At 43.2% G+C, this 576,425-nt stretch overlaps 10 protein-coding genes and 2 long non-coding RNA genes across 54 annotated transcripts in view; 5 read left to right on the top strand and 7 right to left on the bottom strand.

The window, feature by feature from the left end:
* The window catches only part of HNRNPD (heterogeneous nuclear ribonucleoprotein D), a 10,539-nt gene extending 2,845 nt beyond the window's left edge, over positions 1-7,694 (bottom strand). For 3 of the 5 annotated variants that reach the window (XR_008232933.1, XM_052773626.1, XM_052773635.1), the window contains exons 1-5: positions 7,304-7,691; positions 3,236-3,404; positions 2,249-2,410; positions 974-1,105; positions 1-52 (exon numbers count right to left, since the gene is read on the bottom strand). The exon at positions 1-52 is cut by the window's left edge and continues 48 nt beyond it. Coding sequence is in view for 4 of the 5 variants with exons in the window: in XM_052773626.1 (XP_052629586.1) it covers positions 1-52; positions 974-1,105; positions 2,249-2,410; positions 3,236-3,404; positions 7,304-7,497 (709 nt within the window). In the remaining variant the exon portion in view is untranslated. Of the gene's footprint in view, positions 53-973; positions 1,106-2,248; positions 2,411-3,235; positions 3,405-7,303 lie in introns of all 5 variants that reach the window. The other 2 variants (XM_052773606.1, XM_052773616.1) reach the window with 1 other exon arrangement.
* Positions 7,695-9,425: 1,731 nt separating this feature from the next.
* Positions 9,426-13,980, bottom strand: HNRNPDL (heterogeneous nuclear ribonucleoprotein D like). Of its 3 annotated transcripts, XR_008232919.1 has the most exons (9): positions 13,785-13,980; positions 13,081-13,249; positions 12,831-12,992; positions 12,419-12,550; positions 12,190-12,304; positions 11,200-11,367; positions 10,866-10,963; positions 10,377-10,480; positions 9,426-9,688 (listed from the first exon to the last, which is right to left on the bottom strand). XR_008232919.1 is itself a non-coding variant. In XM_052773501.1 (8 exons), exons 1-7 carry the CDS (start codon positions 13,871-13,873, stop codon positions 10,893-10,895), a joined length of 906 nt encoding a protein of 301 aa, XP_052629461.1. In that variant the 5' UTR covers positions 13,874-13,980; the 3' UTR covers positions 9,426-10,480; positions 10,866-10,892. The 3 variants fall into 3 exon arrangements, 2 of the variants coding, with proteins under 2 accessions (XP_052629461.1, XP_052629451.1); XM_052773501.1 differs by having other exon boundaries at positions 9,426-10,480; XM_052773491.1 differs by lacking the exon at positions 10,377-10,480.
* Positions 13,981-14,118: 138 nt separating this feature from the next.
* On the top strand, positions 14,119-26,437 carry ENOPH1 (enolase-phosphatase 1). Its single transcript, XM_052773480.1, has 6 exons — positions 14,119-14,666; positions 19,005-19,106; positions 19,859-20,061; positions 22,824-22,956; positions 23,252-23,375; positions 24,456-26,437. Exons 1-6 carry the CDS (start codon positions 14,583-14,585, stop codon positions 24,593-24,595), a joined length of 786 nt encoding a protein of 261 aa, XP_052629440.1. The 5' UTR covers positions 14,119-14,582; the 3' UTR covers positions 24,596-26,437.
* LOC128135088 (uncharacterized) lies at positions 15,302-20,026 on the bottom strand. Its single transcript, XR_008232928.1, has 3 exons — positions 19,832-20,026; positions 18,959-19,094; positions 15,302-16,766 (listed from the first exon to the last, which is right to left on the bottom strand). It is a non-coding gene; the product is annotated as an uncharacterized LOC128135088 (long non-coding RNA).
* On the bottom strand, positions 26,417-53,506 carry TMEM150C (transmembrane protein 150C). Of its 9 annotated transcripts, XM_052773583.1 has the most exons (10): positions 52,238-52,373; positions 47,196-47,330; positions 45,692-45,723; positions 40,273-40,354; positions 39,144-39,197; positions 38,992-39,024; positions 38,822-38,889; positions 33,738-33,865; positions 31,100-31,277; positions 26,417-28,826 (listed from the first exon to the last, which is right to left on the bottom strand). In XM_052773583.1, the coding sequence occupies exons 4-10, from the start codon at positions 40,350-40,352 to the stop codon at positions 28,618-28,620; spliced, it is 750 nt and encodes a 249-aa protein (XP_052629543.1). In that variant the 5' UTR covers positions 40,353-40,354; positions 45,692-45,723; positions 47,196-47,330; positions 52,238-52,373; the 3' UTR covers positions 26,417-28,617. The 9 variants fall into 9 exon arrangements, with proteins under 9 accessions (XP_052629543.1, XP_052629495.1, XP_052629478.1 ...); XM_052773535.1 differs by lacking the exons at positions 45,692-45,723; positions 52,238-52,373 and adding an exon at positions 53,436-53,506 and having other exon boundaries at positions 40,273-40,357; XM_052773518.1 differs by lacking the exons at positions 45,692-45,723; positions 52,238-52,373 and adding an exon at positions 52,616-52,728 and having other exon boundaries at positions 40,273-40,357.
* A 10,911-nt stretch (positions 53,507-64,417) lies between these two features.
* On the bottom strand, positions 64,418-99,177 carry SCD5 (stearoyl-CoA desaturase 5). The gene is made up of 5 exons (XM_052773471.1): positions 98,888-99,177; positions 75,353-75,483; positions 70,384-70,589; positions 66,688-66,920; positions 64,418-66,115 (listed from the first exon to the last, which is right to left on the bottom strand). Exons 1-5 carry the CDS (start codon positions 99,036-99,038, stop codon positions 65,925-65,927), a joined length of 912 nt encoding a protein of 303 aa, XP_052629431.1. The 5' UTR covers positions 99,039-99,177; the 3' UTR covers positions 64,418-65,924.
* A 10,181-nt stretch (positions 99,178-109,358) lies between these two features.
* Positions 109,359-155,371, bottom strand: SEC31A (SEC31 homolog A, COPII coat complex component). 12 transcript variants are annotated; one of them, XM_052773288.1, is made up of 29 exons: positions 155,142-155,368; positions 154,584-154,813; positions 153,816-153,898; positions 153,165-153,288; positions 149,990-150,188; positions 148,556-148,651; positions 146,477-146,617; positions 145,022-145,164; positions 143,999-144,098; positions 142,559-142,720; positions 142,197-142,349; positions 140,545-140,778; positions 139,890-139,964; positions 137,377-137,427; positions 136,501-136,578; positions 133,916-133,991; positions 133,069-133,247; positions 131,064-131,190; positions 129,924-130,069; positions 127,926-128,099; positions 127,214-127,387; positions 124,463-124,555; positions 123,669-123,798; positions 122,248-122,595; positions 116,984-117,042; positions 114,540-114,812; positions 114,020-114,139; positions 111,026-111,097; positions 109,359-110,112 (listed from the first exon to the last, which is right to left on the bottom strand). In XM_052773288.1, exons 3-29 carry the CDS (start codon positions 153,892-153,894, stop codon positions 109,933-109,935), a joined length of 3,786 nt encoding a protein of 1,261 aa, XP_052629248.1. In that variant the 5' UTR covers positions 153,895-153,898; positions 154,584-154,813; positions 155,142-155,368; the 3' UTR covers positions 109,359-109,932. The 12 variants fall into 12 exon arrangements, with proteins under 12 accessions (XP_052629248.1, XP_052629262.1, XP_052629255.1 ...); XM_052773302.1 differs by having other exon boundaries at positions 122,293-122,595; XM_052773295.1 differs by having other exon boundaries at positions 154,605-154,813.
* A 312-nt stretch (positions 155,372-155,683) lies between these two features.
* THAP9 (THAP domain containing 9) lies at positions 155,684-161,167 on the top strand. Of its 2 annotated transcripts, none has more exons than XM_052773401.1 (5): positions 155,684-155,831; positions 155,944-156,139; positions 156,231-156,525; positions 157,314-157,467; positions 158,685-161,167. In XM_052773401.1, exons 1-5 carry the CDS (start codon positions 155,752-155,754, stop codon positions 160,645-160,647), a joined length of 2,688 nt encoding a protein of 895 aa, XP_052629361.1. In that variant the 5' UTR covers positions 155,684-155,751; the 3' UTR covers positions 160,648-161,167. The 2 variants fall into 2 exon arrangements, with proteins under 2 accessions (XP_052629361.1, XP_052629370.1); XM_052773410.1 differs by having other exon boundaries at positions 155,685-155,831; positions 157,317-157,467.
* Positions 161,168-163,982: 2,815 nt separating this feature from the next.
* On the bottom strand, positions 163,983-207,545 carry LIN54 (lin-54 DREAM MuvB core complex component). 5 transcript variants are annotated; one of them, XM_052773422.1, is made up of 14 exons: positions 207,510-207,545; positions 187,602-188,329; positions 182,741-182,861; positions 179,772-179,917; positions 178,149-178,304; positions 175,588-175,804; positions 174,790-174,863; positions 174,435-174,632; positions 172,515-172,606; positions 171,131-171,202; positions 168,603-168,705; positions 168,275-168,412; positions 167,390-167,592; positions 163,983-166,818 (listed from the first exon to the last, which is right to left on the bottom strand). In XM_052773422.1, exons 2-14 carry the CDS (start codon positions 188,292-188,294, stop codon positions 166,617-166,619), a joined length of 2,415 nt encoding a protein of 804 aa, XP_052629382.1. In that variant the 5' UTR covers positions 188,295-188,329; positions 207,510-207,545; the 3' UTR covers positions 163,983-166,616. The 5 variants fall into 5 exon arrangements, 4 of the variants coding, with proteins under 4 accessions (XP_052629382.1, XP_052629389.1, XP_052629398.1 ...); XM_052773429.1 differs by lacking the exon at positions 207,510-207,545 and adding an exon at positions 206,860-206,953; XM_052773438.1 differs by lacking the exon at positions 207,510-207,545 and adding an exon at positions 198,330-198,351.
* On the top strand, positions 176,106-184,134 carry LOC128135027 (uncharacterized). Its single transcript, XR_008232900.1, has 3 exons — positions 176,106-176,499; positions 178,711-178,798; positions 183,245-184,134. It is a non-coding gene; the product is annotated as an uncharacterized LOC128135027 (long non-coding RNA).
* Positions 207,546-207,848: 303 nt separating the features above from the next.
* On the top strand, positions 207,849-218,466 carry COPS4 (COP9 signalosome subunit 4). Of its 3 annotated transcripts, XM_052773266.1 has the most exons (11): positions 207,849-208,211; positions 209,192-209,318; positions 209,438-209,517; positions 210,285-210,436; positions 211,710-211,813; positions 212,686-212,839; positions 213,980-214,130; positions 215,296-215,466; positions 216,848-216,963; positions 217,321-217,405; positions 217,891-218,466. In XM_052773266.1, exons 2-11 carry the CDS (start codon positions 209,269-209,271, stop codon positions 218,022-218,024), a joined length of 1,197 nt encoding a protein of 398 aa, XP_052629226.1. In that variant the 5' UTR covers positions 207,849-208,211; positions 209,192-209,268; the 3' UTR covers positions 218,025-218,466. The 3 variants fall into 3 exon arrangements, with proteins under 3 accessions (XP_052629226.1, XP_052629217.1, XP_052629234.1); XM_052773257.1 differs by lacking the exon at positions 209,192-209,318 and having other exon boundaries at positions 207,852-208,211; XM_052773274.1 differs by lacking the exon at positions 209,192-209,318 and having other exon boundaries at positions 208,095-208,207.
* Positions 218,467-262,107: 43,641 nt separating this feature from the next.
* ARHGAP24 (Rho GTPase activating protein 24) lies at positions 262,108-544,785 on the top strand. 11 transcript variants are annotated; one of them, XM_052773169.1, is made up of 11 exons: positions 262,108-262,271; positions 262,359-262,462; positions 356,254-356,453; positions 399,762-399,849; positions 509,681-509,803; positions 522,428-522,635; positions 534,723-534,855; positions 537,112-537,185; positions 537,901-538,022; positions 541,465-542,533; positions 544,049-544,785. In XM_052773169.1, the coding sequence occupies exons 3-11, from the start codon at positions 356,274-356,276 to the stop codon at positions 544,290-544,292; spliced, it is 2,241 nt and encodes a 746-aa protein (XP_052629129.1). In that variant the 5' UTR covers positions 262,108-262,271; positions 262,359-262,462; positions 356,254-356,273; the 3' UTR covers positions 544,293-544,785. The 11 variants fall into 11 exon arrangements, with proteins under 11 accessions (XP_052629129.1, XP_052629121.1, XP_052629112.1 ...); XM_052773161.1 differs by lacking the exons at positions 262,108-262,271; positions 262,359-262,462 and adding an exon at positions 318,210-318,385; XM_052773152.1 differs by lacking the exons at positions 262,108-262,271; positions 262,359-262,462 and adding an exon at positions 327,484-327,650.
* Positions 544,786-576,425: the final 31,640 nt, after the last annotated feature.

The raw sequence follows: 576,425 nt of genomic DNA, 5'->3' as shown, positions 1-576,425 counted from the left end.
ACTGCTGCTGCTGCTGGTACTGTTCCTTTGACATGGCTACTTTTATTTCACACTGGAAACAGAAAGTTAAAAGTCAGATCCAATTAGCAAAGGTAACCCCCACAAACCATTCTTAAACTTACAGAACACTAAGCAGAAAAAAGGATTTGGTCACCCTGGTGCTCTCCCTGAAAAAAAATGGATAGCTTACACTCTCCAACTTGAAAATAGTTGTAAGACACTGGCATTATAAAAACATTTCAAGTTTCCTAATATTCTGCCAGTAAACGCGATTCTGAAAAGTGTGCTTGTTTCTTTGTATGTCTTTCTGTTTTCCCTTTGAAATAGACCTCTGCGGTCTTTTTATGTGGGAAAGGTGAAATCAAATCTGAGTTACAAAAGTATGGTCAACATTTTTACTCAACTTTGTTTTGAAGCTTCCACTACATATTCATCCAATGAAGAGGGCAGCTACAATTTGAGTGTGTGTTACTAGGTTGAATTTCAACCAGGTTTCTGAAAGGAATGTGACTTCCAACAGGAAAGCCTAACTTCCCATTTCATTTTGGTTTTGGAAGCACTCTAAGATAAATTGACATTTTGCTTAAAACAACAAAATATTTCCATATTAAACACACAAAGAGCCAGCTACCAGGAAAATACAGTGCAGCCTGATACAGCAGATCAGTGACACAGCACTCTGACCACACAGCTAGAGAACATGGGAGCTTCACAATGAACAAATATGCTACAGTCCAGCCCTCTCCCCACAGGGGGTGCAGTACAAAATGTCACCAGAAACCCCCTCAGCTCAGAATTAGGATTTCAGTAACCTATTCCTAGCACCTATATAAATACTTCGTAGGCTTAAGGCCCACATGTGAGAAATAATGCTTACAGGTGTTTTCAGACTATTATCCCCAAACAGATGCAACTGATAATGTAATCCCCTCTATTGTCATTGTTCAGTTTCTCTAGGAAAAACTCCACCTACTTTACTAAGCCCAACATTGTGGTATTTCTTTTCCATTATTTTCTTCACTGGTTCCTCCTCCTTGAAAGTAATGAAGCAAAATCCACGCCTCTTGTTAGTTTTGTTGTCCATGGGGAGCTCTATCGATTCAACCTGGTAGAAGAAAGTGATTTTATCTTTTAGCCTGCCACTCATAACACTTAAAAATGTTTCTAACAGGTTGTATTTGTTAACTGAAATTATTTAGACTTGAACATCATAATGTGCCTCCTCTGTAGGGCTTTACATCACCTTCACTGGAAATAGTGTTCATAATTGTGCAAAAGATTTTTTCCTCCAACTCATAGTATCATCTGGCCATTCAGGAACTCATGCAAAATATGGTGCACAAAGAATATTTCAGTTTTGCTGGATAAATAAGTCTCAGTTTGACTTTTAGTTTTAACTCAGTTAAGGCTGAAGTAACTAGGTGTTTCAAACCTTGAGCAGACCTAAACCTTCAAGTTTCATACGAAAAAAGATGTAGCTTTGTGCAGTGCATAGTTCTGTTCATCCAACAGCTGCTAAAATCGTATGTTAAACAGGACAAATTTTACACCTGACCACAAACACAGAGTAAAGTTCTCCTTACATATGGCACAGGAGACTTCAGCCTAGGCAAACAGTAGTTAGAGTCTATAGTCCAGAGCAAACTGTCTGTAAGGTAGTAAGATGGCAGGTATTTGACAATCGAACTCCCTGATAACTGACTTGTCATGACCTGATGCTGGGAACATATGAGAACTAATAGGGAAGCAGCAGCTGTACCAGACTCATGTAAGGCCAGCTTTTAAGGACTGCAGTGGTATTTTGTTCATCTGCACCACCAAAAACTGGGGACAGAGAGAGATAGAGACTACACAGTTGCATAAAATTTAGGCAAACTGTCTGAACCTGTGCCACAGCAGATCAGCTGGGGTGGCTGAAGAGCATCTCACCCAACTGACCAAAGCAGCATACTCAAAAACATTGCCTCCCATGTCTCTTCCAGTCAAGACTGCCAGACATCCCATGAATCAGTTCCTGACTCTCTGACTTATCCCAGCTCCTCCTTCCATTAACCGAGTTTATGCAACTCAAAGCCTCTAACTAATATCCTTACCATTAAATTCTGACTACTAAGACACATGGAGCTACACTGGCCATTAAGCTTACAGTAGCATCCACACAGGTTGCATTTGGGGGCTGCTTTTTATTACTGAATTTGTGAAGACAGAACAAATTCTACAAGTATAAGCAGTTTATTTCACCACGTACCTCACCAAAACCTCCAAAATATTCCCTTATTTTCTCCTCAGGCGTGTCTGGAGATAAGCCCCCAACAAAAATCTTTTTAACGGGTTCTTTTGTTTTCATGGCTTTTGCTCTTTTTGGATCAATGACCTTTCCATTCAGCTTGTGTTCTTTCTGGTCCATGACCTGTGGAAAATTAAAACATGATCTTACCTGCAGTTCAAGCTAAATGTTTCACTGATGTTTTGAGCAAGGCCCAGCTATTTTATACTTAGTTTTTGTTAATGCTATCACTTCAATTTCAATACTTTGATTACAGCAATAATTTGTTGCACAAAACCAAACAGTTCCATGATTTTAATCACTATCCGCCGACACAAACAGTTCTGACAAAGCCTTTCAAGAGTCACCTGGAGCCACATATCACCCAAGTTCCCTTGAGTAAGAGTATAACATTTCTCAGAAAGTACTCTACAATCCCATCCTCAAACCTCATGAGGAAAAGAATCTGTACTTTAGATATCACCAATGGTCAATGAAGGTGAAAACTTTTCAGTGTCCTGTGTCAACAGCATTTTAGAAAGGTTAACAGCTAATTTTTGCTTGGATAAAGCCCAGATCTGTCAAAGCCACTGGCTCTGCTCTAGGGGTTCATGTTGCAGCTCTGGAATGCAAAGACTTGAAGTTCTTTGTAAACTACTGCTTTCACAGTAGTAGGCAGCAGACATTTATATACAGTATTTTTAAAGCGCTCAAGTCCAGTGGTTTGCAGTACACTCCCCTGTAAGTACCCAAAGCCATACTTTGGGAATCACTGCTGGTCCTGGCCACTGCATCACAAGTAAGACGGTTTAGGAAAAAAAAACATTTCAATAAGCATCTTAAATATATTGTATCCCCAAACCATCTTTAACAGCTCACTTACAAACAACTATGCATGCAATCATCTGCATGCTGTATCTTTGTTACCTGAAATTGAACATGTTGTTTCATTACATTAATAAATACTACCTTATCTACACTCTCCGATTCTTTGAAGAGTACAAAGCCGAAGCCTCTTGATCGCCCAGTGATGGGATCTAACTTCAGAGTGCAGTCTACAACTTCACCAAATTTAGAGAAATAGTCCTTCAGGTCTTTCTTTGTAGTGTCCCAGCTAAGGCCGCCAATAAACATTTTCCTGTTAAGACAAGATGGTTAATCTGTTAATGTGTCTTACCCAAAATCCTGTACTGTCAAGCTTTATGAGCTCAGTTACCTAATGTAAGGAATAGCAGAATTTTATCAGTGACACGACACACACAGGCCTGCACTTTTTGAGAACTTGCTTAAACGATCCCGGCCAGATTAGATAAAGACTTACATGTACACACACGAAAGTTTTGCACCACCTTCCGCTGCAGTTGCTTACTCTGCTATCCCAAGAAACTACTAAGAGTGACAAAAAGATATTTTACTACTTCCTTGCATCTCCACCACTACTGATCCACCACAGACTTAATTCCATTTAGTTATCTGTGCAGCCTCCAAACAACTGCTTATAAAACAAACACAGGCAGAACAGCTTTATAAGGCAGCCCAGTTAAACAGAAGCATTTCTGTACTAGTCTGGACTGGACATATGCCAATATTAGTAAACTAAACTAAATAAATAAAGTTTAGTCAAGTCCCCTTCCCCAGAAAGCAGTAAAAAAGTATTGGATGGTCAAAGCTTCTCTTTCCTCCCAAAAACATAATATACACACCTGGCATAATCCAATACAATCGCAAGAACATCTTCCCAATATACTACCTGCAGGACCAGTGTTGCTGGGCAAATGTGTACATTTTACTCTGATCATGACTTGTATTTTCAAAAGCATGCTGGAAGCTTGGAATCAAACCATAACCATCCCATCCCATTAGCAAGCCACCAAAAAAAAAAAAAAAAGGGGGGGAAAGAAAAATCAAGAACCACTGCCTCCAGAGGAAACGCTTCATGATTTGCATCAACTAAAAATCAAGCCAATATGCACTCAAATGAAACGTTCCTAGTTATTAGGCATAGGGCTTATGCACCCATTCAAAAGAGGATTTGATTTGAGATGATCTCTTCTAATACTGGTGAAGAAGATTTTACAGCAGGCTCAAAACAGAAAGTATGATCCGCTATGATCTATAAAAACACTTTCTACAAAGCTTTGTCTGTTTTCACTGTACCAACTTATTCCACAATTGCACACACGGTTATCAGAAAACCTGAAAAACCACTGTAGCACATTTCCAACTTCTCCACTTTCCACACACAGGTATTTCTGCCAATCGTGTACAATTGTGTTGTACTTCCACAAGTCAAACTCTCTCAAATCAAAAGCTGCTCATGTGAACTAACTCTATTGAATTAGCTGTGCTATTACAGAATTAACAAGAGCATTCAGTTTCTGACAAACATATCTAACCTCCATACAGATGAGGGGGTTCAGGAGCTTCAGATGTTTCTATATAAAGTCTTGAAGTCTATAAACGGGAGTACTGATTCCCCATCCCTTTATCCACTTTTCGCAGTAGTTCCAGATCTCTCTCCAACAAAGCACCAAAACCTCTTTCTAATATGACATCTTATCACCTTCAAGACCCATATGGAAAAAATGGTCCACACTGGTAAACCAGCAGCCTCGTACCAGCATGGACAGTAATTCAAAGGATGCTTTGTGCCCTTGTGTTCATCCATCATTAAGGTTCTTGTTTGTTTTGTGGGTTTTTTTTTAAGCAGCAAACCAGAACACTTAGAGAGGATGCAGCATCCTATTTCTGACACATGGGGGATAGTGATCCTCTAGCAGTTACTACCAAACACACACTTGCTACCTGACATACAAAACACCTGTTTTAGTTATCAACAAACCGTTTAATATAAACATACAAAACCTGGTTTATAGTTATTAACAATCAACATACAAACCCCTGCTTTACATCACTAAGCACATGACAGACCAAGAACGTGAGTTTGAAACTGACAGCCCTCTGAAGGATTTTCTTCCCGCCATGCAATAACTGCATCTGTGAGTCCAGTTACAGAGCGGCAAAACATGACTGCTTCAGCTTGCCACTACAGAAGTTGACAAACTACTGCTCCACTGCAAAACTGAGGTCAGATCAAGGCTACAACACAAACATGAGCGCAACAAACAACTAAGGTGCAATGTCACAGTGCTGTCAAAAGCTTGTAAAATATGTACGTTTCCCAAACCACAGTTTGGCTGGTGTAAGTCACATCAGCACATACAGTTTTCCAAAATAAGTTACCAGAAGGGTACTGGGAAAGCTTTCAAACTTCAGACTTAGCTAAATAGAGCACAGACATCACCACAACTACTGGCTTTGGCCTTCCTTTGACAGGCTAGTCACAACTTTCCTGGCAGCTGCCAACATGTGCATTTCTCAAGTCCACAGTTCTCACTAAGGAGATCTGAGGGTATGAGAACATGCATGCACACTTTTTTTCCTGAAGACACTGTCTGTAATTCCTAATGCAAAAGGAAATACCAATGTACCCGCATCTAGTGGCTACCAAGGATGTACTGTTTTCCCTCAACTACCAAGAGAGCTGTCAAACACTTTGTTTTCTGTACAGCATCACCCATAAGTATTAACAGGTCAAAAAAACAATTAAACTAAACTACAAGTCAATGTATGCTACATGTAATCACTGCCCGGCGTCACTGCACCACTCAGTGACAACTTTTTCTGGCTGTGTTGACTCAAAAGAAGACAGACTTCCTCATGAAAACCCTTTAATAGGTGTGTATTAAAGGGCAAAAAGTAAAACGAATATGCAAACTGCAAAAGTACTCAAAGCCATTAAGAGCAGGCGAGAAGTAACAAAAACATTTTAAGTTTTCACTAACCCTAGCAAAGGTTCCTGTTCTCTCTTCCTGCTCTCAGCAACATCCTGGGTTATTACAGAAGCAGGAAGGTTTCACAGCAAGTCTCTACAGGACACAGTAGCTAGTGTTCCTTTATCCAGCTTATTTTCTGCCTTGATCAAAACCGGACCTGCACCTTCAGTTTCTTATTGGCCTGACAGGAGACAGCATACAGCAGCAGCCTGTCCTGTAACTGGATTTATTATATGTGAATTTCACCTGCTATATGAAAGCGACACTACCCCATGCCAAGCATGAGGCAGAGAACCTTGGAAGATTAAAAGCTGCCTTCATTCATAAGCTATCACCTAAAGCCATCTTCCTCACAAGAAGTTTCATGAGAAAAGGAAGAATGATCTAAGGTGAGAAGTCAAGGTGCCTCATGCCTCTCACTGACACACAGCTGACATACTGTTTATGTTTGCAACATAGGGCAACACTAAGTGATTGCAACCTGAGCACTCAGTTACATTGACTTACAGTCCTTAACACATGCACCGCCCATTTGAAAAAAAAAAAAAAGTTTGTAGTTTGGCACACATCACACCAGATGTACAAACTGCCGTGGAATTTGGGTTGACAGCGGCACGAAACTTTCCCCACCTGACAGCAGCATTTAGAACTCTGTGACAGCGCTGCTCCCACTGATTTCGAAACCGACCCAGAGCACCCTGCCACCCCCGACTCCCTGCAGTGCCGAGGAGCAAACCAACTACCGACCCGGCTGCACTTTCCAACAGCACACCAGGCCCCCGGGCCGCGTTCAGGTTTGCAGCCTCCAGGTGAACCACCAACTACCGCCCGAGCCGCTCTGCTCCGGGGAGAGCAGCGGCCCGCCCCCCGCGGCCGCTGCCGGAGCGCGGCCCTGCTCGCCGCGGTCACTGTCGCGCCGCGGGGGCTTCTCCCCCGCTCCTCACGCCCCAGTGCTCCCGGAAAACAGGAAGGCGGGGGGGCCCGAGCGGCGCCGCCCGCCCGAGCCCCGCCGGCGGCCCGCCCCCGCCGGCTCGGCCCGGTACGTGACGTCGCCGCGGCGCCAAGTAAACAAACAGGGCGGCGAGTGGGGCCGCGCCGGGCCAGGCCGAGCCAAGGGGCGCCGGACCCCGCCGCCCGCCCCAGCAGGACGCCGCCGAAGCGACAAAAGCCGCCGGGAGCCCGCGCCGCCCGCACCGCTCACCCCTCGTCCTCCTCGTTCTTGCTGGCGTCGATCTTGGCTCCCTCCGACTCGATCCCGCCGCCGCCGCCGCCGCCTCCCCCGTCGGCGCCCCCCGCCCCAGCCCCCGCCAGCCCCTCAGGCTGCTCCGCCGGCTCCGCCGAGCTGCCTCCGGCGCCCGCCGCGGCCGAGTCTATGGTGAACTGCTGCTCCGACATGGCGCCGGCGCCGCCGCCGCTGACCAGCGCCGGCCGGCCGGCGACCGCCCGCCGCCCCCGGCCCCGCTGCCGCTTCCCCGCCGAGGCCCCGGCCCCGCTCGCGGCCCCGGCGACAACACGAGCACGCCAAGCCCTCTTCCTTTCGCTCTCTTTTTTTAATGGCGCCGCCACCGACCCAACCTAAAATGGCGGACGGAAGAAGCGCGGCGGGCGCGGTCACGTGACACCGTCTCCCGGGGCGCAGGCGGGGGGGGTGGTGCGCCGTCCCCGGAGCCGTCGGTCGGTGACCCGTTGCCCGGTGACCCGTTGCCCGTGGGCGCTGCGCCGCTCCTCGGGCGACCTGCCGCCAACCGCAGCGCTTTTAGGCTTTTCGGGTGGCCGCTGCGGAGCAGGGCACGGGGCGGACGGCGGCTCGTCGTGAGGCCGAGCGGGCCGCCCTCCAACCGGCAGCTGCCGGGCACCTGCCCGGCGCGGCTCTCCGAGCCTTGCGGGGACCCGAGCCTGCAGGGCCGGCCGGCGCTGAGCTCCTGCGCACCCCACAACCTGCGGACAGCCCCTGGAGCATCCAGTGCCTGAAGGTACCGCAATGAAGCTTTTACCAAAAAAAAATCCCCACCCAAATTTAAAGCATAAAGTGCTACAGGTTGAAGTAAAACTTGACTATTAGGCAGGTATATTTGTTTTGGTATATTAACAAACAAGTGTAATAGCAAAGCCACATCCTAATGGCAAAAGTAAAGCAGTGCTTGCAGCCCCCCGGAGGCACTGCTGGTAAGAACAGCTTCTGCATCCAGCTGCACTCTGGAAAAGTTAGGAGTACAAAGTCACATACATCCCAGTGGCCATGCTGCTTTAGTCTGTAGCCAGGGATGTCAGCGAGTCTCCTCGCATTCAACCTAATTGCTAAGATGACAGGAACCTCCCCAGACCTAGCAACTGCTTAACCCACAGCAGTTACAGCATGCAGCCTTGTGTATGACAGGAGGACAAGAAAATAAAACACCCAGCGGCCTAAGAGAAAAATAAACACTGAAATGACAGTTGGGAAACTTTTAGAGAGAAACCTCTATCCAGACTACTCCCTTTAGAAGCTTGCAAGACCAGTCACCCCTGTGAATTAGCTATTCATGTTTCACTTGGCTGTTAGAAGAGCAAAGGTTTATTTTTGATGCACAACCAGATACTCATGTCAAGGAAAAAACTTTAAGGCAGGCTGCTGCTATCCTTTGGCCTCAGGCAGAATGTGTATGCTTGCTTACCCATCCCAGCTGTTCTAGTCAGAAAACAACCTGCTGGCTAAAGCAGTTTCCCTTCCCCAGCAATCATTTGTTCAGGCTTTTGTTATGTTGCTTGCTCGTATACACAAGATGGAAAACCTGTTTTCTGATCCAGTTGAGAAGAATCCAGTGCAGGATCCAACTTAAATGAATAGATCCCAACTTGTACAGAAATTAGTTGCTGACCCTGAAGTTCAGGAACTTGTAATCTCCTGCTTGCAACTGGAACACTCCAGGAGCAATTGCTCTAGGGAAGTAATTTGGTTTTAGAATGCTCAAGGCTATAACTTATGTGCTTGAAAAACCCTGAAAGGTGGTAGCAATCTCACCTTCCAACCCCTCAAGCAGTACCGAGCTATCAGCATAAAAAAGGTACGGCTGTAGTTCTAGATCCCTTGAGATGTATGAAATTGGTAGTATTGTGCCACAGACCACTCTCTCCTTTTCTGCAGCTGGCAGGAGACAACACTGCTGTCTTCCACAGTGATGCTAACTCAAGGCACTATCGTGCTCTCAAGACAGGTCAGGAAAAGTAGTGGTTTGTACTGACCTGTATAGACAATAACCTTGTCTTGAGCCATTTATGATCCACCCTTCTATACAAGTATAGTTATACCACTGTAAGCCGACAGCCAACAGTAAAACTACACATTCACTTAAGTAAGCATTTATTAGAGAATCCTTTAACATGAAATTATAAAGTTTGTATAAACACAAGTCCACATTGGGTCATAACATGAATGGCAAAAAGAAAGTAAAAACCATAAAAGAAAACTAGTCGGCCGCTATGTACAGTTGGACACAGTTGTGTCATACACTAAAAGTCTTTTACAAAACAGTCATTTCCTCTCATGAAGACCACCCTCCATTCACTCACGATGCGCTGCAAGATGGCTTTGTTGCAGTATCTCTACCTAAAAATCAAGACAAAATGTATGTCAGATCTGTGCAAGTTACTACAAGAATCGTTAAAAGGTCCATTTTCATGAACTGCTTTAAGTCTTCTATATATTCCTTTCTTCACTGTTAAAGATCATATGCATATTTATTAAGGTAACACAAAGAGGTTTTGTTACCCATCAGTAATTTCTCTTCCCAAATATAGCCTTTCAGCCCATTTAGGAAGCTGTTCCAGAACAACACACATCTGATTTATCAGGCTCTGGATCAGGTTTTTTTTTTTCCCCACTGAAACACTGCCAAAAGGGTTTCCCATTATTTGTTTATCCATCTAAACAACTGCTGTGCAAACACAAGTCAGGTCAACTTAGTTCAAGCAGTCCACATGCATATGATCTTTAATGTCTTTCCAGATTTAAAAGTTCGTTTTGGTTTGCAGATTTCACTATTAGCTATAAAAAGAAAAAAGCAAGCATTAAATCTTAAAGAATGCACACTTAAAATGAGGTTCCACAATTGAAATACAACACTAAACAGAAGACCAAATGATTAAGCTGTAAAGGCATTTATGTACTTTAACTCCTGTAAAAAACCATTTAAGTTAAGACACTTAATGTCCAAAAAGATTAAAAAAAGAAGCCAAAGTCTGAAGTTTTCCACTTTAATCTTTACGCTGGTACATGAAGTTGGAAGAGACCATACCACAGGACAGCGTTTTCTGGTGTATGCCTTGCGCTCTGCCTGCAACGTGCGACCCCAGAGATAGACGTGGTCAGGGTGACACACGGCCTGCAATGAAGTTCCCGCTGGCGGGTACAAACAAGGTATAATGTCAGAGTTAGAAGACAACATTCTTGTTTTCCTTAAGTTGTACCCATTTCAGTACTTTACCTGTTAATACTTCTAATAAGTTTAATTATTCCTCTAGACCACCTGGTACACAACGCAAAACAGAAAAACTCTTATGTTTTTCTGAAGTACTAAAGAAGATAAAGTCACATTTTTACAAAGTTAAAGATCTATAGACACTGTAGGCAAAGCTGGTTTAAAAAAAAAAAGTATTTTTTTTAAGTTAACAAAAGCTTAATTAAAGGAAAAGTCATGCTAGGCAAGTTTTTACTCTTCATTTGTCTATTGATCTTTAAATTAGATTAGACATACTTAGAGTGGACCTTGCACTCGTGTACACACCTGTTTCCTCAAGTACTAGGTCCTGCTTTAGTACGGCTGGTAGTTGTTTTGGTGATTGCCGCCACCACGGGATGCCTTTCCGTATGTGCTTTGTTGACCTGTAGATAACATGGGGGGGGGGGGAACCACAATGCCCAGAAGCATTAAGATTAACATCCAACACTCTGAAGGAGATTGTTCCCATACAGTACACCAACAGGGACACTCCTTAGAGCTATGTGTTATGAGTTAGAGGTGTTACAGAACGAGTTATAAGAGAGGCCCCTGTTTGAAGATGCATGCTACTATTATCTGGAATGAGATCAAAACCTACCACTGTAGGTGGTACACTTACCACTGTAATCTGTGTATCCTGGCCCATATCCGTAATTGGGATAGTTGTACCCAGAATAGTCATATCCTCCATAGCCACTGTAGCTTTGATCACTATAAGCGCTATTGTAGTTTCCATAGCCTTGATCATAGTAGTTATTAAATCCTTGATTCCAGTTTTGTCCCTGACCTAAAACCAAGTATAGCATTTATAAGTTACAGAACTTATTATTTCACTCCTCTCCTATGCCACTCCATCTAATTGTCTGTGGCAATCTTTCTATGCCAGAACTATTACCTGGAAGAATCCTCTTACCTTCCCAGGAAAAATAATTTTCTAAAAAGAATTGAGGCATCTTATTTGGCTATGAGAGATGGGTCATAAGATCTTTATTACCCACGTTCGATAAAGACAGCAGGTAGTCCCACTCATAGAACAGCCAGGAAAAAACAAAACACCACAACACTGAAGGCATGCAGTACAGCAGCTCTGCTGTTTTTAACTTCCAATTTGGATCACTAATTGCCTGAACATGAAGTTATACCACAGAATCAGCTTTACTGCATTGTGTTGGTTGTAACTGCTTGACTTTTCAAGACTGAGATGCATTAACCTGTAACATAGCGGCTGATTGCTTCTCATCTATTTGCAAGGTGTAGCAAAGAGACTGTCTTCCTCTTTAGCAAACAGCTCATGGTTTCTCACCCATGAGCCAACTAACTGTATATCCCTTCCAATGAAAGGGTAACTGCACTATCCATTTAGCTATGCTGACAACTGTGGGTATACAAAAGCACCCTACATCCAGCTTGCCACTTCACCACTTGAATGCAAGCAGAGCAAAAAGATATTCTTAAGCTTCCACAAGCAATCACAACCACCAAAATACCATTTACTAACAGGCTACTTTCCACATTCAATTTAAACATATCTGCATGCATGCAGCCCGAAACCTGGAATATCTACAAACACTTACACATTTACATTAATTTCAACATTCAAAAAACTCACCCCGTCCACGCCCCCTTCCACCTCCTCTTCCGCCAGCCGCATTGCTTTTTCCTCCTTTCTGCTGCTGCTGCTGTTGCCTGTATACCTCTTTGGGCTGTGCTACTTTGATCTCGCACTGTGAAGACAGAAGTTCTTTAACTGATCAAGAATTTCAAGACCATTTTGTGAGTTGCTTTCAGGGAAGCCTACAGAGATGGTCTGTTTCACATGCTAAAAAGAGCTTCCATACCTTGCCTGAACCAATCTGATGGTATCTGCTTTCTAGTAACTTCTTTACTGGTTCTTCATCTGTGTACGTGATAAAACAGAAGCCCCTCCTTTCATTTGTCTTTGTGTCCATGGGAAGCTCAATGTTTTCAATCTGAAATCAAAAGTACCTATCAATAATGCATGAAATCTGTAAGCAACTTTTTAGGCTTCCAGAACCATTCAGCAGTCCAATGTCTACGCCAACTGCTTTTGACAGCTATAAATCAATCCCATCACACCACTATGGAATCACTAACATGCATATAGTTTCAAGAGTCCCTAGTTTTATGTAAGCCTGAGCCAGCTCTCTCCTCACAAATTCTTCTGTCTTAAGACAGAGGCAACACTGCACTTGAAAACCAGAGCTGTTCTTATATGCCATTATACTATACCTCGCCAAAAGCACCAAAGTACTCTTTAATCTGTTCTTCAGATGTATCTGGACTCAGCCCACCAACAAACACTTTTTTTGGTGGCTCCTTCCCTTTTAAGGCTTTTGCCCTTTTAGGATCTATTAACTTCCCATCCAGTTTGTGTTCCTTCAGTTCCAACACCTAAGAAGCACACAAGGAAACAAAGTCTCAGATCACTACAGCGACACAGGCAGGCTTTGTGCCATCACTTCACAAGAAATCCACCCACCTTCTCCACACTGGCAGCGTCCTTGAAGAGCACGAACCCAAACCCCCTCGACCTCCCAGTGACCGGGTCTGTTTTAATCGTACAGTCCACAACCTCGCCAAACCGAGAGAGATACTCTGTCAAGTCTTTCTTGCTGGTGTCCCAGCTGAGGCCTCCAATAAACATTTTCCTGAAACGCAAAGAGTACATTCGAATACGCACAAATACGCGTGTGTACACACATACACACAGAACTGGGTGCAAATGCACGCGTGGAGCATGGAGCGAGCCCGCTAACGGTCGCAGCAAGCCAAAGGCGATCAGGCAGCCACGCCACCCGGCTCGGCTTGCAGGGCCTGAGAGCCGCGCCCGCTCCTCCAGGCAGCGGGGGCAGCAGCGGGGGAGCCGCAGCGGCTGTCCCGGCCCGGCCTCGCCGTGACACGTGGGCCGGGTCTGCGCGTCCCCCTCGCCCCTCGCCCGCCAGCAGCGCACGCCCCCATAGGCTGCCGGTGACGTCACCCCCCCTGACTGGCAGCCCCCACCCCACACAAACTGGGTCACCAGCCCGGGACACAAAGGCGGGCGCGGCCATTGGCGTGGGGGAGGCCCCGCCCCGCCAGGTCCCGCCCCCCCCGAGCGCCCGAGCCGCCCCCCCCCGCCCCGCTCCCCCGCGCGGCCCAGGAGGGCGGGTGAGGGAGATAGAGGCGCGACCCCCCCAGCTCTACCCGTCGTCCTGCTGGTTCTTGCTTGCGTTGATCTTGGAGCCCTCGGCGAACTCCTCCGGGCCGCCGCTCATCTCGGTCGCGTCCTCCATGGCAGGGCGAGGGCGGCGGGGCTGCTCAAGCGAGCGGCGGAGACGGCGGAGACCTGCGCGAGCGAGAAAATGGCGGCGGAAGAGATCCGGGCACCGCCTGCGCCGCCCTTATATATCCGCGCCGGCAGCCAATCAGCGCCGCCCTCTCGCCCCGCGCCGCAGTGCCCCTGGCGGTTTCCGGCGGGCCTGCAGCACCCGCCCGCCGCCGGGCGGCCGGCCCCCCCCCGGGGCTCGGCCCCGGCCCCGGCCCCGGCCGCTCCGTGTGCGGCGCCGGTACACCCGTGCCCTGCCGCGGGGCGTGGAGTGCGGCGTACAGCTGCCGTCGCCGCCCGCCTCGCACCTCCGTGTACTCGGTGCCCCCCGCGCCCTTCCCGCCGCAGGCCCTGGGGCGAGGCGGCCGTCGCTGCCCTGGGCAGGCACGGGGAGACGGGGACAGGCGGGCCCCGGCGCCGGGGTTGGCGGGGGGGGGGGGGTGGTAACGTGCAACCCAGAAACCCTGTTCAGGAGGCGGGGCGGGCGCTCCGGGGGCGGGCACAGCCGGCGCGGCACTCCCCACCGCTGGGGTCCCGCTGCCGCCGCACTCACCTCCCGCGATCCGTGGCGGCACGGCCCGGCCCGGCCCGGCCCCCCGCGCAGCCGCAGGGCGGAGCGCCCGCCGCCGCCGCGCTCCCCCGGTGCGCCCCGCGCTCCACGTGCCGCTGCCGCCGCCATGGGCGTGCTGCCGGTGCCGGCGGAGGTGCGCGCCATCCTGCTGGACATCGAGGGCACCACAACCCCCATCGCCTTCGTCCAGGTGAGACCCGGCGGGGCGGGCGGCAGCGGCCTCCCCACGCGGCCGGGAGCCCCGCTGGCACCGCCGGGGGGCTCCGTTAGCATCGCCGTTACTATCATGGTCCCACCCAGCCCTGGCAGCCCCGGGGGACACGCTGCGCCGGCCAGATTTCTGTGACTGCAAGCCCCCTTCGCTGGGAGGGCCCTCCCTACGGGGAAGAAGCGCCTCTCCCGGGGCTGCAGCCCTGCGGAGGGCAGGCCCGAGTTTCCTCCAGAAGCGTAACACCGTGACACATTTTCCGTGTTTTTCTGAAAAATGCTCACGAGAACATACGTCTCATTTTACCGTGCGCCTGCCCCTTTTGCGGGCAGGAGAACAGGGAACTATTCAGATCCAGGGCAGTTCAGTAAATGATTTTTTTCACGGATATAGGGCAGTTGGAGCGCTCTCGGCCTTCTTTAGGAAAAGCCCTCGAGCATCACTGTTGCTCAGATGCCTGGAGATGCAGCACCTCACCCGAGTTTGCAGAGAGCCTGAAGTACTATATCGGGGTTATCCACTGCCTTTTCCCTTCAAAAGGGTGGTACAGTCAGATGCCTCCAGTGTCACCGGAGATGTATGTCCTTCCTCCAGCATGCACAGGACCAGTACAGGGGGAGGGTAGCACAGCGCATCAAGTGTACGCGAGGACTGTACTAACAGCAAATATGTATTGAGTGGCTTCCCTTGCCTAGGAGAAGGCTTAAGACTATTGAAAATTTTGGTTTAGGTGCAGAAGCCAGGGGACTGGGAAGTCTGCGAGGCCAGCAGGAGGCATCAGGACAAACACTGTAAATATGCTATTAAAATTTGCAGTTCTCCAGCCACTGTGGGTCCCTCCTCTCCAAGAGGTTTTGGTCCCTAACCAGGCTTGTGTGCTGCACAGGAGGGGGTAATTTGCTTGTATTTAAGACACCGAATGGAATTATCCCTGCTCCTGCCATTAACCTGTATTTCTCCATGTGACATTATAGCTTGTGGTGGATCTTTCTTGCTGGTAGTTTACGAAGGTGCTTTGTGACCCACATGATGCATGGAGGAGTGAAGTCTCTTGCCAGGCTTTCTAGGTGTTTCTGCTAACACAGTTTAACAGATGAACAGCATGACCTACATCTTTCCTGTCCATGTTCTTCCAGTGCTCTTGAAGAAACTTCAGGTCTAGATGGCATTACAGCTGCCTCCATCCCCTTGATATCTTTCAATTTAAACAGTTTGAACAGCTCAGATTTCTTACCAAACATCTAACAGAGCAATGAATTTGGTTATATCCACCTTGAATCCGTTTTGCTGTTGTGCAAGTAACATGCAATACGCCCGAGATGGTTTCCTACCCAAAGTCTTTCTGTTGCAGGGAGGCCAAATGAGTTATGGTTCTCAATAAAACTCAGTTTGCTGGAAGTCCTGAAAATGCTAGAAACAAGTTATTTCACTTGGACTTTCAGTTAACCTCCATAATTTCTACTTCCTTTTAAAAGGTCAACTGCTGGTTCTGCAGGCATTTTATTCTTTAATTAAAGGATTTTATTTAATCCTTTCTTTAGTATTAGAATTATTGAATATGCAAAGTAAGGAAATAGAATGAGCCAGTTGATGGGTAGATTAAGGAAAGATACCGGAAAAGAGAATATTTGGTGGCCCGTAGTTAGAGATCACCAAGTTTTCTCTTTTGCTGGGTCCACCCTGGCGGAGAAGAGTAGATGGTAGAGGAAAGATGTAATTTGATAAACTACATCCCCTGGGATTTGCCAGATCTCCTGTAAAAGAGCAGATTGTCACTGAACTTTGTGACGGTTTGCATGGACATTGAGAGGAAAATTGACCCTACAAGTGCTAAGCGTGCTACGTGGGTGTCTACTGACAGTAAAAATACTACCCTTTCTATGCTGGGTTTAACATTGCTGTGAGCAGTTGCAAAGGCTTAGGAGGGCTGTCGAGCTGTGTTTGCTGACGGCTGTTTCTCCATCCTGCCAAGCTGTGTTGGGGCAGCCACATCTGGGGCTGGACGTCTCCGAGGAGCCTGGCCATCTGACGGTGTGGTCCCAGAGAGATGGGAGCTGTGCACAGGCAGGCTCGGGTCTCCTGCTAGCCAAGATAAAAGAGAAGCGGGTGAACTTATAAAGGTCAGTAACAGCCCTGGTTAAACCTATTGAAGAGTTTGCAGGCACCAACTTTTGCTGAAAGCTGAGGTCTCGGAGATGGAAGTATTTCCCTGCAGGATGCAAGGAGTCTTTCTTCCACACAAACTCGTGGCCTTTTAAACTTAGTACATCATTGCCTGGGATCACTCCTGACATCCATAAACCATCTGTCCCACTGGCCGTCCACCACTCCAGCTGTCACATGGGTGTCCCCTCTTGGACCACAGACTGATGCATTTGCCAATGGGCCAAGGCTTTTACCCTTTTAAAATCCACTGAAGCATGGAATATGTTGTGCTTTCGGAGCCTGTTTGGAAGTTTTTCTTTGCCAGCATGTGCTGGTTTTGGCTGAGATAGAGTTAATTTTCTTCACAGTACCTTGTATGGGGCTATGGTTTGGATTTGTGCTGAAAACAGTGTTGATAACACAGGGGTGTTTTCGTTACTGCTGAGCAGTGCTTACACAGAGTCAAGGCCTTTTCTGCTCCTCACCCCACCCCACCAGCGAGTAGGCTGGGGGCGCACAAGAAGTTGGGAGGGGACACAGCTGGGACAGCTGACCCCAACTGACCCAAGGGATATTCCAGATCATATCGTGGCATGCTCAGCATATAAAGCTGGGGAAAGAAGAGGGAAGGGTAGGACATTCAGAGTTACGGTGTTTGTCTTCCCAAGTAACTGTTATGTGTGAGAGAGCCCTGCTTTCCTGGAGATGGCTGAACACCTGCCTGCCCATGGGAAGTGGTGGATGAATTCCTTGTTTTGCTTTGCTTGCGTGCGTGGCTTTTGCTTTACCTATTAAACTGTCTTTACCTCAGCCCATGAGTTTCCTCACTTTTACCCTTCTGATTCTCTGCCCCATCCCATGGTGAGGAAGGTGGTGAGCAGCTGTGTGGTGCTTGGTTGCCAGCTGGGGTTAAACCGCGACGCAACACAAGAGCACGAAACACTGCTTTTGGAAAGCAATTGGGGCCTTTTGACATCCAAGTTGAAGGGAAGTTAAACCAAGTCAGTGGGTTGGTTGCATCTCCCAGTGGATACTCTTTAATTTCCTCTATGATTTAAAAGATAGTTTGGAAGCAACTAAGCTCAAATAAAGGAAATGAGAGAGTAACTGGGGGTATTACAAGGCTGTTGATTTCCCTAGACAAGATTGTGGTAATTTTCTAGGCATTTAAGAGATTTTCCTTTCCCCTAAATTTACACTGTCTTTAAAATATACAATGTGGAAAATGCAATATCGGAGTAATAGAAAATCCTGCAGTTCTGTTACCACATCCCGCTCTCAGGACCACCATTTTCTTAATTCAGTAACAAGTTAAAGGTGACATACAGTGAGGAGAAAAATATCATTGGCCATTTTTTGAGGAGAGATGAGCTCAGGTTAGTTTCCTCCCATCTCCTCCCCATCCCAAATTTTTCCCAGTTAAGAAAAGCTCAGTTCTGTACCCAAAGGAAGGAGTTCCCTGCCCTTCCCCTTGTACTGAGGCTCTTCCCGCACCCAGAGATGCCATCACAGCAGCTGCTTGTGGCTTCTCAGCTGTGAAACACCACTAATGAGAGCAATTTGTAGTTATTTCTGGTTGCCCTTGGGAACTCTGGGAAGGTTTGTAATTCTCCTGTGGTACTTTTCCCTAACCCCATTTAATTTCATTTGCAAAACTGTCCTATGGAGCTTAGTGTCACTGGACTAGACTTTTCTTTTTGAAAAGGTCCTCTAGCTCTGGTGAGAAGTTGAGATGTGTTTTCAGAATGACCTTTGTTAGGACAAGCGCCCCATTAAAAATAGAGTAGTATAACTTGTCAGTTCGGAGTACGTACACAGTCAGCCTCGTACTCCTCAGCTGATGGGAACTTGGGGTCACGTCTGCCATTTGAGACATTTTTTGGCAAGCCAGGAAAAGTTATCACCCTCCTTTCCATCCTGGGCTCTAAAAATTGCAGCTACATAAGCATTTGTGCAAAAAATCCACCTGCACTAATCTTGGCCCAAGGTTGTCTCTGGCCCGTGAGCACAAAGACACCCTTGGCAGGCAGTTCCACAAGCTGCAGTACTGTAGGGGAAGCTCGAGTGTGAAAAATAACCATACGCACCAGCATGTGCAAACAGTTGCTTTAAAAGTAAGTCAGCCTTACCTCTGCCATGTTAAAGGAGCTGCCTGTTTTTCTTGTGTGCTGCCAGGAGACCTTGTTCCCTTACATCAAAGACAACGTAAAGGAGTATCTGCGTGCTCACTGGGAGGAAGAGGAGTGCCAGCGGGATGTTGGACTTCTGAGGAAACAGGTTAAGTAACAGAGCTACACCGTGTCTCTCTGGGTTTTCATGGCATGCCTGAGACTTCAGGTCACTCAGACTCCCCCAGTCACCCAACACAAGCCCATATCTGTCTTTGCCCCCCATAGAGGCTGGTTGCCTTGATGGACTGATTGTTGTGTGTGGGGAAGGGCTAGTGCTTGGTAGGCAGCAGCTCAGCTGCTTCCCTCAGTTCGCCTTGGTCTCCTGAGCGGGCATTGAACCACAGCTTTTCAGCTTCGTGTCTGCACTGTGCTCTTCACTTGCTGAATCTGCCACCTGCGGCTTCCAGACACCTGTTTAGGAAGCAGCATTGAGGGATGGCAGAGTACTTGTACTGCACAGGGTAGTGTATCCTGCCTCTGTATGGGGACATGGCATCAATTTGAGACCTGTGGCTGTCTGAAGCCAATAGATGCATTTGCTTCTTTGCCTTAATTTCAGTAATTAAATACTTAAGCAAGTATAATTCTCACTGGAGTATTTACAATACAGCTACAGTAGTGCTAATTGTTGGGTTTGGAAATACAATCCAAGCAAGTGTTTCTAGACACTACTAAATTCTGAATTTCCCATGGAGAAAAGCATTCAAACAATGTTGTAACCCTTCATGTGAAGAGCAGTTGAAGCTGTGTCCTGCATAGAGGTGTGTTGATGCAGGTGTTAGACCCCTTTCCTAAACTGAGATGTTGAGACCGCTCCACCTCTTCCCTCACCTCTTTTTTATCATGGATGATTTCCAGGCTCAGGAGGACTCCAGCTTGGACGGGGCCGTGCCGATCCCTTTGGAGAGTGGAAGTGGGGAAGAGGAGCTGGAGCGGGTCATCCAGGCGGTCGTAGACAACGTGCATTGGCAGATGTCTCTGGACAGGAAGACCACAGCACTGAAGCAGCTGCAGGGCCACATGTGGAGGGCAGCCTATGCTACCGGGCATGTCAAAGGAGAGTGAGTAATTGTGTGCCCTTTGCCCTGGGGCAGGTATGGGGTGCATCTTTCCTAGACGTCTGTTAGCAGAACAGCTGCATAAGCTATTCCTGGAAACAGCCCCATGTACAAATGCAAATAGGATTCTCCACCTTGGTGGAGAAGCCAATATGTTTACGTTCAGTCATGGCTTAAGCCAGGCCACTGCTGTCGTGGAACCAACTGCAGACACTTCAGTTCAAACTTGATCATGCAGTGAAACACAAATCCATTGAGCTTAATCTTTGGATCTAGGGAACCAAAAGCTTACAGTAACCTCAGTACCGACCAAGTTGTGTCAGTCCCCACTGGGAAGATGACAAGTGGGTGAGAGTGTTTCTCTTTAATCAGCAGGTATGTGCTGGGGAACAGCCAGTTCTCCAGCCACCTGGGCAGGGTCTGTAAAGGAGATGGGTTCTGAGAAACAGAACAAGGTAATGGAGGTATGACACAGGGCTATTTGGCTCCCATGACCAACGGAATATTCATCTGGGACCACTATCTTTTGCATTAAAAATTCAGAAAATGTCTCAATATTTCTCTACAGAGATTTCTTGGTATTCCAAGAGACTGAGGCACAAGTATGAACTTCTTACAGTTCTCCATCTCACGTTTTTTTATCCCTGAATTGCACTCACATTTTGGAACAAACCTAAACAAGCTGGGGTTGCAGGGCCAGGTCCTTTCAGTTGTTTCCTCCTGCTTTGTCTCTTAGCTGAGCGTTTCATGCCTTTCCACTTCTTTTTGTCTTCAGACTCCTCTTTATGTTTCAGCCACAACACAACGGCGCATAAGTAGGGACAACTGGAGTTAAGCTTGATCTTCTTATTTAGGTTGAAAGATACTTGGTTAAACTATGCATTTCAAGTTCCTAAGGAGGTAAAACAAACCCGTAATTTCACAGAGTGTTTTGCCAAAGGAAGAATGAGGAAGAAGAAAAAGAGCTCACAGAAAAATGTAAACATCCACCAGAGGAAGCAACAAAACCCAAAAGCAAGTCAAGAGGGACAGCCATCCTGTTGGTTTTCTTTTTAAAAATAGGGCTAATTGTCTTATAGTGGCCCCAAAACTGTGGAGCTAGCCTTGCTGCTTGGCAGCATCCAAGGAGTGAGATCTCTAAAGTCTCCCCCTCACCCAACTGTATCTGGCACATCAGTGTTTGAAATCCAGGCACTGAACTCAGCACGTGAAAACATGAGGGTGGCTGGGAATTTCTGCAGGTGCTGTACAACTTCAAAATATTTTCAGCTGACACCAGAGACATTTAATAACTATGAAAAAAAAGTGATTTTTTTTTTTTTTTAAATACATAACATAACAAGGCCCTGAGCAGATGGCCAAGAAACTGGAGATGAAGAAAGGGCCAGCTGATTGCTACAAGTCTGGAAAACTCAGTCCAACACCCCTTTTGCATCTATTTGGAGTCCTCTTTCTTCGGACGTTCAGGTGCTCAGATCCCCTTTTTGGGGCAGTACATTTGGGCCTTGGCCCAAGTGGCCACACAGAGCTGTGCAGGTGGGAAGGCTGCGATTTGGACTGGGATGAAAACTCAGTTCCCTGGGGATCACATCTCCAGCTGCTCTCTCCATCCTTCTGCCATATCAAACTCAAACACCCTCCCTGCCCTTCCGAGGCTCTTTGTGGTCTTTCCTTATTAACCATCACATGTATTATTGAGGGACTTATTGTCAGCCTCACTTTGTCCCTCTTGAGCATCCTCTAGCCTGCAGTTCCCTCCAGTACATGGTCATTTTGTAAATGTCCTTTGCATACAAAGAGCTTTTACATACATGTAAGTAAGTGCAGCACTGGAGAGGTCTAATGGTATAAATGAGAAGGGTATGAGGGAACCAACAGACATGTCTGGCAGCAGTTGCCTTGGCTTTGGTCCTCCTTCCCGCTTTCACAGCCGTCCCTGCTGATGGGCTTGTCTTCAGGTGGCTGCTACCCGGGAGTTAGATGGAACTCACATATTGAGACTCGTCAGCCCATTGCTAGACCAATGTCCTTCCCAGCACTCTGCAAGGCCAGAAGAATAAGGGGAGGGATGCTGCTGCCTAGTGAATGCAAGCTGGTTTACCTTCTGCGGTGCAGTTAAGCCAGGGACACATCTGGCCCACAGGTAGTACTGTATAACCTGACTGAGTCACTGAACAGAGTGGCTCTGACCTCAGTCCCTTAGGGGACACTCCTTTCCCGAGCTGTTGTCTAGCTTCAAACAGTTCATACAGTGCTGCTCATTTAGCTCCTGCAGCTGCAACCTCCTCTCAACTCCTCCCTACGCATGGTCAGAGCCTGAACCTGTGGGATGGGTTTGCCCCATGTGGATGCAGCTTACAGCCATCGCTCTTACCAACAGGGAAATCTTTGTAGCTTGCAAGGCAGGTGGGACTGCAAGAGCCTGTCTTCTATGATGTCCTCCCTCACAGAGAAAAACGTTGGGATGCCATTTTCCCCAACCTTTCCTCCCCTCTCCAAATTGAAGCGGCTGGAGAAACTCCTGCCAAATATCTGAAACAGCTCATCAGAGCTGCTGTCTGCATAGCAGTCAATGAGCTGCTCAGTTGGCTGGAGCTAAGAATATATCACCTGCTGCTGAAATAGACTCCCCTGTTGCAGAAGTCCTGAGCAGTTTGAGAATTAAGTCCCCTTGCAAAGTAATGGGACAGTTGTCACAGTGCCTGGCTGAAGGTGTCCCTCCAGGTGCCCCTGGGTTTGCCCTTACCTGCCCTGTTTTACTCCAGACTCTTCGAGGACGTGGTTCCAGCCATCCGGAAGTGGCGGGAAGCGGGGATGAAGGTCTATATCTACTCCTCGGGCAGCATTGAAGCCCAGAAGCTTCTGTTCGGATACTCTACAGAAGGTGATATCCTAGAGGTAGATAACCTTATTACCTTCTTTACAGCTTCTCCCTCTGCAGAGCACTTCCCTCCCACAACTGCCCTTGCCATAATGCTTCGTGAATAGAGTCTGGGACAGGACTCTAGGACAGGTGGGGCAGTGGGTTTAATCTGTGGGAGTTAAGCTCAGCCAGTTGAGTATGCTGGCATGGCTGCATCGGCCCCCCCGTTACTGTGGTAGAAAGGAAAGGGGACACCTTCCTCAGGAGTGAGGTTTAGTCTTGCTCTTCAGGTGGCATCAGCAACTGCCTTTGCTTTTTGCTCTCTTTCAGCTCTTTGACGGCCACTTTGATACCAAAATAGGCCCCAAGGTAGAAAGTGAGAGCTACAGAAGGATTGCTGCCACTATTGGGTGCGCCACCAACAACATCCTCTTCCTGACGGATGTCCCTCGAGGTAGGTGGCCTGCCAGTCCTGCTGGCTCTCGCCTGCGTGAGGGAGGCAGGTGCTCTTTAAATGCATGCTGCTGACTTGTCACAAGCACCCCAGAAATGCTACAGTCCATGTTGCTTTGGTGGCATCCCCCTAGCTGCTGCCATCTCCTTCCTTATACATCCAGGCTCTCACACACCAGTGGGCTATCTGTGAGCAGCATTGCAATGAGGGAAAATAGGTCAAGTAGAAAACCTGCCCTTGCACCAGCAAGCAAGGAGAGCCTGTTAAAGTGGAGTGGGGCGTTTGCTGAAGCAGTTGGCATGCTCCATTTACAAATAGGGTCAGTGGTTTTCATGCCCTCTGCTCGGGGGGAACAGATGATGTCTGCTGTGCTGCTACGTGGCACATGTGGTAGCTGGTTCTTTGTGCCATTACGGTTAGGTTGTGTTCAGCAGCAGGAAAACATTGCTCCTGGTCACCAAGACTTGACCCCTGGAAAGCCAGGCTTGGGAAGCTAATTTAATTTCCTGCCTTTGCTGGAAACGTCTTTCTGGCATAAATGGCTCTGGACTGTGATCTCAGTCTAAGCCAGCTCAGTCCCCAGGAGTTAGCCCTTACCTCCTCCTCAGCCCTGGCAGCAGAGCTGGTGGGAAGTTGCAGTTACCTCCTTTTCCCTGTGTCATCTTCTTGTGGCCTCTTGCTGTGCTCGGGGAGTGAAGGAAGCTTGTGAGAAGGGACTCCCAGCAGGGGGTGTTGGCCTCGCTAACGCCACAGCCCGACCACAGCCCAGCTTCTTTGTGACAGAAACCGAGCTGCTGGTGCCCAGTGCCTTGGAAAGCCATCACCTGGGAGGGGGGAGGAGATGGCAAGGCAGCCACCTCCCATCCGCTTGTATTACACAGCAGCTACAGTCATCCACAGCAGGTCTGCCAGGAGCTGGTCCCTCTCTAGAGCCCTGCAGCGCCACATGCAAATGCTACTCTCTCAGTCTCAACCTTTAAAAGCACTTCAATGTTTTGGGGCATCTTCAAGCCTTAAAGACCCTCATGTGGAGAGGTCGGTAAGCACATCTCAGCTCCACTCTCCCCACCTCTGTTTCAGAAGCCAACGCAGCTGAGGAAGCGGATACTCATGTGGCTGTGGTGATCAGACCAGGCAACGCAGGACTGACGGATGATGAGAAGTCGTATTATAGCCTCATCTCATCTTTCACCGAACTTTTCCTGCCTTCCTCCACTTAGGGAAAGTGGTGCATGCACAAAAGACTATGCTTCACCTGAATTGTCCTTGTGTAACATTAGGTAATTTTGTCCATAATCAGAATTTAAAACAAACCCACATCATGTCTTGGACCCGCAACTAGTGCAGGCAGGTATGGATGGAGAGTATGGTGTGGGGTCCCTTGTGCAGTAGGATGGAGGCCTGCAGCAGCCAGCTGGAGCTCGAACAGGGTCAAGAGCAGCACCCATGAGTCCTGCTGTTCCTCCCCTTTCCCAGCTAGCAATTGGCTCAGGGGATGCTTCCTTCAGAATCACCCATTGAAATCTGGTGCTGAGATGCCCCGCCACAAGCTCCGTCATTTTTAGAAACAGTGCAAACAAGGTATATGTCCCCCTGTCCCAGAGGGACCTTTAAGGACCATGAGGGGATATGAGCTTCTCCCTGCAGGTGGGGTTGCTGGCTAAGTCAAACCTTTCAAAGTTAGGGAGATTAGGATGCCCAAAGGAAAATGCCAAATGTGGACTATAATACAGTATATTTGGGCTGCCACAGAAAAACCCAGCCCTTGCTGCAGGCAAACGCTTTAGACCAGGAACAACTTAAATCTTGGCTATATCCACAGCAGGTCTAGGTACAAAACAGTACAACTTGTATATGGAAGCTGCTTAGAACTACATAACCAGCCTACCAGAATGGAGTATATATAAATATAGCTTTAAAAATTAAATTCTAGACCCACCTCACTGCTGCATCGTGGTGCTGGGCTATAGGATGCAACTGGCTGAACACCAAAGTCAGTTTGACTGTGTTTCTGAAGTACCTCCCTTAGCACTAATCCCTGGAGCTCCTTCTCAGTAGCCAACATCACTCTGTCACACATTGATAGCACTGGCCAGCTGTGAGCAAATCTTGACAAACAACTGCTTCTGAGGGACACATCCTGCTGCATTTAATGAGAATTAAACCCCTGACCTTTTCACCCACACTACCTAAATTGTGCCAATTTATATCAGACGGTCATGGAGCTTTTCCAAATGTAGTAAATCAAAACACAACTTTGCTTTCATTGTGTTCACTCCATCCCAGTGTTTTGCCTTCCTGTCTATCACCAGTGATCCCAGCAACTAAAGGCAAATCTCTGGTTTTTTTCAACCTGTGAACACTTTGTTTCCCTGCTTTCGCCCTCTCTGGTCTTTTCTTTACGGCAGAGAACCCTGTCTTGCCAAGGAAGCTGTATGACCTCCCTGACCATCTCACAATTTCAGCAGGGGCTTAGCGCAGGTGCAGGAGTGACAGCCACAGCTAGGTTATACCTAGTAATAGTGGAGGCAGAGGCAGTCTGAAACTCCAGTTCCCTGCTGCTGGCGCTTCATGCATGGGTGTCAGTTGCTACTTACTCATTTCTGCATGGCTGCGTGTGAGCTTGCCCTCACAGACAGCCAAAATATAATACTAACACATATGTTGCCTTCCTGAGTTCTCATCTACACCTACAGCTGCCCCTGTTGAGGGAGGCTGCAGTGTAGAGAACAAGCGAGAGACAGGCATTTTGGGAAGAAACCATATCATGCCAGCATTACCCTTCTAAAACTTTGATGGTAGCAGGTAAGGCTGTGAGGCAGCTAGTCTGGGTGCCTTTCTGGGCTCTGTAATGAGTGTGATCCTCCTCCTAGAAAGAGCCTGCTAATTAGCACTGTTACAATAAGTGTATCTGCATGGCTGAATAGTCCCTGGCTTCCTTAAGTGTTAATTTTAATCATGACACTGTAAATACTCACCTTTTGTTTTGCCTTTGCCATCAGAAAGCTATGCATGGGGTAGGGCACAAAAATAAAACTCACTTTCTCCATAAAAGCACTTTATTTAGTGGTCATGTTTCAGTGTGTATCAGCTGTCGTTTAGTTGTACTGAAATGTGCTGTTAGAAATACCCTAAGAAATGTACAGAGTTATCACCAAAACCCTGAAGTTCAGTTTGGATTGCATATAGGAAAAGGAGAGAAAGAAAAAAAAAATAAAATCACAAACATCATCTTTTTTTCCTTTGATAAAATTACAAAATATAAAATGATAAACTGAAAGTATTAACTGATTTTTTTTAAAAAGTTACGGTGGACTATTTACAGTAAAACACCCTTAAAACAAATCACTATTTTGTGCTCCATATGCATTGAGTGTGTGTGCCTGTGTAAGAGGATCCCCACCTGCATCTTCTCCAGGCTATGCCCTCCTGCGCTTGCCCAGGAGGAGCTCCCTGGATGGGGAGCCCTGTGCCTTACACTGCTGTGCACTTGGGCCAGCCTTGGCACATCCCTCCAGGAAGGCTTCCCACTAACGACACAGCTACAAGGAGGAGGTCTTCAGCGGTCCAGCAATAACCCTCCATTGGCTGGAGACGCTCTGGATTTATAACACGGCTGCCTGAGAACAAATTTTGGCCCACAGAAGATAAAGTAAAGAGCTGGCTGAAAGCTTTCTACTTGCACTAGTTTTGACAGAAGTTTTTCTCAACAGTCTTGCCTTTCAGGAGAGGCCTCTGACCTTTGCAGAAGACTGAATTCCTTCGTGCCTTTTCCCTCTCTGTCAGAAATGCCACAGTGCAGGACGAGTTCCCCTTCAAATGCCTTTTGCCACCATTTTAATTTCTCTTTATTTTCCTGCAGCTCAGACAAGATGCAAACCTAAGCTGAGCCTGACTCGTGGAGGAAAACAGGAGCCATGTTCATAAGAAGCAACTCCCATTGCTCTCCTGCCCGTCCAATACAGCAGCCTTCCCAAAATCAGGTTTTCAAATAGGGGCTTTGAGCTCCTGCTTTTTCTTTGAAAACAGACCTTCTGTTTGAAAACCTCCTTTCAGGGAAGAAGCAGCCCTTCTGGTTTTGCTGTTCCCTTCCTGCACCTCCAGCCCTCAAGGCCACATCACCCAACCTCCGGGGGCAGAACTGCCTTCCTGCACCTTGGAAGCCTGCTTAAACCTGTGGCAGACGCTACTCAGGACAGCTAGCCATACTGAGGGGTCCAGAGCCCAGGCCTAGTGTCAGCGTGTCTGAAGTTTGACTTCTAAGTGCACAAGGAGCAAAACCAAACCCTATGCCCAGAACGACCTGCAACAGTTCTATTATCATTGCAGGTGAGCCCAGTGTCTCTAACACAATGTCTTCCCCCTCAGTGAACAAAAACAAAGCTTTTGAAATCCTACACTCAATAAGTGGTGGAAGTACTACACACAAAGAGCAGCCTTTTCTGCGTCAGCTTCAGAACACACAGGCATTCCCATCTTAATTCAGCATCTTGCTTCCACCAGTCCCCACCATTGAGTCTGAAACACGAAGCTGAGCACAGCACCCCACTGTGCCATCTCCTCTGGCCTGGGAACAGTCTGCCCAGCTACAAGGCAGCATCAGCCAAGTCTTGCTTCCTGATCACAGCACAGTTTCTCCCAAAACCAGCTTTACCATCGGCTGCTTTCCAGGCTGGAAGAAATGCCTGCCTGCTCACCGTAAAAGCCAGTCAAGTTGGGGTCTTCCACTGCCCAATTCCAAGTCCAGAAGAAACAGCTGCTCCTTCTCACCCTACCAAGTTACACACCAGTTGGCAGCAAAGAAAACAACGCAAGAAACACACAAAAGATGCGGTCTTGTGACTCGGGAACCAGCAACTCCTGAAGACTCTTGGTGCCCGGGGAAGTTTGTTTCCTTCATCTCCTCTGCAGACCAGGCTGAGGAGTGCCTGTCTCAGAGGGGCATCACGACAAATGGCTGTTGAATGTTTTGAACAGGAGTGTGACAGAGCCACTCAGAAAGAGTCACTGGTAGCACAAACTAAACAGCTTGTGCTCTCTTATGCTGCTGCTGAGAAGGATCCACTCCTCTTCCAGCAGACAGTTATTTTTGTTTGGCTCTTAATGAGACAGCCACCCTCAGAGCCCTTTGGCAATACAATCATGATTGCACATGAAAACAAACTCATCAAAAAAGTGTAAATGAGGTCATCTTTAACCCATGAGACCACACCTGCCCCCCTCCCCCCCACCAGAGGACAGGCTACACCTGATCTGTCTGGTACTCGGAGGCTTCTGATAAGCTTTCGGAAAAGCTCAGAAAGTTTTCCTGGTACTCGGAGCAAACAATCTCAAATCTGTAGTGCCTGAACTCCACTGCAAAGGTGCCAAAGTAGCACAGGAAGCACATCACCAGGCCCCACTGAATCCTGGAAGCATGCATGTGAATGCCCTGTGCCATGAGGATGAAATCTGGAAGAGGAAAGTCAAGGAGAACGAGTGGGAGCAGGGACACTGACCAGGATGAGAGAAAGCCAACAGGAAAGACAATGAATCTTAACAATCAAAGATTTGTCCCATTTGACCCAGATGACAGTCAACCCAGCTAGCCATCATCAGGAGAGCGTGAATGTGGTGCCAGAGTTGGAAGGTATGTCAGGTATCCAAAAATGCCCATGGGGCGCAGCAGCTCTCCTATATGGACCAGGGCTTCCTAATCCCAACTGAGGTTGATAAACATTTACAGAGGGAAAGACTTAGGCGCAGAGAAGTCAATGACTTGCTTGAACATCCAGCTAGCCAGTGACAGAGCCGGCAAGCTGGGGATCTGGCTATGGGCCCCTACCTGCCAGGAGATTGCCCATGGGAACTGGATCACATCTCTCCACCACAGGCAATGGGAACACCTTTCAACCTACACTGTGCAATCTTTCATTCTCTTTAGATCACCTGCAAAATCATCCCTTTCTGTGAAATCCAGAAGCATCACTCTACACAGTATGTCGTGTTAATACTAAAGGAAAAAGAATGCTGTCAGAGCCAGAAACTGTCCTACAGGCTCACATACCCGTGTGCCTGCACCACATTGCCTGGCATCAGGGTCTCACTGCTGTGCCTCAGTTTGTGTTGGAGTATTCCATAAAAGCAATTCTCAGCTCCCCTAAAGCAGAGGACACCTTCCTGAGCTGGGACCCTGCCCTAGCCCAATGCACATCTCCTCTAAACCTACTGGTTCTCCTGTCTCTCAGGATTTCCTCTGCACTCCAAGAATGCAGGATCACACATCTTCACAGGTAAAACAAACAAACAAGCAGCCTCTCCCATGCTTTAACTGCACAAAGCAGATAATCAGAGACTTTTAATCTTGGGCTTAGTGTAAGCAACCAAAGCTTAATTTCAGCAAACAGCATTCTGTGTCTGGCTTTAAAGATCTTCTACTTTCCCTGTAGCGCAAGGGTTATGCACAGGCTGCATGGGATGTGGAGCCAGCCCCAAGCCTTTGCAAAGCCATCATGAGGTGGGAGGGGAATGGGACTCCTGCCTCAGCCTGCCCCACTCCACAGAGGGCCCAAGGCCTTCAGTGCCAAGCAGACGGCTGGGGAGGGCTGAGCTGGGAGCACCCAGCAGGTCAGTACAGGAGCAGCTACGCCCTGGCTTACCCAGCTGCTCCTGCTCCCAGCCTGGCAGAAACCTCTGAAGTCGGCAGTGCAGGAGAAGCCCAGCTCAGCTCCGTGCAGGCAGCCCTACCCCAGACACACCCTGGGGGAGCTATGGGCTTGGGGCAAGGGGAGGAGGGGAGCACCACAAGAACCAGGCAAACTCCCACCTTACTTACACCAAAGTGTGATGCTCAGCTGAAAATTTTTCCAAGGAAGCTTAAGACGTGACTGACAGTACATCTTCACACCAATCTGCTATTCCTCTGGACACTGGCTGAAATGTTCAAAACCAGCCAAGTGACTAAGGAATTGTTTTAAGAACAGGCTGTTCCCCACAGAGGGGGATGAGCTTATTCCTCGCCATTTATTCCTGCCCTCTTGCTTATCCCAGCGCTAAGGCCTATGCAACTATGCAGTGAATGGATCTACCCTAAACAAACACCCAGGGCACATGAGTGCTGGTGCAAACAGAAGGGCTGGAGTGGGGCTGACAGGCACAAGGTGGAGAGGAAGTCACATGTACATCCAGTCTGAGTGACCACAGACCCCACAGCCCAGATCCCATTTGTAAAGCACCTAGTCTTACCCGAAGTCCACATGACCCAGCAGCTCTTGACTGTGATAACCATCTTAAAAGGCAGAGCTGGATGTAGCGCCCTGGAGCATTTCAACAAACACATCAAAATTTTCTCATCTTCAGAAACCGGATTTCTTCCCTTGTTCCTTTGTTCCCCTGAGAATTTTTATCTTAATATTTTGCATAATCTTAAATGCTACTGTGTAGGTAAGCAGTGGTGCCATTAAATCGCACAGATGCTATTCAATATTGTAACCACTCTGGATATCACTAAGAAGCTTTAGAAACATTTATGAAGGAAGTGAGCCCATCTGTGAAGCAGTGCATCCTGCTAAACACAAGTAGCAAAATGAGCCAATCATAGGATCATGCCATGAAGACAAGCTAAGCAGCATTCCTAAATGCTTTGAGATCCTAGGATGGATGTGAGAAGAGCCAAAGTTCCCTGCTGCAGAGAGTGTCGGACACATATGATACCTGGCTTCCCAGGCAGCAGGACAAAAGGATACAGAGTACCACACAGAGGGTGATGCTGGCTGACAAGGCGACTCGTGGAATCCCAACTTTCCGTCCCTCGTTCTTCAGGTTGATCTTGAGGGTGAGGGCAGACTGGATCCAGCATGCCAAGGTCCCAAAGCCAAAGGTCAGCGACGTGCCCACATTGTGGATCTCCTCATCATTGGAAAGCTAGGAACAAACAAAATGGTGATTGTTTAGATGCAACAGGAATTATCTGCTAGCTACGTTGGATTGCTGCTGGGGTGGGATAGAGGAAAGTGGGAATCACTGGGGTGTGAGGCAGAGATGCTGTATCATTTCTTTTGGCAGAGGTGTAAGGTGTAACATAACCAAAATGAGTTGACAGCTGTCACAGTCAAGCAGATCTTCTGCCCAAAGCCCAAGCACAGTGGAAAATGCAGTTGCTTGGGGACTGCCTCCACAGCTCCCTGACAAGACTTACCAATGCAGAGCTCAGAAATAAATCCTTTCCTGGCTCGATGTGATGGCCAGGGCAGGCAAGGACAACCCACTGGGGTCTTGTACAGCTCCCGGCAATGGAAGCAAACTGCAACCTTCAGTGCCAGCGGCATGGAACAGTGCTGTCTGGGGCACAGGGCAGCCAGAACCCCAACACCTCCATTGAGTTAGCACAAGCCAAAACACAGACATATGCTCCTGGTTTGGCAAGCTTCTCCCACCAAAAAGCTTGACTGCCTGTTCCCTCTCCAGCCCATCCTCAACCATTGGGGTCTGCGGCAATATGAACCCAATCTCTCTGGAGTGCTTCTTTGCTCCTGGGGCTCCTGTGTTTCATGGGGCTCAGTGACTGTGCAATACTGCAAGGCAAATGGACAGCCAGGTTCAATGAGCAAGAATCTGCAAAGAGATCCCCTGAGGCTGCAAAGCCCAGCATTCAGAAAGCCCAGCATGGACAAGACTTAAGCCAAACAATTTCACTTTTCCCCCTGCCTCCAAGGCTTTTCTAGAAAAGAAACCAGCAGTCTGTAATGCCTCCCTGCAGCCTTGATTCCTGTTCGGTGATTTAACAAATTCCCATCAAACAAGACACAATCTACAAGATAATAGTCTAGTTACTGTACCTTCACTGATCTCTCCCCTCTCCTCCCTACCTTGAGGTTTTTTTCAAGGGTAGGTCCAAGTCATACTACAGGTAAAAATGGGATTGAGCGGCCTTTCCCAAGGTAGCCTGCACTGCATGGGACTCACAGCCATAATGTCTCTCTAACACACCCAATCTGTAATTTTCCAGAAATATGATTTAATGACACATTCAGCTTAGCAGTCAGGCAGGGAAAAGCATGGACTAAGGTCTCATTACCACATGCTTTCACAGTTTGGCAAAAGATCTAAGCAAGGATACAGGTAACTAACAGGGAGTAGATAATTAGTTCAGAATTTATAATCAGGCATGATTCAAAATATCCACTTTTAAATAGCAATCATTTGCTCAGAGGAGCAAAAAAAGGAAGGAGAGGTTGAAACTGCTTCCTAGTGCCTGCCCTGTACTAGAAATACTCTTCTCACACCTAGACAAGGCTGTTACAAAAGCCTCATAGTTCCTAGCTGAGAAGGTCTCATGAAAAAACAAAACTCCAAGTTTTTGGTTTGTGCTATGGAGTTAGGAAGACCAGGTCCAAAACAGTCAAATTATCTCACACCTCATTAAAAAAACAACAACCCCCCCCCCCCCCAAATCCCCACCAAAACAAACACGGAAGACTGTAAAGGACACAAAGCTCCTGCAATTGCTCCACAACCCAAGCAGGTACTGGCCCTTCACAAAATAAGTATCTTTTCTGTATTGGCAGGAAAAACAGCTCCCTGCCTGCAAAGCCAGGAAAGAAGCCAGCCTACACTGACCTTTCTCAGTTCCTGTCATTATTGGGGGCCATTACTGAGGCAGAGCATCAGACACAGCAAAGGGATGGGGAAACCCAAGTGTCACTGACTCTAATGCCTTGATTTTCACTGCAGACCTAACAGACACACTCATGATCACAGTGGACACCCAAGCCTACAGAGCAACATTGTGGCACAGACAGCTTGTTTATTTGTTGCATGTTGCAGAACAGATTGAGAATCGGAGGAGGGACCTCATCCAGACACGTGTCACATTAGGAGAAGTCGTAGCACTCCTCTGATGTGTCCCTCTCATGGCCAGTCTGAGGACAAGCAGGAGGTAGATTTAAAGAACATGTGTTTTAAACGAAGGACACTGAACTATCTGCTAAATCTGTATGGGCAGCTGTGCATCTGTTCGCACAGATGCGTACGTAAACTTCCAGCTCAATCCTTTTACGGAGGACCATCTGTGCCAACCCCCAGGGCTCAAGAGATTCAATAGGTTCCCTGCTCTGGTTCTCGGCAGGTCAAGTGTAAGCATGCAGGTGCAAATCCTGCTGGGAACACGTGAAAAATTATTGTGGCCCTTCATCTCAGCATGTCACTGGAGCCACGTAAGCGGCAGATAGAGGTGGCAGAGCAGGTACAAGGAGGACTGGGGCACAGCCAGACATGTTATCTCCTGAGGTCACATTGCAGGTAGTTCAAAGACCTAAGCAGATCTGCTAGAAAAGCAGGAACCTCACAGCATGGACACAGCGGTCCAAGCCTGGAGTGCAGTACCTGAAAGTTGCCGAGTAGAGTCATCCCAAAAGAGGCCAAGCATAACGCCACCAGGCCGCTGATGTTCAGCCAAGGGTTTAGCACCTTTGGCTTCAGCTGAATGAAGCGCAGCACAGCCACGACAAGCGCTGAGAAGGAAACAGAACGCAAGGTGCATCATTAGGTAGAACATGCTGCAGTAACCACTTGGCTGGGGGCTCACAGACCCCCCACCCTCTTTCCACCCAGAGGGGAGAGCTCACTGCAAGCCGGCTAGCTTAGTGCTTCTGCTTGGCCCCCTCCTGCTTAGTCATGGACAAGACTAAGCACAGGAAGCATTTCTTTTGTAATCCAGTTACGCCAAGCTCCCACGCTTCGTTTTCTCATGATATTTTGTCTAGGAGCTGGGTTGCAAATTTTCTGGGTGAAAGAAGAGCACCTTCCTATTTGCCTGTGAAGCTCCCAGCACATAGTCTATCACATACACACCATGCATTCACATTGCAGCAGCTGGGCTTGCATCAAGTTTCACTGCATTCACGAGCACTGAGCTCTCTTGAAGGAGGTATGTCAAACCCCACCCGTATTAGAAAAAGGTACGAACGGCACATACATATTTCTGCAGGTTTTACCATAATGCCCACTGCCTCTTCTCCTCTGGAACAAGTTACTGGTGCCACAAACATAAGCCAAAATATTGCACTCATTTTCCACGAAGACTGGAAGAACAGTCCTTCCAAGCTTACAATTAGCCCAAGCGCTATGATATGATATATGATACATGATATATATGATACATGATATATCATATGATATGACATAACCCCAGGAGATATTCACATTGTATATTCTTGCCCTCTCTAGGGAATGCTGCATGGAACAACGCAGAAAGCCAGGCAATCAGTTGGCCTTCAGATGGGATTCAAACCAAACGACTAAAAAGCAATATAGCTGAACAGGGAAATTTGCTGGTTACTGCCAAACACTTTCTTATGCTTATGCTCAAACTGATAGCATGCAGGTCATATTGTTGCCAATTGCCTGCATTAGCAAATTAGATCTGTATTCTCCACAAAAACCCTGGTATAGTACCAAAAACGTGGTTTAGAAAAATAAGGGCACTGTAAGTGAAAAATATCCACTTTTATCCAAACTGCAAAAGATGTTTCAATTTACTCTCACAATTTGCTGTAGTGAATCAGTCCACTCCAAATCCTGAATACAAGAGAACTTTGTTCCCCCCAAAAAAGACAACTTCTGTTTTTCATCACCAGGTAATTGTTTGGGACAGCCACCCTGTGACTACTTGAGCTCACGTGCAGGAACTTTTTCATTTCTATTTCTAGTGGACAGGATCCTGAAATTACGTGATCTTTTCCTAAAACACTGATGGGAATGACAAAAGGGAATTAAAAGGTCACCTTCCAGCATTATGTACAAAACAACAGCATTTTCAATATTTAGTAATGCCTATGTTTCTAGCAATTTTCTGTAGTTTTCCTCTCCTATAGCAAAGGCTTTGACACAACTAAGGTGGCCAGAGGTACAAGCTAAAAGCAGCTCTCGGAAGCACCCAATACAGCAGAGGAAAGCTTGGCTTTATCCACAAAGCAGAAATAGAATAGAATAGAATATTTCAATTAGAAGGGACCTACAACGATCATCTAGTCCAACTGCTTGACCACTTTGGGGCTGACCAAAAGTTAAAGCATATTATTAAGGGCATTGTGCAAATGCCTCTTAAACATTCACAGGCTTGAGGCGTTGACCACCTCTCTAGGAAGCCTGCTCCAGGGTTTGACCACCCTCTCGGTAAAGAAATGCTTCTTAATGTCCAGTCTAAACCTTCCCTGGTGCAGCTTTGAACCACTCCCATGCATTCTGTCACTGAATACAAGGGAGATAGATATCTGCACCTCCCTCTTCACTTCCCCTCCCCAGGAAGCTGTAGAGAGCAATGAAGTTGCCCCTCAGCCTCCTTTTCTCCAAACTATACAAGACCAGAGTCCTTAGCCACTTCTCATAGGACATTCCTTCCAGCCCTTTCACCAGCTTTGTTGCCGTCCTCTAGATGCATTCAAGTACCTTAACATCTTTCTTAAATTGTGGGGCCCAGATGCTGAATACAATGGGATAATCACCTCTTTTGACTGACCGGTGTTTGATGCACCCCAGGATGCCGTTTGCCCTCTTGGCTGACAGGGCACACTGTTGGCTCATATCAAGCCTGCTGTCAACCAGCACCCCCAGATGCCTTTCTGCAGGGCTGCTCTCCAGCCAATTCTCTCCCAATTTATACTCTGTCCTGGGTGCAGAATCCGGCACTTGGACTTGTTAAATTTCGTCCCATTAATCATTGCCCAATGCTCCAGTCAGTCTAGATCCCTCTGCAAGGCATCTTGTCCCTCAAGAGAGTCAAAGCACCTCCCAGTTTGGGATCATCAGCAAACTTGCTAATGGTGCATTCAACTCCTGCATCCAGATCACGGACAAAAATATTGACCAGAACTGGCCCTAGAACTGAACCCTGAAGAACACCACTGGTGACCGGTTGCCAGCCAGATGTAGCCCCATTCACTACAACCCTTTGAGCTCTGCCCTTCAGCCAGTTCTTCACCCAGCGCACAGCTTATCTCACAGCTGGACAGCTTGTCCAGAAGGATGCTGTGAGGGACAGTATCAAAAGCCTTACTAAAATCCAGAAAAACTACATCCACCACCTTCCCTTCATCCACTAGGCAAGTGACCTTATCACAGAAGGATATCAAACTGGTTAAACAGGACTTTCCCTTTGTGAATGCATGTTGACTGCGCCTGATGATTGCATTGTTCTTTAAATGCCTTTCAGTAGTACCCAGTATGATCATCTCCATAATTCCTGCAGGAACTGAGGTTAGACTAACAGGTCTATAGTCCCCTGGGTCTTCCCTCACGCCCTTCTTGTAAATTGGAATAACTTGGGCTAGCTTCCAGTCAGCAGGGACCTCCCCAGACTCCCAAGACCTTCCGTAGGTGATCGAGAGGGGTCCTGCCGTAACATCCACTAGCTCCTTCAGTGCTCTGGGAGGAATCCCACCAGGCCCCAGGGACTTGGGAACATTCAGCTGGTACAGCGGGTCCCTTACGATTTCAGTGCCCACAAATGGAAAGTCACTGTTCCCACACTCGTGGTCCTCCAACTCAGGGGACTGGGCAGCCCAAGGTCTATCTGTATTACTAAAGACTGAGGCAAAAAAAGCATTGAATGCCTCTGCTTTTTCTTCAACCCTATTCGTCAGGTGACAGGCTTCAACAAGTAGCGGTCCAATGTTTTCTTTAGACCTCTTGCTATTAACATACTTTAAAAAGCCTTTCTTGTTGTCTGACACAACACTGGCCAGTTTCAACTCTAATTGAGCTTTGGCCTTTTGTGTCTTCTCCCTGCATATAAGAACCACAGCTCTGTAATCTTTCTGCGAAGCCTGACCTTGCTTCCAGAGATCATACAATTGCTTTTTCCTCTTGAGCACCACGAGGAGTTCCCTGTTCAGCCAAGCTCGTCTTCTGGCCGGCTTGCTTCACTTATGACACAGTGGGATCGCCTGCTCCTGTGCTTCTAAAAGGTCGTTCTTAAAGACTGACCAGCACTCATGGAGTCCTAAGCCCTCAAAAGCAGCTTCCCAGGGTACTGTGCTAAATAGCTCCCTGAATAGCTTAAAGTTTGCTTTCTTGAAATCCAGCATAGCAACTCTGCTGTCCTTTTTTCTCATTACACCAAAAATTTTAAACTCAACTGTTTCATGAGCACTGTGGCCAAGACAGCCACCTACCATCACAGCTCCTGTGACACATTTGCAGTCTGGAGGTTCCCTGGTTATATTTCTTCTTGCAATGGGAAGAAGCAGCAACAAAAGCGTACAGTACAGATTAGCTTCAAAAAGCCACGTCTTTTGTTTGCCTGCCCTTCTTCACACCAGCTGTTCCCCTCACACTCACGCGACTGCTATCCTCACAACCACCCAGATCACAGGGTGAGTGAGCATCAAGCCAATTCCTGCCCTTTCATAAAGCCCTTGGACTCACTGGGACATGGTGCAGGTCCACAGCGACTGCTTGAACAGAGCGGTATGCAGAAATGGGGCCTTACCTGGAAGCAGCTGAAAAGACAGGCATGTGTGTATTCACTACTGTCAAACAGCCTTTTTAACATAAGAAGTAGCATGCTATGTACATGTTGTTTTAAGTGGTTTGGGGGTCAGAAGTTTAAATCATATCATCATAATCACATTGCACTGGGTGTCAGGCATATAAATAAAATGTGTACAAGACCCTGCCTTAGCACAAACTGGGGCCAGTATTATTTCTACTAATTGAGACCCTGGCTCAATATGTAAAACAAGATCTAAACTTGAAACAAAGCCATACATAGAAACAAAGTGTAAGGATACCTAAATTGCCTAGTCTCCACCCTGAAGTGATACTTGAAAATAAGGGAGTTCATGTCAAGGTTCATGATTAAACATATTTTACCAGGTTTTACATCCCAAGCCTCATTTTTTTTATGTCAGATTAAGATTGTTAAGGTATCTTACTCATGCACGTACAGGTCTGGATTAATTTCAGATCTCAACTCAACTGAATTTCCTAGGTTTCTGAAAATAAACATAATTTCCCTCTTACTTCCACTGCTGGAAAACGCCAGTAAAGTTCCACAGATTTAGTAATGGAATTTAGGAAGGGGTGGGGTAGGGGAGACTTCAGCACAGATGATATTCTGCATAATCAGTTGCTGCATTTGCCAATATTCCCATGCAATTATCTCACATTCACAGCATATAACAAAACACCACCATAAAATGAAAAACAGTCACACAGATTCAAGGCTAAGATGAGACAATTAAAAACATGAGAATAAATCAGAAACCAATAAAGTTCAAATGCATCCAGCTTCATTCTGTCCTTCTACTAATGAAGACAAAATAATACTGTCTTAATTGGTAGTAATCGCATTTTAAATGATTTCACATCATGAGATTCAAGAACAATATGTATGGGGTATTACTTATGTTTCAGTGACTTGTTAAAACAAATTATGAGAGACAAAGAAACATTCCCCTTGTTCCTACCTAGAAATGCCGCCATGTTCATGACTTGGCTAAACACGCAGCTTGCAGGAGGTGCATCACCTGCAATACTTGGAAAATATAAAGTGTATCACTGTAACTCTAGGATGGCAAAGACATATAAATAACAACCATTAATTAGAACAGTAATTGGAAGAAAGTCATTAACATACCTTATATAAGGTGGTCTTTTGGAACCAGGTTTCCTAAGAGACATAAATGCATAGGAACAAAGATTCAAGATTTTCTTTCCCATTCAGCTTTCATTGTTTTATTGTTTTAAAGAAACAAGTGATTGAACGTAAAGCCCACAACCAGCTCTTACCTATCCGGTACATTTAGTGGGAGAATTTTGTTATCTTCCACTGCTATAAAGTACCTGTCAAAAAAAAAAAAAAAAAAAGAAAAAGAAAAATATTAAAACAGTGTAAAACCTCATCCTGGCTTCAATTTCGGCTTCAATTCCAAGTATCATTCAACACATTAAGTGTCTCAAAGCCCACTGGCAGGTTCTGCTGGAGACAGCCTATGTTTCCCTCTGCTCAAGCAGGCAGTTTTGCTCACTTCCTGGCCTAATTATGTGCCTTTCTTTGTGTGCATCTGTTTTGCATGGTCAGGTAGACAAACAGGGTCACTGAACTGAGCTGCCTTAAAAATAACCAACCAGGGGAATGTTTTCATTTTTAATCTGAATAATTTGATTCATCTCATTTACCATGGTCCCCCCTCCACAAAAGCTGTTTTAATACAGAGGGGATGGGACAAGAAGAACAGCAAGCAATAGGGGTCAGACAAATGGCTTAAGCTGCCGCTGCTGCTGAAAAACATCCACAGACCATGGCCAAAGCCATATCCTACAATATAACTGCTTCTCAGGCTGAGCACAGCTGCTGATCGCACATTTATTGCTCCCAAATTCATGCTGCAGTCATCTGCCTGCATGCTTGGAGAGAGCCCAGCTCAGGGAAATGCACCTCTCGTGTGCATTTTGGTAAGAAGTGTTAGTGAGTAAGTGAGGTGTCAGCATTAAGCTGCTGGCGGGTTGCTAGTGCAGTGCTGGATGCTGCGGATTTTGAGTTTGCACCCCAAAGCAGGGCCTAAGTGCTTCTCCAAGAGCTCTGCTGAGTGATTCAAAGAAAACGTGATGAAAAGGAATTTTTGCAGTTTTGTCTGTCTCTTCAGGCAGCTCCCAGTAACATGTGCCAGGAAGAAGGCAAGGTCAGAAACTTGGCCTGGGGAGCACAGAAACTCAGGGATAAAAATGTGATCCTCCAAGCCATGAACTGGCACAGACTAGCCCCTGCCCCTATCATGTGCCTTCCCAGCCCCACAGTAACTCAAGCACAGAGCACCCCCAAAAGACTGTCATACTGAGACGCAGCCCTGAAGACAGTGGTACTTCAACTGCCCCAGCCTAACTTGCTCTACCAAATAACCAGCAGGAGATAACTTACACTATCCATAATCCAGCTGATGTAAACAAGGTAAACACAAGAGGTAAAAACATCCATATGCTGCATTTCTTCCCATCCATACCTGCTAGAAACAAAGAACAAAGTAAAAACAAAAGAAAGAGGGCAGAGGTACCCACCTGCCTCAGCCCCCCTCTTTTGAAAGCAGGAAGAGCATCCACACAGCAGGTGCCGAAACATCCCAGGATCAAGCTCCTAATGGCCAGGCAGCAGTCACTGCAAACCTTTCATACTGTCATTACTGGCATAAGGGGTTAAGCTGCTGCACACAGGCAGCATCACCCACACTGTGCATAAAAACCAAGGCACAAAGAGCCTGGAGTTGTGGAGGGGGAGACTTTTCAGACACACCTATAGAATTTGAGTGGTTTTCAAAGTATTTTTCTTAAGCATTTTGCACAAGGTGACAACGCAAGACCCGCAGCCCTAATTCCCTGCTACTTCCCATAGGCACCGGGCAAGGCAGCCTCCTTCCCAGGATCATTACCAATTCCGCACACGCTGCCTCAGCAAAGCTTGCAGCATGAAGGGAGAAGGATGCACGTGCTGTTTCCTCATCTCCACAAAGCACACGACCAGCTTCCATCCTGGCTGCAGCAATCAGCTAAAAATAGCGTTTGGCCGCACCCAGAGCAGAGCCAAGCTCAAGTGCCAACATTGTCAGGACAAGGCGTTACAAACAGGATCAGCTCTTGACATGTAGGCACTGTGAAATCCTGCATGGGGTGTAAGGATGCTGCGTACACCTCCTCCTGAGGAAGCGTTTGTCCTCCAGGCAAGATCACACTGGACGAGCATCTGAGATGCCGGGGCTGTTCCCGTAACACGTGCAACTCAGAAACGCAGCTAAGTTGCTGTGCTGTGGACACAGAGAGTCCTGTGTCTTCCTGTGAGTCCTTTGACAATGGATCAAATATTTCCTCGTGCTCTGTCCTCCTCCATAAATGTTTCTCCAGGCCCCGACACAGCCAAGAGACACAACCAAAGGCTCACAGCTCCAGTGCCTGCTTTACTTTCACCAGGGCAGCAGCATCTGCACCCCTGCGCTCTCTCTCCTCCTATAGCCTGCTGCAGGGCAGGCATTTCCTGGGGTTACTGAGGTCTTCCCAGGACAGCAAGGTACCCTGGGGTGCCAGGGCAGCTCAGACATGATGGCCTTTCACTAGAGCCCGCTTGTATTTGCAGGTCAGTTACTTCATCCAGGTCCTTAAAGCAATGACTCTTCCCTTTGCTCCAGAGAAGGAAGCGCCCACGTTGTCATCCTCCTCCTCTCAGCTCCCCTGGCCTTCCTACATGTGCAGCACAGGAGCTCTCTGGGCTGCTGCCCTGCTCTCTCCCTGCTGTGAGGACCCACAGAAGAGAGTAAGCACCCTCACCGTGTCACAGCCAGCCCCCAGCTCACCACTTCCACAGGACAGCCCCAGGCTGCAAAGGCAACGGGGCCCCAGCCACTGACTCCCGCCCTGCCCCACAGCGGCAGAGGCTGAAGGGGTTGAGGTGAGGCTCCCCAGACCCTGCAGAAGGCATAGCAGCCTCACACTTGACCCTACAGGTCAGCTGTGTTGTCTTCCCCACACATTGCCTGGCAGGGGTACAAAACAACACCCTTGCCATACCCTGAGCCACACCACACTTGCACAAAACCACGAGGCCATGATTTGGTGCTGTCTGTACAGCCTCAAGTAAGGCTGAACTGCAAATCTTAAAAGACAGAAAAGTGATCAGATAAGGTCTCTTCCCTGACCTGGGAGCAGAGAGAACTGCAGACAGGGAGCATGAAACAATGAAAGTATTAAGTACGTCAGTTTAAAAGGCAATCAGCTCCAACACATATACACATCTTTAGCATGGCACAACAGAGAAGAAATTATCAGTGAGGGTGGTTTCCCCATCCATTTCATCTCTATTCCTTTCCTCCCGCACAGGAGACACAAAGCGCTTCACAGCTCTGTTCCCTGCACAGCCCCTGCTGTAGAAGTTGCAACTATTCTGGGAAGCGCTGCCCTTGCCTTTTCCTCCTGCAGCCCATCAACATGCAGCAGCATCCCTTAGCTGGTGTTGGCTGTTGCTCTGGTACCAGGAGACCCGTACTGGCAATGTCAAGGACCACTTCCAGGTGGCAGCTGCCTCACCTGTGGCAGGGCCACGTCCCTGCCAGACCCTGGCAGCACAACGTCCCTGCCAGACCCTGGCAGCACAGTGCCCAAGTTCCCGTGCCCTGCGCAAGGGAGCCATAGCTGTAGCAGAGATCCCCGCTCCTGTCTTGGCTGAAGGGGAGTAGGCAGGTAATGTCACCTCCTGTTACTGCCCGTGTTTCTTCTGCAAAGTAATTACTGCTAACGCAGTGCTTGACTCTCCTCTTTTCTCTGGAGGTGGCTGGACTAAGCCAAGGTAACCATTCTTTCAGGTCAGGGGATGGCAGATCTTGTTATATACCCTTCCCCTTTGGAAAGGTACAAAGGATTCATTTACAAAATAAAAGCAAATACTAGCCATAACACTTGTCTTCATTAATGGGTTGCCACAGGTCCTGCCTTCCAGCATGCCTCCCAGCCTTCGCAAACTATTGCAGCATTGTCTGTTGTGCAGAGAGGGAGGTGGCACAGGGCTTTTCCCCCAGGCAGAGCATTGAGGCAGCCCACAGCGGGGACTCCACGCCAGGATGAGGTGGGAAAATGCAAAAATGCTGTCCAGATAACCATTACTCTGTGCTGAGCTCTGCAATGTAGCAGGGGCAGGACTGGTGCCCAACCTCATCAAAGTCAGTGCAACACAGCTACAGATTCACTTCCCTGGAAAACAGCCCTGTGTTTAATATTCACTGTGCCATACAGAGTCCCCTTCTATCAACCACTAAGAGAAAATGACATCCGAAATCATTGCATATTAAATGAATGACTAGCGCAGAGCACAGCATCCCAAGGGAAGCCAGGTCCATAGTTAGAGAAATACATTCATTTCTACTGGTTAAAAGGAAACACCTAGACAACACCCCCACCACCACCACCTCTCACCACGGCCAGTTGCGTTCACACCAAGGAGGAAGAACAGCACTCCCAGGGAGTACAACAATGACCTGCATGGGGCCAGGTCTTCCCCAGAGCTCAGTGCAGCCAGGGCTGGACCTTTTGGGAAGTAAGCACCCCACATCAGGCCAGCTGGCCTCCGAGGATGCTGAGCTCTGTGCAGGCTTGCCTCTCACAGCAGGCAGCAAGAATTGACCAGGGAAGGATGTTGCCACTATGCACCCTCCTCTGAAAGACTCCATCCTGAGGCATGGGTGCGGGACAGCATGAGAAAGTACTCTCTGGCACACCCTTGGAAGAAGAGCAGGGGGGGCAATGGCTGGACCAGCAGCGTTGCTGGCTCCTGCCAGCCCACACAGGAGGAGTGAGCCACCTGTGTCTGACAGATGAAATACCAAAAGCAGGAAAGAAAGGTCCCTTTCCCCCATGTCCTCAAATGGCAACACCTTTTAATGCTGTCCATTGGCACATCCCACGCATGCCTGAAGCTGTTTCAACATCCCCATGTAGGAAGAGGATGCTTTAAAAACAGGACTCAGCTCTTGCACATTTCTCATTTACTCCCTGCTGCACTATTTGGGTCCCAGGAACAAAATTGCATGTAACCTCACTTCCTTCCAAAGGAGAAACCCCTAGCATGTGCCAAGCCTGCCTAGCTTTGCACTCATGTTCAGTGGATATCATTCTCAGCAGTTGCCTTTGGGTTAACCTCTCTTCAGGGATGGCCCTGATGTTTGTGTCTTCAAGCCAGGAGACTTTCATGCACGCTAAGACCAGCACCTCTAACAGCAGCCAAGAACAAGAGAACAAGGAACCCAAACGACAGCCTCCCCTGTAGCACCACAGCAGTTTAGCCAAAATAAAATGCCAAGAGCAATAGGAAAAATAACCTAAATTCTCTGTGGGAAACATAGAAACAATTTCTTTGACAGCTAATTGCTCCACTGGGATGACACAAAGCCAACCTTCCTCTCCAGAGCTCTGTTCTGCATTGCTGCCGTGACCAGCGATGCCAAATCTGAGCAGTCAATGCCAGCTCTGAGCAGTCAATGCCAGCTGGTGACAACAGCCATCTCCAATGGCCTGTGTCTTCCCAAATAAACACACTGCGTCCAGGAGGCCGTTCGTAATTGCATACACCCATTTGTCTTCCATTTTTAAGGCTTGCACAAGAAGGCCTTCAGCAACAGAAAGCCCGCATGGTGCAATGGCTCACAAGGCTAATAAAAACATGTTTTCAGCCTCACAGCTGACCCCAGCCGGAGTCAGCCCACCTTCGCAAAAGCACACGCTGTGGTTTTCCAGTCGCTCTTGACTCACAGTCTCACACCAGCATTGCAAAAACCCTGTCAAGGTGCGCTCCTGTTGCCAGCTATCATGGGTCAGGGTGCAGAACTGCAAAGGGTTACACATCAGCACTGCCACAGGGTGTGTCTTGAGAATTCTCTCAATGCAGGCTTACTCCCTTACTTCATTCTCATTTTTATGTCTAAATCGGCTCAGACTGTCAGCTGTTTGCTCTGCTTTTATTACCATTGCCCCACTACACCCCCTCAGCCAGTTAAGCTCCCATTCCTCTAATGTACACACTTCGATTACAGGAGGCAGCTCACCAAACATATACTGCTGCTTGCTCAAGGTTCATTTAATGCGGGCATCTTAATTTAATCTGCCAAGCAAAGTTACAGGGTCTTCCTGAAGTTGTTTTCGCTAGAGAACATGAATGTAAGGACGGACAAAATTACCACTTTAACAGTCATATGTCTTTTTTAAGACTAGAGCATGCAGATGCATTTCAAGGGTCCATACACAAGCTGCACAATAAGCCAGAGCAACGCTCCAGCATTTCACAGTGCTAGGCCATTGAGTCATTTCAGAGAATAGGTACAGAGCCAGAAGCACTGGGAGGAGGATGGTGTTCAAAACATACAGCAACTCATAAAGAATTGCTGCCAGTCAGCAATAATCAAAGGGGAACAAACACAATTTGTCTTTTGGGGGCACCCACTATAGCTCTCTGTTGCTTTTAAAAGCAAAAATAACCACAGTCACTTGATACCTAATTACTGTAACTGAGCAGATACAAACCAGCACATTACACAACTTGCCACCCACAAGACACAAATGCCAACATAACAAAGCACAGCGATTTCAGGTTTATCTCAAGGTTCCCAGCCTGAGCGTACAATGAGAGAGATAAGGCATGCCAGGGACTTGTAAATACACAACAAAACAGTGGGGTGTCGTGGTTTAAGCCCAGCTGGCAATAAAGCACCACACAGCCGCTCACTCCTCCCCGCCCCCGGTGGAATGGGGAGGAGAAAACACAACAAAAAGCTCATGAGTCCACACAAGGACAGGGAGGGATCACTCACCACTTATGGTCACAGGCGAAAAACAGACTCAACTTGGGGAAAAAACAAAATCAATTTAATTTACTACCAATCAAATCAAAACAGGATAATGAGAAGTAAAACCAAATTTTATAACACCTTCCCCCCACCCCTCCCTCCTTCCCAGGCTCAACTCCACTCCCGGTTCTCTCTACCTTCCCCCCGCCAGTGGCGCAGGGGGAACAGGGGATGGGGGTTGGGGTCAGCTCCCCACACCTTGTCTCTGCCGCTCCTTCCTCCTCAGGGGGAGGACTCTTCCCCTACTCCAGCATGGAGTCCCTCCCATGGGAGACAGTTCTCCAACAACTTCTCCTGCATGGGTCCTTCCCATGGGCTGCAGTTCTTCACAAACTGCTCCAGCGTGTGTCCTTTCCATGGGCTGCAGTCCTTCAGGCACAGACTGCTCCAGCGTGGGCTTTCCCATGGAGTCATGGCCTTCTTTGAGGGCATTCACCTGCTCTGGCTTGGGGTCCTCCATGGGCTGCAGGTGGGCATCTGCTCCACCGCTCACCTCCATGGGCTGCAGGGGCATCACCTCCTCCGGCGTACCTCCTCCCCCTCCTTCTTCACTGACCTTGGTGTCTGCAGAGGTGTTTCTCTCACATTCCACTCCCCACTGCAAGTTTCCCTTTCTTAAATATGTTATTGCAGAGGTGCTACCACCACTACTGATGGGCTCAGCCTTGGCCAGAGGTGGGTTCGAGTTGGAGCCAAGGAAGCTTCTAGCAGCTTCTCACAGGAGCCACCCCTGAAGACCCCTCTCCCGCTACCAAAACCCTGCCACACAAACCCAAAACATGGGATAACAGGAAAAGATGCGATCCCCTCCATCAGCAGGGTATGATGCTCTGCTTGCTCCAGGTACCCACCTACCATCTCAAGGGTGTGCAGAAATGCCATTTTCATTTATTTATATAATAGAGGAATGGCAAAACATAAAGACATCTCCAGGTTGTACACGGGAGAAGCAGGAGATGCTTCAGTAATCCTGCAACAATGTTGAGAGGTAATGCTTTCACCCACAGAAACATTCGTACATATTTCTTGTCTCATTTCACACACTCTAAATACATTCAGTGTGCTAATGAAATGCCCTGGCCAACACAAACCTAACAGAGATGGGCAAAGTGCACCAAAGGAATGAAACCTTCTAGTCACCAAAAAGGGGGGCAGAAAAGGCTGTATTAGCATCCGATTGCCCACACCATCCCTCCAAGTTTCCCTGGGTAGCTGTCTCCCGGGGCTGTGTAAAATTAGTTTGTTATCAATTCTGTAAATATATATATATATTCAGCCTTTCCTGAGTGCCTTGGTAAGAAGGCCATGGGGCCAACAGCATGTCCTACCCAGAGATACTGCTGCAGCACCACTGGGTCCTGAGGCCAGCGTCACCCCTCTGCACCCTACTGTGCTTCAAAGAGTGCACTTGGTATGCTGCTTCCTGCTGCTGCACAACCTTTACGCTCAGTCACACATGAGTACTTACAGGCCATTTAGGAACCAGTGTTGACCTGCTGCGTTACAGCCAGAGATGTCGACTGTAAACTCTTCTGGGCCAAGTCTGCCTTTCTCGCATTTGCTGTTGTACAAACCAGGCACGTCCTGCTTCAAGACCAGGCTCCTGGATGTTATAAAAGAAAAATAAATATAATTTGCCACCTTAGGACCAAAGGGGTGTTTTGCAGGCTTTGACAGTGTTGTGCTCTGACCCATGCACCTACATCAGCCAGCACTGACTCCATGAGGTCCCACTCACACCATGAGCAGGGCTTGGGCAGTCGTGGCCCTCAGCCTGCAATAGGCAAAGAAGGCAGAGGCAGGAGCGGGTAAGGCAGAAGGCACACATCCAGTTCAGAGAGAAAGCTGGGTCAGCAGGTGGTGAAACCAGCTGGGAGCAGCCAGGGCTTAGAGCAAGACAGCAAGCTGAGGAGCACTGCATTTTGCAGGTGCTGTGTGTTTGTTTGCCCCAAGAACCCCATTCTGCTTGGGAGCACCCACTGCAAGATTCAGCCCTTCCTGGCTCCTGGTGACCTCAGGAGCTGCGTGAGCCAGGCAGCAACCAGCCTCTGGCAAGTCCTCGCAGTGTGAGTGTGTTGGACTGCCCATGTCCCAGGACAGATGCCTTACTGCCTCTCCAAGAGCAGAGATGCTCAAGACTGGGGCCACTTCAGCCAGACTTCTCCCGAGATGCAAGGGAAGCCTCTAGCAGAGGGTCTCAACACAGACTCAGCCCCACAGTCCCACACCATCGCCTCAAGGGCATATTTTCCCCTTGCACGATTAGCCAACCCTTTGGTCTGGGATGCTTGTGAGAATGGCACTTAACCCAAAGTCCCAGCCAAACCCCAAAGTGAAAAGGTGCTGGCAAATGAGGAGGGCTATTTATCTCCTCATAAAATAAAAGACAGCAAAGCTCTCCCTGCTTCAGCTATGCTGTGATGAGAGTCTCTGAAACCATCTCCTTGCTCTGCAAGTAATACACAAATGCAGGCTGATGTTGTGGCAAAGCCCAGAAAGTCTGAGGCACCATGCAGACAGGCTGTCCAGTGATCATCCTCCAGCTTAACCACCCCAATCTAATGACCACTGCCTGAACCAGCAACAAGCAGTACAGGTGTTTCTCCTCCCATAAGGTACAGTGATCTTAATGGTCTATTAATAGATTGATAGAGGTCTGCAGAGGTGTTTTATTTGCTCCTCAGTTCCAAAACCACAAATGCCTTCAAGCATTTCCAATGTGCATGAGCAAGCAAAGCTAAGACACACATTACAATGGAAAGGGCTATGAAGCCTGTCCAAAAGGTTTGTCCCGTTATCAAGAGAACAGTGTAAGTGTTGGGAGTGGCAAAGAACACGCAACAGGGAGGCAAAACCTGGCAAAGAAAGAGACAGATATGTCATGTTGAGTTACAGATAGCCTTAAAGGTAAGGAAAGACAGACTTAAGCCCAGAAGAGCAGACTTAGCAGAGCAGTTATTCCTGGTTATATTGTCTCCTTCTCCTGTAGTTTATGGATGAGAGCGTGCATACCCTGGAAGGCCAGAACAGTTCCAGGTTTCCCTCCCTTTGCTACCCTGCCACTGTTTTTTTCCCCAACAAACACAAATCATACACTCAAGCTACAGGGCTTCCCATGCAGTATAAGCAGGGCTTTTCCCACCTGTTCACCTCGTCTTTCACCTCTCTTGTTCCTTCTACCCATCTTCTATCCACTGTTTGGAAGCACAAGCTCCTTTCTTCACTGCACTTTGCAGCTCTACACTTTTGAAGACGTGCACTGTCCCCAAAGCAGCATTTCCTTCGGTTACACCAGTGGGCACCACCAGCAGAAGCATAAATACCAAGCAGTCCGCACTTGTCAGCCATGGGGAAAACACCCAAGTGTGGCATAGTACACCGAGCTTTCTCAGGGAAGTTTTCCCTCACCAGCCTCTTCAGCCTGAGGACTTGTGCCTCCTCCTCTACTCACATGGCAAACTGAGGTCCTTTTCCCCTTGTGTTAACCACCAAAGCCCCAGAGAAGCAGCAACGAGATGATGGGCCGGAGGGTGAGCTACAAGGAACGGGTGTGCAGTACCCATGACTTGGCTTTTGTCATTACTCTAATGTAGCCCTCTCTGGCATAGAGATTGTCAAGGGTACAAACTACCACATCAGTCTTTTGGCTCCGTTTAGACCTGTGGAAATCATTTGCCCTGAGACAAGTACAAGGTAAGCAATCATACTTAGGCATTTCCGTGGTGGTCATCACTGCCTCGCCAGCATTGCTTATTTGTAGAATTAGTTACGTTTAATTACCAGTCTCCCAGGTTGCTGCAACCATAAATTGCTGTTTGCAGGGTGCTCAGATGAGCTACAGGAGGAAGGTGTCATACAGTGTTTCGCTTCATGCAAACCTGTTGCAAACACAATGGACAGAGGGGACCAGGGAACAGCCTCCACCTCTTAAACAGGGGTCAAGCCTACAAGCCTGCTGTGACCAGCTTCTCTACCACATCCAGAAGGCTTGAAACTTCTGCTGTCTTTTTAAGTATTTTCAGAGACAGACTTTCCTGTAGCACAAGAGACCACATTAAACCACCACTAAGAGCATTCAGCTGGGCCAAGACCACACTGGGGAGGCTCTCCCTGACAAAGCTGTGGCCATCTCCAGTGGCTTGGCCAGGCAAAGTCCACTCCTGCAGTCCTGTGGTGCCAAGACTGACAGGCCGCTGGCTCTTCTGGCTGGGGCAGCCACCACTACTAAGCCCAGCGGTTCCTGATGGGGAGCAGGAAATAAGACAGGGAGGGCAGAAGTTCTCTCCCCAGCTACCTGGATCTGCCCCAGCTCAGGAAATTGAGAGGAGGATGCCAGGCACTCCCCCCACCACTGCAGCAGACCAGCCCAAGTCCCCCAGGCTTTTCCTCCCTTCCCGCTGCTCCCCACAGGAGAGGCAACCCAGACTTCTCCTAATGGCACCGGGGAGCACCTTGGCCTCCCCTCCCACCAGACTTGCCCAACATGCCACCTGTTCCACAGGGGAGCACAGCTCAGCAGCTCCTGGGTGCTAGGGAGGAGGCCTCTGCTTTTCTGTGTGGCAGGCAGGGTGGAAAGCCGGCTTCCCTCCAGTATTGCACACGAGACCAGCCCTCGCCAAGGGAGCCAAGTCTGCATGCCTGCGAAGGCAAACACTTCTCGACTGAGCAAACAGCACTCTTACAGAGAGACTGCTGCTCTAGTACGCACCTCTCCCTTGCAGGCACACCATCCAGAGGCAACCTCAGCATTAAAAATTTGCATCAAACCCCATGCAAGGTGATCTATAGCTGTTTTAACAGTTCCTTTCACGGCTTCTGAAGCCTCTTCTGAAGGCTTCTTTTCCTCTCGTCCCTCCTCCCATTCACTCCACCCTTCTCTCTCCACCTGTTCCCAACGTGCTTTGCTTCCCTTTCACTCCTCTTATCCTGCCTTCATCCCTGCACCTCAGGTGACCACTTCTGCAACCTGCGGGGACCCAAGGCGAGGGGAGCCAGGCACCTAGAGAACTTTGCAAGTCTTCTTGAGACAGCAAAAAATATCATTATTCCCATTTTAGACAATGGGGCCAGTGAGTTGCTTGCCAAGAGGTCACATGGGAAATGGGTGGCACAGAGGAGCATGCATTCAGAGTCCTGGTCCAAGCCCCCTACCGCAGCAGCAGCATCCTTGCCTGCCAGCCATCCCCCCTCATAGTTTATTCCTCCCAATATATTGTCTAGGATCATCTCTCTTGTTTCCCACAGACCTTTCTCTGCTTCTTCGCTCCCACTTATCCTGCAATCAGAGCTCACTGTTTCAGCTTGGACTGCAGGATTGGGACCTTAAAGTGTCTCTGTTGGGCCAAACCGCAATCTTGCAATATCAGGCTGCCCGGAAATGGCTGGGGGAGGAGAGGAAACTGTGGACATGAGACTTCTACCAAGAAAAAACAACTGAAAATGTTGGTGTTCATACAAGCACACATCCCTGCTCTGCATCTGAAAAGCAAACACTGCAGTACAAAGAATCTTAAAAGGGCAAATGAAACAACTGTGCTGATTTCCACCACCCAGGCTCAGAAAATGCTGACAGCTGGGCACGAAGAACAGCACAAGAAAATAATCCGACTTTTAACGGTACAACAGTGAAAACAGGAGCTACATGTTTGTCAAGCAAATATGAGTCCCCATTCTTTACCCTGTTACCCAAAGGCAGAAAGTCAGGAAGAATCAAGTCCCCTTCTTTTAGGCAGTTTTATCCATTTGAGCAAGACACAACACGCAGGCAGTGTGTTAGGATATACCTTTCACACACTTCCCTCCTCCATATTGAGTTGCTATTCATAATTAACCATACATGTGTACGTTGCTATGGTGTAAGGACTGCTTGAATGTTGATCAGACAATCCTTAAGGTCACTTTCCTTAGAAGCTTTGTTTAAAATGAAAAAAAAAGGAAAAAAAAAAAAAGGCAGAAGGTTAGATTAGCTCAGAATTTCTTCAACCTTTATAGCCTGAGGGCTCTGAATCAAAGGTCTGCGCATGCTGCTGTAAAAAAAAAAGCTAAGACTGAGATCCCAAGCGACCCCATCGTCACCCTGGGACATTAGCACCCAGCATCGGCTTGTCTCTTTTTATCATTCAGAGGCAGGATCTCTCCCTTCCTTCCCTGAGGGACTGCAGCAGAGCCAAACGGCCTTTCTCGAAACCTCTTCCCCTCCCGGCAATTTAACGGGACGCAGCCTGCATGGCAGGCACCCTGACAGGATCCGAGGAAGGCAGGACCTGTCCCACCCCGCAGCCTCAACCCAGGTGAGTTTCTCCACAGACCCCCGCGAAGAGGTCCCGGCAGCAATCTGGCAGATGGCCCTGCCAAGCCCTATCATCATGAGGGATGTGAATCCCTCAACCCCGAAAGGATGCCACAGAGGGGCTCACGGGCAAGGGGGATGCCGAAATCGTCACCTAGAAGATCTCTTCCATAGCTGGTCCTTCAGGCCCTGGGTCAAGCGGCTCTAGTCGTCTTACCTACCCTGCGTCTACCTGCCGCAAATCAGCAAGCCTCAGGACAGGCAGCACTGGGACTTCAGCTCCTCCCGAGCGCTGCAGCACCTGCGGTGCCCCACGCCGGGCCAGCCCCTCGGAGGGCAGGGCAGGGCAGGGCAGGGGAGGGGAGGGGAGCGCTCGCCAGCCGCAGCCCCTCGGCACGGGGGTCGCCCTCCCGCGGGGCTCCCCGACCGCCACCTCCCGCCGGCGGCACCCAGACCACGACCGGGGAGGGGGAGCGACCGGGCAGGAGGAGTGACGATTGGCGGGGCGGGGCGACAGGGCGGCGACAGCGCGACAGGAGGGGGCGGAGGGTCTCGCGCTCCCAACGGTCGTTCCCGGCCGCTGCGGGGGCGGCTCCTACCTGCGGGCGGCTCCGGCGGTGCCTCCTGCCCCGGCAGCGGCAGCGGCAGCGACAGCGAGCTGGGGGCGGGCTGGGGCCGGGGAGGTGGCCCGGCATCGCCCCCGCCCCGCCCCGGACGGGCGGGGACTGCAGCCGCCGCCACGGCGGCTCGGAGCGGCCATTGGCGGCCCCGGGGCTCCGGGGAGCCCGTCGGCGGTAAAACCCGCCGCGCCCTGGCCGCTGGGTTTGGGGGGGGTGGGGCGCGACCACAGACCCCCCTGGAACCTCAGAGGACCCGTCGGGTATGGCTGGTCCTTGGCGGCCCCGTCTCCGCCGAAAACTAGCCCCGTGCTCAGCCCCAGCACCGGGCACGGCCCCTCTGGCTGCACGCTGTCCCTGGCGTAGCCGTGAGATGGGCTGTAAATTGGTTCCTTCTCTGTCCCCTTCCCTGCCCTCCCTCCCCAGTTCCAGCAGCACCTACCCATCGTCCGGCTCTTGGGTATGCCTTCTGCTCCGGAGCCCCCAGAGGCACTGAAGAGGGCTCACCACCCAAAACTGGCGGTGACATCTTTGCGGCCCTCCTGGGAAGTGGTGCCCATTTGCTAAGTATTTTGGAAGACCTGAAAGAAACAGCCACCCAGTAGCGAGAGACCCCAGGAACAGCCTGGGCCAGGCTGTCCTCTTCCACCCCCTTTACCTTTCCTACTGGACAGTGGGCTTTGTGGTCTCTGTAAAGCATCCCTGTGGCTGGAATTTTGAGAGGAAACGTTCCCAGCAAAAAAACTTGGCGATAACCGTTTGGGAACGCTTCGCAAAGTGGAGGGATCCTTTGCCATCTGACCTTCGTGGGAGTAAGTCAATGTGAACGCTACCACTTTTTTCTCTTCTCCCTCCCCTCTCTTTCTGCCAGGATGCAGTATGACTGATGTTATTTATTGACAGTCTTGTTTCTTCTCCTAAAACCCAAATAAGGTGGCACTTATTCAAAGTTTTGCCTTGGTGCTATCAGTTACAAACCAACACAAGACAGCCACCCCTGCCTAAATCCATGCCAGCCCCCAGAACTGAGCCGAGTTATACATCAGCAGTTTATCAGTATTTTATATACCATCTTTCTAGCGGCCAAGCAACGCTCCTTCGCCCTGCAGCTTTGGCCCTTGTGGCACATCTCTTTGATCCCTGAGGATTACGAACCCCTCAAAGCACAGGTCCTCAGAGCAAGCACAGCACCAGCAGGTCCCCTGAGCCCTTACCAAAGTGGATGCATCTCTGTGGTGGCGGCACTGCCAAGGGACAGGACAGCCACTCTCGCAGAAAGGCAACTGCTGTGTACACTTCGCAGTGTTTTAAAGGCTGAGGGAGCTATTTTTAGAGCTGAAATAACGTTCCTCCTGCTCTGGTATTTCAAATCTTCTGTTATCCTGGACTAATAGATGGCTCCTCGCAGCATTTGCTTTTTGCAACCCCACAAAATCCAGAGATCTTGGCCAGGTTTTCCCTCTGCGTGCACCTGATGCTGCTGCATGGCACTGCCACACTAAGGAGCTGCAGGTCACGACAAGTGACTGCCGGGCACAACTTTCCTTGGGCAGGGAGGTGCCAGTGCCCCCACGTCACCAAGACAGGCCCCAAAATAAGGTGCCTGGAAAAAAGTATGCTTGAAGTATCGGCATTAATCACATCCCTGACCTCAAAGCTTCCTGCGATAGCAAAAGTCAAGCAAGGTCACTTTAAAAGTAACAGAGGGGAGGTCTTTGAGTTCAGTAACCTCCAGCTTTCAGCAGCCAAGGCTGAAGAAAACCTTCTATCAAACAGGTGAGAAGTGACAGCACTCAGTCCCAGCGATTTTGGCCAGAAAGGAAAACGCAGCAACTAATCGGAAACCGCCTTAGTCACTTCACCTCTGCCATCAGCCAAAGCTGGAAGGAAAACAATGCAGCATATGGGATTTTAAAGCAATTTAATTTTTGGTAAACTCTGAGCATCTGAGACATTTTGTTCACAGCTCTTTTTTGAGCAGATGGTGTTCCTTCAAGTGCTGGAAAACGCACAATGCTGACAGGCCCACCAAAGACCTCTCACAAATTAAAAAATCATGGCTTAAAAAAAAGGGCACAGCCTGGGGACATCAAACATACGCTAGAGCCCACCCAGTGCAGGACACAACAGAGGTGCAGGGAGGCACCAGCCATCACGGTGTGGTGTTCCATGGGCCCACGAGGATATTTCTTACAATCCCTTCTTCACGGCACACCAGTCCCACAGGAGGAGCAGCCTCTCTCCTGTGAACCTTGTCCTGCAGCATCCCCCTGCCAAGGGGTGTGTGGGTGCAAAGGTAGGTAGACAGGTAGGGCATGTGGGTGTGTTTTTTGAACACAGTAATGTGTATCCCACAATAACACATCACACACCTCCCTCGCAGTAACACTGTGCATCCCAAAGCCCGCTGCAAACTCACCTTGACCTGTGGAAAGAGTCTTTCCTCCCATGTCTCCACCAACTCTACCTTGGCAAAGACGAGTAGCCACAAGTATGTTCCCCCATCTCGTTTGGGGTTACGCCTGGCTTTCCTAGGCGTGGGTGTGCCAGAGGCTGACACTGACGTCCCTCCCTGCTCAGCCCATGTAACTTCAAAGACACGATTGCAGTGATGCTGGTGCACAGATGTGACAATGCTTCTGGGATGCTGTGAGCAGCACATGACTTCTCCTGCCCCAGTCCTCACTGGGTTTTTCTGTTGGGCCACTGAGACCCACTGGGGATCTGCCTGGCAGTTCACCTAGCCCAGAAAGGGGACATGCTCTAATGCAAGCAAATGTTCAAAATTACAGCTTTTCTTTGCTGTCTGCTAATATTTCCTCCCCCCGATGCCTTACAGCACGTGCATGTTCCCTGTCCAAATTTCACAACATTAGTGCTCTTCATGGGAAGCAAATTGCGTGCCATCTCTGCATCCACTTTCTTCCAGCAACAGAGAAGTAGGAAGGCTGAGCTCCCATGTCCTGACATCAAGTAGCAGGATCAGGCCTCAGAGATATTTTATTTTTCACGTAAAAGAGAGGACTACCGCAGAGCTAACCCCTGCCCTTGCAGACCTCACTCACAGCTCAGGAAGAAACAAAGCAACCTCATTCCCTTCTAATTGCAGTCCTCCCCAGGGTGATATTACCACTGAAGACTGGCTACGGTTTTACTGGGCTGTTTTGGGGGGGGGGGGGGGGGAGGTACACAAAGGTGAGGAAAACGGAAAAGGGAATTGCTTTGAGGTTACTTTCATTCCTAGGAAATACATCTTCTCTGAAAATAGATTTACCACCTGGTTTTCCTGTCCTGCTCCTTTCTGCTCCAAAGCTGGAGTGAGGCTTGGCCAGAACTGTCACCCACCTAGAAACAGGAGCAGCAGAGGAAAGGGGTGAGGGATCGCTCAGCAGCAGCCTTCGGAGCTGCTCCATACCCTGATGCATGGGCTAAATACAGTGCCTAAGAAACTGTTTCTCGATCTAAGTGTTAACCTTCATTTCATTAGCCAGATCATCTCTCATCAAAGCCATCTGTTCCTTCATCCAGCTTTTTAAATATTGTGATAGACTTCATTTCTCCAAATGCCCCACTGCTAAACAGACACCATCTGAGCATGCACATCCTTGGCTTGGCATTAACATTAACAGGTGTGTCAGGATTTGCTGGAAAGGCAGTCACCTGCAAAGTGCTCTCTCTCACTCTAAGAAATATCCCCAGATCCCAGCCCTCCAAGATGAAGCACTCCCTCTTCCCAGTTTGCCTACATGATCCCAACTGAGAAAAATTCACCTGAATTTGGGACCGGAGCAGCAAATTGAAGTGATCCACCCCATCTCGCTGCAAGAAAGTGACACCATTTAAATGGTAGGAAGGGAAATGGAGAAAATGGATACAAGATTTCAAAATTTTTTCTATAAAAAGAGAATTCAAAAAAATAATCTCTGTGATGGCAAATACATGGGATAAACAGGACTTGCCCATAAGACAGTCAGGGTCTGAACTCTGGGGAGGAAACCTTGAAGTGCCAGTGTGTGCAGATGAGACCTGCAGGCTGGCATGCCCTGGCCCCAACGGGCGCGTGTTCTGGCCTGGCAGGAGGACAGTCCTATATGAAGTAGAGAAAACGCTGTAAAAAATACAAATTTTTTTTTTTAAGAATAATGAGATTTAGTAAAATAATGATTTCCTATTATTATGCTATAAACACTAATGGAATTATGTCAGCCAGGAAAATTTAGTATCCCCAGTTAATATTGAGGTCAGGCATTACCGTGCAGAGATGGCAGGCACTGTTTCACCCATGGTTTTTATCTGTGCCACTCACTGGAGCTTTTCTCTCAGGCATTTTCCAAGGCCCACAAAAGGGGTTTTGTTTTTTTTTTGGTCCTGCTTGCAGTCTTTGCTGCTCATCTGCTTCTCTTGGGCAGTGGATTTATCTTTACAGATGCAGCTGGTGTGGGGCAGAGCTCTGGGGCCATACCTTCGTTCCCTGCCCTTTTGACTTTAACCCTGGCTTGGCCATGGCTGGTGCAGGAAGTGGGGGGGCAGCAGCACAGCTCCTGGCATGATGCTGCAAACCCTTGACTTCTCTGGGACTCAGCATGGCTGTACCAAAGCCAGCAGGATGGGATGGGTATGCTGGCAGCTGGACAGGCCTGCCGGGGTCAGCTGGCTGCAGATATGCAAAACCAGAGTGGGAATTCTGCTATCATTTTCTCAGAAAAAGCCTAAATCAGGGTTTAACTCTCTAGGAAGCTGGACAGCGAGAGAGGCACTCAGTAAAAGGAATGCACCCCATGTGTGAGGGGTGATTTCACGGAAACATGGTGGGACGGCTCTCACAACTGGAGTGCTGCAATGGATGGCTACAAGCTCTTCAGAAGGGACAGGCAAGGTAGAAGAGGTGGTGGGGTGGCTCTCTATGTTAGGGAATGTTTTGACTGTACAGAGCTACACGATTCTGATGACAAGGTGGAGTGCTTATGGGTGAGGATGAGAGGGAAAGCCAATAAGGCAGATATTGTGCTGAGAGTCTGTTATAGACCGCCCGACCAGGTTGAAGAGACGGATGAATCGTTCTACAAGCGGCTGGCAGTAGTCTCAGAATCGTGTGCCCTTGTCCTTGTGGGGGACTTCAACTTTCCAACATCTGCTGGAAATACAACACAGCAGTGAGTAAACAATCTAGGAGACTTGTGGAGTGTGTGGAAGATAACTTCCTGACACAGCTGGTAGGTGAGCCAACCAGGGGAGGAGCCTTGCTAGATCTACTGTTTATGAACAGGGAAGGACTGGTGGGAGGTGTGATGGTTGGAGGCTGTCTTGGGCTTAGCAACCATGAAATGATAGAATTTTCAATTCTTGGTGAGGCAAGGAAGGTGGTCAGCAAAACCACCGCTATGGACTTCCGGAGGGCTAACTTTGGCCTCTTCGAGGCACTGGTTGAGAGAGTCCCTTGGGAGATGTTCCTGAAGGGCAAAGGGGTCCAGGAGGGATGGACGTTCTTTGAGAAGGAAATCTAAATGGCTCAGGACCAGGCTATTCCCATGTGCCGCAAGTCAAACCGCCGAGGAAAACGACCAGCCTGGCTGAATGGGGAGCTTTTGCTAGGAGTCAAGAAAAAAAGGAGAGTTTATCATCTCTGGAGGAAAGGGCGGGCAACTTGGGAGGAGTACAGGGATCTTGTTAGATCATACAGAGAGGAAATTAGAAAGGCAAAAGCTCAGCTAGAACTAAATCTGACCACTATTGTAAGGGACAACAAAAAATGGTTTTACAAATATGTTAACAGTAAAAAGAATCCCAAGGAGAATATCTGTCCTTTAATGGATACAGAAGGGAATGTAGCCACCAGAGATGAGGAAAAGGCCGAGGTACTTAATGCCTTCTTTGCCTCAGTCTTTAATAGGGAGACCAGTTATCCTCAGGGTACTCCAACCCTTGAGCTGGAAGGTAAGGATGAAGAGCAGAACATACCCCCCTTAATCCAGGAGGAAAGAGTTAGTGACCTACTACGCCATCTGGACACTCACAAATCTATGGGACCTGATGGGATCCATCCAAGAGTACTGAGGGAACTGGCAGAGGTCCTTGCCAAGCCACTCTCTATCATCTATCAGTGATCCTGGTCAACAGGGGAGGTCCCAGAGGACTGGAGGCTTGCCAATGTGACTCCCATTTACAAGAAGGGTCGGAGGGAGGATCCAGGGAACTACGAGCCTGTCAGCCTGACCTTGGTACCGGGGAAGATTATGGAACGGTGTCCTAGTTTCAGCTGGGATAGAGTTAACTCTCTTCCTAGTAGCTGGTATGGTGCTATGTTTTGAGTTCAGTATGCAAAGAATGTTGATAACACTGATGTTTTCAGTTGTTGCCAAGTAGTGTTTAGACTAAAGTCAAGGATTTTTCAGCTTCTCATGCCCAGCCAGCGAGAAAGCTGGAGGGGCACAAGAAGTTGGCACAGGACACAGCCAGGGCACCTGACCCAAACTGGCCAATGGGGTATTCCATACCATGTGACGTCCCATTTAGTATAGGAACTGGGAAGTGGGGGCGGGGAATTGCCACTCGGGGACTCGCTGGGTGTCGGTCGGCGGGTGGTGAGCAATTGCACTGCGCATCATTTGTACATTCCAATCCTTTCATTATTGCTGTTGTCATTTTATTAGTGTTATCATTATTAGTTTCTTCTTTTCTGTTCTATTAAACCGTTCTTATCTCAACCCGCGGGTTTTGCTGCTTCTTCCCGATTTTCTCCCCCATCCCACTGGGTGGGGGGGAGTGAGCGAGCGGCTGCATGGTGCTTAGTTGCTGGCTGGGGTTAAACCACGACAAACGGTTTGTCTTGAGAGCACTCACATGGCAAGTCCAGGATGAGAAGGGGATCAGGCCCAGTCAGCATGGGTTTACAAAAGGCAGGTCCTGCTTGACCAGCCTGATCTCCTGTGTCCAGGTGACCTGCCTAGTGGATGAGGGAAAAGCTGTCGATGTTATTTTCCTAGACTTCAGCAAGGCCTTTGACACTGTTTCTCATGGCATACTCCTTGAGAAGCTGGCATCTCGTGGCCTGGATAAGTGCACTATTCACTGGGTGAAAAACTGGCTGGATGGACAAGCCCAGAGGGTTGTGGTGAATGGGGTGCAATCCAGTTGGCGGCGGGTCACAAGTGGTGTTCCCCAGGGCTCGGTGTTGGGCCCTGTTCTGTTTAATATCTTTATTGATGATTTGGATGAGGGGATTGAGTGCGCCCTCAGCAAGTTTGCAGACGACACCAAGTTGGGAGGCAGGGTCGATCCGCTTGAGGGTAGGGAGGCTCTACAAAGAGATCTGGACAGGCTGGATCGATGGGCTGAGGCCAATCATATGAAGTTTAACAAGGCCAAGTGCCGGGTCCTGCACTTTGGTCACGGCAACCCCATGCAGCACTACAGGCTTGGGGAAGGTGGCTGGAAAGCTGCCCGGCAGAGAAAGACCTGGGGGTGCTGGTTGACAGCCGGCTGAATATGAGCCAGCAGTGTGCCCAGGTGGCCAAGAAGGCCAACAGCATCCTGGCCTGTATCAGAAATAGTGTGGCCAGCAGGAGCAGGGAGGTGATTGTTCCCCTGTATTTGGCACTGGTGAGGCCACACCTCGAGTACTGTGTTCAGTTTTGGGCCCCTCACTACAGGAAAGACATTGAGGTGCTGGAGCGTGTCCAGAGAAGGGCAACCAAGTTGGTGAGGGGCCTGGAGCATAAGTCTTATGAGGAGCGGCTGAGGGAACTGGGGTTGTTTAGTCTAGAGAAGAGGAGGCTGAGGGGAGACCTTATCGCTCTCTACAACTACCTGAAGGGGGGTTGTAGTGAGGTGGGTGTCGGTCTCTTTTCCCAAGTAACAAGCAATACGAAGAGAGGAAATGGCCTCAAGTTGCGGCAAGGGAGATTTAGGTTAGATATTAGGAAAAATTTCTTTACTGAGAGGATTGTCAGACATTGGAATAGGCTGCCCAGGGAAGTGTCACCATTGAGTCACCATCCCTGGAGGTATTCAAAAAGCAAGTAGACGGAGTACTTCAGGACATGGTTTAGTGGGCATGGTTGATGGTTGGACTTGATGATCTTGAAGGTCTTTTCCAACCTAAATGATTCTATGATTCTATGATTTAAACAGCAAAAGCCCCCAAACCATCTGGTGGGCAGCTCTACCCGTGCAGGGGCACCTCTGGCTACTCCACAAACTCAGCACTTTGCTAGGTTTTGGGGGTTTTGGGTTTTCCCCCCCCTGTCTAGTGGGGCTGGCATTGCTGGCTGTGCACCCCTGGATACCAGATGTTTCAGCTCCTGGGCTAGGCACCACTGAGCTGCAGCCACCGTGGGAGCTGGGGCACGTGTTAGCAAATGTCTCTTTCCCCACTGGGCTCTGCTTTTGTTTTTTCTTTTCATTCTTCTTTTAGAAGAAGATCTTAAGGGAAATTGTACCTTGATTCCCAGAAGTGCCCCAGAAGGTGGTGAAAAGGAGCCCCATAACTCCCTGTAAGACCCTTTCTACATAAAAGGGTACAGCTACAAAACAGTCCAGGAGCAAAAATACCAAGGTAATAAAAGTCCAGCCTGGCCATGCCTTTGGGGCCACAGTCTGGGAGCTGATACATCATCAACTGTTAAAAAGCCCTCCAAGCTGAGAGCCTTCCCAGCTATAAATACCCTAGACATCAGCTGACCAGAGCCCATAGGTCTGTCACCATGTTTTCCAGCCTGGTATGGACTCCCAGGCTCACATGAACACAGCAGACCTTTCAGAAGACTTTTTTATTCCTAGCAGCCTCCCACTCCAACAGCTCAATGCGATACCTGAAGTCAGGCTGCATTTCCCATCTGCTGGGCTTACTTCCAGAAAGCCATGTTGTGGCTGCTGATTTCTGGGCCAAAAAAATTATCAACAACAGCCAGAGGACAGCAGTCACCTTGCACTTGCAAGCTGCAGAGGGAGATAGGGATGCAGACATCACCCAGGGTAACAAGGGAACAGCAGAGCCACTGAAGGGAGTTGGCAGAAATCTGCCCCCGATGCCCAAAGCAGCCTCCTCTGCATCCCTGCACCTCCCCCCAGCAATCCCCCACTTTCACCAGGTATTTTTAAACTGGCTCAGGGATATGGTGACCAGCCCAGGGCTGACCACGCACCCTTTTCCCACCCCAGGCCCCCATGCTAAAGCTGTGCATCCAAGTGCCAAAGGGCCAAGTAAAATTTCGGTGCTGCTGCACAGGACCCTGGCGCAGCACCTGACCTGATGGCACAGAGCAGGACAGCCACCAGCTTTCCTGAGCGTAGCAGTGGGGCTGCCGGACAGGAGATGGCATAGGAGGTGTCTGTCCCACTTGGCTGATTTTCAGGGACTGTGAACCCTGATGCACTTCTTCAGTGCCAGCACTCACCCTCTCACCACAGCCCCTTTCTCAAGGCGTAACTCCAGTGCCAGCAGGTTTTGCTCATGCTTGCATCCCGCTCCGGGGGATTACCTGAATGCAGCCCAGCCCGTGGGCCTGACCGTGGCAGAGGTGGAGTTAGATGGAGCCTGGAAGCTCCTCTATAGTCAGCTATCACAACCTCAGCCTCATGCCACACCCTGACAGTTGTGTTTGTACACAGCCCTGATGGGTTTTCATCGATATTTGCATAGCTGAGTACACACTGTTAAGTTACAGCTGAAATCCTCCTTTAGTGATTATGCCAAGTCCCAGGCCAGGCATAGCATTTCCTCAAGCCACTCGACGACAGAAAGGTAACCTGCTCAGAGGTTTCTGCTGTGGAAGGAGCACATGACTCCTGAGCCAACACTGCATTTCCTAAGGGCCCCACCAGTTCTGGGAAAAAAGGTAAAAAAGATCCAGTCCCTGCTGTGTGCCAAAACCGAGAGCCTGGAAACACTCAGCACAACACTGCACAGGACAGTGTACAAATACCTTGTTCTCAGTCCTACGTGGTGTTATTCCAGGTGGTTCAACATGCTGAGAATGGAGTTAGAGACAACAGAAGATTAGGCACTGTCAGACCATCAGGTCTTAGAAAAAAGTTTCACAGTCACTGTATCCTTGGTTTAGCCCAGCCTACAGCCAGCCACCCACCAACTAGCAGTCCCCCAATGCTTTTGCACTGCTCAGAAAATGCTAGCGGAGACCTTGACTACCAGATCAGCAGGAGAGGTGCCAAAGTCCACAGAAACAAGTGCAACTCATGCCTCAGTACCCACCTTTACCAAGGCTTCATGGCTTCCCCGTGTCACTGCACACAGCTGTGGCTGGCTCCAGCACCTGCCCTGGGAGGCAGCTGGGGCCCTTCCTGCCTCCCAGAGACCCTGCATCTTCCTGAGGAAGGGGAGAAGAACACGGCCAAAATGATTTCCAAAACAAAACAAAACAAAACAAACAAGCAAAAAATTCAAAACAAACATGCAAAAAAATCAAAACAAATAAGCAAAAATGGAAATGCATGAAGTATTCCTTGTTTTACCAAAATTCAAGGCATTCTCTTCAAAAATCTAGTTTTCCTGCAAAGGCTAACTGACATATTTTGATCAACTCCACCACATGGAGAAGTTCATCTACAGAAACAGGAATTCAGGTGGTACAGGCTCCAAGATAAGAAATTTGATGGAGGAGCTTTTCCTTTTCTGAATGATGTTTCTTTACTTACTTTCAGTTTTTCAAAACCATGGGTAACTTGGCAATGGTTTCAAAATCTCAGATTCCTGAATCCCACTGGAACTGCTGTTGCTGCTGAACTCTTATACCCGCGGATGGGGGAATATCACCTTATTGTGATTTCAGGTAGTCAGAGAAGTTCAGAACAGCATGTACCTCTTTGCAGGGCCAGTTATTCTTCTTACACAATGTACTTGACAGGAATCAGCTTAAGGAAGTCCAAGTAATAGCAGTACAAAAGAAAAAAAAAAGGATCTAAATTATGATAAAGATCAACAGGAAGATGTGTATCTAAGTGCCTGCAAAGTTCATTCACTGCAGTTCTCCAGCCAGGAAATTGCACAAACGAAATGATGGGAGCACCGGTTAACATTAGGCATTTGCACATATTCCCAGCTTCGCTCCTACACTCAAACATCAAGTCCAAACCCATTGCCTGCATCATTTTGAAGGTGGGTTCCCAATGATTTTTGCTCTCTCCAACTGCCCATCAACTGTGCGAAGGAAGCAACAGTGCTATCTTTCTAACCAGCAGGTCAGAAACCTCCCAGCTCTGGGAGCCGGTTTCTACCTCGTCCTGCAGGCACTGCAGGGGGAGGTGGGGAGATGTCTCCTACTCGTGTGCGTGTAATTCCTGTGTCTGTCAAATGGCCTCAGCTCCAGATGAATGCACATCAAGACACGACTTCTGGCACACCCAGTTCTTCAGGCACATCTCAGCAGAAACAAGGACAACTTACAGCAAAACCTAAACAAAATACCTAATATTTTTGGTCAAAGCATCCTACAGTCACATTGGGCTGATATTTTGCTATTAAAGTGGGATTTTCACATGCAAGAACTTGCCACAGTCTCCTTTCAAGCTTATGTCAGCTTGAATTTTCTTCTTCCCCTCTATCAGCTTGGCCACTAAGCCCAAAGTAATCAAATCTCTTGGTGCCCTTCCATTTGACAACACTCTTCTTCCACTGACGAGGAAACCAGAAATGCTGAGGGGATAGGCATTTTGGAAGCCAAGTGAATAGCTGGAAACACCAAGCAAAACACTGCTGTAATTCTGATGTGTGATGCACAAAGCCCTTCAATTTGGTAGACGTTTCAAAATAAAACACAGGGGCCAGTCTAACTCGTAACTGTTTATTGTAAATCACTCAAGAGTTTACACACTATTAATGGCAAAGTAACACTGTTAAAACACCTGCTGAATGAAACACAGAATGAAGACAACTCTTTTCTATTATATGGCATCATTTAAAAAACAAGAAACAGAACAAAAAAGAAACCATTTTAATCCCCTCCCCCGCCTCCCCGTTCTACATCTTTCCTGAAAATATCTGGGCCTGAGTCTCAGTTATCTCGAGATCCCTGCCTTGCCCAGGGCGTGGGGCCGCACAGCTGGGACACAGGCACTCCCTCTCCGAGGGGCAAGGTGGTGACCTTCTTTATAAATGCAAATCATGCCCTCTATCTTCAAAAGTGCTCCAGTGCTGACAGTACAAAGCCTCTCTCCTGCACTGGCTAACATCTAACACAAAGGGCTACATGTCCCATTAATTCCACATGCTTTTTTTTTTTTTTTTTTTAGTTTTTTCTTTTTTTTTAACAAGGCAACTGTTAAAATTCAGAAGTTACATAACTGTCTTTATATTTTACTCAGAAACCAATGGATGTTGCGTGCAGCTGAAATATTAGAAGAGATTCTGACTTAGATAAAGGTCAGTTTTCTAAGACCCGCTAGTCAAAGGCAGAAAAAGAGATTAAGAGGCCTCTTGTGCAAAAGGAGCTAAAATATGCATGCATTGATGGCCATGACCAATTAGAATATAACTTAGGTCTCCAAACATTGAAACAGAAGCTTTATTTGGCTTAAGACATGGTTGAGCTCTACACCTTTACAAATTACAATGTATATGCGACAACAAAGGAATCATCTCAACATAGCATCAGTTGGTATTTTTGGCCTGTACAGAGACTAATCGTCAACACAAAAGCCTACTCAGCAATAAATGGTTTTCATATTTAGCAAAGACAGCAGTGCACTGGGCTGGCTAACAGGGCTAACGAAAAAACAAAGCAGGTTTTCAAACTAACATCTAACTAAATTTAGGCCAATTTTTCCCCTTGGACATCCTGTTTTTCATCGGTGCCGTAACTGTCCTTTCTACTCGTCTGTAGCTGAAATAGCACATTGTGGCCTGCCCCATCCTATCCGAGAGATGCATCTCAAAAGCATATTTGATTAATAGTAGAAACAAAAATCTCCCCTAACTGCACTTGCAAAGAATAGTTAGTTCCTCCAACCTGCCAACATTTACCATGAACAAGCAAATTACAATGTATTTCAGACATGAACTACAGTGACTAAAATCAAATCTCTCTCCTGTTTAACTATAATATTAAATAATATATAACATTTTTACACTTAATAGTCTGAAGTTTGGACATAAGACAGCTAATAAGGAAAAAAAGCTGGGACCAAATCTGTTCCTGGGCAATTAATTCATCCCAACTGATCTGAAAAAACTAGTATTACCCAGAGGAAAATAAATCCACCACAGGCACGAGGGTGTGCACACACCCACCCACCCACCCACATATATGACAGTGCTGGCACAGCAAAGCATTAGTTTTCAAGCACTGCCATCTCCAGTACTTTCCTTGCGAGACTGGATCATCTCCTTCGGAACCTGCTTGCGGTCAGTGACCAACCCCAACCAAAACATGAAGTCAATGAACCAGGTGGTGGGGTTGAACTTCAGGCCCAGCTCGCTGGCTGAGTAGTCAAATGGGAAGGTGTGGTGGTAGTTGTGGAAACCCTCACCTGAAAAACAACAGAGGAGTTTAAAGACCACGTGGCCAGCACGTTTATGAACTTAGGAACACGCTCGGGTTGGACATGCCAATGCCTGTTTCTCAAGTCCTGAATCCAGTGCAGGTTATGCTCCACCCCTGGCTATGGGAGCCCCTGGCTGGGGCAGACCCACAATGGACTCCATTTCAGTGCTTTGGGCTTTCCTCCCCAGTAGGAAGGGGCACGTCCCACCCCTTACACTCAGGGAAGAAAACCGTAAGTGCTTCAAGAGGGCAGACGCACAACCAAGTAAGAAGCAGAGTCGCTTACTTCTGCTGCGCTGCCCCCAGCTGACTGCTGAGAAGAGAGGATTGCTACTGTGAACACGTCTCTGTCCAGAGACTACATGGTATTATTTCAATGTGGGCACCACCAGTAGAACAAGGGAGCCTTCCTCTAGGATGCACAAGTTCCAGCCTCCTCCAAGCCCTGCCTCCAAGTGGTGTCCAGTTGCAGGTGCCCAAAACCCCGACCAGAGTGAAACAGGATGGGATGTCATCGCTCTGAATTTGCAAAGCTCTACCCAGGGCTACAGCACTTACCAATGGCTCCCAGAGTGACAAAGGTGTTCTGCCTGGGGCTGATGTACTTGTTATAAGGGCGGTTGCCGTACATGTGAGCAGCGCTGTTGACCAGCCAGGTGACATTGAGGGAGATGGTGTACCGGAGGATGGAGGCAAGGAAGTAGGCGTTCCACAGACTCTCGCCCCAGAGGTACCACGGCACAAAGGTAGGAATCACAAAGCACATCAGCACAACTGAACTCTTGTAATACCTGCAGGGAAACAAAAGGACATCATTACCGTGGTGGGAATGACAGCTGGGATGAAGTGGGGCTGGATCTCTGGTAACACAGCTCTACCAGAAGCGCCTGGCACAACCTGGGCTGGCCCCATAACCAGGGCAGCAGGGAACATTTCAGACATCCACAATCATGACATAATTTTTCCAAGCGCAATTCAAAATGCCAAGACAACCCGAAACCCCAAAGCAGCAGATAACACTGGAGCTGAACAGCTGAGACCCAGTCCCAAAGCAAACCTCCCACGTTGAGCACCTTTAAACCTGGGGAATCACAGACTTGGCTGCACACCCTGCACCTAGGGTCCGGCTCTGGGACTGGAAAAGCCTAGGGCTTGGTGTGGCATCAGTGGAGCTGTTTGAAACATGTTCACTGCTAAGAGCGGGCAAAGACCTCCCCCGTGCTCAGATCAGAAGGGAACCTGTGGCACAGGGCAGGAGCAGCTCCCTTCTATACCACTGCTGCTGCGTGAGCTCCAACAGCAGCAGCAGACCCAAAGCAGCTTCCAAGAGACCGTGGGCACCCTGCCAAGGGTGAGGAGAAATGCATCTTGGCCTGCGGGCCAGGATTACTGCTACTCTCCCAGCCCACTGGCTGGCACAAGCCCTGCCACTCCTCTGTATACTGGACAAAATCAGCATGCAGTGCAAAACAGGGAGGGAGAAGCCAAACAGTCCAAGAACAAACAGGAAAGCTTTATAGTACAGCTAAAGCCCCATGCCCAGACAAGGCAGGGAAGAGAGCGCGTAGGATGTAGGGAGCACAGAGGTGAAGAGCAGAGACCATAGCAGGAGAAACAAAGAGAAAAATTGTGCTGGGGGAATTAATCCAAGGCAAGTGGAGAAAGGGAGCAGCTCAGCAAGAAGTGGGGAGGCAAAGCCAAAAGCGAGATAGGAAATAAATGAGGCTAAATGGAGAACGGGCTAACGGCGCTCAGGAGCGGAGAGCAGCAAGACAGTGCAGCTTGGGAGCCACCTACAGTGTGTCCCCACCAAGGCCCCATTTCCCCATTGAGCCCTTCCACCTCCCTGTAGCCCAGCCCACAGGGATCCCAGGGTATCATCATCAAAGCAAGCTGCCACAAGAAACTGGAGTGGTAGGCTGAGGTGACAGGATTTTGAAGGGTGCATAAAGAAAAGAAAAGAAACGCAAAGTAAGACCCATCTTATTTGTGCCCATATGACGGGTTTAAAATAGACCCCTGCTTTTGTTGAGTTTTGTGGAAGGGATGAGGAAGAACAGAGTTTGGATTTGTTAAACAGTTATTAAAACTTTCCATTTGCTGAATTTTTTTCAGATAGGAGGAACTGTCACTTTCATTTGACAAAAACAAACAAACAAACAAACAATTTTGAATTAAAACCCAGAGAGGGCTGGAAAAATGTTAATATTAGCAGTATTTTTGGTAGGAAGAAAGTTTCCATGCACATAGCTCTCATCTGTAATACACCAGCTAGTTTTGATCATCTTGTGTATGAAATAAATAAACTTCTTGCTGTGCAAGTTCTTTGTTTGATATTTGTTGTTGTTGTTGTTTGGAGGTTGTGCCTCACATGCTGGGCTCCAGAAGGAGATGTGCAGCTCTCCAGCAACACCAACAATGGTAAAAAGACAGCATCTCCTCAGCTCTCTCACAGAACTCTATCTTCACTTACCTGAGCCAAGGCTCTCCAAAGGAAAAGTCCCCATTCTTCGCTCCACCAAAGATAACAGATAATTTCCCACTCATCTGACTGACTTCTGAACCAGGTTTGCAAACCTCAACACTTCAAGGCCAGGATTTAAGTAAAGCTGGAGGAGAAAAATATTTTCCAGTCCAGAAAACTCCTTCAAAGTTCAAAGCCTCTCCAACTCCGGGAAAATAAAATAAAATATGAAAACAGCTTATCAGGAACCAGTTAAAACCATTCTGTAAGACGCAAGAAGCCCAGACTGAAGTCTTTGATGAAGACATGAGATCTCACATCTGAATGACCACCTGACTCCATTTTCTCTGTCTCCCTTTGATTGAAATATCCACCCTGGAATGAGAAACCTCCTTAACTGGAGTTCAAGGGAACCAATGTCTCAATACACACTTGGGGAACAGTGCTGCTTTTACCACATGAAAACTTTGTCATGAAGACACCTCACCTGTGAGCCCCTCTTTCACATCACATGCAGAATTATTGCTCTGTTATTCACAGAGGATAAATTTGGCTGTCAGTCATGCCTAGAGCAGTACTGTGATTTCAGATGAAGTGATGTGGTTTTAAACTGATTGAGCGACACCTCATCCACAGCACACCAGCACCACTAAATTCAGCAAAGCTAACAATCTGGCCTTAAAACGAAACGTGACAAAGAAGGGTTTATTATGATTCTTACCGATCTGACCTGCCAGGTTTTCCATGCTGTCAAAAACCCCAACACTTCAACCTTACAGAAAGGAGAACCCTGTATTTTTCTTCCCAGATATGGGAAGGTAAACTCAAAGTCCTAAATTCAAATCCAGAGCAGAGACATTTGCTAGGACGTAACTTCCCTGCAGAAACATACTTCTTCACTACACAACATTTGCAGCATAACCAAAGCAGTAGAGCCTGCTTCTTGTGGGATGCTTTTGTCCTGGAAAAGTTAATAACACAATCAAGAGAAGCTGCAGCAAACTGCAAGGTAGCCTTCGCAAACAGGCACCGCCAACTGAGGAACCAGTAAAAGCAAATATACGTGGAGGGCAGTGAATTCCTCACTCCTGGAGCTCTTCCAATGCAGGGGTAATTCTGCTAGCGCATGGATTTCTCTAATGCAAAAAAGAAACTGATTTCTGGACTCAACTGACCGCTCCCCTCACCCACAAAACACTCAGAAATGAGCTTATGCGGTTTGCCAAATTACCTGGACCAAATGCTTGCAGGGAGAGAAGTCTTCTTGTGCCTAAAATACAGGTACTCACATAGAGGACAAAGCATGTCCCTCAATCCCCACCTCTCGCAGAGTGTGTAGCAAACTGAACTAGGTCTGTGCTAATTCTCAAGGGAAATAATTAATCCTGTGAAGAATGACAGTCTTGGGAGAGGAAGCGCTTGGTCTGTGCTGGCCCACAAGTGCCAAAGACGAGTTTGCAGAGTGAAATGTGCACTTTTGCATTAAAGCAGTTAGCGATTACAGCATTTGCTCCAACAATCAAAGCAGAAGGCCAAGTTCCCAGCAACTGCTGCTGTGGCTGTTTTCACAGCCAGCCCTGGCTTTTTGGAAAAGCAGAGGGACAGGGCTCACTGCCACATGGCAATAGTGGGGGCCAGAGGGATAGCAGCCCTAATGCCTGCAATCAAGGTGGCAGAGATATCTTCAGGGAGAAAAGGGAAAGAAAAATAAGGGATGAGCCACAACTAGACAACCAGGTGGAGGTACCTCTCCACCCTGCCTCGCACAAGGGCCCAGCACTCCCACTTACTTTCTTTGGAACCTGACAACAGGGTCATCCAGCAGGTCAGTGAAATCCAGTTTCCTCCCCTTCTCTATGACGTCCCGGTGCTTGCGCATGAATAGCCAGCCAATGTGGGAGAAGAAGAAGCCACGGCGGGCGTTGTGCGGGTCCGCGTCTGTCTCCGAGTACTTGTGGTGCACACGGTGGTCTCGGCTCCACTCGTAGATGTCGTTCTGCACAGAAAGCATGGCGGGGTGAGAGGAGAGAGGCAGGTGCTGCTAGAGCAGCACCACCTCCAGCTCCTTCCCCACACAGTAACAGCAACAAGCCCCTCTCTGATGCTCCTCAAAAAAGGTTATCAACTAAAGACATCCTGAGGGACACCAGCTTTGCAGCCAGCCAGCCCATCACATTGCCTCTCTCAGTGCCCACACAGAATGGGACATCCTCTGGGAACTGGTGACACAGATTGGACATGTCCCAGGGCTGGAGATGGCTGGAAGCCAACAGCCTCTTGGGAGTTACCATCATCAGTCTGCCCTGGTCCTGTGTCCTCCCTGGGTGATTGCTGTCCGAGGATGGACACTTCTCCTGACCTGAACAGGAGCTGAACTTGCTCAGCCTTTTGGAGGGATGCATCTTCCACAGTAAAACTGGCACCTCCATTTAAATTACTGCTGTCTGCAGGGATGTGTACAAGAGCACAGCCTTCCAGTACTTAAAAGGGGGCCTACAGGAAAGATGGGAAGGGACTCTTTATCAGGAAGTGTAGTAATAGGAAGAGGGGTAGTGGTTTTAAACTGAAAGAGGGTTGATTTAGATTAGGTATTAGGAAGAAATTCCTTACTGTGAGGGTGGTGAGACACTGGAACAGGCTGCCCAGAGAAGTTGTGGATGCCCCATCCCTGGAAGTGTTCAGGGCCAGGTTGGATGGGGCTTTGAACAACCTGATCTAGTGGAAGGTGTCCCTGCCCATGGCAGGAGGGTTGGAACTAGATGACCTTTAAGGTCCCTTCCAACCCAAACCATTCTATGATTCTATGATTAAGATAACAAAGGAGATGTGGCTATTTTATGGAAAATCAAGTCTTGCCTTTGCAGCCAGGCTGGAATAAAAGTCTCAGACCCATAACATCAGCTCAGCATTGGATCCAGATCAGATACAAAGCAAGTTCAGTCCTGTCTCTGCTCAAGCTGTCAGCTGATATGGGTGACTGAAATGCCTTATGGCGGTAAATGGGATTATGTGGATTGCAGGGAGGAAGGGATGGACTGCAATTTCAGACTTGGATGCGTAAAGTGAGAGTTCCTGAATTTACTCAGCCAAAGTGATTTCAGCCTCCCAGTTTGCTCTGCAGGATGCACTGGCTATTGGACTAAACTTGTGGGTTTTGCAGTGGTGCCGAGCTATTAGTGCAGGGCATTGTGAGCATCTACAACACTTGCAAAACTCAGGCCACACTCTCATCTATGAATTGAATTGCCCAACACCAGCACCAAAATATGGAAATGTTAGTTAATGCACAGATCCACAACAGTGTGAACTTTAATCAGAGAGTGCTTAGCGGACCGTGCTTTCCTCTGCTATTTCCATCTTTGCACAGCCAGGGAGGTACCCAAGCAGTAATACCCAAAAGAAGGAAGGGCTTGGGTTAGTTTTAGGAACAGCAGCAGCACCCACAACCACCGACCACAGCAGTTTTGCTCCCAGCAGAACTGAGCAAACCGTCTGTGGTGTCTGTGAAGTAACTACAGTGCGGCAGCCATCATGGTGCTGAATATATTGCAGGACACACTAAGCTCAAGCTAATGACAACTGTGTATATCTATATTTTGAGAGACAAAAGCTGTACACTGAAAGCATTGCAGAAATCATTGCTCTTTCTCTCAGCTGCCAACATTTGAGAGAAAGCACTGATGCCACCTGTGCTGCTGAGGGGACTCCAGAAACAACTGCAAAGAGCAGCTAAAGAATCCAGCTCAGATGCCTCTGTGTCCAATTTCAACCTTGCAAAGATGCTCTCTGTCTGCAAGAGCCCACAAGGGACAAGTGAAGAACAAAAGCCCTGGAAAGATCTCAGCTCCATTGTGTTCAGTTGTGCTCAGCCCTGTACTGTTGTCACACCATGGCCACAGTGATGCTGGGAGTGGGCTGGGGATGAGGGGAACATTCTTCTGCAGCACTGACTCATCTAAGCTGAGAGGAGGCAGTAAAGATCAGCCCCTCACCCGCGGTCCAGTATGTCACACCTTAACTATCCCATTGCACAAGAGAACAAAGTAAACTGAGTGAAGCAAAGAAGTCACCAAACTCCTCAGTGAGAACAAGGGGAGGTCTTTACCTTGCTGCCTTCTCATTTTTTTCCTGCAAAGAAATCAAAGGGAATGAAAGCCTCTACACTGCTTCAAGTGGCTTCAGTGGGAATATCCAGAAGACTGGAAAATGCCCAAATGCCAAGATTAAGTCATTTAAAAATAAAACAGGGTTATGCAAGAAGCACACCTAGAAAAGGTCCTTTTAATGAGAAGTAATTTTTCAAGTGAGACTATTGATCAGTTTGTCACAAGAGCACTTGATAAAATTATTTGTGGGACAGCAGATAACCAGGTCAAAGCAACGATACTGTGAGAAATTAACTTGGCTCTTCATACCACAGCAAACACCTGCAGGGCTGGCAAAAAACATGATTCCCTAGATGAAAGGGTTAGGAAGCTGTGAAACAACTGAATTGCATCTAATTAAAAACCACAAATGCTAAGAGGAAATAAAGGCCAGAGGCCAGAACTGTTGGCAACAAATACACTAAGAACTGGAGCATAGCACGTGTAAATATGCTCCGAGTGTATTAATAGCAACCATTTTTCAGGAACACATCACCCTTGATCAAGTTTCAGGTAAACACAGGAATGAAATCCCTTCCAAAGCAGAGAGCAACAGCATCATGCTGTGACAGTAATGCAGACATGAGGTTTCATTAACAGGTCCCTTAATAAACCTGCAGACCAAAATGTGACAAATTGGGCTATGTAACAGCCTCAGTGTGCTGACACAAATTTCCATACAACCACTGTTGCTGTGTGCAAATGCTCACAGCACAACCTCAGCTGAACAACACAGCTTCTTTTTCAGAGGTGGCCAGGAGCAACAGTACAATGCAGTTAGCAGAGGAGACACCAGCACGTCCCAACTGAGATGCTGAAACTTAAACACCATGAGATCAAGTAGACATAAGCCAGGTATTACCTATTTCTGCAACAGACATGTGACAGCAAGAAGCACAGTCTTTCAAAACTGTGAGAGCTTCACTCTAGATGGAGAGAAGAAACACAGCTCAGCATGCTCCAATCATAAAAAAATGCACAGGGCAACAGGGCAAAAATGGCTGCATCTGACGGTGTTTCAGAGGAAGTACAGCATGTCACAGCCCATGCATCAAGTTAAAACTCTTCAGCAGAATTTCCCCTGCCCTCCAAGAAGTCTGAGTATTTCCTCAATATTCAGCATCCAGGGATGCTGTAGGTATCTCCAATGCTACCTCTTCCTCCAAAAGCCAACATGAGGGAGATGGACCTGAAAACTCATTCACTGTCTGCTTGTGGTGGTGAACAGCCTTTAGCAGGCAATGGATGTCACGGTAATTAGGAGGAGGCTTCAGGCTACTTAAAACTTAAGAGTGGGTGATTTCGCCTTTAGTTTTCTTTCTGATACGAAGGGCGCAAAGGTGGCTTGAAACTACTTTGAAGTACTGCCCTGCCTCAGAATCACACTGTGTCCTCAGCCAAAAGCAGTAATGAGGCCAACGCAGCTGAGAGCAAAATCCATAGCAACAGGGGAGGAGAACGCAATGAAATCCCAACATGCAGGCTCACTGCAACCAGCTCAACACATTCATTTAAATTACTGATGAAAGGTAAGAGGTAAGATTAGCTGTATAACAGGAGGACAGTACCAAGGGGGCTCTCAAAACTCAAAACATTTGTTTAACATGCTGAGCAAAGGGCTTGTAAAGCTTTGCAAGGAATCGAGCAGCACAAAGCAGCTGGAATATGGCTCAGAATAAAGGAAGGTTACAGTCAAAATGGACACATTCCTATATTCAAGCATTGTGCTCTTTGTAATGTCTAGAGGGATTAACAAGATTAATTCTTTTCACCTTAAAAAAAAAAAAAGATAAATCAAAGATGATAAATGAATAGTACAGAAGTGGATAAAGGGACTCTCTTCATCCTCTGTCAAGGTACATGAATGAGAAGTCAACCAAAAAGACTGAAGGGAAAAAGCTGAAAACTCAAGGCACAACACGCACGTGGTAATCAGTGCCACAAGGCGTTACGGCAGCCAAGCTCAGTAAGTTTAATGTTAGTACAGGTTCATATCTCTATTTTGAACATCAAAAGGACTAACTAAATTCACACCAAGAAGATCCTGGTTCTGGGCTAACTCCTACCACCAGCTGGGTGTTACACAAACGTTTCTGAGGTCTAAGATGGCCTATCAGTAAGTACAGAGCTAGTAACACGCTTCTTTGCAAATGTAATTGAATTTTACTGGTGTAAAATTCTGCATAAAACAGAGATAAATTAAGATTGCTCTCCTTTCTGGGCATACCAAAATCTCCAACTGCCTGGATGGACAAAGACACTTGATTACGCAGACGTATTTCTGTCAAGCTGACCCTTACAAAAGTTTCCACATTGTCTGATGAAGTGTGGGGCCTGACCTGTGCCACAGATAGACTCCTGGGGTGCTGAGCCCCTGATCTGGGCACGTTCAACTTGGTCCTTAAGTAACTATTGCTTCTGGACTGTCTAATGCATACTGTTACATGGGTGGTGAGTGGGGCTCTGCATCCCCTGAGCCAGAGTGTTATCAGCAAATGTCTTTCTGCTATGTATTTTTTTTTTTTCTTTTGCTGTCTCTAAGCTGAGGGCATCCCTACACAGGAGAGGAAGCTGCCTGGAGGCCAAGAATCTGGACAGGCGACCACAACCCCACCTGGAAAGCCATGGAGTTAGCTGCAGCCAGAAAGATCCGCAAAGGCAGCTTGGCTTTGTAGGAACGGTGGCTCCACAGGCGATGCGCACCAGCCGTCACACCCAGGGCTGTCATCAGGAAACAGAAATATGCTGAAAGACACAAAATCAAAACATAGGATGTGCCAGGGGCCAACTGCCATTATTTTTACTTTCTTCGATGTAAAGATGATCCTTGCACCTGCCTGCCGACACCTGCAGGGTTGCTCAGAAGATGAGGCTGGGCAGACAGGAGGTGAGGTTCTCAGCCTACCTCTGCCCCACAGCCCCAGGGACAGGTCGTTCCACTTCCCACCCCTCCCCATTTAGCCAGTGTGCTGTTCAGGAGAGTTTGGCACACTGAAGCACCGTGTCGTGACATGTTTATGCAATGTGCCTTCGCCAAGTACAGTGGAGTCAAAGTTCATTACTTATGTCAGTGGAGTAGCAACTACTCTTCTAGCAGGACACTGCCAGCCTCCTTCAGACAGGTCTTTGCTCCGGTTTGATCTGTCAGCTAGTTTAAAAGCATCACATCCCACCCCTACAGATAAGAGCTGTGTCACAGTTTCCACAATAAAAACTTCTCTTATCATCAGGAGCTCATGACTCGGTAATAAAAATGCACCAGGAATTGGAGAATTCACCATCTCCCTCAGTTTCAGGAACTGCTTTTCCTTCCCTTAATTAAAAAATTGGCCAAGTAAACTTGTTTTGAGCATTTTTTCAGATGGCCAACACAGCACAGGAGCAGGTCTGTTCCTTACTGACCACACTGGCTCCAGGCTAGACACGTAGCCCAAGCACATGCATCCTGCAATGTACACCCCAGGCTTAAAATAATACCCCCACCAACCACCATCACAGCATCGGTACATCTCTGGTTCTCCTTTCAGCAGGGGCCATGCTCACACATGCTCCGGACGGTTAACCCTGCATTTCCAGGGGCAGAGGGAATGGCTGACTGGGGCAGCAGAACGAGACTGTAGGACCTGGGCCTGCCTGCTCAGGCCATGCATCTGTCCACCGATTGCTTCTCCTTTGATGTGCTGTTTTTGTCTCTACTGTCTCTGAATTCCCGTGTGATGGATGATCCATTGCCTGAGTTGTTTTGACTTGCAACAAAAGAGGACACTATGGGAAAGGGTTGGAAGAACAGTGCATTAGAGCTGCTCCTCCTTTTGAAGAGAGACCAGAGGAAAAATGGGAACCACTAGGAGGAAAGTATTATAAAAGCCCCAAATAAACTGGACTGCTTAAAACTACTCACATTCAAGCTACCCAGCTGCCATGATATACAGACTCTTATGTCTTCCTCCCATAGGCGTTGATTTCTCATTCTGTGCCTAAAGAGTACAGGCTCATTTTACAAGTGTAATATTAGAAACAAGAGTGGATTCAAACAATAAGAATATTACAGAACAACCTCAAATGAGCTTGCATGGTCTGAAGCGATGCGCTGTTTAGCCAGGGCTCCCTGCCACCCTACGCACAGAGGCTTGTTTTGGTTAAAACAGCCTCTTTAAAATACCTAAATAGAGTTACTGGAACAAAGAGGAAAACTCTATCCCCAAAAGGGGATTTTCTACTGGTGTCTGCACAACAGTGTGTCCAGCAGGGAACTCTGTTAGACATGCAGTGGCTAGAAAGGAATTCACAATCAGCTTCTCCCAGTATGTAATGTAAAACATCTATCTTTGCAAAAAGAAAACAAAAATATGTGTATGTAGGTCCGTGTCTACTGTGTCCCTCTATCAACTCCAAACTCACAATGCTTGAAATTACAGCATCTAAGAGAAAATATAATAGAAAGATATTTGGTAAAATAACAGCAACCACATTTCATGCTGATTGTCTCCCCTGTGGACTGAAGGAGTAAATGTACCTTATCCACTCTGCTGGTGGATCCACCAAAAACAGATTTACCCAAACTGTTTCACATTATGTACATGACCCAAATTCCTGTCATCTCTGGCACAGCCAACCAAACCCTTTCTCACAAAATGCAACAGACAAATGGAGTCAGAATGGTCCTGATAAAGATAACGCATCTGTAAAACCCGCTTTGGACACCACCACTGAAGAGGCAATTCTCCTTTTCAGCAGCCTGCAGTGTTCATGCTACTCCCAAAAAAGGCTCATCTGTGCAGTTATGTCCACTGCACTGAAGTCTATCGCCAAATTCAGAGTTCTGCCTCCGTCCTGAAGGGAGGTACAGAAATGAAAATTGTGCATTCTCTGCACGTTATTTACAGATTTTGTTGAGTTTACAGATTACTCTCAGATCAGTAAAAATGCCAACACCACAACTCACTCTCCAGTCTCTGCTGCAGTCTTGCAGTTCTTGCACATGCCTCATCAGTGCAAGGACTCAGACTTCCATGAAATTAGGGAAAACCTATCCTGTCATTTTCTGTACATGATATTGAGCTGTGCAGAAACACCACTAAATAAGGCCTTCCAAATCATTCAAATGACTGTAATTGTGGAAACAGATCTGTGACACATAGAATACTGACATTATCCAGCTAAGATTACTGAAGTTATAGTCCTGAATCATTACAAGAACATATTGTCTGTGGGCTTTATGACTGGTTAACCTCATGCTAGTCACAGGGGCTGAAATCTCCCATCTTCAGCAGTCTCTTTGCTTCCTTAAAGCACAAAGAGTGGCTTTTCTCCCACTTCAAAGCAACAGATCATTTAGTTGACCAAGTGCTTCTCAAGGCATCCTGCCATCTTAATCATGATCGATTGCTTAAAACCAGAATTAGAGATAAGTGGGTAGAATGAGACATATGCAACATTAAGGCTGATTTTGCTTTACTTCTCTGTCCAGTGCAAGAAAGAGGCGGAGTGTTAGGTAACATACAGACCAGATGGAATACCTGCACTAAATAGAAGGGATTTATGCCACTTGATGATTCAGCTCTTGCAGAGCTCAGCTTAAGAGACCCTTTCATTCAACCCACTCTGCACCACCAGCACTGCAGCAGTATTTTGGGAGTCTGGGGGCTGCCCTAGGGTCTACATGCCACCCTGTGTCCATACCTTTGAACAGCACCTCCCAGTCCAGGCCTTCTCCCAGCATCATTCTCGATTCACACTCCCCAGGAAGGCCAACCGAGAATGAGCGCCAGACTGAGGAAATACCACCAGAGCCTCCCAGAAACATGCTGCCCTGATCAAATAGGACTTTCCCAGGGCTACAACCACAAGCTCTGTTGCCCTGCCTTCTGCAGCCCTCCAGGGACTTGCCAGCCTCAGCCACTACCACACTGATCAAGCTGAAGTGGCTGGGGCTTATACCCACACAACTTGCCTATTTTTTGGCTTGCAGAGGAAGAATCATAACAGCAGGAATTTTCCTAATATAAATCCTGAGGGCTGAAACATTCCCAGAAACAAACAAACAAACAACATTACTCAGGAGTTTGGTGACCAGAGCAGAAACAAATCCTGTCAGACAAATGCACTGTACAGTGATATCAGACTTCTGTGGTTCTTACAGGAATTAGGGTGCCTGAAAATATTACTTGGCCACTAATTCCCAATGTATAAATAGCCAGGATGACAAATATTTGCTGCGTAAAGTTAGGTCTCAAGCTTTCCTTTGCAGAATAAATTATGAACTCAAACCAAAAATCAGACTATAAACCGTTTGATTTTACATTAATTATGCACAGCTACAGTAACTACATGAGAAGAGAGCCACTACTTACCTACCTGGCTCATTTTCAGGGGGTGGGGAGCATGGGGGGGGGGTGAACATCTCCTTGAAACACAAAAGGATTACACTGTGGAGCAAAGCAGCTCAGTTAATAGCAATTTCCCCTTATATTGCGAACTCCACTAGACCTGTAACTAAACAGGTCTCCTAAGCAATAAAGAGTAAAAACACAGTTATTGCAGAAAAAGGGAAAAAAAACACAAGAAAAGTACCAATAAACAGCCTAGAATCCAAACAGTTAACAATACAGTTCTTTTTAATTTAGCAAGGTACTTAATGTACAAAGAGGAAGCTGCTAAAATAGCCAGATTAGCCTTCTGCATGTTCTAGTGAGCTAACTCTGCAGCCAGGCTGACTTACCAAAGCAAAATCACACGAGGAAACCACAGCATTTCAAACTTAACCTATAGACTGAACACTGAGCTGTGCTATCCATGTATATTGGCTTCACACACGATCACAGTGATTCAAAGAAACTAACTCAATAGTTTGATTAACTATTAAGTAGGTATTCTTCACCTATCGTGCACACCGTCGGGTTTAACTGTGCAGGTTAAGTACATGTTCTACATACATATTCACTAGATTTCCGAGAAATGTTATACATATTCATTAGTTTTCCGGGAAACTATTAGCATATGTAAATGTCCTTTATGCAGGCACATTGAAGGTCTCTGGTGGTCTTCAGGAATCCTCTGGTGGTCTTCCATGGTCTTCCTCACTTGTCCGCTATTTGACCCTCCTCAGGTGATTCTGCGCAGTATGGTCCTTTACATGTTTTGATACATCAGTGCTTGTTAGTGTTCTTATTATCTAAGTTTTCATTAGTAGTATAGAACCATTTGGCTAGTTTAAGCTAAATTATCTACAAGGACGAGAACAAAGGCAGGAGTTGTTATCTTTTCCGGCCCTATCTATTCAGGCAAGGCCTCTACTTGTGCCTTCTTAACAAGATCGTAAATTCATCAAACATTTAATTAAGTTTTGTGATCACTCATGGTTCCTTCTTGCTCATCACTCCCAAGTACCAGTCTCTGACAGGCTTAATCCTTGAGAAACACCAGTCCTTGGTACGTAAAGTTACAGAGAGACAATCATTAAGCAATAAGCAGTTCGTTCTCTATATCAACAGGCCACTACAAGTACCGGAGGAATCCAGAGCACAGATGACCATCTTGTTGAGGAGGAATAATATATTGCTTTTCCTCCCCTCTACCGGTGCTGCAGGGCTGGCAGGAGCACAGCTTGGGAGAGGGCTGTGTTGGAGCATGGCGGAGGCGGTTGTCAGCAGCCATTGATGACGGATGTGAAGGAAGAACAGCAAGCTGGCAGCATCCCCACCTCCCCAAGATGCCCAGCTATGAGGCCAAGAGGCATTTCCATGGGTCTGTCCTCACTGGGAGGCCAAGCCAGCCCCAGCATCGACTGCACAGAGAGGGCTGCTTGTGAAATGAGAGGTGCTTGAGGTATAAGGAAGATGGAGCTAGAAAAGGGCTGGGTGAGGACTCGCTAGCCACAAGCCTGGGGACAGAGCACACAGAGCTGCTAGGCAGGCTGGGCCAGCATCTAAGAGAGCCAGTGCATGCAAGTTCCACCAACAGTACAGCAGCTTGAGCAAGGAGCTCTGAAGCCACCTGACAAAAGGTTGTCATGCTAATACCAAAGGAAAAGAAAGGAGGAGGAAAAAAAAAAAAGAAAAAAAAAGTAGAATGGGGACTTCAAGAGAAAAAAAATGAAAAAGCAAAAGCTAACACAGCAGAAAAAGCTGTCTGGGAGAGACCTGCGATGAGAGAGGAAACACAGCAGCCAATGAACAGATCCGTGAAAGACAGTGGGTTTAAGGCTGGTATTTCTGGTGTTGTGAAAAGCAAGCTAGAGCTGTGCAGCTCACAGTTTCATACTAAAGCTAGAGGGAGGGGAGGAAGATCCTTTCAAGCCATTTTCTGATCATTTATTCAGTTTTGCCTCACTCATGGACTGAAGGCAGCGTGGAGCATCTGCTTCACTGAGCCACTGGCAGGGAGCCATCTTCCTGGCATGGAGCTGAAGTGTGCCACTGGGCTGGGAATGCATCCCGGTGCTGACTCCATGGCTCTGCGGTCTGTCTTACGCCTGCAGCAGGGTTCTCCTGCCACACATGGACTCAAAAGCAGCTCCTTCTCAGCATCAGGTCCAATTACCATGTTCAGTGTGAGAGTTCAGATCTACTCTGTTAATGCAGATACCCAGGTTATTGGGCACCTGTCATCCTCACATACCTCTGCACCTTCTGGATACTGTGGCACTGCATGGCAGGGAGCTCCACAGGTCTGCAGGCCCCCCTTGGGCCTTTACTCCTGCTTCTGCTACTACAAAATTGTTGCTTTCAAGAATTTACTCAGAACAAGAGCTAAATTATCTTCCCTAGCCCCTAGGATGGTGTGGGAATGCTGTGAGCCATGCCTGCTGCTCCCCAGAGCAATAGCTAGCTTGGCCTGGACAGGTGGTGGAGCCCAAGTTTACATAGTTTTAGAGGATTTCAGCCGGCTATGGTTTGCTTTGAATTGCTGTCTGCTCAAAGCAATAATTACAGGAGCTTTAGCTTTAGTCAAACCCACTTTTCTCCCATTTATCTGAGCATGCTGGCTTCAGGACAATTCTCTAGAAACGTAGCCTCTGGACATCCTTCTACAGTAATGGTCAGAGACATGCCCACAGCCATCCTCAGCTATGCCCATCCAGGTGCCCCTCGCAGCCGGGAGGGTGCCCACAGCTGTGCAGAAAGGCCCAGGAGGTAGCTCTGATCTCATCACCCCAGCAGCTGGATCCTTGAGCACAGGCAGCTGGGCTGCAGCACCGGCCAGCGCCCTCTGACAGGGCTCTACCCCCAACACATACAAAACAAGTGTCCCCAGTCAACAGCTCTAACTGCCATCCCAATTAACACCCAAAACTCTGCAGGGAGGTTTAGGGCTTGCTGCAAGTCTGGGAGAAGTCCGAGACCTGGGTGCAAGTACCTGAAACAGCAGAGCCTGTGCCAAGAGCTCTGGGCTCTGCAAAACTCAAACAGCAAGCCCAGAGCTGCCTCTGACTGGACAGTAAGCCAGGATCTGTTTCAAAGAAGGATGATTAAATCCAGCAGAGCAGAGGTTTTAAGTGGGTTCCTCCTTGTTTCTTCCTACTCTTTCTCAAGACCTCAAGGCAGAATTACCTCAAACCTAGGAATTTTACTTCCTTTTTCCATTGTCTCCGACACCCTCCCTGCAAGCTCTGCAATACACAAACCATGCATTAATGGAGTAAACTGGTGTGAAATGCCTCCATGGTGAGCGGGGCCCCAACACATCACTCCCCTGGGCAGGCAGCACGCTCTCCCCACTGGAGCCCTGCAGAAGCATAAGGTGTGACAGGAGCATTTCCAACTGTGAGCTCACTCGACAGAGCACAGCATAAGCAAAATGCTTCTGACCTGGAGCAGTGGGAGAAGCATTTAAGAGAGGGAACAAAGAGGAAGAAGGGGAAGAGAAAACAAGTAAGCCTGTGCAAAAGGACAAAAGAGAAATCCAGTGCAGGGGGACAGGAAAAGGATGCAAGAGACAAGATACATGAGGTTAAACTACCGCGCAAACGGGGAGCCGGCGGGTTGCTAGGTTTCCAAGTACACTGTGCTTGTGCACAGATGCTATTTATGGGAACATGCCAGAATCAATAAGCAGAAGATTTTTATTCAACATCCTTATTAATGACCTGAAACAAAGGCAAACAGCATATTAATTACAACTGCAGATGATGCTAAATTTGGAGCAGCAGTGAGACAGCTAAGAAACACAAAAGGATCCATGCAGAAACAGGGAAAGTAAGGCTCAAATAAAGATCTGCCTGGATATAAAAGGCAAAGTAATGTAGTTCAGGGGGTGGTAACTGCAGACGAAGATGAGATGCTTCAGTAAGCAGGAGCCTGCAAGGAGGATCACCAACAGCTCATAAAATATTCTCAGTGTGCAATATGATAAGGCAGCAAGACATCAGTGTGATTTTGAACAGCAGGCACAGAGGTATCATCTCGCTGTCGGAGAGAAGCAATGAAAACTATACCAGGCAAATCATTTAAAAATGGATGGGATGGGAGATCAACAGCATAAAACATTTGAGACATCTTTTTCAGAACAGCTCATTATCCCCATGGCTGGATTTCCAGAAAACCTTTACTACACCCAGTGTCAAACTCTTCTGAAAGCCTGAGTGTCCAGGGGACTGACCTCTTATGAAGATATGGGGAGATACTGCCACAGTCTGTAGCTACTTCACAGACATCAGGAAATCATCCTCTGCTCTAAGTGGTTGCTTAAATTGGAACAGATCTCTGCCCCCCAAAATTTAAATTCTTTTGTATGCTGAATATCAAAATTAGAACCTCTTCCATTTCTGAAACCTGGGACCACATTAGAAGCATGATATATATTTACTGTTTGTGAACCCAGCAGATTCCAGATTGCTTTTGACTTCTATCTGATTATAAAAAACCCAAATCAACCGAAACAAGAAGCCCAACAAGCACTGGGTTCACTCTGCACACCTGAATAGACAATGCTGGCTCCTGAAAGAGATGAGATGTCTAGACATCCTTCTTAGGCACAGATTACAAGGAGACACTGTGTTGGATAGCAACTATCCGCATGTTACCAATGTCAAAAATAACCCAGTTACATGGAGCAAATCGCAATTACCTCTGAGGGACAAAACATCAGACATAAAAATAGTAGCGGTGAAACAAAATCAACTGCACATTCACAATGGTGCTAACGTCAATATATAAAACGTCTTTAAAATAGAGAATAATGTCACACAACTGTTCCCGTGGGGTGGCGACACGCGGAGCCTGGCACCGATTCACACCCAGTGCCTGCAATCCCTGCCTTTGCAGGGGTGGCGAGGAGAGGAGGGATAGCAGGGCTGGGAGCTGGGAAGGGAATCAGCCCTTGCCAGTCCCACTGCTGGCATCTCTCATATGTGGCTAAAAACCTCATAGTCCCTTGCAGAAGTGAGGGATTTGGATATTACATTCAACCATAGCAAGGTGACTACTTTGAACCTGACACAAGCCTGGAGAGCTGTCATCCTCGCAGTTTGGTCTAGGTGAGTTGTACCAAACACAGATCCCACCACAGCCTCATTTTCCAGACTTTGGGACTAGGCAAGCTTTGTGAACATTTGAGCTTTTTTGCATGTTACAAAATGCAACAAATGTTTTTCTGGTCCTGGGGCAGCAAATCACTGACTCAGTTTTAAGTCAAATGATTACAAACCTTAGGTCAGCCAGCATGAGAATGTACTACATCAAGTGCCAGGAAGCAGGACAGGAACTCCCAAACCACCTCTGTCTCACCAGTACCAACAATGAGGAAAAACAAGTGGGGGAAAGTGCTCGCCACTCCAAACAAGAGAGATGATATCCCTTAGGAGATCAGAACAGTGGCTCACCTAACTCAATACTTTTTCCCAACAGGGCTAAGAGGAGTTGCTATTCAGAGGAGACAAAAGAAAAAAAAAAAAAAAAGAAAAAGGGGAAAAAAAGACAACACAGCCCAGTTACTGTTGCACTAGCAATGCCTGCACACTGGTGGACTTCCAAGATGTGGCATTTTGCACAGAGTATGTGGAAAGTAGTTATCAAGGCTGGAGGCTGTCCCAGAGTTGTTATCACACTTGCTCTTACCATGAGGGTGACAGATCTTGGATCGAGATAGCCACCAAGGGTCACGGCCTTGGTTTTATGTCTCGTTCTGAGGATGTCAGCCCCATTTACTCCTGCGCTGGTGCAAAGCCCAGCACAGACAGCTCAGAACAAGCTGCACGAGCATCACTCTCTCCTAGGACTGGCCACTATCACTGACAGCTGTAGCCCTAACACAGATTTTGGAAGCTGCTGTTCCCACGGCTTCAAGTCAGCAGGTAGGGGACCCCCAGTTGGGGCTGCCAGATCCCTCTGCAGACCACCAAGCGCTTCCTCTGCCTCCCCACGGCATCCCACTCAGCAGGGGCTCTGGCAGACGGAAAGATCACAAGGCAGCAAAGCAAGCCAGGAGCAGCAACAATGAAACACGGACCAGAAAAACATCCAGTGCCCTCATTGTGGTAAGAAACAGGGTAGAAGAAATCTGCATACTCCAGCCACAAAACCACACCCTGTTTGAACCTTATGTTGGAGTCCATCTGATTTCTGGTTGTGGTTGCCTTTCTCCCAAGCTCTCTGTCACAGCCTCTGCCCGCGGCCGCTTCCTCCCAGCCCCCTGATGCAAAGCCCCGCTCACAACCAACCTGCAGCGTTATTTGGTATCTGCCAGGGAGCTCTTCCTTGAGTGGTGTCTTCAGCTTTCAGTTGCTATCGTGGAAAAACCTTAGCTCTTCTACTGCCGTCATTCTGAGGACAGCTTCAGAAGCTGGTTCTCCTGGAGGTCTCACTGCTGGGCAATGACATTCCCAACACTGTTTAGCCTACAAGATGTGACACATTCCCAGCCCCAGGTGGGAGTGCTTGAAGTTACATTCAGCACAGGCTTCAACATTTTTGCACACACACTGTGTCTCTAGCAGGTCAAGGATCAGGAGGCAAGATCCCATGGATACAGGAGGGACTAATTTCTTAAGGAGACGTGAATTCTAGTGACACTAATGGCCGAGAAAGCACATCTTTTGCTTGGAGAAGAAATATTAACAAAGACAAGGGCTGTGCCTCACCTGTAGACATCTGTAACCTCTTCAACAATAGGGCAGCCAAAACCAATTGACCTTAAAAATGCTGTTGCATGATGAAGACATCTTGTGACATGACACCTTTTGGTGGAAATACTCTCTCCGCAGCTGGAGTAGCCAGCAAAGTCTCAGGCAAACCTCTGTGTGACAAAGCCTGGCAAGAAATTTTCATCTCAGCACAGGCCATTTTTTTCATCCCTGTTGTGCTGGTTTTGGCTGGGATAGAGTTAGTTTTCTTCATAGTAGCTAGGGGCTATGTTTTGGATTTGTGCTGAAAACAATGTTGATAATGCGGAAATGTTTTTGTTACTGCTGAGCAGTGCTTACACAACCTCAAGGCCTTTTCTGCTTCCCATACCACCCCACCAGCGAGTAGGCTGGGGGTGCACAAGAAGCTGGGAGGAGACACAGCTGGGACAGCTGACCCCAACTGACCCAAGGGATATTCCAGATCATATCATGGCATGCTCAGCATATAAAGCTGGGGGAAGAAGAAGGAAGGGGGGAATATTCAGAGTTATGGTGTTAAGTCTTCCGAAGTAACCGTTACGCGTGATGGAGCCCTGCTTTCCTGGAGATGGCTGAACACCTGCCTGCCCATGGGAAGTGATGAATGAATTCCTTGTTTTGCTTTGCTTGCACACAGCGCTTTTGCTTTACCTATTAAACTGTCTTTATCTCAGCCCACGAGTTTTCTCACTTTTACCCTTCTGATTCTCTCCCCCATCCCACTGTGAGGGAGGTGAGTGACCGGCTGTGTGGTCCTTAGTTGCCAGTTGGGGTTAAACCACAACACCTGTATATAAAGAGATACCACAACTTGACTTATTTGTATAAATAACTATTTGAGGACTAAAAATAACAGGGATGGGCATGCAACATTTGTCCATTTCCACACCAGCATTTTACCTCTGCTTATTCAGCCAAATCAAAATTGCTTGCTAGGGAATTTTAATAGCCCCATGCATAAAACCCAAGGTCTTCCATCAGGCTACAAGAACTGCATGAAAAATACAGCAAGTTGCTCAAGCACAAAGCAACCATCGCAAAGCTGACTGATCACCATAAATACATAACACTTATGTAACTTATGGTTAGGATTTTTTCCTTTCTAAAAATTATATTACATCTGCATATCCTGCATCTGCCTTTTCTTCCTCACTTGTGGGTTTTTGCTGTTATTCAGTGACAGATTTAGGTCTAATGAGCCACATCAGTTAATCTGACCAAATCAGGGAAAGCACTTCCAATAGTGTTGAGTAGTGCCTAACTCCATTCCCACTGAAACTGCAGGCAGCACATCATTTTCAGCAGCTGCACCGTGCTTGGCCTCTTCTGAACACCTCAGAGATCCTCCACTTCACTACGCACACAGGCAGCGGTAGAAGGCTCTCTCCTGATTCAACATCAGGGCTCAGACCAGAAATGCAGCCAGTAACTTAATGGTGCCTGGTACCACAACACTTTTTTGCACTATCATTAGATAACACCAAGTTTTGGGATATGTTTTCTTAAAATGCTGTGTCTGCCCTCAGGAAGGAAAGTTTTCCTACGCCAAATTAGACCCACACCTGGTCTATCCAAACATCTCATTTAAAAATGCTGGTTGATGTCATGCACTGCATTAGTGGGAGGGCCAAGGTCAACATGCAGCATTATTAGATCTAGATTAGGTATCAAGCCTCCAGCACACATCTCTACTTCTGTCACCCTCCAGGGCAACCTTGGAGATCTCTTCCTCCACAGCAGAGAGATGTGAGGAGCAGTAACACAGCACTTAATCCACATCATCCTACCAAAAAATCCTCATTTCCTGACCTGGAACTACATTTACCAAGGAGGGAGAAATTTTCCACCTTAGTCCCTAAATTGCTGCCACGAAGAAATGTTGAATTAGTGCTCTGGCCCTGGGGTCTCTGGGAAGGAAACACTTCTCTGCTAGCAGAGTCAATTGGCCAACCCACTGTTCACCGAGTCCTGCTAACTGTCAAAGGCTGGCATCAAAACCACCTTGGACTGGATTCAAACTAGCAACTGAGAATTAAGAAGCACCAGTGGGCAGCAGCACCAATTCCCCGAGCCGCCCACCGTACAGCACAGGCCAGCTCTCATGGGGAGCCGTGCATTCCTGTGAAGACCAAACGTGTGAAATCTCAGGCCAGAAGTGGGTTCATCTAAAATTAGATCTACACATTCTCCGAGCTACTCTAAATTGAACCAAGAGAGAAAGAGATAAGAGGAAGCACATCAAAGGCAAAGATGAAGCAGAGTTTTAGAGCTGCAGAGAAGATGAGTTCAGACAAGGCCCTTCTCCTGCCCCTCTGTACTGCAGTGGAGGAGCTCCAGGAGAAACCATGTGTCACATCCTCTTGCCCTGCCATTACCAGCTCATAAAATCCAGGCTGTCTCTGCCTGGATGCACATGCCTGCATATGCATTTTCAGGAACATTCCCCAGAGCCAGCCCTTTTGGCTGAGTATACAAAAGACTTTATTCCGGTTGGAATAGCAGAAACATTCACATTGACAACTGCAGCCAAGGTGACATAAATAAAGCCAATACAGCAATGGAAATTGTGGCTGACAGCAAGTATTCCAGTGAACGGTGAAATTCCCCTAGGAAGCAAATACAGATTCCCTGAACTCACCAGCCACTTAAGAGTGCCTTAAGATACCGAACAGTTTATACATATTTTTAGATCAAAAGAGAAGGCTGGAAGATGCTCTGGTTTCTCTGAAATTTTTGATGCTTATGAGTAGCCTCTCTCAGCTCAGCCGAATACTGCGTCGTCACAAAACCAATGGGCAGATCTCACTTCTCTCCCAATGACCTCACTGCTGTCCTCAATCTCCACGCCGGCTAGGGCTCTGGTGGTTTTTAAGTGCTCTATAAATGCCAAGAAAGAATTAATGCCAATTTTGTCTCTTTTTTCAAGGACGGAGCAAAGAAATATTGTGGTTAAGCCATTAGCATGGCACTCCAGAGCCTGCATTCGGCAGGCAGCTCTGCCTCAAGAAAGAAGGATTAGTTATTTAGCACCCCTGCCCATCACTGGCCAAAGCTTGCCCTGCATGCAGCTGGGTACACGGCGGGGGAATGGCTTCATCCCACCACTCACGCTGTGCATGCTAGCAAGACCACCGAAAGCACAGAGCCAGGGAACAGCAGCTTCTCAGCTATTAGAAACAAAGACGTGGCATGCTACATACTTGTGATTTGGCCAAACTGAAAGCTTCCACCTTTTACAATCTCTAGGCATGGGGCACATGAAAGGAGCAGGGCTCAGCAGGGAGCCTCCAGGCTTGATTCCCTGAGGAGGCAGCAGCACCTTTGTCCCAGCTGCCTGCTGAATGGGATCCACTGCACAGGACAGACCCTGCTCTGAGCCGGTGCTCTCTCAGGCCAGCCAGTGGCTTTGATGGTCTTGACTCCTCAGGACTTCAGACTCTGGACGATGTTGCCGTCCCTCTGTATCACTGCATTTTGCCCAGATGCTTTGTGCCTGCTTTACTTGTATGCTGTCAACTCCTATACCTTTTCCTCCCCTTTCCAAAATCAAACAGAGCTCAGAGAAAAACCTGTTGCAAAAAATGGCCTCTCCCAGTTTTCTCTCCTTCTGGCAGTTTGAGCCTCAGAGCTGGGCTGCAAGCACTACAACTCATTAAAATTAGAAGGCACAAGCTTCTTGCATCCAGCCGAACATGCGGCAGGCAGGTCACCTACCCAGAGCTATTAGGTTAGAGGATGGTGCCAGGGGAGAGAAGGACACCTTGTCTCCAGCACAGCGGGTAGGCTGATGCTTTCAGCATTCAGGGGGCACTCACCAGATGATTGCTCACCATGATCCCTGAATGACTACTCACTGCACCCCTACAGCCCAAACAGCCCTAGCCCAGCCCAGCTCTGCTCCCACAGTAAGCTCTGGCACAGGGAGAAGGCCCACACACTGGGTCTCTGCCTCAACCTACCCAGCAAGATGTTCTTCATATTTCCCCCCACCACTTCCCCACCACCACCTGTGTATACACTGCATAAGGAGGCCAGTTTTCATCTGCCTGCTGAATAGTGGCTAGGCAGTTTTTGGCCAACTCAAGCACGCAAGTCTATCCCTCTGCATCAAAGGTATGAGCCAAAGCCAACGGAAAACAAGGAGAGCCTTGCTATGGCTCCTGCAAGAAGGTCTGGCCACACTTGCATGCCTGCCTCACTGCAGCCAAGTCCAACTGAGTGCAGCAGGGGAAAGAGCAGCTCAGAATGAAAATGATCACCTACAACCACCATTGCAACTGATTGCTTCAGTTGACTATAAAGGTCCTATTTTCCACACCTACAGCGAAATGCATTCTGGAAAGAAGTTACAACCTCATGGTGCTGGCCAAAAAAATTATTAAAAGGCAAAACCCCTTTTTACACCCTCAATCCGCTACAAAATAGAGTTTCTTACATTTTCCTAAGACATGCTGCCATTTCCAACCTGCACCGTTACCCAGTACCCATATGTTTCCCTTCTCCAGTGCCCTGGTAGTGGCCCTGCCTGAAGAATCACCCAAAGGGAGCAAGAGGCAGCAAGCGGGAGCCCAGGACTGCTCCCTCTCCACCCCACATGCTGCCAGGGCTCAGAGAACCTATTTCCAGTCTTTCCCACCAGGACTCGCTTTTGCTGCTCTGCCCAAGCACTTCTCTACATGAACTGCAGCCCTTCTGCATCCCAACTCCTCCCCCTCCATTTACGAAGAACATGAAATAAGCCTTAGAAACACCTTGTCTCGCCCTGGCCTCCAGCTTTTCTCCAAGCTCTCTGGTGTTCAGAAGGGCACAGCAAGTTTGAATGTCCACCCCAGCCCTGGGCTGCAGCAACTGCTGGTTAGAGCAGCGCAAAGCCCTTCCAGGGGCCTTCTTCCTTGCTTCTGAAATGCCACCTAAGGGCCTGGGCAGAAGTCCCTTCACAGATGGGAATGGCCTGTGTGGCCATGATAGGAGACATCCTGTGAACTACTCCAGATGCAGAAGGCAGGGTAGGAGCAGCCAAACACTACAACCCCTTCCACTGACACAGTGGGATCCCATGGGCATAGAAGGCATTACAGCAAGGCTGGGTTGGGGAGGATATGAAACACTCAAAAATACAAAGTCAGCCAAAGAACAGAGCCAAAGAGCCAGGCAAAGAAAGAGTCCAGTCAAGAAGAGCTCCCCCATTTGCCAAGGCCAGGTTATTTTATTCTGAGCCACTTAGAACACCATCTGAGAAGGCAGTGCCCAAAAATGGGTTGAGAAAAATCCTCATTTCAGTCTCCCTCCAGAAATCCCCATCCTCCTGGTGCTGAGGTCCCTACACAAGAGGGATAGCACGCAGCATTCCTGACACCAGCATCTGACAAACAGCCTTCCCCTCTCTTTCATATCAGCCTTGCTTTACTTAGCACAGTAATTGTTAATGTTTCAGCTCTCCAGTGGGGCAGCACATTTTATTGTTAGCCTACATGGTAAAAATAAAATCTGATTGCAAGAAATTGCTTGGCTTCAATTATAACATCACTGTTAATTACCAGTGCAACTGTAATTGCAAGGAGGGAAGGCGGAGTGGGGGTGAGAGGATGCATACTAAATTCTGGTGGGCGAGCTGACATTGTCCAGGCCAGCCCAGCCCTCCCAGAGGAGAAAGCAATGCTTTTGCCTCCTTGACAGCAGTTGCAGCAATATCAGACAAGCAGGTCTGCATGGCTCACACTGCTGTGCCTGGTGGCATCTCCTGGAGTAGAGGCATCTGATCTGCTTCCAGCCCCTTGAGACTTCCTCTGATGCTGACTCAACTCTGACCAATGCATTCCCTCTACTTGGAGCAAACTCCATCCCAGCTCATCCATGGGAACTACTCAGAGCCTGTATACTGCCATCCCTACTTCCACATGTAACCAAAGACAAAAAGCTAGAGCCACAAATATCTGTTGCCTCCCCAGAGCCTGCCTGCACCAGCTCAGGAGCTGGCAGGCCAGGGCTGGAGAAGCTATCTCACACTTCCGCCACTCTTGGCTGGGCTTCTGTGTGTTTGACACAGCCAGCTCTGGGGGTGCCAACAAACCTCCCCTGCTCTTTCCTTCATGGGGTTGCTTCAAGAGGGATGCTTCTCTCAACCACCTAATGTCAGAGGGGCAGCCCAGAAGCCAACTATCCCTGTCACATTCAGTAGGAGTAGAGACAGGGATTTCTACCTTTGCTGGATCCAGCTCTCATCCCTGTCCTTATTGCACAGGTCAAAGGGAAAGAGTATTTCAGGTTCTTCTGGTTTGTCTGGAGCGGCTCAGAGCAGCCAAGGGCCCAGCAGTGCTTCATGCTGGGTGAACATCCTGGTGCCTAAACATGAACAGCTTCACTACTCACTCAGCCATTCATGCTGCTCAACTGCAAGAACTCATTAGGAGTGCCTTGAACCCACCTCCTGAGAACAACAGGACCAAAGCACCATCACATGCATCCAGGGCTCAGCACGCACACGCTCTGCACCCACACAGACATTAGGGTTTTTTCTCCATTCATTTATTGTGTTCACGGTGACCACATGATGTACAGCACACAAAACAGAGGGAAACAAAACAGAGCACCACCAATGCACTGGGGATGAAATCAAGACAGGGAACAAAAATATGTACTTACAGCTGAACATCGTGAAGTTCACAGACAAGACCTTAAGGAATCATCTCCAGCAATAGTTAAAACAAGGGAATAGTGGACGCTGGGGAAGGAGTGTCCTCTACAGTAGGGCATCTCAGAGCGGGATCCAGAACAGGCCCAGGACCACTCTCATGTCTATGCATTGCTAGGTGGAGGGTGTGTTCCCCAGCTCTACAGTGGACGCAGAGCTCAGACCATTCCCAGATACAAAAAGCTAGGGAACAGTACATTACAGCCACCCCCAGCTCTAGGGCACTTGTCATTTTTAAGGAGAGAAGTACTCTTTGAGAAAAGACTCTGTTCCCATCAGAGATGATGGAAGTTCAGCTCTTGATGCTAGGGGGGAAGGAACAAGCCAAGAACTTGACTATTAAGAGAGACAGCTGTAAAGCAATGCTTTCAATCGGGGCAAGGGAAGAAAAGCCAGTCCAAACCCACTTTGGAGATAAGCAGGGCTATTCCCCAGTGCTGATATGTACCTCAGAGGTGCAATTCCCATTCTGAAGGTCCACCTCTTCTCCGCTCATCTAGTGGACCAGCTGCTGTCTTGAACTGCTGAAAGCACGGCACAGCTAGGGGCTGATGGACAACAAGGCTGGCCTCCTGTATGCCACCGAAACCTCCCAGAGCTGCTCACTGCTTATGGCCAGGACCGTTCTGTGAGCCGGCAGACAGGAGATCTCTCCTGGGAATAAGGCGAGGTAATGTCCTTCTGTTCATTAAGTCCCTCCCGTCAAGGTGGCTGCAGACACCTCCACAGAGGTATCTAAGAGGAAAGCATTCACTACCTGTTTCCTGACCCAAAAACTTGCCTACAGAAATTACCTGAGCATAACTACTTTGCAGGACCCAGAGGGTGCTCCTGCCAGAGCAGCAGCAGGAGTGACAGTAAGAGAAGTTTTAAACAAATGTCTCCATTTCCTGTCCGCGAAATGGAGACAGTATTTCCACTCTCCTTCGTCCGCAGAGGTCTCAGAGATACTGAGTGGAAATTCCTTGGAGCTAGGATTTTTTATTTACAGCTGTCTGTGCAGAGTCTCTAACACTGTGCATAGAAATGGTTAACGACTAAAACCAGTTAATAACCAAAAAGCCAGTAGATGGCACTCAGGAATATGCAAGACTTCTGAAATGTGCAAGACCAATAAAACTTGCATCTGCAGTGCACAACAGCAACATGTGCTTCATTACATAGACATGCTGCCAGAAGGGCTGAGAAAGAGGTGATGACCTCAGTGGTGCTGTGCAGCCACCACAGTAACCCAAAGTGCTAAGACCACAATTGCTTTAATCTCTCTTATCGAAGGGATCCAGGCAGCAGGATTTGGATCCAGACCCGTGCCCAGGAGCAGCTTGCATTTTGTCAGGGATGCAGCTGGGCAGCACCGCCACTCCATCTGCGCTCTCAGACAGCCAGCCCTCGAGCGCAGGGGAAAGCTGTGGGTAAGCATGGCACAGGGCCTGCCACGGCTGAACATGATCAATCTGGCATTCTCAAGAGCACTAAAACATCTCCTAAACACTGCTAAAATAGCAGCAACAAGCCTCCCCTCTCATACGAGCACCATTAGAGCAAGGCCATCCTTCTCCTTGATCCCAGGCTCTGGCAAGGCCTATCAGCGTGTAAGCCTACATCTGCTTGGCTATCAGGCAGCTCTACGAAACCCATCCAGATGATACAGCGTTTCTGGGTGGCCATGCCTGTGCCAGTTCTTACAGTTGCTAGTACTAGTAAAGCTCAGCAGCCTGAAAGGAAAGGTTTTAAAGCAGGTAAACTGCTTAATCTTTTGTGGGATTTTTCTATTTCCTACAATGCATTTGGCTACTTTAAGTGCTTCCTCACAAGCCCCCCTGTGAAGGCTAAAAAGCACCTTTTTTCAAACAAAATCTGAGACCCTTACACAGCACGTGATCCCCCAGAACGGAGTCTTTAAGAAAAAGAAGCTACCGTGAGCCCACCAAAAAAAAGTTAGCAGCAGAAACGTTGGGCCCTGCAGTGAAACATGCTGGTAATTTTCTCTGTACAGGGATTTCAGAGTTTTTTGCTTTGCTTTCCTAACCCAAACAGATAACCTCGCTGGGACTGCAACAGGATGGAGCTGGATGGAGCAAAGAGGTTCCTGGTTAAGAAGCATCATTTAATGGCATGTTATGAACTTAGGGGATAAGCCACGCCCAGTTTCCTACCAAGTGGCCTGTGGAAGGAGGTGCAACATGTCCAGCCCAAAAGAGGCCACTGGTGAACCACAGTCACATCCACTGCCCCAGGTGGCCACAAGGACCCCTTTGCACGAGTTCATTCCTGGGGAACCTGCACACCTGGCCCAGCTGGCAGACCCATCACACCACTCTCTGGTTTCTGGCCCCACTAACAGTGAGGTGCTCCCACCCTGCTTTGGTTCCCAATGCGAGTCTGCAGAGAATGGTGATCCCTCCCCTTCAAACCTCTACAGAATGTGCCAAGCACCAGGAGCCCAAAGCCCTGCAAAAGCAGGTGGACAAAGAGTCCTGAAGGGGAAGGTCCACATGCCAGTTCCCTGGGGCTCTGGGCTTTGCAGGATAGCCAGTGAACCCTGCCAAACTGTGCCCAGCAAGCCTACTGGTGGGACTGGGGGTAGACAAGACTCAAGGCACATTTCTTCAACAGCTCCCACCCCTTTCCAAGGCTGGGAACCTGGAGTGCAGGGATGCCCCAAAGCAGTAGCTGTCAGCTACAAAACAGCACACATGCAGACAGCAAAGCACCAAGAGGAAGGAGGGATCATGTATTGCAAGCTGCCCGGCTCTGGATCAAGAGGGAAAGGGGTAGGCAACAGGTCTTCTCCACACCCCCCCTCACCAAACCACAACTCAGATTGGAAAAGAGCAAGGCAAGAGGGATCCCAGTAAGCACAGTCAGGCTGGCAGAGCGGGGGATATTTCAAAAGCACAGTGTCAGCAGGATCTGCTGGGATGGCTACATGGCTGTCCCACGGACACAGCCCAGAGCTGCTTGATGCCTTGCACGTATCATCTGCCGCCTCTCAGGTCAAGGCAGTTCCCAGCTCATGGAAAATTTTGACATGAGTAATTTTATTGTTTTTGTTCAGCTTGGATTGAAACCAAATTCCACGGAGGTACTGGGATGGCCCCAAAAGCCTATGTTTTAACCAGCTTATCTGTGCATCCCTTGAAAGATAACCTGATTCCCAATGTCGCCCAAGCAAGGTGGCTGCACCACCCAGAACGCTGTTTGGGATCCCTTGTGCAACCCTGGCTCCATGTGGGGTGCAGGAAGCTGTAAGGCGGTCCTCAGGGCGTTAGTGCAGGAGGCGATGGGAACAGGGGAGCAGAGATAATCCTGAGTAAACAACCAGCCGAGCCTTCGCTTGGCAGCATTTTTCCATTGTCTATTATGTACAGCTGAACGAATGTCAATAAATTACCAATGGAAATGAGCCCTGCTGAGCAGGCAGTTTGGGTTGAACAGCTGTTTTCTAGATGGCACAGTGGCATTTCAGCTCCGCTTAGCAAACAGTGGTGAATCAGGGATTACCAACTGCCTTCAGGGGTGGGAAGGAGGAACGCAAACCCCACACAGAGGGAGGGAAGCACCTGGTCCACCCCAGCCGGGAACCCACCGAGCCGTGGATGTCTCGGGGGTGGGGGGAGGAGGAAGTACGAAGCCAAGCAGGCAGTGGTGAGTCACGGGACACTGCCTGCTTCCTACCAGACCCCACGGAGGTCACCCCTAGCACCAGCGAGCCACTCTCCACACACTTGCTCCTGCAGCTCACCCATGGGTGAACAGTGGTGGGGAGCATGGGACTTGTGTAAGATCACTGGGAAGCTTCCCAAGTCCCAGGCAAGCTTGGGAAGAAAAAGAAAACCACAGACGGACACGAGGGCTGCAGCTCCTCCATCCGCACCCTTCGGTGTATGCGCATCTCTGCACTACCCGACGCTACACCCCTACCCGCCACCCAACTTCGCTGCTGTGCCAGCCCTGCTCCAAAGGCTGCCTGGCAGCCACAGCCCACAGAAAGGCAGTCTCACAGCTGGTCTGCACAGGGAAGGAGATGTGGAGAACTGGGGAAGGCAAGGAACACATCTGATCAACTCTTCTTCCTTCTGGCACTTTACTGGTTGGCTCCTTCCAGAGTGCAGCGAGATGGGTTTGTTAACCTAAGCAATAGCAACTCTGCTTTTGTCTACCCTGAGAGAGTCTCTCAGAAGGACCTTAGACACAGATCTCCAGCGTGACAGCAAGCTACTTTTGTCTGACATATTCTGCAGGAGATCCTGTATTTTCACCTTGTCCACCACCTCTGAGGGGGGCAGACCCCGCAGCAGCCAGCTGCAAGAGCGGCAGGCAGCATCCAGCTGGCCAGGACACCTGGAGCCAATGCACTCGCTCCCTGCTGCGGAGCCCCTGTAAAAACCACCAGGCAAACTCCTGTAAAAACTTTGTGGTCTGCTTTAGGGTGGCTGTTAAAAATAACAATGTCGAGAAACGGGAGGCTTTTGCTTTCAGAAAGAAAGGCATTAAGTTGCAAAGTCATTGAGACCTGTTTATTATTTAGTATCTGTTTAATGTCAGCTAGGAAAAAACACCTTGGAGGATGGAGGGCTGAATAGGTAATTCAATCCTTTGGCTCCAGCCATAGGGAGTTTTGTGATTAAGACACAGCGAAATCAGAGATGATTTCAACTTGTCTTCTTGGAAAGGCAAAACAGATAAAAAAGAAAGTCCACCTGCCTGTATTCTAAAAAGGGACCTAAAAGGGTTGAAAGCAGACCACAGGCTGTGTGTTCTGGCCACACAGCTCCTGCAGGCTCTCCTGGTCTCCCCAACCATCAAGCTATGGCCAAGGTAAAATATGAAATCAGCCTGAACACGACCAGGAATAGGGAGGGGAAAGGAGTAGTGCTCACAGAAGGAAACTAAGCAAAACACAACCACCCCCCCAACCCTTTTCTGGTTGCAAGAGCCAGGTAATGGTTTGTGCAAACCAGGCAGCCAGTCAAATGCCAGATCCCCACCCGGGATGCAGAAACAGTTTCCCAATTAAGAACTTGTCAGAGGATGGTAATTGACAGAAGGGTTCCTTTCCCAACTGCAAACAGCAATGGTGGCTATTTCTAAAGGTTTAAGACAGACCGAATATCAACAGTGAAAAACAGATTTAGGAATTCCTCAAACAGAAGAAATAAAGTGGATTTCTAAAGCATTTGGCTGGGGCTTTTTGAGAGTCATCTCAACACTACTGATGGCAGCCTAACAACATGCATTCCCTGTCTGTGAGTTCCCTGCAGCAGAGACCCTTCTTTCCTCTATTTGTATAAAAGAGTCACGGGCCGTTACATTCTCCATTCACTCAAAAGCTCCCCAAAGCAGGTCTTTTACCCAAGAAATTACACCAGCTGTAAGCAGCACTCAAGTTTTTATCCTCTTGGCCACCCACATTTACATGACTCAATACAAAATTCTGCCCAGTGAAGGATGATGCTGACATCCACCATCTATTAGTCTCACAGACCCTGAGAAACCTTGCACAATACTGCAGTGCTTCTATGTAGCTCTTCTCCCAGCATTGTTCTTTTGTGGAGAAAAGAGGACCTCGCTGTAGGATGGAAGTAGAGATGCTATATTTCATATTCTCTTCTACAAACTAAATCCTCAGCTTTTCACGGCCAGCAAGAAGACAGACACAGCAAGCCACATCACCTCAGCAAGCACAGCTGGGCTTATTTTCTCCTTGCCAGCTCTTCCTCGACTTTTAAATCTTCCCTAACGAGAAGATGTATCACCTTCCCCGAGAGACAAAGGATGGGGTGATTTTCTACTCCCAAGCAGAGCAGAAAGACGTGGGTGTTCATAAAGTAACGAGAGGAGGCAGCAAAGGGAAGACAAACGCGTTCTCCGTCAGACTTTTAAACCGAAATATCAGCTGCTCGACTCTTTTTTAACTAAAAAAACTGACAGACGTGACCGGAGGGCTGGTGCCTCCTTTTTCTACAGCAACCGAGGGCCCAGCGCCGGGCTGGCAATGGCATCCCGGGAGCGGCCGGGAGGGCACGGGAACAAAAGCGGCGGAGGAGGCCGCCGGGCAGCGCGGGAGCGTCCGCCCCCCTCGGCGCTCAACGGGGCGCCCGGCCCACGTCTGCCCGCGAACGCGCGCGACTCGAAGCGACCGCACAAACAGGGGATAAATACACAGAAGACGAGACGCGGCTTGCTCCCCCCGCCGCCGGCCTCGGAGGACCCGCGGAGGAAACCTCCCGCCCCGAGCCGGGCAGGAGCCGCGCCGCTGTCCCGGCCGCCGCTCGCCGCCCTCTGGTCCCCCGCCCCACCTGTGGCGCGGCGTGGCGTGGCGTGGCGCGGCCCCGCGCCGCCCCCGCACTCACCCCAGAGGAGGGTGAGGAGCTGCGCTCGCGGCACCAGGCTGAGCGCGTAGACGGCGCCCAGATGCAGCAGCCCCATCAGCACCACGTTGCGCCAGACGATGGCCTGCCCGGTGCCCGCCTCGCCGCTCGCCGCCCGCCGGGACGCGGCCATCTCGCCGGCGGGGCGCTAGAGGCGGCGACGGCCGCCGCACAGCGCGGCCGGGGAGCGGCTAGGGGCGGCCGGGCCGCGCCGCCGCATCTGTTGCTGCCGCCGCCATGGAGCTCCCGCGCCGCCGGCTGCGCCCCGCACCCCGGCGGGGGACGAGCGGGGGGACGGGCGGCCGCCGGCCCTGCATAGCGACAGCCAATGGCGGCCGCGGACCGCCCCGCCCCGCCCCGCCTCCGACACCGGCACCGGCACCGCCGAGGGGCCGCCTCTCGGGGCGCCCCAACGGCTGCGCCGTCGCTCGCGACGGTGGCCCCGACGCGCGCCCGCGCGCGGGGCTCTCCGCCGCCGCGGTCCCGGTCCCGGTCCCGGTCCCGGTCCCGGGGAGAGCAGGGGTGCTGGCGACCGCACTTGGCGGTCGAGAGGTACGGGCCCCCGTCCGCCCTGCCCGCGCCTTTTTAAGCGGCTGCCCTTGAAGAACGGCGGGCACCTCTCCTGCCGGCTGCCTCAGAGTGTGAGGAGGCAAACGCTCCCGGAGAGAGTTGGCTTTCAAAGACGTTTAGTTTTGGAAGCCCGTGAAACCGGAGTAAAAGATGCCACTGGTGCTAGGGCGGAGCACATACTCAAGAGCTAGTTCATAAAGTTTATCTGACTGGGAGGAACGAGGTGGGCATTGAAAACCAAAAAAAAGACAGCAGGCTTTTCATCAGCAGCGCATACCCGAATGAGGAGCGTGCCACGCTCTTCGGTTACTCCGTCCCACCACGGATGGAGTGTTCTTCTAGTGTTCAGGTGCGGTTTCCTGGGGATGCTCTTCCCCCCATGCTGCCACGGCCTGCCGCTGCAAGCCGCTGCGGGAGAGGAAGGACCCTGCATTACTCAGGATGCCAGGGTGGGGTTTGTTAACGGCGACTTCACCCGTGTCAGAAGGATGACCCAGATATGCGGAGGAGCGGCAGGCAGAAAGTAGTTCACTGTTACTAGTGAGGCGCTTCACCTGCTGCGGAGCAGGGAACATCTTGCACAAGCAGCATAGGGAGGGTTTAAGTCATTAGGTGGGAACCAGACCCTAAGTCCGGATAAAACATTTGCCCGCGATGCATTTTGTTTAGTTTTGAAAGTTTCTGGAAGGACAGGAGGGAAGGAGAGAGTGGCACAGGCATGTCGGCAGCCCTCCACCCTGGCTGGGGCCGGCTCCTCCACGATTTATAGCCTGTGATATCTTTCCATCGCTGCACCAGAACCGCAGAAGGCGGTGACTTAACTTCCATGGTGCTTTACTGCTCTGACTTCCTCTGGGTGCCCAAGGTCAACTGTTAGGCTAAGTTCAAGTGTACCTACTACTGACTTAATATATGATACTCGCTTCGCTTTTAGGACTCTGCCATATGATGGTGGGGGTAGGCAGGCAGGAGGAAGGACTCCATCCTTTAACAACTTTTCCATCTCTCAGTGAGAGCAGAAAGAAGCCCCTGCTCCTTACACACAAGCTCCTCCCCAGCTGCTGCTGGGCACACTATGCTGTGGATGACCCTTGGGCTTACAGGGGCAAACTGCACAGCCCAAGCTCACCTCTGTACACCACAGCTCATGCAGGTACACTGCCCTGAGTGTGTAATGGAGGAAGGTCAGAGCTTGGAGCGAGTGAAACAGGAGTGCTACCAGGCAGCCAGGAAATATGGAGACTGGGGAGCACATCTCTTTGGAAAGGCAGGATGAAAGCATTCATCCTGACCTGGCTTCTGCAGGCTATTAAAGCATGGCTCGGAATAGATGTTAGTCTTGTACGCTCACACAGATACAAGTGGCGTTGAAACCTAGCAGCTGCCTTCCACAAACATCCTGCCACCTTGGCAAGAGGCAAACACACATGGAAACTGCTTTACAGATTTCCAGCTAATCTGAGTTACTGATGAATGCATCCGTGAAGGCTCCCTCTGCCACCAGCGTGCATTAGTGCGATGTTACCTTTGCACGCAATACTGCAAGTTTCATATCCTACTTTTATCTCCAGTTCATAGCAGTTTGTTTACACAGTAGCCAACGCAGCAGGGAAAGCAGGTGAACAAAGATGATGTGACAAATGCTTTGTTGTGGCTGGATGTCCTCTGGGTGCAGGGAGTGCTAATGCTTAAGGTGACACTGTCGGGTATTTTCTGTGAAGAAAAAGGCCTCATGCCCCTGTCCTAACAAAGCCAGTCACATGCAGAGAAAGCTTGCCAAGTGCACCAGCAAAACTGGAAGGGGGACATCATGCTGTCCCCAGCCCACCTGGGACCAGAGGAGTCCCTGCTGCTCATGGAGTTGCTGGTCCTGGTGGAGGAGCAGATGAAGCCCAAGCCAGCCCAAAGTCACCCCTTTGTGAGCATCATGGCACAGTGTCATTCCTCATGAGTGGAGCCCATCACTGTTCCCCTGAGCCCAGAAATCACTGCTCAGGCAGCAGCGCTTCGTGACAACATCAGGATTTGTCCCAGAATCACTGCAGTGGCTGTGGGCAGCAGCAGATTTTGGGACGTGATGCTGTGAAAACATATCCTCTCTTTGAAAAAGCTACCTGGCTACATAGATCATTATGTCAGGACAACATGCCACAGAGAGAGATCTGGACTGCTGGGCTAAGGTCTTGCTAGTACCCAGAGATGCAAAGAAAAGACTTTGCAAATCTGACTCCTGTTTCCCTTGGTAAAAAAAAATAATATTGGAAAACATTCAGTGAGCCAGAATTGCCTAGCGAAGAAACTGGAGGAGCTGCAACCAAAACATCAACAAATGCAAAACGAAATTTCCTCAGTAAACACTCCAGGGTTCATATTTTTAAAAGTGAAGGATGTGCAAGTCTGAAAAAAAATGCCCGAGTGTAGTTTAGAGATCTGGAAACTGCTTGGTTTTGTCTGCTGCCCTTCACGGTGAAGGTGTAGTGACTGCAGACACACTGGAAGTGAGAACTCAAGGCAGTCTTTGGACAGAAAAGTTACAGCCTTCTTCCTTCTCTGCACTTCTCTGCCTTTGCTAGCCATCCCAGCTGGACTTTCCGCTGTCATGTGTGTCCGTCTGCCTACTGAGTTTGGCCTTGTCTGCTGCAATAATGCCTTTTCTGTGCAGGTGAAAGAGGCACCTGACATGTAGCATTGGTCCGGGTGACCCCCACGTAGCCCTCGGTGCTATCTTATGAGCTAACTAACTTCACATGAGTCTCACTCTGTTGTCTGTCTCAGCACAGCTGTTGCCTAAATCTCACTGATGTGCAAGAGGACTGGACTACAGGCTCAAATCTGCTTGCAGGCAGCATCCAAGTGTGTGATTCCCCCTGGGACAGAGCATGCCTTTCTGAACCTGGCTGAAATGCTGCACCAGGTTGCTTAACACATAGGCTTCAAGTATTGCTTCAGTGCACCCTGCAAGTGAACGCACATCCTCTTGCAGCCTCACCAGTGAGAGAGGGAGGGCTCATCCATCATCTGCACTGAGGTGAGAAATGCTGCCCATGACATGAATCTGTGAATATTTCACTGGCAAATTCCTATGCTGATGGGGACAGGCATCTCTGTGCCACAAAGACACTTCTGTCTTGCTGGGAGGAGGGAGATTACAGGTTACTCTCTGCCAACATAACTTTGTGTCAAATAACCAATGCAAGAACAAAGGACAAAGACCTAAATCTTGTGGAGCTTCCTATTTCAGCTGAAAACATTTTGGACTTGCAGGGATCCAGTGCTGCTGCTGGAGTTAGGTACTGCCCCACAGGGAAGGTGTGCTGCAGAGGGTAGCACAGCAGGACCCACTTAAACCTGCAACTGGCCCCTGCCTGTTGTGCTGTGCTCTGCACGGCAATGCGTTGGCAGGCGGCAGCGGCTGTCAGGGTGATGGCTATCCCAGCAAAAAGCCTCCTGCCAAATAACATGAGACCTAGAGGCTCTTTGCCTTACTGAGGTGAGTTAGGCTGGGCTGGTACTCTCAAGCTGAAGCTGCAAAGGGCTCAAAGGCTTTGCAATGTCTTAGAGTTTTACAATTTTTTATTATCACAAAGGGTTAAGAAACATAGCAAAAACTGAGCTCTAACATTGCATAGCTCCAGAATTTCCCAGTCCTTCCTTAGTTATTTGACCTGAAAGCGCTACCCCTTTCGGTCTTCAGAAAGCCGTGCAAAGGAGTTCAGTGGGAGGCTCTTGCCAGAGTTTGGGAGTGGTGTGGCAGGGGGAGGCAGGCAGACACCAGCTCACCTCCACCCCAGGTGGCTCCTCGCACAGCACTGGCCTCCACTCCTGATGGGTGATTGCTAGGGACATGGGCCTGGACCCAGGGAAAAGCGGCTTTATGAGTGATACTGGTACAAAGCATGTTAGTCTGCTGTGCTAACTACACCTCCTGAGGCAAGTGAATCAGCAGAGAGTATATAATTAAACCCAAGATTGTTTTTTTATATATTTTAAACATTCTTCTAGACTTCTCCACCTGGAAGAAAGAAAGAGGGCAGTGAGGATGAAAGGTAGTGAATGGTTCATGAGAACACAGTATCATTTTAATGCTAGTGCTGCCTGCTACCATCACATTTCAGTGCAGAGCTATTTAAAATGTTGTCAAGAGTGGCCTTTTTTTTTTCTTTTCTCTTGCCATGAAAAATGAAGTAATGACCCCAAAGCATGGTTCAAATGAAGACCTTACATGGTAAAGAATGAAACAAAGCCTAAAACATCAGAGGGACAAGAAATAAGTGCTCAATGTTTATATATTGAAGTGCTTCTTGTGTACCTGGCAAAGAAGTTGAGCAACAGGTTCCCAAGAAGTCTCCCTTGTGCTGTTCAGGCAGGCACAGACTTACCGGTGAGGTCAGCTGCAGTTGCCTTTTTAGGGTGCTCCTTAATAAATCCTTTTAATTAGACTCTCTTCTGGCTAACTTGAAGCTCTAAAGCTCATAGGAGTTTTAATTGGTTTAGCCTCTTTTGAGTGAGGGTTGCCTTAAATGTATCCATACATCCTGCCTGGCCATTTGGTGATGTATCTGTCTGATCTGCAGGACCAGCAGAGGAAACATGGGAATGACCAACTCAGCAGCGAGTCAAGGCTGGTAGATTAGCCTGAGCTTCCCCATTTAAAACTGGACACGATGAAACTGGTCCTGGTATCAGTACATTATTACACTCCTCAGTACGCTCTGACAGTGGCCTTGGCTCTTGTTCAGGGCTGAGCGACTCAGCTCAGCACCAGGCACCCTAGCGGGACACTCAGCATCCCCTGCAGGGGAGGCAGAATCAGTCGGTGGCAGACATTTGGCCATAAAAGCCTGTTTTTCCCTTTAGCTTTGAGCCGTGCCTGGCTCCATACATGCTGCCCTGTTTTTGCAATGGATGCTTAGCGCAGCTTAGAACAGTGAAGCCTTATGGGTGTGGAGCCACATGGGTTCATAGATATGGTGGGGGGTACAAGGGAGGGAAATATCTGACCCGAGGACTCCTTTTTTTCCCCTCTCAGGCATAACAGTCTCCAGCCAGGCTAACGACATGGTGGGGTTTGTCTTGCAGAAGCAAAGGACCAGCATGGTGGTGAGTGTGAGGACAAAGCTGAGGGGAGCCTGCAGGACTCTGGGGAGTGGTACCACTGCTCTGCATGCTGTCTCTGCCATGCTTCCCAAAACATGCCCCCTCCCCTCCATCGTTTTGGGGAGAAACAGCTGTGGCAGCAAGACCGCCCTCCCTTCTCTCTCAGTAGTCCAGTCAGTCTAGCATATGCTCCCTTCTGGGCAGAGAAAACATGGTTACTAAACAGTAAACCCACATTCCCAATCTGTATGTCAGGGAACTATGTTACCCGAAAGGCACAACACAGAACAAATCTGATGTAAACACTACACAGGCTAGAAATGCTGCAGTGATTAAAAGACAATCTCCAACATTCATGTCTAATGCTGACCTTGAACTCTGGCCAGCAAAACCAAGGTAAATCCATTACAAAGCTTTACAGGCAGAAAAAGGTTTTCACTCAAGTACTTACACGTTCTGCCCAGTCAGCCTGCTCTCAGTACTGCCCCTGTTACATCCACACCTATTTGCCTCGGCAGCAGGAAGAACTGCATTAACGCTGCCCTTTCCCACAAACTCTCCTACTGGTGCTTTTCCCTGGGTGGCAATAGCTGAAGTAGCAAGATACCTCCTTGTGTCAGCTGCCATTGGACAACACCCACGCTGCCACAGATTACATCTTTGAATTTCCTTCCATCCTTTTTCTTATAATTCTGCAGCCTTGGGGGCCACAAAGAGGAGTAGCTTGGCTGGTGTTAATGCCATGGTATAAATCTGTTCTCACTGAGATCAAAATTAGGCTATTTGGGGCCAAATTCTTTACCAGTGTAAATTGGCAGGGCTTCATTGCCTTCTGTAAACGAAGATGGCCATTTGCATTTATAACATCAGATGGGTGGCTAATTGTTTGGCATTGCTTGAAGATATGAACAGACGGCAGCATAACTGATTAACTATTATTATTAATCTCAGCTGCTTGCAGGAGAGTAGTAGCAGGTTTTCGCATCCACTCCTATTAGGTACTTGGGCAGTGCAGTTTTCCAGGCCTGAACTCCTGAGGACGGCCGAAGCAGAGGACAGCTTTTCTTTCAGCAAGGAGAGTGAGATTACTCTGTTGCTGACGTACAGTGTCCAGTGCAGTGGTGCAACATCACAGTACCCAAAGATACTGTCACCTCAAAAAAACCCAGTGTTTCTCTCTGATCCGGTAGTCTCATTTTTGACCAATTCAATTTCCAGACCAAGCTTACTTGTGGCCAGCTCATACCACATTTGTTCTGATGCTAACACTGCTCTTCAGTTCCAGTCAACCTGATTCCCTTGTGCTCTTCACTGGGTGAACAAGCGAACATTCCTGTTAAACTCTTCAGTCCCCAACATCTGCATGCCTCGCTGAATCCCTTCTCACTTGGCATCATCTTTTACATGGATGGAAGTCTCACGAAGGCTTGTGCAATGCCATTAAACGTTCCTTGGCTTTTACAAAGCCACATCATACTGAGGAGCTGTTCCCAGCTAATCCTTTCAGGTCCTGCTGCCCTCTTATTCGCAACTTATGAGCTTCCAATTTACAGCAATGCTTTTGCCCACAACCCTGCACATTGCACCTACTGGAGTGCATCCTGCTTCTGCCACTGCTGTCAGTCTCCCCAGTTATTACTGCCAGAAATAGACAGCTTCACAATCTGCATGTCCTTCACAAGTGCTGCTTGCCACCGCTCCTGCTTCTTGTCCAGGCATACTCCCAAAAATGCTCAGTGAGAGCATATGCAAGACCAGCTTCTGAATTCCCTTTCTAGCCTTCTCACAGCACCTCCCATCTGCCAGCTTGGTCCTGAATTACTGAGATTCTCTTTTGCTTTCCTTTCCTTGCTGAACAGTGTATCACAGAAGCATCAGGCCAGCCCAGCACACCTGCTTTTCACCCTACTGAGTTTTTTTTTTAATTCCCATTTACCTTTGAATGTGTTCTTTCTTTTAAAATTTGTTCTTTCCCACCTTGAATCAAGACACAAGGGTCTGTGTTTCTCTGGCCAGACCGTGCCCAGTTTGCTCTGAGGGAGGCATTAATATTGAAGTTCAGTGCAGCAGTCCTTTCCACATGTGCAGAGATCCTGGGGTACTAATCTGTTAGAATTCTCCTTTTGCCGCAGATGGCAACACTTCTGCTTCTGTGCAACCCCTTTCCTCCTTCCTTCCCAGTTATTGGGGCCCCAGCATTTCATTCCAAGCTTGCAGAAAGCAGTCCCAGGGGAGGAAAGGTGGAGTACACTGAGCTGTTACCATTCTTATCTGTGTCAGGTGATGCTGCGAAATTTTTACTGGATAATGTGGTCCCAGCAATCAGGAGTGGGGCTGGTGACCTGAATGTTTTTCCCACCAAGGTAGACTGCCATTTCCTTATTAGCAGTGTTTTGGGTTTTGGTAGCAGGGGAGGGGTTGCAGGGGTGGCTCCTGTGAGAAGCTGCTAGAAGCTTCTCCGGCTCCAAGTCGGACCCGCCTCTGGCCCAGGCCGAGCCCATCAGTGACAGTGGTAGCGCCTCTGGGAGAACACATTTAAGAAGGGAAACCTGCAGTGGGGAGTGGGGTGTGAGATAAACACCTATGTGGACACCAAGGTCAGTGAAGAAGGAGGGGGAGGAGGTGCTGGAGGTGCTCCAGGTGCCAGAGCAGAGATTCCCCTGCAGCCCGTGGGGAAGACCATGGTGAGGCAGGCTGTCCCCCTGCAGCCCAGGGAGGTCCATGGGGGAGCAGATATCCACCTGCAGCCCGGGGAGGACCCCGCGCCGGAGCGGGTGGGTGCCCCCGAAAATGGCCGTGACTCCATGGGAAAGCCTGTGCTGAGCAGCCTGTGACTGAAGATCGGCCCGTGGAAAGGACCCACGCCTGGGAAGTTCATGAAGAACTGCAGCCCACAGAAAGGACTCACATTGGAGAAGTTCATGGAGAACTGTCTCCCGTGGGAGGGACCCCACACTGGAGCAGGGGAAGAGTGAGGAGTCCTCCCCCTGAGGACGAAGGAGCGGCAGAGACAAGGTGTGGGGAGCTGACCCCAACCCCCATTCCCCTGTTCTCCTGCACTGCTGGGGGGAGGAGGTGGAGAGAACCGAGGCAGGAAGGAGGGAGGGGTGGGGGGAAGGTGTTCTAAGGTTTGGTTTTACTTCTCGTTATCCTTGTTTTCATTTGATTTGCAGTAAATGATTTTGTTTTTTCCCCAAGTCAAGTCTGGTTTTTGCCTGTGACGATAATTGGCAAGTAATCCCTCCTTGTCCTTGTGTGGACCCACGAGCTTTTTATTGTATTTTCTCCTCCCCATCCCACCGCGGCAGGGAGGAGTGAGCGAGCAGCCTTGTGGTGCTTTGTTGCCGGCTGGGCTTAAACCACAACAACCAGTTTCTAGCAGCATTCACATACTTCACGTTTTTGATGTGATTCAGCCAATACCAGAGCCTGCTAGGCAAAGAGTTTTCATTAAGGGCATGGATAAATAAAGTAGGATAGGTACAAACCTTCTGATAGACAGAATACCATCTACTTATAACACTGCTTAGAAACCTATAACCTAGATGAAGGGGAAGAAAAATACTCCAACTGGTTTTTAAACTCCTGAAACAAAGCAACTTCAAATTGATGCTTTATGTTCACCAATTATAAAAGCTTCTGAAGTCAGAAAATGCTGGAAGGGAAATAAAATTAAGCTCAATTTTGTCAAGAGGAAGGGAACTGCTTTGTCTGACAAATCTGTAACTCATAATCAGTTTAAGTCATAGAAGTCAGCAATAATTTGCATTGTTATTTATAATACTTCTTGCAGTATGTATTGCCAAATCTACATTCCACAGTGTGCTGGTTTTGGTTGGGATAGAGTTAGTTGTCTTCACAGTAGCTGGTATGGGGCTGTGGTTTGGGTTGGTCCTGGAAACAGTGTTAACACAGGGATGTTTTCATTAGTGCTGAGCAGTGCTTACACAACCTCAAGGCCTTTTCTGCTCCTCACCCCACCCCACCAGCGAGTAGGCTGTGGGTGCACAAGAAGCTGGGAGGGGACACAGCTGGGACAGCTGACCCCAACTGACCCAAGGGATATTCCAGATCATATCATGGCATGCTCAGCATATAAAGCTGGGGGAAGAAGGAGGTGGGGGAACCTTTTGGAGTGATGGTGTTTGTTTTCCCAAGTAACCGTTACATGTGATGGAGCCCTGCTTTCCTGGAGATGGCTGAACACTTGCCTGCTGATGGGAAATGGTGAAAACTGCCTTTTTTTTTTTTTTTTTAAACCTGGACATTTCTTCCAACTGCTGTTCTTCCTAGGCATACTTGCTATTCATGGACACAGTTTCAAATTTTTAAAACTTAAAACCAACTCCAACTGTGCCACAGGAAAGGACAGCATGCTGTGAAACTCGCCTGACCCAACTTGCTAATGGCCAGCAGAAGCAAGCTTGCAGTTTCACAGCACAGCATGCCCTCGCAGTGGTAAGCAGTGCAGCAGAGGCAGCAGTCTCCAGGTTCAGGGGATTGCAAGAAACAACTTACACCTTGTTTACACACTAAATATCAGTGCCTCTGTATGGGTGGCTTAAACCACTCTGCATTACTGCCACACTTAGCTTTTAAAAATACAGAGATGTGTTCAGAATCCTTGCTAAACTTTTCCTTGAAATGTAAATCTCTCGCTATAAATGTTAAACAGAGCTTTTAGCGATGAGCATGGAGAAAAAAAATATCCTCACAACTAGGACACAACAGAAAGCCACCCCACTGTACTCCAGGTTCAAAACGTCTAAGTTGCACTTCATAAAGACACATTTTAATAAATTAATATTTATTGAAAATACCACATTAGCCTTTATTTTGCTCATTTGCCCCAGTGCAAATTTAAGCTATTTAACATGTAAATTGTAATAACAGAACTGCAAGCAGCTTCATAAAATAAAAGACCAAATACAGTTATAATACAATCAGACTCTTTAATCTGGTGGGTAAGGAACAGTGGGGTGGAAGGGAATAATCTGTTTTAGGGTCTGGTACACAACCTATGTTGTTGTTTTAACACATACATCTGTTATTAAAAGCCACTGTTCAGCAGTATAACATGCATCTAAAAATTGACAATATTGGGCATCATCCATTAAATATACTATTTGTAGACAAGAATCATTAGGGATAGGAAAAGGATTAAAATAAAAAGAAAAGCACCAGGGCTCCACAGCCCTCCTAGAATGAAGTATTTTGCAGGGAGAGTGTAATGCCATTTGTCAGCGCTCTACTGCCACGTGCCATAAGGACTAGCATTTGGTCCATTTCCTGCATATTTGCTGGAGAAATGCACTTCTTTGGAAAAGCAACCGTCAAGGCTTTGCAAATGCAGGGTTACTTCAAACACCCAGCTTATTGGCCTGGGTGAGGACAACTTTCAGAACGGGCATGAAAGCAGAGGTCTCGCTGAAGTTGCTGGTGCTGACTATGTGCGTGTGGATGTTCAGTCCCTCCTGATAGTTGTGTGTTTCAATGCTCTTCACAATGTTGTGCAAACCGCTAATGATGGTTGGAGAGAGCTGCAAGGAAGCCAGGCAAGTCAGGTAAGCAAAAAGAAAAAAAACCAGTACAATACACTAGTGCTACAAAAACAGAAATCCTGAGTGTAACATTTGGCCCCAGGAACGTACAGCAATTAGTTCCTTTCTTTAAAGGCAGACATCTTCAGAGCTGTGCCACATTGGGAACAGTCACTGGGAAGTCTAAAAGCAGACTTCAACAAGAACATACCTTCTCTGCAGTACTGCAAAGCGCTGCAAACCTTCACTACCAGCCCCTGGATGCAATTCCCTAGTGACAGACTAGCACATGAAAAACCTACTGAGCTTTTATGCCTTTGGGGTAAGGTTAATTGCTCAGCAAAGATGGCCTGACAACGACAGGATCATACCACTCTAATCCTAAGGCACTAAGAGATCTACCACAGACCTCCTGGAAGGCTTTGGAAAAATTACCAGATCTTCAAGAGTACTTGCACATCTGCCTTCCAGTGAAGTCAGTGAACCCCCAACATCTAAATCTTCTGCTTTTTTTTTGCTGCGTGTCTCACTTCACACTGAGAGTGGGGAACTTGCTGTGTTGGCTCATTCTGCTAGCACCTGGGGCCAGGGACCCTGCTGATGCATTCATTCATCCAGCACCTACTGCAAGGAGATCTGCTCTTTGGCTCAGCACAGTCCCTGCACAGCACAATAAAACTCATGACATGACCCCAAAACACTGTAGTCTGCACAGGCACTTGGGGCCAAGCACTCTACCTAGCTGCTTCTGGGAAATGCATGGAAACATACAATAAATTGATTTGAAGCACACTTCCAAAGAAGGAACAAGCACCTGCTACATATTGCAGCAGGGTCCACACCACTGATGAAGTTCTTGGCCATACCTGCAGTATATGATGGGGTGTAAGGGGAAACGTAAAACAGAACTTACTGTCTGTTCCCTAAGTTTGTCATATAGAAATTCCAGGCGTTTATTTGCATCATCTAGTTTCCTCTTGGTTTGCTGAAAGAGAAATAAATACATTAAAACACAGTGATTTAAAGAACACCATACTGATCTGATAGCATTGCGAAGAGGTCCATGCAGCACATGAAATTCCTTTCTCAATATTTTCCTAACACATCATTTGAATTCTTTGCTCTGTACTTTTCTCCCCTGATTTTGCTAGGAAAGACCACGTGATATGACTGTAGTTCTCTGCATGTAACCACTCTAGTTAGCTACAGAGAATGGTGAACTGTAAGGGTGCATCCCAAAAGCCACTGGTCATTTGTAAAACCCACTGGTATAACTGATATGGAAAGTAACATAATTCTGAGTTGCAGCATGAATTTTTTTCTATGGTTTGCTGGCAAAGACTAATGATAGCTAGATAAAGTTATTACTGGAATCAAGTATCCAGCAACATCAATGAGAGCTTAAGGGCTCATGCAGTCACTGAAGTCTAAGTATGTACAACTCAGTCATCATTTATGGCAAATCCTAATTATATTTTTCATTATGTGATTAGTAAAAACAGGCATTTGTAAGTTGTTACTGCCAACAGAAAAACTAGTAGCCTAACACAAACTGTCCTTACAGATTCTTTGTGCTTCCACAATTTTATAGAGAGTAAACCACCCATTGATGTGTCTGGAATTATTTTGCCACCAAAGGCTCTTAAAATAACTCCAGTATATTCCACCGGGAGTGCCACAGCAGCTGCTGGAGAAATGCATTTTTATCCACCTTTTTTTTTTTTTAAACAAACAGCTACAGAAATTGAAGATTTTAATCCAGAATAATAAAACAGTAATAAAGCATCAAGGTTACAATTACAGAAGCACAAAAAAGATGGTGGTCAACAGCAGTAGAAATGCTATCAGTGCACAAGAGTAATGAAACCTCCTCCTAAATCAGTATGCACATCAATCTATGTTCACTTAGGATAGTGCCATTTCCCCTGGCAAGTGGAAGATGTTTCCCTGGATTAAACAATTGCCCAGAGAGAAAAGAACAAAGCCTATGGGAATGCTCTAGCTCAGGGGTAAAGGCAGACTTGTGGCTGCCTGCTGTGCTAGAAATTAGGGAAAGCTGTTCGGATGGCAAAGGGCATAAAGGAGAACACAGCACATGGATCTCAGGCTATGTGTGGAAAACCCCTCAGCAGTAGTTATTTGTCAAGGAACTGAGACAAATAAGGAAAAAGTACCCCAAGAGGAACAGATAAGAAACTGGCTAATTCTTTTGGACTCGCTAACTCTCTCAGATACATGACTTCAGAACATTTGTTTCAAAACCTGTGAAAAGACATACATGCTATTTTCATTTTACAGATGGCCAACTAGGGCAAAGAGGAATAAATTGTGTTTAGTAAACAGCAAGACATCTCTCCATCCAAAGGAAATTAGGTGGAAGAAGTGCAAACTGGTTGTTCTCCTCACTCTTTGCTTCCTGTTCCCATTTCCCCCTTTGGAATGTAATAACAGAGTAGTGTCTGCATTTGTTCTGACAATAACTGATGACAATAACAGTCAGGGCAGTGTGTCTCAGCACTGCGTGCCGCAAACACTTGCTCTGCCTAAGAAAATCAGATAGACTTAACAAGAAGCAAGCAAAATGTGTTGGCAGAGCAGAAGAGCAATCCCTGGATGCAGACGTGAACCGAATGCTTTTGCCTTCTTTGTGTATCTGGGAGGAGCACTCAGAGGAAGAAAAGGTCAAAGGGTCCGTGCAGTATATGACTTCTATCCCTGCGCTCTACACAGCCTAACCTTTAAAGAAAGGATTTTGAGCCATCGAATGCTGCTGAACCTTATGAGGTCTGTCCAAAGAAAAGTCTATGGCCTCAGAAAGCTTCTGTAAAGGAGTACATGGGCAAGTCCACCCTGAAACTGCTGGGCTGAGACCCACAGGGGAAAGGAGTACGTACATGCAAATGTCAAGTCTAAACCACAGTGCCAGCTGAAATTGTACAGCGGACGTAAGAGAGAAGCGACACCGAATGGCCAATATACTCCCACAGCCATTGCCACAGAGCCCTCAGACAGCTCAGCTCCCAGTCACCGTAACAGGAACGTGAGGCTGTGCTGCTGACCAAGCACATTCAGTGCACAATGCCCTCTGCACACAACCAGCCTGTCTTTCATCATCCACCTTTCACATGTGGCAGGCATGAGCTGAACAGTCAGCATCTGGGCTTTGGGGTAGAGTGTTATTTACTGACCATTGGAAATAAATGAGAAGCTTTGAGACAGATGGCTCATTTACGAAGTACTGACTGCCACAGGAAATGTTTTTCCTATCCAGCTCCAGTGGTCATGTTAAAGCTCATAACCTCCCACTTCTCTGCTACCCATTGTTTCCTTTTGAAATGAGTTTGCTATCAGAAATCACAAATCACAGATCAAAATCCAAGGCATGTACTCGTGTATGTGAGCCTTGGCTCACACCTGGCATAATACCAGCTGCTTCCTGCTCTGAATTATAAGAAGCAGTTAAGCAAATGTGCAGGGCATGCCTCCATAGTGATCACCCTCTCAGGTGAAGGAAGGACAGCCCTTTCTGAAGGTTTTAGAATTTGTAACTTTATTTTTTTTAAACCATCAACATCAAAACCTCAACTGTAACCAATTCCAACCCTCCTCAGAACAGCAGAGGAGGCTGCAATGGGTTAATTCCCTGCCCATAAACAGCACCATCATGCACTGCCCATGCTGTGTGCTGTAAGGACCAGAGTCAAAGTGCTCAGGCAGCTGTGCTGTGCTCTGGCCCCAAATTGCCACATCCTATGTGCATTTGGCTTTTCTACACATTGATTGTGGCTGCTTAAAACAGCCTTTAGAAGGAAAAAGCCATCTCAGGAGAGGCTGTGATGGCTAGCTGTGCTGCAGGTACCAGCGCATTCACCCAAACGCAGAGGCTGGGAACACCACAAAGACCTACCGGATCAGAGGCAGACAGCAGGCACCTCTGGATAAGAGCTTCAAACGTAGTCTTCAGAATAAGGTGCTCCTCAGGGATGGGCTTCTTTGTAATCTTCTCTGTTGGCAGTGCCTGCACATGCTGAGAAACAAAGCAGGTGAGGCTTTTCCAGGTCACTGTGACCACATGTAATTTTCAACTAAACCAAGTGGCATTATTAACCAGGTTGGCACAACTCCTATTTCTTCCCTAGGGGTGTGTGGAGGTGACATTATCAGCATCTGCTGTTGCTCCCTCTGAATTGCTGTGAAGTTGCAGAAGGAAGCAGCTTGTTGGTCCACACAAACTAGAGCATTAACTGCAAAGAGGTAGTGTCTAGGCGGAGACTACAGTAGCAAAATGCCAGCATGGTGCAAAACTAGCAACTAAAAACTCTGCAGCACACTTTGGAGGTACTAGAAACGCCTGGCCAACAGGATCCCAGCCTGCAGGGCTCCGCTGATGTACAAACAAAAACCATGCAATGCTGGGGCTACCTTACCTGGATGGCATTGCCAATTGGGGCCCCAGGGGCCCCCTCTGTGCTGGGTTTGGAAACAGCAGGTGGCATGATGCATGGCCCCAGGGGCTGGGAAGCAGGTGGGTAGCCACCCTGTAGCACCAGCTGTCCTGCAGGGAGGTGCGGAGGCTGGAAGCTGGGTGCAACTGTGGGTGGTGCTGGAGCCGGAGGCTGCTGCATCTGAGACTGTGGATCTGCCAGCGGGTTCATGATGGGGGAGGTGATGGGAACTGGGGGCAGGAAGTTATCAGGGACCTGGGGAAAAAACAAACAGTGCATTTATGCTGCCATGGCTGCCGCAGGCAGAGCACAATATGCAGCTCCTACAGACTTCCCAACCCGCAGCAATTGAGAGCTCTGCCAAGCAGAGTGCTGAGCCCCCAGGATATAGAAATAATGGGTAGGCAATACAGCATTTCACTGTGGCTAAACAAACCTATTCCTCTGGCTGCAGCTGCACAGTAAGTGCCCTGGCGCAGTAATATCCTCCAGTGTTTCCAGTCCTGTGCACTCTGCCTGTCCTCCTGCCCGTGCAGGGCAGGAGCAGCCTGCCCAGCCTGCAGCTGGCCACAAGAGCTGATTACAGCCACCTCAAATCAGAGCCACTCTCCTTCTGCTAAGGGCACAAACCAGAGGTTTGGCAGACCAGCACTAACAACAGAAGAGTTGCACTAATGAAAACTAACACACGCCTACATCTATTCTTACTATTGGGTCATTATATTTAGATTTTTGTGTCTCACTTTCAAGGGTACATTTTTTTGTCCATGCAGTACATAGGTCACAGCTAGCAACACGCAACAATAAAGCTTCTGAAAGCCTTTCAAGCTTCCGGCAAACAGGTTTGTCCTAAGACAGATTATGAGCGCATTTTAGATTCATCCCTAAGCATCTGCCGGTCTTTACACAGGGGCATTTCGGAACCATTTGGTAGAGGGAAGAAACAACAAAATGAGCTACTGGCCTCTGCTATGCATCATACAGTAATCCAAACAAAAGAAAGAGCTCCCATGGGAAGACACACATTTCTTTGGGCGTGCATAGAGAAAAGGAAAGATTACAGAACCCTGAATGCTACCCTGAATGAATGATGCCAGAATTAAGCTAGTGGTTTGGGACAGCAAGAAAAATATTCCCAATGCAGCACCGAAGTCAGTTATAAAAGCAATGAATCACAACAATAAACTTTTGAGTGGTGGATAAGTTCTTCGGTAGAAAACAATTGCAAGTTATGCTGTGGCTTGAAATGCCAGATGGTTCTTCTATTTTACAACAGTCCATGTAGTGAATCATTTTATAATATCCTAAACCACCCCCTCATACAGTGGACATAAGGGAAACAAACATAGAAACATTTCTGACAGAGGTTTGTTAAATACCCAACAGGGAATGCAACAAACACAACTCCTCATTTAGAAGGGAGCCAACCCTCAAACCCTGGCTATAGCAGAAATTCTGGCTGTGACACACACACACACACAGCAGTAGCAAAAACCCTGTTTGCAGAAGACTGCTTCTTGAGCTCTCAGGTCCAGCAGTTATTCTCACTGACAACTTCCCTCCTTTTACTTAAGAGCCTGAAGCCCCAAAAGGCAGCATGCCAGCTGCTGTGCAACAAACATCCCAGCACTCATGAGCACACAAAGTATCCCCTATCCATCCCCCAAAAGCTTAATCTTGAACTGCAGAGACCAAAATCCAAAGGGTAAAGGAGACTTCTGCCTTAACCTTCACCCAGACCTTATCTTGCCTGGTCCAACTTTTTTTTTTCCTCCCCGTGCTTTACACACTCCAGACTAACTCTTGCTTCCCAAATGCACCAGGATCAGCGAGCAGCAGATGACACTGACTGCTGTGGAGATATGCAAGACTACAGCAGCACCAAGGGATGAAAAGGCTCACTCTGTGCCAAGTGTCCCCAGTTATTCTGTCCTGCTGCAATCTAAAACCATTTTACAAAACTACATTGTCTCCATCACAAAAATTGTCTTACTCTTAGCAGATCTCTCAGGGTCAGACCCTTCATCAGGATAAATTGCTTTCAGCTCCAGCAAAGTCAGTAATCTATAACAATTTGCATGGCCTCATCATTTCGCCTAAGTATCATCTCCTGCAAAACTCATCAGCTCTACTGCAGATGAAAATAGTCTGAGGTATTTTCTTCCCTCAAACCACGATCAATGTTGTTATTAACAACCACAACTTTAGCAAAAAGCCACTGTCTCTTTAGAGGCTTAAATGTTTTGAGAGAGATAATGCATACTGGAGAGGCATAAAGGCCATTTCTGCTCATGAGGTGCAGCTTTTGTTTGCTGCTAACCCTTCTTTTTCCTTCTCCTGCCAATACGTTTCCCAGGAGCAGCTTAAGTTACTACTTTTCAAGTGGTCAGCACTCAATTGTGTTGAGACAGGATTTCCTAGATTACCTTCTTCTTCTTGGCAGCTCTGTTCAGGGCGGGAGGGTCATTCCAGCCATTCTGAGGCCCTGTAACAGAAAGAAAACAGAGACCTTAAGTACCTCAGAGGAGGGTAGTGATGCTTTCTTGAGCTCAGCTGGGCTATCTTCCTGCCACAGCTCTGCTGGCAGGGGCTTGGCAGAGCCTGTCCTCACCTGCCTGCTCCTCTGCCCTTCACTGGGGGCCGGAACAGCTCCTGCGCTAGCCAGAGCATCCCAACACCCCAACCATCAGATCCTTTGGGCTCTGCGCCCACTGCACAGGTTTGGCATCTTGACCAACTGTTCTCAAGTTTGACAGAAGTTGATTCCTTTTTTTTTTTTTTAATAATTAACTTTTTCTTCTCTTGCAGGAAAAAAAAAGTCTTTGAGCAGACATGCCCCCTTTGAAGGGGCAGGCAGTTGCCTACCATGCCAAAAACACAGTTCTGCTACACAGACTGTATATGTGAAGACAGTTTCAGTTACCGGTGAAAGATTCTCCCATCTGTATGATATGAGAAGAAATGAGAACTGGTTTTGAACTCGTGATTGCATCCTGTGATGGATTTATACATGACAGTTAAGATGTGTTCCCCAGCAACACAACACAGAAAGAAGAGGTAAATGAGGCAACAGGAGCCTTAAACATTTCAGGCCAGATTCACCCAACCACCCTGGACACACAAAGAGCCATAAAACCAGGTTTCCCCTGCCAGCTACAGCATATTTATGGGTGCTTTGTGTCCCAAAAGCAGAGCACAGCTGCTGGAGCAAGGTGGCAAGATCTAGCTTTTTACACCAAGGGCAATTTGTTTGAAACTGGAAGAAACACAGAGGATGTCTGAGCAGATTCACTCAGAGTCCGTAGTGTTGTTCTGTACCAAACCTTCTGCTCTTCCAAGAAAGCACGCTCCATCCAGCTGCAAGATTTGTACACCAAAGCTCACGCTAGTGCATTAGAAATAGCTCCACATCTCATCACAGAGCGCATGTAATCAGGACCAAAGCATTATAGCTCAGCATTGCTGTGGCCTTGCCAAGTAATCAGGATTTATTGCACAAAGCCACAAAAAGCCAACAAAACCAAATCCCTGCTCAATGGACTTTTTCACCACAGTGTTTTTCACTTAGCAGATGATGAATTCACCTGAGACAGCAGAGCTTAACATCACTGCAGAATTTGCTCAGTTTATCTGAAATTTCATTTGCTCCTGAGCTTTTGTTAAATAAGTTCCAGATCCAGAGCACGTTAAAGAGGTAAATGAAAAACAATTTAAAACCCTTTTCACATCTGCTTTCTCTTGAACAAAAGGCAGGGCCATCTCCAGACAGCCATGTGCCCCAGGGGCTCCTCTGTTCCACCCTATCCAGAAAATCCTAGAGTATTTCTGATATAGAAAGTCTAACTTCTGCAGTGCTGATAGTGATAACACGTTAAGAAAAATCTCCCAGACTATTACTGCTTTAATTTCCTGGAACAATTTGCTTTAAAAAAAGGAAAACCAGGCATTTGTTTCTGTGGTTAAAAACTCCAGATATTGTTGTTATTGGTTTTAATTAAGGAATTAAAAATTGATTTGATTAAAGTTTAAATGGGCAAACAGCATCACACTTAATGTTCTCTGAAGAACATATGCATTATTGATGTCTGTTCAATTAATTTCATGTAGTGGCTATAATTATTTTCCGGTTAGGTGGTACCTAGTTCACCTGTGAAGGGAGAGGCTTGGTCTTGAGTTCGTAGGCTTTCTGCAGACAAAATGCAAAGAGAACTAAAAAAAGATTTTCTTTGAAAAGAAAACAGTTGATCTGTAATTTTTGATCAGCAATTTAGTTTCAATAAGCACGAGAAGTCAGGAGAAAAAATGCCTAACCTAATTACAATGCCAGTTTAGCGACAAGCCATTTGTCCAAACCACCCTGTGGAACTGCTTTTGTCTACCTTCCCTGAAAACAAGCCTGTTGCTCTTTCCATGCAGTAAATCAGTATTTCTAGTTGTTTCTAACAATTGTTGCAGAGTCCTGGCCTACTTTCTTATCTCTTCCAGTGTTCTCATTTTCTATTCCTACCAGCCAGTGCAGCCAACAGACCATTACTCTCAGCAACAATCTTCTCACTGTCTTTTTACTATTCCAGAAATCTTTTCAGGAGATGCTTAAAGTACTTGACTTCAAGGTGGATGTCAAGTACTTTCCCAAATCAAGGCATACTCTCAACTGCATCCAGCCAAGAAAAAAAAAAAAAAAAAAAAAGTATGTTCACACAGCAGCTTCACACCCATGTGAAAAGACACATTGCCTGCTCAGATTGAGCAACAAACCCAAATGGCTAAACACAGCCAATAAAGCCTTTGGCACTTCAAAGAGAAGAGGAATGTCAGGGATGAGAACTCCTGTCCCTGGGGGTGGTCTGATGCACTTACAGTTCTGGTGGAAACCCTTCCCTTAAGCTCAGAATTGCTCTATCACAACTTAAAACAAGATTCAGGAGACTGAAAATTAAAACTCCCTTGAAAGCAGGTTCAAAGATCTATCACAAAACAAAGTGAGATAGGTTGAAAATGAAATTAAACGTGGGCTTTTCTTGCTTACTGGAGCTCCAAGCACAGCTTAATGTACTGATGTTATATGCACTTGCAAAATCCAGAAGATATTTACAGAACTGTTTCTTTTTGAAGTGCATCTTTAAATCCAAGCCAGTTCAAAGGTCAGGTGCTTTTCAAAACTTCAAATTTGATATATTTTTTTCCTTCCTCCCTTACCCCCACCTCTAAAGGAATTACATTTGCAAAGTGAAACATGCTGTCCCCAGATTAGATCATCACCACACACAAAAGCACACCACTTCAAAGCCAAGATCAGCATCACTATATGCTCTGCACTGGAACATTCAGAGTTATAGGTGAGATCTACTTCTGGTTGCAGATTTCTGTAGTTCTATGGGATCTCATGCCAACGCGTCCTTCACTAAGCAGTGCAGCTACTCTGGAAAATATGTTGGTGGTTAAGCATATTAAGCATGTACACTGTCATTTCTGCATTTACAAAGCAAGGGTTTTTTCCTTCTTGTTTATATGTTTTTTAAAAGGTGTTATCTAAAAATTGGAAGAGGACAGAGTGTGCTCTTCAGATACCTCTTATCTTTTTTCCATAGTTCTCCAGCTGCAGGCAGCAGTTGCATGCCAGCAGCCCACACGCATGAGCCACATGGCCTCGGCACCTCACCATGCCCTGGAGTCCACCTCTGCATTTCAGCCCAAGGCTGGTGTTTGCCAGGATTCAGAGATGATGCCCAAGTTTGGGTTCCTGAAGGTTTGACACTTTGTACTGGCTGCCTTCTCATCACAGCTGCTGGGAAAAACACAAGCAGCACCGATAATTCTCAGAAAGTTTTATAAAAAGCCTAGTATGGACAACTTAATTTTGTAAGGAAATCTGGCAAGGCAATGTGGATAATGACTGCTTCAATGCCCCTGATATTAAAATGACATAGGCAAGATGTGTTAGACTACTGTCTATGTGGATTACACAATTTTACAAATCGACTGGTATTGTCATTAATGTCCCTAATTTCTATCGTCCAGAGTACAGAGCTTCACTTCTCTGAGCACACCACATGGACTATGTCACTTCACTGTCAATGCAAGAAACTTAGCAAGTGACAGATCTGAAGTGCCTGCCAGTGACGCAAGCAGAGTAGTAAAATGGATAAGAACAAACAATTTTCTTGTTCCTTGCATTTATTTGGAGGTGCAGAAGCTATGCTGTCTGAATTTTAATGTGCTGCTTCACATCCCAGGCCTAGAACCCTATCCAACACCTGTTCCTCTGTCCAATTTAATAATTCTTCTGGCTTAGAGATACAAGTTTGACATGCCCTGCCACGTGGGGTGAGGAGAGGTCACAGTACAGCATCTCCAAGAACAGAGAGGACACCAAATCTGGCTGCAGGATGGAAGGAAAAGCCCTGGTGGCTGCCCTACACTAGTCCTCTCTATTTCTTGACAGAGCAAAAGACCATTTCTCCCCAAAACATAAGCATGTGTATAAAGGCAATGCCATGAGAGGTGTAGGCTCCTAGCCTCATGAATGCCAGGAGCACCTACTCATAGGACTGCTGCTGCCAAGATATAAGCAATATGCCTTTTCTGCACTGCATCACCCCTAAGAGACTTTTAAAATGAGAGGGGGAGCCACAGTGGTGTCATTCGGGCCTGTCAGCTGAGTCAGCATCCCTGGAACATCCCTCAAATCGTGCCTAATATTCCCTCTGCTCCCTACTTCCCAGATCAGGTCCTTGACTCTCCAGCTAGACCAACTGGATGTGAAGTATGTTTATGGCCAGGTTTAGAAAAGGACCGCTCATACTTCCTGCATAGTCTGACATAAGCAAAGCTGTTGTTTCACAGGCTGCTAAGTGAAGAGACAGGTTTGTTATCACAAGCGAGGTCACTGTCCCACAGCAAACAGTTATGTCCAGACAGTCACAAGCAGACATTGAGCCCCAACTCAGTGCATGCCCTCTCACCATGCGTGCTCAAACATGCTTTTATATGTCAGCCACACACACGCCTTTAAAGAACATTCAGGAAAGAGACCTGTAAAAGCATTTCTAAATCACTTCTGATTATCTTTTAAGGCATTCACAGCTACAGTAAATCCTATCACACTAAGTGGTTAGGAAAAAAATAATCGAAGTGAGCTGATGCCACAGGAAATGCTGTTTGAATTAAACACACTGCCAATCCCAGGCTTGAAATGCCGCTCAAAAACCAGGGACACAGGGGCAAATTACATTTGCAAAATTGTTCTGCGGGAATTGGGATCATCTTCTCAGCAGCGATTAGGAAAACTTGCTCATTTTTATAATTTGCTCTCCAGCCACATAGCTGGTTTTGATGCCAGCCTCACAAGGTTAAAACCGTGCCACCATCCATCCACAGTACACGACAGCCTCATAGCAAGACAATGCTGTAGCACCCTGTCTTGGGCAAGACAAAAGCTGTGTTTGTGGCAAGGTCTCACTCGCAAGAGAAAGACGACTGTTCATGCTGCTCAGCAAGTGCTCACCGCAGCAACACAGCCATATCATTGCCAGATGCACAGCGGAGATGATGTGTTTTAGAAATGCTTTGAATTGACTTCTAAGCAAAAGCAAACTTTGTACAGAGCATTCACAAGGAAAAGGTGCACATTTAACTGAGTGAGTAATAAAGCACCCCCCCCCGCCTGCCCCCCCGTCCAAGCGCAGACCTGTTCTCTGGGATGCAGGAAGTTCACTGGTTGCAGGCAGAGTACCTGTTGGTCCAGCAGGTAATGCATAGGCCACAGAAGTTGCTGGAGGTCCTGGCCTGCCATGCTGAAAGGATGCAGCAGAAGGAGGAAGAGGGAAGGAAGAGATGGGATTCAGGCTTGTTGGGGAGGGTTGAGGCTGCCCAGGGTAGAGCGGGGAGGGCACAGAATGGGCAGAGGCAGAGGGCAGGTAGGGAGTCGTGGTGTTAGGGGCAGGGTTTGGGTAAGAAGGGACAGCGATAGGCTGCTGAGGCTGGTAGAGAGCTGGTCCCCCTGTTCCACAAGAGTACTGCTGTGTGGCCTGATATGCTACAAACAGGGAGAAAAGACATTCAGTCAGTGAGTTCATAACAGAGAAGGTTTCATCTGCCTCTGCTTCCTTCTTCACCTGACTCTCCTCTCTTCCTGCCCCTTCCCCCTCAAACCACTTACCAGCCTAGCCAATTCCTGGCTCCCACAACCCTGCCTGCACTTGCAGGACTGCTCAAAAACTCAGCCTGCCACTGGTAATGGGAAGGCAGAGAAAGGACTACCTTGGCTGTAAGGACTCCCATTCTCCCTCACAGACTCTCCTGCTCTGGCTGTTTTCTGGACCACTGCAACCCTCACTGTGCCTCTCAGGGAAGGGAAATGCCTGCCACAGGTTTGCACAAAGGGAAAGCCTAGGCCAAGGAAGTGAACAGCAGTCTGGAAGTGAACAGCAGTCTGGAAGTGAACAGCAGTCTGGAAGTGAACAGCAGTCTGGAAGTGAACAGCAGTCTGGAAGTGAACGCAAGCTCACAGCCTTTCACTGCGGGCTCTGCAGCTTAACTTCACTGCCTCTTCTCTGCCCACCTATGCTCATTTTTTCCTCCCCAGTGCCTACACCTTCAGTCCCCTGCTTTGAATGTGTCAGTGCTCTGCCCCCTTTCCTCACTCACCTCTACTACTGCCCTTGTCTCCTCATCCCCTTTCCCATCTTCATGAAGTCCCAATAAGAACTGGGTGGCCCAGCCAAACACAGATGACTTGGGTCCCTCATTGCCAGGTCCATGCTGCTTCTCCAGGACTCACACTGGAGTTCTGGCTTGTTCTGACCCCAGCACACCCTTGGGAAGGGCCAGCTGAGGAGTGAGTCTCAAAGCTGTGGGCAGACACCTTCTCAGCAGAGGAGACAGTGTCTGACAGAGGGTGCCTGATGTCTGGACCCCACCAAGAAATGACAATCCTCAGATGCCATCTCAAGAGCTTCCTCCCCACCCACGCCCCCAAGAAACATGGGACTGGCTTAGTCTGAACCCTCCCAACCCCAAGGAGGGGTCTGGCTATCCCCAGGTAAATGTGGCCTCATCACCTGGCTGGCCCACGTGGGTGGGAGGGAGAGGGGACCTGCTGCTACTTACTCTGCGGGTACGTTGGCCGGGCCCCTGCTTGCGAGTACATGCTGTAATTGGAAGATGTGGCTTGCTGCAGTGGCATGTTGGGGTTAACAGCACCTGGCATGATAAACCCTGGAGCAGGTGGGTTGTCTCCCTGTAAAAAAAGATTGCAGGAAAAAGGGTAGGGAGAGATAGGATTTAGTCAGCAACAGTAATGCAGTGCTGAAGCAGAACCGTAACAAAATGATGAGTTCACATTGGAATGAAACCACATTCCCTGGAAGAGCCACCAGCACAGGGGCAAATGCCTCCAACCACTCCAGTGCCTTAGGGCACCCAGTGTAACATTGAAAGCACAGCTTGTGTGTGCAGTGACTTCAGCAGCAGCAGAGCAGCACATACCTTCCTGCACAAGGAATAGGTCCCCTGCCAGTGCTGCCTGTTATTCAGGCAGTCTAAGAGCACACTGTCATCCACAGCTTTCAACTAAACAACTTAAACATTAACTCTGAAGCTTCAAATTTCCATGGGAAAGAGGGAAAGGAAAAATATCATCACAATTCAAATATTCCAGTGTGGGGCAAGGGCTGGGGGGGCTCAGGTCACACTGAGCTCCCACTCAATGCATTCCAGAGCCATTCATCTGGGTGTTGGTGAAAAAAAAATATATGTAACGAGACACAGAGGAGCAAAACCACAACACACGTGGAAGCTGCTCTTTCCGTCTATCCATACTAGACTGTGTCAAGCACACAGACTATAGCAGGGGACATATTGGGGTGGAGCAGGGGCTCAGAGAGGAATAATGAAGGTTATACCTGTGTGTCAGAGGGACAGCCTGCAGGAAGATGGCTGGGAAGGGCAGTAGGAGTTTTGTTACTCCAGGTAGTGACAGTAGGGGCAATTCTAACCTGAATCGAACAAAGAAATACCAATCATGGAAAACAAAACAATAAAAAAGTCTAAAGGGTTTCACAAAACGAGATGCAAAGAAGTGAACACAAAAAGGTTTGCATGCTGGCACTTGTAACACAGCCATAAAATTGCAGAGGAAGAAGGAAGAGTACATTCAAGACAGACGAAACCACTGTGCACTGGAGCTGAAGTGAATTGCAGAGTGAAGACAAAGCACAGCGGAGACACAGCTACAACAGGCTGTGGAGCAAGTGCAGTGTTACACGTGCCAGTGAGCCAGGTCTGCCTCTTTCATCGCATTTTCCTATTGCAGAAGCTCCCCCCAGGCTACTGCATGACACCAAGCATCACTAACCACAGCTCGAAGTCCCAAGTTCCATGTTAAATTTGAACATACTGCCTCACACAAAAGCAGTTTGTTTAAATCAAGCTTAAGATGGAATTAAAAAAAAGGTTAAAATCTGATACTCAGCTCTTGCACATGCACAAACATACATCTTAATGCCAACTGCTTCCCAGCCAGTCTCCCACAGCTCCTTTGCTCTATCTTCCTTCTTTGCCACTCCAAAGCCCTTCAGTTCCACATGATCACTACTACCTTTCTGACTGGACAGAAACCAAGCACCTCCTATGCCTGCAACGTCTCTGAGCAAGGAGGGCATACTGCCCAGCAGTGGGATGCACAGCCAGGGTCAGGAGCCAGACACCCCACCTGAGCGCAGTCGGAAGGAAAGCTGAAGCCCTGAAGTCCTGGTTGGCTCAGCTGGCTTCAGTCTATCCATCTCTAACCCCGCGCAGTGCTGGGCTAATGGTGCAGTCAGCTGTACAACAACCACTGTTAATGTCTCCATAACTCATCATTGGAGTAATCTAAAAGACTTTTCCATCCCTTTTCATGCCTGTGCTTTTTAAGATGAAGAGGGTTCAAAAACCTATGCTAAAAGGAAACCAAGTTTTAAATACATGTTCCTATTTGGGACAGCAATTAAACAAAGGCTGCCTCAAGCTTGAACAAGCCCTCCGTACACACTTTCTTAAAAGGAGGTCAAATAAAACAAGTATCCTAAGACTCAAATATGTCATTTCTTTCCATTCTAGTTCATCAGCATACTGCTGGGCACCTTTCTGACATGGCACCTGTCCCTTCAAGCCCTTCCTGCTGAGCATGAGCTCCTGTAAAGCCAAGAACACAGGGGGTAACTCACTCGCAGTGTGCTCGTGGGGTTGTGATACACCCAGACTTTTATCAATGAGCACGGATTGCTTAAATAATAGCTTGAGGCATTCCTGAAACAGCAGGAGAAAGAGGGTACTCTGGTTTAAAAAGCATTGCTAAGATCACGCCATCTAGACGACAGTTGCTATTTTCCATCGCCAAACAGGAAATCTGCAGCATTGCTTCTCAAGGCAATTCATTGGTTACAAGGAGGAAGGTCAAAGACACAGGAAAGAATAGTAAATTATTGACAACGATGCATTTAAAATCATATGCAATAGCGTTAGCAAAGTAATCTCGTATGAACAGGATGAAGGCTTTGTCCCTTCCAAAATCTACCTTGTTAACACCATGGAGAGAAGGTGAAGGTACGCACACTTGTTGACAAGAGAGAGAGAACAAAGCCCAACTCTCCCCCACTTTTCAGCCCTTCTTCCTTCCTGCCCCCATTTTTCTGGCAGGCAGTGCTTGAAGGGCAGCACTGACAGAGACATGCCTCTGCTTGTGCCAGTCTCCTCTGTGTAAGGAGAACACCTGCAGCACTAACACAGCTCTGCTCTCAGAAAAGCCCAGCCCAGAGCCCCTCTGTAGAGCAGGCCCAGATGAGCTCCAGCACTGTGCTGAGGGATTAGGGACTTGGCAATGCTCTTTAAGCATGCAGACAGCCAGGGCTGCCCACCGCAACACACTGGTGATGGCCAACATGGTCTGATGCAGTGTCATCCTCAGGCTAGAGATAAGACCAGGGCATCTGCCTCCACCATTTCTCTTCTTCCTCCCTGCACAGGCCCTAGCTTCTTTATTAGTTCCATACTCACCAGGTCTTTCTTCTGGCAGAGCTCACTCTTACCCCAGGCGTGTCTCCCCACTCCTGTCTCACCTCCTGCCCATGCTGCCTATGCCCCCTTAAGTGCAGCTGGGAAGGTGTTTTCCTAGTAGGCGGTAACCACAACTGCTGAAACATGCCCTGAAGTTTGCTATTGCCACTGCTCTGCGACTTCTGCAGCCAACATCAGAGCTGGGGTGGGGGAAATAATCAGCCCCAGAAGAGGGTGGTGAGCAACACTGAGCAAGCTCCAAGGCCTGCAGGGATGGGACAACATCAGGGACTATGAGAGCAAGCACAGAAAAATCCTGCAGTGCTCTCCCACACAGTCATTCCTGGCACCGAAGCACATTTTCAAACAAAGGGGGAAAACACCTAATCTTCAGAAGCAGGCTACTTGACAAGGTGTTTAATGGATGTTTCCAGATGAGGAGTAAAGTAGGCTTCTGTACTGATTCAAAAGCAGCACCAATGACTTTTACCACAAGGTTCTTGGTAGAAGTAAGTCATACAGCCCCAGCTCAGATCAAGAGAAAGGAAAAAAATTCCTCTATCCATCACTCTCCAGAACTCAAGCACCATGTCCCTCCCTGACTGCCAAAACCCATTTACCTGTTGGTAATACTGCTGGGCTGGAGCCTGGGGCCCTTGCATCTGTCCAGCCACAGGGGCAGCTTGTCCTTTGGGCATGGGCTGTCTCTCATATGGTGCCTTGAGGGCCTCCTGTCCCACTGGGAGCTCCCCTTGGGCTCTGCAAAGCCTGTCCCGTAACAGCATGATGTTTGGCTGCAATCAGAAAAGGACAGCAAAAGAAGGTTAACTGCACTGCCTGTCACCCAGTGCATCACACCAAGAGGCTGACTGGCCACACACTCTCTCAGAAGCCTGCTCTGCTTTGATTGGAGTAAATCTTTTCTGCATGAGACATGGGGCCATTGGAACTGCCTTACATCTTGGGCTGCATCACTCCCAAGCCAGCCTGTCTACAAATACCAGCTGATAGAAGATGAGAAATCTAAAGAAAACAACCAACCAAGCGTCAAGGTACATGTTTCACTGTGTCTGGCTTGCAGGAGGGACAGCTGCTCCTTTGGAAGCCACTCGCTGCAAGGACAAGGGTGTGAAACAAAGGGAGAGAACAAGGCTGTGTACTTCTGCCAGGTCAGTGAGGCCAATGCAGGGAGAGGGGAAACAGCCTGACCATCACATCCAGAGGTGCATTTCAAATGGCAGTCCTGCTTGCTAACAGCATCATGCAGAGACCTTTGCTTGAAGTACACCTGTTCACCCAGAGAGAGAGTAAAAAAACCTAAAGGCCCTGTACCTGGTTGGTGTTTGCAGGGAGGAAGGTCAAAGCTGCAGCAATGCTGCCCTGGGCAGCCAGGAGGTTGGCGTACTGGCTCATCTTCTCGGCCAAAAGGGCCCCCACAGCATTAGGGTCCACAGCCTGGGTGAGCTGCACGGCTTTGCGCAGGATTACAACTTTCTCTATTAAATCCTGGAAAATCAGGAAAAAAAACCACGAGTGAGAACAACAGGGTGAAGTAGGCCCTGACTAACGACTGTCGTGGAGGCCTTTTCCTCAGGGCAGCCCTGCAGAACCCCTCTCACCTGACAGGAAGCCCAAGCCAAGTCCAGGTTTCCCAGACAGTAACAGCTGCACTGAAGGCATGACTTTCCTAGCATGCGAGACCATAGAACAGCAACTGCACACCAAGTGGCTTCTAACAGCAAAGCCAGCAGTGCATCGGGTAGAGTTCAAAGCCAAAAGAATTGCTTTTATTAAACAGGATTTCAGGGCCCTACCAGCACTTAGCATATCCACCAAAAGAGTATGCTTTCATAAAAATATCTGGTGAGACCCATGAGAGCAAGTGGAAAACATCATGCCCATCACCACTATTAGCACTCGGGTGCCACATATTCGTTTGCAGCATTTTAATAAGTCAGTTCTTAACCATCTTAATCAAAAGGATCTAACTCCTCCTTTGGGAGAGTTGTCTGTGGTTTTCTGGTTGTTACTGCAAAGATGGTTTTCCTGATATCCACCATAAACACTCTGTATCTTGCCTTCCTTGCACATCTCCAAATACCAGAGCTGGTCTTGGTTGGCTTTTCTCCTAGTGCTAAGTTACAGGAACATTTTCTAGTCAGTTTTCTCATGTTTTCTTACTCTCACTGTATTATATTGGAAGATACTACAAATACTCATTTGCCAATATTAACATGCAATCCCTGTTTAAAATCTTGTAACAGATTTAGTGAGTGTACCACACACAGGATTTCAATCATACATCACTAATAAGGACTCTTTACTGGCAGTTCAATAATACATTTTTGTTTTTCCCCAACAAATCAGCACTTCAAAAGAGGCAAGTAAAAAAAAAAACCAAACTCAAGATAACCAACAGCTTCTATGAGTTTCAGCAATTCCACATTATAGTAAACAAGCAGGCTAATTATGACTCCAACAGTATTTTTCAATTTTAGTGTCCATGACAGCAAAGAAATGCAATCAAAATGCAAATTCAAACTGAAGGTAAATCTGTTAACAAAGCCCTCACAATCAAAAGACTGGAAAGTAATTTTGATAATTCAAAACTGGAGAGAATTAATAATGCAAAGCAAAACTCACATATACTCCAGTTCCTTCAATTAACTAAAGAGACTTACAGCACTGCCAGGTAACATTACTTTAAGTACTTTCTAAAACTGGTCCTTCAAAGGCCCTGAACAGATGGAAGAAACTAAGATTATACTACAAAATAAATTATTCCATAATTGCTTCATCTAACTGTCATCAATCCTATTCCCCCGAGTATTTACTATATGCAGTGTATTTCACTGCTGGAAACCAAACCCTGTATGTGTAACCCCCCTAGAGAAAACTCTCATGATAACCTTCATACAGTTTTCTCTCCAGATTTAACTCTAATTTACTAGATTTTCTCCCCTGAACATCCAAGCCATCTCTTCCAAAAGCACAAACGTCCAAGTATTCCCCTATTGCAAAAGATGCAAGCATTCAAAGTCTCTTCTTTACCAAAACACTCTAAGCCCTACAACTACCGTTTTACACAAGCAGCACATTAGCGTGACTACCCAAAGAACAGAGCAGACGTGACGGCCATCGTGCTTCACAACACATTTTCCAATATCATATTTATGTGTTATTTCTACGAAAGCCACCCATTCCAGAAGGAAAAAGCTTGCAACCCGAGATACATGCAGCTATGAGAGCAAAGCTCTATGCTAGATCATTTAATTTAAGCGCCAAATGATTACAGTGTGTTACTTCCAGCATCTTAACAGAATTACCAACCTGAAGGGATAAGGGGCTGTTTCCATCCTGAGCTTTGGTCCAACAAGCAACGAGTTTTTCCACGTTGCCAGCACAAATGTAACAGAGACAAGCCTGTGTCTGCAGAAGGCTGTCCCCCTCGCTCTCCAGCCTGTTACCCAGGAGATCTAGGAAACATATGAACAAAGAAGATGCTGGTGAATGACTTTGGTGGTCCCTCCATCACTGCCGAGGCTGGGGAAGCCTGCAATGCCTGTTGTGTCTCTGCTCAGCACAGTGAGAAGGCATATTGCCTCTGGGCTCCATTGGTAAGGACATACTCTGATGTCCAGCACAGATTATCTCATGGGAGCCCAGGGCACTTCAGAGGCAGTTAATGTTATGGCAGCAAGGACTTGTCAAACGCCTGCAAACCTGGCACACATCAGAGGGGACAGTCCATCTGCCAACAGGACAAAGGACAAGAGGCCAGGGTTTGATTCTCCCCTCTGCCACCCACTTTTTGCAGTCCCTCATTTCAGGGGCACAACCTGAGTGTGCAACCAGCCAAGGAACCGTGAGCAACAAAGCTGTGACACCGCTCTGGGCCAATGTGCGCTGAAGTGAGTCATACAGCTCCCTAGACACCATGGCTGGTGTCTGAGGGGCACAGGGATATTGGGCACACAGCTATCGGCAATATAACTTCCCTACGGGTTAAACCCAGCCAGCTGTTTGCCATGCAGCACACGAGGGCAGGCATGTTCACTGCCTGTGAAAGGAAACTCCATCCAAGAAATCAAAATTGCTCTTGGGAAAGAGCAGCGAAGTGCTTCCCTGAAGCATTTCCATTTGTGTCCCATACACAAACGCTCCCAAGAGTCCCTTGGCTGAGGCACCTGTCACATCAACATCACCGTTACCCATCTGGAAACAGTAAGAGACCAGCAGCTGTGCACTACACAGGCGATGCCAGGACACAGGGTCTGGGTTCTGTGCCCAGAAAATCAGGGAACATATCAGGAACACAGCACCCCAGAGGTTCCTCTCCTCCCTGCAACAGGACTGAAGAACTATATTACCCATCAAAGAAGCTAGTGAGGCATTACAATAGTTTACTGGAAGGAAAACAACCGTGGCTACGATGGAATAAATGACGTCCAGTCTGTAAAGTGTCCTTACCGCAAAGGGCTGCAAACTCATCTGGCCTGGCATAAGTGAGCACAGCAGCCAAAGCCTCTCTCCAATTCTGCAGATCACAAGACTGCACAATCTCTTCCCAGTTCTTTGTTACCACTGCAGTGATAAGCTAGACCAGAAGGAGAGAGACCACAGTTAAGATCTTGGTAGGATTCCCTTTGTTTTTTAGGACACAGTGCAATTTATATCTATTCAAGAGTACTCATCCCCACTGTACCCAGGGTCACAGCAGATACTGCAATGCAATTCAACAGCTGCACAAGAGTATATTTTACTTCAAAAGGAGTTCAGCAAAAATCACAAAACAAGCTCAGATAACACAGGCCAATTATTCTTGCTACAAAATGTGCAAGAAAAGAACGCACAAATCTCTGCAAGCTGGGATTGCTATAGATGGTTTTCAGCACTGTTTTCGCAGACAAAGATAATATACCAAGTATTTAGCTATAAATCTTCTACACAATGCCCAGCAAGGGGTATGAATTTTGTTTGTCAAACTGTTTCATTTGGCTTTAAGTTCTTGACCTCAGGCTGACCAATGAGGGGCAGTTGAAAAAGCTGCTCGAAGGAAGAAGCAAGTTGGCAGCAGTATCAACCTGAGCTGGCACAGAGGCTGTCTGTCCACAAGCCCTCAGAATGAAATTCCAGTTTCTTCCATCTCAAACTCTGCCTCTGGTTATTTTGCTTCAGACAAAAGACAGACTTGGCAGCTGTGCTGCTATTTAATGAACAAACCCCTTGTCATGCCAAGATTTCAAGCTCAGAAACAGCTGAACAAGCAGTTAAGTGTGCAGTTGGGACCAGAAAATAAAAAAGCCACACCTGAACAACAAATGCAAGGTCCTAACTACAAGGTCAACACTCCTTAGCACAGGCACAGACAACTGGTCAGCTCTCCATAAAAATACCTTTTCCCAAAGGATGAACTACAATAAAGAAATTTCCCCACACACTACAAAATTCTCCTTCCTCTGATTAGGCCAGAGAAGGAAAGGATCTGGGGGCAGGGGAAGAAATCCTGCAGAGTCTTGAGATTTTCCTCTTTTCACTTGTCCACTACTAGAAATGCAAATTGTTCCCATCTCAAACTGGATCGCAAGCAATGACCAGCAAAATCCCACTTACAGACCCTAGCCTGTAATGCTGCGTGCCCTAACTCCCCAAGCGACTGTGCTTTGTGGCCTTCAGCCCTGCTCCCGCAAAGCACTTAAGCACATGCCCATTTTACAGGCTGCCTCCTGCTACTGTATAAAACACCCTTCTTTGACAATGGACTGCTAAAAAGCGACCAAGAACAACTTTCTCCCCTTCTCTAAAGCGGCCATCCTTGCCAAACCAATTGTCCTGTACCCTTTTAAGGCCGCTTCTCCTGTTTCATCCTCCTGTTGCTACTTTCTCACGTCAGTAGTAAAGAAGAAAGATTTGAATGAGCAGCATCAGCAATCCCTAGCCTTGCAAAAAGCTGAAAAGAAGAATAATCAGCTGGCCATAACACGCTGTCTCCTAGACAAAGGGTGATTGATCTACCCTGGGCATACTTAGCTCTCTTCTGTGCATGCAGTGAAACGAAGCATCGGCAAAATCCGTTAAGACTGATCACAGGCAGAAATCAACGTAATGCTGCCGGCACTGAGCATGGGTCGTGTGTGACTTGAAAAATGTGACAAGATAACAGACTGAAATGTGCGCTGCTTAAGGATTTATCAGTGAGAATCTACTAGCGTATGTGCAACTCAAAGACACTGAAGACAAGGTAAAGAATACTCTTCTTGTATATTGATATCTAGGTAGTGTGCCTCTTCTCTCCTTATCAATACATTAAAAAAGAATAATTTAAATCCTTCTGCTCTGAGATCTCGTGGATGACTTGAATACTTATTAGCTTCTCACAGAAATAAACCTATGAAATGGGAAGAAAACTTTTAAGGCTAAAAAGGGAGTTGCTAAAGTCCTATATGCATGTTGTTTCTTAACAGAAAAAACATACCCTGGTAATTTTGCTCTGCATCTTAGCAAAGTACTTTTCCTGTGTCCTAGAAAGCAGCTCTTGTCCGCCTGCGATGGCCAAGATAATGGCGTCAGCCATGCGGTTATCGTGCAAGCAGAGATCTACTGCGCTCTCAAAGTTACCCGTCAGCAAAGCCTGGGTAATCAAACCGTCCACATCTGCAACAAGAGAGGAGTGCATTTTCAAATGATGGCACAAAAGTCACTTAAATATGCAACAGCAGGTGATTCTGTCCAACTGTACAACACCGCGCAAAGTTCTCTGCAAACCAGCCTGCTCCAGGCAGGTACTTACAGGGATGCTCAAGTTCATCTCCAGTCTCAAACACACTATGGTCACAGCCACATCAGGTGGGGCACTGTCAAGCATCACTTACCTTGCTGCAGAGCAAGGTGTTAGTAAATGCTAGCAGTCTAAATGACCTCTGAAAAACTACCCTGCATACAGTGCCAGAAAAAGTCAAACCTAGACAGGGGTAAACGGCTTCTGTGTTATTCAAGATCCCCTAGGAGTTTCTCTACAAACAGTGATGTTAGCACTTCATGCCCAATCAGGTGTGTGTTCTTGTATATCAGAAATCACTCAGAGGAGCTGCATTTCAGCAATGGGGTACGAGTGCTGCATACTTCCTTTTCTTCCCTTCCCTTCCTTAAAGAAGCTGTATTTTCAAGTGCCTTGAGACTGCTGTGAAATGGAATTAGAGGCAGGTCATAGTAATCCTTCACAATGTGTGCAGAAATTGCCTTCTCACTGGAACACCAGTATAAACAGCAGTATTTATAAATATCAGCAAATACAATGAAATCAATATCAAGGTTTTTTTTACCTCCACTAACAGAGATGTTAAATGTCTTCTTTGCAGATCCCAAATCTTCAGTTTCTTGTTTATGGTCATTCACTCTCTAAGAGAAAGGAAAAGCATAATATTTGAGATTATGTAAACACTTAGAATACACACACACACATTTAAAAAAAACACAGCTCTTGCATTACAAGTTAAAGATAGACCTTCAGACTACCAGTCACCTAAGAGGTCATTAACTTAAAAGGGAAGATTATTCCTGTCATTTCTTAGAACACAAACAATCCTGTGTTTCAGCACAGGATAATCAACTTCCCCTGGTGCCTGCACAAAGTCACCTCCTAACACACTGAGAAAGGCCTGGACTTATCAAAGGACTGCCAGTGCATGTAAACACACCATTATAAAATCATTGTTCTGAGAGATCAGAGTGGACCATTTTTTAAAATGGATGCCAAGGTGGAAAAAGTGCTGGAAGCCCCAGATTTCTAACCACCAGGAAAGGCTTATGCAAGCGCAAGCGTGCATACATAGACATCACAAATACCAGCAACCAGACACCTGGATCCTGGGTACTGATTTGTGTACGTGCATCCGTGCCCATATACACACAACCCCCTCAAAGCAAAAAAACAGCCACAACCACAAAATGAGAAACCTTCTCCCTTCCCTCCTCTTTCAACTCTGACCCTTATCAAGAACAGTCTACCATAATGCTACCTAGGTTTCACCTTGCTCCACTTAAACTTTCAGTTCATCCTTGAAGCACTCTGCACTAGGCACACACTCTAGTTTAATTAAGCAAAACACATGAACACAGAAGTCCAGTGTGATCCACACAGACTTAAGTGCTTCGCACTCAGTACAGGAGTGCTCAGTGGACAGAAGCTACTTTTTTCTAAAACTCCCCCAGGAATTAAGATAGAGAGCACTTCCTGCAAGTACTTGGATTTTGGGATTTCAAACAAAACCTTTCAAGAATAAAAAAATAATACCAAGAGGGAAGTCTCTCTCCACCATCAATTTTCATAGCACAGCCTAAGAAAAGTGCAGAAATTGTCCCACAAACTGCCTCCTCTGTCATAAGCCAGCGTGCTAGTACATGCAGTGCGAGTTCAAGAGTCTGCTGAGAACAACCTGCTTATATGCTGATCAGTGAAACTGTACTTCAGAGAATGAAGAACAAGTACATAGTTGACCAAGAACAGTCATTTGGGATGGGGAGGTAAGTCTGAAACAGGCTTTATGTTTGGCTCATGAAAGGAGGCAGCATCTGGAAAATTTTGTTGTGAGATAATGTGTGATGTGTGTTTGGTATTAGTTGAGAGCATGTTGTGACTATCTCAGCAATAACGTGCCTATCCAGTTACTTCATGTATGTGACAGCATTCCCTGATCAGTGGCTTCAGGCCAATCTCACAACTATTTACCACCCATGAAGGTAGGCTAAGGTCACATTTGGCTGTGAATTCTCTCCTAGAAGAGACATTTGTTATGAGACATCTAATATCTTCATAACTGCATACAGCAAAATCCTTACACAGTCAGATACATGTGTCTGCCATTACAGTGTCTAATGAATTAACAAGCAATCAAGTACCTAACCTACAGAGAGCACTCTGTTTTAGTGTCCTTAACAGGCTGTTATATGGAGTCAACAAGTGCACCACTCCAACATGCATGAGCCATAAACCACCATCCTCATCTTCACAGACAACTGGAGACAGGCACCAAGCACAGGGAGCATAGGTAGTTTTGGGCTAACAGCTCAAATTCTAACCCAAAAGGGAGACTGAGGGAATGGGGGAGAATGAAGCTGGCCTGTTCACACAGCGATACTAGTATTTTCAGTGCTATTAGCCTCACATGGCAGAGTCTGGGTCCTTAGTTAAAATAATAGACCTGTCCCTATATTTAAAACACAGGGTTGAAAACAATGCTGCTCAAATGGACAGAAATGAACAAAAGCTGTAGGATCCCAGAGGCAGAGGTGGTGGAGCACAAACTGCCTGTGAGAAACTTGGCTGAACTGTTGCAACAGACATTCATAAGGAAGCTATCTACCAAAGTCCTGATACTCGCTGTTCAGGTGCAAAGTGGGTGGATAGCACTGTGACATCAGTGGGGGCAATGCAGAGAATGAATGTTCCCCCTCTCCTCCAGTACCACAGTTGCATCTCTGCAAAGGGTTATATCTAGAAACAGGGCAGTATAAGCTGACAGCTTAGTAATAATCAACGAGAGGGAGGGAAGAAAGGAATGAGGAAATGCAGGGGGAAGGAATGCATTAGACTTGTGGCAGCAGATCATTTAGTATGTGTTAGGGAAATGCCACAGTGAACATTATGGCAGAATAAAGTCCTTGAGTTGGTTCCAAGTGGACTGTTACAAAACGAGCTTGTTCTTCATTGCCCAAAACCTATTCACATGATGTCTGAGGCCAATGAGAAAATCTCAAGCAACTTAACAAGAGCCCACGTTTTACTCATTCTAAATAACTTGCATTTCCATATATCCTCAGCACTAGGAAAAGCCCACAAAATAAAATGCTCTTAACAGTAACAAAGTAAATACACAGGAGGTCAACAGAGTTAGAGAGCAACAGATACCTCTCCCAAGAACTGCTCCTCTGTAGCCTGGCCTTCGTCCCCCTTGTTCGGCACAGATTCATCAGATTCTGCAGGAGTCTTCAGCAGAGAGAAGATGTCATAAAAAGAAAAGACAGCAAAAGAGGAAGAAACACTTTGCACCGCAGAGTATAGCCACCTTCCCACCAACAATAGTCAGAACCAGACTGCAAATCGCAGAAATGCATTGGCAATATATGCTTGAGTACAACAAACATGGTAGATGCCCTCCATTTCTCTGCTCTTTGTCATTACACAGTACTTTGTGCTGTTTTGATCTTAGCTGCCCGAAAACATGCAGACAAACTTCTCTTCCTAATTAGGCACTACAGATGACATCAGGAATGTCTACAGCACAAAAGCAATGCAGTCCTCCGGTTGTAGAGTCAGGCCACTGCAATGACAACAGGCAACGTCTGAACTGTATTTATCACTCTTGCAGGGAATTGTTACAGTACCACACTCAATCCTGCTTTTTTTAAAGCCTGGGGAAGGTGCTGCTCTTCAAACCAGCTGCCAGGCAGCAAGGCTCTGCCCTACCTCACAGGCAGCACAAAGTGTCACAGTGCGCAAGACGTAGGCAGCAAAAAGCAAAAGCAGAGAGACAACACTGAGACCCTGAACTAAAAATCTGTGAGTGAGAGCCCTTTGTGGGAAAGGCAGGGACACTTGATTGGAAAAAAGTGGTTGTTTTTTTTAAATAAGTACCTTCATCCTACTGAATGTAGGTACTTGTCATATGCTGGGTTATTTGTGACTTACTTTGGGACACCTACCAAGCGGAAAAAAAATTATTCTTACTTTGCACATTACCATAGCATTATACGACTAAACACAGTTGTACACGTGTTTGCTTACCTCTCCAAAGTCACCATCTGCAAGACCCTCTTTATTCAGAGCGGATGTAATCTAGAAAACAACCAAGATTTAAGTAAGTGCCCTTTAATTTTAGAGAGGCAGACCTCTCACTGGTCTCTCCGATTGCAAAACTGGCACATGTAGCTAATATGTTGCTTGCAGAACAGTTAACATGAAACTAAAGCCATTTCCTTTCCCAGTCTGGTGATGGATTTACTGCTAAGCCCCCTGCACCCCAAGCTCTGATGGAAACGACAGCTGCTCTATGCCTTTAAACCTTTAATTGTTAACTCAAGGGCCTCAAGCCTCACTAGAGCTGCTGGAAATCACCACAATAAAAATAGTATCAGAGCATGCAGGACAAAACCCTGTCTGCTCTGGTCAGGGAAAATGAAGCAGTGACAAACCTTGTGGAGCAGAGAGCCTGTCAGGAAGCTGTAGTTTCAAGCACAGCAGGCGAAAGGCTGCAGGCTAGGATTTTCCACAGAATGGTTAAAACGTCCAGCTTTTAACTGCTTTGCAAAGCAAATCATGACTCCAGATTCAATTAGGGCCCTCAAAACCACCAATTTAATGTATAGAGTTTAGAATAAATGCAGAAAATACATCAGTTTGGCATCTGGGAGCCTAGATTTTGTAATATTGCTAATGTTATCTACTACTTTTAGTATTGCAGGCTTTATTTTACCATTGTAGGCTGGTTTTCACAAGAAGCTGAGCTAAAATTGCTAGAGAGTTTTCTCTGTCTTTTTTTAATCATTAGTTTACAATAGAAAGGAAAGATCCAGGACTTGACTTGCATATGAGAATCACAGGTTTTAAGAGGATAAAAACAAAACACCATGTTCGTAACAGCTTATTCCAAGAAGCTGAAATCTGTGACCCTTTTTTACTTTCCTTGCCCTACCAGTAACATGAAAACCAAGTGGTGATTTAGTGAGTTTATAACCTGGGTATCACAAATTTTCAGACAAGCTGTCAATTATTGTTTCTTGACAACAAAAAAAACCATGGATTCAACTTCAACATGGAATGCTTTGTTAAGAAACAGCTACATGAAACATGGCCTTGCAGCTCCCCTCATCTGTTCCTCAAATACTGAAATAATGGGGTAGGCCCAGCATTTCATGCCACTCAATTCAGCTATGCCCATTTTCCCACCTTCTCCCCATGCACAGGGCATATAAAACCCAGAGCAACAGTAGCAGTGGGCTCCAGTCTGCATGAGGCCACTCCGCAAGACCACTACTAAATTTCAACTGGATTTTCTAATTGAGGTCTGCTTTTCAAAAACAGGATTTCCCTTGCTGTGCTCACCTTTGACTCATGCAACAAAAATTTAGAAGCTGAAGACAGACTGTTAGCAAAACTATGATTTTTTCTGTAATCATAATATGTTTGCCCTGGAGGCCATTTAATTTGTAACCATAATGACTTTTTGATGGAGCCAGTCTTTGAAAATAAAACATTAGTTTGACACAATGAAAATGAGTCAAACATCCAAACTGACTGAATGAGAACTGAAGAAACACTAGATAGTTCCAGGGTACAGCACTGGAAGTAACAAAGAGCCAAAATACGCAGCAGGCATCTCCCTGTAACACCGAGATAAGAATCTTCTTCCAACTTGGAAGAAAGCTCTATACTGAAGATGTGCAAGTTGCTTCCTGGTAATCCAAATTTTTCCTTTCCAAATGTAACCAGGTTTGATCTGTGGGTTTTTTGTTTTGTTTTTTTTGTTTGTTTTGTAAAAACGAATAGCATCCCCCACAAAAAACCCAAACCTATTCTAGGTTTTCCAAGGTAGTTAATGAAACCCTGAAGACTGCTTACATGTTCTTCAACAAGAAAGCCTAAAACCAGATCAGATCCCATGATCCTACAGTAGAAGGATGTCACGTAACAAAGTTACATGACTTGCTTGAAACAATAAATATCAAAGCTTCTTGATGGGTGAAAAATTTCAGATCAACATTGAACAGTCAGATGCAGACACGCCTCTGAAGTCTGTTTCCTGCTTTGAAATTTTCATTGAACATCCATATGGCAAGAAGATGACATAGCTAATAAAAAAAACCAACAAAGCAAACTGCTTGCTGGAAGAATTCTGAAGTTACGAGTTGTTTATCTGGACAAGATTTAAAGAGCAGAGGAATATTTCTCTCATCCTTTGGAACAAAGGAATTCCTTAAATAACACAACTATCAAGTCAGCCATGTTTAAACAGGGGCTCTGGCACCACAGGTAACAGCTGTATTGTGGCTATTAGGAGAGCTGCAGCACTGACAAATACTATCTGCTGGGAAACACACTGAAAATGTTGTATAAAAATGTTTATTGTATTGAATAGCCTGTGGATACTGGTAATTGCTCTTCCAGTCCCACAGGTAAATGGGTACTTCAACCACACACGGCATCGTCAACATTTTAGGCCAACATTTTAGGCTGTGTACACTGCAGATACATCCATCAGTAAAGCACTCAACACAAGCACAGCTTCCAGGCACATTTACCTTCTTCCTCAGATCCCCCTTCCTGTATCCCAAGAGCTCAAGGTATTTAACACGTGAATCTTCTTCAAAGTTCACCTTTAAAAAACGAAAGTTAAAGAATATATCGCAATTCACGATTTTTCATTTTCTACCTCACTGGCTTTTTACTTAACCGGCACAAATTAACCCAGTGAGAGCTAGTGACCGTGAAGACTGAGTGTAATAAAGAGAACTGAAAAGGTCTTCAGTGACTTGAGCACTTGAGCAGGGAAACAAGGCTTCAATCTGCTTATCTGCTTCACTTGGAAACTTCTAAACATTCACAGTGAGCAGTGAAAAGCACATCTAAAGCTATCCCAAAGCTTTATCCCTTCTCACCACCTCCCTGTACAAAGATGTACTGACAGGGGATGTCAAAAAGCACAGGATACCTTCCCCCAAACCTTGGCTTCTGCCATGATTCCTCACGAACCCCACAAATACCCCCAGCCCCGAGGACCCTCTCTCTTCTGGTGGGCCACCTCCAGTGACAGGGCTTATGGACACTATTCCCACAGCCTACACTTTTGGTTCCCAGCACCTCTTCTGCTAGAACACCATAATGAGCAGAAGAAACCATTTCTGCACTGGCTTTCCAAGTCAGTGGGGAACTTCTGAACTGCTGTTATCCTGTTACCTTTAAGAAGGCCCACACGTTTTTCTCAAAGTCAGCCTGGGCCATGTCAATTTTCTTCTGGCAGTAGCTGACAAAGCCTTCAGACTGCACAGCCTCTTGCAGCTGGTTCGAGCGGGCCAGGAATTCCTTCTCTGTAACAACCTGGCTCAGGTAGACATGGTGACGCTGCTGCTGCTCAATGCCTGGCTGCTGCTGAGACTTGGCATTCTCAAATGTAACCAGCTTGCCTCCAAACTGGAATTGACGCACACATGCAGTATGTAAAAATACAAGTATACACTGGAGCGCATATGAAAAAGCACGCGCATACACATATATATGCACATGATTTTATATAGCGTATATATGCTTATCATCCAATGGACAAACATTCCTGACATCAACTCATTGATTTTTTTTTTCTTCCCCCACCACCCCATACTTCCACGCATGTAAGGAGCTTGCTGGATAAGTGGGTGCACATTTAGTAAGATTTATGAACACAGCTACTCCGGTGCCTGTTTTTTCTCAGGCAAAGTCTGACTAGAAACTGAGAACTAGAGCTGTGGGTCTGTACAGTGCCCAGCATAAATGGAGTATCTCATGATATTGCAATGTAATTACCAAAGAAACCTATGCATCATTAAATAAATGCTCAAGCATGTCTGCCCTGCTCTTGGGAGGCTGTTTCCCAGTTAAAAATCTACTGAGAGATGGGCAGTAAGTTGTGTCATCATTTGGAGAGAAGTAAAATCAACAGAAGAAAAAAATTAGAAGGGGCTTATAATGTTATTTCATTCTATAGCTCGAAGTTAATTTCCACAGGCCAGTCCAATAAATGACAAAGTCAGAATTACAAAAAGCAAAAAGCCTAGCCAAGAGAAAGACTTGACAGCTGGCTCCTGGAAAACCAGGAGAAATAAGGGAATAGACACCCATTATAAATGACACATCAGTCAGTGGCTAGGCAACATCACTTCTCTTTGATAGGAGAAAACTGCATTTAATTTGTGCATCAGATCATGAATAAGCAGACGTACGATGCTGAAAATCAAGCAGTATTTCAGCAAAAAAACCCCATTTCAAGTGGACAGGCTAAAATCTTCAGGAGATCCCCAAGAAAGGGCCCATGGGTCTAGAAAATAAGCCAAAGGTGGAGCCAAAGAGCAGATGCTGCAAATCAACCAGCCATGGAGGAGCCTAGCCATGTGCTGCTACAGCAACTCTTGCTACCTTGATCAGAGCTAACCGGAGTATTCTCCACCACACTGACTCACATAATAGCTTCAAACTGCACTCAAGCCTCAGATACTTCCCCAGTTTGGTCCCATTCCCCCCTCCCAATGTGTATTTGTTTACTCCAAAGCAAGCACGGCACATAAATAAAAGCAAAGCCTTAATCCCAGAACAGAAAGAAACAAGTGCCTGTTGGCAACACAATGCCTCCTTGTTTCTTCTTCCCAAGCATTTTTGTCACACTTTTGTTGGCTTGCTGTACCAACCACCTGGTCTGGAAGCTGCTGCGAGCATCTCCTGCCACAAAGATAAACAGGGGAAGTTCTCCCAAGGTGGAGCACAACATTGAACTCCCCTCTTCCTAAGGTGTTTTTCAGGTGCCATCACTATCTCCCTTCCTGCCTGGCCAAGCATGCCTAGCCTTGTCTCCTGCTTACCGAGAACGATGCTCCCACAGGTCGTCGGATCCATTTGGGTGGTTTCTTTAGGGGCAAAATGACACTCTGTGGGGCGGTTTGCTGGGGAAGCTGCAGGGGTGGGAGTGGCTGTCCCATACCAAATGGATCGAGGTTCCCAAAAGACAATGAAAGCTTTGATAACAAAAGGGGGAAAAAAACAAAAGTGACATATCTGCAATAAACTAAACATAAGCATTTATTTGTACTGGATCCTGCAAGCAGTCCTGCAAGCTTGCAGTCTTGCAAGCAGGGCTGCAGACAGCCACTGAAGACTTCCCATGAGCCCATGTTTTTTTCCACCCTCTTTCTGTCCATATTCTTAGCTGAACATTTCTCAATACCTGGTCAACTTGCTTCTGCCTCAAGCCATCCGTGCTACCTCCCAAGATGGAGTAAACGCTGATCCGCCCGTCAAATGAAGCCGCAGACAAGACAGCGGGGTTCCTGGGACACCACTGGATGTCAAAGCACCATTGTGTGTTTGTGGGCAACTCATACAGCACCTGGGCAGCAAAAACAAGTCCAACAAGTCGGGGCTTTTATGAAGTACCATGTCCAACAGCCACTTTTCTCCTGCCTGCCCTGAGACTGGTCTGTTGTTCTTGCTCCCCATCAGCCTCCACATCACCGTACACACTAACAGTTGGGCAAACCCTGACAACTGCCAAACAGGAGAATATCACACACCACTGATTAATTTCCTTCTTGTCCCATTAAATCTTCTGTTTAACCCACACAGGTCAAACTATGCAGGCAGGGTGTATCTGTGCTGTCCCACTGCAAGCTGTGAGCTGCTGCTGATATTCATGCTAGCTCATTCAGAGCTAATCTGGGTATCTCTACACACTACATGGAGACATGCCCAGGCTTCGAAGTAAGTCTGTTTCACAGGAAAATTGGAAAAGTTAAAACCTGCACTTTGGGCAGACAGCCTCTCCTGCCCTGGAACAGACAAGCCCATCACTGCAGCAGACATTTAACTATAAACTAGGAGAAACTTGAAGAGCAAAATGCTAACTGCCTCGCTGTCTCGCAGGAAACTGTTCCATGTGATATGATTCATCCACATGTAAAGCCTTCCTAACAGCTCAGGATCCAGCTCAGATAACTCATTTATCACCCCACAGCTTCTGCACTTTTGGGCCAATGTCTGAATTTTAGAAACACTTCTCAGTCTGTCCTCCAGGATTATTGCTCACTGCAGGCAAGGAGCCCTCCAGCATGCCTGAAGCCCTTCTCATGATCTAGGGACAAACACTCAACTTGTCTGAAAAAAGGATCTGCATCCCCTTTGAAAGGTATCGCCAGTCCCAAAAGGGTGGTTTGGGAACACACTCAACTGGCTCTCGCTGATCTGCCACTATTGTAGTAACCTACAAAATCACTCTGGTCTGGATAAAAGTTCTTACACTTGCAGAAGGAAAAAGGCAATTGCAACAGTAATCCAGCTACACCCGCCCAAACCAAAAGAGTAGGAAGAAAGTACTTAGTTTAAGTGGTGCCATTTCTACCCCTTATAATGAGCAGTGGCCTTACTACTTAGCAGGAGAGAAGCAGTAAGGACAAACATGTAGTATCAGCAATACTAATACTAAGAAGGAATCCTGCACCACCACAACAAGCTCAGAAGGTGCTTATACCAAACACAAGTACACAGGGTAGAGAGAAACAGCCCACAGAAGCATCACTCCTAGGAATGCAAGCACACCAACCCCTGCTTTGCATATGCCACTGCGCCACCTCTGAACAGAGGGTTTTTTTAAGTGGTGTGCATACAATACCTCGCCCGTGTTAGGGTTGGAGCAGAGAATTTTAGCATCCTTCCCACAGCTAAGTAGCAGCTCCGAATCCGCCATACTCCAGGCAATGGCCAATATACCCCTGCGTGAAAAGTCACAACCAAAAAAAGTTTAATGTAAATGCAAAATGATGATAAATAAACCATACTTATAAGTTTAATTTCTCTATTAGCTGAGCATTCCACCTCAAAATGCCCTCCATACTCCTTCCTCTTACAAGAGGAGAAATTTTTCAATGTTAGCAGCACTTTATTTATCAAAATAGATGCTTTCAACAGTCATGCGGGAGAACCTGGACACCAATGTAACAAAATGGTTTGTTTGCCTGCAGTATCATTAACATACAGTGTGCAAACCTGTAGGTAAGGTCAGTGACTATGAAGTTTGTCAGCTGCTTTTTATTAGCAGGACATTCAAGTCAGTAGAACCACTGGCAGCAGTTTTGGTGAGAAGCTACAACACACACTTATTGCTGTTCTCTCTCCTTAAATCAAGCACTGATCTTTGGCAATAAGGAAAGTTTCACTAACAATTGAGGAGGGATGAGAATTTAACAAAATCTTTCCTTGTACTCAAACTTAAGGCATTTAGGGGACTGAGGGGCAGAGAAACTGTGCATGTCCACATGTGAGGATGCGTCCAGGTGCACCTTCAGTCCATTATTCAGGAAAAATCAACTATTACTAACTCTTTGCACCTCAGTTCCCTCTTATCAAAAAGCACAGAAACAAACTACCAACTTCAGTGTTTCAGCAGGATGGTGTTTTTTTTTTTTATTTTGGGGCCTGTTCCCTTCAAACCAGCAGGCCCCCAAAAAGCAAGCCTTTCAAGACACAGAGTTGGCTAGTCAGCAAGCCAGCATACAACACTGCCTGCTGCTGGAATCGCTGCCTCCAACTAAGTAAGCCTTCACAGGAAACTGAGCAAGAAGCGAGATGTACAAACTGGTACGCAGTCACCAACAGTGCAAACACCATGGAGCAGCAGGCTACATAAGACTCATACCTTGTATGGCTTTCTAGAACACGAAGTGGCGAGGAGGCAAATCTTAGGTCCCACATCTGAATCACAGGCAGCCTGTCATCCTCTGAGGCCAAAACCATCTGGGTAGCAACATCAGGGTGCCACGCCAGGCCTGAGCAGTGCATCTGAGGGACAACATTGCGCCACAGCATAAAATAACTAAGCAGCACTAAAGGACAAAAGACAACTAGCTTAAATATGTCTACATGCATAGGAAAACACTGTTGCAATAGAATTTGCAGCTGGGTTTTTGGGCATTATTTCTGACTGCGTTCAGATTGGGATACTCTCCTCGTATCCGTGAGTGAGGAGACTTGCAGTTAGTTTCCCAAAGTCCTCCCAAACAGATGACTTTGTGCTGTCTTGTTCACAGTCCTATGTTTTAACGTAAGAAAACTGTAAAGCCCTCTGTACAAACCTTTTTCTCTAATATTTCTATTGATATTTAAATAAAAGCCATCATTAGGCAAGAGGTTATTGTCATGTGAACACTATCACTAGACTACAATCACATGATGAAGACAGCGTACTGTGCTGCTGTTATGTTAGGCAACAAATACATAAACCATTGAGGGTGATCAAGCAGCTACTTCAGCTACACCTATTTGTAAATATCATTTTGAACCCTTGCTCCATCTTCAAAGTTTGTTATAGGAAGTTTTTTTATTGTTGTTATTCCATTTAAAATATACATAATTATACAAATATGGCACTCTCCACAAGTTCAACAGGCTCTTTTTTACATTTACACTGCCCCAGGAGCAGATGTGGTGGTTTTAACCGTATGAGGCAGTGTCCCCTGTAACCCGCTCAATGCCAACACTCCTCTGTGGCGCTCTCCACCACAGATCCTGCCCTCTCCAAGCTCAGCTGCAGCCTGCTCCTATTTCCACATCCAGACCAGCAGAAACACAGGCCCCAGCTCCATCAGTCATCAGTGTCCCACCAGGGCTCAGCCCTTGTGCTCATCCCACCTGTGATGCCAAGGAGGAAGCTCTCTCTGCCTGAGCAGCAAGTCATGACATCACCTGCTCTGTGAAACTAAATGTGCTCACCCGGAGTACATCAGCTACAACCTCATCTCTCCAGCACACGAAACATGTCACTTCTGACTAGCTGAATAAAAATCTTTCTGTGGTAGCCCCAAACAGATCAATAATGGCTTTCTTCAAACCAACTTATCACTCTGATAGGAAATCCGAGTGCCTTGCTTCAATCTGCATCTGCCTATTTTCATTTAAAATGCTGATAACGTCTCTGCATATACATAGCCTTTTAAGAGAAAGCATTAGATATTTAGCATGTCATGTAAAACCAGGCCAGGCACCAGTATCTTTATGTCATGTAAGAAGGGGTGCTATCACCTGTCCCCACATGCCAAGAGGCAGCCCAACCCTCTCCACAAGCACCCGTGCAGCCGTGCAAGAGCTAACTCACCCGGTTATTGTGGTCACTGACTTTGATGATGGGTTCATTCTTCCTGAGATCCCACACAGTAGCTCGGCCGCTAGGGCTGGCAGATGCCAGGATATGCTGGACTTGCCTGTTCCATGCAATGCAGCTGATGTCCTCAAGAGGCTGTTGCACACACAGAACAGCCTGTCACAACCTTTCCAAATTGAAGACTCAAAACCTGTTATTTTCAGGACTTGCTAAATGACAAATCTTCAAGGAGACTCATCCCAGGTACTGCATGTGTTCTGGTTTCCTATGTACACATGCTGTAGGGTAAAATGCCTGAAAACCCCAATTTATAAGCTGCTAGTATTTCTGTAATACCTACATTTTCTGCTTTACAACATGATATAGTCACTTAGAGAAGACTAAGAACAACTGTCTTTAAGAACAGTAAATTACTCCATGAAAGTATATCTGGGTATATGAACTGCCCTTTTGCCTTGGATTACTAGGTTTTGACTTACAAAAAAATTGTAAGTTTGCTTGGAGGAATTCTGTGGGTTTTTTTAATTCCTCCCCCAACTGCTTATTTTTAGTCCAAGAATTAAAAACATTAACCCAGTCCTTGTTGCACTATTAATTACAGCTGTCATTAAGTATATGGACTAAAAGATTTCCCAGCCTAAAAAAGTACTGTTAGACATAAAAAATCCTATACAGGGATCTTTAACTAGGGTGTGTGTCCTCCAGAATGCTCACATAATAACAACTCAGACTAAACAAAGTATCCAAACCCCCAGAGTTTAAACTAAAAATCTTTAAACTGAAAATTACTTCTCATTCTATTTCCTCACTTTTTTGTCTCCAAATTATCACGCAGTAACAAACCCATTTTCCAATAACAGCAAATTTCTTGTGCAATTTTGTAACAGCTACAGAAATGTACATGCATTGAAACAACTTCCTCCCATTCTTCTATCTCCTTCACAAGGCACAAAGTACAAAAGGCTGTTGTTTTTCCTCTATAGATCTTCTTGAAGAGACACAGGCTAAACACTGGCCCTAAAGTATAGCAATTAAACACTCCCTGAAATCCATGAAGGTAACTGCCAAACCTACTGCCTCATCTTCTGACTTCTCAGTAGCTGCTTTTTATCTTCCTCCTATTTTCCTCAATCTGTACCTTCACAATCTTTAGATTCATGCATGCAGTGAAACATGCAGAAGATGACTAGAAGACATGTAATGGTTATGGATATTTAAAAAGTGGTGTAACCCAAGAGACTCTGCTTGTTATTACTTGTTGCTTGATAAAATGCAACATTTCTCAGACTAAGAGGATACTTCAGCTTTCCCTGGCCAAATACAATTTTTTAAAAAATAAAATCCCACCACATGAAGACATCAATCTACTGCTTGTGCAGCCAGCCAAAACTGCAGGTCTGTTGTGGATAAGCATGACTGCACATCCAGGGTTGCTGCACTGGAAACAGAGCACACCACTCATCGTATGGACCTGTGCACTTAGAGCCATAGCCAGGAAACTGCACTCCGAGGCCTAGAAAAACAGCAGCAGCATCCAGTCACCCTTGTATAGAGCTGGGCAAAAAATCACAGCTAGACACAAAGTGTGGCAAAATAGTGCTGTCACAACTGACTTCCAAAAGCGTTCAATGAAAGTTACCTACGCTGCCACTCAGAGTACTGTCCTTAAGGACGTGGGCTCCTGCTGTATGCTTTGAGTCACAGGCATGTCACAAGGAGAAAAATATCTGAAACCCCACAGTCTAATAAGCACGTTACAAAAATTAAGTACCAATAGAAGGCCTGTTTTTGTTGGCCTTTGGGAAAGCCACTGGAGAACAACATGCAGGAACATATTTTTATTTTGATACTGAGATATCTCTTGTACCACCCTTTAAGGACTGTATCTAACATTGCCAGAAATGTAGCTAACTACAGTAAACTGCTTCTCAAGTTAGACTTCAGAAGGCTTTTTTTTTTCCCCACCCTTGAGACAGCTTTAAAACTGTAGGTTTCAATGAGCTCTCAACTTAGGTGACATGCATATTTTTTGTTAGTCTGCTCTGCAGTATTTAACAAATACAAATCTGGTACCTGTGTCTTCACTCCTGGTGTCATTGGCGTGGCAAAATTGTTCAAGTCCCAGATATAGATTTCAGACTCATTAGCACCAGAGGCCACCAGATTAGTCTGTAAGACACGTAATAGATGTTAAAGAGTATTTTCAGCATCAGCTTTCACAGCCTTAGCTGCTGGGAGGCATCAGATCCACAGGACTGTCCCAATTTCTTCTATCAGCTCTGGATATAGCCTTTGGCTCACACAGAGCAGCTTAGGGAAAAAAGCAAGTTTTTTTGAGATGGCAGGTAAGACTGAGTTAATTAAAAAAATCCATACACTGCACTAGACTGGCAGGCCAAGACCAAAATTCCCATTCTTGTGGAGTGCTCCTCCACTGCACAGCAAATACCCATGAGGAGGCTGCAGGGGTGCAGCCATGGACAGGCGAGTGGAAAACACTGACACTTCTGGGAGGGGGCAGACGAGGAAGTGGTGCTGCAGCTATCGCCGCTGCAGAGCTTTGCTCCAGGTAGACCATGACACACGGGGCCGGCTGGGAGTGTGGCATTTGTGCCTCCGGCAGCAGACAGCACCCTGCCCACAGTGAGTGCAATCATCCAGAGCAATCCTGCGTCTGGGATGCAAAAGTCCACGCAGGGCAACATGAGCCGAGGGCACCAAGTGCCCTTTGATCGCATCCCATGGCTGGTGACAAGCACTTTCTGACTTCATAACAGGCAGAAAGGGAAAGGAAGTGATTCACAGAGGACACAATGAACACAGGGCGGCCTTGCAGCAAGTGCGCAGGGACAGAAGCGCTATTTAGGAAACAAATTCAACTGAATCCTTGCACAGCTGGTTGGGACATGGAAAAACCAACCCACTGTATCTAAAAGGAAGTAAATGCTCATTAGTGATGGAGGAAAGCTTGTTGGTTTCGAGAGCTCTTCTGCTAAAGAGGCCACATCGTTGTGCTTCCTATTCTGTCTCCTCTTTCCAAATAACAACACTTAAGAGGTCTTGAAGACTGATCCTACCCAACCCCCAAAGGAGATACGTAAAATCTGATGTCACTAGGAACATGAGTGAGAGCACATAAATACTCCCTGTGTGATGAGAACAATATTGGCACAGTATGTGGGAGCTAAAAAAGGAGACTGGCTAAAAACACCACAGAAGACCACCTCTACTTTACATGTAAGCTGAGCTAAGAAGACCCATTAAATTGACAGTGTAAACTGATGAGGGGAAGGAATGAACCAGATGCCTTAAACTCATTCATTCCCCATCCTGAAATGCCAGTAACAGGACAGGTTTTTCCTACTAAATACAAACAGACACTCAAACACCAAATCTAGTTCATGGTTTTCAGGGGAGGGGAAAGGGACAGAAACATTTAAGGTCACACGTTAAGACAGATCACCCATCTATGATATGTGAACAGCATAAGAACAGCAGAAAACCAACCTGGAACATGTTGACATCAAGTGCTCTTACTGGTCCCGTGTGCTTGTCTTTCTGGGCAATTATTACTTCAGTGTCTCCAGCTATGATTTTGGCTGGGTCGTACAGAATGACATTTCCGTTTTCACCACCGGCAATCAGGACTCCCGAGACTCTCTCACCCGAGGTCATGCTGTGTGGCCCCCAGATCAGCTTGTGGTACCTGTAAGACACAGAGGTCCCCACAGTCTACAATCACCCATCATCAGCTCCACATACAATGATGCACCCCCTTTTGTTCACCCTAGCTAAAGCCTCCAGACTGCTGCTAACAGACAGAGCAGACATGTCAGAGAAAAGCACTGCCTGCATTTCTCCTTAAGGATGAGTCTCTGTATTTAAAACCCCTTCCCCCAGAAAGACAATGTGTCCCAATTCTGCTTGTTATCACGACACAGGGTCACGACATGCGCAACCAATAATCTGGTAACCAATAACATCTCTCATCTCCTGGCTGCAAAATCAGGTAAGTGCTCCCAACTGCATGTGATTTTGAGCTCACCTTTGCAAAACAACAGGAGTGATCAAAGACAGGACTGTAGGCCTATGGAACCACAGCCTGGAGGTAAACTTCTGCTATTTGTGAGCAACTCTTCCATACAAGAGAGGAAAAAGGTGGAACTAGTAAAGTTCCAAATCCTTTTCCATATCTGTGCTTTTGGATGTGCAACAGTTTCATCTGCTGTCCTGGAGGACAGGTAAGCAGGTAGCTTATTCACATCACAGACACATGGCTCTTGGACCACAATCTATTTTCCAGGCTCAATCAAGAGGAATTAAACATACTCCCAGTAATGAAACATCTTCACACCACTGTGTCCATCTGCAAATACCCAAATTTCCTTCAACTCAATGAACTTGCTGCATAAGCAAAACAGCATTCTTGTGTATTCAGCCACGCAAAGAATGAATTTCTTCTACATAAAATGACACACTGTCACATATCGGCTCTTATGCAAGCAAAAAGCAAACCCACATTGACTGGAAAGTGGCAAGGAGTTACTTTAGCATTCACTGTGTTATTATTAATCTCTTTGTTATCTCTGGACAACCTTCAAGTAATTAATTTAAATCACAGCAACTTCAGCATGATAAAATACATAGTGCAGAAAGGTAGACAAACAGCGTATGCTGGGTGAGAAATACTCTAACAGCCAAGTGCTCCATCTCCTAGTGCAGTGTTTTTATACTTCTGCACCTAACTATGCAAGGTTACAAGAAATGGAGTGACCGACAGGGTTGTCCAGGCACTAGCATTACACCACCAGCACAATTCAACAGGACTTAAGATAATCCAAAACGAAGGCAGAAAACGGTGAGGAACAAAAACCAGAGTTAACTGTGCAGTTACTTTCCTCTTGGCCTTTGCTCTTGCCAAGATAAAGTATGGCTCTGTAAAAGCAGTGCAAAACTTTTACTTGCAAGACAATTAACAAAGCTTGGTGCAGGATTTATCTTTTGTGGGTTTAATCACCTGGATATTTTAATTTGCTGCAAACCAAAATAAAGCCTGACGTACACACTGCTAGCTAGGGCACTTCTTGTTAGCTTTAATTAAAAAAAATTTACAAAAATCGATGTCTTTTGTAATGCATTTTCTCGGGCAAAGTCAAATTCTTTTGTTGCTCACCAAGGGAAGTACTTTCAAAGCAACACTGCATCCTGGCTGTAAGGAGTGGTTTTTTGAAATTCAGTAAACAAATGTCACTTGGCAAGCCTTCAAAAATCTCACGCATAGTTAAAACAAGGTAGAACAAGGAAAGTTTAAAAGATCAAAACCTCATCCTGCTCTCAGCAGGTCAGCAGGACGTGTTAACATCAGCTATGCCCACAGTGCAGGGCATTAAACAGAGACTGTGACTGTTTCTCACAAGCCCCACATACTAAAACATGGACAACTGCAGGGCACAGATTGTGAGCTGCCTGCCAGGACAACTGCTCTGCTAGCCCCATGAATCATTACAACAAAACTGATATAGCACAAAGCCAGAAGCCTAACACCTTAAGCTTCCTCCTGCAAAAGCTACCACAGCCATTACTTACCCAAATCAGGCCAGCATCCCTAAGCAGCGTCACAATCTTATTGCATGCAAATGCACACAATTTCAACCCCTCTCAAGTTGTTTATAGGCAACACGTAACCTCTAGGAACACAGCAAAGTATATTTGGTCAAGAGCTTTAGGCAACAGTTGTAGGTCCTTAGGTCTTGAAGTTACAGCTTTAGAACAGATAATGAAGAATCAAGTCCAATTCATTTCTACTCATGTCAGAGGTGGGGGAGATGGCAATTGCTTCTCTAGAAGTGTCAAATTCTCACTTGTTACATACTGGCAAAACGCTGCAGTTGCCTGCACCTCCAGTCATGTCATTTAAGGTTACCAGGAGAAAGAGCGGTTATGCTGACACTGTAGCCTATATGAAAGAGTCATGGATCCAATCCAATGGCATGAAAATTTTCACCTCCTTCTCTACCCACAGAAACATCCTGCATTTCCATGTATGTTGTTTCAGCTCGCCCACAACGAGTGGCAGCCACTGGACCAGCCACCAGAGAGCCACTACAAGTGCTTGTGAGATGGAAATTGGATGCTCTGATGCTAACAATATTTCTTTGGACAAGCACATGGTAAGGAACTAAGAGCTAAGTAGAGTTGTACAGTTAGGAACTTGGCTTCCCAGCTGCACGGTGAGGTATGATACTACACACACAACATGACTCAGTTTAGTTATGTTAGAGGAATCTCCCTGAAATACCTAAATGCAAACAGGATGGGGCAATGTGAAAAGCTGCAACTGCATTTTCATAATTTCACATTTCCTTCTGTTCTCTGGCGAATCCCAGAGGCTCCCCAAGATAAATGGTCTGCATACATACTCAAACCTACCAGACAGTGTCAGATTTTTTAGGTTTATGTCAGAGCATGAGCTGCCTGCAACTCCTCAGTCCAAGCTTACTGCCTTCACAATGACACCTTGCTGTCCCACAACATCAATGGCACTCACGTGCCTTCATCCTTCAGCGCTGAACTTCTGCTCCTCTCCTTAACTGCAGATAAGCTTCATGAAATGGTGTTTCTACATGCACCATGTATAACAGTTCCACAGCCATTACTTTTCCTTTACAACCCCACTGCTTACCTGTGAGTGGAGGAGAAGGTGGCGCAGGACTTCATGTCCAGCGAAGGGTCTGATAAGTCCAACTCAAATATTTCTAGAGAAGCACTTGTACTGAAGGTGGCATCCAGCTGCTGAGCTGATGTACCTGCAAAGAAGCACACTTGACAGCGGGAAAGCCACGATACACAAAAGAGCAACTGCAAAAGAATCACAAGGAGGGGCATAAAAACATCATCCTTGCAAAAAGGACCCTAAGATGGGGTCAGGTTTCCGTTTCTGTGATTTATATGTAGTTATACGTAACTCTCCTCCCCATGGTTACCCTGTTGGGAGTTTCAGGAAAAGCTTTGGGCAAGTGCCTCTTTCTACCTGATGATGCACAAAAACCCAATCAAAGTTACAAACGAGCAGCAAGGGACAGTGAACTAGGAGTTAGGATTGCTGTCACCTTACCCTGGCAGAAAGAAGAGGATGCCTACTGTCACTTGCAGAATGCAAAGCATGTTTTCATGCATGGCAGAACTGGAGAACTCCGCTAAAGGCACCACGCCATATACCTTGCTCCAGCCTTCAGAATACAAAATAACTCCTACAACTTTCAATTACGACCACTTCATGGCAGCCACCACACATAGCCTGAAGCCTGCTTGCGCACGCTTCCCAGAAACTCACCTGTGGCTAGGTAAATGGGGTGCTGCTGGGCAGGGCTCCATGCCTGCATGGCAGTACGATCAATTTCCTTCAGCTTCATTTCACTGAAAAATAACAAGAAGAAAGGTAATGCTTAAATGGAGCATGGGGAGACTGCACTGCCACGGATTCAGCAGCTGCATTAGGACTTGGCAGAAGCAGCCAGGGTGATCGTTTTCCTAAAGATATCCCACAGAGAAACACACACCTAAGCCATCCTCTCGAGAGCACACCGGAGAAGGAATAATGCTCCGCTGGCAGCAGAATAACATCGACACGTAGAGGAAACTGATGGTTGCCGAGTAGAGCATAACACAGGAAAACGTGGGCAAAGGCTTCAACTGCTCAGAAAAACCCTCTTCTAAGCAGTATCAAGGCACACATCGGGCACCCTACAGCAGCTTTCAGCCTTAACCCACGAAACAAACCCACCCTCGAGAAAACCTCCACTTAGACCCTTGCCACCAAACGCCCTCAGCAACCAGCCAGATCAGAAGACGAAAAACGGCTTAAAAGCCTCCACCGCCTCATTTCTGGGTCTTATTTCAACACCCTGGGGCTCCCCCCGCCTCACAGACACCGTGCGCGGCCAGCGGGCGCCGGCGCGCGACCAACCGGCACCGGTCCGTTGGGAACGGTTGGCCGCGCGCCGGCGCCCGCTGGCCGCCTCGTCGACCGGCACCGACGCCCCGTTTCCGACAGGAACTGAAGGAAAAAAGGTGGAAATCGAAGGTTTCCCCCACCCCTCACCTCCGCGTCCTCGGCGCTCACCCGTCCCCGGCCCGCTCCAACGTGGCAGCCGCGGTACCGCCTCTCGCCCGCCGCCGGTTTCCGGGCGCGCCCCGCGCCTTCCGGGCGGCGGAGAGCTGGGCTCCACCTTTCCCTACGCGGGAAGCGAGCGGGAAGCGAGCGGGTGGGTGCAGCCGCCTCCTTCTTCGGGGGTCTCCCCGGGTTTCTCGGGGCAGGAGCAGCGATCGGCCCTGGGGAAGAGGGAGACAGGCATTAGGGGCGGCCGCCCCGCTGGGGTTTAGAGGAGCCGGGGGAAAGCGCCTCCAACACGAGGGCTCCGGTGCTGCCTGTCCTCCTCAGCTCGACAGCAGTAATCACGGCGTTGTCATGATGTGAACAGCAGTAAGGCTCATCATCGGACAGGGGCCAGGCCCACGAGCGGGGGGGAGGCGGGGGGGAGAACGCCATCACACGTGAGTTAGCGACCCAGCCGCCGCACCCGGCGACCCACCGGCTTTCACAGCCCGGGGGGACGCGGCTCGTGGCGAAGGGTGCTTCCGGACGCGGCCCCTGACCCACCTCTCACGGCTGCCGGAGCACAGCTCCGCTGCCGCCTCCCGCCGCCGGATTCCACGGCCGCTCAGCGGGCAGATGCTGTGCCCGGGGCGGGCGCTGCCCCGGCCCCATGGCGCGGCTGCGGCTTCCGCCTCTGCGAGGCTGAGCGCCCGCGGACAGCGGCCCCGCTGCCCGGCATCTCTCAGCCGCGCGCCGCGGCCCTGCTCCCACCCCCAGCCACCGCGCGGTGGGAAAGGACGCCCTTTCTCCCGGCCCCGCTATATATCGGGACTGGGAGCGCTGCACCCATTGGCTGCGAGGATCACCGTTTGCCATTGGCTGCTTCTTCCTCCCCTACCGTTACCGGTTGGCTTGCTTCTCTTCCCATTTCCACCGTCGGCTTCTCTGCTTACGTCGAACCGAGGCGGAACTGCAGCACTGCCGCAAGAAGACCAGCAACGGCCGCCGCGCCCAATGGAGAAGCAGCCTCCGACGGGAAGGCTCAGGGGTCGTGGCTCGCGAGCCAATGGGACGGAGCACGCTGGGAGGGCGGGCGGTGGCAGCCAATGGGCGGGCGCGTGCCGTGCCGGGGTGGGGCGTGGCGGCGGGCCGCGGCCGTGGCGACGGGGCAGCCATGACGCGGAGCTGCTCGGCGCTGGGCTGTACCGCCCGCGACAACGGGCGGAGCCGGGAGCGCGGCATCTCCTTCCACCAGTGAGTGCGGCCGTCCCCCGCGCCGGCGTTCCGGGCCCCGCCCGGGCGGGAGGGGGGCAGCCCCCGCCCGCCCTCCCTCCCTCGCCTCCCGCTCTCTCTCCGTCTGCCCCAGGTTCCCGGTGGACGCCGCGCAGCGCCGCGAGTGGATCCGCGCCGTGAACCGCGTGGACCCGCGGAGCCGCCAGGCCTGGCGGCCCGGCCCCGGGGCCATCCTCTGCTCGCGGCACTTCGCCGAGGCCGACTTCGAGCGCTACGGGCTGCGGCGGAAGCTGCGGCGGGGGGCCGTGCCCTCCCGCTTCCCCCACCCGGTGCGTGCGGGTGGCGGCCGCGCTCCCCTCTCCCCGCCCCGAGCCGGGCCGCGTCGGTGTGCGGTGACCTCTCCTCTCCCTTCCCCGCTAGGAGCCGCTGGGCGCCGGCCGGAGGAGCGGGCCCCCCGTCCGAGCCCTGAAGCAGCCTCTCCCCAGCCCCCTCGCCGGAGTCACCGCCGGGGACCACAACTACAGCCTGAAGGGGCAGCAGGCAGCGGGCGGGGAGGCGCGGCCGCCGCTGGAGCCGCCGCCGCCGCCGCTTCCTGCGGCCGGGAGATGCTCCCGCGCGCACCGGCCCAGAACGGTGGCGAACATCCTCCAGGAGCTGGCGGAGAAGCAGCAGCTTTCTGAGGAAAGCGTGAGTTTGCTGCAGGCCCAGTTTTCAGGTACTGCCGGGGGTGTTTGCTAAGGCAGAGTACTTCAGGGTCTGTGCTCCCTTTCCCCGGTTTCCTGTATCTGACTTGATGGTGTCAGTAATCCCCGATTGTTAGACTCCTAGGTCCAATGCTATAAGGCATTGGAATTTGTAGGTAGCCTACCAAGGCTTTGCAATTTGTAGGTCTGGAATGCAACAACCAATTCTGCAAAGAATTAAAGTCTTCCTGAAAAACTCAATTACTTGAGGCTGGCTACAGTGCTCAGGTCAGACCTGTAACCAAAGCTGTGAAATCAAACCGTGCCACTGTTCAGCTGACAGATGACTCAAGAATAGAGCATATTTAACTCAGAAAACCTTGCCTTTTGTGCTGTCCAGAGGCGAGCTCTGTTAACGTTAATAATATAACCCGAAGAAGCCATTTCAAATTGCGGAGTCAACCGTAAGTTAATGGCTTTTCTCCTGTTAGGCCAATTTTTAAGCAGCACCCACATGTGAGACACAGTCTTTACTCAAAACTGTGGAACGATGTTAGATAAAAGAGGGGAAAGATGTGTTGGGGACTCAGCCTCGGGCAGCATGGTAGGGCATACACTCCCTGGCCACTGCCTGTCTCTAGGAAGAGGAGACATGGTGATAGTATTGCTGAGCTGTACACTTCACACCGGACTTCAGGACTGAGTGGTTCCAGAGGCTGCCCTGTTGCCTTGTATTCTGCAATGTGTTTGTACTATGCATTCCTGTTATGTTATCAGCTATTTATTTGCTTCACTAAAGCTGATCTCTTTTTTTTTTAAGCAGATTTGCCTTGTGAGTTGCACAGCTGGAGGCAGATGGCAGAATACTCACCAGAAATGAGGCAATTTGCTTGTATTCTCCACCTCTACCATATTAAGGCCTATGATTATCTACGGAAGATTTTTCCCCTCCCTCATCCTTACAGCCTGACAAAGCAAGTTTTTATTCATTCATGCATTCTCAATGTATTTCCAGGTACTCATGTAGAAACAGTGTAACAGATCTGTCCTGAAACCATTCAGCTAGTAGTTTTTCCCTGCTTTGCTGTAGTAACAGAAGCAGAGTGGGAAGCAAATGTCAAGAAATATTGATACCCCTCATCTCAGAGAGCTGGTATGTGTTCATGCATGTGGGTGACAGCATGAGAATAACACATTCCTCACAGTAACAATTCTAGAGTAAGTGTGGAGTTTGCTAAGTATTCCCAGACGAGTACGGGTGTGAAAAAAGCTACATTTCACTGGGGAGGAAGGAGGAATACAAAAAGCAGAGGTGCTTTGGCACATGGTCTTGCCCTGTGATGTGGAGTGTAGGCTTGCGAGAGGGGATGGGTGAACTAAATAGTGGAAAGAAGGGCAAATACAAGTAAGGTCATCTAAGAAGCAGCAGTGTTAAGGGAGCACCTGCAGTATTCCACCAACAGCAAAAAACAAGTGAGGAGACATGGGCAGGAACAAGCATCAGCAGAGGAAATCAAAACCAATAGGACTATTGTCATGGTTTAAGCCCAGCCGGCAACAAAGCACCATGAAGCTGCTTGCTTGCTCCTCCCCCCTCCCCAGTGGGATGGGGAGGAGGAAATACAAAGAAACACTCGTACCTCAAGACAAGAACAGGGAGGGATCACTCACCAATTATGGTCATGGGCAAAAAACAGACTTGGGAAAAAAAAGAAAATAAATTTAATTTACCACCAATCAAATTGAAACAAGGATAATGAGAAGTAAAACCAAACCTTAGAACACCTTCCCCCACCCCTCCCTCCTTCCTGGCTCAACCCCACTCCCGGTTCTCTCTCCCTCCTCCCCGCGGCGGCGCAGGGGAACAGGGGGTGGGGGTTGGGGTCAGCTCCCCACACCTTGTCTCTGCCGCTCCTTCCTCCTCAGGGGGAGGACTCCTCGCTCGTCCCCTGCTCCACCGTGGGGTCCCTCCCATGGGAGACAGTCCTTCACGAACTTCTCCAACGTGAGGGGGTGAGAAAAGAAACTCAGACTATGCATTAAGAAAAGCAGGGCTGCTTGCTTTATACTCTGTCTTAGCCTGCTCTACAGCTCCAGACATGGGTGACCATGTCCTAAGTGGTCAAAGGTTCTGCCTGTTGCTTCAGTTTTCTCAGAATCACATCTAATAGCATCCTCCCTTTTTTTCCAGTTGGCTGTCTAATAATGAGGCTGCTGCAGGCTTCAGCAACGACATTTTTCTCCGCCTTCAGGAAAAGGTGGAGAGAGGGGAACAGGCCTACTGCTGCTGTGCCCTGATGGTGCGAGACATGTCCCTGCAGAAGCAGCAGGAGTGGGACCCACAGACCCAGCGCTTGACAGGCTTTGTTGACTTGGGAGCAGGCATCCTCGATGCTGATGAAGCTCCGCTAGCCTCAGAAGCAATAATCCTCATGGCAGTTGGCATCTCAAGTCCCTGGACAGCTCCACTTGGCTACTTCTTTGTGAACAGCACAACCGGCCACTTAATTGCTCAGCTGCTTCGTCAGACTATCAATAAGCTGAACAACATTGGCATCACGGTGCTGGCTGTGACATCAGGCGCCACTGCTCATGGTGCTGAGACTGCCAGAGCTCTGGGGATCAGGATAGATCCTGAAAGCATTCAGTGCACTTTCCAGCATCCGCCTGGCTCTGCTCACAGTATCACATACTTCTTTGACATTTGCCATGTGCTCCAGCTGATAAGGAATGCTCTGCAGTGCTTCCAGAAGATGGAGCGGCTCAGTGACACTGTGCAGTGGCAGCATGTGGTGGAGCTGGCAGCTTTGCGGGAGCAGAGGGTATTAGAGCCATGCAGTCGCAAGTCAGGTGGACCTAGGAGTAAGGAGAGTTACCACCTAAAGATCAACCTTGCTACCCTGTTGTTCAGCGAGGGTGTTGCTGACGCGCTGGAACACCTCCAGAAGCTGGGCCTGGCCTCATTCCAGAACTGCAGTGGTACCGTCAAGTTTGTGCGTTTGATGAGCCATCTGTGTGACGTATTTCATGGCAGAGGTCCCTACAGAAGGGGACTTAAGGAGCCTTTGCTAGCTGGAAATTACACCAAAATAACCCACCTCTTTAATGAGGCCAAGAGCTTCTTCGTCACCTTAACAGACTCTATGGGGAGATACGTTATTAAGAGCAAACGCAAACTAGGATTTTTGAGTTTCTTGCTCAATGCCGAAAGCCTCAAGTGGCTTTACACCAACTATGTGTGTCCAGAAGGCACTCCTTCCCACCATCTCCTGACCTACGCCTTCAGCCTTGACCCACTGGAGCTCTTTCTGAGGGCCCTCCAGCAAGCCTGCGGCAGCAATGGTAGCCCCACCTGCAGTGTGTTCCAGGCTGCTTATCACAAACTGCTAGCTAGCTGCAGCCTGGTGCCAGGCTCACCACACAGCGGTGGCTCAGGCAATACGAGCTCCTTGGACATATCCCTGTCTCGTAGGAGAGATCTGACCCTTGGCAGCGTTTGTGCTCAATATAACCCAGCTCGTGGGAGGACACTGGCAACAGAGTACCCCTATTGTGCAGGCCTTCTTTTGCATGGCTCTGCACTGAGTAACGCGCTGACAGACCTATCGCTGCATGCACAGAGCATCACCTGCACTGCGGGCTTCATTGCTGAGCAATTAGCCTTTGACTTGCAATGCGAGACTTGTCTTGCTTCCCTCTTTGAGTCAGATGAGAGCAGGCTAAGATGCGGGTCAGTGCTCTATGTAAAAAAGTTAGGTGGAGTGAGTCTGCCCTCGGCAAGCGTGTACCACATAACAAGCATTTCGGAACAAGTCCTAAACCAGTATGGCAAAGTAGGAGACGACAACAAAAACACCAAGCTATGGCATTTGTCTCTAGAACAGAAAGTCTTCCAGGAGCTTCTGGGAGAAAGTCCCCTCTTCCCCACCCTCACGAACCATTTACTTGATGGGGAGTTGGGTGTCAACAATCACTACACAATCTTAGTAAAGGAAATAACACGATGCTACTTAAACATCAGAACAAACCATGCCAAACACCTGAACTTGAAATACCATTGTGGAAGGCACAGATTGAAGAGACTGAAGGGAAAACATTTGTCTCCATTGCCATTGGGTAACTGTCAGTCAAGCCTAACCCACACAGGGTCATGAGTACTCACTGCTGTTCCAAGGATGGCCAACCCCTACTGAGGCTCAGTGATGGCCATATCTAAGCAATACATGTGAGGAAATGTGGTGTCTTCCCAAGATTTGGCTGGCAAAACTGGCGTTGATAAGCAGTGATGTGTTGGGCCACTGCAAGCCATCTGATCAGTTTGGCTAAGCAAAGCAAGAAAGTTCATCTGATCCTGTGTTTCATCTAACAATCCTGCAAAGCAGCCACATATTTCATGAGAATCGCGTGGCAGGTCAGGATGAGGAATGGTTGCACAAGATGCCTGGGAAAGTGGTAGGGGACACTGCAATGCGTCCCCTGGAGGTGCTGGGTGGTTTAGTGCTGTGATTGCTCTTGCCAGGAGAAAATTGATGCATCTTCCATGTGACTGGGGGGATCACATGTCCTGGCAATCTGATTTCACCAAAGCAGATCTGCTTTAAAAAAGCTGGAGGCAAGAAAGCTTGCAGAGCTTTTACTTAAAAAAGAAAATAAAGACGTGAAAAGAAAGTAGCATCTAGTTGTACACAAGCTCTAATCTCCACTCCTACATGTCTCATCAAACAGCTAAACAAGCTGTTTAAGTCTAGATCCCCTGGAGGGGGGACTACAGTATCAAACTGCACCCCTAAAGGCCCACGTTTTACAGGGAGGGTAGTGGATACTAAGCAGAGAAGGCTGTTGTCCGTGAAGGTGAGAGGGCAGCACTGAGGCTGTGACCAGGCTTGTTGTGCCCAGCAGCACCCGGGGGCACTGGCACCCTCCTCTCTGGGCAGGAGCCCCGGGCACCACCATATGGGTGTGCTGCAGCAGGGCAAGCGTTTCAGGTCCCATTAACTTGGCCCCATCAGGTCACACACTTAACCATGCCACATGGCCCCATCCTCCCAGAGCTGGCATGTGTCCTGCAACCCAAGGCATGAGGCAGTCTCCTTTTCAGATGTTGTTTCTATTGATTACTTGAATCATAGATTTGATGCCACCAAGTAGGACAGGATTCTTCAGTCAGTTAACTTCCGTGGCAAGGAAGCTGCCTTGGTAGGCAGTGCTTTACCTGGAATAGTGAAGTTTGGCATAACTGCTGCTAAATGGCTTCCCTTTGCCATGCAGAACAGCAGTTGCATCCATAGAGATGGAAGACAACTATTTCCCACAAAACTCTGGCCGTTAAATTACTTTTGAGCTGCATGTTGGAGATGGGATGAAAAATGGCGATCCACTATGTCCTAGGGCAGGAATAATATTCAAGGTGCCATTTTGCCTACCAGTGACTTGACAAAACTGTCCCTGGTCAGTTTGGGCTCTTCCTCTTCCCCTTAGTCCTACTCACTTATGGTGGGAGCAGAGCTGCTGCATTCAATTCCTCAAGCTCTGCTTTGAGATCAGCAGCACAACTTCACGTGTTCTCTACTGGGAGTAGCAAACCAAAACCTCTAGACTTTTTTCCCAGTCCAGTTACCCAAGCAAAAAGCCACGTTGAAGCCATCACTTTCACGGAGCCATTCCAGCTACAAGAGACTCTGCAGGTAACTATTTCCCTCCCATATATATGTGATTTTTAGGACAACTGGCAAAATGCTGCTGAAATCCCAGTAGTAGATTGGTTGCACTCATGTAATGTTGTAACATTTGCATTGCCTAAACCTCCAGCTCCAATATGAGCTGAGCCATAGGGAACAGGCACTTCCTCACTGTGCAATTTTTTTGGCTGGATATAAGGCTGCTTCCACTTCCTGTTTACATCTGAGGGAGCCTTGTCTTGCTTGATTCATACTGCACTGCCTCCTGAACAGAAAGCTCTTGCACAAAGATGCACATGAGCTCCTGGCTGCTGGGGTGAAGTTGTGAACATGGCAGGCATGCTGCACACAGGGCTTCCCCATCTCTGAATTTCTCATGGGTTTTGTGCAGTTGCTGCCAATCGGTGAACTGAGCCGGAGACTGCTGCACAGATAAGCTGACATCAGGCTCTGTGCATTCCTGTGGCTGACCTGCCTGTACCCATGACCACCACAGTTCACACCTCCTTTTGTAATTCACTGAAATGTTGATGACAGAGGTTTTCAAGGCATGTTGAGGTATAGGACTTGGTAGGATGGCATTTGAGCAAAAGCACATTATTAGAAAAAAGTGTGGCAGTTATCTAATTTACAAAGCTATCAAGTATAGTAAGAAAGCTTGACAACTGTTATAGGAACCCTGTACCAATTGCCATTATTTTCCAAAAATACAGACCTGCTGTTGTCCACAACAGATACTGCTGGCTGTACTCACACCACAGGAACTATCAGGTTTCAGTGGAATTTTCCAGCATTCATAACTCCACAACTGCAACCAAGTGATTTTCTGCACCACTCCTTTTCCCACTGTGTCTTTTGGACACTGTTTTCTCTTCTCAGCAACTCCTTGCTCAGATGTTCACCATCTCTCTCTGAAACACCCTGACTCTTGTTAGCATACAAATACACCCCTCAGTCTGAGCATCTCATTCCTCCTCTCAGTCCTCTACTGCAGCCTAACATAACGGACAGCCTTCTCTCATGGCAGCTGGTGTGCTAGGGGGCAAAAGCTTGGTCCAGTAACATCTTCTGTTCGCTCAATGTCCTAACAAGACTCCTAAGACTCCCTGAGCGTTGATCGTATAGTACCTTTACCAAGCTGCTAAAAGCTGAACATAGAAAGTGGATGCACAACCCCCCACCCTCAGGTTTTACTTTGCAGAAACAAACCACAAGCTCTCTTAACTGACTTGTATTCCTTAATGCAACCAACTAATACAGCTTTGCAAGAGCTGCTCACAAACCTCCTCCCCAAGAGAGACATAAACAGACACAAATGCCACAAGAAACCAGTGCATTGCATCCTGCTAACAATCAGCCTAAGGCTCTCAACAAAGTTTTGCCCAGGGTCTTCAATAAGCTCTGTGTAGCACCCTGCTGTCTTCAAGGGTGCTGCAGAATGGCCTTGCACATTTTTCTGCTCAGTCTGAGCCTAACTCTTGTCCAGCCAGTGCATGTGAAAAAACTATGCTTTCTCATTAAATAGTTTAAAAGAAATTGAGAAATTTCTCAACTATCTGGTGCTGGCTTGGTTGACACATTTTGGCCCTTTATGAACTGTGCCACAATGTGGCATGAATTGCTATGCATGAATGACAGTACGCCAGGAACCACGGGTTTATCTCTGGTAGGATTGAAATCTCATACTGAAGATCCCGGCCAGTACTTGCATCAGAAGTGGGCCTAGTGTTAACAGATTTATTTTGATATTTCAGTGAAAATCTTCTGTGTATATTTGTCAGTGTTGAAGGAAAGGAGTGAAAAAAAAAAAATCGTATTTACAGAATAGTATAAATGTTTATTTTTCTTTGTGATTTATCTGACTGTTTTATTTGTACAATATAGAAAAGTGTATCTTTTGAATAGGTCTAGTAAATATAAATTTAATTTTTCTACTTTCAGATGTAAACAGAACTAGAAAATGAACCCTTGCCCCATTCCCAATTATTTTCATGTAACTGGATGAACTTGACTGTAAATCTTGTCCAGCAGTTTGATGCAAATGGCTAAGGAAGTACAAAACCCAATTCACACATTCTACACCAGGGAAAGTGGAGAGAAGAATCCAAGCTTAATATTTGAGAAAGCTTGTTCAAAACAAAATAGAAGAACTAAGAGCATTTGATTGCACCTTCAAAGTTTTTACAAGCAAAATATTCTCAAGCAATGCCATCATACATAATTACAACTGTAATCTAAATTTCACAAGTGTTTTTGCACACTGTATATAAATACACATCACAAAAGGTGCAATTTAGAGTAAGACATGGAATATATACAAAATTAACATGGATTGAAGTCTAAACAAAAGAAGGCATATTGCAATCTGTTTGAAAAATAACATAAGTAGGTATTACTTTATTCACTTACACTAATTTACATTTATACAAATCTTACTGGACATACTGTATTAGGTCACTAGAAGTAAACTGAATATCCGCACTATCTACATGTAAAGTTACTGCACTGATTTTTTAGTAAACCCAAGCCCTAATTATGAAAAAAATGGCATTTACTTACACAAGAGGTGGATTCCCTTTTCAGAGATTTGCACAAACATACTTGCTATTTATGCTCAGGGAGATATTAATAGCAGACAGAGCCCTTCAGATGGTGACTAGCAGGTCAAACCTTGTCTGAAATGGCCACTCAACAGGCCTGCCACTGCTGCTGGCCACCTCCCAGGCCCTTTGTGCCCCCGAGGTATTTCAAGGAGAAACCAGAGAAGGGTCAAGGAGAAAGGGCCTTCTGCTCAGTGCACAGGACCATGGGGTGAAGACAGGAGTGGAAGCATCCTCCCATCATACTGCCATCACACATGTAGGCACTTAGCTCTGCTGCTGGTTTGCCTAGCCCCTACCTTTCACCAGCCTGGCCATGCTAGAAAACCTGGAGGAAGAGCTCTGCTGCATGTATTTACAGCTTTAGGTGAGGAATACAAAATCCCTTTTGGAAAAATCTAGCTACTTCAGGGTGCAGTGAGATAGGTAATAAAAATGCCTGTGATGAAACACTGTTATTGATGTTCACGGTAGGTAAGTAACCTACCCGGTTAATTTTGCAAATGTGTTCCACTATCAGAAATGTGATCTGAGATTGCCTATAACAAATACTGAAAAAAAATCCCCTGCCCTAGTCTATACACAGCTATAGCTGATTCCCCCCTGCCCCCCTTTGTGTAAAAGGATCGGCGCATCTGTTTTGGTAGCAATCCTGATTCTGTGCTAGCATCCTCTCTGATCACAGCTCTCTCAGTCATTCTAAACAACACTAAAAAAAACCTTATGCCAAGTAAATTGCCAACATACAGAGAAGCAGCATCCTGAAGACCCACAGCCAGGCTGAACATGATCCCTACCTGAGTTTGCAAGTCGATTCGGATGCAGATTGTCTCGAGTCCTCATTAAGACAACTGTGGTTCCACTGTCTCCCATGATCTCAGCTTCTCAGACTTAAACAATTTTCCAGGGTTACAGCTCAATCCTAGAAAACACAACGGACTGCACAGTCCTTCCTCCAGTGACGGATGAGGCTGCTGCAGACCTCTGAAAAACCAAGCTTCACCTAAGCAACAACATCCATCTGCTGCACACTTAGGTAACACTGTACACTGGGCAGACAGTCCAGCATTGTGGCATGGCTGCCCTTCCTCACTTCTGAGAATAGGCCACTGTCTTAGCCTTCAAATTCCAGCTTAAGAAACATCTGAGCGCTCAGCCACATTCCTATCAAAAAATTCCCATTAATTCCATTTGCCTCTAAGCTCCTTGGGCCTTGCTCCAGTGAGATTCTCCACCACTTGCCCAATGCTAGATCTGCAAGGAACCCCTCTGTATTATTGCCTGGGTATTTCACAGTGCTCCATGCACTAAAGGAACATGCTGTGTCAGGTCCTAAATGCAGGTACTACCTTCCACTTAGATGCTTATTTTTACACACTTCCTTTCAGAACTATCTTGGATACACTGATACCTCCTTATTAGGGGCCTGTCACCCAAAGCATCACCTTGCTGTTGACATCACCTGTGTTTTCCTGTATGCACAAAGTGATGCAACTCCATACACTGTAAATAATATATATTATAATAATTTATATATGCCCTTCAGGCAATTATTCTGGGGGAAAGGGGAGAACACATCTAATTTTTAAGAAACCCAAGGTGAAAGCTGTACATAGGGAAGAAGAATTGGCCTTTAGGCATTGTCTTAAGTAGAGTAGGATTTAGCTAAGATTTAAAAGGCTCTACATCTTGTTATAAAAGATTTTCTTGTTTCAATCTTACACAGGTCAATTTACAACAAGCACCAAATTAACAAATATTATTAAATCCTCTATGCCGAACCAAAGTGTCCCTGTGCCTTAAGTGTTCTGTTCAGTCCACTTCGTTGTGGCTCATGTGCATGAGTCAGCAGTTCATGGCACAAGTGTCACTTTTGGACTTCCCTGCAGAGTTAATAACTCTCATCAAACAGCGTCCAAACTCCTCCAGGATCATGCGCTCTGCTGCAGCTTTTGACTTGCCCATCTTCTCCGCTTGCTCTGCCTGGGCAAGAAGGCATTCACAGGTTGCATCAGCTACCTCCTTGGTTACAAACGTAAAGGGCAGCCTGAAACAAAGAAAGATTGACTTACTCTCAGCAAAAACACACAATGCACCCAACTCTAGGGCTGGGCAACTTTTTAGTACAAGGACTGATGAGATTTCATCTCTCATTGCTTCCAAGAGCCTTTAGACAACCAACAGGGAGTGAATAAGCCACAATTACAACCAAATGAACTCGTGGGCCATTGTGCTTTGGTGCCTGCCTCCACTGATGTACATTTTGATATAGACTTTGAAATGCCCAGGTACATAGAACAATTCTCCAGCTTTTACTATAAGGGCAGCTCAAAGATTACATCCTCTCAGTAAACGGGACGCTTGTACTTCATGCTTTCTGTGAGCACATGGGCAACCATGAGAAGACAACACTTAGTTACGTGCTTGAACACAGCTAAGCTTGGCATACCCTAGGTTCAACAGAAAGCACAGTTGCGTGAACAAAAAGCTCCATTCACCTGAGCGCTCCTGCTTCTCCAGCTTACACAGATAACACTCAAAGATGACAGGGACATACCTGTCACATCAGAAAAAAACCACATTAGAAGCAACTGAAACCAGGTGCTGCATTAACTTACTTCCCGCCACCACTGCTGAGTGCTGGTGTTGGCCTTGTCAGCAGATCTGAGATCTGGGAGGATAACTTGGTCTTTGCAGCGGTCTGCTGCTGGACCCTAACTTCTGCAGCATCTGCTAAATGCATCAATGTCTTTCGCTCTGGGCTTTCTTCAAAATTTTTACAGCCAATGCATTTGCATATGGAAGAACACATGATTTTTGCCTGAAAGAAACAAACAAAACATGAGAAACCTGTTGCAACCTTGACTCCCTTTATGACAAGCCACAACAAAAAGGAGATCTTGTTTTAATCTCTTACCAATTAGCCACTAGAAGAAATGCACAAATAGTAGTTTTCTCTCTAAATCCTCACCTCAAACTGAGATGCCTTCCCAGAATGTATACTTGAATCAAATGCAAATCAATGGTTTCCCACCCATCACTTTCTTAAACAACCTACTGTTTCCAGTGGAATATAGGCTGTTGAGTTATGAGAGAGGTCACTCGGCCACTGTCTCTACATCCAGACTGATCTGTTAGCTGACACCACTTTTGCTTTTGTCTTCCACAGACATGTTCTATCCCACAGCATCTGTGGGATGCTGCTTCAACTCCTCCTAGGGACTTGGTGCAGTAGATTTCTTTAGGAAATACTGCTCTTCAGTGAAGGACAAATCCAAACCTGAGTTCAGAGTTGCTACATGGTTTAAAATGAAACTTACACAACAGAAGTGATCAATTTTGCCACATACATGGCTTTCTACGTGCAAACTGCTGGAAGAAGAGATAACATTATAGCAATAGAAAACATTATAGCAATACAAAAAAGAGACAAAGCAAATCAGAGAAGTCACAGCACTAAAGGGAAAAAGCTGGTATCTTTAAGATGAGATAATGCTTCATACCTCATAACATTCGCAGTAGTTTTTGAGACATCCCGAGCGTTTACAGTTACACCCTTTGCTGTGTCTCCGATCTGATTCTCCTTCCTTTCCTTTCCCTATTTTGGGCTTGAAGGCTTCAGGGTTTCTGTCAAGGCAGGCCTGTCAATGCAGACCCAAAGGGTCAGTCACTGCATGCAGGGAGCAGAATTTAGAGGTGCAATAAAAGAACTTAAGCCTTGCACGTGGGAAGAGATCAGGGCATTATACACCCACTCTGCCCCACACCATAGCTTCAGAAGACACAAGCTAAATGGCTTTCATCCCAGGGGCAGGGGAAGAGGCCCCTCACCTTTATTGCTTTCTGCCTATCATTTTCATGGTCCAGGTTGTTATAACAATTTGTACAGTTGCAGTTATTGCAGAATTCACCATTTGCAAAACAATCACAATACCTGAAACAGAAGATGCAGAAGGCATTTGTTAACATCACCATTACATTGGCGTTAGTACTGATGACTGTAGCAGAGGTTCCTAGTCTGGTGATATGCACATGCACCAATAAGGGTAAGGGTCATCCTATGCTCAACTCCACATGTAGAAGTGGTATCAGCCTCATTGCAAGGCCTAAACCCTCTAGCGCAGGTCTAGTTATTGTCTAAAGACACAGGTATAGCTCAAGGGTGTCTATCTGAGCTGATGTTCACATAGCACAGGTCCCCATAGCAGCAAGAGAAGCTAATGAGACTTTTTTCTAGGGTAACTCCTGGGTGGCTGACCCATATATTGAGGGCCACCCTGCTGCAGCCACCTCATAGCAAGTTCCTGACCCAGCCAGTTAAGTCAGCATTCAGGAGCTCTTACACGGCCAAAACAAAGGGCAAGCGATTGGAGTAATCAACAGGCAAACTGACTAACACAGCAATGAGCCTTTTTTTGTTAATTTTGCCCATAAACTGTTTGCAGCTGTGAACTGAGGCAGAGTTCACTAAAGCAGGGATGGAAGAATAGAAAAGAAATAACAAGTGGTACACCTCATAGGCTTTGAAGCACAGGTAACTAGGGAAAGGATCCGAACAAGGATAAAGCTGTAGAGACTTTTTTAAGGGACAAGTATGTGAATAAAAAGCAGCAAATCATTGACAGGAAAAGCCAATCACATTGCCATGCCCCTTATGTTCCTCTGCTACCTCCCACCAAAAACAAGATCTCACCAGCCCACAGATCTGATACACCACATTCATCCCCAGCTCAAACATGGCTTTGGGCCATGACGAACTCTGGCACATTTCAATGCTTCCAGTACCACCTCCAGCTATAGCTGATGGAAACTGCTGATCCTCTTCAGTTGCTTTTCAAATGCTGCTGGGAGCATATGTTCATATTTAGGAACCTAAACCCTTTTCAAAACTGACTTCCTGTGGCTTGCCTAGGGTAACACTACAAGAACAGGATTAGGGTTGTCCTGGAGTCTGCTACAACCCTTTATCTGGTTGAACTGCATTTTGGTGACTTTTAGCATCCTGAATGGTCCCAGGGACAAACTACATCAAAAGCTTTTACAACCTGTAATAGCTCTCTTTTCTGTCCTGTTTAAAATTCAGTAGTAGAATGGTCCTGGTTTCCAAAACAAACAGCACCAGCGTCAACCCAGAGCATCAGTAAGCAAATAACTTCTCTGAGTTCTCTTCTTTGTAGAATAGGCTATGTGCCTACCTTCAACATTCATTTGGGAAAAAGCAGCTCCCCTTCCAGACAGGAAAAGGTTTTACTAGCGAGAAGGCACCTTTGCCAGAGTGAATTAGCCATTTGCTCTGCACCTATGCCTAGCCACTTAAAGATGTAAATACAGTAATTTACAAGAAAAGTTTGTTTCCAAACAGCATTCTGAAGGTGCAAAGCATCACCAGCAATGCCATTATTCTCCCAGAATTCCTAGAGCATTCAGGTGCCAAAGACTAAAATAAGTGGAAAACCCTAAGCACCTAACATACATTTGGCACCATGAAGTCAGTCATGTATGTTGTAAAACATCTGAGAAAACAGCTACACATCTCCTGTTTACCCTGTCTTCCGCGCAACAGACAATATTGAGGCTAGGAAGCACAGAGCACACCTCCCCACATAGAGGTGGGATGTATTACCTGAAAAGAAACCCAAGCTGGAAAGTTTAAACAAACTTAACTTGGGTTCAGATACTGTTGCACCACTTTCCCTTTGAATAGCACACCACCCATTTCCTCTTCATTGTCTAGAATTCAGGGAACCACAGATTAATTTCAGTATCTCCTGTTATTGCCCCCCAAATCAGTAAACTGACTTTGCCTCAAGTTAAAGAAACTTAGCATCTCCTCAACTTAAAATGCTTTTATGTCAAATTCTTACAAAGACACTGAATGGAATAGCAAAGTATCTCATGAGGATGAGCAAGACTCAGACCTATCAGTGAAGAATCACTTGTCTATTCAGACATTTAAGAAAAGATACACAGCCCAATTTTTCTGAAGTACTTGATACAGCATGGTATTACTGGTGTGCTTCACCAAAGTATAGCAGATGCCCGGTGATGATACCCTGGGATGTCATTTCACTCATAGCAACAACAACGCAACTACAGCTGCTGAGTGGAATTGGCTCCACCATGCAACAAGGCTTCAAAGTTAGAAATTTATAAAATGTTAGGGTCCATATAGCTCACAGGAGTTGCAAAATTACACAGGCACTGCAACATCTCCATCAATATCAACAGCAACCTTAAATTGGCATCTAGACATAGCATTTCTGACATACTGAAAAACATTATATTCTGATACTTGGCATAAATTTGTGATGTCAAAAATAAGGCTTAAAAAAAAAAAAACTAAAACAAGCTGTACTTACAGTTTCAAACATAGAGACTTAGTACAATTGCAAGGCTTCCTGGGGCGGTTTGCAGATTCAGAAGGAATTATTCTGGGGGGGCAAAAAAAGTGCATTTATATATGTGCACGCTGTTTTATCAGTTTCTTCCTATTTTAAATTCAAGTAAATAGCTCCTAATAAAAACTTTGAAAAAATCCTTATATTCCCCTTGCATTATGTTTTTGGCTGACTGTGTTCAAGTAACTATTATATATAATGCCTTTATATAGTGCCTTTCCAACCCAGAAAGAGCTGAGTTATTTGCTGCAAATCTGGCTGCATGCCTAAAGTAGAAATGAGGCTTAAAGCTAGAGGAAGCATCATAACTGAAAACTGGAATCAGGGAAAACTTCCCCAGAATGTCTCTACATGCAGAGGCACTAGATCCAACCGAGGTTCACACAACATGATTGTGCCTTTCCTTTTGTTCTAGTTAGAATTAATAAAAAAAAAAAAAAAAAAAAGCAAGCTCTGGAATAATGGGAAAGCAAGCCAAGGGTATTCAGTTTATAGGTAAATTTTATATCAGACACAGTCTTTAACTGCTCTTAAAACTCAGATTTTATGTCACTAATCACTTTTGATGATATTTGTTCCATCCCTATCTGGCAATTTCTGCACGTAATGCCAGGGAGATTAAATCAAACCTATTTGTTTGAATAGCTGCATCTGGATTTGGGATTAGATTACATCAGCTGAGGTTGCAGCAACAAAAAGCACCTTGGCATTTACAATTTCAAGCAAACAATAACACAAAAGGACTGTGCAGAACAGCTAAGCCTACTGGATTGGCAAAGGGAAAATAATATGTGTTAGCCATTATTTTCATCCTTAAAGGAAAAATACAAGACTAAAAAAACCCCAAATCCTCCTATCAGGATCCATTTTGGCTTTACTTCCATTTTGCTGTTCAGCTGGATTTCTGCATGTGCTAAGTAAGCAACTAGTTATTATATTGTCCAGCACCTCTTTCCACCAATGTCAAGAAATACTTGAGGTCTGTACCTCCCAGGTGCTGATGCAAAATGAAGAATGAGGAACAGGGAGCTTTCAGGTCAACTTCTTGCTACACGAGTTCAAAAAACAGAAAGGAAAACACAGCTTTGATCAAGAGACTGGCTCAATTGTCAGACAGATACATGTCCTTTAGTCAGAGGTAATAACCACACCACAGTATACTTGGTTTTCTTGGAAAATCCCCCAAACCAAACTCCAGCACCTCAGCTCCCACCCTTACTTATAATGGGACTGAAAGAAGATGCTCATTCAGCAGGCTATACTACAGGTTTGTTCTGGGGTTTTTTTGTTTGTTTTGGGGGTGGTTTTTTGGTTTTGTTTTTTTTTTTTTTGGCAAAACACTCACCCATTGAATGGTAGCCGTGCTTGGGACTGGATACTAGATGTCCCTGTAAAGCCAGTGTTGCTTGCTATAGATACATATGATGATTGTTGTAGCTAACAAAACAAAAAGGTTAATGCATAAAATAAATTAAAGTATACACAGAGGATGTGTAGGTAGTTTTAGTTAGCTTTCCAGATATTGTTATAAAAATGCTTGCAAGCAGTTTTAGACATTTGTAGAACTTGGACCAGGCAGCAGCCTCCTGTCTCAATACTTAGCATGAAAACATTTCAGATGGCATTTTTGTTCTCTATTACAGTGTCTACATCCATACAGATAATACAGAGACTACACACAGAAATGTTCAGACCACAAACAGTTCCAGCTCTTAAAAACATGCTCATTTCCCCCCTTCTTTTCCTAAGCAACCCTGCCCCTAATGGAGCAGGATCACTTCCTGCACAAATTACTTTAGTAGCTTCCTTAATATACAAGCTACTTATTACGGAATTAAATAAAAGCAAGTAAGATGATTCATATTCCAACTTCTCTGCTTACCTGGACCCACAGTTTGTTTTTCACATTAAAATAACAAAACCTCATAAGAACCTCCCAAACAACACTGTTTTGGACTACCTTCTTTTGGATTACCTACACGCAGCCATCTTCTCCTGCTGGGACAGGTTCTGAAGACAGACTGGCACATAACATATGGACCTACTGGGGCCAGGCCAAAGGGGACAGATTGTGTCTGGAACACAAAACCTCTGAGGAGAGGTCCAACAAATGGTATTATTTAGTTTAAATTAAGATTTGTGGAAGTGGACTGGAAGGACACAGTAAGAGTCTTCAGGGTCAAACTGCAGCTGTGACAAAACCAGAAGGGAACCAGAAATGAGGTTGGTACCAGTAATGCCATGAGCCGACAGAGTCTTTGTACAGACTGGCTGCTCAGCCTTCAGCAGAACATTTCATTTATTCTCCTTTTCATTCTGAATGTTGGTCAGACCTTGGCAAAGAGCAAAATACTAGTTCTAGACCTGGGTTTGTGTGACCGGTACCCCCTGCTCCTGACCACTGGTAACGTGGTTAGCGTAACTAACATCATTTTATAATGCAAGCAGCCATTCTCTGTGACCAAGCGAGTCACATATTCATTCCCTTTCCCCTCATTCTCAGGCCCTGAAGGTCCTGTGAACCAAGTAGACAAACCAAACAGATTTCTTCTTCCCCTCACTACTGGCCTCAAGATTCCTGGGCACCAGGCCAATTACTCCCTTCCTTACTGGCCCTGAAGGTCTCAGGCACCCAGACAACCAGGTGGTGGTGATGACCCTGTCACAGAACAGGGAAGCCAAACAGCACACAGAGCACTGTCTATGAAATCAAGCAGTTACAAGTCTTAAGTGAGGAACTTGGACAGGAACTGCTGCTGGACAGCGAGACCTGTGACACAACCCCCCCCCAGTGACCAGGGATGCCTCCACTGATATCTGCTTCCTCCAAGGATTGAGTGAATGACTCACATTCTTTTATATAATTTTTGAGTCTAGATTATGATTGCTATATTGATAAAGCAAACCATGTGTTAAGATCTGACCCAATCTGCATAGGGTCTAGGCGATTAGAAATTATAAGTTGTATTACAAATTCTGTACTACGCTACTTATAAAATTGTATTACACTGATTCTGATTACAGAAACCCTGTGCTATTCTGATTATAAATTCTACGCTATGCTAATCAAAAAACCCTGTTAGGTAAATAAAGCTTTAATTGTAACTACAATTTAGTGCCATCATCATTCTGCCAAGGATCCCTAAAAGAAACTGTCTGTCCCCTTAGCGTCAGGTGACAGTTCAGAAGCAAGAACCTTTAAGTTCTTGGCAGTATGTTCCACAACAGCACTATTTCCTTATTTAGCTCTGGGTTAACACCATACCTGTGTGACATACTGAGCTGGAAGGACTGCATACCCGACGTTTCCTGTGCCAGGTGCTGGTGCCAGTACAGTGCCTGGTGGGAGGTTAGTGAGGTTGGGCTGTATCTGTGGCAGTGGAGTGGCTGGCATAATAAGTCTTTGTTGGGGCTGACTAGTAGTAACTATCTGGGAAGTTGGGTTGATCGGTTTGGGCACCACCTGGAGAGAAAAGAGGTCTTTATGAAACCATTGTTTTGTTGATTCAGAATGTACTTTTATTAATAGACCATTTCATTACAGTGCTGAAACTGGACTTTTTTTTTTTTTTCCATCCAGCCAAAATAAATCAGGAACATGCCTTTTACATTTAGCTCACCTGTTTCACAGTCTGTGCTGGCACTATGGGAACAGACATCCGCACTGGGGTCGCGTTCACCACCACTGGCTTTGCTAGCATCAAGAAACAACATCACATTAACACACATTATTCACTCAAAGTCCACAGTTCAGTCCTCCAGACTTTCATATATGCATAACGCAAAGGTACTTAATACTGCAACTATGCGCTGAGATTAATTTACCAAACTCATGGCACATAACACTGAAGTCTAAATAACACCTTTGTAAACAGGTACTTGGCAGAAGAGTGTGTGCACACGCTTCACAGCAATGGCTTAAAAACCAGCTTGGGTTGAGAGCTCCTCTGGACACTGGATTTCCCTTGGCAAGAGGAGAATACAAAAAACATAGCTTAGTTTGAAATCTTTTATTCCATCCCAGCTCTAGAAAGCATGGACAGAAACATCTGGTGCTTCTAAAGAATTTTAGATGGAAGGATCTTCACGTTGCAGGAGTTTTAGCAATATGTTTGTGGGCTGCCCTGTCTTCATACTTTTTATACAGAGGATCTGGGACATGCCACAAGTCACCCGCAAAGCCAGTAAACTAGGGAAAAGCAACCTAAAAAGCTCCAAGAATTCAGGCCCAACTACAAAGCAATTTGACACAGAGGAGCATTTCCACAGACAAACCAAAGGTAACAGTAGAATATGAAAACCAAGTACATCTAGCAGTCTTCATAGATCTCTTATGTACTCATTTTAATCCTTACAAAACAAACACAAAAAAACCCCAAGAAAGTTACTTCAGACAATATATTAGCACAAGCACTTACCCTGTTGAAGAGGCTGTGTATTCGTACTGGGATTTTGACTGGCCGACTGCGTTGAACTATTCGCTGTTGTGGCAGTAACGAGTCTGACATAATGGAACTTGCTTCCAGGTACCTGAATCTGCTGAACATTGGGTGCAGTTGCCAAGGGAATAATTGTCTTAAATTGAGATGTACCCACTCCTCCTACAGTAATGGTCTGCACTGCTGATTTCACAGCCTGTTAAGCCAACACAGACAGCACAAAGTTACTTGTACAAAGGCAGAAAGAACATCAGTGTGTTTATTCCTCAATTTGTTAGCGAGCAACTCTTTACTCCACTCATATCCTTAAGAAGCAAGTCAGTTATCCCCATTTTTGCTTTCAAGAGTAAAACAGATGCGAAGAGATTAAATGCCTCTCAACAGCTCAGAGCAAACTCAGTTCCATTTTCAATGCTCTACACCAAACACCAGAGTAAACTAATATTTACATGAGTAGCGTGACTCAGTCCACTTCCCCAGATACAATGTCTGCCAAAACCACTTCAGGTGACTACAGAGAACATTGCTCAGTTTGTATTCAAAATCAAGCAATGAACAAACCTAGAAATATTCCTACTAATAAAAACATGCGGTAAGAATTTGCAAAACTGTTCGTGCTGGACTGTGGCATGATTTATCTCTGGGTGTACAGTTACATCCTGTTAAGACAGTTTGCAATTAATACACAGAAATCACTCTGCAGCCCTTGAGAAGGAAATGGAACAGAGTCCATAAACTGATAGCTGAAGATATGAGAAAGAGGGCACAAGCTGTGAAACGAAAGAAGCAAGAACAATGAAGAGTAGCAAAACAAATTTATTCAGAAAAAAAGCAAAAAGGGAAAAGAAAGGGAGTTCGGCAGACCTGTGCTACCTCACAGCTGGAATAAAGGTACATCTGGAATTTGCAAGACTTCATCTTTCCAATTTCTCTCAAACTACAAACTGGTAACAAGCAAGTGTTTATTTTATTTATACATATTCATAAGTGTACCGGTTTGATAACAGCCTCTTTTTCCAGCCTTGCTGACAACCTCAAACCTTGGTTTACTCCTCCTTTTTCTCCTTCCATCTAACTTCTTTTGGAGCTCAGCTTTTCATTCTTAGTATCTTTTAATATCAATATTAAATGTATCATTGTTCTTGGCATTAAGTTTCAGTATTAAATTTGGTTGATAGTATGATGTGACTTATTAAAACATTTTCCCAGCTCCCCAGCTTTCAGCAACTATATGAACGAAATCTCAATTTGCACATATGTCGCTGGAAATATAAGCCTAGTCTTTTAAGAGGTGTTTTCTTGAGAATTTTTTTTTTAATATACTGAAACCTCAACAAGCCAGAGCAATTCAAAATAAGCACTATCTGCAAGCGCAGTCACAGCCTAACTGTTATCACAGGGAGACCAGCATGGGCAAAGTTCCCTCTAGCACACAAATTAGTGGCTGCCATCCAAGGACAACTGGGAAAATTGTAAAATTCAAGTGACAGTTCTTCTAAGTGCATGTACTTGAGCCCAGTGATGACAGGTGAAACCCTTTTGTTGTGTCAGACAGCTCTCAATCAGAACTCAGTACATGTACCACACAGCCATCTCTGTTTTGTCACTTAGGGTGCCTGCATTAGAGTGACATAACCTTTTAACAACTGTTTCAAAAAGACAGTTTTGCCAGTCCTACTCTGGAAAAAAAAAAAAAAAAAATTCAAATCATGCTATTGTCCACATCCACATATCAGCATTCGAGTTATCACCTGTATTGGTAAGACGAGACTGGCAAAATCTGTCCCGAGTCTCTGGTCTCATGCTGTACATGCACCTGTGTCCACTCCCTGCTATATCCACTCTGGTTATTTACACCCATATGCATCCCTTCATGTTTACCAAAACAGGAATACAGACATTAAGATAGAAAAAGATTCCCCTAAGACTACAAAAGAGGAAAAAAGTAAGAACCATAGTTTGTAAGAAAGGTCAGTTTTGCCTTGTTATTCATTAATGCAAATCAATTTATCAAAGCTATTATGGAAAACCCTGCTATTTTTCTAGAAATGAGACACAGGAAATTAATAATTTCTAATTCTACAGGTCTCAGACCATGGTGTCTTGCTTATGCAGACCTCTACCACAAGAACATGAACTCCATTGTTGCAAACCTCAGAAACACCTGGAAAGCAGCCCTAGATAGTGGCATGAAAACCCTGGTAGAAGAGAGAGAACCACCCAAAGAACTCTTCCTCATGCCATAGGGAGCCTTTCAGATGACTTGGGAGATTCAGTATACAGGGATGAGAACTTGCACCAAGCAGGGCCTTGGAAAGCTGCTTTCTAACAGCATGCCCTTGTATGGGCTTGCAATGGTTTGCACCCCTCAACTGAAGCAGCACATGCTCCTCAGGGCAACGCTTTTGCCAATTCTTAAGCAAACACCATTACAAGAATACCTTGGGACTGACCACTGCCAATTTGCGGTTCAACACTCCAGTTTCCCGCAAGCAATGAGACAGAGACCGGCTAGAAGACAAAGGAAAGTCAGTCTGTACCTGGGCGGTTGTGTGGTTGACTATAGCCTTCCCAGGGGAGGAGGGTGCTGACTGCTGCACTGTGAGGATCTGCTGTCCTAACGCTACATTCAGTGGGACGCCCACCGTCTTCTGGGGGGAGTTGGGAGGCTGGGAGGCCACTGACACCACTGTTAGCTGCTTGGCAAAACAAAGAAGCAGTTTAAATCTCTGCACAGGATAAAAGACCCTGTACATATACATTCCCCTCCTTGTGAAAGTACAGTTCTCCATCAGTACAAAGAGTTCTTTCTGTGAACAAGGGTGCTGTATTTTATCAGAACTCACATGGGTCCAACTGTGCAACAACAGCACATAGACGTGTGAGAAACTTCAAGGCATTGCTGGTTTCCAGCACCAAAAGGCCCCTGCTGAAAGCTAGCACAGCTTATATTATTTGTTTCTTTCTTTCTTTCTTTTAAGGAAACTAGCCCACTGAGCCTGAGCACTGTCAGGATAGAGAGCTGGGGGGGGGAAATCTCACCTTACACTACTCATTCAGCCAAAGTATAAGAACATCTGTATTTTCAAATTTACTTTCCAGATTCCCATAGAGATCCAGTCTTCCGACCACATTTCTGCAGAGTGCAGTGTTTGACTACTCTATTCTATATAGCCACACCCCTTCCAAGGTTGGTTTTCTACTTTTTGTTCTAAATTTCCTTCATGTTTTAAGAAAACTCCCAATTTTTGAAACCATTTGCTTTTAAAAGATACTTAGAATTACTTATCTACAGTAAATTCCTTAGGGTTACATCTTGAGTCTTTTCACCCCCACATATTGTTAATTTTGATTCTAGATTTTTTATTTTTTTTTTTACTTCTTCCTCATGTTGCTTCCCTCACTAATAATTCTCAAACACAAGTCCTTCACTCCATTTGTATAACATTACATAACTAAAGCATGGCTTAAGAGAATTCTTCACTCTTAGGCTACTTTTTATACATGATATTTAGTTTGCATGCACTATGCATCTTGCTTGCCCCCTGACTCTTCCTTTCTCCAGCAATATTCCTCTTCTCAAGACAATTTTATCAAATCTAAAATACAAGTGTCATCATGACACTCATCTGTAACACAGTTAACGATGGATGAGTTACCTTTTCTACCTATTGCCCACCCGTGCCAATCTCCAGCTCTGTATTTGTCAAGGACCATTGCAAACCTCATTTACTTCAGACATGATTAGGGAAGACTAAATTATCTATGCAGTAGCAGGAAATGGTTAATAAGTGCTGACCTATTAACATCATTGAGGTCTCCTCTTAAACAGCCCGTTGATATTTTATGAAGGCATTAAAAAAAGATACTGTTTAAGCACTTGGCTAAGAGAGAACAGGCTGCTCTCAGAATGGATGCTTAGGGAATGGCAAGAAATGGCAGGAATAGGAAATATGCATTACTGCACTAGTTTACTTCAAACCACATTAAGAGACCCAGTTGCAAAAAAATCTAGCTTAGGCCATTACTGCAGAGCATCGTGATGTGCAGTGGAGACCCTGGAGCAGCAGGATCATAAACAGCTTGCAGCAAAGACACAGAGAGCTCCATTCGGACCACGGTGCAGGAGGGATAGAAGGCTGCAGCCAGAATCAGGGCCTTACCTTATTAGGGGATTTGAGTGGTGAGATAGCTATTTTATTCGGTGTCTGTTGTGTTGCTGTACTCAAAGACGATCCAATGACTCCACTCTCAGAGATCGTTATTGTCTTTGGTGGTGTTCCTGGAGCAGACTGTGAAAGAACCCTACCTATAAACAATGAAGATATCATCAGCTCAAGTTATCCCTGTTTACATTAACGTTTAAAGCAAAGTTTTCTCTGCATATCGTCCAACTGATCCCTACTTCTGAGAGTATTACCTCAGGTAGGAAGGACGTCTGCATTCTTTAAGTCAGGTTTAGCAACAAAAAAAGAAAATAATTGACATTATTGCAAATAAAAAAGACAGTTCATTCGTGCTTAAAAAAGCCAAAATGTACATTGAGCTTTCCATGACATTCAGCTGAAAATTCTTTAAAGCCAGGACAGCATCCTGAGGTGCACGGCCCTCCAATACACCCGGGCTGCGCAAGCACCCAGCCAGCTGGCAGTTTCCTAGGAACTTCCTGGGCTGCTGCCAATGTGCAGAGAAACTGAGCATCTGAGGGGGGCTACTTCCTTTTAAAACCTCTGCCATCAGAAACAATCTGTGTTACAGTGACCAAGAGAAAGGTGTTTGGTCTGTCTATGCTCAACTCTAAGTCTTTGGGGTTTTTTGTTTTTTTTTTTCCTTCTCTGTGTTGGTGGTTGTTTTTTTCACTGCCTAACAGAATATATGACACTCCTGTGAAAATATGGGTGGTGGTGTAACTCTACAATCTATCTGCTTTTACAATGGCAAAAAAGGTTAAGCATCAAAACCAGCAGCTCCAAATCATGAAGTTGACCTTAGGAATATTGCAAAACTCCCAGAATGGAAAACAGATTTTTTCTTTTTTTCATACTTCTAAGTTTCTTTCCAAAGAGAACCACTGAGCTTTCCTCTGCTGCACTTTGGCTCAGACTCATTTCTGTCATAGCTTCTCTGTCACCCATTCTCTTGTACTACATTTATCAAAATAAGAAACAAACATGCACCAGCATAACTTTTCCATCCAAAACCAACCAGTGGCATGACAATTAAGTCAACTACAACTAACACAAAAAAGCATCATCCTCACGGAAAGCCGTCTTCCTCTGAGGTCTACATGCTCTAAAATAACCTTCACTTTTGTGCAGCCTAAGTAACAGTGCAGATAATTGCAGGCAGCTGCTAAAGCCAAATGCAACCTGAAAAGTGTCAGAATCTGTGGAAATTTTACCATCTACAGTATTCGATGCTTTGAGTTTGTTTTTTTCTGGTGACAGCTTTCCCTTTCTCACTACATCCCCTCTGCGTCCCTTGGCATCAGCTTCCTAAACAGAATCTGGCTGCTCATATTCACAAGTCTTTCAAATTTACAACTTCCACCTCAGTTTTCAGAAATTCCCAGGCAATTAAAAATATTTATCAGATTCATAAAAATACACATACGAAATCAAAATGCAACACACAAATGTTACACCTTCCCCCAAATGATGCCAGCCTCTCAAAGCCAGCAAGCTGTGCTGGCTGTTTGAGATGGCAAGAGGAAAGGCAGATGTTTAAAAATATTTTCCTCTCAATTAAAGAGGCATCTTTACCTCCTAGTGATGCTTCTCTCACAGGCTCAAGGACAGGGACTCCTGATTTTCCAACATATTTATTTAAAAGCTAGAAGTTTGTTTATTTTGTAACATATCTGCTTGTCAATATTAGGTAGGCATGGTTTGATTTGGACATTTCCCTTCATTCTGGAGGCAGCAAACTTAAAAACATGCTCTTGTTAGTATTATTTTTGTTTTCATGTATTGCCAGATGAAAATATAATGCAGCTCCAAGGGGCTCCTTTCAGGGTTTTTAAAGGTTTTGAGCTGGGTTTTTTGTTTGCTTGTTTTTTTTTTTAAAACAAACAGCTTAATTCAAATATTTATGAACACAGTGAAGCAATCTTCTTATTCACAGGTCTGTACATTTGGTAGGGAATTGTTTGAGAAAGGGGAGAAACTGGGGAGTGGGATGGGCAATCCCTCTTTCACCTGAAACATTAGTCAGGCTTCAGGGTGCACGCAGCCTGACAACTCAAGGAAAAGATTACGTTTCAGTTATGTGCCATTCACTTGTATCTATCAAAGTTTTGAATATAGGAGACAGTTGCATTCATTTTTAAAACCAGCTCAAGTCCCAGTTCTGTAAAGGCTTAACACATTTGTTTATGTGGAAAAAGGATTTTAGGCCTACTTGGGTTGGTCAATCTGGAAGCAGTTGAAAGATACCTATCAAAGCTCTGAAGACAAATCTGGCTTCCTACATTTGTCCTTTTGAGATAATTTACATGTCTCAGATGTTACCTGCATACATGCAATGATGCATTTAGCAAGGGACACATCAGTCCCACTGCCATAACAAAGAAATGATTACACTGTGGTTTTTTTCTTTGGTTTGGGTTGTTGGTTTTTTGTTTTTTTTTTTAAAAGGACACAAACATAGAATTATTTTCCAAAGAGACAAACCGTTTCTTATTTGCCTTAATTACTTTCTTAGACTTTTCTGCAATGCTTATTTTTGAAGGAGGTGAGGGACTTCACAGAAGCAACACAGCTTTATTCACTTTTTTTCACGCAAACATTTTTTCTGTTATTTGCATGTATTACATTTAAGTCCAACTATAAGCAGATTAAGGTAATACAAGAGCATGCGTCTCCTTTTCCGCCTGTGTACTTACATAATGTATCTAGAAATACTTTCTATGAAGTAGCCTTTTCTCTGTCTGTGAGGTATTTTTTTCTCCTCCACAAAATGCAGAAAGTAAAAGCATCTTACAGTAAAAGCAAAATGATCAAACTCTACAATCACAAAGATAATTCTAAACGAGCAAAGTGTAAAGGTACCAACAGACAGAAAAATTTCTAAAATCACCATCTCTTTGAACAGCCTTTATAAAATGGTAAAGCACAAGTCGAAGTAGTACAACCTGCAATGACTGGTGACACTTGAGTGGTCTGCCCTGTAACAGCTTTGCTATTGATTGGTTTTGCAAAAATCAGCTTGGTGATCACTGGGCCAGAAGTTGGGGTTCGGGTCTTCTTCGCAATCTGAAAGATGGAGGAAAAAAGATCTTAAGTAACTTGAGCATTTTGGATCTAAATTATTGTATTGTTAAATACATTAGAAAATAAAAAGGGCAATACTTGCACATATATAATTAGAAGAATAGCTGCTTATCTCGGATTTCACCTCCATTTCTCACTACAGAGAGAACTAGGGTATGATCCATGCCACTTTAGAAAACCAGCCACCAAAGTATGATAGCCAAATTCCTTACAGCTTTTTTGTAAGATAACTCTCTGTGCAAACACACCTCACCTTCAGGATGCTGAAATTATTTCTTACATGCCATTGGTCTATGTGAAAATGTTAAAATTAAATACACAACTGTTAATACTTGAAGCTTTAAAAAAAGTTACTTCTTTTTCAGCCAACCAGGACAAAACTTGTTCCTTGAGTGATTTAAATATGACAACTACTGTTCTGAAACATCTCTTGAGCTATTCTGACATAGCAGCACACTTTTATCCTGCAAATGGGAAACCAGCATTCTGCAACAGTTCAAAGTACGTGGATCATCAGTCCCTGAAAGTTTTGGGTACTCACTAGCCAAGAATGAATCAGTTGACTACATCCAGGTACAAGGGGGTCTTTTTTTCCTTCTGTGATCCAGTCTCCTGAAACATAGCTGGACCAGGAATGTGTATGTGCAATTCGATAAGACAGATCACTTCAACTTGAAATCTTTATAAGCAGGGTTTTATAGTCTTAAAAGTCTTAAACAAGATTTCTTCCTCTTTTCCACAGACAGAAGTTAACTACCAGATGCATTTATCCTAATAGTTTCTATATACTGGCATCCAGCCAGTGAATAGTTCAATTAAGAGGTTGACTTCTTTCAAAGACTGTTTTAACCTGCTGACTGCAGAGGCTGCCTGCAGATGTGGACTATCGCTAGGATTTTCCCCGAGCCCAAGTGAGCATACCAGAAGGCATTACTGAAGCCCTTACACTTACCCACCCCACAGGGCAGGCCCATACTGCCTCTCCACCACATGTACAGCCACATCCCACGGGCACCAGCCACCAACTCCAGCAATATCAGAGAGGCACAACATTGTCATTCATGTGGGGAGCCACCCCCCAAAGGCAGAGAACCACCTTTGTTACTCAAGTAGCTAACTGGAGAAATCTCACTGACATGAAAAGATACAGAGATGACAAGTTACTTTTAACAGCCTGAGAAAGTTGTGAGTGCTTAAATGAAGCAATTGAGTAGGCTGAACGTTATAGTTTCCTACACAAAACTCTATTTATAGAATTTGCTGACTGAAAACACCTCCTTTACAGTAGAGTAACACCAAAACATTCAAAGTATTCAGTAGCACATAACTAATTCCCCAGCTGCCCCACAAAGAGCACACGTGAGGCTGTTTCAGCTCCCAGCAGCACACTCACAGCACGGCTGGGGAAGCCAGAGCTCCCCCCTGCTATGGCACTGGAGCCCTCCAGCCTCTAGTGGAAAGCAAACACTGCCTCTGCATGCCTGAGCTGTGCCCAGCCAAAGGAAGCCAGCAATGAGGAGCTCTGACACTGGGCAGTGCCAGAAAACAGACCTCATTTAAAGGAAGCCATGTGCTGCTCCACAGTTACAGTACAAGCGTTCCTCCGAGGAAACATCCACCTCAGACCATTGAGAGGTGAAGGTCATTTGCCCAAATATGCTGTACTCAGGCCACATTAGCTGCTTTACAGGTGGCATACAATAGTCAAGGCTTAAAATGAAACAGAGAAGAAAAAAACCCACTCCTTTTGGAGATATATTAACTAAAGCCTTGAAACATAAAGGCTTGTTTGAAGAAGGAAGCTTCATTCACATCCCAGTTTACAAATTTAACTCAAAGCCGTTTTAACATTTCAAGGATTCAGTTCTCTTAGCACATACACAGCTGACAGATGAGCAGACATTTTATCAGTAAATTTTTTGCAAATTTGCACACATTTTAATTTCTGATAAATTCCCCACATTTCACCTGCTTGATTTGAGATTTCCTTTCTGCTGAAATTAATCTTACCTTACAATAATACCTTAAGGCAACTCAACTGCTATTGCTTTTACTCTCTGAAGCGAGGGCAAAGTCTGGCTCATAACATGATCAACATCCAGCAGGAACAGCCAGCTCTGGACAACAGCAGTCGTTTCCCAGTAACAGTAAATAAATGTGCTTAAATGACTTACATGAGTACGTGTAAAATACTAGCTACCCATTAACATGAAGTATTTCAGAAAAAAAATGTAAAACTCCCAAAACGATAGTTGGTCAACACAAGTAGCCCTGTTTCCCTCAGACTCAACTTGCAATATCCTCTTCAGATAAATTCCCCCCTGCTTTTTGGGTGAACTGTTTGTCTACGAAGAAGGAGGTCTTACAAACGAGTGAATCTCCTCAGGGCTTAGGAAACATGGCAAAAGTCAAATGTGGTTGGTTATAGGTGAGGAACAGCCCTTAGCCCCCAAGTGCAGGCAGTGCACTCCTGCTCTTGCTGCCAAGCAAGCTTTTCTGAGGTTTTTGCCACTGGAGCTGATAACCCCAGCCACCTCTAAGAGCCTTCTAGGCATCAGTGGGAAACTAACTACTCATTTCAGTAGAGACTGGAGAAGCCAGAGGGAATAACCAAGATGACAGACCGCCCCTTTGATGCTTCAGAAAGAGCAAGTTCTCTGGAGCCCTCTGCCATTGCCTGTACTCATCACAAGAAGCTTAACATTATTTCTCTGCCTATGTAAGCTAAGCATGCTCCCTGCAAGTTACTTTGAATTACACTGCAAAAATATTTCTTGGTGCAACAAGCTCTTCTGTAAGAAAATTATTATATTTAGAAACACACACCAACCTTCTCCCCCCTACAGAGATTTATCTCCCCCTAAAGAGATTTATCTGCAAGCATCTTTATTTAAAGGGTCAATTTGTGTCTTCCTAAGCACTCTCCACTAAGTAAGATGAACTAGCAAGTTTCTACTGCTGAACTTTGTTTTCAGCTGTCAGACAGTGTTCTATTCATACAGAAAAAGGCACATGCATACTCACATTTACTGCTGGATTGAATACCCACATAGCCAGCTACCACAAAGGAGCTAACATACTAGAAATCCACTCCCTAGATGACTTCATGGGAGCTTGTCCATGTAGCCATGCCCTATGTAATTTATATTTAGCATAATATGAAAAATCAGGGACTCCAGAAATAGAAGAGGCAAACAGTACACTTCAGAGAAGATGAAGAAACTGAGCTAGGAATGGGAGTTTGCTCTGAGGTTAAGGAGTGCATGAGGTCACTTTTCCACGATGAGATGAAGCCACAATGATGGCTTAGCAGTTGTCTTGCCATGGTAGCAACAATGCTATGGACACATAGATTTAACTGCTGAAACGCAGAGCCAGTTACCACATCAAGACAGGTTCAAGTTAAACTAGCTTAGTGACAGCAATGGTGATGGGTCTGGACACCTGGTTGAGAGTCATCTGCAAGGCCAAACTCCTGCTTAGTGCACTCGGACTAAAGTAGTACACCAGCAGGCACATCACTGTTTTTAAGCCTGTACACAGGCAGGAGCCAGAGGCTGAAAGCAGATGCACTTGCCCAGTAGTTTTGTCCACACATCCAGGGCAGTGGTTTCAACTAAATCAGGACAAGCTGCCAAGGGACAGTAATAAACCTCTGGATATAGACGAAGCCCAAGGCCCTGCCACATTTACACCCCACAGCCTCATACTTCTAAAATTGTAATCAGAGAGGGAGCCAGATTCCAAGGAACATTTTGCTCAATTCTATCAATTATGACTTTTCTCAAGTGCTGAGATTTCAAATGTCACAATTACAGCAAGAATAATTGAGTTTTTCTAATGACCTGCAAACTCCCCATGAAAGTGAGGATGTAAGGAGAACTGAAGAGAGTTCTTTGTCATCTAATCTTTTACTAATTCACTTTTCAGCACCAAGTCAAACTGCTGTGCTGCCTTGCATCTGAAATACCTGATTCACAAAGACATAAGAGAGAAGTTACACAAGACCCTTGGGAGGCAGAGAGGCATTCACAGCTTCCTTTTCCACTCACTGAAAGGTTAAGAGGCTTGGTTCTGGCCTGAGGATGATGGGGTAAATGCATGACTTCATTTTCTAAGCCAGGGACTCAAGACATGGATTACCTCCCCTGTCATTCATGATAGGGTAGACCATGAATCTCTTATCGCTTAGCCTCATATATCTGTCTATCAGTATCTATTAACAAGCTTAGGTAGATTTGAGGCAGACAAGATATACCTTTCTGTTCTTTTTCAAATGCTGGAAAGTTTTTTCAGAGAGTTTATCTAAACAAACTAAACATAATAAGCAGAAGCTACTCTTTCATAAAGGAGTAAAGCAGCATACACTTTGAATAAAGAACAACAGGCATAGAGTTCTATTCAGTCTTCCTGAAAGCACGTAGAATTTATTTTTATAAAATGAAAATAATGGGAAAATTACCTTAAAATTTCCTGAATTTTAATAGCTCACTTTCTCTGAGGCAAATCCTAAGTTTCTAGACAGTAGCTAGAGGTAAAGGGCATAAAATGGTAAATGCATCCACAGATGAAAGCATGGGCTAAGAGCAGCATTGTATTTTTTAATAGAAGGAATAAATGCAAAGGCTGAAAGCAACTGTGTGTCAATCAGTGAAGGAAATGGACAACAGCTGCAGCAACAAAATTGTTTTTAAGATGTTTCATTAACATAACTCACTTTACCTGTACTGTTTTTAATTGCTGGGTCTGCAAAACAGAAGACTGGGCTGCAGTGTTTATCAGCTGACTTCCTTGGGTCAAAGCTGAGACACCAACAACAGGTTTCACTTCTGACCGACCTCCAATAACAACTTTGATCTGCTGGCCTTGTACCTTGGAGTCTCCACCTTGGGCTTGGGATGTGGCCTTCTGTGCCTGCGGGAGCTGGCCATGGGGTAATGCTAAAACAATAGGTTGGCCAGACTTGCCCAAAGTTGTTACAATTAGCTTTTGCCCATCTGGTTTAATACTCTGATTGCCTATTTTAATATCAGCGGTCTTGTTCAGAATAATTTGATTGGCTGATATAGTGACAGGGGTCTGAGCACCAATTTTATGGAGGCCACTTGGAAAGGTAGGCTTTACTACTGCATTCACATCAGTTTTTGGGGTTGTGGTGTTCACTGTTGTGTCGCCTGAGTGATTGCTGGGTGCAGTAACCGATTCTGTGGTGACTGCAGCTGTAGTCGTAGCTGAAGAGTCGCTGGTGGAACTTATGTTCACTATTTCTTCCAGTTCTGTTTCCATGGGAATAGAATCTCCCATTGGCGACGACACAATAACTGCCTCAATGCTGTCGTCTTCCACCAGAGTTATACCAGTGTCCATTATTTCCTCAGGGAGCAAGCTGTTGACTTCTGCTGAAACCACTTCCATTTTAGCAGTTGTGGCAGTGATGACCAGAGCAGGTACTGCAATAATATTTTAAAAAGTTATTGGCTTCCAGAAAGCATACATTTTCAAAGCTTTATGAATAGTATTACCAAAGAAGAAAATATAGTAGCAGAATTTTTTTCAGACTGAAGGTATTGTGCACGCACAGGAGGTATATAATGAAAAAAATGTTTTCAAATCATAACACATTAAGCTGAATTTACTCTCAGTAAGAATTTATATCAAACCTCTTCAACATCATCCACTGAAGTCAGATCAAGGCACTGACTTGCTGTGGATTACCAGTCCACTCTTGACAACACAGTACACAAAGAAGCAGTGTTCCCCCCACAAGATACAGGCACCTTGTTCAGACATTTAAGCTTACTGGAATATAAAGCAAGAGTTAAACAGCTTTAGAAAAATCCAACAGATGATAACGGCATTTCATATACATGTCAACATTGATTAGCAGGTTATCTTGCCTCAAGAGACTTGTTATCCATACCAGATTTAACAGGTTCATTTTTGCCAAATCCTCATTTTGGAAATCCCAGAAAAAACAAGCAACTGTCTAGTGACGGGCTTTAACAACCCCACAAGCTCAATCAACAGCCCACCTACTCCAGGACTGAGCCAAAGCCCTGCCCTTGCAAGATGAACAAATAATTCCTCTATGCTGGCTGTGAAAAGAGCAGTTCATTATTTTTTTTTTTTTCTCAATACTCACAAGAAAATGTAACGCCCAAATTCATGATTAATTTGAAACGTGTTCTAAACACAAAACAAAGAACACCCCATGTGAAAGAGAACAGATTTTTTTTTAAGCTGACTAATAAGACTGACCAATTTATATTAAAGAAAACTCAAACTACAGTGAGATTCAACGCCAGGGGCACTTCCCACTTGAGAAATCTTAAAGACATTGCTGGAAATCGTAGTATCTACCATTCCCACTAAAACCATATCGCTGTCAGAGGCTGAAAACAGATCAGCTTAATAAGGCATTTTCCCCACTTGCTGACCCCATCAGCATGCTTGGGCACTGGACAGGCGAGCACACTGCATGGGTATATGTATATACTCTCGAGTACTCATTATAAGCTCAAGAAAACAGTATTCTTGCAAATTCAGTTTCCTACTTGCTAGGAAAAGCATAGCGAGTTATTCATACTAAGCAACATTCATAATTAAGGAACTGTGCCACTAAAAACACTGACCAAATGCCAAGGTGACATTGATTCCTCCAGAGTCATTGTGGTTCCATTTTGCACAGCAGCTAACCAGAGAACAGCTGTATTTCACCCATGAGGTAGAAGGACAGGGAAAAGACCCTGCTATAATCTACCTAGTTTCCATGCTGAGCTCAGGAGGCTGTGCTGGAGCAGTCCATGGCCTTTCTGATCGTGAAGGGTGCAATCCTGATTACCCTCACCTCCCGAGTACAAGTCGTATCAAACTGCCATAATACTCAAGAAGCCCAAGCTGCGAAAGAACTTGTTCAGATGACCGACAGTCAAACTGACACACAGCTCACTTACTGGCAGGCATTTAAAGATACAAAGTTATCTGATGTCACTGCCAGAAATACCTGCTGTGAAAAGCATTTCTCCCAAAGTAATGCCAGTACAGCTTGCAGTGATGCCAGCCCTGGTAAGTAGCACTAGACAAAACAGGTTACTCCTAAGGACACATTAGTAATAGTATTGCATTTCTGTCTTAAAGTCAAATTGGTTAACTGCATACAAGATTACACAAAAATAAGAATAGTAAAAGCAGACTTTTTCAGCATGTGTTAAGGCCACCAGCTCTCCTCCTGAGCTATGTTGCTTTATTGTCTCCTCATCAACCTGCATGGGCTTGTGTCTTAGATCTTACAACTTAAAACTATTTTGGACAAACCCCCCCTCATCATCCTGTTCTATACAGACAAGCACAAGGGGCTTGGATCCAGAAGTTAGACTCCTAGGGTCAACCACAATCCAAATAATGATTGCCTCCATGTTTGAAAGGAGGGAATCATCTAAATCAGACAGTGGAAAAATCACCAGATTCAGTAATGACAAATAATTTTAAGTTACTTGCTTTTGGTTTGCATTTGTATGTGTTATTCCCTAAAAGGTCATTCTTAGTATCTTTTAACAGTATGACCATAAAATATTTACATATATTTAAGTAGTTACACAGTTCAACAGTTATTTATATTGTTCATTCTTACCATTTGGTTATGTTATAAAGCCGTAAATGGTTATTAAATACCTATATCTAGTTGAAAGGATATTTATATTAAAATGCACAGAGTCAGGGTTTTAAACAGCATTCTGACCTCAAACCAACCACCTGCAAGTCAGAATGCAGAAGGAAAAGAAACACACTACATCAAAACTGGAACGAGAAACTGACAAGTTAAAAGAAAAGAAACATTATGCATGGTTACTGGATTAACAGTTTACAGCCATCACATTGGAAAATTTTAGTTATTAGGTCTCATCATTTTACAGTTGGCTTTCATTAATGCGTTCAGGCTAGTGTCATCAACAATAGCAAGAAAAGAACCACAACACAACCCACTTGTTCCATTTCTTCATTGCTTACTGCATATGACTGAAAGGTACATGAAATGCAACACTGAAAATCTCGTCCTAACTATATGAGAGGCTGCTGTCAAAGGCAGCTTCAACACCCCAGCAGATTTTACTTCTAGATGTTTAGCCAGGATTTCTCAACAGTTCAGATGTTTATTTTTTTCTAATGCTTTTATACCAAACACGCAGTTTTTCCATTTTTCCAGCTCCTCTACTAAAGTGATTTCCAACAGTAAAAGCATGCCAACCTCTTAAGATTCTAACAGCTTTGAGATCTTCAGGACAGAAGAATTGTTTTAACTATTTAAAAAGACTTGAAAGTTTCCTTTGTTTCAGCAATTATGCTTTGAGTCTCTTGATAATGCAAGAGCTGTACCTACACCCCCACCCCCAAAGATGCATCAGTAAGTGTTTACAGTTATTTAGCTCAAAACCTGAAGAAAAAATCTAAACCAAAGAAGTGGATAAGCATACTATCAGACTGGGGAACTCCACAAAAATTCTAGGATCAGATTACTACATAGATAATTTTAGCCTACAAAATAATGGCCATACAACTAAATTAAAAGCTCAAGAAGTTCACATAATGAAGATTTGTTTAGAAAAAGACTGTCCCAGCACAGCTCAGGACACCCAACCAGCCAAATGTATATAAAAAAGATTAGGGACTAAAGCATATCGTCACCGACGTCTTGGAGCAACAACTTTGAAAAATACGGAATACTGTTAGGAAACATGTTAGGACACATGGTGGGACGATTCCCACGACTGGAGTGCTGCAAGGGATGGCTACAAGCTCTGCAGAAGGGATAGGCAAGGTAGAAGAGGTGGTGGGGTGGCTCTCTATGTTAGGGAATGTTTTGACTGTACAGAGCTACACGATTCTGATGACAAGGTGGAGTGCTTATGGGTGAGGATGAGAGGGAAAGCCAATAAGGCAGATATTGTGCTGAGAGTCTGTTATAGACCGCCCGACCAGGTTGAAGAGACGGATGAATCGTTCTACAAGCGGCTGGCAGTAGTCTCAGAATCGTGTGCCCTTGTCCTTGTGGGGGACTTCAACTTTCCAACATCTGCTGGAAATACAACACAGCAGTGAGTAAACAATCTAGGAGACTTGTGGAGTGTGTGGAAGATAACTTCTTGACACAGCTGTGGGTGAGCCAACCAGGGGAGGAGCCTTGCTAGGTCTATTGTTTATGAACAGGGAAGGATTGGTGGGAGGTGTGATGGTCAGAGGCCATCTTGGGCTTAGCAACCATGAAATGATAGAATTTTCAATTCTTGGTGAGGCAAGGAAGGTGGTCAGCAAAACCACCGCTATGGACTTCCGGAGGGCTAACTTTGGCCTCTTCGAGGCACTGGTTGAGAGAGTCCCTTGGGAGATGGTCCTGAAGGGCAAAGGGGTCCAGGAGGGATGGACATTCTTTGAGAAGGAAATCTAAATGGCTCAGGACCAGGCTATTCCCATGTGCCGCAAGTCAAACCGCCGAGGAAAACGACCAGCCTGGCTGAATGGGGAGCTTTTGCTAGGAGTCAAGAAAAAAAGGAGAGTTTATCATCTCTGGAGGAAAGGGTGGGCAACTTGGGAGGAGTACAGGGATCTTGTTAGATCATACAGAGAGAAAATTAGAAAGGCAAAAGCTCAGCTAGAAATAAATCTGGCCACTATTGTAAGGGACAACAAAAAATGGTTTTACAAATATGTTAACAGTAAAAAGAATCCCAAGGAGAATATCTGTCCTTTAATGGATACAGAAGGGAATGTAGCCACCAGTGATGAAGAAAAGGCTGAGGTACTTAATGCCTTCTTTGCCTCAGTCTTTAATAGTGAGTCCAGTCATCCTCAGGGTACTCCACCCCATGAGCTGGAAGGTAAGGATGAAGAGCAGAACATACCCCCCTTAATCCAGGAGGAATTAGTTAGGGACCTACTACGCCATCTGGACACACACAAATCTATGGGACCTGATGGGATCCATCCAAGAGTACTGAGGGAACTGGCAGAGGTCCTTGCCAAGCCACTCTCTATCATCTATCAGTGATCCTGGTCAACAGGGGAGGTCCCAGAGGACTGGAGGCTTGCCAATGTGACTCCCATTTACAAGAAGGGTCGGAGGGAGGATCCGGGGAACTACAGGCCTGTCAGCCTGACCTCGGTACCGGGGAAGATTATGGAACGGTTTGTCTTGAGAGCACTCACATGGCAAGTCCAGGATAAGAAGGGGATCAGGCCCAGTCAGCATGGGTTTATGAAAGGGAGGTCCTGCTTGACCAACCTGATCTCCTTCTATGACCAGATGACCCGCCTAGTGGATGAGGGAAAGGCTGTGGATGTTATTTTCCTAGACTTCAGCAAGGCCCTTGACACTGTCTCTCATGGCATACTCCTTGAGAAGCTGGCGTCTCATGGCTTGGACAAGTGTACTCTTCGCTGGGTGAAAAACTGGCTGGATGGACGAGCCCAGAGGGTTGTGGTGAATGGGGTGAAATCCAGTTGGCGGCGAGTCACAAGTGGTGTTCCCCAGGGCTCAGTGTTGGGCCCTGTTCTGTTCAATATCTTTATTGATGATTTGGATGAGGGGATTGAGTGCACCCTCAGCAAGTTTGCAGACGACACCAGTTGGGAGGCAGGGTCGATCTGCTTGAGGTTAGGGAGGCTCTACAGAGAGATCTGGACAGGCTGGATCGATGGGCTGAGGCCAATCGTATGAAGTTCAACAAGGCCAAGTGCCAGGTCCTGCACTTCGGTGACAACAACCCCATACAACACTACAGGCTTGGGGAAGAGTGGCTGGAAAGCTGCCCGGCAGAGAAAGACCTGGGCATGCTGGCTGACAGCCGGCTGAATATGAGCCAGCAGTGTGCGCAGGTGGCCAAGAAGGCCAATGCCATCCTGGCCTGTATCAGAAATAGTGTGGCCAGCAGGAGCAGGGAGGTGATTGTTCCCCTGTACTCAGCACTGGTGAGGCCGCACCTCGAGTACTGTGTTCAGTTTTGGGCCCCTCACTACAGGAAAGACATTGAGCTGCTGGAGCGTGTCCAGAGGAGGGCAACCAAGTTGGTGAGGGCCCTTGAGCACAAGTCTTATGAGGAGTGGCTGAGGGATCTGGGGCTGTTCAGTCTAGAAAAGAGGTGGCTGAGGGGAGACCTTATCACTCTCTACAACTACCTGAAAGGGGGTTGTAGTGAGGTGGGTGTTGGTCTCTTCTGTCAGGTGGCTGGAGATAGGACAAGAGGAAATGGCCTCAAGTTGAGGCAAGGGAGATTTAGGTTAGATATTAGGAAAAATTTTTTTACTGAGAGGGTTGTCAAACATTGGAATGGGCTGCCCAGGGAAGTGGTTGAGTCACCATCCCTGGAGATATTCAAAAAGCAAGTGGACAGGGTAACTCCAGGGCATGGTTTAGGGGGCATGGTTAATGGTTGGACTCGATCTTGAAGGTCTTTTCCAACCGAAATGATTCTATGATTCTAGGAGGAGGACAGGGAGAAAAGCTCATCTTGAGTGAACCACCACTGATCATCTTACCCATAGCACAGATCTCTATGCTTGATATTCACAAAGAAAAGTCATAAAGGGTTAAGGAGATTTATAACAAAGAGGATGAAGAATGCCATCATTGTTGGCAAAAATACAGAATGGTGTCTGACAGGTACCTCTGAACTTTGATCTATTTTTCCCTTTTCTGTCACTAGTATGTCAGTGCAGAATTTTTAAGAAACTAACACTGTTAAAGTGTTGAGATTGATTACATCAACACCTTTGTTGATAAAACATGCAAAGCAGCCACACTAAACAGGAAAATCAAAAGAATCAATAAAATAAAGCACACCGATATGCAAACTAGTAAACAAAATGCAAGACATAACAATGCCTGTATTTTACAGTAACTAACTGCATCTTACTACATCTCCAGAAATGCCCCCATTTCACTAAGATAAGAGTAGCTAACCTTCCAGTCTGCAATCATGAACAGTTCAAGTGCGGCACTTACATGAGGATATGTTACAAAATCATCAGCGAGGTTATGTACTGCAAGGAAACCTGTTCCAAAATTCAGATTACTCAGCAATAAGGCTGCTGAGACCAATTTTACAGGATGTCCTGGGATGGTGCTGCATGTTAGCAAGATCATCACAATGAAGCAGCGGACGAAGGGACTCGTCACCATTTGTGGCCCCGTTAGCAGTCCCCTTCCTGTTCTCTTCTCAGTATATAGCACAGGCCCAGTGGCACTCAGCCATGGGAAGACTCTGGTATAACTTGACAGGTTCAAGAACATCAGACCTGCCTTAAGTCATTTGCAACATTCATTTTAAACTAAATTCTGAAGCATCTCTTTCACCAGAAAACAGGCAAATCATATCAGTAACAGTCTTTGTATGAGCACCTATCTCGAAGTACAAAAAACCCCGCCCCCAAATCAAAAGCTTCATAAATGCATTAAGTCCAACATAGCCCCTAAAATAGCAGGGATTCTCTTGGGATCTGTAAAACTGTTGTTGCATGCTAAGCAAATGCTAACTGAAACCACGTATCTTTGCCAGATACAGCAGCTAGTAGTTCTTTAAAGCTGGGATAGATGCACACACTTGAGCATAGCATTATTAAGAGCCAGCAAGAGAAAGTACTTTCAACTTCCTGAGCTAGGAACTGCAAAAACCCTTAAAAAGAAGTATGAGGAATGATGAAACACCACAAAAAATCCCTACCCTCAAGAGGTCACCACTGGGGAGATTGTCCAGGAGAAAAATCACATATGTGAAACTAGTTACTACATCACTAACCACAAGAAGATGGAAATATGACCATATATTCATTATTCCAATTTTCTTCCTGAGGGATGTAACGCAGGATACAGTTTTGCAGCTCCCCAAAACCAGAGAATCAGAATCCTTGCATTAACGGACTTATCAGCATCTCCACACACCCTTGGTGCTGCAAAAGGCCAAGTCTTTTCCAAAGATCAATAAAGTTAAGAAGACATTATTAGCTTTTAAGAGAATCAAGGCATATGCCTAATAATTTGCGAAGTGTAAGGGAGAACACCAATAGTTGCAGTATCTTTCAAGGGTTTACTAAACCGGGTGGGCAGGAATGAGGCTGGAAACTACAGTCAGGTGAATGGCAGAAAAGTAATAGTGGACAACCTAACAGGTAATTGTTCACCACAAGTACAATGGATTCTAAATGCAAATGTTGGGGGAAAGCCAAAAGAATACAGTATCAGCAGTTAGCCAATACAAAAGGGGTAACATCTGGTATTTCCTTTGCCGAGATAAAAATGTGGCAACACAATCACTTCCGATTCAAATAAAGGTGGAGTAGGGGACTATCGGCAGGCTATGGCTCAGATTTGAAGATTTTAAAACTCAAAAAGCCCAGAATATTCTTATGAAGTTATATTCATAAAATCAGCATATTTCTCTTAATTAGTAAAGGTTTAAAAACACAATTTATTTAATTCCTAAATCCATTAATTACAACAAAGGCAAGAGTAGGAGGAAGTAGGGGAAATACAGAATGGATCCTTGACGATTTATCTGAGAAGCATGAGATGCTGTCAGCCACATGCAATCAAAGTTTAGGTGCTTAAATGCTTGTCAAATTTTTCAGCTTCTGCTCATCTGCCCTCTCCAATAGTGGCAATATGTAAACTCCAGAAGGCTGCTGACCTAAAACCCCCCTTTTTTTGGTATTAATACTTACAGATTAAACAGTTCAAAATTACCAGGCCTTGAGTAGTTGGAAGATGCCACAAGAGAGATCCAAGTACAATCCAATGGGAACACTGCAGCAGCAATTCATTGACCTGCTACCATTCCCCTTCCTAATCTTCCAGCTCTTGGGATGGGGGGGGGGGGGGGGGGGGGCATCTTGCAATTATTCAACCATGGAACAGTTACTAAGCTCTCCATGTTGCTATCATTGACATATAACACTACAAAATATTGACAAGGACAGTCAAAACACAATGAACCAAAAAAATCAGAGGAACAAACAGAAGATATTATTTGTAGACATGCTGGGAAAAAACAAACAAACAAAAAAGGTATTTTACTTAAGTTTTCAAAAATTTGTGTCCTATTGTCTTCAAAATAGAAATGTTTTACCAACGTATTGATATGAAATACACTGCCTTCATCACAAAAATCTTTAGCTGATCATACCCAAAGCTTTAGAAGTGATGCACGCAACATGACCACATCTTCCTTCAGCTCAACTGTTGTTACAAATATACTTTAAGACTTAGCTATCCTGTGACCTGTAGCTGTTTTCTTCACATCAAAATTAATTCTCACATACAAGGAATCACAGCATGCTACCACAGAAATTAGATTACACACACACACCGAGTACAAAAGCAATTTTTACAATCAAACTAAGACATGGTACATAATCAAAAATCCCCATGAGTCACAGAGAACCTTTCAAGCAAAACAGAAGCTAGAGAGAAAGAAGAAAAAAGCCACAACTAAGTTTTGATGAAAGCAGCATGTCATACAAATTCGAAATGGCTGAATTACATTACACGTACATGTGAGTGCATTGCTTGCTAGAAAACCAGCATTTTAAAACACTCAGATATCTAACTCAGAATTGGACAACCCCCTTTTCACCATAAGAAGAAAATACTACATTGCCCAAACATACCATCAATTACAAAACAAGATTAGTAAGGAAGAACATTCTAGCCAATGTGAGGAACTGAGTAGTATTACTGAAAAAAACAAAACCAAACAAAACTTCAAGCACTCACCCAGAATCATTAGTATCTAGAAAACTAAACCACTTAAAGGTCAAATTACTTTCCCATGCATGGCTCACAGCTGTTAGCTAGCTCTCACATGCTAGTTAAATGCCCATTAAGAAGGGAGCAAAACCATACCATTTTACTAGAATTGGTCTGCATTTCAAGCCGTGTGCACATTTCAAATTTGCATAGATATTTCAATCATCAGTCGACACTTTCAGTGTTTGCTATCTGTGGCTCACAGCAAGCCAAAACCTTAGACTTCCATGTCGTTCTGAAGATGGACCAGGATCAGCAAGCTGATGATAAAATCTGCTTCTCAAGAACTACTCAGTGCCCTTGAAGAGTCTAATCCTCACTGGTGCTAAGTAAATTCCAGAGTGCACAGAAGAGCAAAGGCATTACTATTATGCGAATGCTGCCCGCCGATCTAACTGCAATGTTCTGCAGAAGTAAAAGAACCTTGATACGTGTATATTTTTCAAATGACTGGCATGTCCAGACTAAGAAGGCAGAAATAGACAAGTAATTAGGATAGCCATTTATGCTCTGATTACCAACAAAGGCATGCTGTCGACCACAGAAAGAGATTCCATACACATCTGTACATCGTCCTTTCCTCTTAAAAAGAAGTGTTGAAGGTCACTTTATCATGGTAAGGTTAAAGTCTTAAACACTGCTTGTTTAGCATACACCTTACTTATAGCAACTTTCCAGGAAAGAACTGGAAATAACATTCATTGCAGCAGAACGCTTCAAGGCGGTTCAGTTTGCTTTCTTTAACTGGAAACAACGTTCTACTTTCATGCAGAGTTTCATGCAAACTAAAAATAAAATAGAAACCAAAAATCAGAACATTTCCCTTCACCCTTCCCTTGGTTTGCACACCCGTTTCAGTCATCTTCACAACATACAGTAGCACAAAAGCTGAAAACCAAAACTGCACAGGTGTTCTTATGATCATTAAATACAGTCTGAAGGTATTCACTGACATGAACAATCCAATATTTGGGTTTGTAGATTCCAGGGCCTTTACATTTAATGAAGCATTTTTAACCCTATGGTCTATGCAAACTTTGTGGTAAAAACAAAAAAAAATAACCCCTAAATTAACTTCAAATTATTTTATTTTCTGCAGTGTTTAGGAGGCCAAAATTAAAGCATTAAGAATCTGAAGTTAAAATTAATATATATAGATGTAGTGAACTTAACTTGATTGGAAAAAAAAAAACCAAACAAACAACTGTGAAGAGTACTTATCACTAGGCCCAAGAAACACAGATTTCAGCCTTTAAATATAGCTTGAAATAAAGGTCTTACTTGCCAAATTCTGGATGCCTCTTGAATACGGGGCTACAGAAGAGTTAGAACACACAGCGATATCATACCAAGAACACTCTTAAAAACAACAAGCATGAAAACTGCCATCACAGGCTTGGTATTGAGTTCCCCACAGACTTTTAACAGGTGTTGTCATATTGGGCACCTTTTAAGATAAGACTTGCTGCCAGCAACTTCAGCAAGAGTGCATTTTAGCGCTGTATTTATGAGCGAAGGTTAATCACAACAGAATTGTAACCTACCAATTTTGAGACTTTGCAAATCAGGAAGCACAATCATTATGCGGTGCATTACACGTACACTTCAGCAGCGCTGCCCAGTCAGAAGGTACAATACATAAAGTTCATTCTAACCAAAACAAAACCACGAACAACACTGATTTCAGTGGGGTATTTCATTTAAAAAAATATGCTAACATGGTACAGAAAATAACTTTGTCCTAAAAACTTAATTCCTTATGAGTCTTATGCAATCATATGATTATTTTCAAAGTTAGAATAACGCAGAGATGAAAACCAGACACAAATCTAAGACCATAAACTGCAATGCTTCAGCATAGTGCTGTCAAGATTCAGACAGCAGTGAAAGCCATTATGGCCACTACTGTTTTTTAAACTTATCCTAGAAATCTAAGTTGGCTTTCTTCATTTTTGAGTCCAATGGAGCATTGAAAGAAAAGTAAAAATAGCTCAACAGTTACATTGCAGTGATTCACCAGAAAACATGCTTCTAGCTGCAGATCTCAGCAGCTCTACCAGCCTTAAACATGACAACACTTAACAAGTACAGAATATATTTACTTACAGAAGGACTGAGCTGAAGATAAATAGCTTGCCTGCAGGCAAACCATGACATGGTTCAGATGCCAAAAACCACTATTACCCCCTTCCTCCCTATTTAGTCTCTAGATAAAGCACCTCTGTATTCCTTTTGGGGAAAATTTATTTAAATAACCAGGACTGTGCAATAGCTGACTGGCTTTTGTGGAATGAAATTGAGTCAAGAGATCAATTCAATAGGAGAAACGGGAATTTCAGTGAAATCTTCATCTCTGCTCCAGAACCATGTGAACCACTTCAAATGCAGGCTTCTCAGACCTCTGAAGTCTCATTTATCATAACACAAAAGGTTGAAATGCTTCTGAAACACAAACTGATAAATTTTTTTAGGTGTACACAAGAAAACCAACAGTTCAGCTTTCAGACGAACACCTCAAAAAAAAATCTTACAGACAGGACTAGCCAGAGAAAAGCATTTCAGTGACTAGGACTACACATTCTCTGTTACAACTTTGTTTTCAATAGCCTGAAAGCAACACAGATACAGTAAATATCTTACTCTGTCCCTGGAGATGCTTTATTCCAGACAGCATACCAAGGCCACCTGGAAGGAACAGATCTTTGCACACCCCCCCTGTGCTGCTCAATATACACCTTTCTGTCTTTACAGGATACCCTTCCCAATTTGACTTCCATGGCAAACATGCTCCGCCACCAGTTGGACAAGTCACCTCTACACTGTCCGAGCTGAAACAGATCCAGAAGGTTCATCTCATTCTCAGAATTAATAAGAGAAGAAATAATTATACGCAAAGCCTTAATTGTGTGTCTCCATGCAAAAAGTTGGGGGTTTTTTTATGTTGCAAGATCACCTAGCTGATAGCTTCCCTCTCTACTACATCTAAGACAACTTTGTACACACAAAAGAAGCTTTTGCCAACTGTCAATTTATAATTTTGGGGATTGGAGATTAACAGTGTTGTTATATGTGACAGGACATCGAAGTTGACCTATAGCCTTCGCAGGTTATCTGCTGTGACTCAGCTGCCCTAGCTGATCGCTGCACTGTGTTAAAGCACCACATACCCACAATGAGCTGGATGCACCTGAATCAGAGGGTGTCTCAGCACCTTAGTTATGTTCCCCCAGAATCCAGCTCAGGACATGCACCCAAACAGCTCTGTGTCAAACTGTGCAGTCTATCAAAACCAACTGAGCAGCAGCAATATAAGTGACTATGGGATGAGTTTGTGCAAAAATTGTATAGCATCTGCATTATTGAGGGTAGTCTAGGTTCTTATTATATGGACAACTAAGAGGTAACTCCCTTCCAAGGACAAAGCTTATTTCGCAGCCATAAACAAATATTAGAAGCAGAAGCAAATGTAACAACTCATGATAACAACATCATTAAGAATCTTTGTTAAGAATCCAGGACAACCAACTTGTCAAAGCTTTTTAGTCAACATTTGTCTTTTTGCTGACATAACACCAAAACTCACCTTCCCATTCAACAGAGAGAATGTGCTCTTATTTTTCCCAGTCATTCCAGTAGCAATGATAAAAATTCACACATAGCCTCCCTCTTTCATGTTTTCTGCTTCTCTCTTGGGAGAATCCATAGCTCATATGCAATTCTTAATTTTTTTAGTTCACAGGAAACAGAAGTGACAACCTTTGCTAATATCATTGTAGGTGCTAAATTGACTACAGACTTGTTGATCCCTCTGCTGTAGCCAGTTCGCAGCACTGGCACCAGAACTATTCTTTGCAAGCAGAAAAAACCCACTCTTCATTTAATGTTCCAGACATTAACCCACCAAATAGAAGAAACTTATTTCAAGAAAAGATTGAATACAGTACATAAAAACGTAAGGCTCATAGTTCCCACAGATTCTTGACTGCTTGCTAGTGCAAGTAACATAGAACAGCCACTTCTGCAAAGCAGAAACAAGCTACAGTTAAGAAAGTAAAGATCACTTGTTTGCCTAAGTTGATTTCAAAGGGAAAAAAAAAAATCTTAGAGAAACAAATAATTTTATTGGATCATTTTATAACCAAAACAAAATAAAGAACATGCTAGTTCATTTCCTTGTTTGCTGTGTTCTCCCATCCCTTTTTGCCAAGTACACACAAGCACACATCAACTATTCCAGGCAACTGAAATTCACAAAGATCAATGGCACAAAAAGATAAGAAATGCAGTTCTTAAGAAACTCTTGACACTGGATGTGTTTTCTCTCATTTGCTAGAAAAGTCTTCATAGAAGCATATGTATACCCAAGATTCATCCCATACTGCTGGCATATTATCAAATGAAAGACAACAATTGCACATAGGCAATCTTACTGTACTACAATTCTCCTAATTAATTGCAATCCTTCAATTTTGCTACCATTTCAAGAATGGGTAAAATAGTGTCATTCATTTTATGCATTTCCTGTTTTCTTACTCTCTCTGACACTCTACATTTTGTCTCTAAAATTGAAAGGTTTGTTTTGTCGTAAAGCAAAGAATTACAAAATCACTCAGCACTGCATTTTTTCAACAGAGAGTCTTTTGTTTAAGCTTACCGAGCTAGAGATTGCCTTAAAAAAATACATGTCATGAAACAAAAAAAGATTAATCCATAAGAAAGCTATGATTAACAAAGGTAAGTGGAAAAATTAATCATCTAAGACTGCAAACTCACCATGTTCGCTTGTGTAACAGCAGAACAAAAGCAAATCATTTTAACACAGTAACAAAATATGCATGTGGAACACAAGACAAAATAATTTCCATTCTCTTTCCCATTCTCTACAGAAGACAAGATACGGAGGCAGTTTGTCTGCACGCTTCCCAGAGGATCATGGTTCCAGATTTATCAAATACAATACCAATGGCAAACTACAGCAAGGAAAAACCCCCGACCTTACTCCTTATCAAATGCTGAATACATAACTAGTGTAAGTATCCAGTCTTATCATCGGTTACAAGGAATACTAAGAAAGTATCAGGCATTCTTCACCACAAATTTAACCATCTATAGTAGCAAAATTCAAAATAATAGTTCCCAAGGCAACCCTAATTCACTTAAACAACGCACACCGTTCCCTTCCCATTACTCTACATTTTGTTAAGCAAATGCTCCCTATGTGAAGCACCATATGTACAACTGTGTGCAGCATATCAGAAGAACGGGCAAGGTACACAAATTAGCAACTCCTATGTGTAACACACCAAGTGATATGGACATGAGAGTTTTATATTAAACAGTTACAGTTTTTAGGGGTTTTTTTGTTTTTTTCATGGGAAGAAAGATTAAACTCATGTCACCACTGCCATGTTTATAACAGAGTGGCTAGCTGTTTTCTTTTTAAGAATGGCTGGAAGACAAAAACCAAACAAACCAACCACTTGCCCACATACCAGTTATGAGGAGATCCTTCTTGCCTTGGCAAGTTCTGGGTAATTTAGGCTTCCACTACAATTTTAAAAGGAAAACCAACAGCTAAAAAAACCTTATCTGTCAACAAACTTGTAATTACATATAATAACACAAGCAACTGCTACAATTTTTTAGCATTTACTGTGAAAAACATCCTATTGCACTGCTATTTCAAATAGCATCCTTTGTTACTTTGACCACTGCATACACATGATCAGCAGCATTACTTCCCTTATACTGCAATTCCCTGTGTGTATTAAGCCAGCACTACCACTAAAGCTCTCCTGTCCTCCTTTGGCACCTGCCTATTCATTTCCATACAAACATATTCCCTCCTCTTTGTGCTAGCAAACATTTATGTAGCTGCAAGGGCAGCCCAGATGAAGATGAGCTGGGTTAAAGCTAGCCATCCAAACCAAACTGTGGGTTGTCACAGCCCTGCTTTCTCCACACTGCTGACACTGGTGTTCAACCCAGGAAGAAAACTACTCCACAAAGTAGTGAGCAAATTCTGGTGGGTCAGTGTGCTGAAATAGCTTAGTTCAAAGTCTATGAGCACCGGAACGGCACCAAGGAATCGCACCACAGCCGACAATCCAGCTGGGTCAGGGGGCTGGGGAAACCCAGGAACCTCCCTCTCCTCCCAGCCTCGCATTTATACTCCCTGCACAGAGGGAAGGGGAAGAGTACAACCAACTCTTTCAGTGGTGGCAGAACACTAGACTACATCAGGCCACTTTGTGTAGATTCACTCCAACCTAGAACAAAAGCCAGGTTAATTTTAATGCAGACCAGTCTTTAACTGTGGTCTATGAGTAGCTGCTGAAGTGCTTACAAAGCACAAGAGAGGGGGAAAGCATGGAAGAGTAAGAAGCTGCCAGGGAAGAGCAGAGCCATCTTCCACACCAGCAAAGCAGCAACAAGTGCTCATGGGATTATAGCAGTGCATACCCACATCTTCTCCCAAATAAATGGGAGAGTAACCCTTAGAAAAAAACACTGAAAGCAAGTATGAAACTACAAAAGCTGTCAGAAAAGCTCTGCCCAGACACTACAACATTAACAATTAACTAGGTTTTAAAACAGAAAGCTTTCACTTGTTTGCAGATTGTGTCTCCTGTTTCATTCAAATATTTGGGGAGGAGAGCAGATTAAGCTATGTAGGCAGACCTGAGACCACTGTGAACTTTTTGATAAAAATAACATAAAAACCCCTAACAAAATACCCCCAAAAACTTATCTCAGGAACAACAGATTCATCTAAAGAAGTTTCTAAAACATTCTTCAGATAGTCTTCTTAAGTCCATAGCAGAAACTCCAAAGGAAGGAAAAAAAAAAAAAAGAAACCAGCCACACCATAGAGATGGGGACTGGGTACGTATCTGGAACTTGTACGACGGATCAGAGCAGAACCCAAAACTAAGGACATAACCCTCACGTGGGTAGCAACATGTTCGATTGCAGAAGTATGGCTTGTGAAGGGGAACGACATCTGGATCTCGAACATGAGAAGCCCGTATCTCTCACATCATGTAGCTATGCACCCCCATCACTGATCAAGGGATTATTCCAGCAGTCTTGTTCTTTCCCATGCAAGAAAAACTTATTTATGTTTTCTGATGTTGTCAAGTGAGCAAGCTTAGTCACAGGCTGTACTGAAAGCCACATGCTGCTTACCGGTTTTCTAAGCAAGTAAGGAAACCAAGCTACTCAAATATAAGGCCCAGCAAAATACAAACCCTTGAATCAAGAGGTCAAGAAACATTTTCCACTTCTTATTGGGAGCTCCTGCAGCTAAGAATAAAAAAAAAAACCAAACAACCATGAGTTTGTCTCCTAGGTATTTGTTATGAATGCCACCACTGTAGTATACAAATTCCATAGGACATTAAGATGTGCTTCTAACAGCATGTGAAGAAAGCACTACCTCTATAGCACAGGAAGGGAACAGAAGCACAAGCAGACCAAGTGACAGATAAGGAAGCACAGTTTATTACCAAAGCAGATATCAAAACACCCCCCCAATCTACCTTACTTCCCCCCGCCCCCGCATATTTTTCAAACAAGTGTAAGGGAAAAGAATCTAAGGGGCTTTGACTGCTTTTCAAAAACCTAAAATAAAAGATATCCCAATGTATGAGATAACAATGTCTCTAAGGCTGAAATACAACAGCACTCTTCATCACCACACCTCAAACTTACCTGTGGTTAGCAGATACTCAACCTGAAACCAGCTAAAGCTTTTAGAGAATTCTAGCCGAACTGTTCAGAGCATTCAGTTACAAACTATCTGAGCTTGGACATCACAGAAATATAAGGAAACAAAACAACAGCAGTTTGTTCTTGACATGTAATCTGAACAATCAACCTTGCATAACAAACTACTGAAACTTACTGCATTACAAGCATGAAGTACGTTTTTAACCCATTAGAGAAACTGGGCTGTATTTTTTAGCACACTCTCCAAGCCAGCCTTTAAGAGTGCTCAGCCTACAGAGCAATACAGCCATACATCTCTCTGTAGGTCGACAGAAGTCTGTACAAGGCATGTAAACAACAGTTACCGCTTGCTGATGCATATGTAAACCGGATGTCTTGGGCAATAAAAAAAGACAGGTCTAACACATTTTATTTTACAAAAGGATTCCCCTGACAGAAGAAATATTCTCAGCTGATAACCCGCTATTCTTCTTTCCTCCAATAAGCCAAAAAGCAATTGTGAATAAGCTAACCACACACGCAAGACATTGCCTCTTATTGCCAGCTTTATGTAAATGTTGCAAAGAATATTCCAAATTATTTTTCTGTATTCAGTTTTTTCTACAATAACTGTAATATATTTCAAGCAACTGTTCAGAAAGATGAACCTAATGAAAGATGATTTAAATATCTCTTCTTTCTTCACTTGAAAGACTAAGTCCGAGAGCTTTCGTCCCGTTCACGCTATGTTCCAGTGGACAATTTCACGTGTTCTCAATGCCACAGTGCTTTCCAGAACTCAAAACCTCCATACCAAATGTTACATAATTAGTACACGATGTGCTTCAAAGTCAACGCCACAAATAATTAATAACAGATTCTGACCGCCAATATACCTCTTAATGTGCAAGAGTGATGAAGAGGGAAGCTGGGACGATCCCGAAAGATGGTCCAGCTAAATTCACTTCGAACTCAGAGGCTATCCGTGGCCGCGCAGCAGCATGCTGAAGGCACAGGTATGCCCTCGCTCTCGGGAAGTGTGGAAAACACCCCACACCGTTTTCACCGCACCCCACCCTGCAAAGCAGAGCTCCAGCAAGCGCCCCTGCAGACAAAGGCGGGACGTCCTCACCCAGGACCATGTCCGGCAAGGTTCCGGCAGGCCCTCAGGGGGCAGCCCGGTCCCCACCGGCGGCCCACGCCAGCAAGTTTGGCGAGGACAGCGTCCCCAGGCCTAAGCCGGCCGCCACCGCGTCCCTCCGCCGCCACAGCCCCGGGCCCGGGCCCGCCCGGCCCCGAGTGCTCCCCACCGCCCAATGCAGTGTCCCGTGGGCCAGAAGAGCCGGGCCCCTCGGACCCCAGGCCCAGCGAGGCGAGCCCCAGCGGCCGCGACCGTTGGCATCGCGCGACGCCGGCGACGGCCGCCCCCACCCCGCGGCCGTTACCCCTGCGCGCACCCCCCCCCCGGGGCCTCACCTCATCGGCGGGCGGCGCGGGGGCGGCCGGGAGCCGCCGGGCTCCGTCAGCGGCCGCCGCCGTATTTCGAAAGATCCGCCATTTTCACCCCGTCACCACCGCCCCCAGCGGCCCGCCCCCGCCGCACCTGCCCCCGCCGCACCACCCGGGCGCCCCGCCCCGCCTCGCCGCCGCGCGCGGGGCGTCCCCCCGCCCCGAGCTGCCCCGCCGCCAAACCCCAACTGCTTCCGGACCGGCAGGGAAGGGGGCGGCGGCGGCGGCGGGTCCCGCACAGATCCCCAGCCCGAGAAGGAAGCCTCGCCGCCGGCCCCCCGCCGCTCCCCGGGGCCGTTTTAAGCCCACCGCTTCGCGGCAGCTTTGGGTGCAACCGGTCTCAGCGAGCAGCGGTGATGAGACCCGCTGAGCGGGCATCCCCCGCGGCAGAGGGACGACCGGGACCGGCTGTCCCCGCCAGCCCGGAGACGTCGGCGGGGCCGCCCGGGAGCCCGCCCCGCCGCGGGGAGCGCGCCCGGCGGGGGCCGGGCCTGTGCCTTCCCGGCGGGAGGCGGCTGTCAGCTCTCCGCCGCTCCCTCCCCGCCAGCGGGGCCGTGCCCGCACCCCCTTTTTCGTCCTCCCGCCGCCGCCGCCGCTTTCCCGCCCCTCGCACTCACCGGGCGGGCGGGCGCTCTTCCTCCTCCGCCACCGATGCCTCTCGCCGCCGTCGCCGCACGCCCTCCGCGCCTCGCGCCGCCGCCGGCCCGGCCCCGCCCCCCCTCCCCTCCGCTACCGCGCCCGGCGGCGGCGGCGGCGGCAGCGCCCGCGACGAAGCCGCCGTGTTTGTTCAAAATCACGCGCCCCGCGCCATTCCCCCGCCGCATCCCATAATACTGCGCCGCGCCGCCCTGGCAACCGCCGGCGCAGCGCCCCGCGCGCGCGCGCGCCGCCCCGCCCTACGCTTCCGGGCCCGCCCCACCCGTGCGGGGCCGCCCGCTTCCGGGGCCGCGTACGCCACTCGAGGAAGACGCAGCCTTGCCCCGTGTCGAGGCCGTCGAGACGCGCGCGCACCCACGCGCGATTATACACGTATATATCTCTGTATGTGCCGCCCTGCGGCCCCGGGAGGAGGGGGGGGGGGTGTGGCCCGCCTCAGCTTTATCCCTGCGGCCGGGCTCTGCCCGCGCGGACGCTCCCCGCCACGTGACCCCGCCGCGCGGCGGCCCCTCTAGCCTGCCGGCGGCGCGGCTCTATGGTAGGAGGAGGTCTGCGGCGCGCGAGGGGGACGGCGGCGGTTCGGTGAAGATGGCGGCCGCGGTGAGGCAGGACCTGGCGCAGCTGATGAACTCCAGCGGCTCTCACAAGGACCTGGCGGGCAAGTGAGTGCCGGCGCCGGCCTCCCCATGACGGGGCGAGGCGGGTGAACGGCTGTTCGGGGTTACGGCCGTTGGGGGGGTGGGGGTGGGGGGCTGCCGGGCCCTGGGCGGGCGAGGCGGCTTTTGTCCAACGGCCGCGCTTCTTTAAATAAAAAGAAGAAAGAAAGAAAGATTTCACTTCATGATTCTGTCATTTTTTATTTATTTTTCGTTTCCAACGACGGTTTGCTCTGTGCTGGTGGTGTCCTGTCCTAGTGCAGGCTTCCGCGCGGGGCCTTACCCCTTCGCCGTAGCTCCCTCGTGTCTGCCCGCCGCCCCTCAGAGTTCGGCTGCCCTGCCCTTCGTCTGCGTGAAATTGATAGGTCGGGGAATTTTATTTTCCTCGGCTGCTGTAGATATGTCAGCAACTCCATTATTATTACTTTCGTTGGGTGGGTATTTTGAATGGCAAACCTTAGGGTTTGAGCCACTCACAGTGCTATGTGTCACATAGTTTTTCTCTCCCCCGAGGGTTCAGTCAAATGTCGATCAGTCACATGAAATTATTTGAGTCCCAGTCCAGTTGCTTATTTTATAGAGGAACTGCTTCACTTCTAGGTGTCTCATGTAAAAACTTGGAAATGCTCCCTTCAAAATGTGGCTTCAGCGTGAAGGTAGTACTTCACCAGTATTGCACACACTGATGTTATGGCCCAGGCAAAGTTTATTTAGCTTTATGAAGCATGAAAACTGGATTTGCTATTTTTGCAGGAATAAACACTTAAAAATTGTCTGCACCTGTGCTCACGTCAAGTGCCCGTAACACACTATTTACCTCCCACTCCCAACGCTGTTTCTCCTTCTCATCAAATACGGCATTTTGAACATTTGACTAACTTCTTATGTTTTAATCCATGAGCGATATAGTTTTCATTACTTTTTCTGTGCACTATCCTATGGACGTGATTTTTTTTTAACCTTCAAAATTGCACGTATATTCACAGATAACAAAATGATGAGCTGTGTTATCTGAGAATCTAGTCCTGGGATTTAAAAAGAGCCAGATACCAATTCTAGGTGAATGTTCCTGACATGTGAGCACAAACACTTTGGAAAACGGCCACCTCAAAGGTATAGAAAATATAAGCAAAAGTAGGGCTCTGACGTAGAAAATAAGCAAAGAAACAACTTGTTAGTGAAAAAATGTGCCCTATGAGTGATTTTTTTTTTTTTTTTTAATCTGTGGACAGATACCGTCAAATATTGGAAAAAGCCATTCAGCTGTCGGGTGTAGAACAACTTGAAGCTTTGAAAGCTTTTGTAGAAGCAAGTAAGTGTGTCTATAATCGGTTGCACACTGAGTGAAGGCCAGAGGTCTGTGGGATTGCATATTTGTTAGCTCTACATAAGGCTATGTAAATACCTGATATTTTGGTCCTATTGGATCTCAAACACAACTAGAAGAGGAACCATCATCGCCACATTCAGAAGTTAAGGGAGTTGTTGTAACTTTCCAACCTGACAAGTGTGACAGCGTTGGAAGGTTAAAACATAAAATAGTCTCTCTTGAATGCTAAAATTGATGCTGGATGCCAAGCGGTATTTAAACTAACAACCCTCTTCTTCCCTCATCTCAAGCTAGTTTGAAAAACTGTCAAGAAGAAATGGTTAGGAGTTTTTTGTGTTGTATTGGATGTTTGGCTTATTGAATACTCTATAATTTATAACTGTTGTAATTTTTTTAAGTTTAGAATAAACTTAGTGAATTTTAATCTAAAGGTTTGCTTTGTCCAAGATGTTTCAGCAACTGAGAACAGTGATTCAGAATGAAACATCTTTCTAAACAATAAATCAAAGTGAGAAATTTATTATTATGTCAGGGGTTAGAACTCTGGTGACCTCTAGTGTAAACAAGCTGTTTCTGAGAGAAAAAAAATAATCTTTTAAAAATAAAGAAAAAAACCCCTTTCATTTGGATACAGATTTAAAAACTTGAAATATTCAAATTTAATATAAAAGCAAATGATCACTTACCATGAAGGCACTGACAGGCATTGCATCCATCTTGTATTTTTCTTCCATGCGTCTCTGAACCAGTGGTGAACGAGAATGTCAGTCTAGTGATCTCACGTCAGCTACTGACAGATTTCTGTACCCATCTTCCAAGTCTTCCTGACAGCACGGCCAAAGAAATTTACCACTTCACCTTGGAAAAGATACAGCCTAGAGTAATTTCATTTGAAGAGCAGGTGAGAGATCAATGACGAGGGGTTTTTGGTTTGTGGGCTTGGCTTTGGGTTTTTTTCCCTTATCTGCTGACTATTTTTAGTCTTTAAAAAAGCTGTTCAAAACAGATATTCCTACTTAGAGTCCAGTTTTGCATTCCTGTACTTGCAAAACCCGAGCTAAATGCAGAGAGTATTTAGGACTGTGCAGAGAATACAGACTTTGTTTTTTCATCAGGACGCTAGGCATGTAATTCCTCCGCTACCATAAAATGGCTTCTTACAATGAAACAATAATTGAGCTCCTGGAGGTACTGTCAAGAGACAGACTGGTACTCATTGTCTTGCATTTTACCCAACTAATGGAACAGGCAGGTGGTGTAAAGAGAAGCATCCTGACAAATAGCTTTTGTTTCAAAATAAATATCTCTCTGTGTGTATATTTTAGCCATAATGATTTTACCAGAAGAAAATGTTTTCTTGAAATCCCAATTCTAGTTAACTACTGAATGTGCTGCAGTTCTTTTTCAGTTCAGTTCTTGGGTTTGTTGTATGAGTATTCACCATCATCTGAGATGGTGATAAGAGTTCTTACAGAAGATGTTTATATAAAAAGCCTTCATTTTTATTTGAGAAGAGAATCAAGGCAGTTTCTGTCATGATTTATATTTGCTTCTCTTTATCCTTTGTCTTTTTAAGCAGCTTTTACTCTATAAGTCTTAACTGAACATGCTTGCCTATATATTATGATTATGCATAAATTAAATCCAAGACATCAGATGATTTCTTTTTTTTACCCACACTTCTGCTTATAAAACCCAGATTGTAAACACTGATATTTTACCTGCTGACAACTGCTCTACAAAGAAGTTTCTGCATAGGATCTAATCATAGTTCACCTCATTCATATCTCAAGGTGTGATACAAGGTATAACCGCAATAAATGGCTTGTGAATCTTGGTGTTCCCGTTTCATCTTGAAAGCCTTGTTTCATCTTTTTAAAAGCTTTATAAAGGCTTTGTCGCTCCCTGAAAATAAACTCCTTTTATCTTGTCACAAGCTTAAGTGGAAATGCTTCAAATCGGCACTCAAATTTAAAAAGCTTGGTATTAAAGCTTGATCCAGGAGTCCCACACAGGACTCCTTGCGTGGAAAGAGTTGAGTGCATGTAGGTTGCTGTGTCTGTGAATCTGGCATATCGTTTGAGGGGATTCATGAACAAGAATAAATACTGTGAAAGTTAATACAGAACCATTCAACTTCTACAGTGTTTGCTATTGATTTTATTATTGTTTAGGTCGCTTCAATAAGGCAACATCTTGCATCAATCTATGAGAAAGAAGAAGACTGGAGAAATGCAGCGCAAGTATTGGTGGGGATCCCTTTGGAAACAGGGCAAAAGTAAGTACTGTCCTAGACACAGTTCTGCGTTGTTAAATATACTTGCTGCCTTTGTACTCAATGAGACCAGCAAGTGAGAGTTTGGGGGTTGCATATTTTTCCGGAGTTTCAGTAGTTCAAGCCAAAACTACTGCCAGATGACAAAAGTATAGCTTGATGACTGTACATTACAGTAAACAGTGTAGTGGGTCAAAATACTGCACGAGAAGTTTTGCACTATTTATTAGTCTTGTTGATAAACAGCCTTTTTGATAGTATTTTACAACAATGCTAAGGTTATTGAAAGATTCTTGAAAGGTAGCAGTTCTTCCACGTGTTTGCCTTTACAGTTCAAAATGAGGACATAGTTTGAAATTGGATATTAACAAATAGAGTTGAGTTTTTTTCTGGGGTTTTGTTTGTTCGTGGTTTTGTGGTTTGTTTTTTTTTTTTTTAAGTCTAGAACCTTTGCTGTTACTTTCCTCCAGCTGTCCTTTCTATCCTCTTTCTCTGTATGCATGTAGAAGGAATTGCTGTAGGTTTTGCCCATTTAGCACCTATTTATTCCACTGCAAGTTTGCTGCTTAACTCAAGTGGCACACCACTTATAACAAACTTCCAATCCAATAAAACCAGATTATTAGAGTGTACATTTGTGTCTTGCTGGACAGCATTATTTCTACTGGTGTTTGTAGGAGCCAGTTCTATATTGGCATTCATGTCAAATTTCCTTACCTTGAACAGAGAGCACTAATTTTGGTGTTAGGGAAGAAGAAAGCAGGGTAAAGCAAACGTTGCCAAGTGCTTAAGAATCATAATATATGTTTAGAACAGCTGAGAGCAAGGGTGGTTGTGGAGCAACTCTAAGCACTTGCTTTTCTGTTTCTCTACAGACAATACAATGTAGATTATAAACTGGAGACCTACCTGAAAATTGCCAGGCTGTATCTGGAGGATGATGACCCAGTTCAAGCAGAAGCTTATATTAATCGAGCTTCCCTGCTTCAGAATGAATCAACTAATGAACAGCTGCAAATCCATTATAAGGTTGTCTGACTTGCTTCATTGCTTTCACTTTTTAAAAGGTGACGATTCCACATTGAGATGTTCTTATGCAGTGCCACTAAAACTTTCATAATGAAAAAAGAGACAAAGAGAAAAGCTGCAAAATGGTTTTGGGAGCTTCAGAGCCACATCTTAGCAATAATTAACCAGCTCATTCCTTACAATTTGGAGATAAGTCTGTAAAGGTTCCTTAAATGCCAGCTTTACTGATTGAAAATAAAACTTAGGCTTCCAAACATCTGAAATATTGTTGAAAATATTGTCTCCACCTTTGTCTGTAAGTCTAAGGGGGGGGGGGGGATCACATCCAATATTAGGGACAATGGAAGTCCCCCCCCTTTCCCCTCCCAGTAATTAAATACTAAGTCCCATCCATAAAAGTAGCTTTAAGTCTCAAGTAGTAAAGTAACTGCAGACCTTTCTGTTTATTTGTGGGTTTACTGTGTACGTAGTTCATACACTTAATTTCTCAAACCACTTTAGTAACTGGGATGAGCAGTGATAACTACAGTGTGACAGTACCAATCAAATGTGGTGGTGTTTAAAATTCTACAACACAAAGCAGATGTGCCATGAGCTGTAACTCAGAGTGTGGTGGTTTTGGTTTGTTGGTTTTCCCTGTTCTTTTTTTCTCCCCCCTGTGCTATGTTTTAAAGCTGCCCTCAGCTGGAAGTGTAAATATTTTCTGTAAGCATTAGAAAAGCACAAAGGATGGGAGAGAAGAAATATCAGATACTGTTACAGCACTGAAAGGGAAAAGCAAACACTTGAGACAAAAATTGCTACCTCAGTGCTACCTGTCAATGTCAATAGTGAAGGGGAAACTTACATAAGTACAATATCAGCTGCACAATATTTCATTTACTTAGTTTCTGGCATTTAGACATTTGAACTGTTTAACGTGTGAATAGTGCTGGTAAATGCCCTTTCAATTGCTTTCCATGATACTTCAGCAAGGGCTTTACAAGTCAAACTAATAGTTCCAAGACACAGATTTCCTTAGGATGCAGTAGAGCAATATTTATGGGAGCTGTCACTTGATAAATGTGGCAATTTATGCACACCTATTTTATGCAGCCACCTCTGTTAGTTTTCTTTTTCTGAGACATACTTTCTTTCTAGGTTTGCTATGCTCGAGTTCTTGATTACAGAAGAAAGTTCATTGAGGCTGCCCAAAGATACAATGAGCTCTCCTATAAGAGCATAGTCCATGAAACGGAGCGACTGGAGGCATTGAAGCATGCTTTGCATTGTACTATTTTGGCATCAGCAGGTAAAATACACATTACATTTTTGTGTAAAAGACTCAACACATGTATTTCGTATCCCCTGAAGCAAGTCAGCTTGTGTGTTACTTAGAATCATAGAATCATTTAGGTTGGAAAAGACCTTCAAGATCATCGAGTCCAACCATCAACCATGCCCACTAAACCATGTCCTGAAGTGCCTTGTCTACGCACTTTTTGAATACCTCCAGGGATGATGACTCAACCACTTCCCTGGGCAGCCTGTTCCAATACCCGACAACCCTTTCAGTGAAGAAATTTTTCCTAATATCCAATCTAAACCTCTCCTGCCACAACTTGAGGCCATTTCCTCTCGTCCTATCTCCAGCCACCTGACGGAAGAGACCAGCACCCACCTTACTACAACCTCCTTTCAGGTAGTTGTAGAGTGATAAGGTCTCCCCTCAGCCTCCTTTTCTCCAGACTAAACAGCCCCAGTTCCCTCAGCTGCTCCTCATAAGATTTGTGCTCCAGGCCCTTCACCAGCTTGGTTGCCCTTCTCTGGACACACTCCAGCACCTCAATGTCTGTCTTGTAGTGAGGGGCCCAAAACTGAACACAGTATTCAAGGTGTGGCCTCACCAGGGCTGAATACAAGGGAACAATCACTTCCCTGCTCCTGCTGGCCACGCTGTTTCTGATACAGGCCAGGATGGCATTGGCTGCCTTGGCCACCTGGGCACGCTGCTGGCTATATTCAGCCAGCTGTCAACCAGCACCGCCAGGTCTTTTTCTGCTGGGCAGCTTTCCAGCCACTCTTCCCCAAGCCTGTAGCGCTGCATGGGATTGTTGTGTCCAAAGTGCAGGACCTGGCACTTGGCCTTGTTGAACCTCACTTGGCCTTGTTGAACTTGTGGGGAGGGATCCAAAATTGTGAACACGGTGTCAAAATTACCTGTTGGCATACTGTTAACTCAGAGTTGGATTAATTCTATGTCTTTGCCAATGATAAGGTGGCACCTTGGCTAAAGATGCAAAAGATAGTCAGTGGCAAACAGTGTTTTGGAACTGAACACAATCAAGTTCCTTCTTTGGTATAGCTTCGTTGGTTAATTGCATGTATTGAGAAAAAGGGACGATAACTTTCTGTTGTTTACCTTTAAATGCTCAATGCCTTGGTGATGATTTATGAGAATTCTTCTTGACTCCTAGGACAACAGCGTTCTCGCATGCTTGCTACACTCTTCAAGGATGAGAGATGCCAGCAGCTTGCAGCCTATGGGATCTTGGAGAAAATGTATCTTGACAGAATTATCCGTGGAAATCAACTGCAAGAGTTTGCAGCTATGCTAATGCCTCACCAGAAAGCAACTACAGCTGATGGTACATATTTCTCTGAAGCCTTGTAATGCTAGGTGTTCATTCACAGCAGTTAGACTTACCGAATGCAGTCAAGAAATGAGATGGAAGAGAATTTAGTATTGCTTATATGATTATTTTAAAATTTATTTTAAAATCTCCCAGCATGTTACCCTCCTGAGTATAGTTTAATAGCAAAGCTTCTTAGCCATAGTTTGTCTTTCTGATTGGCTGTTAAGGTTTTGAAATACTCTTCTAGAAGATAACTTGTAAAAATCTTGTTCTTCTGTCCATGTACAGTCCTCTTCACTGACCAACTCCCAGTATTTCTAACCTTGCCTCATAGTTTGAGTCTCTGTCCTTTTGAGCTTCTCCAGTTCTAAGGCACTGTTATAAATAGGATCCCTAGAAACACATGACATGCGTGTAGGTCATAAACGGTCTGTGCAGATGATAAATTTATTTGAACTACTTCATGACTTGACAGGAAGATGACAAATAGTGGGAGGGATGACTTGGACCTCACACTGCCTCCAAATTGTTTTCTGATCCATCTCACTGACGTCTTATTAGCTCTGTTCTTCCTGGAACCTCTGAAGAGTGAGAAATAATGTGAAGTAATGACTTCACTGGAATCCTAAACACACTGGTCTCAATTTTCTAAATTGGAAGAATATTGAAGTGAAAAAATACATAAGCATGACATCCCTCTTAATCAGGAAAACCTTCCTAGTGAACAATACTTATTGATTAAGGACAAATAAACAACTGTGTAATCGCGGAAGTGAAAACTGGTTAAAGGTACTTTCTAACAATAATCTGCAGTCCTTTCCTTGGGTCAATTTGTTGTTTATTTATAACCTGTACTGTTTGTCCATATAAGTTAAAGAATGCAGGTTAGTTGGTATTTAATAATGTCCTTATCTTCAACTAGAGGTTAAGGGGCAAATGAGCTGAATTGTTAAATCAAAAAGAGAGAAATTAGATGAAGGTTTATCACTGTACAAGCATAGTAAGAGGGAGGTTAGTTGTACCCCTAAGAACTGTAATGAATAAAAGAAAAAACAATGGTCTTTCCATTTGGCAAGCTAGGAACTGATCACAGGAGGTCAAACTCCCTCAATTCAGATGTTGACTCTTGTAGCAAAACGAAGGGCTCCACTTGATTGTTCTAGAAATTAAGTAAAAGGGTTTAAGCTACCTGTCTTAAAATCAACCACATGCCATCCATTTGTTTTTGTTCACTTTATTTTGCGTAGCATAACACTAATGCAAGGCAGATGCATCTGGACTTTCTGCACATGTAACCCTTGGGGGAAAAAAGCATTTTCCATCTGCTCTACAATATAAACCAAGTATTTCAATCCTATAGTAATGGATTTTTTTTTCTCATCTAATCCCTAAGGCTCCAGTATCCTGGACAGAGCTGTTATTGAACACAACTTACTATCTGCGAGCAAACTTTACAACAACATTACTTTTGAAGAGCTTGGAGCATTGCTAGAGATCCCTGCAGCTAAGGTATCAGTTTTCTACATCTTTTGTGAAAACAAGGAGCATCAGAGACGTAAGAAAATAGCTATGGTAAATATTAGGAAAATTAGTTCAATATTACAAAATAATTAATTATTCCATATTATGAGGAAGGTTAAATATCTAGCACACCTTATGAGAAGGAAAGGTACATAATATGGAACGAACAATAGTGGAGTTAGATGCCACTGATAGTATGCTAATCATTTCATAATTAGTGTTGTCTGTAGGTTCCCCCCTGCAATGTGTGAAGATGTTGAAAAACCCATAAGGACTATTAAGTCTTAATCATTTTTAACTTCTTTCGGAATGGAAGAAGTTTCTAACCTCTTTTCATTATTTCAGGCAGAAAAGATAGCTTCTCAGATGATAACCGAGGGTCGCATGAACGGATTCATTGATCAGATTGACGGAATTGTTCATTTTGAAAGTAAGTTCAACCACAGTAGTTTGGTTTTTTTAGCACCATTCAGGTGAGCTCTTTGAGTTGCTGCTTACAGGATAAGGAAATTAAGTTTAATATCTTGTCTGAAGTGAGTTTGCTGTGTGTTGCTGTGGCCAGGAGGTGGCAGAGTTTGCCTTAATGGAAGACTACACCCACCCTCCCTACTATGCATTCTCTTACCCACAGGGACGTGTGAATATATTCCATCAGTCTCCTTGTAGGAACAGGTCCACCAGGAAGTTCTCTGTTCAATTCTACTTTGCAATGCAGGAGTTAGGCTTGTAACAGACAGCCAAAATCGTTTTAGCTTTTGAATTCAGAAACAAGCATGATGTAGCTCAAGGAAGGCTTCCTCTGTGAGGTAGGCGAGGGCAGTGGCAGAAAAAAAGGTTGCAGTTGAAAAGGCAAGGGAATTGTTAAGACTTGCTTTGTTTTCTATGGGTTGGTTTTTGGTTTGTTTTTTTTTGCAGCCCGTGAAGCTTTGCCAACTTGGGACAAGCAGATTCAGTCACTGTGTTTCCAGGTTAACAACCTGCTGGAGAAGATAAGTCAGACAGCCCCAGAATGGACAGCGCAGGCAATGGAGGCCCAGATGGCTCAGTGACTGTGCAGCCATTGTCTGAATGGAGGCAATCGACTGCCTGCTGTGCTGGAAGAAGGCAACTGAGTAGGACTGTGAACCAAACGAATAACCCACCTTCATTTCCGCACCTTCTGCTTTCACTCTGGCTTAGGAGACAATTAGGTGATACCATGTTTGGTGTGACAGTCCCTCAGTTCTCTGAGCATAGAATGATGCTGTTGCTGCCTCTGCATTGCACTCTGCTGTCTGAAAGCTGTGGTTTCCGCGTAGAAGAAGCTGTAAGGTCTGCAGCAAGCTTTGGTTTTGGTTTATTTAATTTTATTTTTTTTCCACTGCATTGCTATAGCTTTGTAGCCCATTATGTCCTATGATGCTTGTCCTGCTGTGAAAATACAAGTGCCATGTTTCTTTTAGTTGTAATTATTCTAATAAAGGCTGGAATGAGCCACTTGGTTTAAGTGTTGCAGAGACCTGTTTTGGTTTTGGTTTTTTTTTCTCTTAAGCAGTAATTAGAAATCAGTTGAATTTTTGGAATTGTCAGTTTCGGCCCCTGAAAATGTTAAATCAAAACCAGCTTTTTTTCCTTCTGTGTTTATAAAATGCAAATCTTAAATCTTACCTGAAGGAAATACTGACACTTCTTCTGCATTGGTGCAGCAGGGCACAGAGTTATCTGTGCTGAGAGATGGAGTAAAGACCAGTGTTCCCAAGAGAGCTTGTTGCAATGGTACGGTAAGTGATGAGAACATAGCACATGCCAACTAAGGTAAGCCAAGCACACTTTTTGTTTTATTTTCTAGGTCAGCCTGAATTGGTAATTTTACAAAAGTATCCATAGTGGTTTTTTGGAACTGGAGGTGTAACGAGAGACTTTGACAAGTAGGGATTCTGCACTACAAAAGATTAAACACCTTCTGAAACTGGAGTGGCTGGAGAATACTGTGCAGTTTACTTACATAATGAGATACAAGGACTAGGTAAACGTATCATGTGATAAGCAGGACTAACTTGAAATGCTTAAGCACAGCAACAGAGTATCAAAGTGGCCTTTCTGATGTTCATCATTTTGGAGTTGTGTGCTCTTTACCCATCTGTCCTGGTTTCAGCTGGGATAGAGTTAACTGTCTTCCTAGTAGCTGGTACAGTGCTATGTTTTGAGTTCAGTATGTGAAGAATGTTGATAACACTGATGTTTTCAGTTGTTGCTCAGTAGTGTTTAGGCTAAAGTCAAGGATTTTTCAGCTTCTCATGCCCAGCCAGCGAGAAAAGCTGGAGGGGCACAAGAAGTTGGCACAGGACACAGCCAGGGCACCTGACCCAAACTGGCCAACGGGGTATTCCATACCATGTGACGTCACATCTAGTATAGGAACGGGGAAGTGGAGGTGGGGAATCGCCGCTCGGGGGACTGGCTGGTTGTCAGTCGGCGGGTGGTGAGCAATTGCACTGCGCATCATTTGTACATTCCAATCCTTTCATTATTACTGTTGTCATTTTATTAGTGTTATCATTATCATTATTAGTTTCTTCTTTTCTGTTCTATTAAACCATTCTTATCTCAACCCACGGGTTTTGCTTCTTTTCCCGATTTTCTCCCCCATCCCACTGGGTGGGGGGGAGTGAGTGAGCGGCTGCGTGGTGTTTAGTTGCTGGCTGGGGTTAAACCACGACACCATCCTTTTGGTCTGCCAGATATACGAGTTTTATTGTGCTATTTGCTGGAGAGTTTTTCACAGAGAGCTCTTCTGGTAATGGAGAGCCAAGGCAGAGTTTCATCAATAGCTGTCCCTGTCCAGAGGTGATGTTTTAGTTTGAGGTGATCTCATTCAGGTTGTAATTCCAGCTTTGGTGTGAATTACCTTAGGTCCTTTTTCATTTCAGTCAAGTAATAATACTATTAATTAGTTTTCAGTCTATGTTCATCCTAGTCTTTTTGTCTCAAAATCTGGAGGATGCCGATGTCTTCTCAAGTCAAAGGTTTTGGCTTAATCCACAATGCCTTCATTTTTGTTTTGCCCCCCCCCCCTTTTTTTTTTTGAAAAATTGTGTTTATGCATTTATATTTGTAGTGCTTTAAAAAAGCCAGGAGCCTAGTGAAGCATGGTTCATCCATAAGTAGGATGGACTTCTGTCAACCTGGCAGGTGATATTTCCGAGTCCCAAAATAACTGGCCAAGTAAGTTATGATGGCTCCCAGTTGGTAGCATCCTTTAGTTTCTCTGGGAGGGGGAGTGGTGACAGAGCAGCTGTGGGAGCAGGAACGAGCTGCCCACCTCTTGGCAAGTTTACTATAAAAGAGCAGAGGTGGAAGATTTTCCAGATCCTCATTACACACAGAGGTTGGGTGGCTGTTGTCCTTCAGTGTGGGCTGACATAGTCTAGTATAAGGGTCTCTGTCTACTAGGGCTGGTGTCTGGCACTCCGGATGCTCACCTCCAATACCCACAAGGGTCATCTGTCTTACTAAATAGCCTCCTGCATTACCCTGTAACATGGCAGATGTAAGTAATTTATTGGCTATGGGAGAGATGCTGGTATTTCAGTAGATGGCAGTAAAAGCCAGGCTGACCACAAGCAAGTTCTGAGTGCACTGTACAGATCTTTGCTGTACTGCTTTTTCCAAGTCAGCAGTGTCAGAACTCAGAGCTGGCTTTGGCTATTCATTGGATAGCTTATTTCCAGATGACCTTTTTTTCTCTCAACTCTCCCAATTAGTTTAAAGGCAACTAGTGTCAAAACATTTATGTAGACCATGTAAGACAGTTAGATACACAGTATCTAATTAGTAATTACTCAAGTGGTAATCTAGTATCAGCAGAAAAAAATATACCATTCAAAAATTTGTGATTAGGCTTTTGATCAGTTCATTGAAATGCAGGGACTTGCTTATTAGTTAAAATAGAAACTTCAAGTGATGTGGTAAATTTACTCCTATAACTAGTCCTACCAATACAGCTTGAGATTTGCAGTGTAACCTTGGTTAACAGCTGTTCTACAGAGGATCAGGCATCCTGTCTCATTTCTTTAGAGCAGGTTCATTGTTTGCCTGGCTTATCCAGAAATTATCAGTGATGTTTTGACTTTTTATGTTCTCTTTTGCCCTGGAATAATACTTCAGTGACCCCTGAAAGTTATGTTACTTAACCCCAAATCCTTAAGTTGACTGCACAAGCTCTTACCTGGTGGATCCTACAAGGAGATGAACTTGTGGGTTTGCAGTAATAAAAAGTTAGCCCTATTGCAACAAAATATTCATTGCCAAGATTTCACTCATTTCACTGTTCTGATCTGGGAGAAGAAAACCAATTTCAGAACCCTCTAAATGTGAAAGCAGTGGTTGTAGAGGAAGCCACCATTTCCCAAACAAAAACAAACAACAAAGATTTGCCTCCTACTGGAACTGACATGTGAAAGATACCAGCCTGAAAATTTTATATTTGCTATTAGTAAATATCTTATGTAACTTTTAGTAAACATCTTATGTAACTTTCTCTTTTTAAAAACAAAGTGAAACATACAGTGATATTGGCATTCACAGAATTTTAATAGACTTAGCTACTTTTTTTTTTCCCATTTCTGCTGTTGATGTTTAAAAAACATGACAAACATTGGTATCTTCAGAGGCTTTTATGCTTTATTCTGTTGGAAACTCCATTCACTCAGTCGCGTATCTAGCTGCATACTTTGGATCCAAGCAACTTCATACTTTTCAATTCTCTAACTGCTTACAGAAACAAAACTGAGTTGGTTGACAAGGCAAACATCCCTCAAGAAAGGAATTCACAAGGCTTCAGAATGTCAAGCTCAGGGTGGCAGCACATCACTGCTTTTTCAAATGATTTTAAAGCAGCAAGTACTTGCTATCAAATTCAATACAGGAAAGAACATAGCATGCACAGTTGCTATACTTCCTACACTTGTCTAGACTCATAAAGAGGTATCTTATTTCAAGGCACCTTGCTACTACTACTCAGAAACTGTCGAGTTTAGACCCAATTATAGTGTTATTCTTCACTATGCATGTATCCTTGCATGTCTTAGTCCAACAGCATCAGAAAAGGAAGAGCAAAATGGTGTTGCTTTTCAAGGCTGAAGAGTATTTTGACCACATAGTTTCAAGTGAAATTACTTGTAACTTGTTCAAAGTGGTACTGGATGAGAATTTTCTCTCTCTTCAGGAGAAATGTGGACATAGTCACTATTAGTCTGGAGCCTGTGGTTTTCTTCTTACTTGTCTTACAGATTATTTTTTTTTGTATATTGAAGTCACACTGACTTCTGCACACAGCTCTTCTCTTGGGAACATGCCCTTTGCAGATTGAGGTGTGCTATGTATGCCATTCATATACATTCCAATTTAGGGCATTTGCTGCTTCACTCTGCTACTTACAGGAGAAGACAGTTCTAAAAAGCTATAACAGGGTGCGTTCACAGCTGCTTTGTGGAGTATCTTTTCTCCCTGTGGGCCAGGAGTGACTTCTGGAAAGCAATATACAGATCTAACGAACCATTTCTGAGAGGAGAAACCCAAGTGGGCAACTGTAGCCTCAAAACCAAGATGACCTTTGGTAATCAGCTAACAGAACATGTGAACAGTGCAGTGGCAACCCCTCCGAGACCATACTGCACTGCTGGCCTGGGTATCCTTACCGCTTCAGTCAGGGCCTGCCGTAGTGCAGGAGCTAAAACCAGCAGCTTCCCACTAGATAAAGAGCTAAGCACACATAACCAACGTAGAAACCTCAGCTCTTGTAGAAGACTACCAGCACACTCCCAGTTTTATTTGGTGATTAAACTCTGTTCATCCGTAGCAATCATAGAAAAACAAATTAATCAGCCTCTGGGCTTTTTAGACTTCCGAGCCTTTACCTGTACTCAAAGCATGTTACAAAACTTGCTTCCCACATGCATGGCTTAGGTTGTACTTCTGTATTTCAACTAATGGGTCACTTGGTACAAGAAACTTTTCCCACCACCAGAGGAAAAAAACCAAAAAGAATAGGACTTAACTCAGAAAAAGGGAGTAAACATTACCACTGGGCTTTGCAGACTGATTCAAAGCAATATATAATATGTTTTTAAGTATAGTGTACGACTGAACTTAGGATTCATGAGGTCTTGGTGGTTTTACAGTTTGTTTGTTTGTTTCCAATAAAAGCTTAGTACACTGAATTGCATTTACGTGGTAAAAAGGGCTTTTATGAAGAAACCTGAAAACAATGTAAGTCATCTGTTAGGGAGACAAGACACATGCAAATCCCTCTCCATTTTTTTTTTTTTTTTTTTTAAAGCTTAGAGACTTCGCTTTACACATGATAAATGACTTCTGTATGAAATGATGTTTTTATTCTTTGCAATTGTTACTACTCAAACTTTGTTATTCATTGCAAAAGGTAATCCAAAAGCAAAGTAAAAAAATCCGCCACACTAAAACCATTAGACTAAAAAATAGGCAGTCAGCCTTGATTGATTCTTAGTGAGTGTACAACACTCATTTTATTACAACAGCATAAACTTGAAATTATGACTACTTATCTAAATAAAAACAGAACCAGAATATTTCCAGAAAACAGCTTTTGTTTTTTTAACACAATGTTTGAAAACCAACCTGGATAGCTAATCTGGTAGTAAGACTTTTTGTGCTGTTCTGCCAAAAAGTTTTTATTGTTTGAGTAACTAGGCATATTCCTGTCACACTTAAAAAAAAATATTTTATTCAATAGAAGAATAAAAAGATACATTCAAATAGTCGAGTTTCGTTGCCAGCTGTGAATGCTTTTTTTTTTATTTCAGATCTTCTTAACAATCTCAAAACACCTAATATAAAATCCAAAATATATAAACCAGGAAACAAAGTTGAATATTTACATAGAACACACTACTTTTTATGTGCTGCATACTAATAAAACAATATCCATACTTACATTCTTCTTCCCCATTCTACTAATTATTAGTCTAAATCAAATACCTGTAAATGAACTGTTCCTCTTATAACAAGACTAAGTTTTTATCAACCATTTAATAGTATAAAAAAAAAAAGTCACACATGGTAACAACCTTAGCAATAGTTTACTGCTTGAAAAAACAGTAGCTTTATTCAACTTTTATTGTATGTTAAACTATGACAACGTATCACTCACCTCTTTAAAACCTGTAAAATCATAACATGACCTAAATAGTCTCTTTTTCAAACAACTAACTTGAGTTTTTCTCCTGCTTGCTTTTAACTGGTGGGTCCCTTCTGTTATTAAGTGCTGCTTTTAACTGGTGTGCCCCTCCTGTTAATCAGTGCCTTGGCTTTGGGCCAAATTACTCTAAGTGTATATAAGCTTGCAGTGTGGGCTACGTGGAGTTTTTCTTAGGTTGGTTACTATATTGTTCTTTTTTCTGTTTTAGAAAGAGGATAATCAGGTATTTTTTTTGAAGTATCTTTTTCATTATTTTCTTTGGGGGTTTTTTATGCTACCCTAAGCTACTTAGTCATTTTTTCTACAGCTCTAGGAAGAAAAATTTTTTCCTAGTGCTCTATGTATGCTAAATGTTGGGTTTTTTTAGGGAGGGGATTTTCTGAATCTGGAGCATTTTATGATGGGTCTTCAACCAAGAGTAGGCTGCTGAATAGCTTTAGGCTTGTTTTTAGCTACCTGCATCTTTATCAGTGTGTTCATTATATTTGTAGGAGAACTGATAATATGGTGCTGATGTACTTGTACGTGATAAGGGGAGGTCTGAAAGATGAGTTTGTGCATAATGAGGAAAGATCTAAAGTATTCAACATATTCTACTCTTGTTTTTATTTAAGGAACAGTTTATTTTATCAGCTGTGCTGAGTTGATGCAAGTGTACTTTAATTACATTGTTTGCCTGAAATGATGCAGTAAGCTAGCTGCTCATGTGTCTCAAGCTTGGTGTCTTCTGCTAAACTTCGATGTTAAAGAGCAAAGAAAGCTGTCCTTTTTTATATGTATATTCAGCATTTGTGGTTTCTTGCTTTCATTAATGCAAGATTTGTTTAGCTTCATTTTTAGTTAAATGGAAAGATAAATTCTTTGCTCTAACATTAATACCGTGGCAGTCTCAATTCCCGTTTTCCAGGGAGAAACAGGTTGCCAGTGTATTTATTCTGGGCTAAATCAGAAGTGCTTCATAATTTCCTTTTTGTTTGTTACCGTGATACAAAACAAGCAATTGATAAAATATTTTCACAGTATAGCCTGTGTGGAATGTTTTGGGGAATGATTGAGGAAAACATGTATTAACAGTTACCATGTAATTCAGGGTGAGGCCTGGTGTGGTTATCTTTTTGTTGGCTTTCAAGTGCTGCAACCATTGTTGCAACTTCTACACTTGGGGGTACATACATGCTTCCATTTTTGTCTGTATGGGATTTCAGAGAATGATGTCTGAGTACCTGATCATTTCTGGATACAAAACACTGCACTGCTGCAGTGACTTTGCTTTTAAAACATGCACTGCAGTTACACACCTGAGCACCATTAAAGCATCATGTAATGATTTGCAGTAATTGTTACTGAGTGTTTTCAAAAGTCAGGAAGCATGAAGACTGCATTCTTCAGCATATTCTGCCTAGCTGCACTCCACTACTGTTTTGGGTTTGTGTGGCAGTGTTTGGGTAGGGGGGAGGGGCTGCAGGGGTGGCTCCTGTGAGAAGCTGCTAGAAGCTTCCCTGGCTCCAAGTTGGATCGGCCTCTGGCCCAGGCCGACCCAAACAATGATGGTGGTAGCGCCTCTGGGATAACGCATTTAAGAAGGCGAAACCTGCAGTGGGGAGTGGAATGTGAGAGAAGCCCCTATGCAGACACCAAGGTCAGTGAAGAAGGAGGAGGTGCACCGGAGGAGGGGATGCCCCTGCAGCCTGTGGTGAGACGGCAGGCTGTGTCCCCCCTGTAGCCCATGGAGGGGAGCGGGGAGCAGATGCCCACCTGCAGCCCAGGGAGGACCCCACGCCAGAGCAGGGGGATGCCCCCGGAGATGGCCGTGACTCCATGGGAAAGCCCGCGCTGGAGCAGTCTGTGACTGAAGATCGGCCTGCAGAAAGGACCCATGCCAGGGATGTTCATGAAGAACTGCAGCCCACAGAAAGGACCCACGTTGGAGAAGTTTGTGAAGGACTGTCTCGTGTGGGAGGGACCCCACACTGGAGCAGGGGACGAGCGAGGAGTCCTCCCCCTGAGGAGGAAGGAGCAGCAGAGACAAGGTGTGGGGAGCTGACCCCAACCCCCATCCCCTGTTCCCCTGCGCCGCCGGGGGGAGGAGGTGGAGAGAACCGGGAGTGGGGTTGAGTCGGGAAGGAGGGAGGGGTGGGGGAAGGTGTTCTAAGGTTTGGTTTTACTTCCTAATATCCTTGGTTTGATTTGATTGGTAGTAAATTAAATTGATTTTGTTTTTTTCCCCAAGTCTGGTTTTTGCCTGTGACCATAACTGGCAAGTGATCCCTCCCTGTCCTTGTGTGGACCCATGATCTTTTAATTGTATTTTCTCCTCCCCATCCCACTGCTGGCTGGGGGAGGAGTGAGCAAGCAGCTGTGTGGTGCTTAGTTGCCAGCTGGGGTTAAACCATGACACAAGTATAGAAAAAAGAGGAGGCAACAACATTCAAGAGTATATTGTAGTGGGAGACCAGATGCTGAAACACAGTTCAAAGTCTTCCATATAAATGAAGCTCTTAAAGCTGTTTTCAAAAACTTGAGTTCAGCTTATTTCTGTGCTAAAAAGTTTAAAATCTTCAAAACCAAACATAGCCAAACTTGATCCTAGCATAGGTTTTGTTTTGTACAGAGAAAAAAAGACAATAAAAGGATGTGTGTATAGAATAAAGAGTTGCTGAATGTAACCTGGCACTAAAGGCTTTTTTACAGAGTTTTTAAGAACAGAAGCTATATATATATATAACTAAAGCTGTAACTTGATATAAGACATTTCCTTTTGCTTAAAGCAGTGCTGAGAGATGGGGCTGGAAATCTGCACCTACCTTTGTAAGCCTCCTTTAGCAGCCACTGACTAATAGCTTTGACCTATGGGGTTTTGCTAATGGAGCTCAATACCTGTTCCCCTAACCTGAGGACATCTGCTCTGATCAGATGCTTTTTCCTTCCATGCAGAAGAAAGATTAACAGACAGTGAAGGATTAGCAGAGGGGAAGATTATGACTTCCCTGGAGGCTCTGTGTGGGTAGAGGCTGGTTGGGAATTTAGAATGCACACCCAGCCAGTGGGGCTAATATAAAATGCATGGCCTGAGAAAGTACATTTGTACTGTAGGGGTAACTGAAGACCCAAGACAGGATCAGAAGGACTTGTGCTGGTCTGTGCAAAAGGTGCCACAACTTCTACAGCAAAAAAGCCCTTGTTATCTATTACAGGTTTAATTTTATTTTCATAAGTATTCTTTTTACCTGAAATTTGCTTTTGGATTGTAAGTGATGTTTCTCCTCTTTATGGCATGTGCGAAGAGCCAAACAGAAGGGAATTTATCACTGGACTGGGAGCTCATATTAGTTTAGGGTTCATCAGTAGGCTTGCTATTGTGTCAGTAGTGCCTGGGGAAAATATATCAAAAGTGAAATGAGATTCACTCAATAAAGAATTACAGGATGGGAATGTATTAGTGTAAGTCAATATGGCTTAAACAAAAACAGATGCTAGCAAACAAGCCATTTGATGTTTCTTAAGTAGAAGCACTAGGCTTGGAAAAAGTAATTGTGCATGTGTAATAGATTTGGGGGACAAGGTATTCAACTTCACCGGAGTTTGTGGTTTGCAAGTGTTAGCTGTTCAGAGCTGATAGGATAAGGGTTACTGAACTGATCTCATTCTAGCTATTGATTAAGGAATCCTTATCTGCTGAGGGCTTTTGTTAGAAGCAGCCACAACTCAGCATTTCTATTTATAGTCTGCAAATAAACAAGTAATAGAATGATATTTGTGGATGCTGCATTACAGTGAGGACAGACTGGTAAGGTAAGACAGTCTGGATGGAGGGGAGTCAATGCACAATAATAGACCTTGAAATGGCTGCATGCGAATTAGACATACGTATGTTAGTATTTCATTGCTTTTTAGCTTGCATATTGGCACTGGTAAAACCATTAAGAGAAATAAACCTGAAATTTTGATACATGTGTTTTAAAAGAGGTGTTAAAGCATTGGGGCAATACAGCGAAGCAGCGTCAGACTCATTTTTTTAAAAAGGTAAATGCCTTTTAGAGAGGACCTGAGGAATTTATGCTATTGAGTTCTTTCAGAAGTCCCTGGAGTGGCTGAGTTAACTACCCATTTTCTTCCATGGAACGCATGTTAACTAAACTAGGTTGAGAGATGCAAGAACAAATAGGTAGAAATTGAAAACATGCAACTGTAATGAGAAAAAGCAGCAGTTCCTAAGAGCAGTGATTAAGCTCTGGAACAAACTATCAAGGGGAAAGAGTAGGTTTCCACTGTTTTGCTTTCTTGAAATCCAGACTGGCTGCATTGCTGGAAAGTGGCTTAGTCAGCTAATGCTGCTTGAGTTTAGTCCAGAGGTAATGGTGCAATTTTTAAGGGTCTGATCTACAGGAGGTCAGACACGGTGACCTAATGGTCTGTTCAGGCCTTAACCTGTTTGAAGCTATGAAGTGATTTGAAGGGGAAAAGATTTGTATGTTACCAATTTCTTCACAGCAGCCATGCTGCAGGTTTTAATTATTTTTATTGTGTGATGCTTGTATTTGAGGCAGAGCAGCATCAGAAGTTCATGGTCAGACAGCAAAACAAGCAAGCTCATCAAGTAGTATCTACATTAGCTTCTGGGTCTGAGTGGAAGGTTACGTTCCATTTTCCGATAAGGTAATTGTACTTCATCTGAAATTTTGAATTTAACTAATGAAATATACATTTAAATTCTTTGATCAAAAAGTGAGCTGCTAGAGTACATATTGCCACATGTGAAACACCCCCCACCCCCACCCCCACCCCCCCCCGCATTGTGGTTTGCTATAGTTTAGTCAGGAAAATGTTTCCCACCTCTGGGTAGCTTTATGCCACATGCTTGCTTAGAAGTGATCTTACAGTTTCTAGTTTTTCACTAGCCAAGGAAGTCTGTGGGCCTGGGAGAAAAGAGGTACCTGGCTTCTCAGTGGGTACTCAGCTGAAGGAGATGGTGTATGCTTTTCTGTGGGAAAATGTGGACTATTCTGAACACATGGGGCATTGCGAGCAATGTGGAGGTTAGGCTTTCTGGAGAGAAGCTATTCTTGCCTTCTGAAGAACAGACGTAGTTTCAAGCACTGGTGTTGCAAGGATTTAAGCAGCCTTGGCAAACACAGAATCATAGAATCATTTAGGTTGGAAAAGACCTTCAGGATCATCGAGTCCAACCATCATCCATGCCCACTAAACCATGTTATGGAGTACCCCGTCTATGCACTTCTTGAATACCTCCAGGGAAGGTGACTCAACCACTTCCCTAGGCAGCCTGTTCCAATGTCTGACAACCCTCTCAGTAAAGAAATTTTTCCTAATATCTAACCTAAATCTCGCTTGCCGCAACTTGAGGCCATTTCCTCTCGTCCTATCTCCAGCCACCTGACAGAAGAGACCAGCACCCACCTCACTACACCCCCCCTTTCAGGTAGTTGCAGAGAGCGATAAGGTCTCCCCTCAGCCTCCTCTTCTCCAGACTAAACAGCCCCAGCTCCCTCAGCTGCTCCTCATAAGACTTGTGCTCCAGGCCCCTCACCAACTTGGTTGCCCTTCTCTGGATGCGCTCCAGCACCTCAACGTCTGTCTTGTAGCGAGGGGCCCAAAACTGAACACAGTACTCGAGGTGCGGCCTCACCAGTGCCGAGTACAGGGGAAAACACAGGTCCCAGGTGAAGCCGTGGAAGGGTTATGCTATGTTAAGCTGTTACCAAGTACAAACGAACAAATAGAAGCAATGCGACAGTGGCATTAGGTTCCAGGCCAAGGAGATGAGATGAAATGAAAGGGGAGCCAGGATGAAGCCTGTGGTGTGCTTGTGCCAGGAGCTTGGCAAATACTTGTATCCTCCAGCAGTGGTGAGATGCATTCTTCTATTTGGAGACAGGATCATCCCTGTTGTTTTCACTTTCCTCCACTGATGGTTGGAGAGTAATGTTAGACAGCTAAATCTGTGGGAATTTGGCCTCAGCAAATAATTAATTTCTTGTTGGGGGTATGGTATCTGGTTTCAAAGCCCTTTCGGGATGGCCAGGCCTTTGGCCAAAGTTGTAGGGCTGTCATCAAATGACTGGGCACCTCTGGGCGTGCTTTCAGACACAAGTCATGGCTAGCTATGGAGTGCAGGTACCTTTGGGTGAGTTGGGTAATAGCTGAGTGATGGCATTAAGAGTGTCAGTGGTGTCTGGCTGCTGGTTTTGGACACCTGAAGAGGCAGAACAACTACTAAGCAGCAATGCTTGAAGAACAAAGTGTGTTGGATGGGAAGATGCATATAGGTACATAAGCCTTTGAATCCTGTAATCACCTGGCTTTTTAGTCTTTTTATTTCCTGAGTTGCCTCTTGCAAGAGAATTACCAAACATGGGTGAGAAGCTGATAATAATTGTGCCTTGCCTGCTAGTGAGGACTAGTGAGTGACTTTGCCATCTTAGTGCCGATGAGTGACAGAGCTGGATACTTGAGGAAAATGAAAAGGTAGGTGGGTGATTTTCACATCAGTCTTCCCTACCTTGCATGTATGTGGGCTGTTGTTAGCAGAATGGTGGGGTTGTTCAGAAATGCCTTCTGCTGTCAGCTAGAGCCTGTGGCATTGGGCTTACTCTTAACATAATTTACAGATAGTGATGCTGGCCATGAAATTGTGCAGCTGGTCTTTGAAATCCCATCATGTACTGCCTCCTGGCATGAACACAGATAGCCTTTGGGAGCCAGATTTGTAAAAGACAGCTGAAAGAGAGAGATTGGGTTATCAATTGTAATACTTCATCGCACTGGACTCTTGCATAATTTTTAATTTAAAAAAGGTAACTGACAATTCAATTACATGTCCTGACATGCAGACAGTCAATTTCATAGCCAGTTGTTCCTCCTCTCTCTGCCCAAGGACAGACCTGGTTTTACCCTGATCTAGCTTTTGATGCCTTGTGACCATTAATGTCTCATTGCCAAGCTGCTGCATGCACCAGCCTGTGTTGAGGAATCCTACTGCAGCTCATGGGGCAGTCAGCTTGGAGCTTCTGCTGGTAGGAAGAGGTCTGGCAGAAAACTGTCTGGCTCATGTCGAAGGGTTATTACAAACCCACCTGTCCATCCTGTGCTCACACCAGGCATTGGGGATGTTTAGGTGTGTTTATGCATGTGGGAGCTGGGAGAGAGGTAAGGTCATGGGCAGGATTGCAGGTGATTAAAGAGGAAGTCAGGTTTGCTTTGCGTATGTACTGCATTTAATAGATTTAGGTAAGGCTGTTGAGGACAGATTCTGTACTCTAGTGTGCACTGACTAGATGGCTTGATTCCTACAGGTGGCTGTTTCTGGGCCTTTCTTTCACTAAGATACTGTAATTACTCTGTTGGTTTCTGATGACTTATTTTTACTCAAATGTCTCACTAGGAGACAGATACCAGCCAGGTGCGACCCACTCCTGAGGGTCTAAAACAATTAAGATAGTTAAAGGAGAAGTAAAAGATGTTCCATGTGCTCCTCCAAGCTAGTTATTTTGTTTCCCACACTTGTAGAGTTGACAGGCATTTTCTTCCTTTGTTGACGTATTGCAATTGCTTCTGGCTGCTGTCAGCATCGATTGTGGTATTACCTTGTATTACAATAGGAGAAAATCTATGCAAATGGTTAGCTCTTCTTTCTCACCAGTACATAGTAATCAATTCCTAAGCTGTTGGGTCTAGCAGAACAAATCATTGCACTGCACAAAATGAAATATATTCTGTTTTGGTGGGAAGCCCCTTGTACTTAGCTGGATTGATTTTCCTGAGAGCGCCACAAAGTCAATTTAGGATTTCTGCAAGTTAGATGCAGTACATGGGAAGGGAGTCTGCCTCACATTTTAAGGGCTTCAGAAATTAAATATTGATCCTGTCTCACAGCAAATATAACTAGGTTGTAGTGGGTGTATGGGCCTTCTGTTAGCACCTGCACATCTCATGTAGGTAACCAGTCTCGCTGTTCTTCTACACTAAGCATGGATACTTACTGCAATTTGAAGCCTGTGTTGTTCAGTAAATTTAATATAAGTTGCAACTGCCTTCTGAGCAGCTGTTGCAGACTTTGCCCTTAAAGAAGCATGTCTGGGGGAGCTGAAGAGTGAGCCTTTTAAAAAGTTACGTCTTTTAAGCTAATTCTTTGAAATAACTTCCTGTCGTGGTTTCAGCCCAGCCGGTAACAAAGGACCACGCAGCCGCTCGCTCACTCCTCCCGCCCCTCTGCGGTGGGATAGGGAGGAGAGAAAAGAAAAAAAACCTGGAACCTCGAGTGTTGAGATAAGGGCAGTTCACTGGGACAACACAAAAAAAAGAGAAGTTACTACAACAACAACGGTACTAATGAAAGAATATACAAAATGAGTGATGCACAGTGCAACTGCTCACCACCCGAACCCGACGCTCCGCCACTTCCCCCACCGAAAGTCGAGAGAGCTCCCCCCCCGGCCCGCTCCCCATTTATATACTGAGCATGATGTCACATGGTATGGAATAGCTCCTTGGCTAGTTCAGGTCAGCTGCCCCGGCTATGCCCCCCCACCTCCCAGGTTCCTGTAAAAATTAACTCTATCCCAGCTGAACCCAGGACACTTCCAAAGTGGACAATTGATTAAAAAAAAAACAAAACAAAAAAAAAACAAAAACAAAAACCCACCAAAACCCCCAAAAAACCCAGACCAATGAAAATGAGGTCATCAGGGATAAAGAAAATGAGACTGTACAGGGCAAGACTTTTCCTGTAATTGGCTATCTGTTCTCATGGTGACCAGAGGTTTTCACAAAGGGTAGCCCTGCTTTACAGGCAGTTTGATCTTCTGTGCTGGCCTCATGGCAGACAGAAAACTGGTTCAGGTCCATTGATGCTGGACACAGATGACAATTGCTGTACTCAGACTGTCTCAGCCAGGTGAATAGCCTTTTGTGAAAACAACATATTCTGAGTTGTGAGTTTTGGGTGTTCACCAACCATTTTGTGTGCTAGGTACAGTCATAAACCTGTCCTGTGCTCTTCCTGTTAAACAGAGTCCGGTGAGCTGCGTGTGGCTGGGACATGTGCCCCGGACAGGCTGGAGTTACAGCTCTGGCAGCTCAGTGTGCTGTGTTTTTGCCAGTAACAGTCATGGAGTTGTAAAGATGTTGCAAAGTGCTACAGATGTGCAAGAGTAACTTAGCCTTTGTTTTGAAGGGGTAGCCCATGAAAAGGAGGGAACTTAGCTTCAGTTTGCAGAACTGTACTTCTGAAAGCTGGTGTTGCATAAAAAGGGGGTGTATTTTGGCACTACTTCCACAGAAGTATGTCAGCATGGGCCTAATTCTGAGCAAGTAAGTAATCACTGAATGAAATGGATCACAAGATTAAAAAGCATGTGCAGCAGAAGCTAGTTAGGAAACCAAGTGAAAATACCCTGTCAGATTACCTAGCAATACAAATGGCTGCTGTAAAATGGCATCAGTTTTAGTACCTAAAATGTTCTCTGATCTACATCTCATTAAAAAGTTACTCTTTAAACAGATTGGTTGTTTTGGGGCTCTCCTGGTTTTGGCTGGGATAGAGTCAATTTTCTTCCTAGTAGCTGTTGCAGTGTGTTTTGGATTTAGAATGAGAAGAATGTTGATAACGCAGTGATGGTTTTAGTTGTTGCTATGTAGTGCTTCTCCTAAGTTAAGGATTTTTCAGTTTCCCATGCTCTGCCAGCAAGCAGGTGTACAAGAAGCTGGGAGGGAGCATAGCTAGGACACTGACCTGAACTAGCCAAAAGGATATTCCATACCATAGTACGTCATGCTCAGTATATAAACCGGGGGGAGTTGGCCAGGAGGAGCCGATGGCTGCTCGGGGACTGGCTGAGCATTGGTCAGCAGGTGGTGAGCAATTGCATTGTGCATCACTTGTTTTTCTTGGGTTATAGTTCACTCTCTTTTTGTTATCTTCCTTTTCATTATTTCTATTATTATTATTATATTTTATTTTAATTTAGTTATTAAATTGTTCTTATCTCAACCCACGAGTTTTACTTGGTTTTGATTATCTTCCCCATCCCACTGAGGTGGGGGGGAGGAGTGTGTGAGCAGCTGCATGGTGCTAGTTGCTGGTTGGGGTTAAACCATGACAGGGGCATGTCTTAAAGAAGCAATCATGTGCAGTATTGTTTTAGCTTGTGATAAAGGCTTTTCTTTACTGCCGTGCACGAGATATATTTTATTCATGTTTTCCATGCAGTGTTTCCTGGAAATGGCTGCTATGCATGGTGACCTGGAGAGCCACCTATGTCTAAACAGCATCTCCACACCTCTGAGGGTGAAATAACTGGGTAGTTTTCCTTAATGAGCAGCTGAGTCCCACAGTGGAAGTTTCCACTGCAAGGGGAAAGGGTGCAGCAAGCTGCTCTTGCACCTTATTCTGTCCATCAGAGAGTGACTCCTGTGGGAACTGTGAGCGGAAGAACAAGAGAACAAGCCGTGCCAACTCTTGCTGTAAGGCACTTTTTAGGTTTTGCCTTATGACAGTCAGGTGGCAAAATGTGGATTTCCATTTCAAGCTTATGTTCACCTGCTGTGTCCATGCTGCAAAGGGCTTTGTACCATAGGCACATCCAAGCTACTTAGTGAAGACAAGCGGGACAAAACAGACTGTGCTGAATTCTGAGCTTTTGTGCATAACCTCTTGTAGGCTCTCGGTCATCTCAGTTAAGGCTCGCCTCCCTATCTCTTGATTGTACTATGTCATAATTAGTTTGTGCATGGCTAATAGGGGCTTCCGTTGCTTTGAATCGTATGAGCTGCCTTCTCCAGGGATAGTTGTGGTCTTACAGCAGTTGGCTAGTAAAGGGCTGAATCAGGTCAGCACAAGCACTTCTAAAAGCAGCAAGAACAGCATCCAACATAAGGGAATATGCTGCAGAGTATATGAAAATTTCTCTAGAGAACATCCTGTGGTTGTGAGCTTTTAAAAATTGCCTTCAGACCGTCACCTGACTGCATTGCTTCCTGTTACCAGCAGTTTGTGCGCTTCGCAGGAGGTGAGCTCCTTTCTCATTAGTGACAGTAGGAATCTGCTCAAGAAAGGGTTCTCTCCAGGCCATCCCTCCTCTTGAACTCTTTTTTCGTGTTCCTATAACGCCAAACAACTTACCTGCTGCCATAAAACCTGAGTGCTAGCCATATACACTTCGTTACTTCTCAGATACTTGCCACTTTTTCATGTGGTTCATTATTGATGTGCTCTGCAGTTGGTCTCCTTTGCTGCTCCTAATCTCTGCTGAGACATTTTAAACTCCTAAGGACAGACAGTGATTGACAGTGGTGTCATGGTTTATTTTCAGTATTAACATAGAGGAAGCATCATCTCACTGAACACAAGACCCTCTAGGCTAGTGCATTAGGGAGTCTCAGGAAAAGCCTAAAGGTTGCTGAGCCGAGACTACAAAAATCATAGAATCATAGAATGGTTTGGGTTGGAAAGGACCTTAAAGATCATCTAGTTCCAACCCTCATTCCACGAGCAGGGACACCTTCCACTACACCAGGTTGCTCAAAGCCCCATCCAACCTGGCCTCGAACACTTCCAGGGATGGGGCATCCACCACCTCTCTGGGCAACCTGTTCCAGTGCTTCACCACCCTCACAGGGAAGAACGTCTTCCTTACATCTAGTCTAAATCTACCCTCTTTAATTTTAAAGCTATTACCCTTTGTCCTATCTTTTTTAAACATAATAAATGAAGAATTTTTCTTAAAAAACTGATTTCTCCTCTATCAGAGGTCTTACTGGTGGTTTGTACAAATGTCTGCATATAGCATGTTAGCCAGGGATTTATTTTTGTTAGAGGAAAAATGCCCTACAGGGATTTCTCTATCATTTGAGGGCAAACTGTTGAATTATGCTGGTCCCTGGTGGCACTTTCTGGGTTTAAAATTCCTCGGAGAAAGGCTTGAGAGAAGGCTCAGCCAGAGTGTTTTTGTTCCAATACCTGGAGGCAGAAATTAGTCTTTTCTCTTCCATTGGTTCCTCTTTAGGAAAGAATAAGCAGCAGTGTATTTCTAAGATCTGTTTAGACAAGAAAAATTACAAAACGCAGCCAAGAGTTATGTAAAAGTTTAGGATCCCTTGGGGGTTTGAATTTTTCAGGCTCGCTAGGTTTGGAGATACATCTTGGAAGCAGTAGCCTGAAGCTGTGATGGGAGGCCACACAAAGCCCTTGCATGTCCAGGCAAATGAGCCCCATAGTATTTCTCTGAGGGAAAATGCAATCCCATCCAAAACCCCCTTAATGCCAGTGGTTCAGATAACGGAGGACATGGACTCTTGTCCTCTACCTTTAATTTACAAATAAGCTAATACTAGCCTACCTGAATTAGGGTTTCTGAGTACCAGAGAGGACAGCCAAATATGAGTTGTCCCAAAACATCTTAGTGTGGCCTGCAAGGTCGTCAAGGAATAAGGATGCTTCTCATGCAGCATTACCTGTTGCACTGTGTGGATAACTAATCATCCAGTGTCCTGTAGTTGAGAGACACCAGAGGAGAGTGGTTTGCCTTTTAAGACGTGTGGGACATCTCATGCTCAGGAGAGCACTATTTTTCCTACTTGCCTATGGAGGGAGTCAACATGCCTTGGGTGTTACATGTACACCACCATTAGACAGCATTCATTGGGCAGGAAAAATGGTATTCAGAGCACTCTCCCTGTTACCGTGACTGTTTAGCTGCATGATCCCAAGGGTTAACCGTTCTGCTGAGAATTATATTCAGATCACCACAAGTGGTTAACCTCTTCTGTAGAGATTGCAATGAGCCACAGATATGTTCACATCAATGGAAAACATGCTTGTGTTGATGGTAACAGAATCAGTGTAGCTAACATGTGACAGTACATTAGTGTTGTCACTTCAAACTGAAAGGGAAAACAGTTACTTTATACATGTCAAGACAGAGATAATGGGACAAAGTTATTTCTCCTCTTGTCTGAGTATGTTTCTGTGTATGATTTTCTGGGGTTGTCCTAGCCATTCCTTTAACTTGTGAGTAATAACAATTTTCTTGACAATGCCTCCCTTGTTATAAGAGCTTGCACTCCAATGGATGGAAAACTGCAATTTCATCTTTTGCAGCCAGTTGACCTACTGGAATAAATGCACTTCGGCCAATTAGTCATTGTAGTTTTTTTCTCTTCTTACTTGAGATTGCTGGCTCTTTGGAGCAATCTTCCTCTCTACACTGCAATGTGATTAGTAAAAAGCAGTTGAATGTTACTGATAGCATTTGGTGATATCAGTCTTCTAAGAAAGAGTACAACAAGGGAAGCTAGCTTCTGTGTGCCTGTTGATGTGCGTACGTCCTCCTGACTGCACATATGTGGAAGCAGCCGTGTTCCAAGATGCTGACTCTCAAACTGGGATTGCTTCATGTTCAGTCCCCGTTTTGCAGTTTACTGTGGCTGCATGAGCATCAGGTAGATCGTTAATCCTAAGGGAGCAGTGGAAGAAATGCCTTCTCTTCAATGCATACAATCTCATAAATCATGTGTACGATAACTTCATCTAGAGAGAGGTTCCTTTGGCTCCTGTCTGCAATAAACACTTCATTGAGAAAGCAGAGCTACTGGTACTCAGTGATTCCCAGGACTGTGTTTTAGTGCAAGTAAGTTCTGCTAAGGACTATTGGTCCTTCAGGTGACACAAATATCCTTCCTCCCTTCCCATATTGGGTGATAGAACTTGACAAGAGGACTTACAGTATCAGAGCTGAGAAGTCCTGCTTTGTAAGGAGATCTTTGAGGTAGCAGTATAGAAAATCTGCAAAATCTATCCTGAAGCAAGTGCTTATTTTCCACTGAAATCTTCCCAGCGGCTCCTTATCAAAGGGAAGGTGGAAGATATGTAACAGGCTCTGATCCCTGGCTGTGAGCTGAGCTGTCTCGAGTTTTGGGGGGCAATGTTAATATAGATATTGTCACACAGTAACAACAGGAAAATGTCCTCTCTACTTACTGTAATATAAACTTTCCTTGAGTCATGGAGTAGCAGGTAATAGGCAGTGCTGAGGGCAGCTGTAATGAAGATGGTGACTGGATATTTTGGGATTAAGGTTTTGTTTTCTTTGCAGAAACTATCTCAATGCTTGTAGCTGGAGAAACTTGTGTCATTCCTTCAAAATGTGCCATAATTAGGAACGCTTATGATTGAGGAAAGTAGAACAGAGTTGTTCTGGCTATGGTGAAATGGAAGCCACAAAAAAGGGATGAAGACATGCAGAGACTATTCCCCCTGCTCTTGCACCTTCCATCAAGTGCACAGGCTTAATTATGTAGCTATAGGATAATGGATGGAATTGGCACTGCTAGAGTTGAGGTTGTACCGAATGATTCAGTGTGCCTTCAACACTTATGCTGTCTAAATGGGATGGGTGGAGCAGGGAGATAAACTCACAGCGGAGTAGAAAGTGAGCCAGATAGATTAGTGATGTGTCTGAAATTCTGCGAGTTTGAGGGAAGAATTTGTGTTGGTGGGGTGTGTGATTGCATGTACATGCTTGAGACACAGATCAGCAACTTTATTGATATGTCTAATAATCCCACCCGGTACAAAACCCTGTGCTTGCAAGGGTCAGGGGTGTTGGGCTTCTCATTTAGATGTTAACTATGAAACTTGCTCTGTTAATACCATACCGATCCTGACCACAGGGGTCTTGCAGCCACAGGTTGGAATGGAGGAATTCAAACAAGGTTTGAAAAAAGGCTGTTTCTTAACAAGTTGGTACTAATGAAGTATCCTGCTGGTCTCTGCTACTCTTCTGTTTACCCAAATGCCATTTACTATCATGTTTTCTCAACTTGCCTGTGCAGAAGTTGAGTAGGGACTGTCTCTGCCCCTTAAAACTGCTACAAATCTGTTAGACTATACACATGGTGGATCTAAATATACATATAGGTAAAATATATAACACAGCTGCTAGGCAATTTATTTTCACCAGTGGAAAGACTGTATTTCAAGACAGTGGTGAAATGTCAAGTGAATTATGGGGTTTGTCCTCTTACTTGTGAAAATAAATTGTATATTCTATAATCTGAACCAGACTAGTTTTTAATTATGTGCTGTTTTGCTTTGATTTACTAGGCAGGTTATCTAGAGGCCAAAACACCAGCAGATGTACTGTAGTCAGTCTGGAATGACTTAAAGGGCAAACATTAGACCAAGTATTTCATTTTTAACAGGCTACCGTAGTTTTTTGCTAGGCTTTCTGTCATCTTTTGCCTCAAGATTAACTCTTTTGTGGATTAGTATCAGCTTCTCCTTTCCGTTTTATATTTTGACTATTAATTATCAACCCTGTAGGTTCTGCCTATAGCTTACATCCATAGGCTTCTGGAGAAATAGATGTAACTTGAACTTGCAGGGCTTTTAGCTAATTGACTACTCTTTCTTGGGGAGATCTGAGACTGGAAAGATAAGCTAGAGGTATTTGGTGGTTCACTGAAATGCATGCATCTCTGCTTGGGCAGTGGTCCTCAATCTGTGGCTGTTGGCCCTGTGCCTGGGGCCCTTTGTAAGACCTGGGGCCACAGAGAATTAAAGCTGAAACAGACACTGCTGCTGCTGCTACGGAGCAAGTTGACTGGGAGAGCAAAGAGCGGTGATGGTGGTAGGCCTTAATTTCTTGGTACTGCTGCCCAGAGACAAGCAAAGTCTGGGAGCCACAGTCAGTGCTGGTGTTAGACCCCTTTCACCTTAAGTCTAATTTTCTACTGATGGTTTGTGAGGAGTAAGGCTGTCCAGTCTGGCAAAGTGGTGGAGTGCATCCCACCTTTGAGCCACTGCTGGGATGCCTGTCCACAGCCACCTGGGTGCCAGGTAGCTTGGCGAGGATATGTTTTGGGCAGTTTGGGCACAGTCAGAGAAAGGCACCTGGGATGCAGAAGCAGCCAGGACCAAATGGCATCTGATTAACTGGAGTGTTGTGGACCTCTTGGAACAGCTCTGGTTAGCAGCACATGGTGGGAGATGATATCCCTGCATGCTCATTATAGTCCCACGCTACTGACAGCAACACTGGTGTCTAATCTTAAACATATGATGGTCCACCCAAAAACCAGTGAGATTTTACCCTCTTGCTCTGGTCTCATGCTTAAATTTTGTGTTCAAATCAAATGCCAGAAGTTTCTGCAGAGAAATGAGTTTTGAGTCAGACAAGCATTTCTTATCAATAGATTGAGTGCTTGTGGTCACTAATGAAAGTCCAATATAACAGTTGTCTTTGACTTTTTCCTGCATGCTGGTCATGGATAAGTCTGTATTCTGTCAGCACATTGAGAGGCGCTGTGGGTAGACTTCCAACATTACAGTAACATGTCAGCCTCTAGAATGGCCAATTGAAATGGTTAGTTTGAATTAGTAAAGAGCTGAGAAAAGCTAAATAATGAGGACCATGTGTTAACATCCCAATCTGCACATGATCAATCTAGTAGATTTGATAACATTCATAATATACTGAGGCTGCAAAACTGTTCTTACTCCAGAATCCCTGTGTAAAGTACCTACTAAGTTTACCTAGTGTAAAGTAACCCAACAGCAACATGAGGCTGTGTTGGGCTGCCATTGTCTTGGAAGGTTCCTTGAAGGCAGATGATTCAAATAAGGGCTGTTATGTGAAAACAAGGAGATGCTTACATTTAGTAGAAAGTATTTTAGAGAAAATGTTACATCAATAATTTGGCAGCAGGAGTTCAAAAGGGACACTGCAGGTAGGCCAACTGTCAAAAGTTAGTGAGCACCGATATTGTGCTGGAAGAATGACTAGTGTTTTCATATCTACTGATGTTCTAGCCTGACCCTGCTTCCTTCTGGGGTCTTAAGTTCTTTTAGCCTGCTTGATGCCTTAGATAACTCAGCTGTGAAATGGACATATGGGCATTCAACTTTTGTACTGGAAAGTCATTTCTTGACATATGATCAAGTGCTGCAAAGCAAGCTGATACTTGTCTCAGTGAGCAGTGGAATTGGATTTGTTCACTTGGATTTGTAATACAAGTTACTTAAGTTAGATTTTGAGTTGCTTTTAGGTTATTCTTGTATCAGTACAAAATTTATAAAAAGGCAAAATATCTATCTGAAGAATTATGTAAGTAGAAAGCCAATTATTCAGTAGCAGTAGTCTGTACTCTGTATAAGTGCTCCCAGAGTGTATAGTGCCCATTACTAGTTGTTTGCAATAGAGGATAGAGCAGCATCTGCCTTGCATGTACCCATGACTGTGGTTTCTAAATTAAGTCAGGGAAGAAAATTTGGCCCTACTCCACAAGTAGCCTTTTTCTTTTTTACAGTCAAATATCCCTGTTTTAAACTCCATAACCAGCAAAACTGGATGGAACTCTTAATTCACTGCCTTTGCCTAACAGTAAGTGCTGAATGTATGTACTGACCCTGCTGTAATTATCACCACAGCTTACTCTGACCGGCCCAAAGCAAAGACCGTGCTTTTTTTCCATTTACTTACCATGCAGTTAGCATGCATTGGTAAGGTTGTGGAGAGCTAGATGAATTATTTGATATATTTGAAGCCAGGTAGTGTCTCAAACTGAATTCTTCCCAGAGCTAGAACTGCACTTGATTATTTTTTAACAGTAAGTTTTTAATTACCTTTACACTTATGTACACCAAACTTGCAGACAGGCTTCAGTGAGTCTGCATATTGCAGTATAGCTACTGAGTGTAGCACAACAGGGATGATGTGCTTTATCTGGTAGGTCTGTTGAGGGGTTTTTAATTCTTCGTATTAATATCAAGTTATTGTACATAAAACTCTAAAAGTGTGCATTTTTAAAATTTTTCTTTTGTAAAACATCTATTAGGAAAAAGAAAAACTCTACCAGCTGAGAAACACCTTTTAGCATCAAGAACCAATGCTGTGTTCACTGCCTCCTAGTGTCAGGGTAGTTTCATAAATTTTTTTTGCTGTTATGGTGGATGTTTGCTGCAAGAGCCACATGACTACCTGCTGCTTAGGCAAATTATAGACAGATATAGAAGGAATGGTTGCATTTCTCAGAAAAGGAGGAAATAGCAACAGGGTAGATAATTAAAGTGATGATCTTGTCAAGTGAAAGGGAGGGCCAAGGAACGGCACTGAAAGCTGAAGTATAAAGAAGTGGTTATAGGAAACAGGAGGAGAGAAATACAGCCTTGTGCTGCATTTGCCTTCTGCCTGGTGACTAAAAAATTAGCTGCAGTTGTCTGTGTAATACTACCCTGGCTGTGGTCTGACAATCACCATTTGTTCCCAGACAATCTATTTCTCCTATGGAATTTGTACTCCTGAAGTAAATCAGAGTGAATATTTATATAAATATATCTGTCTACATCATTAATTTATTTTAATGCTGTAAACAAGTATCTAAGGCAAACTTGTAGATAGTGTCAAAGCACAGCAGTTGAACAGGAAGAAGTAGAAAGTCACTCTGTAGAGAGAGTCATCTTGTAAAGAAGTGGTTAATTTTTAAAGTTGTAAACACTTCAGCAGTGCATAGAGGGCTGTAATTTGCACTTCCTTTTTTGCTTCACATGACTGTGCCCACTACTTTTTCCTGGACATAACTCTATACATTAAAAAATAGCATAAGGTTTTCACAGCAAATCTCATTACTTAACTGAGATTTTACACTTGTTAAACTTTAAGGTCAGTGAAGTTTCTCTGGGTCGCAGCAGAATCAGATACTCCACAATACACAAACCAGGTTTGCTCTTTGCTTGAGACTAGGTATAAAGGACTAAACCAGGCAGTGAGCACAAACAGTAATTCTGTGCTTCTGGAGATACTTTGTGTGTTGCTGGCATGTGGGAGGTCAGGTGGCATGATCAGATCTGTTCCTTTTAGATTTGAAATCAAGGAATCCATAAATTGGAGGAAATGGAAATATTTTACCTGCTCATCAAGATCTATATTTCAAATGTACATATTCAAATGTAGCCATTAAAATTCTTTGTTTTGTGGTCATGGTTTCAGAGACTGAAATATTTAACACCTGTTAACTTGAATGCAAGTTAAGTGTTTGCACAGCTGGGGATCAAGCCATATATGAACCTTGGGTGTAATCTTGAAGAAAAGAAAGCAGATAATTTCCACTTAGCTGCATGAAAAAAATCCTGTTTTCAATACTGGTAGTGTATTATGTAGTATATTTCTAATTAACTGTTGCTAGGTTGTTGGATGTGTGGCTGTTCCTTGGATCCTTTTATAGATAGGTGAATTGTATGCTACCGAACACATCTATTAACCTTCATCTGATAGAATAACTAAATAAAGTATTAAAAAACTGTATTACAAAGATAGATGTCTGTATAGGCTAGTTACTTCATGTTCTGGTTTACTTGAACACTGTTGGATAATAGCAGTGTAGTGTTACTTGTGGCTTATCTGTATAGGATTATCAGGGTTTTCCAGCAATTGCTTCTAGCTGTCTCAAAGATAAGTGTGAGAAATGGAAGGCTTTGTGGAAAAGGCCTGGATGCAGATACGCAAACTCTTCAGACCCTATATAATAAATAACGTGAATGTAAACAGTGCTGCTTTGAGGATGTGTGCCATGTGACAGGTATACTGAGTGAAGACATGGAAAAGATTATGTCATGTAGAAGTAATAATAGCAGTATCAGAAAAAATAGTTGTAGTACTTAATATTAGTGAGATTTCCTGACTACTTGGTAACGCATGGTACGGCAACACAAAGAATCCAATTTCTCATTTGCTGTTACATTTCCTGAGGGTAGAAAAGGTATTTCGTTGCCTTTTGCAAGTAATTCTTTCATATCTAAAGCAATTGGTTGGGCTGGATGCCTTAGAAGAGCCCTGTCCTGATCCCTGATGGATGGGAACTAAGCCATGGATACTACCAGAAGTGAAATTAAGTGAAGTGGAAATAAGCACCACTCATACAGCCAGGCACAGCATCTTTAGAAACTGTTGTGGGGAGTCCAAGGATTGTGTACTCTCTCTGTTTCTCATGGTCATTGTTATTCAAGAGTTGGAGGCCTGAAGTCCTGACTTGATTGCTGTTGGGGACCCTGGAGGCAGGAAGGTGTAGTCTAGCAGAGCATCTACTGTGTAGTTGAAACAGTAAAGGAAAAAGCACTATTTGTGAATTTGCTGCTATTGTGTATTATTGATTCAGTAGCACCTACTGCAGTGACATGAAACAGGTAAGCATGATACCTTGTTTACAGGCACACTTTGCTGTAATAACCCCATTTGCCAGTGGCCAAATTCAAATCATCCCTGCTCTTTTAGCTCCTTCAAAAGCTGAGAAAGTAATTTTCTCAGCTTGGTGATGCTCCCAGGAAATTTTCCAGAGCTGTAAAGTTTGCAGTAGAAGCTGCTTCTGATCATGCTGAGAAGGCAGACCTTAGGAAAGAAGGCAAGTCCAAGGACATGAAGTCTGAGATCAGCTGATCAAGTTCAACAGGTGGGTCACACTCATCCAACCCTCCACGTGCTTTGTCTTGTATATAGCTGTATGTGAACACTCCTGTAAATATTTTACATCTTAGGGATGTAGATTTTTTTTTTAATTGATAAACAGGGCACTCATTCATCAAGGTTTTTGCAAGGGAGGATCCCAGTTTGATCTTAAATCAGAAACTTCTTCAAAAGATTTTAGCCCAATTAGTTGGTGTGTTTGGTTTCTGGAAAGGGTCCCAGAATAGAACCAAAATGCTTATAGTACCAGTGGCCAATTTCCTTTGAAAGGAAATACTTGTTCTATAAAAATGTTTTTCACAATAGGTAAAAAAAAAAATATTAAAAACTCATAAAATTCAGAACGAATACATATTATTGATACACTAATAGCTAAGTTTGTACCTTCTTGTATGCTCCTGTGCTAAATTACAAATGTTTTCACAAATAATTCGGCAGTAGACACTTGATAAAATACCTCGTCTGCAGTCAGTCGAGTTCATAAAATGTGGTAAGCAGAGAAAGTTCTTAGTTAAATTAAATGAAAATCATTTGATGTCAAACATGAGCATGGCTAAGAGTGTGTGCTTCAGATGATTTTTTTTACTGTTTTGTTCTGCTTGACTGAGACATCTGAAGCACAATTATGGTTTTCCCACATAAAAAAAAAGCTTTGAGCAGCCTTTTTAGTGGTGATTTTCTGTGGAATGCTACAGTATAACAAAAAGATGCACCAGTCTGCAGTATCATCTGCAGTTCTAACACAACTTCGGCTGTAAGCTATGGAGTCGTAACTGCAGGTTCCCATGGCTTTAATGACCACACTCTTGATTCCAGGAAATGCTGATTAGTAATTTTCCTTACCCAACAAGGCACCCAAACAAAAATTTGTGCTTCCCTTCCCTCTCCTAGAACACAAGGTTATTTCTAGGAGGTTTAAATGTTTGTAAAGGCAGGTATGAATACATGGATTTTCCATCAGAATGATATATCTGCTCCCACTGGAGTAGTCAGGTGATCTAATAAATTTTCATCTCTACAAAGGGAGAGTTAGAAAGCTGCTATATCATTGCTTCATTTTAAAAAGCAGTTGAGGAACAGCAAATAACGTCATAGTGTTTTCATACTGTTTATCTCATTCTCTGGACTTCGTATTAGAAGAAAGTTTGTAGAGACAAGTCACAACCCCTGTGGCTAAACCAGCAGTTTTCTTCTTGACTTTCATCCTTTAAGTGACATCTTCTCTTAACTCCAAGTGTGTGTTGAAATAGAATTTACTGTATTCTAGAAATAATAGTTGGAATTTACTTTTTTCAGCTATATAAATTATCTCATCTCAAAAACTTTCCCATCTACATTATAGGTGTAATGTTACTTAAGTTAGTTGCATATTTGTTGTGGTTTTATTGGTAAAAATTATTTCTGAGTAAATCTGTTCTACTCCTTATTTACGGCCATGTCAAGTAATGAAAAATTATGCTGGTTACAATTGCACCAGTATGTTTTTCATTCCAACTGATCTCTTACAAGCACATGACATGAACAGGACTAATATCTAGTGATATTTAGTGAAGTTACAAACTTGTAGAGAAAGGATCCCCAAGTCGTTATTTGCCATATGTGACCAAAGCACAGACTTGGCTGTTAATGGAAGATATTGCAGGCTAAAGCAAGGTAATTTTTTTTTTCTCCCCCCCCCCCCCCAATCCCAGGAACAAGCTAGAATACTTAACAAATTTAAGCCTCATTTATTTTTTATAGTGGTCAAATAAGTAGAGGTAATGTTTGAACAAATGTAATTGCACCAAAAATTTGTTATCTGGGGGAAAGTAGTTCAAGAGCAGGGAAACGGTTAAATTTGTGTCAAGTTTCATTCTGTTAGTAAGATTTCATCATTGCATATTTTTGAGCTTTGTTTGATTCATGCAGGCTTAATGCAGCAAATGTAAGTTAACAAAGGATTAGCACTTTGATCTATCACTAGCATGTGACAGCAATTGCCCTGTGTTGACAAATGCACAATAATTGATGGAATGCTCTAGGGTGTCTTTAATATAGCAAAGCTGGAGCAGTTTGAATGCTGGCACCTGTTGCACTCAGATGACACTTTCTGCAAGGCTGCATTGCACTCTGTTAAAACATGGATTTTTATCTCATTTTTGACTGCAATTGACAGAGAAATAATCTATGCAACATTTGCATTCTACTAATTGCATTGCAGCCTGAACTCATCAGCTACACTCCTCATTTTGGTATTGGAATTTTCACTTCAAGCCCCTTAAAGATGGTCTCTATGACTTTGGGCAATGCAGTTAAGAGTAAGTGCCACAGATAGCCTTGGCAATGGAGGAGGTCTGTGGCATGGTGGTAGGTGGGGTCATTCCCTCTTTCCTCTGTCAACTTCCATCTAAGGAGGCACTTGGCTGCTAGGCCATTGCCACTGATGTACCTAGTGAAGGAAAGCAAGGATTTTGGCACGTAACAGTTGGCCAGGACACAGCATGGTATAATGCCATAGATGCCTCTTCAGTGGCTGGACTTGACTGTTTAAGTCCTTAGCCACGCAAATTACTCAGTAATTTATGCAAAGCATCAGCTCAGGCTTGATTTTATATATGATCGTGGGCCAGTGGTTGTGCCAGATGAAAAAGTCTGGCTGACTGCTATGGTGAATGAACTTAAACTCTCTCATTATTGTCAGTAGTAATTAATTAATCCCCTCTTCAATCCCTTCGCTCCCACTTGTGTTTTGGATGCTTCACAGGACTTTGGAAGAGAGCTTTGAATAAGGGATGTATAGGCACAGAGAAAAGTGAATCTAAACTGTTCTGTGCTAGATCTAGGAGGGGACCTACAGATATTAAGACCTGAGGACACTTTACCAGCCTTGATGGAAAAAAATTTGACACATCCTCCTTTATGTGGGGCTGAGCTATCTCAGGCATTTATTTGTTCAGACTGAGCTAGGATTTTGTTTACTGCTGCTTTATCTGTTTGATGTCCAAGTACCCTCACCTTTAAATGCTGTGTGCTTTCCGTGTGCTCTTCAGATGTCTCCAAGACTCTAGCTGAGACAAGTACTTAACATGAATCATAGGCCTGGAGAAAGTTGTTGACTTCCAGGTGGATTAAAAAAAACCAAAAGTGTTCCTAAACTTCTGAGGAATGCAGGGTTACCAACTACATCTTTGTGTCCTGTTAACTTGTTGGTGCCCCAGACATTGTAGCAGTAGAGTGACATGAGAAGTGCAATGCTGGAGCTGGACTGAGGCTGGCTGGACAATGTGGAAATGGTATGCAGAGCCAGCACAAGGTTTCTGTACTGTTTGAGCAAAGTTTATGGTCTCTGTCTCAAGGATGACTGTGAAGAGAAAAGAGGGAGAGGGCAAGAATCCTGCAGGATGAAGGACAAGAGACTGCCATTGTTACTTCTCAAACTACAGACCCCTGATCTGAAATGCCAATTAGAAAAAGCCGTTGGTTTCTGAACAGTAGCAACTGCTTCATGATTGAAGTTGAAACTGACTTTTCTGTAAAATCCTCTTTATCCACCTTCCAGGAATTTTCCCAAGAGAAACCACTGTGTTTGCCTTCAGGTGTGACAGGTAGATGGTTAGATTTCCTTTCCCCACATCTGGCAGCAATGTGGTTTCCCAGCCAAAAAGGAGGTCATGCCAGTGCCATACTGCTGAGCACCCTTGTCTGAGCTTTTGTGCAGTAGTGAACTTCATAGGGAGAAGTTGATGGTGGTTAAAACTAATGGAGGAAAAAAATGAAAAAGAACAGGAGAGATGAGTTCTTAGATCAGATGCACCACTTCGACAAACAGTTGCCTCTGTGCAGAAGAGGTGGGGTGAGCGAGAGCTAAAATTTGAAGGTGGACCATCTCTTTTATTTCAGTACAGGCCTAAACTGATTAAGAAAACATAGCTCAAGTATCCATCTGGTCAGCCCAGCCTGTGCAGATAACTTGAAGGAGTTGGATTTTGAGAAGTGCCACGTGGCTTATTGGCATACATTTTCTCTTAAGTCTTGCTTTTCAAAATGATTAAAATAAGATGTGTGCTGCTTTTAAAGCCAGAGTTTGAAGCTGCAAAATGTCTAGTGTTGTAGGTATGTGACACAGCAAGGAAAAAACTGACACTGATTTGTGTCCATGTGTGGAGCAGTGATCTGAGACCCTGAGCTTCATCTCTTCAAAACAGATTTGCAAAACTAAGGCATGTATCTCAGTTACTGACCGGGTCTCAAGGCTGTAATGAATGTCTAACCTTTCGAGTCAGATGCTGTGTGCTCATCCTTGTTTTTGCTAGGAAGAATTGTTGTTAATGCTGAAAGCAAGCACTGAGTTTGGGAGGGTGGTGACCTTTAGTGGTGGATGAAACGAGTGCTAAAGCTGTTCATGTAATGAGTAGTCCCCAAGGATGACCATGATTTCTCCTGCAGAAGCCATGGATCCTGTACTAATGCCTCAGCTGAACCACGGTCAGAACGGCTTACAGAAGGAGGAGGGCTTATCTATGGGAAGGGCTCAGGCCCTGCTTGCTGCTGAGGGAAGGTGGGTCAGATGATTTTGGCAATTCAAGGTATTTGCAAGAGAACAGATCAGAAAAGGAATATATTTGAGAAGGGAACGGCACACAGTTTGTGTTCCTGCTAGGACAAGTTTGTATTGTTCTGTTAATATAAGTCATTTCTTAAGAGGGCTGGAAAAGCAGGCAGGCAAAGGTGTTGACACCTAAGGATATTTGCCCAAGGTTTTTTCCTCAGAGGTTATATCTTATAAGACTGATTCTAATAAAGGAAAATCTTTGTGCAACTTTCAAAGTAGGAAATGACCTAGCAGTTAAACCAACTTTGAATTTTGTTACTCACTCAGATCTCTGTTGCAAGGCTTAGTATTTTAGAAAGTTGGCTAATCAACTGTAGTATTTATGTAAGCTTTTTTTGTCCTGTTTGGCTATTCTTCTGCTTGGAGAGACTTGTTATTTTCTCACTAAGTATTGGCTGGAATATAATGCAAGGGCTTCGTTGTTCATGAGGCAGTTTAATCACGACATCTGTGAGGCATGCTTATATCCAACAGGAAGAGTAGCATAAGGAGAGTGTGTCTTGTGCGTATGTTCCCAGCAATGCTCTATGTATGTCAGTTTTGCTGTTGGCATAATTGTGTACGGGACAGGGCTCAGGAGATATAAGTTAAACTGACACACTCATAGCTTAGGAGAGCTTATTTGCATGAAAATCAAGTGTTTTGAAAACTAAGGTTTTTCCTTTCAGCATGATCAGGAAAGGGAGATGCTGTGGTGGTCAATGAATATAAAGCATCACTCTGAGATTGTGTGGTCTGACGATAGTGCCAGCTCTTCTACTGACCAGCCATACCACCCAAAGCAAATTGTATGCCAAGCCTGTCTCAGTTCTGCTACCTGTAAAATAGGGAGAGTAACTGTGACTGCCTTCTAGTGCTTTCATATCTGCAGGGGAGAACATGGCATAAATACTAGCAAGGAAAATGTTTTTCTCTTCAGTCTCACAACTGCTGTTGTCACAGTCCTTAAGCACTTGAAAGTTTGCTATCTGTGGAAATAAGCAGATCTGCACTCAGGTTAAGGTTTCTGGCCTGTGCAGAGTGAAAGTTAGCACTAATCCTGTTTTATTCTGGGAAGAAACCTTTCCCATGGAAAGTACACCCTTTCTTTGCAAGAGGCTATATTCACTTGTGGAGACAATGGACAAAAATGACTTTGCTGTGGTGCTGAAGCAAATTTGAAATTTCTATTTCCTTTCAGAGTTGGTATCTATTATTCATTTGAGTGGAGCAGTTCTGAAATTAGAGATCTGTTCAGGGAGCACCTGGCTTTGACTCGAGAAATAATAAAGGAGAGGAAGAATAAAAAGAATGGTTTGTACAACATATGGAGCAAAGGCACTTTGAGATGCTTTAGTAGACTTCTGTATCTTGAATGCAGCCTTTCATGTTACCTCTGGCTGCACTCACTTAGCTGCGGTCTCTACCTCTTTGTCTTGTTTGGCTATTCTTCTCTTTGAAAGTTTTTTGGGTTTTTTTCCCCCTGTATGAATTGGCTAGAATCCACTTCAAGGGCTTGTTGATCATGATGGAGTTTACTTGCTTTGGAACAAGCCTCCGATGAGGCATGCTCGTAAGGTGCTTCCTACAGTTTATGGTCTATAGATCATAACTTTCTTTAATCTGCTTCCTCTGTAAACTTGCTGTGGCCAGGTTTTTCCCAGTCTCAGCTTGCTCCTACACCTCCAGTGAAGTGTGAGGATGCAGTGAACCCCCTGCCCTCTTGAAGGTGACTGGTGAGCGAGGCTTGTTTTAAAAGGAGTTGTGCCAAGTTTCCCGAGACATGTGAGTTTTGGAAACTATGCAGAAATGCCTCTTGCCTCTTAGTACTGTGCCAATACTAAGCTCAAATCGTTCAAGCATTTTTTTTTTCCTGCTAAAGAACATGGAAAGACAAGTTTCTTCTCATCTGTTGCCTCTTGTTGAATTTTTGAGAGATTTCTCTAACTTCACAATTAAGATAAAGCTGTTTAGTTTACTGAGGATTTAAAGAAACGCGACGTGCAGCGGCGGATCCCAACCTTGGAGTCGTGTAATTTCTTGTTAGAAGGAAAAACCAGGTTCCGCAGTAAATATTCAGAGGCCGGCACGTCCCAAACCTGAACTTCAGGGCTGCAGTTCCTAACCGCGCCCCGGCTGGGCTGCGGCGCGACCTCCGCGCCGCGGGGTGGCGCTGCCGCCGGCGGGCGGGGCGTGCCAGCGGCGGCCTGGCCACCGCGGGGAGGCGGGAGGCGGCCCCGCCGCCGCAAGGCGGGCTGGAGGCCGCCGGCGAGGGTGGGTGGGGGGCGGTTCGGGATCAGGGGGGCGTTTGGGGATCCCCGCCGTCGCCCAGGAGCGGGCGGGACAGAGCGAGGTTGAGGTTGAGGAGGAGGATGATCCCCGACCAAATGAATACCTCCCTGCCTTTTGAGTGGCTCCTTCTTAGGCTCCCTACCGTTGGCGGGGTTTGAAAGTTGCAGGACAATTTCACAGCCTAGAGCTGGAGGTGGACGAGCAGGATGGCACCTCGGAAAGAGTTCTGTGGTTGATTTGCTTACCATGGGCACGTGTTTTAGATGCACAGTGCTACTGAACTCCTAAAGGAAGGTATAATTAAAGAATATATGTGTATGCTAAAGGTAATTAAAAAACAGTAATGGTATTTCTGTGGCATTGTTATTTCTGGTATTTATAGGCAACTTAGGAAGTCTGCTAAGCTGTATCCTAATTCCCTTTTTACAATAGAATAAACAGTTAATTGGGATGGTTTAATCACCGTGTTTGTGACTCAAATACATAAAATGCTACTGTATGGTAGTAAAGCATGGATGACTGTGGGCATGCTGGCTGACCTTACAACAATTCCGTCAGCTGAAGGTCCTACTTAGGCTTTTGTTCTCTGGAAGTAACAATGTTTGGGTCTCAGAGGTGCAAATAATAAGTTCTTTGGTTGTGATTTGCAGTGGATGACTCATTCGTGATGAGTTGAGAAGGCATGGGTAAATGTGTACTCTGTTATGTTGCACTGCTGCGATCTTATCTGGCATGCAGTGTGCCTGAGTGACACATGCTGGATGGAAAACTCGGATGCTGTAAGTGATGAGTTCATCCCTTTCTTGCCGTGGCTCACATCTTGCTACTGAAATACAATATTAAGTGTTTCTCTCATCACCAATCTGCAACTTTTCTTTCTTTCCGTGCATTGCTTTACATATTGAAGAAGACTAGCTGTTACCTGAAAAATGTCTTTAAATATTTCTGCTTCTTAAATACTCGAGGTTTTGCTATTTATTTTTTCACTGGTACTGAGCTTGTTCAATGGGAATTCAACAATTTCTATACCATTCTTAAAACTCAATTTCTTTGGCTAACTGGAGCTGAGCTTTATTGCTGTTATATTTATATGTACCTTAGTTTGAAGCATCAATATTCATAACAGTTTGGCTGAAAGTCACTTCTTTACCTTCTGTGGGAACAAAAGACAGTTGATCTTCGTGAACGCCACTGGCAGCTGCTGGTGTCTTATTACTGAGCTTGCCTGTACAGTTTTCTTCCTTTGGCTAACAGAATCGATATTTCTTACCTCATTGAACTGTCCTTAAGTTTTGGATATTAGGCTGCAACGCTGATTGCGCCCTACTGAGTTATTCATGCTTTTGCTGGGAGGTTACATTGTCTGCTCAGGACTTACCAGGGTCAGGGAGTAGCTTTCAGGTTATTGACTTCTGGGGGACAAATGGTGTTCTGTGGGGTTTTCGCTTGTCCTGGTTTTGGCTGGGATAGAGTTAATTTTCTTCCTAGTAGCTGGTATAGTGTTATGTTTTGGATTTAGTATGACAAGAATGTTGATAACACACTGATGTTTTCAGTTGTTGCTAAGTAGTGTTTATACTACGTCAAGGATTTTTCAGCTTCTCATGCCCAGCCAGCAAGAAAGCTGAAGGGGCACAAGAAGTTGGGAGGGGACACAGCCAGGACAGCTGACCCAAACTGGCCAAAGGGATATTCCATACCATGTGATGTCATGCCTAGTGTATAAACTGGGGGGAGCTAGCTGGGGGGATGGATTGCTGCTCAGGGACTAACTCAGCATCGGTCGGCAAGCGGTGAGCAATTGTGTTGTGCATCACTGGTTTTGTATTTTCCAATTCTTTTATTATTATTGTCATTTCATTGTTATTATTATAATTATTATTTTCTTCCTTTCTGTCCTTAAAGTCTGTTTATGTCAATCCACGAATTTTACTTTTTTTTTCTGATTCTCTCCCTCATCCCACTGGGTGGTGGGGCAGTGAGTGAGCGGCTGCATGGTGTTTAATTGCTGGCTGGGTTAAACCAAGACACTCATCTTTTCAGAAAAAGATATTTATGGCAATATTGTGAGACGGCATTGTAGCAGTTGTTTGGGAGGCCTATTTGGGGGGAGGTCCTTAGTGCTCCAGTTGCCAATTTTGCTTTGCCATGTTTATCTCAAGCTGTACCTGCATGAGATGGGCCAACATGTTTTCAGTACTTGGAGAATGCATTTATTGCAAAGATTCCCTGGCCTGCAAGTCTGGATGTGATCACTTGGTTGATGTTCTGCACAGCTGCTCATCATTCTGATTTCAGCTTTGTGGCTCCCATTCTGCGTAGTTATCACTGTCCTGGTCAGAGGTTGTTGGGGAAACCTCCTATAGCTGTTGCCTAGCCAGTGGCTATTGTTGATGTGGAGGAGACCCTCATCTTCCTTGCAGTATGAAGATCCATGAGGAATCTTACAGCATGACATACTGTTGCCCTGACTTCTGCTGTTTGTGTGTTTTAGCTGTTAGCACAGTACTAAGAGAGAGTAGAATAACAGAGCTAGCTAGTGCATACCAGGTATATGCAGTGTAGTGGAAAAGGGAAAGTAGCAAGAGGGGAAAAGCATGGAAAACTCGGGTAAGGAGGGGCTTCTAGCCTGTGGAGCCGGGTACCTTGTCTTTAGCTTATCAGTGTGTTGTAGCTTTCTGTAAGTCTAGAAGAAAGCAAATTTTAAACTTAAACCACCATCTCATTCTCTGTAATATCCTTGCATGGAATTTTCCTGAAAATGTTGCACTCATCACCATTGTGCTCTCTGTCATTTCCAGCCTCTGAACTTGGGAGTTTCAGTGTACCTCACATACTGAAGAACAAGTATATCATGAAAGACTAATGAAACTGATACATGTAAAAAAAAAAAAAGTATATTTCACCAATGTAATAAACGAAGTATTGTAAATAGACACTCAGATTTTTGCTTCATTAGTATTGTAACTTTACCTTTTTGTCCCTATTGTCAGGCTACTTCAAGAGAGTGCAGACAAGAATGGAGAACCTTCATCCCACTAAGCCTCCAACATGTTCACAACAGAACACATTTGTTGATTTTTGAGAATCTAGATTTGGGGATATTCATCTTTGGTGTGGCTCTGCAGTACCTAATATGCTTTAGGTGGTCCACTTCTGAACACTTTGTTATTTTTCCCATATTGTGTTAAGAGTTAAAGTTCACTCTTCTAAAAGCTAGACTCCAGTAGTTCCTTGAACTGTAAAATTTTGATAGCCCTGCACATCATTGGGTGTCATTTTTTAGGGGCTGTGTACATTTTCTGGTTGATTTGCTTGAAACTTTCTCCAAAGTGCCTAAGATGTGTTATTGCTCAATTGACTTGGTCACCTGAGCAGTATCAAACCCAAGTTAGCTTTACCTGTCTGCACTGTAAGTCATCTTAATAGCATACATTTTAGATATATGCAAAGGACATTTATGTTAATGTGATAGCTAGAAAGATGCAAGTTATTAATGGTACTTTGTACAGTAAGTAGATAGTTGGCTTCGTAGCTAAATTATAGCAGATTTAATTGATGAAAAATGCAGCTATTGTCAGTAGTTCATATAGTAAGGCAACTGTTTTGGTTTTGTTTTTTTTTTTTCACAAAGCAGAATGTAAGTTACATGTATGATCGCCAGTGAGAGACTGCAAGTCCCATTGAACTCTGAATTGTTTTATCTGCACATTTCGTGAATGGAAGTAAAAGATCAGGTGTAATCCTACAATTACATATTTTTGCAGTAGGCAAACTGATGCGGGGAGGATTGGCTGTTTCACTGATAATCAGTTCTTAAGTTTTTACAAATGTGTAAAGTATCAGATAAGCATGGATTCAGTGTGGTGGGTATTTAGCTACATGTAAATCTCCTTCATGCCTGTGCAGTGGTCATATCAGTAGAAGGAAATAATTTTGCAAAATTCAGTGACATCCAGAACTGTCCTTAAAGCCCCAACCTGGCCAAAGGGTCTCTGTGTAAAAAGTATTTCACTTATGTGGAGAATGAGTTATCAAATCACCCATGTATTATAAGAGCAGAATCTTGACTTAACTGTTTTCAGGTGAACTGCAATTGCTTTGTGTCCACTCTAACATTTGTGTGAGAGTTCAGTATAAATTCCCCAGTATAAATCCTTTATCTGTCTCTAAAAGCACATCTTTAGGTGGGCATGTGGAGGTTGAGGGACCTTTGTGTTAAGGCACCAGAACTGGCCATTTTCTTTTCATATAGTAGCGTATTCATTAATGCAGCTTTGAATTCTCATTGTTTTTTGCCTTGTGTTTATATATATTCAGTACTCTAATCAGAAAATGATCAGTATGTTTTGGGGGCCAGGGCCTTGCCTTTGTACCTAAACAGAGTCACACAGACTAACAAAGAATGTAGATAGAAAACTGAGAGTTTTCGTTCTGGAAAACGATACGTGAAATAGTATCTTTACATATGTTTTTAAGAGTCCATCAAAAACCAGAGTGCCAGTAGCTGTATTAAATCTTCTGTAAGTGCTGGAAATTAATGGAACTGACTTTGTCCTTCAGCTCCAACATGGACTGGTGAGAAAACATTAAGACCAAATGAACATTTTTAGATTAAGAATTTGAGGTACTTTTAGAATTGCAACAAATCTTTTAAATGGGAATCTTCACATATTAATGGTGACATTTCATTGTTTTTGACTGGGAGTTCTGCTGAAATGTAAGAGCCTCATAAAGTTCAAGTGGGATTTTTGGTAAGGCAAGAAACCTTTGTCTTCATAATTAGAAGGCGGGCAGAAGAAAAATGTTCCAAACACTTTAAAGACAAAAGTAAAACTTGGAGAATACCTACAGCTAAAAATGCCGTTTTACTCAGTACAGCATTTTACACATTACACCTTAATATCATTTATTAAGTGATAGTTTTATTTTCCTTGATGTTTTGAAAATTATCTTAACATTGTAATTTTACAAGATTTGTTTTGCTTGAAGAAATTAATTTTAATTGGAAAAGACCCACCTGTATCCTACAGATCTCCTCCAAGGTGGAGGCTTTGTGTCTTGTTCTGTGTAGCTGCAGAGTAATATATGAAAGTTATTAACCTCTGAGAAATGGAGGTTATGATAATGGAAATGCTGACACATTTCATCTTTAGGGCTACAAGGAGTGCTACTCAAACACCACCGTCTTGTTTCACTGTGTGAATATTGTGAAAAGAGGCCTTCAGATGCTCAGCTCCTTATAAAAACCAAATTTAATTTATCATGGAAGAAACTTTGGGACAGACAGCCCTTAAAGTGAAATACTGGGTTCAATCATAGAAGAGGTATAACGTGGACAGTAGAAGTATGTGTTTCTTAACAGTGATAACTAGGAGCTATTTTTAAGGCTGGTTCTTAAAATTACGGAATCATTTAGGTTGGAAAAGGCCTTTACGATCATTGAGTCCAACCGTAAACGTAACACTGCGAAGTCTACCACTAAACCATCTCCCTAAGCACCATGTCTACACATCTTTTAAATACCTCCAGCGTTGGTGACTCAACCACTTCCCTGGGCAGCCTGTTCCAATCCTTGACAACCCTTTCAGTGAAGAAATTTTTCCTAATATCCAATCTAAACTTCCCCTGCCACAACTTGAGGCCATTTCCTCTCGTCCTATTGCTTGTTACCTGGGAAAAGAGACCGACACCCACCTCACTACAACCTCCTTTCAGGTAGTTGTAGAGAGCGATAAGGTCTCCCCTCAGCCTCCTCTTCTCTAGACTGAACAGCCCCAGCTCCCTCAGCCGCTCCTCATAACACTTGTGCTCCAGGCCCTTCACCAACTTGGTTGCCCTTCTCTGGACACGCTCCAGCACCTCAATGTCTGTCTTGGAGTGAGGGGCCCAAAACTGAACACAGTACTTGAGGTGCGGCCTCACCAGTGCTGAGTACAGGGGAACAATCACCTCCCTGCTCCTGCTGGCCACACTATTGCTGATACAGGCCAGGATGCTGCCAGCTTATATTCAGCTGACTGTCGACCAACACCTCCAGGTCTTTTTCTGCCAGGCAGCTTTCCAGCCACTCTTCCCCAAGCCTGTAGTGTTGCATGGGGTTGTTGTCACCCAAATGCAGGACCTGGCACTTGGTGTTGTTGAACCTCATACAATTGGCCTCAGCCCATTGATCCAGCCTGTCCAGCTCCCTCTGAAGAGCCTTTCTACCCACTCCTGCCCAACTTGGTGTTGTCTGCAGACTTACTGAGAGTACCCTCCATCCCCTTGTCAAGATCATTGATGAAGATATTATACAGAACTGGTCCCAATACTGAGCCCTGGGGAACACCACTTGTGACCAGCTGCCAACTGGATTTAACTCCATTCACCACAACTCTTTGGCCTGGCCATCCAGCCAGTTTTTTACTCAGCTAAAATTACACCCATCCAAGCCATGAGCAGCCAGTTTCTCCAGGAGAATGCTGTGGGAAATGGTATCAAAGGCTTTACTAAAGTCCAGGGAAACAATATCCACAGCCTCTCCCTTGTCCACTAAGCAGGTCACCTTGTCATAGAAGGAGATCAGGTTAGTCAAGCAGGACCTGCCCTTCACAAACCCCTGCTGACTGGGCCTGATCACCTGGTTGACCTGTATGTGCTGTGTGATGGCACTCAAGATGATTTGCTCCATAACCTTCCCTGGCACTGACAGGCCTGTAGTTCCCCAGATCCTCCTTACGGCCCTTCTTGTAGATGGGTATCACATTTGCTAACCTCCAGCCAACTGGGACCTCCCTGGTTAGCCAGGACTGCTGATAAATGATGGAAAGTGGCTTGGTGAGCAGTTCCACCAGCTTCCTCAGTACCCTTGGGTGGATCCCATCCAGCCCCATAGACTTGTGTCTGTCTAAGTGGTGTAGCAGGTCGCTAACCATTTCCTCTTGGACTGTGGGGGCTTCATTCTGTTCCCTGTCTTCCAGCTCGGTGGGCTGGGTACCCCGAGGACGATTGGTCTTACTGTTAAAGACTGAAGCAAAGAAGGCATTAAGTACCTCACCCTTTTCCTCATCCTTTGTCACTATGTTTCCTGCCCACATCCAATAAAGAATGGAGATTCTCCTTAGCTCTCCTTTTGTCGTGAATGTATTTATAGAAACTTCTTTTATTGCCTTTTACCACAGTAGCCAAATCAAGTTCTAGTTGGGCTTTAGCCCTTCTAATGTTCTCCCCGCATAACTTCACAACACCCTTATAGTCCTCCTGAATTACCTGCCCCTTCTTCCAAAGGTCATAAACTCTGTTTTTTCCCTGAGTTCCAGCCAGGCCAGTCATCTTGCCCATCGGCTTGTCTTTCAGCACATGGGGACAGCCTGCTCCTGTGCCTTTAAGATTTCCTTCTTGAAGAATGTCCAGCCTTCCTGGACTCCTTTGCCCTTCAGGACTACCTCCCAAGGGAGTTTTTCAGCCAGGCCCCTAAACAGGCCAAAGTCTGCACTCAGGAAGTCCAAGGTGGCAGATCTGCTAAGCACCCTCCTTACTTCTCTGAGAATAATAAACTCTATCATTTCGTGATCATTCTGTCCAAGACGGTCTCCAACAATCACATCACCCACAAGTCCTTCTCTATTCACAAACAACAGGTCCAGCAGTGTATCTTCCCTATTGGGCTCACTCACCAGCTGTGTCAGGAAGATATCTTCCACACACTCCAGGAACCTCCTGGACTGTTTCCTCTGCTCTGTATTGTATTTCCAGCAGACATCTGGTAAGTTGAAGTCCCCCACGGGAACAAGGGCTAGCAATCATGAGGCTTTTCCTAGCTGTTTACAGAATATTTCATCTGTCTCTTCATCCTGGTTGGGTGGTCTATAACAGACTCCCACCATGATATCTGCCTTGTTGGCCTTCCCTGATTCTTACCCAGAAACAATCGACCGTTTCATCACCATTGTCAAGCTCTAGACAGTCAAAACACTCCCTAACATACAGGGCTACCCCACCGTCTCTCCTTCCTTGCCTGTCCCTTCTGAAGAGTTTATAGCCATCCATTGCAGCACTCCAGTTGTGTGAGTCATCCCACCATATTTCCGTGATGGCATCTATGTCATAGTTTTCTAGCTGCACAGTGGCTTCCAGCTCCTCCTGTTTGTTGCCCATGCTCCATCCATTGGTGTAGATGCACTTCAGTTGGGCTATTGATCCTGCTCCTTTTTTAGGGCAGAAGCCCTAATTCCTACGTGACCATTCTCAGGTGCTTCCATGGTTTCTAACCCATCAATAACCCTCATGTCTTTGCTGCCACGTGGATCTCCATCCCCTACCTCCACTGAGATGGCAGGCTGAAGGACCTTGCTAGCACGCCACCCCCAAGCTTATCTCTAGCAAGCCTGGTTTTATCCCTTTCCCCCTTCAAACCTAGTTTAATGCTCTTTCAATGAGCCCTGCTAACTCCTGTGCAAAGATCCTTTTCCCCCTTTGAGAAAAGTGTACACCATCTGTCACCAGCAGGCCTGGTGTTGTGTAGACAGACCCATGATCAAAAAATGCAAAATTCTGCCAGTGACACCAGGCGTGGAGCCAGGTATTGATCTGCTGGCTCTTAAACCATAGTAGAGAATGCTGAAAAAAAAATTGGAATACCAAAAGGACACTGAAAATTTTGGTAGTCTGAGGGTGACTGGCAACTCTCCCTTGGGAAGGAGCTTGCAGAACAACCAAGTTAGTGCACACAAAAGCATCAAGTAAACAAAGGGTTTGTAAGTGAGTCTGAATTGGAGTCTGTGCCCAACAGCTAGGTTGTGCCTCCAAACTGCTAGAGGTGATATGCAAATAAGCTTATCAGGGTGGGGGGCAGTGCCAAAGGTGCTGTGCCCTGCATTTCTAGCTCAGGTTTTGAATTTGCACTGGGATTGATGTGATGTAATTATTCACTAACCTTGCGATGAAGAGGGCAACAAAACATTGTTTTAACTTGCTTACCAGCCCATTAGCTTCAGGAACTTGATATGCAGTAATTTACCGACTGATGCATTTCTGAGTGCTAAGGCTTCATTTTCTAGCCTTTGGAATATAGTTATTACTTTGAATGAATGAAGCTAATCCTTAATGAGTGAAGATGTTGGAGAGCAATCTGTCTCATTCTCTTGCATGTTCTGTAAAGCACACTATTTTCCAAGTGCAGTATATACTGAATGTTCAGGTGAAAGGTGCTAATTTCCTGCGTGCAGCTGAGTGTTGTTGGAAATCCCCTGAGAATTCCTAAGCGGTTCATCTCTCAGGATTTAGTACCTTCCTGGGTACATCTGACATGGTGTTGCTCTTTTGTCTTCACCTAAAATAATGCTAGAACAGTATTATCATTCTTTTCTGTTGAACATCAGCTAATGTTGATAGTACTGTGAGACAGTACAAACAAGAAACCCAACCCCTTTCTTTTGGATTTTGTTGTTCTCCATATGATTATGAGTGGAACTGTATATCTGAAGTGTTCTTGTACATTACAGAAACAATCTACTACAGCTAGTGAACAATAAATATGAAGAATCATAACCACCTCAACTCTTCCTGGTGGTTGACTTAAATTATATACCATTTCTAATAACATTGTAAAATTGTTTGGACAAAACAGAACCATTCTTTCTGTAGATTAAACATACCTCTCGTAATATGTACTCAGCGTTATGACTGAGACTTGACTCATAATACAATTGTTCTTTTACCAGTGTAGCACTAGGTTTAATTTCTTGTTCTGTAGCTTCCAGGAAGCCTTTTTCCCTTTAGTCATCCAATGCAAGCATGTCTTAAATGACCCGTGGTGCGCGTGTTATGGTAAGAATTAGAAGTGGGAGAACTGCTTTGGATGAAATATGAAATGACCAAGATTTAATCTCAAAAATGGGGTTAAACTTCTGTTAGGTTGTGGACCCTATAGGTTCTCCTTGTATGTTGCCTTGTACTCTGCTTTACTTTGCCAGTTTCTCTCCTCTTCTAGCTGGTCTAAAACTGACTGAATGGGTAATATGACAAAAGGGCTACTTTGGTTATTTTAATGATCAAATCTAAATTGTGTTTAGGCATTCTAGGAAAAATGATGTCCAGGATTGGGATGAGCATCTGGCCAAACTGAATCTCTGAGTCCAAGGTTGTGCTCTCAGTGCTCATTCATACAAGTTAGTGGATTCTTCAAATCTGAAAGTCTGAAAGCCGTAGTGAAACCATGATAATCCTGACCAGAATCTCACATTGAGAGTTTCCATTCAGTGGAGCTATAGTATTACACATCACATTCCAAAAGAGATTTCTATTAAAATTTCTGCAGAGGTTTCAACATCCCACCTGTCAGCTTTGTAGAGTTGTATTTGCAGAAACAGTAGAACCACATGTTTTTTTGAAATATCTGTTATGATAAGTAATCAAAAAAACTGTTATGTGGAAAAGACTTAATGAGCCATCAGATTTTGGGCAGTAGAATTACATGACTCCTCTCGCCATATGCTTACTTGAGCTTATCTGTTACAGGAGAGGTATTGCTGTGGATCCTGAAATGCTTGCTAAGTAATATGCTAGAAAAAGTAGATTATTACTGTGAACCCTGTCAGGAAGAGCTATGCATTTTGATGCTGCCCTTCCAAGGCGATGTAGTGAGAATAAAGAAAAAGCAGAGGCTGGCAGCCATGGATGGATCTCCTTAGAGAGCAGCTCGATTTATGCAGAGGTAACTTACCTTCGTTCCTTTTATCTGAGCCTACAGGGAAGACTGAAGGTAAGTGCTTGTCTAGGGGAGTTGAGTAAGTGACAGTGGGAGACTGCCTTTTTTTCACATTATCTTTATTCACTCACCCTTTCCTAGATATGAGAGCTCTACAGAGGCGGGGGACTGAGGAGACAGGAGATAATGTCAACTGATCAAGAGATCACTTTCAAGAGGAAGAAACAGGGGAGCCTGCGCAGAAGGTGAGTCATACAAATAGAAATAACTTGTGGCTTGCTGCTGTGCTTCTTTCCCTTTCTCACAAAGATTGGGTAAGTACATGTTATGGGTTGTGAAGCTAGAAGTTTTTCAAATATGGTTGGTTTGTGCTGGCCCTGAAATAATGCTGATAATGTTAAACTTGTAATAACAATACTTCCTTTTTGACTCCTAGAAAACCATACTTTCACTTAAATATTTTGTCTTTCTGACGTTAGCATGTTTGGAATGTCCATAACCTGTTGCAGTAATTTGTGTACTGTAAACCTGTATTTATTTGTAGAAATAGAAACGCATGTCCAGCACTGACAGATGGATGCTGGGCTGTGTTTTTGAACTATGGCACCATCTGTTCAGGTTGATATGGTTTGGAAACAAGCATTCAGTGAGCTACTGACATGTCCTCTGCTTGCCTGAGGAGGATGCTCAAGACTGCAGATGGGCAATACTTAGAGGTGGCCATGAACCATTATAAGGGAGAGAAAGAGGGGAGAGGGGATCATGACTCTTGATTCAGTAATTCCTGAAGGGAGACTAACAACTGAGAAGGATGTTTGGGAAACTAGAAGGAAGTAAGAGATGTTGCTGGTTGGTTTTCTTTCTTTTTACCAAGATCCTGGTGGCAAGGGGATTGAACACTTGACACTTATTTTTGTTGGGCTGGTTGAATGATAGAGCACCATCACATGCATTTTGGAGAATAGCAAACCTCTGCAATTGCATGACTCTATCTGTCTGAAAGGGCTTATGGAATTGAGTCCTATTGCCCCATATTACGTGGGATTTATGTCACTAACTTGCACCGAGCCAAACCATGGGTGGACATTGAGGCAGCAGAACCTGTGTCCCAGGTCTTGGTTTCCTAGCCTATCCAGGAGCAGGTCTGTCTTGTTCCTGAATTTGGCTGACAAAGGTAACTCTGCTCAGAACCTGAGAGTTTGAACATGAAGTGGGATTTCAGAGCTCCTGTCATGCCATTGTTGGTATTGGAGCTGGGTTGCCTGTTCTCAGTAAGGACAGAAACCCACCAGAACTAACGAATCTGAGGTGTGGTAAATAGAGTTTGTCCAGCTGACTGCTTGCAGCTATTAAATGCTTTCAAAAGTTCTTGCATCTCTCATCAGCCACAGTATTCGAGTATACCAGTGGTCTGTGTCTGGAGTGTGGCTCAACTTGCATTTTACCCTTATGTTTGCTCTTTGTGAGGAAGAAAAATGTTATTTCTTCTTCACAGATGGGGAGCTGAGAGAAAGTAACGGGTTTCTCAAGAGTCTTATAAGAAGAAGCCAGTGGAGACAATTGATTTCTAAGGATGCCAAATATTAGTTTTGCAGGTTGACCACGGGCCACCTTTCATTTCACAAAGACTGGAGATCTAAGTCCTGAACGCTACAGTTACATAGCTTTATGATGATACACTGACAGGGGTGTTTGGAAATGTGGGACACCAACAGTTTCTAGTAACAGAGTTGGCTGAATTGTCTCTATTTTTGTCAGGCCAGAAGTAATTTTTTTCTCTTAAAATCCATTCAACACTCAGAAAAAAAAAAAAAGAAAGAAAGAAAGAAACCTCCCCCCACCAAACAAAAAAACCCCACAAATGAAAACATGATTTTAAAATGCATTTTAAAAAACTTAATGTGTTACCAGGGAGTTAAAAAACAGTACTCTTCAAGTGGTGTGCTTGATTGTCAGAATCAGCATTGAGAACAAGTGTCTTAAGCAAGTGGAAGATTCTGAGTTTTCTAGTAACTTAGTCAAGCTTGTTATGTGGTCCTTGCACAGAATATGACTCCTTGGACTCTTCTAGCACTTTCTGCTACAGGCAACAGTTTTACACAGGAAAATATTTTTTTTGTCCTCTACAGAAACTTGTGAAAATCAGAGTTACGGAACAAAGTCAGATCAGTTTCAAAGCTTGTTTGAGTTGGGTAACACACCATCTATAAGACATTTGAATATAAGTAGCTATGTGCGTGCTTTTGCAGACACATATTTGAAAGCTTGTTGTTTCCCCACAAACTATTTCTACTTGAAACAATGGAAGTATATTTGTTACTGGCAATGTACTATTGTTAAATTGCATCATTGCCTCTTAAGAGCTCTGCTTAAAAAGTTCAGAGATGATGTGGAGAAAAAAGTTATGATAATTGATGTTTTCCTTTTTTTTTTTTAATTAAGCCAAAGAATAATTTTTGTTTTAAAATAAAATCAATAGCTTGGTTTTTAACTAAAATTTTTGGTTTTCCATTAAGAAGTGCAACTTGTCACCAGAAATTATGCTTTTGATCTGCTGTTGTAAAATGTAAAGTGAATAACAAGCAAGATAAATTGATGACAAAATATAATTAGGTTATACAACATAAGGGAGGACTGCAAAAACAGAAGGAAGCATGATGGTAGAATAAAATGCAGTATAGACTAGTTTCAATTTTTGCTGATATTGGCACTTTCTTTTTTGAGAATAATGAAAGGAGTCTCCTTAATGTATACTTAGCATGAAAATTCTGAGATTGTTTTTAATAACAAAATAGAAGTTCACATGGATATATAAAACTGTCTACAGCTAATACCAAGGAAACCTTTCCATTTAGTCTAACTATTAAGTTTTTGTCATCATAGAGGAGCAATAAATGCCTTCTAAGCCTGAACAAAGATTTTTGTCTTTTGCTCTGAACAAGGTTGGACTGAGCATGTATGGGCAATACTTTTGAATATCTCCTCTTAAAAAGAAGGGAAGAGGAAGTAGCTGTATTCATAAGGTTCCCTGGAAATAGTGTGTGTATATGTGCTAGTGTCAGAAAACTGTATCTTGGGATAGTGCTAGCTGGGATGTCTCTCCAGGTTTTAAATTACTAGACTTTCACTGAATATTTCAGTGATAGATGCAGCTTTTCAGTCTATCTTGTTTTCCCACCATTGTTTCTGCTTGGTCAAAAGTAGGTCAAAGTCTGAGGAGAAATAACATGGAAATTTGGGACAGTTGAACAGGGACCACAGAAAAGAGGCAGAAGTTTCATGGGAAGTGCCTCAGGGGTGAGGTCTGAACAGCAAGTTGCAGCAAATGTTTTGGGGCTGGAACTGAACGTGAAGAATGGAGACAATGGTATTTTTGTCTCCCAGCTACTCCAGGGAGCAGTGGGAGAAGCGGCGTTTAGGATGTACGGTACAGCAACCCTTAGTAGCAATCAAACTGGCTCCAGGCAGAAGCAGGACTGGGGAGGAGCAAACTGCCTCTCCACAGGCTCTGCTTACTGCTTGGATAGATCAGGCCTTGGAGATTATAGAGGGACTCTTGGAAGGAAGGCATCCTCTCCAGCAAAGAGAGGTTCTCCTAAAACTGTTCTTGGTGCAGATGCATCCTGGTGGGCTGTGTCCTGGGGTGGGGAACTCTGGGAAGATGAACGCTCCAACTTCATACCGCAAGCGATATTTAGCCCAGGAGAACTTGTGTCATGGTGGAACCTGAGACAGCCTGCCCCATGAACTGTCTGCTAAACTGACATTTCTGTTGGTGATAAAGTTTGACAAAGAACAGCAAGAGAAACCAGATCCCTTGAGGGTTTGTATATGTGACAGTCGATATTTCTCGTAGCAGAATCAGAGCTGAGTGGTTGCCCTCAGGGCAAAATGATAGAGTACTTCAGATGCTCTGTAGCTCATCCTGTGCAATGAATGAGACTCTTAGAAAACTGAGCTCTCTGCTAGATCAGAATACAAGACCCCTGGTTATTAAGCTGCTGAAGTCAACTGTATAGCTAAAGCTCTAGCAAATGAGCAGTTTAAAATGATTTTATGCACCTAAAGGTAGATTATAATTTTCCTTATGGAAGTGGGCGACAGGAGAAAAAAATAAGCTTGCAAGATTATCAGGAACGTGGTAATTGCTTCAGTTGCCTGCTTTGGGGTGCAGGACACTGACAAATGAATTGCAGATGTTGTCATCTGTCTGAAGTGCTCAGACTCTGATTTAGTCTGAAAGAGCTTGTCAGTTTAATATTGTGTGTGATCATAATGGTTGTCAAATAGAAATCGGATGGATTGGGTAGGAAAAAAAAATTCATGATTTAAATGTGAGTCCTGGCTCTAGGAAGGTGGCTTTCTATAAAGTTTCAAATAATATCTTTACATTTGTAACAGAGATGTTAAGGGTAAATTGCATTTCAGTCAAGTGCATGTGATTATTTTCACCTTTGATCTCTGTCATGCTGTTTTGGTGTGGGCTGAAAGTCCAAAATATGATTCAGTCTGGATTTCATACCCTGCATTTCAGGGGCACTGAAGTCTGAGACTTGGCTGTTCAGCAAATAGCAGACACCAGCTTCTCATTTAATCATTCCTGGTGGCACTCAAGTTTCTGTCCAGTTATCTGTCCAATTCAATTTGTTGGACCTGACTGCTCTTTCATGCTGACACTTTCGATGGCTCTGTTAACTCCAAAAGTCATATGTATGCTACCTAAGTTTGAGTACCCAGGGCATTGTGTTATCAGTTGTGAGGCTGTCTGGACTGAATAGTGGTTGTCACTTAAAATCCTAGTAGACATGCGATCTCAGTTCAATCATTCCACCCAACTGTTCACAAAGGAAGGCTTGTCTTATTTGCTTAAAAGTGGAGTAGCAGGGTAGGGAAGAAGGAAGTAAATCTGTTATCTAAAAAATAACTTGACTTTCAAATCTTTAAGGGCTTCAAGCTGTATTGAGGCAAAGGCAGAATCTCCAGTAATGAATTTCACAAGGACTTGGGTTCAATTCATCTTTCTGTCTTAGTTACATAATTGGCTTTCATTGCCTTGTTTCCTGAGTGGTTGCTGGCTGGTTACTGCTCTGAGATTTATGGAAGTGTGTGTTCTTTCCAAGTCAGATACAGGGTAAAAGTTCAGGCAAAAGGCAGAACTTTTAAGGCAGGTAGGTCCTGTAGGCTGTATTTGCTCTGTATTCAAGCAAATGTTCTGTTGATATTCTAGTTTTGCCAAAATAAGTATCATGGGATTTTGGTATTACAGGTGTCAAGTTAAAGAAGTGTGAAAAATATTGAATAGTATGACCAAGGGAGCAAAGTTTTCTCAGAATATGGGAAAACAGGCAAGGAAATGTTCCTTCCAGTAGGGCTTACTAATTATCTTAGAGGGAGGCAGAAACTACTCATCTCGGAAGAGCAGAAGAGAGCTAAGTTTGTCAGAAGTTGCTAAGAACCTCATGCTTAAGCTTATTTATTTAGGTAGCTACCTGTCCTACACAGTCATAATATCTACAGGAAAACCCTAACATAATTAGGTAGTTTAATGGGTTTTATATCTAATCCTTCCATCCTATCATGTCCGTCCCTTTGCCAGACCGTAAAGGAGTATTACACAATGTTTTCTTTAGCTCATCCAGTCTAGTTTTAAATGCTGAAGGTGTAGGAGTTTGTGCTGATTTACCTGCAGGTAGCCTCTGGCACTTGCTCACTGGCACCATTAGAAGACGGTGTGGGTATTTTAGTCTTGCCATTTAATCTGACAGTTGAAAAACAATGCTGTTTGTTATCTCATGCTTCTCTGTATTCCTTATTCATAGTAGTATGGTAACATTATTGTACTTGCTGAACATAAGCATGCCTTAAATTGTTGGAGTATGTCCATTTTATTCTTTAAAAAGAAACCCAAAAGCTCTCCATTTTGAGGGAAGGATTTGGATTTAGCAGTAGAGTAGGGGAGCTGCTAATAGAACATAGACATACACAGTTTTCCCTGTCTCCAGACCAGAGTGCTGGTTAGTTTCATCAGTGTGTCTAATCCCAGACTATTCAAATTCAAGTCTTTGGTAAATGCTGTGGTACTAATCCTAAAGCTTTGGCCACACAGTTGAACATTACTAGCTGAGAAGTGGGAATTAGCCTAGTTACCAAAATCAAAAATGTGTCTGGAGTGAGCTTCCATCAGAAGGCAAGAGTTGAAAAGCAGGTTAGGCCAAAAACCTAAAAATTACTTTAATTGCAGATATACTTCTGGTAATTTCTTTTTCTCTTATGCCCCTACCTAGAGCCAGGGCTGAAAATTCTTTATACTACAGGAAAGTTTGAAAGAGAAGCCTATTGCTGTGTTGCCTGAATAGCCTGTGAGGCAGACTGCTCTCCTCTATGAATTCACTAAGCTCAGGTTTGTTTTAAGGCTAAATCAGAATTTTGGAGCTTCAGGCTATTCTGTTTTCATACCTGTTGCTCAGTCTGTTCCTGTTTCTAGTAATCGTAGATTCCCTTTACCTTTATATCAAATGAGTCAATTGTGTAGTTCTTGAAGCTAGAAGTGCTGCTTACTCACCTGTGCAAAGACTGTCTGAGCTGAGACTTGCAAAGGTTGAGTCATCTGCTCACTGACTGATACTGAATGCCTTAAATACTCTTCCCACCTCTGTAGTTTGCTTACAGTTGATCATGGTCAAAAAGAGCTACACAAACTTTTTCTCAATGTTAAGGTTCAAGAGTATTTACATGTTTGTTTCATATACCATACCCCCAGGTAGAGAGCAGTTGTGCTGTTGGGAGGTGGAAATACTTCCCTCTTTAGTTAACCACTTAGAAGGCAGTGTGGTTTTTAGGGAACGTGCAGGATCCTTTTGCTTGCTAGACTCTAGTCACAGTGCTTCAATACCCTGTGGCATAAGAGTAGCAATGAATCCTCATCAGAGGTGAGGAAAAAAACAAAGCTTGTTGGAGATTACTGAAGGTCAGCATCAGCTCTGATTGGCCTTAAGGCACAAGAGTATGCCATGATGCTTTACAGCTGGTTGTTCAGCATTGCACTGCTCTGAGTGTGCCAGGATACCCCTGTCTTCAGGTGAAGCCAAAGGCAACATGAAAGACGAGGTTATGTCCTACAGTGTGGTTCATGTTTGTAGTAGCTTGCTACTGGTCTCTCTCAAGGTAGAGTTTGGAGTTTTGAGGCTTTCACCTACATAGGGAATTAATGCTTGCTTTTATGGACTATTCAGCCTTCTAAGAAGGAGCTATCTTATGTGATGGCAAAAATAAACCAGACATACATTTCTGCTGCCCTGAGCAAAAAGCAAAGTTGTGTAAAAAAATTTTAAAATTACTGTTTTATTCAGATGGGTTTTTAATCTACCAGCTTCCTTACTGAGCTTGCCTTCAAATTTCAGAGTCGCTGTTTTTTATTTAGGCAGTTAAACTTAGGTTCTATGGGAACTCTTCTGAGTAAAAGAAAACTTGATTATTCACAGGAAGTAAAGACGACAGAGCTAGATTGCTCTCAGTCTTACACCAGTGAAAGGGCAAAAGGCAATGGCCACAGACAGAAAAACAAGAAAATCTGTTCTAACCTGTCAAGGTGGTCAAGTATGATCAGAGGTTGCTCAGAGAGGCTGTGAAATCTCCATTCTTGGGGATATTCAAAACCCAAATGAACCTGGTCTGGACAGCCTGTTCTAGCTGACCTGTATTAAATAGGGGCATTGGACCAGATGATCTCCAGAGGTCTCTTCCAACTCAGTCCTCTGGTGTTTTGTGTGCAGGCTGCAACCTTGCCCTCTATAAGCATCTATGTGAGGCAGAAAACTGATCATTTTACTACAGTAAGATGAAGAAAAGCTTTGTTCAGCCATTCAAGCAAAAGAAGACTCAGGAGTGCTGCCCTTTTTGCAAAAACTTATCATAATGAATTTCCTGTTCTAGCCTATAAAATATGTTGAGGAATTCTAGGCTTTATAGTATTCCCTGTAAAAATAGGCTGACTTGTTTATTTTCTGCACTTGCATGAAAAAGTCTGTTAAACACTGTTGTGATCTGCCACAGCCTGACTCATGATGCATTTATTTGGTCTTCAGTTTTAAACTTGTATGCTTTCAGTATCTTCTTACACTGACAATCCTGTTAAAATATATGTATAAAAGCAGGTACAACACTTGATTTGATAGAAGTGTTTTATATGCATGACTTTGAAATGGCAGCCTCAGCTAAAACCTATGGACTGCCTTAAGAGAAAGCCGACACCCTTTAATATCACACCTTTTACCTTTATATAACACATGAAATGCATATAAAATCAATGTACTTTACAGAGGGGAAAGCCAGACTATTTCAGGGATGCTTTGGGTTACTTTTACAGGCTATTCATTGTATCCTTTCACCTGTAAAGCCATGTGCCCTATAGTTGAGAAATCTAACTATGTACACATTGTGGGGGAGAAGGAAGAAATTATGTAAAATAGCTTTCTTGGACATGAAAATCTGAGCTCTGCTGTTCTGGAACATACTAATGTTAAAAATCAATTGCTGATAGTTGCAGCACTGGTAGAAACCTTTCCATTTCCAGGAGACCACATCTCCCTCTGACCCTTTGCAGGAGCACAAGACCTGCCCTTCAGGCATCCTTCTATGAATAAATGTGGTGAAATGAACATGGCTTAACCTGAAACGCAGAGCAACTTGGGAAGGGGAGGGGGAACTTCACATACAATGCTTTTAAGGGAAGAAAACTAGTGTTTGGGAAGTTCTAATAAATTATAGAGGTTGAGTGGGCAGACTGTAAGCAAGCAGAGTACAGTGCAATACTTGCAGCAGTGTTGTGTTCTGTAAATATAAAATCCTCCTGCAAACAATTTGATTTGCATCTGTGGTGAGAATATAACCATACCAGCAAAGCCTGCTGCAGAGTTGATGCCTTTCTACCTGAAAATTCCCCTAATGGAGTTAAAGTTCCCTTAATGCTGGCTTGCAACTTGCTTAACCTGATCTATCACTAGGCTTTAACTCCAGGGGTTAAAATTAGCATTGATAGGTCTTTTGCTTCATTTGCAACATGTGTAGGTATCAGAGATACTTAAAATTGTTGCTTCTTTATCAGTGCTAGCAGAAGATTGTGTGTTGTAACAGTGATTTTTGTCCTGCTGCAGATGAATTGAGGAGCCTTAGTTTAGTGGCTTACAGAAGCAACAAGTACACAGTCTACATGGTGTGGAATTTAAAATAGATTGGAATACTATTAACCTCAAAATAGAAAGCCATTCTAATTGTCAGCTGGTATATACCACTGTTATTGGACTAGTATAACAGTGATATTCCCATATCCTATAGACAGTTTTCCTTCTGTTCTGCTTGGTTTTGAAAACAGTACACAGAAAGAAATTAATGTTTCTAAGAGTTCACAATTGTGTGCCTACTACATGAAAGACTAATACTTCCCATAGTGTCAAGTGCAAGTTAGGGGTCTGTGTGTTTTTTAAAATAAGTGAGAACAACAAAAGTAATGAAAGGTGATACTTTTGTATCTTTAATGCTACTTCCAAGTGAGGTGGGGTAGAGGTTAAGGTTTGGGTCTGAGTATATTTTTAACAGACTTGGTAAATTAATGCAATAAACAAGTGTAAATAATTAACTTAACATGCTTTCTGTTAGGGACCAAGCTATTCATAAGTCTGAGAGTCAGAGCTGTTTCTTAGTGTGGATAAAGAAAGCCTTTGCCTTTACAGAACACTGCACGGGGCTGTCATTCTCTATATTAATGCCTCTTGCTTGAGTTCTGCTTTGGCAGAGAACTTGTAATTAATATAATGTGCTACAGTATCTGACTATGGCAAGGTTCAATTAAAGGTGCTTTGGCAGCACTGGCGCACAATTACCTGTTTCTGAGTTAATTTTATAACTTCAAAATGTTATTTGTAAACTGGTTGCCTTTGGGATTAAATTACTATGTTAAAGTTGAATATTTGGGAACATTTTTAGTAGACAGCTGCAACATATAGTATGATGTCAAAAGCCGTCTTAAGCTACTTAGTTTTCAGAAGTCAGGAGACAGCTTTTTTGGGAAATGGATGAGCTTTACTTTTCTTGGAAAAGCAGCAGAAAGGTGTCACAAACCTGGCCATAAGCAGTGGGAGTTATGTGTGCACAGCCAAGTTATCACGATTTCCAAGGAAAAACCTTGTGGAATGGTTTAAAGAGGTTGGTTGTTTTGTTTTGTTTTGTTTTCTTTTAAGAGATAAACTCAGGACACGTAGAATTCTATTTTGAAATAAGCAAGAGTTAGTATCTTCAGAAAAATTAAATCCCTAATTGTGAATAACTTAAGCAGCGATTTCAAATTATAAACAGAAAGTGTGCTTGCAAGGAAATTGACTTTATGACACGAGGCAGGTGAAACAAGATGGGGCTTAGGCAGGGATAAGATGAGAGAGAACTGAGATTCTGAGCAACCAGCTGTGTATATTTACTGGTATTTTTTTTGTTATAGCTACCTCATTCTGTTATGAATTGTCTTAAAGGTATCTTGTCTAATGTTTTCAGAGCCACAGATGGTAGGAGGAAACATGCAACTGGTGAAGGCCTAGACTTGTGCAAAGCCCACAAAAGCAAATTGCAGAAAGCATCGTACTGTGTTTCAAAGGGTGTGATCTGGACTAGTGTTCTGAAAGTCAGCATTAAATATTCATAGTTCCATAAAATAAGACAAAGTGAAATTGGATCACAGCTGTTGCAGCTGTTCTGTGTATTCCTAAAGCCTGCAGGATACCTTCTTTTCACTTGGATAGCTGTGGCTGTCAAGAATCCTTGCTGCTTTTTCTGTAGAGTGGAAACATGACTCTCTGTGGGGGTCATGCTTCACATTTAGGTCTCTACATAAATGAAGTGGGGTGGTTTTCTTCAAAACTGGGAACAATGAAGCTTCTTTAAATCTGGGATTTGATATCATTTCCCTTTGGAATATATTTAGTGTAAGGGGTTTGTACCAACAACAGTACAAGCCTCTCAAACCAGGAATAAGAAAATCCACAAGGAAAATCTAAAGTGGGGTCTCCTGTATTCTTCCTGAATTTCCATCCAGAAAATTAAGCTATTGATTTTGAACTGCCTAGCAGTGTGGATTTGTAAGCTTGCTGGCACTGAAGAGATGCTCTTCTGTCAGACAGCTGTGAGAAAACTTATTGTGTAAGAAGAGTTTTCTGTTACCTAAGACCTCAGTGTTTAGTCTCAGAAACTAAACCTTTGAGAAGAGCACCTATTCCTTTCCACCCAGTTCCTATGGAAGTGTTGATTCTAAAAAGTCTCTGGCTCGGGTGCCGGTCAGGGAAGGTGTTAGCTGAAAAGATTGATGTTTCTCTTAGCTGTCTCTGCTAAACCTGTCTGTATCAGTTTGACCTGGCTAGCAATGGATTGGCAGTTAAAGCAGCTGGAATAATGGTTCAAATGAAATTTAGAATAACAAAATTCCCCAGTAAGTGGAGCCATTATGCTAGTTTATCACTAAATTCAGCAGTGACAGCTGTACTAGATGGGTGGTAAAGGTAGGTGTCTGTACAGCATACTTTATTGGTCTTTTGCTTCAGTGATATTTTAAGTTTTATGATGGATAACTAAGTTTCTGGCATTGGCTGAAATGAATTATCCTTTTAGCTTTCTCAACTACTTATTGCTTTTGATGCAAACACAAAAGATAAGGTGTGTTTTGAGCTGATAATTTAAAAAAAAAGGCACTGAAAATTGATAAATGCCACTTTGTTATGTTTTTTGTAATCCATATGATTGCATAGATGGTATATACCATTAAATTATCTCATCAGGTAAAACAAGGAATGATGCAAAGATGGAAAGAAAACTTTGTAGGCCTTTTTAGATCTGCTATTACTCAGGTCCATTTTAGGTCAGTAATGACTGAGAAGCATTTTCATATTATGTTCTGATGATTTGTTTTATACCAGCTTGTGCCAGACATAGGTGAAGACGTCAAAGAGGAGGTATCTTTCAGCCTATTGTGGGCAATACAGCCAGAGCTTGTCTGAAGAAGTAGGTGATGTAACAAAGAAAGAAGGTACTTTGCTCCTTCAGTCAAGTAATTCTTCCCAAGCTGCGGTTATGGAATTCATTTGGATTTCCATGCCTTCCTTTAGAAGACAGGGTTAGTATCTTGCGCATCAGCCCTGTTCTGGGGTTAAAGTGGGACGATTAAGAAAATGGTGAGCTAGGGTTCACTGGTGCAGAGCATGTGGGCAGCTGCCTACTTTGAGTGAGAGAAAATAAACATGGCTTGTGTTTACAAACCAAACACATGCAGGTGCTCTAGAATTCATGGTGTCAGTGATGGATTTCAAGGGGATGGAGAGGACTGTTAACATTAGAAGGAGGCTAAAAATGCCACAGGCGAGATCAGTGTGTGTAAATGCTCACTTTACTCCCCCTGTTTGGTATTGTTGAAAATATTACAATCATCTCCTTCCTTTGATCCTAAATAAGGATTAGGAGCACTTTTTTTTTTACGTTACAGCACTTGTGACATACCTGAAGTGATCCATCTGATCAATGTGACTGGGGTTTTAGGTAGATTTTTCTAGACAGAGGGCATGATTCACTTGTTTGGTTGCCCTTAGACCACTGTGCTCATGTTTTGGGACGACTAGTTTTAACCAAGGAGCAAGCTAATGATAAATTATGAAGAGGAGGGTGTAAAAGGGCTGACAAATGAAACTAACAACACAGTTGCAGTGTTCAATTTACACTGCGAACAGGGGGTTCACCTTTCCAGCTCTGAGTTCCCTTTTTTCGTGTCTTAATAGGTTTTATTTTTTATTTCTCTCAACATCGAGCTAAGCTGTCCCCTCTAGCATCTGTTCTCCAGAGGCCTTCCTCTTGGGAAAACTTGATTATGTTAAGTCATTACCTCTGAGAATGGAAATGCTATGTTCCCATTAGTGTTCATGTTTCTTGTGTGTGTCTACGTATATATAAGAAGCAAGCAAATGTTCCCTTTATACTGTTCTCTTTAATTGTTGCCCATTCATGCTTTTGATTGCTCTAGATTAAGTAATTGAATGATCTGGTGTTCCTCAAGGTCTGTTAAAGAGTCCTAACACAAAATATTACTCCTTCACAGCACTTCACCCATGATCTTGAGATATATATATATATATATATATATATATAAATCTCTTGAGATATAAAAAAACCAAACCTTGAGATATGAGACCTGTGTACTTCATAATGTGACATGCTCTTCCAGGAACATATTTCCAGTCTTAGGTAGATGTACTAATTTAAGAGTTTAGCCTCTGTAGTACTAGATTGATTCTCAGGCTGTAAAATCCATAAATTCAGTTTAGTCCACGCCCAGCTCTCTGAGATACTTGAATAACGGGCTATTATGTCTGGAGATTGTTGCTTGTCTACTTGGTTTGTATCAGGACTGATGGTTTGCTGACTCATGTGGTGCAAACTGAACCTGCTCAGAAAACTTTTTGTATGATCTTGCATTACTAGCTCAAGTGATGGAGTTGCTAGCAACACAAAAAAGAACTAATTGTTCAATTTCGTGGTGGTAGTACATTTATTAGTCTTAAGCTTCAAACACTTTGAATTCAATTACAAATAGAAGCTGTTTGGTTTTAAATGCCTTCATTAGTTAACGACTTTCAGTTATTTTAAGCTTCTTGCATAAAATTCATTTAGTTGAATGCCCAGCAAAACAAGCAGTTCTGCATACAGTTATTTGCTCATTAAATGTGCTACTCGGTGGATTTTTTTTGTCTGCTCTTTGTGTTGGTGTTTCAGCCTTGATGTACTGTAGAGGTCAGTTCTGTCTTACCAGGATGATAGTGAATTTAACCAAAGGAGTAAAAAATTGGGGAAAAGCCTCGTCCAGCAGTTAAAGCATAGGACTAGTAGCAAGGCTTGCTGAATTCCAGGCTGTGGTGCTGTGCAGGTGTTACCATGGTAACTTGGGAGATAATTAGTTCTGTCCATATGAGATACAGGCTCTGAGCTGTATCACAACTGGACTTCTCACTGAAAGCCAGGGGAAGTAGGGGCTAAATGAGCATTTGAAAAGTTAATTCATTAATAACACTTATTTTCTGAGCAGTTACTGCAAGTTGATTGAATAGTATGCTTAAAGGTGGCATGATCTGTCCTTAACTAAAATAGCAGTGGGGAAAGAAAGCATTTATGGGCATGACCTGAGGGTTTCATTGTTCAGTTGCCTCTGTATTCCAGATTATTTCTATTCCAAACACATTTCTTGAAAACTTCCTGAAGTGGCAGGTGTTGAGGGAAGGAAGAATGTTTCCAAACCTGTGCTATGCAAGAGATTCATGGGCCGCCCAGGCTGGCTTTCAGTCAGTTTTCACTGTGGTCTCAAGCAGACTTTACACAGGATATGGACGGCTGATGGGAAAGGGCAGCACATCTGTCTTCCGCTGACTTTAACCCTTTAAGCTGTTTGTTTTCAGTGCAACATGAGACTCCTGGCAGATCAAATCTGTGTTTGCTTTCCCAGAACGCAGGAAAGCTGGCTCCCTGGCAACTGTTATGGTTTCATTAAGATTTGAGATTTTTATGGGGTAGAACATTTTGTACCAGTTTCACTGTCACTTGACACCCTGGTGATGAGACCGATGAAATCCAATTCTGTGTCTATGTATGTACTTCCTGTTCTAAACTGGGATTGCAACGATTATTTCTTTCAATGTAGCAGCTGGCTGTTAAGAAACTCCTTTCAAAGAGACCACTGCTGTAAATGTTCCCGCAGACCTTCTCATGTGCCCTCCCCATGCAGCCCTCTTTGAAGGCTCTCTCTAAAGCAGGCATAGCTGGTGTTGGAATAATACCTAAGCTTTTCCCTGGTACTTCAAGATGATTTACTGTAGTGTCTCTCCTAAACAGAGGTCAGACCAAGTGAAATCCAGAGAGGCATTATTAATGACACTTGCTAGGAGAGAGCAGAAGAGGAGAACAGAGGAGACAGAAGGACACAAAGTCACCTTACATGAACTATCTGTCAGGCCAATGAACAAAAATGGTCAGTGATGTGTCAGGAGGCTGAGTAATGAATGGTATGTTTTCAGTTGTTCCGACTTTCTGGAATGGCACAGCCACCATAGAGACGACCTCTGTCTGGACACCCAGAGAGACCATAAAAAATTAGCCACAAGTCAGAAGTTACCTCTGCAAACCCCATTGGAGAGATGGTTTATCGGACTTCAGGCTGGTGAGCTCATCACATGAAGAGCTGGAGGACTGGAGATGGCTGCCACCTGCTGTTTGCTGGTTAACTTCAGTACATCCTTTGACCCTTCACCTTCCCCTTCAAGACTGCCACATCAAATGTCAAGGGAGGACTTTAAAGCTCAGAGGTTTTTTTGACTATGCTGATGCAAAATTGTTTGACTGCTATATGTTGTATATTGAAATCTGCTGTGTACCAGTCCTGGGATTTGGTTTTTGGCCTGAGTTCCAGATCTAGTTGCTTGCAGGTGACACAAACTCTGAAACTAAGAAAACAAAATGATGCCCAGTGTCCTTCAGGTACTGATACATTTTTAGGGTAGGTAAGAGCAGGTTATAGAAAGGAAGAATGAGATTTAAGGCTAGGGTATTTCAGGTTATATAGCCAGCTCTAGATTGTTATGCATGTTTTGGTAAAAGATTCAAGCATTACTGTTCCTTTATTAATTAGTATCTGAGTTCTCTATACTAGTTATGTGTACTTTATTTCAAGTGTCAGTTCACAGATAAGGTTTGTTTGCATTCATACTCATGCTTGCTCTGTGTCATAATTTTCATACAGTTATAGGAATGAACTTGTTTGAACATTCCTAGTTAAGTGTAAAAAAATATTTTCCCAGGAATATCATCTTTTTGGCAAACATTTGTGCAAAAAGGACCCGCTGTGGAAACTGTTCTGTGTGTTTGGGAAAATCTTACTTTGAAATCACTTCATGTTGCTGAAAAAAACGTTTTGGTATCAGTCATTGCACAGAAGGCCTGCAGAAATACAAATTTCACCCAACTGTCTGTGATATTGATAAATAACACTGTACTGCCTAAAAGATTCTTGGGGATGAGGCTAAAGTTAAGGGCCATATTTTCAACAGTATCTGAGGAAACCTTATGGCCTGTTTGAGCAACCAGGATATGCTTCTTGGTTTTGCATGTGCAAGTTACATTTTGTGTTGCGAGGATTTAGTAACTGGGAAAATTTGGTATTGATTTCTTGGGATGGAAACAATTCAGCCAGGTGAAATTTTTATATGCTAATTTTACTAATGTAAGAACTGTTTTAATGATACTGTAAGTGTGTGATACTATGACTGTATCTGAAAACTTCCAGCATATTATGTTATTGCTTTTGTTTTCAGTTTGTCAGGTAATACCATTATACTGAGGGAAAACTGCATTTTGTCTGGGATCCTGAATGCAGTTTTCTCTCTTTTGTTTTTGATCTGAGGTCTGTAGGAGGTCACTGGAGATGATGGCTGGGAACAAGTGAAAGTGTGCTAGTACAGAAAGCTACAATGCCATAATCGAGCATCTGTAACGCGTGAATATTTGGCATTCTGGGAGCTGGGACATGGATTGTTACTAGCTCCTTTCCAAGGTTATTTCAGAAGCACATAGAGGAGCTGGCAAGGTCTGGGGCAGGTTTAACTCTCTAGTGACTTCCAAGTGCATGCTGCATTAAAAGATAAGTATGCATCAAGAAGTTTTTCTCAGCATTAAGTTCCTTCTGTCCTGTAACTTATGCTTGACCTCAGTAATAAATCACTTGGTCACCATCTGAATGAATTACATAGGGTAGGACATGCAAAAACAGAAAATAGAAACCTGCAATAGGTTTTGATGGGGTGAGGTGATTGTTTTTGAAACTGAAGGGTTGAGCAGAACTGAACAAAATAATATGATCTGTTTATTAGGAGCTGACATTACAATATAGCCAGACATTAACTGCCCTAGTAATGACCTGTAGGATGTAAGGACACATTCTTTCATCAGTGCTATCCAACTAGGTAACCGAGGTTACAGTTTGCCATTCTTCCTACAAAAGGTTTACTGCACAACTGGACACTGGCAGCTAATAAATTGTAGACTGTAACATCTTTCTTCTTTCACATTTGATCTGAGCTTCTTAGCTGTTTGGTAAAAGAGTTTAGACTCAGTATAGTGAAATAATAGCAGGAGAAAGTATTACTCATATGTGAAATGAAGTTCCATTGTTACTTAACATGCTATTACACCTAGCTTGTTCCTCTACAATTCAAATGTGGTTGTAGGATTAGTTTTTGAAAACCTACAATGTGAAGTCATGGAGACAGGTGAGCAAGCCAAGTGAAATGCAAAAAGGAGTAGTGACAGTATTTTTCTTGGCTTCTTAAGACGTTATACTTCATAGCATCTTTGAAACTTGAAATTGATCACTTTTACAAGAACATTTTGAGAATAGTTGAAGAATATACTCACTGTGTGATCATGCTTTACTTCCCTGAATGTACATTGAGTTCATCATGGAATGCCTGTTAGTTCTTGAGCTACCACAAAAATAATTTTTTAGTGATTTAAGCAATGAACCATTTTAGTTTTGAAGGTTTTGGGGGGACTTGGGTTTTTCGTTTTGGATTTTTTACCGTTACTTAAGATTTAACATGCTTAAGATATGATCTTCTTTAACCTCAAAGTAATTAAAGTGTATGCAGAGAAACGATGTTTCCCATTTTTGTGGCATGTTATTATTGAGGCAGTGAAAAATGGATGAATACCTGGTTGTGCACTAAGGCTGCTTGCTGTGCCTAATAAAGAAGTTGCTCATGGATGTCCTCACTTTGTTCCCCTCTCAGATGGCCTGTGATGGCTAGTGTGCATGGAATGGTCATTAGGTTGTAAAAAAAAAATCTTAACAGGTGAGCAAATCAAGGTGTCCAGGTGTATACAGAAGCTAAAAGTCACTATATAAAAGAGGTGAGGTAGTCTTTCAGCATTGTCATAGGGTGGGTGGTTTTTATCAGTGCTTATTACATAGCATCTTCTATTGTCTAATTTGGTTTGAGGCAGTTTCAGTATGGTTTACAAGGGAAAATGTGTGAAAGCTTCTGAGGCATATCTGTTGCAGAAACTGCATTGTAGTCTTCAGCTTGTAATAAATTGCTATTTAATTCACTGTACAAAAGTGCTGTTCACACTGTTCATCCTCTAGTCTAATATTGAATATGATCTTACTTGCAATGTGATTTTTTTTTTTTTTTAATCCTTAGTTTCCTGTCTTCTGATAGTAGCTGTCTGAAATGTTGCTTGAGGGAAGGAAATTAATCTTGTCTAGTAATTAATCTGTTAGCTGTTAGTCTTGTACCTTTTACAGAAATCAAGACTGATTTCCTCCATAGATGTTCCATAAACACAACACTGGCCACAGCAGAGCTCCATTCCCCCATGACCTGCTTCATTACACCTGTCCTGGAGGCATTCCTGTATCCGATGGAAGGGCTTAGATCCCACTATTCTTCATTTCCCTTGTGTCTCTGTTGAGATAGGTGCCAACCAATAAGAAGCGTGAGAATAGCATAGCATTGCATATACTTTTACAGTAGCACTGCTTGTTTTGCACTATTTCTATCTCTAGAAGAATAAGTTCCTTTCAATGCTGTATATAGAAGTATCATGTGTTCATTTTATGTCAGGAGCTTATTCTCTCCTAGGTACCTGTGCTTGGCTTGTAGACATGAGGAATCAGAGCCCCACATGAGGAATAAGTTGCAAATATAAATCAAATTGTTCAGTCAGTCCAGGCTATGGTTTCTAAAGCAAACTGATACATGGTGATGGCTGTCTGGTGGTTGATGTAGGTTTGTTTGCTGAATATTTTTTGCTGCTGTAGACTCTATTTCCCTGCTTTCCCTGTTCTGAAATCTTAAAGATTGCCCGCAAGTGTTTTTCCATAAATAAATTGTAGGTTTCGGGAAAAAAAAAAAGAAAACATAGTTCCTGTTGGTTTTCATCCTGCCTCTGCCATAAGGGGAATATAAGCAAAACACACATTTTAGGTCACATAGATGTGGAAATTGTCAGCATATGATGTCCAGCACCTCCTGTAATGACTATGCTTCTTTGGCCTTCCATTTTTCCTCAGGGAGTCTCGGGTCTCCCTTGTCAGACTGAAACCCATTAGGTTCATGTGTGATATGTAAACATTTTGTATAGATACTCTTCCATGAACTTGGAGCTAAAACACATGCTGGATTATTGACATGTCTCAGAAGAAATTCCTATTCTGACTTAATGCCATGCTTATTGATGTAGAAATTTTTCCAGTGTATATTCCGTGATTTAGAAGTGACGTGCAACTCTGTACTTGATTTCTTTCTGTATGAACATGATAGAAAAGGGAAATTTTTGTTTGCTAAAGGTCAGATTATATAAAAAGGTGTCATGGTTTAAGCCCAGCCGGTAACAAAGCACCACACAGCCGCTCGCTCACTCCCCCTCACCCCCAGCCATGGTGGGATGAGGGGAATTTATAAAGGCAGGCTCGTGGGTCGAGATAAGGACTGGGAGGGATCACTCCCCACTTATGGTCGTGGGCAAAAGACAGGCTCAACTTGGGGAAGAAGCAAAATCAATTTAAGTTACTACAAGTCAAATCAAAACAAGGATAACAAGAGGTAAAACCAAACCTTAGAACACCTTCCCCCAGCCCCCCCTCCTTCCCGGCTCAACCCCACTCCCGGTTCTCTCCACCTCCTCCCCCCGGCAGCGCAGGGCAACAGGGGGTGGGGGTTGGGGTCAGCTCCCCACACCTTTTCTCTGCCGCTCCTTCCTCCTCAGGGGGAGGACTCCTCGCTCGTCCCCTGCTCCACCGTGGGGTCCCTCCCACGGGAGACAGTCCTTCACAAACTTCTCCAGTGTGAGTCCTTTCTGTGGGCTGCAGTTCCTCACAAAATTCCCTGGCGTGGGTCCTTTCCACAGGCCGATCTTCAGTCACAAACTGCTCCAGCACGGGCTTTCCCATGGAGTCATGGCCATCTTTGGGGCATCTGCTCTCCCACTCCCCTCCATGGGCTGGGGGGGGACAGCCTGCCGTCTCACCACGGGCTGCAGGGGCATCCCCTCCTCAGGCGCACCTCCTCCCCCTCCTTCCTCACTGACCTCGGTATCTGCAGAGGTGTTCCTCTCGCATTCCAATCCCCCTGTTCACTGCAGGTTTCACTTTTTAAATGCGTTATCCCAGAGGCGCTACCACCGTCACTGTTTGGGTTGGCCTGGGCCAGAGGCGGGTCCGACTTAGAGCCGGGGAAGCTTCTAGCAGCTTCTCACAGGAGCCACCCCTGCGGCCCCCTCCCCTGCTACCAGAAAAAAAAAACACGCCACACAAACCCATAACAAAAGGTTACACTGTTTGGGGGGGATTCTTCTTGCACATATGCACTTTTACTGGATCAGATGTGGGTGGCCTGCTCTGATAAAATCAAATATCTGAGTAGGCTGCTTGTGGACTGCTCAGTAAACAGCTCAAGCACTGTGTCTAGAAGTGTCTTAAAAGGCAGTCATGTAACATTTTCTGCTCAGTATATTGCAAAATCTTTGGTAGTTCCTTTTTAATAACCTGCTTGCACTTACTGTACTGTTACATCTCTGAAACGTTATTGGAAAAAAGTCTCTAGTAACACCTGAAGTATTTATTCTCTGTTGATCAACTTTTACTTTCATCTTGTGTATCAGAAACCGTGACCTGTCCTCACCTTAAAGGGCTAGCATGAGCCAGGTTACTAGGATATTAATGCAGTGCTCCCTCCCACAACAGCCTTTATATTATTTGCTTCACATATATAGGGTTTTTTTCACTGTTCCCTGCACGTGCACAGAATGTTGCAACTGACAGCTGTATTTTCAAACACTGAAAAGCTTCACTGTTTATATGTCTTTGGTGATTGACATGATGATAATTTCATGGTTTCAGGATAGGTCAAAATACAGGTAACTTGGTAAGCACCTTTTTTAGTGGGGGAGGTGAGTACAAAGATGGTGTTTCAGGAAACTCTGTGACAACACCTGGAATTACTTTTGTATGTATCAGGCATGTCTCTTCTGTGTTGATAAACCTGTGGGCAGGGTTTGCGTACACAGTGTTTGACTCACCTTTGCCAAGCTTCCTGGGTTAGTTCAGATCTCAGGATTTTGGATATGTGGCTTGGGTTTGAACTGTAAATCTCTGAATGTGACATAGATGCAGAAACTACAGAAGGCCTTCTTATCTCCCCAGGCTTATAGGATGCTCTCTGAGAGGGTTGCCAAACATTTCTCAGCGAGTTGGCTGGATATTTGGGAGGCTTTGCCTTCTGTGGGTCTCATCATTGATTTGTTCCACAGATAGTTTGCTCTTTCCTGGTGTCCTGGCAAGGAAGTCTGTGTTACATTTTTATATAGCTTCTGTCCCGTGTTTCTCTTCTTCAGCCTGCTTTTCCTAAAAAGAGCCTTCTAAAAAAGTTCTTGTGGAGGTGGGGGTTTTTTTGGTTGTTTTGGGTTTTTTTTAAATGCACCTGGAGTTCATAAAACAGGGCTGAAATGTGACTTTTAGCCCTGTGTATTTGACAAGCCGCTCCTCCATAGTGATATTAATGTGTTGGTGAAGAAAGGAAGCAGAACTTTTCTTTCCTGGTACATCAGTTCAGCACGCTCATAGATCGCCAGAATTTGTTTTTTGTCTGCCACAATTTGACACCTCAGTTAATACTGGGCTTGGGGGAGAAATCTTGCTTGATATTACATCTTAGCAAGTTAAATATTTAACAAAATAACTTGTTAGCTTACCTACTTTTAGTGCACTTCTACAACTGAGTTGTTGGGTTGTCAAGTATTACCACAAAGCTGAAATAAAATATTCATATATAGTCAGTGAAGAATGATCAGTGTGAAATCCCTAGTTGCTAGCACACCTGATGATGGCTTCCTTGTGCATGAGAGATACTGTTTTCCATACTTGTAGCATGTAGATTCTGCTCCACTCCAGCATGTTCTCCCGTATAGCTTGGGATATCAGGATATCCTAGTGTCCAGCTGGCCCTCAAACAACCAAATAAGAGGTGGAGTTGGTTCACCCAGCAGTTAAGGTAGGAGGTCTGATGCATAGCCACAGGGTGAAAATGATGCTTCTTGCTGGGTCTTTTACTGCATGCCTCCTTGCCGTGACTTTTTTTTTTTGGTAATCTGTCTGTGGCAGGCAGATGGAAGACTAAAAGCAGGTGTAAAGTTTGATGCAGAGTTTTGAAGCCCCTGGTGGAAGAGGGAGGGAACCCCCCAACCTTTGTTTAGTGTCTTTTCGTTTGGGCCTGATCTTTGTGCTGCCTTGTAGGCATTGCGGTTACTTACCCTTGTTCTGGCTGAAGATTAAGTGCTCAGTTTTGTTCCTTGTACAACTCTAAATGGTGACTCAGTGATAGGAACGGAAAGTCGGGACTGAAAGGAAAGTTCTGTATTCCAGTAGTGTAAGCTATGTGACAGCCGTGTGAGAGAAACTAAATACATAAACAGCAAAAGCTGTTTTGTAAGAAAACAGATGCAGTTTGTATCAATTTAATGGCACCAGCCAAAAATTGTTTTAAACCAATGCAGTTTAAACTGATTTTAAATGGATTTAAACACACTGATTTTAAGTGAAGATCAAAACACTCTATGTCACACTATAGTAAAGTTGGAACAATTTATCTAGGTACTTGTTTGTTTTGTGAGCATGGTGTTTGCAGCTGTTCTTGCTTTGCTTTATATTATAAAAAAACTTGTATCCAGGCTGTAACAAACTGCCATTGTTTCAGTGTGGTTGCACTTCTATTTGCACCAATCATATTATTGCCTCAGAAGCCTGGGTTAACTGGGGCTGTCTACAAGGAAAGTGCTGTGAGCCACCAAGCCTGCACAGGTAGAGGGAACCTCTAAGAGGCAGGTGAAAAAGCAAAAATTGACTTTTTGGAGTTTAAAAAGGTCGTGGGAGGCAAAAGCTTGGGCTGAGTCAGCGTGAAGCTCTGTCTGGGCCAGGATCATATCACAGGAGTGATATGGTGATTGGACACATTTTAGTCTGTCATTCATTAAAAACTCCTTTCAGAGAGAAAAATAAAGTTTTGTTAAGTCTTTGTACTAATAAAAGAAAGTGTTTGGGGACATATACCGTGCAGGTAGCAGCTACCATGTCTTAAAGATTTAAAACCAAAAAAACCCCCAAACCAATTTACAGGTGCTTTTAGAATAAAAGCAATGAAACTAAACTAAACCCATTTTCTTTGAGGTCAAGTTGTCTGAGCCTTAGGTATGGCATGGCTTAATGTCATCCATGGAAATAAATAGGAAGTATACCTGTTTACATGATTTGGGAAATGGATGTTATCTCTAATTTTTCAGATTTCTTGCTCATGAAACACTGAGGCAGGAGCCAGTTATTTTCTGATTTAAAAGAACAGCATGTTGAAACATTAAAGCATATGGAAGGCTTCCAGAGGAAGAAAATAAATGAAACTAGCTTAGAAGCTTCTGATTTACAGTACCAGTGGATACAAAGCTTTACAAGATTGTCTCATTCAGAAGCTTATAATTAGAGTATCGGTTTTCTTGTGGGAAACTGTTTCTTTGTATAACTGAAAGGACAAATTCCTTACTAGTTCTATCATCTACTTTTATTTATTTTTCATGTTACAATTCAGACAAAAGTATTTTTCAAAGGTTAAAGAGTCAGGAATTCATATTTGACAACCTGTGACTCAAATCCATTAAAAAAATCATACATTAAATGAGAAATAGCACTCTAGACTGTCTTTATTACAAGAAGTCTTAAGACTTAAGTCGGAAATTAAGTTGATTGAATCTGTCTTAAAGACAGCTTTGTCTAAGCAGTCTAGTGAGGAAAAGGGGAGACTGTCAAATAGTCATTTGCCAAAGGACATGGTACTATTTAATACCTGGATAGGAATCTCTGGCTCCTTCTTTAGCCTGTTTGGCATAGCAAATGGGAATAATAACCTAATTAGGAATTATAGGCTCCACAACAAAGAACATGTGCACACTTCGTTACTGTTCTGCCTGAACATTTTGTAGGTACATCAAGAACAAGTGGTGCTTTCTTCACAGCTGAGAGATTATATAGCTCCTGTAGCCTTCAGTTTTCTCCCGTTTCTAAATGTCTGATTTGTTTTGCTATTTGTTCAAGGTTTCTTCCTGTAGTCAAAAAAGTCTCCAGTGTAGAAGCTTTTGGAAAAGTCAGGTGTTTTAATTAACTGACACTATTAAATATTGCCTTGCCTCCAAACGTCTAGAGGATTGTTCAGTAGCCAGAATGAGAAAATACCAGACAAAAAAAGTAGGTGTTAAGAATTATATGTTGATTAAAAATAGTTTTCTAGGGTGGGTGCCCCCTCTTCCCACTTGAACTGCAGGATAATGGAAAAGAGCTTTAGTACTAAGGAAAAGGAGCTAGTGAAGGTTTGGACACACATGAAGATTTATCAGCTGGTATTTCCTGCTGCCTTCCTTCCAGGACTTATTGCCCCCCATGTGGGTGCCAATAAGAGGGAACCTGTGGGTGCTCCGTGACTGTTTTACACTGATGTCCTGTGCCTGAGCTGAAGCTGCTGTCCTCTGTACTTGAGTGTGGCAAGAGGGCTCACATTAACTCTTCCCACAAAAAAGAGTTGTGGGGCAGTAAGGCCTGCCTAACTGCTAGGAAGGAAGAGCGCTGTCAGTCTTTTACTAAGTAAATGTGTGTTTAAACCTTAGCACCTTTGAAAAGTGCTCTATAGGAAATGTACAGCACCTATTAATGGTATTTAGCAATTATTGGTCTCTGAAGAAATTTTCAAATTAATTTTCCTCTGCAATCAGTTTCTCCATTGTACTTTTTAGTAACATACTTGATTGCTTTGAATGAAACAGTAATCATGTTTTCTTCCATTTACTATATAGAGTTGATAGTATTTTGTTAATGAGTAGTTTACCATTTCCCTCCAAAAGGAATCATATTTTCCCTGTCCCGTTATTCATGTGGGTTTGCTACCATAAAAAAAAGAGGGGATGGAGGTTGGTTTTTTTTAACTGGAAAAGTTGATGCTAGTCAAGACTGATTATAAATGTAATTCGCTGATATTTGAAATAGCTGAAATAGCTACCATCATTTTTTAACAGGAATTCTAACAAGATGTTCGAACATTTGCAGTTGCACTAGGGTACTGTAATTCTACGCAGCATCATTTGTCACTTAGATTTTAGGTCATTTTGAGGGATAATGAAGTTGACATACCATATTTAGTAATATTGGTCAGTATCTAGAGTTAAATTTAAAGGTATTTGGTATGCTGGATTCCCTGGCATGCCAACTTCAGTGTAATGGAAATAGGGTTAAATATTTCCTTTAGTAAAGGACAACTGCATAGTTGCATGTGTTTTATAAACAAACCTATTCAATTCCACTGACACAGAGATTACACTGCTGTGGCTTAATTAATTCTCCTGTGTTGAACATTGCTGGAATTTAGCCTGTAGAGGTTTAAGTGGGATTTCAGATAGGTTGTATAACCTCATCAGCATTGTGCTTACACTGGAAAGTTTAATTTTATTTATTTCAAAATAATGTGCAATTTTAAAATCTAAAAATGGTAGTTAGGATGCAAAATAACACTTCTCATTTTTAAAAGGACTTGCATCTCTGAGCTGTTTTGGTCAGGTCTCATCTACATTTTCTTCAGTTCTATTTGTACAGGTAAAATTACTATATTGAGTCTAAGGAAAAAAACTTGATAAATTTCCTCTGTAAAGGTAAAGTGACTCAAGTAATTGAAAACAGAAAATAAGTATTCTACCTAGTTTGTGATGAGTCCAAATGTACAACTTAAATATTTAAAACTCAGAATTATTTGATGACAGTGGTATACTTGCAAAGTCTGCATACCTATTAGAAATAATGGAGTGTAGAGCTCTTGATATCCTTTCTAAGTTGTTTCAGAAACCGAGAAGGCTCTGGGATCACAGTATAACTGAGGATGTAAATTAGTATCTAATCAAAGTATGGTTCAAATATTTCCCTGGATTAAGTAGAGCATGAATATTGTCCCATCTTGGCATACCCAGAGAACGTTCCTGTGTTGGGTGCTTCAGTACCTGAGGGTGGATTGATAAGGAGGTGCAGGAGAAGTTTTTAGAAGTAGAAATGCCAACTTTGTGCCTGTTACCAGCTTGGCTTGTGACCTTTTGTCTTCTGCACTCTCCTCTTTCTGTTCTGATACTTGGAGAGTGCTCTGTTTGTCTGTGCTTACCTGGATGTCTTATTTGGTGCAGATGTTTCATGTCTGAAAGTCAATTTTGTAGAAGAGTTTAACTGAGAAAGAGGTTAAGGAGAGGCTGCTTGAGTTTATGCCTGAGTTAGGTCAGCTGTCACACATTTGGTAGTATAAGCACTAGCCAAGGGGAGCCTGCTCTGCAGTTAAACAGTCTTTTTTTGCTACCTTCCCACTCTGATAAACTTAAGTAGCTCTCACTGAACTTCAGTTAGTTCTTGCATCTTACTCATATGCCCCCTGTGAGTTTGGCTAAGTCAAGACTGGCCTTTCTATAACAGCTCATGATCTAAGCTCCAGATACTACAGTAAAAAGAAAAACAACTGAACAAGCAAAGGATGGATCCTGAGATGAGATCACTGTGCAAAATAATGAACAACTCCTTTCAGAGATTAAACACTACTGTAATTCCAGCAAAGTTCTGGCTCTCATAGTTGAGTTACTATTGCCCTGGAGGTTTTGTAATCAGCCTGCTGGAGTACAGTCTCAGATCTGCTAAAACACTCCAGTTAAGTGACCATGCTGATTCAGTTATGCTCATTTATTACATGCTTACATTCACTGGTAGGTGGAGACATAAGGGCAATCTTCTGTGCAGGGGATAATCACAACAGGACAGGCAAGTCAGTATTAATAGAGGAGAACAATAAATGCGGAAGGGCCAAAACTAGTCTCTCATGAGAGTCTGGCTGAGCAGCAGTGCAGGACATAAGAAGGAGCTCACTGCTGAGGCCTCTTGTTTTCCCCGTGTCAAGAATGTGCCTGCTTACGGTTCTGCACGAACCAGTTACCTTGCAGGCCAGGCTCTCAAAGCATGCTATTGTTACATTGCTTTAACTACTATTTCTTCTGTGGTAACTCAGAAGGTAATAAACATAAGGTTCTTCCTGTCAAGTGTTTCAAGAAATTTGGTCAGAAACCCAAACAAGGTGTGGGCTTCCCAGTTCCTGGGTTTGGCCTTGCTCAGATGATTACCTTCTGCATTTGGGAAGGAAGAAGAAACAAACAGCCCAGGTTTTGCAGCAGTGAAGTGGAAAAGAGTATCTTTTGTGCACTTTGTGCCTGTAGCATAGAGCCCGATTTGTGGGACTGAAACAACAGCAACATGCCAAGATGGGTGTAGTTGGCACTGCTGCACACACTCGAGGGCCTGGCAAAGCAGCATCTTGAGAAAAGAAAAAGGTCCTCTGAAGGTAATAGGTGAGTGAAGCAGATTGTCTGCAGGGCTAAAGTTGGCCCTGGGGCCCTGATACTGTTCTTCATTGTGAAGCCAAGTTGGTCTGTCAGATTCCCTCTTGCGTGCAGCAGCAAAGGGAATTGTGTTGGTGGGAGCATGGGTGGTGGTGTGTCCCCCTTGGCCTCGCAGCATGGAGCATCTGCCACAATCTCTCTTACTTGGCCAACAGCTGGTCTTGTAATAGTTCACTTGGAGAGAGGATGTTTCCTAAGTACAGCTGTGATTCATACAGATGTCTCTGAATGCCCACTTCATGACTGTTTTTCAAGAAACCCTGGGCACCTCTCTGGTCTTGTGAAATTCATTAAAGCTGCAGGTACTAAGCGTCAGTGAAAATCTGTGAGCCTGTACTTGAAATGCTCATTTTTCCTCACCTAAAGAAGCAGTGTTTTATATACCTTGTCTTACATTTTGTACTCACGCTTTGGCGCTGTGGACTGTCTGTTGTAACTGTAGCCCTTGTTAACTCTGAAGTGGCAACCATTATCTGTGTATATGCTCACATACGGTTAAGAAAGTTGGACTACTAATCTAGAAAAGGTTGAGAAAGAATAATTTGAAAATAACCTTGTTAACTAGTGAAGTTGCTGCTTTTTTCTGTGTGCTTTGGGATGAAGGACAAACAGTGCTTGGTAGGGCCAGATCAGACCTGTAATAGAATCACAGAGTATCTCAAGTTGGAACGGACCCGTAAGGATCAAGTCCAACTCCCTGCTCCTCACAGGACCATCTAAAACTAAACGATTGCTGTGGTTTAACCCCAGCCAGCAACTAAGCACCACGCAGCCGCTCTATCACTCCCCCTCCTCATCTGGACAGGGGAGAGAAAATATAACAAAAGACTCGTGGGTCAAGATAAGGACAGGGAGAGATCACTCAACCAATTACCATCACAGGCAAAACAGACTCAACTTGGGGAAAATTAACTTAATTTATTGCCAATCAAACCAGAGCAGGGTAATGAGAAATAAAACCAAATCTTTAAACACCTTCCTCCCATCCCTCCCTTCTTCCCGGGCACAACTTCACTCCCGAATTCTCTACCTCCTCCCCTCCAGCAGTGCAGGGAGATGGGGAATGGGGGTTGGGGTCAGTTCATCACATGTTGTCTCTGCCGCTCCTTCCTCCTCAGGGGCAGGACTCCTCACACTCTTTCCCTGCTCCACTGTGGGGTCTCTCCCATGGGAGACAGTTCTCCACCAACTACTCCAGTGTGAGTCCTTCCCACGGGCTGCAGTTCTTCACAAACTGCTCCAGCGTGGGTCCCTTCCACGGGCTGCAGTCCTTCAGGAACAGACTGCTCCAGCGTGGGTCCCCCACAGGGTCACAAGTCCTGCCAGAAAACCTGCTCCAGCGTGGGCTCCTCTCTCCACAGATCCACAGGTCCTGCCAGGAGCCTGCTCCAGCACAGGTTTCCCACGGGGTCACAGCCTCCTTCGGGAACCCACCTGCTCCAGTGTGGGGTCCTCTAGGGGCTGCAGGTGGATATCTCCTCTACCGTGGACCTCCCTGGGCTGCAGGGGGACAGCCTGCCTCACCATGGTCTTCACCACAGGCTGCAGGGGAATCTCTGCTCCGGCGCCTGGAGCACCTCCTCCCCCTCCTTCTTCCCTGACCTTGGTGTCTGCAGGGTTGTTTCTCCTACATGTTCTCACTTTTCTCTCCGGCTGTAGTTTCTGAGCCCCAGCAACTTTTTTCCCCTTCTTAAATATGTTACCCCAGAGGCACTACCACTGTCACTGACTGACTCAGCCTTGGCCAGCGGCAGGTCCATCTTGGAGCCGGCTGGCATTGGCTCTGTCGGACCTAGGGGAGGCTTCTAGCAGCTTCTCACAGAAGCCACCCCTGTAGGCCCCCAGCTACCAAAATCTTGCCACACAAACCCAATACAACTATACAACTAAGAGCGTCCACACACTCCTTGAACTCTGACAGGCTTGGTGCTGTGACTACTTCCCTGGGGAGCCTGTTCCAGTGACCGACCACTCTCTCAGAGCCTTTTCCTCATGTCCAATTTGAACTTCCCCTCATGCAGCTTCATGCTGTTTCCTTGTGTTCTGTTGCTGGTCACCAGAGAGAGGAGATCAGCACCTCCCCCTCCACCGCCTCCCTTGAGGAAGTTGTAGACTGCGATGAGATCACCCCTCAGCCTTCTCTTCTCCAAGCTGAACAAAACAAGTGACCTCAGCTGCTCCTCGTAAGCCTTGCCCTTGAGACCTTTCACCATCTTGGTCACCCTCCTCTGGAGACACTCCAATAGTTTGATGTCCTTCTTATATTGAGGCGTCCAAAACTGCACACAGTACTCAAGGTGGGGCCGCACCAGTCCAGTGTAGATTGGGACAATCACCTCCCTCAACCAGCTAGCTATGCTGTGCTTGATGGTGGTACATTTAAAGGGACTGCTCTAGCAAGCTTCCGAAGTGGCATGTTGTTCTTTGGCATGGCAACCCCTTCCTCAGTGAGATGCAAATGGCTGACAACCAACCCTTTTTCTCTGGATAAGATACTTCCACTCTAGTGAAAAACAGTCAACTTTTAAGCCAGGTTGCCCACTGTTCAGCAGGCAAGGTAGGCTTGGTGAGTGTTTGAGCAAAACAACTGTTAAGACATGGCTTCTACCTAATTTAAAACACTCCTGTGTGTAGCAGACATACCTGCTGTATGGTAGCAGGGTAGCAGAAATTTGTCTAGTTATACTTGTTAAAGTCCGTCTTGTTTTCACCAATATTACCAATTGCTGTATTTTCTTTAAAACAAGCTTCTTGGTAAATAAGATTTCTCTGATTAAATAGCTTAGTCTTGACTGGATGTTGCTTCGTCTTTCTGCTCACCATGCTTTACCAAAAGTGTTTCAGCTGTACATTGTCTCCATTGTATTCCACTATTAATATAATTCTTGTGCAAGATGGTATTTTTTTCGCCAGCAAGTTGCTGACCCTTTTTCCATTACCTTCTGGTCTCGTTTCTCTCATAGACCGTACTTTAGAGACTGCAGGAAATTCTAATTACAGTTTGACATAGCATGGAGTAGTTCTTTGGAAGCTTCCAGAGACAGCTCGGATGATTTTCAGCCAAGATCTGAAATATTTTCTACATTTTCAGGCTTTGCTTCCTTTACCAGTTACTTATAATTGCTTTATTATGTAGATTTAATCCAAAGATTACCATGAATGAAGGAGCAGTGATGGACTTCTGTCATAGGGACGGGACAAGCAACTTGGAATTCTAAAAACAATGTGAAGTGACCAGATCAGACATCCGCAATGCAGGTTTACCTAAAACCATCTGCATGTGTGAATACCTTCAGTATTAGTGTGGCAGTCTTAGTGTGGCATTTTGTAAAGGATAATTCAAAAGGAAATAATTCAACATACTTCAGTGAATTCTAGTATCTGCATTTTATTATTGCCTTTCAGAACTGTGGATGATCTGGCCTCTAGCTTGCTGATGTATTGGCACAAACGTACTACCAATTACTGAGGAAAATGAATGTCAGTGCACTGTTGTGATACTGGTTGTCTTGCACCACAGGCTAGCGAGGCTTTCAGAAGTAATGCTTGAACTATAGGTTCTTTTAAAAAGATTTGGCTTACCCTTCTCTTTTTTTAAAACTGAGGTCAAATTTTACCTGTTTGGAGACGCTGATATGAAGCAGATTCAAGCTGTGACTCTGATACTGGTGTTTTGTCAGTTTTCTTACAGTAAAAATCGCAGTAGAGATAATACTCAATACAGGTAAAAAGAGAATTTTGAAGATTTTGTACAGAAGATGGTTGAACACTGGCCTTGCAGGGCACTGTTGCTGTACAGCTCAAGATGTGTTTCATTGTCCTACTCTCTTTGTGCGAGTTTCCTTTCTTTGTCTGTCTGACCCTTCTGATGTTACTCAGCATAAAATGGCCAGCCTGACAGTGAAGCCACCGATTGATTCTGTTAGTTAGGTCATTGTAAAGCCGATGAATGGCAGTATCACATTCATACATGTGCCAGCAGCTCAGCTGAAGTACTAGGCATCAGTGACAGTTCTTAAAAGTAGAGCTCTGGAGGTGCTCTGTGTGATGGTGGTGATGGAGGGCAGCTTTCCTGTAGAAGTAGTAGATCATAAAAATTACACGACAGCTAGTAGGGAAACCTAGCTATGGCAGAGGCCCTGTGCAAGGCTGAGTAATGCTAAATAATGTTGGTGAAATATTGCTGCTGATAAAAACAAGAGGCCTGGAGGCTGATCTTGCAGATGCTTGTCTGTATATTCTTTCTAATACAAAAAGTCATTTATCAACAGGAGTAGCTGCAAACATAGCTAGGAGAGCTCTGCAACAAATGACCCAGAATCAGTGTACTGATGTGAATGTATACCTGGAGTTTAATTAGTGAATACATGGTGTAGCATGTTAGTGCAATTATTGCATGTAAAGGAAACCATGGCCACTGAACTTGTTTTTTCCCTATCTGGAAAGCGAGGTCATAACTTGAGCTATTGTTTTGCTAATACCTGTGAAAGCTAAGACAAAACACATAATAAGCGAAAAAGATTTTGTGAGAGTCTTGCCAGTGGTCTCTGTTCTTTGGAAAAGGGCAAAGAAGGAGTCTGTTTACTTTTTTAGTAAGGGACTTTGGGCTGGGAGGAAAATTAGCTGTAACTTTCCATTAAACGTGGCTTGAAGTGGAAGAGCAAAGAAAATGGAGAGTCCTAACATCAAGGAATGCCCAGATTGTACCACGCAGACAGTAAAGCCAGAGGTGTTTGTATTCTGCATCACATAGCAATGTTTTGTTTTCATGCAAGCATTTGTTGATGAATCAAAGAAAATGTATTACTCAATTTCACTAAGCTGCTATACTTCTAATGATAATAATGTCAGTATGCCTGGTCAATTCATCAGAACATGCTTTGCTTGACAAAAGCACCTGAGGAGGAAAGAAACTTTAAGTATTAATTCTCTTCAGAAGTTTGGAGGGTTATTATAATTACATAAAAATATGTTCTATGTAAACTCCCTACATTAGCTGTTGGAACAGGCTACTGCTGTGTTCCCACCGATAGGGTAATTTCCATTGTAGGTATCCATATTAATTAAATGTGAAAGGAGCTTTGTAACGTACTGTGTTTGGAAGGGAGCTTAAATGTGGTAGATTAGAAATCACTTAGAAGAACTCCATGTAAGATGATACTGATGGATCTAGAAATATCCTGATAAAGAATGAAGAACAGGTAGAAACAAATTTGCAGGGATTTTTTTTGATGGATGTCTGAAACATTAGATCATAGTTGTAAAAAATAAAAAAAAAGGGGGGGGGAAGTACATGTTGAAGAAACCTTTTATGCATCTGCAAAATAAAAAATTGTATGTCAGCGTGTGCAGAATTTGGAGCATTGGCTTTTAATCCTAGCTGTGAGTTAGATGAAAGGCCAACTTTTAAATTGCTGTCAGTGCTATCAGAACTGTGAATTTTTGGCCCATCAGTGAAAGACTCTGTCGAATGTTCCTCCTGACTATCACAGACATACTTTGGTGCTTGGCAGAGAAGAGCTTGCACACTGCCCCATTTACACAGTAGCCCTGCGCTCTCGAGAAGGACTAAGATCCAATTTGCATTTTCTTCAAGCAGCATTGTATGTTCAGTAATTAACCTGTCATGTTAAACCGCAACAATGGACAACAAAATTATGTCCAGAATATAATTAATTTGTTATAAAATATGCTTTTATTTCAAGAATGGTCTTTTACCGCTGCTGCTTTTGCCATGACACAAGCAGCACAGAACCTTATCTGAAAATTAAGTCCAGAAAGTCTGCATGATGCACTGAATTGTTTAATCCTTTTTAGAGTAAGGGCAGAATTGTTGTGTAGAACAGTATTTTGGCATGTTGCACAGAGTGCATGTATTGTCTTTACAATTTCTGTTGTAAGCATTTTGCTTGTTTGTACGTTGTCACAGGGTGATGAGGGTAAGACAGCAATATACATACACATCTAGGAAATAACTGTTTCCTATTTCCAGAAATCCAAAAAGCAGAAAACTGAAATTGTCTTTACTGAAAAATCATGGTCACATTTGTATTGGGTTTTAAAGTTGACTTTTCTGTGCATCTGTAGCAAAGAAATACATTGCCTCTGTTGATGAGGTGGCTATAGCATTCAGTAGGAATGCTGAGCCGCTATATTGTGTAAGTAAATAATGTCTTGCAACAGTTGGCCTTGACAGTCTTAGATTTTCTTAAGCGGATTTATAATAATCTAATATTTGCACATCTCCTTTCAACACTTAAAGCATCAGCCTCTATTTTGTCACCATTAATCTAGGGCTACTCTTTCAGGAGGCAGTCTCTATCCAGTATGAGAACAATTTTTCCCCAAATAATTTCAGTCTCCTGAAACGCTAAGTGAGATGGTTGCAGCTTTAATGAGATGGACATTTCTTAGTTCATCACTGGCTCTGTCATAAGAGGACATTTGCACTCTTGTTTGGCCAACAAGAGTCTCATTATAAAAATTTCCAGATAGAAAAGAGCTGAATGCTGAAGCTCAGCTTTAATTAAGTGTGCTATATCTAGCTTAGCTTCTTTAAAAAGCTTAGATGATGAAGTACCAAACAATTAAAGGGATAAGGTAGACTAATGACTAGGAGCTATAACAAAGAACCAAGTCTGGTTTCTTTTAATCATGAAATGGGTTTTTTGTGGACTTGAACATCTTAGCCCTTGTGGCTCAGTTCACCCAGCTGAAGAAATAAATGGTTATAATGCTCCTGAACAAGTTGTTAGTGAAACTTAGTTGACAGCAACCTTACAAGACCTATTATTTTTCTAGGTATTGCCACGGAGGAAAACATGACAGTGTGATGGGTATGGATGAACTCTTTGGAAGATTAGCACTTACGTTGCTGCAAAGACAGTTACAGTTATTGTGGGTTTGGTCAGACATACTAGTTTTGCTTGGTCAGGATGTACCAGTGTTTTTTAAAACAAGCAAAAAACCCCACTAGTACTAGTATCTCAGACCTGTTGCCTGAGTTAGCTGAGTAAACACTGGACCTCATCTTTTAGTTTGCTACATGGAGGCTGTTGCTGTGAGCAAAGAATGGCTGGATTTAGAAAATAAGGAGCACTGATGTTCTGGATACATTGTGATGTTATTTACATCTCTTTATTGATATTTTTGTTGAGCTGTGACAGAATTTGAAGGGCATTTTGCCAGTACTGATATCTTTTAGGACAGAGTTACATTAAGAATAGTATTCATGGTATTTTAAATCCAGAAATCTGTTAAGGTTCTGTGACAACGCAGATTTTGGTAATTTGTTACCAGAAGCTACAGTTAAAATTTAGACATTATAATCTAGGCAGAACTTCTGGAAACTTTTTTCACACTACAGAGTTGGCTCTAATTGAGAGTAACCATACAATTTATTATACTTTATTCAATACTGCATTAGTCAAAATAATTTTTGTCCTTGTTCATTAACTCATGTTTGCTCCTTTCTGTATATTCAGGTCCTTAGGTTCAGAGTGTAATCACTATTCTAATTTTCCATATTTTTCTCTTTTCCAGTATGCATCTTCCAAATCTAATCAGCTGACAAAAAAGTATGGCTGTGCGCCTTTGAGCACAAGTTTGAAGTTCAAGCAGGCCAAGGGAGTGCAGGGAAAAAACATTAAGATGCATGTTTTACCAAGTCGATCTGCAAAGTCATAACATTTAGAGATGTAGTAGATGTAGTCAAGGGCTAGAATTACTTGAGGAGTCCATTAGATCAAATCACTAGGCAGGTGGCTAGGGTTGGAAGAATGGATTGTTAGATAAAGGAAGACGTTTTAAATAAATTTGCTTGTATCAAAGTATCTCACTGCCATTTCAACATCAGTATGAATGTGACTTATGGTACTGAATAGTAATGTTCTTATTCTGTCAGATGTCAGATTTCTGGAGAAGAGGAGGCTGAGGGGAGACCTTATAGCTCTCTACAACTACCTGAAGGGGGGTCGTAGTGAGGTGGGTGCTGGTCTCTTCTGTCAGGTGGCTGGAGATAAGACGAGAGGAAATGGCCTCAAGTTGTGGCAAGGGAGATTTAGGTTAGATATTAGGAAAAATTTCTTTACTGAGAGGGTTGTCAGACATTGGAATAGGCTGCCCAGGGAAGTGGTTGAGTCACCATCCCTGGAGGTATTCAAAAAGCGAGTAGATGGGGTACTCCATAACATGGTTTAGTGGGCATGGATGATGGTTGGACTCGATGATCTTGAAGGTCTTTTCCAACCTAAATGATTCTATGATTCTATGATGTTCATCTTGAAACAACCCAGTGATGAAGGATTGCTATTTTACAGAAAGGCATAGAGTTAAACATATGGAGTGATGAGCTTGAAATTGACAGTATTTGGAAGCAAGAATCGAAGACGTTACTAGACAAGAAATAATTGGAATCAGACTTGATGTTTGTATTGTCAATGGCTGTAGCATAGTAGTTTCCCTTTGCATCGTGTTTCATGAAAAATTCTGTTTTCTGTGCATGTTACTTTGGACATACACTTCAAAGCTAGTTGTCACAGCAGAAGCTGGACATAACATAGGAAGGTTAAAAACATACAGTATTTCTACATCAATATTGCAACATTTTTTAAATTTATGTTGTTTATTACAGCTGTTAATCAAAATGAACAGATCTTAACCACACTTTATTTTTTTCCCTTTAAGAAGACCTCTTTCTCTGCATATTAGTAGCAAAATATTGTAGTTTGTAGAAAATGTGTAAGGAACGCTTGCCATATCTGGTAAGATGATTTTTAAAAATTATTTTGGCATGAGTTTTCCTATATTCTGTGACCTAATGTTTAAATGATAGTGCTGGTGCAGTTATTTCAGAAGGCCAAGTTTACTACAAAATACATGTAGTGAAAAAAAATGGGGTTCATGAAAGTTGACATCTCTTGGAAGCAGCCATTTCATGAGATACACTCTCTCCTTTTTTTTTTTTTTTTTTTTTTTTAATTGTATGGAAGTTTTCCTTCTAAGTGGTTGCCAGGAAAACCTCAGAAGAGTGGAAAGACACCTTGCTGATTCTAGGATGTGTTTCACAGCTGGGTGTTTCTCATCTCCCACAACCACAGCAGATCTAATATTCTCCACAAAAATTTTCATGCTGGTACTGTCTGTGCTTTCTTCACCAATGAAGAAGCTAAAGATGATGTTAAGGAAAATGCTGAATGGGAGGTAAGAACAGTCCATGGTGATAGATCTTTTCAACATCAGAGTGGGGGTGGCTTTTTGGTAGGTAACTAGCCTTTTCCCTTTTTGTAGAAATAGCGAAGATTTAGGAGGCTTTCACAGGGCAGGGAAACACTGAATTTCCATGAAGTTAAGGTTGTTGAACCCTACCAAAGCGTGCTCAAGAGTTGCTGAAGAGAGCAAGCCCAGAAAACAAGGCCAAATTTTATTTTTAACTTACATAAAAAGTAAAAAATGCTATAGCTTGGGTGGAACAAATTCCGTGGGTATAGCATGGAAGATACTCTAGTGCTTTTTTCCATCAAATTAAGTTCTTACAAGGAACACATCTTCATGTTAGTGCTTACATTGTATTATTGAATTCTTAGAAAAAACTTCTCAAAGGCAAGCCACACTTTGAAGAAGCTAGGCGAGGGAGATGAAACACAGATGCTATTGCAGGATAAGAGTTCATTGAAAAAAGGGAGAACACCACCATCAAGAGAAGTTCAGCAGCATGGATTCAGCCTATCTCTTAGTTTCCTGTTCTCCTGGTAGTGAAATAATTGTAGTAGCTATTTAAATCTGTGTTGTGTCTTTCCTTCATGTCCTGAGGAAATTGGAGAAGGGTAAGAAACAGAGGGGGATAGTCCAGAGGAAAATGAACAATGGCACAGCACAGAGGGAAGTCACTGTCTACTTAGTTTCACCCTGCCGCAAACTGTTGAGGGCTTTATAGTTTGACAATAATGCCAGAGTTGTCATCAGTTCCCACTGTCAAACTTTAGACTTGTGCTCTAATTAGTTCACCTCTGGCAACATAAACTGGAGGATGTGATTGGGTATTATGTTATGTCTTGTGGTGAAGCTAAGGTACACAGATCAGCACTGAGACTGTAGGTCTTTCAGAAGAGAGAAGAATTCATGATATGTGCTAGGCAGAGAATACTTTGCAGTTGTACAAAGAAACATTAAAATATAAAGAAGATCCCAGATGAAAATGAGGCCATACATTTTTATTTGCTTAGAAGCTAATTGTGCTCTTGACTTCTGCATGTGGCTGAATTTAAGTGCCCTTAAACACCAGTAATTTGCTAAATTTATGGATCTGGGAAATTTACCTGGGTGTGGAGTTTGGTGCAACCTATTTAGCTTAGCAATAGAAAGGGCAACTTCAAAAGTCTGAGGTTTTTCAATACCTTAGGCTGTAACTGTCACTGGTGTGTATTCTCAGTTAATGAGGCCTTCAGTACTTTATCACAGAAATGGAAGACTCATGGCTTGTACAACTGAAATAATTGTCAAACATGTTCATGCTTGGCAGCTGAATGTTAACTAGTGGTGACCTGTCCTGATGAAGTAAACAAGTGGCTTTGCTTGAGATTCTGGAAAGTAATTTTTTTTTTTTTTCCCCAGGTTCAGAAATATCAGCTAAGTGTTAGAAATGTGCTTGAGGCTATCAAATGGTCACTTTGATCCAGGATTGCTTGGTGTTTGGACTTTTTCAAATGATGGAGTTTGGTTTAGCCACTTCTGGGGATAGCCCACTGTAAATAACTGTATTTTAGATAACAGTTACTATTTTCTGCAGCACACCTGATCACTGAAGCATAGGTTTTCATTTAGGTCCATTTCAGTGCTTGCCCTTCTTGCTTTATCATTGTATTTATTTTGTGAAGCAAAAATGGTAGAATACTTCTAAAAGGTGACATGAGTTGTGTGAAGAAAGGCAGGAGCTGATTGCCTTGAATATTCCAGGTCGGCCTGTGAATGTTGGTTTGGCGGAGGAAGGTGATAAGAGTTGGGCAATCTCAAGCCTTGGAAGAAATGGTGTTGGTGCCATTAAGGTTTCTGCAGAAGGGCACAACACTGTAGTTTTTCTTCCTATATTTGAAGAATAGCATAACCCTACTATTTGGCTTCCCTTTCTGACTAAAAATACTAGCATAAGCATAGGTTGGTGTGTCATGCTCCCCCAGCAGGCACCCTTGTCATCCATTACCATACGGAGAAATGTTAGTCATGCTTTAATATGTTTATTTTTCGGGGTGGGAGGTAGTCACAATGCTTTTTCTTTGTTTTCCTAAAAGTGCCTATAGCATATGCTGTTCATTCATGTGTGGACTGTGAGTGCATTCAGTGCTGAAGGAGTTGGTCCCTTTACATCTGAAGTTAAGATTTGCTTAAGAAATGCTGACACATAAATTTGGGACCAACTGATAGGCCTGAATGATTTTCACGCAATTTGAGAGACTGTAGGTACATGAGTTGTATTAATGAATTACATGGTTTCCTGGAATTGCTGCTTCTCCAATGCAGCAAACTTATAACTTCAGGAGAGAATAATGGTATCTAGAGAGAATAATGAACAGGAGTGCAGAGAGGTATGAAGGAAAAAACCAACACTTAAATCACAGAATCATAGAATCATAGAATCATTTCGGTTGGAAAAGACCTTCAAGACATTGTAAACCATGAGAGTATGGTCCGAGTGCTTTATGATGTCACTAAAAACTCCCCCTTTCTAGCTTACTGTTTATATGCTTAATGGAAACAACAAATTTGGCTTTGAAATATTTTTAGAAATCTCTCAGGATTTCTTGTCCAATATTACAGTAATGTTTTTTTTCCTGGGCTTGACAAACACCTCCAAAGAAACCCTCAGACCACCAACCCCCAAAACACTGGAGTGTTTCCATCCTGTTCTTGTCAGTGAAATAAAATCCATTTATTTGATGGAAAAGCTGCTAAGTAAAAGCACCCAAAGCAAAACAAATCTTCCTAAAAATTCTGGAAACAAAATGGAATTGGATGTAAAGGCACTGCTTATTAATGAATTGTGGCCATCCTGCACATATTAGAAAATCAATTACAGCTTTTCAGGAGCCACTCTATTAAAAAACGAGTTAAATAAGATTGTTTACTTTTCTATCCAGGTCATCTCTTTCCTTTCCATTGCATTCTGTCGCAGTTATGACTGGTTGCACCTCATTCATCCCATGCTCATCTCAAAATTGCCATACATCACCTCGTACACAAAATGTTAGGACTTTTAGTTAAAACTGAGTAGCCAGTATAAACTAAAGTAAATGCTTGCCTTCAGTCTGTAAAGGATATAATCATTTACTGTTTGACAATAATACTCACAAAATCAGCCACACAAAATTACTGACTTCTTAGCCTGTGCCATCAAGGGACACCCACAAAATACTTGTGAAATGAGACTGTGAACTAAAATTCCATAACGGTATACTGAAAAGTAAAGACTCAGTAAGCTTATTTTATGATCTGTTACAGTTTTCCTGTTGACTGCTCCTGGTAATGTGAATGCTAATGGCTGTTTTTTCACCTTTGTGATGGACAAAAAAAAATTCTTCCCCTCTTTCTGCTAACAAGATTTTTCTACTACTCTGTGATGATACTGTGGTTTGACACCCCCCCCCCCCCCCCGGGAAATGTGCAATTGATTAATGTAATTACATTTTCCGAAAACCAACTGCGATTCACTTGTATTAGATTTTTGCTTTGCTACTTCGTCATATGAAGCCAAAGCTTATCGTTCACCCCCTCAGTTATTCTCTTTACAAGTCCTGTATTTCTTAATCCTGGTGATGACACATGTTAACAGTGTAATTCATAGAAACATTTCCTGGTACAGAGAGAGGTCTTTAGCTGGTGTACAAGAGCATTTAACCTTCTGACTTCATTGAAGCCATGGTGATGGATAAAATGATTTAAAATACTTGTAAAAACAGTATTAAAGCAGAAACAGTGAAGTACAGTTTGGCAGGAGACACACCAGTCCTATCTAGCGCTATGTATCCGACTACAGTACTGTTCCACAGTAATAAGAGTGCAGAAATAACAGGCATAATGAGAATAAGAAACAAGGTGGTTAGTACTATGTGTACTGCAGATGGACAAGACTTGAGTTAAATGCCAGAAGAAATCTTCCCCTGTTTCTCATCTGCGCTCATGTGGAGAGATCTACCGTAGAGTAGATGTAGTCATCAGGTGTAGCAATGGAGTGGTGAATAGGTAGAAAACATGTGAGGAGGGTGTGTCTGAGCTTTGGGAACAGTCAGAAAAGGCACTTCAGTCTGGGCTCTCATGCTCTGTCTTGAGAAGTGATCTAAACATCCCAAAGGTACAGGTGATAGACAGCAGTCTGTATAGTGAGGTCCTCCCAGATGGTAAGTGATGCTCACCAGCAGTGGCAATGGAGCACCCATGATCTTTAAAGCTGAGACTCTCTGTGCCATAGGGTATAATAGGCACCTTCAAATTGTGTTGTGGATTTCAGCAATTTTACATGCTAATGTGCTTTCATCTCCTCTTTAGTGCATCTTAAAGCTGGTTTTGCCCAACTGATAGATTTATCTTGGCCCGTCTGTGTGTTATGCACAATTTGGTACAGTTTTAACTTGGATCCTTAACTTCCCAATGTCCTTATTCATTTTTTCGTTATCTTATTTCTTGAGGGTGCTTTGGCCACATACGGTGAGTCAGGAGCTTATTGAAATGGAATGTATTCTAGAATTTGTTATGTAACATCTTCTTGGATGTTGCTTGGGTTGAGTGACTTAGACTGTGTTATAAATGTGTTTTTCCTCTGTTTCTCCCAGTAACAGTGGGGTGTAGTGGGTGGCTGGCTGGCAGAGGTGATTGTTTCATGAATGCGGTTCATAAGTACAATGCAAATGGCTTTGGGGAGGAATTGAGCAGAAGTATCAGCACGGGGATATTACCATGAAAGCATCTGTGAAATGGAATGTTTCTGCCTTTAGCTAAACTCTGAAAGGCATTTAATGCATGTGACTGAACAGTAGTAAAATGGTTCTGTTTTCTCCTCTAAACCACGGTCTGTGTTGTGCATATCTGTTTCTCCTTTGGGAGCCCCTTCCTATGTCCCAGTTGTCAGTATCATTTTAATAATCAGGATATCGCTGCAGGCAGATGCCCACACATAGGTCAGTGAAACGGTGTGTCTGCTTAGGATTTTCTGCCCTGCTGCAGCATATAGCTGGCCCTGTGTTTGTGAGATTTGGAGAAGCTAAGATATTGAGTCCCATTATTCATATTAGTGTGTACCTCAAAATAAGAGACATGTCTAAAGGTGGTTTATTTTACTGAAGCAATTTCTGGCCCAGAGTTCATAAGAGCAAAATGATGTCCACTTCTCTCTTGCTCTTTTGAGACTCTGTTTACCCCCCATGGTGGGACTAATATTGGGCTACTTTTTCCTCCCCTCTTTCAGGCCACCTACTTGCCACCTAATACAGAAAAAATTATGAGGGCCTGCCAAGAATTTTCCTGTGCCAGAAAAAGTCCTACAATCAGTGAGTTCTCTCTGATTTTTGTGGTCCATGTAAAAACTGGCAAGACGTTATTTACTCATGCTTTATACAGTTGCTTGAAGTGATATTAGATGCGTTTCCTGATCTGTTGAGATGGGATTCACAGTCCAAATTCCTCTTTACTTTGATTCCAGTGCAATGAGTGGGTGACTTCATTCTGTTCCTCTGCAGCAGAAAACACAGAAAAGAAAATCCTGTGCCAGAATCTTTGAGAACTGAGCCGGGTATCCAACAGTCACCTTATGCATATAAGGTTTTTGTTGCTTCCTAATGGAAGCACAACATGTTGGGCATTGTAGCAACAGAGAGTCATTGTCCTGGAGAGCTTAAGTTGAAACAGATGTGTTAGAAGTGGGGGAGGAAGAACAAAGACAGAGAATAGCCGCATGGGTTGCCCAGATTCGCTTGGCTGGCAGAAACTTGGACTAGAATTGAAATCTCATGGCCCCTAGCTCATTGCTTTTTTTGGGCTGGATCCTGTTCTCTGTTTATATCACTCATGGCATCTGTCTCATTTCTGAGACTTGCCAGGTAGGTTGAAGAGAAGAAGTTAATGGGACATTACCACTGCAGTACGGATATCCAGAAGTTCCCAACACCACAATTACATTTTTGGAAGGGGGAAAGTAATAGTGGGGGTTTTTTTTAGCATCCAGTTTTGCTGAAAGATTCCAGTTACAGGATTGACTTATACATGACTTCTATGCAAGCATCAGTAGGAATGGTCTGCGACGCATTTCGCTGCTCTGAATTTTTCAGCTTCATTGTCATGTTCAGCAGTGTAGCAACTTGCTGCTGTCTGGGAAAGTGGGATGTCTGTGCCAAACCTTCATGCCATTGTACTTCTGTAGATGGGCCAGGAATAATTGTGGGCTTTTTTTTTTTTTTTTTTTTTTTTTTTTGATGGGAGAGTGGTGGGGAAGCTAGTCACAAGAGTATTGCATTTTCTTTTGCATCTGGTCCCCAAAGTCTGGCAAGCAGGAAGGCTCAAGTTGCTATAAAGCCCTGGTCTGTGTTTCACAGCTAGGTTCTGGCTGAGAACTGGCAAGGCTTCTGGCAGGCTCTCTGAGAGGGATTTGAGTCCCACTGTGGGCTTAATGGTAGATGCAGTGTGATCTGGTTCCATGCAAAGTTTCTTTTCTTGTGTAGCCAGTTACATTTTCTTCCTGCTCCACAGTCTGTATTGTATGGTCACAATTAGATGGGTGAGGGGAGCTTGAGTGGGCAAGGGAGGGCTTGGTTGAAGTAGACCTCAGTAAGTATTATCATCACACAGATCCTCTGTCAGTTGCAGGAAGAAGGTTGTCATTTTTTTGCCTGATAGCAAAAGTTTTACCTCAAAAAGTCAGAGACGTTCACAAAATAAATTAAATGTATTGGTGCATCAGGTTGAGACTTCCTAGCCTGGAGCAGGGGGGAGGAGGGTGACTTATCAGGAAAAAAGAGTTAAAAAGAGGATAAGCTTTTAACTTGTTATGGTTTAAGCCCAGCCGGCAATAAAACACCATGAGGCCGCTCACTCACTCCTCCCCGCCATGGGATGGGCAGGAGAAAATATAATGAAAAGCTTGTGGGTCAAGACAATGACAGGGAGGGATCACTCACCAATTATGGTCATGGGCAAGACAGACTTCACTTGGGGAAAAAAACAAAATCAATTTAATTTGTTACCAATCAAATCAAAACAGGATAATGAGAAGTAAAACCAAATCTTAAAACACCTTCCCTCCACACTTCCCTCCTACCTGGGCTCAACTCCACTCCTGGTTCTCTCTACCTCCTCCCCCCGGCAGCGCAGGGGAACAGGGGATGGGGGTTGGGGTCAGCTCCCCACACCTTGTCTCTGCCTCCTCAGGGGGAGGACTCCTCACTCGTCCCCTGCTCCAGCGTGGGGCCCTTCCCATGGAAGGCAGTTCTCCACCAACTTCTCTGACATGAGTCCTTCCCACGGGCTGCAGTCCTTCATGAACTGCTCCGGCGTGGGTCTTTTCCGTGGGCTGCAGTCGTTCAGGCACAGGCTGCTCCAGCGTGGGTCCTTTCCCACAGAATCACGGCCATCTTTGGGGGCATCCACCTGCTCTGGCGTGGGGTCCTCCATGGGCTGCAGGTGGGCATCTGCTCCCCCGCTCACCTCCATGGGCTGCAGGGGGACAGCCTGCCGTCTCACCATGGGCTGCAAGGGCATCAACCTCCTCAGGTGCCCCTCCTCCTCCCCCTCCTTCTTCACTGACCTTGGTGTCTTCATAGGTGTTTCTCTCACATTCCACTCCCCTCTCCACTGCAGGTTTCCCCTTCTTAAATATGTTATCCCAGAGACGCTACCACTGTTGCTGATTGGGTCTGCCTTGGAGCCAGGGAAGCTTCTAGCAGCTTCTCACAGGAGCCACCCCTGTAGCCCCCTCCCCTGCTACCAAAACCCTGCCACACAAACCCAATACACTTGTTAGGGCTTGGAACTTCCTGTGAAAGGCTTGGTGGAGATAAAGCAGATGATGCTATTCCTCTATCAGCCATTGTTTGCATGGCAGATGCTCCTTGCTGGTCTCCTTGTAAGTGGAGAATTTCTGTTATTTGGGTTGTTGCCTTAAAGTCTTTCAGAACTGCTTCTCCATAAATGGAGATAAGCAGATCTCTAGCAGCAAAGATAGAGGGTCAGAAGGGACATGTGAGATTGCAGAGATGGTTAGGTGCATAAGAGACCCTGAAGGAAACCTGGTATTGAATGCTGGGAAGCCTGTAATTTCTGTTCGGTATATAATCTCAAAGCTTTAAAGAGTTCCAGTAATGGAGAGTAAAATAAAACTGTTGGAAAGTTATCCCTCTGATAGTTACCCATAAAGGTAGATATTATTCCTAATTTGAAGTTTATAGTTCTTAGTCTAACTTGCTAGCTGTTGGGATTTAGTATACATTTTTATTCACTAGTTTCTGTTCCCTGATACCTGATACAGACACTGGTGCACATTGTGAGGCAGGTGTGAATCACTGGTAGCCTCTCTCAGGTCACCCCCTTGTTTTTCAGTGTTTGTTGTAGAGCCTGAATGCTGGAATTGTGTACTGATTTACAAATGCTCCTGTCTACCAAAGATAAAAGGTGGCAGCTTCCCTGATACTGAGGAAAACTGCATGACCAAGGCTTTCCTGGGTGCAGCTGGTGAGGTTCTTAAATCTGGAAATACCAGGTCCAGTCTTAGTTTCTGCATTTTTGGATCTGGATGTCTGTCAGAGGAGGCTTCTTCCACAGCCCAGAAGAAGCTGGGGAGCAGTGACTGTTCATTCCCATGCATAGCTTGCCTGTGAGGAGCAACAGATAATCTCCATGCTTGCAGTATGTACTGCGGAAATGAGATTAAATTTAAAAAAACAATACAACCTCTATGCCAGGCCCATTATATATGTATTTAATACAAATTTCACCAGCTCTGGTTAAATTGCTTGATGAAATAGTGGGGTCAAAAAGTGAGAGGTCTGTGTGTCATCCATCCTGAATTATACTGCATAAAGTAGTAATCCCCACTGCTTTGCCTTGGTGACTTGAAAGCATTAATCTGAGTACTTAAGGAAGGGAAGCATTTTATCTTCTTCAAGTAATAACCTTAATTATCTCATTGTTGCAAGAAGTGACCCTTTTCAGTTCTGTGGCTGCTTGTCTAGATGAGGAGGTCATTTGCCATGACACCTTGATAAAATCTCTGGAATTAAAAACTTTATGAATACACAGGTCATCAGACATACATTAGGTTCTGGAAAATACTCATAAAACTAAATGAAGCATGTGGGGATGAGTGCAGCAGCCTTTATTGCCGTGATTAGGTATCTAATTATGTTGCTTCATTTGAATATCTGATCCCATGCAGCCTCTGCTCATGGTATCACCTCTGCTCACCGCATCTGTTTTGTGTAATGTTGGGGAAACTGTGACAGAGGCTTAAGACAGACCTCTGTGGCAAGCATAATATAGATGCTTTAAAATACTCAGATGTAAAAATCCTGTTCTTGTGGGCAGGATTCTTCTTGGGTAAAGGGTCTTGATGAAGAGGGGAGTATCCATAGAGAGCTCTAGGGAGAGGAAGAACAGATAACAATGACGTTGCAAGAGAGAAACCCAAAAGCTAATTGAAGTTTTTGAAAGACTTTTATTAAGCACCTGGAAGGTGTAAAATACATAGCGGAAAGTGCTCCGAGTCAATTGGATAGCCTTGAAAATAGCTTGTATGTGGGGGAAGAATGGACAGATGCTAGAGTGACATTCATGTATGGGATAGCAGAAAGAGGTCCCTATTTATGTTTGATCAAAAGGAAATACGCAGAGTGGCAAATGGGGCTTTTGGACTATGAAGATAAAAGCCTTATTTTGCTGGACTGTTAAAATTAAATGGCTGAAGAGCTCTCTAGTATTTTGAAGTAAGTGCCACTGTTTGAGATGGAGGATTGTCTGTCAGTCATGCCTCAGGATGCATCCAAAAGAATGGAAGAGAAAGGACTTTGGACTGCTGTGTTTTCTTTTAATATTGAATCTGTTGCTAGAACTATCTGTCATTTCAATCCCCTGTTGGAATTTGAAGAGCTTAATTGGGAGATCCTGAAAGCTCCCAAAGCAAATAGTGGAGCAGAGTAAATGTTAAGCAGCTGTCAGTTAGTGCTTAAAAACTCAGCTGGCTCTCCAGATGAAGCACAGAGCTGTAGCTGTGTTTGTTCTAGCTCTGAGCTCTCAGCAACGTGCTACAGTGCAGCAAATTGTTCGTTTTTATCCCCAAAATCTCTGGTTATGCTTTAAGAGCTCATAGCTAACTTACTGCAGAGTTGCATGCAATCTGTCGTCTTTAAATCCATTTGATTTCACTAGTTGTTCCTGATGCCTTTTTGAATGCTGTTTTCAGAGAAAAAGGGGACATACATAGCAGAGGAAACATAACTGGAGAGAGTCTTGTAGAAAGATGCTATGCTAATAAGTTTGGGAAGTGATGGATATCATGTTACTTAACTGTCTGCCTTCGTAGTGTCTGAACACAAGAAGGTTTTCTCTCAGAGTTAGGCAGAGCTTTACAATGAGCAATCAAGATAGCTGTGCCACTGCTGGACTGAAGTAGCACTCAGGTTTTCCTTATCTGCAGTTCATGTGAAATGCATGGCAAACACTGCTGCAGCTTTGAGTCCAAGTGATCCATAACGTTGGTGAGCCACTGAACAGTTCTTAACCATTTTTTGACCTGGGTGTCTAAGTAGACTAACTGCAGAGATAAGCCTTAATACATGGTTGAAAGAAGCCCAGGCATTTAGTGATATCACCAATAAAATAAAATTTTAAAAAGCAAAATGAAAGAAAGCAACAGCAGCCTTAATAAAAGCATTTTCAGTGGTAGGGTAATAACAATGCATTCATAACATTAACAAAAAGCCACTGAGTCTCCTGGAAGGATTTTGAGGAAATAAACAAATATTGTCCACTGTAGATGCAAATCAGTAGTATTAATACACCTTGATATATTAGTCAGTGGCACACTGACAGGGTAAGCTATTCAGAGGGCTAGGAAATTATAACATATCTGGAAATATTTGTTGAAGTAGTAAGATGGTGGATGTTACCAGTCCCTGATGTAGCCTACGGGCATCTGTCCTCGAAGGAAGTGGTGGTGGATATTCCAGGAACACACTTAAATTATTGAAGTATAGATTTTGCAGGCAACGTCTGGCAAGCAGATCATCTGTGGCTTTACCAAAGCTCTTTGAAAATGACTGAGGTTCCCTTGGTATACAATGTGTTGGTGATAGTAGGTCCAGGTTTCATGCAAGTATTATATATTCACAGCACCTAACCTGTGACAATTGCTGTCATGATGATGTAATGAGATAAGACTAGAAAGGATACTTGTACCTGGAAGAACGCCTATGAAAAGATGAGATTTGCACTATCTGGGAAATGGTATGCTCCATTTGTAAGGCATTGTGCAAGTCCTGATAGTAGCAGTCTTGACACAGTAACTTTGTTGGATGAATTCAAGGCATTTTAGCAGTCCTATGATGCATTCTTTAAAATAATCCTTCAGTAATAGGGAACAGAGTTGTTTGTTTCCATCACTCTCACTTACTGTTGCTCATTAATGAAAGCTGATCAAGAGACACTATACATGGATTTTTTACTGCCTTATACAAGTCTTCAAAACCGAAATTTCTAATTTGTCCCTGGTGACTAAGCCTCTTGTCTCATGTAGAAGAGTGTTTTGTGGATAAATTGTGTAACAGTTGTGTTTAGTTTTTGCGCTCTCATTTTTTGTTGTGATCTAGTCATGTTCATCTCACCTCTGTTTCCCTTTGCAACTTAAATGATGTTCATATGATGAGGCTTGTCACTCTTCAGAGCTGCAGTCCAACAGGTCGGGCCTGCCCTTGGGGAATCTGTGTTAGTGTTAAACAGTGGTTCTGTTAGATTCCTCCTTCTCATGGGCCACCAGGATAAAATACAGTGCAATGTTTCTGTTTGTTTTCTCAAGTAAAAAATACAGACATTTCCTAATGAAAGCTGTTTGAGACATTGACTTCCTACCCCTCCATGCTTGTTCCTTACTGATGTAACACAACAGCGACTGACTCAGAGGGTGATGTTTTGCTGCAGATGTCAGCAGAAGTCATTGCTGTGATAGATTTAGACTTCGGGATTTTTAAATGAACACAAATTTTGCCTCATGCTATAACTGAATCTGTACAATTGCTGTAAAAGCTTTTTGTTACAAGAAAGCATAGGAGGGAGTACAATATCACCCCAGGAGGATGTTGTCTATGGTGTTTTCATATTTCTACTCGGAGATGAGCCTTGACATTTAGGTGAACGAGTGCCCTCTGGACAGGGTGTGCACACAGCTCAGTGGAAGTCATGGGAATTGTGAAATACAGACACAGTGACACTTACATAATTTCATTGTTGAGGGTTTTCTGAATTCCTTACCTGTTGACTTAACTCTGTTAAATTAATCACATCTGATGCATTTATTCCTGCAGTCAGGTTCATTGTGGGGTGCTGTTTTTTCCTTGTAAGTTTACTGCTGCTTTATGGGGTGGATGTTTCTGTTTTTCCATCCAGCCTATTGAGAAGCAATGTAAACTGGAGCTCCTGTTTACTGTTGATGAATAACAACCACTTCGTAGTGACTTGAGAAGATTGCTTGGCCAGTGGTGAGATCCTCGGAGCTCTTATGGCTTGGGGTTTTTTTTCTACTGCTTAAGCTAGTACATTGCTTATGAAAGTAGAGTGGCTCAGAGTCTGTGTCTATGAGAAGAAGGTGAGACTATGCATTTAAACACCAGTTAGCAGGAACATAACTATGCTATTAAGTTCTTCTTGCATTCTTGTGTATATACATTATCACCAAAATAAATCCTGACATGTAATATTTTTGGTTTTAGGCTGCTGCAGCTGCTAAATGGACAACTGAGGAGTTTTATGTAAGGTATTGCAGAATATAAGTGTAGATGTTAATTTTTAAGGGGAAGAAATCTTTTTTGCAATGTCAGTGTTCCCAAGAGGGACAGGCTAAAAAGCTTTTCTTCCATGTGAATTTCAGCTTCTAGGAAGATCCTGTTCTTTGGGGTTTTTAATGTATTTTAAAAACCCCAGCATTATTTTTGCATGACACCAAGGACTCTGTGGAATGTCCACTGTCAAACTGGGAAGAAAACCCATGCTATCTGTATATTTGAAGGTTTTACTCTCTATGTAGAAAGGAAAAGAAGTAAAATGTTCTGTTCTAAACTGTCATCTGCAAACAGGATCCAGAATTTGCTGGTTTGAGCTTTGACATAATAGTAAATCAAGATTCACTGTAGGAATGGCTACATTAGAAAGGGGTTTTTAATTTTTATTCCTTTCTACCTGCTGCCATCCCTTGTAGGGATACATATGCTTTTGTTTTGTGCTTCTGACCAATGACACAAGGTCAGTTACCTTCTGCCTGTCCTGTGAATCCAAATGAAATTTGCTTTATGGCTGGGAAAGAATAGTATGTTTATGCTAGTAAGGGCTAATTCCAAAGTAATCTTGGAGCAATATTGGAAGATGTTTAGGAAATCAAAGCCAAGTGGCGTAAAATCAGATCTAATCTGAGAACCTGGCAATAGTATTGTGAAGAGTCAAATCCTGTAGTTACTGAGTGCTTAAACAAAAACATTAAAGCTTTCTGTTGATGTACCTGATCTTGGTTGTCTTGGTTCTGCATTTCTGCATTGATCTGTTGCACCATAAATCATCACTATATCTATTGAAGCTCTATTCTGTGTCTTCTGACACTTTTTCAGTTCTAAGGAATTAGTATAATTTGAAGCATACATTACATGGGTGACCATCTTTTCCTCAGTCAGAACACAGTTGAATCAGCTTCCTTCTGTGTGTCCAGGACAACCTCATTTTGTTTTTCATAATGTTTTTAGTACAACTCTAGACTCAACAATCTGGACTTGAAGGAAGTAGACCAGATAAAATTGTTTGGGCTCTTATAAGAGGAGGAAAAATTCTCTGCTGAATACTGACATCCAACCTAAACACTAGGTTATTCTAAGCACTTGCACAGAAAGGAAGAGGGAAGTGATGTAAAACTTTTTAAAAAAAATTTAATATTACGGTTCTCCCAGTGACTTGATGTATGACATGCACATCTTAAGAGTCCTGCGTTAGTCCCAGTTGTCTAGACTGGAAAACAGAACATGTAGTTAAGAATTATGTTGCTGAGTGCAACTAAAAGTTGCATGTGAGGTTGAGTTGCTAAGCACAGGTCTGGAAGAAGTTGTAAGGCAGGGAAAGCAGAAAATCTATAAACTGATGAGGAATATCTTGCTGCAGTTGAGGGACATGAATGTGAAAGTGGCTGGATGCCTGTGGGTTCTCTGAGATAAAATGTTTCCCAGCTGGACAGCTAGATTTTGATAGATTTGAAGATGCAAAAATTATGCAAACATTCCTGATGATTATGAGTAGAAGTTTCCTGTATGTGTAGGGAAGATCTTACACTTTTCAATCCATTTTCAGATGTGTCAAGTTTTGGCCCTGTCTCTGAGCGCTTGCATGTTTGTGCTTTAGGGCTATTTGTGCAAGTAGCTTTACTCATTTGTGAAACATCTTGCACAATCTGTCCCTATGGAAACAGTAAAGATTTAAGCCACTTTTCAAGGTGTCGTCGATTAATTCTGGGTGTGGTTTGTCCTTTTCTTGCTGGGGACTAATGATACAGAAGAATATTTGGTGAGCTGTGGTTGCGTTTTCTACTTTGTGGCCTTAAATTTTGCTGAAACCTGCTATATTAAATTCCAGTTCTTTCCTTATTGACAGCTGTAATATTGAATGAAGGAAGGAAATAGTGGTGAGCCAGTACTCAAAAATATCCAACAAAAGTTAAAACAGTAGTGTTTAAAAATCCTACATCTCCCAAAATATTCTAGGCACTGGGGAGATAAGACAGCTTTCATCTGGAAGTGAGTTAAGGATAAGGTGAACTGATTTCCATGAAACTGAAAAAGGGAAATGACTGTCCAGGCTGTTCTATTGCACAACATAACTAGTGAGAATAGGATCAGAAGATACTTCCTGAAATGTGTAGTGAATTCAGTACTGCCTTCTCCATTGGTATTAGCCAACAGAAACTGCAGTAGATGCCTTCTGGGTTTAGTTACATTGAAAAAAGTGGTGGGTTTTCCTGCTTGCTCATACATTTGTCCACTTTGCTCACCAGACTGCAGTGATGCCTGCAGAGAAGCCCTGTTCCAAAGTCTGTGTGGGTGTATATACATACATGAACACATAGAGGAAGAGCGAGTCTCCTGTATATACTCTATGAAGTCCACAAGCTGTGCAAACCCACTCTTGCTAGACTGGAAAATGCCTGCAAAATAAGTCTGACTTACTGAATGAAATTCTTTTTTTTTTGCTGTTTGGGTTCCTGCAGGTCAGAACTCTTCAGCATATATCTTCAGGTGTTAACAGCCACACAGTTAACTTTAGCAGTAGATTTAAAACAAATAACCTGTTATGCCTTCTGCACTGACCGGGTGAGAAGCTGAGGCTCTGAATAGTAGAGCAACAAAGTCAATTTGCCCCTTCCACTGGCATAAAAAGCTTTAAGGGCGAGAGGCTTAGTAGTGGACTGTAAGTAGTTCAGTGGTGGTAGTAATTACAGATCCATTTCTACATAAGATGAGCAAGGAAGAGGGAACTTGACTAAGGTACTCTCTGACCCCCAACTAAGTGACCCCACTTGCCAAAGGAGCAAGGAGAAGGTTTGCCCAGAGGGGCAGAATTACCTTTGGAACTGCCTGCACTTGGCCATGGGTATTCCATGCCTGAGCAGGCCCAAACTGTCCCGGGCAAATGCAGATTTCATCCTCCCTGTTTCTTTGATTGCTTGGTAAAGTGTCTCTGGTTTGTCCCATTAGATGTTTTGGAAAAAAACCCGATGTGTTTTTCTTCCAGAGGGAAAGATTCAAAGTCTTAGTTCCCTGCCATGCAATGGTTAAGTCTTTGAAGTGTCTCGGTCTGCTCAGGTTTGATATCCAAGGAGTTAGATAGGAGCAGTCTTGGCATGGAAAACTAGCTGGGTACCCACCAGCACCAAAACAGGCTTTTCTTAGCCTTAATTGTGTATTGTATGGAGTTGGATAAATTGTTTCCAGTTTTAGACCTGTTCCTCCTGGCCCTTCCCTACTGTAGCTAATGAACGACTGGATATTGATGATGTACACATAGAAAAGACAACTCAGGCTGAAGGATTTCAGTGTGTCTTACAAATGAGCCCATAAAGCTGCAAATATGAATTGTTTTATGTTCTGAAACTCAGTTTTAGAAGGGTATCAGCTAGCAAACCATAATGGCTGCAGAAAGAACAGTAGCGAAGGGCCACCAATAAGCAAAGTAAGGAAGGAAATCTGACTACAAAGGGTGTCCTCATTGTTATTGTTGTAATTATGTATTAATAGCCAGACTTCAAATGTGCAGTTCTTCAAGGATGTGAGTGGCTTTGCAGCTCAGTTTTTGAAAGCACCTGCGTTGCGGGCACAAGGCTGTGAGCTTTCTGCTGTGCGCAAACAGGTCTGGCGCAGGACCAGGGCGTCTGCGTGTACCCACTGCTACACTCAGCAGTTGCAGTCTGCCCTGCAGCTTGCTTCCTGTGTGTCTCTGTGCTTAGGAAGTACATTGTGCTGCTCTCCTTTCTCTCTGGTAGCTGGAAATTTCCCTGGGGTTACTTCTCTCTGAAGAGAACAGTACAGTTACAGAAGAGTAATTTCCTATAATTTAAACAAGAGGTCTTGTGTGTTAATATGGCTGTTGTTCAAATAAAGGCCCAGAGCTGCAGAGACAAAAGTTACAGAAGTGCCTGAGTTAAGTTTTTACATAATGTCGATTACTGTGATGCATAAAGTGAGGCTCCCATGTGTACAGGCACCTCATCAGAGCAGGCATGGTCCTTGATGGTGGAAGGCTTTCCAGCCCATTAAAAATGTTTTTTCTAGTATGTCATTCTGGCTGTTCTCCCTGGGAGCCTGCATTTGGCAGCTAACCAAACCGAAGGCCAGCACAGGTATCCCGCTGTGCATATGTTTAATTCTGTCCTCCTTCTCACCATCTAAAGTTTGTGCATGTTTACCTTCTCTTCCTGAGCAGCCATGTATCTGTATACCCTGTTTACTCTCTGAAAAAAAAAAACTTACACTCGCATAGTGTCAGCAAGACTCAGTGGTTTCTTCAGACTGGTGTGGTTGTTGGGACAAGCTGCATTTTGGCGGGGCAGCATGCTGTCCCTGATGCTGAGGACCTCTGTTGGCCTCATCTCTGAATTTGGCAGCAGGATGATAGGAGTGGCTTTGCTCTGCCTTCTCCTTGTTTTATCTCCGTGGACTTCTTTTCCGGGGATAGGAGCGGGGACCAGCCCTCGTACTGAGCGGCTTGCTTAGTTCTCTCTTCTGGCTGGCTAACTCATGACAAGCTGGGAAGGTGATGAAAGCGTCTTGGGTATTCCCCTTCATTCATGCACTGATATCTCGGCTGGCTGCTGCAGGTCTCAATCCTTCTTGCAGCATTAGTGAGAGGCAGAGTTCAGAGATTTGCTTCAGTATGGATAACCAAGCAGCTGAATGATTATTTTTTTCTGTTAAAAGTAGAAGCTGCTCCAGTGCAGTGGTATCCCATTATCACTGCTGCCAGCTGTAACATGTCATATGTTACAGTATGTAAATGTTCTTCAGACCTCATCTGTTGAAAAACTTCACAGATCTGAGTAATTTGTTAGAAAACTGATTGCTTTCAAAAGGCTGTAACTAATTCTTGTAGTACTCAGCATTTTTTAGTGCTGTCACATTGGGTGGAGCTGGAACCAGCAAACGCAGAAGTGTGAGAAAACGGGTCATGGGAGGGAAGTCGGTGGGAGTGGGTCTAGGTCTGTCCAAGCTGCACACTCATCAGATGCTGAGATTCTGGGTCATGCAAAACACTTTTCCAGCTCCTACAGATTTGCCAGCTCCAGTCATTAGAGGAACAACACGTGCCTGTTATGTGTCGTTGAAAACGGGCAGGGTTTTGTCGTTAGTGTGTACAGTATGCATAACCCTGCTTGGGCTTGAAAGTGTAATGTTGTGCTGTTTTCCACTACTATTGGTAGTAATTTTTTCTTATGATCTCGTTGTGGTATAGTATTAGAAACTGCTTTTTGTCTCCCGATGGGGATCTGGAAGAGGAGACCAGTGACACAGAGCAATTAGGATTTTCCGAGAGAGGTTGTGTTTCCACATAAAACCAGTGCTGTGGGGTCTGGTGTGCTGGACTGAGGTGGTGGGAGGGAGGACGGAGGTTACACATCATTCATTCTCTCTCTGAATATGGGGAAAAGAAGAGTGCAGCCTCACGCTCACTGAGTCACCTGGGAGCAGACGACAGTCGTGCCATTCGGAGAGGGAACGGCAACTCCTGAAACCCAATTACAGCTGCAGTTTCCATCATAATTCCCATTCCGATTTCTGCTGTGCGGCTGAGTCGGAGCTGGGCCTGTGGAGAAGGTACGCAGCGCTCCTTGTACGGGTCCCACGGAGACCTCCGCCGGGTCCACACAAGGTAAAATCCTTAGTCCTCCTTAAACAGACCATCGCACTAAGTTGCAGAGATGGCGGCTGTTGAAAGTCGGTGAGTCCAGACCACTTAGAGCGTGTTTGGTCGACTAAAGAGGCATCCCAGGCAAAAACAGAAAAGGGGAGGAGGGGCGGCAAAAAATCGGCGTAGGGTCAGAGGGTGTCTCTCTGTCAGCAGGCGGCCGACTCCTCCGTGCGCGGCGGGAGCGCAGGCAGCCCCTCGTCCCGAGGGGACGAGCAAGTTGCTGCCGCCCGCCTAAGGCCTGCGGCAGGCGCGCGCGGTCGCGCTGTGAGGAGCCCCCGTGCGCAGCGCCGGTTGCGTGTCCCCCCCCCGGGCGAGCGCGGGCCCGGCGCCGTCGCACCGCAGTAGCAAGTACGCGGAAACAGTTAACGGAGCGTCCGCGGGCGCTGTCGGGGCGGCGGGTGCCGCGTCGCTGGGATTTCCAGAGACGTCTGGGAAGGGAGCCGGATTCCTCCCCGGCGCAACGGCAGTGCCGCTGGCGCGCTCCAGAGCTGCCAGCTGCCAATGAAATCTGAAACCCGGGCTGCGTCTGAGGGCTGGCCCTGGGAGGCCGTTCCAGCCTCTCGTTCTGTATATTTACACATTCATACACACAGAGCCACTCTTTCTAACTTCTTGGGCTGCTCCTCGCGCGGCGGCCGGGGTTCCCGAGGACGCGCGGTGGGAGCGTGGAGGTCCCGTGTGGCGGTGGTGGCCCTGTGCGTGCACAGGTCCGCGGAGCGGTTGAGAGAGGGGGAAGGAAAAGAAACTTCTAAGGGCAGTCAAGCTGAAACAAGCTGTCACTGTTTCCGAATTCGTCTTGAGAAGCCACCGCGTTTATGGGTGAGCATATTGACCCTGCTTGCGGAAGGTAGGAGTCCTGGTCGGGGACAGTTTTGGAGCTCTCGCTGGATTGGGTCAGCGCTGCAGCTAAAACCAGGGTAGGCTGCATTGATGCGATTTTTACCTCGGTGACAAAACCGTGCGGTCTTGTAGGACAAATGATTGCTGCAGACCGGGAAGCAGCGGCAGCAGCTGTCTGTCTTACGGCGGTTCTTGTCTGCCGGGGTGTGCGCGGGTGTGCGCGCGCGCGTTGTTGTGTGCTGTTATTTCTTAACAATGTTAAATATACTTCATAACAGGGTTCCTTTTTGTTGGTTTCAGGGGTACAAGCAGAGTGTGTGTCATCTGACTACTTGTTGGCCCTTTGTGCTTTCTGCAATTTCCATGTTAATGTTCATCTTTGGATTTGTGATGGTTGTCTTAAAATCTTCCTCCTTCTACACAAGTATCTGTAGCAGGCTTTCAGAGGTATGGTCCTCACTGGGACAGACTTTGCCATAAGGACTTTGATTGTCATCACGAAAAGAGTTAGGGAATCTTCAGTGGATTTTTAGAGCTACTGAGTGGATTTCTAAGATAAGGGAGTAATTGTCTTCTCTTTTTTTCCTCCATTGGACTTGTACGGAATATTTATCTCTGTAGCTTTCTTAGCAGTACCATGCATGTATGTTGTCAGTTTGGGGGTTTTCTTCTTTCAGCAGAGTAGCAAATAATTCATGTTTGATGATGTTGGAAACATTTTTACAACAGATGACTGGAAATAAACAGCAGGGTTTTTTTAGATAGGTACCTGTGTCCTGTATAGGTAGAAATAAGAAACCAAATTAATTCCCTGGGTAGCATAGTCACTTCATAATGCTGAATTTGTCTAATATTAATCTGAATTCTGTTTGTCTGTGTTAAGTAGCGTGGTCGCTGGGAGAGACCAATAACTCTTTATTAGATCAGCGGGTATGAAGATGCTGTTAGGTTAAGTTTTTCTGTTGCAGAGTAGTTCTGTACCTGGAAGGTGACAATAACTTCTGTACATTCAGGGGAAAAAGATTCCCTGTGAGGTAAGAATTAAGGGAGGGGGTTTTATCAATACAAGGGGAAAAGCATCTTGTCCTAGCTAAAAATCATTTAAGTGGCATCTCATACTCACAGAAAGCATGCAGAGTTACAAGCAGAGGTAGAGAGAAGGAAGGACTGAGAGTCAAGTGCTTTTTTGCAGTCCCATGAAAATTTTCATGTTGTGGCAGGTTTTGTTATTGCAAAAGGCATCTTCTAGTATGTGATACAGTGACTTGTGTTAAAAATAAATGTGCTTAGAACTCATGTTTCTTTGTGCATGGTATCTAAAGTTATTTGTCTGGCTTTTCTTTGATTGTTGTCCTGTCTCTCAGCTGCTTTTTACTTCTCTTTTTCTTTACTTGGCTTTCATTCTTTAATTAAATTAGATAGGTTTAGTTTGGAATAAACAGTGTCCCCACCCCCCCACGCCCCCCCCTCCCAAAAAAGTGCCCCACAGTAAGTAAAAAATGTAAAGCCATGTAAAAATACAGCTAACAACATGATTCTGAGTGGAAGGCATGACTTCTTTGCACTGTATGGCAATGCGCTTCTGGGCGCAAGTGAGAGGGAGGCTGTGGGTTATTCCTTTAAGACATGTGCCTCTCCTGTGTTTGCAGGCTGGTGCGTGAAGATCACTTTTATTAGTGATCCTATAGCTAGGTTCAGTTTTCTGAAGATGGAGTTTAGAAATGAAGTCTAGAAATGAAGATCCCTTAAAGGAAATTGCCTCACAAATAATAGTTTGAACTGCTGTTAAGGTCATGTCTTCAGGATTGAGCTCCATGTGCAGCTATAGCACACAGGCATCTCTCAGGACCTTTTCGCTTCTCTCTGCTTGATTGAATATCTGATTTTTTTTAAACACACCAGGTGGAAAAAAAAAAGGGGGGGGGGAGTTGAAATTCACATGGGTAGTTTGAAGTGATTTGCATCCTATTACTTTTAGCTGTCTTCTCTGCAGGCTTTTTGGTGACCTGATGGCCTTTGGAAGTATACTTTATTTCTGGAGCTATTACTTACTTACAGGCTTTACCTATATTGGGCAGAGGGAGTGCCTGACGTGATTTTTTTTTTAAAATAACCTCCTGGAACAGAGTGCAACACTTTATCATATTGGGGTGGCATTTGTGTTGTGAACTGTCTTGCGGGTGAATGAACTGTATGTTAGCTTTCAGCCAGGAAGAAAAAGAAAAGGTTGTCTTCTCTTGGCATTTTAAAACAAGAAAAACACTGAAGGAGAATATCTGATATAGGTTTTCTTTGTTCACTGTCTGGAACTTGGCTTTCTGTAATGTTGAGGACTCCAGGTGAGACAAGTGGCAGATATTGTTGGACGATAAGGAAACACACAGCTTTTTGTGAAATGTGTTGCTCCACTGCCAGTCTTGGGAGGAATAGAAACTTAAAAAGACAGTAGAGGCCAAATTTCCAGTTTAGATTCTCTTCCTACATGTAAGACTGCAGATTTGGTTTATGTTAGTTTCTATTATTATGCTAAAAGCAAGGATTTCAAGTTAGAGTTGTTTTTTATTGCCTTTGCCTGCATTTATTTAGAAAACTTTGATTAGTTTGCTTTTTTTTTAATTGGGGGAGAAAAGGTGGCTCAGTTCTATAGCACTCAAAAGGGTATGAAAATACTAGACTTCTCAAAGATGGATGTACTTTAGCTTCATCAGCATAGCAGATGTCAACAAGCCCTGTGATAAGACAGATAAATACTCTTCTTCTGCAGAGATATAATCAAATGGTGCTGAAATGCCAGCCTTATAGCAGCAGGGAGGGCACACAGCCTTTGGTGGCAGTGGTACTGTGGGAGCCAGGAGAGGCTGCCTTGCCAGGGCACTGTGCGTGAGGTCCCAGAACCAGCTGGATGGTGTTAGGAAGCAGCTCGCTTTGGTCCCTGTGGTGTCCCAACCTCAGTAGGACAGCCAGCAGCTGATGCCTCCCAGGCCTCATAGTTTTGTCATCTTTGCTTTCAATAGGTACCCCCAGGATATGCCCGCAAGCCAGCTGTGGCAGCCAGTCTGTAGGTGGCTGATCTTGGTGTGAGGAGATGCATGCTGAGAAACTTCTTCCTATTCTGCAGCTTCTGGTACATTTCCTGACTATTCCCTTCTACTTCACCATTTTGCCAGTTACATTTGGGTGATCAAAGTGTGGATGGTAAAGACTGCAGTGAGGCTGTAAATTTATTTTGTATTTAATTGATTATGAATCCAAAATGAACCAAAAGGGTCATTGATTAGCTCCCACTATAAGCTAGATAATTTATTTTTGAAAAATATCCTCTTTTGCTAACAGAAAGTCAGTTGATAGACTTTCAGTGCTCTGCAATATAGTCTGTTGGTGTAAGTATCATCAGTCTTAAATTACGTGCTTTACTGCTTGTTTTATTTGACTGTCTTTAACTACCAGCTTTGTTAGCTCTGGTTCTTATTAGCTCTTTGTATGTTTAATAGCCTTCTCTATCCAAATTTCTGCCCCTTCTAGAGTTACTATCTTATTCTTTACCTTCTCTTTGTAAAAGTGGAAAATAGAGTTCCTTCATTATGCTCTCCAATTCTTTAGTTATTCCAGCCTTTTTTAAATGGTTTGCAGTTTTCCCAAATGCTTCTAGATGTTTGAATACCAGCGCTGGAGGTAATACTTAGGGTGCAGTCCTGTGAAATCCAGAGACACAATGACCTTTATACTTTCTTTTTCCTTGTTGAATGGTCTTGTGATGACATTAGAGATGGGGCTGTTGTGCTGAACAGGGACCTCAGTTTTACCTTCTGGAGGATGCTCTCAGGTACTGTCAGTTCTTCACAACTTGCACATCTACTGAGCAAGAACACACAGGCTGGTGCACAGACGACTGGCTGTCAGTCACCTTTCCTCTTTGTAATTAACAGCTTCCTTGATACTTGTCACCTGCACAGTTTTTCAGTCATGATCTTTTTTTTTTCTTTTTTCTTCCAAGTCATTGGCTAAACTGCAAAATAAGGTAGTTCCCCTGAGATTAGAAACCACCTGCAGTATGATGCTTTTTTTGTCTATGGTCATGGTTTTTGACTTATCTGTTAACTGTTTGAATTAATTTTGTCTGCCTCGTTCAGCTCTTGTTTCATTGCACTTTCCTAATGAAAATGTCATGCTCCACCAAGCCAGAGGCCTTGAAGGAGCACACAAGCTAAGTGCTTTTAATTTTAACAAACTTCCGTTGTTTACTGTTGTACTGGTTAGTTTGGAGCTCTATGGCTCAATGAGACTAACTTAAGCAGCACGTGTTGAATTCCTTGGCAATGTTTATATAGTTTCTTGTCATGAAATACCTTTCATTTTCCTATATTTAGTTCTGTGCAATTTTGTATAATAGCAATTACGATTAGTAGCTCTTTAGTGAAGACATTTTTCATGTCTGTTACTTCCAAGAAGTAACTGTTCCATCCAAGAAGTAACTGGTGTGTTCTTGTCATCCTTTTCCCACATCTGCCTTTGCTTTTACAGCAACTTAAATTTTAACTGGACTGGTGTTCTTGGCCTGCCAAATTGAACAATCATGAAGTGTTATAAAAGGTAAAATGCAAAAACCCAGCAATTTGCCTGGATCTGGGAGGCAGTAAGATCCCTCTAGGTGTCACTAATTGGGAGAACCAAACATGCTTTTTCCTGGGTTAGTGTGGTCTGGGCCAAAATATGTTGGCTATTTCCATATTTTGAGCTATTTCCCTGTTTTGCAAGGAGGTAAAGTGCTCCTTCAGCAGGCAGAAAAAGTAGCCTTCCAGTTAATCCTTACTCAGATGACCCAACCTCAGCTCCAGTGGCAGCATCCTGGATTTTCCATAAGCTACCTTTCTAGCTGTTTCTTTAACCTCCTCCAGCTACCACATCCTCTGTTGTGAGAAGAAAAATGTGAAGAAGGATAGAGGTGACACCAGGGGAGTCCCTTACTGCCCGAAAGTGCTAGTCATTTGCAGCTTAAGCTGGAAAAGGTTTTAAAAAGGGCAACAAGAACGGTCAAGGACACAGCACAGCTTCTGTCCAAGAAACAGCACATCAGGAAGGAACTTTTCAGCCAGGAGATGAGATGACTGAGAAAACTGCATTAATGAGTGGCATGGAAAGGGTGAGCAGATGCCAATTCTTCCCTTAGTTTCCAGTACAAGAATCCCAGGGTGTATTCAGGGGTGACAGTGGCAAGCTCAAAACAAATGAAAGGAGGTAGTACTGTGCACAAGATGTAAATAAGGTGTAATTATGATGCACAAGTCCTTGCCAGAAAATGTTGTGGTTAGTAAAGGGAAAACCCAGGTTTAAGGGGTAGCTAGCCGAAAGTATTGTTGCATGCTTGTCTTAGTTATCCTGCTTGTCCCTGAGGTTTTACTTTACTCACAGTTGGAGACAGGATGCTGGGCTCGGTGGACTTTTTCCATCCCATTGTAGCCATCCATTTGTTCAGTTTTGACCCTCTTTTGTTTGGATGTTACTTATGCAGGGGAAAAAAACCCCATCTGATACTCTGTTTGTGGCTTGATGGAAAGGAGCTGAATGACCACAGCAGACCACTGCTATATGTGAAGTCTTGCCTTCTTCATTTGGAAATGTGTGGACATAAGGAAGGATAAGAGCTGGTGTTGCAAAGCAAGTTGCGATGAATCTTTGTGCTTTTGATTTTTAAAGATCACAACCTTGTTTCCAAGTAGTGCTGTGGGGGTGTGTGGCACAATCTTACAGGATGAGTATTTAGAAAATGAATTGCAAGAGTGGATCACGTGAATTAAAGTGGAGCAGACCCCCTGAGCATGCTGGAGCTTACTCAAGTAGGGAGTCTTTCTCTACATACCTTGCTTGCCATCCGGCACTGTAGAGGTGGAAAAAGAAGAAGCTGAAGTGCTACCGTGCTCCAACAATCCCAGTGTGCTAAATGACTGTTTAGCTAATGGGAGAGCACTACAGTCAAGGGTGACTTAAAGTATGCTTAAGGCCCCTCTTGGGTTGCTTGAGAAAGAAAAGTGATGCAGAGGCTGCAGACAATTAGCTTTGCTTCTCATTTTTCAAATCCTACTCTGTGCATCAGCTGGATGTGGTGACTGCCCCCAACGCCCAAAATGGTCCATATTTCTTTCAGTATTTTTTGGGAAAAAAAAAGTTTCAGTAAATCCCTAAACCTTGAGGAACTCTGCATTCTACAGTAGCTCCAAGATCTTTTTGCCACCATGGCCATGTGTATTTAGAACCGGCTACTTCAATTTACTTGATTATTACTGTAATGGAGTGCCAGTCATATTCACCTTACCTAACTTGGGCTTGGACTGGGAAATAAGAATTGCAGTTATCAATGTATAGCACAGAGCATGATAAAACTCATTCTTAACACTTCCTGTTGGACCATAACAGATCGCTGCAATTCTAAGACAAGTATGTGAACACAGACATGTATCTAGGAGATGAAGACAGACTTCTGGAAATCTATTTATTTAATGATATCATTGCCTAATTATCAAGGTATTGTCTTGGAAAGTGTGCTGAGTAATTTGGGGTCTTAGTGTTGTTAAATGTGAGATAACGATGAAGGAAAAAGCTGTGCTGTACATCTGCTTGTAATTATAAACTACCTACTATGGTATTTTGATTATCCACAAGAAGTCAGAGCAAGCAGCCTACTTGCTGTATAAGCTTTTATACGGTGGAGTCTCTAGACACTTCCTTCAAGAGTTTGGGTTTCTGGTTGTTTTCTCTGTGTATGTGTTTGTGTGTCTCTATGGTGGGCTTGTGTTGAACTTCTAGCTCTTATCCATGATTGAGATCAAAATTGCATGTCAGATGCATGGATAGTGACTGTGGTTATCAACTACTAAGTGGTCTTGCAAAACACAAAACAAGAAATCTTGGATGCTAGAAAGAAATCTTACCTCTGGCAGTTGCAGTGTTTGTGCAGCTGTTCCCACAGATGTTTCCTTTTTCTTCTCTTTTTTTTTTTAATTTCTCCTAAGAAGCAAGCAAACTGAGGGAGAAATGTTAAAGGGCCTGCCTGGAGAAAGAGAAAACTTGCAATGCCTTTTAGCTTGGAGATAGTGATGTACCTTGTTTTAAAAGGACTGTGAATTCTTACTTGATGTTTGCAAGTACAAAGCCTGCTTAGGCTCTCTATTGAGTAGAGCTAAATGGAAGTGTCCTAAAATGTGAGCTTTGCAAATGGGCTTTGAGAGTCAGAATCTGACTGTAGTAATTGGGGATCATAATAGCATTGCTGGAACCCAAATTGATTTGATCTCAGTAACTTCAATGTGAAATTTCCTGAGTTTAGAAGTGAATAGGAAAAGTCCTGGTCCAAAAGGTTGTTCTGACAGAGCTCTGCAGTGTGGCTAAAAATGAAGTTTCAGAATGAAAGCATAGTAGCAACCCCTTCCTCCCCCCCAGTCAATAACTGGTTTCAAGATGGAGACTAATTTTGTTCATATGTATTGCAAAATATCATTCAGCATCCACTGTAAGACAGGTTTATTCACTGTTTTTTAAAAAAACAAATACAATTCCATTATATGGCAGTGGGAAGTCTTGAAGGTGCCATTTTAAATACAGTTCAAGTAAAAATGCTTCACAAGTCAATAAATTAATTGGAATGTAAAACATTATTAACATTTGATGCATGATGCTGAAACCCCTTATCCTCCTAGGAGAATACAGGGCTCAAACTGGAGTCAGTTAACTTTATCCTCCAGAAATGTACAATAAATGTATAATAAATGATATTTGTATAGAGATCTATGTCTTGATGCCAGCAGGCTTTCTTAGGTTGCTTTTTCTCTCAGGGGACACAACTAAATAAGCAGCAAGAAGCTGTAAGAAGGCATATTGTAAGTAGTGTTTTTGAGTATTGAAAACTTACGAAAACCAATATCTGTCCATAAGCAAAAGAGACCTGGTGCTTTTGGGTTGTTTAGTTTTCCATGTAACCTGGTATGTGTGTAATGTCTGCTGCCTGGACTTAACCAGCCGTGCTTCAGTCCTCTTTCTTAAGAGAAAATCAGACCTGGCTTTGTGTATTCCAGTGAAAATGAGAAAGCAGCCTTAACCTCTGCACATAAATATGTCAGATGGGTAGACATCAGGGAGGGAGCAGAACTGTTGTGGGTGATAATGCAGGAGTAAATTGGTGTAATCTGTCCATGAGTGTGCTGGGATGAAAAAAATTTCTAACAAGAGTCAGGAGTTCCTGGGTGGCCTTGGGACTGCTAGGTTGGGGGTAAGGGGAAATACTAAAATAGCTGGTTTGATGGTGCTTTTTCACTTTCTGAAAGTAACTGTGTTGCTGGCTCCCATGAGGCTTCAGAAGCTGGGCTTAATGAATAAGGAAGTCCTTTCCTGTCCTGCCTGTTTGTCATGTGTGGACAGTTGTGAAAGAATAGTCTAGTACTAACCATAGGAATATTTTACAGGTATTATAAAATGTGCCAGGGCAAAAATGTAATCAACAGCAAATCAACATGCTCGCAGTAGGGCCCTTATTATTTTCACTGTGATGATTCTATCCTGTAATGAGCTGGCTATTAATTAATTTCTGGTAACTTTACTGATTTTGAAGAATTTACTAGGCTTTAGTATTGATGTTACAAACAGTTCTGGTCACTTGCCATGATGATTCGACTCCTGATTTAGTCAGCTGTTACTGGTAGGCTTTACCACATTTAGAAATGGTTGTTGGCTCTGCCCTTTGCAGTGGTCTGTGGGTCTTTGTATGGGAGTAGCCATGTTAGTCCCTTCAAATGCTGCCTTCTGCCAGGCATAAGGGGAGAAGGAAGCTTCTGGGAAGGAGCAGGGGGCAGCTGCGATGATGACTCTGTAAATTGGGGAGCTTGGCACAGTTTCATATGCACAGCACTTAAAGTATCTTGCAGTTGGCTGTTGAGTCCTCTCCTGTTTAATAGGTGCTGAATTTCCATGTGTACCTCTTGTGCTCCTGCTGTCAGCCTGGGCTCACAAAGCTCACAGTGCTCTCGGCTGACAGCAGGAGAGGACTAAGGCAGCCAGTTGAGTGTGCACCACATGGCACATTCAGTATCAAGACTATTTATCACATAACAAGATTAAGCTATCAGGCAGCACTGGCATACAATGCAGGCTCACACAGCTCCCAATACCTTCCCTTGGCAACGGGAAAAGTGCAGAACAGGAGTTTGGCATAGGAGTGATCCTCTGCTAGCATTAGAAATAAAATCCTAAATGCTGAGACTGCCTTCAGACGTTTGCATGTATTTGATGGTGTCACTCCTGGGACACTGCTTCAGAGATCTTCTTCTCCCAGCATGAACAAGAAGGCTGTGAAACGTGAGTTTTACCATTTCTTACTTTCATAGAGACTACTAGAAAATGGTATCTTAGCCAAAAGGACATATTAGTTATTGTTAGTCTATATATGACTAGGCAGTAAGTATTTTGCACCTTACTTAGGTGTCCAGTAAGTAATGATAAATTACTGTAAAATACCTGGTGCAAATACCCAGTAAAGAAAATAATTTCTAGTCTGTGCTGTTATACCAAACGCTGAATGAACCCAGGACAATGAAACAATAAAGAAAAGGTCACACTACTACAGCGGTGGGTAAAAGACTGGAATAACGGGATACAAGCAGTGCTACTGAGAGATTTCAGAGGGACATGCCTTTGTGGTATTTCAGTTTCTTTTTCGAGGATGTGAAAAAAAGGCAGTTATCACTGAGGTGTTGCTGTGGACAGGTAGGTATGACAGGGAGTAGATCTGATTTCACTTGCAGACTGATTGTCTGATAGTGCTGCTGGACTGCTAGATTGTAGACGGAGCAGTTGGGATGTGTTGATAGATGTGGAAATGTGGCATGAGGAGCTAATTATTTCTCAAATGACTCGTCAGAAAATTTTTGCTTTTTTTTGCCTCGGAGTTCATTAAAAGCTTTCACCTGCCATTTAGCTCTCCCGTATAAGTCATGACGTTGAGACAAGAAGGATCCTTAGGTTTCTGCTTTGAAAATAACAGAGCTGCTTATGCCTTCTCTGGCAAGGACAGGTCTGTGCTGCTGGGCTGTGCACCAAGCCTCCAGCCTTGTTGGAGAGGAAAGGAAGGGTATGTGTAGAAGCATTCATAGTTCCATTTGTAGTTCGTAACATGTTTTGTAGGAGGTGATGCTGCTTAAAGTGCACAGCTGGGCTGCAGGCCCATGGTGTCCCATGAACTTAGATTTCTGAGGAAGAGTTAGCTTTGGTAACTTTGCTCACCATTGTGGCACTATGACATACATTGTTAAGGAGCTGAATACCCTCCTCTGCGTTATAGATACAGTGTCTTAGGCTGGTGGGATTGTCTGGGTATAGACAAAACCAACACTGAGTGTCTGGGGCCTGTGACACCACTCAGTTGTGAAGATACTTTTAAGTTAGGTCATACTTATTTTTTAATGCCACATCCAACAAATCTCCGTACAACATGGCTCTTGGGGAAAAAAAGAGTATGGTAGCTGCAATAACATTTTTTCACTCAGTGGTTTGATTTTTGAGCTGCAGGAACATTACTCTTCTTTTTGTACTTTCTTCTTGGAGAAAAAGTGCATTTTCTTTTGAATCTTGGAGGTGCCACATGATGAACTACTGTGTGTGTGACAAGTCAGTGGGCTGTTCAGTTTCCTCTGGCATGTATCTCTTAGAGAGCTCTAATGTGAACACGGTGTCATGTACCTTACTGATTCATAGCCTCATTGCTCTTTTCATCTCTAGCTGGGGATCAGAGGTCCATTGTGAGATATGGTTTGTATGCATCTTATTCAAAGTAGTCTTGAAGTACTCAAAAAATCCCGTGATACTTCCTGTTAAATCTACACCTTTCTCTTATGGAAAACTTCTCTTTGCATGTTACCGAGCTTTATAAAGTCCTGTTCTTTAATATGCGTGGTGCACACCTTCTCTACATCTTTATGTATTGAAAGACAGTGTTTGTTTTCCATTTTCAATTCCCTAACTTATTAAGTCTCGGATGGAAAGGCATATAAGATAAAAAAGAAACCTATTTTACTTGAAGAATCGTCCCCGTCTGCCCAGTTTTACTGTTATGGCATGCTCACATAAAAGAAAAGGTGGACCATTAGCCAAATCTTCCACCGAAGGAATATTTAGTAATATCAGCAAGGTAAGGTAGTCTGGGATTTCCAGAAAGAACTGCTCTTCTGCCCATCTCTTCTACCTATGTAGAATTTCTGCTATTTAGAAATTGTGACTTGCAGTCCCTACAGCTGAAGGTCTTGCATTTACCCGCCCCAGTGCTTTTGAGAATAAGTAAATAAGTAAGATAGAGTAGGTTTTCTTTTATATCCCTAGATAAGATTTATTCTTGCCTTTGATCCACCCTTTCATGATTTCAAGCAGTAAAGAGGTAATGTTGGCCTGGAGAATAACCAAAGGTATTAGGGGATTGCCTAGAAGCATGAAAACCAAATAGCAAGCATGTCTAAAATCAATCTGTATGGGGAGATTACTGACAGTTTCAGCCAGTAGGTGTTGAATATTGGCTGTGGTATGACAGTATGGCTGAAAGGATACATGCAGTCTTATGGATGCTAACTTGGAAAATATTAAGTGTGGAGCTGGTGGTAGCAATGTCCTTTTTAGATTAGTGTGAAGTTAATGTCTGTGCTTAAAAAATAGGATGAAAACTTGAGCTCAGAAATGAGCTGTATGTGCTGCTGGAGGTCTGGAAAAAGTAGATTTTTTGTGTGTGTGTTTTCAGAAGCATGCAGAAGCACAGCTTTTTGGCATCTGCTATAGATGACTAGCAATGAAAAGGTTGAAGTCTTATCGCAAAAACAAAAAGGTGATTTATTGGAAATGTCAAGGAATAAGTCATGGAGCCTAACAGGCCTGTTAAACAAGCTTCTTGGTTTGGGTATGTTTAAGAGCAAGAAGGCTTGAATGGTTCTTCTAGTTTATAAACTTGGATGCCTAGACAGATTGCTTGGAAACTGATATGAGCAAATAGTTTGTTCTGAGACTCATTGAAAGTGGAACAAAAAGAAGCTGTGTTTTTTGGCTAGTCCATCATTTGCAGAATTTTTGAGGCTAATAAGGTAGGAAAAAGTAAAGTAGTGTGGAAACCGTGACATGATCCTGTAATTTCTCCCCCTTTAACTGGCCTATTAAAATTTTACAGAGCTCTTTAGAGAGTGTTTTTAAGCTGCAACTTGTCATATTTTTGGTGGTGGTGGTGGTGCTAAAACACCTCTGCAGAAAGAGTGGGTGTTTTAGCTGAAAGCTTAGGTGAAAATACATTAGTTTTGACCAAGTTGTCGACAAAAGGTCACTGAATTCCAAGATGGTGTTGGTGAGACAGAAAATACTCATTTGCCATCCTGGGACAAAGAGCACAGGGTAAAATTGCTGTTTGGTTGGAGTGATCTGCATATTTTTTTTTATATTACGGGATTTTTACTGAGCCTGATTAATATATATATCCTATGTCATATAGTATAATAAAATTGTCAGTTCCATTGGTTTAAATTACATTTGAAATTAAAAACAAATAATGCTTTACTATTAAGTAGCATCTCTCATTAAGGCCTTGGTACTCCATTTAACATCAGAATGGCTGATTGTTTTGGTCATGAATTTTGTGAAAAAATAAAGGAAGGTGCAGAGGTTGAAAAAAATTCTCATGGTAGGTGTTCTAGATATGGGAGAATAATACTAAAGCCTCTGAAGTTGGGAAATGCGGAAGAAAGCCTCGGTCTTAACACTTGTACAGTTAGGACAGGATTGGATTGACTTGATAAACTGTTATTGTTCAGACAAGGAGTCCATGGACAAGGAAGGAGGCAGTGATATTTCTTGTTTGGTTTCTTTGTTAGATATATCAGAGTTACTTTGTCTTAGAGATCCTGAAAACATAGTCCTAGATCCATTGCTGCCAGTTTCTGCTAGTGGCATCTAGGCTTAAATTTGGCCTTGTGAGTGAATTATAACTTTTTTGTTTGACTTGGCAACATTTCAACAGCTAACAAATGAAATTCAGATGTATGTGACTGATTCTTGATGCTATATCACTGTATTTTTTAGCATTACATATTTTCTTATGGACTGTCTAAAAGTGCTTAATTTTCTAGTCATAATGTTTTTCTATCAATTTATCTTTCGTCACCCATTGGTTTGGCATATGCTATGCTAGTTTACTCTAAGAAAATCTTGTAGAATTACCTTGATTTGCAGGGAGATAAGTGAAGGTGGTTGTCTGCAAAATGATGTGTAGCGTGGCGATCTACAGAATTCTCTGCTGAAAACGGATTGTGGAATCTGGAAAGCATATTACAGGAAAAATAAGACACTTCAGCCTGCCTCCTTGAGAAGTGCTGTTGTATTGTTTTAAACATTGTTATTCTTGTTGTCCATACAGATGAGAAATTTAAATGGAATGATGTCATTCGCAGACCTGAGGAAAAAAATCTCCATGGTAGAAAATCAATAATTGCCATGTCTCTCCCAGCTTTTGCACCACTTCACTTTACCCAAGGTTGCACTTTTTCAGTGTATTTGCTTCTTGTTAATAGTCATGCTTTATGTTACTTAGTAGCACAAATGTGTACCTCTACACAGCTGTTAAACTTTCCAAGGCATTTGTGAAAAGGAAATATTAAATGTGAACAGTTTCCAAGTGTTCCCTTGCAAGAAAATAAATTCTTTCCATCAGTCAGGAAATAGACACCGTGTTGTGTTATTGATCACAAACATTGAGCACAACCAAGCAAAATACTGGATTTTATCTCAGTGTAGAATTCAGGAAAACTTTGAATAGTTCAGGGTGGCATTTTACAATAATGCTGCATTAATTTGAGCATTTGGGGTGGGGGAACAAAAAGTTAAGTGATTACAAATATCTTAAGTCTTTTAGTGCCTTGAGAATAGTCTTAAATATAATGGTGGACTTGAAACTGCTGCTTTTTTTGAGCAATGATGAAAATGAGCGCCCCATCATTTCAGTTAGCCATCCATAATTTCATGTTCTCACTTAGGATATGTTGCAACATTTTAAAAACTACACATATAGTCTTAAGCATCAGCAAATATAAAGTATGTTATGAATGATTCAGTCATTTCTCAATAATTAATTTAGAGCAAAGGTCTTCAGTATAACTTATACTTTTTTGCATAGTTGTTCTAATTTTGGTGTGGTTTTTTGCAGCTAAAATGGAGAAGCTGTTCATCAGAAAAGTTTTAGTTATCAAAGTACAATGAACTCTTGTAAGCTTGTGTGGTGGCTGAATACGAATATGCTATAACAAGAGCAAATTTTTATCATTCTTGGCAGCCAGATTTTGGCTGGCCCCTTTTGTGGATGTGCAAGGCTGGCAGATAAAAAAACCCAAACTGCTCTGGAGACAACAGAAGACAAGCTTCCAAGTGTCTTTGTGTTTGTAACCTACCTGAGGGCTGGTTGTAATTGCAGCCTCTGTATACAATGGACCAGAAGGAATAATATTTCATTACTATGTGCATTCATTCAGGTAATGTACATGGCACATGTTTAACACAGGAGAGGGCTCTGAGAATTTCATGGACAGGTTTAGGGTGAGTATGTTCCTCATATGTGGTGAAATTATGGGTCATTTCCACTGAGCATTTCCTATCCTCTCTACATAGCAGTATGTTTTACAGTTTGCCATGTTTGCTTTCAGACTGGTTCTTAAAAATTGCCCCAGACCTTAGAAAACCTAGCAACTGCTGTGCAGAAAACTGGGAACAGTTAGATGTGGATACTAATGTGCCTTCAGTGCTTTTTGGACTTACTGTTGTTCAGTATGTCAACCTGCTATAGAAGTTACTGTCAGCACCTCTACAATTCATACTATTTTACCAATATAGTTTGACACACCTTTCTTTCAAGAAAGCTATTACCATTGGACTTAGTGCTGCTGTTCTTGTTACCCTAAGTGTTGCTGACAGTGTCTTGGCATTCTGTTTGCATGAGGGATCCGGTTTGTGACCTCATGATACATCTGCTGTGGGCTTTTGATAGCTGATGCAATTTTTCCCCAAACAAAGGCTTCCATTTATATTGTGTTCAGTATCTCCTGAAACCCAATAAAAACGGCAGAAAAAGTATTGCTGAGAAAAATGCAACACATACCAATAGAACAAGAATCGGGTAAACCTAGTATAAGAAACAAGTATAAAGCCAACAGTGAGCTGAAAAATGTGGAACATGATTTTACGGTTATTCCAGTTGTTTGTGTTAATCTACAAACGGAAAGAGGAAAACTTCTTGCAAACAAAGTCATATAGTTCATGGAATAAAAATTCTTTTAATTGTTCACAGGTAAGTATGTTTCATCATTACTGCTGTTTTGTCCATCACATATCCACAAGTTTGTTCATATGCTTAAATCCTTGGTTTTGACCTGTACAGGGTAGATGCTGTCTTAGTAAAAAACACTGTAAAAATGGGAAGATTTCTTCACATACAGTGGGAGTAATTAGCAGTGAGGGACACTAAGTTGTGTTTTCCTGAACTGCTGTGTTTTCATAAATTCAGAGCCACATTTAACATTTTGAGCTTGATGTGAAATCATGCAAACCTCAAAATATGGGAAATCTGAAACAATTGATGGTAGTAATACTGAGAAATCTTTTGGCCAAACAGTAAAATAAGCATGTGTTCAGAATATATATTTTGTGTTTATGTATAGGATCCTCATGAACAGCTTTGGGTTTATGGAATCGTAGTCATCAGGATGATAAAGATGTTTGAATACTATTCAAAGCATCTTTTTTTAGTACAAATTTGGATGAAGTCGTAGAGCGTGGAAAAACTGAACTTGTGCCAAATAGTGTACATGCATTTCTGGCTCTGAAGAAACTGTTTGATACAGGAGTAGTCCTCACTGAACACTTGAAGGCTTTTGCTGGGCAGTAGAAAGGTGGTGCTCACTTTTGTTCTCCAGACAAGAGACCATTTACTCATTTAAGCATGCTGTGGGAAGGTAACTTCGATGGTTTATATTGCTGCCAGTGGATATTGCTGATGCACTTCCCAAGCCACTGATTTGGTGGCCTTAGTGAGCCAATGTTTATCATCTTCCACTTTAAGTTGTTGGTTTTGTCCTTGGTGTTTGCACCCTTCAAACATTTGTGGAATGTTTTGTGTTCTTTTCTTGGCTGTCATGGTGTCAGTCCAACCAAATGCTCGTCTTCATTCCTCTGCCCTGAATGTCTTCCAAGTTCCCTTTGTTGTTTCCAGTGGAGTAAAATCAAACTTGGTAAACAAGCTGATGATATGTTGATATGATGTATTATTTTTAATATTGAATTGGAAAGCAAGTTTGCAAGTAATTTGTTATATATTACCACTCTTAGGGAACTGTAATGAAGAAAGAGATCTATGTTTACTCTCTATTCCTTTCAGGCTATTTTTATCAGAGAAGGCAAATTGTATTTTTCAAATACAAGTCTTGCAAGAAATAGGCCAGAGTTGCAGTGTCTTCTCTGTTTGTTCTTTGTCCATCACATATGATTCTTGCAGTTCTCATGAGGATCAAATCATCTTAGAAATCTTAAAGGCAGGTTTCTATCCAAGAGCAACTACTTCACCGCCTTAGGATAGGAAGGAAAAATCCAGAATAGCTTTGACAAAGTCTGAGTTTTATAAATTGTTCCATCACTTCCAAATTACCACTATCAAAGCCTTTTTTTTCAGGGATGCTAGGACAGCTCACTAAGGTTTTGCTTTGCAGATTCAAGCTTTAAATAATTCCTTGGGAAAAGGTTTGTCGCAGGGCTGCTTAAATGGTTGGTTCTTATGAAAATCTGGACCATGAGGTGAGTTATACCAGGATGGTCCCCATGTCCCAGCCATGAGATATCTTTTGGGGTAACCCAGATTCCTCAGCAGTCTCTCAGGAAATGTGACACTACTGTGAGAGCTGCTTATGTCCTTTCTTACAGCAAATATGCAGTAAAATTCCCCAGTGAACCATAACAAAGGTAATAAAGCAGCTTTGTTCTGGAAGACTGTGTTGAAATCTGTTCCTCTTAGAACTAGTTTTGATTTTTCATTCTATCGTGTGGTGTGCTGCTTATCACGGGCTTTTTGGTTTTGCCAACAGAAATCTGCCCCTTCTTCTGATTTGTTTGGTTTTTTTTTTTTTTTATGTCTAAACTGGGATTAGAGTTTAGCAAATGCGTATTTGCTGGAGACAAGAACTGGAAGTCATGTTTAAAATATTTTGCTTTCATAATATCCAGATGTGTCTAGACTTCCTTTGTCAACTGTGGTGACGACATCTCAGTTTTCTTCTTTTCCTTTCATTTTGTGTTCTTCACAATTGTGTAATTCAAAGGATAAACTGTGGCTTAGTCCTCCATGTAAAGTGTGACACAGGGATATGATCAGGTTCCCCTCAGCATCTGTTCTGAATTGAAATCATGTTCTGTCTGCACAGAAGAGCTCGTTAAGTGTGTGTGCATGTCACCTTTTCATACTGTTGGATTCCCACTTCTAGGAATTGTGCAACACTCCAGTTGGGCATTGTGTTGGAAGAGGACTGGTCAACAACTTCCCAAAAGGCTTTCCCATCAGAAAGAACTTATTTGTGTCATTGTAGCCATTAGTGGGAGCTTACTACTTCCATGATTTTTTTAAATTGAAGTACTGCATTGCCAGATTTTGAGAGCGTATTGTAAACTAGTGTTTAATATAACAAATACTATACTGTGTGTTGACTTTTAAGATATTGTGATGTTTCTGAAATGATGAGTTTCAATGAAAAGTAGGACTCAGATTCAAGTTTTAGACAAGAAAATATTTAGAAAGTTGGGAGGGTTTCTTGAGAACGTGAAGTCTAAGGTTCAGTACTGTCTGGTAGGAATGTGGTCATAATTACACTTTTAACAATCTTAAAAATGATGCTATTCATCTTCTCAGGAGCCGTTATGCATACTTGAGCTTGTACATGGATTTGGCAGTAAATCACATACAGAGATTTATTACTAGCGATCACCATGATAAATGCCTACTTCTTTGTTTATATTGTTTTTCATTTAATATTCTATATAAATCTTGTCCCTGTAATACTGTGAAAGAGCTGCCATCTGACAACTCTCTCTCTCTTTTTTTTTTTTTCCCCTACCAGCATCTCATTATCTTCTAGATGCAAAGAGCTGGTTGCGATGTTTTCTTCAGACTTTGAATTGTGTCCTGTAACTTCTGTGTGATGGCACAATAGCTGCAGGCCCTGGATATATAGTGTCAGTGATATGTTGGTTACTAGGTTCATTTGTCCCCCTGACAAAAAAAGGTTTCTTCGGAAATGGTCTCATCCTTGCTTTATGATGGCTTTGGGACTGAAAAGATTATAATGAGGCCCTAAAGTTACCACTCAGGTAGTGGTTCCCAGTTAATTTTCTGTCCTCATACTCTGGTTATATCTTCCAGAGTTAGCGGTCCAGAGCAAATATCACTGGGAGAGTTGGGTGCTTCTCTTGAATGCCTTTTTCAGACTTCTTCTACAAAATAGTTGGTAAATGTTTCAGGGTTGCAAAACCAAGTAAAATGGAGAGGTTATGGCTGTACTGCTTTGTGTGATCTCTTCTCCTTCTGTGTGTTGTTTTTCAGTGAAAACTCCTTAACAAAATACTCCAATGAGCACCTCTGTTGTGCCATTTTCTGCAAAGATTTGTGTACCCATGGCTGTGGTAGATATTGTCAGTCTTGTTACAGGACCAGCAAATCAAAATGCCCTCTTGGTACAGCAGACAGGTCTGGTTTGGTTGCCAAAAATGTGCATTCTTAGCTCATTACCCTTTGTGGGAAAAATGAACCATTTATTATGGACAGAAGCATTTTCTTACACTGTTCTTTACAGTGCACAAGTCTGTTTAGGAAGGGGAGGAACAGTTGGTGGAGACTGGTTTTAGCTTCCCTGCTGCCATTTGAGAGGGGCAAGTGGAGTTTTTCATGACTGCCTTTGCCCTACCTCCCTTATATTTCTCAACTGTTGAACCAGGTGTAGAGCTGTTAAAGGCTCAACACAGCTGCACAGCCGTGCCAGTGTTATGCTTGGATCACCTATATGGGTGTTTGTGCAGGAAAAGCTGTATGACTGAGCTGGATAAAGTAGTAGTAACTAAATCATTGCCTAGTAAATTCCTGGGAACGTATTTTGCTTGTCCCAAAATATTTATAAAGGGAATGTTCATTTGCCAATTTTGAGCAGAAGAAAACAAATTGAGGTAAATTTACAAAAGTACTGTTTAAGGAGGGGGCAGGGGGAAAGAGGTGGTTTAAAATCAATGGTTTTAACATACACACTCCTCCTCCACTTGCAGTTTTTTGGATCCATAAAATGAACCCAGGCCTCTTTCCTATTCATACTAGTTTTTCAAAATGAGAAGCTTTATAGGTTGTCCAGCAAGCTTTAAAGAACAACGTGAATTGTTGCAAGTGAAATTTTTCATTGATTTGCTTAGTGAGTAACAGTAAAAGACATATCAGATTTTTTTTTTAAGTGAAACTACTGACTGGATCTTGTCCCATTCTGCCAAAAGAAAACATCGATTGGTGTCATCCCTAGGGAAAACTTTGGTGCAATCTACAGTGATCTGATAAGAGTGATGAAAATTAAGTAGTTCTTTTGGCGATTTAGGTCTACATATCTTGCACTTAGCTTTCAAACTAACTGTATTCTTCAGCCAGACACAGTAATTAGTAATTTTGAAAAATATGGGCTGTACAGGATTTTGGATGCTCAGACACTGAAAAGAACCTCAACTGCTCAGTTTTGGTGAAAGATTAGCCAGATCGTTAACTTGCTACTGGGGAGGGGGGGGCATTTCAAGATCAAAGAGGTGGTGTGTCTCAAGAACTTGTTTCTCTTTAAGATTTTGCCAGGGATAGATTCCAGTATTTCCCTGTCTTGCCAACCAGTAAAGCAGCTTGCACAGTTGTGAGCTAGGTTAGCTACAAATACCAGTTTGTAATTCATCATCTGAGCTATGAATTCGGTAGAGAGGCAGACCTGAGAAAGTGAAATGATTGACCTTGTTTTGAGTCATACCAGTTCCTTATGAAAATTAATTTATCTAAAATGTATGAATGAAACACATTATAGGTTAACCGAGCTGTATTTCCTGCATAAACAGTAACATAGTACCGGACCAGTTAATGAACTTCCTAGCTGAATGCATCCTAATCTGCCCAACCTGAAGATGTTACTTGATAGACATGCCACTTTAAAGTACAGTTTCTGATGCCATCTGACACTACCATTATCCCTGATCGGGTCTTATTGTTCCTTTTTTTTATCCATTGCAAAGTCTGTAGGGCTGAGCATTGCTTTTTAATGCACTTGTAAGTTGTAGTTCGCACCTGCTTTATAGACCAAGGAATGTTATAAAGTTCATGTGTCTATTTAAAAACAGAGTAACCCAGAAACAGAGATGTAAAGCAGTAACTTTTTGACCATAAGTGAAAATTTCACCTGTAATACAACTCATGTTACTATGGAGCATACTCTTGAAACCCTTTTGTAAAAACTCATCTTAGAACAACTTTCTCCCTCTGCGCCTAAAGGCTGAAGATTACCTGGGCTTAAATTGAATTTAACTTCTCATAATACCTTGTAGGCTGGCCATCTTCTCAGAGTTTGTATTTTTGCTGGTACATGCACAAGCTTGAGCATGTGTGAGTTTCCATCACAGCAGTTGGGTGTGCTGTCATTTGGAGCAGTTAATACTGACAGTTAAGATAGATACACTATTGATGGGACAGTGCTCTGGTTGTGTTCAATACTATTGGTGATGTAAGAGTGGAACAGATATACATAAAAAATAAATTTGCAGTTTTCTTTTTCTGAAACCAGCCAATACTGGTTGTACTTGCCTTCTTCATAGCAAATTTATTTCGGAACACGTTCTTAATAGAGATAGTTGCAAGAACCCGCATTACCTGCATAGGCAAAACCTCAAAAAAAAAAAAAATCCAGTGCCAATGGTGAGTTTTGGTAAAGGTTCCAGCTGAATTTATTCATATCTGTCTTGCAGTTGGAGTTGCATGAAAGTGAGGAAAATATGACAATGCGCAGTTAAGTTTTCAACAGTACTAGAATTGAAGGATTTTGGAAATAAACTTATGCAACTCCTTCAGTAGCTATACAGAATCTGTATCAATGTGAACAGGATATCTGTATGGCTAGATCAGTAATACTAGCCATACTATGTGTTTTACTCAGGAGAATAGTCCCAGTGAAGTGTATATATGTCTGGGAAGAAATATTTGACACTACTTGAACAGCAAAGTGTGTGTATGCTTGGAAATGCAGTGGTAATGGTCGAACTTTCAGGCTATTCACAAAATTTTTGTGGCACTTAAGCCAGAAATAGCTGCTCCTTTGGAGACGTTTCAAACATATTCTGTGTAAGGACTGAAGCATCAACTTGTGGCATGGATAGACAATTTTCTGAATAATCAGCAACAACTAGAGAAAGGTATCACATGAAAAATTTACATCCTACCCCCATGTGTCAAAACTACTTACTGCAGAGCTTACAGATCAAACTAATTCCTGTCAAACTATGTACCAAACATTAAATAACTTCTAATGTGTAGAAGTATTTTCAGAATGGGGAAAAAACCTGGGAAGCTGGGATTTAACTGTGTGCTTTTAATGTTTTGGATTTAGTCAATGTTATGTTAATATTCGAGGACAAACTAAACATTGAGGAAGCTAAACATACACCCTGGTTAAACCTGTGTTTGCTGTCTGCAACGCCAATTAAAAGAACAAAGCCACCTACACATGGTGGAGGGATAGCTTCTTTTCACAGTGATTACGAGAAGTTATATGAGCAATGGACATGCAGAAATGTTCTTCCTATGCTGTGACTATTGAAATAATAAAATGAACAAGGTTTATATACTGGTGGCTGAGATTGAGGACTGCAAGTGCTTGTGCTTTCAATTTCTCTTGGTTAAATGTCTTGTAGGCTTTGGTCTGTCTTGGGGGTGTTGGGAAAGTGATGGATTTAGTCCTTTGGTCGTGGGTTTCCTGGGCTGCCAGTACGGAGAGGTGTACATTCTTTCCCCTTTTGTCCAATTTCCTCCCTTTGAAGTGGAGATCAGGCTTCCATTGAAAGCAGAGGTTGTCCAGATACATGACACATGAACATCTGACTTTATTTGAGGGTACTTGAAAGGCTTTTATTACTTTCTTTTAACATTTCTGTCTCATAATATCATCCTAAATCACACTATGAAATGAAATCATAGTATTTACTGCCTAGATTCCCTGTGTGTTGTAGAAAGCTTAATGCTTTATGTACAGGATCTTTCAAGGCCTAGCTGAGATTTCAGCTGCATTGTCTTCCATATGTTTGGAAAAAAACTTTCATCATCTGCATCTAATTTAGCAGAGAGCTGGAATGCCGGAAACATATTTTTGTTCCTGATAAAATATAACTGCTAGTACTTTGTGAGTGAAAGCATCAAATTGGAGTTGTTTATTTATGTAAAGTGGACAGGATTTCCAAGTTCTAGCTGCTTTTATCTATTCATAGGTTATGGTCCATATCTCTTTGGTGTGGCCTGAGCCTGGAGGGCTGTGATGAGCCAATGCTGAAGTCATCAGGTCACCCGTGGTTTGACTTAGCTCTTGGTGTAAGGTAGAGGAGGCTTGCTGCTGCTCAGGTCTTGCTACATGTATTTGTGTGACGATCTAAAGTCCTTAATGAGCTGGCTGCTCCTGTAGGTTTCTTGCATATCCTAACAAAAGACACTTGGTGATGTTTGCTATCTTAATATTTTGCGCTTAGACTCTTCAGCTGGCCTTGATGCAGAAGGTAGTAGATAATACTGCTCTATTACAATGCCTAGTCACAAATAGCAGCTGAATTAACAATTTTATTTTTTGTTTTGCTGAAACACGTGGCAAATTTCATCATCCTAAGAGGCAAAGTGAGTTGGTGCTTGTAAGCATTGGTGCGTTTTGTATGTATTTCATCCTTTCTTTTACCAGCTTACTGCCAGGGAAGCTGAATGCCTTCCACAAACAAAGTAAGTCTGACATCTGTTAGCGGTGCTTGATTGTTTTTCTCTCTGTCAATTCTGAAAATTTTATGTATAAAGTTATTTTTTATCTCTTTGAAACTTCCAGGGCATTTGACTGTTTTGTTAGGAAATGCAAAGTCAAAGAATTGTTTTTGATGAATCTTGCTGTTTAACAGTTCTGAAGCGGCACCAGCAGTCTTATGTCTTCTAAAAGACAAAGGCCTTAGGAATAATTGAAAACAAAAAAGTGAAGAATTAGAAAAGCTTTTCCAGAGCTAATGTAAAAAGAGAATTCAGGTCACAAGACAATAATCAGGGCATCTGTTCTGCAAACTCCCTAAGTATGAAGTTCTTCGTGTTTTCTAGAAAACCCAATTGTTGCTGCAATGTCATGCATTATTTACACTGGCTAATCTGTTTTTTTAAAAGGTTAATTATATTTTTCCATTCATAAAGGTTGAAATATTGTCTTGAGAACCATTGTGTCTGTTGGAAGATAAGTTGAAAAATCTTACTCTGTCTGCATCTGTTCTAATTAAACTTGGTTCCTAAATTTAGGTAAGTGATGAATCAAGCTGATATAAAACAGATGACTTTGAGCAAAAATTACTTCCTATAGGGTTGATATCTAGAAATTTTACCTTCCAACTTGGAAGAACAGAGTTAACTTTCAAATCATTACCTTATCAAGAGTAGATGGAAAAGTAAGAGTGTAGTTAGGGTTGCAGATGCAGAGAAAAGGGAAGTCAAGTATGAAGTTACTAGAAGAATAGATTAATTTAATTGCCTTACATTGCCTTTTCTGCAATGTCTGTTCTAGAGGTTCGTTTTAAGTATAATTCCTTGGGAAAAATTGTACATAACTGATAGTTTTAAAATAATAAAAGTCACAGTTGTAGCTTTTACCCAGCTCTACTGCACCGGCTTGCATATGGAATAAACTGTGGGGCTGATCACTGTATTTCTATTAGCAGTCACCTCACGTAATTCATACTTTCCAGAATGCACCTTATTCTGCAAAAATAAATCCTCAAACAATCTGTGCTTAGGCAAGTAAAGAGCTGCTTGAATTTGTGAGGCACTGATTTAAACTTCTGTTGGTTTCCTGCACTGATAAAATGTGTTGCTTTTGAAATGCAGGATGGTGTTGGTACAGGTTATAGATAACCTGAAGGTTACAAGTGAGGAAAAAAAGGTGTCCTTTCCTTCTTTCTAAAAAAAAATATTTTTGAAATGGCTATTTTGACACCTGCTGTAGATGGCAGAGGAAAAACAAAATATTCTATGAAAGGAATTTGATTTTGTCCTGTTTTCCTTATCCTGTAGCCACCAAAAAGAAGGGAGAGATAAGAAGACTTACATATGCATTACTCAGGGCTACTGAAACTCCTGGAAGAGCAAAACTGCAGGAACATAAGGATGAATTGGTCCTTGAACAAAGCTTGAAACTGCATACAGTAACTACCATGTACAAGTTGTATGAACTGCAAGAAAGGAAATAAACAGTTCAGCTAATAGTAAAAGATTAATAATATGAGTAGGAATTCTTGTAAAATAGCACTTGGGAATCCTGACATCTCTCTTCATGAGGACAACAGTGTATAGAAGATATATTTAAGTGCAAGGAGCTACATTGCATTATATTCCTGTTACTGTTCTCCCTCTTTTTGTCTCTTCAAGTCCTGGATTGGAGTATGAATTAGGTCAGTGCAATTCTACTTTCTGTCCTTTTAAAATATGGATTCTTGTTCATACCATTTGATTTGTGATCAAGCTTCCTTAATTTTTATTGTTGTGAGCATTGCATAGCAAGTATGTCCCTCCCAGCTCTACGGTGAGTTTATTAGGCTGGGAAGGCCCTGTTCATTCTGATGTGGAAGTGGTTTTCTACATGTAGGAAGGCCTTTCTGTTATATTTCCTTCTTTATTATTCTGTGTTGTTTACTTATTAACATTGGCTGGCTGATTGTATGTATCACAGAGCTGTTGTTGTTTCTCATCTGATGATGACAATTTTTAAAGGTCTGGTATCACTGAAGGGGTGAAGCTTGAGGAGCCAAAAGGAGAGTCATTGGGAGAGGAATGCCTGTTTGTCACATCGCATGAAACTGCTTTTCCACATGAGGTGCAAAAGGAAGAGCAGTCTGCATCGAGACCAAGAACGTACTTTCCTGCTAGTGAGGAACAAGCTAACCCTGTGCTACCACAGAGGCAAAGACCTCAGCCAACAGCATTGCTAGAACCATTAGTACAGCAAAATGAGCAGATCAGCCTCGTGATCCTAGTCTTCAAACCATGCTTGCTTGGCAAGTTGATGACTATTTTCTGCTGTTAAGTTGTGTCTGTAATATCCACGTGAAAGTGGTTACTTTCTCCTGTCCTGTAATTTATTGCTTCTGATGGCATGCTACAAATGGGAAAAAGTTTTATTCAGTCATGATTAAGGATGTAATTTGGAGGGAGGCAGGGGGCGGGTTCAGGGATGACATAGTGTTATTAGCTAGCTGAGCAAGCTAGTAGGTAATTTACAGAGACTGTCTTGACATTAAGAGCGCAATATTATGTAGAATCATAGAATCATTTAGGTTGGAAAAGACCTTTAAGATCATTGAGTCCAACCATTAACATAGCACTGCCAAGTCTACCACTAAACCATGTCCCTAAGCGCCACATCTACACGTCTATTAAATACCTCCAGGGATGGTGACTCAACCACTTCCCTGAGCAGCCTGTTGCAATGCTTGACAACCCTTTCAGTGAAGAAATTTTTCCTAATATCCAATCTAAACCTCCCCTGCTGCAACTTGAGGCCGTTTCCTCTCGTCCTATTGCTTGTTACTTGGGAAAAGAGACCGACACCCACCTCACTACAACCCCCCTTCAGGTAGTTGTAGAGAGCGATAAGGTCTCCCCTCAGCCTCCTTTTCTCCAGACTAAACAACCCCAGTTCCCTCAGCCGCTCCTCATAAGACTTGTGCTCCAGGCTCCTCACCAGCTTGGTTGCCCTTCTCTGGACATGTTCCAGCACCTCAATGTCTTTCCTGTAGTGAGGGGCCCAAAACTGAACACAGTACTCGAGGTGCGGCCTCGCCAGTGCTGAGTACAGGGGGACGATCACTTCCCTGCTCCTGCTGGCCACACTATTGCTGGTACAGGCCAGGATGCTGTTGGCTTTCTTGGCCACCTGTGTACACTGCCGGCTTACATTCAGCTGACTGTCAATCAACACCTCCAGGTCCTTTTCTGCCAGGCAGCTTTCCAGCCACTCTTCCCCAAGCCTGTAGTGTTGTATGGGGTTGTTGTCACCCAAGTGCAGGACCTGGCACTTAGCCTCGTTGAATCTCATGCAATTGGCCTTGGCCCATCCATCCAGCCTGTCCAGATCCCTCTGAAGAACCTTTCCACCCTCAAGCAGATCAACACTCCTGCCCAGCTTGGTGTCATCTGCAAACTTAACTGAGGGTGCACTCAATCCCCTCATGCAGATCATTGATAAAGATATTAAACAGAACTGGTCCCAACACCGAGCCCTGGGGAGCACCACTTGTGACCCGCTGCTAACTGGATTTAACTCCATTCACCACAACTCTTTGGGCCTGGCCATACAGCCAGTTTTTTATCTTGGTATCCAAGCTTCTTGATGTGTCAGCATGATGACTGGTGGCTTTTGGCAAGTCCCTGAGAAACTAATATCGTTCAAGAGTTATCCTAACATGTTTGTTTCCCTGTTGATTTGTTACAGTCAGCAAATTTTTGAAAGATGAAAAAAGAAACTGAAGTGTGATGAGTAACTTATATCATCACAAAAAGCAAATGTGTATCTTGGAGATAAGCTGGCATTGTTTCCAGAGCTAGTGCTGAAAACATTTCAGAATTAGGCACCAAGTGTTTTAAGTATAGGTGTGAGGAAAAGGAGGCCTGTGTCAGTGAGGAAGAAACATACTGTTTAAAATAGCGCTGTATCCTTCTGGTAGTGCTACAGAGATGACCCAAATTCAAGTCCATGTATACTCCTTGTGATTTCATGCTGTAGGGGATGAGGTCAGTTAAAATGAGTGGTAACATGAGTAACACTGAAGTAAATTCTGCACATTCAGGTTGGTAAAAAGAGAAGCCCCAACAATGAGGTTTTTTTCCTCTTTCACACATGAACTAGAGAAATCTGTTCATGGGGTTCATATTTCAAGGTGTACTTGTCCAATGCAGTAGTTGCAGGCTTGTGAAATCACAGCCATTTAAATGGGGAGAGAAAGAAAAATCAAGAAAGCAACAGTGCAGAGCAATGATGTCCATATAGAGAGATGGGCTGTTTTGGCGGGGGGAGGGCAGCAAGGCTTCTCTGTTGCTTTCACTACAGTAATGTGAAATAGTAAGGCCCTCTGAATGTAGGTGATAAGCTCCTTTCCCTTGGGCACACTGATATTCTGCTCTGCAGATAGTGACTTAAATAAAACACAGACTCTCCTTACTGTAAAGGGAGTTAATAAGAGAAGGTAGATCTTGCTGGTTTGTTCTTAGCATTATTTTATGCTGTTAATAAGCTCTGTTGTTCATAGCAGGAGGAATTTATATTCTCGGGATACCTTGCCTCTCTTAAAGTAGATGCTGAATAAATTGAACTATGTAAACATGAACATGCTTAGCACAGTTTCAAAGTGGCTGCAGATTCAGGACCTGCCATCTTTGGATTGTTTCTCTTTTGCTTTTGTGGCTGTTTCACTGAGTATTAGTCCTAGTTAATGCAATTGTATCCCTTGATGTAGCCTACTTAAAACCTGGAGAGTGTCTGAAGTTGCTTTGCTACTGGCTGGTGCTCTTTTTTTAAGTAAACAAAACAAGAAATGTTTACCTTAAGTTTTGTGTAGGTAAGTAACATGTACATGTGTCCTGTTTCTGTATCATTTACTAGGTGAATAACTTAACTTGTTTTTCACTTTTTTTTTTTTGGTGGAGCAATGCCAGAAAAAGATGTTTACATAGTTTTAGCTTGTTTTCAGGTTAGTGAAGATAACCACTTACTTGCTGAAGTGCCCTTGACTTTAGTTCTGCTTCTCACTCAATTCACATAGCAGACGAGTGGGAGGAGGAAGGCTACCCACTATGGCTGCATGAAATTACACTCTATGTTGCGCAGATTTCAAATGCATTTTATGTAATGACCAGAAAGACATGCGTGAACACAGAATGCTTTTAAAGAAGGTGTGTTCACCTTTTAACTGTGGGTTGTAGTAACAGAGCCTGAAGACTGTGGGTGCAATACAGTACAGAGTTGCATCTTTGGCTTTAATGGTTCCTTCAGTACAAGCTGGAGAAGTAGGTGTTAGCATCCATGCACAGATTGACCTTTTAAAGGATAAGGACCACATGAATTTATACCATTCCTCCATATGAATTAATTTCAGAGTCAAGGGGTAGTATTAGGAATTTGGGGACAGTATTTGCTTAGAGCTTTACTGGAAAGGGCAGTGCCACAATGGCTTTATTAGTGTAGTATAGCATAATTTTTCATTTACTAAAACAATTTAGATGGCATAACATACTTGCTACTGCTTTCTAAAATATATAGGAAGGATTGTGGACTGTATTTTTCTGATGCAAACTTTTTTTTTAAAAAGTGAAATGTTAATTCTGTAAGTACGAATTACTCCTTTTCCTGAGCAGAAGATGGAAATGTCAACTACAAAGTAATGGTACTTATTTTGAGTTGGCTTTTTCCATGGAAAGACACACATCTGCTTTTAAAAATTTTGACTATATTGTCTCCAGTATTCTAACATGGAAATTTATGTCAATATGGTTAATGTTTTTAAGTGACAGAGCCAATTACCATTTATATAAAACATTTCTGAACAGCATTAAAACTATACTGATTTCTGTTTAAAAGTAGGTCTATTTTAAGTTTAGGTCCTGCTGCGGTTGGCACACAGAGAGGACACAAATCTTGGCACTGGTGCTGAGTTTAGTAGGAATGGAAGCGGATGCACCCTTGAGTGTGCCTAGTTTGAGCCTTTGGTTCTGCCTTGTCTGTGTTTATTTCAGTTGGGACAGTGCCAAGATACTCCCTGAAGCTGGGTGGGTGCTCACTACCTGTGTACAGTACGTGCCTACCTGTTTACTATCCATATGCTCTTTTGGATGCATACAGTACATGTGTAACGTGAACATACGCACCATTACAGTTGCCCCCAGGTGCTGCACTGTCCATGAGCCTCTGGAGGGGGTGAGAAATGGATGTGGTAGTTCAGAATTTCAATGCAGGCAGGTGCTGTAATTCTGTCAGTTCTTCTGAGACACTGAGGCAGGATGCTCCCAAGCGCACATTTCAGTGAAGCTGTGGTCCTTCTGGGGAACACATTTCCAAATGTGAGATGTATACTTCAGAGGATCTCTCAGCAGAATACCAAATGCTGCTGTTACTTGAACTTCTTTGAACTGAAAAGGAAACACATTACATTGTACTTAATAAAGCAGAAGGAAGTCATTTCGCATTAAATGTTAATAGTAAATATGTGAAAAATAAGTCCACAAACTTCTGTTTATCAAATGTGAACTAATGTAAGACTTAAAAGGTAATTATGGGGTGGGTTGAGGTGGCTTGAATCTTCCTTTGTTTCCACTGTGGCTTCTATGGAGGCACCCAGAAATAAGGTTCCTCCTGCTCTGAACATCTGTGTATCAGGAAAGATGTTGCCAACCAGTACTTGCTGTGCTAGCCTCTTGTTGCCAGAGTTGGGACTTTGCTGGGGCTGTATTTGCTCCGAGCAAGAGATGAATCTGAAGTGTGGTGCAGGCAGCAAATGTTCCTCTTCCTCCCACTCTCCAGCAACCACAAACCCTTTTTGCAGAACCTGTGTGCTCCTTCAATTTAGAAGAATTGCAGCAGATTTGGGAGGAGGCTTTTGCTGCCATAGACAAACTAGAATGTATTTTTCCCACCTGTCAGCGTACTTAGTGAATGTAACTTGTAACATCTTAATTCTCTTGGTCAGTTTTACAGGGAATATGGAAGGCCTGAACTGCTGTGAATAGGACAACATGGGAAGTCCTGTTGTGTTGGATTTCTTAAAAGAGCATGCAGCCTCGTTCCATTCTCAGTGATTCACTGTCAGAGAGCTGCTGACATCCATACTCATATGCCTTTTGCCATCAGTCTTTGAGAACAAAGAGTAGTGCCAGAGATTATTTTTATACTTTGAGAGATCATCTGTTGAGATCATGCTTGGACACAACTCTCAATCAATTCTTTTGTAAGTGAAGCCAGTAAGTGCTGAAGTATTCACCACTCATGTGGGAATTGAGTTACTTTTAAACTGTCCTTAGGATCACTTTCTCCATGTGACGTATGAAGCTGTAAACAGGGTTTGAAGTTTTTCAGTATCAGATATTCAGAGGCAGTGTAACCCATTGGTTGGGAGAGACATCTGGGAGTTGGAATATCTTTTTGCTATTCCAGATGCTGCTGTTGACTTGCTCCCTGACCTTTTCACTGCTCAGTATTTCAGCTTGTGAGACTTGCCAACTGTTCTGCATTTCTTTGTCCATCTTGCATCACTTGACCCTTGAGCTGCCAGAGGCTCTTTTCTGTCTTGTCTGTAGTTTTGTATGTTTCTCCAGATAGTTACAGCTGATTTTCTGCTGTATGCAATTTCTCTCTAGCATTGCCAGTTTTACAGAATAAGACACCTGAAGTGGAAGCCCGGGCAGAAACCTGGAAGATCAGGGACCATTCTAATCACACCTCCACTTTTCCAATCACATTGGTAGCAGCAACCTTGTCTTGCAACTGTGTGTTACCATGTGAGGAAAAAGCTGAGGACGTATGTGCATAAGTAACACGCAAAAGTGTAACAGAGACAGTGTTATCCTTGTAAGTTGCTCCTTAAGCCAGACAGATTGTATGTAAATGTCTATCAGTTATACAAGTCTTCTACAGGTGGAGTCCATCTTGATTCAGAAAAGACAGTGGGATTAGGAAGTGATGGAGATACAAAATGTCATTTCTAGGTGTCAGAAGAGAGTCTGTAATGGACAAAGTGCTCTTAGCTGTGCAATTTCATTAGGCCTCCTGCTGCCGCAACAGTAGTGGAAGGACAAGAAAGGGTTTACCTGAATGTTGCTGCCTGGATTTAAACAGAATAGGACCTAGTGGCAAAGGCAGCAAAAGTTAACCTGTGACAATTACCCAAAATACTGATCTGACAGCATGATGCTGTAGTCACAGAACTGCAGTTGCTTTGCTTTACATAGCAGTAGCTGACAGATATGGGGGACACTCTGAAATACTTTGTTACCCAGCTATCTCTACAAAGGAAGCCAAAATGATTTTATTGCTGTGTGGGGAAGTAGTAAGTTCTAACAAGTAGAGAAATGATATGTTTAGGACTAACTCTGAGCTCCATTCAGTGCTGGCTGCAGAAAGGACAAAGGGGAGGGAGGAGGTTCTGACTCTGTGGTCCCCCCATCTGCCAGTGTTTTGTACCAAAGACCGCACTAAATATGGAGGCACTACTATTGAACATTGCTTTTTCAAGAGCAATTACAAAGTGTCTGTCACACTTCAGCTTCCCATCTGCCAACTTGGGCTGAGTGGTGTCCTGAACATAATAGGGCAGAAGTTTTTTGAGAGACTAGTGTGTTACATGATTCCTAAAAGTTAAGTAAGTCTGATGTCTGTCAGTGACCCTAGACCATGGGCAGATTCATACTGGGACAAGTGCAGCTGGTACTGTGCGTATGGTGAGGGAAAGTGAGCTGGTGTCCAGACCTCATCTACAGGGTTTGAACTGTGCACATGTATACTAACACTAGTCACAACCACAGAAGATAAATTTGCACACACAAAAGTTGACTTTTCAAAGGTGCCTGACAGAATTTGATAACGAATTTCCATTGTAATTCACAAGAAGTTGAATACCATCTTATGTTCTTTATAAATTTTCTAGTCCCATTTTATTTGGCCTATTTATAGCTGTGCTTGAGTTCCTGTAAGCAAACAGTAGGCTTGTAAAAGTTTGGCTAGTGTAGGAATATCTGTAGGATGGTTCTGGCATGGAAATGCAAATCATGTACTAAGAAGTTATATTTGACCAAGACTTCAATTTTCTGGCAAAATTATTGGGTCTTGGGTTTTGGAACTGATCCCAAAACGCATTGAAAAGTAATGGAAGTCTTTCCCTTAGCTTCACTGGGTAGTGGATCAGGCCTTCTACAATCTGACTGCTGATAACACCTCTCACAATTTTTTATTGCCTAAGCAGTAATTATTTAGGCCTTGCAAGTGAAATTCTTTGAAGCAAAACATCTTCAGGCTGTCCCTGATAGGACAAAAATGAGAGTGGGGAATGCAGAACAGCCAGATGTATCTGTGATTAGGAGTGTTACTGCCAGCAGTACAAAAGGTTTCTCAGATGTTGCAGAAAACCTTCTGGATAAAAGTATAATGTCTGTTCTAAAGGCTTGTGGAGGAAAGCTACTGGCAAGTGCACTGCTGTAGCTTTTGAAAAAGAACAAGATGGGAATGCTTTAAAATCTGTCCTTGCAGTGACAGAACTCGAGACATGCTCCTTGCAACGTGCATCTTGTAAAAATGGTTGCTAAGCACTAGCAGAAAGTCAACTCTCTTTTTAAGTATTTTTTTACCTCTTTGACATGTTTTTACCTTCCATGTGCAATATTCTGTGGACACAACAGATGACTAGCAGCTATTTGAAGCACCCTGATGGTGAGAAATAGGCCAATCTTTTGCTTCCTGCAGCAGTTGCTCACAAACACATGTCTGTGTTGTAGCAGAGATTCAGGTGTCTTGAGACATACTATGAGTAAGATAAATGCAGACAATGCCTTCACATACTAAACGTTTTTATGAAGTTGTTACTCAGCCAGACTAAATCAAGAAAAATCAAAAGGAAACTCGCTGCTCAGAGGCAGCACTCTGTACCTGAAAAATACTGATAACCTTAAACTTAGGCACTTATGCTCTATATAGCTCATGGGAAATAAGTCGGAAGGAACCCAAAATTAGACAACACTTGGAATGTGAGTTGCATCTCTTCATGCAAGTGTTGCAATATTGAAGTAATCTAATTTTATATAGAACTGTTGTGTCACAAAGATTTTTATGAATTTTGCATGTGTATATATGTGTGTGTGTGTATATATATATTTGGCAGATATGTTCATCAATGACCAAGTCAATTGTTGCTGCAAAATTGCAGCCTTTTACTGGATAACTGTTAATGTGCCTGTCATGGAGATGTCATCTCCATGCAGTGTTGCGTTGCTTGCCCTTTTGGGAAAGCAAGGGGATTAGACCATGCGACAGGCTGGAGGAGTACAGTTCTGGGGCAGGCACTTTGGTGGCTTCTCATCTTTCTCCTTTTTGTGCCAGGCTGACATTGGGCTGCAAAGGACCTGATACAGCATCTGAGCAACTGCAAAGATGAAAAAGGGTTGCTGGAAGTGAATGCTGATGATGTTTTGCATGCTTGAAATGTGCTATCTTGGCCATGAGAAATTTCAGTGAGAATAAAAACATACTGCAAACCATCAGGGTTTCTTGCCAAATGGATCATCTTGGTGCGATCCTGTGACTATTCATTGTAACTGGATTTGCTGTGCTTTAATGACTTCTTTGACTATTTCCTGGCAAAGTGCTGGGATCTGGGGGAGCTGCCCAATTCTGTATTTCAAGTATCGAGTGAGTGGTAGCTGAGGAGAAACACTGTCCTGCTTTCTGTGCGTGGCACCAACACAGCCCTTCCACATTGGCAAGGATAACGTAAGTGCAGTTATTTGCCTTCTAGACAGACTAGTGAGAGAGGCAGATGCCCTTATGGGAGCAAAAAAAGCTTGGATTGGGGCCAGCAGAGGTAGATGGCGATGGGCTCCGTGGACCAGGAGATGATGATTCAGAGCCAGTGTGTCAGGGAACATTTCTCATTTTGTTTACTTTGAACTCCCAATGTCCAGACAAGCCCAGGAGAGTTAGCCCACAGCAAGCCCCAAATGAATAGACCATGTAGCATTTGTTTAGTTCTGGTCATTACCTAAACTGGAGGTTGGCCAAGTCAGTAGAGTTGACTCTGGCAGCAAGTACAAGTTGTGTTTCCTGTTCAGAAGATGGGTTTGAGGAATATGCTCATTTAGTGCTTGAAAATGCATGGCTTTCTGCCTTGTCTTATGAGAGCAAGAGGACTTGGAGTACGTTGATGTAATTCCACACTTTGTCATGTGTTATTTACATACTGTTTGCACCTCGCTGTTCTCTGCATCAGTGCCAGCACCCTGATATTTCTGCAATTTATTTTTATGATCTTGGTGTTGAAACAGCTGTAAAAACAACTAGTGAAAGTGAGCCAGCTGCTGGAATTTCTGATTTCGAGTCTGGTTCATAGTAGGCAGATTCTGAAAGGGAAGGAGAGATGGAAAACAACAAAGAAACTTAATCTCATGACTAAATACAATTCCTCTTAACAAAAATAAGTTAGGTGGCCGAAATTTTAACTGCTGAAGAGAATTAAATTACTAATAAATTAAATAATACAACTGTTTTGTACAGAAAGTGTCCAAGGATATACTACTGCTTTAAAGATCTTGCATCTGCCTGTGAGGACTTGTGAGCAGTAGAATGTCATCTCTCGTACACCTCATTTGTTTTAGTATTGCAGAAATAGTTTAAGATAGAAATTTTACCAAAGAGGTGTAGATCAATTAACATTCCCCCTGGCTAGCTAAAACCCAAACACTTAGTTTGTACACTGGTGTCAACACCAGTGAAATGTGACTTTGTGGAATGAAATTAAAAATAGCCTTTCATCCAAGTAGTTAATTGCTTTTCACTTTGGTATTTAGATTCTTGTTTGTGGTCCAAGTGTAATAGGGACCTGCTGTCCTTAACACTGCAGTGATACACATAATTACTGTATTTAAACTCTTCCTTTGTTCCTGCCTGGAGGCTGGCCCAAGCAGTAGAGATAAACTGGTCAGGTTAGCTGAAGCTGAGAGCTGTGATTTTCTGTGGTTGTGCAGCAAGGAGCAGGGGGTAGCCTATAGGTAATGATTTTGTTCCTTACTTTTTTCAGTTGCAATAACTTATCTGCTGTTTACAATACTTTCCTTAAAATATTTGCTAATTCACTTTCTAAGGATGTGAGTTGGAGGGCTGCTTCTTGGCAGCTACTTTGGCCTAGCCAAAAACCAGCAGCATCCAAGAGATTTGTGCTCGTATTCAAAAAATGCCAATTATGAGTTGGGTGCATTTCCTTTTGGAGAGAATGATCTCATATAGCACGGATAAGTCTGTCCTCATTCCTGACACATTTTCACCACACACAGTGATAAGCAGAGGTAGGATACAAGTCAGTTTAATAAAGCCTGCTTTGTATGGATACAAGGTTCTTGGATATTATCTGATCATTGCTTATTGCAAATAATTTCACTTAACCTGTCTTCCTCATCCTGAAGAGCTAAGGTAACAAGTGAGAGAGCTTGGGCATCCAGGGACAAAGCTGTAGGGGTTTCAGAGGCTGCTTGGCCACTGCTTTGTTTCATTCATAGTTAATTATTACCATGCAAAGTGAATGAAAAATATTACAAGAGCCCTGGCCACCTTGAAGTGTGGCAGACATTTATGAACAAGGCACTGAGAAAGCAAGCTATTGATTTTTCTAGTGGTAGTTGAATCTCCATTTGTAGCTCCAGATTGGAAGGAGGCAAGGTTCAGTTCAGAAACTCACTGCAACATCTAATATACTCTGCAGCCCTAGAGCTGCAGTTTTCAGAGTGTATACTCTGATGGTACATAACCCTCATGGAAACCCTCTGTCAGTGTGATCTGAGGGCTTATCAGCTGGCTCGTTCTTTTTAGTAAGTGTAACCCCAGGCACAAAAAAAATCTTTGCTCTGCTGAGAGCCAGATGTATTTGTATGTTTTGCAGGGACAATTTGCTCAAGTAAATGTAACAATACAAGTGTTCTGGGTGACTCTAGGTGAACCCTAGAGAGGCAGGGGGAAGATTTTCTGAGAATACCAAGTGATTTAAGTTTTGATCCTGCAATTTGTACTTCGCAATGAAACCTCTGTGCTCATGTTGAGGCCCGTTAACCTCCGTGGCACAGGGCAGTTAAGAGTTTTAACCATGGAGATTGGATTCCAGGATCCAGCCTGAAGCAGGGATATGACAACAGACTGTGTGCGGGCATTAAAAGCAAAAGATGTAAACGCACAGCAGAGGTGGCAGCTGGAGAAGTTGTTCCAAAGGAGGATAAGCGTGAACGGCAGGAAGAAAGGAGCCAAAGGAAAAATGGGCCGAAAACCACTCCTGACTGGAACCTATTTGATCTGTTTATTTCTTCTTCCTTGATTATATTGCAGTTTATTTTACAATGATGTGACACTATCCAGACAAAGTGCTTGTATTAATTGTCAGAGGGATGGTCTCGTCTATCAAGTGAATGTGTATCTCTGTTTCTAATCTACCTTAGAAGCTGAGCACATAACCTTTGCAATGCTGCTGTCTGTTACTATGTTCAGTAACAGTATTGTTGCTGTATGGGGGACTGGAGCAGGAGAGCTAGGCTTGGACTCACCAATCTACTTTGGCGAAGTCAGAACAGGAAGCTTTGGTCTAGATGTTCTTAGGCAGAGATGTCTCCTGCCTGCAATGTCTAGAATATTTTATTCTTTTCCCACCTTGATGTTTAGAAACAATAAATACATTACCTATGAAGCTGGCTTTCGCAGGCCCTAAGAGCTGTGCAAGTTCCTGACTAGGCAAGAAAGGCTACCTGCCAGTGGTAGTCTAGAAAGAAAAGAAACATGTTGTTCTTCAAGCACTTACAGACAGTGAAATTTCACCATTAATTTTGCACACTGCTGTGTTTGTGGTTATAGTCACATTTTATTCTGTTTAGGTATACACTATTTGGCACATGTAGGTCTCGGTTTGATTTGTATTTCAACTGAAAATATCAGAACTTGCAACTCAAAATCCTGAGTTTGTTGAGCTCTAGACTTTGTAGGGGATCAGGAAGAACCTTTTGACCATGAAGGTTAAGCACATGACTGCTTGATTGTATGTACAAAATCCATCAGGAAGATTCGTGACTGTCCAGAGGTGGTTAAAAAGTATAGTTTTAACAAGGCTGAAAAGCCACATGGAACTTTGTCGAGTTTAATTACATACTTCAGCTCTGGTTTTGACACACTTCTCGTGCCTTGAGTTGACGTGCCAAAATTCTGCATGATTTGCAAAATGTCTGGAATAAGCATGGCTGGACACACACCCACTTCAGTCAGGGGATTGCTTACATGAGGGTATATGCAGCTATTCTTGTATTTACTGTCACCATTCCATTAAATGGACTTCAGTAAAACTAAACATACAAAAAAGCCTGCTTGTCTGGTGGGGTATATTAAGCTGGAGAAGCAGAGGCTTCTTTAATATTCCCTGAAAGCCTCAAGCCTGTCAGAGAGTATTAAATGAGGAGGTCTGGTAGTGAGAAGCATACTGCTTTCCTTAGTTTGAAGATGTAAGATTATTCCTTGTTACTGCCTGTAATCCAGCAGAACTCACCTCAAGAAACAGCTGATGTCTTCCTCAGTGCCGGTTAAAATATCTTACACTGTACTTGAACACATCTTTTGCCTCTTGCCTGCTTTTTAGCATCTCAGTTCATTATTATTATTGTCTTTTATAGGCAAGTAGTATTCTTTCAGCTGATGGGGTGCTAGTATGAGAATAAGCAGGCAGATGGTAAATGATTTTCTAGCATACCTTTGTAGTCGGGGGGATGTTTCTTTTCCAGCTGTGTTGAAAGGAGCAAGTTACTGCCTGGATAATAATCTAATTATTTTATCTTTTCCTCCTGTTTTCTCAACAGGAGATTTGCCCAGTCCCAGTATGGAAGAACACAATGGCTCTGCAGAGACTCCCCCACTGAGCCAAGGGCGGCACAGTGCCATTAAGCGTGGGTGGCTGCGGAAGCAAGGAGGCTTTGTCAAGACCTGGCACACACGCTGGTTTGTTCTCAAGGGTGACCAGCTTTATTATTTCAAAGATGAAGATGAAACCAAGCCCTTGGTAAGTGAAAGGAGGAGATAGGATGGGAGGTGAGGGAGGAAAATAAGTTAATGCAAGCAGAATTGTCTGGTGTTTAAAGAACCAAACTTCTCCATCTCTGTCACTGACTCGGTACAACTTGGGATTTTGATTACAGTGAACACAAAACTGAGTCAGGCCTTGGCAGTTAGTGTGGTTTCCTCATGAGGCTTGTTTCTAAAACTTCCTCTTCCAGGTCAGGTTTTCTCATTGCAGCATTTTAAAGGGAGTGAAGCGTACATGAAGTTCAAGTAGCAAAAGTCAGTCAGATGGACTTGATTGAGGCAGATGAATAAGCTGTATTTGAAAAGGTACTGCATGTTTTTCTGCTGCTTAAAATGTGGAATATCCCCGCTTTGTGTCTTCCCAAATAGGAAATCCCATAAGACTGTAGCCTGAATGCATTGCCATCTGTAATGTGAAACAGACTGCTGTCTGCTGCCTGGTTCTGTTGTGGTGATTTACTGCTCCTTAATGCTCATCTATTTTCCTATTTATTTAGCTTTTTCAGCAGCGTGCTTTAGGGCTGCCTATCTCTAGAGTGCCATAAGAGTAGAGTAAATAATGCTGCCTCTTAGATCAGGGCAGGCCTGAGCCTCTGTGATAATAAGTTAAGAGAGATCTTGTGCTAGCACCTACAGGAGCACAATAATCCAATGTATTAATCATTTCCTAGATGCTTGTGACTTCAGAAATAGCTCTGACATCTGTGAGTTACCTCTGTGTAGATACTAAAATACAACTGCACTCATTTTTTATGCCTACTAAATTTTTGAGGGTGTACCTTTATGTGGAGTTTCACAGGGAGTTCTCAGAGATGTAAAGCCCATCTAATCTAGCTTCATGTATGGAACAGGTCATGACACTTTGTCAAGCTTTACAGCTTGCATTATGGTGCACGTGTTAAGAAAACCATTCAGTCTTGTGGTAATTGTTCCTAAAGAAGGTTCTTGTACAAGTTAATTTCTAAGTACCAATTTGACAGCCTTGGTAGCTGTTTGCCCTTAAAATTATCCCAGATAGTATAGGTTAATTAAATAACACACTGCATATTTACAGATTATATGTTAGTATCTCTACTTTGAATATGAAATAGCTAATACTTTCTGGGAAATCAAATGTTTCTTTCACTATATATATTTTGTTAATCAAGAGTGTAAAAAGTGGCCATCAAAATAAAAATGTTTATGGGCCAGAGCCTGGGTTTCTAGAATACAACTCTGCTTCCTAGCACTTGACATCTGGCAGTATGTTTGCATGCAAGTACTTAATTGCTTTTTGAGAGGTGACACAATGCTGTATTGCATGGAGCTTTGTACAGCACTATCATTTTTGTCTGCCGCTGACCTCTGGGATGACTTCAGAAGGTCCTATTGACTTTGCTCCTTCCCTTTTGTGAAATGGAGGTGGTGATTCTGATCTTCTGATACTTTTGATACATTAGGTAGCAGTTGATTAAATAACTAAAAGTTTGTTTGAGTTTTCCACTTATGTCTCAAGTAAGTTCATAAAGACATGTAGGTATACAAAGGGGTAGGGGGTGGGGAAAAGTGCTAACAAAGTGTAACTAAAAATATGCCAATAGGTTTGGAAAATGAATGGGCCTGTGCACATTAGGATCAGTCAATATCTCACCTTGGTGTAGCTTTGGAATGTTTCTGAAGCAAGCTGCACAAGTGTAAGCTCCTGAAACATGTCCCAGGTTCAATGCCATGTACAGAAATGTTTTTTATCCCATTTAACTATGTTGAAGGGTTTGCTGCATTAACTTTGACAAGAAAATCACTATGACCTTCTGGGAACCCTGTTGCTCTTAATGTGGAGAGCTAAAGCAAAGAACTCCACTGATACCATGAATTTTCAGTGCATAGGGATATCATTAGGAAATGGTGAGCAGTATTTTGTTATATTATTATATTAGCCATTTAGTATTGGATTTGTATTTAGGATAAATACCTGTTTATTCACTACTGGATTGTACAGTCTGTACAATGTACAATTGTACAATAATTCTTTTAGACAATAATATAATGGAAGAAGGTTAATGAGTTTTTTTTCCAAATCAGATTGTAGTTTTTATTTTGCTTACTGGTTGGTTGCGTTTGGAAGGAGGCAGAGAGCGGTGATTACTTGTCCTGAGGAATGCTCTAATTGCATACCTTCTGTATATATATTTATAGAATGTAGAAGAACTATAGCAGGAGAGGACAAGACAAGCCAGTGAGTTTATGTTCATACACTTAATGTGAATTAGAGAAAAGCAGAATCCAGTTTCTGGTGTGAATTCAGCAGGTGTCCTGAGCACCATTCTGCTTAACATTTGAGCTTGGGTTCTGTCCAGTCTGTACCAGAAATTATGCCATGATGTTTGCATTTTTGTAAGTGATGGAGATGTGAGTGGAACTGAATTTCAGAAAAATATTATTATCTGTCAGACATTATTCTGCAAGTGACTGTGTATAATGGGAGTAAAGAAAAGAAATAACATCTTGTGTCTAAACCATCAGTAAATGCTTTGGAATTCTTGAAGCATGCTCATTTCCTGCTAGTAATATAGGTGGCTACCACATATGCTTTAGCCAATATGTGTACATCTCCTTGGTGTCAGACTATTAAATTTAAAAGTCATTAACTAGCAGTGTGAGTGTGGGGAAACGTCTCTGCCAACCTGTGTCAGATGCCTACAGGCACACAGAGCTAGTGAAGAACAACAGAAGAAAAAGCAGTACACAGCTGTTAGTCTTACAGTGAAGGTCAGTGAATTGTCATTGATTCTTTATCACCATCAAACACAAGAATCTTTCTGTTGTAATGTTTTATTAGTCAGAATAGCAGCTATCTTTTGCTCTGATATCCTTGAAATGTCTGTGGGGATCTGGCAAAGATGGCATTTCTGTTTACTGAAGATGTGGGTATGGATAGCAATAATCTAGTTAATTCCAGAAGACAAAAAAAAGGAACAAATAAGTAAGCGAGCCATGTGAAGAGATAAAATCTGATTTCTGATAATTCTGTGTAATTTTTACTTCTTGGAAGTGATACTGGATTTTGCCTTGTTAATTCTTTTTACTGCCTTGGTAAGTCACCTTACTCCTGACAGCCCATTGTGCTTTAGAAAGCTAGTATTATGTTACATCTGAAGGTCAGCTATCCAAGCTTGAAATGTGGGCAGCTGAAAGAAATCAGCATTTAGCATTCCCCATTTCACAGTACAGCTGTTGTTTAAATGCAGCCCATGAAAATATATTTCTTGCTTTCTTCTCTGCCTATAGTTAACTTTTCCAGCTGTGCCTGGGTTGGCATGGTCTTAATTGAAGATGGGAGGAGGAAGTTGATGCCTTCTCAGTGAGACAGCATACTTTTAATGTGGTTTTGTGAGCAGCAGGAGGGAGCTTCCAAGCATCATCTCCTTGTTGCAGCTTTGCTGTTGCACTCTCCTGGTGTTACTGAGGAAGTGAGTTTATGGGAGCAAAGCTAGGTAACCTGTAGCGGTGGAGCATCATTGATATGAGGTTGTAAATGAAGAAGAAAGGGCAAGTTCATCCGGTCAAAACAGTGGTTTAGGCTTAGGCACCTTTTTAATGTTGTTGCCACTCAACTTGGTTTATGGACTTGAATTTGAGGTGGTGTACAGTAGAGAGATCTTAAAGAACTATGAACTAGCCTTCAAGAAATACTTGTTGGTGTACGCCTGAAAGCAGATGATGATCTGCTATTTCAGTTTATATCCCATCCTGAACATTTTGGCGTGCAGTTTTTATCTTCTAGATCTTGTTAAGCTCTTAACTGTTCTGCGTAAGTAATGCTAAACGGTATTCAGTGGCTCACGGGATCTTAGACAAACCCTGGGAAAGGACAGCAGATTTGAATGCTAATGTGTGAATCTTAAATGTGGAATTTGAATCGGTCTTTGATTGAAACTGAGTAAGTGGCAGCTGGAATCTTAAGTACGGGTCACCATTTGTAAGGGAGAGACTGTCTCTGATGTACAAACAGAATATATTTTGAAGTATTGCTTTCCGGCAAAATATGTGCTTCCCATTTAATTCAATTTGTGTAAAAATTTCATTGACAGAAAAATCCATTTAAAGGCATTAATAGGAAACATGACAAATTTCAGTTGCATTTTTTAATTAAAATAAAGCTTCTAATGAATGTGTTAAATAGAAATTAATATGATAACTACATAATTTGAAACTTAGCCTGTCAGTAGGGAAAATCTTTCAGTATTAGTACTGAATATGATTAAAGATTGAGCATCATGCCTTTCTACATGCTAAAAGGGAATGGATAACATTTCTGGGTGGAGGGAAAAAACCTAAGTGTACATGCACTTTAGAACTCTATCACAAGAAATGGCCATCTCTTCTTGTTGCCTAGAGGATTTTCAGTAAGGGAGATCAGAGTATTATTCACTCTGGTCGTTGTCTTTGGAAAGCCACAAGAACCAGCTTTTGTGTAAATACCGAAGAGCAGTGTAGCAAGCGAAACATGTTCTCAGCAGATATTGCTTTGACTTGTAAGAGCAGCTCCCTCGGTCTTGCATAGGTGAGGATGTGAAGCACCAAGTATCTGCATGCTTGGCTTCATGGGCCTTGCTCAAAACTCCACCTTTCACGGGGCAAATTCAGGGACTTAATGTGAAAACAGCAAGGAGTGTCCAGACCACTGATGATTTTTTTTTTTTTTCCCCCCATTTCTAGGCAAAACACTTGCTCTTAGTCTAGGAAACAGGAACGGTCTTGGGATGGATATGTGTTACTGGGTGAACCCTCACCTGTGTAGGAGCAGTACTTTGAAATACTGGGTTACCTATTGCAAACTGTAGGGGAGAAATTAATCAAATACAATTATGCAGGTGTCACAAGAAATGTGGGTGGATTGATAGAGAAAGCATGTTTCTCAGGAATTTCACTGAAACTCAATATGCTGGATGAAATTATATAGGATTTTCTGGAGATCAATAGTGATGTTTGCCAGTAATGAGAGGATTTACTAGAAAGGCTTTCTATTATTGACTATTGGGTACATTTTTTTGAGAGTGGTGAATACGGAACTTAAAAACCAAACAAATAAAAGCCTCCACAAAAAATCCATCAGAAAGCACTCCTTAAACAGTTCATGTGAATGCAGTGGAAAGGAAGGATGTCCAACACACCTTAGATGAAGGTTTTAAAAAAGTCAAATGACGTGGTATTCTGCAAAGGCAGTCAGCTGCCAATCAGTTCCTGAGACAGTAACATGCTCTGGAGCAGTCCTGATAAAAGGTTTCCAGCTGGTCTTGCTGAACTTCGTCTGAAAAAAATATGAAGTAGACAAGAAATAGTGGCCCCATTTTTCAGATGTTTGAATGGAGCCTCCTTGTGACTGACTGTACACCCATTCTAATATTTTCTGCTTGTGGAGTGCTGCCTGTTGGGTAAACTTGCACTGCAGGTTGCAGCAGAGCAGTTGGCTCACACTGCACTCCGTGCAGCCATGGCCTTGTTGTACTTGATATCCTGTTGTCATTTGGCAGTCTGGAGTGTGATCTCTGCTTTATTTTCTTTCCCTTCATGGCTTTTGACTTTGCATAAGCTCACTAAAGTAAGGTACTGCTTGCTGCAGTTTTGCATGTGTCGTACAAACTAGAAACAGATTTAGGGTTAGCCATGTGTTCCTGGCGTAATGATATTTCCTGTTTCTTGAAACGCTTAGTTGAAGGAAAGAAGCCTCTGTGTAACATACCTTTCTGACAAGTGCATTTTTTTCCTTTCTGATAATTCTTGATTTCCATCCACTGAACATAAGGTTTGTCAAGTTTTAGACTGAAAATTAACTTCTTAGCTCTATCACTGATTGAGTTTCAGATGAGGCAAGAATAATTGTATCCTGTCTGATGTGAGTAGCAGAATCTCATGTTTTTTTTCTGTGAGACAGAAATAGATATGACCTGGCATGGCAACAGGCAAAGCAATCTAAAACCTGGTCTTTCTAACGTAGTGAACTGCTACAGTGGTGGCTGTTTAGTGCAGAAAGTGAAGTGAAAGCCCCCAAACTGCTTTGGGCCTTTTTTAGTGGGTTTTCAGGGCTCCTCAAGTATATGAATATAAGCAGGCTTTTGCAACTCTAGCTGTGAAATTTCTGGAACACAGGGATGGTTTTTGAAGGATAGGTCTTAGCTTTTACACACAGTAGAAGGTTCTGCTGTTTGTAATACCTGTGTGCCTTTGTAAGTTTTTAAGTCACTTATTGCTGCATGTTTCAGCAACTTATTTGTAGAGACACATTTTTTTACTGTAATGACTTATGTCAGTGCTATTAAAGGTGTAATACACTTTGGTCAGGAGATACTCATGGGGATTTTGTACAAAAGAGATTAGTATGATAAGGCTAAGTTTATTTGAAACCAGGGTGTTTCTAATGCCATTATTCTGTTGCTTGGGAAAAGTTTCTCAAATTCACAGGACTGAACTTCTGTTCCCAGCCTGAGACAGATAGCTCCGAGGTCAGTCACTGAGGTGCTCAACTTGGAGGTGATCAAGTTCCAACTTTAATTCCCTTTTCTGCTTCTTTCAGACCAAAAATGTGAACTGGAATTTTCAGTAATTGTTCTTTGTTTTGTTCCTTTGAAAAACTTTGGAGGCCTTGGGCTTGGCCCAATGGGAGCTGTAAAAATTTTCACAGGAAGAAAAAAGTTTCTCCTTCAGCATTAACTGCCATGTTAATTACAGGAGTGTCACTAAACACTGTGCAAGGTTATGGATTCTGTGCCAAAATCAGGCAATTCTTGCTCAGCGTTTTGCCCCAGCTTATGCTGTTGGAAATTCAGTTCCCCCATGAAGATGGTTTTTAGGTTTCAGTGCAATGCAAGGAGTATTCAGTGTCTCTCCTAGTCAGCTTTGCAGGTAGCAGTTGTGTCATTGTGACTGTACTGGTAACATCTACAAACTACTATCCTGCTATTGTACCAAATCGTTTAAATCCGTGCATACTTCATTCCTGAGGGCTTATAGCTTTTCATTCTCCCTGAACTTGAGTGAATTTTCAAAACAGCTCTCAGGTGCAGTCTTTGTCCTTCTTGCATTGCTGCTGTTACCTCTCTTCAGATTCAGCTCTGACCCCAACTTCCCCTGGGTTTTCCTTTGCCTCTGAATACATTGGCTGGTGAAATAACTGCCCCCATCCTCTCCCAGTATGTATAGCATTCATAAAGGGCCAGCTGTACAGTTGTTGCTCTCTGACATGGTTCAGTGTCTCCATCCCATTTGATGACTTGGAAAATAACAGATTAAATGGTTAGCTTCCTACTCCCCATGCCACTAGCTGCCTGAGTAGATCTTCAGTTTAAACCAAACCTAAAAATTTCTAATTGTTTTCCACAATCGGCCTTTTTGATGTATTTTGACATCCACCTGCCCCTCCCCCCCAAAAACCAAACGGTGGGCCTAGATGCTGTGCAAATCTGAGAATGTGTCTATCTCCTTTTAGACTTCAGAAAACCAGTCCAGTGACTGAAGTTCAAAATTCCCCAAGTTGAGACAGTTTTGTAGGTGGGAAATGTGAACCTTTCATGGTGTTTGGACTTGTGTATTCCACTGGGACTTCTTGTTGTTGTAGCCAAACTCGGAAGGTCAGGATGGTAAAGAAAAGATGCCCACCTGAGTCTGCCTGTTTATGGGGCAGGCAGTACAGCCCCAGGTCCTCTTCCAAACCCAGTTGGGAACAACAAATACAGGTTTCCAGACTTCTGTATCTTTAATCAATCCGAACTGGGAAATTAGTTTTAGTAAATATTTTCATAATAGAACAAAGCAAAAGTGCCTCGTGGCATTGATTGAAAATGCTAGCACTGTTGACCCATGTGTGCATTCAGAGCTAAAGCTCTCAAGTATGCTACCATGTGTTGCATAAACCGTGTGTATAATTAGACTCAGCCAACAGCTGCTGTTAGATTGGAAAAGATAGGCGCTCTAATAAGATGTAAGCTAGCCAACAGCTTGATTTCAGTTTGTGGTGTCCAATGCATCTGCTTAGTCCAAATGTTCAGAGAACTGCCTCCACCTTTCGCTCTGCGGGACTGGGGAACTAGCTTGTTTGTAACAGCTTGCTAACTCTGAAGTAAAGTTAAACCTTAGTATGCCTCACTGCATTTCATGGATGAGTAATACCTCCAGATGTAAGAAGCTGCTAGATGGTACAAAACTGCTTTTCCATGGTGGTAGGGCTGTAACTGTCCTGAGTCTTGCACTTGTTTTTATGCTTGCACCATTTTTCCCTCCCTCCTTTCCTCTCCATTTCTGGCTCGTGCCAATTGACAGGGTTTGGGGCAGGGAGGAAAGGGGAGATACTCTTTTTCTGCTTTTCTCTGTTGCCTGCCAGATGAAAAATGTATTCCTGGTGGATGCTAATGAATGTATATTTAACAGGTTAATGAAGTTGTGTGGAGAGGTGTAAGGACGGTGTCAGGCTGCTGCTGGTTAAAAAATATACTTACTGTTATGCTGTGATGGTTGTCATTGATTGTTTTTTTACTACCACCTTCTTGTCTGAAAGACTGCTGATCTAAATTCCTAAACATGCCAGTGGTTTTGCATTATCAACTCCAATGCAGCGCAATGACTTTTGTCATATTCAGTTGGACAGCAATGCTCTGCTCTAGATGTTTTTCTCTGGCTTTCCTTGCTTAAGTGCTGTTGTACCAGCAGAGTAAAGCAACTACTGCTACACAGCACGTGTGAGGGTATAAGGTGAAATTCTGTGGAAATCAATCTCCAAATTAATCTTTATGTAAATTCAGTGCTTTCTCTTTCAAGCATATGTGGAGCCTTAACCATTATAAAAGTAAATATTTTTTTGCACTCCATTAATTTGGACAACAGAGGCTGTGTGACAAGTTTGTCTTGTCTAAGGGCAAACACTTCAGATAATGAATAGATACAGATGTTGTGTTTTGGAGCCTGACTGATCAAATTCAGTGCAATTTGATCAACTCAACCTGGAGCTGCTGCAAGTAGCTTCTAGCTTAGCAGATGCTATTAAGATAATTCTTGAAATGTGGAAAAGTTCAATTGGTGCTCCATTATCTTGTGTAGGCCATAGTTAATGTCACTATTTAAAGAAATCCTAGGTATGCTTGTTTATTTCCTTGCACATTGCTAAGGGACTTATTTAACGTTTTTGCTGTAGTAACTGAGGACTGATTCTAGCAATAATTTTTAGCAGCATTTGTACAAGTCCACTGATTTCAGCTTCATTCAGCTGGACTGCATAAATGCTCTTCTGTGTGAACTTAGGCTCATCACATGAAAAATGACCTGAATCCTGTGCAAGTTCAAACACAGTGAAATTGTGAAGACGTGCTATGTAACATAGACACCGTGGACAAAAAAAACCTTCCTCGCTGTCTTGGTTATTAGAGCCTTTGGATTGCCACGTGTTCCCTTACAAGCTTGAGCCAGACATTTCAAATCCCTTCGTACAGAACAAGTTTATGAGAATGGCCATCACAGGTGGTATTTGTGTTGGCAGCCTCAGAACAGAGGCCAAGGGTTGAATGGTAACAGAAGCAGCTAAATTAACTTCTAATGCTGGAGGGACATCCTTTTCAGCAGACTTGCAACACAAAAGTTGAGCTAACAAAAGCTTTCTCTGTTACTGCTTGGGCTGCAGAATAAAACGCATTGAAAGCCTATGCAGCTACCCACAAAGAGCTCCTGCTCTGAGTAATTGCAGTGTCTCCAAGAAAAAGCAAATGTTTTTAACTCTTGAATAATGACCACAAGTAATTGAAGAGTACTAAGGACTTTCATAGAGAGAGGCATGTGTTTTGGAAGCCTGTTGGCATGAACCGAGCATTAGTGTAATGATCTGGTCATGCAGGTGATAGAAAACAGACACGAGGCTGTGATTTAAGTAATGAGCTGATGCTTTAGTAAGCCACTATATGTGCATTTGCCAGACTACAGTGGGGATCTCACAAGAATCTTCTTGTATAATGGCTGAGCAGCATAGCCTTTCCTCACTTAATCCATAGGTTTCAGCTCTGGTTTACGACTACTTTCTTCCCCCTTTTCCCTCTGTGTTTCCGTAATGTCTGTTGTTTCAAAGTTGAGTTTTCCTTTCTTCCCATAAGCAAAGGTAAAATGGCAGGTCTCCTTTATTTTGGAGGGATGACTGTTTCAGCCTTGAAATACTGCTAGACATGTGAAGAATGGGGAGCAGTGAAAAGCCTGCATGCCATGGTCCTGTACCTATTACTGTAATTAGTGTGTTTCTGTCCTTATGCTGTGAGGAGCATAGAGGCCACGGCTCAGGCTGCCCACTTGGTCTTTGATGAGGATGAACTTCTTTTTTTGCCTGTTTAATCAGAACTTTAGGATCCTAAAAATGCATTTTAAAAAGCACAAATACTCTAGCAGGATGAAAAAAAAAGTGAATAGCTTGAAAAAAACATGGAAGTATTTACATGTTTTGGAGCCCAGTGAGAATGAGACACACTTGCAGGTTTTTTCCTCTTCCTTCGTTGCCTTTTCCTCACTTGAAGAGCAATAAATAATGCTCCACATCTGAAGAAGAGGCTTAGGATTTGTGGAGAGAAAGGATATTATTAAAAACTTCTGTCTGTCATTCTTATTAAAGTTACTTTTTGCCACATACTGCCTAGTTGTTACGGTTCCAGATTTCCTCCCTGGTCTTAAAAGTGATATCTGTCCCGTTGTGTACCAGCAATTACTGAAATTCTGTTTAGCTTTTGCAAGCTGAAAGTATATTTAGCAAATTATTTATATGCTGTGTTTCTCCTGATATCTTTCCTGCACATAAAGTTGTTGCTAAGTACACTTCATTATAAAACCTTTCATTTCTAATACAGAACCACTAACCATGGAGTATCTGGAGTGAGCTTCACAGCTTTTCTTGAGATCTTTTGTTGAATGCCGTATTACCTCTTCATCTGCATACTCTTAATTCCAACGTAATGATCTAGTTTCCTGTAAGTGAGACAGATGATGTGCTATATAAACCAACTTTTATGTGCTACAGAAATAATCCCTTTCAACAGGCAAAAGATTGCCTAAAGGAACTTTTTGAGAAAACACCTCATGAGAAATGCTAGCGTGATTGGTATTAGTTACAACTCCTGTTAGCACTTCTCTGAAAGGATAAAGAAAAAAGGCAGACTGAGATCAATCTGTTTTCACAATTCCTTACATAAATGTTTAAGAGCAGAGAGACTGGCCATGGGTAGAGCTTGGATGAGACATACGGTGGTGTCAGGAAAGAAAAGGAGATGTAACAACATACTGTGTTGTAACCTTCTTTGTGCCTCTCAAGAATGCCAGATCAGTCTCATGAGCATCAAACCTGCTTCATTTCCTTTAAATGAAGGTGTGTTAAATTCCATACAGTATCAAAACTCTTCTGTCCCCGAGTATCTTGCCAGGAGTGAAAAGCTGCATGGGGGTGAGGCTTAGCAAGCTATGTGTAATAGTGGACTCCTGAAGGTATGTTGTTTGGTATGAGAATTCACAGATTAGTCTGGAAGAAGTCCAGTGTTAGATTTCATTCACAGTCTAGGCTGTAAAACATGTAAGTTGCATTTAACTAACCTCAGATCAACAGATCTTTTTCCTTTTGCTTCCTGGGTTTGATTGTTATTCCAGGTGTGTTTTCTTCATTTTCTTTCTGTATTTATATAATGTCATTTATATAACCAACACGATCTGGGAAAAAGTACAAGTCACAGCTGAAAAATAAAACATACAGAGCCTCTGTGTCAGACTTTTTGATGTATAGAAGTTTTTGGCTTTCGATTTTCTGGCCAATTGCCTCATTTTTGAATAGGTTAACCTGAGCTGAGGTGGAGGGTACAGAGAAAAATAAATCTTCAGTATTTTATAATGTGACAATAAGAAGAAATGCATAAAATAAGTTTCTACCCTCTGGCTCATACCAAGGTGAAGGTAAAATCTAGTGGTTTATGAGTAATCAAGCTGTTCTCAGCCAGTTGCAGACAATGATTCACATATCTTATGTTGAGGAGATGCTAGAGAGGAAATAGTGAGTTTTTTTCCTTAAAATAGTCTCCAAGTTCTGATAAAGCACTTGTTCCAATAAAAAGGCTAAGTCTAGCAAACATCAGTGCTATCACTGGCTCTTGTTGGCTGTGGAGCAGTCTTCACGGGAAGGAGAAGGCCCAGTCCTTCTCCATCCTCCTCTGCAAGCAGGAGTTTTACATTTTTGAAGGCACTTGTGACTTTGGAGCATGAAAATACAGCCTTTAGTCAAGTGTGAAATCAGGATCTTAGGACCAATGCATTAAGACCCTTGGTTTCACGTGATGTTTCTCACAAGGCCTGTGGATGTGTTTGTGATTGCAAGAAACAGATTACATCCAATTTTAAAAACAAACAAGTGTGCATGATGGCATTTGTTTTAACCTCTTTAGTGTAATAGCTAGTCTTGTAAACACAGGGATTGTTTTGGTGTCCCTTTGCTACACTGGAAAGAAGTATCCAATTAACTGAATGAAGAAAACACATCTACTGCTCTGAATGCACAAAAGGCTGATTTAATGTCTAAATCTGAGAGTATTTAACATTGTGAGTAAAGCTAATTAAGCTATTAAGCTGACATGAAGAAAACACAAAGTAAAACCAAGATACCCATTCTTGGCTTGCATTCACAAAACAGCTGCATTCTTGCACTTTTTTGATATGATGACTCATATATAAGTACAGTAGTAGTAGTACTAATACAGTAGTATTTCTAATGAAATGTTTAATTAAACAGAAGGAAGGTCTTCTCGGTTAAATTGTTGCTGCTTTTCTTGGTATCCCAGATGACAGCACTGGGACTTCTAATGGTTATTTGTGTCCTGCTGAAAATACTGACGTAATGTTCAGAATAGCTGTATATGTGAGCTGTTGTTCTTTGAATCGTTAGAGCAATGTTGTCCTAACTAAAGCAGTGTTGCATATGGACTCTGTACTACAGATGTGTCTCAATGTCTTTTCCGTTGCCGGGGGTCCTGCTCAATTTGCTGCCTCTGCATATTTCTGGGTAACATGGGGTCTCTGTTACAGAACCAGCAGTACCAGTTAAAAGACACCAGGTTTCAGAAGTTAGGAGAGTTCCATTAGTCAAATGATGCATATTCACTGTATTTACAAAAAAAAATATTTTCCCCAAATATTCCAATATTTCTCAAATACTTTCCTTCCTGAATATGTTGAAGTATCAGACCTTTTGTACAGCTCTCAAAAGCAGTGCATGGTAATTCAGTTGTGTGATGTTCTGTGTAATGGCAGCCATATGAATTGCATCCAGTGTGGTGATCAACAGTTGTATGTCTCCAGTATGCTACAGGACCCTAGAAATGCAGGATGTTTTCCAGACCCTATTCTCTTTCTTTGAAAGGCTTGAGTTCACCTGTGTACCTCAGCAGGTATTCCTTCATAAGCTTTCAGGTTACCCTATTATCCAGAAGAAAGTGTTACCATTGAAGAGAAGAGCAAGCTTGTGTACTTGACTGGGATGGAGTCTGCCAGAAAGTGTCCATTCTTTAGTTTGGTTTTAATTTATATTGTTTTCTCCACTGTAAATGTCCACAGTGTGCTCCTGCTCTTCTCCCTCCCTGTCCCATTGCGCTGGGCTTTGGGAGAGGAGCAGAGCTGAGGAAGTAGGAGAGGACAGGCAAGGGTGAAAGGCTTAAGCACTGTTCACACTTGGCTTCCTCTGGCAGCATCCATGTGTCAGGACTGAGGCCATCTGCAGGGCATGGATGATGGATTTCCATCACCCCTGTCTTGCCATCTCTTTGCTCCTGGAATGGGAGTACTGGTAGAGAGACAAGAGGAGATGGACGCTGCCCAATACTGGGATCCCAGTGAGAAAGTGCTTTGTGGATCTAGTAGCTCAAATGTGAACTAGTCCAGTTGACATTTGTAGCTTGAGGAGTGTAATTTGAGCTGGCAGCATTGAGAGGGTGCAAGCAGGGGGAATTTTGGAGAGACGTTAAATATATGCATGCAGAGCTGTGCAGTCTTTTTCAGATAACGGGCTTGAATGTGGTACTGTGGGAGTTTGGACATGAATGTAAGCATTTGACCTTGGGAGGGAGGGTGGTCAGAAGGGTCTGTATGAGAAAATTTAGTTGTGTTGTGTAGGCTCAAAGAATGTAACCTGAGATTGAGGGAAGAGCATGTTAAATGAGCGGTTAGAGAACAGGACCAAGGTTTTACAGCAGGTGTGGGGAGGAAGAGCTGGGCTGCGAGACCTAAAGAGCTGGTAAGACTTTAATTAATTTATTAACCACCATTCTTCACATTCTCTCAGTTTTCTTCAGAGGATAATTATTTGCTCTATTATTCTGCTTGGCTCAGCTTGTGAGACACAGTGTGCATCTGCAAATGGCATTAGCTTCAGTATTTGGCTTGTAGTGCTTTCTCATAAAAGACTTCAGCCACTATTGTTTTTAAAACCTTAGGCAGCTTACAGCAGAGCTCATGAAGGTATGCTCTGTGGATGATACAGGGACAAAAGGGCTTTTTTACAGAATGCTGTCTAAGTCTCAGTGTGTAGGCACTTTTAAATTAATGTTTGACAATAGAATAATAATGTTAAACCAGACAGTAAAATGCCAAGGCATTTCTGAGATGTTACAACAATACATAGGCTTCTCTCACATTGGTGGTAATGCCAGCTGAAGAACCAATCTAGCTAAACGCAACCCCACCCCCCATTATCCTGTGAACTGTGTCCAGCAGGTCCCCAGTGTGCTGCAAACATTCAGGAAGAACATAAAGGCTTTTTATGTAGGGTGGCTGTGAATAATAGATACTGTCCAGAAAAGAATTGCTGCACTTTGTGGAGTTCATTAATGCGTGTGTAGTCAGCGAGAAGGTTGAATGACAGATTTCTCTATTAACTGCTTACACAGACATCTGACAATTTGGCCACTGTGTGCCCAGCAGGAGTGAGGTGGTAGAGAGTCCCTCTGGAGAGGAAACTATTATCATCTGCTTTGAGAGATGCAATGGCCAGGGGACAGAAAGAGATGTCTGCAAGAATAAGTACTGGGAGAAGGCCTTCTCACTTCACCCAAAAGGTGATGTTGCAGTAAGGTAGGGTTTGCTCTACCTAAATCATTTCAGGAAGAGATTTACTAAGGGATGCAATTATCTGTGTGAAATTTTGGAAAGCCCACATAAATTTTTCTTATGGGCACCGCTGGTGCATATCTCTCAAATAGTAGCAGTGTCACCAGGAGCAGGGAATGCCATTATCACCTGCCCTCTTCAGGGCAATATGTGGAGGAGAGGGGGAAGGAGGGTTTTGGGAAGGGTTGCTGAGCTCAGACTGGCTGTGGGTCTGGCTAGATTTTGGGCAGTGGTGGAGTTGAGCTGGGAGGAGGCAAGAAGCTGTGCTTCTCTAAGAGAAGATCTAAAATGTTAAGGACTGAAAAGAAAATGCTGAAGATAGTATTTTAATGGAAGAATGTTGGAGATGAGTCTTTTGTCTTCCTATCTGAAGTGTAAGCCATCCTGCATGATGCTTTGAAGCTCCTAGTTCACGTTACTTTCCAAATTAACCCTATGTTTTTCAATGAGGTTTTTCTAAGAAAACCAAAATTTCTGGGACAAGCCATTTTATGTGTAGAGCCTGGTAAAAAGATTAGAAGTAGTTTTAGAATAGAGGCTCTGGGAACCAGACAGATAAGAGGGAAGCTTTGGGCTTTGGCCTTGCTGGTTTGCCTAAAAGCAAAGGGAAGGACTAAGCAGTGAGAGTTTTGGGTGGGTACACACATGCAGACCATGTATATGTGCCTCACAGTTGTTCTTGTTGGGGGTGAAAATGTGCACAATCTAGCATCCCTTAATGACTGTTGTAGCATTGGGTATCAGTGCACCTACTTCTTTTGCAGCACTGTGGGGAAAAAAAAGAAGTAGGACTGGTGTAATGGGTGGTAACATCACCATTATCTTAACAAGCAGAGGCTACATTCCATTTGATAAGTGCCTTATTAGATCAGAAGTGTCTCAGTGTTTTCAGGCAGAAGTAGAAAATATTTTAGGTTTTGTATCCAGCTTGACTGGCATAGCACTTGTTAAGTACTGTGAAAAGCATTGTCTGCACACAATAGAAAGAAGCAGGTGCTGACAGGGGTATGAACCTGAAGTCAAACACCTAAAAGCAACCTGTACCTTTGCTATTGCAATGACTGGGTAGCTGTATGTCTCTGAGTAGAGGTGTCACTTGGGGGCTTATGAATATTGTAGCAGTTTGGGAGTTAAATTTACTTTTTTTTCTGAGACACAACAGATGTTCTATCAGTTTAATGACTCTAGGTACAGTTTCATTTACTTAAACTTTATTACACAAATTTTCCAAACCTATATAAATGCCTTATTCCATATCTGCTAAAACAGCTAATTTTTTTTTTTTTTTGTGGTGGTCATGGTGACTTTTTTCTTTTTGCTGTCTTTGTGGTTTAAGGCTATTTAGGTTGTAACAGTGAAAGTAGCGTTATTGAGAAATGCCTTAAATCCTGTTATAAAAGCAGATCCTGTCTTTCCACTTTATTTAAAACAAAACAAAAAAAACACAAAACAAAACAACAACAACCAAAAAACCCAAAACCAATAAAACCCACTAAGGTTGGTAATAGACTGATACACAATAATGATTACTCTAGACTCCTGACTGGCATAAATGGTTCAGAATAGACCTTGTTACCTGCCAAGAAAGGGCACTTGCAGCATGTCCTGGGACTCATCAATTTAGAAGGTGGTACTGAAATGGGTGCCTGTGCAAGTTTTCATTGGCATGAAAATGGAGTAAGATCTGAAAAGACTTTTTTTTTTTTATTATGCTGGGCAATAGTAGTTACAGCTGGAGGGATGAAAAAACAGCTTCTGTAATGGTTGAGATGAGTTCCTGAGCAGCAGTGTGTGCCAGGCAGAGTGTCAATTATGGCCGTTTTAATCTGGATTTCTGCAAGTGCTTTTCTGAAAAACACAGTCATAGGAAGGGTATGAGTTTGGTTTAAGTGGTGTGGAGATACAAGTAAGAATGGGGGGAATGTCAAAATAGATCACTACAGCTTTTTCTGCATACCAGCAAAGGTGCAGGGAGACAGTTTGCTGACACCTAGGAGAAGCAGCTTTGGGTGCAGGAGACAACAATTAGTTGTGAATCAGGAACGTCAGGTGTAAGTTACTTGCCTTGCTGGGGATAATTATTTAGACAGCTAACTTTCTTCAGCTGTGTCCTGGCAATCTCCTTGCCCTGAGCTGGGTGAGTAGTGCAATGCAGCTGTTGCACAGTTTCTTTTAATGATTGGGTTCTTGGACAGCATCTGTGTCCCCTAGGACAGTTTTAAAAGCATACTGTGGGCTACACTTCATCTAACTGCTGGTGGTACAGGTATTGTACTGATCTTGGTGGGTTCAAGAAGTCTGTAGTGACCAGTGTTCAGGCCTGGGCATTTCTCCTTTCTCTCTTCAAAGCAATTAGTTGTTACTCAAGTGTGCTATAACTCCTATGGAACTAGCTTGGTAATGAACGAGGAATAACCACTGGAAGAATGCTGCTTCAGGTGAGTATGAGGAGAGTTGTGTTCTGTGTATGCCTGTGTTTGTCCTGAGTGGCAGAAACTTGAATGCCTTTGTCACTTAGCTCTGGTGACAAGTCCCATTTTGCATCTTGCACTCTGATGCAAAGCATGTTCAGGGTGCAGTTGTGTTCTGACATAGTGTTACTCCAGGTAACGCTGTCCTTTCACGTTCTCCCCACCCTTGTGTTGGTTAAGTGGAGTGGAAGGACAAAGTGCTAAAAAAAGCTTGGGGGTGGGAGGGTATTGGGAATGTTTGGAAAGAACAAAGGCTGAGGCTGGTGTCTTGGGGGAGAGAAGGGCAGGAAGCCTAAGGGCGTAGATCTGGGCAAATGTTCATCCTTAAATGATCATCCGCTCTACCTGGCTGACAGGTATCCAAATGAACAGAGAGAGTTTCTGAGCTGTAATTTCAGAAAGTGTTACCTATTATGTGGCTTGCAAAGTGAAGCCTTGTGCAATCTTCTGTGGGGAGAAATTTAGTATCCCAAAAGGAAAAGCCTAGGTTTGTGGTTTTCAGATATTTTCAATTATCCACAGTTAGTTTTAGTGTATGGATAATTTAATAAACACTTTTTAACTTAGAAACGTTGCAAAATGTGAGTGAAAGTGCATAGAGATAATACTTTTAATAGGATTTGAAAAGAAGATTCAATTGTAGTTAATATTATGAAAATATACAGACCTCATTTTGTGAGGGGCTTGTAGCATATTGGAAAAGAATCAAATGGTACTGATGATCATTAATTTAGTTTCATCTGTGGATTAAGTCCACAATAGGATGCACATTTTGTGCACTGAGTGTGACACAGATTTTTGTCTAAGACAAAGCCACAGACTCTGTCAGGGACCTGAAGTGGCATGCTAGGAGTATCTTAATTAAGGTAAGACCTTTTCAATACTGTCAGGTGCATATGTAGAAAAAAAATTAGGTAAATTAAGTCACTAGTGTTATAAGAGGTGAGACACTGATTTTTAACCTAGGTTGAGTTTGTCATTGCAGGAGCAATTGTAAATGCTAGGCTCTGTCATCAGCAAGATAGACAAATAAATATCCCATTTATTTTTTTTCTGCAGCATTTTATAGTGAGTTCCAGGAATTACATTTTTTGTTGTTGTCTGCCCAAGGCCTGCCTTTTAGAAGAAGGAATGAAAAGTTTCATGCATTCAGCCCTTGCATGCACAAGCAACCCAACCAATCGTGTGAAAATGAGCAGAGGAATGAGATTTTCTGTTCACCTGAAAGAACTTAGTGAAACTACAGAGTTAGGTTCCTAAAAGAAAAGTGTTCTTTTAAACCCATGGAGTATATTTTGTAAGGGACAAAGAGGGTTGGGCTCCCTGTGGCTGCAGAGAATGGGGGCAGTGTGTCATATAAAGGCTCCATGAAAACGGCAACTGTTGCAGCCTGGCTCGTATTATCCAGGATCGCAATGGTGGAAACAGCCTTTTTAAACTTGCTTAAGAACACACAGATCTGAATGAGTTCAGAGCTTGGATGTGCTTGGTTGAATTGCATAGATGTCTTGATGTTGCCTTCAGTGTGTTCATAATGGGTTGGTGAAAGCGTGCCAGAGCTAGGGAATTACGAGTGGGGTGAGCTGGTGCTTTGGGATAATACCCTCTTCCACAGCATGGCATCTGAAGGCTGTGGTATGGCTGCTGGTAGTGACAGTTCTGTGCCAGTCACCCATGAGAAGAGTTGTAACCATTTTAAGAATGAGTAAAATGGCTTTTGTTTTATCTCTAAATTAACAGTAAATTGAATGTAAGCACAGCTGGCAGAAATCTGCATTTGAAATTTCATAGCTCTACACTAGAAAATTTTTCTGTATGATGATAGTTTCTTTGGTCTGCACTGCTTATTTCACTTACCTGCAGGAGGGAACCATAAGTTTTGTGGGGGGTAAACTGAAAAGAAAACTTACTGTAATGTTGTAATTTCTAGTCTCTTACAAGAGACAGTAACTGCTCCGTCTTGAAAAAATGAGTAAGGGCCCTGTACCTTCAGCTGTGGGGAAGTAAGAAAGAAAGGACTTTTTATAACTTCCCATGAGACTGGACGTGCATTATTACTATAGAGTGTAATGGTAAAATACATTGGACCTTGCATCACTGTCCGTGACTTGTACAGAGTTGGTGGTACAGTATGTGTTATCAAGTGTTTGCATATGGGCAATTATGTTAAGTGTTTTCCTAAGAGATGACATCTGGAGGAATTGCATAATAATACTGGGATTAATGCTGTTACTTAGCATCAGGTGAGGCCCAGACAGCTTCTCTCCATCTGCTCTGGTTTTGCTTGCTAAGTTTATTGGTGGGTGAGTGACTCTTCCAGTGTCACATAAAATGAGTGGGCAGGGAAGAATTGCATGTATGTGATGGAGTAGTGCCAAATCCCTTTCTTTGCCAAATGTATCCAGTCATCTCTGGAAATATGCATTCTTCTAGTCCTACCTTAGGTCATAAATGAAAGTGGGCCTCTTCTCATGTTCGTGCTTTTATAGTTAGTAGCATTGTGATATTAGAGGCTGGTGGGTGTTTACTTCCTGTAGATAGTCCCAGCTAGGCAAGTACAGAGAATAATTAGCATTATGCAAAGACGTCTTTCACGTGGTCCTAAAGTAAAAGGGACATGGCTTTGGGATGTTAAGATGTTTGGTGCAGGAACCCACCCGCTTCTTGTTTTCTTGTGTCTTGCATTAAAATATAAATCTTTTAAAGATACTTCATATCTTAACCGAGTCATTTTGCTGTTTGCTTTATAAGAACTTCCTGCTGATAAGTCTTATTACTTGTTAATTTAATGTAAACACCAGATGTAAAGAAGGACCTCCATGCTTTCTTGCTCTGTTGCTCCATTGTATTGCTCTTGCTCCATTGTAAAATAGACCACAAGGATATGTTTGTTTATACACTCTTGCAGGATGCTAATGTCTTTCAAGGAGCAAGTTTACAGTCAGACACTGTTAAGAGGTTAATGTATTGGGGTTTTCCTCACTACTGGATTTTTTAATAGGTTTTTAAGATAACTACAAGGGATTTTTAAACAATACTGTGTTGCACTTAGCACTTCTAATCACAGGTTTGTTCACTCTTTTTCTGTAGGCAGATACTGCTACTGCTCTATTTTATCAGATTGTGAAACTGAGGGCCAGTTTCTACTTAAAGAAAGGAACAAATGAGATTAACATTCAAATGTATTAACTGTTTATTCCAACCTTCAAATTCTTCATAATCTTTATGGAAATGTGTATCACTTAAAAGGAAAAGGGCTGAACAGAAATTTCACTGTTGTTTTATACTGGAGGTTTCTCTGAAATACTAAAATGTTTAATGACCTCCAAACATTTCTGCAAGGAGTGTATCATCCCCTATTGAATTCTACAGAATCATTTAATCAAACCATAAACCACAGGGTTTTTTTACTAACTCTTGCATGAGTTCTCCAGAAGTGTCTCCCTGTCCCACATCATTAAAACACAGAAGGCGAGTGAGCAGGGGTGACAGCTCCCAACAGTTTTGGATCAAGAGAGTAACAGTCCCAATAAATTAAGAGATGACTGTCAACATCATCTGCAGTATAAAACAGAGCTTGCTGGAGTAGAAGGGATGTCCTTGATTGGGGTGATGAGGCTCATGGTGGAATGCCTAAGATAACGTAGCGGTGATGGGAAGAAAGTCTTAAAAGCAAGGGGAGCATTCTTCTGCGCAACTGGCTGCCCTGTGTGGAGGCAGCATGGGCAGTTGTCCAGGAGGTCAGATAACTTTTAGTGAGGTAGTCTGAGGTAAGACTAGTTTTCAGCCATTACTCACAGGCTGCAGACTGAGGGGTGACCGCTGGTGTTGCCAGAGAAATTTCAGCAGGTAACTGTTGTGTTTTATAACACAACTTTGATTTTGCTTCCGTTTCTACCGCACACCCGAAGCTGATGTTTTCTCACCAGCTGTTACTCATTTCTTACTACGTTTGCACTGAGTTGTGAAAGACTTTGACTCAGTAGCCTATGCATTTAGATTGGGAGTCGGATTGCCTTTTGCTTACTTAAAATTACTTACCTGAATGTGCAAATAAAACTTGAGAGAAACTTGTGGAGGCATGATTGATGAGTTTTCAGTGCTCAGTTTGATGCACTGACTATATGAAAAATGAGGCTCCTTTTGGGGACGAGTTGAATGCTTAAAGCTACAGTTTGCTGCTTTATCATCTCAGCCCTGACACTGCAGTGGGTAATTAAAATACATCAATAAGGCATTAATGATGAAAAAACTTCTTCATTTGAAGGAAGCACATGACCATATGGAAATTTCTGTATTTTAGCAAGGTTCTGTGAAACTGAAGTAGAAGATATTCAGTGTCTGCTGAGCTGCCTGCCATGTTGGCTAGCAGACAGAAAAACTTGGGTTTCAGCAATAGCTTGAGTTTGGAGGAGAGTCTTTCAGACACTTGAATTTGCTTTTTACTGTTTTCTTAATAAAATACAAATTTCTGAAAATGGTGAAAGTGTAGGCCTTGGACTCTAAAGTTATTATTAAGGACAGGCAGTGGGTAGAACTTGGTCTCTTTTATATTCCTCCATTCCTCTATTGGTAATGAGCTTGGCCTCATGCAGTGTTTCCTAGAGAATTCACTTGTCTGCTTCTGGTTATCAACTCCTTCAGCTGGTCATTAATCTCCACGAAATGTTATGGAGCTTGAGCCTTATTACTTAGATGGATAGTTCATCTTGTGGTTAGCTTTTTGTGCTTAAGGTGTTGCTCTTGAATGCTGTGTTTCTTAGTAAAGAAAAGTTTCTTTGGGGGTGGTTATTGTGAGTTACTCTCCGATCATAAGGAGTTCACATCTTCTGTTGGATACATAGCTAAAATACTGTAATAGAGTCTTTTATTTTGAATACATGTTGCCCTACACATATGTGATAGCTGTTTCATGAGTTGTGGATACCTAGTGAGAAGCTTGATTATGGATATGTCTGTCTGATTACAAAGAATGAGACAAAGCCTGTGCCATATCTAATGTTTGTCATTGATTGACGTGTTGCAGATGTTAAATGGCAAAGAGGAAGTGAGCAGAAAATAACAGCCATTTCAAACAAAAATGTTGTGTTACAGGTAGCACTAGGAAGTGAACTTTGGGTGGTCTAGAAATAAAACAGCTTTTGCAAAGGATTTTATTATTGTTTGTTTTGCTGGAAAATTGATGGGAGTGGAAATGAGATGAAGCAGAAATGGTGGAAAAAGGTGCCCAGGAACCTGTGAAGCAGCTGAAGTGAGATTGAATGGTGGTGCATTGCTACCTCTGGCCATCACCTCTGTTCTCTTGCCTGTGCAGGCATCCTTAACGGACTTGCATCTATTGGTTGTAAACAGCCACGGGGAAAAAAATAATAGTGGCTGAAGGATTTCGGGTGTCATGACTGAGCTAGGAGGAGACTAAATTAGGTATAGATGGCCATTTTGTCATGGTGGCAGAGAGAGGAGGGACCTAGAGGCGCTCTTTGTGTTGTGTGCTTGGCTACCACTTTATGAGGAGCAGCCAGACGGAGTTAGAGGGGTGCGAATCAAATAGCAGTGACTTGGGAAATGGAGATTATATTTTGATGGCAACAACATGAAGCGCAGCACTCAATAATGGTGTCTTAATTTTCTCTTTACTTTTTTTTTCCCCCTGTATTTTTTTGCATCATGGTTCCAGTAAAGTATTAAGAAACTTCAGAAGCAGCAGAGGCCTTATCATCACTACCCGACTTAGCCAGGAAGCATTAAACGTATTTGTTAGGTAGAAGGGATAATAATAGAATACAGAAAGTGCACAAATGTTGATTAAAATAATAGGGTTTTCTTCCCTGCACAAGATACAGGCTGTCTTCCACCTTGCTTTCAAACACCAGAAATAACTTTTCAGTGGTTAGCAACCCCTTTATGTGTTTTAAGTTTTTGAAGGTGTGATTAGACGCTTGTGGTAGTCAGTCTTGGGTGGCCACAGAGGAAGATAAAGTGGGTAGCCTTCACAAGGACTCATTCCCCAAAGTGAAGGTGGCAAGCTGATAACAGTGGTCCTGTTCGTCGTAATCTCCTGTAATCTCTTGATCTTGTCAGATAGGAGCTGTTGTGCATTAGACTAATCATGATATCAGGTCAATATTGAGTGGCCTGAGAAAACCAGCACTCAAGTGTTTTCCATCCCACACTTGGTCTAAATGCTGAAATGTTGCTGTAAAAATTCCGAAACAATTAGGGATGATAAGCAGTTATGCAATTTTTTTTTTTTTGTCTACAGCTTGACCCTTGCACACTGCTCTATGTACTGGGATGGGCTTTTTGATGATCTTTCTCTTTTCCTGTTTAAAGGGAATTTCAGCACTGTAGGAGGTCTGTGTCTGTTAAAAGGGCCCATCAAGATGACTTTTTTCTCCCTTCCTTTTATTTACTTGGATGTGGTACAAGTGCTGCATGGCTCCTGAAATAACAAAATTAATAGCTCACAAGAGAGCCTCGTTAGTATTTAAATGAAAATAATTGAGTTCTTTTAGCCTATTAGTGGTTAAGAATAGCCTTCTCTAAGTCCATTACCTCTGGGATAAAAGCCGTATTTGCAGATGAATAAGCAGCATGTACAACATGACTTGTTGCTAGGGAAAGAGGCTTTCTTAGTTCTCTGCCAAGTGGAGTGGCTTGTGTAGTAGATAAAAAATGAATGACCTCCAGCTGCATTCTTGAAATCCTCTTTACTCTTCAGTTGGCAGTCTGAAAATATTTCCATAAGTGACTCTGGCGTTCTGGAGCTGCTGTCATTCCCTTTCCAACTCGGACAGTCAGCAATGTGGGAAAAGAAGCTCCTCCTGCCTTTTGGGGCCAAAACTGCAAGGGCAATGCTTCCTGCAGGTGCTGGTCTCGTCCAAGTGAAATGCCCGGAGCCCAGCCACGCGTGGCTTGATCGAAGCCTATGAGATGAGGGCAGAATAGTCTGTTAAATTGGCAGTCTTTCCCATTTTCATCACTGCAGCAAAGGGCCACCTTGTTTGCAGTGCAGAAGAGCAATGCAGAGTACATCCTGGGAAGGCAGAATTTTGGTAGCAAAACATGTAATAACTGACTGCAGGGAGCAAAATAATTCAGAGCACCTTTGCAAATTTTTTAGTGTAGCCTTGTCTCAGACCTCACAATTGCTGGGGTTCTGAGCTACAGCTGGAAAGTGTGCCCATGGTGCTGCTCCTGGATTTGGCACCAACACTGTGTGGACTAACCCAGTGGTGTTGGGTGGTGGTGGGCTTTTCTTGTTTTTCGTGGTTGAACCCTGGTTTTGGTGGAGTTATTGATACTAGCCTCCATCAAGAATCATTCCAAGGTTGTTAAAATAGAATCATAGAATCATTTAGGTTGAAAAAGACCTTTAAGATCATCGAGTCTAACCGTCAATGCAACACTACCATGCCCACTAAACCATGTCCTGAAGTGCCTTGTCTACGCATTTTTTGAATACCTCTAGGGATGGTGACACCACCACTTTCCTGGGCAGCCTGTTCCATGCCTGACAACCCTTTCAGTAAATAAGTTTTTCCTAGTATCCAATCTAAACCTACCCTGGTGCAACTTGAGGCCATTTCCTCTTGTCCTATCTCCAGCCACCTGACAGAAGAGACCAGTACCCACATCACTACAACCTCCTTTCAGGTAGTCATAGAGAGAGATAAGGTCTCCCCTCAGTCTTCTTTTCTCCAGACTAGACTGGACAGTGTAAAAGTGTGTTGAGAGGAGTCTTGACAGAGTGCCTTTAAACAAGATGTTTAACTCTTTATCAGCAATGGGCCACATAAAAATGCTTTTTGCTCTTAAACAGCTGAAGTTTGTAACAACTACATAGAACGCAGCAGAGAAGAAACTGAGATGGTGCTGTACTGATTAGTATAAGAAACTTCAATACAGCAGGTCCACAGCAGTGCCTTTATTCAGCTCAGGTTTATCAGATGGATCCTTTTCCCCCTGTGGAAATGAGGACAGTTCATTTTTAGAACTCATCCTTTTCCTTTAAGAATAGCAAGCTCAGGAGTGATACTGGATGGGTGAGAAAGGGTAGTTAATAGTTTTTTAAAGTTTAAATGCCAAAAAGGGCTTGGTGGTTATTGCTCCGACATCTGCTGTCTTACCTTCCAATGTCTGTTTGTTGCAAAGACATTGCACAGGACAGCAGGGACCAGGACAGACTGCAAGTCTCTTGATACTAGCATGATATTAATAATAATAAGTGACAGAAGCCCCAAAATCCCAAGAGTGTCTATGTGTTTAAGGACTGTGTACCGAATATCAGACAGGAGCATTTGAAGGCTTTGGTACTTGCATTAGTTCTCCTAGATGATAAAGCCATTTGTGTTCAAAAATAATTTTCTTTATCCTAAATTATTCTCAGCACTCAAAGCTTTTTTAATCTTTGCATAAATGGGAACACAAGCCTTTATCTTATACTCAGGAGGGAGGTCATTAAATTGTAGTACAAATTTGTGTTTCAACGTGAAAATCTACTCAATCCCCTGGAGTGGAACAATATCTCATCAGTTGATCTTCTCTGCTTTAGAGGGAAAAAGAAGAAGAAAGAAAGAAAGAAAAGTTTCCCCGGAGCAGTCATTGATACAAACTCTTCTTATGAGAGGGAAAGGAGGTGGTTTAGAGATGGGGGTTTCTAGTTCAGAGTTGTGGAAAATAGCCTTTTGTTCCTTAACACAAACCCTGCTAAATTTAGATGGATACTGTTGCTTCTAATGAACTTGCTACTGTTTGTGTTTGAGTGACTATAATGTTTATCATCTTGTAATTCAAGGGAGCTCTAAGGCTGGAGAGCTTTTTTGTTCTGTTTGTGTTAAGTATATTCCAGGGGGTCCCACTTTTTGACTAGGGCTCTGACAATGGATCGTTGCAGTAGAAATGATGATAACTTGCTTCATTCTGCATAGCTCCAAGCATCTCTTCAGATATCTCTGCTGACACAGGCAGAAAATGAGTTTGAACCGAAGACTTCTGTCTTTCAGATTTAGGCTATCACTCAGTGGCTCTCTCTGTTGGACTAGTTTTTCATAGTATACATACTTAAATGTTTGTCAGGCTAAATAGCAAGCATTTGTGAAAGGTTCCTAGCTGCATGGATGGGATCTGAGATGTGGGCCCTGCTGTTTTTCCTCTGCAGTGGGAATTTTTAACCCCTTTATTGTTCCTAGGGGTTATGTGCACCCAGTCTCCCCTGACCTGTCCCACAGGAGTGATCTCTCCTTTGGGTGCTCATTGGAAAAGGTGGGAATTGTGCCTGCCTTTTGTGCATCCGGGTGCATACACAAAGAACTGAGTTTCTGAGTAAAAATGGGAAAAATAGAAGCATAATCCCTTTTCCTTTAGACAGATGTTTCCCAGGACAGCTGTTCAGTGACAAGCCTTGGAATGGCTGAAATCTTGCTTTTCCATAAAAGCAGCATTTCATATCGACCCCCACCCCATCCAACTCCAAAACCTGCCTGTGAGTCTAGATGTCTCTTCTTGGATTGCTAATGAGGCATGTTCAGAAGCAGTTCACCTGTAACTGCTTCACTTGGGGTATCTGTCCAGCTACATTAAATGAGTTAACCAGTTTGTGTTCGGTATTTCTGTGATTGTAGATTTAAAAAGTAAAAATTACCAGAATTGGAATAGGAGACTAATGAAGAGAGCCCCAAAGCTATAAATACGAGGTGCTGATTGTCAAAATTGATGCTAACATTTTTACAACATTAATTTGATTGGTGTAACAGTTAAAATGCAGCCTTGAACAGGATGCTTTTATGAACAAGATGATTTATCTCAGCAAATGCCTTCACATAAATGTTTTAAAATGAAAGGCATGATGGATCTGTCTAGAGCCTATACACAGTAGAGCTGCCAAACCTGCCACCTGTTAAAGATTTTAATGAACTGGTTTTTATTTAACAGAAAAAGTCAAATCAGTGCTGTCACTTGCCTTTGCTGAGGCTTCCCTTATCTCAGGCACTCTGAGATATCATTTAGCAAATGCTTCTAAGTGGAGCAACCCTGGTGTTTTAATTAGAATTGCAGCAAACTGGTGAAGAAGGCCATTAAATCTTAAACGTGGCTTTCGTGCAGCTCAGCTATGAGGATGGGCTTTTTGTTCAAAGCCACAGGGACCCGGTGTTCTGTCAGGAGCCGAAGGATGCCCAAACTTGTGTTGTGCCATGAGATTAATGGGAAATCAGTTCCTCTGGATTTTCTAAATGGAAGGTGATGTGTTTCTCAGAGTAAACCAAAAATGTACTAGGATGTTATACTTCTGTGTGTGTGAGAGAGAAAGCCTTTGAGTGCATTAAGCCCTGTAAGACAGGGCTTAGGGGAGTTTGGGAGGTTTTTTTGCAGCAGTGGGAGAAGGGTTCACCAAGTCTCCTTTCTGCAGCCTGTTTTCAGAGGGGAATTAGGAGATGTGGAGTATGTCAGACTTGAAACATCTGCATAAGGACAAATGCCATCTTCTAAGAGTCTGCAGAAAATTTATGCTTGTTTTTTACCACTGATGAGTTAAGTGTGTCGCTTAAGGGCCTTAGATTGGCAGTGGTTTGGAAGATTACAACTTGCTAGGATCCTTTTTCCTAGGCTTTTTGTTGCATCACCACTCTTGTTTTCCATCCAGGAACATAGCGGATGGATGCTTGCTATGTAGTTCCTTGGTTGTCATTCACTTACTGTGGATGTGGAAAACATTTCTCGCTGAGTAAACAATACTCAACTTCTAGTTAAGTTATGCAATGATCAGGCTGAAGCTCTCTGATGTTGTAGAAGGGATGTAGAAGGCAGAAAGGTGCTAGAAAAAGTAAAAGCAGTAGGTAAGGAGGTAGAATAGCAAGGGAGAAAGCCATGAAGATATTTGTGAGGTATGTAGGCAAAGTAATGGGCATGAGCAGTAATAGTCATAGGTAGCAGCACAGAGGTTGTAAAATTAAATCCTTAAAATTAATTACCTTCATTGTCTGTTTTGACTTCAACAGGCTTTGAAGCAGCCTTAAGCCAATGGCTCAAGTGTGAGATTGGAATTCAGGAGCTTTTCTGTTTTTGTTTTGGCTGAACTACATTATGTCCTATGAGACAAAAAAATGTGACCATTTTCACAAGCAACTCTAAATTTGAGACACCCCCTCCCTTTTTCTTGCCGTGTCCTAATCAGTACCTTGATTTCCCATGATGATCCCATCCTCCAGCTGTAGTCAGAATGCTCTGTAGCTGTGAGCATGCCAGAACATGGGGTCACTTCTGGTTAGGCTCCAAAGTAAACATTTTTACTTGCAGATTGGTGGACTAACAGATTTGACATCTTTACCCTGTGTTTTCACTTCGAAGAAAATAAATGTGCAACAGAAATAAATGTGCATCTTTTTAGATGCTTAAAAATTCGGGAACTGTCTCACTTTCAAAAAAGCAGATTCCAGGGTGTTGACAGCAGATGACTGGTATGAACTATTTTTTCTTGTTAGTTGGAGGAAAGGCCCCTTTTCAACAATAACTCCAAGCAGGGAGCAGTTCAGTGGCCAGAGTATTAGTGTGTTTGCCAGAAAACCTGGAGTTTTGTTTCTGTTCACCTGCTGTGTGAACTTTCGTCTTGGTTTTTCCTCTTGCATAAATTGCAGTTCGTCTTCTGCTTTTGTAAGGGATACTGCGGTATCTCCTGCAGACCATGAAGACCTTCATGGTCATTTATATTTTGGTAATTTATTAAAATAGCAACATGGAATCTAAACTATTTATATTAATATGCTGTGGAACAGAGCAGCTGCTACAGTGTGGTTAATAATGTTGGTCTCCAGTCACCCTGAATCCATTTTTACCCTAGACTGTCTGGCACTCTGCAAGATAACCCCCCTAACAGGTCTGCAGAAAGTTTGTCACGCTGTCTTATGGAAAAGCATATAAATGATGGTTTGGTACTTAAATATGCAAACCCATAAAAAGCTGTAAGAAACCCAAGTACATTCAGTTATTCTTGCTGTACCTTTACAGAAAGTTGTAAAATACCTTCCATGTTATTAGGAGAAGTGAGTAAAAATCCAGACTAAGAAAGTCTTATTTATTCTCACTGAAGTAAATGCTATTTTGAGACGGCATAATCTTGAAAAATATTGGCTATTTTTAAAAGACATCTTTAATTCAAAAGGTCAGACTCCCTGTGGTCACTGGTAAGGCCCAGAAGCGAGTCCTTCTGGGGCCTTTTGGATACAGAGGGAGCAGCTGTATAGTTCAGCTTCTTCAGCTTTGGACATGGTCTTCCATAGTGTCCGTATAGCCAAACTGCTGAGATAAAGGCTGGAAAAGTAGGCTTTTTTTCCATGGTGACCTTTTGAGTATAGCCCCTTCCAGCCTGTGTTAGCCTATGACTGTATGGTTTTCATCATGCACCTTGTAAATCCCTCCTGAAGTAGCAAACTGGCCTTCCTGTCCTGGCTGTCAAAGGAGTTAAGTAGGAAAGGGATATCCAAGGGGGAACAATAATAGGTCAATTAAACTAGCGCTGAGAGGATTTGATTGTGATGGTCCTTGAGTAGTTTTTTGCGTTATCCTAGGTTGATTTTGTGATCCAGATCAGTTCACGGACATGCCACAACTTGAAAGAACCCTGAATGCAGGGTGCAAGGTGAGGATTATGGAGAAACCGTATGTACACAAAAAAACCCTTCACCCAAACCTGTGCAAGCAAAATTGCAGAACTGTGCATGTGTTCTGCATAACTGAACTGGTCTGGAGGTTTAGGGCTGTTGTGATCCATTGGTACTTGACTTAAACCAGCTCCCACTTAACCCTGCCTTGACGTTGTAATTATTTAAATTATGGGCTATCTGGTGCTTTTTCTTACATAGCCAGTAATTTAAGCATTGTCCTTGAAAAAACACATCAAATGATTGTATTCTGAGGAGATTTATATAAATGTAATGAAAACTTACTTTTTGTACAGTGAAACCTGCAAGAACTATATTCTACAAAGCTCTTCCTTCCCTTCTTCCCAGCACATAGGAAAGTATTAAGGCAAATTCAGCTATAGCACCGTGCAGTAACTTCTGGGTGAAAATAATAAGTGTTTGATTTATATTGTCTCTCCAAAATTCCACCTCAAATTGTGAAAATGTTTTAATTCATAGATATATTTATGTAGGTATCTATTTTGCCCAAGAGTCTAGTTTTTAGAACACCTTTGTCTTGCCAAAAGCATCAGCTTTCCATGGCAAGCTCAGTATGTTTATAAACCATGTCAGTGTTTTGTATGCTTGCATCCATCAAGTATCAAACAGTTCAGTTCAGTTCCTAAGGCAGCTTTTAATCAGCCAAAATTCTCTGCTCAATATTTAGGTTGCATAATAAAAATATTTAAGGATACTTTTCAACACATTACTAATACTTTGATTAAGAAACAGCTAGATCTCATGCAAAAGCTATAAAAATGTGTGAGTCAGATTAGTTATAAAGGTAAGAAACTATCTGAGAAGTCCAGTTTTAAACTGGAAACAGTATCACAGAATGGAAGAAGCAGACTAATACACTGAACTGGAAGTAAAACCTGGAAAAAATCTACTGTGCGCAAATTGTACTGCTTGAGAAGTGATTTGTAATCAGTGAATCAGAGTTTTCCAGTTGTGTTAATTGTTCAGATAGCACAGAAGACATGACCCCAGTCTCCCTGAGATAGGATCACTGCTAATTAATATAATCCCTTAGATAAGGACCACTAGAGTATCTTAAATTAGATGCCAGAAAGCCAAATGAGCTATTTAATTTGTGTCAATGTGGTATTTGTAGTGCAGTAGCACTGATAAGCCATGCTCATAAAACATTTACTATGTAGACAAAATATAAGCAATGTATAGATCTTGAAACAACAAGCAATATAAGCATTAAAAAAAACTGGCAAAAGAAAGATAATCCTTGCCATTAAGCTCTAAAATTTTTCCATGTGAAACTAAAGTTTTTTTTCTTCAGTAAAAAACTGCAAGATGATAACTTACATAGGACAGGCAAACTCCACTGGAATATTCTTGCTAGCCAAAAGCCAACAAGAATATTTGCACAGGAAAAGAAGAAATGACTTCAGTGGAATCGTATTCCCATTTCCATGTCTCCGCCTGCCACCTTTCTTTACTTATGCTGTAAAAGTTGCACTTTATGTGTAATTTCTAGGAAATCTGCAGCAACTTCAATCTTTACTACATACTGACCTGGAAATGAATTGTACTCAGGTGGGATGCTTGGCCATATATAGCTTTCCTGGAAAAAAAGCTATGTCTGTTGGGGTTGGAAAGGATTTTACTTCTTAAATTCAACATGGAAGTCATAAAACAAAAAAACAAAACTGAATAAACTGATTTTAATAATCCCTTTTCTCAAGGCAAGAACAGTTTTATGTTAATAATTCCTGATAAATACTTGACTTTATCTGTATTTGAAGTGCTTCAGAACTGAAGACTTCAGTCTCTCAAGGCTGTGCTCTCCAGCTGTTTACTATTTCTTCTCAAGTTCACACTGGACCTAGAGAACACAGGTGGTTTTTGTATATTTAAAAATTATTTCTCGTTTGATTTTTTTTTCAGTTTAAAAAGCCTGATTTTGTCCTTTTAGTAGGCTTTATAAGAGCAGAGTAGTATAAGTTGTCATAAGCAAGACTGTTATCATAAACTAAGCCAGTAAGAAATGCTGAAGAAGGGGGTGGGGTTGGATAATGATCTTAAATGAGAAACTTTGAAAATGCTAAGTTATTTCTGATGGTCAGAAGCAGTCTGACCTCCACTTGGGATTTACCTGACTATGGTTTTAGCCACTGCTGTTTTTCTGACTCTGTGTGTTAGGGTAACTGTATTTAAGTGGTAGGAAAAGGAGATTTCTTTTGGTGCTAAACTGGAGTGACTGCAGGGTTACTGCTGGCGGGTGTAACAGGGTCCCCTGTGAACTTGCCTCAGACACCTGAATAAGCTCCCTCCCCTGCAAAGGCCTCTGGCAGGGTTTCCTGGGACTTAGAAATGGTGAAACCTTAATTGTTAATTTCATTTGATTATTATTTGCATGGCATTATTCTTTTTTCTTTTAGTCCTTGTTGATGATCTTCAGAAAATCATGGCAAGCCCTTGCACTGAAGCACATGGTTACTTTGGAGTAAATTGCTTCAGCTCCTTTTGGCCCACCAATCTGCTTTGAGAGAGAGGTTGTGGGTTTTAGCGCCCTGATCACTTGTGTTGGTTTTCTCCGCCTTCTCTGTGTTGGGTCTGCACCCACCTTCCAGTCCAGGGCCCCAGGCTGGACCCAGTTTGGAGGTGAACAGACAGGTTATTTGTTGCTCTGTCATCTGTGCTCCAGGGTGACATTTGCTCCTTTAAGTGTTGTGATATCTATTGCTTATATTCATCTGTTAACTGTTACAGTGGGTCATGTCTTGACAATCTGCTCTGAAAGTTAAGCATAATTATCCAGCTGTATTTTTCCCTTTAAGGCCACTGTGTGCAGTGACCACTGGTTGCCCACCTTTTCAAAATGAAAGAAACCAAGAAGGAATAGAAAGTTCAGTTTTAGGGCCTTTTTTTCTCCCTCTGAATCTTGTCTTGAAAAATGTTTATTTAATGACTGACTTGATTTAATGTGCTCAATCATATATGCTACATTATCTCACAGTGTTGCTGGATCTGTCAAGACTGTCACTGGAGAGCTCTGTATATAAATGAGAGGCCATACTTGAAATTTTTTCCTGCCAAATATCATCCTTTTGGGGAGTAATTGCACTGTTTTGGCCTAGATGTTCCCAGGACTAGAAGTCAGTAAATTTCCTTTGCAAAAGAAATCTGTAAAGCAAGACGTGGTCCTCTGTGTTCTGATGCTTTGTGCTTTATTGGCTTTTTTCCTTGGGAAAATAGTTTTATCTAATAATAAGCTAAATTTCCAATTGACCAGAGCTACTGGAAGTAAGATTTTTCATAGCTGCCTTTCTCATCTATAGTAATTCAGTAATGCCCAGTCCCATTGTTGTCTATTGATCAAAATTTAATGATAGTTACAAAGCCTAATTTTATCAAAACTTCCATGCATGCATCTAATAACGAGCTTAGCTTGTTCTCAGTTCCCATGAGTCCTTAAACTCAATGCAGTATCCAAATTTATTTATACATGTCCTTTTTCTTTGCCTTCAGAAAATACCAAGGGGTCCTTTCTGTAAGCAACACGGCAATTGCAGAGTGGGTTCCCCAGGAAGGGACCTTATAATGTAGAGCTCCCACAATGTGTCTTGGCCGCTGGACCCTGTGGCCTGTCCTTTTCTGTTAACTGAACTCAGTCCCGCCATACCTGTCTCCCCTTTCTCGAATCACAGTCCTAATTACTCCCTCTGGAAGTACTTGTGTGGGAGCAGATGCACACCATGCTTTCATGCCCGAGGTAACTCCCAAGAGTGTTACTCGTGAATTGGCTCGCCCCCTATTAACTATCTTCCCAGCTCCTTATACCCCCCTGTGACAAACTTGGGAAAGAAAAGCAAAATCTGCAGGAGGAGCAGTGTTTCTCACAAAAGCTGGCAGCATATGATTGAATAAGCTCATTCATTAGGGAGAAGCCAGGAGAGGTGTTAAAGCTCTAGATACTACAGAAAATCTGCTGTAGAAGGGAAAGCTGCTTTGTACTAATTCAAGATCTGTCTGAAACTCTTTAAAATAGGCAGAATTTAGAGGTGGGAAGAGAGCATGTTAAGCGTTACTTTCAACTGTAAGGTAGAGGTTGGTGCTGGAAAAGAAATTCAGAAAGAGAAAAAGCTTTTAATTTTGGACATTGTCGCAGATGTGGTCGGGAAATGGTCACTCTTGTCTCTTACCCTTACTAGAGAAATTAAAACCGTAGGCATGCAATATACCTGTATCTAGCCTCTGGTTTTAGGCAAACTTAATTTTTTGAGGTGTTATAGCTTAACTTGGTACGAGCTTTCTTTCTCTTGTGGAACAAAAAAGGGAGTTTTTTTCTAGTGGCTGCTCAAGCCAAGATTGCTTCCTTCTTGAGGAAAGAAGTTTCTCTCAAGCAGAGAGAGGCACTCAACCATTAAGTGCAATGTGTGGCAGGACAGAAAGATAGAAAAATCTGTAATCGCATCCTACTAAAATTGCCAGCTCTCTCTCTTATGTCAAAATAAATGTTTTGGTGCTCATTGCCAAGCAAACAGTACATGTGGTATTCACCACTACAGAGGTGCATTTACTTCTTGCTTGGAAAATTAAGCTATGAGGTGGGTTTGAACCTTTCCTTAGGTAAAAGAAAAATCTCCTTTATACTCCTGTTTGCGGAATTTCAGAGAACTAAATGACAATTCTCATTCTTCAACAGAAACAAACTGGAGTAATGTGTTAATAGTGGGATGAGAAAAGGTCAAATGCAGTGGAATTTATGCCAGAAAAATGTATGCTGTGTGTTGACTGAATTTTATCCAAGCAACCCTATTTCTTTTGTAATTTCTCTGTGCTCCTCTGTTCATTCCTGACATGTTAGATACCCCCTAAAATCTGAATAGACCCCCCCAGATGCCTCAAATATGGTAGCACTTGTTGTTCTCTTCCTGTGTATACTGCAAAACTGTAAATGGCTGCAATAACTGCAAGACAAAGACTGCACCACTTCCTGTGGTATTTGTCCTTCTTCCAGAACTTTGGTTGCTTAAGTGTTATAAAAATCCACTCTTATAATAAAAAAATCCAATCCCTTATTCTCTTATAATAAAAAAATAAGAGAACATCTGGTTCCTTCATTGTTCTATAATTATAGCTTGTATTAAGTTTTTTATTGTTGTCCCACTATTGTCATGTGTGCTAGAAAACCTGACATTACGTATATGTAACAGTGGCAGTTCCGTAGAATCAGTAAAACTCGTTTTCTTTATATAGTGTTTACCAACAAGATTTAAACCCCCTGATGTACATGGGGGAGAAGAGAAGTCTGGACAAAAATACTTCCTGTTTAAATTGAAGAACAGCAATTATGTAGCTTCAAAATATCACTGGAGATTAGTAGTCAGAGCATTTACACTGCTTGGGTCACATTTACAACATTTTAGGCCTGTTGGTGGTTAACGACCCATCTATAGATTTGTTGCTACGTAATCACATCAAATTACTTGATAGATTATAACTAGGACAGCAACAGGAATGACTGAAGTGTTTTGAAATTGGCCATTGTTATTTAATTGGATAGAGAGGCCAGTGAATTTGAAGCAAAGAGCTGTCCTCTGGCAGAGGATGTTTTTTTTGCAGACTAAGGCTCTAAAAGTAAGTTTGCTTTCACGATATGCAGTAATGGCAAACACCAGAGCTGCAGGAGGGTGAAAGCAAACCAGAGGTGCTGCACTGGACAAAGCAAGCCAAGACATGTTAGCCAGCATGCTGTGAACATTGCTGGGTTGCGCTGTGCTGCAGGGCCAAGTGTGCTTGGGATGTGCTGGGCTTTGCCCGGCTAGAGGCAACTGAGGCTTCAGCCTCTGCCACAGCACTGATCCGGGGTTTGGATCCAGCTGGTTAACTCACCCAGGTCCCAGTTTGAAATACAGATATCTCTGCATATGTAGGTAAATGAAAGGGCTGGCTTTCAGAGTTGCTGTGCCCTTTTGCAGCAAGTGATTTTACTAGGATCTTGGAAATACATTGTAATGGTGGAAATCAAGTTGGATTTTTAAGAGGTTACTGCAGTCAAACTGCTTTTTGTCAGCACAGTGCAGGTTTCATTACTGACCTCAGTGTAAGTGGATTTCTGCCTGTGCTATAAATTTTCCTCTTCACCTCATGTCTGTAGGTTCCTGACAGCACAAAGGGCTCACTTGGACTTGAGATAAGCTATTTTTGTGATAGTTTAAAGGCAAAACTGTAGTTATGTGAGTGTATTGGGTTTGTGTGGCAAGGTTTTGGTAGCGGGGGTCCTACAGGGGCGGCTTCTGTGAGAAGCTGCTACAAGCTTCCCCTATGTCCCATGAAGCCAATGCCAGCTGGCTCCAAGACGGACCTGCCGCTGGCCAAGGCTGATCCAATCGGCAATAGTGGTAGCGACTCTGGGATAACACATCCAAGAAGGGGAAAAAAAGTTGCTGTGGACACAGAAATGGCAGCCAGAGAGAGGAGTGAGAACATGAGAGAAACAGCCCTGCAGACACCAAGGTCAGTGAAGAAGGAGGGGGAGGAGGTGCTCCAGGCGCCGGAGCAGAGATTCCCCTGCAGCCCGTGGGGAAGACCACAGTGAGGCAGGCTGTCCCCCTGCAGCCCAGGGAGGTCCACGGTGGAGCAGATGGATGCCTGAAGGAGGCTGTGACCCCATGGGAAGCCTGCACTGGAGCAGGCTCCTGTCAGGACCTATGGCCCCATGGAGAGAGGAGCCCACGCTGGAGCAGGTTTTCTGGCCGGACTTGTGACCCCATGGGGGACCCACACTGGAGCAGTCTGTTCCTGAAGGACTGCGTGCTGTGAAAGGGACCCATGCTGGAGCAGTTCGTGAAGAACTGCAGCCTGTGGGAAGGACCCACGTTGGAGAAGTTCGTGGAGGACTGTCTCCTGTGGGAGGGACCCCACGGTGGAGCAGGGGACGAGCGAGGAGTCCTCCTCCTGAGGAGGAAGGAGCGGCAGAGACAAGGTGTGGGGAGCTGACCCCAACCCCCATTCCCCTGTTCCCCTGCGCCGCCGGGGGGAGGAGGTGGAGAGAACTGGGAGTGGGGTTGAGCCGGGAAGAAGGGAGGGGTGGGGGGAAGGTGTTCTAAGGTTTGGTTTTACTTCTCATTACCTTACTCTGGTTTGATTGGCAATAAATTAAGTTACTTTTCCCCAAGTTGAGTCTGTTTTGCCTGTGATGGTAATTGGTTGAGTGATCTCTCCCTGTCCTTATTTTGACCCATGAGCCTTTTCTTATATTTTCTCTCCCCTGTCCAGCTGAGAGGGGGAGTGATAGAGCGGCTTTGGTGGGCAGCTGGCCTCCAGCCAGGGTCAACCCACCACAGTGAGGAATGAGGATTGATAGTTCACTGATAACAGCTTATGTGTTCACTTCATCCTTCTTTGCTACACATCACTTGTACATGTACTGTGAATTCATAAACATGTCTGTATGTACATGTAGAAATATGCATGTATGTATATATGTGCATGTGCATACTTATCAGTATATTATTTACTGCGGGTTGATTAACAGGTTTTACTGTGAAATACACTGGATGCCTTTCAGGCTGCAACCTTGTAAATACTAGTGACATTGAGAGTATTATCCGCTACATGTAGTATTTCTCAGTTTAGGATGCTATCCAAGTTGAAGTGCGCGGTTGTTCTTAAGTATGACACTGAAGACTTTCCAGAAACAGCAACAGTGAGAAAAGAAACCACACAACAGCGCTGCGTTGTACACGCTGTGAGTCATATAACAGACACATGTACCCAAAGATCCTTTCTGCCTCTTAATCCTCCCATCAGCTGCCTCCTTCCTGGCTGACGACCTTATTGCCTCTCTGAGAGCTGATTCTTCTTTACCCTTTCCTCCCTCTCTAAGCAAACCTTTTCTAAGAACTGTGGAGATGTTTAGTGTGGTACCACCCAGGGAGCGAGAGGGCTTGGCATGGGGAAGAGCAGTTGATAGCGGGCTGCAGACCTTCTTAGCACTATTTCTGAGGACTTTTTTTTTTTCTGAGGGATGCAGTCCAGCTGATTTGGGAGCCTGCTTGCAGAGAGGCATGAATAGCTGGGCTGCAGTTGTTCAGGGCTGCACTCTGGCACGGATGAAACCCTGGAAACCTTTGCTGCCAAACCAACACAGCCGCTTCTGTGTTGTTGTGGTTAACTCGTTAACCAACCTCTAGCAACAGACAAAGAGGAAGAAACTATGTGAAGATCCTGTAAGTTAACTGAAACTATACAAAAGTACCAGAAAAATATTCGTGGGAAGAGTTTCCCATGAAATAAGAAAAACAGATACATAAATGCAGCACTTATCTTGAAAGCCAAAGTAGAATTCAATGAGCTTTGATAAATCATTAAAGTTTGTAAGGGCAAGAAGAACATGTTATATAACTGCTGGTACTGTGGACTTCTCAAGTAACTTTTTTAAGAGGTGGCAGGACAAACTACAAGCAAGCAAACAGACCAGTTAAGCGTTGGAGAACTATATTAAAATAAATACTGAAGACATTATTTTGTCAAGAAAGCAGTTAAATTCCTCGTGTCTACATGCTTTTTTTGAGTAAAATACATCTGGAGGTATTGAAAATCATGTCTTTGTCTTCGTAGTTGCCAGTCAGCATCTTAAAGGCATGGGAATTCCTTGTATCATAAGCTTTCTTGGAGGCAAACTTGGTATCTCTTGAACACAGATGATAAGTCTGCTTCAGGAAATGAAGTTCAAACAAGGCTGGGGAAAGTGTACCTAGGGAAGAGTAGTGAAAAAAGAAAGAGAAAGCGGCACAGGGTTGCTTCAGTGTAACAGAGTGTGCAAAACAGAAATACCATCTGTCAGCTGGTTGTCGTGGAGGACTCGTGTGGTGGCCATCCTATCTCCTCTTCCATGCTTCCTTGTGAAGTTCATCTGCTGAATGGTGCTGAAAGTGTTGAGGAGGACCAGCATGGGATAAAACACCTCTTTGCGCAAGACTGTAATGCTGTGAGTCTAATCCAAAGTAGATTTATGTCATTCTTGCTGCACTGCAGTATTTTATCAGGCACTTCATTAACCAAGTAGTAATTTTAATTCAGTTAAAGGCTTCACAGGTTTTTAATTTTAAAAGACTTCACAGGTTTTTAATTTTAACAAAATTGTTGTTGTTCTTCTGTTTAGGTGATCTTTGGTTTGAAGCAACAGTGTACTGTAGTAAAAGCCATATGAGTGAGAAGCTCCTTTGAAAGTGGGCTTGATACTTCGTTAGGGAAAAGGCCAATACTTTTTGAGCAACTCAAACTTCTCCTGCATCCTGTGAGTCATCCTCAGTGCTCAGCTAGAGAAGCAGAACTGCCCTGGTAAGGACAGAAGCGTTGGAAATTGAAAAACAACTGGGGCTTACCGCAGCAGGAACTCTTCAAAACACTGCTGACCTGGTGGAGGCACAGCCCATGAACAGAATGGCAGTGGGAGCGAGGAGGGACTTGGGTCAGGGCCACATTTTTCTCCCACTCTCCTTTTTTCTGTATTTCTATAGAGTGTATGTCTTATTCCCTGCTGGCACCATGTTTTTTTCTTTCCTTTTTGAATTCAGAAGATTAATCTGGTCCAATCTGTGTCTTGGGTTGAGATTTTTTTAAATAGTTTTAAATGATTTGTAGAGTTTGGTATGAAGCAATGTGAAGTTTTCTAATTATGGAACATTTACATGCACTGATACCCAAGTCAAAACATGTATTTCCTCTGGAAATCACCTCCATCTTTTATGTGCAAATTACTATCTTGTTAGGTGTCTAAGACTATATAGTTGGTTTTCTCTTATTTCCCCCTGGAATTAGATACTCAAGGGGAAAAACAGAGCTTTAACTTGTTGAACCTCTGCAACTCTCTGATAGTCCGTACTCTTTGGATTATCTAAGCTGTAGGAATGGGCCAGACGTTGCCCAGAAAGACAACTGAGCAAGGGGGACCAACAGTGATGTGTGGACTGGGGTACCCCTGCTCATATCGAATACCTGGCAGCCAGGGCTGTGCCACATGAAGGGCTGCAGGGGTTATGTTACAGTACAGATGGGTGTCAGCGTGCTCGTGTGAAACACACTGCCAGCTGCTGAGAAACTAAGCAAAGGGACACTCCAGATACCTACATAACTGTACCAAGGCTAGATACAAAACTTAGTGAAGGGGAAGTGTTGCTGTATGGTGAAGGCAGACAGATGGGTGTGAAAGCAGACAGAATGGGAAGTGAAAGAGCTGCAGTCACTTTTAGGCTTTCCCCACTAGTCTGGGGTGTCCAGGTGCATGTTGCACAAACAAAGCTATTTTCTTATTTAAAAAAAAAACAAACCATATATATATATGTATGTATGTAAGTACTTCATGCGCACTGATGTTGCCAATAATAGTTCTGAAAATAGACAGTAAAATAAAATCACTATTTGTGGACATGTTTTCTTTTTAAACTACAGCAATATTCTGCATGGTGTTGCTGTCTGGATTCCCTTTGTATTAACTTAGCTGTCGTGTGACTTTAGGCTTCACGTTTTAGTAGACGAAATAAGTTTCATCTATGAAATAAAGGCACTAAGGTTATAAATATTATGACTGTTTTGTTCTTATGTTCTCAAAAATCTGTCATTAAGACAGCTCACTGAAGTAAACACTAAAAGGGTTTTACATCAAAGAATCAGAAAGCATCACATTGTAATGAAACTGCAGTGTGCCTATTGCTAATGAGTTGACAGCAAAGTTGAATGCAGTTTTCATCTACTGTCTTGTAAATTGATTTTAGTTTATGGTGCTGTAGGCTAGGTCTCCTTAGTTTTGTATTTTTGTTTAATTGAATAGCAAGATGTATAATTAGCTGAAGTATGTTGTGTGCCTTCACTGACACAAGCTCCCAAACCAGTGAAATTTACTCCAGCACAAAGACTCTGATCTGCTCATCCTGTGTGCTGGGTGGACCTTTTTTGAGGTAAAACCAGCTCAAGCTGAAAGTTAAAGTGGGCAAGAAAATTATACCAGTCTTAATGGTCTACTACATGTGACATAAAATACATGTAGTTAAAAATGTTTCCTAGTCTCCCATAATTCTCAGAAAAATGTATTCCTTATATTTGCTGGTTTTTTCTCCAGCTGTTATATGAGAAGTTGAGCTATTTTGTGACTTATCTTTTCCTGTTCATATAATCTTTTCTTGATGATACTATTCTTGCCTAATAAGGTATTTCACAGAAGGCTTTGGAGTGTGACAACTATTAACAGTTGCTGCTTGTAGCAGGAATGAAGGAAAATAGCTTGTAGTAGAGTTATTGGACCAAGGCACTTAATGTTTATAATACATCTATAATATCCAGTGAGTGGGGAAAGCTGCCCACAACTCCTAGTGCTTGCTACTAATACCACGTCAGCAGAACACTGTTCTGTTTCATCTGTTTTCAGTAAAAAGTATCATAGTGTTTAATGGAGGTGATTTTGTATGATCTGATAAAATATCTGTGCACCCTGTCTTTGGCTCCCCATGACACATTGTACCCGCTGGCAGACAGCAATATACTGACAAGTCAGTGTAGAGCTCAGTCTTCACATCAACTGGTACAAATACTGATTTTGGGAAACATTTGTTACCTGTTTCTTCAGATGACTTTTTCCTGTTGATTTGTAAGGTCTCCTTTGCGAGAAGAATATAGCATTCTGCTTGTCTTGCCTTCCCAATAATTGTAAATGCTTCTGCTCGTAATGAAGGTTACAGGCCATAGCAACAAATACTGGATATCAGAATTGATGTTTTTCCCGTACAAGGGTATCTTCACTGCTGTTTAGATGAGGGGTCTGACTGATATTTAGAAGCAGTGTTTGGTGAAGCTGCTGTGGAAAATAGTGCTCTGTGTTGGACTCAGTGATCCTTATGGGGCCCTTCCAACTCGAGATGCTCTATGTTTAAGCCATGTAAGCTATATAACTTGTTTACTTTGGAGACAGGGGCTCTGTTATGCAGTAATTGGAGAATATTGGTAAGTAGGTATTATCTCCCATTAACAGTGATGGAGAGCTCCTACCTAATACAATTCCTAGGATGCTGCTCTGAAAACTTAACCCTGGACAGCCATCCCAGCATAATTTCATTAAGGACTGCCTGCTAATTGAGGAGGAAATGGTACTAGGAGGAGCTGTAATATCTGAAAATCAAAAAAGAGCTCTCAGAGGAAAGGGTTGATCTATCTGTCCCATGTGACAGCAAGGCAAAGGTGGGGGGGATGGGGGGGTGGGGTGGGCAGGGAATAAGTTAATGTCCACACTCCACTACAACACCAGAAACATTTTGAGAGTTGCAGGCATTGTTTTTGGTAACCAGTGTTACCAAATATGCACAGCTAAAATTCCCTGTCTGCCTTCTCAAGGTAGTAAAGTTGTGATAAAGGCGTTCAGTGCCCATCACAGAGGTTATCTGACATCTATCTGCCTTCAGCAAATGCGTCTTTGAATAGGACTCTTGCTGTGCCTGCTGTGGCTTTGCACTGTGCTGGTCTGCTGGTGCTGCCAGTGGATGGAATTGGGATGTTTTCTCTGTGCTGCTTCCCTGGGATGGTATGGTGAGAGGGCACAGGGCAGGAACTGGCTATGCACCCCACAAATTCAGGTTACTCTTCTGTCCGCATATCCTTTGGCTTTAGCCAAGAAGACTAGCTGGTAAGTTCATCTGCCTCACACATGCACTTCATAAATTTTCACCAATAGGGTCAAACTAACCCTTTCTTTTAGTCTTGAATTCTCCCTGCAGCACAGTGGAATTAGTACTCGTGGTTATTACAAAAATCTGCATGGTATCAAAAACCCAAGAGATGAAAAAAACCTAAAGCCATTATTGAATGCATCAATTAAGGGGATCTATGATGTTGGCTTTTGGGATAATCCCTCCTCAGTCTCACTTTGGAAGTCAGCTGCCCAGGCACAACACCACAACTTCACGTATACCCCAGTCCAAAAAGAAGTGTTTGTCTATCAGAAGTGTGGCAGCAGTTTTAATCCCATGTTTGTTATTATTTTTTCTTTAGGGTACCATCTTTCTGCCTGGCAACAGAGTAATTGAGCATCCCTGCAATGAAGAAAGTCCAGGAAAGTTCCTTTTTGAAGTTATTCCAGGTAGGATATTCTACTCCATGTAAAAAGTCTTTGCAGTTTTGTTCTCAGTGACAAATGGCCATGTTTGTTCTGCCAGAACAGAAGCTGAAGGTGATTAATGATTCAATTTAATGGGGGTGGGGGAGGTTAATTTAATACTTCCATTCATATTTTTTTCATTCACTTCTGGACAGCTTAGGAAAAAGATGTGGTTTTTATTTGTCAATGTAAAGCATGATTGTTCGTGGCAAGGAGCTGCACCACTGAGTGGCATAGTGACAGTACAAGTGTATTTGGTAATTATTTTACATTATATTGGATGCTATGACATAGTGTGTCCTGTGGTAACAAAGGAATCCATAACTTAACATCAACAGCTTATCAGTATAGCACATGGGCGTGATGACATCAGTACCATCACTTGAGAATGCTCCCTGGTCACTGTGGATGGATAAACAGATTGTAACAACAGCAAGCACTGCTGCTTTGAAGCCCTAAACTTGTTTTCAGTTGTGTTTTTTTGATTGGGTGTTTTTTTAGCTAGGGTGAGATTTGTCTAAAGAACATTACCCTGTCAACTGAGTGGTACTCCTGACTGCATGTATTGCTTAAGTGATTTGTTAGCCTTCTCTTTGCTACCTTGGACTTCCGGAGGGCAGACTTTGGCCTGTTTAGGGGCTTGGTTGACAGAGTCCTTTGGGTGGCAGCCCTGAAGGGCAAAGGAGTCCAGGAAGGCTGGACATTCTTCAAGAAGGAAATCTTAAAGGCACAGGAGCAGGCTGTCCCCATGTGCTGAAAGACAAGCCGATGGGCAAGATGACTGGCCTGGCTGGAACTCAGGGAAAAAACAGAGTTTATGACCTTTGGAAGAAGGGGCAGGTAATTCAGGAGGACTATAAGGGTGTTGTGAAGTTATGCAGGGAGAACATTAGAAGGGCTAAAGCCCAACTAGAACTTGATTTGGCTACTGTGGTAAAAGGCAATAAAAGAAGTTTCTATAAATACATTCACGACAAAAGGAGAGCTAAGGAGAATCTCCATTCTTTATTGGATTTGGGCAGGAAACATAGTGACAAAGGATGAGGAAAAGGGTGAGGTACTTAATGCCTTCTTTGCTTCAGTCTTTAACAGTAAGACCAATTGTCCTCGGGGTACCCAGCCCACCGAGCTGGAAGACAGGGAACAGAATGAAGCCCCCACAGTCCAAGAGGAAATGGTTAGCGACCTGCTACACCACTTAGACAGACACAAGTCTATGGGGCTGGATGGGATCCACCCAAGGGTACTGAGGAAGCTGGTGGAACTGCTCACCAAGCCACTTTCCATCATTTATCAGCAGTCCTGGCTAACCAGGGAGGTCCCAGTTGGCTGGAGGTTAGCAAATGTGATACCCATCTGCAAGAAGGGCCGTAAGGAGGATCTGGGGAACTACAGGCCTGTCAGTGCCAGGGAAGGTTATGGAGCAAATCATCTTGAGTGCCATCACACAGCACATACAGGTCAACCAGGTGATCAGGCCCAGTCAGCAGGGGTTTGTGAAGGGCAGGTCCTGCTTGACTAACCTGATCTCCTTCTATGACAAGGTGACCTGCTTAGTGGACAAGGGAGAGGCTGTGGATATTGTTTCCCTGGACTTTAGTAAAGCCTTTGATACCATTTCCCACAGCATTCTCCTGGAGAAACTGGCTGCTCATAGCTTGGATGGATGTACTCTTAGTTGGGTAAAAAACTGGCTGGATGGTCAGACCCAAATTGTTGTAAATACAGATTCAATGAGGCTAAGTGCCAGGTCCTGCACTTGGGTGACAACAACCCCATACAACACTACAGGCTTGGGGAAGAGTGGCTGGAAAGCTGCCTGGCAGAAAAGGACCTGGAGGTGTTGATTGACAGTCAGCTGAATATAAGCCGGCAGTGTACACAGGTGGCCAAGAAAGCCAACAGCATCCTGGCCTGTACCAGCAATAGTGTGGCCAGCAGGAGCAGGGAAGTGATCGTCCCCCTGTACTCAGCACTGGCGAGGCTGCACCTCGAGTACTGTGTTCAGTTTTGGGTCCCTCACTACAGGAAAGATATTGAGGTGTTGGAGCGTGTCCAGAGGAGGGCAACGGAGCCGGTGAGGGGCCTGGAGCACAAGTGTTATGAGGAGCGGCTGAGGGAGCTGGGGCTGTTTAGTCTGGAGAAAAGGAGGCTGAGGGGAGACCTTATCGCTCTCTACAACTACCTGAAGGGGGGTTGTAGTGAGGTGGGTGTCAGTCTCTTTTCCCAAGTAACAAGCAATAGCATGAGAGGAAATGGCCTCAAGTTGCAGCAGGGGACGTTTAGATTGGATATTAGGAAGAATTTCTTCTTTGAAAGGGTTGTCAAGCATTGCAACAGGCTGCTCAGGGAAGTGGCTGAGTCACCATCCCTGGAGGTATTTAATAGATGTGTAGATGTGGCGCTTAGGGACATGGTGTAGTGGTGGACTTTGTAGTGTTAGATTAACAGTTGGACTTGATGATCTTAAAGGTCACTTGCAACCAAAATGATTCTATTTTTCAACATCCAGTTAGCCCACTATGTTTATTCAATATATTCTGTTAATCCCCATATTACTTTTCAATTTACTGTTCCATTAGGGCTATTTAAAAGGGTAAATAGAGGATAATGTTTATTGAAAGTCACCTCCATGTTCTTGCTCTTAAACCACCTCGGTGTCAAGGCACAAATGTAGTTGTCTTGACTGATGCACAGAGATTTTGATATATTGTAGAGGTGTAAGAAATATGAAGTAGATTTCAAAGCTAAGGAGACGGGTCACTCGCTGGAATTTGCAGATGCAGCTCAGCACAGTGCAGCTTTATTTTTCCTTTCATACGTGGCAAAGAATTTGGTTATGAAAGCTATGTGCAGTAAGGGGTTAGTATGCAAAGAAAGCAAGCATGGTATCTATGAGGTTTGCTTAACACTCACCCCAGCTTGAATCAATCACATTTTAAAAAGTTTCTCACTGTGGTCTGTATCTTTTTCATCTGTTCAAAATGTTGAAAGAAACCTATTATTAACATTGCAAGTCTGGGGTTGACTAAAATCTTGTTTCCATTGAAGATTAAGAGAGTTGTTTCAATTGGAAAAAGTGCTGCTGCTTTTTTTTTCCTCACAGAGCACACAGAATGCTTTCTGACCTAAAATTTCCAGGCAAAATGGGACTTCTAATCAGTCGTTTCATAAATTAAACCTGTATTTCATCTGGATGTTGTAGATGGGAAAGAGAGAAGCTGAGCTTCTGTAGTTGTAGCTGTTGCTGTTATTGTAGTAGGGTCTGTGCCCTACAGCAGTGTTTGTGGAGGGGATAAGAGGAGCAGACAGAAGTGGACTGGCACTGATTTCAGTGATGATCTCTCCTGATAGATGTGACCATGGGAGAAGCAGCAGGTTAAACTAGAAGGCACTGCTGAGGAAGTGCACAAAAGAGGGGTGTTCCCATTTCAAAATGGCTACAATGCCACCTTTGCTGCCACATGACATGTGAAGACATCGATATGAAGGATATTGCTGAAGCTGGTGCTCCGTGTATCCCGATTCATATGACACCTTAATCTGTCTGATAATGCTCACCTTGGGTGTGCTGCTTATGCCTCTGGTCTATGTGAATTTGGCATCGAGTGTGGAATATTTAACTGTAGGTCCGAGATGTGTGTGTGGTGCAGGCACGAAAACCTTCCTGTGCAGCCTTGCAGGCAGCTGTATGGCAGCAGAGGGTCACTGCCTGCATGGGACCTGCCACAGCTGAGCTGCAGAAAGCTCCCTCAGCTACAGCTTGTAATTTTCCCTAACAGGAGGAAATCTGACTGATAACAGGATAGTAGGAAATGGTAATGGAATAAGGCTTGAACAGTCAAACATTTACATTTTGAAGGCAGGCCCTTCTGCCCATGTTCAAGCACCTTCCTCAGATATCACTCATTTTCTGTGTATGGTGCTATCCCAAATACCACTGATGCCTGTGAGATGTGTACAGGACATCTGAAGGTCAGACTGTACTTTGCTGCTGAGTTTGAATGCTTTTACCACAGTACCTGGCTGTTGTCTAAATTGTAGAAAGCCTCCAGAAAATGCAGTGTTTCACCCTGGTTTTAGTACACTGTTAAGTCTCAACCACCATCTGTGTTGCTTCTGCTCGCGTAATTTGACTGTTTATTGCTGGTTTCGAAAGTGTCGGTACCTCTCACTCTATTTTCTTCCAGCCTGAGCCCTTATGTGCCAAGCCTCAGCCTGGGGTCATCCTTCATGCCCAAGTTAAAAAGCCTTGGTCAGCATAGCTGACAGTGGGAGTGCCAGCTGCTGAACTGATGGGCAATGCTGATGGGAGAGCATGATTGCTCTCGTGATTTCCCAAAAATACTTGTTATGCCATCTTTCTATGCAGTCAAGTTTAAAAGTAATTTGCAATTAATTTTTGAGCTGCATTCAATATTTATCTGGAGCCTTCCTGAGCCTCAGGGAGGGGTGTTTTTGGTTTGTTTTGTTTGCTTGTTTTTAATTCTGGGGGGGGGGGGTTTGAACGTGTTTAGGATAGCACCAGTATATTTATTTCCCCCCCCCTTGCTAATAAGCATGCAGCTATAGTGACTTCATACTGGAGCAGTTTTCCTGGTGAGGTATTATGCTAAGGATTCCTGACCAAAAAAAGTTTTTTGGAAATCGGATAGGACATTCATGCCACAGCACTGGTCTTTGGGGGATGAAATTAAAATTGAGACTCAGGGTGGCTGTGGAGGCATCACAGTGATTGTAGAACGATTGTCAGCTGTATGTTAAGCAAAGATGAAGTGAGCTTTGCCACCATCATTGTGTCACTGTTGCTTCTCAAGGCAAGTATTGCCAGCTTTTTGTGATGGAGCTGTTTGTCATCTGTATCCTCTCAGTGACTCAGTATAAAAGTCGGTTTTGTAGGCTGGCAGCAACAAAACTCATTGAGTGTAATAGAGAAAAAATACATTGTAGCCAAGGTTCTGTTTAGTCTTTGTTAGCTTTCATATGAGAAAACAGCTGCATAGCAACAGGATCTATTTGCAGGCATTTTTTTATTTTGTCAGTTTAAATGAATGGTGCGTTAAACGTATGGTGCTGAAGCTCACGCTGCTCTTGGATTCTGTTTTCCCTGTATTAAAGGTTGAAATAAGTTTAATTATAATCCCAAACGCAATAGTGACAAGTCCTCTTTTTGTCTATCATGTCTGTGGGCGGCCTGAAAACTTGTGTGTGTGTTTGTTTATTGGTAATACATGCAAATTATTTTGGGAATGTATGTGGGAGTAGGTTTATACTATGAAACTAATTCTCTGTACACAGCCGTCTCTGAAGATGAGTGAAAGAAATGTGTGTGGAGACAAGTATCTTGCAGTTTTGAATCTGTAATTAAAATACAGATGCCTTTAATTTGCATTTTGAAAACATTCTGTTCATTCCTTAACACATGACATGGTTTAATACTTAAAATTGCTCCTTTTTTTTTCTTTTGCTGTGCTGACGCAGTTAATGTACAGGAGTGAAACTGTCTCCTGTACAGCACAAGGCCCATGCCACACTTCTGTGCAGGAGTTTTCTGTACCGGAGTCAGTGTGACCATGAGGTGACTAGTGATGTCTGTGGTTATTAGCAGCTTCTCTTGCACTTGGAGGGATGCTTCATACTCAACAGAAACCAGAAGAGAGTTTAAATTTATACCTTTTTAATGGGAAATATGCACATATAGAAAAGTTGTGTGATTAGGTTTGTTCAAGTGATTGTGTTTTATTTGCTGATTGTTACTAGTTTTATTTAGAAGATCTCATTCTGTGTATTTGTTACTTTCTAAAGGAAACCTGAGGTTTTTATCTTGGTATGCAGGTGTAACGGGGGAAAGCGTTTATGTTCACACAGAACTGTATCGGGTGACCTAGCTGTGTTTCAGTGAACTAGGTGTCACCCCTAGGTACGGAGATGCAGAACAGAGGCATGTGAAAAGCACCATAGTTTGCATGTGGGGTGGTTCGCAGATGGGGGACTTGATTCCTGCTTAAGTTGAGTTGCTGCACCCCATTTGCACCAGGAGGAGCTGAGCACAGAGATGTGGGAAGCTCAGACTCATCCATTGTTTTTCACACAAGGCTTGAGCATCTTTCTTGGAGTCCCCTGGACTTTCCAAGGGTTGCTGCCTGAAGGCATTTTGAGCGAGGGCAGTATGGAAAGCCTTGCGGTAGGAGCCTGGGGCTTTCCCAGGGATGTCCAGATGGTTGTAGGAGCTCCCAGGACTTGAATCCTCATGTCGTGATGCACTCAGGAAGCACCATCAGTTCAAAATAATCTCGGACTATGTAGGTAATTGTCTAGAAGAGATGATGGTTATTGAATGGGTGAAGGAATGTGCTTCATCATTGACCGGACTTTGATCCTGGAAACTAAACTGCTCATACTGCTACCTCCCCAGTTGCTGTTATTTGAGATCCTTATGTGGTGGCTGATGTCCTGCTCTATGAGAGTGATAATGAATTTTACAGCTTGGCGTCATGGGTAAGAAGCCAGATCACCACTCCAATGGTTTTTCACTATTTGAATGTTATCAAATCATGTATTTCTTCATTCCCTGTCCTGTATTACATGCAGATTTAATGAGAAAACAGCACTGAAGACAAGCTTACTTTCAGGACCGTGTTTTCTAGCATGTGATCTGTTTGCATGCTCTGTTCTAAGGCATGAGTTCCCTAGAGAGACAAATATCCCAAAGATTTCTCTGATGAGTTGTTCAGTTGCATGAGTGTTAATATTTAATTAGTACTGTTTAAACTAAACCATACATTTCCAAATGTTGATCTTCGATATTCCTTGTGGAATCTTTTGCTTGTAAACTTTGTATGTGTGTGCTGTATTTTTCACTATTGGCAGAGTATCATAGTCCAGCACGTGCATTGGTAGTACTAATTTACCAAAGTCTGTTCATTCCTCTAAAAGTATTCTCAGTGCAGCCCCAGGTTATGTGTCTGCAGTGTAAGGCATGGTTTCATTCTTAGGGGTTATTGAGACTGTTAGGAAATAAATGTAATATTTCAGGGAGGTTACTTGTAGTCTCTGCTGCTGCTTTTTTCTGCACTTGCATGCCTGCTGATTTCTTGTGTGTATGGCTCCTGGGTTATCTCCCTTCCCATCAGGGAACACGAGATCTTTTTTGAGTTGTGGATGGTGAAGACTGCAGAAGACAGGAATTACCTTCAGCACTGTACGCTTTCATTTGTTTAAGGTCATTTTGTCAGGTTTGAGAGCTGTAGACAAGAGAACAAGCCCAAACATGTTGCTGAGGAGAATTGCACCATTTTTATTCTGATTTAGATGAGCGCTCTCTGTGCACAATTTTTCTGTACATACATCTTTTCAGAAAGCAGTTTCTCAGTGATGCTATGCAACAGAAGCATTGGTTCCCTTTCTGGTACTAATTGAAAACGGGCCAAACGAATTGCTGCAATGAGACAACTTCTGTTTTTTCAAGTAGAAGTACAGGATATAAATCAAAATAGGACATGTACTTAAAATACTTAAGCTACCTTCCCAAATGCTTCAGCTGGAAAGGATGTCAAACGAAAGTGGTTTCACTGGACTGCCATGTGTGAGCCTGTCTCAGGACTTAGTTTTGATACTCTGGCAGTCTTTACTTCTATGATACTGTTCAAAATTTTGGCTGCTTTTGCATCACAGCTTTTCTTGTAGGAATTATTTTCAGGTAATTTAGAAATCTGCAGTAGGTTTTACAAATTGATGTTAGGAAAGTGCTCCCCAATACTGTTGTGGAGAGTGCCCTACAAAGTATTTTTGTTTTATTTTGGAGGACTTGAGTTGTTGCTGTTCACAGCATGTTTGAATCTCATTTTTCTGGCATGAAATTCTTATGCTGTGCTTTCTCAGAACAGTGAGCAGTATTTCATCAGGGTTCTAGGCTGACTTTATGGACTTGTGAAGTCTTTGACTACAGAGCATTTCCCAAAAGCCTGTGGCTTTATTAGAGAATCTCTGCAAGGGATTGAAATATTAATTCCCAGAACTTTGAAACTGTTAAAATTATTTTTTCATTAGTCAGAAAAAAAGAGGTGTCCACAGGCCTTTTTCTTTATTTCTTTATGTCTTTAATTGCATACCATATGGTAAATGAAGTTTCCTGCAGATTAACTGTTCTGGTAGGGAGCATGAAGTGGATTTGAGGGGGGGGGGTGTTTAAGCTTCCTTTACATAAAAGGTTGGATAATAAACTATTTTGCTTCTACTGCTGCAATAGGCTTTCACTCCTCAAAGCTTAATGAATTTTTTAGTTCCAAACGACGATGTTACTGCGTTTCTGCAGGACAGCTATCTTATATTTAAGTCAGCTTAGATTTGCTTAGGTCTGCGCACCCATGTCAGGTGAGTCAGGAGGGATCTGTTTTGCATATGTGTATGTCACATTGATTTCACTGTCGGTAAACAGGCCCTTTAGCCTCCACAAGTGTGTTGTGAGGTTTGAGAAGATAAATGGCTGCCAGTATATTGTAAAGTTATTAAAAACTCTCCAGTTCCTTGTTGATACATAGTGCTTAGCAGATTAAGCCCTTCGAGAGTTTCGCCATGAGTTCTCAAACATCTGAAATTGGAAGGCTGCATAAGGTGATAATTCTTGTCACCTACTGATTGGCTGCACTTTTAATTAAGGGTCCGTGAAGGCCTGGAAAACATGGATTTGGTAAGTTCACTTGCATTTTTTTCCCTAAGGCACACAAGTAAGACAAAACAGGAATTACAGATAAATCTTTTTTGGCTAAACAAGCAGTTTTCTTCATAGTGCTCCCATGAACCTTAACAGGTTGGATACCAGATACTCACTGTAGCTTCTAGTTCAATATTCTTCTCTTCTAATATCAATACTTTGCAGTCCTAGAAGTCATATGACAGCAGGACTTCTGTGGGATGGGAAAGGCTGGACTCTACAGTGAGGCACCACACAGGGCAGATAATTAGCTGACATATTTGACTGTGACTGGTATAATTCAACGTGATGTCTTGGGGATGGAAATGTTTTAGAAGGTTTTGAACTCTGTTGTTTTGAAGTAGAACTGTTTGTTTTCTGTAAAGATGTAGCCTTGTGAGAAATAAGGGGCAAGAGCTCTCTGCCTTATCTTCTCAGGTGTAATTTCCATGTCCAAGGTGAGGATACACCCACACGTAGCTTTCCTTGAAGGCTTAGCAGAGCGTTAGGAACACAATGCACTAAGCAAATTCCCTTCTCTTGACTTCAGGAGAAAATTGTGTATTGAGAGGTTTCCTGCCCTGCTGCAAAACATGCTTTTCCATAGCACACGTGTGCACACACGCGAGCACTGAGGTACTCTCTCTACCTTTGCTGTCGTGCAGATGCTCTGTATTCCCTTCACCATCTACATGGCTAGCACAAAAATTGATTCCCTTTTCTTCATGATATAAAACCCAAAAATGAAGTGTTAAACCAGTCAGCTGCTTTGACTTGTTCCCTGCACTGAATTCCTATCTCCTCCTGGTGCAACCCCGGTGGATTTAATTGGTGCTGCCACAAAGATGAATGCCTTCCCCTGCATGCGCTGACAGCCAGCAGTGCCTCTTCATTAGTTGTCAGGAGCACAGGACCTCAAAGGCATTGCTTATACTGCCAACTGAACTAATTGTACCTCTGATATCTTCTGGAGGGAGCAGGCAGGCTGTTTAATCAAATGGGCACCAGCCTTACTGGACATAGGTATCTCCATGTAATGCTATATTGTGCTAAAGCAGCTTTGAGCGCTGCTTGTTTCCTATTGAAGATCTCCTGAACACATTGCCATCCTTATTAACAGAGTGATTTCTCAAAAAAGTATTTGGTAGGGAGCCACCTCTCTGCATGTGGATGCACTGGCAAGCTCTGTCTCGTTCTCGTCCTTCAAAGGAAGCTGTAACAACTCTAAAGTGTTGGGTTTTTTTTTAAGTGACCCTTGGAAATGCATGGAGTCAGCGAGCCAGATAAATGAAGCTGGCTGAAGCTTTGCTGCTTGTTTCTCACAAGGTTAATGGTGAGGGCTCAGCGGGAATGAACTCCTTTCCATCTCGAGCAGCAGCTCTCATGATGCGCAAATATCTGATGTGCCCATAAAAGGTTTGCCTCCTTCATAGTTTTTAGAAAAGCAAAACCCAAATCATCCCCAGTCCTACATCCCTGAGAAATGAGATGGCAGGTCACGCCATCAAGCTGTTGTGCTGGCACCATAAAATCTGCTAATTTCAAGCTCAGTTCCCTACAGGTCAATGCATGTAATATCCCTCTTAACCATGTTTTTTATGCCTTTGTTGTCACGGCTACTGAACAACACTGGGGGAAGGCACCAAGTTCAAGATACCTGCTTTTTTTTCCAGTTCCAGCAGTGACTCCTTCCGTGACATTGGACCAAGTACTACCTCTCTGTGCCCTCGTGTCCATACATATTTAATTGAGATGATACCTGCATCCTTGTGAGAGGTACAAACCTTGCAAATTAATGATGTTATGGAAGTGTAAATGTGAACTAGTGATAGCCAGCAAGAAGTTTTTATAACCTTTTTACTGGGGGTTTGGGGGAGAGGGGCAAGACCAGGATTGTGACATGTACTTGCAGAGTGATGAGTAGTTTTGCCTCCTCTCCTTTATATGGAAGATCCCCTCATGATATCGCATCTGTTTAAAGATCAAGATTGGTATGACTCAGTCTTGGGCTACTAAAGAACTACCAGAAAATGTCCTGTTTATCCTGGAAGGGGAGATGGGGCACATTTTGCCATTCAGAAGATGCAGTCCCTTTTCTGGTAGAACTCCAGTACTTGTATCTAGCATAGAAGAGCCTGCAATAGCTGATTTAAACATTATTTCTTTAATTATAGAAATACTCATTCATAGATATATTTTTTCAGCCTAAAATTAATCTGATAGAAATTATAGCAGTTTAGGCCATCTGCTTTTAAAGCTGAAGAAATTAAATCTAGATGCAAGAACTATTTAAAAGAAAAATAAAAAAGAGCCTTTTCTAAATGTCTTCTCTGGGGTTTGCGGCATGTGCAGAGCAGACAAATTATCCTCACTCATATGGCTCAGCTGTGTAACTCTGAAGTTACTGAAACATGAGCCATCACAAATTTTCATATATAAACCCTTGAATCCCTTCTGGTTTTGTCAACAAGTAGATTATCGGTTAAAAGTGTGCGTATTTATATTAGAAGTAGTAGTAATATTGCCTGCTTTCTGAATGCTGTTTCCTAGTTATGGCCTATTTTGCACTTCTGAAAACTCCTGCACACTTGTAGCTTTCATTTTCTATCCTGTAAAGCAATTCCACTTACTTTTCAATCATCTGTTCTCAGTGGCATTAACTTCATGTGGCTGAAGACTGCACAGACTCTATAAAAATTTTGAATGAGTGCATTTTCTTTGCCTGCCTTTGCCATTACTCAAGCATGGTATATAAAGCTGAAGTTAGAAAGTTATTTTTCACTTGTGTCTTTTAATTTAGAAGCAGACTGCTTTTATTGGCCCTGCTTAACACGTGGTGCATGTGATCTGATTTGTGTTTGCTCCATAGATTAAGTTAGCAATATCGTTCATTTGGACGAGCTTCTCTGTGTGACCCACTGGTGTCATTCTGGAGGTCATCTGCTACATACAAGACTTTGGGACATAATGGCGATGGCATCTTTAAAAACTTAGGTGGCATAAAAGCAAACTTAGAGGTTGAGTTTGTGGTGAATGTCTTCCACCATCGGTGTACCTGTACACCAGATTTGCTCTTAGTGAGGATGTAGCTCACGTTTGAGGACATTTGAGGACATGGTTTATTCCCACCCTATTTTAAATGCCACCAGTTGTAATCACAGCAATGATGAGATTTTTTTTTCTCTGTCTCGGCACTGCAGCTGGCACTGGAGCTTGACGATCAATATTGATGTTGGCAAATGGCTTATGTAGTGCCAGACATGCAGAGGTAGTTCCCATGAAGCCAGGTGGTCCGTGGGAAGTGAAGAAAGTAACACAAATGAGAGCTTGTTGCTCTAACAATTTTTGATAGTGATTTGGGGACCAAATGCAGGAGGAAGGAGCAATATTGGCTTTTTCCATTGTTCTGCTATGGTGTGAAGGAATTTCCTGAGCTTTGATAGCGCAGACTTTGCAGGGCTGAAGGTAAATCACACCCCAACTGTATGGCTTGAATGAGTTGTGAAGCTACAATAGGTCTTCAGCAATGTCTGTGTTTAGGTCCATTAACTATATGCTATGGACACACCATTTTGTTTGCCAATACAAAATCATGTGTGTTGATACTTTTGGCATTCTCTGGTGTGTACATAAAAACTTTGTCTCAAAAGAAACAAAATGCGTTTTATCTTCCTAACTACAAAAGTAGTCTGAACAGCATCTTTGACAGCTACTAGCTTAATTTTTTTAGCTTCGTGTATGTCCCTCTAGTGGCGACATCAAAAAGTCTAGTGAAGTAATAGATGCACTTCTGTGTTGGATACCCTGTTCAGGGCTTCAATTTTTAGCTTGTTTCCTGTCAGCAGTATCCTTGGCAGATCATGAAGCACAGCTTGAAACTTAGATTCCCAAACAAATTCTGTGAAGTGGAAAGACACAGTACTGGGAAGAAGCAGAGGCAGTGGTAACTCAAGCTTTTTGAGAATAGATTTTCCTAAATATCCACATTGCTGATGTTATTTTGATGAATTGTGATAATGATTACTTCGCTGTCTACCACTGCTCACAGAATTGAGGATCCATCAGCTTTAGTCAACATACAAAATTTTATGATAAGATCATAATGTTTTTATTACAGTTGCTTGTGTGCACTTTCTGTATTTCAGTTGTTAAAAGATGATCTGTACTTGATTACACTAAGTAATGAAAATAGCATTGTAGGAAGAAGTGCAACAGAAATGTTATGGCAGGATGCTCCAAAGTATAGGCATTCAAGATATCGTTATCAGCTGGGGTGTTCTGTAGTACAGATGTCTGCTGGTCTTCAGCAATAACAGTAATAACGAAATTCCCATGCTCGTTGTCATTTTCAGCAAGAACCTCTGCAGATGCGAAAAGTAAATCAATTAAAACGCATATACCTCCTCTGTCAAATAGCTGGTGGTATCCTACCTAAAATGGCAGGAAAGACAGAGAGTAGGTGACTTGCCTGAAGCTGTCTGGAAAGCCGGTGGCTGAGTCTGAAGGCAGAGCTCACCTCCTTGGTGCACCAAAGAACTTGTGCCCCCGATGGGGGAAGCAAAAGTATGCAGGCAAGTGAGTTTGTGAAACCCTCTCATCTCTGAAAGTAGTCAGAAATGCAAGCTCCATTTGGATTAGAGGATGGTTTAGCCAAACATCCTCAAAATATGGTACTTCCTAGTGCCTAGGTCAACTGAGTAGAAATCGGATTATTTTCCTAAAGTTTAGAGATCTTAAGGTAGTTGTGCTTCATGTTTTCTCATGTGCTTGGGGTGTTGCTGCTTGACCTAATCCTCCACCCTGTTGGCTGTGGCGGTAAGAGGCTCACAAGTCCTTTGCTCTTCATCCAGTCCTTCTGCAGGCTCTTTCATCTTCCCCCTTTTCCATTACTGTTGCTAGGGGAACATTGATCCTGATTTAAAATAAAGTGTCATCTTTCTTCTTTTTCAGCCTTGTATTATTAGAGGAGTGGGACCAAAGTTTTTAAGCCCATGGTGAATGCAAGGACCTTGCTTGTTTTTGCTTCTTCAGCACAGGTGTCAAATTTAAGGCTGAAAAGCAGAATTTCTACCTCCTATCTGCCAGTTTCACAGTTACATCATGTACTAGTACATGGTGCTGATTTGTTACTCAGCATGGTAAAAGTTGGGTTAGGCTGACTCCTTCCCTTTGACAGGGAAGAAAAACCTTTCTGTGGGATGTGAATGTCTTTGCCCAGGGTAACGTTGTCTCATCTCTCCTCATGGAGTCATAGCTTGTACTGCTACCTCTGGAGATGGAAATCTCTGCTAATTAAATGGTGTATCTTTTATAAAGCTAATGGGCAAAACTGGTTGTGAAATCTTGATCTTCCATGCTGTATTTCAGATCTCTGCTATATTCATAACTTCAGTGAGAGGTTAGCTTTTATTTTCTGGAAGAAATAACAAGGAGGAACATGTGATTGATGTATGTTTGTGAAGAGAGAGCTTCAAAATACAAGTGCAAGGTTGACTGTCAGGTCTTAATGAAGCTGGTCTACAGTTTAGATGATGCTTAATGAAGGAATAATGTCAAGGAGCAGTGCTTGATGGTATTATGTTGACTCCTGCTGCAGACCAAACAGTCTCTCCCGTGGGAGGAGAAGGGCTACTGCTCTGGGTTGAAACAAGCTGTACCCGGTAGCCAATGTTCCTGCTCCCTGGTGTGCATTGCAGGCGGTACATGTCCGGGGGCAGCCTGCCCTTTTGTCCATGCGCTGGCTGTGTGGAGCCAAGGCCGGCAGGAGGATCCGCTCTGCAAAGGGCTTCTTTCAGGGCAGTTACGGAAAATGTGACAGCCTCGTCAGCCAGTCTGCTGCATGCCAACATGGAGGAGGGAGAAGGAAAACACCCAGGGAAGGGTGATCTTTGTGGCTTGCCAACTGCAGCGCTGCAGCTACAGGGTCTGGGGGGAAGATGCCATCTGCTACCATTTGGCACGACTCGGCTGTGAGAGCACAGAGCGTGTTATTGTCCTCGACCTTGGCGGAAGGAGCTGGCAGCGTGCCCACTGGGCTGCTGTCTTCGGCAAGAGATAGGAGCAGGAGGGCTGTGGTGGTAAAATAGCAACTGCCTCTGTGCTGTGCATGCTGCAATGGTGTGAGTGCTGGGGGAGAGGGATTGGGGGGTGCCTCGGACACTGCATGCCTCTGCTCCTGCTGCAAAAGGACACGCTTCACCAGGAGTGAGTGGGTCCTGCTTGCCCATGGGGCCAGCAAGGCGCTCCCAAACCGTGGTGGAATAATGTGCCTGTCAAGGACAATAACACCATTAAAGCTCTTAGTAATGTTAGAGGGGTAATAACAGGAGGTTTACACAGGCTGATGAGAGAATGAGCTGGCTCAGTGGAGACCTTGCTGAACTTGGATAAACATCCCCAAACAAGATTAGCCATACCAGGGGCTGGTTTCCTTCAGAAGGACAGGGCGCCTGCAGCTTCATGCCTTACTGTCATCTGAGTGTGGACCTCATTTTCTAGGGACAGAGAAGAAGAGAGCAGGGCCTTAAGGAAAACTGCCTAAACCACCAGGTACGTCTTTGCTCAGAGAACAAAATACTAACATCTCAGCTGTGGGAACAAAATGGTGCAGAGGTGGGAGAGTGTACTTTTAGCAGCGGGCAAGCCAAATGGTGAAATCAAGGTATGAGAGACAATAATGGTTGGAGCTAAGGAGAATGAATAATGGAATTAAACAGTGGGCTACCAAAAAGGCATATAAAGGGGAGTGTTTCTATCAGGGGACCATGAAATAATTTGGGCCATACCCTTGTTATTTCCTTATCAATGGAAAGTCAAGTTAAGCTACGGTAAAGGCAAAAGAATAGTCATAGTATAAAACTTGTTCATGGAAGGCGTTCATGCATGTGCATGCTATCTGTCCATTTCCAGTATTGCAGAGGAGCACTTCCGAAATGGTGAAAGACAATCCAGGCAAGGAGAGCAGCCTGTAGATTGTTATGGGCCTGTGATGGATAAAAGTGCGTTTAGCTTCCATCTGTTCCATTTTGGATGATGCCGATAGAAGGGTCATAGCTTTGGCAGTGATGGATATTTGAAACCATTGCAATTTTTAGCTGTTCCAAAATTTTTCCCCTTCTCTTTATTGGACATCTATTTGTCTGTTTGGTATGTATTGCCAAATACACTGCAGGTGGTGATTAGCTACAAGTGTTAGTGAGGCTTTCCTTGCTGTCTCTCCCTCTTCCACTGCTGCGCTTGGTACAGAAATAATGGGGAATGGGAATAGTTAGGGATATGTTTTGGCACATTGCAGGTAATTGTAATTTTGCTTTCCTGGAATTATATGCATAATTACCTTCCAGTTTATGTTTATGAAATATTATTACAGCATGAGTGTAACTTGAAAGTAATAAAGAACCTAGATGTTCAACTATAGTGCAATACAAGTAATGCATTACTTGCCAAATACAGTATTTTCTGTGATTAGTGAAATGTAAACATTTATCTCATTTTTTTGTACATCTGTGCTGCCTTGTGATTAAAAAAAGGCATCGAGGTGTGTCTCACATAATTCTGCTTTAATTAAAAATAAAAATGTATTGTGAATATGTAAAATAGTGCACCACACATAATTATAGCACTCAGTGGTTCTTCCTGGAAAGTGGCAAGAGATCATCAGCGTGGGCACATAGGAGAGCCCAGGATGCTACTTTAGAAAGTTGTCATTATGGCAGGAGCTGGGCCCATAGACAAGCATGTCCTCCCTCCAGAGGTTCTGTCTGTGTTTCCCTAGAGGTAATCCATGTGGATCGAAGAGCAGGATTTTGCCACAAATTATTGCAAATCCATTTATTGTGGTTCCCTATTATTAATCTTCATAAATTTTTGTGATACCTAACCAGCCTTTACTTCAAATGCTGTAATTGCTCTGTTGACTCCAAATGCATGTTTGGGATTGTCATTTAAAAGCCTTGTCAAAGGTGAGTTAGACTTCAGTGCACTAAAACCCATTTAAAGAATCACCAAAGGCTTTTTACATGTCAGTCTTTTTAAAGCCACGTAGATTTGCAGAGAAGTGGGCTCTCTTAAATAAGGTGCTGTAATAGGTGTATGTGTATATGTTGATTTACTGTGTTTTGAGTACAGCTTCGTCCACACATGCAGATGATGGGAGAAGAAAAATGTGAAAGTCATTTTCCACTTGAAAGTGTTTTTGATCTCTGGGGCTCCTACGTACCTCAGTGATAAAACCATAATTCAGATATGTTTGGCAGAGAGTGTCAACACTGGAGCTGGGATAACTGAGGTTTACGTTCTCAGTACCATTAAGTACTGTTGGATCTGCAGCTGGTTTTTTAATGCATCAGCTCTCTTTTAATTCCTTTTCTGTTTTAACAGCATCAACTACATATCAACATGTTATTTAAAATAAATAGACAGAGAATACTCCCCTGGAAATGCCCTGAAGATTCGTTCATGTTCGTAAGTTGCCTTGTGCCAACAAAGGCTGGGGAAGAGATTTAATAAGGCTTTTATTCCATAGTAATTAAATGTCTGACTGGTGACACCGTAACTCCACAGATTAAATTGCTGTGTGAAAAGATATAATCTGTCATGCAGAGATGCACATTAGTAGTTACTAGGGCTGGATGGCACATGTGACACCCCCTCAAACAGTGTTAGCCCTTGGTTGAGTCCCTGCACCTGAAATAGAGGCAGTAATGCATAATGCTTTTTCTAAGGTGTTTTGCGCTTCTTAGTCTGTAAGTGAAACTGAGACAAGTGTAATGCTACTGAGTTATGTGAATTTGAACTTAAAACTGTCATTTTAATTGGTCACCATCCCTGTTACTTCATGTTTTTTGATTATTGCTTTTTTTAATATATCAAAGTTGTTTTTATTTTCTAAAGCAGGTAGTTAATGCAGTTCAGTGTCCAACTAAAATCTCTACCAAAAGCATTTGGACAATTTCAGCCTCGATGTAGCTGGAGTACATGCTTGGAGGTCTGTTGTACTTAACCTGCTTTTGTTTCTGAAAGAATAGGTAAAGATTAAATACTGCACTGAGCTTTTCATCTTGCCCTTTCCTCCTTCAGTGGTGTAACTTGCTGCAAAGAAAAATACCAAGGTTTTGTACAGAATTCATGTTCCCTCTAACAGTAATGTGAAAATTGCTTTCTGTGAATTGATGGTAAGATCAATGTTACGTGGAGTGTGTGGCAGTTCTTTTAGTGGTTGTTTTGCTAATTTATATACTTAAGTGATTAATCTTGGCCAGCTCTTAAACAAAATGAGGTTTAAATCTAATCTGGATTTTTGTGCATCTGAGGCAGTGATGCCTGACCTCTATCTGTGCTCCACAGCAATATTTTGTTCTGCAGCGTGACAAAGAACTCCTCTCCTAATTTCTGCTACTAAACAGGCCTACTGAATAGTTTGTCTATGCTTAAAATTGATCTAAATACTCACAGATCAGCTCCTCCAAATCCATTTATTCCTTCTGCTGAGGTGGGTGACAAAGTAGTATATAAAGACCTCTTGAATGTAAAGATCTTGTAAACAGGCTGAACTCTGCCCTGATATGGTGCCAGGCAATTAGCTGAGGGCACCGCTTGTTTGCTGCTGCTTCCAATTTACTTCAGATTTTGTATCCTGTGGCAGCATGCAGTGGTATAGTAGCCAGGCCTTTAGCTGTTCCTGTACTCGGTGGCTTTTTCCAGCTCTCTCTTTGTCCTGCCAAGGGAAAGAATTGCAATCCCGTTTTCACCCCTGATGAGCCTTTGCTTCCTCTTTCCTACATCTTCCTGCCTTAGAGCTAGCTGTGTTTCTACCATGGCTGTGGTCTCAGAGTTTGCAATGTCAGTCCTGTCCTTGCCACTCCACATCCCAGTTACCGTTTGCAAACCACCCGGGTCTTATTGATCAAAGTCTTCATGCAGCCTCACAAAAAATCTTGCTCCTGAAAGTCTCGCCATGGGGGCACACGGGCAGGACTGGAAAGGGTGTTGCCCCATCTTTCATTGTCAAGGGCCAGTTAGTGTCAGCATGTACAAAGTCTGATACCATTGAGAGTCCACTGGTTTTCAGGAAGACCTTAAAATCAAGGAAATTTTATGATCCATGCAACCATGAGGTTAATGAAGTTAATGTTTCATTTTTATTGCCTATGATGTACTGTGCTGGGTAACGCAAGCCAAGTGCGTGGCAGTGCTGCCCTCTGCAGCCTCCCGCTTTTGTGGCCACAGTGGTTGTGGGGAGCTGTTTTAGGGCAGCCCTACCCAGGTAAGGCTGGGAAGTTACCCACCCTCAGCAAGGGCACCTTAATGCTCGCTCCTTCTATTGTCACCCTGCTAATGTGCTTTTCGATGGCACACTATTGTACGCCCCAGTCAGCCTTTCCCGTTGATGTTAAGCAAGCCGAACTTTCCAACTTTTCCTGGGATGCTCTAAGCTTTAGCCCATGTTAATGATGCTCCCAGTGTCTGCGTAGACATATGCAGCAGAGCTAGTGGAGTGACTTGACATGTGGTGGGTATGGTGAGTAGGTACCCTTACACACAGTCACAGCTGTGTTTTGCTCCCTATTCATCTCTGAAAGTTTGCACTTTTTGTGCCTGTTAGCAGTTCTGGCAGCCCATGGCAAGAACTTACTGCTTTATAGGTGGCGTTTTTTGTGGAGTACAGTTCTTTGATTGGAAAAAAAAATATTTTGGCAAAATAGGTACGATGTCCTTAGCACAGTTGTTTGTTCATTTGTCTGGTCTGTGCATTAGGATGATGTTTTGAAGAAGAGGTTGGATTTCTATGTATTTTTCATAGCAGTAATTTTGAGTGGGCTGAAGAAGAGTGGTTGGATCCATTGAGATAACTTTGAAAAAAGCCAAACAATATTTTCCTGCTCTATTTTTGTTTCTGTATTGGATAATCAAGTCTGTCTAATTCATTCAATGTCTCATGTGAGCAAAGAACATGGTATTCTGTCACCAGATACACTTGGTCGCCACACCTCTATTTGCTGATATATGTAGTTATAGTGCATATTTGTCCTACTCGACTTAATCTGCCTCATTCAGATAGAGATGCTCTTCTTCAGGTTGAAAGTTTTGTGTTTAGACTTATTTACAGTGTCTAAGCGAATTGAAGTCATCCTGCATTTTCTTCATTGTAAGTGAGGAGAGAGTTTGGTCTTAGTGTAATTCAATTTAAACTTATCCCAGCAATGTAGTTAACTTACTAACAAATTATGCAAAGTTCCATAGTTGTGTGTATGATGACTTGGAAGAATTGAGCCAAGCTCGACTTTCAAGCTGGGAAATTCAGTTGTAATCTATCTGGCAGCTTCTCACTGCATGTTTCTCAGCAGAGTCCTACTCTTGACTTTACTATTGTCATTTTTTTCTGTGTGACTATTTTATGTCCAGAAATCAAACATGAGCAATAATAATCTTTTTGGGAAGCCAGTAGGGAAACTCCAGAGATATGTTAAATTTAGCAAGTTGAAATGATCAAGTCATCAGGCTTGCAGAACCAACGCAGGATGCTGACTATGATTTTGATATTGACTTTATTGTTCTGTAGTCTGAGTTGCGAGTAATGCCCAGCTGACAGAGGCAGAGAAACATGTCTTTTGGTAGCCAAAATAAAACCATGATGCTGTGTGCTGGAAAGAAAAGGAGGGATTGATCCCATGCATTATCAGCTGTGTAAAACTTAGTGTGTCTTGGCTCTTCCAGCAGCTTACCTGCCAAGGTGAATCATCCCATTAAAAAGTCTCCACTGAGTACGAAGTAGCCTGAACAGATGGAGGGATTTTCATGGGCATCCTTAGATGTTGTATCAGGTCCTGGAAGCAAAATTGGCAAGAAAGTAAAGGCAATGAATTCTTAATAGAATTTCCCACTAGTGTAATCCCAAAGCTGACAAGTTATGACAGGCAGCAGGTGAATGTGTACTTGAGGATAGATTGTTTTGCCTCTGTCTTGACAGGCATATAAATCTGTCTTCAATTAATATATATATATTACAAGAAGAGAAGTAAATATGTAAACAGTTTCTTCAATTTGCATTTAAATTACAAATAATTTTGAAATTAAAATCCCCACTGATTTGTGCGAGCAAGAAGTTTTCATGTATGAATCTAAGTTTAAGTTTCAGTGGGCTGTTTGCTTTCTCCTCACTTGATTTATATAAAATGCTTTCAATTGCTTTCCTGGCAGGCAGTTGTACTCCAAAATGCTCTCTATGCTGTCTTGTAACTAAAAAGAATAGCTTAGTGATACCATGCTAATGACTCTGTAGGCATTTTGTTGTCCAGGGCTACTTGAAAATTGGAGAGCATTTGAGTTAATATAGGAGCTGCTGTAACAACTAGGGTATAAAGAAAAGCTTAGTTCTGGCTGCTAGACTGAATTTTCAGTAAGCATTGGCAGACAACAGGTATAAAACCCAATTAATCCCTACGTACAAGAAAAAAATCAAGGTAATCAGAAAAAGCCCACCTCTCTGGAAGGTGCCAGCAGTTCAGCCATATAGCAGATGGAAGTAGTTAATGGAATATAAGTACAAGAATTAAAAAACATACTAAGAAAAAAATATAGAATCAGATAGTATTGAAGTGGATTCTTGAAAAATCATACATATAAATGCCATAAAGCTGCTAAATTAACTCAAATTTATAGGCTGAACTATCCTTTTGTGTTGTGAACAGTAGTCAAATGGAAGATTATGCATGCTCTTCCTTCATGTTGTGTTTTCATAAATTGCCATCATCCCTTGCATCCCCTTGGAAAGTAACTGTTGTTTCTGAAATTGAATAGGCCATATTTCCTCTCTAGGGAACAGTCCTCTCCTGTTCTTGAAGGCTCTCAGAGATTTGAAAATGAGCTCTAAAACTGTGGTGTTAGAAAAATTCTCCTGAAGTACAACACACTTCAGATTTTCTTTCCATCTGTGATGTGTCCTGACAAGTGGTGTTCTTTTAAGGGGGCTGTCCTGCTTGTGTTGCTGCTCAACAGATTGCCTTCTGAAATTGCTCTCAGCCTCAACATGCAGCTCTCCCACCTCTTCCCCTGCTTTGAGGATGAGTGCAGGAGAGCATGGAGGCTTCTAAAGTGTAATGTAAATACTGTTTCATAATTGCCAGAGTTTAGGCTAATGACCGGCAGTGGGAATGAAGCCAACACTGGCTCATGGCGCACAAATTGCTATGCCAAAACAGAGTGCCAAACCAGATTTTTCCATTACTTTCTATGTCTGTGTCTTGTAGGACTCTCTTCATCTAGGTCTCTCTAGGGGATGCTGGAGAATACGGTTTCTCAGCTCTCAGCCATGTTACAGCAGCTATTCTGCTAAGTATCTCCAGAAGCAAGGTCTCTGACAAGTGCCAAATGCTCTAGGCTTCTGGTCCTCTGCTCGGCACTAACGTGTCTGAATTCTGGAGCTTGCAGTGGCCTGCCCACTTCAGTGAGTCCTGGCACGGTTAGCAAGCCAAGATGCAGCAGTGTCCGTGAGGGTCACAGCAATCATCTGCAGGCTTTTAAAAGGGTGAAGGGTAAATTTGAAATGGTATTTTTGACTGGATTAGAAATACCCATTCTCGGTCCTGAAACAGTGCTTGTAACTCATTGCCATAATCTTTCTGTTAGTGCTAAGAAAAAGCTAGACTTACTGTTTTGCACAGAAGTGTCCATGCACAAGAGAAATGCTGCGCACTGTGGTTACAGCATTTCTGTGAATGACTGTACTATGTGAATATAGATTCTTCACCTAGGATGTGTTGTGACACATGGAGATAATTCAGAAAAGCCTTTCTTGAATACCTCTGTATTACATTATCAATAATAAATAATAATGAAATATTCCACCTTGTATTAATGTATTTCAAAACTAGCTTATGTTGAAAAGGGATGATTCACTCTTCTTTTTGAAGGGAAGTGCGCCCACACAGTTACTGAATATTGCTGAATGTTAAGTGCTTGTTGTGACACTTGGCCTTAATTTCTGTGAAGCTCTGGGAATACTTGGAAGTCTGACCCCAAATGGCTTCTGGGCACCTAGGAAGTTCTGATCTTTGTTCTTTTCCCATTCTGCCATTAAATGTTTAAATATTCAGCAGTTAGGGCACAATGTTGCAGATACTATGCTAACTGGTATTTCACTTATGTGATGTAATGAAAAGAACCATAATTCTTAAACTGAGGTTAATTTAATCATCTTTTGCAAATGTTTTACAGGGGACTATTTGTAGTTTTGGTTTTGTTATTTTCTTGTTTTAATGTTCTGGTTAATAATGCTGTCTCAGGAAAACTGGAGAATGCTGTAGTTGGGCCTGTCTCTCACTGACCCCATTGCAGAGACGAGCTCAATTCATAACAGAGAATCCAAAGCAAAATTTGTCTCCAGATTTGTCTCAGGGGAGAGAGGAGAGTGAGCAGCTCCATAGGTGCAGACATCGGCTTCTCAGGAGGAGCTTGGGGTGCCACTCCCCCTGTGCACTCTGATGGGCAGTACTTGATCCTGTGTTCAGCAGGGTAGATGGGATTGAAATCTACTTCAAACATTTTGCTAAACGTTAATTAAAAATAAGCAGAGTGGATGGTAGAGCTAGAGGGAGAATGCCAATTCTCTGGAGACTCTGGGTGCTGGGATCAGATTGCAACCTGCAGTGCAGGGTCCCACCCCAGTGTCAGCTGGAGCTATCTTCTCATTCTCAGATGTATTTGCAATGTAAATAATACTATGTGTTTTAAAAAAAAAAAAAAAGTGTGTATTGTACTGCCTGGGATAAAGAAACGTATATACTCAGAATAAAAGGTGAGCTTGACTTGAAATTTCCTGGTTGCCTCCAGCTTCAGGCTGCAGAGGGATAGGAATATAACTTAAATGAATATGAGAACCATGCTGTGACACCTTTCTGGTCTTTGAACCACTAATCTTTACGTGTAGTTCTGTAATAAGTGGACAGATTTTTAGGAGCTTGTTTTGGAAAGTATTTATGATCTGAGAAGCTGCAGCTGTGTTGGTCTGTGCTGCTACACCTCATCTTTCAAATACATAAAAATGTTTGGCAAAACCGACTTCTCAGCGGAGATGAATCTATGTTTTTAGTAGTACTGCAAAGCTTCGGCATATTATTATTGAAATAAATTTGCCCCAGAAAGGAACAGAAATTTGTAACAAATCTGAATCCTTTCACAAAGTAGTTTAGTGCTTTAGCACCTTGCAAGAGAGTATACGACCTGCTTTTTCTTATTTTTAGCTGGCAGTATTTTAATATTTACATAAGAGGCAATGTTATAACTAAAACATACAGTTTCATTAATGCAGAGGGGACATAACTTAGTTGAATGCTTGTGTGTTGATCCTACTTGTGACTGGCTCACTGATTCCAATAATGATTTGCAAGAAGCAAGCTCCCAAATACTTTAAAAAATTATAATGTATTTTCTCTTTTTTTTGGATCTGTCGGAAACATTTAATGACCTCTGTCTGGCAAACCACCACTTAGAATTTTGCAGCATTACATCTGACTCCTGATCCCAGTGGCAAAATTCCCAGCAACTTCAATATAAACAAGATTGCAGCCCGATTATGACAGGATATTATGGAAAATACCATAATAGATTGAAATGGGAAAGAGGATTTTAGGTTTAAAACTGGTAAGTATCAAACTTGAATTTAGCCATAATAGCTACCTTTAAACATCCTCTCTCCTCCATTCCCCCATGTGAATGTTCTGGGGGGGTAAAGTCATTGTAAGGACTTAAATAACTGCATGTAGTCAGGAAGTCTGTTCCAGATTGCATGCAAAAGCCTTATATGTAATAAGATATACCGCAGCTCTGAGAGTATGTTCTCAAGTGGGAAATCAAGCAATAACATTGAAAGTTAGTCTGCTGTTCTTTGTGGATCTTATTGCATTATAGAACTACATTAAAAGAATAAGAAGAAACCCACACAGCCATGCCCTCTCTATGCTGTTCCTTGCCTATAATTTATTATAGGTAAAAAAAAAAAAAAAGAGGAGGACTGTGAGGTTGAGTTACCTCTGAAATGTGTTGACCTTTAAATAAGAACAATATCTAAAATTTCACTTCTGCTGGCTAGAAACTGATTCTCTTAAATTGACTTAGAACAATGTTTGCAAAGATCAAGTCCTATTTCAGTGACAAGCAATACAATTTTAATAATGAAAGCATCTACAGGGTATGTTTATACTCAGTAGAGGGACGTGTGTGTATAAATACAAGTATGTATAGTTGGTATTGTTTATTTATACACATGAGGATATGTTTAAAAAACAAACAACTCTCTCCTTTATGAGGTTAAAATTTATGCCTGGTATTGATAAAATCCATCTGCATGGTGATGGCTTTCAGAAACTTAAATGGTGCAACATTAGAACTCTTCTACTCCTGCCCCCATCTTCTACACAGGCATCCTCCTGGGAAGCTCTTTTGCTGTGATGTATACATACCTAACAATTGAGTGTTGCACATGGTATAAGATTTTATTCCATACAAAGGAATTTTTTTTTTCCCCGATGTCCTGGTTTTGGCTGGGATAGAGTTAATTTTCTTTCTAGTAGATGGTATAGTGTTATGATTTGGATTTAGTATGAGAAGAACTGATGTTTTCAGTTGTTGCTAAGTAGTGTTTAGCCTAAAGTCAAGGGTTTTTCAGCTTCTCATGCCCAGCCAGCAAGAAGGCTGGAGGGGCACAAGAAGTTGGGAGGGGACACAGCCAGGGCAGCTGACCCAAACTGGCCAAAGGGGTATTCCATACCATGTGATTTCATGCCCAGTATGTAAACTGGGGAGAGTTGGCTGGGGGGGGGGGGGGGATCGCTGCTCGGGAACTAACTGGGTGTCAGTTGGCGAGTAGTAAGCAATTGCATTGTGCATCACTTGTTTTGTATATTCCAATCCTTTTTTTATTATTATTGTCATTTTATTATTATAATTATTATTTTCTTCCTTTCTGTTCTATTAAACTGTTCTTATCTCAACCCACAAGTTTTACCTTTTTCCTTCCAATTCTTTCCCCCATCCCACTGGGGGGCGGGGGGAAGTGAGTGAGTGGCTGTGTGGTGCTTAGTTGCTGGCTGGCATTAAACCACAGCACTCTAAAAGACGAATTTTTTACATACTTAAAAGAGCATCACGTTTTAAAATGATGAAGCAAGTATAGTTTCATCTTTATAAAGCATGTGTCAGTTACAGAAATGCCACTTCAAAGGTAGCCTGTAACTGTTCTTTACCTTTTTTGCTTGTTCCCAAAATTTGGCAACATTCTGGCTTTGGGAGTATTTGTTTTTTGGGGTTTAGGTGGTGGGGGAAGGGGGATTGCAGGTTTCCCCTTGATGCTGCTGAATTTTTTCAGGGGTGTTAATATGGAAATACAGATATTCTTGTCCTGTCCTCTATCTAACCAGCCAGTATGTTTAACAGTATTCTGCACATTATGAAATTGTATCAGTACGTCCCATGATGACCCAAACATGAACTTTATGTTCCTTTAATGGTAGGAAGCAGAAGAAAAAGCAAAAGGGCATTCATGTACAAACACTTCCCACTCTGAGCTGACTTTTTTCTTTTCTTTTTTTCTTCCTCCAGATGATTTAGTGGTATAGCTACTTAATGACTTCAAATAACACTAAAATAAACAGCTGCTCCCAGTACTTCCTAGCTAATAGAGTCTATCGGCTCAATGATTCATGGCAGAGTGATTAGATTCACTTCATTACTGATGGAGTAACTGGGAGACTGTAGGCAAAGGTGTTCCCAAGAATAGCAGGCAGCTAACATCAGTCTGCTGTCTCAGAAATCTTGGATGCTTTTCAGCAGATTTGTTTTGGGAATCAGAGGGAAGAAAATTTGGGAGCCCAGACAATAAATTATGTGATGCCACTGAGTTTTTACCGTGCTCTTTAGATCTTGGTCATCTTCAGAAGCTGCTTTCTAGAGGGACCAAGTGAAGAGGACACTACTTCAACTGGAAAAGTGTCCTGGTGAATAAGGGCTAGCAATTAAAGGGAAGGCTTCAAGATCTTCCCTCTTCCTGATCTGCCCTGCCTGGGAAACAAGATTGCTCAAGGTTTGGGAGAAAAATGGTAAAGAAATCTTGAGTAGATGCATGTGCTTCTGTTCTCAGCACTTGTGAATGTTGGAGCCAATGCTTAGCTGGTGAAATATGGATCCTGGAAGCACACATTTTGGCCTTTAAATGATTGCTATTGGATACTAAATGAATAAAACATGCATGTCAATAAACTGGTGGTTCTCTCTCCAGTCCCACAAGCAGGGAGGCCTTGCTCTTGCTGAGATCCAGCAGGACCAGGGGATGCTGTCCCTCATGGTGCTGCCTTTTGGCTCCCCTCTGTCAGTGTCTCCTGCTGCCTGGGATGGTGGCCCTGGGCCAGCTGCATGTCTTGGACCTTATTCCTCTTGCTCTTAATTTTTTGTTGGGAACATCAGTGTAGCCGAACCATTGCCACTGGTGGCCGTGGGGTGCTCATCTCTTCTCCTGCAGTGTGTGCAATCACCATGAATCTTGTTTAAATTATCTTTGTGTAAATTGTCTTTGTGCTGTCACTGAAACTTACTGTCAAGCAGCTATCTACTCATGCAGCCCTTGTGGATCTACTTGCGTTTTCAGGCTTTCCCTGCTGAAGCACCTTGTATGTGTCAAACGGCGAAAGGGGCAGGCACCCACAAAGGACAGTTTACACAGTTGGTGGAGCACTACTGGAGGCAGTATTGACAGCCAGTTGGTTTGCACCTTTTTACCTTGTAGTGAGATAACCCTTGCTGATACCACTAACCAGATAAAGCCATGGTTTGAGTTGCTCAGTGTTTCAGTGCTGTGGTACTAACTGTGAGTAAAAAGCAGAGTTACCGGAGGTGCCAAGGTGTTGACATTTGCTGTTGACATGGCTTACAACTATAGTTCTCCATCATCAGCAGGCAAGAAGGCCTGGAGGCTGTCTAGCTCCACTTAGCTGACTTGTGTTGACCAAACACTGCTGCCTTCTGATGCTGAGTGGCCCTCCTGTAGCTGTGTTGGGAGCACATGTCCTATTTCAGATCACACAGGCTCATAGGAAGCAAAAGCCAACCATGTTTTTCCTTCAGGAGTGGATGTTTGCTGGACTGAAGTAGTGTTGGCCAGATAAATGTAAGAAAAATTTTGTTTTCACTTGCAAGTTGCTACCACTAAGGCTCTCCCCTCTCTGTGTTTGTCATCTCCTTTTTTTTTTGTCCTCCTTCTCCATGTGGTGATACTCTTCCAAGTGCTTGGACCATGTCATTGCTTTCTTGGTGGTGGTGTAAAGTGTGTGATGGTTGTGGTGAATCCATGGCTTACAATGGTTGTGGTTTGAGTGCGACACCTTTATCTCGGGCGTTAGAACGTGCTTGGGAGCCATGAGAGCATGATTTATTAATTTTAAGCCTCTAAAATGAAAGAAGAAAATGGTGGATTGAAAAGGAATTCTAAAACCAGAAAGTAAAAATTGTCCTAGTATTAGTTCTGGTTGTTAGGAAGCCCCTAGTTTTTCTAAACAGGAGGACAGGGCTGCTTTTGCTTCATGTGTGTTTTCTGGTATGTTTTGTAGCATGAAACTGGATGTAATTCTGCTCAACTTTGGCAGTGAAAAGCAGCAAACATAACCAAATCACACTGGAGTTCCTGTGCACCGTGACTGCTTTCAGCAGCTCCTAGTGTAGCTCTGAGTTGTGGGACAAGCTCCCAGAAATGGTGCTTCAAGCTGCCTGCTGGTCATTTCACATTGTGGAACTGTCATGGTCTTAAAATCTGGTGGAAGAAGGTAGGCAGAAAGAAACCCAATGGATGCTTTGTTGAATTAGCCAAATTTAAGTAGTGCTGTTTGTTTCAGAAACACAAAGCAAGCCCAAGCTAGTGCATTTTTGTTGTGGCCACCAACAGCGAATTCAAATGCAAAGCACCCACTGACAAGCCATGTCAAAGAGTGGGTTTCCAGTCTGCATCTGACCTGGATGGTTATTCACTCGCTGCACCGTAAGAAATGGCTTGACCTTCTAAATAATTAGTAGCCCAGTTATTCAGACCTGCAAAAATGTATGACAGCAGCTGAAAAACCTCCACTTCCAATATATTCTTCATAGCATAATTATTGTTAGGGTCATTATCTGATTTTTAGATCCTTTCAACTGTATCTGCTTGTTATTTCTCCCTAGGAGACAGATATGAAATGGTATTTTATTTCTGGGAGTAAGAATGTAGCCTAAAGATCTAGCATGGGAGAATGTATTTCTCTTCAGTGCCACATAAACGTTAACTTGATCCCTCCTAAGACAAATGTTTCTTGACAAATGAAAGTAGTAATGCTCTAGTACAGGAGGTTTTCCAAAGGAAGTTCAGGTTTATGAAAAGATACTTTAATTTCTAGGAGAGAAAGTCCATATCTACAAATTGTTGTGCCAGATAACACTTGCATTTACCCAAAGCTGAAATTTTTGGAAGCTGTTTGAAGGTCTTACCTTAACTCAGAAAGTAAATAGAAATTCAGCTAGCATCACTAGCTGGAAAGTTAATTCCCTGTAAGTTTTATTGTCTGATGACTGTGAGCTGAGTTGCATTCATGGGATATTTGCACTGGTAACTGTGATAACTCTTTGATATACCTGTAGATAGTGGTTTCACAATACAGTCAGAAACTCAGATGTTTGTGTGACTGGTATTGCAGGCAAACAAGCAAAACAATCATCCTGTGGCTTAGTCCTTCAGTTTTTCATTGATAAAGTAAAAACACGGTAGTAAAAAGCTTTTATACAAGATAGATAATCCCTGTTTATGCTGCATTACTGAAACAATAAATGTGAATGAGTTTTTATAATTTGATTTATTAATACATTTTTTTCTTTTAAGAACTAAAAATTCTGAGGGATTTTATCATACCATGTTTATTAATTCTATTCAATGAAAGATTCAAACTCGTGTTACAAGGAAAATAAGGCATACGCCTCACAGCTGCCTTTCTGTAACTGTCTGGAATTGTTCCTTTGAGGCCATTAAGGTTTGTATGTGAATGTGCATCCTATTTTAGATGTTATTTCATAGAGTATTATGCACGGCATGAATTTTGTTATCAAAAACACTGAAATACTTGTTAGAGCCATGTGGTATTCATCACACATGAAGGAACAGGCGGACCTAGTATGTGTAATCGTGAGTTCCCAGTGTAGCCTTGGCAGGGAGGTTGCTCTGTGCCCACCTTTGGAGAAAAGAGCTGTGCCTTCTCCATTAGTGCTTAAAAACTCAGTTCTATTAAATGCGAAGGTCATTGGGTGTCACCAGACTGAGGCAGGGATAAATTGGTAAATAAAAAGCACTTTTTCTGGCTGTGAGTCATATCTATTAGCTGTCTTATAGCAGCGGTATATGCAGTCGCCAGCTAAGCCTGTTGTAAGCCTGGAATTAAATTATCTGATCCATAAGTATTTCCACCACCACCTCCCCCCAGCACGCATGCAACAAGCCTTTTTTTTCTGACACAATGCTTTCCTTCAGTGTAGCTGCATGTTAAGTGTAACCTATGACCTAAGATACTAGGATGTGAGCACTATATGGAAAATCCTTAAGATTTGTGTACGTTTCTGGTGCTGTGCATAGTGACGCACTAGCAGCAGTTAGGGCATTAGGTACCCTGAACAAAAAAGGATTTGCCATAAGGTGTGGAAGAGAGGAAATCATGATATAAGCTGGGATTTTCCAGTCTGCTGAGCCTTGTACTTCCAGGCTTATTCATTAAGAGATATATTATAAAAGAGCTAAAAATATTTATTGAAGGTTTATTAAAGATTTCTTAAAAGAGAGAGAAATACCCGTCAGAGACACTTCCACACTGCCTCTTTCCCTTCCCTGTGCTGACTTAAGGCACTGTTGTAAATAGCTGACTGCATGATCGAGCAGTGGTTTGAAGAAGCTCTCTAGTGCGCCCAAAACTCCCTGGGCAGGCAATTTTAAGGCTGGGATTATGAAATGTAGCAGGTTTCTGCAGAGAACAAGAAGGTTTGGACTCTGGGTGCAACATGACCTTTCATTTCCACCCCAGGTGGGCCTTGCCTTGCAAAGGGTGCCATTGAGCCTAATGTGCATGTCTGGTAGTTGAGCGGGATTTGGTTACTAAGCCTTGGGAGGGAAGCATTATAAATCATGCTTCTCCTGGAAAATAACTTGGATGTGCTCACTTTTGTCTTTGGGTAGGTGCCAGCACGCAGAGAGAGAGAGAGAGAGAGATTATTGCTTGTTGAGAAAAATGAATGGCTTTACATATAAAACACAAAAACCCTCCAAAACTATATGCATGTTTGCACTGGGAATGCAAATTCACATGCTTGTGAATCCTACTCTGGTGTCCCTGGCCCTTCTCAAAGTAATTCTTTGTGGTAACCTGCTATGCTCCTTCTTTAAATGGCAATTCTGCATGGCGGACACTATATATTTTTCTATGCATCCAGCTAAATTCTAGATGTTAAAATAATTATATTCCTGGGGAGCTTCAGACTGGCTGAGGGTTACAGCTAGATGGGAAGAACAGAGTGAGCTTGACTGATTATCTAGTTTGGGGATGGGAGCAGGGATCTTGGGAACAAGAATAGTCCCAGATCCCTCTCTCTTCACCCACCACTATTTTTCAAAATTCTGCGTTAAATGAGTGGAAATCTGAAAAAGTGTTGCCTCCTTGTATAATGTTAGTCATGAAAGATACAGTGAGCATATGCCCTTGTCCCTTAATGCCATTTTAAACTGATAAAACAGCTTAGATATTGTTAGACTACATATAGCACAGGAGGCTGAAATTGTTGTCCTGGCAGCGTGTCCTAGGGCAAGGTGTGTTCTTGGGAGTATTTCAGTGTAATGACCTTTATACTTGTGTTACAGGATATGTGGATGGGGTGTTTGTGCACATAAGACTTTGATGCATTTGAAGTGCGCGTGCTCTTAAACCAGGTCATGTGCTGGTTACTCCTGCAGAAACCCCTAAATACATGTGCCTGAGCAGACACACACTCCAGGCACCAGGTGGGGACTGAAAGACAAATAGAATGTAGTTAATAAATCTGGTGGATAAATCTGTTTGAGGAGAGTCAGCATGGAATGGGCACTTCTTCCCAGAAGCAGCTAGGAAATTTTGAAAGCCAGAAAAAGCCCACTCTTCTAATTGGAGCCCTGCAACCTAAAACCCAGGAGGCAATGTAATTCGTAGCTCACTAGAGAACTCAGAGTCAACGTAGAGCAAGCCAAGGTGGGAGATTGAATTATCTATAAAACCGCCTGTGCAAAATTACTTGCTTTCTCCTTCCAACAATGTAATAAACATATGTTAAAAATACAATTTTTCTTTTATTCTTGAAACATCAGTGACTGAAACAAATCAGTTAAAATTCTCAGTAATGGGGAGACAGTATTGTTGTGGGTCTCCTATTTCAATTAGTTGAACTTGTTCTGTTTAAGAAAACAGTGAAGCCAGGAAGCTTGGGCAATGTTGAGCCAGAATCCTCTTAGTTCCTGTTTAGAGAAGTGGTTGCTCTTCTAGGCTATTAAAAAGTGTCCAGAGCATCAACTGTGCATTTACTGTCTGAAGAGACTGGCAGTTAGTAACTTGTGAGCTTGAACTTAGAAGAGGTGAAGAGATAAAATTGTCTATCTGTGTTGATAGCGTTATGTCTTCTGATTTGTCTTCACAGGTCATATTGCCTGTAGTGTATGAAGACAGAAGTAGTTCACATGCGTTTCTAAAGACATCAAAATATGCATGCACTGGAATGCAAAAGATAATTAAAATATCACCATTTGCTACTTACTATAACTAATCAGTCCAGTCCCTGCAGATTTCTGAATCCCCTACTGACATTTATTGATTCCTTCTAATAAGGTTTTTAGTGAAAATGCCAAGATTGAGAGAAAACATTAAAAGTTTTAAACTCAAGTCATAATCAGAAAAAGAATATGTTCTGCATTTCTGTGAAAGACTGACAGAGCTTTTTAAAAAATATTTTCATAATGTCCCATACCCTTGTTCTGCTAGTGCTCTCAGTGGAGAAGGACAAGAATTTGAAACTGTTCCTCTATCTGTCCTCTATTACTTTGCCCAGTGAAACCCAAGAGGTACTGTTGGTTTGCATTTCCTGGATAAACAATTAAGAAAAATAGTGTCCATCTGTTGTTTATGAAAAAATTTGGATGGGAAAATGCTGATTTACACATGGTCAGAGAATGGATAAACTTTGTTTTGCAAGGGACATCAAAGAACAGCGCACCCTTGGGTCTGCAGCTGCCCAAGGAAGCTTTACACCCCAGCTAGTACTAGCCAGCAACCTGTTTGTTTCACTACTTGGCTGTTGCAGTCCCTGCCATTCGGTGGACAGCAGCACAAGTCAGTAGCAGGCCTGGGCAGGTGGGTGGGTTGCCCAGATTGTGCATGAAAATGTTAGTTTTGCATGTGGGACCTCTTTGAGATACTGGCAAGGGACAGTGGTTCTGTTTTGCCTGTCCAACAGGACACATGGTACAGCCTCGGTCTCTGGCAGAGGAGGTTTGCTGAAGAGTTGTCTATAACCTACAGTGCCTCCAATTTTGAGGTGTCTCCATTTTTTCCAGCACTTTGCTTCTATGCCATTCAATAAAGTGCAGTTATTTCTGTTATTTTTAATACTTCACATGCGCTGTCTGGGAGCGTGCTACCAAGGAGTCTCAAACTCTTGTCATGATGCTAGAGCCACGATTTGAACAGCAAAAAGTGATTCTTGGTACCTGTGCTGAGATACTGTTGAAGTTAAATGAGAAGGTACTTTGTTTTTTCACACACACTACTTTTAATTGTCATTTGTCATTAATTTCTTCTTTACTTTTTTTCCATACTTTTGACCAATCACTCCCTCCTTTGCTATTCAGGGTGGCCAAATACTAGCAACCTGGGGTTGCCTAACAGCTGGAAGATGCCAGTGCTCTGAGGCTATGGAAAAGGCTTGGAAGCAGTGCTGACATTCATTGGGATTAATTTTGAAAACTTAAAATTATTCTGGGTGTACAGCATACTTGTTACGCCTGGCTTGCGCCAGGTGGCATGAAGAGATGCAATTCAATGAGCCTGTTCTGTGAAAAGGTCACAAAATCAGCATGCGCTTTCACTGCATACTAAAGAAACAAGAAAACCTGATGCACTGCCAAGCTGTTGCCCACCTGCACCCTTGGTACATGGTGCTATTGGTGCTGCTCATGTTTGTTAGGTATGGTTCCTGCTGGCATTTCTGTGGGTTTTGTACCTTACTGTATTTGTCCAAGTTTACAGTTTCCCCAGGACATCGAGTAAATGTTCTCTGTTTCTCTGATCAACTAGAAATCTGGCGTTAGCATAAGTTTGACAATCCTTTTGCTTAAGCAGTTAACTTTGAAGGCGCTACCAGTTGTGTCTTCTTTTATGGGGATTTCATTTACGCTTAAACAAAATACAATTTGGATTTATTTGTAGCTTGACTTCAAGTGTTTCAAATGCACTATAGCATCCTCTGCTTTTATCTGCAGTTGAAGGTGAAAAGCTGAAGTTCTATTTTCAAAAGACAATAGTAATAAATTATAAAAATGTATATAGCATTTTTAGGAATCAGGAAATAGGGCATTATACAGCAAGAAGCAGCAGAAATGTGGGTTATCTAGTCTGTCACAACATTGTTCACATTAGACGCCCACTTTGAAATATTTTCCATTAATTCCTCAGTGAGCAGTGCAGATGGGTGTTTTCCCATTGCTTTTTGAAAGTGGGTTGATATCACTTAAGGCAGTCCTGTTGTCTAGTCAGGCTGCTCAAATGAATTGTACACCAAAGTTTAGTTGGAAATTCTTGCCTTTCCTCTGGTGTGAAGGGATTTCAACTAGTCGTTTTAGCTTTTAAGATATTTATTCAATATTATACAACATGAAATCTCCTAAAGACTTGTGCTTCCTAGTGTGAATGTACAACCAGCCTAGCTGGTGCTGGCTGGGTGAGCGCAGTTTGGAGTCTGCATGGGCATCACTTGTTCTGCTGGAGTTTCTGTGGAGCTCTGCATTTCTCACTTCAATTGGCGACTGTTGTCTGCATGAACAAATCCATCTATCCTTTCCCAGGCCACATCCTACTGGCATCCTGACAACAGAAAGCTAACAAAATGAAACGTTATACAGACTACCTCCTTTTCTATGTGTTCTGAGAGCTAGGGATTTTACACAAACTCCAAATTTATTTCCTGAATTATTCTTGCAGTAGAGAAACTTAAGGCCAGATTTATATCGAGCAATCCTGATCCCCTGGAAGGAGACCTTGTGGACATGGTGGGCAAGGAGCTGAGCAGGCATCGGCTGGACATTCTGGGGCAAGGGAGGCCAACTGCAGCCCAGGCTGTTTTAGCAGCAGGGTAAGAGAAGGGTGCCTGGTCCAGTTTGGGCTCCCCAGCACAAGGAGGACCCTGATGTACTAAGTTGTTAGGGGGATGGCTGGAGCAGTGACAGAAGAGGAGAAGCTGAGGCAGGTGGCTCTTTTCAGCCTTGAGAACCTGAAGGGGAGTCAGTGTTGCTGTCTGCAGCTACATGATGGAGGAGAGTACAAAGGAGGGAAGAGAGAGATACAGAAATGCTTTTCCCCCCCTCTCCCCTCAAATGAGCATTAGTATATTGTTCACTGCTTTTACAGCAGGCTTTTGATACCATGCGTAGTAGAAGAGGAGTCTTGCCTCACGGGGATAAGGCAAAGGAGATGCACACGCTATTTTTTTGCACCAATGGAATTGCTAGAGGTTTATTTTGCTCCCTTCAAAGTAAGGCAGCCTAAATCCCTCAGCAGCTCAGTACCTTCCTTCCTTCTTCCACTCTTACTTTCCCTTTCTGTGTAAGAGGGAGAACTTCAATTTGCATTCAGGGGGACAGCCTGCTCCACTTCAGTGCTTCCAGGGATCCTTCTGGGTATGCGCTGTGTCCGGGCTGGGGCGGGCTAGCAACAGGCATCCATATGGGAGGAATTTACATTGTCTGAGAGGCCTGAACACTGAAGTACTGTAAATGGTGTTTTCACACACTGCAGCTAATTCCCACAGTTTCCATTGCTTTAGGCTGTTGCTTCTGATGAAAAACAAACAGAATGGTCTGGGAGCTGAGGAATGTAGTCTGGAGCGCAGTCAGCACACGGCCTCTGCTGGAGTGTACAACTGGAGTCAGAAAGGGGACTGTGTAATGCCTGTACAAAGAGGGGTGTCTAAACACAGTGCTGAGTGCTCCTCACTGTCAAGGCCGCAATTCTTAGAGGCTTTCAGAGCTTTAAGGACCCAGCAGGGTAATCCACTTCAGTAGCTGGATGCTTTACCCTGTCAGCAAATTGAAGTGATTCCTTGAAGGTATACTCAGAGCAAGTTTCAACACTGAGCCTGTAGAGTCAGTAAGGCAGTTTTCCAGTCATGAGTGAGTAAATGGAAATATTTGCTGTTGGGGAGTGTTTCCCAAATTTCTTACTGAAGAAAATAACTCTGGTAGGGGACAGTGACTTGTTGGAAGTATGCTAAGCAAGCACAGTAAGCATATCATGTGGCTTTGTATTCTGTTAGGATGACCATGTATGTAATAATGCTTCAGCTTCTCCTTCATACTGCTGCCTACCTTTTGCTCAGGCCCTCATGTTCCTCTCTCTACACCTCTTCTTTCCTATAGCCTGTTGCTTGACTCCCCCTTGCAATTTGCATGCTGCATTTCCTCATGAAGTGAAATGTATGGGGAAAAAAAAAAAGTCTGGTTTGGACACTACTTAATAATTCTTCTACTGTGCATGACGCATGGTTCCAAATGCTGATATTGATGATTAGCACATGTTTATCACACCCACAAATAATTCTCTGATTCTTACACTGGACAAACACAGCCTTTTTTGAGGCTGCCCTTGCATAGCAAAGTACCTTACCATGTGCAGCATCTAGGAATTTTTCCTTGGCTAATTCTGCCAAACCTGTGGAAGTGCCCTCTTTGTTCTGCATTCTGTCAAACTGACTTACTGTGGCTTAACATAAAAACTAATTGAGTTTTTTTTTCCATGAGCTGCTGGTGAACATCAACCAAGTCATTCTCACAGTATCCAGTCACCTGTTGTGAAGAATTAACAGTGGGGGTTTTTTTGAGGAAACCCTTTCATATTTTACTTAGATGCAAAAACAACTTTGTGCACTAAGAGCTTGTTGCCAGTGCTGCAAGGACCTTTCCGTTCTTCCCTGTATAAAAATGAAGACAATCAAATGAAACTTTAAAAGAGTAAACTGTAGTCAGTGGAACTTTAAGCAGTGCACATCTGCCTTTGGTTATTTGAGTGCTGGGAAATACAGGTAAACCTGCCTTCCTAGGTAAAATATCGCACAAGGACCAGATTTTATTGGGAATCGAGTCATCAAGGTTCAGTTGAGTTTTCATGGTCAGTGTTGGCTGGTACCTGATCATCAGTGGCAATAGCTTTTTGAAACCCATGGATGCCCAAAGACCTGCAGAAGTTTTCTGATAGATATTATTAATGTGCCTGCACAGTCTTGCAGAAGGCTGCTTGTAAGCAAATGCCACAGACTTTGGTAGTTCATACAGCTTGAACTGAGATGCGTGAGTCAGCCCTGGGCCCAGGAAGGAAATCAGTTTCTGGGTAATGACGTGATGAATATTTCTGAGCTATCTGGGAATGCCATGGCCAGCACTCTCCCTTCACTCCCTCCGGGAAATGCCGTAGCTGTGTGCATGCATGTCTGCTGTAGAGGTCAGGAGAAAGAAGAGTGTGCAGTTTTGACTTCTTTTCCTCCTCTTGACTGCATTTTGGGAAAAGAAGGGGGGATATTTTGGTTGTGTTAACGGGATGAGATGTTACAGCTTAGTATTAACCACCAACACATAGGCTCCCAGTTTGTGAATATGATGTGAGCTCCCAGCAGGACTGCATGGGGTTATATGACAAAGAATCCCTGGGGATGGAGTATTCAGTGCTCAGTATGTTTAGGAGTATTTCCCTTGTGACCTGTAGCACTTCTCATTTTGGTCATGGTATTTGGAAACTTCATTTGAGGTCGCAGAGGTTCCCGAGCATTGTCTGCTTGGGATGGTCAAATTGTTCCAGGGTGCAGCTGCCACGGCAATAAGCAGTCTCTGTGTAGGGCTGGCCTTCTGTCCTTTTGTAGGGAAAAACAGCGGAACCAAAACCATGTTGCTCTGAGATAAGGAGAGTTTGCGCCTTATACTACACTGCCTCTATATTGTATACGCATCTGTAAAATCCCATTTTAATTCGGCCGTGAATGTAAAAGGGAATTCTGAAGAGGAATAATGCCTTGTATGTGTCCGGGAGGTTGAGTCAGTAATAATTACGTTTATGAAGTTGTTAATTTTTTTAGTTGGTAAGTTACCTCTCAGGAAAAGAGGATCCTGGTTTCCAAGCCCTTTGTCAGTGCTTTCCTCACAGCACTGCCCCCTCACAGCAGCTGGCTGACCACCCTTGACACACCTGGCTGCAAACTTAGTATGTATACAAGGAAATAGGGGTGGGGTGGGGGGTGTCCAGTCTGGAAATCTCTGCTGAGAAAGTAGCTGGCTGTACCAATGCAGTTGCAAAGTGCATGAACCTCTATTTGTGATGGCATTACAGATCACGAGACTGAAAGTCAGTCACCAAAAAAACTGATTACATTTTCTTGTATGTGCATGAAATAAATTTTGTAGTTTTCCAAAGTTAATGAAGACAGAGCAGATCAGGGACAGTGGCATGCTCTCCTCTCCGGCATGTCTGTTCCCAGAACTGCTTCAGCTCTGGAGTTGTCATCGATGCAGCCATGGCAGGTCATACTAAACTGGTCCAAAAAAGGGGGAAGCTATCCACTTGAGACACATTTTTCCCATAAGCCCTAGACCTTTAATCCTAATAACTGTAAACAAACCCTGGAAAAATCTTTTCATTTTCTTTTTTTTTTCCCTTCAAGTGTGGGAAGAGAAGTCCCACTCCTTAACCTTTGCACAACTACATATTAATCTAATTTCCTGCTCATCATGACCTAGTGATTTGGAAATTGCAAGTACACTTAATTTGATTTTTCTTCCTATGTTTTTATGTTATGTTTTTGTTGTTTCCCCTATTCTTGTTTTTGGTTCAGTGCTGGTTCATTAAACTTCAGTCACAAATACCAGCTGGAGGCTATACAGCTTGTTGTCATTTCAGCTAATCAGACATTTGTAGATCAGAAGGGGTTATTGCATAGGCATATTGAAATCTAGGGCTTTCTCCTATTGTTCCTTCCCGTTCTTGGGGGGCATTGGCCAATCACTGTTTTCTCGTTTTGTTGGCTCACCAGGATACATACTCTTTAGAGAGCTTGGCATAATACTACTCTTTTTTTTTCCTAGCTGATTCAAAAAGCTGTGCCATCCTCTTTTCCCTGCTGCTGCTTTTGTCTTTGTGCAGTATTTTGAAAGTTAGCATGGGTATACTGGCATGTTAGACTGCACCTTATGTTTTGCTGTGTTTTCGGACAGTAGGTATAATCTAACTATTGCGTCTGAGATATGAGAGAGCCAGTAATCTATGCTCAGTCATATGTTTATTTTTTGTCTTTTATCACTTAATTGAAAAAAATAAGATGGAATTAAACAGGCGTGAGAAGAAAATCGTGTTTTGTATTCCTGTAAGAAATGCCCTAAGTTGCAGTTAAGCAGTCAAGCAAAATGGCAGTAGCTTGAGTGATCAGCAGCTGCCACTAGCTTGCTTTAAACCATTAAGAGCAAATGTTCAGATCTCAAGAGATGTTTTACCCTTCCCTTTGCAGAAATGTTCTGGGAAAATCAGAAACTTATGCTGCTTTAAATTAAAAAATAATAATAAACAAATTGAGTTATGGGTTACGATGGGCAGTTGACACAAGTATTTTTTTTAGAGACAAAAACACCAGAGGTGCACACCTCTCCAAAAAGGGAAGGAGGTGAGGTTTTTTTTCTCAAATATCTTCTATTTGCTAGAGGCTCCACAAAAAAAAACGTTTGTTTTAAGCATAATATTAGCAAGACTTTGATTAGCGCAATACCTTGAACTCCCTGCCACCACATAGCATAACATCTTTTCCCATGCCTATGTTTAATTGCTGCAAATACAGCAGCTCCCACGGCTTGTTATGAATTTTTTCCACTAAAATTGCTGAATCTTGGAATTCAAGCTCTCAGAAATTGCATCTGTGAAAGTAATGAATCTTACATCATAATAAATCCTGAGTGATTTGAGATCGCTTCCTTAACTGTTTTCCATCTTCTACCTTCCCTTGCAAGTTTTATTTTTTTGACCTTTTTTGTTGTAGAACTTTGCTATCCCATCAACAAACAATACTCTTTTTTCTGAAGACTTCATCACTTAGATTGGAAGGACAATGTCGTCTCAAACACAGTTGGTGTTTTGTTACTTTGTCTGCAATAGAAGGGTGCATTCTTCAAAACTTTGCACAAGTAAAAATATTTCTATAGGCCTTTTGACAGTCATAGTGGAGAAATTTACAGTTATGAAGTTCTAATGACCAGCGTGTACAACCCGAGTGTGCTGACACCGTGCTGTAAGGGAGCAGGCTGCCTTCACTAAGCTTCAGTGGCTAAATTAGAAGAAAAGCAAGTGTAACTGACAACAGAAATTGAGAACAGCTAAATGACTTTTTTTTTTTTTAATCATACAAGACATTATTTTTAATAGAAAAGGTAACTTTGCTGGTGGCTATTTTAATAATATGATAGATGGTAATTTAGATTATCTCTTCATGTTCACATTGCTGCATATAGATATATATACTGAAAATTCAGTAGCCTTGTGGCTTCCAAAGGGTGTGACTGCATAAACAGATCACCCTATAGCTGAGCAGTCTCTAAAACCCGAAGTTCAATAGATGTCTTGCTCCTCCAAAGGGTATGTACCAAAGAAAGGAAAAACTTAGGAAATTAGCCTGACTTCTTTCAGAGAAATGCAGTGGTGTGGGGATATGCTTGTTCTTTCTGTGAAGTAAAACAAGACGTCCCTGAGAGGTTACTCTGTCCTGTATTGATGTTTTTCTTTTTTTTTTTTTTTTTTATTTCCTTCTCCCTTAAAGTAAGTTAGATCAACTTGAGCTTTCTAAAACTTTTATTGGGAATCTTTTTCCCAGAGGTGACAAAAGTGTCCTGAGTTTCCAATTAACAAAAAAGCCCCTTACTAATATCAATTAGTTAAATACCCACTGAAGTAGTGAAAAAACACAAACGAGGAGCAAGCCTGTGAATGTATTATATTTCCTTCCCTTGTCCAGCGCAAAGCAGGTGGTAGTTCAGATGTCTTGATAACTGCAGGCCTGGGGGGGATCTCCAGCAGCAGGTCAGTTAACCATGCTGCAAAGCAGAACCCGCTCTGAGTCACCCTATGAATAATGAGTTGCACAAGATAGCAGAGAAGTAGCGAGGGTGTATCGCCTAAGTGGGGACAGGCAGCATCAGAGTATGTGGACCGCTGCTGGAGTACCCTGTTGCCCATCCTCCGCTTGACAAGGTGCTTTTTGTGTCCCACCTTTTGGGAGCAGAGCCCGCGGTCTCTCCTTGCACATGCATTTGGGGCCCCTGCTCTTGCCTGGCTCCTTCAGGAGGTTCAGCCCTCCTTGGACAGCCAGTGGTGTGTGCATCCTCTACACCCAGGAGTGTTTTGGGGGAAGATACAGATGGTTTTTAGAGCTATAGGGGTATGTTAGAACCCTTTCACAAGGCATTTGCTTATCCGGTACAAGATCAAAACAAGGCAATGATGATCTGAGTTCATTTTACTTACAGCTACGTTTGAGGAGTGCACTGTAACATATGAGCTCTATACATTATCCAAAGAAATTGCTGTTCAGCTGCTTCCCAGCAAGGGTAATTCCTCTGTTAACAGACATTGATTCAGACAGTCATCCCTATGTCAAAGCTAGGACAACTGGACGCACATCTACTTAGAAGAATTATCTTTAGCTCTGTTATTAGATTAGCAAATAAATAATAGCTTTAGAATGTTTTTGAAAGAACAGACTATACAGGGAGCAAAACTGGGTACCATGCCACTTACTGCAGATGCATAATGTTTCAAGTGATCCATCTGCCCTTAGTGCAAATAGATATCACATTAAAATAGAGGAAGATTACATTTGTAATTGCTCAACATTTATCTTTTTCTTGAAACATTTATGATTCACGAAATATTTATACTCATTTATGCTAAGAAGCAAGTAGAAAATAAATGATTGCACAGGGTCTTAGTTTTCTGAGATAGAAGTATACAGTTGTGTTCAGTAAACTTGAAAATGAAGGAATAATTTACCAGCTGTCTTAGAGAGATGTGGGCATCTCAGCATTACCTCCTATTCTTCTGCAAAAAGGTACTCCATCTTCTCTAAGAGCTGACTACAGTTGGATTTTGTCAAAAAGTAGCTAAGAATAAGTGCTTAATAAGGAAGGAATTACTGCTGGTGAAATTATGCGTAGACAATAACCAGTCCCTAATTCATCAGGGAACTTACTCCATGTTCATTTCCTTTATATTGGCCCTTAGTGCACTAGCTTTGAGCAGGAAAAAAAAAATTACTGCGTGTATAGGGCACAACTAGGGATCCACAATGGCAGAGTAACTAGTGGTCTGTGAATCCCCAGTCTACGTCTGGAGCGCTGACTTGCTCCCTTATGGCGATGGAGCAGGGTTGGACCAGCCTTTTAGTCAGGTTTTGCAGGATCAATGATGTTAAAAGATGCTGAAGATGCTTTCAGATCATTTTGAGGTTTTGTTCCTGTTCTCTTTGCACCTTCCCTAGTGCTATGAAGTATAACTTTACATTTACAGCTTGTCAGTCTCCTTAGCATGGACCCAGGTTGTTTTTCAGCCTCTTATCTTTTAATATTCACTTGAAATTAAGTGAGCCACTTACTGCCTAATTGCTTTAATTTGCATACTGATAAACTGAAGTGATGGTAACTGAGTTTGAAAAGCTTTCTGAGCAATTCTTGTGGAAGACAGGTAATATCTCTGTTAACATTGCTTTCATAAACTATAGTTGTTCTCATTGTCTTAGAGCATCTCAGATTCAAAGAGCTTTTGTATAGAATCACAAAAATGAGAAAATTTGCTTACTCAGCCTATGGTCTTTGTTCAAACAGGCAGGTCACTAGTAAGAGAGGATTGTACTTCTGCACGGTGCCTCCTTTGCAACTTGACAGCCTGGACTGTTTCTTTTGCCTTTCTTCATTGTGTGGCTGACCCTGCAGCATTCCTGTGTGCCACCGGCTCTTTGAACAGTGTTTTGAGATAAAACTGTTCACTGTGATACATTGTGTGTTTTAGTCTTTGGAAGTGTAACTTCCCTAGCTAGAAAAGAAAATGTTACCCAATCAAAATGTAGTATTTTCTTACACCAATTCAGATGATCTGCACCATAAACAGATCGTAGGGTCACATTTGCTTTAAACAGTTGTGTTGTCCCTTTGACATTGCTGGCAATTATTTTGCCTTCATTGGTAACTGCATTGCTTTTTGTAATGCAAATGTTTCAAGAGTTTTGGAGAGGGACTTTCTACAAAGGCATGCAGTGATAGGACAAGGGGTAGTGGCTTTAAACTGAAAGAGGGTAGATTTAGATTAGATGTAAGGAAGAAGTTCTTCACTGTGAGGGTGATGAGGCACTGGAACAGGCTGCCAGAGAGGTGGTGGATGCCCCATCCCTGGAGGTGTTCAGGGCCAGGTTGGATGGGGCTTTGAGCAACCTGGTCTAGTGGAAGGTGTCCCTGCCCACGGCAGGGGGGTTGGAACTAGATGATCTTTAAGGTCCCTTCCAGCCCAAACCATTCCATGAGAAGTGTTTCATTAATGTGGTTCAGTGCCTGGGGCAAAAGCTTGCTGGCACCTCTGCCCTCCCTTGTCCAGATCTGCTCTGCACAGAACGGGTTGATCATGCACGTGTTGCACCTCTGGTTTGGATGCCAGGGTGCACAGTGAGACTCTTCTGTGCACCTGCAGATTTCGCTTTGCCCTGAATGCTCTTGATGCCACCAAAATGTGGATTATGATACAGGCCTTCCCATGTGTTAGCCAAGCCAATCTCCAAGTTCTTTTTTCCTGTCTTAACTTGTGACTGCAGTTTTTCCATGGGAATCCTGAACAGATAATATGAAAGAAAATGTGGAGAAAGGCTTATTTAAAATTAAGGCGTGCTTTTCATCATTAAAGGTTTTTCTCCTGAAATGCTAAAAAAGGCTGGCTGTAATCATATGATGTTTTCTCAAAGCAAATGACTTTCACCAAGAAACCTGGCTTACGCTGTCCTGTAGAGCAGCCAAGGGAGAGGTAATATTTACCAGATTTGACATGAGAGATCCATAGGAATGTAAATAGAGTAGTCCTTCAAAAGACACAGTAGTCAGAGCAATCATCCTGCAGCTTTGACAAATTTACTAACATCTGTTCTGGTGCCATTTCTGCTGTACAAACCTGCCATTAACCATGGAGAGGAAAGGGTTTTAATTAAATGAGCAGATTTTCATGTTAAACTTTGATAAGATTGTGCCATCTGGGTGGATTGTATTTGCAATTCTCTCCACAGCTTTTTAGATTTAGGGTATACTTAGCGATGCCCCGGTTATTCTCAGGAAGATGCATCGACCCTAGGGCACTGGGCTTACCAAGCCAAAGTGTCAGGCTCTATTTGTAACAAGATGTATATTGCAGCATCTCATTTCCAAGCTGCATAATATTTCTTTTACAATTTTGGGTTTGCTATTAGGTCTTGTTTTACTAATGCATCACTACCTAGTGCTAGCCACAACTGCTACTGTAGATTTCAGGTAGTACAAGGTATACAAAAATTATTTACCCTAACTAAACCTTAGTCAATAGATAGTCAGTATGGGCCACAATTTAAGAAACATTTAAAATGTGCTTTAACTAATGCCATGTTGTTGATCCTGTGTCTTGGCTGGCTGCTTCCATTACTCAGGGTGGATGAACGGTGTGGCTGGTGGAGGAGGCAAAGTCTGATGCTGGGGAGCTACTGCCAACAAGAGACTGCATTTTAACTGGCAGTATAGTATGGGAGGCTGTGCAGGAGCCACCTGTGCGGCTGTTGCTGTGCCACACTGGTACAGCCACTATCGGTGAGGGTTTCAGAGAGGCCAGAACAGCTGTGCAACAGAGATTAATAAAAAAACACATTGTTCATCTATTTATTCCCTGCTAGCAGCATGTCGCTGGGTTTGTACAAAATAGCTCAGGGGAAGATTGCTCTTAATTCAGATGGAAATTGATAAGTAAAATTTTGCAGTGCTTTAAATGCATAACGTGCTGAGTGTATTCAGCTTATGCTTTAGTATTTGTCATCCCTTCAACTTGTAATAGATTAGAGCAGGCTGTTTAGAGATGCAGCTATAAATAAAAGGCTTTTATAGGTTCAGAGAAAATCTTTATACAGTTTAATTGTGTAGACAGTTTCAATTCCCAGGAAGGCCAAGAGGGAAATCAATTGATAATTTTAATCCAGAATCAATTTTATTTAAGTTTTCAAATGCGCTGATCCAACTTTTTCATGCAACAGTCTGTTTCTGCTGAAGTAGCAAGTGCATTGTGGCTGGTGTATTACTTGAACTGGGCTCCCCCTTACACAGAGCTGAAGTAACTGGTGAACAGATGAAGCCTTTTGGGAGCTGGTACTGGTCTGCCAGCACTCTTGTCTCTGAGTGAGATTCCCTTCTTTCTCCTGCAGTATATGAGCTGATGCTAAAAGGTGCTGTTGCAAAATGCTGCCTGCTTCCTGCCTTTTCAGCTGCAGGATGGTGTCTCAAATGTTGCAGGAATGTAAACGAAAGGATTTGTCAGGACTTGAAGAGATTTAAATGTCTGAAAAGGTCTGAAGGACTGTATGGGAGGCTATGGATAAAATCTAGTAGTCTGGGTAGAGTGCAGGAAAACAGCTTCAGGCTCTCTTCCCTGCTAATGGCACTTGGTAAAAATAGTAGATTTTACTTTCGTTTTTATGTATCCAGTTTCTTCAAAATACAAGAACTAGGAACTAGGTTGTCTTTGACCAGCTAGGCCACCTTTTATCCAAGAGGTTGCAAGCTTCCTAGCAAATACCCATGACTTGCACTGTTTTTTGTCTCAGTTTTTGTGTAATCACTGTAACTGCAGGAATTTGTGGAGCTGTTTCAGTTTGTTTGGAGGAAGGATGTCAACTAAGACAGGTGTGTTTGTAAATCGTCGTGATGCCAGACTGTAGCTCATCTAGTACATGGAAGGACACTGGGGGTTTTTAAGCGCTGTTAGTCTGGCTGTAATACCATGCCTGTGTACACATTTTTGTCTCTGGATAGGCTTTAAAAAGGAAGCAATATGAGCGTCAAATGAAGAAGTCATGTGCTACCAGATGTAGGTAGAAAGCCAAGGAAAGGGGTAGAGGAGGATACACCAAATAAGGGAAATTTACGCTTCTGATAGCGAATGCACATCTGCAGTTTGGAACATGCTCCATTTGTAGTATTAATGAGAAATTCATGTATGCTTTTGAAGTACTCTTAGTCCAGTTGAAATTATTTAAAGGATTTTTACAGGACTTAACATACCCTGTGCATTATACTGTGCCTGAAGGTTGCCACTCACAGTACAACTGCACTGGTTGGAAAAGTTTTTGTTACCTATCCTTCAGTAAATAGCATTGGCTGTTTCCAAATGTTATTAAACAGTTATATCTCCTGGTGTGATAGTGTGTAGGATATAGATATGTATAGAATACTTCAGCCAAGGCTTTGTGGGTGCTTGTACTTGTGGATTGTGTTGGGTGTGTGGTATGGGGAGAATGATCCTCCTTAACACAGAGTTGTGTTTGGTTTTGCTTCGTTCCTCAAAGTTCCCAACATGCTTGTAACAGACACAGATGCAGATAGGATATAGCAGCCTTCAGGGTGTTTCAGCTTCTTGGCACTCCGTAAGGATTACATGTTTGGGTTGAAAGGAAAAGAAATTGTGCTTTATTTTCTTGGAAAAGTGAAGGAAGGGAAGTATAGGAAAAGGTTATCCAAACAGTGTAAGACCATGCTGAGCTTGGAAGTATATTGGATTTGTTCAGGGCTGATTACAGTATAAAAAGTCACTTTCTTGTTTCCCAAAGGAGGAAGCAAAACTGCATCTTGTGTTCATGTCCACAGGCGTCAGGGTTGCAGTGAACCTGCTGCACAGGTCAGGGAAGCAGAGTGCGATGGAGGGCTCTAATGAGCCCTGTCAAAGTAAAAAACCCATAAATATCATTGGAGCTGTGAATCTATCCCCAAGCCTCTGTTTGTGTGTAAAATAGATCCTTCATGGAGTGCTGGCAACAAGCCTAGATGTTTTCTGACAGGGCTCTGCTCTCAGGATGTTTTGATCCTGCCCTTTGGAAGATACTTGTAATGTCTTTCTTCTCTAGCCTGGACTGACCAAGCAATTAGGGGTTTTTGAGTAGCTGCTTGTTGTGGTTTAACCCCAGTTGGCAACTAAGGACCACACAGCTGCTCGCTCACCTCCCTCACAGTGGGATGGGGAAGAGAATTGGAAGAGTGAAAGTGAGGAAACTCGTGGGCTGAGATAAAGACAGTTTAATAGGTAAAGCAAAAGCGCTGCGTGCAAGCAAAGCAAAACAAGGAATTCATTTGCCACTTCCCATCAACAGGCAGGTGCTCAGCCATCTCCAGGAAAGCAGGGCTCCATCATGCCTAACGGCTACTTGGGAAGACAAATGCCATCACTCCGAACGTCCTCCCCTTCCTCCTTCTTCCCCCAGCTTTATATGCTGAGCATGACGTCATATAGTATGGAATATCCCTTTGGTCAGTTGGGGTCAGCTGTCCCAGCTGTGTTCCCTCCCAACTTCTTGTGCACCTCCAGCCTACTCGCTGGTGGGGTGGTATGAGAAGCAGAAAAGACCTTGGCTCTGTGTAAGCACTGCTCAGCAGTAACAAAAACATCATGGTATTATCAACACTGGTTTTGGCACAAATCCAAACCATAGCCCCATACAAGGTACTAAGAAGAAAATTAACTCTATCCTAGCCAAAACCAGCACATTCTCCACCTCTTATTCCATACCATTTGTGTCATGCTCAGGTCCCACACTATCCAATACATCCTCATTACCCACCACCCCCTTTCCCATCCTTTGATACAATACCCAGATATTATTCCCTTAGTCTATGGACCACCCCTGTAAAATGTCCATAAAATGCCCATAAAATATCCACAAAAGTCCACAAAATGTCCACTGAGTTCATTTAGTCCATGACTTTTGGGCTCCATCTGTTATAAATAATGGTCACTCAGAACAGGAGAGGTGGCGTGTAGCATGGAGTTACTGGGCACCAAAGCCAGCTCAGGTCGGGTCACTGCTGCACTTGCACTGTTTCTTGTAAGGCTTGTCCTCCGTTTGGTTTGGGTGGTTCCTGCTTTAGTAATTCCTATAACATACAACTCAAATCATGGGTTACAACAATTTAAAGGCATATGCATTACAATTTCCACCCCTGGTGCCTTTGGACCAGACCATAGGGTTTAACATTGCAATGAACTGCTCCCTTTGCCCCTGCTCTGACTTGGACTTATCCATAGACTGCAGTCCCTTAAGAGCGTACCTGCTCGAGGTGGAGCCTTATCTATGAGTCACAGTCTCTTCAGGTGTATACCTGCTGCAGCATAGACTGATCCACAGCCACACTCGCTTTGAGGTGCACCTGTTCCCGCATGGCCGTCTCCATGGGCCACAATGCCTTGAGAGATATACCTGTTCCAGCATGGTCTTACCCACAGCCACAGTGCCTAAAGAAGTAAACCTGCTCCAACATGGTCTTACCCATGGCTGCAGTCCCTCCAGGGGTGTACCTGCTCTGTCGTGGCCTTATCCATGGCCACACGCTTTGAGGTGCTCCAGCATGACTTCATGCACAACCACTGATGCTTCAAGGTGTGCCTGCTGCAGCATGGACTCATCCACAGCCACAGACGGTTCAAGGTGTACCTTCTCCAGTGTGGACTTACCCTTGGGCCACAACCCCTTCAGAGGTATACCTGCTGCAGCACAGATACCATAACCACAGCCACAGATGCTTTGAGGTGTACCTGCTCTGGTGTGGATTTACTCACGACCACAGACCCTTCAGGGTGTCCTGCTCCCACGTGGACTCATCCACAGGTCACAGTCCCTTTGACTCGAGTTCACACTGGAGTTCCAGCCTGTCCAGTACAGCAGCACAGAAACAGCAGCAATGCCCTGGCCATCTGCCAGCACAGGCGCATCGCCATTGCTGTTACCAAAATGTTCCCAGGCACAGCAGAGTAAGATGATAAGCAGTACAGCAAGCAGTGAAAGCAGAAAGCAGCCACTAACAAGTACTAGACTCTAATATACAGTGAGGCAAGCAAGCCCTATAGCAAACACAGAAGCCTGTCAATTAAGAGCTAAACAGCAATAACAGCTATACATTTAATCTAGCACATTCCAGTCAAACCTGTCATTATCTTGAACTTTTTGAGACCCACGCTGGGCACCAAAAAAGTCTGTCATGGTTTAACCCCAGCCAAAGTTGTGCTGCGAGTGTGACAGCTCTTCTCCAACAGCCAGCAAAAAATGGGCTATTCAGGTAGGAGGCTCTTTGGAGTGGTAAATTCTGGGATTCCTCAGGCATGCCCACCCCGTACTGCAGCTGAGCAAGCTAAATTGGAAAGAAAATCATGGCTATACCCCATGTTCACTGCAGAACAGGAGCGTGTTTGCTGAGGGCATCTCTACCCTAGGCAAAGCAAATATGTAATTTATTTTTAGCCTAGTTAGTGACGGAGCAGCAGTGGTGGAGTGAGTAGTGGCAGTGCCTAGGGAATGAATGCATTACATTTCTGTTCCTAGAGCTGCCTCTCTCAGGTCTGTTTTAGATATTTCACTATTGCCTCATTAGATTAATTTTGCTATCTGTGGAAAGGGGATAAAAATATTTATCTGCTTGCTGCAGCCTAGAGGAATAATCTGTTTGTGTTTATATAAGTCCTTTCTCAAATGTATTTTATTAGTATTAGCCATAGGAATAACTGTTCTCTTGTCTTAGTCCCTGGAAGACAGCAGTTAATACCCAGTAGACCCTTATTGTTTTAGGATTTACCTATGAGGGATATGGAAAATGAGCATTCACTACCCTTCTTTTGTCTCTGCTTGTAAACTGCACAAAAGCCCTTTTGTGGACAGATGTGAGATTTCTGCCTTCTTACTGTGTTTTCTCTTGACCCTTTCTCAAAGTTAGAGCAATGCAAACTGCAGAAATTTAGCTTTACCTTCTATCTTGCTGTTGAGTCCATGTTTTTGGAATAACCTACTGATCCCAGCTGTCAAGTTGCAGCTGATGTGTCTGTGTTTGAGTTTGGAAATGGCAGTGCACAGCTAATTCTTGCCCCATCGCTGCTCTCCTCTCCTGGAAGCTTTGGAATAAATACTAGCTTGCGTTATTCCATGCCCTAATGGGAAAGGAACAGTGATCTCCTGACAGAGACAGTTACACAGGATAAGACAGGTCTTTTCTGGCATTGATGCTGTAATTTAGGACACTACCAGGGTCCATATGTGTGAGTTGTGTATTATTAATATTTTATAAATTAGCTGTAAGTCACAGTGTTCTGTAGGACCTTTGAAGGTCCCACAGATGTTATAAAAAGACAAAGCACTTTTGAAGAAGTGTGTTTTCACCCTCTCAGCAAAACAGTGGTTATCAGTGTCTAATTTAGCATAGCCCAGCAGAAATAGTAGTATTGCCAAGTGTGTCTGAGAGTTGAGAGGTAACAGGAAGAATACCCAGAAGTTTTAAGAGAACAAAGATTCAGTATGTCTCTTTTTCTGTAAGTCTTTCTGTCCAGAACAAGAAGAAATCACAGGTCAAAGTCAGAGTTCATCTTCCATGTGTGCCCTGCCCTTGGCCTCTTTTATTGAGCTGAGTATCAGAGGTGCTACTGATTACAGTCATTTTTAGGTGATGCTTCTCTAGTAGCAGCAGGAGTGAAACCACCATCTCTTTTCATTGGAGCTGCTTTGCAAGTGTCAGGCTATTGTAAGTTTCAATCATTTCAGACCAGGGTTGTGTTTGAACTGATGACCAAGGAGGGAACAGCTTTAAAGAGTCGGATTCATAACTGTGGTATTGCAGATGAACTGTACCACCCTGGTGGTACATGTCACTGAGCTGTTGGAAAAATTGCTGGGAAACAAACCCTGTGACTTGCAGGATGTGCTGTCTGTGTCTCCCAAAGGCAAAGAGATTGAGAAGTTTTGATTTCCATGTAAGAGCAAGTAATGGGCTTTTCTGGCTCACCTAGAGGGTTATTTTTCATGGTCAAACCTCAAAACCATGTTCATCTTCAGAACCTCTGCTTATTTTCTGTTTTCCTCTCTGGATTTGAAACTAAGACAGTGCTGTCACCAGCATTTCACTGTGATGCAGAGGGAGGCACAGGTGGAACAAGCATATGGCCACTTCTCAGCATATATATAACTTGATTTTGCTTAAGCACATGAGATACCAAAGTCCGTATTTGGTTATGTCAGACAAGATGTTAATGGCACATGTAAATAAAGTGCCAAGTTACTACGACAGAGAATATGCTGGAGTATCTGTCTTGTCTCATGTGCTCTCCTTGACTCAAAGTTGATGTAATAAGTTTTGAATCCACGTCTAACTTTCTGAATTCCCCATTTCTTTAATAATTTTTTGTTTACTCATTTTTTTAAACCAAGGAAATAACAGCTGGTGTTTGCTTATGTAAAGAAGACAGATGCATCACACAAACACCATACTTTCCCAGCATCAAAACTGAAAGTGAGTTAATGTCTGAAGTGCAATTTGCATATAAATTTGTCTTTATGAACTTGTGTATTTCAAATGTAACAAACAAGATATAAGAGAAAGATAGAAAAGATGTCGTCCTTATGGATTACAACAGCACAATAATTTTTTTCTGATGTTTTTTTCCAGACCTGCTATAACATTTCTCATGTTTCCTGTTCCCCTTATGAGTAAGCTCTTTGAAAAGTAGTATATTTTGGCAATTCCTTCTTGTGACCTAGGTCCTGGAGAGGGTTTCTCTAAGCTGCAAGGCAGAACAGCAGCCAAAAATGTAATTGGGCAAGTTAAATGGTTGTGCAGCTGAGAGCCCTTCACATGGTACAGCTGACAGAAGCTTCCATGAGAAGACATCGGCATGTCCTATTCAGTTATTTGGACATCCCTGTGGGCTGCATGAATATAACCAACTCAAACCCCAAATGCACAAACATGCGGAGAAAGGCTCATTTCTTACATATTAGCTGAATTGGGTTTGGACTGCAGTGAAGTTGGAAGGAAATGGAGGAAAGCACTCGGGAAGATTTATTCCTGTGTTAGAATATGCAAAACCAGATGCTGCATCTGTATCTCATAGGAAATAATTTTTGTGCCTGATTCTCATTTTCTGTGATTGTAATCTCATCTCCCTCTTGACATGTCCATTAGTTTGCAGTTATGGTTGTGCATGTGACTGACTTTTCACCTACCCATGGAATGTGTATAGCACAGTTTTATCCAGCAGAGTAGTCAAAAGAACAGTTCAGCTTCTCATAGGAACATCTAGTAATGCCTGTCATTGTAATTCTGCTTTTAGTAATTTTGAGGGCCAAGCTGACAGCTTTACCTTCAATAGCAATTGTTTTATTGACAATGAGAGACTTGCTGATAATATGGAGGGCAGACCCAAATCTGGACATCTCTACGTTTTCTAGGAGCTTTTAATAACGAACCCAAAGTGTTCTTGTCACACTAAATTCCCTAAGCAGTATTTAAAGATTTCCCTCAGTAGTATTCTGTGAGTACCTACGCTGCTTAGCTGTCTTCCTTCATACCTCATTCTTTAATATATATGCGATCATGTTATTAAACTTGTGTCATAAAATACAAGGGATATGCTGGACAGCTAAATTTACATTAGTGATGATCCTTACAATTCACATTTCTGAGTGTTGTTGCTGCTTTTTTGCATGGGTGTAGCCCAGCTGGCACCTCTGAAAATGCTCCTGCCTTAAACTACTAAAACTGAAGGAAGAGGCTCGTGTCCCATTTAAGCATGCACTATGAAAAAAACTTGCTTTCTGAAGTCACATGAAGTATTAAAAATAATCCCAGTGTGCTCAGTTACAGTTTCTCCAGTAATATCGAAGGATCTTTTCAGTGGGTTGTTGGAAACATGAAGCAAATATTTAAGCAGCAGACCCCGGACCTTAGAGGCGGAGCAGAAATTACTAAGCAGTTTGTTTCACCAGGTAAGAAATGTAATTTATTGCTGGTGATGGTACTAGGGAAGAAAGCAAAATGTCCGGCAAAACAGTCCCCCTCATCTCGGCCAGCTGGCAGGAGAGGAAAACTTGTTAAACAGCCTGGACACAGGGAGCCGCAGTCAGGATCATGACATTTGCAGGCAGCAATGTTGGTAAGTTTCCCATCTCCCTGTCCCTCCCCTTGTTCCCTGCCCACCTACATACACAGCTGCTCCCTCCCTGGGCAGCCCTGGTGTCTACCGACATCCAAAAACTTCATGAACACAGCCGCACAGTGCTGTGACCAGTGCTGGGACAGACACAGAAACACATGCTGTTTACAAAAGATTGCTCTAAATATTCCCTGGTGCAACAGAGAGCAGAAGCGTGAGACAACAAAGGGAACAGAGAGAGATTTCCATGAACGGCAGGAAAGGTGGAAGGCTATTTATAGTGTAATTTTTATTGAGGGAATTCAGAAGTTGAGAGCCTGGTCTTCGATGTAGTGCGCCTTGTGAGGCTATTGACTTGCTTACGTGAAATGTGTAATTCACCATTCACACACAGAAATGGTGTTTTATCTTCTTCTTGAATTGCTATGCTTGATCAGGAGCCATAACTCCTGTGCTTTAGACAGTATTTTAAAAAAGCCCTACCTTCCAAAAAGGCTGAGGTAGCCTAAGTGTAACTCTTTTGCTTTTACACAGTGTGAAGACTCAAGGTTGTGATTTGGACACTGAATGGGTTTTAAGCATTAGTTGTGTGCTTGTTGGGGTTTTTTTGAGGTACCAGACCAGTCCTTCAGAACATGGAATTATGTTCTGTGTCACGCTTTACACTTTTCACCAGTGATTAATCTTCATTTTTTGGTGGTGTTATCTTCTATTAAGTCATGCTCCCACAGTAGCTACCCTATTCCCTATGTGTAAGGTGTAAATACACACACCTAATTAGAAGATTAGGGAACAAAAGCAGGATTGCTGAGCTATCCACAGCAAATTGCAGAGTCCACTTACCTAAGGATTTGAATATGACTTTGCAGTGTTAATGACCCGTTCTGTTGCTTTTGATAGTTTTGCAGGTGGGCAAATTGGGGCATCATAGCAAATAGAAGTAATAACTTTTAAATTTGTACTGGGAGCAGTGATTTATCTAAGTGGTGATCCCTTGCATTCAGAGTCTTCACCTTTGAGCCCTGGGCAGAGCAAGTGGCGAGGGAGCTCTGCAAGCTTGTGGCATGGCTTTTCTCTGGGCTTCTTCAGTGCTCTCCCAAGAGATGATTCACTCAGGTGCAGTAACAGAGAGGATTCAGGCTAATCCTGACTTGTAACGAGGAATTCTACAGCACAAAGCTTTAGAGGTTTTGTCTCAAACAGTTAAAAACTGACCACTGTTTTCCAGGGTATTCTTGGGCCCAGGAGGTTACTGTTGTTCTTGCTCATATGCTTTTGACCAAACTATGCAGTAGACTTATCGGCTGGCTCCCAACAAAATGAATCCTTTAGTCTGTCCCACCACTATGTGGGAGCACCATACTCTGAGGGATTTAGGTGGATGTTCAGAAGGAATTTTCTCAGGAGGACAGAGAGGTTTAACCTCAGCATTTCCAATAACAGATGCTGCATACTTGCTGTGATGTGGTTCAGCTGTCTGCAGGGTAGTGGCAGTAGCAATCTTGTTGTGAGTTCAGTAGTGAACTTCTCTAAATCTTGGCAACCATGGTCCTGCATTTCCACTCTTCTTTCCCTGCGTAGCGTCAGCCAACATCTGACTCCTCCGGCAGTGGCTGCCAGTTGAATGCTTACATCACTGGCCCACTGTTAAACAGGAGATGTGGATTAGTCACCAACAACACTGAAAAGGCAGAGGTTCTCAACACTTTCTTCACCTCTGTCTTTACCAGCACTGTTGGGCCCCAGGCCTTGGGAACAAAAATCCAGGGTGATGCAAACACAGACCCACCATCAGTGAAGGAAGAGATGGTATGTGAACTGTTACAGGAGCTTGACCCCTACAAATCAATGGGCCCTGAGAATATCCACCCGAGAGTGTTGAGAGAGCTGGCTGACATCATTGTGAGGCTGCTCTCCATAATCTTTGAGAAGTCGTGGAGATTGGGGGGCATCCCAGAGGACTGGAAGAAGGCTAATGTCACCCCCACCTACAAGAAGGGCTTAAAGGAGGATCCAGGGAATTACAGGCCCATCAGTCTTTCTTCAGTCCCTGGGAAAGTTATGGAACGAATCCTCCTCGGGGCTACCGCAAGTCAGATGAAGCACGTGGTTGGGAAAAGCCAGCACAGATTCACCAAGGAAAATCGTGCTTGACAAACCTGATCGCCTTCTACGACAAAGTAACCTGCTCGGTTGATGTGGGGTGAGTGGTGGACATGGTCTACCCGTATTTCTCCAAGGCTTTCAATAAAGTTTCCCACAGCCTCCTCCTAGAGAAATGGATGCGTTACGGTCTAGACAAGTGGTCTGTGCGGTGGGTGGGGAACTGGCTGACAGACCGCACCTAGACGGTGGTGGTAAATAGCTCCTTTTCAAACTGGCAACCTGTCACAAGTGGGGTCCCCCAGGGATCGATACTGGGCCCAACGCTGTTTAATATCTTCATAAGTGATCTGGATGATGGGATCAAGTGTACCCCGATGAAGTTTGCCGATGATACCAAATTGAGTGGGGAAGTGGATGCTTCGGAAGGGAGAGCCACCCTGCAGGAAGACCTGGATCGGCTGGAAGAGTGGGCTAACAAGAACCTTATGAAGTTCAACAAAGACAAATGTAAGGTCTTGCACCTGGGAAAACATAATCCAGGAGCGCAGCACAGGCTGGGATCTACCTGGCTGGGGAGCAGCTATGTGGAAAGGGACCTGGGAGTCCTGCTGGACAACAAGCTCAATATGAGCGAACAGTGTGCTGCTGCGGCAAAGCAAGCCAACAGGATGCTGGGTTGCATCAACAAGGGCATCGCCAGCAGAGATGAAGAAGTCATTATCCCACTCTACTCAGCACTTGCTGGGCCACACCTGGAATACCGTGTTCAGTTTTGGTCCCTGCTGTACAAAAAAGATGTGGACAGGCTGGAGAGGGTCCAGAGAAGGGCCACAAAGATGACCAAAGGACTGGGAAGCCAGCCATATGAGGAAAGGCTGAGAGAACTGGGTTTGTTCAGCCTTGAGAAAAGAAGGCTTAGGGGAGACCTTATCACCATGTTCCAGTATTTAAAGGGTAGCTACAAAGAAGATGGAGACTCCCTTTTTACAAGGAGTTACATGGAAAACATGAGGGGTAACGGGTACAAGTTACTCCTGGTGAGATTCCAGTTGGACACGAGAGGAAAATTTTTCACAGTCGTAAGAGAATAATCAGCCATTGGAATAACCTCCCCAGGGAAGTGGTGGATTCCCCAACATTGGACACTTTTATGATTTGGCTGGACAGGGTGCTGGGCCATCTTGTTTAGAACGTGCTTTTGCCGAGAAAGGTTGAACCAGGTGATCTCTGAGGTCCCTTCCAACCTGGTATCCTATGATTCTATGATCATTCCGTAGATGAATGCACTGCAAGAGAAGCAGCTGCAGAAAGCTGGCAGCTCAGGCCTGGGGGATGGGTAATGTTTGTAGCTCTGTCATTGCCCCTCTGACTGGGTAGGGAGTTGTGAACTATTGAGAAAAACAATATTGAGTGGGATACTTGCTCAACATGACTGCAAGAGGCTGTGACCCAGGGCTGCATTCATATTAATGGCAGCATTCCCCTTGATTTCAATAGGGGAAGGAGCTGCTGTGTAGCTTTGGAGTATGATGTATTGGGAGGGGACTATTCCCCTCCTCTGGTGACTTCACTTGGTGCAGCTGGTCCTCAAATGTGTTTTGAAGTAATTTCTCATTAGGATCAACTCAGGGGAAGTAACAGATGGCGAAGTGAGGCTAAATTAGTGAGAACTTTGTGCTCTGTTAATGCTCTTTCTCTCTGCAAATAATAGCTGGGGAGTGGAACAGGAACAAAGATGCTGTTACGTTTGTGGCTACCTCTGCTGCTATGTAAATGTTATACACTGCTTTGCAGCATGTTTTGTCGGCAATAGAAAGGGGTAGGAGGAATTTGCCAGCCCTTTCACAAGGGCAAAAATATTGCAGTTCTACTGCAAAACAAATAAAATCAAAGCAAAGTTCAAAGACGTATGAGGGGAAACAAAAATGTGGGAGACAATTTTACATTAACGGCCAAACAGACCACACAATCACCTTGGTCTTTTTGATTTCAACTTCTTCCTATGAAAATCAGTGAAGCAAACAAAAACCAGTGTCTCTCCTCTGATATTCCCAGTAACTCTCCAACTTTTTAGTGTTTAATTCCATCCTAAAATCTTCTATCTATAGATTTCTCTTTCTCTGGGGGGGGGGGGGTTTATATGTATATACGTAAATATGTATGTATGTACAGTACTACTCTAGCCTGGAGAGCTACTTCTGGAAAGCTGCTCTGGCAGTGGCAGTTTATTTGTTGAGATGAAGAAATAATTTTCTTGCAAATTTATCCTGACTTACAAAGTCACTAAGTATAGTCATGTAGTGATTCAGTGTAGCACAGACTACAAGTTATAGATGCCACCTTCTCACTAGTGTGTATTATGTGACAGAGTCTGGATTTCTAGATGCTTTTACAGAGTAATGTCCACTGGCAGTAGTAAGACTTAACACTCTGTGGTTCAGACATCCTGGCTTGCTGTCAGGCATACTCTGGTGCCTGCTTCACAGCTGAAGCAACTACTGGGAGAATGATTGTGGCTTTACTAGCCTTTTAAAATGCCACAAGTGGTTGTTGCCAGCTATCACCTGCACCTTCTCGTTTCTTGGCTTATCCACCTGTGTGCCACGGTGTGAATGTATGTGACTCGGGTGTGCATTTGACTGGAAGTTTTGTATCTAAATCTACTTCTGAGATCCCAGCTTAGACATTGGCAGCAGTGCTGTCATCTGTGTCTTGAATGATGTTTTTTGTAACCTTTGTTTTCCGGCCTCAGTAATGGAAAGCTTTGCAAAAATAATTCTGAGATTTTTTTTTTTTCCTGGACTTGTCAACCTATGCCATAAACTTTCATATGCAGCGTCCTTATGGGCCACTTTGTACTCTTTTCCATGGACCTTATTAACAGCCCTGCAGGACAGATGCTTCTGTTAATCATCCTCTTGAGGTGGTAACCAGTATGAAATCCTGCTCTGTTTCCCATGCTAGTGCATACTCTGTAGTGGAAGCAGGTGTTCAAACTATTAAAAACAACACAAAACAAAAAAACCCCAACAGTGTGAAACTTTGTTTTTCAGGGGGGCATTTGGATCTCTGAACAGCTCAGAGACTACTAAGGAGATATAGTTCCTCCAGGGATCTTTTATCATAAAAGCAGCTTAAGTGACTCATTCTTTCCCTGAGGATATTCTTAAAACAACTCCACTCATTTTGTCTTCTAGCGGTCAGAAACAGTACTTATTTTGTGCTGTCTTTCAAAAAAAACAAAAAAACCCCAAACAACCCAAAACAAAAACAACCATCTGTTGAAAAAAGTCAATGGCCGTATTTCCAGGAGGATCTGGGCTACATTTAATAATAAAGGTCTGCACAGCTCACTAATGCAGGGGCTGACTGGCGCTCTATGTTCACTCAAGCAAGTGCTTCAGCGAAAAATTCAGCACTATTTTTAGTTCTCTTACAACAAACCACTTGATTGTAAGGCCTGGGGAACTGTGACATTGTGATTTCGAGGGGTCTGCTGGAAAAAGCAGGAGGACAAGAGACGGCAGCCTGCTAGCTACGACAAGGACTCCCAACTGATGCAGAGAAACACACATCACGAGCAGGTATTTTAAATCATCTTGTAAGCCTTGGTCTGCCCACGAAATTAATCTGCTGGTCAGAGGCAGGGCATGAAAGCGTTAGCTGGCTGGCTCTATCTGCTCCTGCCCTTAAAGATTTCATTCCATAAATTCCTGTCCTGACCGTCAGCTTTTAAATCGTCTCTTCTCGTTTCCTAGCCTTTTGTGGGATTTTACAGGATCTTGGGCAAGTTAGCAAATGACAACAGCAAAACAGAAGTTTCCCGAAGCGAGGGCATTCTGCTTTTAAAGAAACACAGCCGTTCCGGTGCCTGGGTGAGTAGCCTGTAACAAGTACTACAATCCATTCCTCTCTGCTAACTGTATTAACTTGTAGAAGAAAACAGCCTGCCTTTGCCCGGCCAGCCGGGTGAGGAGGATTTGATCAGGTCCGACTTGGGCGGGGGGGGGCGTGTGGAGGGTTTGCTGGCAAAACCCTGCGTGTGCGTGCGCGCGCGCGCGCCTGGCGCGAGTCGGCTCTGCCCCAGCGCGGTGGTCTCCCTCTGGCAGCTCGCCTGACCTCCGTGCGTCCCCGCGGTGCGTCCTGCAGGTCGGTCCCGCGCGAGGGAAGCAGGTTCCGGCAGGTTTAGGGTCTGCTCCTGGCGTGCCTCGGGCCCCCCAGAAGGGGCGAGGGGCCCGAGGGGCGAGGTGGTTGCCGTTCCGGGGCGATGGAGTCACGGCAGGGGCCGCCGCCAGCAAGCGGATAGCGGGAGCGCGGGCAGGGCTGGCCGCGGCTCCTGGCGGCCCCAGCGGCGCGGGCCGGCGCGCCGACTCCGCCGCCGGCGTGCCAGCTGCTGCCAGGTGAGCGAGCTCGAAGCTGCGGGTTGATGTCCTAGGCGGACGCTGACTAGTACGTGTTGCGTCACAGCCCGTGGAGGTACTGCCAGGGAGGTGAGCTGTCGGATTTCGGCAGCATCCTGCCCGCCTCCTCGTCGGTTCACAGCGAGTTGGTGCTGCGTAACGGCTTCTTAAAGTGTGCTTTGTTTGAAGAGAGGATTTCAGCCTGCTGGTCACACGGGAGCTCCCAGCTTTCGCTGGGTGCTGGAGCAGCAGCGGGGCTTAGGCCGGGAAACTTTTGCGTATGTAAGATACCTTGGGTAGCTGGCCGGTACTTCGCCGTCTCGCTTTTTTGCCCTCTTGGTTTAGCTCGGTTGTGCAATGTTTGCAAATTCCTTGCTTCAGAGTCAGACCCAGACTTTGGGGGGAGCCTTGATGCAGTTTAGCTGCGTTGCTGTGTTTTAAAATAACTACTTCTGTTTTACCCTTCACGGTACCGTTGTTTTAAAATAGCATGATGTGCCGCCTCTTTTACTTGGTAGAGAACGCAAGGAAGGAGAACTGTTGAATTCCCGGGAACTCTGTGTTTAAAGATCCTGCCTAGCTTTCAGAATGCTGAGAGCTTTCAGAATGCTGAGCTGCTGCAGCCTCCTCTGTGTACTAGAAATGGCTATTACCGAAATGCGCAGTTCTTGCACCGCTCTCTGCACTGCTGTGGTCATCTTCTCTGCCTCAGCTGCACTTTAGGTGCATCTGAAAAGGCAGGTGAAGCGGCAGTTTGATAACCGAGTTCTCGGTGTATTCCTGCTAGGTGCGTGTATTTGTACGTAAACGGTGCAGATCGCGCAAGGAGAGTAGCTATAGCATGTGTTGGCTTACATTTGCATGAACTGAGTTCAGACAATTAGCTAATAATCAGTCATGTTCGTGTGAGATTAGATAATTAATGTTCTGGGGCTTGTTTAAAAAAATATTCAAATATTAAAATCTAAATACCCTGTTTTGTTCTCATTGATTCTGGCCAGTCCAGATTTTTATCCTCCAGAAATAGTCTTCAACACTGATTGCTGAGTTGCCAGTCTCAACACTGATTACTAACATGAAGGCAAGTGGAATGAATGGTCAGATACTCCACGACCTGAATTCAGTAAACAGCGACTGCGTGGTCTAGAACTCGTTATACTTTCTGAATAATTAAGATGAATTAGTTGGGTTTTCTTCTGGAAAAAGTAGAAGTGGATGAGATTTCATTAAAACTTCAATGATAAATGTTTTAGTGCTATGGCAAATAGCACTTCTCTGGGAGGCACTGTACAGGTCTGTGTAGATGAAAGCTCTATGTCTGCTTACTGTGATCAAATGCACAAACTTTACCAAACTGCTGGAAAGGTTGACTAGATGTTTCTTAATCAGCGTTGTATCTTCCCATCTTCCTCCTCCTGTTATCCTGAGTGTTTCATGGGTAGGTACCAAACAAACCACTTATGGAAATACTCACCAATATGTCTTAGTACCATATTTGCATTTGCACAAAAGACACTTGTGCACAGTACAGTCCTGATACCTTTTAGGTAAGTGATACAGTTCGCGACTGGTATGTGCTAGAGTCAGCTGGCACAGGAGACAGTCTGTGTGACTAACTGCATCATCTAATGTTGATATTCTTGTACCTCTGTATTGGAAAGACACGTGGCCCTCAAAGCAAAATACAAGCTCCATTATCTCAGAGATACTACAGTTATTGTCAACTACCCTGCTTGAGGACAGCCCAAAATAGCAGCAGTTGAGTTGGTCTTTGGTAGTGCGGATTGCTCAGTACGAGAGGTAAGAGGAAGGTAGTTGTAATGCTCCTGAGAGCTGTTATGAAGTGAGCATGTGCTTACACAGTATTTGGATGTGAAATCCCTTCTTTCTCTTCACCCAGACCCTTAAGCCTTTTAATTAGGTCAGTGGGTGAGATGCTGTGCTGCTGGTCACCTGTCATGCCCTGAGTACAGCCGGAGAAGGTGGTACCACAGGATGTGTCGTAGCACCCCTGTTCTGGAGCTGCTTATGGATATTGCGGAGCTCCCCTCCCTTGCTCTGCAGATGGCCTGCCGCTGCCTCTTGTCCTCTCTTTCAAAATGGGGTTATGCTTGTACTTAACGTCTGTGCAGGTTCAGAGACAGGGCAGAAATCTTAGTTCAAGGAGATGCAGTATCCTTCTGGCTTTATTGTTCTAGTTGGGATGAAAAAGTGATGGATTGCACATAAGCTCTGCACCTGGTATCTTTTGCAGGCTATAAATCCAAGCGTTGCAGCTCAAAAGGAAACTGTGAAGTCCGGACTGAGTTTGTCATTTAACTGTCAATTCAAAGAAATACTGGTTTCTGAGCTATTGGTGAAGATGAACAGTTGTCAAATTTATTCTCTTTTCATGTCCTGTAAATGCAGAGCTGTAAATCACAGTTACATAGTCTGGTTTAAAACTGCTTTCTGTTTTTTTGTTTTGTTTGGGTTTGTTCCCCCCCCCCCCCCGAACTTCATTAGCTAATTTTAACTGGAAGTAGCTTATTAATGAAACTTAATTTTCTAATGAATCCAGCTCATCCTTCTTAAGCCAAGTCTGATACAAACCCAAACTCATTCTAATCCTTAAGTCATTAAAAGAAGTCATTGACTTTCTGTCTGTGAATGTCAGATGGTAGCAGATTACTGAAGTACTTAACCTGAACATTATCCATAGACTGCAGCTCCCTCTTCTTCCAAGATATAGTTATGAAGTGCTTTAACAGAGTGCGTGTAAAAAGTTGCAAGTTCTCAAGTGTTCATTCCTGCTGGCAGAGGAGCAGTTATAACCTGCTCTTGGGAACAGATCTTGTGAAAAATGTATTTTTTATTTAACAATGAAATTAAGTGGCAGACTTTCAAAATGACCAGGAACATATTGGGGTCATTCAGGTTATGACAAGAGTTGCTCTGTCTGTGATGCTTCTGAGAACCTTCCCCTTTTCCAGGTAAGCAGATAGATTCTTAACTCCTCATGAAAACCTGACCCCAGCTGTGGGAACGGCACTCTTGAAAACACGGCCATGAATTTTACTGTCAATGAAAAAGTAATGTAGTTTTCAGGCTCCCAGAGATTTTCCTGTCTGCTGGCTGGATGCCAGAGTGCTGGGGACTGAAGTGTGGGTCTCCAGGCGTCATGGGCATCAAAGCTCAGGAAAAAGAGGAGGGCTCCCGACTTGAGGGTAGGAGCAGTGCACATCCCCGGAGGGCCAGCACAGAGCACCAGCTGCTGCAGCTCTTGCCAGTGAGGTGCAGGTTTCCTAGCCCAAAGCTGTCCCCTGTTGTGACAGCTCGCTTGTTCGGCCAGGACCAGGCTTGTCTCTGCAGGTAACATCCTAACAACCCCATGGGTCACCCACACAGTACAGTCACCAGGAGAGGTGTCTAACTGGGAGAGATCACTTAAGGAGTTGGTGTGGCAGTTCTGAGAATATGCAGGTTGGATAAGACTGCAGATGAGTGTTATTGGTAGCTTGTAAACGTACTGAGCCAAACTTGGAGATATTCATGTTGTTGTTAACTGTTTCTTGGTGCTCTTCTTGGATGATACCGTCTTTGCATGTAGCTGATTTGACCAGTGCACTTTTCAGTCCGTCTGGCAGCGGGGTAAAAAGATGGCCTCACTTGTACACAAAAATAAAAAGCCCAGCTTCTGTGGATGGGAAAGATGTCAATGAATACCTGAACTGATATTTTACACTTAACAATAAATAAAAGTGAGGCAGCTAGAAGCAGCAAAGAAAGTTTGTTAAAAACAAGTATCTCGTGCTTGGGGATAGAATAGAATAGACTATTTCAGTTGGAAGGGACCTACAATGATCATCCAGTCCAACTGCCTGACCAGTTCAGCGCTGACCAAAAGTTAAAGCATATTATTAAGGGCATTGTCGAAATGCCTCTTAAACCCTGACAGGGGCAGGGCATTGACCATCTCTCTAGGAAGACTGTTCCACTGTTTGACCACTCTCTCAGTAAAGAAATGCTTCCTAATGTCCAGTCTAAACCTCCCCTGACGCAGCTTTGAACCATTCCCATACGGGATAATACAGATAATATTCATCTATCTATGTACTTAAGAGCGTTTCCTGAAAACGTATGCAAGAGCTAACAACATCCAGCAGTTGTTTCAGCTTCCTTGTTTACATTCTGCTTCAGGCTTTGCTTGGTTCACTTTGTTCTCCCCATGGGATATGTCCATTGCAAACAAGCTGGATTTGTAATGAGAAAGTGCTAAGTTTCCAATATTAAGTGGACAAACCCCCAAAATGTTTCCTCTAACAGTAAAAACCCACTATGTTTTTTCTATGGATTTTGAACATCTGCCACCTGGGGAGCTGAGTGATGGTGTTGTGTTACCAGAGGAAAGAGATGGTGTGTTTTGGCACCATTTGTTTATGTCCTCCTGTGACCTGCCATTGAGATCTTTGTTTCAGTATAGAAGAAAAGGATGGTCAGTGGCTTTGGAGATCTCTGTTACTTCACGCTCCTAACATGAAAACTAATGAAGCAATAGGATGAAGGTGTAAAATGCAGGTCCCGAGTGACTTAAAATGTGGGAGAGATGGCTGTGCAGTCAGATCCTGCAATAATGGTCAAAGATAAAATGGAAGAAATCTATCCTTATTAGAAGTGTTGTGTGCAATATATTTATTTAGGCACTCAGAATCAGAACAGCTGTGGCTGCTTTGAATAAGAAATATGTCTTCATGAAATAATTTTTTCATTTAAACTAAATTTGAAGAGGTTTGAAAGTAGAATTCTTTCTTGTGGAATTGGATTAAGCTTTGATTGTTATATTTCCCTCTTCTACATCATCTTTTCTTTCTCAGATCCACAAATAGCTTTTTCATCCTGGTTGCTACTGGCAAAAGCCTGTTAAATCAGATTTTTGGACGCATACGAGTGAATCAGAAACGCTGTGGTTGGAAGTTTTGCAGTCATTAGAAGGAGGCGCTGAAGCGATGCAAAGTCAATCAGCCAGGTTTAAGCAAACTCAAAGTTTTTTCAGAAACAGCATGGTGATGAGTTAGTGCCAGCAACCTCACTGCTGAATCGCGGTTATCACCTGCCTCTCTGCAGCCTGCGTAAGCTGTACTGTGCACTCTTTCTGCAGAAATTAGGTTGCACACCTTACCCCCATCACACATGTGTTGTCTGGTGACCATTGCTGGCAGGAATGAATCTTGAACCACAACCTAGTGCCTTTAAGTACTGACATCCTGAGGGGAACAAATGAATACGGTCTTATCTTTGCCTTTTTTCTGCATCCCCAAAAGATGTGATGATAGACTGGGAAATACACAGCTTACTTTGTCTTTCCCCCCGGGTACCCTGATACATGGCAGAGCCTGTGGCTGGGGGAGGTTGGGGGGACGCTGCTGCCCAAGAGCAGAGGAAGCTGTCGGATGGAGCAGTGAAAGAAGATGCTGAGATCCATCATCACAGAAGTTCTTACCTTAAGCGGTCCTAAAAGAGTGTGAGGCCACTGCTGAGATCTGCTTTGTAAAGGGCTTTGGATACCCTGAATAGCATGTTGTTCACCAGGCAAAACGGAAAGGGTGGCTGCTTAAGTGCTTCGTCTCTACTCCTGTGCTCCTTCCAACCTTGCGACACCTAACGTAACACCCCGAGGTTCACACACGATATGGGGAGGACTGTTAGGGGAAAGAAACAACGCTGTGGGAAGATGACAAATTACATAAACTTTTGGTAGCTTTAAGGGCACCCAAATGAACTGTCAAAAACATCCGCTGGGCCAGCTTTCCAGCAGCAGTACAGCTGCTCACTGTGGCTGTTGTTTGCTGATTGAAGCGTAAGGTATCCAGGCTCTCTTGGGAGGGTCGCCCTCATCTGCCAGCCCTCCCTGTCTGGCCAAGTCATGGTCCTGACTGTGTTTGCATCCTCCTGCTTAGCAAAAGGGTCCGGAGGCAGCAGTGAGTTCTCATGAAATGGTGCAGTCACTGCTGTGTAATTATTACATCAAGTACTGTAAAGTGTTTGCCCTGATCCGTGACTTGGCTTGTGTTGCTGGCTGGTCAGGCCGGCAGCTGGCAAATTTTTAAGCTGATGCAAGGTATCGTGCTCTACAGCGGTATGTGCGAAATGCCCTGGGGGCAAAATCTACCCCTAACCTTGCAGATTGCTGCGGTAGAAGCGGCAGCCTAGCCCTTGCCCTTGCACACACCTTCTCCTGTCCCTGTCTGCACGTTGTTCGCTGCCCTTGCAGCTCAGGATGTCCTGTCCTTCAACCCTGTAAGAACCCAGTCACTGGTGGCTTTCAGGTTCTAAAGTATTGAAAGGAGCTGATTTCTTTTTTTAACACCAAAACTTAAAGAGGCTTTTACTTAAAGCGAGTGATAAGTAGTAGTGAGAGACAAAGCAGATAATACACCAGCATTTATAGTTAGTGGCTTCTGCCAGGTATCTCTGATTGCAAATTGCCTTTAAATACATACCTTCCAGTTCACCAAGTAGCATGTGAAATTATTACCTCTCTGATTACTGTGTTGTAAAAATCTCAGTTAAGGTACGGTGGGGAAGCACGTTGTAGTAGTTTAAATTACAACTTTTTTCTTTAAACAGGATCTTTATTTGACACACTTCACTTCAGATATGACCTTTGTGTCTCTGCTGGGTCGTTTTCTGGGTTTATGACGCACTTTGCATTCCTATAAAGCCCTTCACTGGGTGATCTTAAAGTCTTTACAAGCTTTAATTAACTGAAGTGCTATGTCTCCCCTGTGAGGTCAGTAAATATTCTTAATTGCTTTTTGCAGAAAGAGGAAAATGTGGCAGAGAAATTTTAAAGGAATTCACCAATGCTGGGCAAAAAGCTTCTGAGGAGGCAGGAGCAGAGGCTGCGATTCCTGAACACCCTTTGATGTGCACCATTTCTCTTTATTACATAAGCAGGCACAGGAAAGATGTAACCTAGCATAGTGAGGCAAGATGTAGGTCAGGTTTCCTTTGTCAGTACATCGGCTTTTTGACCTGTAAGTTGCTGAAAGCAAAGCCTATGGATGGAGGAGTCTTTTCAAAACTGGTTGAAAAAGAAACGAGCAAACCCTGAAAGGCTCATTCCCCTCTAAAGAGCTATTTTTAGGAAGCTAAAGCAAAGAAGAATACCCTGGGGGGTCTGTATGCAAAGTTTCTGTCTGGCTGCCTTTGGATAGCTTAAGTTTTAATGCACTTGTCAGGCTGTCGCCATTTGTGCCTGGTGAAAAGCAGGGACCAGACACAACGGACCGTGCTGATGGCACAACATAGCTGCTGCATGGTGTGCTGCCACACAGGGAGGGGACGGATCCTTCTTTGAGGCTGCTGGTGCAAAGCGTATTAACTAGAGGTTTTGTGAAGAGGCAACATGCAGTGTTGAGATGGCGCTCGTTCCCCTTTTGATCACTGGATGTTGTTGACTCTGTCCTGAGCAAAAGGGAAAAAAGATTTCAACTGTGTTGTTGCTGACTACTTCATCAGGAAAATGGCAGTGCGTAGAGCATGGGCAGAATGTACCATATTTATTGATAACAATATGAGATACCCAGTTTCAAGGACCACCAAGGAAGGAGGCTTAACAGGGCATCGTTGTTGTCCTGCCACAGCTGTGAAGATCAATTAGTTGTGTCTGTCACTGCAACCATGCTCCATCCCATGTGGAAGTTCTTTTTTACCCTTGGGTACCTGGTAATTTACTTTTGCTGAAGGTAGAATGACTCCAGTGACAATGTTGGAAGGCCTTTGAAGCTTTATTCTGCATTTGAATGTCCTGAATGCAGGATGTGGTCTCTCGGTTCAGGGGCAAGAGGGGACAACACAAGCTGCTCTGTTGTTGAGGGAAAAGGGAAAAAAGTGCTCGCACTGGTGTAAGAGTCGCAGTGCAGTGGCAGTGCCGTGGGAAGGCAGTCCTTGCTGCTGGTACTCTGAAACACTTCACTGGGAGCTGAAGCACTGGCTTTGTACAAAGCTGGCTCTTGACTGTGAAAGCTGGTAAGAAGCAGAGCGCAGCTTGGGCAAGGAAGGCAAACCCTCCATTTACTGAAGTCCTTGGTAGTGGTTGTACCATTTTCTTTTACCCAGCACCTGAGAAGTCGATACAATAGTAAGTGCAGTCGTGCAACAATGAAATTGGATGAACTAATTTAGATGAAATGAGAATCAATGAGGAGTTAACTCTAGATTATTATTGCTTTGATGTTTGCAGCTCACGTATTTTCTTCCTCCCCTATTTTTCCTAGAAAATAAACCCATTTTTTCTACAGGGACATTAGGAGGAAGGCTTAGGCACAACCAATTTTTATTTCAGCTTGACAGATCAGTAATAAAAGCACGTCCCTCTCATGAGAGTGGAGCTACTCCCCCCCCCAAGAAAGCCTCATTAAAGCAGGGGAGGCTGGAGACATTGCAGCAACAGATTCCTGTGGCCTTGAACTCTGCTGCCACAGGATAGTTGCTCAGTTTTGAAACAGCAGTTACCATTTTAAAACTGCTTTGAATTCTTGCCTTGAGACTTTAGTTGGGGAGTTGATACAGAATTGGCTGATAGAGAAGATCTGTGATAGATTGTAGGGTGAGTTAAGACAATGTAAACTAAAACAAGAGCAGGTGATGGTAATACTCATTTAAAAAAAGACAAAAATAGCATCAAAGTGAAGACAGGCAGACCCACAATCTGGTATGTAAATGCTGCGAACCACTTTATTAGCAAACAGACCAACCCGGTCAGCGATCCAAACTGAAGGGAAGCTTGAGGGGGGAGTGTATTGCCTAAGGCATGGGAGGATACAGCAAGGTGAACCTTTGGCCTCTCAATTCACAGGCGGCAACACAGGACATGGGTTTGGTAGGAATCGTTCTGCATAACAAATTGGAGTTGTGATTTTGCATTAAGGATGCTTTGCCTTATCTCCTGGGGTTATTGCTGTTAAATTTGGAATGTGAGAGTGATTTAGTAGGTTAAATGAAAAACTGATACAGCTGAAGTGACTTTTTGTCTGCTGTAAGATTGTGCATCCATAGTTATCTGATGATTTGTAAATGTAAAAGATCGGTTTGCAACAAGTTTAGGGACTCATTGGTGCGCATATGTTGGATACTCTGTACTTCTAGGTAAGTTCACAGCCGCGGTTGAGTGTTTAAAACTTGTTAGCACTTCATAACAGATACCAGGCAGCAGTCCTGTATTAACCAATCCACGCTTACATTCAGAGCCCATTACAGAAACTCTGCTGACATGATGCTCTCTGAGGACACAGCTGCCTGACAGCAGCCTGGCATGGCAGCATGGCGCTTCTCATTGTGCGGCAGGGAGCTGTGCGTGGCAGTGTTGGCTGCCTGCCCTGCCGCTGCCAACCCTCCAGGTCAAAGCAAACCAAAGGGAAGCCCTGCTGTAACCAGGAAATGGAACAAGGTGTTGTGAGCTGGGACCTCACACCTAGCGATGCCTGCATTGCATGTTAAGCCTATAGGAAATAATTTATTGTTAGCAAGCTAAATGCCTGGGTGTTTTTCAGCCAGTTCCAGATACTGAGTATTTTGAAAATACCAGAAGGTTTGAAATTCCCTTAATTGTGACAGCAGGAAGTTACTAATACTGGCAGGGGACTTCAGTGTTAGAACTCTTCCAACTTGGAAAAGCTTGCTTTCTTTGGGGGGGGGGGGGGGAAGCCCCACAAACCCTTCTGCTTCTTCTCCTTTTCCTGTTGGCTGCCTGTGTCTGCTGTGTTGCAGATGGAACCCGTGTTTCTCCTGCATCTTATTATGAACTAGGGTAAGTGTTCCCTTGAACAGGCAGGAAGAGGGTCAGGAGGGCAGAGCGGACCTGACCTTTATTTTTGACAGTCTATCTTGAGGGTTCATGGTAGGATTCACAGTGGTGGAGCACCTACATAAGGAAGAGAATCTTTCCCTCTTAGGTTTTTCTCTAGCTAATGTGACTAAAGTCACTTAGCAGCCACAGTCTGGATCCGGAAGTGCTTCTTGTCCATAAGCAAGCAAGATGCAGTACTGCATAATTGATTAATTATCAGATCTGGAAGAGTAAATGCTGAGATGTCGCTGCTTAAAATTTTCTTTGGTGCTCTGTTAGCTGTCAGTTTGAGGAGAACTGATAGGCTTGAGGATAAAAATGTAGCTTTAGTCTAGAAAATGTAATGTACTGAGTAACACCCAGTTGGTGGTAGGTACCCGAGCATTTTCAGTACTGAAATCCAAGCATCGCAAAAATAGATGACAGGCATGTTCTTCTGTAATCTGTAGGATCAATGTCACTTGTCATCATTGCAAAATCACTGCCGTGCTGTCCATCCCTTTTGTTACATGCTCCTTTGGGTTTTGTAGCAGGGTTTTGTAGCTATTTTATCTACTTCAGCACCTCCCAGCTCATTGATGTATTGGATCCATATTTTGGCTAATTCTGAGCGCATTGTATATGTTCAGAGCACCCAAAATATTCTCCTAGTGCATCTGAAACCATGCCTTGGTCTGAATTGCGTGACTAAACTGAAAGAATCCCCTTAGGTTTATTTTTTGCACTTAATATCCAGAGAACAAGGTTGTTGTATACTCGTATAGTATAAAAGAAGCGAGCGAGTATGTCTGAACCTGTGTAACACAGTGGGTTTAAGTAGCCCACTATCTTCCTCTTCACCACCCGCCGTTGCACGCCACTTTTACATCTGGCAAATCAAACCTGCTTTTCTAAAGTGGGTTTTTAAAAAGCCTTAAATAGCAGCCCCAAAGGAAAGCTTGTTCTCTGGTAGTTGGTAGCCAGCTGGCTTGAAGGCAGCCCCATCTCGCTCCCTCTGCCGACTTCAGGTCACAGGGTTGCACGGAGCAGCTTCACGCTGCTACAGGCATGACAAGCATTAACAAGAAATGGCTCTTCCATGTAGAAACTGCTGTGGCAGCATAATCTTTCTCTGGGGCTGTTTAGGCAGCAGACTGAGCTGCCCTAATGGGAATAAAGAATACATTGGACCAGTGGTGGAGAGCTGCACGGATATGGCCTGTTAACAGCTGAAGGTGGGTGGGGCTGTGCTGGGACAAACCAGTGTATCTTGCTATCCTGAAAAAACTGGAAAAAAGGTTGGGAATTGAAAGGAGCAGCAGCAGTAATGAGCAGACGTAGTCTGTGTGCTCTTTGGTTTTGTACTGGGCGAGTAAAAGGAGCGACAGCAGTTAGAGGGACATTGTATTTGTGGTGAAGTGGACAAGTCCCTTTTTCAAAATACTATACTGAAAGCTACAAGTTGTCCCTGGGTAAATATCATCAGATCAAGTTTGCTGCATTTCTGGTTGAATGTGTTTGCCAACACTGTAGTCTATAATCATATGAAGATATTTACATCGTATACCAGAATCTGTTTGCAAAAGACTGTATCTGCTAAAACATATTGTAATGTGGAAATTTCAATTTATGTCAGTTCCTCAGAATAAGCATGTAGGAGCTGTAGCTATAATGCACCTGCAGCTGGAGGGCAGAGCAGTACTTCCTGATGACAGGTTTCCATTGTCTCCGTACTGGAAAAGCCTGTGTATATGTCAGCATGTGCTAAGAATAATTCCCAGCGTTCCTGACAGAAGTCTTGTTTAGGAATTTCACAATTTTTAGGTAGTAGAAATGCATATTATTTTTCTTTCTTGGAGGGAATCGTTCCAGTAAGTCCTACAGGATTATTTGTGGGTATGGGTTTTGGGTTGGTTTTTTTTTTTCCCCCATCAAAAATAAATTATGAGACTAAGGAAAAAAACTCTGGACTTCTCAAAATAAGATCAGAATTAGAACAAATCAAGAATGTGTTAAATCTGTGCTGCAGCCATCCCAGTTCTGTAATGGTAGCTGTTACATGCCACACTGGCATAGAATTGTGGTAGTTTGGAAAGTTGTCAGCAAACAGCAACGTTAATGTAACTGTCACACTTCACATTTAATACCAGCTTCTCATGTCAGAGACTTTGTAAAAATCACTACTTCTTTGAACATAAGCCTGCTATGAGAGAGATTTTGATGCAGCAGAAATAGAGATGTTCAGATTTAAAATGAATGAGGTGAAAAAGAATTATAGGGTAAAGTGTTGTTCTTGTAAATAGGTAGGGGAAATAATGTACTAAAATACGTAAATACTCAAGGGTATTCTGAAATACAGCTCTGAGGAAAAAGCTAGCCATGTAATTCAAGAAAGAAATCTGGATTTATTGTCATTGTCTCTCAGAGGATGACCTGTGAAATACTGGAAGGTTTATTGTGGCACCTCTTCCTTACAGTGCTATGCTTCAGCTGTCAACCTTTTTATCTGAACAGAGCAGTTGACGAGATGGGAGCTGTAAGAGAATAACGGGAGAATAACCTGGAAGGCATGGCTGCATATGTATCACTTCTGTATTCTGGCTGTACAAAAGGCCAGGAGAGGTCAGTTGCCTTGGATGCAGGAGTTGCCGGAAAGCAGAGCTCCTGAGGGGAGGCTGGGGATGAGCTGCAAGTGATGGGCTACTTTGCAGGGATTAGAGATGTGGTATTTTGTATCATTTCAGCAAAATTTGCAAGCTGCAGGCAGGATGAATTTAGAGGTAGTACTCATTCAATGATCAGTGGTAACTTTCTAGGTGTGGATAGAAAAGACTCCTTACTCTGATGGTCAAATTCCTTGTTTTTTCCCCTCCTGATTTTCAGTCTTCCTTCTCCTGGCTTTGGTATTGAAATGCATGTAAGCTTTTTTTTCATCCTGTTTGCTACCACTGGGTTGGAAGGAACTGGCTCCTCCTGTCTGTTCAGCCAACTGTGCTCATAAAGGACTTTGCTTCTAATCCAGATGCTGAGGAAAGCAGTTTTGCTCATGGGTCACCTCCCTCCATGTACTAGTCTACTGGGGCTTGCCTGACTAACTCCTTTGGTATCTCATGCTTGAACTGTCTCTCATTTTCAGGGGCTGAGCTCATATCAATGCATTCAGAGAAAGGGCAGTGGCACCTCACACCCACCCTCTCCTTACCTTACCACTGTTGCCACGTATGCATTGAGGTTACAGAGTGTGAACTCTAAAATGGGCATCTGGATCGGCTGAGGCCAGTCCCTCTGAAGAAGGCAGGATCCCAAGGTGTGTAAAAGCTGCACAAGCACAGCTAACCTGAATGCCTGTCTTACTGTTAGCACAGGTTCCTGCTCTTTGTTATTAGTGTAGTGTAATTCAGCTGCAAGGTTTAGCTCACCAGTTCTGCTAGGAGCTACAGGAATTTCCCCAAGATAATTGTGTCTACCTAAAGGATGTGGTCTAAAAAAATATCGTAACTATTGTGCGGCTCAGCTTAAATGTGTGTGGTGAAGAGGGCAACAAATGTCCTACTTTGCTCTAGTGTTGCTCACAAAAATGCACTTACCTTTCCATTTATTATTATAAATAATTATGTAATAATTTTAGATAATTATATAATTAAAATGTTATATAAAATAATATGTAATTAATAATGTATACATTATAATATATAATTATATAATTATTATATAATTACTATTACATTCCTTTCAAGCCTTAGTATTATATAAACCACATGTCTACCAAATCTGTTCGTTAAAGGCTTAGAAATATTAATGGCTCATTTTTGTCATAGCTTGATAGCACAATACAGGGAGCATACAGGATGCCTGGGACAAATGAGGTCCTTTATAGCACCTGTACATTGTACTTTCCTGCCCCTTTCCCAGCACCTAGAGGTTTACATTCTTCAGTTCGTGTTCATTTGACTGTGAGCAGAGTCTCATACTCAGAAACCTGCTGTTCAGAGCGGCTTTCCAGGAGAAACGTGAACTTGATGAGCGTCCCTGACCTTTCTGTCCTTGGCCATAAAAATCCTTCCATTGTATGCAGCCACATGTACGGCAGGTTGGCATTTGCCTCCTGGAAACGCGTCGGGGATTAACCTTTTGCAAAATAAAATTGCGGAAAGCAAAACCTGTCTGCCAGTGCAGACTGCCCATTGCCACCTCCTTCCTTACTGGGACGTACGTTTGCCTCTGGCCTGGGACTCATTTGTTTTTCTGCAAATAAAAACATCTGTCTTGCTCCAATGAAAGGAGCATTTCAGTGAGGTTCTTTGAGACCTTCTGCGCTTCCCCTTGAAATCTAAATTTACCGAGGGATGGAGACTATTTTAGAAGACCAGGAGCAAGAAAACAATGCCTTTGTTGTGAAGGTTGAGAAAGCAGCCTGCTGGTTGTTTTAAAATGGCTGTGCCTTTAATTAATATTGACTGAGACTGCTCAGAATAGAATGGTTATATTATGTGCTGTGGCTGAGGGGATGTTGAAATACAGACAGGAGTTATCAGGCAGGTTTCAGTCAGGGCTGTCGTCACTGTTGTGTTTTTCTTTTGACTTTTAAATCCTTTCCCTGTTTGTTAAAAGAGCAATTCACAGAACAGCTTTCCTTGTGGAAGCTTGTTTTATAGTCCTAGGATCTGGCTTTCTGTTCCCAGCTGAAGAACTTAGGGAAAATACAAGAAATGGAAGACTGCAAGAATAACGAAGTGTAAATGAGTTGGAAGTAAACATTTTGCAGTGTGTTAAATACCGTCCCTGGGCTAGGGCAGAGTCTCCCTGTGGTGGAGAGTGATGAACGCATTCCTGAGAAAATCAGGACAAGGTTGCTATGGGGGAACGGGTGGGAGAGAGGGAGGGGAGAAACGAGGCCAGGAGAAGCTGTTAGTGCCCAAAGGTGCCTGAGGCAGGCAAGTGGGGATGATGAGGAAGAGCAGAGGGAAAGGGGCCATGCTGTGGATTGCCTGGGTTGGCTCTGGAGGTTGGCTCTGAAGGCCAGAATTGAGGACTGGGGTGCTGCAGTTTCGGCTCCTATGGCTGAAGGCGACCCCCAAGAAACACCCTGCAGACAAACAGCATGGTAATGCTGGCCCCTGGAGCTCAGCTGGCAAGAGATGCTGAAGTAAAGGTTAGAGTAAGGGAATAACGTTGGTGTTTGCTAAGTTGACAGATTGTCATTTTAATGCCTTTTCTGTATAACTTTTTAAGCAAGACTAACTCAGCACATGGAGCGTGAAGAGTAGATGTGCTTTGTATTTCCTCCAGTGTAAAGAACCCAGGGATAATGATGTTACAGATGGGGCGACTCAGGACAAGCCAGGGAGTGCCAGGGGCTGGGATCAAAACACGTGGGGCAGGGCTGCCCCACTGAGTACCAAAGAAAAGGAGAGGTCTCTGCACAGGGATGTTGCTCAGGGCAGAAGCCAGGTGAAGGACTGACACTGCTGACTGGCAACGTGCAAGGGAGCGAATGCATTACAATGTGGGGAACGTTTTAGAACATACATTGCTTGTTTTCTAAATGTTTTTCCTGAATGCAACAATGAAATGTCATGGCTGAAAGGTGACTGCAACTGGGTAACAACTAGGGGAGAGGCACTACCTCAGAAGTATCCTAGTGTAAGACTTCCAATCAAAAGTCACCAGTTGGGGATATTAAACAGTAGTTTGCCATTATTCATTTTCCACCTCAGTGATTATGCATTTCTTTTCAGTTTGGCTATTGAGTATACATTGAGATCAAAGCTGTGAGGGCAGAAACATTTGTTTGCGTTATGAACAAAAAGATTTTAAATCATTGCTGGCAAACACTGAGAATTCAGATCAGCTTTCATGCTGACAGTTAGCTGCTGGACCCAGGTCAAGAAACTGGGCTGCATTTTATGGGCTTCAACCCAGCCTGGACCTGCTGGCCCAGGGAGCCAGGTGCCATCCCCTTTCTTGCTGCTGGGATTCTTCTGTTAAACAAAACAACACAAACACATCTGCCTCAATCTGTGTGGTGACAGACCAAAGAAATTGCTCCTGCTCTTTGTGCCTTATATTTAATTCCCCATATTATATGTTTAATTGCCCATCTTAATGGTTTGTTACTAGAATTACAGAATGCCAGCTTGCTTGCAAAATAAGCAAAATACCGTGGTTGGCAGCCAGATCCCAGGTAATGCGTTGCCTTGGTGTCAAACTGAACTGGCAATGTTCAGCGTGCCCACGGACAAGTTATCAGTGTGATAATGAATGTTTAAGTGTTTACACTCATTTTACTATAGTCGGTAAGACCAGTGTACATGGAGGAGAGCAGAGAGGAACTGAACAGGTGGTGGCTGGAGTTGGTGCTTGGTGTCGCTGGGAGCTGCGCCCAGGCCGTGAGTGCTGCCTGCAGCCAGAGAGTCTTGGCCATTGCCCGTGACTGCACAGTCACTGCAAGCCATGCTTTATTTATTTAAGACCAAATTTCTCAGACCAGAAAGGGAGAAAAAGTATTTTCCGTTAACCGATGCTTGGGTGCTGTGGTAAAAGAGGGATGGAAAACTTGCTTGATACTCTTGGTTGACTGAAGCTATACATGAAGTTGACTTGAATTCACCAAATGGGTCAGATAAAAAATATGAGTAGATTTTGTTTGATGTTTTCAACAGATAATGGGTTTGGAGGTGTTTTTCCTTTTGAAAGGACCTTATCTTGCTTTTAAAATTACCAAGATTTCTATTAAAATGTGGCATAAAATGAACAAAGTACTTTCATATTGGATTTCCATATTTTTTATTGCTCTGAAATAAGCATTTTCAGTTTTGTTTTACCAAGGAAGCCAAAAAGCTTGTCATTTTGAGTCAGTGAAGTGACTGTTTGGTTTTCTTTGGCCAGCACTCCACAAACTCACTTGTTCACATAGCTATAAATAAGGATATCTTAATGTTTTCATATCTACACATTTTGATTTATGGCAGCAGCAGCTAAAGAAAATAACTGCTTTCCCAGTCTACAGCAAACTGCTGAAAAATATGCTCACATATGTGTCTTTTCCTTTCTTAATTGAGTTACACACATGACAGAAAAATCCTGATGATATGAAAATGTGTGTTGCCTTTGGGCCACAGCCTATGATAGATGCTAAAAAAAAGATTTATGTGGGGATCAAAGGTATTTATTGAGACAGGTTTTCATAAGCAGCAGTAACAAAAGCAGAGGTCCCTCAGACACCCCGGTGACATAGAGCAGACTGAATCCTGAGTCGTGGGGTGAGTTAAGGAAATACTGACTCTCTCCACACTCAGCCTCTTCCCTGGCTAAGAGCAGGTTCAATTAGAAGCAGACCTGGTTGCTACAGCTGTTAATTTTGCTGTCTGAACCATGTTTTCCTTCACCTTTCCTCTCCTTGCCAGGCAAGCGTGTGTGTGTGTGTGTGTGTGAGGGACACACGGAGCCTGAGATACTGGAGAGCGTGTCCTCTCGTAAAGGCTCCCTTTATATTGCTTTTCTAGACAGGGTGTTGCAGGAGTCTTGATGACTGTGTTTACCCTTCCACCTCGCAGCCTCACTGAGGGAGCCTGTTGCTTTTTGCTGGCTGAACTGGAAACACATTTCAAAAAATAAAAACGTAATAATCTTGTGCGTCACAGGTCACATCTTTCCTGTGGAGAGTTAATTCACAGAGCCTGGGACAGGCTGTTGACACCAGGCTGGAGAGGGGATGGGGGAAAAGGCATGCTTGTGCTGCTATAAATGTAATCAATAGAGCAGAGGGCTTTGCTTGGGATGGAGCCGTTTGTTTTCTTTTCTTTCTGATTTTTTTAGGGAAGCAGAGGTTTGTTTCTTTACTCTCCTTCTGAAGTAGCAGGTGATATGATTTGATGAAAATGAAGTGGCAGTGTCTTAAGGACAACACAGATGTGATGTACTCTTTTAATCTTTGCAGCCCTAGAGAGAATAAACAGCTGCCTGGGTGGGTGTAAGGCTGTCTGGGCAGTGTTGCTGCTGGGCAAAGGCTTCTGCCATTCAGAAATAGCTGTAGCTGCTTCTGGTGCATCCCCTCCTGTTGCTCCAAGAGAGCCTGTCCCGATGGCATCTGCTGCAGCTGTTTGTTGGTCAAGCCCTGGCTCTGACTTCATGTTTGTGGGGTCATTAGCAACTTGACATCTGCTAGCAGCTAGAGTCCTCACCTTCTCATAACTGGCTTTTATTATCCTTCCACAGTTATAATGGCCTCTTGTAAAGGGGAGCTCCACATATGCATTACAAAAAGTCGTAGCTGTGAGCCAAAACTATGCTGAGGTAGGAGTTATTGTCACCTTGAGAGCTGAGAGTTAAGTCTCACATTCCATTCTCCTCTGTGATGCTTGCAACACAAGCCTTACACCAAGTGTTACATGAAAAATAGCAAGGACTCAGGGCACAAAGTCTGATTCAGATCTCAGCTCTACCAAAATGTTTCTAGGGGAAGGGACTCACTCAGATGCTGCGTTCTGGGCCAGGGCAATCACTAATGAAAATGCTTCACTTGAGTAGTTGCTGTGTTTCTATCTCTTGATTTCGTCTGCCTCAGTGCTTGGTTGTTGTCCAGGTTGCTAGGGCTGTGCCAGCATGAGGCCAGCTCCCCTGCAGGAAATCATGAAAAGAAGTGGCTGCCTTTCTGCTCTCTTACTAAAATATTCCAGGGATGCTCAGCAACCTGGAAGGCCTGTGTTTTTTAATAAATCCATGGCTGTAGTATCCAGTTGTTCAGCACCTCTCCATGCCTTTTCGCTGTAGTAATTGTGGTGGTTATGCCTTTTGCAGGTGCTGAGAATAGAGTAGAGCTGCCGTTGTTCAGCAGCTTGTCAGAAGTAATCCCTGTGTGAGGCAGCCTTGGCTACTTAACCCGCTTTAGGGGGTCCTTACTTAGGAAGAGCGGCTCCAGTGAAAGCCCATCAAGCTGCAGAAAACAGCACTGCTGATGGCAGCAGCAGTCTGCCTGCTTCACTTGTTGGTGACTGGATGTATTTCCTTGGGGTATCACCAAGAATACAAGGTGCCATTATAGCTGCTGGTTTTATGGAGAGATGAGAACGGCTGCTTCCTACAAAAGCTGTTGCCGTAACAGCCATGTGCGTTAAGAATGGCTTCTTAATACAACCTAGGTATTTAATGTATGCCATAAGGTTTGAATGCAATACAAAACAATCGGTTTAAGAGCCAATATAGTTGGGCCTTATGCTAAACCACGAGCATAACTGGAGTCAAGCCTTTGGGGCCAACTCTCCTTATCCAAGCATCACATCAGCAGTAGGTACGCAAGTCATGTTCAGAATTGCTTGTTCTAAGCTGACTTATCTACCTGTGTTAAAATAATAGTGCAGGTTACTTCTACTGCAGCCTAGGAGAGTGTGTGAGTCTGCACTTGTTTTCCATGACTAGGCAGATTTTAACCATAACAAGAACTTAAAAACTTTTAATGGTGCAACTAGACCAAGTTTAAGAATGAGCCACCTGAGTCTATGGAAATGATGGTACCAGAAATGGGGCTGAGAAAGCCAAGACAGAGGCTAGTTTGTATGTTTTTCCTCTGCACATATATGAAGAGACATACTTAGAAAGAAAGAGAGCAGGATCGAGCTGCAAATGTCAGGCTGCAGCATGGTTAACTTTGTGACTAACGCTTTTTTTTTAATGCTATGTCATGTCTGATAATCTAATTTCTACCTACTGGGAGAAGGAATTTCAGTGTAAACTGTGTTTTCATTCTCCTCTTGCCACATTAGCATGAAAAATGGTAAAATGTCATTTGTTGTATAAATATTTTACATTCTCATTCTTCATGCATATTGTCTAAACAAATAAAAAATTCTTAGGATTGTAATAGCCTAATTTTACTGAGGTCCTTTTGTGAATCTGTAATGAGAGGTTAAATGAGCAGAGAAGAGGGGAAATTAGAGTTTTGTCAGATGCTTGCAGCTCTTGACATAAACCACAAAACAGAAGCTCAGGACCATAAATCCCACTGGAACCTGCATTGCATTTGGAGTCCAGGAGTTGGGTGTAGTGCCAGGGTTACATTCTGAGTAAAATCCTTGTCAAAATAGAAATGTCATCTGTAGCTGACTAATGGGGCAGAGTGCTCCTTAGTGTGCCTGGTCCAGCTTTGGTCTGGGGACCACACACACTGTCTCTTGTTAACTTTAGTTGTTCATGAACAAGACCAAACATCACCCCACGCATGTACACATTTCTGGACTGGTCGCTTTCTTCCCCTGGTTTCTGTGCTGTAGCCAGTAGTAGGTTTTGGAGACTTCTTCAGTAATCAAGTTTAACTGTGACTGTTGCAGCACCACAGCTGAAACAGTACCAGGTTAGAAATGTGCCACAGTCGGCTGTTTGTGGAGGTCCTCTGATGCCCGTGTGGCAGGGCGGACAGGCGGCTTTCTGTGACCCGGTTCAGAGCAGAGGCTCTCCCACCAGAGCAGGTAACAAGCAAAGTGTTCGCTTAGTCTTGAGACAGGCTCCTGCCCACTATCTGCACTGAGCCATAGTCTGTTTCCCCACCACAGCTCTGTACTGTCTTTAGGGGAGCCATCTGCAATAATTATGGCTGCACGTATTTATCCATATAATTTAAATCACCTGCTAGAAATTGTAGCTGCCAGTTAATGTTTGTTTGCAGTATCTTGAATACAGAAAACTAGGGAAACACCCTTCTCCCTTAGTCTCCTTCCTCTCCCTACCATTAATTTTAGCTTTGCAGGCAAATACATCATGTACAGCCCCTGTGAAAAGTGCCAGAGGAAGAGTTGGTGCATGTGGGCCTACATGCTGTCTTACACTGGTCAGCAGTGAATAAACTGCTTTGCCACTATGGTCATTGGGTGACTTGCAGCCAGAGGAGTCACTGCATGCCTCTCTAGCCTGTCCGTTCCAGCTCAGTTTGCGCAGACCGCTTGCAGGTTTGGACTAGGAGCTGTGAGACGATGTGCATTATTACATTTCCAGCCCCAGGCTCACAAAGTCTACTTTGATCTCACAATTTACCAACTGTTTTTTTTTTTTCCAAATATGTCAGAGTAAATTAAATTTGTAATTCTATCTCATTTTTCTTTAGTAATTATACCACTGTATGCTCAAGGTTATATGTTACAAAGTCCCACTCTTGAATTACAGACACAGTATGTTGAGTTGGAAGTATCATCCTCGATAGGTATTGCAGTAACTGTGCAATAATAATATACCTGTCACATCAGTATGTGGGGAAGCCTAACAGCATGGTTTGAAGCATTTTTAACTGTGTTCTTTCTACCAGAACTTAGTGTGGCAATTATATGAATTAAAACTAAGGTAAAATGTCTGTTAATGTAAAGCCTGGAAGACAACTGCACTCCAACTTGAAGTGCCATTTTGGTATGTTTTAACATGTGCTTTAGGTGGACCGAAGAACTGGAACTGTATCTGAAAGAATGAGCTCTGAATGAGTGTAAAAGGCAAGATGCTTTTTAATAAATGATTGCCTAAATTCTGCTTTCTTCCCTTCAGAGCTGCGGATGTTAGTGCTGTCTACACAGCTGGATCCCTGCTGCCCTCTAGGAATTTTTATAATGAAATATTGTCAGCAATACCACTATACCTGCATCACAAGCTGTGGATTCCTTTATTAACGTTCAGTTGTAATGTTATTGAAAATACTTCAGATTTCTACAGGGACTGCTGAGTTATCATATCCTATTTTTGTAAGACCCTCAGGAGTTCTGCAAAGCCTCTCCATTACTCCTGAGTACTTTAAGGCATTGGCAAAGAAAGCAGAAAGTTATTTGTAATTTAAATAAACTAAGAATTAAATCAGCTTTTCATTTCAGCTTACCCTTGCCTGTCAGCAGAATAGAGGTTGTAGCATTGAATGACACTCAGTTTCAGACTTCCAGAAGAGAGATGGTATGCAGCGAATCTAATAGAGATGTAATTTCTATCATTAGAAAGGTTTTCTACTCTAAACAGCCCTTAGCAGGATATTTAGCAGGTGGTGGGCATACCAGCTCCATAAGTTATAATGAGAGGTAGATTCAACGCAAATCCCAAACCGTGAAGAAAGTTTTATTGCAAACTGGCATTTTGTAACTCTGACAATTAGGATCAATATTGATGCCTCGTCATCCTTTCTTTTACATCTCCCCTCACAGGAAAGAATAAGTGGTATGACAACATTGTGTGGGATCTGGCCCCCGTTATGAAAATAGTGGATTAAGTAATTGTCTGTGGTTAATGAATGCAGCTTGATTAGCTAGGATTAGTCCAGAGATAAATGCAATGAAAATGCCTAACCCTGGACAACTGAGTATCCTGGAAAGTCCTTTTTAAAGGATTACAAATTTCAGTTTAAATTAATAAATGTTTGAATATGTTTCAGGACAGATATTCAATTGGTTATTTAAGAAAATATTATAATTAACATTTAGCAAGTGGGAGAAACCCCACCACACATGGTTGACATGTGGCATTTAAAAACACACAGCATCAGAGGTAAGACTGACTATCCTGAATTCCCTACACAGAAATGGCATGCGGACAGTAGAGCAGAGCCTGGCTGTTGGCAAGGCCCCTTGTGTCAGTATGTCCAGGCTTGTCAGGGTAATGAGAGAGAGCAGAGGGTTCGATCAGAAGGTTTGAGTTTTTGTGGTGCAAAGCTGAGAGATGGATCAGTTGCCTGGTTTCCAGCCCAAGTCTTCCAGGATTCTTGCACTGAAATAAGCTCGATGATACACAGGCGCTTCACAGCGGTAAGGGTTTTCTGGAGCATGTCCTGACATGGTGTGTATGTGCAGCATAACTGCAAGAGCTGGCTGCGGTGTCGCTTGTGACTGCTGGATTCGTTTTCACAGGCCTGTTCAGCAACGTGGGCTTTGCAGAGAAAAAGAAAATAAGATCTTCTGACTGCTATGATGAAACAGTATAACAGAAGAGTATCTGTCCTTCTACGCTATCCTTAACTGTGTCACAGTGTTCAATGGACTGTTACTTTCTTTTGTGAATAGTTTCTCTGATAAAGTTTGTTTGAAGGCATAATTAGGTAGTAAAATTAGTTTTTTACAGCTGATGAAAAAAATAAATCAATTCATCTTTTATGAAGGCCAAGTGAGAAAGAGTGCAGTGTTTTCCATAAAATTGAAAATGAAAGATTTTTGGAGTAATGTTTTTGGCTCCAGTATGTTCAGTTGTGCATTCTTTCATGACATGATTACCACTGATATCAAAAGGGGGGTTTGAGAAAGAAACAGGAGAGAGATTTACATTTTTATAGTTAGTTTAAAAATTAGCTTGCGAAAACCTGCTGCTAATATGTTTGGACCAGCTTAACCCTATTGTTCTCAGTGGAAGTAGTCCCAACTTGCACCTTGTGTTGGGGTTAGAATTAGCTAGTTGCTTGTTGTGTAGTACCATAATATATCTGTCATTGTATGCAATACAGAAAAAGTGTTGATCCAGAAACATGTGTTTCTATTTATATGTTGTAATCAATGAAACAGTGATGGCTGAGGTGAAGTAGGCAGCTTAAAATCAAGGTTGGTGGAAGCTAATACAAATCCCTGTAGTGAAATTAGGGATTTAATTTGCTATAGACTGATTTACACAAGGGAAAATATTATCACCTACTCAGAGTTGGTAAAACACATGATGAATACATGCATATTGCTGTTAATGGATGTCCCTGAAAGCTGTTTGTCTTGCATCTGACTTCTGTCAGCTGATGCAGTCTGGCACGTGAGGTTGTTACAGAAAGGGAATTTGTTGAGGAGCAGGTTAATCCCCAGCACCTTTTTGAGCAGCTGGGCCAAATTCTCAGCAAGTCTTGAATTGAAGGAGGAGCAGCCTGGGCAGCCTCCGGGGTCAGAGTGCGGCGTGGGGAATGGTTCACAAGGTCACTGCAGCCACTGACCCTCCTGTAGTGGTAAGGACTGTGCCCCACTAGTTATGGGTGTTGTTTCTGTGTAATACTTTGGGATTTCCATCCCTGACTCCCCCCATTGCAGTGTAGCATCACTGCAGTCTCTGGTTCCTGGGGATGTGGATCGGTTTGGGTGTATGTCTGCAGTTCTGTCTCTCTCTCTTTTTCTCTCTCTCTTTTTTTTTTTTTTTTAAAAATAACCCCAGCACATGACATTTCACACAGCTCAGTGGTTCTCAGCCCAGAGAGGTTCTCTGTACCCAGCTTTGTTTCACGGACTTCATATGCTAACATCACTTGGGACCAGCCCTTCCTTTGTGTTTGAGGCTTGTGGATGGTGCTACCATGTGATGGGTGATTGGAAAACCTCAGGTGCCTGCCTTCTACTGCTGCGCTTCAGTCATGTTTGTGCTTTCAAAGGAGGGAGCAAGGACCATTTTCTAGGTCTGGTTAAGAACAAAGAAGCAAGTCTCAGCCCATTGCTGCTAGGCAGGTGCAGCCTGCTGGAGTCCTCAGGTGTGTCCTTCAGGAAGCACTGGGGTCTAAATGCCATTTATTCCTGGTGCAAAAGGAGCCAGGTGCTTATCTTTTTGTGGCCTGTACCTGAGGCTTTTGTCCTCACAGAAGAAGTTAATGCTGCTTCTGATATCTGGCGGTCCCCTCCCGTTGTGTGGCTGGTGCCCCTCGCCAGCCAGGGAGGAGGTAGGAGGAGGCACAGAGGGCACGGCCGCTCCACCGCTGCTGATTCAGCAGCATCAGCTTTCCTGTTGAAACTGGATCCTGAAGCTCGAAATGGGACTGAGGTTCCCAGTGGGCAACTGAGCTTGAAATGCCTCCACTGTAAACAGTGAGCGTTCAGCAGGCTCAGGGAGACGTGGAGAACTGCTGAGTGGGATCTTTGGGTGATTTGCAGTGATTTTTATGACTCTAGAATTGCATTAATTTCTCTGATGGAGAAGTTAGGCTTTGGGTTTACTTGGGGTTTCTGTTGTTGGTTGGGACTTCTTGTTTCTATTTTTATGAATCAAATACTTAATTTTTTTACTTTTAATTTCGAGTACAGACTGTTTGTGTACTGTGTGTTTATGATATTTTCAGCAGAGGATTTAGGCAGAGAATAGCTCCATGACTGCATGCAATATACAGTCCATTCAGAAGGCAGCTTTTTCATGCCAATAACCATCATATGTGCCTTGAAAACTGGCGTGTCAGTAAATATCTGTTCTTGTGGTAGGCCAGTGGAAAGTCTGTGCTTACTTGATAGGGCTAAATTCTGCTTGTCTCTTATCTCTGTAACCTCACAGACCACTCATAGAGCTTACTTTGATCAGGAGTTGAAGTAGCCCCTTATTTTCTAAGTCATCACAAATGCTGAAAAATTCACAGAGACCTTTTAATTAAATATTTCTGATTATCTTTCATCGTTTGCAGATCACATGATAGAAAAAGCTGTTGAAATTGTGTGCAACAATAGACAAAGGTCTCACCGTCAGCCTGTATTGCAGATCTGTATAGCAGCCTCCTTGTTTTTCCAGTACATTGAACTTGCAGTGATGCCACAGGAGGAAACTGTACTTCATGCAGCAGTGTGTTCAGCATGCAGGGCACAGAAAGGAGAGCCTGTTTCTTAGATAAATGCACCCAAATGTCATCATCTGGTGTCCAGGGTGATGATATACTTGCTATTCATTAATTACTGTTTCCAAATACATTGTCATCTGAAATTTTATTAATCTAATTTTCTGTGTTTTGACAAGTCTCTCATAAATTTCTGATGCGGTGTAACTTCCAGGTCCTGGTCTTCACAAACGAACAAATAAATTACTGGTTCCCAGAACCTGGTTGTGAGACTTAGCAGTTTCTCCAGTATCTCTGCCAAAAGCGACTTTCTGAATGCTGTTTGCTTTATGGAGTCCATGGCAGGATCAGCAACTCCATTACCCTTAAATTAACAGCTCAGGGAATAAATGCAGAGGGAGTGGGTTGGGGTACAGGAAACATGTTTGGCTAATTTGTTCGGCTGGTTTTTACATAAAGCCTCTCTACACTTTAGGAAGTGCCCAGGTTAGAAAATGCAAGGTTTTCTTTCGGAACTTGAGCCAGTATATGTGTTCTTCCTCCCTTCCCTGAATGCAGCCTGGGAACAATTTCAGCGTGGTTTGTCCTCAGAGAGGATTTGCTTTTTTAAAATGGTTGGCTGCTGCAAATCCCACAATCTCCTTCAATTTACTCCTTTTTACAGTGGGGTTTTGGCTTCAGAGGAAGTTTGTTATATACCTGATACTGCATGCATTAGGATAACTTATATGGATAGCATTTCATTCCTTTAAAAAAACCAAATGCACACACAAACAAAATACCCAGTGAAGATGTTTTACATGACAGCTATGTTTCAATTCCCAGACCTGCATCTTAACCCCAAAATGAAGTTCCTTATTTCACTCAGCTAGCTGAACTGCTTCACCTCACCCTCTTACTTCAGAGAAACTGTTTGACTTCTGTAGTTTGTGATGCAAATGACGTGAACCTCCTAATTTCTTTTTTAACTCTCTCTATTGGATAGGATTAGCAGTTTATCCCAAGCATAGTCTACCAGTGTAAATCTTCTTTAATGGAATTGCATATTGCTAGCCCAGCACTGAAATCGGTGTGCCCCCTTCACCTTCTGGTGTGGTTCCTGCATCTCCATGCACACACCAGAAACCTCCTTTCACCCTTGAGAAATACCTTCAACCATTCCATCCTTCCTCATCCCTGTCCAAGGAATAATTATGTTTTCAAGTCTAACAATATCTTTGAAAATAATTTATACACATGGACACTGAATTCTAAGGCTGGAATGGCAAGTGACCTAATCCGTAGTGATAGGATGGCATCGAGGCAGCTGACTTTGAGGACCCAGCCAACTCCTTTCATACAGTAACTGTTCTGAATTGACTCTTGTGAATTTACTATTGGGTTGGTTTGTTGTACGCAGGCAAGATTTTCCTATGTGTAGCGAGGGTACTTCTTTCTTGCCATGTTAAGCGTCCTTCTGGCTAATCAGATACCCATGCTGGGAATGAGATAAGATGTAATTTTGTTTTGACTGCTTCCAAGGTCAGAGCTGTTGTTTGCATGGCTTTAAGCAGATTTGGTAGGCTGCTGATACCCTTGTCTGTCTTCTTTTGATCATAAGCCTCCTTTGGCCCTTGCAAGGAGTGGAGACGGAGAGGCAGACTGTGAAGAAATGTGTTTTGCAAGAAACTACAGGTGAATTCTGTGGATATCAGAGCAAAAAGCTGTAGAGCTGGCTGGAAGGTTGCTTATGACCTGAGCTACAGCCATCACACAGTATTAGTGCATTTTGAGCGGTGTTTCCCTGTTTCCGCTTGTAAAATAGTCAGGGTCTCTCTGAGAACCATACAACTAGATTTGACAAGAGCAAGGGCCAAGGTGAGCTGGTTTGCAATGTATGCAAAGCTTCTAGTGGTGTTCTGGGGTTTTGATAAGCCATGCTGTGATGATGGGAAATGATCGGACCAGTCCATCTTCTGGTCAGAGAAAGTCCAGTTAGGGACCCATAGCTACAACTCCTGGCAAGTGACAACAGGGAGTCTGTTCTGTTGCTGAAGCTAACACAGGTGACACGTACCTCTGGCTTCTACAATAGTGTGGGTAGCAGTAAAAGGGTTCTCGGTTTATACCAGTACTAGTCACCAAAGGACTATATTAACTGAGGTGAGTGAGTACAGCCTGCTCTATGATGGCTCTGAAGTGCAGTGCTCTGCAGAAATGTTGTGCAGTAACTTTCTTTTCAGTGCCTCTAGAGAGCCCACCTGCATGAAAGTCAGCTGAGAGTTACCATCTGCTGAAGGTGCGAGCCTGGCATGTTCTTACAGCAGTCTCTGAGGGAAGTCTAGCAGTCACCAGCCTCTGAGACAACAGGCTTGGTGCCCGGCTGTGGTTTTTTCCCCAGCTGTGTGCTTAAATACTAGTAGAGAAACTGTAGTGGTTCTGTTGCCATCTCTGACAGAGAATGGACATGCTGTCTGGGAGGTTCAGTTTTGTTTGGTAGTGTCCCAGAGAAATTTAGTTTGTTTTGCAAACAAACTCTTGTTTATAGGTCTTACTTCGGCAGCTTGCAGCTGCTTCAGTAGGCTTGAAGCCTTATTTCAAAGCTTAGCAAAAGAAAATAAACAGATGTGTTTGTCAAACATGTCAGCGTTGCAGCTGTCTTACACCAGCAGACAGTAAAATGGAAGATTTCATGCAGTATACATACAAGCCTGGCCTTTGGATAACCATTTTGGTACCTGTGGCCCATGCAAGATGGGTTAGGAGGGCTGGTGGTGTAATGAAGCAGTAGGACCCCTGGATTAAGGGATTGGAGTTGACACTGTCCAAAATGTAAAGAAAAGAGCAGCTGGAATAGGGTATCTTAGATGATTATTATACCCACTCTTCGCTTTCCATCTGCACTTCATTAGAATATAACCATTTTCTATTGCACCAAATTCATCCAACACCTCATTACTTCAGGAGGGGATTACTGTAATGAGCTCTGCATGGCGCTACATCTTAAGACCTCTCATAAACTGAAACTGGTGCAAGAGGCCATGATTTGCTTATTAAGTGGAGTTGGATGAGGCTAACTTGACCATAGTACTTTGGAATGTGCAGTGGCAGCATGCTGGTATGTAGGTGATAGCATTATACCTTTTACAGTTAGGGCGGCAGTTAACTGATGAGCAGGTCTCTTCCTGTGCCAGTGTGTTTTATGGAGCTGTAAGGGAGGTCTTCTTTGCTGCTCTGAGGAGGGGATTACTGGGAGGAGATGCTCTTCTCCAGGTGCAGTACAGTGCCTCTCTCCTGATGCAGCACAACTGGGCTGTGTGGATCTGTTGGTCCTTGTGCAAGATGTGTTTTTTCATTTTGTGATGGGTGGATGAGTAAAGCTATTACACATGTGCTGCAGCTGGTTGTTAGATTTCAATGTGCTTGTTTTAGCTTGGGAAAAGAAATACAATGGCAAAGTTAAATTAAGTGAATATTGCAAATGGTTGGGTTTATGGGGTACCTGAGTTAAAGCAAGTAATGGAGCAAAGCCAGTTGTTCAGTGTTGGTTGGCTGTTCGCATGAGCACGTACGTGTATGTGGAGTGTTGATCCAGAGTCATCCTGAGGGCTAGGTTTGCTGGATGGGGAATCCCAGGTGCTTTAATGTCCGGAGCCTAAACAGAAAGAGCCCTCCTCTCCTTTAGCTTTCCTGGGGTATGTGTGTCTTTGTCCAGTAACTCCTCCTGGGAGCTGAAACTTACACCCATTATCCCATCCCCAGAGGTCACTCCTGAGATCCTGTCTTAGCACAAACACAGCCTTTTGTGGGCTCTCTCCACAGGTGATAGCCTTGCGATTTATGGGTTACTTCTTCAGACCCATGAGGTCAGGAGCATTAATCACATTTAAAAAAAAAAAAAAAGGTGGCTAGACCTTGTGTGGAGTTACTAAGTACACAATTGCATTTACTTAGAGATAAAGCACAAGAGATTAGAAATAATCTGAAATCAGTAGCATTGCTAAATATATTGGGTTTTGTTTGGTCTGTCCTTCAGGTACAATCTCTCTGCACATCAGTCTGGGATGGTGGGTGGGCAGCCCACTCAGGGTGAACCTTCTCTGCCTTTAGCAGAGGTGAGAGCTGCTTGTTGCTGTCTGAGACTGTGTGCCCTGCAGGCACCACTTTCCCTCTCACCTGAAGGTTTGCTCCTACATCTCTCTGACAACTCCGGAAACCTTCCTTTGTCACTCATCTTTGTCATATGGATGTAGCTGTCCCTTCCTCTTTATTTTTGCACATTCCCCCTTCACAAGGGTGGGAAGTACTTTCTTCTTGCTCGAGCAAACCTGTAGTCCAAGGGAACTCCCAAAGAAGAAGCAGCTGCTGAATGTAATGACTCATGTAATGAAAGTAACGGCTCATGATAATTTCTGGTCTGGCATGGACAGGTCCCAGTCCTGGCAATCTGGGGTGGATACACAAATGGAGGCATCTGGTGAGAAAACAGCTTTCAGACTAGCTATTCACATTCCCAGACGGATTTCAGAAAGTCCACCAACAGATTGCACAGATTGTCACTGCGAGTGTACATGGTGTGGACCTACTCCTGAGAAGTAAAACAAGGCAGGATGATGGATGAAAGAAAAACAGGAATGAAGGATCAGGACTGTATGGCTTGGAACACTGAAGCATACATAAAAAGTAGGGAGAAAAAAAAGAGTTAAATGGGAGGTGAAATAAGCATTTGATTATGTTTATCTGCCGCTAGACTAACATTGTTTGATAAGCCCTAGCTGTTTTCTTAGCTTCTTATTGAAGTAGGTGTTAATTGGTCAGTCTTTTTTTAAACTATTAGCAAATGGAACTGTAGCAAGTTAGTTGGTATTTCATGAATATTTTGTCTTCTAGTCCTATCACTGTGTATGTAAATGCTGAATTAAAACAAGTTTGAGCACCTGTGCTTTATTTTCGCATCATCAGGCATTCTTTGGCAGAGGCATAGGACTCTCTTTGTGCTGTAAACCGAGTCAGCCCTTTGCTTGCAGCAGAGGATTGCAAACAAGGACAGAGCCATGTGCTAGCTAACATGGAAGTTGAGACCACTGAACTGTCCTCGAGTAGACTTTGATAGTTCCTGGGGAGAGCCTGAAGCTAACCATTCTTCCGAGCTGTGTGTCAGGATGTCTTCTTGTAGCCATATCACCAAAGGAACCTTCTCATGCCTGGTCATTTGATGTCTATGGAAAACAAATGGAAAAAACAAATTTGCCCTTGGGAATGCATCTTCTCCAACAGGTTGTTCAGATTCAAAGAAATAATTATTTTGTGTTGTAGCTAAAACCCTATTCTAAGCATGGGAATATTGTCCCCGACTTTAGCTAAGAGTGATTTTTTTTTTTCATGAGGACTTAGGCTTCAAGAGCACCATGTGGTAGGAGACTTTTCCTTATTTTTGGGAATCTTTGCTTTGGAAGCCTCAAGTTTTGATGCCTAGATGGGTCTGTTGGGATTTCACCCCACAAACAGAGTTCCATTCCTATCCACCCATTCATGTGTAAACAAACACCTTTATTTTATCTCTGCACACTGGAGCAGAGCTGTTGGACATCATACCTGAGTCTTGCTGAGAAGCAGTTACTGAAAGAATTAACCTTTCAGTGGCCCAGCCTCTGTGGCGACAAATCTGTCTCCTGGACCTACGAGTGTAGTGTATATTTTAGTACAGTCATGGAAGTTGGCCTAGAAGGTTGAGAGCAGAGATCCGTGAGCTTAGTTACATGGCTAAGCAAAATTTATTTTAGGGAGAAAAGCTATTAAACTGCAGAAATCTTATTAGCAGTCCTGAATGGTAGACTTTGCTCTTAGTTCTTTAAATTGCAATCTTTGTGCATTTGAGTTCATCAGAGTTATTTAAGGCATTCTTGTGAGAATTATGCCTGCATGGTAAGAATGCATAGTGACATTTAGTTTAATATAGTGATTTATTACCTCTAGATTTGTTTACCACTCTAATTGTATCATTATATTTCTACCATAGTTTTGAATTAACCTATACTCTCCCTTCAGATCCTGCTGCCTTTTTCATTTTCTCTTCCACGGGATGTTGTCTCATTTATAATTATTTTATCAGCATTTAAACAGAGTGTTTCATCTCAAAGTAATGAGCAGAGTAAGGCACAGGCATTTGTCCCCATTTTGCTAACAGAGTTTCTGAAGCTCAGGAAGATGGCACGACTTCTCTGAGATTCCTGGGTAAGTCAGTAGCAAAGAGCCATGTGACTGTGGAAAACAAGAGGTTGTTCTCTTTCCTCTCCTGTGCTCGACTATTGGAAAACTTATGTGGCGATTTGGGCATACACAGCATAACTACTACAGTAACTGGCTAGTGGAGAAAAGGACCAATGCAGTCACTGGGTACAGCGCCGGATCTGTGGGCCTTTGGCACTGTGTTAATCCATTTGTTGATCTGTCAGCATACTGTTGGCTGGAACATAAGTTATTTCTGTAGTAGTCCAGCCCCCTAAGAAGGAAGGCTTGCAGATTACTGCTGCCAGATGCCTTTCAAGGCATTGATAGTTAATCCTTCGCTAGAGGAGAAATCATCAAGTTCTTTTGTGTAAATTAAATTTATTTACTCTGTGTATATCAGTTACAGAACAGATGAATCTGAGTATCAAACAGGCCATTTGCCCTCTCAGAAGTCTCTATCCAAGGGCTAAAACGTAATTCTCTGGGAGTGATTCTGCATGAAAAGTGAGTCTGGTCAGAGACACTAAAGAGAGAGAAATTGAGGCAGAAAACAAACTCCCCCACCACAGCTGACTCGGGCAGAAACTCTATCCTACAACAGGGCAGCACACCATTTCTCACAGGCTGACTAATATGTAGACATGAAGGGCTTTTTCTTAAGTGTTGTCCCTGAATTGTCACGTAGGTTCACCCAGGTGAGATTTGACTTGGCTCATTCAGGTGTGGCTAGCAGCCTGGCCACAGCCAGCACAGATCTCTGTACAGCCTGGTTCTTGTATTATGTACCCTGTTTCCCAGGTGGGCATTTTTGGTCTGGTTTCAGTTGCTTCCTCCCATTGCCAGGTCACTTCTTTCTCCATCTGTGGGTACTGTAGCAGCTCTGGTCGGATAAGCTGTGGAATAATGTGGCTTTTAGCAGGGTGCCCTTTGGTCATTCAACTGACTTCTCATGCCATTCATTTTGAACAAGTCTTTTCTGCTCGGCTCTGCCCAGCTACTGGGCAGTCAAGCATTATTCTCTCAATTTCAGTACTGTAGTCACAGAGTAATTTGTAATGCAGGGCATCAGCTGTATTTAATATATAAGGAACATAGTGAGATTAACTAGATATTGACCATCTGTCCATGGCAAGAAGATCTCTTATACAGATCTGCAAAAGTTAAGTTGTTGTAAGTTTTAGTCTCTTTCTCTGTTTAATTGGCCATGATCAACTTGGGTTTTTCTTTTCTTTGTGAGATTGATTTCATTAGGGAATAAAGAGTTACTGTGTAGTTCTTCCAGGAATATTTGTGCTTACAACTTCAAAATGTAGCATGTGTGATGCAAACTGTATTCCTGCTCACCTTGTTATCAATAAATGTTTTTACAGTAGAATACTCACAGAAGGAAACCCAGAGAACATGGTTCCAGGGAATTTGCTTAAAAATCTGAACGTTCAAAGTGACTTTGTGTCCAGTTTATTTTCTTGACAGTTCGGAAAGTGACAGGGGAAGTGTGCTTGCAAAGAAAGCACAGCCCTAGAGATTAGATCATGCTGCTTTTTCTAGAGCTGTACAATAGATTTTTTTTTTTCTGTAAAGTTTTGAACAAATTATTTACCTTTTAGGTGCTTTTATTATTTTATTCATAATTTAAAGATGCTGTATCTATGACCATAGAAATGTTTTGAAGATGAATTCTTTGAAAGGAAGTGAAAATTGCGCTGCAACTGCAACACATGGTTAGGTCTCATCTAAACATCGTCTTTCAAGTATTTTCATTTGCTCTCTTTCATTTTGAAAACCTAAGCAGACACTGGTGTGTAGGAAAGCACTTCTCCTCCTGCATCTCCTTGCACTGGCCGAGCAGCAATTCAGAGAAGGGTTCGTTGAGACTGGTTGCACTTGATCTCCATGTAGGAGCAGGGGGACCCCCCAAACTACAGTCATTCCCATAGAGTGCTCTAAGGCCACTGTACCAACTGTCGTTTATAGCTTTGGGCTAGGTAGCGAACTTACAGTTTAGCTCTCTGTGAGTGCATAAAACAATGGTAAATTGAATGTTTCATTTTGGAGAGAAAACTGCAAGGGAGGAAATTATTTCAAACTGGGGGCTAATTGTGTTGTGTCTGATAGATTGACCACAGCATCCAGTAAAGTCTGAGGCTGTTCTATGGCACATGGGAGAAAGCGACTCAGCTTTCATTATGATAGGGAACTTCTCTTTGTCTGGCAGCTGCTGGTTATACCATAAAATACTTGAAGAAATAATTTTAAAGTGCTGTGTCAGGCTTATGTGGGATTTCTGCTCAGCTCTTGGGAGCGCAGCTGTGCCCCTATATTGGGTGTGTCACTGAAAAACATCCTGCTCTTGAGGGCAGCCTGCCTCTCTCCCTGTGGTGAGTGCCTCGGCACACTTCAGAAGGGCTCAGCAGTTCAGCTTGGATAAGCATCAGAGAGTTTGTGTCTCTATCAGAAAATTTAATTTCTAGAAATTGCGTGGGAAACCTTACAAGAGCCGGCTCTCTCACAAGCTTTCTGATACTTGCCAGTTCAAGCTGTGCCACTGATACTGAGAGGGTCTTTCTAAGATACCAGAGACACCTTTCCAAAAAATTGCTCAGGTTTTGGCAACTTCCGTGTACAGTATAGGATCCTGCAGTTCCCACTATATTGGGAATAGGAGGTCTTGGTGATTAATTTAGTCATCTTACTGGCAAATATTTATCTCTTACTGACTTCTATCTTATCATATAATTTTTATTCCTGTTCTTACAAAAATATCTTCTGCCACATATGCTACATGGTTTAGGAACAGTTGCTTGCTATGACTGTCTTCAGACACATAACAAAAAAGTACTCCATGCCCTCCCTACAGAAATATTGTCCTTAGGGAATAGTAACCTGTCAGTGAATGAGTAACCCTTTTATTGAATTTATAAACTTAGTCTAAGCATAAGACAGAATTTTAAAGAATCCATCAAAAGAACATAACTTACTATTCAATAATTTTGTAGTTTTCAACTTAGCTAGAGAGTCTTGTTAAACTTCAATGAAATCTTTTTGGCTAACTTTCAACTAATGTTAGCATGTCCTTCCATTATTCTGTGAGGACATCAGAAAGTTGTACCAACTTCTATATAGAGGCCTCAGTTTACAGTGTATGTGGTGGTTATGAACAGGAAATTTTTCAAAGGAACCAATGGCAGTTAAATTCCTGTCCTGTTTTGTCAGCAGCAGGTATTTGCATGTCGTTGTTAGGCCCTTATCCCAAGCTTGTAACTTTTTCCTGGTTCAGGCTTTGTGCTTCTTGAGAGGGTCAGTGATTACCTGAAGGATAGATGCTGTCTTTTCAATATTAGCCAGTGTCTGCTGAGTGCATGGCTTTGTTGGTTAATACATTGCTGGTGTCCAGGTTGTCACTGGTGGATTTTTGTCACCTTTCCCATTCTCAGAGTTTGAATCCTTCCGCCAAGGTACAGAAATTTGCCAAAAATCATGTGCCAAAATCAGAAATGCCTACTGGTTACCTCTCATGTTTGTCATGCACTGTTGTGACTTTATTATATGAAGTTTTTTTTTCTTTCCTAGTAGGAAAAGCAAGTGTCTTGAGTAACTGTTTCTGCTTAATTACAGGTTATTTACTTCATACATTTACTGATATTTCTTAATAAGTAAATGGTTTGTGGCTACTTCAGGGATATGTTTTCAACCACCAGCCATTTAAGAAATGCTAATCATATACCTGTGCATGTCTAAAAGTTGGTATGCAGTCCAGAACAGCCCAGGGAACAAGGTGCTAACATTTGCTTGTAGAAATAGACCCTTAAAGCGCGCGTGCACACACACACAGACACACATGCATATCCATGAACTCACAAAGAAAGCCAATGTGAGTGTGCCTGCATGAATAGCTCAGAAGAGAAGTGATATCTCCACAGCATGATTCATCTCATCCTAGAAGAGGCTCCAAAGATAGCTCAGATGAATCACCCTCTGGCAGTTCTTCTTCCTTGCCATAAAAAGAGTGTACTGTGACTAGTTCAGATTTAACTATCTGACTACTTAAAGTATATCATAGGAGCCCATCTTGGGTTGTTCTCAGATGGAATGAGGATGTGGGGTAAAACTGCTGGTATAAGGAGTTGAAGCTCCGTTGGTTTGCAGTGGCCCTGAAACCACTTAAGCCTATGATGAGCTGGGCCTAAAATCTTTAATAGGCTCTCTGACTAGCCCAGTGATGTACTTGTGAGTGAGAAGATAGAAGAAACAGTAAACAATTTTCCTTTAAGCTAAACAGCTACTGCTGGAGTTATGCATAATATTATCTCCCATTGCCACCTTGCCACATCTGCCTGATGGAGGGCATTGATGTCTGCTGTTTCCTTGTTCACACAGGTGGCATCAGTCCTCAAGTGTGTTTAATTTCTTGGGACTAAAGAATTCCTGGTACTTCTTGTAAGAGGGAGTGGACCTGTGATGAGCGTTTCCCATGTTGTGCATGCTGCTGACAAACAGTTTTTGAGTTTGTGACGTGTGTCAGAGTTTCTGTGGATTTCTTCTGTGTGGGAGGGAATGAGGGGCCGTCTTCACCTGTCAGAGGCAGGTCTGTGGCTGGCAGGAGTCTCACCTCATCAGTGGTCCTCTTCTAGTATTTCAAAGAAATGGCAAGTAGACACAAGACAGTCTTTTCTTTGTACAAGATCTGTCTGTGAAAATGTATGTATGTTATCCATTTTACATTTTTTCTGTACCATGAACCAAGTTAGCATTTCATCCCATATAATGTTGTTGTGGTTTAACCCCAGCCAGCAACTAAGCATCACACAGCTGCTCGCTCACTCCCCCCTACCCAGTGGAATGGGGGAGAAAATCGGGAAAAGAAGTAAAACTCGTGGGTTGAGATAAGAATAGTTTAATAGAACAGAAAAGAAGAAACTAATAATGATTACACTAATAAAATGACAGCAGTAATAATAAAAGAATTGGAATGTACAAATGATGCGCAGTGCAATTGCTCACCACCCGCCGATTGACACCCAGTCAGTCCCCGAGCAGCAATTCTCCTCCCCCACTCCCCCCAGTTCCTATACTGGATGGGATGTCACATGGTATGGAATACCCCGTTGGCCAGTTTGGGTCAGGTGCCCTGGCTGTGTCCTGTGCCAACTTCTTGTGCCCCTCCAGCTTTCTCGCTGGCTGGGCTTGAGAAGCTGAAAAATCCTTGACTTTAGACTAAACACTACGTGGCAACAACTGAAAACATCAGTGTGTTATCAACATTCTTTGCATATACTGAACTCTCAAAACATAGCACTGTACCAGCTACTAGGAAGACAATCAACTCTATCCCAGCTGAAACCAGGACAAATGTCTTTTAAAAAACAATACTTCAAAATATACTGGGTTTCCCCTTGCAAGTACTTTCTGTTAGCGTACACTGCCAGAAATGACACCCAAGTGATCTTTGTCTGAAAAAGACATGCTGTGGTATATAGGTTCCAGCTGTCAAGGCAAAAGTATAGACCTACCCAAATTAGAAGTAAATGCACTCTGGGATTGTTCTGTGCTCATGAATGAGAATGGGAAACGTGGACCATATTATCAACATGTGTCTGTCTGTGGCATATATATAACAAAACAAAGCTGAAATGAGGTTTCTGTTCATTCTTAGCTTGATCTGCTCTATTGCAAGGTGTGGAGATTTACAGAATGCTAAGCAGTGTTTGTGCTCTGCAGATAACTGGTGTTTGGCAGCTCTTTCTTGGGGAAAGCTGCACTTGAATTAGAAATTTCAGAGACATTTAAAGGACTGGAGAGTTGAGCTGATAATTCATTAAGTGGCACACTTCTGTCCGAGTTAGTATTGAACTGATATCCGAAAATGGTGCTAAGAGGCGCAATGTTCCTGGAGATGGTTGATTTCAGATGAGCTGTGTAACAAATGTCCTGAACTGATGACTGAAATCTCCTGCTACTTTAGATGAGGAACATCATCTTATGCTGCAACTTAACTTTGTATTAGGTAATTGCCTTCTGCATATGTCAGCCCACGTTTTATTGAATAACTTACTCTTGATTTATTTTCTAAACTGCTAAAACATGACTTTGCATTATTAAACAAGTGAAGTTACGATGAAACGATGTACATGCATAATATATGCTTGCTTAGTTAGGATATTTGCATCCTTTCCGTTTTCTATCTATGCCACAAAGATCTATTATTTTTAACTGTGATCAAATCTGAAGTCAGATATGAGCTGAAATAACTGGTTGCTCTCTGGAGTAATGAAGTATTTCTATGTTTGGGTGTAATTCAGTGCAGACTGGAAAGCACTGTGTCCAGAAGTTGGCAGAGCATGGTCAGTTCCTGCTGGAGAAGGGAAACTGCTTTTCTTGGAACCTGTTGGAAACACAGTATCTTTTCTGTCTGTTTACAAAACAATTGTCTGTAAAATTAGAAGAAATACAACATTTTCTGTGTTTGGCAGATCAGTTTTGTTACCTGAGAATTAATAACAATAGCATTGTCTGCTTGTCTGTATGCGGCAGTGGCCATAGGCCAGTGTATGAGACACGATTTCCAAGACTGGCTCAAGTTATGGCTTAGCCACAATTCAGTGTCCTGGGATACCAGATGGTTATGTCCTGATCAAAGCTCTTTTTGGCTGGCCTCCTTCCAGAGAAACACCACAAGAATTTAGCTGTGCAACTTTGTTTTTGTACTGAGCTAATTTCCAAGAGCATGTTTAGACTGATAAAAGAGCATCTCAATTTCTACCTGCTGAAGGCTCAGGATATTCCATATTCATGACGGACAGAGAGCTTAATGAGTAGATGCTGAGAGCTGAAGCGAGTGCATGCTTTGAATGTTGTTCTTGCTAAGATTCTGAGGACAACCTAGGTCTGACATCTTGGCATGCTGGCTTTGCAGCCTAAAGTCCCTGGGTGAATTTACGCTTGAGGACTTCTGTTCAGGTATTGATTCTTCCTTACTTAAAATCATCTGAAGTTTTAATTTCCTGCTAGGTTAAATGCCATACAAATATGTGCTGTGGAACTGACCATTCAAAATAATCCATTTCAAGTTGAGTCTTATACTTCAGTGCAATTCATGATGTACGGTTGAAAAGCAAAGAAAGCATTTGGTAGCACAGGGCAGCTGTCTCTGCAGCAGCAACAGCTCCAGCATCCTGCTTTTTGCCAAAACAGTCCTTGCAGTCAACTTCTAAAGCATTTTCTACATTGTTCAATATGTCTGGACCAGCAAATGCATGGGGCTTTTTCCCCTCTCTCTGTAGAAGCAGAGATGGATATATGTTTGCAGAGAATTTCTCTAAAATAAACTTAGAGATCAGCCAAATTTCAAGTAACATGATAGTCATTTTGGGTGTCCAACTTGAGACACTTCAGAGAAGGTTATTGTCAAATGACAGGAATGCAATAATTTAAGGTGTCACATAGGACAGAGAAAATAAGTTTGCTGTAATAATTTGTATTAATGCTTTTCTCTTAGAATAAATCAGTTACAACAGGTAACAGTGAAGTCATCCACTGAGGCTTGCACCACCACTAGTGTTTGACATTATGTGACCCTCACATTCCTTCCCAACTACATAAATACATTGATTCTCTCTTGGCAAGTCATATGACAAGCCATAGTTTTCCACAGATTTTAACTGTTACTGGAAGGAGCAAGTAAAATAGTAATTTCAGGGGGTGAGAACTGTTAAATTTGAGAAATTGTCTGTAGACACTGTAGCACTATTGCAACAATCAGGTGGCAACCAGCGGGCAGATGAAGCAGTTAAAAGTGGAGCCATTTCTGTAGTTCTGCCCTCCCCCATTTCTAAGGAATACACTTAACGGTATTTGAAGAAGGTGTCAATTGCTTAGTGAAGCCTTCCTATTAAAGACAATAGGTCTTCTCAGTGGAACTCCTCAGTGCTGAGGACATTTGACATCTGATTGATCATGTGTTTGCCTGCAGGTCTTCTGTATTCCTCCTTGAAATCACCTACCCTATAGGCATAGCATGAAATACAAACCTGTGTAATCAGTGGCTGGGTAAAATGCGGTGCCACAGAGCTGAGACCTGGCTGCAGCAATCCACTCCTCTCTTGGTTACTGCAATTCAGATGTAAAAATGGCATAGTCCAATAAGAAAGTAGTAGAAGTAAAGCAGTAAAACATTTAAGCATCACAGGTCATTGAAAAACCCATGTTCTTCTCTCTATGTTGTTTCTTCTTGGAGGTCACAAGTGAGTTCTGCTCTCTGTTAGAATCCAAGCTATAGTTCAGAAAGCAAATCTCTCTTGTCTCTGTCCCCAGGAAACTATTGGCCAATGTCAGAAAAATGGGGGAAGAAAACTCACAAAGATGGACTTGGTCTACCTTTGTCAAAAAAAAAAAAAAAAAAAAAAAAGGCCTTGACAATTTGATTTGATTTTGTATCTTCTGTGTGTACAAGTTTTAACTAAAAAAGCCACAGTATATGTTTTTAATAGTTTATGGCATTAGGCAAGACTTTCTGCTTTATTTTTACTTTCTTGAACTCATAATTTCAGAGGAAAGCTCTTTATGGTTGAAGTTTTGAAAATAGGGCACTGTGATAGCACTGTACATGGACAAGTGTGGCCTGGTATGTTTTATTCTAGAACTGGATCAATACTGTATATGTCTTAAATCCTAGTAGTAATGAAGGACATAGAGGACTGGATTTCTACGGTCAATCTCTGTTTTTTTGTTTATTTGTATTTTCCACATCTTCCTACCAAAAAAGCCTGTGTGAGATTCCATTGCAAGGCACAAGGAGTGAGAAGCCTTCTTGAGAAGTGATACTGAGTGTGTCTTTTGTGGATCCACCAAATTATTTTTCTGTTTCCCTGCACTAAGTGTAATAGTTTGTCAAGACCAGGTAAAATTATAATACGTACTTTGTCAGAATGTTTGCTAAGTTTCATGTTAGTGCCAGAGTGTGCATTTAGGGTATTTACAGTCAACCGCACTGAAGCAATTTCTTTTCTATAAAGGTATAACTTGCATACTGTAAATCTGACCCTTTTTTTTCCCTGATCCATCTGCTTCTGTGAATTCATCGCCAGTCTTCACTATACAGGCAGAAGAATGTGATTTCATCTGTTAGTATGGCTGAAAAAAAAGGTAGAAAAATATTTTTTTGCAGTTGTGTGGTTTCACAGAACTTCAACATAAATAAGAAAGTAGAATTGCTAATGGATGCAGAAAACGTTACCAGCAACTCTGGAAACAGCTGAAAGTCACAACAATAGAACAGCAAACATGACAGTTCAGACTGCCTTTTATATCACAACAATGCTGACAACATTGAAAAATTCTGGAAAGCTGAAAACTATCAACAGCAGTGCAAAAGAAGCATGCCTCTGACTTCTGCATGGTACTGATTAACTGGGAAGGCAGCGATGTGTGCTGCTGCTCAGGGGCTGGTGAAGTGTAAAGCCGTGATGGGGTCCACACAGCTTGATGGCCTTTTAATGCAACCTGTAAACAAAATGTTCTGGGCGGTGTGCCTTGAGCAAGAAGAGAGATGAGATTTTTTCAAGTGGGAATGGCACTGGGGAAGGGCATGATAAAAAAGTTAACTGTGCTGGCACCAACATCTTATTGGCAGGGAAGGGTAGGAGGAACAGACTGCAAAATAGGTAGCACTTGGGATCTCTGTCTGAGGATGAGGTGGATAACTGTTAAATCTGTTTGAAGCGTAGCAGAAGTTCAAATTAGGAATAAAGGAAGGGCAGCAAAACTAGGGGAGGAGAGGAAAGAGAGGAAGAATGAGACATGCCTGAAAAGATTAAGTGCTCTGAAAAAATCAGAGCTCTTATATTGTACAAGGGATGATTTGAATTCACATCTCTCTTTTCCTCATTAATGAGATCTTTCTAACACAATTGTAACTGCTGATGAGCAAGCATCACAGTTTTTTGCTCAGGTATTTAAGCAATAATTATTACATTAGGAGAAAGACAAAATGCTTAAATATGGCACTGATTTTATGCTTTTACTGTGCAAGACACTAAACTTACTCTTACAGACAGATGTGCTGCAGTTGTAGCCCTGCAGCACAGAAGAAAGCTACCTGTACAGAGTATTCATTGTGTTACACATGATGAATACATTTCCTTAGCCTGATTTCAAGTATCCAATAGCAGCTGGTTCAGAGTTTCATGAAAACAACTCTTTCTATTGAAAAAGCCCTGCTGTCTTCCAGGCATTCTGCAAGCAGGGAAATTGTGATAGAGCACAATGCCCACCAGGGAATGTACTTGTGTTAGCAGTCTTTTGCTATTTAGCACTTAAATTAGGCTGCAGCTTTTATGTTGAAAAGCTAATATGCCCAAAAAACAATACACTCGTAGTGCAGAAAACTGCTGTTCAAGATTATTAATGCAAAAGATCAGCTTGGATACTAGGAGCAGAAAATTATATTTGTACTGAAGTATTTAAAAAGCAGTATCTTCATTATTGACTTGTTTGCAGTTATTTAATTCCCCTCTTTAGGAAATTGTATTAGTTCTTTGTGAAGAGAGAAATTAAATAGTGCACCTGATACGGTTTGTTAGTAAAACAATGGTGAATTTGATAACATTGTATTTCAATGCTGAGGTTTCTCAGTGGTGGTGGTATTAGTCATTTAAAACACATAGGTGATATAAACATATTTTCTGGCCATCTGTGTCTCCTTTCAGAAGACAGAGCAGCATTGAGCCAAACAAGAACAGAAGATATAACAGGACAGTCCTGGGTAAAAGAATTGAAATTGTAATTTGTGTATCTTCCTCAACCCAGTCTATTACCTGTCATTAAAGCTTTAGAGGTAATGCAACTATGTAGTGGAACTCAAAATCATGAACTGGGTCTGCTACCTGATCTGGTTTTAACAGAACAACAGAGGGTATTTTTCAAGTTTTATGGAACACCTTTTGAAAATGCTTAGGAGTTAAATTCTAATGGTAGCCAATCATGTGTTGTAACATCCAGCCATCTAGATGGATTTATGTGTTTAAACATCTGTGGAAAACCAGCCAACGTTATTTCACCTAATATTGTTAGGACTGTTACAGTACATAGGAGTTTCCTCTTAGTATCTTTTGATCTTTGGAATCTGGTTTGCCATATATTACATAATAGGGCCAGTGAGAAGTTTCTTGTTTCAATTATTGGTATGTCTCAATTGTGTTTTATTTTATTAGCTTAAGTTTTTTTCCTAGAAACAAGTTTCTGTACTCAGTTTTGTCATGAAGGTCTTCAAAACACAGATCCTAAAATCTCAGGAATCATCAAATAATAAGCTAAGATACAAGATTGCCCAAATCTCTTCGATTTTAAGCTGGACAGGGGTTTTTGTGGATCTGAATGAAATGCTAAGAGTTGACAGGTTGTACGTTCAATTTAGTATCTGGGGAGCTCAGTGCAAGATAAAACAATTGGGCATTTTAGGATTTGATTGTTTAGCATGTAAGGAACCTGTTCAGTGCAGCCTAGCTTAGTGCTAATTTTCTATTTCTCTTGGCTTTTGGGATTTCCATCACTGATGGCTCTGATAATGTCTTTTAAATAGAGACCTTTCCAGGGTGCTTTCTTTTATACTCCAAGGTCAAGCTTTTCTCCCCCCCATCTGCCTTGGTCTTAGCCTCCCTGGTTAATTTTCAGCTTCATGAAGTCCAACATCACATCTTCAGTTCATGGACATCTTTTCTCCTTCATGATATAGATATGTTTTAGACAAGCTGTGCTATGAAAGATGTAAGTTGAGTACTGTTGGAAATACAACAATGTTCTGTGTAGTTTCCATGGAGCAGGTCTCTTGTGATGAGAACATACAGCATATATTCTGTAACAGTCACTTCAGAAGTAATGGTGAAGCTCCTGTAAATATAGACTATTTGTCTCTGATAATCATACAGTGTGGGTTGTTCGTTTTCAGGTGAGTTTTTGCATGATCATTAAGAACTTGGTTCTCCAGACTACCTTAATTTTGTGATAAAAGAAAAAGGTGGCAGTGACTTGAACTTAGCCTATGTACTCTTTTTTTCATCCTAGTTGAACTAAGAGGATGCTTTAAATTCTTGGTAAAGTTTTACACAGTCAGGAAGAGCAGGAGCAATACAAGGCATGTGCAGAATAAAGATGCTTTTAAGAATTATAAACAAACAAACAGAAAAACCAAAACACCCCCTCCCCAGCTCTTGTCTCCAAGCTCCGTACCTGCATCATCAGAAATAAGTCCCAAACTGATACACAGAAATTCATTGCCCCTACTTCCTCTCCACCAACACATATGTAAGAACATAAGCTTGGCTGCTTAGCAAGTGGTATACACAGTACAAAAACGTTGCAAGTTTCAAGTAGTCGTGTCTCTTTCTGTTCTTTAAATTAGTCATGTGAGATGCAGCAGTTGCTAAGCCTTCAACATAGATTCTCACTTACTATGAAGAAGGGTTTCTCAATGAATCCCAGAGCCAGTAAGACATTAAAATCTCATTAAAATCCAATTGCATCCCAGCACTTAGCTCCTTCATTTTGCTTTGCAAATTTCAGCCTGTGTTCTGACCAAGCTTTTTGTAGTTAGGTTTTTCCACTGGCCCAGTTGGAATGAACATAAAATATTTTAGTGCTCAAACTGAGGGCAGTTTGAAGGGCAAATTGTCCCATATCACCTCAGTGCAGGAACCTGAATCATCCTTGAAAGATGCCTATGTGTGGTTTTCATCAGACTCAGGATGTGCAGGGTTCATGACACAGGCAGTGGCCAGCAGAATAGTTCTTATGTTACATTAAAGTTGGGCGTGATTATAAGATTTAACAGCTATGATAGAATTTTTTGACTCTCTTGAGGATAGATGGATCCTGTAGTTGCCAGTGTCAGTATATGGAAGACAGACACGTATGGATTTGAACTGTCTTTTAGTAGCTCATCAGTATGTCAAGTCAGACTTCTATGCTTAAAGCAGCAGTGGTTAGTGTTGAGTTAATATCAAGGTTGGGTAATGATAATTTCTGTTTTGTTCTTAAACGAGGAGTTTCATTAGGGGAAAAAAAAGGAGAATAAGGTTGTTCATCTTGGTCTCTGATATTCTAGTGTCCTCTACAACTTGCAGAGATGATTTCTGCTTAGGATTAAAAAGTCTGAATATAAATGCCGTAAAGTGAAAGTTGATGAAGGAAATGCAGGTGGGTTTTTTCCAGAGAAATAGGTTAAATAAGTCACTTAATGTGCAGTGCATTTGCAGTATAGGGGAAAATTTAAGAGCACAAAGTATAGTGGAAGAGTCATGAATTCTATCATAATTATTGGTGTTTTGTTTGTGAAGAAATGCTAATTGGAGTCCTGATGAGGAGCTATAAATTACATAGTCTTATCATACATCTGAATGGAGAAGAGCATGCCTGCTTCACTGCACACGGGGATGGCACTTACTTCTACACCTGGCTACGCTTGGAAGATTTAAGCAACACACAGATGCGTACATTTCTGAGTTGCAAACAATTTGTACGAAAGATCAGCTCTTCTAACTTAAAGGCTGGTGCAACTATGAGGCTTCGGGTGATACAGGGACATGTGGGAGAAGAGAGTGGCATTGATTCAGTGCATGTATGCAGAAATGTGGTGATGGACAGTAGTAGCTGGAAGAGAATTCCAGACCATATAGCAGTGAGAACTATTTGAAAGACAGGCTAAAAAAATTAAGAAAATAAAGTGAAAACAGGGTGCAACAGAAAGAAAACAAAGGACTCCTCAGGCAAGATTTTCAGAAATTAATGCCTGAGTATCAGCTCCTAAATCTTTTTGTAAGTATATGGCTTGATTTTTTTTGTGAGATGATGAGTAGCTAGGAGTTCCTATTTGAATACCATATGGAGGTGCATTTAGTGTATTGATATGAAACATTAGAAGGCTAAAATTTTACTATTTAGCATTTTCCTGTGAAATTAAAAATTCAGGAAAAAAATGTGAAGTATCCAAGCAAGAGGGTGTTTCTAAAGAAAACCCAGTGGGTTCTGTTGTAATGCTGGTCTGCCTTTGACCACCTTCCAGTTCCCAAGCTGAGAGCAAGGGTTTTAGAAACTGCGGCTAAGAGAAATGCACAAGGGAGTAGGGAACTGTTTTACTTTGAAATTGGCCCCCAAATTTTTTTTTGTTGGAATGTCAATGTTCTTTTGAGGTTGGCCATGATATTCTCCGCTCAGAAAAATCAGATTAATCCTAGTTTTTGATGTTTCTCCTGGGAGAAAATTCTCTTCTAAACAGTTGGAATGAATTTAATCCCTTCGCATTCCATTCTCAAGAATGCTGGAACTACTGTTTGCAAGAAATCCAAGATGCTTTTAAAAGGACAAGCAAATATTGCATTCGGAGTCCAGCCTGGGTACCTTCAGGTAAGAGAAGGGTGTTGGGTTAGACAGGAAGAGACTACAAAAAAACCCCACCTTGCACGACTTCCCACCCCCGCAGCTGAATGCAAAATGTCTGTGCATTCACATTTAATTGATGGACAATAAAAAGCAGGAGAGCTGTTGAGCCTGGTATTTCAGGAAGCAATCACCCTTATATTGAGTCACCGCCTCTTCATGCTTTTCCGAGTGTGGTGTGGTGCCGCTTGAGCAAGCGCAGGCTGTTCCCTTTCTTTTCCCTTGCGGAGTGGATCCCCGCAAGAATTGGCCTCTCCGTATTTTAATTGGGTTTTTTTCGGTTGCTGGCAAGAGTTGTTAAAATACCTCGCCTCGCTTGTATCAGAGCGGTGCTGGCTCGGCGCACAAAGCTGCACCCAGCATGGGGCCGAGTGGTCCCAGGCTGTCCTATCACGAAGCACAGCAGTGGTCTGTATTTGCTGGTTACTGAGTCCCCGAAGGAGGCAGGAAGGAGCACTTGGGAACCTGCAAGTCATTGCTAGTCCCAAAGGGGGCAAGAGGAGAAATCTGACCTGTTCAAAGTGGAAGATTCATCGTGGTATTGTGCTGTTTCACTGCTTCCACTCCAAATGGATGTTATGGATAGATTTCTTCAATAAATAAGAATTCATTTCTGATGCTGCCAGGAAAATAAAACAGATAAAGGATTGGTTAGGGCTGCAGGAATAACAATATGTGATATTACATTGTAGTTTTGAGAAACAGTATAGATCCAATTACTTTCGGCAGTTACCAGAGGCTGGAAGAAACAGGATATACACATCAGTTGTGTAAACAGCAGCTTTTCATCTTGAATATGCCAGGGTCAACTTCTTTGGTCAGGTAGACTGGGTTCTACTCCTTCCAGGTCCTGTGACACCTGCAAAGTAACAAGGGGAAAAGGTTAAAAAAAAAAAAAAAAAAAGTGGAGTTTGTATTCCAGCCCCTTGAGTTGGCTATTCACAAGCAGGCCACAGCACACAGGATTAGGCATTTCTCGTACTTGGACTGCAAATGCAGGGAAGGAAATTTGAGAAGGCATAATCTGGAGCCATACAACAGTACAGGTAAAATAAATTATGATTTGCATGCTCACAGGAAAGGAATAAGGATGCATTCATATCTGTAATGGACTTCATGCTGAGCATCATTTTCATGTTGACGTACTTAGTGCTGGTATCTATGGTATGAATAGATGTCTGATTTTTGGAGATTGTGATCTACTCATGCTTCATTATAATCATAACAATAATATTACAAGGGGAAAAAAAAGTGAGTTGGAGATTCTAAATAGCATCTTTCAGAAGCGTCCTGTGGACCTACTGAAGATTCAGAAAGGTCCTTCTATTTCTGTTTATCTGATATTACTTATCTGAGATGGCTGTTTCCTGAATCATCATCATTTCTTCTTGTCTGTCCCCCTGATCTTATTAATTTTGTATTTAAAATACAGTCCCACTAAAAGTTAACATTTGCAGTAAAATACAAATCCAATATGTGCTGTTGTGTCCCCAAAAGTCTTTCGGTGAGGCTTCAGTTCTTGAATAGTAACTAAATTAATGTACAAGTAGAAGAACCCTGCAAGATGCAATATTGTGGTGTGAAAGGAAGGAGCTGAATTACAAAGTAGACAGATCCAGAATTGCTATAAAATGGTGAAGCTCCTTTTGTTAGGAAAGCTTTGCTTTCTCATACCAAAAGATAATGTAACTAAACATTATGCTTTCCTTCTCTGCAAAATTAAACACAGATTAATTGTGTATTAGCTGAGTGGGTGTTTACCTGAGTTAATTGTTTAGAGTACTGCTCTGGAATCTACACTGTAAATGAACTACCTAGACTTCTGTGATTAATCCAGTTTATCTGGAGAACACCCTCTGGTTTTTCATAACATGGAAACTGAGTAAATCTCATATAATCTGCTGAACTTAAATACACAGGCTATTCAAAAATATGGAGTGATCTGACAGACACCCAAGAGGAGGACCATCACTTAGCTACGGCTGTCATCTTTTTTGTTGCCTCTTTAGTAAGAAAATCAGGTCACCTCTTGTTTTATTACTGGATCTGATATGTATTTTGTGTGAATGCATCTTTTTGTACGGCACCTTACAGGATCCTGGTCCATTTAAAAAAAAAAAAAAAAAAAAAGAAGCAGCTACAGTACAATATGGTAGTATAAATAATTTTTTTCAGTTTTTATCAGCCACAAAAAGGGCACAACTGTGTTACATGCTTCTAATGTACAATCTTTTAATGTACTATATTTATTACTATTATGTTTAATAGCTGTGACAATATATTGAAACTTTCTGTTTGGTTTTGGGTCTTTTCAGGATGAGAACTCTAGATGACGTGTAAAATATGCCAGTTTAAGTAGACTGTAGACAGTATCATATCTACTCTTCGTGCTTGAGTGGGAGAGATCTGTCCTCAGTCTGGTCAAGATGGCTATGTAAAGGGTAGAGATGGGGAGTAAATTTCCAGGGCCTGACTATGTGCTTTCTGCTGGGCAGGGTTGATGTGGAGTGCTACCATTTGGGATGCTAATGCTTCCCCCTCCCCATACCTTCATCCTCCACTTCTTGAAAGGTAAAAATGACAGAACATAGCATAGAAGTAAGACTCATGTTTTGTACCAATTCTTATGCTAGCCACTAAAAAGATTAAAAAAACCCCAAACAATGCAGTTTAGCTCTAGTGTTTCTCTAGTGTTGGCACTTAAAATAGGTTCATCCCTACCTTTTAACTACGTCTTAGAAAAAAAGTAGTGTTCTTCAGACTTTTGAACTGTGGTATAGTCTAAAATGTATTGTACTTCAGGTTGTTGCATTACTTCTTTGGATGCCTTTTTGGGGAACATATGGTATATGAATGGCTGTATTTTGACTGTAGAAAACCAGAGTCTCTCTTTACCTCCAAGTTCAGATTTAAGTTTTGAACAATGCTGTAAACCTTAAGAATGTCTTCAGTAGAATCTGCTTGTGTCTGGAAAAATCTGGCTTTTGTGTTCACCAAGTTTCACTTAAGTCCCTTTTACAGTTGTGTGTCCTAATCCTGTAAAGTGTGCACTATACAAGTAGGTTCATTCAGAACAGTTGTGCCAGGAAGTTGTGGTTGGATTTTCTAGCCCTTAAGAAATTTCTCTTTAGAAACCTAGCTGTTCCAGTGCCCAGCACTGAGCATGGCACTCTTCAGAAGGCCTCCAAGGAGCAGTATTCCTCCTGTAATGAACAGACATATTTACTTTAGACATGACTAGAATCAAAAATAGGGATGGAAGAAGCTGGGAAGAGATGAACACAGAACTCATGGGATTTCTAGGTGCATCGCGTTTGTGCGTGAAGTATACATGCATGTGTTTGGCTCGGTGAAAGGGCTTCAAAATGTCTGGTGCTATCTTTCTGGAAGGGTTTGCTCCCTCTGCAATGCTGGAAGGGTGGTTTGAATCCCCATGTGCTCTTGCACTAACATAGTACCCATTAGGATGGAGGTGAAGCAGTACTACAAGTGTGAAAACCTGGAGCTGTGGCAAGCCAAGTTCTGGTTTTGACCTTCTTAGTGTTGGCCCATCCTTTAAATAAATGATAATAAGGCAGTGTGTTCCCTCTTAATCTAATTCTCATCAGACCCATCGAAAGCAGTGGACTGTACCAGCTGCTAGCGTCGGCTGCCGCCTTAGAGATTCACAGCAACACTTGGGTGTATCAAATGTCATTGCCATGAACGTGACACATTGTGTTCCTGCAAATAAAAATGGAATCATCCCCACTTGTTCAAAGCATGGTTATCTCTCTCTGCGTTTATTGTCTCCGTCATGGTACAAGAACTGCTGCAAAATTTCCAGTGCGTATATCGTTACAGATTAGTGTGGGCCCCCGTGATTCTTGGAATGGCATGGGGCTGTTTTTGTTTACTGATGACATTTATCCTCTCATTTCCTTTTGGAAGCATGACAACTTCTCGCTGTCTGATGGGGAATGTACTTACAGGACCTTCTTTTCATGCCATGTCTGACGATAAACACTCCACTGCATAGTATCCATGTCTGCTTGCTATGGAGCCACTATTACTGCTTTCAGCAGTCAGTCTGGCAGGAACTTGGCTGGGCAGGAAAGCAAAAGGGTTTCTAAGTGCAATTATCTTCTCTTGCAGGAGGAGACCGAGAGCGGATGACAGCTAATCATGAGACGTACCTTCTTATGGCGAGCACGCAGAATGACATGGAGGATTGGGTGAAATCTATTCGCAGGGTTATATGGGCGCCATTTGGAGGAGGTGAGTCAGTGAGGGAACATGCAAGGCTCCCAGATACACAAAGACACATAAGGGTTCTTCTGTTGTCTCTCAGTCACAGCCAGAGTTTTGAAGTGATGAGGAGAAGAATGATCTAGATCTTTCAAAAAAAGTGAGCCCTTTGTTTTCTCTTGCAATGCAGGTATCAGGCTTGTTCCCATGCAGAGGGCTTAACTAAAAGGCTTTAAACTATCTGGAACCACTTCCCTTGATGAGAATAGCACATGACAGTGCATTACCAAGGTGAGGGGAAGTTTTCACAGAAGGTTGGTCTTCTATGAAGTCAGTTTTTCCATAGGGAGAAGCAGGGTAATTCCTTTGGTCACCAGCTAAAAGACCGTCCATGTGTTTCATAAATGCCTGTTACAAGAAGCTGTCAGTGATTCTCCTGCAAGTGACAGCTAAGATCAGTAATAGTATTATATAAAGCTATGCGCTCCAATATAAGCCCCAGGATATTAGCACTAGCAGTATAGGATAGATTCTTTTTCTTTTGATTGGCATACCCAACAATTTCAGTAGTACTGGATCAAAATTTATTGTCAGATGTCTAGTTGTCTTTTTAAAAAGTTCTCTTATGTTGAATGGGCTGCAAATTATTATCATAATTTTCATCATTATTATTCTGGTGATAACATCTATATTATTATACGAGTATGATTGACACAATTGCACAAAATGTCAGTACGTTAATCAGTCTGTTCCTTGAAGCTCTTAAATCTCCAATTTTTTTTGAGAAATATTTTTCTACTGTGAAAGAGCACCTGCATTGCATCAGATGCTTTTTGGTCTTGTCTGCAGGTTGCTGAAAAAGTAAGTCAGGCAGGATTGTCTGTGCTGTTTCATGACTGAAAAGCACAGTTATCACTGAAAACTCTGATTGCTGACTGCAAATGTCTTGTTCTCAACTGCCAGGTAGACCACAGGAGAGAGGAGGGAGGGACTGAAGGAAACTGCCATTTTAAACAAAACTTTTCTTGTAAGCCACCCATCTTCCGTTGTGCTTTATACAGGTCACAGAGTCTTAGGAGAAGGCTTTAGCCTCACTGGTAGGCTGCACTGTGGGACTTGGTCAGCTAGGGCCTGCCTGGCACCTCTTCAAACGTGACTGTCTTCTCTTTGGCTCCTCCTGGGAAAATGTGATCTGGAAAGATAGTGCTAAGCAGTCATCTCACTGGGATCTGGCCCTGTATGTTAATAAGCTGGCACAGTCCTGAATCTGGGCATGTAGGTCTTACAGGAGGATGCTTAAAAAAACAAAACAAAAAACCAAAGCCCAAAACTCACAAAATGAAAGGTTTGTCTTAAAAGGTGTGATCTTCTACAGGCATATTGTGGCAAAGGAGAGTTAGGAGGAGCACAGTCTTCTGTAGTTAGGCTAGGTAAGAAATCTGCTTGTTTATATAGCATGAAGATTACCCATCCCCAACTTTCTCTTTGTAAAGCAGGCCTCGTGTTGAGCTCCTTAGTATTCTCTTACTCAGTCCAGTAGCAGCGTAAGCTGCTGTGGCAATAATAAATTTGGGGGCATAACAGAACTGGATTTTTCGAAGAGTATCTTTGTGGTTTTTTGCACATAGCTTCCAGCACCACAGTATGTTTCTGTGGCAAATAATGAGGAAAGGCAACCTTGCAGTTCTGCAAGTGGAGAAGCGCCTACATTTTACAGGCAGGGAGCTGAGATTAAGTGAAACTGTTTCTAGCCCAAGTCCATGCACAGAGCTATGAATAGAAACCAAATCTCCAGAGTCCTGACCCTATGCTTTCTTCACCAGCCCCTCATTTGCTTTTATAGGGCAAGAGCTATTTCTGGCTTACAGCTGGGAATCCTTCCAGCCACCGTGAAAATTCTCAGGACACCATTATTGTTGTAGGAGTGTTTAACGCCAATTACTGATGGAAGCATCTTGCTGAAGACTTCACATGCTGATTTGCATAAAACAAGAGTTGAGTGCTATCCTTGAACTACTGTTTAAATTCATTTGTAGTTAAAATACTTCTAAGCATGTTCTTTTTGTTTTTGCTATTTGATTTCTTGAGCAAATACACTGACTCAGGGTTATTTGTATTGGGAAGCAAACAGTTAACTCTCTGGAAAACAGGAGAATAGATGGAACATGATTTTGGGTTTAGTGTTCACGGAGAAGGTTTGACTGTGATAACATGGCAAAAGCAGTATTGTGGTATGTGTCACCATTAAGAACTGTGTTTCTAGTGCCCCCCATTTTATCAATTACTTGTTACTTAAGTTGATAGTCTGAGCTATCTTAACAAGTCTTAATAAGCCCTATTAACTATTCTGTAATTATGTATGGCCAGACACACTCATATTTTTATTATCCCTTGCTACGTGGATGTTGCTGCAGCTGCTGCAACAGTCTGATCCTTCTAAAGAAGGGCACTTCTGACTTAAGTTGTCCAAGCACCTGCCTTTATGAGCTGTAGCCACTGAAGTTGAAAAATCTTTTTATCTATTACTTTAGCTATAAACAAGATATAGAAAAGTTGCAGTCACATGATGACTAGCCAGTAACAAGTAATTACTTGCAACACAAAATTATTTCAGACAGCTAATTAATCAAAACACCAGTTTTGTATCAGCTTCCTAAATTTCAGTACTAGATGGTAAACCACAATAGTCTGGTGTCATACGAGTCAAGTGCCACTTTGAGTAACGTATTTGAATTTTCTGGTTCTTTTAAGCATTGTAAGCAAGCTGCGTGAGTGTGCGTGCACATGTGCAACGGATGTGTCTGAGCCTTGGTGAGCCACTAATATTTAAAGTTTGTCTGGCAGTGGGAAAGGACTCCTGGTACCAGAGCAAGGAGCCCTGTAAATGATTAACCATATCATTAAATTGTTATTTGTTAACCTGTGCTAGAAAGAGAAGGCAGGCGCGGGGCAGGTGGGAATCTGCTAAGGTGATCAGAAACAGATTGGGTTTTGGACCAAAAGAATAAGGTGACTGGAAGAAATTCTGAAAGGGAAAAGAAATGTAAGTGAGCCAGGGCATGTAATGCCTGTTTGCACATGAAATTCCTTTCCTGATTAGATTAAAAAGGCAATTTTTTACAGGAGGGAAAGGCATAAGCTTTAATTGCAGAGCTTGCGACTAAGGGAAAGGGAGGAGGCGAGAAGAAGGAGCATGAGCATTTTAGCAGGGGTAGTAGTGTAAGGTCTGGCACCTCCTGCGGGAGCCAGGCACAGCCTGCTTGCTTTTTAGGCTGCCACACACGACAGCCGCCTGAACTCAACTCAAAGTCACCCAGAGGAGCAGAAAAATCTGCGTTGCGGCGGCTCCCTCCTCTACGTCGTTTTCCTGCACCTGCTGCACGCGAGGGGCTGGCGCAGGCAGCAGCAGCAGCAGCAGCCGTGGCTGCCATTGCCAGGCGTGGGACCGGGAGGGAGGGAGCAAGCAGAGCATCCCCGTGTGGAGGCACGTATTCCTCAGCAGCTCCCCAGGATCCTGCCGGCAAAGATGCGCTGCTGCCGCATTTGACGCACCTCTCCCATGAGAGCTTCTGGTGGTTTGAAGGCAATAAAACAAGCGAGAAGCCCCTGAGAACATCAGACAGGGAGCTGGGTATATAAAAGGCCTTTTAAAAGGAATCTGTTGTGGACAGAGAGCCTTTCGGGCGAAGGGGCTGTTGTTTTTGCTTCTCGGTTGCAGAGATAAAGGGAGCCAGCAAGGAGTATTGTATCCTGGAGGATTCTTCAGTGGCCTTTTTGGTACTGTTCTTCTCTTTCCCCTTGCTCACCGCAAAGCGCTGACCTTTTCCTGTGGAATTGGAGTCTCTGCCACTCAACCCCCTGTTCCAGCTGAGAGGAAGAGGGTCTTTCTCCCCCTTCATCTGTGCAGGCACTTCTGTTTGAATGGAAGATACATCTTTTTGCTGAAACTCTTTTGTTGTGACACTGCATAATAGACAGTTGTCTCACCGCAGGAAATAAAAGAAACTAAAGGAAGTAGAGAGACGGAAGGAAATTGTTCCCCAAAGCAAAATTGAAGCAGGGAAGAGAACGTTAAAATCACTTCAAGCCCTACCCAAGATCTAGAAGACCACAAATCTCATAGCTCCAGAGGAAAATACACTATTATAAAAACTCCTCAGCAGTCAGTAATGATGAGCAGTCGTGGTGTTTTGTCTGGATGCAGCTGGTAAAGGAAAGCTTTGGAGGGACGTGGGTGATCTGGCCTGTATGATGCCTGAAGACAGAAATGCTGGAGTCCGCAGCCCAGGTGCCTTAGCAGCAGCTCCTTTCATTCCTAAAACTACTTATAGGAGAATTAAGCGGTGTTTTAGTTTCCGTAAAGGTAGGTCCATTCTGTTGCTGTGTTCTGCTTTGCTAATGAAGCCGTGGTTTCTGAGAAGTCAAGGGGCTGTGTGTGCAGGGGCAGATGAGAGTACTGAAACAAAAGGCATTAAACAATGCAGATGCCAACATTCCAGGAATGATTTATTTACTTCTTTGTTCATTTGTTTGTAGCTGGCCAGCTGATACTGTCTCCTCTACATAATAGCCCATGAATGGGCTGCCTGAATGAGGTGGCTTGAGACAAGATTATTGCAGAGCATCTGAGCAAAAATCAGTGAGAACAGTGGGGGAATCAGACCTGTGATGCTCTGAATTGCCTGTTTGTCTGGCAGAACATCAGGGAAAAGAGTTTGGGTTTGCATTTTGTCTGTGTGGGAGGAGGGGGGAGAAGAGATAAATGCGCATCTGTGCAGAAAGTCGACTAAGTCCTTCAATTTAGAGATTTCTGATGGATTTAAGTGTAGCCCTACAATGCACTGTCCTGTTGCAAGTGCTGCACTGCCACTTCATCTTGCTGCCCTGCAGCCTGCGTTTGCCTTTCCACCTGCTGCATAGAGATGCTTAAAGCCAGTTCTGCATTGCACGTACTCCTGTTGAAGCAGAGCATGGCAGTACTGGGGGGAGGAGGGCAAAGAGGAGGCTGGCTTTCAAAATATGTCAGCTGGAAGGGAAACACATGTCTGAGAGATATGACAAGTGATGATAAGGTGCCACAGTGCTTGGGATGGGTGTGGAGAAACTACCTTTATGACGAGGACAAAAACTTTGTGTGGGTGAAGAGGAAAATATTGGTGCTGCCTTAAAAACTATGCTGGACAGAGAAATCCAAGTGAAAGGGCTAAATTTTCATGTTGTTCTGAAGTGTGAGAAATGATCTTACACAGGGGTTATTCAAATAAAATCATCTTCATCTCCTGCTCTTCCCTAAACTGTTCCTCCATGCTGCCATTTGTCCTTTTGCAAGACCATGCAGCTCTTTGCTCACAAGACTCAGTAGTGATGTAGCGGTGTCATTGCTTTTGAGGGTTGCGTGTGCAGGCAGTCAGGGGCAATGCCTTGAAATGATGGATCACAACCAGTGAGGGACTCACCACAAAACTACAGCAGAGGTCAGCTATCACCTGCAGCTGAGATAGCATTGAAAGCTGTTTGCCCCCTGCACCTGCCCTCCCTGAGGCCAGCATTTCCCTTGGTTGCTGGAGTTCAGTCCTTCTGGAGACTGGCCAAGAGGATGTGGATGTGTCTGTATGAAGTGTGCTAGTGCATTTCAAGGTGTTGGTGCGAATTAGAGCTGTCTGTGCCCCATTTATACACTTGACTATTTGAGAAATGTTTGGAAGTTGAATAAAGGATTAAGTGATAATTTTGCAGACAGCTGCCTTTGTGCCTGGGGTGCAGCCTTATCTGCTCCAAAAAGAGCTTCAGCTGTTGATTCTTCCCCTGTATGTTCTGACACAGAAGCTCTTCATGTCTAAAACTCCAAGTGAAGCTGCAGCACGTGGGGCAGAGGACAGAATGATGCTGCTAATTTGCTTTCCTCTACATACCATTTGTTTCAGTTGCTTTATTATACACGTTTTCTGTCAAGAGTGTTCTGACAAGGCCCCTAGCTCAGAGCTGCAGAATGCTGGGTGCTCATGTTTAACTACATCCACATCCCACTGAAGTCCACAGAAAGATGAACATTAACTGGACTTTCAGTCAAGCCTTTGCTATGGTTGCACAGGCAAATTGGGATAATTACACTTGTCTTATTAATTGGCATACCGAATTCTTACAACTTCATTTGCAGATTGTATACCCAAGAATAAAAACAGGCAAAACTAGCCTTCTGCAAACCTAGCCTTCTGCAAACCTAGCCCGTACTTGCATAAAGCAGATCAGTTAGTTCTAAGCTGTGCAACACAATGCAGAAAATAAAATTAGCAGGGAAAACCACTGGCTAGTCATTGGAAGAACTACATGGGAATCATGACATTGTATGTTTAGGCAGAGATACATCATCATCTTCACCGGTGATACAAGGTGTTTCCTTCCTGGAAATCCAGATCAAAGCTGCATTGTGATAGGCACCGAAAAATTAAATGTCAGACCTGTTTGGTGGTCATATTGTAGAAGTCAGTGCTCAGAGGGCAGCACCTGAACAGAGACAGAGCCAAGCATCTTTAAAATCCAATTTAGAGAAGATGCTCACTGTTTAAGTACCGCCACAGGAACCTCCTGAGAGCATGTGCAGGGTAAGTGGAGAAAAGCAGTAACTGAGGGTAACTTCGCTGGCATGCAGTGGTGAGAACATTCAATAGCATGGTGAATTTGGGTGAGTGGAGTTTTGGAGGAGGAGGCAGCGTTGGCCATGACCAGAGAAATGGTGCAGGCCCTGATGTGAGCAACTGTGGTAAGTTCCTGGTGATGTTTTTAAAATTGCCTCCCTTCCTTTCCAGCCTGTAGGTAGTTCTGCTCCTATTTCAGAGTTCTTTTTTCTAAGCAGTAATCTCTGGTGTGCAGCTGTGCTAAACTCCAGGGCAGGAGTTTATCTTACCTTACCTACTGTTGGCATCACACTGACTGTGGCGTAGGAGAAGGCTTGAATGAAAGAAAATGAGTCAGGTGGGAACAAAATTCTGCCACTGCTATTTTTGGTGGGATTTTTCCTCTCCTTTACGTTACAAAATTCTGTAGAGAAGAAGAAAATACTCCCTGCCTTTGATCTACTCAAAGCAGCACTTAGTGCTGGGGAACACCAGAGCAGAAAGCTGGTAAGAAATAATAATTTAAAACTCCATATTAAGTGTTATGTGGCCATGACAGCCACTTCATGTTATTCCAGGACCTTTGTTCCCAGCCCTGCTGTTGAGAGCCATTCACCTGATCTGTTATTTTCAGTCAATGAATTACTGATGTAGAATTGAGAGCTGCTTAAAATTCTCATCCAGATCCTTCCAAAACAAGTTCTGAGTTTTGTTCTGCTGCACATTGAGAGAACACACGTACAGGCGTGGGCCCTCTGCTGAAAGCATCAGTCCTCTGTGCTTTATGCTGTCTGAAAATGATGCTATCATCTGAATTGCTGAAAGGTGGCTTGGGAAAGGCAGAAACCTTCTGGCTCACTGAGTGCGTGTGCTGTGGTAGAGCTAGAGTGGCAGGTGGGCTTTTTCAAGCTATTCCTTAGAGAGCAAGGAGACAGAACTGCCGCTTAGATCTTTCTCCTTTTTTCTCACTGAATCAGAAGCTTGGAGTTGATAGACTTGAGATGTGACCACTGCCTGTGCTCAGTAGCTAAGGAAATCATTGACTAATAGCATTCTTAGATTTTAAAAATATACTCTAACTGTGAATATGTACCATTGAAAATACCACAGTGCTTTCACAACTCTTGAGTACACATACACAGAATTTGGATATAGCACTGTAGTGTCTTTCATAAACTTTATGGGTATCAGTTAGGCTTGCAAATCCAGTTTCTCAAAATGTTTACAGAACTTCTGCCATGGGAATGTTCTAGTTAATGAATAACCGCTCAGCGTGCCCTTTACTAGCATGTGATTTTCCTCTTTGATGTTATGCGTGATCTTGGCTTAATTGGATATAGGTTTAAAGACCTACAAGGGCCTCTCTGAAAAAGCAGTTCTGCTGATTAAATCTAATGACTGGTCAGAACTGGAATCCTGTACATTTCCCTGCCTTCTGCCAGCTGTGGGGAAGCCAAGCTGCTGCCATTCTGAATCTCAAGGTTTCTTGTTGGTTTTGTTTGTTTGTGTCCCTTCTGGCACACTGTCCCAAGGATAAACCAAAGCACAGGTTAGCACTTGTGCATCTGTGCATTTCAGGATTTTGGAGACATTGAGATTTAGGAGGAGAATTTGGGTTTGGATTACATCAGTTATAAGGGCTGTCTTTTATTTCCTTCTCCACAGAGGTGTTCTTGTTTAGTTACTGTAGTGGAAATTTACTTTTAAAAAACAGTATGTGAAATTATCTCTGTGGTTTTGGTTACATTGTAGTCTCCCTAACTAGGACTGTCTTTTTCTTGCTTCTCTGTAAAGGAGATGCTAGTAGTTACCAGGTATAGCTGATAGTGTTCACTGTTGTTTGCCTCTGCCAACCACTAAGGTAACTGTATGTTTGCAGCCACAGTTCTTCACAGCATTGCCTTTGCTTCATAATAGTCAATGTCTTAGTCTTCATAAACTATTCATCTGCAATATCTCTGTAGTAATTCGTTGCGACCTAGGGGGGGATAAAAGCATTAGAAAGGGACAGTGGAAGAAGGTGAGCTTTACAGGGCAATGATCCTTTTATTCCAAAATGGTGAAAAACCCAACAGGCACCAGAAAGATGATGAACAAGGTAAAATTTGTGACAACATGGTGTGGAGGCAGAGCTGTCATGTTTCTGCCACTTCTGCCACTGGCAACAGAGTACTTTTTCCATAACGCATCAGCAAGTCTGTAACTTCAAGTCAATATTTATGCAGGCTTATCATGACTGATTCCTTTCATGGCCAAGTGCTGCCTGGTGCAGTGTTCTGCATGTTAGGTGAAGGAAATAACTTCCTTTGGAGAAGTTCAGCCTAGACTTTGAAACCAAACCAAGCCTGCCTGAGAGGAATTCCAAACAAATTGGAGAACACAGAGTGTAGTAAATGGTGACTTCAGAAGCACTTCAAAGTGTGATGTTGTGATTTTCCATGAGACTTAGGTCTTAACTTTAGGTTATTACATCGTTGTTAGAATTGCCCTGCTAGCTATGAGCTTCCCAAAGCTGAGTGTGGAGATCCTCATGCCTGTGAGGTAGATACAGTATTATCACCATTCATACAGATGGGGAGCCAAGTCCCTGAGGCTTTATCTGACATGTGAGGATGGTGGGGCATACACCTACTCATCCGGCCGTGAAGTATGTATGTGGCCAGACTTGATGCACCTGTGTTCTGAGGATTGTGTAGGATCTGAATCCAGTCTGTCAGATCTGAGACTACTGCTGTAGTTATTCTGTCTCTTTCAGGCATTCCGAGCTATGTGTATTTTAAGTGTCTCAGTAAAAGTCCGTTAATTTACCATGTACCTTATTGCAGTCAGTAGTAGAAACAATTCAGTGTTTACATTTAAAGGACCAGAGCCGGGAAATTTTAGGCTCCAATTTGGATTAATTTTTTTTTTTTCTTGACACTGGTTACCCCTCCATCATATCAGGTTTTATTTTTCCTCATATATATATATTTTTAATGTTTTCTTCATTCAGTACCTGTGATTTGCTGCTACAATACAGAACCAAGTTTGTCATATCCATTTGATATATGTCACCTTTTGTATATGAATCACTCATTACTTTATATTTGTCTTAAAAAAATACTGTTTGACAGTAGTTACAGACATCTTAATGCTTTATGGTTGCCACCTGTTTTCAATACATTTTGTGTTGTGCATCAGCAATTTATAATAATATAGGAACTTGTTTTGCTCCCACTCTGCATGCTTTGAAAACCAATTCTAAAATGAAGAAAAAGGAAAAAAAAAAAAGGCAGCATCCCCCAAAATGTATTAATAGAAAGTGAAGTGTTTTGACTGCGATGTCATTAGTAATAGGAGTTTCAAAGCAGTCTGGTAGGTTTGAGAACTTACTCTTTCCTCTGCAAATGTAAGCTGCAATATGCACATTACTGATTAAAGAATGTTAGCATGGAGAGAAGAAAGTATAGCCAATAGGACAAAGCTTATTCATACTAATTGTACTGTCAGTGGGCATGAGTTGTAATTGGAATGTCTGATCTTATACTGATTAATTTTGTTTGAAAAGAGGCAAAAACTCTTGTGTTTAAAACCAAGAGATCTCACGGGCTCTTGAAGGGAAGTTCAGACTGTATGTTCATAGGACAAACCAGAGTAGGACGGCCAAGTCTTACACCCAAGAAGGAATAACCACAGGGAAACAGCTCTGCAGAAAGGACCTGGGTTCCCTGGGGCACAGTAAGCTGCACACAAGCCAGCAGTGGACCTGGCAGCAGGGAAGGTTTGACAACAGCCTGGGCAGTACCAGCAGGAGCAGAGCCAGCAGAGGGAGGGAAGTGATTAACCGCCTCTGTTCAGCATTTTTTAGACCATATTCCAAATATTTTGTCCATAAAAAAAAAAGGTGGGGTGGAGATAAAACTGGAGGGAGTTGAGCAAAGGGCCACCAAGATGCTTGGGAGCTAGAACACACACCCTTTGAGGAGAGGCAGAGGAAGTGGGGCTTGTTGAGCCAGGAGAAGGGACAATTCTGAACAGCAGCCTTTTTGTATATTAAGGAGTTTGAATTCCCCAAACTCCCATAATCATGCAGATTCCTTAACTGACTTTCAGTGGACCTTCCTCCTTAATTCTACTACTTTCAGAATGAGAGTCTAGAAAATCTAGAGGGACTTGAGGATTTCCTCTGTGTTGACCAGCAGCAGCTCTTAAGTCAGACAAAAACAAGAAACCTGCATTGATTTAATACTCCTGCCATCCCCATAGGCAGTTTGCAGGAGGTTAGGAAGGTGTGTAAGAATTAAGAAAACATATTTTAACTTCTTTGCCAGTGTGAAGAGGCTGAACTTTGTGGACACCAAATACTCCACACCAGTCAGTATTCTTCTAAGCTTGACTCACTCTGAAATTCCAAAATGCCTTCTTTAATTGCTAATTGTTGGGTTTGGGGTTTTGTACAACATGAAAAAAAAGTGAGCTAATGAAAGAGTGACCGTGTGATGTTCAGTCCCCTTACCTACTGCTGGTTTTGGCATCCACAGGTGTGGGTACCATGGAAATCACAAAATGTGCTGCTCTGCATCCCACAATACTTTTTGGATGTCTTAGCTGGACATCAGTTACTCTCTCCAGTTATTTCCTGTGCTACAATAAAAACAATTGCACTTAAATACAAACCCCAGACCTTCAGTATGGGTGACTGACAGCTGCTACGCACTTGCTGTAACAGCCTGGAGCATATGTAAGGCAACTTTCCCCCTTACAACTGAGGTGTGAGTTATCTTTCTTTTTTTGGAGGAAAAATGTACACATTGAAGGTTACCCTGAAGGATGCTTCAACCTGAATGGTACCTTAGCTTGTGGTTACTTGTTCATGTAATTGTAATTAATGGGTGAATGAAGTTTCGGGGCCAAAAGCAAAAGCTGACTAGCTCAACTCTGCACTTTCTTTAGAAAAAGAAAACCAAAACAACTCTGTTCTCCTTGTTGAATATTTTTAAACCAGTAGGAACTGTGTGCTCAGTGAAGGGCACAATTTGACTTACTGCATTTCCACCCGCCCCGACTTCATAGTGTACATAATTGGAAAAGGAGCCTTCCAAGCATAGGTAGTTATTTGGTCTTTAGTTTCTGATCATGACTGCCTTAGAACTATTCATTTTCTTGCTATATATAGAAACTGAATTACCTCACTTCAGCCCCAATACTTAACTATTCAACAAATGGTGGTCTCAAGAGAGAGCTTCCATCACAGATGACACGCCTGAACATCACTGTGATGCTGACTGTGATGGCTGGCTCTGCAGTTTGAAAGGCAAAGGCAAAATAAGTTACGAAGAGTAGCTGTCTTTCCAGGGGTAGTGATGATATCCTCAGATCAGGGTTGAAGTTAATTCTGTCAAAAAACCTCCATGTTCTTCTGAGGTTAAGTACGAATGCAGGTTTCCTGCAGTTTGTCTGACATACTTCACCTTTCATGTCGGGATCTTTTTTCATACACAAAATTTATTGTTGCTAAAGCAGACAGTGATAATGTAATTGGTAATACGTTATAGGAATGGTCTTTGTTTATGTGGGAAAACTTAATTAATAATTTGGTTTAGTGGGAACGAAATCCTGAGTTATATTTATAAATCTTTTGCCCTTCGTGTGTAAAGGTAATGTTTATATGCCATTGAAACTGATACAGGAACCACTTACTTTTTTATAGATAATTAGGCATGAAAAAAAGAAGATGAGATGTGTATCACTTTTAAATCAGAAGTTTTGTGATGGAAAATCCTATTTGTATTATTTCTATATTTTCTGTGCTTACAGTCTGAAAAATCACACACAGTATTTTATTTTAAATAACGTTTTTGAGCATTGTTGTAAAATATGTCAGCATTGTATTTCCATGAGAGTATCAAAGGTGAAACTGAGCGCTTTATTCTTAAGAAAGAAGTAGGTTAATTGTCAGTGCATTTAAATGACTTGTGAATTGCATGGGTTCTAATAGAAGACATGGGCTTCTCAAATGTTTTTGTGAATCTCAACCAAGTCACATCTCTCTTTCATGCAGGTATTTTTGGCCAGAAGCTGGAAGATACTGTCCGATATGAAAAGCGATATGGGAACCGCCTGGCTCCTATGTTGGTGGAACAGTGTGTGGATTTTATTCGACAGCGGGGGCTAAAGGAAGAAGGCCTTTTCCGACTGCCTGGGCAGGCTAATCTTGTTAAGGAGTTACAGGATGCATTTGACTGTGGAGAGAAGCCTTCTTTTGACAGGTAAAATCCTCCAGCTGTCCCCCACTCCCTGAAGCTTAGACAGGACATGATCTGGTGTACTGGCTGACCCACGGTGCTGTAAAACACGTGGCAGCAACAGATAGAATGACATGTTTTTGTAGGTTTTTCTATATGTTTCCTATTATCACTCTGAAATGTCTTCCTTTTTTTCTGACTTCAGTGTCTAATTTCAAAGTGTTTCTGGAGAATTTCCATTTGTGAAAAGCTGGTTAGGAAAAGTATCACTAATGATTTGGCTTAATCAAAAATACCTGAATTACCTTGATCTTGGTATCATTTGAAATACAGTGCTGATGCTGGCATTTAGTCAGTTCCACAAAGGAGGAATTTCTCTTATCACCAATTTCAATATGTTCTGTGGCCTATAAAACTGACTGGAAGGGAAGTGTATTTTTATGTATTCCTTTATAATTTGGGGCCTTTGGTCTTAAAATAAAAGTCACTGTGACCATAATAACAAACCTACATGGTCTTGAGGGTCAGGGTCCAGGTCCAATTTGTATTCCAATATTTATAGTTTTGTAAAGCTAATGAGAATTTTCTGGGCCAAGGAAGAACCCAGTCCTGTTCACACAGCTGTGTATGACTTCAGTCTTTTGTAAGATGAATTTTTTGTGCAAGTTCAGCTCTCCTCCTATAAGCATTCATAGCAGTAGTCCACATATTCAGAGTGTGCAATCAGAGAAACAGAACCAGTGGATTATGAATGCCACATAGCCCTTTTAACTCTGATCAGAATTAATATGATGGTAGTAAAATTCCACTTCAAGAGACTGTTAAACAGTGGTTGTCCTCAGTGTGTGCCCTAAGTGACATCCATAACACACCTCCAAAATGGAATCAGGATACTTCACTCCAATTGAGGGTCTAATGTGAATTAAGAGGAAGAGGCAGGTTACATTTATTTTGTGGGACCTTTGACTGATAGCAACGGAAGTAACAGGAAGGAAAGCATAGCTTGATCTTTTAGTGCAAAAACATGCCATGATATGAACCTGATTGCTGGAAATCATTTACCTCCCTCCCTTCCCTATTCCTATGAAGTAAGCAAATTTGTTACGCATTAAAGTATGTGTATCACAGATGCACAGAAGGCAGACATCTGTAATGCTGTTTTATCTCCAACAGTTTCCTCAGTCCTGACCCTCACTTTAAGAAATGTCAGGAATTTATAATGCACTGGAAAAGTGAATTGTCTTCTATGAGGTTTATTAGTTTCTCATTGGAAGGTGAGAGTTAGGATAATTGACCAGAAAATAGCTTTAAGGAGCCAGAGGACTGTGGGAAGTGACACCATTAGCTGATAAATGCTTGTAGCATACTCACTGAATATTCAAATACTGCGTAACTTATTTAAAAATGGTAAAGAAGAATCCATTGGGTATGTTTTCCTTACTTGGACATTAAGACAAATATTACTGGTCATGTCTGTGGCACAGCCTCTACCAGAGATACAGGTATGTGAATGGCAGAAACAAAAGGTTCTTTTTTCCGTGCCTGTAAGCCAAATAATTGTGGAGGAAATGCTTAAGAAAACAAGTCACCCCCAAACTCCAGGAAGATGATGTACTGAACACCCCACTGACAGGTACTGCTTGAAAGAGGTGCACAAGTTCTATCTATTCAAAACAAATGAGACTAGGGCTCAGCTGCATAATATTTTTTTTTTTTTTTGGCAAGGTTATCTAGCAACATCTGTAGTACACACTAATGAGCCCCAGGAACAGGCATGCTAGCTGAGCTTTAGCAGATGAAATGGAGAAGAGATTTTTACATGCTACTGCTGTGAAGAAGGCACATAATCTCTACTATAGCAATTAGAAACATCAGCAGGAGTTGCCTATAAATCGCTGGTCCTGCAGCTCTGCTTCTGAAGCTGAGAATTTATAGAACACTGACCTTGTATGTCTGCGTGTCTCATTGTGAAGAGTACTTTTTCTGTTTACTTTTTCACATTTGAGTTTGGAGAGGTGTGACTGAGGTGTAGCAATGGTCTAGAAGTCAAGCAGACATAAATTCTGTTCTGATCTCTGCTATTGTTTCCATTGGGCATCTACTTTTTTCCTCCAACCTTTTGTTCCATTTGTAAACTTTTGAGGTGAAGTTCATTTCAGAGTGTTTATAGAGTGCCTATGTGATTACCTTGTTTTGGGGTAACTTTTCATTTTGCTCAACAGCAGCATGGTCTCCAGCTTTGATGCAACCTGTTTAGCAAGTTGAGCTCTTGGAAAGTGGCTACAATATGAAAAGTTGCTGTAGAGAAAAGAAAAAAATATATGTTAGGGGTCCATGCTTACTTTCTGTCATGAACCTCCAGATCCACTGTGTTTAATCTGTAATTATATGTTACTATTAGTCAAAAGTCCGGTAGTGCAAAATCTACCTAGGTTCTGTTTATTAATTTACATTTTGCCTGCTCTTACACATCAATAATAATAAAGATTTTTGCAGTTAGAGCTGAGCTGATGGTTTTGTTGATGAGGCACAAAACAGTGGAATCCAGGTCATGCTTCCATAGTGGTGCTGCATCACTGGCTCTTGACTGGTAGAAAGACTAGCTACTGTCATCAGTGTTGGAACTAATACAAAGAGCTGATGTTTGAGGAGTTTGCCATTTTTCATCATACTGACATTCTTTCTGTGTATAAGTGCACCTAAGTCAAACAAAGACTTTAGAACAAGTGAAGATGCTTTGAAATGTGTGTGTAGGCTTGTGTATGTTTGTATGAGAAATTATTATTAACTAATCCTTCTTCTCTATGCTTTCTTAGCTAATTCAGTAAAATATGTAACTTGTAGAATTAAAAGCAAAAACAAAGGTAAGATCGTACAGCCATGATTAGTATTCCTTTAAAATGTCATCTCTGTTTTAAGATGGTTGTACCATCTTAAAACACCTTACAGCTGTTGGGAGATGATGTTCAAAGGCACAGATCTGCTCTTTCGCCCAGAGTTCAGCAGCTGTCCACGGTTCTCTGGAGACCCTGCCCTCCTTCCCTTTTGCGTTCCTATCTGCACCCCTTTGGCAAAGAAGACCACAGAACAAATGCAAGCACAAAAAATGTGGCACATTTGAAAGAAGTAGTAAAATAGCTTTGCTCAAAAGAAAATGCAGCCATGTTTTGAAACATAAAGCATGTTTGAAAAATGGTAGTTCTCACATGAGTTAGCAGCTGTATGTTCCGATCCTGAAGTCGGTTATAAAAACACAGAGTGAATCCAAGACAAGTCGGAGAGTGGCAAAAACCTTCATGTATTAATTTGATCTTGATCTTATAGTTGGATAAGATGTTGCTGAAGAATTGTGAGCTATGTGTATGAGAATGGAACCAGTATTTGAAATTTCTCATACTCACAGAATGAGAAAACCCAGTATCTGATCTTAAACACCCAACATCCCAGCCCTCCTAGTATGAAAACTGGAACATCAGCATTTCTCGCAGTCTTGGAAAGGGGAGGTACAGCTGCTACAACTGAAAACTGCTGAAGCCTTTTGTGTGATGAAAAAAAAAACCAACTGAAAATTCTATGTCAGTTTAAAAACAAAAATCAATAAATACCTCACTCCCTCTGTATGTATCTGCACATATTGTGAAATCTGCTTTAAGGAACTAACAGTGCAATTAGGCAATCACTCATGCTTGCTACTATTTGAAATATCCTTGGTATTTCCAGTACAGCTTCACCTCTGTGTAAAATTGTCCCCTCTGGGGAATCCATTTTGCTTGCCCTTGGGATATTTGCTTCTCTCTGCTTGTGTGGCTTACATTTTAAATTTAAAGTCCCTCAACTCCTTTACAAATCATACATTGTATCATGTAATGATACAAAGTGGATTGTGACTGTTTGTTCTGTAAAATTAGCATAGCGAATATGGTACTGTATAAGGAAAAGAACATAAGGGTTTGTTCTACAATTTTTACCTCAAAGGGGTACAAAATTGGATTTCTCTTTTTATATTACCTCTTTCCATCTACTGTTCATCACAATTACTACCAGATGATATGAGAGTTAAGATTGCTCAGGGAGAAAAAAATATTTGAAATGTCACTGAAACAAATATTAATACTTATGCGATTGATGTATGTGGCTTGGATTTTCATAACTACTATCACTGATGTATAGCCCAGCAGTTCAGAAGAGTTTAAAGTTACATAGGTCACCTGCCTGCGTTTGTGTATGTGCACAAGAGAGAAGGAAAGCACATAAATGCGTATTTAGCAAAACAAAATCTCTATTACATTCTCTCATGGGTTCTCATACTTATATTCTCTTTAAAGAAGAATGCAGCACGTTATAGGACAATATTACTTAGCATTCAGCTGAGAAGAGGGTATGTAAGTGGCAGTATGTGATAGCTGTCAAATGCTAACTATTATTTACCAGAGCCAGATAATCCAGAATGTAGAACTGGTATGTTCCTGTGCATTTAATCACTGGGATTGTTGAAGCAAAATAAGACAATGATGAGGATGGTACTAATGTAATATCCTCAAGGTGAGAAGGAGCACATGCACAATTCTTACTCTGCTCCAGAGACAAAGAATGTTTTAAAATTTTGGTGAATGCAAGAAATTGGACCTGTCTCAGTGGGGCTGCAGCCTGCACTGGCACTGTACAGACTGCAACTAGACATTGACTTGGAAATCACTGGTTATGAACATTGTTCTTTTATTTTCCAAATACAAGCCTGTACATAAGAATTTTTTTTAGAAGCAGATAGTTCCTCACAAGGAAGGGGCTTTATTTCCTTCCTGGTGGGAAAGTGCAGTAATCCCTAAACAAAACATTTTTATGTGAAATGAAGTCTTCACTAGAAAGTTGGTTCCTGCCAAACACAAATGGCCTTAGGCCTGCGAAGATTCCTGTTCACTTCTGCGTGTTCCAGGCTTCCTTCCCCGATCCTCACAATCTGCTCATCAGTTATGTCTCTGGAGCCAATTCCATGTCCTGTCTCATTCCAGCTCTCTTTCTAACCTAGTCTAGGAATTAAGTACACATTAGGAGACACATTTCTAGTGTGATGCAAGCATCACTAAATCAGTTTAATTGGTGTCCTGCTGTAGGACAGTGTGTTTTTAGTTATTGGCAGTGAATGAACATTTGTAGTTGCTTCGCATGAATTTCAGTTTCAGAAATGGAGTTGGTGTCAGCTGTGACTTAGGAAAAAAAAAAAAAGGCAGTCATGTATTTCACTTACCAATGACAAATGACTTCTTAGATGGCCATGGTCACCTTTAAGAAAGGATGACATTTTGTTACTGTGTGGAAGGTCTGAGAGTGTGGTTTTTAAAGCATCCTTACTTAGGGTTGCAAGACTTGTGGCTTTCTCTTCCAGTAAACAAGAACAGGTAGTTTATTTGTGGTGTTTTTTCATGTTTTACATATGCTTGCAATCCCTGCAAAATCTTGCAGAAACTTAACAGCCTTTCTGAACAACCTATCAAATGATAAAATAATTCAGCAGCATATTCACTGGAGCTGGTTGATTTTTTTTCTCCCTGATGGGAACCCATTTGTTTCTTAGGCCTCTGCCCACCTTACCTGAAAGCACTTGTGTCTCTCTTTAAGGATCTGTATTTTAATGTCCTTCCATAGAGTTTGTCTTTTCATTTGTCTGTCGTAAATTGTTGTCTTCATTGCTGCTTTTAAAGCAGCACTCTCTAACCTGAATGAATTAGCTGCTCTTAAAATTACTGAAGTGGATGTCTAACTTGGAAATATGAGTCTGTCAGTCTTCAGTATTCCTTGTGGCACTTACTCCCCTGAATGGGTCCCTGCAAGGTAGCATGGATTGTAAAAATCATGAGCACAAGCACAAAGGAGCAGACTACGTGTTTGGGTTTTTTTCCTCTGTCTAAACAGAAAAACAAGAACTGAGATCAGTGTTAACTTAAAGTAGAGCCAGGCTCTTGCAACAGCAAGGGGAGGAGGACAGACAGCTCAGGGCTTAAAATGGTAAATGCTTTTATATGTGTTTCACAAGTTGTAGGCAAAATTTTAGCTGGTACTTACATGAGGCATGGTACTGCTTGTACTAGATATGTGTTATATAGGAAAATGATATAGAGAGTAATGCTTTGAAGATAGCTACACAGGGGAACAAAAATCACATAGGACATTCAACCAGTTATGCTATGCATTTGACCTCACCTTTGAATTTCTGGACCAAAGCCCAACTCCCCAAATCAGTCGAACCACTCCTGATTCACCGTAACATTACTGAACACAGGCTTTGCCCTCCTAGCGTCTGGGTACTGGCTTCTCAGCAGTAACAATGCTTTGATTCTCCTATACGTAGTTATGCACATTTGTAATATTCCCTTGATGTTGCTTACTCAGTGTTTCATCACTGGTTTTTATCATGGGCTCTAGCATCTCACTTAATCTGTGTGCATACTGGCAGCAGTTACACACTGGGCAGCCAGTTAGGAAATCATCCTCCCATGTCAGGAAAACGCCTATACTGGTCTGAGAGCTGCTCTACAGACTTGAATGCAGCTAAACAGGGACACTGTCAGCAAATGTGGTGGGTACAGGATATGTTGGTGAGGGAGACTGTTTCCAGGATTGTGATCTGTGATACATCTGAAATGATGGAGCTGTAATTCTAGTAATTCTGGGAGGTATTGATACACAAACTGTTTGAACTGTACTGTTGTCGTTTGTTTTATTACCAGAACTCCTAAATTGAATTATAGCCTCACAGCTTGTTGTTCCCTACTGTTTGTTCTTTATGCAGACTGTTTATGTGTCATCATGATCTAGAGCTATTCTTGGCACAGCATTAATCTTTTTGTAATGTGACCTTGCCCTGTTAATATTTCCTCTCTGAGAGTTTATGAGGAGCTTGTTGGCTTTGTGCTCTGAAGCGCTGACTCCAAGCTCTCTGAACATGCTGTCTGCTTGTCCAAGTGTGAGGGTTATGCGTGGATTTCTGATGACCTGCTGGGCTTCAGTAACTTTTGTTTATGGTAGAGAGGGTGAAAAACTCCAGGCAGTTTAATCAGTCTGACAGCCACTTGCACAGTGTCTGTGGTATCACAAAGGAAAGTGCTGTCAAAACAGCAATGCCGTCGTGAGGGATATTAATGACAAAGTTCAGATGAATGGGGCTTTGAATATGTGTAGTCTGATGACTAAGGAGAGTCTGTGGTGCATTTGCATTTGTAATGCCTTTGCATGGACAGTGGTGAAGTGGGGGATGCTCCTTTGGAAACATGTCAATAGTAAAGCAGTATTAATGTTTTAGTGAGGTAAGTAATTTTTCTCAGACTTGCCAGCATGACATGCTGAAACAGACTGTTTCTCAGCTTGCTGTTGCTTTTTGTGTTGCATTCAATTTTCTGCTTTGTGCTTTGTCACTCCTATTTCAAGCTTGTAATTATTCGTTGTGCACTTGGAGAAAGTCTGCCTCAATTAATGAGGGTCGTTCCAATTTAGATAACAGAGGATTTTCAGCTGGAATTGACATACTCTATTTTAATACTTGTTAATGAATACTTTTAATCATGTTAATTATGCATGTGTAATCATGGAACACTTTGATATTACACTGTCAGATAGCAAAAGAAATACCAAGTTAGGTACAATCATTAAGTTTCTGTAGCTGTAATGGTCCTAGAATATAAGCAAGGCCAGGTTTGAAGGGAGAAACACTGCCTTGTCTTAAACTGATCAGCTGTAGCTAGAAAAAGTCCAGGAGGAAAGGGTCCTCTACAGGCCCTGGAAAGATCCACCTCTTGCAAACTACACAAATGGCCTCAAGGCAGATACATAAATGCTGTTGGTTGACTTAGACTGTGGGCAGAACACTGCAGACTGCAGATAGAACACTGCAGACTGGAAAGGGAAATAAATGCTCCCGATCCTCAACAGAGCTTGCAGTTCAGCACTGCTTTGAAACTCACAGCTGTCCTCTGTGGCTGAAATGCACTTAATGGTATTTGTGGATTGAAACACCTAAAATACAGATGGATTAAAACTGAGTCTGCCATTTTAAAGTTTTCCTCTGTATTTTAAAACAAAAGGTGAAAAAAATAATACTAGACTGCAAGGGCTAAACAGATCTCATTATATTAAACACTCTTTTAGTTACATTATTATAAAAATATTGACATTTTTATACCAATATTTACATTGAATGAAGAAAGTTTCTAGCTTTTGTCTAACTCTTGCTAAACAGAAGTAAAAAATCCAATTCTTAAAAGAGCTTTGCAGGCAGTATATGTGTGTGTGTGTGTGTATGTATGTTTGCTTATGCTGTCAAAATCTTTATGGTAGTTTCTGTATAGATAGATTAAGTCCTAAGCAGTGTTCCAGTACAGTTTAAGAAAAAAAAATGTAACAAAACAAAATTTCCAAAAACTTATTTTGCAATCCCACCATCTTGTGGCAGTCTGCAGTATTGCCTTAGCATTTGGTCAGCAGAAGCAAATAAAAAAAAAAAATCATTAAAAAAACTGCAGATGTGTCCCCATCTACTAATTGGGACCTGGGTTTCTAACCCCAGCTCAGAAAGCACCTTTCTGTAGACTCGTATACAGCATGTATTTCAGGAGGTTAGTTTGAGAACACAAGACTTCTTACTGTTCCCTCGCTCCTTGGCATCCTGCCTTCCCATTTCTTTCTCAGTTTTTCCTTGGTAGAGCCACAGTTTTTAGCACTCAACTAACCCTTCGCAGTGATAGTCTATCAGTACTTCACACTGAAAGGAGGAAGTTTATAAATTGCATCAGTTTTCAGGGCTTTTGTCCTCTTCTTCAGCCTTTTTATCCCCCATTTGCTGTGCCCTCAAGGAGCAAGTATTCCACTTCACACCGAGGGACTGGTGTAAAATAAAATTATTCTTATGTATTGCATGAAGCATGATCCTGGCAGTACAAAGAAGGGAAGATAACTGCTTAATCCCCTAACTTGGAGACCTGTGTGCTAAATTTTAGTTGTTCTTGAGTAATTTCTCTCACTCAACCTGTTTGAATCTTGTATTCTGGGAAGGCCTCTCTAGTTTTATGCAAATAGTCTCTGGAAAGATGTGGTTCAGTTCTTCAGCAAGGTATGGGAATTCTCCTTTTTTAAATAATAAAAATAGTAATAATAAAATCTTCAGAAAGACCATCGATGCTGAGCAATCAGAGTTAGATTGTCTGCAGACTGATAGAATAGAATAGAATCATTAAGTTTGGGAAAGACCTCTAAGATCATCAAGTCCAACCGTCAACCCAACACCACCATGCCCACTAAACCATGTCCTGAAGTGCCATGTCTACACATTTTTTTAACAACTCCAGGGATGGTGACTCCACCACTTCCCTAGACAGCCTGTTTCCATGTCTGACAACCCTTTCAGTAAAGAATTTTTTCCTAATATCCAATCTAAACCTCCCCTGCCGCAACTTGAGGCCATTTCCTCTTGTCCTATCGCTTATTACTTGGGAGAAGAGACCAACACCCACCTCACTACAACCCCCCTTCAGGTAGTTGTAGAGAGCGATAAGGTCTCCCCTCAGCCTCCTTTTCTCCAGACTAAACAACCCCAGTTCCCTCAGCTGCTCCTCATAAGACTTGTGCTCCAGGCCCCTCACCAGCTTGGTTGCCCTTCTCTGGACACGTTCCAGCAGCTCAATGTCTTTCCTGTAGTGAGGGGCCCAAAACTGAACACAGTACTCAAGGTGTGGCCTCACCAGTGCCGAGTACAGGGGAACAATCACCTCCCTGCTCCTGCTGGCCACACTAAGGGAGCCTGTGCTCCCTTTCATGCTGCAATGTAGGGCACTGTCCTAAGGCTGCCAGTCCATATCTGCTCTCTGTGGCTGCTGCTGTCCTTCAGAGTCTGACTAGCAAAAGTCTTTCCCTCTGTATTTGCTTTTTGTTTTCCTGATGCTCCGACAACTTAGAAAACTAGAGAGATGTCTGTAAAATTTGCTTCTTGGATAAGGCTGAATAGTGGCAACTGTCTGGGCATGGCATGGCATGGTTGTGCTCTAAAAACTAGCACCAATGGCAACAAGACATGTAAGCAACTACCTGAGAGATTATTGGGGTGTGGGTTTTAAGCCCTCAGGTTGTACAGTCTGTAGAGTTTTGTTAGCCAGGATGTCAAGAAGAGCTATAGTTTGCTTAGTTTGCATCTAGATTGGGGATAGGTAGAAGGCAAAGCTAGAGGCCATATCTGAGCTAGCATTTGAAATCTTATAAAATAGTACAAGTATATCTAGTTTTATATATAGTACTGTTCCTCACATATGTTATATATGCATCTGAGGAGCAGGGTGGTGTAAACACAGGATTCCCATTTTGGATCCAAGCTGGTCTACAAGTAGAGGGTTGCAATCAAGGGATTAGAATTTGAACCTTCCTTTAAAATGTGAATTTGCATTAGTGCTTTGTTTATCGAGTTTCTCTAGAAAACGCTTTTTGGAATTTTGGCTGGGAATTATTCATGATTGAAATAGAAATGTTTTCTGGGAATCTATTTTGAGGAGGGTGGGGGTGGTTATCATTTAAATACATACAGTGCTTTATCATTTCTATTCTTCTGTTTTGACTTGGATTGCTCATACCATACCACGTTAATCTAAGGTTGTTCCCATCATTCTTGTTAAGATTTAACTTAGTAAAAAGCTATTATTGTTTTAACAGATCTTTCCAAAATAATGATTAATGTACCTCTAGTAAAGCTTAAGTGCATCAAATACCAGTGGTTCCCTTTGAGAGACTGTGAGTTTAAAAAATGTTCCAAGTGTGAAGTCTTCAAAGAAAAAGAAAATGCACAATAATGCATATTGTAGAAATGTCTGTGCATTTTCTGTTTCTTATGAAAGAAATTAGCATAATTTCTGGGGTTTTGATTTTTCAGAAGTCAGAGGAAAAGATATCAGCTTGCAGTACAACTCTTTGTCTGAACCAGGGAAAGCATGTAGAACATTCCAGTAAGGGATATATTGAATAAATGCCTGAGTAGCTAAATCCAGAGATGGAGTCAGAAGTAACACAAGAGATTTCTTTGTGCTAACTTTTAGTTTTTATCTATTTCTATTTATTTCTTTTTAGAGAAGTACTCCTAAGTTACTACAATGTAACTTTACACACCACAGAAACATTTAAGCAAGTTTTATTGCATACTCTGAACTTGTGATTTTGATCTTTCTCCCCATCTTCTTACTTCTAGTATGCCTGATAAACAGCCTAGGCTCATATTACCTGTATCCAAAAAAATCTTAAGTTTCTGCAAATGTAATTAGAAGAAAGCATGTGTCATACCAGGTCTTTGACTGTCAGCCCTATAATGTTACCTGTGGTGCTAGCACTCAGACATTTTCTAAGTTTGGTGACTTGCAATGCCTTAGCTTACTTGGTACAGGATAGAGCTAAAACTCATTTCCCGTGGATTTATGGTTCTATGTGTAAAGTATATCTATTTTTTTGGTGTAACGGTACAGCTAAAAGGCACAGTAATCATTTTGTGGGAGCCCATAGGAAAAAGATGCATGCCAGGGAAAGAACTGTAATTCAGATGGGGAAGTTTCAACTGAACACCTGTGGTATATATGGTCTCCTTTAAAACTTGCTTACTTAATACTGATACCAGAATAGATGGTGATACAGAGACATGCTGGTCATGCTTTGGGAGCTGGGGCCATCTCTGGTAGGAGGATGATCCTCACTGTGTAAATATAATGCCTGGTTTCTGGCTCAGGTGAAAATGAAAAGCATTAGTTAAGATGGATTTTGCATGCCTGATGTGAGGTGCCTGTCAGTGAGAGCCAGGACCTTCTCAGTACCTGTGCCTGTAAATAGGGCCTTCTGTGTAATTATTTATAGTAATAAATCAGCAGAGTTGACAGACTCTGGCTTGCCAGGTATCCTAAGTTCTTTATGGGACAACCCCCCCTCCCCCCCCCAACCCCCCCCCCCCAGATTACAGATATGATCTATAAATGTGTATACTGCTGATGAGTAAAATCTGGGGTGACAATGGAAAAGTTAAGCAATAGTTTTTAGCCTGTCAATCTCACAGTAGTATCCCGATTCACAGTAATGACTTCTTGTATTCTAACCCAACAGCAATACAGATGTGCACACGGTAGCATCACTGCTTAAGCTATACCTAAGGGAACTCCCAGAACCAGTCATACCATATGCAAAATATGAAGATTTTCTTTCCTGTGCCAAAATGCTCAGCAAGGAGGAAGAAATGGTGAGTTGGCAATTTGAGTAAGATGAAATAAAAGGTTGGCATGTTATAACCTGTTCCGATTTTGAGGAGGAGAGAAGCTGGAATCCTAATATCCTAATTTAAGATGTACTTCTATTAATTGAGGCTGGTTTTATATGAAAATTGTTGCCACCTAGGTCATTTGGAAGTCTAAATAAAAGTGTGTAGCATAACCTTAGCTGTATCTATTGCATGTCACTGAATCCAGTTCAAATAAACATCGTTGTGGTCAATAGCTTCCATTTTGCATGGAAGAGACTTAACGTTTTCATGGATTATCATTCTGAACTGTAAAAGGAAGGGTCTTGGTAGTTGCTGTCCAACCCTTGCCATTAAATCAGGATGACCCCTTCTAAGCATCAGGATGCCAGCTTTTACTGACTTGATTAAAGGCCTACGGACTGTATTCATTGCTTATCATTGAATCAGGCAGCCTCAAAAAGATGGAAGTGGACCACCTTCCAGACTCTTTTAAAACAGCATAACACAGATGAGCAAAATAAGGGTTCTGACTGATAATATGTGCCCTGCAGTGGCATGGGCCTACTATATATTAGTCTGAAGACATAAGAAACTAAGTGCTGGTTTTTATGTTGTTCTGTGTGCTTGTGGGTAATGAGGTCAACCCTGATAATTTTTTTTTAAAGTAAATACAGATAGGCTCATTCTGTTGATTTCAATCTACTCCCCTAATTTCCTAAGGTGGTTATTTCTGTTTAATTCCTTTTTGACATTTCAAATCCTGCTAGAACTGGAACCCCTCCTACCTAATCTTCTAATTGATTAAAATGAGTAGGAGCTCCTCTTTTCTAACTGAGAGATTGTCTCCTTTCTGAGCCTTCAGTTGATGACTACCAACAGCAGAGGTGGCAGTTGTTCCCATCTGATGGAAGGGGGGGGGGGCGAGAAAGATCTGTGGCAAACTGTCTTCTATGGTCATTATCTCTTACACCCACTGAAATTAGACTGGTTTCTTTGCTGACCTTTACAGCTTGCAAATTCTTGTCAGCTGCTTGCAAAAGGTGGGAGTGGGCTGTTCAGCTGGTTTAATTCGAGCTGCTCTTCACACAAGTTATGGCGGGGGATCCTCAGAGCTAAAGTTGCAGCTATTGCTTGTGTGTGTTGTGTATGTCTAACCATTGCTAGCTTCAACATAAAGCCACCTGACAGCTTCCCAGTTGGTCATCAGGCAGTTCATACTTGCAGTGATACTCATTTTCAGATCAAATTTTTAGTCATTTTATATTGGCTTTGTCCAGAGTCTATTTACATAGTTCCTCTGCAACTATGCCACAAAGCACTTTATTAAATTCATTTTGAAAGCAAGATTCAAATTACAGTGGCCTGTTGGTGCTGGCAGTTTGTGAAAACTCAGTGCTATGGGTGATAAGCCACTGCAGTCCTCTTTATGGTGGCTTAGCAGTCCAGCTATAAGGCTGTCTGACTAGATTTTCAGTTGATCTTTCTCCATGCCGAAGTTAAAAGTGCAGTCACTGTTAAGGGAGAGAGCTGTGCATCTTGTTTCCTTTCTTAGCCCACAATCAGCAAACTTGTGCACTATCATGATCCACCTGTCTTGATTTGAATTTGTTTTCTTAACATACTTTAATCAAAACTCTTCTGATGCTAGCAAAGTACCAAAACCCCATACTGAAAAAGAGTCTAAAGGCACTGGTTGGTAAGGAGCATAGCCAGGGTCTGTTTGCACAGGGCTGTTCATTCCACACAGAAATGAGTGTGTGATACTCTACTTGTCCCATTCCCAGGGTGGGCACAAACTGAAATAACTGTTTATTGGTCTGAATCTAGTACGGACCAGAACTGGGTAAAATACCCAAACAGATTCTCATATGAAAATGCCAACTAGTTCAAACCAGAACTGTTCCTGGAAGCCTCAGCCTTGTTATCAGCAGGAGGAAGAATGGAGCTGCTGGTCAAAAAAAGAAAGAGTGAAAGAGAAGGGAAAGACAGGATGAAACCAAGTTATTTATTTACTTGTTTGTTTTTATCCAGAGCTAATCCTTGTTAGCCAAATATAGCTTTTCCCATCCAAAACAGGTTCTACAAGCTGTTCCTGATGGTAACCTGTATATAGCATTTAACACTGCTGTTTCAGTGATGTGTTTATTGTTTTGGAATTGCTGACATTTTTTTGAATCTCTGGTAAAATACTAAGAAACTGTGTCTCCCCACTTTTTTTTTTTTTTCTCTTTTCTTTTTTTCTTAAACCTCTTAAAGGGCCTGAAAGAACTGGTGAAGCAAGTGAAGAGCCTGCCAGCTGTCAATTACAATCTGCTGAAATATATCTGTAGGTAAGTGCTCTTGCAAGAATATCACAATGGTATTTATAACTGTGAGCTGACAGACAAACGGGTCTGTGAATGTGCCCTGAAGGAAAAGCATTACTCACAGTCAGAGGATTGGTGAACTTAAGTGAATGCACTAAAAATACAGGTTTACTGCATGACTAATTACTGATTTGCTCTATCAAGGTGCACAGTTATGACTTGCTGAGTGCAGCCTGCTTATGAAAGGAAGAAAAGCTAGAAGGCAGAAGTGAATATATTCTGTCCTCTTTATAGGACCCTGGTTTTCCCATTTCTAACTGCAGTTATTGGCCTTGGCTGTGCACTCCTGAAGCATGGTATCCTTGAAAAATGCGTATGTCTTGTAGTATATAGATTAGTTTCATGGATACGTGTAAGATCTTAAAAAACACATCTTACATAGTTGCAATTTGAGGATATTTTATGAGCCAAGTAGTTGATTAATTATGCTGGAGAAAGTTACCATCTTCAACAGAGTTATCTTGTAGTCAGTCCAGGTTGAGATTTAAATCTTTTTTATCAATGTATCATTTTGAAGAAAATCGGAAGAAGTTGAGAATAGCCTTGAGCTTTCAAGGTGTTCCATGAGGATTTGGAATGGAATACTTGAACTATATTAAGAAACCATCACATGCTTTGACTTTTTTTTTTTTTTTTTTCCTTTTTACATGTTCCTTAAAGGCCTCTTTCTTCCCCACAGATTCCTTGATGAAGTCCAGTCTTATTCAGGCATAAACAAAATGAGTGTGCAAAATCTGGCTACCGTTTTTGGCCCCAACATCCTTCGCCCCAAAGTGGAAGATCCTCTGACTATCATGGAGGGTGAGCTTACGGTACATAACTTGTAATAGAAAGAAGGAATGTCTTTACGTTTATTAACAGTAAATACTAGTCCATGTAGTATGTGCAGTAAGTTCCATATATCTGTTTTATAGACACAGAATTTTTCAACCTGAATGAACTTCTGGGTTAAATCTTGCAGGTTACTATAAAAGTGACTGAAATGTGCAGCATTGCAAACAGACTTTGCATGACATTGTGCTGCCCTGGCAACTTCACTAAAAATGAACTTTTTCTCTCAAAACTTGCTGCAAATATGGCATGTTCTTATTCAGCACATGTGGTTGGAGTGCAGTTAATATTTTACCTGCGGTTCTTAAGGATGAGAAGAAGTTAGTACAGGTTCATACTGCAGTGACCCATATAGAATCCCCCCCAAGGCAGTAGTACATTACATGCCTTCTTGCACAACAGTGATAAAATTGTCAGCTGCATTCTGTTATTTACAGCAATGTTCAGCTGTAGCATTTTGCTGTGATTAAGACAAAAATACAGCCATGACAATATCCTCCTATAATTTCCTCCCAGGCTTAATCTTTGTGACTTTAATTCTCCATAAAGTACAGGATGCCTCTTCTCCCTCCAAACGCTTTTTTCTTAATATGTAGGATTTACCAAACTTTCTCAGAAATCAGGGCTGTACACAGACCCTGCACTGAAAATTTTACCAAAACTCAAAAATGCAGTGTTCATAGTTTATTTGAGAGTGTGTAGATTTATTCTTTGTCTGTGAGTTTGTATGCTTTTTCTCTTCCCCAGATACAACAATTCCCCATATACTTTGTTCATTTACTTGGTTTCCTGAAGTCTTTCATTTCCTCCTTCTTCCTTTTAATTCTTAACATGATGACTATGTTGCTGTGAACAGAAACATGGCATTTCCAAACCATGTATGAAAGCAGTGAATACCCAGGTTTAGCTGTCTGAACAGTAGCTCAGACAAGCCAGAAAACCTTCTAATGTGGAAAGGGTTTTTAATCATCATCTTCACTTTAACGTCTGGATTCTCATTGTCACAGAGAATGGTTTGGTCATGCATTTGACTCAAAAGGGTTTGCAAGAGCAAGTGTCCAATTTATGTGCATGTTTATTATGACTGCGCATGAGTATCATCAAACCTGTGCAGCTTTAAATCTGCATTTGTGGCTTCCCCCTGGTTTCTACACATACTTGTCTCAAATGCACTGCGACTACCTGATACGGGGGGGCAGAGATAAGCTTCACTGTGTCATTGAAGTCCTAGTTTACACATCTGGCATCATCTCCCCATGGTATTTTGAGAGAGAAACAGAAGAGTCTTGCTTTGTTTCCTTCCTCGTCAACTGTCTTGTCATGTCTCTCGCAGGAGTTACATTTTTTGTGTGTGCACGCATGCGTGCACATACTACCTATCACTTCACTTTCAACCTGTGTCTTTGTACCTACAGAACTGCCAGACTGACTGGAATAGTAGCTTCTTTTACCCTGACACTTCTGTAGAGCTTAGCAGCCTGGTAGATAACTGCTGTGAATGTTTCTCTTGGTCAAACAGCAAACTGTCCCTTTTTTTCCCATGCTTTTGCATTAAGTAGTACAAAAAGTACTGCAAATTGTTTAATAGACTGGAATTGGAGAGAGATGTCACAGAGCTGATTTATACCACTGAAGTCAATGAGAACGGTATCTTGCAGGATGACGTTTACTGATGGGATACCATGTATCTTCAGCTTAACTGGGGCAGGGGAGATGAATGGAGATTTGGGATGGGGAGAGACGAGTTAGCCATTCCTAAATAAAATACTATTTTCTAGGTTTATATTTTTCCAGAACTGGCTGCTTCCTAAAGTTAGTGGGGGGTTTTTTGTGTTTTGTTTTGTTGTTGGTTTTTTTTTTAAAGTTTGAGCAAGAAAGTTTTTGTTTGTTTTTTTTTTTTTAAACTGGGTGGAAAGGGAAAATATGTTTTTCCAATTCTTGAAAGCAACCCTCTGGCCTGCCAGTCTGCTTATCAACAGCCCTAGCACTAAAATGATGGCATATAGGAACTTTTAACAAAGACTGTACATTGACTAGTGCTCACGGCCACCCTTCTTCATTGCTGTTTGCTTTGTGGAAGATACAGAGTGCTTTTCTTGCACAATCATTCAAAGTCAAACACGCAGCTATGGGTAACCATACCTGTATAATGGGGATGAGGAGTTGAGGTTTTTTGGTTGAAGAGAGATTTTCCAGAATTCCAATCATGGGGCAATTTTTTCCTGTCAAATGCAGTGGTAAAAGTTGCCTGAGTACAGTGCAATGTTCGTAGTAAAATTCTGCACATAACAGCTAATGTTCTCAGAAGGAATACACCTAAATGTGCCATGGGAGTAACTAAGTGAATTTTCCTGCTCCACAGTTCTAATGTATGATTTTTGCCTTAGCAAACAAATAAACAAGAACACTAAAAAAATATTGTCAAGTACACACATTGAATTGGCTCTTAGTAGTAGTACTTTAAAAGGGTGGGGTATAAAGATCCAGAATATTACAAAGGAGTTGATGTGAAATGATATTGCACGGTGGGAAATTACTGACTTGAAGAGCACAGCATGCCTCTGAAAGCTCTCTAGGAGCTTAAAAATGGGGTGGTCATTATAACTATCTTGACCTTGTTCCTGAAATATTCTTAATAATCCTTAATGAGCTTAACAAAGTAGAGGTCTACATCTTTATTACCCCAAGTCTAGTTATAAATGCTAGTGTGTAAATTACAGTGCAGTCAAGTGGTGTGCACACCAAGGGGTTGTTCTTTAAGAGGAAAGGTAGCCATTTATTACAGCAAGTAGCAAGTGGTGGTCCTGCATTAGTTCCGTATTGTGCTATAATGTGGCATAGTTTCCTGGTTGCCTATAGTCTCACCACAGAGTGGTTAAAGGCATTCACATCAAGTTAATTCTATCACATTACTGCTCTGTTTTGCTCCAGAAGACCAAAACGTTCTGTGTTCCAGCAATGCAAATCCCTTGTCTGCCCATTTGCTGTTAAACTACTAAATGTAAGTGCTGTGCCAGAATGACTTTGGTTTTAAAAATGATCGCCACATCGAGTTGAAACACATCACTTATAATGATGTTTTCCTTTGCTACTTGTTATCTCCTTCTGTGGTCTTCCTGGGATGCAGTTACTGTCACGGTAATAGCTTCTTAAGAAAAGTTCCTGTTCTTAGAGGGTCTGTGAGGCCTGCTAGCTTGGTTTGTTGGAAGGAAGAGGTGGTGTTGATCTGGCCCAGTAGCCGGAGGCACTTCAGGCATGTTAAACATTCCGAGTGTTAGAGATGGATGCATTGCATAAATGTTTGTATAAGCTGAATGTTTACTAAGTATTTGTGGAATCTGGTGGATAAAGTATATTTATGCCCTAAACAAAACAAGCTATTAATGACCACATGCTTGGTGTCTCCTTTCAGGTACAGTAGTAGTCCAGCAGCTAATGTCAGTGATGATTAGCAAACATGAAGAGCTGTTTCCCAAGGATGCAGACCCTCAGATGGGACCCGAGGTATGCAACAACAACAATGAAATGCCAAAGAAAGCGATTGCGGGGCAGCTACAGAACAAAGAGAACACCACCACCAAGGAGACAGCAATGAGGCGCTGCTCTTGGGACAAACCTGAGTCTCCCCAAAGGGGAAGTATAGACAATGAGTCTCCAACGGCTCTGCCAGGCAGCAAGACAAATAGCCCCAGGAACAGCATCCAGAAACTAGATGTCACCAGAAGCCCACCGCTCATGGTGAAAAAAAATCCTGCTTTTAATAAAGGTAGTGGCATAGTCACCAACGGGTCCTTCAGCAGTTCTGTGGAGGGCCCTGAGAAGAGCCAGACCTTACCAAACTGTACCCTGCAAACTAGGAGAACATCGTCCCTGAAAGGACCAGTGACTAAGATGGGCACACACAGCGTGCAGAATGGAGGTGTGCGGATGGGTGTTTCTAGCACAGATGGGCACAGCAACACCCTCAACAGCCGCACCCCAGGCTGGGTGCCCAATGGCTATGTCACGCTGAGGGACAACAAACAGAAAGAACTGGTGAGTGAGTCAGGCCAGCACAACAGGCTTTCCACCTATGACAATGTCCACCAGCAGTTCTCTATGGTGAACTCTGATGACAAACAGAGTGTGGACAGTGCCACCTGGTCAACATCCTCTTGTGAAATATCCCTCCCTGAGCAGTCCAACTCCTGTCGTTCATCTACCACCACCTGCCCTGAGCAGGACTTTTATGCGGGTAACTTTGAAGACTCTGTGCTGGATGGACCACCACATGAAGACCTCTCTAACCCAGGTGACTATGAGAACAAAAGTGACAGAAGGAGTGTGGGGGGCCACAGCAGCCGAGCCACCAGCAGCAGCGATAACAGTGAAACATTTGTTGCCAACAGTACTAACAATCACAGTGCTTTGCACAGCCTGGTGTCCAGCTTGAAGCAAGAGATGGCCAAGCAAAAACTAGAGTATGAGACAAGGATAAAAAGGTAAGACGGTTTGGGTCTACCATCTGACTGCCTCTTGCAGAGTAAATCCAAGAACTTTTCCCTCTTCCGTCTTGCTCGCATTCTGCACTAGCTGCAGTCACTGGGTGCTTGCCACTGAGTTTCCCATCTTTCAGTATTGACATACTTTGATGTTGCTTTTGTGATATCATGATCCAAAGGGGTTTGTTTCAGAGCAATTGCTTGCCACAGTTGTGACACGCTATCCTATTGGCATCAAAAATAGTCAGAACCTTGTGAGTTTCTGTAGAATCTAGTTAACAAAATCAGTAGGCTCTAACAATGTTTTAATTAGTTGATGCCTGTTCTCCAGAGACTGAGTGAGAAGGGCAACTGGGCATCATCTTTCAGTGAAACCAGTGCCATGGCTTATTCCATCTGTAGTTTTTGGGAATCGGAGACTGCTGGAACTCCTTTCCAGGGTCCTTGTTCCACCTGAGAGTGTGCTGCATCTGGGAGTTACCTCTGTTCACGGTCCTATCTCTGCGCTGCTGCTTTGCCTGAGCCTTTCCTTCACAGCTCGGACCTGTTGAAGAAGGCAAGGGAGAGCCATGTCGTCTACAGATAGCATGGACTCTTCTCGCACACAATGAGGTTGCTAGGATGGATGGCCGTAACGATCAGTGAATAACCTCAAAGTCTGGGCTTAGCATTAACTAGTCCGCACAGCAGTGCAGAGCTGAATGTGCTCTCTTTGTAATAAAGGCTCTTCAGCAAAGCTGTTCAGGACTTGTCTTCTGCTCTCACCTCTGTTGCACGGCAGCCCTTTGCATTGGTACCTCTGGCAGTGCAATTCATAGCTGGATCACAACATGAGCGCGCTACTGGTAACAGCAGTTGCCACCGAAAGTGCAGCATACAGAATATTGCAGTCTTTCACCCACATCACTATTTCAGTGTAGCATGCAGCGTAGTAGAGCACTTCTTATAATGTTTAATATGCATGATGAGTGTGTGTTCAGTACCACTAGGATTTCTAATGCTTTCCATTGGAAAGCTAGATCTGAAATGGGGTCATTTTTCTAGACAAAAACCATGTCAATGGCAGTTTTTTTTAAACTATCGATCTGTATTTGCAAATAGATACAGCAGATAAATCAGTTGAAAAAAGGAGATTAGCATGAAACAAAGACATTCAGGGCATTATTCTGACCCTGTAAGTGACACTAGTGCAACTACAGCAGGAGCTGGGTGTCAACACTTCCAGAAGTAAAAGGGATACTTAGCCTATTCCTGGAGAATTAGATGGAGCTGTTTGCTACTGTGCACCTTGCCAGTGGCTGTTATTAGGCATTTTCTAAATGAGCTACCGAAGAGATTGCCCTGTGAGAATGGTTCACTGATGAAGCCATGGTTTGTAGATACACCTCTCAAAAATTCAATCTAAGCTTTGTGAATGAAAAGACCTGTATGAACTTGGTGGTGGTGTGTATTTCTGCTCGAGTGAGAGAGGAGTGTGCTGCTCAGAAGCTGTCTGCTTTTATTTCGTTTTCACAGCTTGGAGCAGAGAAATCTCACCCTGGAGACGGAAATGATGGCCCTGCATGAAGAACTGGATCAAGAGCGGAAGAAGTTCACAATGGTAGAAATCAAAATGCGTAATGCAGAACGGGCCAAGGAAGATGCAGAGAAGAGGAATGATATGTTGCAGAAGGAAATGGAGCAATTTTTCTCCACTTTTGGAGAACTAACAGTGGAGTCTCGCAGACCAGAAAGAGGCAATACCATCTGGATCCAGTGAGCATTGGAAGCATAGACTGTGGGACTTTGGGGAAGGGCTTGGGGCTATTATACTGTATCAGGTGGCTGGTCACCTGTCTGAGGCTAAGTACTCAACATAATGTTATAAACCCTTGAAGGAAGAAATCATACAGACATTAACCACTCATATCTACAGTGTGTACTTATCAAGTTTTACTCCTTGAATGCTTCATGAGACTACTGTCAAGTGTTACAACTGGATACGTGTATATAAATTTTTAAAAAAAATCACCTTAGAGAGCAAGAGATGTATCTCAAGAAATATTTTAATGCAAGTCTTGTATTTAAACTGGTAAATTGAAATGTTGTTGCAATCAAGCTTTATATCAAGGCTTTTCTCCCTTGCACTTAACATAATAAGCTATTTTTGGCATTGTGTTACCATCAGCTTATTTTGTATATCAAATGTTTTTTGGTTTTGTTTTTGTTACCCCTCTTGCTGGGGACTGAAGATAAACAGATATGTTAAGGTATGTGTGCCCATGGTTAACCCTGATTTGCGTCGCTTTTAAAAAGACAGCAGGATGAGAAACAGCAGCACGCTACGGGCAAAATAAAGCAGTACTAATTTAACAGAATTGATGGCCAAGGTAGATAGCACCAGGACACCTATATCGTAAAAACCAAATGAGGATATCAAGTCAGCAAAATCGGGGACAGTGGCAAAAGGGTAAACAGCTGCTTGTTTGGGAGCACATGTGGGTGGCAGAGTAAGAAGTTGGGAAAGGCGAACTTAAGAGGAAGTCAGTCACATGACCAGAGATTTTTGGAGTACCCTAAAGAAGCCCTGTGCCTGATCACTGCAGCTGAGAGCAGGAATATAAACCAGTTTTGCTGACCATATTTGCATGTGACTTACCTCTGTATTCTGGGTTGAAAGTGAGTCCTTTTTGTAAAACTGGTGAAGGGACACATATTGGGGATGAACTGGACATCCTGATAGCCTTGTCAGTGTGATGAGTGCTGAAAAAAGTAATAAAAAAAAATATGTCCAGAGCAACTGTGTAACAAACAGCAAATAAGGAGGAAAACACACCAACATATTCACCACCTGTATTTACAGTGTATATTAGCAAGTTATCATACTGTCTGAATGCTTCATGAGATTACTGTCAAGTGTTACAACTGAAAGTTCCCAGGCTCTCAGCATCACCAAGGGAACACCTAGAGAGAACAGCCTGGAGCCTGACAGAGTGCTATTGAAACAGAAACAGCAAAGCCATGCTGTAAATTAATAATTTGTTTGGCATCTTTACATATAGTAAGTATAACTGGTATTCTCTACACCATGTTAAGGATTTTTTGTTTTTAACTTTGCATTTAGGACTGCAAGCTGTATTATTAGAGAGGGTTGTTGAGATGTCTTGGCTTCCCTCTAGTGTCTCTTAAATATATTGCAATTATTTTTTAATTCCAATTGAGAAACAATGATGAAGGTAGCCTCGAACATTCTTGGTCATAGCATGTATATTAGACAAGTAGCCGTGGGAATTATACTGGGAAGCAAACTCGAGGTTTACATTTCAGAGAAATATTCACTTACAGTGGAGCATTACACATGGTGCTTGTGGATGCATTATTTTTGTCTGGTGAGGTTCAGAGTCCCCAGTCAGGGCGCCTGTTGTACTAATTACTGTGAACATGTCTACTGCACATCCAGTCTGTGTGTAAATCAGAAGAAGTCAGACAGGGAGAGATCAAGAGGAAGGAGCATGTTTTATTATCAGTTAGCAGCAAGCACAAGATATCCCTACAATGGTGAGAAAAGCAAACAGATTACTATGTTAATTCCAATTTTTAAATTGAATGAGACCTTGATATCTGATGCAGTAGGCCTTGAAGTCGACTCACAATTTAAGCAGTATCTGACATCTGTTGATGTGACAGCAAAGCTTCTGAGATAAGTATTTTCTTAACTGGAATTCATATTTTTACACTAGATGTATACAGTAGTCCCTGCAGCAGTATCTTGAGGTGGAGAAAGTCTTGCTTTCTCACTCAGAGTAAGCCAATTTTCTCATTTTGATTTCCTCCTCAAGCAGTCCCTATGTTGTTCAAGCTCTGTTGCTCTCATAAATTTAAAGGAATACACAATTCCTAAGACTAGTTCAAGGACCTGTGTAAATGAGTACCTAAAGTTTAGTCATGCAGGCATGGCAGAAGGTGGCCAGCAAGGCAATGGGGAAAGGTGCCACTCCAAGGTTATCAGCTGATACAATGGCAAAAATGATAGCTACATGATAAAATTTTATTTCTGATACTTGCTCAAAATTGATGAGGAATAGGAATTTCATTTCACGTCCACATGTGCCTCCAATGCCCAAGGCTATATAATATGCGTGGCAGAAGGGAAGGTATTTATAGTCCATGTACTTAGCATTCTGTGTTCAATTTTGATTACCCTTGGTCTTCACAGGATCTGACTGGAGGCTTCCAGTGATTTTTATGTGCTGCATGTTTTCCTTATTTGTTTGAACAGGCTTCTTTGTACACATCTGTTTCTGAACTCAGATTATTTGGTCAGTGATTGCTTTCTAAGGGTTAGTTCTTGGTCTACCCCCAAGTCTACCCACAAACTATAAGAATGCAGCTCAGAGTGGTTTTTTGCTTATCTTCAGGTCTTTGCATTCACCATGCCCGAGATGGTTTATAAGAGAAACTGTTTCAGTGAAAAATCTTCATTTTTGATGTATATATATCCTCCTCATTTTGATATTGTTCTTTTTGAGGATTGCCATTAAACACTCTTGACTCAGACCAAATGATGCTACTGCAGTGATTTCTTTAGGGCATGATCCTTGAAAAAAAAAAAAATTCTTTCCTTTTTGCAGGGACTCTGGGAAGGTGGTTCTCCATGTGAATTTTATGTAGGGCTTAGGCTGGAGTAGACCTCACTCCTTTTGCCTGATGCCAGGCTAAGAAATCAGAATTTCTGTTTTGTTTATGTATCAGAGGGATCTTGACCTGCTTTGAAATTAGGACTTAGTCTTGGAAGAAAACATAAACCATTCACACAATTATAGTTGTTAAAACTAGCTAGCATTTTTTAGTGTACTGGACACAGAACCAAAATTCCTTAGTCAGAATATCTTCTAGGAAAGTCTTTGTTCTTCTGGGAGCAGAGCAGCAGCTCAGGTTTCTATCCATTTGGCGCAGCTCATTTTGGCTCTGATTCTTTGATGGGTTTAAAACCATTCTTGGTGCTGCTGTCACCTTCCAGCCATCTATTCCTGTACCCTACTTCTTACTGCTCTTGTCACTCAGCTCATCCCATGTTAGTCTGTTCCTGGAGCTGAACCTGCACAAAGCTATTCTTTGGGTTGGCTTTCTGGTGGTCGAGGTCTCGGTGCTGGCTCAATAAAATACCAGACAAGTTCACTGTAGCTATGTCATTTGGAGTCAGCTTAAACACTCATGGGATCACACTGTTAAAGTATCTTCAAATGCTTTTTCGGAAGCTCGTGTTAGGTAGGATTTGTCTGTTTGAAGCTTGTCTTTGTCTGGATTTGAAGCTTGTCCTCACATTTGAGAAGGTATTCCTGTCAGTTCCTCAAAGAATGTTCAAATTCCAGTTATATGGCTAAGTACTGATATCCCAAATGCCTTGCTTTGCAATGGAGGACAAGACTTCACCTCATTGTCTCTGCAGAAATCATCTAGACAGACTGGGAAACTTGAGCAGGCATAGTGAACTTAGAAAATATTACCAACAACATATGTCCGCTCCCACCACGATTCATCCAAAGTATCCCTTTCCTCTCCTCCTGTGAGGCTTCGTCAGCATTTAGGCTGTGGTGGTAAAGTTTATTTATGTCCTTAATGGTTGTCTTCATGCGCCTATTATTGTCCTACTTCTTCAAATTAAAAGCACAAAATTCTCGATGTTTCTCACATTCAGAAGCAAATAACAAAATGCTATTCTTCTAACATTCGTAACTTCTCAGCTGTATGTTACCATTTCCACACGATCTACAGGCAATTTGCTGCTTTGTTCCCTTTTGCATGTCCAGCCTGTGTGTGAATTGACCTGGTTGGCAGAAGCAATGTTGGGGGTGCATGCTGATGGATCTAAATGACCAAAGGATAAAGCCATGCTCCCTCATGCAGTGGAGTGGAAAGGGGCAAGACTTACTCATGAGATTAAGGGCAAAGCAGACTGAGCCCAAAGGCTCTGAAAAAAACTATAAGGATTTCATGCAGCGTATTTGTTGATCATTGGATATCTCATGAAGGTAGTTTTTTCAGGAATCTTGCTGTTAAGGTATTGAATAAAACTGAGGCTTTAGCAGAGACAACTGGTTTTATCACCAGTCTCTGTAATGGAACGAGTCTTGTAAGGCCAAGTTGACAGTGTTACCTACTATGAGAGGACATTAAGATAGTTTCAAGTTATCAGTTAAAAGTGTAATAATAAATTTGCTTTCACCTCTTTGTCACAGGTGTTTCTGTCAACTCCCCACATTAATAGTCTGTTGTGGGAGTTCACTGGCCAGCTCTAAGCTGAGCACGGCAGTTGACAGCTCAGCCCTTCTAGCACGTTGTCACTCTGCCCCATGCACAGCACACAAGAGACAGTGCTTTTACAATTCATCCATACAGATGGCGGAAAAAATCCTCTCAGAGCTAATAACCTTTTGGTCCAGTCACAGGGTGTGATTGCATTACATTACATTCAGAAGTCTAAGTTCGGGGCAGCACACAAACTTAAAAGCAGGCTGTCAGAGTGCTACAGTCAAGGGACAGAGATTAAAAGAGGGAGGCATGCTTACTGCTGTTAATCCTGTCTCTGGCCACATCATCAGAGTACTGTGGTCGCTGATTGTGCCCTACGTGCCTTTGCACAGTAGACTGGAATTGTGGCAGATACTCACCATACCTTTTAAGTGTTAGCTTCTCATGTTTTGCTCAGAAAATCTTCTGTCTTCCTTTCTGTTTGTGAGAATCCTGCTACGCATTTGGAGTGTGCTCTGGTGCAGCAGAATAATTAAACTTACTACACTTCTTTGCTACATGTTTTTCTTTCAGCATCTCATAAAGCAAGTTTCCCAAATACAAAAATTAATAAATAAAATGTTATGTTAAATGATATGCAAAACTGGTATGTTAGGTTTTCATAAGAATGAGGGGGAAAAGAAGCTTGCTAAAATTACCACTCTTAAGATCTGTAAGCAGTACTTGATCCAGTAGTTAAAGTGGTGGTCCAAAAATTGAGAACCTGTTTGCTAAAAAGAATGAATATTTAACAAATATTTATTGTATAGCATCCCCGGAGTGATGGTACAGAGGTGGGGTAAGGAGACACTGAATAAACAGGTACACTGTGCATGTTTTGACAACCCAGTCAAAACAGTGAGTTGCCTCTGGCTGCTGTACACTTGGACCCTTCCTGGCTGAGTAAAACTCCTAATTAATTTCCTTTCTTATTCTGAATTCCCTCTGGAGTCTGTCCATTGAAGAGGAGAGTGCCTGCAGACTCTCTGTGCCCCTAGCAAATCTGCAAGGAAGTAGGGGGAGGGAAAGGGGAGATGGGAGAAAAGAAATTAACACTGTACTTGTGATGTGGGCATGCAAAAATAGAGGAAACAGATGGGAGAGATGAGGAGAACAAGGAAGTAAATATACCTGAAATTGCCATGTGTAGGTGGTAGTAATTTGCCCTCAGTTAAGAGCATTCTTTCTGAAAGCTTGTCTCTACAAAAAGGTCACTACAGTTAATGTTGCGCTATTCTTTCAGAGCTTTTTCAGCTCTAAATTAGTTTCTGGGCTAACACCAGTAGCTAGGTCAAGTGTTGCACAGACTAGCTTCCTTGCTTTCATCAGTCCGACGTGCTAACAGCCGTTGCTGCAAGAGCTGAATGCAAGGCAGGGAGCCCCAAAAGGTCTGACGGTTCTCCGTGGATTACCAGCACTCTCTGGGAATTGCTAATGGCCCCCGGGCTGTCGTTCAGCATCTCTAAAGCAGTGCATCTCAGGAAATAAAATTATATATGGCTGATGCCCTGCTGATACAAACTGCCATAGCTCTACAGAGGTTTAGGAAGTGGCAAGAGAAGCTGAGGAGCTTTCCCTACTAGGCTTTTAGAAGCTGTCATAATGCGTGTATTTACAGTTAGCGGTGGTGGTCTAGTTTTGCTGGAGAAATGCTTGTCAGCAATAAAACAAGTTTCTTTAGTATGCCAATAATAATGGAGAGTGCAAAGAATTTTTGAGGCCAGAAAAATGGGCGTGATGCAAATATATTCCTCCCTTTTTCCCTAAGAGATCCAGGATAATGAGCTTTATATGCAATAAAATTTCATTTCTGAATCTCCTAAATGCAACAATGGAAAACCCTTTCTACCTCCATGTGTATCTCTTCATGCGAAAGAGGTTTAAAATGATTCATGTTCAGCAGGGCTTTATTGTGATGTTTAAATTACTGTTATGAGCTGTTTAAAGTACTATTATGAGCATAACTGTAACTTTTTAACTGTTAGTATTTAGGAGGTGACTGGACTTGAGACCAAAACACATAGTTTTGAGCACCAGTATTTTCTCTGTTGTTCAAGTCACAAAGTTGTGCTCTTTCTTTTCCGACCTTAACAGTTAACCTTAACAATTGGACAAAAGGGGTGTTTCTTAGTTTGATTTTTTTTTTTTTTTTAGGATTGCTGAAATGTAGTCTACAGTTCAGTGGAAATGATCGTGATTGTTGCATGTAGCACTACTTGCAAATCAGTTCCCCACACTTTGTAACAGAAAGTGCTCTCCAAGTCTTCTTCACTGCTAAGCTATGCCCGTAACTGGTAATTTTAATTGCACATTCTTTATATTGGGCTGAATTACAGCACCTGGATTTTGGCAGAGCAGGATGACTAGTGTAGTGCTAGCTCCTCCTGTAGCCACTTTTAACCTAGACTGAGCACTCTGGTGAGTTTTTGCTTAATTCACTCTTGCAGAAGTGTGCTTTGTATAATTGTGAGATCTTATTCAGGGAGTCGTGCGAAAAAGTTACAAATTCACACCTACCTAATTCCATAGTAGTTCCTATGTGTAGACATACCCTAATACTAATAGTGCATATGGATAATGGAGGTATTTGTATAATTTAGTATTAATAGTGAGTGTATCACAATTTACTTAATTGATATTCTTTTGTCTGACTGAAGGGACCTACATCAAAGGAGCCTGTAATGGAAAGTAAGCAGGGTATGAACCACGACAGAAATTAAGCATCTCTGGAGGCAATTCCAAAGGCCATTAAGAGAACAGTTCATGAACTATTAATCTATTTCTGTGCTGCCAGCCAGGCCTGTTCTTCCCAAGGCCAGAACCTAAGATCAAAAGCACACTAAGCTATTAAAAACCTTGCCTAACAAGGAAAGAGGTGGAGAGCTGCTAGTATGAACTGAGAAGGACATGCTGAGTAAAGATGGACAGCTTTTGATGCACTGGAGCCAGCAGGGGCTGGGTAAATTTGCAGTACTTTGCAGGACCAAGCACACTTACCAGCTTAGGTTCTCAGTCCGTTTGGTGTTCCTGTCGTGCTGCAGTCCAGCCAATATGCCATGTGGCAAAGCAGGCTTTATTGGCTTGGGCACACAACAGTGTACAAGTATTGCTGTGCTAATTCTGGAGGTGACTAGATCCATGCAGAACCAGCTCCAGGCATCATCAAGCTCCTCAGCATTTCAAGCTGGGCTGTCTTTCATTCATAGTGTAGACATTCCCCAAACTGTACAGCTACAGCCCAAGTGCTTCTCCTCCTCTATGTCTCTCTCCTTACCTCTGTGGCCACAGAAGAAAAGCAGAGGCAGCTGGGCTTGAGCGTCCTCTGAAAGAGGTGGTGGCTGAAGGAAGCAATCCACCTGCTCACTTTATACTTACACGTAAATGAAGTTTGGAAGACACAGGTTTATATAGCTGTATCAGCAGGTTGCCACAGGCACTGAGAGATGAGTCCCTGGCAATTCCCAGCTGTAGTAGGGCCTGCTATGTTAATGCAGCCGACTCCCAACCTTGGAATCCACGCTAACAGCTACAGCTTCAGGTTTCACTCAGACAAAAATGAAGATAATGGCTAAGGAGAATGTCTTCCCTATGACTGTGGCTGGCAGGTGAGAACAGGTTCATGGTAGGCTGGCAGCCCCATTTAGTTCTATGCTGGGAGACAGTTAGTGAGAGCTGGTCTTTTAGGAAGTGTGCCCACAAGGGAGAGCAGGAGAGAGAGATCATAGCTGAGGTTCACTTCTGAGCTATAATGACACTATGGCCTGTGATTGAAGTTGGAGGGGAAGCAATTGTGGAAGTCAGCTATGAGGCGTGTGTGTGTAGACTGGTAGAAACATGGAACAAACTCCAAACAAATTTAATATTGAGAACAGAGCTTTTGCTATTGAAGTCTGCATTTTGAGTCTAAAACTTAAGTTGATGAAAGGACCTGGGTTGGCAGATCTAAAGATGTGTCTCCTGTTTGTTCAGGCAATGAGTACATGGCATGTGGTACTCATAAAACTACTCCCTGTGCAGCACAACAGTGCATTTCAATCTTTTTTGGAACCTCTGCAGATAAAAGTGACCTATGCTTGCCTATAGTGACTGCAGTCTTTCTGTTCATTCTGCCCACATGGCCATAATTTAAGTTAAGTGAGTGGATGTCCTCAAGTCACACAGCTATGCCTGATTCCCAAGTCAGGACTGTGTGGTACCTGGGGGATCACTTTCAGATTTGGTTTTAGGTGCTGTTGAATTTGAGCCTGTGCTCTGCAGGTAAACAGTAAAAGGGATTGGTCAATATTACAGAGTTACTTGTTTTTTCTGAGACCTAACACTTTTAAAATGTGGGGCTTAATCACCTTAACATCAAAGTTGAAGCAATTTTTGTCATCACAGCAGGGAGAAGGACTAGGCTAGGTCAAAATAATTTACATCAGAATTGTAACTATATTGCTACTGTGGGTCAGAAAGTATTGTCATTACAATGGGGAAACTGAGGAGAAATCCGTCTCGATTTTTTTACTATATATTTTAGGAGTAGTTATTTAGAAGAACTTTAATCTTGATTACATACAGATTAGAGGTAAGCAGTGTGTTCTGCTGTGGATTTATGATGTGACAGGTTTTTTTTTCCTGACAAATAGTTTCTGGGCAATTTTTATGAAATTTAAACAAAGTACTTGTATTCTACTTCTCTGTTTTTCAAGTTTGACTGTCAAGGCAAGCAAGAAAAAAGCTGGGGGGGGGTAGGAAAACCCAGCTACAGTTAGAGCATCTGGTTCTTTGTTCAAACCTTATCATCTTAGTGCGCCTACATTATACTCTATTCTTTGTAAATTCATAATTCCAATACACTATAGTAGTACCATAATTACACACCAAAACACGCCTCAGGCAAGCCATGCTTTCTGATACTTTAGTCGTGCTTTGCGATACTTCAATTAATGTAGTTGTTACTGTGGGGAGCCAAATATACTGCAACTCAGCAAAAGCAATAAAAAAATGGCAGGTTGGCAGGAAATTAATGTCCATACTGATGAAGACAAATCAAAATACTTGTTGCAAACATTGATTTCCTACTTAAGAATTTAAAAATAAGGAAAAAGCAGTTGTGAACATTAGGTATAAGTTTTGCATTGATTTTGAAATAAAATACCTACAGAAGAGGAATAGATAGTAAATAAGCATGTATTGAACACAGAAAAAGAAGTCAGTAGAATGACTTTGATTTGGACCAAGAAGCTGGAGTCAAACCAGTAACCCTTCTAATGACAGCAATAATGTATCATGTTCATATGATGGCTAGCACTGAGAGTGGTAATGTTTAACTAGAAGTCTGTGATGCTACAGCAATACAAATCTACTGTTGTCTGCCATCCTTGGCTGCAGTGGCTTAAACATAAACGATGGACACTTTTGAACCTGCGTGTCAGGAAAGGATGAATTATCTGCTCATTTGAGGCAAGTCAAAGCCTCCATGACAGTATGCAAGCATAATCTGGAGCAATTCTAATACACTAAAAGGCATGGCATAACTGGTATAACCAAGAGCAAGGTTTTGCTCAAGCAGCACATATTTGCTAATAAATTATGGTGGGCTTTGGAAATGAAAGGGAAGATGTGAGGTTAAAGGAAAACATAGAGTCTCCACTAATTCATGCAGGGCCTGATCCAATTCTTAAAGACTTTATTTGGGGTCAAATGTGGCCTACAGTCAACAGAAGAACTTTCCTTCATAGGGGTTTCAGTCAGGCACCAGCATGAAAACCCGCTTGTATTTCTGTTTCATTGCCTGCAAACCAAATTTAATTAATTCAGTCTAACCAGTGTGACATATAGTCAACAGATGCTCCCTGACAATGAAACATCATTAAAAAAAAAAAAACCACGACTCCTAAGAGGAGGATTTTAAAGAAGGGATTACATAGATTTAACCTAGAGGGCAGCAGTGAAAGCCCAGCACACACTGCTGTAGTAGAGAAGGGAATAAAACAATTCATGCAGCTCACTTCTGTGCCATTTTATGTGCAGCAACTATATATGTAAGTCTTTTAAATTTACACAGGCGTCATATAAAGCCAAGAGATAACACACACCAATTGTAACTTCTGTGGCTTCTCACACTTTATCTTACAGGCTCTCCACAATTAAATGTGGCTGTTCGTGAGTGAAAACAGCTGAGTTAAACTTTATCATAAATTAGCTTAAGTCCTGCAATGCATATGCACACCCATGCCGACCACTGCCATCAGTGTGTGCTGTATGCTATTACTCAACAAAAATATTTGCCTTCTGAGCAGTGACCTGGGTCCTGTCATTTATGGCAAGAATTACTGTTGCAACCTCTTTCCAACGTTCGTGTCCCCAAGGTGACTGTGCAAGGACCAGGCAGTGCTGCTCTGCCAGCTACCTAGCTTTGTTCTGACAGCACAGCCTCCTGGTGGTACCAGCCCTTTTGGTAACACGCTCTGATGTGTTTCTAGAAGAATGATATTCTCTCGCTCTTCTTCAACAGATTACTGACAGTTTACATGGATAACTCATGGATCCTAACTCTCTTACTGATAGTCCTCCTCCTCACTTCTTTTCTTTTTCTTTTTTTTATTTTTTGTTAAACTTTCTACCTTCTTAGGCAAGACCCAGAAAACATCTTCGTGCCACAATCTTGACAACTTGTTCAGTAATTAATCTCTGGGCATCTACTATATTGGGCTTATTCCCTTCTTCCTGATTCTTGGCACTGATTGTTTAGGGGAAGGTTAGTTTGCTTTAGTGTTCCGTATGCTGGCGCAGTAAGCATCATACCAGCATAGGGGGTTGACATAAGATGCACAGTATGTGTAGTCAAGGCAAGGTGTTTCAAGAAAGCCTTCAGGGTTGTACAGCCATCCTAGGATGGAGGTATATCTTACTTTTTTTGTAATTACTTATTACAAGATATCTAGTATTTTATTCTATCTATCAAGACATCAAGTATTTTATTCTACTGCTGATTAAAACATGAGCTATTAGGAAAACTGAGGATGAGAGTTATTTACGAACTTCCATCTCCTGGTCTACAGATGGAAATACAGACTACAGGTAGATACTGCAGTTGGGTTTTTTTGCTTTTTTGTTGTTGGTTTTTTTTTTCAAACTTTGCTGAATGCACTTTTGCTGAACTCTAACACTGAAGCACCATTTTACAAATAATATTCCCTAATTTCAGATTAAGAGCCTTTGAAAATAAAATTTCTCCTTTCTGAAATCTTTTTTATTTCTCACCATGAAAGTCAGGAGGGAGAGCAGTTGCACTTCTTTTATTACATTCTTACTAGTAAGCAACAGGTTGCCATGATTTGAGGGAGCCAGTGTGATACATGAGAGGCAGTACAATACTTACACCCCTGCCATGTTTACTGCGTAGTCCTGTTTGTCTTCAAAATGTCTCTCACATATTATCTCACAGTAGTTCTAAATAAAATGTATTGATTTTTGTCATGGTTTAACCCCAGCCAGCAACTAAGCACCACGCAGCTGCTCACTCACTCTTCCCCCACCCAGTGAGATGGGGGAGAAAATCGGGAAAAGAAGCGAGATAAGAACGGTTTAATAGAACAGAAAAGAAGAAACTAATAATGATTACACTAATAAAATGACAGCAGTAATAATAAAAGAATTGGAATATACAAATGATGCACAGTGCAATTGCTCACCACCTGCCGATCGACACCCAGTTAATCCCCAAGCGGCCATTCCCCCCACCCCCACTCCCCCCAGTTTCTATACTAGATGTGACATCACATGGTATGGAATACCCCATTGGCCAGTTTGGGTCAGGTGCCCTGGCTGTGTCCTGTGCCAACTTCTTGTGCCCCTCCAGCTTTCTCGCTGGCTGGGCTTGAGAAGCTGAAAAATCCTTGACTTTAGACTAAACACTATGTGGCAACAACTGAAAACATCAGTGTGTTATCAACATTCTTTGCATATACTGAACTCAAAACTTAGCACTGTACCAGCTACTAGGAAGACAATTAACTCTATCCCAGCTGAAACCAGGACAATTTTCATACTATTAATATTATAATTTCAGCATCAACATTACATAAATGCATTATCACTATGACAGAAATATTTTTTCAATAGCATCATCCTATTGGGCCTGACACTGGAAAGCATGTCATTTACATTATACTATAGGGAGGTGGGGAGGAGTGAGAAGGGCCAACAGCTTTTTATAATAAGTGCTTATAACAAGTGCAGCAGTGTATCAACTGGCACACTGGCAGTGAGAAAATTTAGTGATATTTCTCAAAAAAAGGTACAAAATTCCTTATAAATCCTGTTTAAAGATACAGTTTTAAAAGGGTTAGTAAAGAAGTTATACCATCCAGAACAAAAATAGCTACCAAGAAAGAATATAATCCACATGATGGCCAACACAGCCTTTCAGATCTGAACAACCAGAAACTAGGAACTGCTGACCAGATGGTAACTGCACTAGCCCAGGAAACAGAGTTTAGTTTTTTGCTTTCCAAATCCCTCACTGCTGTTAAATGTTTGTTCAACACAGCATGACCACAGTAAAGTGGCCTTCCTGTAATTGTGCAGCATGTATTTGCAGAGTTTTGAGGATTAGTTACTCAACTGTAATGACAAGCTGTGGGGATATGTGCCAACTGTGAGTTCGATTGCAGAGGAGAGCAATGAGACAAACACAGGGATGCTGTTGAGGCTCTTGCCTCCATGTTAACAGCAAGAGCCTATGAAACCAATGTGCAAATACTGCTCCCAACACTGCGTGGAGCTCCACTGAAAGAAACAAAGGTGCACTTAATAATTACCCCGGGCCAAATTCTTCCTGGTTTTACTACATTTTATGTCTGGTAGGGTTGTGTAGTATTAAGTGACTGCAATACAGCATACAGATACTCTGGGATGCTTTAGAATATTAGCCCAGCTACAGCAGCAAGAAACTCAGCACAGTCTATTTCGGTCTGCTCTCTGTACAGTAATTTATCTTTGGCCATCCAAAACTGAAAAACCCACTGGAAACCTGAGAAGAGTAAGAGAAGCAACGGGGAAGACATGACAATGCATGGGATGTGTGAGATGGGGAAACAATAAGAAGGCAAGAGAGATGTCATCCTGCTAGAAGCAATGTAGCAATGAAACCCTATTCTTAGTGCTGCAAAAGCTTTCAAGTGGATTATCTGTGCACTCTGTGTACAGACATACTGTCACAACCATGATAGTGCTGTGCAGGCAGCATGTCTTACTATTCGCAGACCATTCAATGCTGAATTGGCTGGTGTGGTAAAGCAGGAGGTGTCAATGCACCACAGGATACAGGGCTTGTAGCTCAAATAGTCAAACTAAGAGCTCACTAAAATGGGGACTGTCCAGGAATTTAAGCTTAAATGCTAAACTCTTTTTACTAGTAGTTCATACAGTGCCTGGCCTAACTCCTCCCTAGGAAGCAGAGGGGTAGAGAATACATAAAGTGAGAACAGAGCTGAAAGCTCTGCGCTGGATCCTCAAGTGGACTTCACTATACACATTGTTCCTACTGCTTTACTGTAATTTTGAGTATGTTTTATTGAGCTACCTGGAGCTTGTGTAGACATGCTTGTATTGTGGAAATAAACCCAAACAAAATATGTATCTTGTTTTCAAAGCATAAATCTCGATAAAGCTCTCAGAAGAAAAAATTAAAAGACTGAGAGAGATGCTAGCCTTGCAAATACCAGACATGCTCCCAGTTGCAATAGCAGGGTATGACCTTCTTGCTTCAATATGATGAAAAAAACCCCGCAAGTATTTATCATATGCTACAGTGTATGTAATTTGTTTCTGAAATATAGTATGGTGCTCAGACATGAGCAGACATTTTTTTCCAAGTGGACATCATTGTGTATCTGCCTATCAAAATCTGCAGTCTCCCATACAACAGCCTTAATTGTTCACATTACTTGAAAGGCTAATGCAATTTAAAAGATTTATTATGTCATCAACCTAACTATTTAATTGTTTCAAGTGTCTTTGATAAATTCATGTTCATAGGAGTGGCAGCTATATAGAAAATATAGAAGATTTCTTCTTACCTCTCTTCAGCATATATTCTACTATTAATTGTAATCTCAGTCATCAGGAATGGAAATACAAACTCCAAGCCTTCTACACTATGAAGCCAAATCCATTTTCTGGCTCATCTGGAAGACAAGCCAGAAATCTAGATTTTTATGTCTACGTATACAGGAAATGAGTTAGCTGTGAAAAAAATAAAGATAAAGCCAGCTTGTGCTTTGTAACCCCCTAGATAATTGAAACCTCTCTCTCACCCTGTCGTGGTTTAACCCCAGCCAGCAATTAAGCACCATGCAGCCGCTCTATCACTCCCCCTCCTCATCTGGACAGGGGAGAGAAAACATAACAAAAGGCTCATGAGTCAAGATAAGGACAGGGAGAGATCACTCAACCAATTACCATTACGGGCAAAACAGACTCCACTTGGGGAAAAGTAACTTATTGCCAAGCAAACCAGAGGAGGATAAAGAGAAATAAAACCAAATCTTAAAACACCTTCCCCCCACCCCTCCCTTCTTCCTGGGCACAACTTCACTCCCGAATTCTCTAACTATCCCCCCCAGCAGTGCAGGGAGATGGGGAATGGGGAATGTCTCTGCCGCTCCTTCCTCCTCACGGGGAGGACTCCTCACTCTTTCCCTGCTCCAGTGTGGGGTCCCTCCCATGGGAGACAGTCCTCCACAAACTTCTCCAACGTGGGTCCTTCCCACGGGCTGCAGTTCTTCACAAACTGCTCCAGCATGGGTCCATTCCACGGGGTGTAGTCCTTCAGGAACAGACTGCTCCAGTGTGGGTGCCCCACGGGGTCACAAGTCCTGCCAGAAAACCTGCTCCAGCACGGGATCCTCTCTCCACAGATCCGCAGGTCCAGCCAGCAGCCTGCTCCAGCGTGGGCATCCCACAGAGTCACAGCCTCCTTCAGGCATCCGCCTGCTCCAGTGTGGGGTCCTCCAGGGGCTGCAGGTGGATATCTGCTCCACCATGGACCTCCCTGGGCTGCAGGGGGACAGCCTGCCTCACCATGGTCTTCCCCACAGGCTGCAGGGGAATCTCTGCTCCGGCGCCTGGAGCACCTCCTCCTTCCTTCTTCCCTGACCTTGGCATCTGCAGGGTTGTTTCTCTTACATGTTCTCACTCCTCTCTCCGGCTGCTGTTTCTGAGCCCCAGAAACTTTTTTCCCCCTTCTTAAATATGTTACCCCAGAGGCGCTACCACTGTTGCTCATGGGCTCAGCCTTGGCCAGTGGCGGGTCTGTCTTGGAGCTGGCTAGCATTGGCTCTGTCAGACCTAGGGGAAGCTTCTAGCAGCTTCTCACAGAAACCACCCCTGTAGCCCCACTGCTACCAAAATATTGCCACACAGACCAAATACACACCCCATCTTTTTTTTTTTTTCTTCTTTGTGGAGGTGGGGGGCAATTGAAAGGCAATAAAGTGAAACAAAAATAAAAGTTAACTGTATTGAGTGTCTGAGATGGTAACAGTGTTGGGAAATTTCTGTGTACTGTGTTGTACAGTCTAGTAAAACAGGCCATTTAGATGCTACTTGCAAGATAGCTATTCCAGCCGTAGGTGCATACAGGGTTGTCCCATGAAAACAAAACTCAGGTAATTGCTTGGTAGTGCCCAGAAATGCAGAGGGGAAAAGAATCAGTTGAACCATGGACTGTTGCTCTTTGTCTGGAAGTTGTGCAGAGACACTGTGCAACTGAATGTCAGGGAAGCTTTATTCCTGCCTTGGGAATGTACATTGCACTTGATCATACAGCAGAACTTTCTTCCTCTTGATGAAAAATGCCTGGCAAGAACAAATTCTATCTTCAAGATAGACTCCGACACTGCTAATTGTTTTGGCTCCAGAAAAGGAAGGGCATCTCTGAGGTCTTCTATGGAGCTTGACTTCACTCTTGGCAGTGACCGTTTTATCATAGAATCATAGAATGGTTTAGGTTGGAAGGGACCTTAAATATCATCTAGTTCCAACCTCCCCGTCACAGGCAGGGACACGTTCCAGTAGACCAGGTTGCACAAGGCCTCATCTAACTTGGCCTTGAACACTTCCAGGGATGGGGCATCCACAGCTTCTCTGGGCAACCTGTTCCAGCATCTCACCACCCTCACAGTAAAGAATTTTTTCCTTACATCTAATCTAAATCTACCCTCTTTCACTTTAAAGCCATTACCCCTTGTCCTATCACTGCATGCCTTTGTAAAAAGTCCCTCTCCAGCTTTCTTGTAGGCCCCCTTTAGGTATTGAAAGGCCTCTATAAGGTCTCCCTGGAGGCTTCTCTTCTTCAGTCTGAATGATCTCAACTCTCTCAGCCTTTCTTCATAGGAGAGGTGTTCCATCCCTCTGATCATTTTTGTGGGCCTCATCTGGACTCGCTCCAACAGGTCCATGTCCTTCTTATGTTGGGGGCCCCAGAGCTGGATGCAGTGGGGTCTCACAAGAGCAGAGTAGAGGGGCAGAGTCACCTCCCTTGACCTGCTGGTCACACTTCTTTTGATGCAGCCCAGGATACAGTCGGCCTTTTCTCTCTTTTTAAAAATGGAGGTTATGTTTCCCCTTTTCCAGTCAGTGGGAACTTCCCCAGACTGCCATGACGTTTCAAATATGATGGATAGTGGCTTAGCCACTTCATCTGCCAGTTCCCTCAGGACCTGCAGATGCACCTCATCAGGTCCCATGGACTTGTGCACCTGCAGGTTCCTTAGATGGTCTCGAACCTGATCTTCTCCTACAGTGGGCAGTTCAAGTGTTTTACCCTTAGAAAATTTCCTCTTGGGCAATTGTAAATATCTTTCCCCACAGAGTCCTGATAGCCACTGCTAAAATCTTCCTGGGCTTCTTTTCACTTACGAACTCAGTTGATTTCTCAGGTTTTCTGCAGAGTACTAACAACTTGGACCAAGTATCTGCACCGATGAAACCATATTGCAGAAAATTACTAACACTAAAAGAACAGCAGCTGCAGAATAAACCTTGGAAATACAAATAGCTGTGATCCAAATCCAAGAAATGTGTGTTTGAATAAAACCTGAAGCCCTGAGCTCTTCATATGTATAGAAATTTTAACAAGAATTGACCTACTCTATTGAAATTATGCAAGTATATTATCAGGCCAAGAATAACTTAAAAAAACCAAAACCAAAACCCAAATATTTAAATGCTTTCTCACATGCAATTCAAGTGTTTGATCTCAACACTGAACGCCATTACTTGGCACAAAAAACTTGTTAAATGTGTGTATTACTAGTTTTTTAAACTGATACAGTGGAAGGAAAGGCTGTCTCACCTTCTTCAATTTCAGTGAAATTCATGCTTTCAAAATAACCATGAAGGACAGAAATGGTTTCAAGATTCAAAGATTTTTTTTTAGAAAAGTAATAGATAAATACACAATGATATGAAAACAGAGAGTACTCCAACTAGCTGAAAAGATAAATGAGACTTCCTGACAGCTGTATAACAAGACACTGTATTCTTTCCTATTTGCCTCTAGTAACCACAGAATTTCTTCACTGGAACTATCTACTCCTACTAAGTAGCAAAGGTTAGCTATAGCAGCCACAGTAACATAAATGATATTATTGATGATGCAGTTCATCTGAATACTGATACAATACAAAGAAGAACTAAACCCTCGCAGCCTGTAATGCACATTAGGAATTCATTTTAGGTAGTAAATGGGAGAATGTATTGTTGCATCCCATAAATACAGACAAGAGTAATCATACTCTACTATTTATGCAGACAGGGGTGGAATTTAGTTGTGCAGGCTCAATGCAAAATTACAAGGCTTAGAGTGACTAACAAAGTCACTTTGCTCACTGAACAATTTTTTCATTTACTCTGATCATGGAGATTTCTTTTCTCACTGGAGTTGCTCAGGTGTCCAACTTAGATGTGTAGTATGATCTGTGGTCTGTGCAACACAAACTATCCAGTAAAAGGAAAGATACAGGAAATAAATTCAAAGCTGTCCAAAACTGTTAAAATGTTGATTTTTGGGGGGGGGGGGGGGGGGAAGCTAAGGAAACATGAAGAAAAATTTCTATAAGCAACTAATTCTTCCTTGCTATGGTAAATTCCAAACAGTTTCTTAAGAACACTTTATGCCCGCAGATTACTTCTACCTTTCCTTTAGTTCCTAGCATAATCTGCAAGGCTTGTTGGTTTTCCAGAGCAAAATGAAGACTCATGTTGCACTAATGGCAATTATATGTTCAATCACAAATGAGGAAGACTTTCAAGAGACACTTGGGAGCACTGAAGTATCAGATATCTAACAAGCAAAAAGTCTTAATAAGTAAAGAAAGAAAATAACTGGTGCTTTTTAGTGGAACTTCACAGATAGCTAATTCTGCAAATACCCTTTCTCTGCACCAGAATCACAGTAACTCTGAGACTTCTCCAAAAAAAGCAAAAATACTCCATTCTATTTTTGTGCAATGTGGTTATTTAGTTCTGCCACCATGTACATACAACTGTGTGTTCAGAAAAAGGGGTGTTGCTTACGTGATTCCTTTGATCTCTTTGAAGAGCAAGGCAGCTCTCCTCTGTGTGCTTCTACTCAGAAAAGAAATGGGGTGGAGCCCTGTGTAAGAGGGTTTGCAGCCTAAGGCCTGATCTATGCCTTAGCATTCTCTCTTGAGAAATCCAATCTTACATTCTCATTCTATCTTACCCAGTTTTTAATTGCCTGATTGCCTTATTCTTAACTTTCTTAGGTCTCCTTGTGCCTTCCAGTGAGTAGGAGAGCTGGGATTCAGTCATATTCCTGCCTTGTCATCTGTGCCAAGAGGTTTTCTGCACCAGTGCATATGGTTTTGTAAGGGGAGTGGGATTTCTTTCTGCTAGCTATCAAGAGTGTCGCATTAGATGCTCGTAATGCAATGCATTGCATAATGGTGTGATTTGCTCATCCTCCTACAGCTTGCATGACAACTTCTCAAATTCTTTTCTGTAACATCCTCCCCGTTATACTAGAAGGACTGCAATTAAATCTTGAGGGTTGTTTTATATTTATTTAAATAACTAATTGGATCATTATCAGAAAAGCAAGAAAATTCTCTTTTCTTTATGTGCAGAATAATTGTTGTAATACAGCAGTTCTTCCTAGAAAAATCTGGATATAGAAACTGAAAGACCAGCATCATGATTCTGATTGGAAGACCTTGTACATCGAACAGCTAGTGATCCACAGAACAGTGAATGAGAATAGGTGCAGGCCTATGCTGTGTGGCACTTTGCGGCACATACAGCTTAGCCTTCAAGCCTGCATTGTGCTGGACATATCCCTTGGACGCTGGATAGACTGAGATGGTTGATGGTAACAGAGGAGCCTGCAGGCAGCTCCCACTTCGTATCAGCAACTATGCCACCTGCACGGCCTTGTCTCTATTTAAACTGCAGCAACAAGTTCTCATCTGAACATCCTTTTTAATTTGACAGTAGAAAGAATGATGAGATTTGTTTACTTTTAGGAAAAGTGTACAGTAGTTTCAGCGACCAGAACAATGTAACCTTTCAAATGATGAGATCTGTATTGTGTGCTTTGCCCTGATTGGGGCGGGGGCTATTTGATACTGCACAACTCTGCATTCCAGCATCTGAAGGGACTTATAATTAGCTATACAATTCGCCTCTTCTTTATAGAGTTAGCTCCAATAAATGGCATTTTAAGGAATACTTTACTGAGTGTGAGTGCCTTTCTTACTGGGATCCTAAGGAACCACCACCACCACCACCTGGTGCAATACAACTGCTTAACCTTGGCTAACATTATGAAAGCATGTTGTAATACAGGTTTTTAATCTGGGTACCAGTATCAGTGAAGGTAAACTACAGCTTCCACAATATATACCTTCCTGAGGCTACAACATTCTCTCAACACAGGTCCCATTTAGCACAACGTGGATTATGTGCCAATAAAGTTAACAGTTGTTAAGTACATACTTAAGAGTGCTGCTGAGTGAAGGCAGTGCATGTAAGCACATATAAGGACTATATCTAATCTTCTTGACTTGATGGATGCTGATCACAGACACTTAAAGATTGCCACGCTGACATAGGAGTTTAGGAAGCATATCGTTATTTAGAAATAATTCCAATATATCCTAGGCAGCATTTGGGATCTGCTGAGCACCAGGGAGGGATTATTGCTCTTATATGTTGAAGATTCTCTAGTTTAATCTGTTGGGTTTTTTTTTAATAAGGGCCAGGAACTGGGAAAATTCTGTTTTTTCAAATACATGTAACCCCTTTGTAAAAAAAAAAAAAAAGTCTTGTTGTGTTATTTAAAAAGTGAACAATAACTTCTGATTATACTCAAATCCATAAAGTGTTTCACTCACATGATGCATTTCAGAGTGTACTGCTCCACTATCATCATGTTTACCAAATTCATTGATAATCACCAAGCACATATTAGCATTTGGCATTTAAAAGCATGCCACATTGTAAACTTCCAGGTTTCCACCATCTATGGAAAGTGAAGTCATGAGTAAAGTTTGAAATTTCTAAAGGCAACACTCCAACTAAGTGTTTTTATTGACTGCCTCTTTTTATGGCCCTGTTAACTTTGTAGCTTTCTTTCTAGAGAAGATATCAACCCTATTTGAGTATTAAACCATTTCCAAGGGAAAAATAAAAAATTGGTCATAACTGATAGTGTCAGAGCAGGCAAAGGTGAGAAGGGATACACTGAGTTACAAGTTCAAAGGGAGTTTGAATTAAAGAGAGTTTATTAACCTGTGTAAGGACTTGGAGTGTACTTCCATCAGACTTCCATTTTTAAACTACTGACAGGATCCAAAACCTGCAATTGCCTAATTCCAATTGAACTATAAATCTTCAGGGCATTACTACTGTACCATTTTAAGGGACATGGCTTACCATGTCACATTATTTCTAATACAAATTTAAATTCTAATTTGCAGTAGGTCACAGTCATTGAGTTTAGGTGAAGTGCATACTTCTTCCTGTTGTTTCAACACTTGGCAGTCTGATATGCTTTTTCTATGCAAAAGCTTACTGGATTGGAACAATATTGCTGTAAGACATCCCTCTCTGAAAATTCTTTTACTTCATCTTTGCAGGAAGTTTTCCATTAAGTCACATTATCGCTCCTATCGTTAAAAGCATTTTGAGAGCTCTGTACTGGTGCCAATAGTCTTCATATGGTGTTAAGAAGAGAAAGGAACAGTACAGTACAAAATGCCATGCAGAGTGCCTTTCCTGACTTGCTGCAAATGCCTTTCACAAATATTAGGAAAGGTGTTTACTGCTGAGCTCAGAAATTCATCTACTGGATTGTGAGGAGGAAATACTACTGTGTTTTTGTTCAGAAGAAAGGAAATTGTGTTTCCTATTACAATATCTAGCAATGACTACTATCATCTGAGCTAAAATTTGGAGTTTCTCAAATGGAAATGAGAATTGCAATGCCAAACTGAGCCCCCCTGGCTAAATCTATTTGATGTATTCGGAATTAATTATCCATAACTGAAGAAGATTAGAATAGAGTTCAAAGCTGATGAATATACAAAGGAAACTGCTGTATTAGACAACAAAAATAGCTGTAAAAGGTCTAGGTCAGTTTATTCGGGTCTTGCTCTTAGGAAGGTTTTTACCAGCAGTTCTAGTGAAGCTTTAGTTTCACTTGAATTCTCGTTCTTGAAAGTGTTGGGGGTCTCAGATGTATGTGAATTGTGCCATTCAAAACATGTGCTAACACAGCTAATTCAGTACAGCCTCCTAGAATTTATTTATAGACAATCATACTTTTGCAGGATTGGGGTAGGAAAGTGAGAACTGAGGCTTTAGGGAGACTAAGAGAGGCGCTGGAGCTTGTCCTTCCTTCTGGAGATTCTGGATGTGTAAAGCTGTTATGATACATCTAACTAAAGTCTGAGAGACAATAAGGAAATGTCACTTGAAGTTAATTCTCTCTGCAACCCATACAACCGGGTGTAGTCCCCAAGCTTCTAGCAGAAGCTGGGCTAGTTGTTGGATTGATACATTATCACTTAACCTGTTTGTATTAAATTTCCCAGAATCACAGAAATGTTAGCTAGAAGGGACCTCTGCTCAGCAGCCATGGCTTTGTGTAGCAAAGTCTTGACAGCGTTCCAAGGGTGGGGCTTTCCCAGCCACATAGATAACCCTTCACTGCTGTGCTGCTTTCCTAGTAAATCAGTATTTCCTAACATCCAGCCTGAACATCCTTTTCTATATACCATGCCACTAACTCTCTTCACAAAGCATCATCTGCACTGAAGGAAAAAGGAAATGTCAGGTACCCATTTTTTCCTAGCCTTTTTAAAAAAGGCTCTCTGAAGAGTGGAAGTGTGTTTTTTCTATGATTATTTGCTATGGAATTATATTTTACAGTAGTAGCAAGCTCATCCTAATTTAGGATTTGTAGGGGAACAAAAATATGAAGGACTTGTTTCTAACTCATATGCACAGCTTACTGACAACATATGAATGATATTGCAAGCAAAATTAATTTTCTCTACCTGTCCTATAATGAAATTTTTTGTGTGTGTTTGTTAGAAGAAATATGTACTCCTTGGTACTAATGCATAATATGCTATGAACAGCAAATGAAAAACAGCAAGAACTGAGGTTAAAGCAGTTAATCAGGTTCAGGGTCAAATCCTGAAGCCCTTGTTCTAGAAGTCCCATTGATTTACCTGGAAACTTGCATTGCCTGCTCAAGGAGTGAGCTTTATAGGATTGTTTACCATAGTCTTTCAAACCAAGTAATAAATAGATTAAGGAAGTAAAGCGCTCCTGAGAAGTGCTTCCTGCGATGCAGTACAGCAAATTCAGCAGCTGCAATTTATGGCTGAATGTGGTAGCAATACCATAGAACGAATATGAAGTTTAATATATTTTAAAGTTATGATGTTCACTGGTCCTTTTGATGGAAATAAAAAAAATCCTTAACTGAGCCCCAACTTATAAACTACATCATAATACAGTTGACTCATAAAAGAGGTCAGAGCCTTCTCTTGAAACTACCTAAATATTAAAAAAAACAAAAGAGGAAGTATTTATTTTATCTATGTATGAGGTGTCTTGGACATGTTTTCCACTCCAGAGAGTGTAGAAACCATTAACTCAGGGCACTGAGCTACTACAGCATCCCTAAAGTGCCACAGGATGGCAGCCTTTCAGAGTAGTGCATTGTTACTCTGTGGAAAACCCTGTAGTTCATTTTCTGCCTGAGAATTGAAGAGCATGCTATCTTTGTGGCTTACTTCTTTGCTACAGAAACTATTGCCCAGTTGCATCGTATTGTATTGTCTGGATAGTCATGAAGCTTAGAAGGCTGTTCTCTATGGTGCAGTCTACGTTTTAAGCCTGAAGCTGGGATTATAAAACAAGAGCAATCAGATATGGTTGTGGAGTGCTAGTTCTGGCTTTCTGCTTTAACCTACACTATGCTTAATGGAGTCTGCAGGGTTAACCTCTTTTTCCTCTTGCACGTGCTTGGTTGGTTTTGTTGTCATCGTCCCTCCCCTCCCCTGCCCTGATCCTTCAAGCACATTCAATGACATTTTGTTTAAGTAGGGATTAAAACTTTAAAAAATACTTCAAATATGGAAAGCTATTATTACTGTTGGTATATGAAAAGCAATTATTACCGTTGCTCTTGCAAAAGGGATCCATACACATGTGAAAGTCTCTAAGATTACCATAGACAGTGAAGGAATTGTGTTTAGGTGGAGCTGACTGCCTACATAAACTGTGCAGGACTGTGTGACCTCAAAATTAATAGAACCTTAATACCCATAGAAAGAATTAATTTAATCAGTTTCACACAAGTTTGCAACTGTGTTCACAGGATAAAAATTGCGATCAAACCATTTTAGTAAGGTCAGGATCAAAAAAGATTCCTTAACACGTGATTGTGATGTAAAACAACAGCTTTGAGGCTACATTGGAGTTGATGATTGTGTTAATTGTGAAAACTCAGTCCTTATGAAAACAATAAATACTTCCACATAAACCAACAGATGTTAATTGATTGCTTGCTGCATATTCTTGCTTCCCCTGGAAAAGCTCTGCTGACGTACAGTACTTTTTCCTCAGAAAGTATGCCGGTTTACAACTAGCACAGTCTTGTTAAAGGCACATAATTATCAAGCTCCCAAGACACGCCCTGCAGCCAAGCAGGCATGTGCAAGTGGCTTCCATCTCAGGCTGACCAGCAGGTGACAGCTTCCTTCCAAATTTATTTTATTCGAAGTTATCTTGAGGAATACCAGAAACAGACCTGTAATGCACAGTGTTGGAAATACTATATTCAGACACTATGTCAATCATTTGAGCTAAAAGAAGTCTCCTTAAAGTGAAAGGTTAACAAGGTACAGTGCCATGACTGTAGTATTTTTAAAGATCCCTCAGTCTTATTCGCTGTAGCCTGTTGTCGCTTCTGGGGAGTAAGAGCGAAGTGAATACTAAGAAAGGCCAAAGCCATCAGCAGGGGAAAACATCACAAATCCTAAGAAGTCTTCAATTAACTAAGACTGTAACAATAGAAAAGATGAGAAGTAAAGAAAAAAAAAAAAGAGTACCAAGACTTGGATTCTCTTCTCCTTCAGCTCCTGTTAAGTGCTTTGCTCACCCTGGTTTCATGAGAACATAGTGCACAATACAACTGGCAATTTTACAATATTTTTGGAGGTCTTGTAAGCCTTAGCTGGCTTTGCATATTAGCCTGCAGAAGACCGCATTATTTATTTCTAACACCATAGCGCCTGCAGGTCTGTCAAAGAGCAGGACTACACTGAGCGAGGCTATAGACAGACACACAATTAAGGTGCAAATTAAGCTCAGAAAGTATGACAGTTTATACCAATTTCTTTTGCAGATTTGTCTACAGTTGTATATTAGACATTGGAACTGCCTCAAGTGAAGTTAATCTTAGAAAAGATTGGTAATGTATTGGTTGTCAATGACAGATGTAGACACATTTCCACTGTGAACTGAAGTGGGGTGGGTTTTTTTCTTGAGCGCAAATCTGAACAGAAAAAAAAAAAAATCACACAATCTTTGCTAGTTTCATTACTAGCATTTATGCTAGTTTCATACTAGCATTACTACATTAATGTAGTGCTTGCTGAACAGACCAATAAAGCCAAAGCATGCATTTCCATGCAGCTCCAAGTATGTAATTTCACTCCTATACGTAAAACTGCAAATTTTGTTTTTAAATTGACATTGTTATTTTTGAAGGCTAGATGGGAACATGGGTTGTAACATGAGTGAAACGAGAGTGAGGAACAGAGGCTGGAATGGTGAGCAGAAGGTGAGCAAGGCAGGAAAGAGAGGCTGTACCTGATCTGAAGCACTACTGTTACTGACAGTGCAGCAATTGACCACATAAGATCATGCCTGAGAACAGAGCTGGTACTCATTTGTTAACACACATGGCTAAAATCCAATTTACAAAAAGAAAACTATCTGCAGGACTATTAAGACTTTTTGAAGGTGATATTCTTGTGCAGAGTATTATTCCGTAACTTAAACTTTGGTTAAATGCATCAATGTATATTTGCATGTATTTGTCCTCCAAAATTATTTTGATAGGCTAATTATATTCTAGACACAATACACTTGTAATGATGTGGATAACCTCTCCAGAGCTTAAATGCTGCATGTGGGGTGCCTTTCTTCTCCACCAAGCTACAAATCTCACAGGAATTAAGTTAGGTTCTCCAATTTCTGCCCACCAGGTAACACTATGTTACTTAGAAATTATAGTAGTCTGATGCCAACAACTCAATCCTAAATCAGACAGTGGCATCTCCTTGCAGTTCCAAGCTCTCAGAAGAGAAACAGAAACAGGGAACTGCTGCCCTGTGAGGAATTTGTTTAAGCTTTGAGCAGAATGCTCCGAAAATGAAGACATAAAATCCAGTAATAAAGAAATACAGAGCTATTTACCAATCTACTTATACAAGCCATTTTCTAAAAGTAAATAAGAAATATGTAATTATCTTTCTTTTTGACAAACCTAAATTAGATGAATATCGATATCCAGTTATCTGACCCCTTGGAGCAATCAATCTCCACTTTATTCAGGTTTCTTACAAAACACATACTGGGATATAGAATCATAGACTGGTTTAGGTTGGAAGGGACCTTAAGTATCATCTAGTTCCAACCTCCCTGTCACAGGCAGGGACACGTTCCAGTAGACCGAGTTGCTCAAGGCCTCGTCTAACTTGGCCTTGAACACTTCCAGGGATGGGGCATCCGCAGCTTCTCTGGGCAACCTGTTCCAACATCTCACCACCCTCACAGTAAAGAATTTTTCCTTACATCTAATCTAAATCTACTCTCTTTCAGTTTAAAACTGTTAACCCTCATCCTATCACTACACTCCCTGATAAAGAGTCCCTCCCCATCTTTCCCTGGACCGTTCTCTTCTCCAGGCTAAACAACCCCAACTCTCTCAGCCTGTCTTCATAGGAGAGGTGTTCCAGCCCCCTGATCATCTTCGTGGCCCTCCTCTGGACCTGCTGCAGCATGTCTTTCCTGTGCTGAGGGCCCCAGAGCTGGACACAGTACTGCAGGTGGGGTCTCATGAGAGCAGAGCAGAGGGGCAGAATTACCTCCCTCACCTGCTGGTCATGCTTCTTTTGATGTAGCCCAGTATACTGTTGGCTTTCTGGGCTGCAAGTGCACAGTGCCAGGTCATGTTGAGCTTCTCATCAACCAACATCCTAAAGTCCATCTCCTCATGGCTGTGCTCAATCCACTCATCACCCAGCCTGTATTTGTGCTGGGGGTTGGCCCAACCCATGTGCAGGACCTTGCACTTGGCCTTGTTGAACTTCACGAGGTTCACACGGGCCCACCTCTCACGCCTGTCAAGGTCCCTTTGGATGGCATCCCTTCCCTCCAGCGTGTCAACTGCACTACACAGCTTGGTGTCAGCAAATTTGCTGAGGGTGCACTCAATTCCACTGTCCATGTTGCCGACAAAGATGTTAAACAATGCCGGTCCCAATACCAACCCCTGAGGAATGCCATTCGTCACTGCTCTCCATTCGGACACCAAGCCGTTGACTGCAACTCTTTGAGTGCAACCATCCAGCCAATTCCTTATCCACTGAGTGGTCTATCTGTCAAATCCATGTTTCTCCAATTTAGAGACAAGGATGTCGTGTCGGACAGTGTCAAATGCTTTGCACAAGTCCAGGTAGATGACGTCAGTTGCTCTGTCCTTATCCACCAATGCTGTAACCCTGTTATAAAAGGCCACCAAATTTGTCAGGCACAATTTGCCCTTAGTGAAGCCATGTTGGCTGTCACCAATCACCTCCTTATTTTCCATGTGCCTTAGCATAGTTTCCAGGAGGATCTGCTCCATGATCTTGCTGGGCACAGAGGTGAGACTGACTGGCCTGTAGTTCCCCGGGTCTTCCTTTTCTCCCTTTTTAAAAATGGAGGTTACGTTTCCCCTTTTCCAGTCAGTGGGAACTTCCCCAGACTGCCATGACGTTTCAAATATGATGGATAGTGGCTTAGCCACTTCATCTGCCAATTCCCTCAGGACCTGTGGATGCACCTCATCAGGTCCCATGGACTTGTGCACCTGCAGGTTCCTTAGATGGTCTCAAACCTGATCTTCCCCTACAGTGGGCGGTTGGTTCTTCATTCTTCCAGGCCCTGCCTCTGCCTTCTGCGACTTGGGCAGTGTCACAGAAGTAATCAAATGTCCACTTACTCTGCTTTTCTTAAGAGACTGGGGAGGAATGTACTAAGGTATGATATAATCAGTCATTGCAGGGGGAAAAAAACCAACCATGTAACTCAGTGTTATCTTGTAGGGTAGACTGTGTCACCCATCATTACATGGAAATTCTTTAGAAACAGGAAAAGGAAAGCAGTGATTCTGACAGCATCTTTCTGGCTTTTCTGATATGCTCTCTTCAAACTCCTTCATATTATGAAACAATCCTGACGACTGAATTCTTCTATCCCTCCTTTTTCTTTTGCCTATCCACAGAGCATAGTATTTATACTACCATTAGGACAGCAGAAAGTCTTTTTTTTTCTCCTTCTCTTGATCATGTAAGCCAAGGGCAGAACTAGTCCTTCATAATCTGTTTAAACTACTTTGAAAGAACCAATTCAGTTACGTTGAGAATGATGCTATTCCTATCATATCATCAGTGCTCAAAGGGAGTGCAGTATCTGGGTTTATGGGGCAGTACTTGGGGGATGTGGGGGCCAGAAACACCCGTCTGTCTCCGAGGGAATATTCCTCATCTGAGAGAAACTAGCACTTTCTTTCCTTAAGAAGTCAGGAAGCTGGGAGGTAGGAAATCCTGCCTTTATAGTTACGTCTCAGCTGACCTGTGAGTGCATTCAGAAAGCAGTCAATGCACATTTGGCACTTGTTTCAGCATATGGAGAAACCAGGGCACACAGGAGAGACTAGTGCAATGATGTAAACTGTTACGAGCATGCCTAAGACATGTACTAGGCCTTGGAAGCCAAGAAAGCGTTGTGGTTTGTTGGTAATTGAGGTGTAACACGTAAATTACGAATCACCTTCCTATGTGGGTGGTAGGTGTGCTGAGGAGCTTGAAAATCAGCAGGATGGAAAAGGCAGAGCAGCTGCCTCACACTTTTAAAAGGTCCTGCTTTTCTGTGCTGAAGCATAGCCTTCATCCTATTTTAGTTAAGTACTGAGACCTCTTAGAGTCTTCTTAGAGACTTCTGGGTGGAGCACTTTCTGCCCAGCTGTGGTAATAGTATCTCCTCAAAACTCAAGAAAGAACCCCAAAACAAAAAAACCAAATGCTGGTGTGGCATGTCACTGCACGCTGCCCCACTTAAAATGCTGCCTATGAATGTTTCACTGTATTTTCTCTTCAAATTGCAGATCTCTTGAAAATAAATCACAAAGTAATGTACAGAAAGAAACACATCCTAATTAATACAAATAGCAGTCATAACAATAAGAAATTACTTCTAAAATTAGCATAACTGAGTTGGCAGAGAATAAAAGCAGTCATCTCATTTTGAGAGAGTCTTCACATAAAATGTTAATAATGGGAGAAATTCTGAGATTTAATTTTTTATGTCCTTATTTTAATAAAACTTTGCTTGTTTGCTGTGAACCCAGTAATTTATTTTATGACTGCAAGTCAACGCTTGCAAAGTGTGGTTGTTATAAGCCTAAGTATAATTTGCACCCTTTGGTGCACCAAAGCAAAATGAGACTTTGGCTCATAAACTGTGGTTAGACTAGCTCAATCAAAATAATCCTATGAAGCCCATTAAAACCTTCTATATTACAGTGGTGCATTTGGCACCATTTCTCCTTTGATCCTTATTAACATAAACAATCACCTTATTTTAGAATCCATGGCAAGCAGGTTCCACCACAGAGGAACTGGCTGTGGGCAACAAGTTCCTTCTGAATATACACACATTAATTATGTTAACCTGCATACTTACGTTGAAGTGCTCAAGATGGGCTTCTGAAGAAAGCTAGACTAAATAGAATGATGCCCTTCTGGAACAAATGTAAGTAGGTGGCAATATTCTGTCATGGCCTATAATAGGTTAAAAAAAAAAATCTGGGTTTGTTTCTAAGACAACCCTCTGCTATGTATTAAGTAGACCCAATATATAAAAGAAGACTTTGAGAAAGACAGACAAGATTGGTGCATCTTGCTGCCCTGAAGTGAGATGGTCTTGGCTTGGGTCCAACATGAGTAAGCCAAGCCAATTCTGCAGGAATGTTCCAGAGGTGTTGGGCAACCAGTGCAAGTCACAGGAACTCCTGGCATAGCAAATGAGGACTTTTCACTGTTGAAACTCTTTTTCACTTGTTTTGCTTTTTGCTTTTGTCTTCTGCTGCTGCTTTAGTCAACTTCTTGCTGCTGTACAAGGTTATACACCATCAAGCATCAGTAGGGGCATGCATGTTTTGGATTTTTTCATACTGGGGAAAAGGGAATGTACGATTTAACATTTTTGTCATCATTGGTTTTCAAATTAGTCGTGCCAGACAATTTGTGTGGTGTTTGGGGCAGAGTCCCCAGGGATGCTACTTATTTTGTGAGCAGGCAGCTTGGATTAATGTTGTTAGGATTTCTGGAAGCATCTGGCTCACATTCAGACAATGTTCTTTTGCTACTGGTACTTACTAGTGACATATATAACCTGCTTTGTGCTTAGGTCTGGACTTGCTGAGTCATGTAAAGAAACATGACTGTATCTTTTAATGCTCATGAGCAGAGCTGTTGGTTTCTATTGCCACCATTTAGGCAACGGCTTTTTGGGAATCATCATCTGGTTTAGGGTGCTGGGCAAACGTGCACTAGGAGGAGGGTAACTTAAAATGCAAACTCAACAAGAAACACAGTACGAAGACAGCATACAAAAGATCATGTGTCTAACTTTTATCCAACACACAAATTGCACAACTCAGTTGCTACTCAGAACCTTTTTGATTCTTGTTACTTGCTGGTATAGATTTACTATTGCTAAGTCCACAAATTGAAGGAGCAGTCCACAAACTGAAGGAGCAGAAAGCTTAATTACTAGGCTGTAGTTAGTTTTATGAGAAAAGTGGTTCTTACTATTTTGAATTCCTTAACATTGGGTAGTTTTCAGTAAGTTCGTTATAAAGCACATAGTGACTGCAGGTAATTTTTATATTTGTCCAGAGCTGTTTTAGAATAACACTGAGCCAAGGGTATTTACAAACAACTCAGGGTTCTTTGATACTGTGGCCAGCAAATATTTTTCTTCATTTTTAAATATTCCTTAAATACCCCATAATTCCAATAAAGTCACTGCTAACACAAACTGAGAAACAGCATTTGAGTAACCAGATCTAGTTTGGAGTAACAACCACTGAAGACAGCATACAGAGAGAGCTCTGCTTTGGGTCTCTTTTTCTGTTTAGATCCATCAAGACCAAAACCCCTCGCATTATAACTGCCTTCTTTACCATCATAATCTCCCTTTAAGAGATGTTCCAGCTTATCCTTTAAGTATATTTTTAAGTAACAACTGCTTGGTTACAGTTAGAGCTAGGTTGCTGAGTTGGCATCAGAGGATGGTAGCAGAAGCTTCAATTATTAAAAGTACAGGTGTTAACTTAAAATGACTTAGTTTTAGTCTACTAAAATAAGTCACCTGAGATGGAAATTACTTTAATTCTCTTATTTTCCTAAAGATATTTTATCTAACAATCTGGGAATTTTCAGCTATGTTAGTACAGATGAATTATCAGGAAGTGGAATTATTATTTCCAGTTTGACAACTTACTTATCTATCCAGGTTTTAGATGTAGTAGCTAAATTTTGGCTTGTTTAAAGTATACTCTGGAAATCTGGGGGTCGAGGGTGTTAGCAGTCACAACAAATGTAGAGAAAAGAGTAGTCTCCATAATTGTCATGTCACCTTACAAAATGAATGTACAAACTTATTTTAAAAAAAGTTGCAAGTTTTTTTTCCAACCTCCTGTTGAAATACGAAGTTACAGCACTATAAGTGATTTCCCAAGTTAAAACTAACTAACAAA

This window comes from Harpia harpyja, chromosome 2, assembly GCF_026419915.1.
Source record: "Harpia harpyja isolate bHarHar1 chromosome 2, bHarHar1 primary haplotype, whole genome shotgun sequence".
In the NCBI taxonomy this organism is placed as follows: domain Eukaryota; kingdom Metazoa; phylum Chordata; class Aves; order Accipitriformes; family Accipitridae; genus Harpia; species Harpia harpyja.
This window is presented reverse-complemented; position numbering and strand designations above follow the sequence as displayed.

Bases quoted from the DNA above. Each gene is read 5' to 3' on its own strand.
- LIN54 (XM_052773422.1), bottom strand. From the start codon at position 188,294: ATGGAAGTGGTTTCAGCAGAAGTCAACAGCTTGCTCCCTGAGGAAATA. The intron at 179,918-182,740 runs GTTGTACTACTT...CATTGTTTATAG, and splicing joins AGTGTCACCAGTCATTGCAG to GTAGGGTTCTTTCACAGTCT. The intron at 172,607-174,434 runs GTATGGTGTTAA...TTGTTTTGTTAG, and splicing joins CAGCTCAGTATGTCACACAG to CTACAACAATCATCATATGT.
- SEC31A (XM_052773288.1), bottom strand. From the start codon at position 153,894: ATGAAGCTGAAGGAAATTGATCGTACTGCCATGCAGGCATGGAGCCCT. The intron at 137,428-139,889 runs GTAAATGTGCCT...GTTGTTTTCTAG, and splicing joins AGGGGGATCTGAGGAAGAAG to ATTACATCCGCTCTGAATAA. The intron at 114,813-116,983 runs GTAATCTAGGAA...TTTTTTCCCCAG, and splicing joins GAGCTGCCAAGAAGAAGAAG to GTCCCTGATAACTTCCTGCC.
- TMEM150C (XM_052773535.1), bottom strand. The intron at 38,890-38,991 runs GTATGTTAATGA...ATATTTTCCAAG, and splicing joins AAAAGACCACCTTATATAAG to TATTGCAGGTGATGCACCTC. The intron at 28,827-31,099 runs GTATCCTTTTGT...TTCCTCTTCCAG, and splicing joins CACCCTCTGTGTGGTACTCT to ATTTCATCCTCATGGCACAG.
- ENOPH1 (XM_052773480.1), top strand. From the start codon at position 14,583: ATGGGCGTGCTGCCGGTGCCGGCGGAGGTGCGCGCCATCCTGCTGGAC. The intron at 19,107-19,858 runs GTTAAGTAACAG...GATGATTTCCAG, and splicing joins TTGGACTTCTGAGGAAACAG to GCTCAGGAGGACTCCAGCTT. The intron at 20,062-22,823 runs GTGAGTAATTGT...GTTTTACTCCAG, and splicing joins ACCGGGCATGTCAAAGGAGA to ACTCTTCGAGGACGTGGTTC.
- ARHGAP24 (XM_052773152.1), top strand. From the start codon at position 327,629: ATGAACAAGAAGGCTGTGAAAC. The intron at 399,850-509,680 runs GTAGGATATTCT...CTTCTCTTGCAG, and splicing joins CCTTTTTGAAGTTATTCCAG to GAGGAGACCGAGAGCGGATG. The intron at 537,186-537,900 runs GTAAGTGCTCTT...TCTTCCCCACAG, and splicing joins CTGCTGAAATATATCTGTAG to ATTCCTTGATGAAGTCCAGT.
- THAP9 (XM_052773401.1), top strand. From the start codon at position 155,752: ATGACGCGGAGCTGCTCGGCGCTGGGCTGTACCGCCCGCGACAACGGG. The intron at 156,526-157,313 runs GTACTGCCGGGG...TTTTTTTTTAAG, and splicing joins GCTGCAGGCCCAGTTTTCAG to CAGATTTGCCTTGTGAGTTG. The intron at 157,468-158,684 runs GCAAGTTTTTAT...CTTTTTTTCCAG, and splicing joins CATCCTTACAGCCTGACAAA to TTGGCTGTCTAATAATGAGG.
- SCD5 (XM_052773471.1), bottom strand. From the start codon at position 99,038: ATGGCCGCGTCCCGGCGGGCGGCGAGCGGCGAGGCGGGCACCGGGCAG. The intron at 75,484-98,887 runs GTGAGTGCGGGG...TGTGTCTTTCAG, and splicing joins GCTCCTCACCCTCCTCTGGG to CATATTTCTGTTTCCTGATG. The intron at 66,116-66,687 runs GTAAGTGCTGTA...GTTGTTTTTCAG, and splicing joins TGTCACTCTGGGAGCCATTG to GTGAGGGTTTCCACAACTAC.
- COPS4 (XM_052773257.1), top strand. From the start codon at position 208,138: ATGGCGGCCGCGGTGAGGCAGGACCTGGCGCAGCTGATGAACTCCAGC. The intron at 212,840-213,979 runs GTTGTCTGACTT...CTTTCTTTCTAG, and splicing joins AGCTGCAAATCCATTATAAG to GTTTGCTATGCTCGAGTTCT. The intron at 215,467-216,847 runs GTACATATTTCT...CTAATCCCTAAG, and splicing joins GAAAGCAACTACAGCTGATG to GCTCCAGTATCCTGGACAGA.
- HNRNPDL (XM_052773501.1), bottom strand. From the start codon at position 13,873: ATGGAGGACGCGACCGAGATGAGCGGCGGCCCGGAGGAGTTCGCCGAG. The intron at 12,993-13,080 runs GTGGGTGGATTT...TGTGCTTCTTAG, and splicing joins ACGCTGCCAGTGTGGAGAAG to GTGTTGGAACTGAAGGAACA. The intron at 10,964-11,199 runs GTAAGTGTACCA...TGTTATCTACAG, and splicing joins AGGATACACAGATTACAGTG to GTCAACAAAGCACATACGGA.